The sequence below is a fragment of the Natator depressus genome, chromosome 10 (genome assembly GCF_965152275.1).
Source record: "Natator depressus isolate rNatDep1 chromosome 10, rNatDep2.hap1, whole genome shotgun sequence".
In the NCBI taxonomy this organism is placed as follows: domain Eukaryota; kingdom Metazoa; phylum Chordata; order Testudines; family Cheloniidae; genus Natator; species Natator depressus.
In genome coordinates, this window is record NC_134243.1 from 70,228,169 (window position 1) to 70,775,959 (window position 547,791).

Consider the following 547,791-nt stretch of genomic DNA (forward strand, 5'->3'; position numbering starts at 1 on the left):
ATTACCAAGTGCTGGCAATGGTATGTGCTGGAAATGGTACATGCTGCATTCATTGGCAACAAAGGACAGAGACCCCTCCCCAGTAACACGGGGCAGGAAGAGTGTGGCCGCCTCTATAAATGAAATGCTCATAATCATGCCATTGCATAAATGTTCCCACACCTCCAGCTCTTGGATGGTTTTCTTACTCTGTGACTCATGTTGATGTGATGTCGCTTTGTACATCCTCCTGCTGAGCCTGCACAGAGGCAAAGCGAGTTAGCACAATCAAACCAAAGCAAGGATCAAGGAACATCCTGGAAGGATCAACAACATGCAAGGGTGAGGCATCAGAGCATTGTGGTATTTGACTGCGGCACTGTAAAGCAGATTCCGTGGCATCATAGCTAACAGACATTTACAGACATGGAGCCGCTATCCCAGGCCCTTTGCATAAAGAGGCACGAAGGAAGGGTTGCTTTGAGTGAGGTCTGAGCATACAGAGAGCTAGTTCCTTCCTTTCCGACAAACTACCAAGAGAAGGGACGGATTCTCCATCTCTTGAGGTCTTCAAATCAAGACTGCATGCCATTCTGGTAGATACCATTTAGTCAAACACAAGTTATTGGGCACAACACAGGAGTAAATGCATGAAATGCTGTGTCCTGTGTTATCCAGCAGGTCACACTACATGATCCAATGGTCCCTTCTGGCCACAAAGTCTATGAATCATTCTTGGTAGGAGCTAAGGCTGTGGATCACTTTAGTTAAGGTATCCGTCTACTTGTCTGGCCCCCATTAATGGAGTATCTAATCACCACATGTTCTCACAAAACAACCCCTAAGGGTGTAGGGAAGTGCTCTGATCCCTAATATTACAGAGGGGAAACTGAGGCACAGAAAGACTAAGTGACTTGCCCAAAGTCACACAGGAAGCCTGTAGCAGCATGGGGAATTGAAGCTGAATCTCCTGAGTCCCAGGCCAGCATCCCAAATCAGTGGAGCATCCTTTCTCTCTGAACTGTCCACCTGTGGACCAACGCCTGATCCGGCAATCCGCTCCACACAGGCAGGCTCTTGAGCCTACGTGACTTCATTGGGACTCTATGTGGGCAAAAGGGTCTGCCCACAGGGATCAGCTTGCACTTAAAGGGCAGGAAGCAAACCACACTATGCAGAAGACAGATACCAGTGAGGAAGGGAAATCGGAGAGAAGGGGCGAGGTATTTTAAGTGAGGGTTTCAGACCCAGCGAGAGCAGTAATGAACATGATCTCTGAAAAGCCTATTTGTAATTCAAACATGGATTAAGCTGGGAAGGCAACTCACACATTCAGAGACGTCTGCCAATAATCGACTGAGAGAAGCAGTGCAAACAAGGTCTGCTCAGGCAATCATAAGCGAACGTAATTCAAAGCAGATGAAATGAGATTTCCTGTTCGTCGTGAATGGCACCCACACCCACACACAGTATATTTAGTAATGTTTTCTTTTAAGGGAATTTAGTGCCAGTGAAAGGTGCCAGATTGACAGCTCTGGGGGCTGCAGACTTCAGTTTCCATCTGCAGCACAGAAGTAGAAATGCCTTCTCCCCACTGTTGTGAGCAATGATGCCCATACAGGGGAAAACTTCCCCTCAGCGCCCCCACACAGCCGTCTCCAGGGCAGAATGCAGATTTCCCAGCACCTTTCACGCTACAAAGCTGGTTCGGACAAGATGCAAAGAATAGGGACATTGGAGTTGCCACTGCCGTGCAACCTGCTCAGCCTGGGAGCATGCTATGTCTAGCAGTGGACTTTACCAGAGGCAGATGTAATGGACAATTGTGAAATAACCTGCCCGGAGGGGAAGTTCCTTCCTAACTTCCGTCAGTAACAGGTTGGTTTATACGCTAAAGCATGAGGGCGTACAGAGAAACCTCTGCTAGGTTGCGATGACTCCGAGGGGTCAATACACCTGTGTAAATTTCTGGAGTACACTGCATTCTGGCCCTGCCACTCCAGCCCCTGAACACACTCTGCGCTGGGGTGGCCTGGAGCCAGCCACACCAGATTGATGAAGTTGGGGCTCCTCTACACCAGGGCAGACCACAGCTGCCCACCTATGGCAATTGTACAAGAGCATCACAAAAGGCCATTAAGCAGGGCTGAGGAACTGGTCCTCAGAACTACCTTTTAGGAAGATCGTTACTGATAGGGGGTTTGGATTCATTTCTGCGTCTGCCTATTCAGAGCTAGTCCCATTAACCCCCTTTCTTGAGCAGCACCACAGGGTGTGCTGCTAATGGCTTGCAGGTTGCTTTTTGGCTGGTGTGAAATCTCTTTAATAATTAGCTATCTAAATTAGTCCTGTTTACACTGTAATTTTTTCTCCCCCCAAGTGGCTTAATGTAGCTAGTTTTTTGTAATCATTTCTTGTCTAATTTCTCGTTATCACCACTGGAATCAAACTGATAACATTTATCTCACCTTTTTCTACAGTTTTCCCTTATGTTTGTTGTCACCGTTTACATATGCTGCATTGATCACATGAGCCTTTCTAACTGCGTTACTCCAATGTGGACTTATGAATATATGGAGTGTTCAATTTTTTTTTTTAATTTGTTACTGACTGTGATGGTTACTGACTGTGTCCCTGTAGGATTCTTCTTGGGAAGCTCAGGGATGAACAATTGTTTTATCTTTCCTAATAACACCAACACTACTGCCTACCCCAGTTATTTCGCAAGACCCCGGAAATCTTTTATAGCATCTTACACTGTCGCTGCTGTGCTGTTAAATCCTCATGAATGCAACAATGAATTAATAACACAGTTATACACCACAGACTATTCCCCACTCAGACTTAACAGTAATGCTCAGCCAACACCGCAAGCTGGTGACAGTCAACGACTTGGATAGCATTTTCTCATGCTTCTTGCTCAGCCTGGTTTGAAGACACTTGCCAGCCTGTTTTATAAATGGAAAACATGGGCTTAAAGCGAAGTCAGAGGCAGGCTAGGCCTCTCGTTGCCTTGTTATAGCTTTTTCTTGCCATTGTTCAGCCCATAACAAAACTTTTGTGGTCAGGCTGCTTGTAAAAATGCATATTATATAACTATATATATATATATATATAGTTATATAGTTATATAGTTATATATCTATTTGACTATAGCTCCTAGAGGACCCCAGCTGAGATAAGCTCCCCATCACACTAGTAGTGTACATACACAGAACAACAGACAGTCCTTACTCCAAAGTGGTCACAGACTAAATGGATGAAGGCAGACAAAGGATCAGAGAAAGGGAACACCGTTATACTCCTGGAGAACTGAGGCAGACTAATAACTTGGCCAAGGTCACACAAGAAATCTGTGGCAAAACCTGGAATTAAACCCAGCTCTTCTAAGTCCCATTCTGGAACCTGAAGTTTCTAGCTGTCTCAGCCACAATACTGCCCATTGCTTATTTCTGTCAGGGGGATAAGGGAGAGTCAGCTGATTGTTTTAATGCTAGGTAGTGGAATCAGAGTTGATACTAAAATGCAATGGCCTGAATTTCCCAGTCAGGGAGTGCTGTGTGTTTGAACTGAACCACTTGGAAATTGACCAGATATGGCCCTGAGTGGTGATTCAGGAGCACTGGTTCTGTTTCTCCCTCATTGATAAATGGCAGTACAGCCCTATTAGAGAGGTCGAATATCAGAACAAATTCATGGGATTCACCTCCCAATGGTGTAGGATCCCCCAGTCTCACTGCTGATGCCCCTGTCTTGGGCAGCTGAGTTATGTACCGAAAAGAGCAGATAGTCGCCTAGTGATGTGAATGACCGACAGCGCTTCCCCATTTGCCAGCCGTGGGAATGGAGCAGTGCTGCTAAGGACTCCGCCACATCACTGCCCCTTTGTCACCAGCAAACCTCCCTCGGGCAGCCCTCCTTGGTTTTGTCCAGATCTATGACCCTGCACGACCCAGCCCGCTTTAGCCTTGGGCAAAATCAATAGCCAATAGCTGCAAAGCAAAGTGCAGGAACAAAGCCTAATATGTCCAACTAAGTTAGAGGGAATTTGGTTTTAAATTGCAGCTTGTTGACCTGATGAGCTGTAATAGCTCGGAAAGTTCTGGATCACACAAACATGTTGCACACAACCATGCACATAGTCACAGACAGTGTCTTGATTGACTGACCTTCGGCCCAGAACGCGCCATCCTCGTATTTACAGATGTTCAGAATTGCAGAGCCTGTACACACATTCCGGAGGAGCTGCTGAAATGTGGCTTAGGGAGCTCCGATAAGCCTCTTGCAATGGGTAAGTGGGGAGTTTTCAGTGTCAGTATTAATGGCCCTGATCATGCCCAGAGGGTTGAGGCTCATGAATAATGGCTGAAATATATGCATAAGGTCTCTGATTGTTCCTATTTATCGGAGGCTCATACAGAACAGCTCCATGTATTTAAGGTACATGCTTAGTCATTCCGATTGTGACCGTGGGGCAGAGGCTCATGCTAGACTATTGCACTGAATTCTGCGTTAGGCTACGCTTGGAAACAGACTGGTGCAGAATGTGGCAGATTGGCTGTTAAGCAGCATTCCTTGAGCCACTCACGTGGGTTTCCAGGTGGAGGTTTAGATGCTTGTTTTAACATATAAAACCCCAAGTGGCCTGCGACTTGACTGTTTGAGAAATGCCTCCTTCCTCCACCCCCTACCCTCACAGCTGAAATCAGAAGAGGCATTCAAGCAGGAATCCATGTGGCATATGATCTAACAAGACATTCCCCATGAAGGCCCCTTTGCCCAGCCTGTTGAATGACAGCACTCACGGCAAAGCCCATGTTTTCTCTTAGGCTTTAGAGGCGGGAGGGAAAGGTTTGTGGGGGTGAGGTACTTTACCTGTTATTTCGTTGTGAGTGTGCATATGTGGGTGGTGGGGGTTGGCAGGAATATGCTGCTGGGTTTGTATCATGCACATTCCTCGTAAAGGTACCCAAGCATAGAATGTATACCCTTAAAAATTGTTTATTCACCAAAATAAACCTCAGCTCCCATCACGTTCATGGGCTTCTCTCCAGCCATCACAGATCTTACCATGTCAAGGTAGAGGCTCAGAAGTAACAGCTCCAGCCATGACCGTGGGGCCCAAACCCATGTAAAATGGTTCTGCTTTATCCACAGCTCATGCATAATGGCTTTGATGATGCCTGCAAGACTAAGGCTCCGGCACATAGTGGAGCCGATCCTGCCCGCCTGTCCAGGGCTGGCCCACAACATTTTGGCACCTGAGGAGGGGAGCTCAAATGACGCCCCCAGACCCCTTCACTTGGGCCAAAACTTTGAAACTCTGGGTTCTAGTGGTGCCCTCCACAGTCTGGCACCTGCGGCGGCTGCCTCAGTTCGCCTCATGGTAAGGCCAGCCCTGGGCCTGTCAGTCTGCAGCATGCTCCGATGCAGGCTCGAAATAACCTACCACACACAGCTTTGAGCTGCCTCTTGTTCCTAAATGAACTTGGCTCTTCCCCCCCGTTCCCTGATTACTGAAGGCCCTGATCCACATGGCAGGACTAATGGCCTGTAACGCTGCAGGTTCAGAAACAAAGCCATCTTGAGCGAGAGGCATGCAAAAATACATCGGAAACCTCTAATGGCCAAAGCAACTTGAAAAAAATCATTGCTCCCGTACTGAGAGCTCTGTGTGCCAAGATCTAGCTCCGGAGCATAACTTTTCTTGAGTTTGCGGGGCGTGTCCAGAAAACAAGAGCTTTGCTAATAAAGCTTGGACTCAACATGGCTGCTCTGCTCTATTATTATTTTGTAATAATATCTAACTAGTCAGGGATGCGGAGACAATAGCCCTTTATGAGGTGTGTAAGGCAGTGGACTAGCTGGATCTGGCGTTGAACAGATCGTGTGACAGACGAAACTGACTAATTCACAGACAATGCATCCACTGTGCAATTGTCATTTTCACTGTCTCTCTCTGACCTTGTTTATTGGGAAGTGAGCGTAAGTAAATTTAACTGCATCTTTTTCTCATTGACTTGGAAGACACATGGAAGGGGGTTGGTTTTTTGTTTTCTTTAATATCCCATGGAGACTTCAAGACAATTTACTGCAGTTGTTCTGAAGTGACAGCTGATGAAGTTCCTATTATGGCTCTTTAATAGTTGGACATAACTGTGGAAAAGTACCATGTTTACCTTTCCTTTACTTGTGGCTAGCTGTTTCCAGTCAAGGAATGCTTCTCTCTCTCGTTTTGCCTGTAAACGTGAAGGTCAGCTCAAGGTCAGATTCAGATGGAGACGATGAGAACAGATGTGACTTGACAGCCTTGGTTTAGCAGATGGGTTCTGGATAAATTGGATTATATACTTTAATTTGTCACCTCTGGAGTGTATCTGTCCTATTTGCCAGATCGCTTTGGTGCAGCTTCTGATCCAACTTGGTCAGATATCACACCTGGCTCTCTCACTTTATTCCCTTTGCCTACTTCATAAAAGAAAAGTTATTGAGACTCAATAAGCCTTTGCAGTGATTGGGGTTTTTTTAACTGTTTATGGAAATGTTTTGGTAACAGATTACATATTTGTTGCTCAGCAGTTTCATGTAGAAGGGCAATGATAATACAGATGGAAAAGCTACCAAGCTTCATTATCACTTCTGTCACTCCCACCACAGCCTTTGCTGGCACTTTTTACAGGCAAAATTTTCAGTGGTCCTCAGCAGATGTCCCCATATCTTCTAGAGTGGGGGTTCTCAAACTGGGGGTCAGTACCCATCAGGGGGTCACGAGATTATTACATGGGGGGTCACAAGCTGTCAGCCTCCACCCCAAACCCCGTGTTGCCTCTAGCATTGATAATAGTGTTAAATATGTAAAGAAGTGTTTTTAATTTAAAAGGCGGGGGGGTGTCACACACAGTGGCTTGCTATGTGAAAGGGGTCACCAGTACAAAAGTTTGAGAAACACTTTTTCTAGAGCAACACCCTCTGGGATCCCCAGCGGCTAGCTTTCTGCCTCCAACTATTTCCCCCCCATTGTACACTAGCAGTTGAGACCTGTATGTTCAAAATGTTTGGCCACCTTTGTGGGGTTCATTGGCTTTACTAGAGCAGCAGCAGTTTAGGACGAAAGGGAGTAATGTAGTAAAAATTAAAGAGGAATGGGAGAATCACTTTGGGTAAAATTTTATGGGCATCCTTTTTTCTGCGAGAGATGGTGGGATTTGCAGCCTATGATATAGATGATTTGCAATGTCTCCTATGACTGAAGAGTCCGATCCGAGATTTGCATGATCATTGGCAGCTGTTGCAAATGCATCTGTCTTGGTTGGGAGCTGTTTGCTTCCTATGGGCTCTTTTCTCTTCAAGCTGTAGGAGCCAGCTCCTGTCATGGACTTTGATGCCCTGATGGAGACGATAGTGCCACTTGCTACAGTCACTTGCCAAGGTTTTCCATTGGTCAGGATCAATTCCGAATTCCTTCCTATCTCGCTTGCATGTGTCTTTATAGCGAAGCTTGGGACGTCCTGTTGTTCTTGTTCCCACTGATAGATGCATACCCAAGGACATGCTCTCTTCCAACCTACTCAGATGGCCCAGCCAGCACAGTCATCTTTGCTTGAGCAGGGCTGTCACACTTGGTAAATTTGCCCTTTGAAGAACCTCTGTGTTGGTGACTTTATCTTGCCATTTGGTGTTGACTATGCAGAGTAAATAACATAGCTGGAAACTGTTTAACTGCGGACCGCCATTCAAGTGCTTGTCAGGCATTTGCTCTCACCATCAGCATTAAGAAAATGGTTGTATTAGGACAGGGGGTTCCACAAGAACCTTCAACTACCTTAAATGCAAACCGGCTAGAAATAGTCCAAAAGTTCAACTATTTAGGTTCTACAGTGACCACGAACCTCTCACTGGAGGAAGAACTAAATGTTCACATTAGAAAGGCTGCCACCACCTTTAGCAGACTAATTAAAAGAGCATGGAACAACTCAAAGCTTATCAAGATCAAAATGCTAGTGTACTGAGCTTGCACCCTCAGCACTCTCATGTATGGTGGGGAAACATGGACAACTGATGCTCATCAGGATAAAAGGGTAAAATAAAAACAAGCCTAAAGATTTGCCCCGACTTTCTGAGATGCAAAAGGCCAAATTATGCCACACATTCATATTTATGGATGGACAGTTAGACCCTCTAGTCTGGCTTCCTTTATAACACAGGCCATAGACCTTCATCCAGTTACTTGTGTATTTAACCCAATGGCTAGTGTTTGCTCAAGTGTATCTTCCAGAAAGACATCCACCTAAAGACGTGAAGAGATGGAGAATCCACCAGTTCCCTTGGTAATTTGTCATAGTGGTTAATCACCCTCACGGATAAAAATGTAAGGCTTAGATTGAGCAGTATTGCACTCTGAGTAGTCCCACTGACATCCAAGAGGCTCCTTATTCAGTGTGGTAAAACTCAATGTGGGTAAGGGTTGCAGTATCTGGTCACAAAACATTTGTGTGACTGTTTGGGAAAAAAATCATTTTTGCTTAGCTCCCCATTTTTTGTTTTGGCTGGAACTAGATATGGAAAAACCTCAAGAAGGGCTGTTTTCATGCTATTCCTGACTTGGCTAGAACTAGGGAAGTGTCATAAATACTGTTAGGAAGCCTGTTCTGATGAATTTTCCAGCCTGCATTTCAGACTAAAATGTGGGAAATCTTCCAAATAAGAATCCAAAACTTTTATCTGAACCAAACCACACTTCTGAATCCCATTATGTTTTTATGAATAATCATTATTTAAATAATAATAGGCACCATAGAGAATTTTCCATCTTCAGAGTTTATAAACATTAGGGCAGGATTGTTCTGGTCAGACAAATGGAGTTACATTGGGGGTGAATTTAGTCCATTAACTAATTATCCTTCAAATGTGGTTGAAGCAAGAAAGTATTACTACCCATGATCCCGTGGTAGTCCCATTATCAACATTAATTCTAAGAATGTGAAGCATTCATTATCTAAAGTCCTGATCCTGTAGTGGGATGTGCTGGTGAAGACCCTGCTGCCCATACTGAGTGCCTCTGAAGTCAATGGAATTCATCATAGGCTATTAGGTCCATCAGTGGCTATTAGCCAGGACGGGCAGGGATGGTGTCCCTAGCCCCTGCTTGCCAAAAGCTGGGAATGGGCGACAGGGGATGGATCACTTGGTGATTACCTGTTCTGTTCATTCTCTCTGGGGCACCTGGCATTGTCCACTGTCGGAAGACAGGATACTGGGCTAGATGGACCTTTGGTCTGACACAATATGGCCATTCTTATGTTCTTATTGTAGGCCTGGATTACTGTTCCAAAGACCTGCAATGAGTCCAGAACCATTACATCCCATTGGGCCCACCCAATTGAAAGTGCTCATGAAATTTAATTTTAGCTGGCAAAAACAGACAGTATGTTTGTACATATTGTAACTGGGGTGTATTCAATCTGATCTCCTGGCCACAGAAGCACATCCTCCCCTGCCTAAGAAACTAAAACATGTATCCAACGGCATGCAGTACATATCAAAACAAAAAGTTTTCTGAGGCACAGAAGAACAAAACAGACCTAAAGCCAACACACTCATTTTTCCTGCCCTCCAGCCAACCCCAGTCTTCCAGTGTTCTGTAAGTGATTTATCCAAAATTCAGTTAAGCATGGGAAAGGCCGTTCATGTTTCCCTTATTCTGCCCACCCTCCTGACACTGTGCTCCACCCTTGACCTGGACTGGCCCCTTGTACAGGTGAAAGAGAATAACTTGAGTCCAAGTTGGTTCCGTTTTGGATGGAGTTGATAAGAGAGTTCGCCAAGTTCCAGAGTGATACTCCCAACTCATTTCACATGGGTCTCCAAAGAGCTATCCAATGGCCAATGCTCGTTTACCACATCCAAAGAAATTCAGTAACAAATAATAGCGGCGGTAGTTAAACTCCAAAAGCACATAATGTGGGAAAGACACATATTTTATTCATTAGCATTGCTAACATGGAAAGCGCTGCTTTCCCTGTGATGAATCTGACTCGATATATTTTGAATACAGCAGACCATATTCCGAATGCTGTGTCACACATACAGGTACCCACCAAATTTTTAAATAGCACAGAAAATGGCCAATTGTGGAATATTTTAAGAGTTGATTTTTATTGTATTGCCACATGTACGCAGATGTTTGATTCATTTTACAAAGTATATAATACATTCTTCATATTTATGTGTTGTACTAGCTAGATTAATGCTCTAGGTAAAAGACCTAAGGATGAGAGATTCATGGCAAGGTCCCTGGAGGTCATTGTACTTAAGACTGGATGATTTTGTCTAATATTTTGCAGGCCTATCAGATTTCACCGCTGGTAGCAAATTGGCTCAGATAGCATTATTATTTGTTTTATTCTTGCTGGAAACTGCTTCTCTTAGTGGACTGAAAAACAAAATAATGAGCCTGTCTTTTTATTTCATGAGAGGACCTGTTCACTTACTATTAAGTTTTCATGGACCTTACAGCTTGCACAGGTCTCCAGGGCCTATACCAGTCAATTATTAAGGCTGGCACAAAATCAGAGATTCTATCCCATAGTTCTTTGGTTATGATTATCTCCGTTCACAATGTTAGATCATTCCCTGGCTTAAGAGAATAAATGTATTTTATTCAAGCCTTGTATGAATTCAAGCTTCTCCCCTGTAGACTCCCATCCTACAGAACACATGGACAGGTCATCTTGTCTAGTGGACAAGCAGTGCTTAATTTGTGCCAGGGCTTGCCAGGACTCTCTAGACTTGACAGTTCATAGACTTGGCACCTCTGGGCTTTGCTGCATCAGATATGAACATAATAAAATTGCTTGAGCCCCAGCAGCTCTTTCATTAGAAATTAAGCACTGTGGACAGGGCACCGGCTTGAGAGTCAGGATGCCTGGGTTCTATTTCCAACCCCATCGCTGAACTGCTGTACGAGTGAGCTTGGGCAAGTCGTTTCATTTTTCTCTGTGTCTGTTGTGTGATTCCCGCCCCCCCCCCCAACACACACACAAATAAGACTAGTGGAACCCCCCTTCCCCACCAAATAAACAATGAGATAAAAACCTCACATCTGCTAATGTAAATGGGAACATTTTGCTCTTGATCAACAAACACACACAAAAATCTGGAAAAACTGTTTTTGAAACCAGAAAACAGCCCAGTCAAAGCTGATGCAGTATGAGTCATGAGTGAGCTGCCTGTCTCCCTGAAAGTAATTTAGTGCTGTTAGGGTCTTAGGGCAGGAAACACTGCAATGATCATAGAAGCCAATGGAAAGAACCCCATTGACATCAATAGGTAATGGATCAGGACCAGGGAAAATTGTGTAACTGCTTTTTTCTGCAGTGGCCATGGGCAACGCATCCTTGCTTTGCTTTGGCAATGTAAGATATGAGTGGGAAGATTTCTGGCTAAGCTCAGCTCAGATCTTCCCTTTTGGTTCATCAAATAGACATACAGCCTACAGATCACGAGGCTCCCAGTGCGAATCTCAACCTTGCTAATGTGCAGGACACAGACATGAGTCCAAACACCAGATGGGTGACACCATTGTTTGGTAAATGTACTCACAGCATCTGGTCCCCAGGTGCCAGACACAAGAGGCAAGCATAACCCAGGACTGGAACTGACTGGCTGCATGAATTCTACAGCTGGAAAAGAGCAAATGCCACTACATCAACCAAAGCAGAAAATAGAAGGGAAATAAAAGAAAACCACATTAAAGAAACTTTAAAGAGTAACATAAGAGAAAAGCTTTTTCTCTGCTCTTGTAAGAAATAAATATTGCCACTTACAATAAAAACCAAGTTTCCCTTTTACACTTTCCATGGATCCTTTTTTGCCAAGGTACCGTAGAAATGAAATATGGGAGATGGCATGTTATCTTGTTGAACGCAACTGTGGGTTCTCATGGAGGGCTTGCTTGCCATCCCATTAATGGATTTCCCTTTTGCAGTTTCCTCGGTGGACTGCAACAGCCTGTTCTCTTGGATATTTCAGAATCCAGTCAAACAAAATAACTTCTTTGCTAGAAACAAAACACATCTATCAACTAACTAACAAAACCAAGGGAGGTTTTGGTTGGAGGAAAACAAATCAAGTGCAGAAGTGACAGTTGGAATCTTGCTTTCTATCGTTTGCACAATGCTGATAAGATACTGAAATACAGAATTTGTTCCGGCTTAGAGGAAGTAAAAGGTTTTATGCTAAAAGAAGAATTAGGAAAATGGATTTGCCAGAACATGAAAAATCCTTTTTCTTTAAGGAGCAAATATTTACCATTTAGCCATCATGCTTCCCTGGCAAAGTGGTAGCGCTGGACGTACTAAAATCAAAACCTATTAATTTCATTCTTAGTCACGTTCAATTTCTTCTACCAGTGGCAATAAAAATGAGCAGCTGAATAGTCAGAGCTCCATGGAGATGTGAAGAAGGAAAGGAAAGACTCAAGCTCTGGTGAATGAAACCAAAAAATCCTTTGTGAATGAAAAACGGGCAGTTATTTCAAAAGGAAAATGAATTCAAATGTGGGCGGAAAGTAAATTTATCCCAGACTGTTTTCTTGGGCTAAAGTCTGATTTCAGTGGCAATTTTTCTGAGGAAGATCTGAATAAGCACCTCAAAATTTGGAAACTGGATTATAAAGTCCTTGAGTGAAGGGTCTGTGTGCCAGATTACAGTCCCATCCATTCCAGTGTAAATTCGAAGTACATTGACTACCTATATTGCTAAAGTATGCATCATATAGGTGTTGAACATTGTATGCATTTTCAGTATTATGAAATGGTCAAATTTTATAGTATGCAAAATATATTTTAAATGTTGAAAACAGACTTTGTATATATAAAAGCTACATTTTAAATCTGTGGGGCTTGATTCACCACTGTGGTACTCCAGTGTAACTCCCTTCAAATCACTGGAGTCATGCAAGAATAAAATTGGATCAGTGAAGCCCAGTATTGAGTGCCATGTTTCTTCTACATTGGTGGAGAAGTATGTACTGGGGACTGTCTCCCATCTGATGGTTCTAAAAATGTGCCCAAGTAAGTGGATGAGATTTTTTTTTCGGAACACTGCAGTGGAAAACAAAACCATTATTTATTATTATTATTTGTATTATGAATCCAACCTTCTCAACTAGAGGAGTGTAACAGTCTTCACAGAGTACCCAAGCAATGTGTATGGCTGCAGCTACCATGCAGAGAGCTAACTGATACTTCTGAACATCGGTCATTTGGAGGGATGCTCTGTGGCGTCTCTCTAGGTCCTTGGAACAGCCTTGGGGATGGTGCTTTCGAGAGGCTAGGAAGAACTATTTTCCTGGCTTCATCCCAGGGAGCATCTCTTGCCTAGTGTTTTTATCTCACAAACGTAATGTGCATATTTAAAATTAAATGTTTTTACTTGATAATTATTTAATAAAATAGGGACGGAGTAAGCTAATAATGGCTTGAGAAGTAACATTTAATTTCCAAGAGTTTCCTCAAAGACGTTTCATGGAGGCAAGCCATGGCAATTACTTGCAAATTCAGTGTCAGACACATTTAACTAATCCAGGATCCAGGAAAACAATGTGCATTAGCGCTAAGAAGACTGTAGGTAGCAACAATCAGATAATGAACATCACAGCGGTGAATCGACAGGCAGAAATTACACAGCTACCTGCATGAGATTTAAAATGCAAATTATTTTCCAAATTTGCCCGGTGTATTATGGGTCTTTTTTTTAAAGCTTTCAAACCAGTGTTTATTTAACTCTGGACCATCACTGGATGTTTGAATTAACTTTGGTGATAGGGATTAGCACATGCTAGTGTGGGTATGTCATACCATGCTATTGAGTTGCAGTGGAAGAAGAATCACTTAGCAAAGTTCAACATTTAGCATGAGCTGGAGCAGTATTACTCTTTTCTTCTACTTTGACTGTATGGCCCTTGGGGCAGGGACTGCCTTTTTGGTTTGAGTTTGTACAGCACCTAGCACAATAAGGTCATGGTCCATGATTAGGATTCCTCAGTGCTACCACAGTACAAGTAATAATACTTATACTTCACCAGCCCTGTTCAGTTAAAACTTCTAAGCAGCTTTGTCTAACTAGAAATTAATATTGTTTATACTGGGCTCTCATTGGATTTTTATAAATAGATAAGAATATAAGAGTGGCTGTACTGGATCAGACCAATGGTCCATCAAGCCCAGTACCCTGTCTTCCGATGGTGGCTGGTGCCAGATGCTTCAGAGAAAGTGAACAGAACAGGGCAATTTACAGAGTGATTCCCCTGTTGTCCAGCCCCAGCTTCTGGCAGTCAGAGATTTAGGGACACCCAGAGCATAGGGCTGCGTCCCTGATCATCTTGGCTAATAGCCACTGATTGACTTATGCTCCATGAATTTAGGTAATTTAGCTAATTCTTTTTTGAATCCACTTCTACTTTTGGCCTTTAAGTATTCAAGGTGTGGGTGTACCATAGATTTATATAGTGGCATTATGATATTTTCTCTCTTATCTATCCCTTTCCTAATGGATCCTAACATTGTTCGGTTTTTTTGACCTCCGCTGATCAGAAGTAGTATCTGGAGGGGACTATCTATGCTGACTCCAAGATCTCTTTCTTGAGTGGTAACAGTTAACTTAGACCCCCATCATTTTGTATGTATAGTTGGGATTATGTTTTTCAGTGTGCATTACTTTGCATTAATCAACACTGAATTTAATCTGCCACTTTGTTGCCAAGTCACCCAGTTTTGTGAGATTCTGTGTTACTCTTCGTAGTCTGCTTTGGACTTAACTATCTTCAGTTATTTTGTATTGTTTGCAAACTTTGCCACCTCACTGCCCTTTTTCCAGATCATTTTTGATTATGTTGAATAGTACTGGTCCCAGTACAGATCCTTTGGGTACCCCACTATTTACCTCTCTCCACTGTGAAAACTGACCATTTATTCCTATCCTTTGTTTCCTATCTTTTAACCAGTTGCTGATCCATCAAAGGACCTTCCCTCTTACTTTATGACTCCTTACTTTGCATAAAAGCGTTTGGTGAGGGACCTTGTCAAAGGCTTTCTGAAAGTCCAAGTACACTATATTCACTGGATCACTCTTGTCCACATGTTTCCTGACACCCTCAAAGAATTCTAAGAATTCAAAGATAGATAACTAGATCCATGAAAAGAGAATATACACTGGCCTGTATGTCTAGAAAAATTTTACAGAACATTAATACTCCCACTGAACTAGGAACAGAGTGTACCATATCTGCTTGTCCTGGGAGTCTCTGAGTATTCCTAATGAAATGACTGTGATGTCTTTACAAAATGAGAGTCAGGATGGAGAGTCTGGCCCTTACTGATGCTCAGTTAATGCGAGTACTGTATGTGTGTCTCTATAGTATGGCAATTCATTCAGTAGCAGGAGAACGGGAGACCCCAACACACGATTTTCTTTATTGGTATTTATCAGATACAAGGGTCAAGAGATTGGAACATCTCTTGTCCCTCACCTTGCCATGCAGGAAGGTTTTAGTCAAATTGTCCCCTGTTCCAGAACACAATTACTCTGGATCCCTCCTCCTTTGTCCCTGTGGTTTGCCTCATTTTCTTCCCCTGTAGTGCGAAGGATGCATTATAACTTTTATGATCTGTAGCCTAACTAATATCCCTGATCCTAAGAAACTCATGACCCTACTCTCAACCCCACTGGCACCCAAATACCAAATCTAAAATGCAACACCACCTGTCTTCTGACAGCTATATTCCCCCTCCCGACACTACCCCAGTCCTACAGCATGAATCTGTCCCTTGCCCTATTTTTCATGGATAGAGTTTTTCATTTGCTGAGAGCTTCTATGGTATTATAGGTTTCAGAGTAGCAGCTGTATTAATCTGTATCTGCAAAAAGAAAAGGAGGACTTGTGGCACCTTAGAGACTAACAAATTTATTTGAGCATTAGTCTCTAAGGTGCCACAAGTCCTCCTTTTCTTTCTATGGTATTATAGTCCATTCATCTCCACCCCTCAAAAGAGTGCAGTACAGCAGGAACCCGCAGTGGTGGACACCTTCGAAATAGGATATATAGATTCTCTGCCTCCCGGGGAAGTTGTGAGGCTTAATCAGTTATTGTTTGTGAAGTACCAAGATGTCCTGGAGTGAAAGCAGCTAGAGAAATGCAGAGGATTGTTGTTATATGCCAATGCATGAAAGAGGGAGAAGGGCGGGCGGGGGAGTGAGGTTAAAAAGCATGGTAGGCCTGAGAGATTCAGCTGCTTTAATCCATGGTTTTCCAAAACTGCACCGCCTCAATTGGCACTTACAGAACTGAGACTTCATTCATTCCTTCGAGATCTTCTCTTTTAAAAAACAAAACAAAACAAAACAACAACAAACCCCCCCCCCCGATCTGAATAGAGCTGGAGATTTCTATAGAGCTCAGGTAATTAGTGGTGGAGGACTCGGATTATCTCTTTATACCACTCCTCGCCTTTTGACACAATTCTGCATAATAAGCCTCCTCTTGAACAATCCCAGGTCTGAGTCAGTATCTCCTCAGAGGCTGATTTATGATGTAGGGAGAAGAGCTCCAACATTCCATGATCTGCAGACACAGGGTCCCTTTTCTTCTTCACCTCTCATTAATGCTTATCTGAGAGTGGAGGAATAATATATTGAATTAAAAGAGGAAATCCCCATCCCTTATCGCTCCTTGCCGGTAGGAACTATGGGATAGCCAAGTGCTCCTCTTCCCATTCTAATTTCCTTTTCTCTGCTTGTCTTGTTTGAATTAAAGGGAGATGAATCGTCAACAAGAAAACAAGTCCACGGAAGCTAGATTAAATATTTAACTGCATTTGATTGTAATAAAAACCTATAAGTGAGGTTGTTAAATAAAATTAAACAATTCCACCTAAACAGAGGGGGGAATAAAAGACAAATTTAAAAAAAAACAGCAACAACAAAAAGACTGATCAATTAAATGATGAGTGTCTCATCGTGTTTACTTTTCCACATATAAATTGGTACCCAAAGAGATCATTGAGCGGAAGATAGGGGATGGGGGAGAAATAACCAACAAAGTCAGAACGCCTAGGCTGGCAATAGCGAAAGACCTTGGGGAACACAAGACTCGAATTAGAGAAGTCGGCCATGCATTTCATTATCTCTCCCTTACAATGAATGGAAATGAGCGAAGGGGTTGCAGGAATACCTTGGGATCCGGGGAAATCTGATTAGACCATATACAAATCATTTAAGCTTAGAAGAAGGTCAGCTGATAAGGGGCTGGGTTCAGAGGGAAATGCATAATAGAACAAACAAGGATCAGAAACGACAGCTGAAGGGGGGGGGAAGGCCCCAGACATTTTTGCAACAACAACTTTAATGGGGTGGAGGAGTGTAAGGAGGGAGCATGGAATAGAAAGAGAAAACCACATTGAACATCACTGATACTTGGGTCCATCTAGTCTAGGCATATTTTTATAACAACAGCCAGAAAGGTATGGCTGCAACGGTGCTAAGCTGCTAGTGTAGAGGATGTTTGGGTGTTTCTCCCACCATTCTCAGAGCAAGTCTTCAGGACATGTTGGTAAAAATGCAAAAGCCCTTTTATTCATTAGTTCTTGCAACATTGCTACCACCAGCACAGCTGCACCATAGCTGGCAGAGCCTGCAGTACAGACATTTATTTTTATAGTATAGACAATGCCTTAGGGTCTACCACTTCTGAAAATGAATGTTATGAGAACTTGAAGGGTGAAAGAAAACCTGCGAGTCACAGCAGATAAATTCTCTCTCTCTTTTTTTAATATTCAGTGTGTGTTTCTGTAGTGCACTGTTCAGGATAGGTTGTGTGTCCCCTTCTGTGCCTGATTCTCCAGGTCTACTACAGCTGATAGTTATAGAATGTAATCCTTCAGCTCAAACAATAAAGGCTTTTGCTCTTAGCTGTGAAGGTCCCAGGTTCAATCCCCATGGGTGACCAAGATCATTCCACCTTCTGAATGCCTACTTGTCTTGTGATTCAGCCAAATAGAAAACAGTTGCTGCAATGACAGGTCTGTGTTTTCTTGGGGGAAGATGGGAAAGGAAGATGCAAAACCAGATACAAAACTACAAGTTTATATTTTGTGAGAACTCACAGGTGGTTTTTGAATTTTCAAAGTTGATCCAAGGTGGAACTGCACTGTGAAGTTCCAGGCACGTCATATGTTTGCCCTGGAGAAACAAATTGCCATTTTGCAGAAAAATATAAGCACTTTCATTTCAAAAAATGGTTAAAACTGTTTAAAATGCCACACATTTTAAAGGTTTCAGAGTAACAGCCGTGTTAGTCTGTATTCGCAAAAAGAAAAAAGGAGTACTTGTGGCACCTTAGAGACTAACCAATTTATTTGAGCATAAGCTTTCGTGAGCTACAGCTCATGATGCATCTGATGAAGAGCGCTGTAGCTCACAAAAGCTTATGCTCTAATAAATTGGTTAGTCTCTAAGGTGCCACAAGTACTCCTTTTCTTTTTACACATTCATTTCCATCCCTTAATATTATGCTCACCCCATGTAGTGTCAGAGGTATCAGCTAAATACCACCACTGAGTTCTGCACAAGACAAGGAAGGTTCACAACATCTCCAGCCCATCCCGCTGAGATGTAGACTTGATTATTGAGGTACTAGCTAAAGAATTTCCTGGGTGAGGAGACTTCAGGGAAATGAGTCCAGCAGGGATCCTAGAAAGGTCCCCATCAGTATGCACTGCTTACACAGCCCTGGAGGTAGCAGAGACAACCTAGGACCAAAGGGGAAAAGCCTTCAGGGGATGAAGTATGAGTGGCTGCTTTCTCATTGGCCCTTTGATATCATCTGTTCGAATGTTTAAAGACAATAAGTTTCAGGACAGAGACTCAGCTCAGTGAAGAGCCAGAGAATTGTAACCCTCTGCCTCACAACCCAGATCCTCCTCACTCACTTGCACGGTCATTCACACCCCCCCTCTTCATGCCAACAAAGAACCTCTGCTGTTACAAACCACCAGAACAGCATTGCTCAGATATAAAAGCCTCAGCCCGAGAGGGAGACAAGCAGAGAGAGATACTGAAGGAGAGGCAAAACTGGTGGCACTTGGATAAGAGGAATCTGCCTCGCTAAGTGGGTGAGCTGTACAAGCGCACAGAAAGAGACAAAACGTTCGCTGCTGTTTTTCCTTTTTGAGATTTTGGGGGGAGGGCTGCGTGAGGAGGTGGCACAGGATTGTACTGATGCCTTGATGGTGCCCAGCTACAGCCTGCACGGAGAGCCCTATGGTGCCACCACCCACCCACATGTTCCCTTCAGTCTGTAGCCAGGTGCTTTTCAGGAAGTTTTCCTCCCCTAGTTAGTGTGTGCATGCACATGCGCGCGTGTGTGTCTTAAATACACAGAATGAGAAGCAAATTAAGCAAATTGGAGAGAAATTGGAGAGAATTCAAAGAAGATCAAGGAGAAATGAATTACAGGCGCTGGAGGGACTGACTCGTGAGGAAACATTAAAAGGACTAAATACGTCTAGCTTGGCGGAGAGATGACTAAGGGAATAATAATAAATGTCTATGAACATTTGAAGGGCATACACACCAAGGAGGCAGAGGGACTGTGCAGAGAGCTCTACCAGGTGGTGGAACTAGGAGCAATGGGATGGAGTCAAGAAAATGAAAACAAAAACTAAGCTAAATAGCAGGGAAAAAATCCCCCTGCCCGTGAGATGATTAAGCTCTGTCTCCCAATGGAAGAGGTAGACAACCCAACATAAAGGACATTTAGAGCAAGTCTGACCCAACACTCAGCCATGTACAGCACTGTAGGCTTTGGCCAGGGGAGGCAGGAGACTGGATTGAGCATAGATGGGTAATGGGAGCTCTACAAATGCCCGAGACAGATTATTAGAGAGAGAGAGAGAGAGTTTGAGATAGGAAGTGAAGGAGATTGCTGTTTCCAGTTGAGACTGAAGGGAGAATGTGGCTCAGGAGAGTTTAATTACCTGGATTTTGGCCAGGATAACTGGGGTAATACCCCTACTCTTGGTAGGGCCAGGTGATTCTTAATATCCGGCAGTGCTTTGAATTTCCCCTTGCATTTGAAAGGCGTTTTGGGGGAAGATGCTCGCACTACCAGATTGAGGCCTCCATTATGCACAGCCCAAAGGTCAATAGTGAAGGGAGATACCACCACCACTGTCACAGGAAACTTAAAGTGATGATCAAAGGGAGGACGGAAGAGAGAATTCTATTAATCTCCCGATAGAACATTCAACCCAAAGCACATTGGTGCTTCTTTAAACATCATGTAAAAGTCAGAGTTATGGCCTGCAGGAAAGACCCAGGGGTTCTGTCAGTTAGTGGATGGATGGCATCTCCTAGCCCTCCCAGTTTCCCACCTCCCAAGAGGGGGACTCATTATAGTGGACCCAATTAATCCTTGCCCTATGGCCTCTTTGTGCTAGATAAACTGGCACAGAAGGGGTCACAAGACAGGATTAAGGCCTCCTATGGGCACTTCCAACACTATAGTATTTAACCTCAGATCCAAAGCCAGCTATTGCCTTCTCCAATGCTCCCCAGGAGGACAAGCCCCTAAATAAAATGGGCTGTTAAATACAGTTCTGAACAGCAATAACATGTGTGAGCCAGTTTGGGCTTCCACATGGGGCCGCTGCTTAATAAACAGATTGTTAACTTCTAGTAACAAGTAATTCCTCAAAGATCCTTGGTTAATGCTCTACGCCACCCCTGCCATGCAGAGCCTGGGTGGCTTTTCCATTTGCAAACTAGCATGAGATAATCCATGATAATGAGGCAAGTTTAGGGAACAGAGACCTCTTCTCTGCATCCATCCTGCCAATGCACTTCTCAGACTCATCAACAGCACTGAAGGGACAGGAAACTCCTGAGGAGCCATGAAACTCCTCCCCTTCCCACACTGGGCAACAAATAACAATGACGTACCCAGCACCGAATAGAAGCATTGGGTGAAATATGGGGAGCATTCACTACCACAATGTTTAATGGCTCATCAGCTACCACAGACTAGTACCCAGCTGGGAGACCTTCCAGAAAAAAACCCAGGGACTGCCAGCAGTGGTGGTATGAATTCAATAGCTGGGGCTCTTCCCTCTGAATCAATACAGAGCCCAGTGTTCCCATATGGTGTTAGGGGATACAGTGCTGCTAGACATATTGTCATTGACTAGATGTTTAACTCTAGCCTCCTCACTCAAATCCACTCCGGATAATGGGATTTCTTTTACTACCTAAATTTCACCCAATAGCTTCAGCTGGGAAAGTGATTCATCACAGCGTTGCTAGAGCAGGACAGCTGCCCTATTTCACCCTAGAGCGGACTGCATTTCAGTCACAGGGAAGTGACCCATCTTCAGCACAAACAGCCTAAAGAGGTGTGGGATCCTGCTGTGTAGATGTGAGGTAGCATTATTCCCACTCTCCCCGTGGAAGCACTGGATGGAATTTATTATGAGTATTTGGAACTTAAACTAAAACCCTCTGGCTGCATAGAAGCAGTAAGCCTGGCTGAGGAAGCTGGGGGGATGTAGGGTGCAGAGTAGCTGGGGAGGAAGCAATGATTTCTAAGAGACAGCAGAGACATTTGCTTTTCTAACATCATCCTTTGCATTCCTAATCCATTTCTATTGTCCTACTACTCTTCATCAAAACTTTGACATGTCTCAGAGCCAGTGCTAACCCTGTTACAAGCTATTCATCTAAACTCTATTTTATTAGAGCTACCTAGCTACCAGCCCTGTTTCTTGCCCCTAAGAGCACTAACTCTACCTGAAGCTCCTTGCTGTAAGACGTCCCCCTTTTAGCCTCTGGGCTTCCCTTTTGACCTCACCTTTGGGAGACCCTCCGCTCCTGGGAGCCAATCAGATTGTCACATCAATCAGACAGCTTGACAGCAGCTTCAACCCATCTGCAATCAGGGCTGCAACAGCTGCCTTCCCCCCATCCTCAGCACTACAGCCAAGCGACCTGGACAAACCTTTTTAAAAACCCTGCCCTGGTAACAATGCTATTAGAAGAGGATTTAAAGGCAAATCTGTGTAAGGTGCATGTACCAGTGGCAGTGAGGTGCCCTTATCAAGCGGTCTTACTGAAGGCTCCAGGTGATTTGCTAATGTCACAGAAACACTACACAATTAACCCCATTTAATTGGCACCCTACTCAGGAGAGCCCCAAACAAATGGAAAAGCAGGGAAGGAAGCCATAACTCAGGTGCATGGGCAGAGCTGAGGTGGGATAGGGGTACAAAGAGAGCCTGCCGGGCAGAAGTGAGGTGCATTAGCACAGCTGGGTGCAGAGTACAAGAAGATGCTGTACATTAGGTTCGAGGTACATTGGCAGAGCTGTGTGGGGAGCCAACGTTCCCAATTCTTCCCTACAGTCTGCTACTTTGAGCCACTCTAATAGCACAAACTAGCTGAGCACTCAGTTTAACCAGCTTTCCTGGGTCCCCCTGGGAACCTTTGTAATCTTCATCAGGATTTCTAACTATTCTTTTCCCCCCAGTGCCGTGTACTCGCCCTTTAAGCTTTCAAGCACATCTTTCCTTCTGGACTGTGTACCTGTTCTTCCCCTTTCTCCTGCTAATTTCATGGATTTGACCCAGCCCCCCCAGGATCCCAACAACCCTGAATTTTCGGATGTTAAAAATCTGGATGTGAATTTTGCAGCTTGATCTTGCCTCTAGTACTTACTAGTGGTGCCCAGCGTTTGCAGGAGGTGGCCCTGCTAGCACCAGACCCATTCGATGTCCCCATGGCAACCAGAGCTTCATGTGCATCACAGGCTGGTTTCTGACAGACAAGATTATGGGTCGGACTGTAGTTCCCAAAGAAACATCCAGAAGGCAGAGAGGCCTGGAGAGTAGGAGGAGAGCCGGGGTGTCACTGATGCAGGACACACTGTGGCATTGCTGGTGGCACCAAACAGCGAACTATTGCTCTTCAGTGAGGGGTGAACAGGCCTAAAGTGCAATACCCTGGGTCAGATCACATACTTGTTTGAATTACAAATATGGCCCAGTCAGTTCTGAGTTCAAGTCTCCCCCCCAGCTGTGTAAGAATCGCATGCTGGGTTAGTAATTTCTGGTTGCACTTAGGGCCACCTGGCGCACCATACCCTATAACTTCTATTGTTCACTGGATGTGTGCAATCTAGCTGCCCATTTAATTATTTGTTATTTGTATTGTGGTTGTACGTAGGAGCTCCCCTCATGTACCTGGAGCCCATTGTGCTAGGTGTAAAAACACAGAGCAAAAAGATGGTCACTGCCCTAGTCTCCTCCTGTAGTTTATTCTCATTTTGAAACTGAGCTACCCAACCCAAGGCAGATTGAGAGAGCCCTTGAAATGAAACAACAGCTCTGTTGGGCTTAGCTTCACCATAATCCACCACCAGGCCTTCTTGTCTCTTGCCAGTCTCCATAGGGGTCATAGCCACAGATGCCAGCGGAGGAGGATGGACTGTAGTCATTCCATTTGCAAAAGTCCTTGTCACCTACTACTAGACTGTGGATTGCAGACACACAATTAGAGCATCCCTGTGGAGGGGCCCAGATTTGGCCTGATGGGCTCAGTTCCTGTACTGGGCTCCTCAGCCTTCAGCTCTACAGACCAGGATATTACCAGCTGAACTAGGGGGACATATCTCTAAGCAACCTTTGGCACTTCTTGCTTGAAACACTAGAAGATCTAAGGCTGGAGGATTCATTTCAATCTCTTTATGAACAGTTCTCCCAATTAGTCTCTGAGTTTCCTTTAGTGTGAAAAATAGAACCAGGGTGTTCCAGCCCCAGGAATAGGAGTGTTAAAATGATTTTTGGGAGAAAAATATTCTTCTCTGTGGGAAGCTCATTGCCCCTCTCCAGGGGTGAGAACAGCATTATGCAGAAGGTCCCTGGTACAGCTGGAATAAGTGATCTCAACGTTCCAGTGTCCAATACACCGCAAGCCCGACCTGTGCGCTCTCCAGCAAATTACACTGCTTAGGAGATTGGGTATCATAAAATTGTCCTGTAAATCAGCACAGAGCAAGAGGAAAATCTCCTTTGACAGATAAAAGCCACTTTGGAAGAGGCTGGAATATCCCAAAATGCAAAACACTTATGGCAGTGCTATTAGCCCTCAGGTTTTTCATCTTGCATATTTTAACTGGCCTTGCAATATAACGTTTGAGGAATTTAAATTACAGCACCTTAGCTAACTAACAGCTCCTATCTAGACTGCTGTCTCACTCCACCTAATGGTGAGATAGAGCCTTGCACAGATGACTTTTGAGAGGCATTCCCAACTACGAAAGGGTGGGGCGGAGGGGGATGAATGGAAGCTGTGTCTGCACATACATCAGATATAACTAGAGATGAGGACTGGAAAAAGTACATCTTCTCAACGAGGACCGTTAACCGCCCACGTTGGAGTGGGCTATAAGGACTCTGGTAACAGAGAGGTCAACCACCTCATGGTACATGGGGCTATGACACCTTTTGTGAAAAGCCTAGTATAAGAAGGGCAGTGTGGTCCAGTGGACGAGATCCTGGGCTGTCAGTCAGGAGAGCTTGGGTCTCACCCTAGCTCTGCTGTTGATTTGTTGTATGAACTTGCTCAAGTCACTCAACTATTTTAGGCCTCTGCTTCTTTTGTGGATAACAATGCTCACCTGCCTTTACAAAGCTTTTTGAGCTCAACAGATGAAATTCCTTAGCCACGTGTTCAGTGCAGATATCAGTGCACTACACAAATAATAGATAGTAATACTCCTTATCTCATTGCTAGACTTATCTAGCACAGCAATCAGCTATGCAGTTTATTACAGGAGGAAGTACCTGAGGTCCCTTTAAGAGGCTCCATTTTGCCCCAGCTGCTACTAGATTAATGTAGGCTGGAAGAGGAAAATTAACCTCAAGCCTTTGCAAAAGTTGAATTGTAGAAAGCTATACAGAATGTGGTGAGGTGAAACAGAGAATCCCATTAACCTACAGCGATCTGGGTTGGGTTCACCACTGAAATGGGTTTGGATGGCCTTAGTTAGACACTACTATATGTTTGTTCATGTCATCAAATCTTTGTGCCTAGCACTTTGGCTGTGAGTTGTGTAGCAGTGTGGAATTCTCTCCATCTGTGGGCTGGCAAGGTGGAGGACTGGGACAGCTAGTGAGAGGAACTCTGTGCCTGCTTGCTCTCAAGGCTGGATCCCCATTCAGAGGTCACCAGGCTGCCTGGTGTGTGCCAGGCAGGTTTTGCATGCACATGGAAATTAACAAATTTTGCTCGTAGCTGGAAAGGGCAGATAATTGGGAGGGGGATTGGAAAAAAGCAGACGAGTCAAAAGGAAAGACATGAAAGGCCCATAGCCTGCAGCCCTCATTAACAACAACAAAAAGATGATGTCCTTACATTTTAATCAAAGGCAATTATTTTATGAAATGGTATTATCACTCCAGAGGACATGAATAGGCCCTTTTATGGACTCTTCTGCACTGAGATGTCACCCCAGCTTGCTAAGAGAAAAAAGTGACATTTTCTTAGGTCTTGTTGGCTTCCTCCTGCTTGTGTAATGCAAGAAAGACACATTGAGAGAGAAGGCGCACCTGGAGTAATGTTACTGGGGATCAGTAGGAAGACATGGGATTCGGCCATACAGCTGCAACCGAAATCCCAATCTCTGCTGGGCCCAGGCAGTGCATCACATTGCCTCTACGTGTCCAGCCTGCAGAATGCTAATGTTGGCCAATCAGGCAGACGTAGAGGGCGCCTGATGAATAATCAGTCAGCAGTGAGAAGTAGTCATGAGAGGGGCACTGAGCTAGCACTGGGGAGTGGGATGAGTCAAGAGGGGCAGTCAGCGAATGCTTGGCATGTGTATGTGAGGTGCAGTGAGGCCAGACAGGGTGTGGGGGAGGTGAAAGTTGCAATCAGGCAGCTACTGGTACGAAGGGAAGAGGGAAGGGTAGTATGACTGTTCATCTGTGAGGAATGGGTGGTCCATCGTTGGCCTGTTTAAATGGGTCTTCCCATTCATATCAGGGCCAAAGGCTGGATGTGTAGTTTTGGGCCCACTGTGGCTCCATGAAAGGTGTATTAGAGTCCTGCCTCTAATTTCCTCCCTCACCTCCTTCCTTCCACTGAAGGCGCTGACACTGAGTTCTCAATCATCGTCACTGCAGTGATGTCAGACACCCACCAGCTGTCAAGGGATAGAAGGGGATGGATTGTGAATCCCTCACCCTAAGACCCAGAAGAAGGTTGATTGACTGGGAGGCCAGCCTGACGGTCTCCCGGGCAGTTCGTCTTTGTGGACTGTGTTTCTCTTTGAGGACAGGGCGGCTCCTGTAAAGCAAAGAGATGTAGAGAAAAGGGGACAAAAAAGAGGAGAAGGGAGGAACGTGGCCCAGTTGTGCCCTGTCTCAATCTGGTGTAAGTCAGGAGTAACTCCAGTGAGATGTGTGGCATGAAAGCAGCATAAAACCTGACTGAGCAAGAGCAGAATGGGGCCCCGCACATCACACAGTAAAGAAACCTACCTCAGGAAACGCAGTTTAATTGTTTCAATTAGCGTAAAGAGACCGAGACACTGAAAGGAGGGAAAAGAGTTTACAAAAGCAAAGCCTCAATTAAAAAAAATAAAGGAACAATATGAGAATTATTAATAAAACGCATTGGCTTATTTACATAAAAGGAAGAACAAAGAGGGAATGTATTTATTTGTAGACATAAGAAGGAATGTTATACAGATTTTTCAAGGCAGTTCCACGTCCAGTGACTCAGCAACGTTTCCATCACGGCTTTGTGTACACTCAAATGGGGTGCTGGAAGCAGACAGGACCCAGGATTAACCTCTGCACCTCCCGTGGCCCAGGTGTAGGATGCACAGTGTGAGAAAGACTCCAAGTGAAGGATACAAAAGTGTTATTCATGCAGGAAACTTCAGGTACTGTGAGAGTCCTTCCTTTAGTGCAAATGTAACTGCCACCATTTTGGCCAACACACTTGGCACTGAACTGGGACCCTTCAGAGCTAAAAAAATGTTACAGCTTCAGATGCCTTCTCAGGGGGCAGTTCCAGACCCATATCCTCAGTGGATTGGACAGCACTGGGAGTCCCTGTAACATGCACCAACTGGGGGTGGGGGTGGGGTTCACAAATAACTTTTTCTATGACCTCAGCCACCTGAGACTGCAATTGTGAGGGGACAAATTTTCAGCAATGAAAGTGAAGGGACACCACATTTCTGTAGAACAGAAGTAACTTTGGGAACAAATGGAGAGACAGCTTTCAAAACAAGGAACGCTTGAGAGGTATGATCCAGGAAACAGCTACCAAAGCAGCCATATCCAATTCCTTCTATCTTAGTTCCTGTGATTTAGGACTTACACAGCTTATGGCTAGCACGCAACTTCAAGGCTCTGACAGAAAACACCGAAGAATAGTGGTAGTGCAGTTCCATTGAGCTCACTCCCAGGAGACGGGTGGGTTTGGTGCTGCGGAAGAGCACACCATGTAAATGGTTGGGTTTTGGTATGAAAGTCAAGTTTGTCTACGTTAGTAATTGCAATGCTGATCAATGTGATTTTCTTTGCACACAGGACTTCACCTCATGTTTCTTTTACACAGAATCTATTTCTGCAGGACTCCCTATAGCAGACGGTATTAGACATGGTCCCCCAAAGCTTTACTAAAGCTACAAGTTAATGATGATGCTTCTTTAACTCAAGCTCTCAAGGTTCATGCTTTTAGCATGGAAGTTCCTGGGTTCAAACCCCACTTTTGGCCTGGTCATTGCCAGGACCGCAAACTCCATCATGAGAAGAAGTTTTCCTGGCTTTGCACAACATGTTCTCTGGTCTCCCAAATCCAGGCTCGCTTATTGCCCAGAGAACTTATTTATGATCTCTTGATGCTGAAGTCCCCAGACTCTAGTGACTCTCTTGGCCTGAGGTGCCCGTTGTACTTTGTGCACAGAGTGAGATCACGTTCTAGTGATGTTATTGTCCTCTAGGAGGAGGGCTAGAAAATAATCTGGCAAAACATGTCTGTCTAATAGGAATGTAGGTTTTATTCTGCCATGTCAATTTGTTGGTCCATGTATTCCTAGTATCTCACCTCCAGCAGTGACAAGACTTGATTCTTCAGAATAAGGCAGCTAGGAAACTGTGCAGGGCTGCACATAACAGTAAATTCCTTCCTGGCCCCTGGTGTTTATCTGAACAGCACCTTTGAGCCATTTAAGGTTTGCCCATTGCCAGCTAATTTTGAGTAGGAGTCAGTGACCTTCAGGATATGAATAGCTCCAGAGTGTTTTTGTACTTAGGGGGGCAGGAGGGTGACACATCACCATTTATGAGCTGCAGCTATTCTCCTATTCATCACAAAGAACTTTGTTGGCCAGAATCAACGACAATTACTAAGATGTGTGCTGTGTCACTTGTAACTGGGCCAGACAGGCGTGAGTTTCCTGGTGTGACACTGTCTCTCTCTCACTGTCTTAGATCCTCAGAGGCCTTTGACAGCCTTCCCTTGAATGGCATGGTGTTGCTAGGCAACATTTGTAGTGCCCCTCAAGTGGGCTACTGGTTACTGCCCCATGACAACTGAGACTTTGAACACAAATGTTTGTCAGGAGGAAAAAAATAACTTTCTATCTGTTTCCCCCCCTTCTCTCCTCCTATTTCATGAGGTGAAAGATGAATCATTCTAAATGTCATGGTTCAAATTCTGCTCTCAGTGACTCTGGAGTAAGGCTGGTTGAAATAGCCTTTGGAAGGTAAGTTACTTGCTAGATGCCTGGGATCGGATCCTCTACATCTGGCGTGTGAGTGCAGGATCTAGCTAACGTTCTTTAGTCACACGCATTAGAAGAACTAGAGCTGGTCGAATCGTGAATAAAATTTACTGGCAAATACTTTGTTCGGCCATAGACGCAAATAAATGTGTTGAATCCATTTTTTTCAAATATGTTTCAACCAACTCTGGAAAAAATGTCGCTAAAGCCCCTTGCGCTGAGAACCCTAATATTCAAATTCTGATTTAATTCGATCTCTTCCCCTTGTTATTATGTTCGGCAGCTTGCTGCTGCAGCTCGTGTGCCAGAGATACAAGGTTACAAGGCTTAGACGGTTGAAAATGTTCTCTCCGCATCAGTAAAGCCAGGAAGTACAAAGCGGCTCTTGCATCTGAGAGCAGGCAGGCCAGCTGGCATTGTGGCTTCGGTGCACTCTCACCTCTTAGAGGTTGCTGGCTTCAAACCTGGCTCCAGCTTCCAGTGAAAATGCATTTGGTGATCTCATCCTAGTCCCAGGAGAGATATTTGTCCACCGCCCAAAAATCACCAGTCAATTTAATATGTTTGGCAGGCTGTGCTCTGGAGAAGTACAAGACTGGAATAGCAGACAGTGATGTTAGAGGTCAGGATTGAGGTCTATTGGGAAATCCATGGATGTGAAGCCTGGACTGGAAATAACAGGATCCATGGTAGATCAGGACTGAGATGCATTGGCATAGCTTCCTGGAGGTCTAGGACTGAAATAGCAGAGAGCACTGTGAGGTCCATTTGTAGAGCTCCAAATGGGGCTGGTTGAAAATTTTCAGTCAAAGCATGTTTTTTGGACAGAAAAGCGGGAGTTTGAAAAGCAAAAGGTTTTGCAGATAGTGTCTGAGTTCCTAAAACAATGTTTGATTTTTTTATTGGCAAACTCAAAAATCTCACATTGAATATGTTTGGCTGAAATCCAATAAATGTGGAGCTTTGAGTAGTTTTTCCCACCCACCCCCAAACTGGTTTGGTTTCTCAACAAAAAGTCAAACATTTCTGCCCAACCTATCCCCATTTTCCATCCAAATTTAGCTGTCCAGGTGCTCAGCACAAGTGGCCACAATGTTCTGGGCTGCTGCTCCCTGCCAGCCAACTCGACGTCCTCCTCTTCACACGAGTCTTTGCACCTTTTTCCATGCAGTCCATTATGCATTCATTCCCTTGTGAAAACTCACTTTTTTCCATAAAGCCTTTCAAAAACAACAGCCAGAAAGATAATCCCTTAGAAACATTAACCAAACTGCAGCACAATCATATGTAACCCTCTCCCTGTGGTAGAGACCAAGCTGTGGTCGGAGCAGGAATCAGGCCTCTCAATCAAAGCAGATGCTGGGAAGTGGATCCAATCCTAGGGCCACAGCTGGAGTCAGGAACCAGGAGTCGGAGCCAGAACAAGGAAGTGATAGCCAGGGTCAGAACCAGAGTCTGGGTGAGGAAACCGGAGCCAGGAGCAAGTTAAGGTAGCCAGGACTGAGCAGGAACAAGGTTGAGGAACAAGGCACAAACAGGACTAGGAGCAGGGCTGGAACAGGAGAGGAGCAGCAGGAACAGAGGAGATCACAGCTGCATGCAGAAATGCACTGAGCAGCTAGAAGGATGGTGCTGCTGGGCTAAAAGCCAGCCAGCTGCCCTTCCTGACTAATCAGGTGATGCAGGCAATCAGGTAGCCTGCTGCAGGACAGCTGCCCTTGTTGGGTTGCCAAGAGACTGGCTCCACTGCACGCCGCGATCCCTGATTCTGAGCACTAGGTGAGTATGCTCAGTGCGGTACAGAATATGGAGGAGACATAGGGCCGGCCCGATGAGGCTTTTGCTCTAAGCCAGCCAGCACGGTAGAGACCCACAAAGTACTGCATGCCTAGAGAGTGGCTTTATCACACCATGCTGTTGGGTTTTTTCTTAAATACTTTAAATAAATAAAAACCATGGTGCTGGCTGAAAGCTTCACGGCCGACGTGTGTTACGAGGCGGGATCTGAAGGAAGAGTTGGTGGATACATAGCACAGGATGAGCCTGAGGGAGTTCCAGGGTAGAATGGAATTAAGCACAGTGATGAAAGTAAGAGGATGCAAAGGGAGAGGCAACGTGTAAGTTGGGGCAGCGGGGGGAGAACAGGTGGAGATGGGGGTGGAGCAAGGTCTGCAGAGAGCCTTGTAGGGGAGGATGAAGTGCTTGAAGTCGAAGGGGAGAGAGAGTCAACAGGAGAATCTGAATTAGGTAATCATGATCAGAGCAAAGAGCCTAATATTTGTCTAAGCAGCACTGGTGGTAGATGCACATTGTAAGCTCCTTGGGGCAAGGACTGCATTTTACCCTTTGCATGAACAGTGATGAGCATATTGTCAGCCTAAGTAATAGATCAGGGATCGGCAACCTTTGGCACGCGGTCTGCCAGCGAAAGCCACTGGCAGGCCGGGCCGGTTTGTTTACCTGCAGCATCTGCAGGTTCGACTGATTGCAGCTCCCACTGACCGCAGTTGGCCGTCCCAGGCCAATGGAGGCTGTGGGAAGGGCGGCCAGCACATCCCTCGGTCTGCGCCGCTTCCCCCAGACTCCATTGGCCTGAGACAGCTAACCGCGGACAGTGGGAGCTGCGATCGGCCGAATCTGCGGACACTGCTGGTAAACAAACCGTCCCGGCCCGCCAGTGGCTTTCCCTGGCGGGCCACATGCCAAAGGTTGCCGATCCCTGTAATAGATAATAATCAATAATGTACCTTGCCCATATCCTCCATGGATCTCAAATCCCTTTATAAACACTAATTATTTAAGCCCCACAATGTAATATCATCTCCATTTTACAGATGGGGGAATAGAGACACAGAGAGGGTAAGTGACTTGTCCAAGGCCACATGGAAAATCTGTGGCAAAGTAAGGAATGGAACCTAGGCATCCTGAGTTGCAGTCCTGTAGTTGACTTACTAGACCACACATGGATAATCATGCAACTTAGTCTTTTGTTAGGGTATACAGGATCGGAGTGATGACAGTTCTGGCAGCCAATGAATGCACTACGGGCCAGACCTCGGTGTCCAGACCTCGGTTAGCTAATGGGAGAAATAGTTTACTCTGACAAATCACTGTCACCTGGAATTAGTGGTTGGGCATAAGGTACAATGCATGAGGGCTATTTCATGCTAGATTTTTCCCCTCACTGCCATTAGATGGGCTGTTGTCAGCTGATTCAGCAACTAATGAAGTTCATGGTGCCAACATATTGACACAGATGTCATACCAGAGATGACAACTTTCTTTCTTTCTTCCTTTCTGCCACTCCAAACCTTGCATCTCTCTCCTGCTGCAGACCTCATCTACTCATCTGCGTCTCAGCTCTGTTGGTAACTGTTTGTCTGGAAGATCACCGCCAAAGCCAGGAGTTTGAACATCAGGGGTCTGACTCTGCTTTCACCCAAAGCAGCTTTAAACATCTATTGGCTTGAGTGGCGTAGGATTGGGCCTCAGGAGAGGCCTAGCTGATAGATACCAGCCTGGGAGGGAGATTTTAAAAATTACCCTTTGCTGTTTAAAAGAACCAAATCCTTACGGTCACTGAACACCATCAATATGTGCTGTTAAACTGGCAACTGGCTCATATCCATTTAGAAGCAACAGCCATGCTACTTCACAACCACCAGTATTTTACCCTTTTCTAGTACCTTTCATCCAAGGATCTCAAAGCCTTCGAGGCTCGCAACACAAAATAATTTGCACCCCTGTGCAGTACTATTATCCCCATTTTACAGATGAAGAACTGAGGCACCGAGAGCTTCAGTGAGTTACCCCTGGGAGTAGGACTAGGACCTGGACCTCCCAAGTCCCAAGCTAGCACCCTAACCACGGGCCGGCCGTCCTCTTTTGTGCATCAGAGGAGGGAAGGGCCTTGCTCAAGGACAGAGAGAACAGGAAATAGAGCCCAGAATCTCTGTGTCTGTATCCTGTACCAGCCGTGGGAAGGCAGTGGGGGCCAGGAACTGCTGTCTTCTCCCTCTCGCTGCTCTGCTCCTTGCTCACTCACTTCATAAATAACACGCTGCCATTTTTTTTTCTTATTATAATTGTTATTTTCCAGAGTGCTTTAAAAGCAGGGGACAAAGCAGCCCGACAGCCCAATAACAAACTGCAGATAAAACTAATTAGATTTTGTTTCCTTCTTTAGCTTGCTGACTTGATTCTTTTTCTTTTTATTGTTTAATTATTTATTTTTAGCCCTGACTTCAGAGGTGCTTTTTATTCATTTTATTTTATTTTATTTTAATTCCCCAGGCTCTGGCAGGGCATCAACAGGATTGTTGCAGAAGTTCAAAATTCATTGTGGAGAAAGGGGAGGCTGAGGAAACAGAGGGCCCAGTGTGAGAGCTGCTCAACGCTGCATCTTCTGACTGCTTCGTGTCGGGGCGGGGGGAGCCGTTGAAAGTGGCTGCGAGACAAAGAAAGTCAGTAGAAGACGTTAATACACTCTTGGCAGGGGCACAAACGAGCGTATTAATGGGGCTATCTGCTCACCTCCAGTTCTCCCTCTCTTCTGGCTGTAATGGAAATATTTGGTTTGCATCTCTATCTGACAGCTTTGCTGACTCTTGAGGAATGAAAACCTCGAGGGGCTGGGAGACTTTCCTCCCCTCCTTTTCTTTACTCATTGCTTTAAATTTCTTGGTAATAGCCAGCCACAGTGAGACAAGGCCCTTCAGACAGTGCTCCCTGGGCTAAAGTAAGGTGACGCCACTCAGCGCTGCGGACAACGGTCCCATTCACTGGGGAAATACTGCAGCAGAATCACAAGTGCACGAGAATAAACAAGGCTGGAGTTAATCTAAAGTTGTTTTACACTCTGTTTTATTAAAGTCAATGCATTTCCGTTCCTCTGTGTGGAGCCTAGTACCGCTTAATTACCATGACTCAGGGAGAATGTTAATAACAGGGAGTGCGCCGGCTGAGCTGCAATGGAGGCCCTCTCCTGACCTCTAGAGGCTAGCTGAGGGAAGGAGTGACAGCCTCCTGTGAAAGTCAAAAGTTGGAGCTGTGCACGAGGGGGAAAAGGAGAAGAAAGGGCAGTGGTTTTTTGTGGGAGGATTTCAGGAGCCATTCCCTGCTGATTAGTCACAGGACCGACTTGCCATGCCTTCTGACATCACTTCCTGCCAACAAAATGCCACACACTCTTGTTGTGCTTTATTCTCATCTCCTTTTCTGCTCATCGTCTGCCACCGACGTCTAACCACGTATTAACAATTCCTCATTTGCGCGGCACGCGGGAAGGAGTTGTAAAGAAGCCTCAGCCCAGCTTTCGATTTTGTGCCCACAATGTTCCAGGTGCAACTGATATACTTGAGACAACTCACTGCCAGCTTTGCTGGTGCACTCCGATAGTCAGACATTGAAGTGACATCAAATGCACTGGCAAAACTGCCTCCCCTACTATGGGCCTCTGAATAATGCTGAGCACAGAATGAGGCTGCTTTAGGGGTGCTGGAACAATTTTTATAGTGGAGGTGCTGAGAGCCATTGAACTAAAATGTAAACCCTGTATATAATAGAAACCACTTCAAGCCAGGGGATGCTGCAGCACCCCCCGCACCCCTAGTTCCAGCACCTATGGGCTGCTTCTAGCTATCTGGCCCTATACCTGTGTGTGGGGCCATATTCTGCCTCGTTTTACCTCTGGGCAAGTCCACTGGAGTCAATGGCATGGGTACAGAATGCATGAGTGTAACTGAGGGCAGAATTTTGCCCACAGAGATGAATTCATCCTTGGTGTAACTCAACTGACTTTAATAGAGTTGTTTCAGGAATGATTCGGCCCATAGTGTTTACTTCACAAAATTAACAGTGTCAGATTATCAAGAATGCTGAAGATGTTGTGATGCAGAAGGATTTCTCCCTTACATTGGAAACCCACACAACTGACAAGTCCTGATGCCTCAGTACATTGCAATGTGCGGTGGTACATATTCTGCGTTGCAGAAAGCGTGTGTGTATGTGTCCATGATGAAGTATATACTGATAGCATGTTTGTGTGTGTGTGTGGGGAGGGTGGGTGTCGTGTTGGGGGTTGTACTGTGGCATGTTTGTATTGTATTGTGGAGTTGTGTTGTAGCTTTCCTGAACATCCTGTAGCATGGGTTGTACTGTGCGTTTGTACTGCAGTGCGTGCCTGGCACACTGTGTGTGCTACAAAGTGCATGCTTTGTCATGCATATGAACATTGGATTTTGAGGTTAACTATACTCATATCTTTCTTATTAATAAGCTTTGAAGCAATGTTATACATCCTATTATAGTGTGAACACGTGTTTTACTTCCTTTGTGTCCATTCTTGTGAGCCATCCTTTTATCAAAAATCAGTATTATGTGCAACAAGCCGCATGCTGAAGCAAGCAGAACAGGACATCTGTACAGTGATAGCAGACATCATGCCTAATGAATTAGCGCTGTCTAAGAAGCTCATCTTCTGAAAACCCAGGCAGCCTGTCTTTTGAGCTGAATTAGAACGACAGATTGAGACTTGCAGAGCTGTTGTGTGGGGCTGAAACTTTAGAAACCTGGATACTGGAACCTCAGCAGGATAGGAAGGAACTGTGTTTCTGACTTCAATCCAAACAGTAAGCTCCCATTGAGCAGGGCCACGTCCAGGTCATATGGCAGAAAGTCATTCAGCAACGTACTGTAAAATAGCCTCAGCACACACTGGGAAGTTTCTTTGCAGGCAACATATCAAATATGGTTCCAGGTGGTGCTTTTAGCCATCCGGAAGTGATACCAAAAAAAGAAAAAATCACTGGCAACACAGGATCCATTGGCAATTATTCTGCTACACACCATGCGACCATTTGGAACTTCACAGAGATAGCAGGGATAGGACTCAGAGTCTCTTGGACCAGCACAGGCTTGTGCCATTTGAACTTAAGGAGAATCTCCATCAGCAGTGTAGAGCCTGTGACACACATCTAAGCCACTGGAGGGAGGAATGCAGATGAACACCACTGAGTTCATCACAGTGCTTAGCTACCTCCCAAAGGGTATTGTGAGGCTTAATTCATGAAGGGCTCTTAAAGCTTGGAAATCTTTGAATGAAAGATGCTGGAGAAGTTCTAAATATTGCTCTTATCCTTGGATGGTTTTATAGTGGTTTAATTTTCCTGTATTACATTTTTATAAAGGGGGAAGATTCCATTAGCAAAGTCTGAGACTCTTCGGCATCTATTTGGCTGCCACTGACTGAAGCTGCCTGACAGTTCGTTATACTAACTAATATAATAAAAATTAATTAATGAATCCCACCTTGTATCCCGTACCTTACATTTTGCAGAATTTACCGCGCTGAATGTGACCTGAGAAACATTAGAGAGAGCAGGAGCTGCACATCCGTTGCCTGTGGTACTCTTGTACTGTTACCGATTTTTCCTTTTTTTATTATTACTTTATTATATATTAAATGTTTCCGTGACACAGGAAGAAATGGCAATCCTTGTCTCTGCAAAGCCCCGGGCGCAGAGGTGAACAGTGAATTCTAATGCGTAGCAAAGAGTTAGGATCGCAGAGTCAGGGCCATGTCGTGTTTTTTCCTAACTTCTTCTATAATAAATGAGGAATCTCTAGAAAATAAGCTTCTGCCTTCGCAGGCAATATTAGGAGAACTGAGCTATTTCCTGTTCTTGGGACTGAAAGAGACCATTTTGACCCAGAGATGGAACTCAGCAATGCACAAGGTCTGACTCCAGCCCATCTGTCCTATTATCATTTCCTCGCCAATTAGCCATCAGGCAGAATCCCCTGGCCTCCTTGAGGACTCCAAATTTGTTAGGCGTCTGCATAAGGTCTACAAAGACACACAGAGTGAGTACAACTGATCACAATTTTTAGAACAATTTTTCTTGCCAGAATTCATTTTTAATGGGATTTTTTGTTTGTTTTTCATGAAATGGTTACAGATGTTTTCTGTTTCCTGATGACCATTTGTTTTTTGGTATCAATAGCCATCTCCATGACAGTTTTGATTAAAAAAACCTGAATTAAAAAAAATCACATTTTTTTTTAAAAAATGGGTCAGGTTTGAACCATTCAAAATGAAAACTATTTGCTCTTTTTTTCAGGAAACCAGATTTTCATTTTCTGATCCGCTCTAACAGTGAGTCGGACCGTAATCTCCCTGGAACATGGACCGTCTTGGTGTGGTGTGTTTGTACAGCGCCTAGCACAGTGCAGTCCTGGTCAATGACCAGGGCTCCTCGGCATTACCATAACACAAACAATCACAACTATTTTTAATCCAGTTAATTTGTTTTCAGTTAATCACTTGCATTAACTGTGATTAATTGACAGCTCTATAAATAATAATAGACAATGGCCACTGCAATGGCGACCTGGCTAAGGCAGCTGTCAAGTCTTGCCACCGCTGATGCATACCACACTGTTCCCCTTGATAAAATGCTAGGGATCCTGGCCAGGCTGAAGAGGAGAGACATTTGCCTCCTTCTGGAACGTTCCATTATAGTGTCCCACCAGGGGAGTCCTTACCCTAAGAAAAGTACTGAATATTAACTAAAAAAAGAAAAGGAGGACTTGTGGCACCTTAGAGACTAACAAATTTATTTGAGCATAAGCTTTTGTGAGCTACAGCTCACTTCATCGGATGCATTCAATGCAAAATACAGTGGGGAGATTTATATACACAGAGAACATGAAACAATGAGTGTTACCATACACACTGTAAGGAGAGTGATCAGGTAAGGTGAGCTATTACCAGCAGGAGAGCGGGGGGGAAAACACCTCTTGTAGTGATAATCAAGGTGGGCCATTTCCAGCAGTTGACATGAACATCTGAGGAACAGTGGCGGGGGGAGGGGGGGAGAATAAACATGGGGAAATAAACATGGGGAAATAGTTTTACTTTGTGTAATGACCCATCCACTCCCGGTCTTTATTCAAGCCTAAATTAATTGTTTGCAAATTAATTCCAATTCAGCAGTCTCTCGTTGGAGTCTGTTTTTGAAGTTTTTTTGTTGAAGAATTGCAACTTTTAGGTCTGTAATTGAGTGACCAAAGAGATTGAAGTGTCCTCCGACTGGTTTTTGAATGTTATAATTCTTCATATCTGATTTGTATCCATTTATTCTTTTACCTAGAGACTGTCCAGTTTGACCAACGTACATGGCAGAGGGGCATTGCTGGCACATGATGGCATATATCACATTGGTAGATGTGCAGGTGAACGAGCCTCTGATAGTGTGGCTGATGTGATTAGGCCCTATGACGGTGTCCCCTGAATAGATATGTGGACACAGTTGGCAACAGGCTTTGTTGTAAAGATAGATTCCTGGGTTAGTGGTTCTGTTGTGTGGTGTGTGGTTGCTGGTGAGTATTTCCTTCAGGTTGGGGGACTGTCTGTAAGCAAGGACTGGGTTGTCTCCCAAGATCTGTGAGAGTGATGGGTCATCCTTCAGGATAGGTTGTAGATCCTTGATGATGCGTTGGAGAGGTTTTAGTTGGGGGCTGAAGGTGATGGCTAGTGGCATTCTGTTATTTTCTTTGTTGGACCTGTCCTCTAGTAGGTAACTTCTGAGTACTCTTCTGGCTCTGTCAATCTGTTTCTTCACTTCAGCAGGTGGGTATTGTAGTTGTAAGAACGCTTGATAGAGATCTTGCAGGGGTTTGTCTCTGTCTGAGGGGTTGGAGCAAATACGGTTGTATCGAAGAGCTTGGCTGTAGACAATGGATTGTGTGATGTGATCTGGATGAAAGCTGGAGGCATGTAGGTAGGAATAGCGGTCAGTAAGTTTCCGGTATAGGGTGGTGTTTATGTGACCATCGCGTATTAGCACCATAGTGTCCAGGAAGTGGATCTCTTGTGCTCTGCACGCATCAGCAGCCAAGCTCCACGCCCCGCCCCCCGCCTCACCTCCTCCTCCACCTCCTCCTTGAGCATGCCGTATCTCCATTCCTCCCTCCCTCCCAGTGCTTGCTGCCACCAAACAGCTGTAGCAAGTGCTGGGAGGGAGGGTGGAGGAGTGGAAACGTGGTGCACTCAGGGAGGAGGCAGGGAAGAGGCGGGGCCGGGTCGGGGATTTGGGGAAGGAGTCAAATAGGGGAAGGAGGGGACGGAGTTGGGGCAGGGACCTTGGAGAAGGGGTTGGAATGGGGGCGGGAGGGACAGGGCAGGGATGGAGTCAGGGCAGGGCCGGGGGCAGAGCCGGGTCGAGCACCCACCGGCACCAGAAGAAATTGGTGCCTATGGTCCATTGGTGTAAATCTGCAGTCATTTGATTGACTTCACTGATCCATTTATTCCAGTGTGCCTGAGAGCAGCATTTGGCCTAGTGTGCCAGAACACATGTGCATGTGGTGTTTCCATAAGCGTGGACGATCCTCAGCATGCATACTTGAGAAAATACAATGAAAGAACCTCAGGCAACTCTCTGTTTGGGAACCGTCCAGGCATGCTTCAAAGCTCATCTTCTTTCCTGAGTGTCTGGGGAGGAAGTGGATCAATAGAATGGTATATAATGAAGCAGTTATTGGGCCACTGCACATATTTCACCATCCCTCTGGTGTATATCTGGTGTATATGGGCATCCCTCCACTGAAGTCAATGGAGAAACACTGATTTATACCAGATGAGAATCTGCTCCATTCTAATTATTGGTTGGATTGGTTACTACTGTAGGTGGTGGTGGTGGATTCTCCAGGTACGTAGGAATGTGGCTAGTTGTTAAGCACACAGAACCTGATCCAAAGCCCATTAACGTCAAGGTAATCTTTGGATCAGGCCCCTAGAATTCAGATTCATGCAGCAAAACCTCAGAGCAAAAAAATGAAACAAATATCTCAACTCTGGGCAAAAATCTTCAGAAAAAGATCTTCTGAGATTTTCTAAGTCACGACAGTAAGGGAAGGAATTGGGGTGAAGGACTCTTCTCCCATACCTTAGGCACTCAAAAGACCAACCATCATGACAATCTGCATGAAGCCACAGACAACTAAATTAGAGAAAGTGATTGCACTGGTGGCAATGTATAAGAATGCCCTAAGTCTTCACATTGCACCATATGGACAAGTGACTGCTCACCCCTCCCTGTATGCACAGGGTAGGGAACCTCTCTCTCTCTATTTTCCATAAACATGAAGTCAGTTTTCCATGCAGAACTGGGGCAACACATCTGGGAACAAAGCTGAAGCCGGCAAATGGGTAAAGAAGAGCAGTGACCCATTTGCTTATTGCTCGGTAAGTTAAAGCTCTGTTCACACAGGGCTGCTTTCAAACCCAGCAAACACGCCGAGTGACGTTGATGGTAGCGGGAAAGCTTTGCTATTGGCTGTTTGGTGGCTGGAAATGTAAAACCCTCCAAGAACGCTGGAGCTGCATGTCTGTCCCTCGCTGGCCCCCTCCTCTTCCACCTCTCCTTCTGCCCTCAGGGAGATCTCCCGGATCTCTTCGTCTAGCTCAGAGAAGTCCCCTTCCTGGTCAGAGCAGCTGTCAGTATTGTAATCGACATCTTCCCCACAAGGAGGTTCATCGTCAATCTCCAGGTTGTTGGTGCTGCTGCTCCTGCCAAGGAATCATAAAAGAGACAGAATGTCAACAAAGTGAGGTGGTATTGTCTAGCAGTTAGACATGGGGGCTAGGTGTTAGGACTCCTGTGTTCTATTCCTGGCTTTGACAGTGTGGCAAAGTCACATCACTTCTTCGTTCTGTTCTCCCATCTGGAAAATGAAGAGTATGATATTTACATACCCCCTGGGACAGACACATTATTGTTATTATTGTTTATACAGCACCATAGGCATGCCAGGTGCTTTGCAAATGGACAACATAGTGCCTGTCTTGAGGAGCTTACAAGGTTAAGTAAACCATGTTAAGGCACAGGGGGAGAAGACATGGTATCCAGTTACAAAGAGGTTGTTGGTTTAACCATCATCCCCATCCTGTTTGTTCCATATTTCGTAGGAGACCGAATTAATCCATGTGGGTTAAAGCGCTGTGACATCTTTGTATGGTGCTCTATGTAATGGCAGAGTGTTACTTGGAAAAGGAGGAATAAGCAGAAAGTAGAAGCTCCAGAGACATTGACCACAGCTATGCCAAGAACAAGGAGGATTGCAGCACTTGAAGCGCTGTCATTTCAAAAGGTACAGATCTTTTTTCACAACAAGTCTTTGTGAGGCAGGGCCAAATTCAGAGATGAGTCTAAGGGAATCCACAGACAATCTAAGCTGGTGTCATTTACATCTTATTCTGGCTCTCTGAAAGTATGTGTCACACCAGCTGAGGCTCCCTCAAGATCTCCATAAGCTTACTTCGCAATTTGCATTCAAGAATGGTCACAACTGTTCTATGCGTACACTTGAATTCACAAAGCTCATTTCAATATGTTCTGTATTAAAAATATCTGAATGAAATATTTCTGAATGAATTGTAACCACTAGACAGATGGCTCGGGGAATAGGAAGCCTTTCCCATTTAATCCAATCTGGCCTTCATTCTGGAAAGAGGGCCGGATAGCTTGCGGGGGCTAGAAAATAGGATACAGTCCTTCATCTCTAGGTCAGCAGTTTCAATCCAGCCCAGGTCAGGAGACTGGATTAAACAGGGGAACTGGGACACAGTCATTTACTTCTAGATCACTGGTTTTAATCTGACTCAGGGTAGGCGAGTGAATTGCTTTGGGGGATTGGGAAAGGAATAACAATCTTCCACACTAGGTCAGTGCTTCTAATCTGTCCCAGGTTGGGAGCAATGAATGGCTTGGCAGATGGACAATACATAGCTTTAATGTGAGCTCTGCTCATTTGCATGTCAGTTACCACAATACTTTCCCAGCTCTCAGCCGTCTCATATCAATTCCAGCATCTGAGGTTTTTGAACATGCTGAAGGTTTAGAGCGTTGCTGTTGGGTATATGGATCTCTTTTCTTACTGCTCTGCACTCCAGAAAAATGTAAGGTTTTCCTCACTTGAGCCTCCAGATCTTAACTGTGTATGGGCTGCTTTGCAAACAGAAACAAACACTATCTAGCAATACCCACTCCTTCCCCTGCTGATCTTTGGCTTCGCTCACTTCAGGGTTGTACTGTATAGGGATTCTCCACCTGCTTAATAGATCTGTGTAGCTTAAAAATAAATAAATGAAAAATATGCACTTCTGTAGTTTCTGGCTTCCCTTCAACCTTCCCTGAAATCTGGGTTGGAAGGAGCTCAAAAGTGAAAGTGTGCACGGGACATGGAACCCCCCCCACAATTTTTGTAACACACGACTTAAAAACCATCTCAGCTTTCTGTGCAGAGGACGGCCAGAGGACTTTGATTTTTTTTTGAAGTACACAGGAATGGCACAAATTACTCAGTCTACCATGACAGTATTCAAAAAAGAGTAAAAAACTCAGGGGAAATCAGACCCTTTCATTTTTAAACTATGCTTCTTCTTCTTTGTGATTGTCAAAATAAAGAAATAAAGAAATTTTAAAAAAGAAAAGAAAAAGAAAAGAAAAAAAGACTGAATATTATTTGTCTAGTTTCAATAAGCTTCTTGGATACACTGGAATTCAGACACCTATGATGTAGTGATGGGATTTAGCTGCTCCCATGCTGAATCAACCACCTGTGCTCTAGAGAAGAGACTCAGACTCACCTGCAGCACCAGTATATCCAGGAACAACTTCTTCCTCACCAATTCTGAGGCCTATTTCTCCATAACCTTATTTGTATGCATTTTTTCAGTTGATAAAAGCCCCCATCAATATAGGCTATGGGAACTGTATAAACTATCTGTATACACAACATGCAGAGCAATACTAACAGTGAAGATCGCTGCCCCAATGCGAAACCTCAGATCTTGCCATAATCACCCCGCAAACAGGCAAAAGCCTGAGGAAAGAGACAGACCTTACAATACGTTCTCATGGTCAACAGACCCAGGCTTGGGTGAACGAAAATGAAAGCAAGATCCACAGTTGATGACCCACCACGGAAAATGCCTTGACAACAGCACTAGGTGTTCACATCTGGGGACTTATCAATGGCAGCAGCAAGAAAGACCTGTTCCAAAGTCCATTTAAGTCAATGAAAAGGCTCTCATAGACTGCTGCATGCATTATCAGGCCCTGTATGAGTCTATCACATCAAACCAATGCACCCAAGGCCTTAGAAAAGCATGTCAATGATTTGATTTGCACCCAGGAACAAATGTGAAGTGCAGCTTTGGGACAATTGGTATAATATGTTCCTTACAGCCCAAGCAACCGAGTGGGCATGCCTCTGAATTCTGCACCAGTTGCTGCTTCTGAATGGTGTTCCGTGGTGTTATCTGTAGGTCCTTTCCAGTCACTCAGGTATGTGAAGATTTTGCCAGTTGCACAGATCAGCTGAGAATGAGTGCATAAAGACATGGCGATTTGTTAGAAAGGAAATGGAGCTTGGAGACACTGGACCAAATTCTCAATCCGTTACATGAGGGCTGACTTGGAGAAATTTTTCTCAGATTAGTGCAGTTGCTTCAGGTTGGTAACCAGATAGCAATGCCTGTTGGCAGAAGCAGGTTCTGGGTATTTCAGAATGTACATCTCCCTGCTTTTATTTCCTGGGAATTTTAGTGCAGGTGAAGGGAGACAGACTGACAGCCCCGGAGACTGAATTTCCCCTTCTCTAGCCAGAGTAACTACAGCAAAGACAGCAGCAGCAGCGAAAGCTTCCCTATACTTCCACTGCTGATGTGTTCCATCCTAGACTTGGATAGTCCACCTCCAAGGGTCTGAGAAGTGTTCTGTCTCCGTGCATCATTCAGTCCTTGGCTTCTTTGCTGGCCAACAAACAACTAGCACTACCTGTGGTAATAGCTATGATGATCTGTGCACATGTTCGCAAGGAAATGGACTGTTACCACCAGCTCAATTCACATACAGGGCTACCAAATAGCGGTTAGATGGTACCAATGTTTTATCACTACCAACACAAGCAATAATCACACCTGTGACTTAGGAGCTGAAAGGCTCTTGTCGCATTACCAATGTCCCCAAACCAGCCAATTCCCCTCACATCTCTCTGCTATGCAGAATTTTCCATCCAAATAATTCACCGTCTACGGTAGGTGTCTTAGACCATAAAACAAAGCAATACAAATGGGTCAGTTCAAACAAGCAGAATAGACGTTCTTCGAAAAGATGGCAACATGGAGCCTGCTGGGGAGCAGGTCACAATCCCACTAATGAAGGGGCCAAAATCATTAGGAGGTGCCTGCTTTCCACGTCACACAGCCTTGCTCCCTCAGGAGAGAATGCAAATTGTGAGACTTGGTAATGAACAACCCTGGCGGCATGTATATTAGTGCACAGAGCACTGGGGTTTTTTCCTATCCCAATTTTTTTTAAGGGCTGGAAAAAGCAAGAGATGAGAGACAGATTCACCAAAGAATGATGATATTGTTTTATGGAAGGTAAACAGAAGGGAAAACCAGTGACATTACATTAGGGAACTTGAAGGCAAATATAGTTTATTAATAGCACTGAATGCTGACATGGTACAGAGAAAGGGAGGGGTGATATAGCTACAGTGGGTGAGGCCCCAGCTATCACAATGAAAACACATGCACGTGTTAGCTGGCCTACTAATGTAAAACGTATAGCCCCGTCACCTCATCTAGTGCAGCCTACAGGAGCCTCAACAGCAATTTGCAACTTTCTGATGTGATAAATAGAATTTCTTTGTTTTGATTTTTAATTTGCATATTTATTGAGATATGACTTGATCTTAATTAGCTCTGCTTTTGTGTGCGTGCATATTTGTTTACTTTCTGTGAAAAGGGAGCTTTGTGGTGCGTGAAAGAATTCTGCATGTTCAATGATTTAACAAGAAGAGGAGGGGAGGAAAAGGCCATCACTTCCCTTCAAGGCAACATTCTCTGGCTTTTCGATTTTACTCTGGATTGTTTCTTTCAGTTGCCTCCCACCTTGCATTTTAAGCTGCCGCCCTCATTACATCACAGCTGGGCACCAAACCTCAGAAGTCAATTGTTCTGCCAAATTCCACAAAAGAAAAAATATGACGTGTCGTTCTTGTTGATGAAATGCAGCCACACATTGTACAAGGAAGTGACAGCTGATCTATGCTCTGCAAACAATTACTCTTTACCTGCATGTATACATCTAGGCAGAGGGGGGAAAGAGAGCTCCCCAGGGCATTTCTAGGGATGTTGCAGTCACATTTTATTTTTCTGGCAGGTCACCCAGTCATCCATATTTTAACGGACTGGATCAAAAGCAAAACTTGTTTTATTGTCTACTGCTGGAGAGAACTGGCTCCTTGCAGATGTCCCTTTTACTCATTTGGTGATTTCCATTTAGGGTTGCTACCTGACCTTGATTTTGACAGCACTTTTAGGGGAATTACTCTAGTCAGTCAAAAGTAGCCTTGTTTTTCCCCAGTCCGTCACCTACGGCCTGACTAGTGAAGTAAATGGAAGGTTTTCCACTGACTTCAAAGAAGCAGGAGTTGGACCATGATGGCTAAGCACCATGACTAAGAAGGGAGAGTAGGGGGAGGAGTAGGGTTCATTACTGAAGATGATTACATTAACAGTTTCCTGTGGGGAAGTGCCAACAAACAAATAAATCTTTGCATGCCTCAAGATGCATGCAATAGCCCCCTTGTGATCATACTGCCTTTGCCCTCATCCTCCCCATTCCCCCAAGCCTTCCCTCTGTTGTTGTTTGTTCCAGTCCTGACCTATACCTCAAGCTCCTCATGGCAGGGACAAGGCACATCCAAAACACAATATATGTCATACATACATTTAACCTAAATCGAATATAATTATTCTTCAGACTTGAGTGTGGCCATCCAAGGGCAGACTTCGGCTCTTAACATTTTCATGAAGTTTATGTTAGGGTGTAAGTGGACACACTTGCCTCCAACGGTGTCTTTAATTAAAGGACATACACTCCTGGAAGAAATACAATGCCAGAATTAGACCTTGACAGTTACTGAATCAACTCTACCCTTTGGGGCTTGACTAACAGTCTCTTATCTTCAGCCTCAGCAATGGAGTTCATTTTTAAGATCACCCCATTCCTTCCCTTTAATTTCCCTGGTTCCCCACGGATCTAGGTCAGGCTGATCCATCCATATATCCAAGGAGGACTGTTTAAATCCTCACATCACTGAATGAGAGTGCCAACTGGACAGCGATACAAGCTGTCTCCAGCATAGAGACCCATCTTGTTAGCCTGCTTTGTTCCCATGGAGTAGATGACAATGATAGAACTCTGCCAGTTCCTATTGGATCTCCATTCCAGTGGGACACTTTTCCAGGACTTTTTACATCTTACAACACCTACTTAAAATGCTGAGCTGAGCCCTGGGCAAGCCTTGTGCTCTGGCTTTCAGCCCACTGCGGCCATCCTTTGATAAGCACACTCTGATCATTCAGAGCCGCCTCAGGATTCTATCTGCTGTGGCTGAGCAATGGGCTCTTTCGGAGCACATATTTTCTGCTGCATAAAGCCAAAGGAAAGGTGTAATTCATCGTTAGGACTTGTACTAATTAGTTTTTCAGGAGTTCCCAAGGTAATTGCAGCCTGTAATGTTTGTAACTGATTTGGCAAGATTAAAAATGGATGCTTGGTGCACCGGTTGGAGAAGTGTGGAGCATGTGAGGAGCATGTGAGGCTTCATCGTCTGGAGGGGAGGGGAGACTGTTCAGACTGGGGAGACTATTAATACAAGGACAGCATGCAGATTCCTGGCTACACTGTCCCCTAATGTTAATTAAGGCTTGGGAGGCATTTTATTATTACCTGTAAACACTTTTGATAGTCTTCTAAAAATGAGCTGTTTCCATCCTTCTTCTGAGTGGGTACTTAGCCGGTCACTGTCATTGGCGCAGCAGGAAGTAGAGCCTGCAAATCTCATTACATCCCTATTGGGATGTTAAAGAGCCTTGAAAGTCAAAATGGTGATGAGAATGAAGATGAATTGGGATGCAAACTGGGAATGAGAGAGACAGGCCAGACCAAAATCAGTTGACAAAAAAGAAGATAATGGGTATACTGGTGAGTGGGGCAGGAAATATTGAAGGGGGAGAAAAAAGACTTGGGGGATGACTATTTTTAAACTGTATATAATATTAAATAAAGTCTTCCCCCCACAAAGGTATATATAAATTCAGGCTGCCATTCCAACTCAGAGGTTCTGGTGACTTGAGCAACACTCTTGTGTATTATGATGCCATTAGAAGCCCCTTGCGGTGGGATTACAGCTACATTCTGGACAGGGAGGGAAACAGACAAGGATATTAGGAGTGGTTTAAGAATAATTAATTTATTATTTTGCTTATGTACTTATTACACTACTTGGCGACCCAGGAAGGTCACAGTGGGACTGCAACACCCACCTAAATCACTAAAGAAAAGCAAATGTTCAAATCTGCATAAAATTCTCCCTTCTCACTCCCTGAGGATAGATAATTCAGACTTGAAGGCAACAGAGGGGAGAGGGAAGTGAGTTGGTAAGGGAATAATGGATAATCCCTCCCAAGGTTCAGAGGACAGGTGTCTGATAGTTCTGGTGTTTCTCCAAGCCACTGGATCTGCCAATATAGAAATGAAGTCTCCCGATGATAGCTTTTTCCATGAGTTTTTCCAGGACCTTCTGTTTCTGATCAGCTAGATATTGCACCAGATAAGCCTTAAATATCACCTTTCAGTGCTTCTAGTTCCTGCCCTGGTTGGACCCAGGAAGTTCATGCACAACAGCAAAAATGTGGGGGAAAAAAGTTAACTGCACTTTTATGAAAATAAAAAAACAGTTCAGAGTCAGGATTCTGGAGATTTTTTGATGTTGTTTGGCAGGGAGAGGGTTGAAGGTGCATGTAATTTTCCTACCCTTTCCTATCCTATTAACCTATCCTAGTTGTAACACAATATGTTGCCATACCCATGGTCTTAAACCTTTGAACAGGGAGATAGGTGGGAGGTGCCCGGTTTGCAGATCTCTTTACAAAGAGGAATAGCCCTTTAGTGCTTCGAGGGGGAGACTGTCCTGCCTATACACATTTCCAAGAGAAATGATAAACCCTAGAAGAATGAATTGCAGCAGCAGCTCAGGAGATGACTCCCAGCACGGTGATTGTTATCTGATATGTGCATGCCGGAGGGAAGCTCCCTGGCCCCTAAATCACCAGGTTGCCATCAAGGTTACAGGAACTCTTCTCTGAAGGGCAGGTTTGGGGAGGAGGGAGAGAAGAATTATTCATTCATATGAAGGCCACTGGCTAGATGTTAACCAACCTTCCTGCATGCCAAAGCTCTCCACCCTGTTCTAGGCTGATAGGACAGACCAATAAATCCACATGTATTATTCTCCACCTCTGAGCCAATCCTTAAACTGGGCGGACAGAAAAGCCAAGGGCTCTGGGTTCAATCTTACGCGTGACTGTTAATTTCTTTCTCATGGAAAACAAATCTATATGTCAGTGTTGTGCTAACATTGAATCTTTAACATCACTCTCTTAGCTTTAGGCCAGTAAGCATTAATAAAACAAACCGACTTGAACAGATGCAAGTCAGACGCTAAACAAAGAGCTACAAGGCTTGGTGCTGATCCCCACAGCTAACTCATTTTCTTTCTTGTTTTCTTCTCCATACTCCCTCTTTTTTTTTTCCACTCCAATTAAATTTCAGCACAAACACCTGAAAGACTACACGAGAGTATCTATGGGAATCATGTGTTTTTCTCGGCGTAGTGATGTGAACTCAGGCTTTGCTCTGACATCACTCTTTGATATCCTCTTCCCACTTCAGGACAGCTGGGATGGGCGAGTTAGCTTTGAAACACACAGGACCTGATGGCAAACTTGTCAGTCTGGCAATGTGCACCCGAGTGATAGCAACAGCACCACCATCAGTATGGCAGCTGAAAGCCGAACTGGAGTTCTGATTCCAGCATGGATCTCAATTGGCAGGGTGCAATGGAGTTTGTCTGTTTCAGACGACATTGTGCTAAATCTAGATATTTAAGTTAATGGAGCTATGCCAGTTTACACCAGCAGAGGAGCTGGCCCAGTGTACAGAATAGGGTGACCAGACAGCAAATGTGAAAAATCGGGATGGGGGTGGGGGGTAATAGAAGCCTATATAAGAAAAAGACCCAAAAATCGGGACTGTCCCAATAAAATCAGGACATCTGGTCACCCTAGTGCAGAACGAGAGGCCTAAATCATTTGAATACCCAAACTCCGCTGGGGAGGTACCAACAAAAGCTTAATTTACCCATTCTGCTGCCACTAGGCCAGATTTTGATACCCTCGCTCAGCTGAATAGTCTTTAACTCCATGATTAGCCCCAGTGAAGTCCATATCATTGGAGTCTGGCTCATCATGAACTTGTAACATTCAGTAAAAATCATCATTAAAGAAAGCACTTGGGGGATGGAGGGCAGACAAGGGGGATGTGACAGCCTGGCATCAGCCAATCAGAAATGTACAATGCTGTGATTTCACTCCTAGATGTAGTGCTTTCTGAGGCTGTGTTTCCAGAGTCAATGCCATTTCCAATTTGTATGGACTGTACTGCTTGCAAAAACATGAGGCGCCAAATACCCATCTGAGTTGAACGCATTTATTAAAAAATATTGAAAACCATTAAGCCATTGCATAATGCTAGGGCTTTGGAAAATATGCTTCGGAGCTTGTATCAGACACTTTGTTACAATGTCTAGTTCCAGAATAGATTCTGTTAAAAAATGATGATCATGTTATTGATATCACATAGCAATCATCCAGCCTGGTACAATAAGATGATTAGATTTCTCATAATTGCTGATGGGTGCTTTTAGTAATTGAATCACTGGCAGAGTGTGGGGGGGAATAAAGGAAGTTTAAGGATTTTGGCTTTGATGCTACACGTCCCTGCTTTTTAGAATAAATAATGAAAGTCATTCAGGTTATTCTGGGCTAGAGAGCCTCAGCTGGTGCAGCTCCATGTGGCTTCACTGTCATCACCCTCACTGACGATTTGGCCCCATAGATTTAACTTCAAAATTCCACCACTGAACCCCTAGATCTCTGAGGGGCTTAAAGGATTTTGGGGTTTTGAAAGCTAAGAGTTTTAGGATGGCCAAGACATTTAGGCTATGTCTACACTGCAGATTTTTGTCTCCAAAAGTTATGCCACTTTAATTAAAGACTTTTAATTTAACCGCTGTTACCATAGGCCCTGACTTCCCCTCTTTCCCGTGGGTGCTCGACCCCCCTCTGCCCGTGGTGTGGCCCCCACTCCACCCCTTCCATGAGGCTACGCCCCTGCCCCGCCTCTTCCCAACCCTGCCTTGCCCCCATTCCAACCCCTGTCCCAACTCTGCCTCCTCCCTGCCCTATTCCAGCTCCTTCACCAAATCCCTGCCCCAGCCCCGCCTCCTCCCCTGAGCGTGCCACGTTCCCACTCTTCCCCCTCCCTCCCGGAGCATGCTAACGCTGCCAAACAGCTGTTTGGTGGCAGCTGGGCGGGAAGCGCTGGGAGGTAGGCGGGGGAGCGGGGACGCGGTGCACTCAGGGGAGGAAGAGGTGGGGGCAGGGGATGAGGGGAACTTGGCTGCTGGTGCGTGCTGAGCACCCACTAATTTTTTCCCGTGGGTGCTCCAGCCCCGGAGCACCCATGGAGTTGGCACCTATGGCTGTTGCATGTCCACACTATGCTCCTTGTGTCGGCAGAGCGCATTTGCACTAGCAGCTCTTGCATCGATAGAGAGAGCAGTGCACTGTGGGTAGCTATCCCACTGTGCAACTGGCTGCAGGATGCTTTGGGAAGGGTTTGCAATGTGTCGTGGGGCAGGCACAGTGTCACGCAATGCAGGTTTCTCAATCCCATCGTTCCATGGGCATCCTACAAGATTGGCAGCTGCTTTTCAACTGAAGTGTGTGTGGGGGAAGGGGGGAGAGTGAGTGATAGGCAGTGTGTGTGTGCGGGGTGGGGGGAGACAGAGACAGTATCTGTGTTGCGGGAGAGTGAGTGTGTCAGCATGCTGTCTCTAAGTTCAGACAGCCGCCGAAAGCAACCAGTCCTGAGGCGGGGGGGGGCACCCCTAACATCAGCCCCCACCTCCCTCCTTGACAGCACAGCAGTCTCTCTCTCACACACACACACTGGCTCCTGCCTGCCTGCCTCTGTGTTCACAGTGTGGGAGAGAGCAGGAGCTCTCTGTTCCCAGAGCAGAGCAGCATGCTGAGCTGTCAGAACTTCAGGGAGCCTTGAAAGGCGAGGGGCGCACGCTTGCAGGGCAGCCAAGTTCAAAACAATGAGCAGCGCAGTCATGGCGGGCATTGTGGGATACTGGGGCAGGCCAGTTCTGGCAATATAATGAAGGGCAGCATCTACACTGATGCTTTGTCATTTTAACTTTGCCACAAAAGGCTTAACGCCTCTCATCGAGGTGGTTTCGTTTAGCGGCCAAAAGTGGCACTGCAGTGTGTACACCTCCACTGTTTTGCCACCAAAAGTCTGCAATGTAGACAAGGCCTGATGAACTGAGTTTTAGAAGCTGCATCTCTATTTTGTGCTCCAAGTTTTGCAGGAGTGAATAACTTCACATGCAAATATGTGCTGGTGAAACTGATGCCATGCAGATGTCTCACAACCTGATTGCACTAGCAACTAAGGTAAATGACTAAATTACATCCATTGTACCTACAAATATTTGCACTACAAATACTTGAATTGCAGGTGCAGAGCAAATGGGAGGCTGCTTTGAGGTCCCTTTCAAAATCAGCTCCTTAAAGTGAGAACAGCAGCTCTATGGATACTGATTTCTCTTTGTGAGAGAGTCTTTTCTGTGATAACCACATTTCCTCTTAAAAGGGCCTTATGTTGCCTCAGAGTTCTCAGGATGAATCCAAAACAAAGCTGCCAGAAATGTCGTCCCAGAAGAAATTCTATTTTATTCTGTTCTATATAGGTTCTTATACTGTGCTCATAATTGTAGTGTCTGAGCACCACCCAACAACATATGAAACAACGTGACTAATATGTGACATGTTTCGTTCTCTCATCCTCTCCCAAGGGTAAGACGTATATACAGTGGAGTGATCTGTGTGTGTATATATGTATGTTAATGAACACAGGATCAGAGGAATGTGCCTTGCACTGGAAGCAGAAGGTGGTCAGATTTGTGATGGAAACATGAGGTTTCTGCCATCAGAGACAACTTTAGAATTAAGGATGCAAATATTTAATTTTCAAGGATGCAAATATTTTTAATTAAAAAATGGGATCAGGCTGAAAGTTCTGCCCACAGCCTGACCCTAAATCTTCTCTCAAGATATCAGCCAAATCTGAACCAAACAAAACCTGAACTTTCACTCGTCATCTCAATGGATCCCCAAAGTGATTTCAGCCTGATTTTTTTGGCCCAAAATTTGAACCAAACCAAGAAAGTTGCTTAACCTTATTTGTATGTACAATTTTTTTGCATGCCTCTGCACTTCAGCTTCTCCATACCGTATGATGCTTGCCTGTCGTTAATCACAATGGGTGAAAATCACCCCTGTGTAGAAGATTAGCACAGGGGTGAAGTTCACCCTACGTCCTACTTTAGTTTTCCAATGAGGCTTAAGTGGAATTTACATAGTGCACAGCTCCTCTGTACAGGGGTGAATGTCTCCCATTAGGAAGAGGAAAGAGAAAAGCAAACTATGTTGCTGCAAGTCTGTGGAGATGGCACTACATCATAAAGAAATCAATGGCAAATGGTAAAGCATCCACCGGAGATGGCATTGCTATTAATTAATAATCTGTACATTATATCTCCTAATTCTTGCATTTGCTGCTACTGTGAATAAAAAAATGACATTTATGCTTTCTGGTTTTAGAGATTGTTTTTTCAGATTTTCTGTATTTACTGTAAAGTACATTATGGCTTTTTCTGAGTAAATATAATTTCTGATCGTTGTTTAAAAATTGTTTTCCTTGGATTATATATAGAATAGAAATTCTGCATTCCTTGGAATACGTTTCCAGCATGTTGGAGAGAATTTTAGTGTCCATCAGTTCCCAACAGAGACAATTACTGAAAAAAAAAGGGAGGTAATTTCACTGTATATTTTACAAACACTATTCTTGAATTTTCACTTTACTGGGGGTTTTATCAGTCATAACTTAAAATCCCAATTACACGACACCATTAACTCTTGCTATAAAAATGGAATCTAAACACTTACTAAAAATGCTAAAAGAATGTTAACACAATCACAAATGAAAGGAAATTCTGAGTTAATGCAGCGGCAACACAAACTGACAGAGAACTTGAGAAGTATCCATTTAATCAAAATGGGCTATGTACTTGGATAGATGGAACTAATTAGAGCACAGCTTGTGTAGCAGTAAAACAATCATTCCATGGAGAACCACCCTGGGCATATAATGTCACCCTCTGATTTAGAGACACAGGTGCTGAAAGGCCAGTTCTTGCTAAGGAAGTATTTAGGTGGAAAGAGGTGTCTATTTCTGCATCAAGAAAAAAGGTTAGTCTTGTGGCTAGTGCACTAAATTGGCATTCAAGAAATGGTGGTTCAGTTCCTGGCTGTACCCCAATCAGCTGAGGTTATCTGTTTGGGCCTCAGTTATCCATTACCATGGGAATAATACTTATTTTCTTCTACCCTTAGACTGGCTTGTCTTTTTAGATTGTAAATTCTTTGGGGCAGCAACAGGCTCTTCCTAGGTGTGTATACAGCACGTGGCACAATGAAACCTCAATCTAGGTAGGGACCTCTCGGTGCTACCATAAGGATAAGAATAATTTATATATATTAACAAATGTGATTGAAGGCAGGAATGGAGTGGGGCATAGGCCCTAAAGGCCCATGTCTAGGGCTCCAGCTCCAAGAGTCATGTGGTTACACTTTCCTTTTTATCAAAAAAAAAATTATAGCTCTCATAATTGTGCAGAAAACCTTGAAAATGTGACTGAGTGTAACCAATGCAGTGTCATCTGCCTGAGTTTGCAGACAGTCTGAAACAACAGCTTTGAGAGGGGTGATCTTCCCCGTGCATCTTGAAGAGGTGGTAACTCCAAGACCCACCGTTCTGGAGAACCTTGCCAAGACCACCCCAACAGAGGTGAGTGTGTGTGGCCCCTGCACGCTGCCACCTCTGCCTCTCTGGGGAAAAACAATTTCTGCTGTCAATTTTGCTGCTCCTTATGAGAGGATGCCCATTCCTGGTGGGTTAAGAGGGCCCTCATGCCTCCTCATGCCTCTGGGAAGGATGCGGGGGAGGAAAGGGCAGCTGCTACTACCACTTCACATAGATTGCAGGCCTGTAGTATGGGAGTCGAGCTGGGGGCAGGAGGGCTGTGTCATAGTGTGCCTAAAGCCCTGGATTGCCTCAATCTGGCCTGACAGAGGACAAAATCTCCCACTCACAAAGAAAGATTTTAGTACAGAGATTAGTAAGTGCCCAGCGCCATTAGGGAAACTGGTGAATTTTCATGAGTTCACCAGAGACAGGAAGGTAGGATCGGAGCCTGAGCAGTGATGGGCACCCAGGACTCTGACTGGTATAAACAGTAGGGAGAGGGGCTCAGAGGCTCAAAGGGAAATACTGTAATCCTCAACAGCGATGAAAATATCTGGCTGCAGTAAAGTGAGGGGGAGAATATTCAGCCCATGGAAAACCCCTTCAGTTTCGACGAACAATTTGAGACGGCCCAAAAGTGTAATGTGTTGCTAGTCTCTGTGGCCAGCTTGCCCTGTGATTCTGAACTCTCTAACTGGCCTGTTTGTAAATGTTCCACGGTATCAAAGCTAGAAATCCATGTAGGTGTTACAAAGAATTAGGAGTTGTGCATTCCAGTGCCACTGAAACCCAAATATATCCTTGTTTGGAGAAACCTGAATTTCTTGGCATTTGCTTTTATGTTTATGTTTTTCTAGGTCTTCATTTCTTTCCTTTGCTTCAGGGAGCCTTTTATGGCACCCAAATAAAGTGACATCTGCTCTTCTCATGGTGGTTTCCATCATCAAGGAGCTGAAACACTAGGAGGGGAGCAGATCGTGAATTATTCTGGCCCATAAATTGTTCCCCGAGGCATTGACAAACCCCAGGAAAATCATAAATACAAACACAAATAGTTGGAATGAAAATATAAATGCTAGAACTTATGCACACACTTACAGAAGAGATATCTTTTGGGTGGAGTATACCCATTCCTCGCAATCAATACAAACAAGAGCTACTGCACTCCAGGGAATGGGATGGAGCCCATGGTCCGTTTCTTTTCAGTATAAAATCATTGCTATGTGGTTTTCTCTTGGGATTCTTTTTGTTGTGTCAGTTCTGTCTTGGTGCCTGTAGCATGAAGCCTCTGGAGAGCTATGGCTGTTGCTGAGGGAGAAGGCCAGTTCTGGGTTTGTTCTGGTAGTGGTGGGGAATAGCAATACAGATTTGGAGCAGCAGAATCAGAGTGCATTTGGTTTTACACATAGTTTGCCAAGCCTGTGCCGGCTTTTCCCCTTTTCTGCATGGCCAACCTGCAGATAAACTATGTCAGGTTTAGTGATACGTGATACAGGCAGTTCAGTATCATGGAGAAAAGCATCTCTGAGGCAAGATGGATAATCAGCTTAGCTCCAAAAGTAGCCTGTCAAGAAACACTGCCAAGGGGATTTCTAAAATCTATATTTCAGATGTTACCTTAAGCCGTAAACTTTGTTTGAAAACTTCATACATCTCTCCAGCAGCAGGCTAGAAAAATCCACTAAGACCAGATCAGATCAGACCAGATATCAGTCTAGACGAAAAAAGTAAGACACTTAATAGATATGAAGTGTTGTACACACAGAAGGGACAGGAAGGATGATGTTTTATCCTGCAAGGAATCAAAGATGATATTACTGTGCAGTTTTATCAGGACTCTTTTAGCCCATTACCTCCCTCCAGCAAATGCCTTCTGGATCCCGCAAAGGACTTGCATATATAATAAAATAATAATAATCAATTTACTGTACAGAGAGCCCTTGCAGCTTGAAGGATTCCAAAGTGTTTTACAACCTGTGGGACAGATCCTTAGCTGGTATCAAATTGGCAATGCTCTACTGAAGTTAATAGAGCCACATTGATTTAGGACAGTTGAGGATCCACCCACCAATGAATCTGCAGCCACCTCTATGGTAGGATGCAGCAGCTCTTTAAAAGTCATTGCAACAGTACATGACAGTTTAGGGCAGGAAGGGAAGATTTCCATGTCCAAATGAAACAGCCAGGGGAATTTAAGGGAGGCAGAATGTAATTACCTGAGTTGGAATATGGCAAGGACACATGTGCTAACACCCTTACTCTGAGCTCTGAGGATATCCCTTGATTGGACAATGAGTGAGGACTGTTGCTGCATCATCATAATCAGCAGCAGCACCATATCTGTGGTGTCTTTCATGCCAGGATCTCCAGGCAGTTTATAGATATTGGGTTTGATTCACTGCCTGGATTCCACGGATGGAAACTGCCTGGAGAGGGGTAACAATGGTGCAAAGCATCTTGCTTTGCTGGTGATCTGGGACTGGAGCTGCTTTACTGGTGCAGTACAGAGAAAGACCACAGCTGGCTGGGGAGCGGGCAAGGGCACATGACAGAAACATTGGTTCAATGTACCTCTCAGGCAGCCCTACTATGGAGCCTCACTCATGCCCTTAGGAATTGCTCTCAAAGAAGAGGACAGCAATGGTACTGCTGCCTATCCTCCAATGGTGTGTGTATACATGCCTGAACTTCCCATATAACTGTCTCCCTCCCACTGGTCCAGAGAATCAAGTCCATTAATTATCACAACACCTCTGCAACATACTGGAGTATTATCCCCATTTCACACAGGGAAGGTGAATCCACTAAGGCACAGAGAAGCCAAAAGACTTGTCCAAGGGCACATGACAAGGCAGAACTGGAGCCAGGAGCACAGAACCCAAACCTACTGATGTCAGTCATCTGCTCTAAATGCTAGGGAACTCTGCCTCCTTCCATTCCCTGAGATCCTCCGAGAGACAACCAAGGAAGAGGAAAAAAGATACTTCTTGAGTAAAAGGAAAGTTTTCCAAATGGTCTCTACCCTCACAATTTCCAAGCTCTGCTTCCCTCAGAAGTCTGGGTTATCCTTCTCCCATGCTGTTCCCATGGTCAGGAAACAGCTAACGTTTCACTTCATACAACTGAGGCTCTTCTGAGATGGATTAGCTCAGTGCTCTTTAAACTCAAACCTATCCATTTCCTCTGCTGGAGACTATGACTTTTGATATCTCCACTGTCCTGGAAATGGTCCACTGATAACAAGCCCTTATTATTACAAGTTGCAACTGTGTAGATAAAAACTTGCCGTTTAAACCCTCCACCCCGCCTCCAAAACCCATCTCACCTAGCCTGTCAGGATGTTATCACTTTCCCAGCGTGTGGTGCCAAACACCCTTGGGAGATGTCATGCCTCCTGAAAGGGACTCAGTATTCACCTACCATGCAAAGTTCTTGATTCTCTCACCACAACATTAAACATCATTACTGGAAAGAGACTGAAGAGTTCAGTACTAATTTCACATTTAATTTGGTGTTTAAAGCCATGTGTATATATATCTAAAATCTCTTTCTCCCCACAAACAGGTACTGGGCCCTGAAGGCAACATTGGTACTGAGCGAAGACAGTAATGTGTACGGTTGTTTCTATGAGACTTTACAGGAACATAGGTGGAATGATTTATAAAACATACAGTTAATATACTGCTTGTTACAGGAAGAGGGGAAATTGAACTGCTCATGGTTAGAGACTGATTTGAAGAAGTAATTATGCGGAGGGTGATTGCTGTAGGAGATGCACTGAGGTTAATTCACTTCTCCTTTCATCTCTGGAGACCTGTGTTCCAAGCCTGTTCAGGTCACAAATGGAATGAATTGAGCAGCCCATTTCTGCATCTGCCAAATGGACTTTGGTGCATGTTACAGACTGTCTATGTGGTTCAGAATGATTGGCAGGCTCTGCTCAAGAACGGGTGCAGGACTGTCACAGAGCAAACCTATCAGGGCCCTTAGAAGGAACGTGCCCCCCCACAAAGCAATAAGTGCACACACTACACAGAGCACAATGTCCCCGCGACCAGCTTCCCTGAAATGAGGGTGTGTAGCCAGTGAGGGGAGGAGTTCTGAGGTGCGCAGGTGACAGCAATGCTGCCAAACCAGCTGGTGGAAATGCTACTGTGGAAGAAAGGTAACCAGTGCATGAAGCCTAACACCACAGTCAGCAGGGATACCACAGAGCTGAACAATAGCCATGGAGAGGAGTCTGTGACAGTGAATGTCACAGTCCAGCAAACAGGAACAAGCTGGCAACACGGTAAAGCTGAAGAAATGCCAGAAAAGTGATCGGTACAGGCATGGTGTCAGTAAATAGAAGATGCCCTGGCCTCCAGCAGCACTATGAGATAGGTCGGAACATCAGCCCAGGCACTCAGGTGGAACATACCTCTGACCTTCTGAGAAGAAAAGGAGTACTTGTGGCACCTTAGAGACTAACCAATTTATTTGAGCATGAGCTTTCGTGAGCTACAGCTCACTTCATCGGATGCATACTGTGGAAACTGCAGAAGACATTATATACACAGAGACCATGAAACAATACCTCCTCCCACCCCACTCTCCTGCTGGTAATAGCTTATCTAAAGTGATCATCAAGTTGGGCCATTTCCAGCACAAATCCAGGTTTTCTCACCCTCCGCCCCCCCCCCCCACACAAACTCACTCTCCTGCTGGTAATAGCCCATCCAAAGTGACCACTCTCTTCACAATGTGTATGATAATCAAGGTGGGCCATTTCCTGCACAAATCCAGGTTCTCTCACCCCCTCGCCCCCCTCCAAAAACCACACACACAAACTCACTCTTCTGAAACTTCTGAGACGGCAACTCAGAACAGTCCCAAGTCAATTTTTGCAGTATGCACAAAGCATATATGCACACATTCCAGAAACAGTGGGACAGAGCACTCATGTAACTGTGAACACACTTTGGCCTGGTGTGTTGTAAAGAAGAACTAAAAGGCTTTGTGCACCCAAGACCTGAGTTCAAAATTCTGCATTTCTCCTGCAGCCGCTGATAGTCACTAATGAAAGGAATTGAATCCCTTCCACTGTTAGGTGCTAATGAAGTCATAGCAGGAGGTTGGGGTAGAGGACTTCTAAATTCAGGACCAGGCAGATATTGTTGGATGAAGTGACTTGGAAATGTGTCACTGGCAGGCGTACCTCCTTACCCTATTTTAAGTTCAGACTTAGCCTGTTTTCTGTTTCTAACTTAGGGATCTTAAAACTCAATTTTCAGTTAACTTTTCCAGTTTTGCTTCAATTCCCAATGAACCTGGAGATAATTTACTTTGTAACAGAGTGGCTCTGACATCCCTTCCATACTGTTAAAGTTGTTCATGCTAACAGGCTCCTTATGACAAGTTTTCTGCCAGTCTTCATGTATGTAGTTCCCTGCTATGCCACCAATGACACATCCATCAGGACTGAAGCACTTTGAACTGGGTGATAAACTGATGATTTTGCTGCAGTTACTAACACCTCTTAAATGTTTAACTGCATGATCAGATGCAGCCTATTGGCTGCTTATTACTTTTATTTTGGATGAAGCATTGTGCAGTTCCTTAGAAGTGTGTGTCAAATATTCATAAATGGCAGGCTATCCGAAATATCTATCAGTAGTATTTATTCATAGGGTTTATTTATCAACAGTATCTATCCCTATTTACCTAGCTGCAGTATTATCTGTTGCCTTATCCATTTTTCCACAGTCTATCTAACAGTATCCCTCTCTCTGCAACATCTATCTACTGTATTTGTCTGTTCAAAGTACCTTTCTATGTATACTCCCAGTATCTATCTCTTTAATTCTGCCTATATATCCACACTGTGTAATGGACTACAGGTCTCTACAACACTTTACTATATCTCTCCATAGCATCTGACTATCACTGCAGTCTCTCTCGATCACGCAGCACAATTGCTTAGCCAGGGATTTTGGATCCGAACCTTTCCATGGCGTTTTAGCCATGTCTTGTTCCACAGTCACCAATTAATTTGTCTGTCTTGCTGGGAAGGGTAGTTATAAGAAAGGAACCGTGTGAGCGCACAAGTACTCAGAGTTAAAGTCTATTTCTAAGGCTTGAATGTCTCCTGCTGCACGTCCTGTTGAAAGGGATGGCTAGTGTACATACACTAATTGATGCAGTTAACTGCACTGAGGGGAAAAGCTGATATAGGATGGTGAATTCTTGTTTTCAAGTAGAGAAAAGAGAAGATGCAGTAGTCACTACAGCCTCTCTCTCTCTCATTCCCCCTTTGTCTCTCTTTCCTTTTTCCTCCTTGCCTCTCTTTCCCTACTTCCATCCCATTCCCTCCTTTTCCTGTCCCCCTAGCTCTCCCTCCCTCCATCTGTGTCTGTCTCTCTCCTTCTTCCACAGTCTGAATTCTCAAGATGACAAGTTAAGGTGCAGCCTTATTAAAAATTCACTGCCAAATAAATATTAGAAGAGGAAAAAATCCATTTAGCAACCCATGTTTTATTGTGATCAGACACCACCTGAGCACACCACCACCACCACCATACGGGGTTACAGGCGACCCACTTCACACCCTTGTGAAGGGCTCAATGACCTTTAGCCCTTAAAGAGTCTCTGATTGGGTGAAAAACTCCCCCACCACCACTAGACGTAATAGTCTGATTGACATGGGGATGGACTTTCAGGGTCAGGGAGGAAGGGCAAGGAAAACTACCATTAATTTTGTTTTCCTCTCTACCTCTTCTCACCCAGATGAGTCATGACAAGAACTGCACAAAAGAGGTGCAGGTCACCTGGAACTGATCAGAGAGCCTGTTAAAAATGTCACCAGTGTCTGGAGGAAAGAAAAAAAACTACAACAAAGAAGATGGGGAGGGAAAATCCCCCCATGTCCCTGAGTTTGGATCCTTAAGCACAGACCCCTGCAGCAGAGCTTGGTAACAGTCCATAATCTGCAGTCATGAAGTGCCAGCATGGCTAGATGGCAATGTAAAACATTTATAAATCATTTCCTAATGAACAGCCTCAGTGTTTTATGGCCACATTTAACTGTTTAGAGCTGCTGGAGCTCATGGAAGAAAGTATGAGACATAGACAGTGAGAGAATTCAAGCTAAATAGTGTTGTTACAAAAGGGCTACCCTTTACCTGAGGGAGTACTCACGATTGTTCCCTACAGTGTATTCTCCACTCCTGTGTTCAGTCTAGCTCAAGCAATGGGGTTTCCATCACCTCACCTGAGAGTAGGGAGACCAGATGTCCCGATTTTATAGGGAGAGTCCCGATATTTGGGGCTTTGTCTTATATAGGCACCTATTACCCACCACCCACGGCCTGATTTTTCACACTTGCTGTCTGAGCACCTACCTGAGAGATGATTCCATAACATCTCAGAGGTAGGAGATCGCTCATGATATTCAGCTGAAATCTTCCTGTGCTTCATGCCACACCACTCTTCCTAGATGTACACCCCTCAGTTGCACCTTTAACTATCCCCATCCTTCTTTGGTGCTTGTATCCATCACATACTTTGAGACAGTTATCATGCCACCCCATTCACTGGCGCTATCACTTAGCCAGCCTGCTCATATTTACTTTTTAAAATCTTTTCTCATACGTCAATCCTTCTGCATCCCCAATCACTCTGCTCTGAATTTCCACCCATTGGATGCCCCATTCATGCCCTGAGGTGACCACAGCTGAATACAAATTAGCCCCAGCTGTGACCTGACCACTGTCATACAGAAAAAGAGCGATCATTCCTCACTGGACTAACACAAGATGCCTTGGCATGTGCAACTCCAGTTCATTCTTATGTTTGTACAGTATCTAGCACAATGGGAGCCCAACCCTGGTCAGAATGCTCTGTATGCTAGGCAGAGTGGTCCAGGTAACATAGTATTCGTCTAAGAGCCAACAACTCCTCCTGTGTTCTAATCCCAGCATGGCTATGTGACTGTGGGCAAATCTCTGTACCTCTGTTTCTCCTCCCCTCCTTTGGTTGTCTTCTCTATTTAAACTGGAAACTCTGCTATGCCTCACGTTCTTCATCTCTAAAATGGGAACAATTGTACTTGATCACCTGTTTTACAGGGGTGATTTTGAGGATGAATTACTTAGGGCCATATTGTGACCGGTCCTTACAGAGGAGTGGAGGATGCTCACTCCTGCACATCCCATACAGGAGCATCTCAGAGCTGCAGCCTCTATGCTCAGAAGCGTGTAGACTGGATTCTTTATGCATCCTCAGGGCTTCAGATTGCCTCAGATCAGGGGAGCAGAGGATGCATGGTCTGCCTTAGCAGCTGAACAGGAAAATACGAATTTCCTCTAATAACAGGAATGCTGCAGCTTGTAATGGTGGCTTATTGTCTCCCAAGGAAGCCAAGTGAGCAAGCCGCTGCCATGCCAAGGTCAGAGCAATAGCAATGAAAAGAAGAAGAGGTTGGAAAGTGGTAAATGATGGGGGCTGCGGTCAGCTGTTCAAGAGGTTTCACCCACGCAGCTCCCCTCTGTGTTCATCTAGATCACAGAGTGAAGACAAAGTGAGCACTGATTGGAACAGGATGTGGAATCTCTCCAAAGGTAGATCATAAGGCACAATCCATCTCTTATGATTGATCCTATATAATTTACTCATTGTGAGCGGCTGGGTTATGAGGTCTGCCATCAGTGATGAATTATATTTCTGATAAGTCATTCAAAGCTAATGAGGATCCATTATCATTAGCTGCTAAGGAAGAGTAACAGTTCATCAGGAGAGTGTGGGGGTTTCACAATTTCCAAGGAGAGAATTCTGGGCCAGCAGCCACCATGTTATTGAATCTTCTGCTTCCTTCAGCGGTTGGTGTTTACTTTGCTGGAGCAAGTTGAGGAGGAAAACGAGAAAGGGAATGTAAGAAGGAGGTGGAGAAGGAAGTGAAAGAAAAGGTGGTAACCATGTCTGATAAGGCTGTGATTAAATCAAGGTCTCTCTCTAATTACATTGCATTTAAATAAACTTAGCCTAGTAAGTAATTGTAATTAAGCCACAATTAAACATGTATTTATATCACCATTTCCTTCCCTGCACAGCTGTCTTTATCTACCTCCTGTTGTTGCTGTCTACCTGCCAAAGCCTGAATCTGGCACATGGGACTCCGTGTTTTCTTGATCTTCTCGGATGGGGGAAGGGTAGAGAAGTCGGGGAGACTCCACAGGTCATCCTGGTGCGATTAGCTGAGGGGCTTTATGGTTCCAAGGTGGGGAAGGCTGTGGCCTTTTCCTGAGTGCTGAATTGGCTGCAGGTAGATGTGGAGACATGAAGGAAGTAAAATGGATATCTCTCCTCTTCTCATAGGAGCCTGAAAACAGATTTGATGGGGTTTTCGCTTTGCACATTTTGGCCAGTATTAAAAGCAATACTAAAATGCAAAAGAGTGTGCAGGAGGGTGTTGCCTCGTGGCTAGAGAACATGACTGTGAGTCAGGAGTCCTGGGTTCTATTCCCAGCTCTGCCTCCTTTTTAAGGAGGATCACTAGACTTTGACGTGCCTCAGTTTCCCCCATGGGGATAATAATATTAACCCTTTTACAAATGTGCTGTAAAGCATATTGAGATTCTCAGTTGAAAGGCATTAGAACAGGGCAGATGGTTTGGAAGAGACATTAGAATCTACTTATTTAAGTCTGAAGCTAGGTTTCCATTATGAAGCTGAAGGCGCTACAGGAAGGGAATGGAAAGCAGGAAAACATAGGACTGAAACAGGGGGCACAAACTGCTGAAAGCAGAAGGTGAACACAAATCCTAGCGAATGGTGCATGGGATAGTGAGCGTTAATGCAACTTCAGTGCCCTGCAGCTTCCCTCCCCAACAGCGATGGTGGAAAATGTCTCCACTTGTACATCTCCCATATCAAAGCTCTAATTAAGGGCTCAGAGAAATACCACCATCACCCTCATCTGTTTTGTGTTTGGCTGTCGAAAGGACACCATGCATCTCCCTGACAGCTAGTCATTACAGCCTCGTATGACCACCTCACTTTCCACCAGAAGTATTGAGCTGTCTGTTAAATACCCAAGCTGAGCGCCTCCCTGAACGTTTCTTATATCCAGGGGAGGGGAGCTGCGGAGTGCTACAGACCGAGTGGCCTTGCTGCTGGGCAATTTCCCCCAGGCAAACCACTGGGGTGGAGGAGAAGGGGATTGATGGGCTGTCTGAATCAGTATGAATTGTTACCATTTAGATCAATTTAGATGAGGGATCAGGAGATGTTGAGGGAGTTTACAGGTATCCAAATATTGGGAAAAGAGTAAATAGAATTAAATATTTCCTTTCGGACAGCAAGTCTATTGCACGGGGTTCAATTCAGTAATATCTGCCTGTGTCTCAAAATGCACCACACAACACAGTGTGATTGTATGCCACTGCTCCAAGTGCCCCCAAGCCAATGGCTCATCAGGCTGATGCAGTTAAGGCATGTTCAGTTTCATAGCCACTAGTTCATAAAACAGTGATGTGGCCAGCATCATGTCCAACTATCTTTACCAAAGGGATCAGGAATCCATTTTGCAGCTGGGTGAACTAGATGTGATCTTTCAGTGTGAGATCACATGAAACTTGAACCAACACCCTTCAGGATAACAGTCAACCACCTCACCCACTCAGATACTGCACCCTATAGTATGCTACTCTTGAAGAAGTCCAATAATTGGAGTAGCAGGGCATGCTGCAGGTCACAGTAGAGGTGCTTTGGTAGAGCTGATGGGCAGCCCAGGACTGGAATAGCAGGGTATGCTGCAGGTAAGGACTGAGGTTCTTGGGCAGAGTAATGTGGGGGTTCAGGACAACACCAAATGTACGAGCTGTGGGTCAGGAGTAGGATACATTTACAAGATTGCATGTATGAGTGTGTAGGGGTTGACAGGACTGGAATAGACAGGGATGTGTTAGGTCAAGGTCAAGCTAGAAGCTCTATGGGAGACCTGGGGGGTGATGGATCTTGCACATGACCTTCTAGTATTATACCAGCTGATTCACTGCTGAATTTTCAACAAGTCCAGTACATTTATCCTGACCTAACAGGACCTCAATCCTAACTCTCTTCTATTTATATCATACTAGAGCTCATAAGGGATTCAGGGTCCACCATTCCTTATTAGAACCATAATTGTATAGTGTGGTAAATATATACGGTGCTTTACAACAGACCGAACACAGAAGAAAATCCCTGCTCATAGTGCCAGACACAGAAAGGCCTTTGTGAATACGGGATGCTGCAATATAAAGAAAAGCACTTTTTGTTATAACAGCATCCAGAAGTGGCTATTAAAGCTAGCAGGGCCCATCTGATCTCACAATGTCATATCTGACCGTTACAGATCACAGTTTCTGCAAGGAGCAAATATGGACTCCCTCTCCCGCCGTCCCTCACACATTTTCTATTTTCCTCATGAACAACTTGGCTCACCTAGGGGTCTACGACAGGTATTAGTGGACAGGAACAGTACAGGCATCTTAAGCTTGGTTTTGTGATATGATAGTAGTTGATCTGATCTTCTGTGATTTGTCGTGTCAGAGAATATAGATCCCATGTCTGTGGCTCTCAATTTCCTTCCAATCCTTTCTTTACCATACAAACCTCAGTTCCACCTCCAGAAATAGGAGACAAGAGCAATTCAACTGGAGGGGCACTTATCAGAGGGAGAACTGGATGTTCCTTTCCCTACAACCTCTTGCTTCAGAATAATTGATTATTTCATTCACATGGGGAAGTTCAGCAATATGGTTCACCCATAATCAATCAGTCACCATCCCCATCTTTACCTCTCCGCAAATCCTTACTATATAAATCTAGGAAGAAAAAAGCTGACCTCCATCTCACAGGGTCTTTACGGAGTCCCTGGTTTCCCTCACAAGGTTCTGTTGCTTAAGAGCTTTTTACTCAGGAGCCACAGAAAGAAAATCCATTCAGTGTAAGGCACCCAAATTGCAGCCCCAGGGCCAGCTGCTGCCCACTGAGAGCTAGACCACCTGTAACCACCTTTCACTTTGCCAAATGTTAGACATGGAGGTGCAGCTAGTGGAGGCTAATGATTCTGACATGTCAATGTCCAAGCCTGTTCTTTCTCTCTAAATGGCCCTCTGAATGCCTTGGGCATTTTGCTTTCACTGCTCGTAAATGCAGGTCTGCAAGTAATTTTGTTCAGCTATTAAAGCAGATATAAGAATACAAGCAATTATTAGCCCTATGTGCATGCATTTTTTATTCCTAAAATGTAAATACATTTATTGGCAAATCAGTGGTGGTCTCCACTGTCCCTTGCAAGCTGCCAAGGGTGAACCTCATTTGTTGCAAAGCTTGGACAGTGGTGCAAGTAGATTTTAACTCTTAATGGCATGGTACCGACCCCCTGGCCCTGCCCCACTTCACAAAAAATGATCTGTGACGAGAGTCCTGCACAGATACAAATGTATAGCCGCAGATGCGGATATCTGTGGATAGAAATCACAGGGCTCTCCTGGAAATCACAGCGGCAAAAGGAGCAGAACGTGGGGCTATCGCGCCCTGCACTGGCAGCTCCTCCAGCGCGACTGTACTGCCCCCAGCCCTGTCCTCTGGTGGGGCCGTATCAACCCCAGACAGGAGATGCTGCTGCGCGGCAGGGCTGGGGGCGGCACAGCCGAATTGGAGGAGCTGCCGGGTCAGGGCGCTGGCTCCTTGGAGCAGCGGCCCCATGTTCTGCTCCTTTCGCCACTGCAGTTCCCGGGAGAGCCCTGTGATTCAGCGGATACCGATTTCTAGCCTCAGATAGCCGCATCTGCGGTATACATTTGCATTCGTGCAGGGCTCTACAATTCATTCTTGAAAATGTGTCTTTCTAGTACAGTGGACTGACAATAAATGTCTTAATGGTATGGTGGACCTGACCATAGCAGCTTACTTGCCACCCTGTGGACACCCCAATCTACTACATACTCAGGGCCAGATTTCCAGGAGTCTGTGTGCCTTCAGTTGCTCAGCTTATTTGTGTAGCTGCATGAAACTCACAGTAACTGCCTGTGCAAACAGCCAGTTTGACCCGCAACTGCTCATCTGCACTCATAATTGATGTGACTGGGCATGGACGCACAGGAGCTGCACCCACAATTGTGCCAACCACGCACTTATTAAAACCTGGCTATTCGTTAATGAATACTCAGCACTTGCTTTGACTTCTGTTGGCCTTTGAGTCAAAATGAGCCATCAGAGAGACTAAAAAAATGAATGCACAGCCCCTCTCCCTATGTTTGTACTGCACCATCCTTTAATGAAAGTGTTCCAGTAAAGGGGATCACTCACTTCCCCACCAGTCTCCCTTTAAGGGCCCATCACTTTTTTCTGCTATGGAAATTCTCATGCTCCTAATACTTGACCCTTGGGAATTTTTCCAATTACTTCACTGGGAGAAGGACTAGGGGCCTAGATGCTGTCCAGGAGGTGAGCTTCAGATATGCTCTCTGAATGCCAGGAGCAGAAGTACCTGCTGTGCATGTGAAGATGGAGGCAAAGGGGTATGAGATACTATCCTTCATCCAGGATGCAGATGAGTTCTCTGAGCAGGAAACTAAATGTATAAAAGTTGCCTGATGCATCACATGTCATCTTTGCTGTCACTCACATGCTTTAATTACCCTTAAATCAAGAGCAAGAGCTTCCCTGGCCCTGGAATACGTGCTCTCTGCCTCCTTATACACATAACAAGGCCTACAGGGATTTCAGAGACTTTAGCCTTGCGTGTCTCACTGCTCTGATCCTTCGGTTTCTTTTTGCATAAAATCAGCTGAAAATCATTGAAAGGCACAACCTTGTTTTCATAAATCCCCACTCTGCTTTACCAAGCCCCTTCTGAGTCAATGAATGCCAAGACTGCTCTTTGGATTCCCTTGCACAGAGTATAGCTGTGTCCTGCTGTTTCTGTAGGTGATGCAACTTGTTGTGTTGTTTGTACTCCAGTCATATATAGTATAACAGCAGCAACAACCTTGCCAATATTTAGAATGTACATGTAATTACACGTATAGATGGAAGAACTGGTTTGGGAAAAAACAAAACAGCCACCAATCTCAGCCCAAGTTTCAAATCTAAATTAACTTCACCTAGTGGGTTTTATTGTTTGAAAAAGTTTGCGTGAGCTTCCCCACTTCTCTCCTATCTCCAACCCCACTTCAGGTACTTAAAGGAGCTTCCTTTTGCTGCTTGTCATTCAGGTTGAATGTATATGCCATGATGTATCACAGGGATCGGCAACCTTTGGCATGCAGCCCACCAGGATAAGCCCTGTGGTGGGCCGGGCCAGTTTGTTTACCTGCTGCATCCACAGGTTCAGCTGATCGCGGCTCCCACTGGCCGTGGTTCGCCGTCCCAGGCCAATGGGGGCTGCGGGAAACAGTGCGGGCCGAGGGATGTGCTGGCCGCTGCTTGGGGTTTGGGGACGTGAAACCGTACTCGACCATCTGGGTGCGACTAGAGGCCACCCATCAGGAAGGACTGTGCCTAGTTGGGGTGGCCTCGAAGCTAGCCTAACCCGTAGTCTTGGGGTGTGACTGGCAGGGTTTCACCGGTCTCCTTCAGGAGTGGAGTGCACACCCCTCGGGAGCTAGGGGGCACACCCCGCGAGGAGGGGGTTGCTGGGCTTTCCAAGGCCAGATGATTCCACAGAAGGACCCCCAGGAAACCGTGGGACACCAGAGACAGGCTTCCCCCTGGCTGAAGCCCCGACCAGTGAAGGGCAAGGATGGCTGGACATTGATGGGGACTTCTTAGAAGAGCAAAGAGGAGACCCAATCCTCAGCCTCCCAGGAGAAGACAGCTTTTGCTACACCCTTTGGCCTCTACCAATTTACCATGATGCCTTTTGGTTTGCCTTTTGGATTACCTTCCAGTAGCTCATGAACCAAATATTGAGCCCCCATAATTCATCGCCGCTGCGTACATCGAGGATTGGCCTGGTACCTCAAGCACCTCGCCAGAATCCTGCAAGCCCTGGGAGACGCAGGCCTCACCACGAACCTGGCCAAGTGTCACTTGGGCCAGTGAGAGGTGACTTACCTGGGCTACACCATGGGTAGGGGAAAATACGCCCCTTAGTTGACAAGGTGCAGGCCTTATGGGACTATCCTACCCCCAGGACTGGCTCTAGGCACCAGCAAAGCAATCACGTGCTTGGGGAGGCACAATTCCAGGGGCGACATTCCGGCCACTTTTTGTTTGTTTGTTTTCGCTTGGGCAGTTGCGCTCTTAGAGCTTGGGGCGGCAAAGATTTTGCTTGGGGCGGCAAAAAATCTAGAGCCGGCCCTGCCTAGCCCCACAAGTATGAGGCAAGTATGGCAATTCTTAGGGCTGGCAGGGTATTACCGCCGGTTTGTGCCCAACTTTGCCATGCTCATCGCCCCACTGGCGGACTTGACAAAGAGCTCCCGGCCTCGGAAAGTCCTGTGGTCAAAGGACTGTGAGGCCGCCTTCCAGGACCTACAAGAACAGCTGACCCAGGAGCCAGTACTGGCCCAGCCTGACTTCAAAAAACCCTTCACCCTCCAGACAGACGCTTCGGAGGTAGGGCTGGGAGCAGTGCTGTCACAAGAGTTACAGGGTGAGGAGCACCCCATCCTGTCCTCAGCCGCAAGCTGTTCCTCCGGACAGACCCGCTACTTCACAGTAGAACGGGAGGTCCTTGCCGTTAAGTGGGCGGTCGGGAAGGTATTACCTCTTCAGGAACCCCTTTTCTTTGGTAACTGACCATGCACCCCTCCGATGGATTAATAGTATGAAGGAAACTAACGCACAAATCATGCGCTGGTACCTATCACTCCAGCCCTACTCCGGCGTGCTGCATCGGCCAGGGAAGGCCTATGAGAATGCAGACTTCTTCTCCCAGGAGGGAGGAGGAGAAGGGGAAGGGGCATCACCCCTGGACGCCATCTTAAGGGGGAGGGTGTGTGACAGGGTATATCAGTCCTGCACTGGTAAAGCAGTGGTTAACCCTTCTCTCTTAGCTGAGGAGGCCACACACCCGCGGCTCTGCTGGGCATGCTCCAGCTGGAAGCAGGATATAAAAGCCAGCAGAGCAGCTCAGTCTGGGCTTACTGCCGGCGGGGAAGGAGGTGTGTCCCCACTCCTTGAGGGAGGACCACCTGCACTCCAAGACGCGGAGGCCAGCCAGTCGGAGACGGCCCCCGACACACCGGCATGGGATGTCACCGAGAGGGGAGAGACTGGAGAATCCCAGAGACAGAGGACTCCAGAGACTCAGGTAGGAAGTGAGCCAGGGAGGTTTTGTGGGGAAACAGTGACAGAACAGGACCGAGGCTCGGCGTGTTTCAGTCGGACCCCCGCCGAGTTGGTGGCGGGCAAACCCGCCACCTACAGGGCCCTGGGTCGGGACCCAGTGGATAGGGTGGGCCTGGGTTCCCCTATCCTGGCTACCGGGGTGGTGGCCCAGCTCGCCAATAGCATTGACTCTGGCCATTGGGCCGCACTGCCCCAACAGCAGGGGCTATAGCATTGACTCTGGCCATTGGGCCGCACTGCCCCGACAGCAAGGGCCACATTACGGACTTAGCCACGCAGCCCCGAGACCCGGGGCACCCTTTCAAACTTGACCACAGGGCTGTGACGCAGCTCTACCCCACCCCCACAGGGTGTATCAGCCCCACGACACATGAGGATGATATTGAACAGTTGTGAAGCATTTGGGGGAACCTTTAAATGGTCTTACAAACAATCACTGAAGAAGACTGACCCATACAAATGAAATCTGTATATTCCTGCAAAATTCAGAATCAGTGGCAACCTTGTTGGTGAGGACAAATTGTGTGAATTTGATGCTGTGGAAAATGGGGAGTCGGTGAAAGGATTCAAACAGGAGTGTGCCATGGTCTGATCTATGAGCCAGGGAGACACAGCTTTAGCAGCAACATGTGGGGTGGGGTGGACTGAGAGAAGGAGGTATCAATAATCAAGAGGGAAGTGACCGGGGCACAGGTAAGTGCTTTGCCTGTCAGCAGAGAAAGGAAGGGTTAGGTTCTAGATATGCTAAACAGCCAGCCAAATCTCAGCAAAAACAGCTATGAACTGCCTACCTTCTCATGTGGAGTTGTCCCTTTGGAGATGGACAGAGCTAGCAGGGAAAGAGAATTCGGGGAGCCAATGTTCTGAAACGTCAGTTGGAGTCAAAATGGGCATGGAGGGTTTGGGCCAACAGAAGGATGGATTTTGGGGCAAGACACCTATTTGGACTGGAGAAGGATTCAGATAAGCTTTGGCACTCATCTGAATGGAACCAATGGAGGTCCCCCCATCTCTAATAGCATCAACATTCTGATTGGCCTACCACAGTGGTTATTAAAGCAGCCTTTCTTTGCTGAAGAATTGGGTTTGAACCTAGGTTAGATCACTAAGGAAAGTGGCCACGGTGGTCCTGAACCAGTTCCAAACAGATGTCTGTCCCCATCACAAAACCAGCGATGTGACTTGTCAGTCCCTGCTGAAGGGTGAGTCCTGAACAGAGAGTGGAAAGGACGGCAGGGCCCAACTGAGGTACGCTGACAAAGCTGTGTGTGTGGGCCCCAGACTGGAATAGCAAGCGGTGTGTGGCATAAGGATGGAGGTGCATTAGCAGAGCCATGTAGGGAAGCTTATACATCTTCTGTGCACACATTAGTGCCTGCCTCTACCTAGTAATACTATTCACCTCACAGTTTGAGTTCTAAATTAACACTCAATTTAATAAAAATAAACCACTGTCTATCTAAGTGGTGAGAGTGGGCTAGGACGATTGACCTCACGTGTTTATCATGATAGCAGTGGTGCATAATTTCTTTAAAGCTTTGTCTCCTTTGGGCGATGATCCCTGCCTCCCCAGATGAGGGAAGGGGTGGGGTGTGTAGGTGTGTGTACAACTTTTTCAAACTTGGGTGCCTAACGTTAGACAACTAAATTCCTGTTTGGCTCGACTCTCCCAGCACTCATAAACTCCACTGAAATCAGTAAGAGCCGTGGGAGCTCAGCACCTCTGAAAACCACGTCCCGGATAAGTAGGTGTCTGAGTAAGGATTTCTGTGCCTAACTTCAGGCTCCCACCTTTGCATATTTTAGCTGTCTATTTTTTGTACAGGCACATGCAGTAAGTACTGTTTATCTGTTCTCCTTCCTTGCTGTGTGTCTTAGAAGCCTCCTGTTCTCCAGCTATGATTCATTTCTGAATAATTTCATGAAAGGCAAACAGCAGGTTTTCAGTTTCACACACTTGTCAGATATCGCTGGACACTTCATCATTTGGAGGTGATTTTTTCCCCCACTTGTTCCAGTCCCCTCCTTCCTTCCCTCATACGCAAAACCATTGCCCCAGCATTCTGACCCCTCAGTACTTGCAAATCATTTTAAGTGGGGGAGAGCCAAGCCTTGGCTTTGTGCTTGATGCATTTTGTTTAAGTTGCTCGTGCTGTTCCAACATCTGTCATATCCTCCACAGCAGTGCAATCAAACTGTCAGGGTTGAGTGAAGTTTTGCTGATCCAATCTGCTCCTTCTGCAATTCTTGTCAAAAGCATCATGATGGGAAGGATACAGCTGTATGCTCTTTAAACAACAGATCTTATTTTTGCACATTAGGGGAACTGTTGTTTGTTTGTTTCTTTTAAGCTTGCAAAGAGTGCACTTTTCTCACAAAAAGTGCTCAAATATGGTTGCAATCACAAGCAACACTGCACTTCCCTGACTCTCCTGCTCTCCAAAGGATTCTCGGTTTCACAGTTGATCTTCCCTTGTGAAGCCAAAACACGTAAATATTTCTCAATATTGCTTGTGTCTGTAATTCCACCACATATCTTCGAAGCACCCATGAGGAAGTAATTTCCTGGATCCTGCATTATCACTAACGAGGCAATTAAGACAAAGGGTGGAGGTGGGGGAGTCTTATTTTAATAAGCTCCCTTTAGGATACTGCACCGAAAATTGCCAGATGAATGCTAGTCACTGTTAACGATACCAAGAGAATCACTATTGATACTAATATTACTAATCACCTCCCCTAAAAGGAAGTGATTGGCAGTCATCATTTAAAAGGTAAGTACCTTTCATGTCACCTTACACTTAATAACTGAAAAACTCAAGAAAAGAAAAGATTCCATTTATTTCCCTGTTAATACACGGCATGTATTTTTAATCAGTTTGCCAGCATGATGCACCTTCTCTCTCCTACCTGAAGCCTTAAATTCTGACTATGTAATGAAACCTTAGGATTTCTTCATTTAATAGAAGGAATCTAAACCTAAGGTGAATAGCGCAGCTGTGCCCCACTTCTGTGTTGGCCCTGCAGCCTATGGCTCCCCCATCAAGGCAGAAAGCCTTCTAATTACAGCAAAGTGCCAATGAAAATGGACCCTAGCATGCTACTGTGCCCCTTTTCTCTGATAGTTATATCAGCCAATGATTCCTGCAGAGACAGTAAAGCAAGGTCAGAAAGGATTTTTTTTTAATGAATCAAAGCCTAAAATAATAGCATTGGATTCCAAAGGGGCTATGGTGGATTTGCTTCTTCAATAATCTCCATCCCCAGCCTGCATGAAAAAACGTTCCTACCAACTTTCTATGATCTGACTTAGCTGTTCTCCAAAGCATTGCAGCTAGTCGATGGGGTGTTTCCCCCTGGGGCAAAGAAAAACACCTCAAGTGCACCTAGAGGGGAACCACTGGCTATGTCTAGACCTATAGAAAAGGAAAAGATTGTGGTTAAAATTTCCAAATTGAATGAGTTGAAAAAAATTAATATTTTAAAACAAAGGAGTTGAAAGTAATTGTCTCATCTACTGAGCCCCTGGAGCCCTAGTTCATAATTCTGAGATTCCCAAGCGATAAGTGATGACGAAGTCTAAGATTTTGTCATGGATGTTTTTAGTAGAAGTCACGGAAAGATCATGGGCAATAAAGAAAAAATCAGGAAGCCCTTGACTTGTCCCTGACTTTTACTAAAAATATCCATGAGAAAATGGGAAGCCACTAGGGTATCTGCAGTGGCCTGCTTGGAGCTCCAGGGTCCCACTCTACCCATGGATTGGAGCTGCGGCAGGCCGGGGAGTTGCGGGGATCCCCCTGCTGCCCGTGGTGGCTCAAAGCTCAGGGACCACCCTGCCTCAGGTGGCGGGGGTACCCCACAGCTCCCTGCCCCTGCAGGAGGCGACAGGACCCTGCAGCTCCCAGCCGCTGAGGGCTGAAATCATGGAGGTCTTTGGAAGTCACGGAATCCACGGCTTCCATGACAGAATCTTAGCCTTCGTGATGATATCATTATGATTTACAGTAATGTGAGAAATGCAACTTCCTGTCTGATTCACATGCTTGCGCTGTCCCTGACTGTTACAAGAGAAACAGAGAACCCTTAATCTAGGTCTTGGCAGGTAAAGAGGTTTTCAGCTCACATTTAGAATAGCCAACACTGCAAAACAGTCCTTTGGTGCTGACCTCTGGTCTAAGCCCTTTGAGAAAGAAGGTTGTTGTGGGGTTTCCTTGAAGTGCCCTGGTGGTTCTGTGTGGAACTAGGATAGACCCTGAATGCTGTTTCCCCTTTCCCCTTCCTTTGGCTTACACCATACCTGCTCTGTCACCCATGCCTCAGCTATTAAAGCTCACAACACACCTCATTAGAATCACCACAACCATGTGCCACTGAAACAAAAGGAAAGGACAATCGCAGTGGACAAGCACATTTCTAAACAGCTGTTTTCCATGACCAGAACACCCAATCCAACGCAACAAGGGAAAAAAGCAACGGGGACTTCTCAAAGGGAAACTTGGGTGGTCCATGAAATGTGGAGGCAGTAGACTGCTTGAACCAGGGAATGCTGCAGCAACTACTGCTGTTATACTTCCTCAGGCTGTGCTAACATCTGGATTTGACTTCACTTGATGCTGAAATTGGTTTTGGATCACCTCTGTGTGTTACAATGGGGTCCATTTGGGAAGTTTTGGCAGATGTATTGGGTATTAAGTGTCAAGTAACTTGAATTATTTTCTGAGAGTTTACGTCCCTGGGGAACTTTACCGTCTGCACATCTCTGAATGAAAGTACTGTTCTTTGCAGCTCTGTGCATGTGAAATGACAGGCATGAAGGAAAAGGTGACTTAGACCAAAAGCTAAGCATGGGATTCCTGCTGGTCACTGGGAAACAGTCTGCTATTACAAAAGGCACCCACTGGTCCAGCATCAGCGGAAAAGTAGCTAAAGGAGAAGAGACAAATGGCACCTCTGTGGGGTGACCATCCTCAAAAGAACAGTACTGTTTATCTGAACACTGCTCAAAGTGCTGGGTTCCCAGCTGGTATCTCAAGTTGAACTTTCAGCAGTGCCTACATCTTGCATTTCAAAGGAAAATAAATTGAGAGAGAGAGAAATGGAGAACAGGAGCTTTTTTTGGGTGCTGGGGGCTGGGAAATGAGAAATTTTTTTTAAGACCGGAGAAAAAGAAAATTAGATCTGAGTTGGCCAATTAGCCCAAAAAATCCCCATTGGCAAGACAAGATCTTTTCGTAGGAATGCCTTGAGGGGAAGCCAATTCAATTAGTTTCCACAGCATAACCGTCAAGACCCCAAAACTAGGTGGAATAATGAACTGATTAAAACCTGTAATTGCAATTCAGTGGAGGAAACCATTAATCATGGAGATGGCAGTGTTCCCTGGTTTCCAGATTGTGCTGAGATGAGTTGCCAATGAAGGGACTGGTAGGAATACAAGGTTAATGTGAACTGGAGGAGTGAAGACATAACATGGTTAGAAAAATATGTATCCATGACTGGGCTCGGTTAGGAGGAGAATGCTCTCCAGACAATAAAATTGTGAAGCGAAATATACAGGAGTATTTTTCTTTCTTATTTTTTATTCCTTTAATTTTCAGCAAACTGCATGTGTCTCCACAGAAAAGCTGACAAGCTGAGAACAATCAAAGACACCTCGGAACCTACCCAAACCAAACCTAACCAAACCAAACTCTAATCATTTTTCTCTTTTACCTCTTTTGATATATTGTGTGTGCTGTTTTTAGAGCTGGTCAAAATGCAGAATTTCCACCCTGTGGGAAATCCTGACAACTCAGCATTTCCTTTTACCATGAATGGGAATGAAATTGAAATTTCAAAATTTCCTACAAAAGGAAATTTCCAAAAACTGTTGTACTGGAAACATGGGAACAATCTTATCAAAACATTTTGTTTCAACTTTATCATTTCAAATATTATATTATAAATATACTATCTTATGTCAAAATGAAACATTTTGATAATTTCATGTTAAAATTTTTGACAGAATCGATGCATTCCTGCAAAATTATTTGATTTTGTCAAATCAGCATTTTCCAACAGAAAATGGTTCCATCAGAACATTTTTGACCACTGTAGCTGTTTTCTCTTCATCTCTTTTCCCTGTTTCCCCACCTAACCTGTCTTCTGCAAGCTCTTCTAATCTCATCTTCACAGTGGCAAACAAATGCAACCAAATTGGCTGTGATGGTCTCATTAAGGTTTAACATACTGCAGGATGTAGATAGCCAGCTTGCCAACTAATGGTTCATACTGAAATGCATAGACTCCATCAGTGCTTATACCTTTGGCTGATGTGGGCAGCTCACTGACATCTCAGCTGCTTGGTTGCTCATAATGAGGAAAGTTAACCCCTAATGGGGACTAGTAACCGGGAAACTCCAAGCATTCCATTCGAACAAGTAACTATTTTCAAACAAAGTTTATCAAAGTCTTTGGAAACAGTTCCACCTTTCACCCAGATCTCACACAATGGACCTTCCTCTCTTTATTTCCCAGCTCTCTCCCCTTTCTGCAGTCCCTTCAACATAAATCCCTTATGTCTGAAGTCCATGAGGCCCAGAAGGTCTATCAACCCTCTCTACTTCCTATTTCAAACTTCCTGGCACTCCAGGTTTCCCAGAGTGATCTGCAGGCTTCTTATGACATGAGCTCTCTGGCTGGGCAGATAGCAAAAGGTTGGGACTGGTTCTTTTTCTGAATGAATCTGCCTGCCTCTAGAACCTTTCTACAGTTTTGGTATTGTCCATTTCACAACCTAATGTGTTAACATATTGGTGATATAATTTACAACTCTACCAACTGGGGGGATACTCTTCCAAAAACCAGGCAGGGCTCAAAGTACAAGTGGCTGGCCAGTGAAAAGAAACATTTGTCCTAACCAATAAAAGGGAATGTGAAGAAATGAGGGGGAGTGAGGCAAAACATCTTTCAGAGTAGAAAATGCTTTTCTTGGGGGCTCTAAAAAAAGGAGGATTAATTAATGGTAGCATCCTCAAAATTCTGCATAGAAAAGACCTATGAAATCACAAGAGCGCTCCTTCAGGGCACTGTTCCCTACATTACAGTCTCCAGGCTTTATCCAGCATAGTCTTCAATGTGTCAAGTGATTGGGCTTCCAGAGACACTAACTAATCAACATAGTTTATACAAAACCATTAAAAGGGAGTGGGTGTTGACAGCCTTTGTGAGGAAGAGGAAAGAGACAACAGCTGATCTTGTGGTCTGTGGGACCAATCACAAGGATTGTTCTGCTTGTGGGACCCTTTAAAGGAAAAATGGAATGGCGAGAAGAGAAACGTAGCATTTTCTTAAAGCTGCTGGCTATTTTCAAATTCACTGTCCCACCCAAAACATATGATCCTGATAAAAAGATGGGCCCCCACCCTGAACTCCCCATTTAAGATATAAGAGCTCTATGCTACAGGTCTTCTCTTTTGCCCTCTCCACCTCTTCCCTGATGCAGCAGACCAGAAAACCAGCTTGTTACAGGAGGAGTGGAGCAGGTGCTTTTTGCAGAACCTACATGCTTTTGACCTCATTTCAGACATATTGAACAGCACTGCTAAGTCTCTCACTTTAAGATGGAATGAGAGCAGCACTGAATTAATGTGGTACTTTAATGGGTTTGCTTTTTACATCTGGAGCCCGGCTTCAGTTTCAAAATTTTTGTTCTTTATATGTGTGTATGTATGTATTTATTTTTAAAACTAATGAGTTAGGGACAGGCTTCCCAGCAAAATAATCTCCATCAGGAAAGATGAGGCCTGATTAAAAAAGCAAGAGTTTTTGGATGTGGGAGCAAGAACCATGATAGCTGGGAACCAGGGATACCTGCCTAGCTAAGGAGACAGTCCAGAATGATGGAGCATTCCATAGAAATGAAGTAAAGGGAAAGGATCCTTTGTCAATGGGAAGCTGTAAAATAGTGATATGCATGCATTAGAGTCTGTTGATTTTGTGGATGCCATCAGTGATCCGTGGGGGCTGAAGTAATGCATCAAGAATCTGGACACAACACTGAGGATGGCCATATTCCCCAGTGAACTAGGGTGACAATGGAGAGACAGGCTCACTCCCCTCAGTCTGGAAACACCCAGGCAAGTTCTTTCACTGAATGGCATAGCCTTTGTCTCCAGTCAGCTTTGAAGGAGCACATTTTTAAAGTGCTACATGGGTTCTGGGCTCTGTTATTCCCATTAACTGAAACAGGAGACTCTCAAAGAAAAAACCCACTGCAATTCTTCTGAGTGGCCATCCCGACTCTTCCTACTTGGTGTGTGAAGGGGGTAGGGTGCAGGGTCCAGGTTGGTGAAAACTTGTGTGGAAGCCAGGAAGTGTCGTTACAGTTGGGGAAGTATAGCTTAGGCATTGACGGGTGAAACTCCAGCTGTGACTCAGATCTCTGGAGTTCTCAGACCTTTTAACATCCTGGAGTGCGCCTCACATCCCTATTTCTGGGTCCTGAAGGACCAACCATTTTGGGAGAGCCTTTTTGGAGTGTTGGGCATTACTGTCGCTTTCTATGAGCCTTTTCTGAGTCTTTGAGCTTTGTGGTTGCTTTCTAAGAGACTTTTTGGCGTCTTTGATTTTGTTGTTGCTTTCTCAGTGACCTCACAAGTCTGCTTAAAATCCCTAACATCCCTTTGTGACCCCAGGAGATCACACTGGGATATGTTTAGACTTCCTTTCACTTTCGTTTTCAAGACCGAGGCCATATTCAATGATTTATGCTTTGCAGGACTGAATCTCTGCTTAAGGTGACCCCATTGCCTCCTTGGACCTGAGTGTTACTCCTCTGAGGTCCCACTCTAATGCCTGCTTGGCTCCTGCAGAATACCACTCTATGAACTGCTCCTGTCCGAATGTTTTGACCATAAGTTCTGCCTACAACATGTCAAATACAGTTTAGAAATCACACAGACCGGGCATGGTCTTGAAGAGTGGCAGCAGCAATTGTTTCAAAGTTCTTAGAGTTTTAAATCTCAATGTGTCAGCCTCTCCAACTGTGTTTCCTATATCTTTAAAGACAACCAAATACCAAAACTTTTTTGAAACCAGGACCAAGGGGGACCATATAGCTCAAGGGAATTGGTATTAGTACTTGGCACTTTTCCACTTCTAGGTCACTCGAAGAAACCAGGCCAGATCATTAGTGATCAAATGCCATTGCCATCTCTTGGCTCTTTGGCAGCCTATGGGAAATGAGTAGTTGATCTCCACCAAAGCCAAGCTTTTAAAGAAAGGGTGTCTTGAGACAGGCTCTGAAATCATTATTTAGACATCTAAAGAAGTAGCCTAATTTTCAAAAGTGCTGAGCACCATGAAGACCTCCCTGAAGCCAATGGGAACTGCAAGCACTCAGCACCTTTGAAAATTGTGACTTCCATTCAGGTGCCTAAAAATGGACTTAAGAGCCTGACTCTATGCACTCAGGTTTGAAATGTTTATCTCTAGTGCCCAATGCACAAATATCCACACGGCAAACATGTCCATCCCACAACTTGCCTTAAATTTGATACTCTTGTTAGCAACCACTACCCAACTGCTATAATGGTTAAGAACCTGTTTCAAACTATTTTCCTTCCTTCACTTCAGGCCGTTGCTGCTTTTCCCACCAAATTCAGATTCTAAGTATTTCCTTTCCTTTATTCATATGGTTCTCTGGAAGGTGCTTATAGACTTTGATCACATCCCCATTGAGACCTCTCTTACCTAGACTACATCAATTTAGCTCCCTCAGTGTCTCCTCATTCTGTTTCTCTTGTCCCTCTGGGGCACTGCTTTATATATGTATTTTTTCTAATTTTTCTAAATCTCTCAAACTGTAGAGGACCAGACCTCCATACATGATTGCCATATGTTGCAAAGCAAAACTGAGTAGCTCACAACTCCCCTGTTTTGGTTAGCTTGAAAAACGATAAGCCAAATCCTCAACTGGTACAAGATGGAGTGGCTCCACTGAACTCAATGAAGCTACACTGATATACATCAGCTGTACATGGACTCACACAATTTCATCATATACTTTACCGAGAGTCAAAGGGAATCCGTGAAGAATCATAAATTCTGGGTTAAAAACAGGGGAAGGTTATCTGCTTGTGACTACCCTCTGGGATAAAAGAAATACATTGAAACATAATGGAGACAGGAGGTTTGAGTCTCTATCTGCACATCATAATGCTGTATAACTGGATTGTGGTGTTTGTGTCAATACGCAACATCATCAGGAACTGTTGCAAACCCAACAAACAGTGATGCTGAGTCACTCATATAGAAATGATTGAGCCACATATGGCTGCTTTGCTGGAAAGCTGTGGGACACATCCAGGAAAACAGAGACTGCTTCTTGGATCTGGCGACAGCCCTCATTAAATGTCCCCAAGATTTTATCTGGCTGTTTGCAGGAGAATGCGTCAAGGTCTCAGGCACTGATCATGGATCAGGGATGATAGGATTGACCTGGCCCCACTGAACACTGTCCAATGCTTTCATTCTTAGGCACATTTAGTTCTCCTCATAAAAGGAGTCAGCAAATTTAAATCCCTCACTATCATCTAAAATGTTTTCAGGATTTATTTCTACAGGCTAGAGAGCTGTTTAATCTCCAAAGAAGATAAAGTTTAATTCTTTCCTACGTTTAATAACATCCATAAGCTGTTGGCAGGTTTTTGGAGTTATGCATCTTTAGCATAAACTGACAAGATTTGGACTCTCATCAGCCATGACTGCAAATCATGGGGCCCTACAGGTTTTTCATCATTCCAGATTTATTTCCAGCATCCTTGGGGATCCCCTGAAAATATACCCAGAGAATCCCTTGAAGATTCACAGTATTTGGGACACCAATTAAATGAGCCCTTGAACGTTACTGTCTTATGCCCCTAGGGAATGTCTAACTCTTTTCAGTATCCAAGGGTCCCTTTAGGATTTCGCTTGGGTTTTAGGGTGGTCCTGATGATTTTTAATATTTCAGGGTGCTTTGAAGATTCCAACCATCCCAAGGAGGTGAGGTTTTCTTGTGGATTATAAAACCAAACAAAAGCAAACACAATCTTTAACTGTGTTAAGAAGAGAACAGAGAATAATTCTGACATTTTGTAAATCTATGGTGCAGCCTCAATTTGAAAAAATGTGTTCAGATTTAATCATCTCAGTTCAAAAAAGACAGAGTAGAAAGAGAAGAGGTCCACTGACGGGCAACAAAAAATGATTAGTGATATTGAGGTGGAGTGGAGGCAATCCATAAGACAGAAAATTAAAAGGTCTAGGACTATTTAGAGTGGAAAGAGGAAGAAGAAGAGGTGATATGACAGAGGTCTATAGATAAGGCTAAGTGGTTGCTCCTACTCTTTTCACTCTTTCCTACAATACAAGACCAAGGGGGCACTTGGAAATAAAAGCTAACAAATTTTAAAGAGATTAAAGATAATACTTTTTAAGCACACCATTATCCTGTCTAACTCTGGAATTCTATTACTGAGACAAACACCTTAGTAATTGTCCAAAAAGGCTTAGACCCTTATATGAATAAGAACAGCACCTCCGGTTACCTAGCTAGAATAAAAGGAAAGGAGTACTTGTGGCACCTTAGAGACTAACCAATTTATTTGAGCATAAGCTTTCGTGAGCTACAGCTCACTTCATCACTGTAGCTCACGAAAGCTTATGCTCAAATAAATTGGTTAGTCTCTAAGATGCCACAAGTCCTCCTTTTCTTTTTGCGAATACAGACTAACACGGCTGTTACTCTGAAACCTAGAATAAAAGGGCTATCAAGCCTCATGCTTTGGGGCACAAGTTGTTCGCTGTGATCAACAGCAGGTGAAGCACAGCAGTATGCTAAAGAAACAGTTCTGCCAATACAAGCTTCAGCGTACCACCCTTCCATGGTGTTTTTAGATACTTGTCTTGGGTTCTTGCACACCTCCCATTGCCATAGTTTCTGAACACCTAGCAATCTTTAACATATTTATCCTCACAACATCCCTGGGAAGCCGAGAAGTGCTACTATCCCCAGTTTACAGATGGGGAACTGAGAGACTGAGTGACTTGCCCATGGCCACCCAAGAAGCCTGCGGCAAAGCAGGGAACTTAACGCTGCTCTCCTGAGTCCCAAGTTACCATCCTACCACTGGATCACACTTCCTCTCAGCTCTTCCTTGGAAGGAAACTACTAGAGGTGAGAGAGTAGTTCCATCCTCATGACCCGTTCAAACCTTGGCCCCTCTGCTGAGACTGCCCAGATGGTAAGTGTGAAGGTGGTTGTTTTGTGAAGCGGATACATGTCTACTAGAAACTGGGCTGAGATCATCAACTTATTTTATATCAATCAAGGAACAGTCATCAGCTGGAAAACAGCTTTTGATGACTACCAACTTGGGACCTGATCCTGCAGCCAACAGCTCAGAGGCAGGCTTCTGGGTCCATGCAGAGCCCTGTTGGTCAGTGGAGGTCTGTGCAAGCACAGAAATCCACTCACATCCTATCCACAGCAGAATACAAGCCTTGAGCTATATTCAGATTGGCAGAGTAGGAGGTCAGAGGCGCTCTCATCTCATTACAATTCCCTGAGCCATCTAATGCCTTGACTCATGTATATATTTTTAAATATATGCATCACTTTGTGCAGTTGGTGAGCATTTACTTACACAAGTAATCCCTCTGACTCCAGTGGAACTATTCCCAAGAGTTGCACAATCTGGGAATCTTTTAAAATTACAAATGTACAGAAGCTATAAATTTCCCCATTTGAATATGAGTCACACATATCATTTTCACAAGGTCTTGCCTATGCTGTACTTTCTGTGTCTTTTCTTTTTTATATTAGTACTGACTCAATGGATATTTAACTAACAGGGGGATTTATCAGTCCATCTCTGATAAGGAAACCACAGCACTCCTTTAATGTTCTCGTTTCTTCACTTCTTTTTTTTTTAACCTTTTTTTTTTAAGAGCAGTTTTAGCCCCAGATGGAAACTTAAAAAGCTCCATTATGATCTTTCCTGGAAAAAAGAGTCCACTTTGAAGCCATGATAAGGTGAATGCACAGGTCATTTTGAGAATAAAACATAAAGAGACATTAAACATGAAAGTTTTATTTCCTTCTTCAATGATAAGCATATACTGAGAAAGGTTGTTGGGTTTTGTTTTTGTTTTTGTTTTTTTTTTTGCTACTGACAGTCCCTTGTGGACCAAATATCTTTACAAACGTTCTCTGTTGCCGATCTTCAACTGGTACCTTGTTTACCTTGAACTCTGAAAAGGTGCCTGCTCTAACCTATTGCGGCACAAGACTCATTCGCTGTCTCTGCAAAGGAAAGAGCTATTTTTTTAATCAGCTCCACTCCTTCCTTCGTCTTTCTTCCATCGCTGCTTTTTTTGCTTTAAAATTGATTTCTAATACAAAAAAAGAGCGGGTTATAAATTATCCAGGACAACACTATTCCCAAGTCAGTTTACCGCCACTGGACTAACAAATGAATCCTCTTTCAATCCGACAGAACACAATTGCTAACAGAACTCAATCTTCAACTGTGTCCTTTTTTCAACATTGCAAATGGCCAACTTTTCTAACTTTGTTAGTGGTGGCTGAGCAGATGGCCGAGAGGAGCTGCATCCCATACACAAGGGAAGTACGTCTCCAGAAATCCAAAGAACATGGGGTACGTCGTGGGATGAGGTGGGGGCAGGGAGGAAGCCCAACAAAGATTAGTGTTAGATATTCTCATTGCTGTGACAGTCACCCTGGAACCCATACATAGTATCATCAAATAACTGCAACCCATACTCATTGGGAACCCCATTCTTAAATAAATCTTTCCTCAACCTCAAGTCTTCTGGCCTTCAAACAATCCCCCCAAACTCTCCAAGCTCATTAGAAGCAAGCTCCCTACAGATCAGGACGCACTAACACAAAGAGGCCAGAACAACAGATCAAAACCTGCAGCCGTATCACCACTGCTAAAATCATCAACACCCCCCATAACACATCTTTCAATATCCCTGGGTCCTACACATGCCTATCACAACATGTGGTGTACCTTATCAGATGCACTAAATGCCCCAATAACAATGATGTGGGTGAAAACAGACAATCACTACACTCTCCAATGAACTCACACCGGAAAACGATAAAAGACAAAAACACCACATCAGCTGTAGGTGAATACTTTTCACAAAGCCATAACTCTATATCTAACCTATCTGTCCTCATCCTCAAAGGAAACCTTCACAACACTTTCAAAAGATGAACCTGGGAGCTTAATTCAGAACTCTGTAGAGACTAAAAGTCATGGACTGAATAGACACACTGGGTATATGGCTTATTACAATAATCTATAATCCACTAACAACCCCCCTGCCCTGCAGCTGTTTTCCTCCTTTCCTCCATATGACTGGAGGGGTGTTAATGGATCACTTCAGCTTGAATGATCCCTTGCAATATGTGTTAACTACTTAGGCTAAACAATCTGTTCAACCTTGTATTTAGTTGTGTTAGGCTATGTCTACAATATAATTTATGTCAGTATAATTTACGTTGCTCAAGGGAGTGAATAAACGACCCCCCTGAGCGACATAAATTACACCGATATAAGCGCCGGTGTGGGCAGCACTTTACCGCCACTCATTGGGGGCGGATTAATTATGTCGATGGGAGAGCTCTCTCCCGTTGGCATAGAGTGGATACACTAGAGATCTTACAGTGGTGCACCTGCATCGGTACAGCTGTGCCACTGTAAACTCTCTAGTGTAGACGTAGCCTTAGTTAGTCTCCCAGACCTGAAGAAGAGCTCTGTGTAAGCTCGAAAGCTTGTCTCTCTCATCAACAGAAGTTGATCCAGTAAAATATATGACCTCACTCACCTTGTCTCTCTAATATGCTGGGACTAACATGGCTACACCTGCTTGGGAAAGGAATAACACAAATGCCATAGTTGGCAGGACAGCCAAGAGTCCCGTTTGTTCCACTTTACTTTTCAACCTGCATTACAGTAAGATTATTACTTCTGACGATCACATTTTGAAAAAGTAATCTGGTATTTTAAGAACGTTTTATCTAGATACAGTGCCAGTGAGCAAGCGTATCATAGGAGGCTAATTACATGGGTAGTTCTCTTGTTTATATGAGAACTTTATCCTTTAGATCTAAACAGCGGACACCCTTTCTCTAGTGTCGCTCATCTGGGTATATCAAAGTGCTTCACAGGCACTCATTATAAGTAATTACTAGCTGGCACATGTGACTAATTCATGGGCTAGTAGAAGTGGAGCTTCCACTTCTCCCCCCACTTTGTCTCTCTTCTCTCTCTCCCCTTTTCTTCTTCTTCTCCTTCTACTTGTCCCTCGTTTTCTTCCTGTCCTTTGGGAGTTAAGTGCTTAAGGGCTTTTGACAATCCCACTAGGAGCCTATCTGCATTTTAAGCACCTAATTTTTTAAGTCTGACCCTAAATCCAGAGGCAAATCTAAAGAAGACTAAGATGATGCAAATTACATGTTCTTCCAGTCTTCTCAGTGTGCCAGTTACTGTAATGTAGACATCTTTAGACTCTCTAGGCCAAATTTAGTGGTGATGTGTAAGTGGGTGTATGTTACACATCAATCAGTTTGTATGAGTCTAACCGAATCTAAATTGCACACTACTTATATGCTGACAGGGCCAGAAGAAGAAGTAAATTACAGCAGCTTAGACTCCATTGAATTCACTTAAACTCACTTATGAATTTGGCTGAATGGGTCAAAATCAGCCCTGATTTAAATGGGATAAGATCCACTGTAGTCAATGGAGTACCAATGCATAAAGCTGATTGAAACCTTCACAAGATGTCATAAACACTCTGAAATAATCTTCATTCCATTAGTTTTAGAATTGGAAAATTTTTTGTTGTTTTGAAAATTCCTGCAGAATTTAGTATTGCATTTTTCATGTTTTCATTTTACTGCTTTGAGAATAAATCATTTTTGAAAAGAAAGTGTTTTGATTTGGATATAAAAAAATTTCCGTGTTGAAAAATAAAGGAATGATGACCAACAATGCAAAAGAACAAAAGAGAGGTGTGGCAACCAAACATATGAACAAAAGAAGAAAAGTACAATGACCAAACACAGAAGTATGAAGAAAGGTCTAGCAGCTGGCTATGAAACAAACACAAAAGGGAAATGTTCAATTACCAAACAGAAAAAAGAGGAGTGTTCTGAAGACCAACCACAGAAAAAGGAGAAAGAAATCAGAAGTGCAAGGACAAAATACATACACACACAAAAGGCAGAAAAAGAATAGACGTCCAGTCATGGAATATGCAAACAGAGAGAAAAATTATGGCCACAAACAAACTGAACAAGAAAAAAATGGCCAAAAGTGAACAAAGAAAAAGGTAAATTTTCCATGTAAATTCTCCACAGAAAATTTAAAAAAACAAAGTTTACATTTTGAGAACAAAACAATTATTTTTAGTTTGATGAAAATGTTCATTAAAAAAAATTCCCAACACATAGTTTTCTCATTTAAAAGATTTCAACCAGCTCTAGTTATACACCCCACTCCCAAAGGACAAAAAATAATATATTTGGATTTGAAATGAGAACATCTTCGCCTGGATCACAGGCTAACAGCAACAGAGGGTCCTGTCAGTGCCACAGAATAGCAACAGGAAAAGACTAGTAGGATAACATTCCAGCAGGACTCTAATATTAGCTAGTAGCCACTCAGTAACGATACCCAACTGAGCATTTTGGGTAGTGTTTTACAGGCATTGCATTGTTTAATGTACATGAGTTATCACTGGCCCTTCAAAAGAATGCAATGCATCCCATTCCACACTAGAGAAGTGGTGGAGTGGGTAGACGGATGGAATTTCATTGAGAGAGCCAGAGAAGGGACTTTCCCTAGTGTTCTGATAGGCTCCACAGAGCTCACTCCAGAGGGTATTTCCGTCATTTCCCATCACCATCTCTTAGGCCCTTTTCAAAGTAGTGATGCGAGGTTTGCCCCTGTGGCCTTCTAACAAGAGATGGGGCAAACAGAAGGTACTTGAAAGAGGCTCCTCAGTCTAGCCTTGATTTTATAGAACTAAATTAAGAGTGGCTTGCATGTAAGTGTTATTTAACTCAAACCCCTGAGTGCATGGTGTTCAGACAAATGGTCCTGGCCTACCTCTATGTCTGAGCTAGAGACAAGAGTCCTAGTAATTGAGCCATAGATATCAATAGAACCATTACATGAAGATACTATAGCCAAATGGTGGGCCAAGCGAGTCCCACAGGCTCAGACATTCTCCAGCCACCACTATCTTTTTCACCAGAAGGAAATGAAGAACATATATGCAAGAGGATGCCTCACCTGTAGGGACAGCGAAAGGTGTCCCCATACCCATCACTCTTCTGCTTTTTTGCAATATTCACATTGGCCCAAAGTTAGGTTTAATCAATCATGTTCGCCCTCCTCAAGGAACTTACAATGCAAAATTCTAGCATTGCACTAAGGCCACGTCTATACTACCCGATGGATCAGCGGGTAGTGATCGATCTATCGGGGATCGATTTATTGCATCTAGTATAGACGAGATAAATCAATCCCCGATCGCTCTGCCGTCGACTCTGGAACTCCACGGCGAGAGGCGGAGTCGACGGGGGAGCGGCAGCCATCGATCCCGCACCGCGAGGACGCAAAGTAAGTGATTCTAAGTCGATCTAAGATACGTCGACTTCAGCTACGCTATTCTCGTAGTTGAAGTTGCGTATCTTAGATCGATCCCCCCAGCAGGGTAGACCAGGCCTAAGACACTCGCTCCTGAGAAGTGGTAGAAAGCCCGAAGACATTGCACCATTAGAAAGAAATGAAAGCAGGGCTCTTTGATCTGGCCTGTTGCAGCTGTGATCAGAGGAAAGTATCACTCTGTAATCAGAGCCATTACGACCAAATGGAAGGATCAATAGGGAGCTATCAGCAATTAGCACCGTCGTTATTGCCTGGCATATTTTTTATTTATTGAAGTGGGCTAGTCAAGATGCCTGAGGGATAAGAGGTCCCCAGGACATAAAGACATACAGAGGAAGAGAGAGAGGAGAGATGCTACTGTTCATTTTGGAAATTACCTTTTTTCCCCCCCCATTGGATTCTAACAGCTTGGAGGCATATGGCCCAGTGTGCATTATACATCCCAAGATCATTACAAACACATCTGATTTATGGCAGGGGCCAGGTGGTACAGCAGGCTACTGTACTAGCCTTTCACCTGTGGAGTCATGAATCAGGGCACAAATAGAATAAGTTTGCTGGTTTTAGTATACTCCTTAGTGGAAGTTTATTTTCATAACACTGGAGCTGGGAAAATTTTGGGGGGTGTTAACTAGTCAAAAACTGCACTTTCAGCTGGACTAAAACTGTTTGTGAATTCAGGTCAAATTCTGAAAACTGTCCCCCCTGCCCCCAAATAAATAAAAGGGAAGAGTGGATTATTTCTGAAAAAGTCAAAATGTTTTGTTTTGACATTTTCTAAATGAAACTTTTTGACTTTTCATTTCAAAATTACATTTTTGTTTCAAAATTTAACTAGATCTATTTTTAAAAAGCAAAAAAGGGGTCACTTTTCTTGTTTTTTCATTTTGGTGGAAAAAAAGAAAACATTGTCATTGCAGGTCAACCCAAAACGAAACATTTTTTGGATTTTTTGGCTTGGCCACACAACCAAAGAACCAATTATTTCCCCAGCCCTATCTAAGGCCCTATTTGCCCACCCTGGCAGAGTGGACATTCTCCAATCAGAGGCGCCTCTGAGGCGGGAATAGCTGACATTGTTGCAGGCCAGGATGAAGTTGCATTGGCAGAACTGTTATAGGGGCACTGTACTGGAAAAGCAGGGATAGATCAAGGCCTGAGATACCTTTGCAGAGCTCTGTGAAATGGCTGGGACGAGAGTAGCTGCAAATATGCAGGCAGGAGTGAGGTGAGAAAGGAGCAGTTTGGGAGCACAGAACCGGAATAGGAAGTTGCTGTGCAGAGCTGTGTGATGGAAACTTGCTCAGCTCTGACTGGCAACCTCTTATCCTTCCTTCCCCTTTAGGAGCAACAGAAGAAAATCACAGAATACTCCCAAACATTTCCATAAGAAAACCAACACACCTTATAATAAGCACTGATTTTCAAAATGCTGTTTTAATCCTAAGACCTAACCCAGATGCTTTGGCTCTATTGGCGTTCTCTGTTTCCTTGAGGCAAGATTGCTTGAAATTTAGGAATGCATTAGTGTTCATCTGAAATTTGGCGAAGACTCTCCGGGGAGGGAAATGGGATGGATTTTAAAAAGGGCTTGTATCGTTAGTTTCCACCAGGGCCTAGTGTTCTCTCTCTCTCTCTCTCTCTCCCCCTCTCACACACACACACATACACACACACACTCTCCCTCTCTTCTTCTGCAACCCTCTCTCTGTCTGTCCCTTACCTCCCAATACCTCTTTCTTCCATGCCATTTGCACATCAAGTGCAGGTCCAGTACATAACTTTCTCCCTGAAGGGCAGTGATGTCTAGTGTGCTAAGATGTACATGCCGCTGCACTAGTTCAATCACCAGAGGATGCACTAGGCACAACCCATGTTTCAGCTGTCGTTGCCTGCATGTCTGCTACTTAACCCATCCAAAGAGGTTGGGCTTCACTGTCCTATCACTGAATTAACCCAAGTTCAGGTAAGCACAGCATGAGGCTACTCAATCTAGATACTGGGATCAGAAGGTCTCATTTAGGAATGGATGCTTTTGTTAGCAAAACACACAACCTTTGAGTTCCTGGGGAAATTTCAGCTCTTTCTCTTTAGCCAATAAAGGGCTTATTGTGTACTGGCTTGTAGGAATTGCAGCAGGACCCTTCATGTCAACCGTAGCTAAGTCAGATATCTTCTCCCCTTCCTCCCTTGTTTACACCCGACCACTGGGCACTGGAAGTCAATGATCATTGACAATGTGACACAGAGATCTACAGACATAGCAAGTCTAATATCCGCTGAACTGACAGTACTGGATCCTGGGCATCATCGTAGGAGATACAAAAGTCCCATCTGTCAATAGTTGTGCCCTTCTACTGACCTCTGGAGGACCAACCATGACTTCAGGAGCAAAAGAAATTAATCCTTGAAGTGCGGAGTGGCCATATCCTTTAGCCTCTCAGTCTTCTTTTCTGGCAGGCTGTTTTCTAAATAGTTGACAACATGTAGCAACCTTTTAGATGTGTTTATGTAGCAAACAGCTAAAGCTTAAGGAATTAACAGGCAGGTTTTTTTTCTGATGAAAACAGAGATCTCACTTCTTCAATACCTGAAGGGCTAGATACTGGAAATTTCTCACCAGTTGCCCAGTTCCCTTTTCCACTTTTGTTTGCAAAAGGCTCTTGAAATTTCTGCTATTGCTGGGGAAAACATTTGGAATGTCACATTTTTCTACTGTGAGCATCCAACTACATCCATGGCTTTCTCCTAGGGAACCACATCTGTAGCAGAGGTCTGACAACCTCCAAAATGTGTATCTGCAGCAAACTTCTGATAATCTCAGAGGGACAGGGACTCAGTGTGATAGGGAAGGCTGAAGTGAGTAGCATTCCAGCAATCCTGGGCTGGTAGAATAGTCATTAGGAGCTCACTCTAGCCGACTGAAGTTAGAGAAACTCTCTGTCCAGAATCTGGCCAACCCCAAGATCAAGGAATACAGAAAGGCCTTTTAGAGCCACCATTTCTTCCCTCCATCCTTATCTGCACTGGGCATGATATTGGCACTGCTGAGAATCACGTCCATGTCTGACATCCTTAGACAAAGCTCACTTCTTTAGCCTCTGAGTCTGAGACAGCTGACAAAACCAATTACTAGCAAATGTGGACACTGGTTTGCTTAAAACCAGCCAGAGACCCATCAAATCACTTTTCATAGGCCACCAAAATGTCCTCTAATAACAGTACATTAGAACCTCAGAGTTATGAACACCAGCGTTATGAACTGACCAGTCCAACCACACACCTCATTCGGAACCAGAAGTACACAATCAGGCAGCAGCAGAGACAAAAAAAAAATACAGAACAGTACTGTGTTAAACATCAGCTACTAAAAAAATAAAAGAAAAGCAACATTTTTCTTCTGCATAGTAAAGTTTAAAAGCTGTATTTAGTCAATGTTCAGTTGTAAACTTTTGCAAGAACAACCATAACATTTTGTTCAGAGTTACGAACAACCTCCATTTCCAAGATGTTCGTAACTCTGAGGTTCTACTGTATTTGGTTACTGTGAAACTGGGCTGAAGTTGAAATGGTGGTCTAGAGGAGAAAGATTTCAATTCCCATTCCCAATGTTCTGCACCATCCTGTGTCCCATAATAGATCCTGCAAGGTGCTGAGCACCCTCACCCCCCATTGACGTCCAAGGATTAGGTGCTGGAAGAGCTGGCAGGAACAATTTGAACACAGATTTGGCAATGGGAGAAAATGCAGAGCGAGAGAAAACTCCAAGAAACCTGCTGGAAACAAAATGAAAACAACAAACCACACTCTAACTCTGTCTATGTAGTTGGTGATATTCATAAACCACGTCATCTTCTCATTCTCTCAAATTACAGTGTCACCCAGACTCTTGGATGCAGTAACAGCCTCTTTATGTGATACTGATGTATCTTAGGGTTAAAAATAATCCTTTAATGGCAAGATCCATGCCTGAGTGCCCTCTCCCAAAATATGCCATGGCTGAAACATTGGCACAGAGTGATGAGAACCTGGCTCAGCCCTTCAGTGTACTCAGAAAAGCTGCCACTATTGGTTAAATGGGCCATACAGTTTGTTGGTTGGGTCCTTAGCTTAAAAGAGGCAAAATACCCCTGAGTTTCGGAATGGCTTGTTTCTTCATTAGAGGCCATTAAACCTGTCACTGTACTTGTAGCAATATGAGACCTGTAACTAATGATTCCATCGGCCCCACAGGAGCCACAGCTAAAGATCTGTGCTTTAGCGTTACTACCCCTGCTGCTAGAGGAGCGATTATCTTGTCATTCAAGCACTTCCTTCTCTGAGGAGGAGATAGAAAGGCAGTTAAGTTATCCAGAGACTGCCTAAAATACATATTTTTGAAAGGGAACTGTAAGGTGATGGATTATGGGAAACTGCCAAAACAGGCACCACAGCCATTAAAGTTGACTGGGGCCTGATTGCAGTTTTGCATAGAATAGGGGCACTTTTGAAGAGGTATAATTTAAAGGCTCATTGCTTGCTTCCTACCTGGCATTGTGAGAACAGAAAAAATGCTGGAGTCTAGTCTATTTGCAATCAGCTGTTTGTGTTCTACTACAGAATAGTCTACAAAACCTCATAAAATACTAGGTAATGAAAACGCTTGGCTTATTCTGAATTGCTTTAAAGTGATCAGCCAGTGACTGGAAAACTAGAGATGGAATTGATGGAACAGTCTCTGATATTTGCTTTATGTAACTCCCCCTGAAGTTGGAAGCCTGCATTTTGTTCCACTTATGTTTCCAGGGAGAATTATTGGCTTTCTTATGCATTTCCCTCTGTCACTTATTCTCCATCTTGTGATGCTACTGCTGGCATGTGCATGCCTTGCAATGCAGGATCCCAATAAACCAAGGTCTGGATTAAGAGGATGAACATCACTTTCTTCCAGCATGAGATACAAGCTTCAACAAACAGCTTTCATTTCCATAATGCCTCTTGTTTCTGGCCCCGCTCTATTTCTTAGCAGCAAATTCACTCAGACACTGCAACTAGGACTGGCAGAGCATGGAGTTTGTCTTCTTAACCTTGACCTTGGTTTTATTCAGATCCAGAGGGAGGGCTGAATGGCTGAATGGCTGATTTTGACTTCATGAGTTTTCACATGCGAAGGCCAGTTGGAAACTCGACTTTATTTTAACAAATCATTTTGTGATAAGAATGGAAAATGTTTCCCCCCCCCTTGAAAATGCAATTTCCTACCAGTTTTGTTGATAAGAATATTTTTCTGTGCAGCTCTGGTTAATGGGACGCACAACCTTTATTTTAACATCTGAGCCAACTTCCCTATATCATTGACAATCAACATCCCTTTGACTCTACCTCCTTTCTTTATACTACAGTAGGGATTGGCAACCTTTGGCCCGTGGCCCGCCAGGGAAAGCCGTTGGCAGGCCAGGACCATTTGTTTACCTGCCACATCCGCAGATTCGGCCGGGGGCTGCGGGAAGTGGCGCGGGCCGAGGGTGTGCTGGCTGCCCTTCCCGTAGCCCCCATTGGCCTGGGATGGCGAACCACAGCCAGTGGGAGCTGCGATCGGCCGAACCTGCAGATGATGCAGGTAAACAAACCGTCCCGGCCCGCATTCCCCGGTGGACTGTGGGCCAAAGGTTGCTGATCCCTGTACTACAGGGATCAACTATGCTACTAGGTTCCATCTGTTTCACTCAGCTCCTTTCATCATACCTTTGTTTGTCATTGTTTCATCGATCCTTGTATGATTCCTTCTTTCACTGCTATTGTGCACTTCAAGCGGAAAGCTGTACACCTTGTATAATGACCCTTGGCCCCACACATGCAGACATCAGTGAACTCAGCAGGGTAAAACATGGCACCCTTCAGCACCTAAATCACCATCTTCTACCATTTCAGTTAAAGATGAAAATCTTATAGCAGGCTGTTAGAGTCACTGGGAGCAGCCCTTAGAAAGAGCCATTGCACAGTGGTTCTTCTGCCATGGAAACTGTGTATATAAAGTAAGGCAAGTCCAAAATCAACCCCCCGGAACTGAACTGACCACTCCTAAATTTTGGGAATGTTTGGAATCCGCTTTTAGATACTGTCTGAGTATCCCGCAACCCTGAGGAAACTCCTAACATCCTGTCTCAGTATGCAGTGGACTCAGTACAAAGCCTCAGATGGATTCTCTAGGGAGGGCTACTCTTTTCTGATCAGGAATCTGGAGGGGATGCCACCAGAGCTTTATATGCTTGCACCATAAAGAGTGTACCCTTCCTGGCATCCGTCTGAGCACAGAGGTCGAGATTGCTTGGGCCATAGAGTCCAAATTCCCCTCCTCTAACACCTAGAGGTGGCCCCTCCAAGTTGATATTGAGAGGGCATGGCATGGGGCACAGTGGGGAAGCTTGTCCTGTCACTGTCCTTGCTGTACCTACCTTGTGAATATAAAGAGGCTTTCAGTTTCCAGGCCTGTCAATCTGGTACCTCCTGCCAGCATGAAATTCACAAACAATCATAAAGGAAAGGGGTAAAAAAGGCAATTTTTCTTCTTTTTCTTTGAGCTCTGGACCTTTCGAAGGTTGAAGGAGGTGACTGGCTTTCACGTAGAAAGAGATACAGAATACATGTATTTTAAGGGAGAAATGAAGAAAAAAAATCTAAAACTACAGCATGGCTGGAATCACAGGAGTCCCACAGAGGCAGAATAGAACATGCATCTAAGGAGATTACTTGAAGGAGAGGTGTGTGGGGGGGAGGGTAGAAGAAAAAATAAAAGTAATTTTATATGGAGGAAAATCTTTCTTCCCTTAAAACAATCTGAAAGGCCGGGAACCATAGAGAAAACCAGGCAATTTCACAGCCATTCCTGTGGGAGATAGCTGTTTTCCTGAGTCTCCTAATTAATTATACATGCTATTGAAGAGATGTAACACAGCTTCAAATAATAATAATAATAATAAAAAATTAAAATAAAAGACAGAGAAGGAGAGGGAAGACAAAATGGTTTTCTTAATCCAAGTTAGAGCTAATTTCAATTTAATCAGAAGCTGACAGGAAAATGGTAAGCTCTGGCACTTGTCACGGTTAGCAGATATGTCCCCACCATCTTTAACTGATAAAACATTTCACTGCTGACCTTCAGCGTGAGGAGAACATTTCTTTAGGCACTGCCTAAGCACAGTTCCAACAGATCCCAGTACTTATTACAAACTACTCCATGGCCATTGCTCCTTACGCTTGAACAAATGGGGCTCGTGTGTCTAAATCCCCTTACATACCCGTATCTTTTTTTTTTACAAGATAGGGGAATATTTAGCCTGCAAGCTCTGCAAAGACCAACTCCCAGCTGATACCAGCTCAGGCTCACCTGAGGCAAAGGGTGGCTTTTGACTCACCTTGTAGGGATGCTTATGGGCCAGATTCTTAGTTGGTGAAAACAGTGGGAGCTCCATTTAAGTCGCACTGATTTAGACCAGTTGAGGATTTCACCTTTGCCCACATACCATAAGATTCCTGGTTCGAGGCTCAGGGTAATGTAGGATTCACAAAAAAACAAATCCAGCCCCTGGATGTTGAATTCTGTCACTTGTTTACATCTTCTACAGAGTCTGGCCTGCAGCTAGAATTTATTTATTGTGTTTACTGGATTTCTCTAATATGAAAAAGCTTCTGTCGCAAAAACAAAAATAAAATTAAACAGCAGATTTTCCCAACAGCCAAGAGAACGAAACCCCCTACGAAACACAAAACTCCCTTTCCTCACACAGAGCTCACCTCATCAAACCCCTCTTACACATAGGTGCCCCTTGCCCAGAAGGTCAATACACCAAGGCTCTTTCAGACTATAGTTGGGAACTTTTTCCATAGCCGAGGGCCCCTCTGAAGAATGTTTTCCGCAGGCTCCCTCTCTATTAAATGAACAAGAATCCAGCACAAAAGCCTCTTGTGATCATCTTATATAGCAGTATGGCATGAGGAGAGAGGCTGTCTCTCCAGCAGGAAGGTCTCAAACCACAGATCAAACTCAGATCAAAATCAGTGCCTTAAGTTCAATCCAAACACTAAGAGGAAGCCAAAGCGGATCACAGAGCACACTACCAAATACATTGATTACCACATTCTGTACCAACTTGAGTTTCTGGATTGACTTCATTTGTAGCCCTATTGAAAGTGCATTGCAGCAATCTAGTCTGGAGGTGACAAAGGCATGGATCATTGTAGAGAGGTCTGCATCCAAAAGTAATGCTCAAAATCTCCTGGCCAGCATGCCTGGACACTGCTGCTATATGATCATCGCACAGCAGCCGAGGATCCAACTACCCTGTCAGATTGTGCAACTGAGTTTTAAGTGGCAGGTAAACACCCTCAATCAAAGTGGGAGATATCAGCTCACTATATTGTTTAATGGTTGCTTCCACTATCACCTGCCCGCATCAGCTCATTCTTATCCAAACTGAGCTTCCACTAGCTCTCATTCTCATCCCAATCTGCCTTTAAAAGCAATCTGGGGTCAGGTTGTCTCATAACTGCCAACTACGGTTTCTTGCACCTTCCTCCTAAGCATCTGATACTGGCCACAGTGGGTGACAGGATGTGGGAGTAGATGCACCAAGGGTCTAATGCAGTAAGGCGATTCTTACATTCCTGTAAGACAGGAGGGAATACAAACAAAGCTAGCCAAAAACTCAAACCACACAGAAAACAAACCTTTTTTGAGATCCCAAAGTTCACTTCAATTTTCTTCATCAGTTCCCCCCCCCACCCCCATGTCTTTACTTCCTGTCTCCAAAACAAGCTGTTTTTTAAGCCCTTTTGGCTCAGCCAGAAGTACTAGCAATCACATGGGAAAGCCCATTCTTCTATTCTTTGTAATAAATGTCACCAGAGTTGCTGGCTAGACACCCATGTAGCCTGAATTCCTTTACTTATTAACACCACAGGTATCATATGAATAGTGCAAGCTTCTGTGTTCCATCAATGCTCCTCCACTTAGCTGATTCTGGAGATGGGGGAGTTGATTTTCATTGACCATTCAGAACCTGATCCAAAACCCACTGAAAACAATGGACAGACTCCACTGGCTTCAATGGGCTCCAGATCAGGCCTTTAGGCCTTGGGCTCTCTGATGACACCTGCTAATAAAGTGTAATAGTGGATTTTGGGATACTGACACTTCTCAAAGAGGAAATGGGCTGAAACAACCAATTAACTTCAAATAGGTCAAATGGCTATCTGAGGCTAATAACTTCCAGTCACTCCTAACTTAGGCTGGATTTGAATCTGTGGCCTAAAAAAGGAAAGCTCAGTATCACATTCCCAAACTCCTGAGCCAAGCAGTCTTCAGAATTTGTTTTCACTAATCCGCGCTTCTATGTATATCAGTGTAACGTTCACATACATACAACAGCACAGGAAAGGCTCACATTGTGACAGTTCAAAACATTTTGCATGATATCTATGGCTACTGCTATATGCTACTCTGGGAAACAGGTACAGGAGGGGTGGAGCAACCTGGTGTAGCTAAGCCCATTTCATCTTCATCAGATATTAGCAATATCACTGTGTTTTAACATTCTTGGAACGACCACTTATATTCCTGATTGTCTTGGCTACTGTTGCTAAGCAAAGCCTTCTAGGATTAAATTTATTGTCCTAAGAAAGAGGTATGAATTTGGGTCTTTCAAGCTGATTTGTCCCATATTCCCCAGACCACATTCCTAGTGATGTCTCCATGGTGGATGTCAGCGTTGCTTCCATTTCCCCAGGGCAAGCAGGGGTGCTGGAACAATTTTTATAGTATCAGGGGGTAGCCGTGTCAGTTTGTATCCAGAAAAACAACAAGGAGTCCGGTGGCACCTTAAAGACTAGCAGATTTATTGGGCATAAGCTTTCATGGGTAAAAAAACACTTCTTCAGATGCATGGAGTGAAAATTACAGATGCAGGCATTATATACTCCCCCAACCTGAAACAAATACTCACTAGCAACTACACACCACACCACAGAAACACTAACCCAGGAACCAATCGCTCTAGCAAATCTCGTTGTCTACTCTGTCCCCATAGCTACGCTAGCGACACCTACAGAGGACCCAACCACATCAGCCACACCATGAGGGGCTAATTCACCTGCACGTCTACTAATGTTATATATGACATAATGTGCCAGCAATGCCCCTCTGCCATGTACGTTGGCCAAACCGGACAGTCCCTACGTAAAAGAATAAACGGACACAAATTGGACATCAGAAATGGTAACATACAAAAGCCAGTAGGAGAACAGTTCAATCTTCCTGGACATTCTATAACAGATTTAAAAGTAGCTATACTAGAACAAAAAAACTTCAGAAACAGACGTCAAAGAGAAACTGCAGAACTAAAATTCATTTGCAAATTTAACACCATTAATTTGGGCTTGAATAGGGACTGGGAATGGCTGGCTGACTACAAAAGCAGCTTTGCCTCTCCTGGAATTGACACCTCCTCATCAATTATTGGGAGCGGACCACATCCACCCTGATCGAATTGGCCCTGTCCACACTGGTTCTCCACTTGTGAGGTAACTCCCTTCACTTCATGCGTCAGTATATAATGCCTGTATCTGTAATTTTCAATCCATGCATCTGAAGAAGTGGTTTTTTACCCACAAATTTTTATAGTGGGGATGCTGAGAGCCATTGAACCAAACTGTAAACCCTGTATATAATGGAAACCACTTCAAGCCAGGGAGTGATGCAGTTCCAGCATCTATGAGTGCAAGCTAACCTCCTTCCTTCTCCTTTTTCTTCCTTTCCCTCCTCTGCTGGAGTATTTCTCTCATCAGTGACGCAGCCCCTGCTCGAGTGTCCCTAGCTGAGACAAGATGTTTGCCACAAGCTGGGACTGGGCGTTAGAGGATTGATTGCTCGATAATTGTCCTGTTCTGTTCATTCTGTCTAAAGAACCTAGCATCAGCCATTGTTAGAAGATGGGATACTGGTCTAGAACAACAATTGGTCTGACCCAATATAGCCAGTCTTATGTTCTTATGCACATTCAGCTGAGTGGACTGTTCTGTAATACGGGAACTGCCAGCTTTTAAAAACAGACCACACTTTTATCTTTGTTCTTTGTCTTTTGTTCACTGAGTGATTGTAAGTGTATTGCATTAAAGTCTATAGGATGGATTGTATCTACCTTGACAAGGGTCAAGTTGCAGTGGAGGAGATTTAGGTTCGATATTAGGAAAAACTTTTTCACTAGGAGGGTGGTGAAACACTGGAATGCGTTACCTAGGGAGGTGGTGGAATCCCCTTCCTTAGAAGTTTTTAAGATCAGGCTTGACAAAGCCCTGGCTGGGATGATTTAGTTGGGATTGGTCCTGCTCTGGGTAGGGGGTTGGACTAGATGACCTCCAGAGGTCCCTTCCAACTCTGTTATTCTATGATTCTATGATTGTATGATACCTGGTGTGCCAATTGTATCACATCACACCCACTCATATGTACAAGGGCTTGCCTGGAAAAATCTAACAAAGTTATTCCTTTTTCTGCCAACTCTCCTGCTGAGTGAATTACTGGCTTTAATTTTATCAATGGCAGCCACAGTGTGTTCCCCATCAGCCCAAGCTCTAACATGCACTGCAGGACATTCCTGTTGAGCCACACTGTACATGGCATGGTCTATTTTTCACTAAAGGAAGACAAAGAAAATAAGCCCATTGCATTATATCTAAACAGTAATGTTGTCCTGTCTCGTTTCCTCCAGCAAATCAATATGCCTGTCACTTACAGGGCTGGTTAGAAGCAGTAAAGGATTGTACGGAACAAGAGGGAAGAATGGATGTACAGCCACAAAGAAGGAATCCAAGATGACTCAGTGACTGAGATGAAAGGTTCTGGAAGTTAATGGAGGAGAGGGCAAAAGTCAGTCTAAAGGTAGGGAATCTCAGGACTCCATTAGGGAGACAAGGGTCAATCTTTACAAAGGCTGAAAAAGCAACTGGTGACAGGAACCAAACAAGGACTATAGGAGAGAGAGCGAAGAGAAGCCCAAGGAATGGCACCAACAAAGGCCAGATTCTGATGCCTTTCCTTAAGTTGATTAGTATCTGAGTGCACAAGTTGTGCTACTGAAGTCCCTGGGGCCCTCCAAGAAAAGGTCCTATTCGACATGAGGAAAGGCATCTGAATCTGGCCCTACATCAGGTGCCTGAGATCCACATAAGAACGGCCATACTGGGTCAAGATCAAAGACCCGTCTAGCCCAGTATCCTGTCTTCTGACAGTGGCCAAGGCCAGGTGCTTCAGAGGGAATGAACAGAACAGGTCATCATCAAGTGATCCATCCCCTTTCACTCATTCCCAGCTTCTGGAACAATTCTAAGGTGTGTGTTCACTATGGATTCCTACAATGTGCTTTACAACTGCAAAACTGGGGGGATGGAGCAATCAGGATCCATCCCTGCTGTGCACGTACAGAAGAGCTATTTTTGTTTCTGCTTTGACAACTGGGCTTCTCATGCCGAGAACAAAAACAAAAACAACGAAGAATATAAGACATATTTGATCTTTAAAACATCTAATTCCTTTTAGAAATGACCTCAGTGGAACACAGGCTTGTTCAGTTGGCAGAGGATATTTCCCGCTTTCCCCTCACTGCAATTGGGTGGAACATATAGTGGGGCATATAGTCCTATTCCCAGAACTAGAGTGTAAACTCTGCTGCCACTAATTCAGTCACACTGTGTCCATTAGACCCTCCTCCTGCATCAAGGCAGGAATTCGAGTGGAGCATCTATGTCCTCCAATTGCATTAGGGTGGGAGCGCTAAGGAGGGACATCGGTCCCTATTGCTGCTGGCGGTAACAGCACTCAGAAAGTTTAAGGAAGAGCCCAGTGTAGACAGCGCATGTGGGGTTCCTTGGTGTGGTAGCCTGAGAAATTGTAAGGTTGCTTTTTTCTTTTTCTCTGGGTGCCTCTGGGTTTCCCTGCCTGCCAGTCAGAAACATTGTCTGCTGTGTCCGTAAGCAGATTTCCCTCATGCCTATGCAAGTCTGCTTGTGCAACCCTCCTACTCTGCCAATCCCACCATTCAGGGACTTACACCTGTCTTAGTTTGCACATGATGCTGAGGAGAGGTCAGTTAGAGCGGGAAAGGTTTCTGTGTGTCTAGATGGAAAATGTGGGGCGGGCTGTTGTTGCAAAACTGAAATATCAACGTAAAGAACATCCTGCACGTTGAAGGGCCAAACACAAATACAACTGGTCTTCCCTCAGCCAAAATCAAGGCATAAATCATGGGTGGCTTCAACCAAGGATAAAGTGAAGTCTGAAAAACAACCCACCCCATCGCTGCCTACAGCACTTCCTGCTTATGTGTGTTGGGCGAGCAGGGGAATTAACTAGGTCCCCACAGCTGGCCCAGCCCTATATATTCACAGCAGGCTCCTTCCTCACTCCAGATAGAGAGGGTTTAACCCCTGCTTTACTGAACAAGGGCCCTACACCCTGTCATACTGCCCCACTGAATCCCAATTTGGGCTTACACCCTTAAAAACCTACTTTACACACACCGGCTTTTCACCTTCATTTCTGAAGCTGGCCCATTGTTCCCTCATGGCTTAGAACATGTCAGAAGGGTTTGTTACTTTTGCTGCCCGATGCATGCAAGCATTACCTCTTGCACCCATGGGCTGGCTGACTGCCTGACAGGTGGGTCATGAGTCTCATCTCCTCAATTCACACAGCTAATGCTCCATACCTGATGAAGAGCTCAGTTATTGCAGTATTGCCTTTCAAATACTGGCCTATCTAGTAGTGGCTCTGTGATGTGGAGGATCACCCACTGGAGACTGAACTGAGTCCACAAGCCATTCTTCCACACTCTTCTGTGCCTGGGCTGACTCAGTTATACCATCCTCATGGGGCAAAGGGGCTTCAGGATGAGGGGGAGAGAAAGGCCCTCCTCAGAATATCCACTGTGCAGGGGGCCTCTCCAGCTCGCACACAATGAGCCAACTGTGAGCCCAGTCCCCAGCACAGTTGTATACAGGCGGCAGGCCAGGGGTGTCATGAGGGAAGGAGAGGCTGAGCTAAGGACTGGGAGGGATCATGGCCAAAATACATTGCCCTATAGCTACCCTCTGCTTCCCAGAGGGCATGAGAAGCAGAAGATAAATTAGAGCAGCCCTTAGGCTATTCTAATGATAGAGGCTAGCTAGGGCCCTCGCTGCCGTAGAGTTCAGGGAAGGCAAAGATGGCTTAAAGCCACTTTTACTCTTCCCTCTCCACCTAGCACAAAGGCGAAGTAACTACGAATTGGGCCCCCTGTGACCAAGAAGTTGTCAGGACTGGGAACAGCTCTTCTAGCAGCAGCTGATAAAAGCTGGGTGCGTACACTCAGCAAATCCCCTCGTTTTATGTTCCTTTTTCAGTTCACTGAAGCAAAAAAGCATCAGGGACATGAGATGCAGACACATTTTGATTGTTCTGTTCCATATTTCTCTCATTGTCTGACAAGCGAGACACTGCTTCTTAAAATGGATTTTCTATTTATCAGCCCCGCTCCCCGTTTCACATTGGGTTTTGCAAATACCAAACTGTAAGTGGTTAATGTCAAGCTCTGGCAAATGCTCTTATAAAAGAGTCTCCAAATTCTATAGAAGAAAAGAAGGAAAAAGAGAAGCAGTATCTTCTACACAATTGTCAAACTATGCCCTCAAAGTGCCTAACTTCCTCCTGAGCAGTAACTAGACTCCATTAAGAAGACACTTTAATCTGTGACTTTCAGCAGGAAAGTGATGCTGCTAAGGGGTGTCTTAGGCATGGAGTCTTAGGCTCTGATCCTGTCAGATAAGAGAAGAAGGGCTGAGCCTGAGCCATACCAGGGCCGGCTCCAGGTAGCAGCGAACCAAGCAGGTGCCTGGGGCGGCAAATGTAAAGGGGCGGCAGGACGTCAGGCTGTGGGGTGGCAATCCGTTTGGCGCTCAGCGGCAGTTCGGCGGCCGCACCCTTACTCCGTCTCCGTGTTCGGCAGGGAGGAGTCCGCCTCCCTGTTTGGCGGCAAGTTTTGTTGTTGTTTTTTTGCCGCTTGGGGCTGGCCCTGGTCAGTACTGAGATAGGAAACTGCCAAGGAAAACTTTTAGTGGTACAAGAAGTGGGATTAGTGGCATACCTCCTGCTGAGTAAGGACTGAGCCAGTCCTCTGGCATTGTGGAATGAGGATTGGATAACCCTTTTGCACTGTGGAGTGAGGACTGAACCAATCCTGTAGCACCGGGTTGATCAGACATAAAACTGTTTAGGATTCAGATTAAAGATCTCAACGCTGTGTTTCCAAGGGGTAGCTATGTTTACCAGGTCCCCTGTCAAAATTCCAACTTGAGTAATTATACCCTGCCTAGCAGAATTCCAACTACATTTTCAACTGAATTGGTTTATACCTCACTGCTTCTCATTAGAAGTTCGTCTGTAGTGTTGCTGAGCAGCTGATGTGTTCTACCCAGAGGTGGTTGCACTGATTTTCAGTGATGGACACAATGATTAATTTTATATATACAAAGTAAAGAATGTAAAGATGTTGTGGTTATAAAGGCTTAATCCGCAGGAGTTAGAGCTGCAAAGTCACAAATGAATCAGGCAGATAATCTTACACGAATACTGTTAAAAAGTTTAATACTCTACCACAGTGTTAATTAAGTCTGTAGATACCACAGAGGCTACAGAAAAAAATAGAGATGTTACAGTTTTACAAAATGCACTGGAACTCATTTTTGTATTTTTCCAGTTTTGCTTCTAAAGCTGTTAGAATGGCAGCTATGGGAAGCGGCTCAGAGACTTGGACTGTAACTTGGACATAGCCATAAGAGAGAGAGATTGGTGTGCAAAGGGCAGGTGAAGTGGTTAAAGGTGCATGGAAATTCATCACACGGCTCTGTAAGTTATCACATGGACATCACCTCCTCATATACATATACACACGCAGTATAAATCTGTATATGAGTGTGTATCAAAGTAGCTATCCATTTCTATTTCTATATATACACACACGTATACATAGTATTTTAAAGTGATATTAGTGCCCCAAGATGAAATCCTGACCCCACTCAAATCAATGGCAACGCTCCCATTTAATTCACTGGGGCCAGCATTTCACCCCTAAAGTCTGAACTATTTTCCTTCAGTTCCAGGTAAAGTACAGGCAGTGAAAATGGAAGTTTTAATGTGACTTCTGCAAAGAAGCCTCAACCCTTCTTGGGGACTGTCGCTCTAGGAATGAGAGCGGAGTTTCGTCTCCATGGCACATTCAGTCATGGGTCTCCCCATGAAAAAGTCTTACAACAACAATAGTCTGCACCTGTTAGTTACCTGCAAATCTCTCTGAAAATGACAAAAAGGGTATTTTATGCCATTGGGTTTTTCTATTTGTCTTTATTTTTAGCTAGACTTCATTTAAATCCCTTGCAGCCAGAAAAAGGTTGCAAAATATAGTTTCATACATACAGGTGATAGAGTTATGGAGCTCTATCCTGAAAATACATTCGTCACTTAAAAGGATTCACGCGTGTAAATATTGCGGGATTGGACCTATCTTGGCCACTTCAGATACAGTGAGACAAGAATTCTGCTTTCAAATTCACAGGTACAACTCCATTAATCTCAATGGGAGCTGCACCCAAGTAACTGAGAGCAGAATTTAGCCCAGAGCCCTGACTCCACAACAAAGAAATGGGGAAAATAAAGGTCACGTAAAATAAATAAACCATATGTTTGCATGGATCATTTTCCATATTAAAAACCTACACATGAATACAATCAATCAGCTCAATGTAAAGGCCAGACCATCCTTATCTCAATCAATCATGTGCACAATGAATTTTACAGTGTGTACACATGCTTAAGATCTGTAACTATTGCAAGAAAAATAAATGAAGACTTTTGGATGTTTTTGAGATGTAATCCCCATTTTAATCCCACAAGATGAGACTGCCAACAAGGGAATGGAGTTAGTTAGTAGAGGTGGTAGTAACTGTGGTGGGAGGTTTTGTGATGCGGACACCAGTCTAGGGACTGGATTGACACATAACAGCTTCATTCACATGGCTCAACCATCAGTAATGAGATGATGAATATTATCAGTAAATTCCCACCCAGGATGGATCAGAACAAGTGACCTTTAACGTGAAAACCTCAAACCAATCTCTTTTCCCTTTTGCAGAGATCAGATAGCAAACAGCCATTACATTTACAAAACAAAATACAAAGGCAATAGGCTATTAAATCGTGTATTTTTTTATTTGCCAGAGGGGAGAGAGATGGCTTCCCAGGCTATTGTCACTTCTCTCCCCACAAGGTACATTTCTATTCCAAAGAGAGAGCGAGTGAGAAAAAGCAGCAGATGCATCGTTCAGCCTTGTGTTTCCATAACATCCGCTGATACTTCACCCCGTCTGTGTTTTTTTTTCGCTGCATTTAGAAAGTCATTGAAAAATGTTAATGGTGTGGTGGCAAAGCAGAGTTTGGGAATGACGAATGAGCTGGCGGCGGATCGAGGGTGTGCAGCTAATGATTTCCTACAAGTGCTGATTAAACATCATCCTCACTCGCCACCTAATTCTCCCCATTGTTGATTTATGGGAAAAGCCACCATGCAAGGTGCCTGCCGTTGTATTAGTCAGTAACAATTTAACAGAGCAAGAGGCTTTTTTCATGGCTTCCAATTTTCTTCTTATGAAGAAAAAAAGGTGAAAAAATGTTAAATTGTCGTTGTTTAGAATAATAATAATAAAAGTAATTGGGACTAAGTCAAAATAGCCTCATACAAATACCAAGGAAGGGGAGGAACCTACGCTCATCACTCAGGAACCTGTTTATGATGAGAGAATCATTACTTCAGAGAAATCATTATCCTTTTCTAGGCACAGTAGAAGATGAGCACAAGTTCCTATAAGTGGAAACCATCTGGTGCTATTTCAGTAGGTTTAAAAATAGCTCAACACCTCATTTTTCCTAATGCCGTGGTGCCTGCCACCAGCCTCTTTCCAGTAAAAGTTACAGGTTTCAAGACAGCTCTTGAAAAATTCGGACAAAGGGTCTGGGAGATTTTGGCCTTTTTTTTTTTAAATGAGTTTTACAAAGTCAGGCCTCAATTCTGCAAAGAGAAACGTGTGGCTAGAACCCTGCACCTGTGCAGAGCCTCACTGAAGTCATCACTGGGCTCCATACATGAGCGGGAGTTCAGCAGTACAATTCCTTGTGAGGGACCTGACCTTGAAGATGTGCAATTATCCTGTCGTTGAGTTCAGTGGGGCCAGGAACTGGCATCTGAATTCTAGTCAGTTTCCAGCACTGCGTTACTAGATTAGCAAGGAAGTTGGAGCAGAAACTGTCTTTTTGCCTGTGTTTGTACAGCTCCTCGTGCAATGTTGTCCTGGTCCAGGACTGAGGTTCCTAGGTGGTATGGTAATACAAATAATAATAGTTACTAACATCAACTGCACAGCAGAGGCAGGTTAAATTGGGCTGTGCCTTACTTAATTTGACAATAGGAAGAATATGGCTTGTAACTGCACAGCGATTTTTATTTTGAAACAATAATCAATGATTGGCACTCAACCGTTGCATGGCTGGGACTCTCCAAACGCATGATAGGACTGCAGACAAAACTGTGGTTTATGTAAAAGTCAATTTAGTGCTAGCAACAGCCCTGGAGAATGAAGCTCTCAGTTTATCCACAGAGTAGGAACAGCATGGAAGGCAGTTGGGAAACTTACTCCAATCAACGAAACTAACGTACCTCAACTTGACCCTCTAGGAATATATCTAAAGCTGGGATGGCAGTTTGGTCTCTGTGCCTTTTCTGTCTTTTATTTTCTAAGCTGAGACTGCTAACAAGAAGGCTTATCATTACAGCAGGTTAAAATACGGTAAATTTTTTTTCATGAACCTGTTGGGGAAAAAACATCCAAAAAATATGGGATGAAAATTCTCCAAAATTTCTGATTTTTGAATGAGCAAGTACGGAAACCAAAATTTTTCTGGTTGTCAGTTTTTTGGTATTTTTTTCTCCTTTTCACTTTGCTTTTTCACTCGCCTTTTTGGTGGCAAAATGGAAAAAAATAGCAAAAAGGGGAAATAAGGAAAAAGGGAGAGAGAGGGAAAACCAAACATTTCAGTTTTACAGTTTTCAGATTTGATAAAAAATCTAAGTAGTTTAAAAAATCTGTGAAAATGTTCATTTTTTCAGAAAAGGACATGTTTCATAAAAAAAGTTTTAACTCTTGATAGTCTTGCTATCTATATAACTGTCTTCTAGATACCAATGATGGCTGCTTATAGAACTAGATTGAGAAAGAGTGGGAGAAAGGTCACCAAATAGCCATTGGATGGGAGCAATTTCAGTCATGTATCCAAGCTGGGGTGGATTCAAACAGTTAAAAAGATCCATATTTAATTACCAGGCTTATGACCCATCCAAAATTCAGTTTAAAAGAACAGTTCCTTACCCTGCAGTAACTATGGCTCTTTGAGATGTTGTAGTCAGAGTGAATCCCATTGTAGGTGTGCCTGTACCTCATGAGCGTGAGCTCAGAATCTTGTCTGAACAGCCAGAATCTTGTCTGGCTATTGGGGCTGCGCATACCCACTGTGCCGCTTCGTGGTCCTGTGTGAGGGCATACAGGGTGGAGTGACCACAACTTTCCCTCCGTTCCCTGGCAGTTCAAAGCCTGTGTTGGCTAAAGACTCCAAAACCAGCAAAGGAGGGCAGCTCATGGGATCCACACTGATTGCAATATCTTGAACAACTGTTAAAGTAAGGCAAATAACCATTCTTCCCTCTTCAAGCATGTGTCAGGGTGGATCCCGCTGTAGGTAACTGGCAAGCAATAGCCTCTCAGGATGGTGAGACTGAGAAGTATCGGGTGCATCAGTTGAATAGAAATTGGAGTACTTGGCATCTGATCTAGAAGCTAAGTCCAGGGCCTAATGCTGGACTGATGAGAAATGGTTGTTCCATGTAGCTACCTTGTATATTTCAATTTGAGAAGCAGGCCAAGGCTAAGATTGTGGTGGAGTAAGCCTTGATAATCCACGAGAAAGATATACCAGCCCACTGGTAAAACAACGAAATACACTGTGTTATCCATTTAGATAGTCTTTCTGATGAAATAGTCTGACCTTTTGAGTAATCAGCTATAGCTACGAATAGACGGGGTGACAGTCTGAAATACTTAGTCCTGTCATTGTAATATCAAAGTGCACTGGATACATCAAGAGCATATAGCTTCTCCTTCCCTTGTGTAGAATGTGGTTTTGGGAAGAACACAGGTAAATTAGTAGATGGTTTTGACTGGATCTCCAAAACCACCTTGGGGATGAACCTCAAATGAAGTGTCAGTACCATGCTGTCCTCATGGAACAATGTGATGGGGGTTCAGTCATGAGTTCTTGAAGCTCTTCTGGCAGAGGTGGTAGCCATCAAAAAGACCTTCTTATGGGTCAGAGGGTAGATAGAGCATTACAACAGGGGCTCAAAGGGAGGTTCCATAAGTTGAAAGAGGGTGATGTTGAGGTCCCATGCCAGAGCAGATTCTCTGACCAGTGGGGAGGTATGCATTAGGCCCTTAAGAAAGCTGGATACCATCAGATGAGAGAGGACTGAGACTGACTGTATCAGTGGATGTTACAGCAGTATTCCTGCCAGGTAGACCTTAACTGAGCAAACAGAAAGGCCAGAGTGTTTCAACTGTAGCAAATAGTCAATGATCTTTGGTACCAGACCGGCATTGGGTCTAGGCCTTGTTGGGCTACCCCATATTGAGAACCATTTCCATTTGGCGGAGCAGGTTTTTCTGGCACAAGTTTTCCTGCTCTGCATCAGGATTTAGACTCAGACTTTAAGGTCAGAAGGGACCATCATAATAATCTAGTCTGATCTCATGCACATTGCAGGCCACAGAACCTGAGCCACCCACTCCTCTAAAAGGCCCCTAACCTCTGGCTGAGTTATTAAAGTTCTCAAAACATGATTTAAAGACTTAAAATTAAAGAGAATCCACCATTTACACTAGTTAAACCTGCGAAGTGGCCTGAGCCCCATGCTGCAGAGGGAGGATTTCTTGAACTTGTAAGGAGTAGTTCCTTTCCATAGTGTTTAACAGCCAGAATCCAAGTCATCAACTGCAGGGACTTTGGGTCTGAGGTGGTTGTGTGGATATCTCTAGCAGGTCTGTCAGCTGGAAGTGCCTTGGATAGTAGAAAGTCTGGCCATTGATTCTACTGGCTACTGAGACCACTTTCTCAAGGCATGTGGCTCATTCCTAGGTATGTGGGAGGGATCCGCTCCTAGGTATGTGGGAGGGTGGATCCCAATAAGGCCAAGTAGGCAAGTTGTAGGGATACTGGCCTGGTTGTGGTTGGCCAGCCCATTGTCAATCGTGCACCGGTATTAGGCACAGAACATCTATGAAACTCCCTCCATGGCCCCTTGCCAACCTGAAGGGAGAGGGCTCCCTACTCAATGCAGGACAGAGGGAGTAGCTAAGAAATGATAATGCCAAGCACATCTCTTGGAACAGTGTTGCTGTTGGATGCAGCCCAGTATTAGGGGTACCAGTGCCAGTCCCAGTTTTGGTGCTGAAGTGAGAGGGGATGGTGGCTCTTTTATTAACGTGTATCTTGGTAGAAGGATGGCCTCACTTATTGCTGACAGTGTCGGTACCAGTTTGGATCTCTCACCATCAAAGTCAATACCGGCTCTGTCTTCTTCCACACCCTCTTTGCAGTTGGCACTTTGTCCCCAGCCTTCAGTGTCAATGTGGACTTGGATGCCTTGTCTCTGCGGGAGTGCTTTGAGTCCACCTTGTGAGACGATCCTGCGAAATTCTCAGAGCTGTGCTTATGTTTGGTGTGGGTCCATCACTCCACACTTTTTGAAGTAGAAGGCATAGGATCCAGTGGTGCTGGAACTAGGGGTGATGGGGGTGCTGCTACACCCCCTGGCTTAAAATAGTAATAACAAACACCAAATACATGGTTTCCATCATCAGCACTCCACTAGAGAATTTGTTCCAGCACCCGATAGGATCTGGCTGGCTGGCCTGTGACAGGCGCCAAGATTGTCAGTGCTTAAGTTACTGATGCCAAGGGTACCGGTGCCAAGACAGTCAGTGAAGGACGTCCTGATGCTGGTGTCAGTGCTGGGGCCTTTTCAATGTCATTTTCTCCCCCATTTGAATTTGGGGTATGGTGCCTGCTTACAGGAGCACTGCTGGGGACAGCCTTCTTGAGCTCAACTCAGCAGTTCCCATCTCTTAAGGTCTGATGCAACTTTCATAGATTGCTCAAGTAAAAGTAATTTGAGTCTCAAATGTCTGAATTTTCGGGTGTGAGGTGAGAAACAGCAACCAAGGGAGCATCTGTCTTTTTGATATGTCTTTTATCAAGGATTCAAAGACATCTGTATGCCTGTTGAACATTGGCATAAGGCCATTGCATGATGGGCAGGGTAGAAACACCACGGGTTTGGAATCCGCCAGGATGGTGGCAACACAGGGCACCTCACCTTGCTATACAGTAAGGGGGGTGCCAAAATAGGAGGTTTTAAAATGTCTATTTGAATTGAAAGATGGTTGAAAGAAGACAATTCTTCAAAGAACTTGGTACACACTGAGCTAGAGTCTAAGAATAAGTAGCATGTCAAACACTGTCCAGGTTCCATCTCACTGCTGTGGGCAGTGAGAGAACTGAGGGAGGGTTGTGGTTGCTCCGCTCTTGATGCCCATGCAAGGAGCACGAGAGGGCATGGGGAGCGTGCACAGCCATAATGAACACAGCAAGTCAGAAAAGATTCCAAGCCAGCACACCTGAGGCCTGTATGCACCCACACTGGGACCCACACTGACACCTACATGAAGAAGAACATGTATTCAGTGTATGAAAAACAAAGAACACCCTGAAATCATTTTTGTTGCATTTCTGTAACATAAAGAACACTCCATTTCAAACTTTGCACATGCATAATTCTGCAGGGGGTACTAATGGCCTCTGCTAGACATGGTCATAAATTAACCAGTTCTTCTGATCTTGGTGGCCCCACCTGAGGACCTTCTTTCTTTTCAGATTGCAGGTCTGTCAGGGAAGGACCATGTCTGCCTTTGCATTTGTGCAATAACCAGTACAATGGGGCCTTGATCCTCATTGGGGCTTTTGGTATTACGGCAACATAAATAATAAATAACAATAGCAATGGGCCAAATCTTCAATTGGTGTAAATTGGTATAACTTCATTGACTTCCATATACTACACTGATTACACCGACTGAGGATCTGGCCAAATAATTATACATGATTCAGCTCTGATTTAGAGCTAGAATTGCAGCTTTGGTAAGAGTTGTCGGAAGAGACCAGTGACAAAACCAAGGGCAGAATTTCTCTGATTTCCCACCTGAGATACAGTAAATGTTTCTATTTTAATTTTAAACAGGGGCAGAACAAAGCTGGCCTAGCCTTTCTCTCCAGTAACAGCAGCCAAAAAGCATTAGATCATTTCTCCCCAGTTTTATTTTTTCCTTCTTCTTCCCCTTTTTTTTAATCCTTCCATGTAACAGATACCTACATCAGAGTTCATCATTCTGCAGAAATATTTTCCTGTCTGCTCTTTCTTCCCCAGACAGATATTCTGATGATGCAATTTCCCAGGCCATCATTTTGGAAAGAAAAGATTTTGATAAAACTCAAATTGCAAAGTTGTCCATCCCCCTCATTCTCTCTGGCTCGTGCATTTGGAATGTACTACAGAGAAATGAAATCCAAAGAGGTGAGGGGAGTCAGAGACAGTATGTGATTTGAACAATGAAAAGGGCAGATCTGGATTTCTCTAGAGCTCAGAAATTCATGTTGACCAAAAGGTCACTATGGCATGCAAGGAAAATAAAAAAGTTTTAAGAGGAAGGCAACAAAGGAAGCACTTTGACCAGGGACACTAACACTATTAAGAGACAATCAACTGAATACACATATTGAAATAAAAGGTGCCAATATGTTTTATATTAGAAGAATCAGTGACATTCAGTGGGTGCAATTAACTCAAGGAATGGATGTTTATATTTATAGTAATGTGTCTCATTCTGTATTGACATAGCATCCATACCAATGAGGCCCTGATACTAATTGGGACCACTATGCACAATAATAAATAAAATAATAATAAAATAATAATAATAATAAATAATAAAGTGGATGTTTGAGCAACTGCAAATAATGTATGTGTATGTGGCTCATTTAGTAGCTCTCCCCTCTGCATCAGGAGACTGTGTGTACAAGATTAATGCCAGGACTTAGCTTCACAGTACAGCCCTATGTGTCCAATCCTGCTGCCCCTGAAATCAACAGCATAGTTCATGCTGACTTCAGTGAAGACAGGATTGTGCCATCAGGAAATAGTGCTTCACTGTTAATGTTTCTTTGGGCAACATTAGTAGCCCCTTTTGCCCATTGCTGTGAATGTGAAATTCAAGATCTGCCATCCATACTGAAAAGGGGTGTAGACAGTCCTAGAGTCCTAGAAAAACTCTTTTAATAAAACAGGTTTTAATGTTCAGGAGGAGTGACACGAGCGACCTGACACAAGTGACCTGAGTAATTTAAAAGTGGATGGGACAAATCACTGGAGAGCAATCCTGCATCAATAGGGGCTAAGGATAGGTAGCCTACCAGGTCTTGAGTCTTGCCCATTTATGAGTTGTGATTGTCAAAGCCAATGTGTAAGCTGTAGCTGAGTGCATAAAGGTTCCCATGTTTGCCTAGATAGCCGAGGTATCCCTTGTATCTATTTCATTGCTGTGTGAAGTGCCTTGCGATCTCGTGGCACAGAATATCAGGGCTCAGACAGCTGAGAAGTGACAAATGAACACTAGTTTATACTTACAACTAGTGTCTTATTAGAACACGTTTCAAATATTTGTCTGTTTTGCTTCATCACTCCAGCATGCAGCACACAGACTGTCAACACTGGTTCAAACCAGATTGCTAAGTTGTAAAACTGAAAACCTGGAGTGGTAGAGAATACAAACATTAATTGAGCTGAAAACAAGACTCTGTGTAAAACATGGACTAGATTTATAATCACAGTAACTGCTTCATTACGTCTGAGCATTTAGGACACTACATACATTCTAGTAGGTTCAATAAGAAATATTGAGCTACTACTTTCCTAACACCTGTGATTCCAACTCAGTAAGCAGAAGATGAATTGAAACATTCAGTATTGCCTAGGTTTGGAGTCCTAGGGTAAACTGAAAAATGGTCTTAGAATATTTTGGACCACAAAATCCTTCCTCGGACAATATTTCCGTGAGGTACTGCAATTACACTGATTATTACACCATGGCTTTTCCATGACAAGTACTCAGTAATTCTATCATACTCACAGGTAACCGCTGATCATTTATTTACATGAATCACCAGCAGGGTATTAATTAAAGGTAATTATTGCAATTGGCAATTTTGTAAAGAATGAGACAGTCTGGGACATTGCTGGTCAGGTCTGAGGGGCATTGACAGGTGTGTAGGGAGCCCAGGACTGGAACAGTGGAGGTGTTGCAAGTCAGCAATGAGCTGCATGGACAGCTCTCCATCAAAAGATCCCAAAATACCTCCTTACACTCTGTCTTAGTCTAGGTAGTGCTATTTCTGTTCTAGGAAAGGTCCATACTACAAATTCAAATGTTACATATATACCCATCTATGTTTATACACTATATGGATGTAACTGAAACAGATTTTTCTTCTCCCAAAACACTGCGTGGCCCGTCTTTCCTGCTTTATTGAAATCCAGAGCAGCTAGGCTTTGATCGTGTGGCTTTTGAGAAAGGAGCTGCTTAAAGTTTCAGATCAGCTTCATACAGTGCCAAGTGAGCTTACAATGATGAAGCTCAGCTCAGATGGACAGCACCCTCTGCTGCTCATTCATGGAAGGGAGAGGACAGACCCTTCAGTAACAGTGTGTTCAACAGCTGGGTATATTCTGGTGTAGGTATGCAGGGCTTTGGCCACGCCACCCCTGCAGGGTTCAGACACTGCACCAATGTGTGGTCTGAACCCACAGCTGCTCATGTTGTAACAGGCTTGGGAATTGTGTATGTGTAAGAGAGAAGGGGGTGGGGAGTCACGGAAAATTGTACAGCACCTAGCGATTTGTACAGCACCTAGCGATTGGCAACCTTTGGCCCGCCAGGGTAAGCCCCCTGGCAGGCCGGGCTGGTTTGTTTACCTGCCGTGTCCGCAGGTTCGGCCGATCGCGGCTCCCACTGACTGCGGTTTGCTGCTCTAGGCCAATGGGGGCTGCGGGAAGCTGCATGGGCCGAGGGATGTGCTGGCCACCACTTCCCGCAGCCCCCATTGGCCTGGAGCGGCGAACCGCGGTCAGTGGGAGCCGCGATCAGCCGAACCTGAAGACGCGGCAGGTAAACAAACCAGCCCGGCCCGCCAGGGGCCTTACCCTGGCAGGCCGCGGGCCAAAGGTTGCCAATCCCTGACCTAGGTGCTGTACAAACACTCCCCTGAAGTCTTACAACCTAAGAATAAAAAACACTAAGGCTTACTTGAACCTCTGTTGGGTGGATATGTGCAAGGGAAGTCCAGCACTGATTAAGAGTGATGCAGTTACATGCTGGAACTGGCAACTACTTGTATTGTGACCTCATCATCTCTCCTACACTAAGCAAGTTTGCACTGGATGAGGAGCCTTCAACAAAGAACAAGATATTGCAAGGAAGTAGTGTTGGTGATTAGTAGAAGCTGGTCTTCCCTCTGCATCTGATCTCACTCAATACCCCAGCCTGGGACTGTCTCAGACATGACGTAAAATCAGGGTCTTGATGATCCTCTGCCTTTTTTCCAAGAAGACGACTTGTTAAATCTGGTAGACTGGCTAAATTCCAGTTAAGATATTTACATTTTGCCTACATACAATCCCACTGTAGTTCCAGCTGGGGTTATTCTTCCTTTCCCCTGTTAATAAAACTTGATGTTGTTATTGCTGACGTAGAATGGTGGCTGGATTCCACCCCAGAATCGCTGCATTTCAGCAGGGAGTGAGCAATCCCATGAGTAAAGCCCTGTGGGATTCTCTGTAATAAAAGGAGCTATATAAATCTCAGTTATTGCTATTATTACTTTCTCCTGCATTATCCATAAACTAAATGGCTAGGTAAGTTGATTGTCAGGCTGCTTTTCATTATTTGCTGAACAAAGCTACCTGAAAGTTCCTGACTATTACTTATATAAAATTTAATTTGGTGTCTAATAGACCCCAGCATCTAAAGCAGGCAGTACTCTATAATCAACATAAAGAGACTCGTATTTACTAGGTAGTGACTGGGGACTTTCATGGACATTGTGGTTTGCTGAACCTCTCAGATTATTTATTCTAGTTTGTTAAATTCCTGTAACTCACTTTAATTCACAAACCTTTTCTTCCTCTGTGATTTAAACTCACATGCCCAGATCCTGTCCCCCTCTTCAGCTGCTTTGTATTCCAGGGGGAAATCCACTAGCAGCATCAGGCCATTGTAGCAACTATTTGATCACCCCTCTTGGAATTCCCATTTGGAGGGGGCACATTTGAGAGAAAGGGTGTGTGTGCCCAGGCTATATCTATACCTCTCTAATCTTTGGCCATTGGTAGCTGGCACAAAGTTAGGCAGCTCTGAGGCCACTCTACTTTACACCAGGAGCCAGCCTGATCCATTCCTCCCTGTATATTTTCCATTGGACTTGCTTCTCAATCCCACCTCTTTGTTCCTTTTCTCAAAGCCTGGAATGTGAACCCCCATAAAAACCCAAGTCAAACTTTGGAACCCCAGGTGTCTGAGTGGGTTCAAAATCAAGCAAACATGTTTCCATTTCTAGTGATGAGCAATACTTTAGGAGAGATGCTAAGAGAGCCACAGTTCGGTTTCCTGAGGGCTGAAATACTTTGGTCTAATTCCAGTTGTTGAGCTTGCTGTGAGGGTGGCTGGGTTGTGTTGGTGGCCAGTGATATACTGCAGGTCAGATTAGACCATCTGGTGATCCCTTCTAGCCTAAAAACTCTATGGCTCTATAACACCAGGAAAGATCAGACCTCTACCATGTTTCTAACCCTGCCATGGCCAAACCTATGGCAGAAACATATAAAAGGGCCACAGATACAGACGCTTGAGCCAGATCAATGGGAGCTTCCCAGTGTGGGATCAGATTACCAGGGAGTCAACACTTGGCTTCTGCCAGACCGTGGGTAGTCATCCTTTCCCAACTGTGCCAGGCCTGGCCTGGCCTACGTGCTCTTTCTCTACAGTTTGACTTAAGGAAAGCACAATCAGCATTTCCTCCTAGCACCATTGTCATGGGGACAGTTTCCTTTCGGAAGGTTGGGATCCCCACTCTAGGGTCACGGGACCTCATTTAACTCATTTAAGCTGGAGAGTTCCGCTGAGTCATTCCACCATCTTGTAATCCTCCACAAGCTTTCTGAGCACCTCCTGGAAGTTAGCAGAGCCATGTGAATAACCTAAAAAGAACCCCGCCAATCCTCCCCTAGGTGCTCACATACCCTGCCGAAGGGTGCCACAGCATAGATAGACAGCCGGGCAAATGGCAGCCCTTCTGTAGGAACCAATTTAAATGACTCAGGTTATGTCTAACACTTGGCAGCCCTTCTGTAGGAACCAATTTAAATGACTCAGGTTATGTCTACACTTGGAGCTGGGGGTGTGATTCCCAGCTCAAGGACACATACTCCTGCTTGCTTTGATCGAGCTAACATGCTAAGAATAGAGTGTAGCTGCAGCAGCATGGGCAGCAGGAGGGGCTAGCCACCCCAAGTACATACCCATCTGAGATCCAAGGCGCATACTCATGGCGGCTAGCCCTTTCTACTGTTCATGCCACCATGGTTACATTCTACTTTTAGCACAGTAACTCAATCAGAGATAACACAGGTATGTCTTCTTGAGCTGGGACTCACACCCCCAGCTCCAAGTGTAGACATATCCCTAGTGTTGGAACAGGTTTGTTATACCCTGGCATTGTAGGCGCTTATAGCCTTTGTCATTAACTCAACCATGAAAGAAATACGCTAGCCCATGCTCACTCTACCATGGGCCATTCTAGAGTTCAATTACAGACTTCGGTCAGGTAGTTATCTATTTATTGACTGAATAGCTAGTGATCCAACCCATGCAAACTCACTAATTAATTTTCATAATTAGCTGCTACCTCTTTAAAGTTTGCTTTAACTTTACAGGTATACATCTCCCCGAACAGTAAACGGAAACTGACTATAGCAAGCTTTCAAGATAAAAGGAGCTGTTTAAAAGTCTTATCTGGACTAACCACCTGGAAATGTAAACACTGTTGGAAACCTGTAAACCTTCTTCTTAATGGGGCACTAAATTGTGTGTTACTTCAACCCCTTTTGTCTTGGAGGTGACCATAAACCTTTGTATTACACAACACTGGAAACATTCACCCTTTCCCTCCATGGGCCTTGGATCACTGCACAGTTGAGTAAATTAGAAGACAATAGTCCCCTGCATCAGCCCTGGGCCAACTGATATCCAGTTGGTTAGAGGATTTCAGCTCTTTGTACCAGGAAGCTCCCCAAATCTGAATGGGAGCAGCTGGAGTCCTTAAGCAGCAAGAGATTCTGAACCAAAAGAGGAAGATTGCCACAGTGTGCTGGGAGCCACTCACCAATATCTTGGAGGGGTACATACTAAATGCTATGTAGGTGTTACAGTGGTAGGGGACACCACAGAGATGCAAATACATAAGCGGCCTTCAGGGTTGTAAACAGAGCCAGGTGGATGGAAAACAGAATGCACAATATTAACCATTTCTGTTTGGGGTTTTCTAGTGTGAACCTGAAAAGTCTGAGCAATGAGTGAAGAGGCACAAAACTGACACAATAATTAAAGTGATATGGAAGTTGAGGAGGTCATTATCTAATCTATCTATCTATCTAGCTTTGTACTCTTCCTACATAAGCAATGGTGATATCCATGTAATAAGTCTCAGAGCCATTGCATTTATCATGCACCTCTGGCCCTCCTCACCTATAGTCTGCCCACTAATCCATCTCTGTCAGGACTAGTTACAACATTCCAAGCCCAGAGACCTTCAAATTGTTGTAACTTTTTGTTAAAATCATCAACCTGCCACAAATATGTCTCCTTTTTTTATCCTACATGTAAAATGTTCCTACTGAAATGACATTAGTTAAGTCCAGAATGGGTAAGCCTTGCTTCTGAGAGAAGTTTAAGATCAAACATCTCACAACCCCTTGAGGTAGGCTACTCCTGCCCTACAGAGTCTGTGTCAACATAGCCATGCTAGCAGAGCCCCCTAGTGTAGATGCAGGGTACACTGACAGAAGGAAGAGTTCTGCCTGTATAGGAACACCACCTCCCCAAATGACATTAGTGATGCTGGCAGAAGCCCTCTTCTGTCGGCACAGCTCTTCCTACACTGTGGGGTTTGTCAGCAAAGCTATGTCACTAGGCTATGAGGGGGTTTTTACAGCCCAGACAGAGATAGCAATGCTGGTATTTTAAGTGTAGACTAGGCCCTAGAAATAGGAGCTTTATATCACTGGAAAAGGGAGAGTCCCAGATGTCCACTGTGACAGGCTGCACTTGTTTCTAGCCCTGGAAGGCCTCAGGAATGGAAACTTTACGCCTATGACACTCATATAGAAAAAGCTATTTTGGGGAATCTTTAAAGGGTTTATTGACTGTAATTTTCTCTATCCCACCAGCCTGTACAAGTTGGACCCTTGGTAACAAAACCACCTGTCTTTGCATTTAACATGATGGTCAGTTTTACTGGCGCCTGTGAGGGTTGACTTTAATAACTCACCCAGCCCTTTGCCACATACGACAAAGCAGCCATCCTAAAAGCAAAAGTCCCAGTCCACAGAGACACTACACTGAGCCTGGTCCACGCTGGGGCCAGGTGTTGCGCTGCCTTTCTGCTCTTCTGGCTCAGCCATGGAAAAAGGCTAATGTAGTGCCCATCTTTTAAAAAGGGAAGAAGGAGGATCCGGGGAACTACAGGCCAGTCAGCCTCACCTCAGTCCCTGGAAAAATCATGGAGCAGGTCCTCAAGGAATCAATTCTGAAGCACTTAGAGGAGAAGAAAGTAATCAGGAACAGTCAGCATGGATTCACCAAGGGCAAGTCATGCCTGACTAACCTAATTGCTTTCTATGACAAGATAACTGGCTCTGTGGATGAGGGGAAAGCAATGGATTTGCTATTCCTTGACTTCAACAAAGCTTTTGATATGGTCTCCCATGGTATTCTTGCCAGCAAGTTAAAGAAGTATGGGCTGGATGAATGGATTATAAGGTGGATGGAAAGCTGGCTAGATTGTCGAGCTCAACGGGTAGTGATCAATGGCTCCATGTCTAGTTGGCAGCCGGTATCAAGCGGAGGGCCCCAAGGGTCGGTCCTGGGGCCGGTTTTGTTCAGTATCTTCATTAATGATCTGGAGGATGGTGTGGACTGCACTCTCAGCAAGTTTGCAGATGAGACTAAACAGGGAGGAGTGGTAGATACGCTGGAGGGTAGGGGTAGGATACAGAGGAACCTAGACAAGTTAGAGGATTGGGCCAAAAGAAATCTGATGAGGTTCAACAAGACAAGTGCAGAGTCCTGCACTTAGGACGGAAGAATCCCATGCACTGCTACAGACTAGGGACCCAATAGCTAGGCAGCAGTTCTGCAGAAAAGGACCTACGGGTTACGGTGGATGAGAAGCTGGATATGAGTCAACCGTGTGCCCTTGTTGCCAAGAAGGCTAATTGCATTTTGGGCTGTATAAGTAGGGGCATTGCCAGCAGATCGAAGGACATGATCATTCCCCTCTATTCGACATTGGTGAGGCCTCATCCAGAGTACTGTGTCCAGTTTTTGGTCCCACACTACAAGAAGGATGTGGAAAAATTGGAAAGAGTCCAGCGGAGGGCAACAAAAATGATTAGGGGGCTAGAGCACATGACTTATGAGGAGAGGCTGAGGGAACTGGGATTGTTTAGTCTGCAGAAGAGAAGAATGAGGGGGGATTTGATAGCTGCCTTCAACTACCTGAAAGGGGGTTCCAAAGAGGATGGATCTAGACTGTTCTCAGTGGTAGCAGATGACAGAATGAGGAGTAATGGTCTCAAGTTGCAGTGGGGGAGGGTTTAGGTTGGATGTTAGGAAAACTTTTTCACTAGGAGTGTGGTGAAGCACTGGAACGGGTTACCTAGGGAGGTGGTGGAATCTCATTCCTTAGAGGTTTTTAAGGTCAGGCTTGACAAAGCCCTGGCTGGGATGATTTAGTTGGGAATTGGTCCTGCTTTGAGCAGGGGGTTGGACTAGATGACCTCCTGAGGTCCCTTCCAACCCTTATATTCTATGATTCTATGGTGAGTAAATGCTGCATCAAAGTGATAGGAACATCACCCTCTGAGGTACCAAAGTGCTGGATTCATCAAATTTCAATAACTTTCCTGAAAACTGACAGGTCTCGTGTCAGGCCTAGCAATCTGGTAGGGCCAGGACTTGCAGCCAAACTCTGTGTATACCCATGGTGCTGTGAGATTTACCCCTTGTTCTGAGAAGTCACGCAGAACAAGTGGGGTTAAATGGCATCATTTCAGCCCTATTTGCTTCTCACCCCAGCTCTATTTTGTTGTGGGTTTTTTTCCCCCATCCCTAACACTGGTGTGTTTTTCCTTTTAGCCTGTTGATCCACCTAGGAGGCTGTTTTGCAAGGGAGTTTTAATCTAATTAGAAGCCAAGGTACAATAGCTTCATTTCACAGAAAGTTCAGCATCAATAGGATCAGAGTGTGAGCAAAATGAAAAGCTGGAGAAGCGCTCGATTAAGCAGAAGAGTGCTGGGCAACATGAATGCAGGCGGCTTCTCTGCCTTTGCTTCTGTTTTCATGATTTTGTTATGCTTCCCTGAAAAGTGCTATCTCCTTTTGTGTCCAGTGGAGAAGAATGGCACAGAGGAGAGAAAAAGGCCTCGTTCCTTATTTTTATTATTCTTTAATAAAAACACTAGATGATGGGAACCATAAGCTTGAGCAAAGCTGATGCCAACAAGATGCATCAAGTGTTTGCGGCTTCCCTCGTGAAAGATGTATTCAGTGGCTCTTAACAATTTCTTCTCCTCGTGTTTGTCCTGGGGGAAAAAAAGCCTTTTTGATGTTTCTTTCTCTTTTTATTTCCTTGCTTGAAGGAGAGGACTGAAAGAGCCAAAATGGAGAGCAGGCCTAAGAGAATGAATCCTTCAGGTGTGTCTCCTTTAGCTAGTGCACCAGCCCTTCATCTTTAAAGATCTGTGTAGAAACTGCCACACACATCCTTCAGGCCCCTATCGAGCTCATATTGAACTCAACAGGAGTCTCCCTTGCCTTCACTGGGAGATGGGCCAAACCCTACAGGCTGGTTTAAACACAAACTTGTATCCTTAACTGAATCAGTTTCCTAAAACCTTTTTCATGATTTCAGTGCACATTTGTGTGTGAGCAGTCTTCTTTTGAACTAAAAGAGGCTAAAGTCAACTCACTAAGATAGGTAACAAACCAACTTTAACTAAATTGACTTTAGCCACTTTTATTCAGAACTAAGAGTGGCCATACACAGACTTGTGCTGAAATGACTAAATGAGAGAGACAAGGTGGGTGAGGTTTAAGAGTAGCAGCCGTGTTAGTCTGTATCCGCAAAAAGAAAAGGAGTACTTGTGGCACCTTAGAGACTAACAAATGTATTTGAGCATAAGCTTTCGTGAGCTACAGCTCACTTCATCGGATGCTTTCCACTGCATGCATCCGATGAAGTGAGCTGTAGCTCACAAAAGCTTATGCTCAAATACATTTGTTAGTCTCTAAGGTGCCACAAGTACTCCTTTTCTTTTTAAGATGGGTGAGGTAATATATTGGACCAACTTCTGTACTTAGAGACAGTTTAGTGGATTGGTGGTGGTTGCTGAAGTTGTCGTGGGTTTTACCTCACTCTCCTTTTGCAAGTTTGTGTGCAGACATTCTTAAACAGGCCTATCTGGATCCAAGGGCCGACTAGATAGATCCTTCTGGCCTTAAAAAAATCTGTGAATCTATGAAAAAGAATGATGGTGTACATGAGTTCCAGTGGTTCCAGTGGTTCCATTTTGAAAACTCATAAATGCGAGTACTGTGTTCTTCCCACTTTCGTAAGGCTGTTGGCCCCAGGCTACCAGCTTATAGAAAGTCCAGCTTCACTAGTATCCCCTTTGCAACTCCCTCTTCATAAAATGCCCCTCGCGATAACAAAAATAACTAAGGACAAATAATTTCTTCTGCAAATTTTGCCTCCTTTCTTCTTAGAGAACAATCCATGAATAGATTGTGATTCTCTCCAATGGTTTTGTTATGCATTCTTAGGGCACAGTGTATGTTTCTGTTTCTTTCCCAGAGGAGTTTAATTTTCAGAATTGAGAATACATGGGATTACAAATTCTGCATTTACTTTCCAGGAATATTCTGGAAGCTGCACTTCCAGTTCCCTGTTACTCTGAAATTCCCTATGTGAAAATGAATTTCAGAGGCAACTTTTCTTTTTTATGATTAAATTCTCCTCCAGCTAGAATGTTAGTGGAAAGTCAGCACAAAAGGAATAAGATCATGATCAAAGCAAATTTATGAACGTTCTAACTCATATTTGCAGGAAATGTTTTGCACTGTTTGCCTAGGTCTAGTCATGATAGTCACAAAAAGAGTGTATCAGACATCAAGCAAACAATGACAATTATGGGGATTTAAGAAAAGGAAAGGCAATAGTATATTCTGTAGCCTGTCTCCATTATGCCAAAAGTTAAGGAGCATATAACATGTCAGATAGGAAGAACTAATTAACACCACTGAATTTTGGTGCAACTATCAGAAATAAAAACCCAGGAGTGATTCTGTTACACAAGCAAAATCATTATTCCTCAAGAACTGACAGGGAAATACTGTGCTCAGATGCTATTGTTTTATATTGGTGATAATACAGGAGGCAGAAAATAGCCAATTTGGTTGCAAGACATGGTGCTGGAGCTAGAGGAGAAAAAATCATCCTTTGACTTTTAAAGTGAGCAAACTGGATCTGGGCATTATTGACAAAGACTGAAAATGACACCAGACAAGGTAATCTTTACTGTCACTTTTCTGAACTATAACTGCATTTTAATAGTAGGGGTAAAAGTCAGGCAGAATTCATTGTAATAACCAGGACTCTATAAAGATCAGCAGTGTTCTGGCTTTGTCTCGGGTTTATCTACTCTCTTTTCCAACCTAATCTCCTCTTTGATATGTATTACTGAACACAGATTGGAAGAGCTTGGAGTCCCACGATATGGAGAGAGTGGAGGGAAAAGAACCACGAAGTGCCATAGCAGCATCAGAGAGTCCACACAAAAAAGAAGGCCAGTGACAGCGGATTCAGAAGGCAACAGAACACTGAAATAAACATTCTGGAGCTTCAGAATCAAATTATCAAGGAACCTCCAAAAAAAGAAATCAGCTGCAGAGCTTGTGAGCAGCTGTTTGTGTCTTCAAAGAATTCATTTGCACATGCAACAGTACACGTCCGCAAGCAAAAGCAGGCTTGCATGTGAATGCAGATTCTTGAACACACGATTATTTAATCTGAGCACAATGGTGGACTTATTGTTTCTTACTACCATTACCTTTTTTCTTTATTCTTACATATGTGAGGAACAGACAGAGTGTGAAAAACCGATGTATAAGTTCTGCCCATCGCCCAGTCTTGATGTGCAGAACCCCCTGTGCTTCCAGCCTTGGACTCACACACACACAAAATGAACACACTTCAGTGTGAACTTGGAGCCTGACTGCAACTCTAACCCTGAGTCCACAAACAACTCTGCCAATGCACTTCACGCCTTACCTGCATTACCTCCTTGCTTTTCCAGTCCTACTCCAGGTCTGCTGATGCATCTCATTTCCAAACTACAGCCCACCTCCCTCCCACATGCTATTCCAGTCCTGGGCTCCCATGCAGCTCTGCCACCGTTCTGTAAAATATACAATGATGGGAACCATAAGGGTACAGCTTTGAAATTGGCTTTGAATACTAGAGTTACAGCAGTCATGTGAAATGAAACAAGTTCTTTTCCCAGAGCTTCTGAAGTACCTTGTGATTTAAGAACAGTAATTCCAAACCCCATATTACACTTGATATCCAGTTTGAACCCAAAGCAAATGGGTGAAGCTTAGTCAAATTATTGTGAAGGCACAAGGAGAGATGGCAGGGAGAGAAAGAGAAACTCGTGACAAAAATTTCTTTTTCTTTCTTTCTTTCTTTCTACCTTCCTTGAATCTGTTGCCCATAGTCTCTTTCCTGCTGTTATTCTTTGCTTTGGCAACACATTGACCTTACAGATGTGTCTGCTGCTTTCCTGGAGAATGAGATCCCAGGAAAATTACTTGTCTTACTTTCCAGTTATCTTTTCCTGCCTCTTAACATTTAGCTAACAGGCTGCATCTCAGAAATAATAATTATTCTCCAGATTGCAGTCAGGACTTCAGAGCATGTTTCATGCCAAAAAAAGAAGACAGAAAACATGATTAGAGACAAATATAGTGAAAAATAAAATATGAAAGGATTGAAATCTCCTTGTTCAGAACTGCAGTCTTTTATCCACTATGTTTCTGGGGTCTGATCCAAGGCTCACTGAAGTCAATAGAGCTTTGTATTCAATCAGCTATGGATCAGACCCCGATGAAGTTTTCTTCCTAGTCTTCACATGGGTGTAGATATGACTCAACAGGTGACTTTTCCACCTCCTCATTCAGATATGTAATGATAGGTGTTTCGAGGTGGTTGGAATTCCTATTATTTCTCATTTGTATTACAGTAGCATATACCCTGTATATACACATAATAAAACGCCAGCCCCTGCCCCAAAGACCTTACAATTAAAGAAACAATACAAATGGTAGAAGAAAGTATACAGTTTTATCCCCATTTTAATGGGGAACCAACACACAGAGATTTATGGCTTGTGTCTTATGCAGAAAGAAAGAAAAATGATACTCTGGGGGACAATTGAGAGACCTGTACATTCCTCTCATCCAGTCCTTTGTGCCCTTCCCAAGGTGCTCACCCCACCCTTTTGGAAACACTTCTAGTGTTTGAGTAAGTAAGGTCAAGAAAAAGGACAGGATAATGACCAGCTTTGACTGACAATATCGCAACACTCCCAAATTTCCCTTGACTGAAATACAAACTAATATTATTGTTAATGATTGATATATAAATATCATTACTAGTGAACAGCAAATAATTCATTAGACAAAATTGTCCTGTTTTCCTGTTTGCTAATTACCAGGGAGCAGGTTTTGTAATTCTCAGATATGGATAGCTCACAAATCATTAGTTATGAACGTTCAAGATTCAAACTCTGAAACTGGGGCTGTGTTGGCTAATTACATGTCATGTGCTGGTTTCCACAGCGTGACTATTTTTCACATATAACTAAACACTATCTCATTTCCTCTCTAGTAAATTATTTCTTCTGACTGGGCCATATACTCAAGGTGCTGAGGATCTGCAGCTTCCATTGTAATGAATGAGAATTACAGGTGCTCAGCAGGTGCTCCCCACCTCTCAACATTAAGCTGCTATATGATGGAGGGTGCTATATAAAATAGGGGTGGCAAAAACCGCTAAGTATAGAAGACCCGATCCTGTCAGACGCTCAACTCCTCAGGACACAGTAGCTTTGATGACAATTGAGACATTCAGAACCATGCTGAGCTGCTCAGCCCTGGGCTTAAAGTTTCACTCAAGGGTGCTGCAAACAGGAATGTGTACTCTACGGAAAAAAAAATTTCTATGGTACACAGCAAGTACTTCTCTTCGTGCTGCAGAATATCACATGAACAGTTTTGGTCCAAGCTACAGGACTCAGGTAAAATGTATGTAAATACTGTCATGGCACACTGGTATTTCTCTTCCCCTCCATTTCTCCTCTTTTGTTGCCTTTTTGCTGCTTATATCTTCTGCCTATCTCCCTCTGCCATTTCCCAAGCCCAAATAAGGTTGGGTGTTATTTTTCACTGGTGTCTGTATTGCCATATAAAATGGCACATAGTGCTTTCTACCCTACAGGATACTCATTTTTCAGCAAGCTATAAATCAGAATGAGCGGGAAGTGACAGGGATTAGATTAGAGACAGATCCTACAATGACCAGCTACAGATTGCAATCTTCAGCTAATAAACACTGTCAAAAAGAACAAACCCCCACACACTCACATGCACTCAGACACACATGCACACATTCACGAAAAGCCCACCCACACACACACAACAATGAAATTTAATAGATTAACAGGGGTGTTTGAAGAGCCCTTTTAACAACTACTGTACAACTCTCATGAGAATGTTCTTCAAGGTCAGGCCCAATTGGCTAACAGTACAGAGGCTTGGGAATGGGATCACAGGGGTGTTGCAGGTCAGGACTGAGTTGGTTTACAAGAGTCGTGTGTGTGTGTGTTGTGCGTGTTCCAGTCCACAGTAGCAGGGGATACTGCAGATCAGTGAATGGGGTGAATAGACCCTGTACAAGGGTCCAGGACTGAAACAACAGCTGCTGCAAGACAGGACTGAAGAATAACAGAACTGTGTGGGGCTTTAGGACAGGGATAGCATGGGATCGCTTGTCAATGCTGGAGTTCACCGGCTGATCTGGGATTTGGGAGGGGGGGAACCTTGAATAAAACCTGCCCATGCTGCCTGCTATGCTATCGGTCCCTACTTTTCACAAACACACTCCCCCGCACAAAATGCTCAGAAAAGATCAAACGGAAAGGAATTAGGACAAGCTTTCATTGATGAGCTGTTAGTCAGAGATCGATTAATGACTGCCTGTGCACGATGCATCAGCAACAACCGGCACTGGCAGGGCTGCTATCAGTGAATATTAGTTTATAACAGTACAGATGCAAGAGACCACCTTTAGCAGAGCCGTTTAGTGAATGACAATGGGCCGGGAGAAGTGAGTTTCCCTATGGCAGGCTGAGTTGGGTTCTGTCTGAGAGCCCTTTCCCTCACTGATCCCATTTAATCTCCCTCTCCCTCAATCCCTCACCAATCTTTGTTTCCCTTCGGTTACTTGTGAGGCCCCTTGGTTGTGACTGAAAGAAGGAAACAGAGGATGTGTTAACTCACTTCATTAAGAGCCAATGGAAGGAGCTTTTCTACAGCCGGCACAATTTATATGGTCTGCACTATCAAAGGTTCTGATCCAAAGTCCATTGAAATCAATAGGAGTCTTTCCATTGATTTACATCAGGCTCACAGGGCAGGCAGATTTGCTAGTCACACTCTTGTGAGGACTATATAGTTCATTGAACTAGACAGGCACAAACTCTGGAGTGGACTTTAGAGTTCATGGAACCAGAGTTCCCACCTTTCCCTACCATTCTATACTTTCCAGTAGGATTGTTAAAAAGTGTTATTAAACTGTGTCTGAATGGAAAAGGGTTAGATTCAAAGAATGAAGCGGAGAAGAGATTGCAGCTATAGACTATGTCTTCACTGCCAAAAAAGGTGTGCTTTGACAACAAGACAGCTATCTCGCTGTAAAATCACAGTGGAGACAAGGGGCTGTAGTTTTTACCTTAAGGTAGCTAGTAGACGGAAATCTCAGATCAGGGGCATGGTGTTGATCTTGACTAACTACACTGTGATAAAAACTATCTGTGCCCTGTTTCCACTAGGAATTTACATTGAGAGAGCTAACTCAAGTTAGCCATGTTGCTGTGAAAACAATAAAGGCTTACCGGCATAGTGAGTGAGGGGATATGCTGTCTCTATGCAGGAGGACAGGTAGATGTAGTATAGCTACTTCATATCTCCTAGAGATGGTACAGTTGCCCACTGAGAGATTGTTTCTCATATATTACAGCTCCCCTGCTGATTTGTTAAAACCATCAAGGCCACTCTGCATAGCATCTGACATATGAGAGAAGACTAATTTATTTGGTTCTTGCCTCTTGAACCATAGGAAAACACCCTTTCTGCATTAGCCTTCCCATCCACAGGCAAGAGTGTAACAGGGAGAAGTGCAACCCAATAATTCAAAAGTCAGAGGTTGAGAGTCTCACTGATCAGCCTGACGATTTTGGAGGCCAGTAGGTATTTATTGAAGGTGAAAGATGCCCACTGGAACACTTGACTTCACTCAGACAACCTTGAAATTTGAAAACCCAGACAGTCCTAAGTGGTGAATATGGAGCTCAAAATGTTTCTGAGTGTGGTTTGATTGCATTCATGCTGGGAAATATTGAAAAGCAAGGGCAGGAAAAGGGTACCTCTGAGAGCAGGGGGCCTTTCTCTCAAGGATTTGCTCTTGTTTCCACTGGTACTTACCTTTCGCTTATTAGTCCATTAAGAATGTATAATAAAATACATTCTCCTCCAGATTCATCACCAACTCTATTGTGTTGCAGTGCATTGGTTTGCTGTAGTTCACACTCTGCTACATAGGATCGCTTTACTCTCAAAACATGGTGACACCGGTCAGCAACAGAGTCTGCGTAGCACTGCTACAGCACATTGGATGCCAGAATCCTGCACAAGTGAGATCCTCTTTAATTGTGTTCTATGCTCCCACCACCATAACATCTGGGTAAATAACAAAGTCGGAGGGATTTATCTTCCACACCACAAGTGCTCATAACAGCACTGAAGCACACGGTAAAACATGATGGTCAGGACAGGGAATGCATAAGAATCTAATCCTGCTTTACTGCGTGGCTGCCAAATTAATCCTGCCTGCTAGCTGGAGTAAGGCGCAAGAGAGGAGCATGTAGCGAAATGTCTCATTAGCACGATGAGGATCACACTTAAACCTTCATCTCCTCAGAAACACACTCTGACTTGCCTGCACCCTCACCCATTTCTTACCTTATTGGAATGAGGGTGCATGTAGGGAGCCTGAGAAATACAGCATGGAGGACAATATGCTTTGCCTTATTTTTATCTGCATTAGCTGCCTCTCCCCCTTGCAAAGGACACAACGATCTCACACACGCTGTTGCTCCCCACACCAGGACTCGCAAGATCAAGGCTTCAACTGCTCACAGTGGAAAGAGCCCCCATGCTGGAGTTAGCCCTGCCAATCCTGACGTGGTGAGGCAAATGGGGAAGGAACCACTTTTGTTGTCATTTATATAGTGGTAGACGTTGCTAACTAGGGTGCCAATTCTACCAGCCTTTTTGGCACATCAGTATTGCCAGATAAATCCAGGACTGGAGAGAAACCAACTGGAGTTGGGGAACAGACCTGCATGCCCCTAGAGCAGCCCATACCAATCCTGACTTCAGGAGTTGTTATCTCGGTAGAAACTCTCTTTCTGAACTTTGGCACGAGCCTAATTAATGAGTTAATTCCCTGTTAATCTATTCTCTTCTTTGTGTCTGTTTCATGATTAATTTAGTTCCAGTGAATTTCCTTTACTGACTGCAGAGTAGAAACACATTTCCTATCCTATTAATCTCCACTTTTGACCCACCTGCTGGGGGATAAATGGAGGTGAATTCATCCATGCACTCGTTCCAAAGCCATTACAGCACACAGGGCATTTCTGGAGGAGAGGAGTGGGCTTGGGGAGGTTTCCCATGGATACTTGCACTCCCAGGATTCACTTGTAGCATCACAAACTTCTACAGATACTGCAAATAACATCTCAAGCAGAAGAAATGACTGCAATACTAAGACCTTCCACTGGAGTTTAGCTATCATACCTCCCTGTCCATTTCAAGACAGTATGTGTCATGGTAAATGCACAAAGAATAATTAAACTCTGAATTATACATCCTAAAAGCAGTTTACAGGATGATATAGACACTCATGTTGTACTGACTTTAGCTGGATTAAAAATGTGTCAAGCCTTCCAAAGGGATATATCTCTACAAGCAGATTCATTTGTCAACCACTCAGTTGTGTATGCAGGCCATGATAATGACAGCTCTCTCTCCTGCACACATGGGTAGCCTCTTCCTGCCATCCCCCAAAATCTTTCAGGTTAAAAAAAAAAGATAGCAGCTCCACACCAGCACCAGGAGAGCTGGGAGAAGGAAAGAAGGGTAACTTATCACTCACGTTCAAGGTCGCTTACCCTCTGGGATGGACACTGAAACAGACTATCCAAGAGATGTGGGATTTCCCTAACAAGTTCACTCTTCCAAATTCCAATGATATTTTCTGGCCAACCAACCAAGCAAGTTCTGATTGTGGGAGTAGGGAGAATGTCCCTTTGATCCCAGGCTTTCCACCCCTTTCAAAGTCACAGATGAACTAGCCTACTCGGGAGAGGGTTTCTGAAGGTCAGAGGAGGATCTTCCTTGGCAAAGTGTGCTATGGAGTTTTTCAAAAGAAGCACATGGGCAAGTACACACTATCTCCTTTCCTACCCCATGAACCTGGAATTGACACACCGTAATTCATCATACCTTGCACTGTAGAGATGTAAGTGGTGGTTTCGCTAGATGTCCCGGACCACAAGGTTAATGTTCTTCGCATAATCTCCTCTTATAGTTTCAGTGGAATACAATAGTCTTCACTTGCTGTCCCAAATTCTTGTGTAATGCTGCCCTGTGCTGCTATGTTCCTCCACAGAAATGACTGCACTTCAGCAATGCGTGCAATGAATTATAGCCATCTATGTGTGTACACACACAAATCCTGAGAGGTTCTGAGCACCTGCTATGAACCCCCAACTCCATTTAGTCCCCCACTCCTCTTGAAGTCAGTGGCGAAACTCCCAATGAGTTAAATAGGACAAGTCCAGGCCCATTGACTTCAGTGGGGAACTCCAGAAGCTGCTCTGGACTTAGCTAATCCTTTGCAGAGTTTGGATCTGCTATTCTGTGAAGTGCTGAGTATCTCTTATGAGCGCTTTCATCTCCTATGGCTCTTTGAAACACTTTGGAATCTTTTGGGCTCCATGTAAATGTTCTCAGGACCTATCCTTCATTCTAGATTTAGTTTGTGGGGATGCTGCCTGCTTCTGCAAATACAGGAGCTGGTCTTAGGTGTTATGAACTCCTGTAATTCCAGTTAAATCAATGGATCTATGCCAATTTACATTAGCAGAGGATCTGGCCCATTGTTCTGAAGCCAGCAAGACATCACAGTGTTACTGCAAACTGGCTAGGGGTGCCTGTCAGTGACAAAGAGGTAAGATTAAAGCTCTGTCCTGACATCTGAGGTGATATCCTTTCCATGAAGCAGGCCCAGATCTTTGGGTTTCACCAGAGTGTTGGGTCTTTATGGCTCCCTTCAATGCTTCCAGAATAATCTTCCTTCACCTCATTTGGGGGGTACAGAAATGACCTTGACTCACATCAGAATGATTCCATTTTCCCACCCGCCTTCCACCACATTCAAAAACAAAAAGAAACTTGATCTTGTCGTCCCCCCCCCCCCCCCGGCCCCTTTCTGGTGAAAGTTACTCTCCCTCTGCATTTAAAAATGCTGGAATAGAAACCTTGCTGCAGAAAAAGTCATCGTGTGCTTTTCAAGGCAAAAAAATCAAACAGCATTGTGAGTAGTGGTGTGCAAATGAGGAAGAAGGTGGCAGTAAGGCTGAGATCTTCTTAACCATGGTAAACTGTTACTAAGCACCTGGAATAAATTTTGGGAATGAACACAAGGCTGCAGTATTATAATTCTGGATCCTGATCCTGGCTAGGCTGTTATTTTCCTCCGTGCTTGACATTTGCTAATGTTTCCATCTTCTAAAGGCTGCAATCTCTGTGTCGGTAACTTTCTACTGTATGCACCGTTTGGGACAGCTTACAATTGGGAAAGACTATCTTGTCTAGGATTCCTCCCCCACTCCAGGCATCCCAACACCTCTACCCCAGGGAAATAATAAAAAAAACCAGAAACAAAATCTATCAGGGCCTTCGATGTGACATCCAAGTTAGAATAGGGATACCAGTTATTAGCATCGCAGGCCCTGCAGCTGATGGCACCGGGTGGCAAGGGCATTTTTAATGAGAGATCAAGGACACTGCTTGCTGTTTGTGTGGTGACTTGTTTAAACAGTGTTAACAGCAGTCTTCTTAGCACGCAAACCCAGCATCTCATAAGGGAGAGAGGAAAGGGAGGCAGGCACAACAAGGTTCTGGAGATTTCTATGCAAACAGGTACCCTGCTTTCATGGCTAGTCCCTTCATACCTGCAGGGGAAAACGTCCCTGAAGTTTCAATAAGCATCTTTTTCTACTGTTTTTTCCCACTAGCTGGCTACTCAAGGATATGTTGTATGTGCATGGAGGTGCCTGAAATGAGAAGTGGGAAAAGTGATGCTTTGAAGAGGGAAGATCCTCTGAAGGATCCTGGCTTCTTATCCCCTGACCAATGAATTCTTGCTCATGTGCCATGGCATTCAGCTTCTGAAAAGTTTTTGGAGTGAGTGAAAGCTGTGTGATTGCAGAGTCTGCAGAACCCTGATGCCAGTGAGGATCATCCCTTCACAGATCGTGATCATGGACACAGCTGAAACTGGCAGATAGACAGAGATGCTGAAAAGAACATTCTCAGCTTTGCTAGCTCTTCAGGTGCTGTGTCAGGCATGGCCAGACACATTTCCCAGTACAGCCAGTAAAGAGCCTGACAGAAACACGGGTTTCAGCTTTGGCTTTCAAGCCCTACTCTCCAGGGCCCTGCATCTGCTGCAATACCAGGTCTGGTCCTGCACAAGGAGGCACAGAGTAAGTGCCAGGTGAAAGTAAGAGATGAGCAGGAGCCTGGTTCTGTAATAATGAGGCTATTCCTGTTCCTCCTCATCACTCTGCCGACCAGTGCCAGTGAGGCCCACACAGGAGCACTCAGCTAAATGCCTAAGCCCATTCTTTTCAGACCTATCTAATTGGCACCCACACTCCACCTACTTTTAACCCTATGATCTTGAGAACAAGGAAACAGGCAGGTAGGGGTCTTGAGACTCACTCCTGTCCAGTGTGCAGGCTAACTTACTTGTGCCCATGCACAGCTGCCACTCACACTTGTGATGGAGCATCACCACATTTTGCTCTCTGCTGTGTACTGCACAGTAGCTGAAAGGTTCATGACCTTACCCACCTAACCGGTTCTTTTTTCTTTTGACTGACAATGGCAGTAGCCATAGCTCTAGTGGAGGTAGCAGCAGTATCAATGGTCGATTGGAGAGCGGTCCTGGCTATCAGTTTGCCTTCATCTATCTGAGCTTGAAAATAGCTCTGTCCTGTGGCAGAAGGCTGCCAGTAAACACCGCAAACTTGGCGTAGTTCAGGAAATCATATTTAGCCATTAGTGCCTGGTAATTGGCCATCCTGAACTGGTGCCTGGAACGTAAGAAGACCTTTCTCCCCAGCAGATCCAGGTGCTTTCCCTTGTTACCAGCAGGAGTAGACTGGGGATGTTGCTGTCTCACCATTTCAGAAGCAGAATGGACAGTAAGAAATAAAAATTCTGCTCCTTTGGCTGGCATGTAATAATGCTTCTCTGCCCCTCTGGGGGTAGGAGTGCAGGTGGCAGGGGGGCACCAAACTGTCCTAGCTGGCTCCAGTATAGCTTCATTAATGGGGAGAGCTATTCTGAAGGGACTGGATGTGTGGAGGACCTCCTAGAGTTTATGGGGGAAGTCCTGGACCTCCTTTAGAGGAATCTGAAGCTTTCCAGCAACTCTATGGAGAAAGTCCTGGGACTGCCTGAAGTCATCCAGGGGGAGGAGCAGCAGGGGTGAAGGGGGGAAGGAGATGTAATAGTCTGCGCTTCATCCGGGGATGACAATGGCAGTCTTGCTGGTTCTGGCAGAACCACTGGATCTGTAGCGTAATGCTGCTCCTCCTCCTCCTCTGCCAGATCTGGGAGCAGATCTGAGTGTCCTCTTACGGAGGAGGCATGGGGTGACTCCCTAACAAATCGGATCAACTCTGCAGGGGGGTACAGGTCCCACATCTGCCAATATAGCCAGTAGGAGGGGTCGATAGGTGTTTGTGGGGGTGCCCATGGCATGGGGTACCAGTGGTCACTGTTCCCTCTAAGCTGTGCGGGTGTGCATGCGTACATAGATTCTAAACCCTGTGCACACGGCAAAACACTGCGCGCAAAAAAATTTGCGTAGAAGCACAACAATTTGCACAGAAGAAATTTTTTGCGCACACAGCCTGTCAAAAATTTGCACAGAAGAAATTTTTTGCACACACGGCCTGTCAAAAATTAGAGGGAACGCAATGTGCCTCTGAGTTAGATGCAGCGGAGGTTGGTCCCAAACCAGTGCAGGTCTTCTGAGTGGTGGAGGACCCATAGGGTAGGGAAAGAAAGGTTCACTAGGTGGCTCAGAATCTCCCAATGAAGAGAAGGCTGACTCCAGTTCCAGTGGCAGTACCATCAGTGCCATTGGAGGGGAGATGTATTCTGCATATGGAATAGGTGATAAACTTCTTCCAATGGTTGATTCCCTCAGAGGTGATATTATCCCCCTGGAAATGGAGGGCCCCAATGGAGGAAGGGATTCTGGATCAGGAAGAGTGCAAATGTCCTGTGGGGCAGTGATGGAATCAGATCTCCCCAGTGTGAGGAGGGTTCTGCTTGTTGGAGCCACCAGAGCCAACAAGGAGGATGGTATCTGAAGTTGTCAGTGATTAGACTTTGTTGATGCCAATGGATCCCGCAGTTTGGAAGGAGCTGGGGATGACCGTACCAATGGAACACGCTCCGATACTGATGGAGCCCAATGCTTATGGTCCTTCTTGTCGTGCCTCTGGGATTTGGACGTACTAAGTCCTCATGGGCTGAACTGATGGCTTTGTTCAGAGCTGAGTCTGACTTCTATGGAGTGGATTTGGAGGAAGACTTAGTATCATGCTTATAAGACTGCTTTCTGGCTTCCCAACAAGACCCCACCATGGGGTCTGAGCAGTAGTGTAGCCAAGGGAGGAGCGGGGGGAAGCGGCCACTCCCCCTCTGAGCACAAGTGGCTCCTTGTTAAATTTTTACTCACCTGGTGGTGTTCCGGGTCTTCGGCAGCGGGGGCCTTCACGCGCTCCGGCTCCTCGGCGGCACAGGCCTTCATGCACTCCGGCTCAGCCGAGGCCTTTACTCGCTCTGGGTCCTTGGGGGCCTTCAGTGCCACAAAGGACCCAGAGCTTCGCCCGGTGAGTACAAGCGGGTGGCACCTTTTTTTATGCCTGCTGCCCCTGTTCACTCCACGTAGCTGCGCCACTGGGTCTGAGGGGTTAGATTCTCCCGCACCAGAGTCGGACTTCACAGCAGGAGGTGGAGTCGCTGGATCAGGCTGACATATGGGGAGAGGCGAATGTGTCCCAATTGGAGCCTCATGGCTTTCTCCATGAGGTATTTGCAGATACAAAGTTCCCACCCTTCTCAGATACAGCCTGGGAACGATCAGCACATACTGCACCTTGCCACGATGTGGGCTTCCCCAAAGCAGTGCAGGCAGTGCTGGTAGTCATCACTGACCGAGAAGGACCACGGTCAGGAAGCACAGAGTTTGAAGCCAGGAGTCCTGGGCATAGTCTGATAGCCAAATGGAACATGGGGGTGATGCCCCCCAAGAGACTAATCTAAAACTAAAAGAGCTAAAAACACTAAACTGTAAAATTATTAACACTACTAAGACTGTTAAAATGGTTAAACTATGTACAAACTAGATAATTCTTCTTTTGTAGAATGAAGCTGAAGCTGTGGACACTGGAGGTTCCAACCTGGACCATGCAGTGGTGAGAAGGAACTGGAGAGATGGTTGGTCCACCCCACACTTTATCACCTCAGCTGGAGGCATAAGGTGAACCAGAGCACATGCGTGGACCAACAGACACCACTTTCAAATTCACCAGCCCCGAATGCGTGGTGCGCGTGCACAACCCACAGTGGAATGCAACAGGGACCATCACTCGAAAAAGAATATCCACAGTTTCATTATTAAGATTATTTTGAAAGGTTATAAACCCTCATGTTTCTGGGTATTAACAACTCACTGACTAACAGAGGACAAGAAGAAATTTCCCACAGGGGCAGGTAACTCTACAGCTGTCCGCTATGGCAATTTCTTGCACCTTGCTGTGCAGCCTCGGATACTGATTACTGTCAGAGATAAGGACACTACACCAGATGAACCACTGCACTGATTTGCTATGGCAATCCCCGTTCTTATGATTCACTTATTCACAGCTGAAAAATAATAATGTGTGAGAATGAGAAATAAGATTAAATGCTAGGGAAGGCCTCACAAGATAAATCCAGATGCCAATGCTTTACCCAAATTGTTGAGCGCCCCCTGCAGTTAAAAAGAGGACGAAGCAACACAGTGTAATTTTAAATAAGGTTTACTCACACTTTGACTTGAAATCGTCTTCTATCTTTTAAAGAGATGTGGATATTTTACTGAGGATGTTATAGTATTGCCTCTTTAGAGAGAATCCCAAATCCATATAAGATACCACAGTGATGGGTGTAATATAAAAATTTGTCAGATGGGCTTGACAGATGAAACAGACAGATAAGAGAGACAAATAGATTCAAAAGCGATGCTCGGTATTCTCCCCCTCATTCCTTATGACTCAGGATATTGGCCTGAAAGCAGAATCTGTCTTTTCCTGGCATTCAACTGCTTCTATTGCTTATTCCTCCTCTGAAGCCCATATCCTCACACTGTGACTCACACCAAGATAGGGATTTAAGGCAGTAACACCCTGTTAACACTTAAGGGGAAGCTGTTATGGTCTAATAGGTGTATAATGCGCATTAGATAAAGCCACTGATTGTGCATTTTAAAAATGGTTTAAGCACATATTTGAAAGACTCACCATAAAACAGCCATCTGTTGCTTTAAGACTTCAGTTTCGCCTTCCAGGAATTAAGTTTTTATCAGTGTAAATTCAAGAGCTCTAACTGGAATGAATGGAATCAGGAATGGGGGGCACAGCTGTGTAGCAGTGTATTCTCCTGCACTGTCCTGACAATGGGCTTACACTCTGGCTTGTTCGTTTTTTCAGCACCCATGTGCCGGACAGTTCTGCACTCTCACTAATAAGTGGGTCTCTCATCAAAGGGGAGGAGGAGTCCCATGCAGAAAGGATTGGATGATGGGAGATGCTAGAACATAAACCAAATTGTTTTCTCATCTAGTAAGTAGGGCCAGGCATGGTTTCACTCTCCAATATCCTGCAGTCCTCATTAGCAGTCACCACTACTATTCCAGTTTCAGGTCCTTCCACAGACTTCTGCCAACGCACCTCAGCCTGCAACGTCCTCTACCATCTCACTCTTAGCCCCATCTCCCCACCAAACACAGCTGTGCCAACACACCTCAGTCTTGTCCTGCAGCACTGCCATTCAAGTCCAGGGTGTCTCCTGCACAGCTCTGCCAATGCACTTTGATGCTGATGCTCTTGGACCTCTCTGGACTAGAGACCCACATTCATGATGAATTGTTCAGTACTACAGATTGGCTTGGGCCACAAAGTGAAGCTCCTCATCTGGATCTAGAGCTGAGCTTTCCACAGGCTCCAACTACTTGGATCTGCAGTTTTGATTTGAGCCCATTTCTACTGGGATGCAGACAAATAAAAACTAGAACATAATACTAACATGCTCATTTCACTTGTGGCTTTCCATCCCTACTGTGCTACTTCCACTTCAGCCCAATTCTTATACGCCTTTGTGCCAAGGTTAAATTTAAATCAATTTATCCTAATAACTCCAAAGGGCTTGTGATATGATCGTAAGTATTTCCAGGGGGTGTGTGAGCCAGTTTACACGTGTGCATGCGTGTGCACTCATATATGTGTGTATGTATGTGCCGGGCAATGAACAACCTGCTCATATTTCTTCCCTGTCTCAGGCTCTCTCTCCAGCATGTCTCTCCCTTAACTATCTTTAGAGTGGCAGCAAGGGTCAGGGTCTGTGTGTGAGTCAGAGTCACAATACACTGAGCAGCTGGAGCCTCTGACAGAATATACAATGCAGCTGAGATGTCAGCATAGGTGGCTTTGGAGTGCTTTAAAATGCTGTTTCAATGCCAGCTTTCAACTCCAAATATGACACTTTGTTCATCCACTCCCTTTCCTTCTAGGCAATAACTTCCTTTAGATGCAACTCACCAGCTTAAATTACAAATCTCTCTTTCTTTCTCCCTCCTTTGATCGCCTACTCTCTCATTTGCCCTGCTAGGCTCTCTTGACCCCCCCCCCCACACCCACTAATGACCTATGTAGCAGTAATCTGCTGTCACCAAGGCACCAGTGGCTTTGTCATCCTCACATTTGCTTGCAAGGCACCACCCCAAAAGGGGCTGCAGTGAGCTGATCCCGCTGAAAGCAGGCTTATGGCTGTGAGTATAACAACAGCAGAGCTCTTTGGTGCACCCTTAAGCTTGTTGTCTGCATAATTTCATAGAATCATAGACTATCAGGGTTGGAAGGGACCTCAGGAGGTCATCTAGTCCAACCCCCTGCTCAAAGCAGGACCAATCCCCAATTTTTGCCCCAGATCCCTAAATGGCCCCCTCAAGGATTGAACTCACAACCCTGGATTTAGCAGGCCAATGTTCAAACCACTGAGCTATCCCTCCCTCCATTTGCATAGATTGTGCCCTTTTGGTCCTGGGAAAGATCGGGCCCCAAGATAGTGTCTTCACAGGACACTAGGAAGTACTTTCATGGACAAAGTGTAGGACTAGAAGGAGCCGACAGTCCCATGGGCCTTGACTATTGTCAGTGTAAGTGTATGCACTGCTGCTGCTGCTGTACAGGAAGAGAGTGGGAGGATCTGATGCCACTGACAGACTGGGGAGAGATTATGATCCACATGGCCTCACACTTTGGCTTCATGCATTCTTTGGATTCTTCTCTGTTTGCTGCCTAGTGCTGGGTCATCTGACATTGGGCTCATGGCCTGAGCCCTGGAGCTGGCAATCCTGTATGCTGAAATGTCTCAAATCCAGATCAAAATGTTGTGCTCTGGTCCCATCCCTAGTGTTCCATGTTTACCTCTTGAGCCCACAGGGAACTGGGGGTGCTCGGACTCTTGACCAATCTAATTTTCTCTTACATGATTGTCTTTCTCTGGAGACTCCATTGGGACCTATGGATAAATTAAAGGTCATCCTGTATGGCAATGACAATAAACAGAACCACTTACTTAGGGAGTATGGAGGATAAGTTCTCTGATTTCACAGAAATGTGCTTTCTTCGGAGGGGATGGGAGTGAGTTTCCTCTCAGTACTTTCCTGTCTAGACACCCCCTCACTGCAGCATTTCTTGTGCCCACAGGGGAACTATTCCAATACACACCAGTGTGACGACTCAGCTAATCCCCTAACTACCACGTGCCTCTGGAGTCCATCTTGGAATCCAGGCATCTCCATTTTCAACTGCACCCCATGCAAACACATGTGCACCAAGACCTTGTGGTCTGTCGCTGGTAGTTATCCATGCTGCTCACCATGTCCAATCAGCCAGAATATGCCAACCTTACAAAACCCAGGAGGATTTCCCTCTCCATTCCACGCATCCACTGTTCACCATTATACCTTCCTCTGAGTGTGGTCGTAGCAGCTGAAAAGAAAGGGTCCAAGCGATAACAAGCATAGTACCAATAAAGTGGTGTCCTGCCTCCTACAACACTGCAAGAGTCTAATAGTCCATCTAGTCTGCAATGTCAATTCTTGCTGTACAAGAAAACACCAATGGTCAATATAAACTGGTCTCATGCCTCCTGCTCCACCAGCAATGGTAGACAGATAGGCTACCTAGTCCTTTACCCTGCCTCCTTCCACAGCAGAAAAGAAAAATGGTATATTTGGTCTGAAATCCCATCGCCTTCTGCACTAGTATACACCAATGGCCCATTTAGCCCATTATGCCTCATCCTTCCCCGTTGGAAAAGACCACCCATTCTGTTCCATCTAAAGTGCTATCCTAGCCTAGGAAGGATGCTTCAGAAGACAGCATATATTCCTGTAGTGGGGCAGCTGCCCTGGAGGGGTTAAAAGCTGCCCTGGAGAGGGCTGCAGCTGAGGAAAAGGAGTGAAAGCAGCTGAGGGAGTAGCTGACCACAGGTGTGGCCAGCCCAATCAGGCCACAGCTGGCCCTATAAAGGGGCTGTGGGCCAGGAGCTGGAGGAGTCTCACTCTAGCCCTAGAGCAGAGGGAATGGGAATGGGAATGGGAATGGGAATGGGAATGGGAATGGGAATGGGAATGGGGAGCTCCAGCCTGGTAAACCCTCAGGCTGCAGACCTTGAGGAAAGCCTATGAAAAGATACTAGGGCTGCTGAGGGGCAGCCTGAGGATAGGCAAAGGCAGCAGGTCCTAACCCCTTGCCAATGATGTGTGGCCATTATGGACTGCAGTTTACCCCAGTGAGGGGGGCTAGATGATGACTGGCAGTAGCCACTGAGGCAAGGTGGTGGTAGAGGGTCAGGGTTCCCCTGGGAGGGGAGATGCACAGAGTGGATGTACTGCTGGGGCAGAACCCTGAGGTAAAGGGGCCCCGGGGTCTGGGAGGGACATGGGGCCAGCAGTAGGCAAGACACCGGCCTGCAGAGGGTGCTCTGAAGGCTGGAGAGAGCTAATTCCCAAGATGACCAGCAGGAGCCACTGTGCCGGTGAGTCTTCACTTTGCTACAATCCCCCATAATGCACTTCACTGGGTAATACTCCTTCATGAGAGGTCACTAAATCTTCCTGACCCCTGGTAGCAATCAGCTTTTATATATCTGCCTAGGACCATTTATATGGTCACTATGGCTGTTATATCTCATCTGATGCCCTAAAGCATGAGGGTTCAGAGCTCTAGTCATTGTTACACTAGTTAGTGCAGACACAGATACAAGTGAATGATATGAAAATGTCTAACAAATAAGATCCTACCAATATGCCTCACAGCAGGTCCACCGCAGAAAAGGTGATGTGGAGCCCATATATCTGCTGGAAATACCTGAGTTCATTATCTGTAGCCCCAGTCAAGTCTGTACACATGGGTAACTTGAACAACCTCATCAAGACACATCAGCAAGCAGAGCTTCCGTGTGAGTTTGAAGTACCCAGCTTTGATTTCTTCCATTTCATTCCTTTTTTTTTGTTAGATGTTATTTGATAAATTAATTACCTCTGGGGCAGGTGTGTAGGATCTGAACGCTCCCTGGCACATCTGGGACTGGTGTTTGATGACAATCACTGAGGATACACAGCTTGCAGGTTATTTCCTAATCTAAAAAAATCAATAGGATTTTATGAAAACAAGCAAGGGGAGGAAAAGCTGCTGTATTACAATGGCCCACCAGTGGACACCTACATGAAGTCTGTTGGAATACCAACTGTATTAATTACAGGCAGTGCTGCTTGGCTGACCTTCCAAAGAATTCAATGGGCCTGGACTCTTGTAATACAAAAAAGGAATGTTGCAGTTTACAGGGTGAGCAGGAGGGAGGGATGGCTTCTCATTTCAGATTGCATTGCCATACAATAGCCCAGGGTGCAGGCTTGCTCTCCTGGATGCCAGGGATGGGCAGTGTGGCAGATCCAACAGGTAGGGACCTACCAAATTCACAGTCCATTTTGGCCAATTTCACAGTCATAGGATTTTAAACTTTGTTAATTTCATGATTTCAGCTATTTAAATCTGACATTTCACAGGGTTATAATTGTAGGGGTCCTGACCCAAAAAGGAGTTGTGGGGGAGTTGAAAGGTTATTGTAGGGGGGGGTGTAGTACTGCTACCCTTACTTCTGCGCTGCTGCTGGTGACAGCGCTGCCTTCAGAGCTGGGCAGCTGGTGAACGGTGGCTGCTGGCCGAGATCCCAGCTCTGAAGGCAGAGCCATGGCCAGCAGCAGTGCAGAAGTAAGGATGGCATGGTATGGTTTTGCCACCCTTACTTCTAGGATGCTGCCTGCAGAGCTGGGCCCTCAGTCAGCAGCTGCCACTCTCCGGCCACACAGCTCTGAAGGCAGCAGTGCAGAAGTAAGGGTGGCCTGGTATGGGATTGCCACCCTTATTTCTGTGCTGCTGCTGGCAGGGTGCTGCCTTCAGAGCTGGGTTCCCGGCTAACTGCCGCCCCTCTTCAGCTGCCCAGATCTGAAGGCTGCGCATAAGTAAGGAAGGCAATACTATAATCCCCCTTAAAATAACCTTGTGGACCCCCTCCCCCGCAACTCCCTTTTGGGTCAGGACCCCAATTTGAGAAACACTGGTCTCCCCTGTGAAATATGTATAGCATAGGGTAAAAGCACACAAGACCAGATTTCACAGTCCATGACACGTTTTTCATGGCTGTGAATTTGGTAGGGCTCTACCCATAAGGCAAGAGTGTATGCCTCTCCTACTGGGGAGGCAGGTCAATGGAGAGTGATACATGGCCCTAGTGGCTGGGGGCCTTTCCAGTGCTTCCAGCCTTAGCTGGCCAGGGTAGTGAGGGACCAGCTCAGAGCATATATTCAGGTCAACTCACATGGCAAAGAACTGTGCCAGTATTTTTAAATAAGAAACTGCTCTTCACAACAAATTCTGTACCAGCTACCCGGCACAGCATTTCACGCTGAATTTAATTAAAGCTACTGGCAATTGCATAGCACTCATCGACCCAACATCTGAGCAATGAAGGGAAACGTCTCTATTTACAGAGATGTTCAGGGGATGGGAGGGGTCTGAATGCATTTAGCCACAGTGGAATTTGTCCAAAAGTGCAGAGTCAAGAAACTAGTCTCATGAAAAATGCCATAGGGTCTTTAATGCCCCTGAATGGTCAGGATCTTAGTTGTATGTCTCAGTAAAAAGATGGCACCTCCACCAGCACCCCCTATCATCATGCTGATGCACTAGTTCAGTACAGGTCAAAGGACAGTATGGTGACCAGACAGCAAATATGAAAAATCGGAACAAGGGGGGGAAGGGGGGGAATAGAAGCCTATATAAGAAAAAGACCCAAAACTCGGGACTGTCCCTATAAAATCAGGACATCTGGTCACCCTAAAGGACAGAGCTCTACCTACTAAATCACAAACGGCTTCCCACAGCACCCTGGATTTTCCTTGGGTAGGGAGCTGCAGGGGAAGGTGTTTGTGCTCCCAGCATAACCTGGCCCACTCTTGGCTAGAATATAGGAGCTGAGAAAATCACAGCTGGAAGTGGACCGGGGTCAGGTGCCGTTATTAAGCTTTCTGTTTGCCATTAACAGACAATGGTCACTTTTGATGGGCTATTACCAGCAAGAGAGTGAGTTTGTCTGTGGGGGGGCGGAGGGTGAGAAAACCTGGATTTGTGCTGGAAATGGCCCAACTTGATGATCACTTTAGATAAGCTATTACCAGCAGGAGAGTGGGGTGGGAGGAGGTATTGTTTTCATGGTGTCTGTGTATATAATGTCTTCTGCAATTTCCACAGTATGCATCCGATGAAGTGAGCTGTAGCTCACGAAAGCCCATGCTCAAATAAATTGGTTAGTCTCTAAGGTGCCACAAGTCCTCCTTTTCTTTTTATTAACAGCAGAGGCAGAAATGATTGCCATTTGGGGTGGGGGATACAGTTGCTCCCTTGCAGAAAGGTAAGAGACAATGGAGGAACATGAGATGAATCATTGCTGACTTAGCAAAAAGGCTCAATGACTCAAATGCCAGCCCTGGCATAGTAGAGGTGTCTCTCAAAAATAACTTAGCATGCCTGCCATACATAGGCAACACTTGCAAACCTGAGCTGGAGGGAGGAGGAGAAGGGAAGGGAGACCAGCCCCATCCATCCAGAGTGTAGGGAAGGTGAAGGTGGAAAATTGTAACAGTTTTTTTCTCTCTCTTGAACTTGCTGCAAATAGTCACAATTCCCATCCCCTTTTTGGCCATGACAAATGTAAAGCTACTCAGAGCATTGACTAAAACCTAATCGGTTTTACGGCAAACGAGGCATGAAACCTATTGTCAAAAAAACATGATGTCCGAAGCATGTGTCGGCACTTCATCTTCCCAGCTGGGAGCTCCTGAAGGTCTGAGCTAACTACAGGGCACAGGGAAAGTCTGGAAAGGCACAGAGCTGCTACATGGGTTTGTACCACACAAGGCGGAAATCATTGTGTTGGGGGTAATCATTGGCTATCCTAACAGGGCAACTGTCCAGCTGATTTGTGCTGCTGACAGCAGAGGTGCGAGGGAGTGGGGGTTCAGTACCATGTATTTACAAGGCACTTGCTTTGTATTATTTCTGCCATTACATGGGACTTACCCTTAGATACTCCGCTACTGCACATGAATTACTCCACCAAATCTCCCAAAGCTCATGCTATAGGGCATAAGCTGATCACATATATACAGAGCAAATTTCAAGGCTCTTACTCATATTTTCCTTAGTCTCTAATCAGGTATAACACACAGGGACTTCAGTTGAAGGTTTTTTCTGAGGAAGGGCTGAGTAAAGCTTGAGTAAGGAACCCTGGAGTTAGTCTGGAAAGCTCACAGGGTAAACACCACCTCATTACACAGTACAGCATCTTCTACGGATGGCCCATGTACTACACCAAACTATTGACTAGGCCCAGTAGTTTCTTTCCATCTTTCTCTGAAGCGCCACTCATTGGCTACCAAGGAGGCACTATATTGGATGCAAAGGACCAATGGTCTAATCTGGTGTGACAAATCCCACATTCATATGGCAACCTTTCATCGGAAAACTTGCTTACTGGACAGCTATGTTCCAATTTACTGACCACTGATTCTGACAGAACTGGATCAAGTGCACAAAAACAGTCTATTCCCTCCCAGTCATCCCCTTCCTAGCAGTGGGGAAAGAAAGAGACAGCTTGGAGAAGGGGAAGATTAAAAGACATGTATTGATATAAGCCCTGACAGGTGGAAATGTTTGCTGTCAGGGGCTCACATACCAAGTCAATGCCAAGCACACCAGACACCCAGAGCAAAGGCAACGGCAGGAGACAAACTGCAGGGTTTTAAAAAAATAAAAGAAATGGACAGACATCTGTGAGGACTAGAAGATCTGACTTCACTAACTGGGACCTATAGGAGTTTCAGATGAGCCACTTAGTTAATTAAGTCTGGGGTTGAACTATACCCAGTGCTGGACTAATTTCTTGTTTCATGGTTTGCCCTGTCATCCTGAGTACAGTGATGATGAGTGCTTTAGGAATGTGTATACAGGAGACAGACTAGATTAAGTTCGACAGACAGACATAGATTTCTTTTATGTACTTCTTTGATGTGCCACCGCTGAGGGAACAAAACCCAGATCCAGTTGTATCGAACTCCTTTGGTACCAGTAGAGAGACTCATCTGACCTTCATTACCCCAGAGTAAATCATGAGTAGCTACACTAAAGTCAAAGGAATCACACCAGTAACTCTGATGAAAGTTGGTGCAAGTGCAATCAGAGGCAAGCCCAGAATAAATAAGGGGCTTTGTACTAGAACAAAGCCCCTTAAATGTAACAGTAATAAAATGTAACAGTCTGGTAATGGGATTAGTTTGTAACTCACCAGTTGCTAACGAGTCTGTGCTGAGTGCTGTCATAATGGCTCTATGCTCCTTTCCAGCTCTTTGGAACAAATTAAGCAGACACAGCCCCTGAATAATCCATCCTGGGTTTTATGCAAGACCCAGAGCTAAAACACAACACTCTGTCTGGAGTAGCTAAGCAATCCCAGAGTCAGAAAGGCAAGGGCTATTAAATGAAGGCTGCTAATCCTTTACCTTAACCCTGAGTCTCAGTCCAATGTTTCCAGTGACACTGATGTAAACCCCTGGGTCACTGAATGGCCACTCATATCAGTTACAGGTATAGTCCTGTATACATGTGAGTGTGCATAGGTGCATATATGCAAATTTAGGACTTGATGGCAGAACCGTCCCTCATGTAGTAGACCCAAGGACTCCAATGACACTAGGCACGTGAATAAGTGCCCATCATTGTGAGTATGGGTTGTTGCACAATCAGGTGTTTGTTTCTCATTTGGGGTGTATTTATCTCCTTAAAGAGGGTGTAATAGAGTGTAGTTCTCACAGATCCTCTTTTGACCCGTCAGAAAATTGTGTAGACTCATTCTGAATGTTTGGCTAGTTCTAGTGAAAATAAAAGGCCAGGAATAAATCCCTTGTCTTTAAAAAACATGAAAATAAAAAACTGTCCTGGAACAAATTTGGAACAAAAATCTTCATTCAGCTCAGGGTACAATGTCACCTGATTGGCAGCAAAAGTTATGTGTCAAAGAAAATGGGTTGTTTTCACCAAGGTTAGAATCCCTCCATTCCCAAACATCCTTGAAAATTCTCCAGTGTCACAGATGCAAACTGTTTCAGCAGAAATCACCAGGCAGTGCGGTTACACATATGTTTACAAGTTATTTTGTTAGTGTGGAAGTAGCGCACAGTCTTTGGAGACAGGCCTTGTGTTGTTCCTTTTGTGATGTAGTTTCCTTTTGGGGAAGCTGTCACAAATAGCCAGAGAGTTTGCAGCCTGCTTTGCTGTTACTCCCTCCAGTCATTTCTTAGGACAGAGTTGCGTCCTGGGAATTTGGCTCTGGCGTTGCTCCAGATTTTCCTGGAAGAGGGGTTTGGCTAGGTTCCATTTGTAACCATCCCCTGCTCCAGGGTCAGCGTATACAGAATAAATAAAACAAGCTGCACTCGGACAATACCCAGACTCTGCAGGGCTGATTTCTCCTCCAATGGGAAACCAATCTGCAAGGCCTCAAAATCTACTACCACTTGGCAAAAGGGGCAAAAATACTTTGGGTAGTTTCACTCCACCCTACTTACACTCTCAGTAGCAGAGAGTATAACAGACCGCAGAGTGCAATGCACCTTCGTTGTAATCAAAAGACAATTACAGCCTAGGTATTAAACCACCAAAACTTTACTCTTCTGCAAGCCCAAAAGGATGCCTCTACACTAGCAAATTTCATAGCTCCAGCTCCACTGTTAATAGCAACACTGGAAACGCCAGTAAAGGCAGGACTCCCATGTTCTTACCTCTGTCATCTAACCCTGCACTGAGTAAAGCTGGAGTACAGGGGCAGTAAAAAAAACCTGCACCCTGTCTTCACTGCAGCTTCCTCCATTGCTACTACTACTGAAGCTGCTCTGGTGGGAAATCGTTCCTGCAAACTTTGCTAGTGTATATCAGACCTAGGAAGAGCTATTTTCCTGCCTGTATACAATGTGCATTCTGCACACTGCATTTTTACACTGCTTACAGTAGAGTTCCTACTCATATTCTGGAATGCATGAGGCAATTCTCTCAACTAGAGTCACATAAACACTGCAGATGAATTTTGGTGTTTTGACCTGAAATCACTACATTGCACAACCATTTCCATTTGATCATTTATAAAGAACTTTATATGTTATCAAACTTCCTGTTTCATGTGTTCCTGCTCCACATTCCCACAACAAGCTCCTCCAATGGCATACCACTGGGTAGAATTCAAAATTCAGTGACTTACCTGATTTGCAAACACGTTTGGCAAACAATTCCACTAAGCCTGTAGTTCTGCCCACCCAAATCCACAGAGAGTTCCTGTGAGTACTTGCAGGGGTCACTCTGCCTAACACTCTCAGCCAGTGACACTACATCACTGGATGATGGTGACATACTAACTAAAGCCGGGCAAATTTCAACAGGACTACTGGTTCCACTTGGGTAGACACCTAACAGTTCGTGTCCTTATCCCACATGGATCTAGATTCCTGCGTGATGGGAAACTTGCAAGATCAGCTGAAATTTTCAGTACAACTTGGTTTAAACTCACAGACTCATAGACTTTAAGGCCAGAAGGGCCCATTGTGATCATCTAGTCTAACCCCCTGCACATGGCTAAACAAGAAATAACTGTGTGTGAATAAGTTTTCTTGCTATTATTTTGGTACACCCAGTTCCAGTCTCATCCAAGACTGTAAAGGGCTGAGGTGAATGAACATTACAATAAAACCAAGCAAATAAAATGATAACAGAATTTTAAATCTTTTCATCTCAAAAAGATTCCACTTAGTTGTAGGCAAAAAGGCCAGGATCAGTTCTGGCTGAACCAGTTCCACCTGACCTATTGGCTTTATTTCATTGCCTGGCTTCTGTAGGTGTTTGGATTTTTTTTCCTCCCCATTTGAGAAGTTAGTTTAACTCAAAGGCTCATGCAGCTCCAGTTCCAATGTTAGGGTTTGATTTATGCCTGGAATCTGTCTGTCTGGCCAGGCGTGAGCGGTTCTCTCTAATGAGACACTGATTGCTTGTCGGAAGGCTGTCCGCGGCACAGTTAGTGTTTGGGATACACAGTAATTGCTTCATGTTCACATGTACAAGTGAGCATGACGAATCCAAAGGAGCATCTCTATTTTTTAGACTTTTTCATTCCTCCCTCCATAAACATTAAAAATGATGAACAAGGTTGTAAATACGATCTCCAGCATGGAGAACAGGTGGTACTAATGGCTGTTAAGTATCCCTGAAGGGGAAGACTGGAAATCCACTATAAATTACTGGGGTATTTCTGCTACATAACAACTTGCCTTTTTCACTGGTGAGAGTGAAAGAATCTGTTGACGAAAGACCCGTAGGGGGAGCGTCGACTCGTATCAGTCACTGGGTTTTCTTCTTCCATCACTTTTTGAAAAACATTAGTTTGATGCATGCATGTCATTGGCAAGTGAGAATGGTGATGTTGCATAGAAATCTCCCTATCTCCTCAGACACCTGAGTTTATGTTCTTTATACTCTGACATACATCCATGCCAAACTCTCCTCTCACTTACACTGAAGCAACCCCACTGACATCGAGTGCAATGGAATTGCACCCAGGATGCTCCGAGCAGAATTTAGCACTTTAAAAAGAGAAGCTTCTCCAAAATAATCAGTAGGGTCAAGGTTTCACTGTGTGCGTCACAGACCCACAAGCTGACTCTCTAAGAGTGCCCAATTCTTTGAGGTGTGGAGCACCATCAGTGGCAGTTGTGGGCACTTTGCCCCTTCCGGGATCGAGCCTAGAATTTCTATTGCTTGCTGACGAGCTCCTTTCTGAATTTGCAATACTCATTCCCTTCCCTGCAGCTCTCAGGGAATTACTTCCTTGTGGGAGACTCTTCAGGGAGCCTTTTATTGGTGATGGATACAGATTCTGATGGGGACAGTCTCCCCTCCTCGAACAGCCAGGAAGAGGATTTGTGAGACCCACCCCACTCACCCCAGACGGAGAATCCTTTGGGGCGATGCCACTCCGATGAATGGAACAGATGGGCAAGTGAGTGGAAAGTCTGAGAGGACCATCTCCTCCTCTACCTAATTTACCCAGTCGGAAGGATGCAGGGCAGGGCAGCACTGCTAACCTCATAGACTAATGCCTCCACCATGGATTTCTTTAGGAATCACTTGTCTCCTCATTTATAATGAGCATCTCAGCCTGTGGTTGAGGCTGGTGCTGTAAACGTGGAACCAAGACTATTCCCTGCCAATGCCCCTCCTGAGGAGGACCCTCTAGTAATGCTCTCCCTCTGACCTTTGTGCCCAATGGTCTGCAATCTCCTCCTCCAGATCCAGCAGGGCTGCTGCCTGAGCCATCAGCTTCTTGCTGCAGGGCAAGGATTTGAGCTGCAGGATGAGGAGTCCCAGGCAGAACTTGGCTCCCATTTCCTCCAACTCTCGCGTTCCAATCTGCAGGCCCTGTCGATGAAAAACAGAAACCTAGAGTGATGAGTCTGGAATCACCCAGCTCAGGGTAGGAGGAAGAGTTACCATCTCATATAGGTTACCGCTCTCTGGGATATTCCTCCAGATAGGAAAATCTAGAGGCAGGACAATGAAATGAACAAGACAACACCCCAAAATGTTGAACCCACATGCTCACTCCATTGGCCAAAGATTGCAAACACCTATTTTTACTTTGCACTTGCTCCATACAGGTCTTTTCATCTGCAGCGAGATTTACAGTCATTAACAGGGTCCCCTGGCCTCTATTTTACAGATGGGGAAACTGAGGCAGAGAGTTCAAAGGACTTGACTCCGGCTGCAGAGTGAGTCACTGTAAGAGCAAGTATCAGACTCCATGAGTTCCTGGCTCCATGCCCAGCCCTGCACTCAGAAGATTAGACCACACTTCCTCTCTGTTAAAGCAAGAGTTGTTTCCTTGAGCCATGGGAAAGCAAATGAGCTGTGCCACTGTAAGCTGTCAGAAGTGGCAGAGATGAAAAGGAAGGAGAGGGAAAGATCTTTAACAAGTTATGAATAGTTTACAAAAATCAATGACAAAGTAATTACAAAACAACAAACACCTCTGAGAGGCTTCCCCTTCTACTAAACACTGGTGTCTCCCTGGCAGAAGCAGGCTGCTGCAAACTGTGGAGCTGGATTTTCAACACCCCAAAATTCAGGGGAGTCCTGCCTGTTATGAAATAATGGGATGTAGTTCCCAGTTTGGATTGAAAACCTCTGCAAAGTCTGGGAGGCTCTGGATCTGATTTGGTAAGCAGTGCAGATCAGGGTTTGGGTCAGACCCATCACTAATCTGGTACATTGTCAAGTCTCTCTGACTTTGAATAAGGTGGAACGGCTCCTCTTGGGCAACCCTAGCTGATAGTCCAGTATCAAAGGAGTCCTGGTCAAGCTTGCATATAGAGGCTGTCAAGGTTTCTTCCCCACTCTGAACTCTAGGGTACAGATGTGGGGACCTGCATGAAAGACCCCCAAAGCTTATTCTTACCAGCTTAGGTTAAAAACTTCCCCAAGGTACAAACTTTGCCTTGTCCTTGAACAGTATGCTGCCACCACCAAGCGTTTTAAACAAAGAACAAGGAAAGAGACCACTTGAAGACGTGTTCCCCCAAAATATCCCCTCAAGCCCTACACCCCCTTTCCTGGGGAAGGCTTGATAAGAATCCTCGCCAATTTGCATAGGTGAACACAGACCCAAACCCTTGGATCTTAAGAACAACGAAAAATCAATCAGGTTCTTAAAAGAAGAATTTTAATTAAAGAAAAGGTAAAAGAATCACCTCTGTAAAATCAGGATGGTAAATACCGTACAGGGTAATCAGATTCAAAACATAGAGCATCCCTATAGGCAAAACCTTAAGTTACAAAAAGACACAGCTTATTTTACCAGCCATTAAACAAAAGAAAATCTAACGCATGTTCTAGCTAGATTACTTACTAACTTTACAGGAGTTGTAAGGCTGCATTACTGATCTATTCCCGGCAAAAGCATCACACAGACAGACAGAACCCTTTGTTCCCCCCCCCTCCAGATTGGAAGGTATCTTGTCCCCTCACTGGTCATTTTGGGTCAGGTGCCAGTGAGGTTACCTTAGCTTCTTAACCCTTTACAGGTGAAAGGGTTTTGCCTCTGGCCAGGAGGGATTTTATAGCACTGTATGCAGAAAGGTGGTTACCCTTCCCTTTATATTTATGACAGAGGCCAATTCACAAAGGTCTTCCATGGTACATCTCTGATGCTTAGTAAGGCACATGCTGAAGTACCTTGCTGAATTAGGGCCTAAATAGGGTCTCATGGATTCAAAGACTTTAAGGCCAGAAAGGCCCATCGTGATTATCTAGTCTGACCTTCTTCACATTGCAATCCACAGAACCTCAGCCACCCACTCCTGTAATAGACCCATAACCTCTGGTTGAGTTACTGAAGTTCTCAAATCTTGATTTCAAGTTACAGAGAATCCACCATTTATTTTAGTTCAAAACGGAGACCTGTACCCAACGCTGCAGAGGAAAGTGACCCCCCTCCCCTCCGCCAGGGTCTCTGCCAATCAGATCTGGGGGGAAATTCCTTCCCCACCCCAAATACAGCGATCAGTTAGACCCTGAGCAGGTGGGTGAGACCCACCAGCCAGACACCTGGGAAAGAATTCTCTGTAGTCACTCAGAGCCCTCTCCATCTACTGTCCCATTGACAACCACTGGAGAGATTTGGTAATAGCAGTTGCATGTGCCATATGCCATTGCTGGCAACGCCACATGCCAATATCATCCCTCCATAAACTTATCAAGCTCAGTCTTAAAACAAGTTAGATTTTTTGTCTCCACTACTCCCCTTGGAAAGCCAATGATCCAGATAGAACCAGAATTGACTCATATTAACCCTGAACCATTCAGATGACTCTCCCCTTCCCCACACCTTGTATTTTTAATTTTAAATGGCCTCTTTGTGCTTACAGCTCTCAGGGAGGCTGTCACGAGCTTCCCAATCCAACCAGAAGTAGGAAAGGCCAGAAGCCTCACAAGAAAGCCAGTTCCGGTGATATTTCCATTGCAGCTTTACGGGTCTAAATGGACTGTAATGCTTGAATACAGTATGCAAACTTTTAGGTGCTGATCCTAGAAGAAATCAAACTCTGAACCGTTTCTGGTTGTGGGGTGAGTTTTTTTTTTTGGTTTCCCTCAAAAAATGTGCAACAACTAAAATGAAACAAACCCCGAGGCCTGATTCACCAGCTGCATGTAATTCTTAGTGAAACCAATGGGAGTTCCATGTATGCTGTGTAAGGGCTGGACAGAATCAAACCCAGATATACAAGAGCGAGAAAGTGTCTGTAAACTCCCCCTCAACTTTGGCATTTATTGACCCCATCCAAGACATTCTCCGGTGCCATCACCCAGGGCAGAATCAATCACTGAACATTTGCTGTCTCAGCCAGTATCAACCCTACGGGTTACCTTAGCACAAAACCTCGCTGTAGCCCCGCCTCTTATATGAGCTCCCAACTCCATTACCGAAGATCGTTTCCTTAGTAATAGTCAAAAGCCCCCATTTACATTCCCAGGAACAGCCATGTGAATGGTGTGAGCTCCATTCCAATATGGCCTTTATTTCTGGACTCAGATGTTTACTACGTATTATTACTGAACGTCTTAGGGGTAACAGAGCCGTGAAAGTTCCATTAATCCATTAGAGGCAGCAGAGCCCTGATCTCATGGGCTTTCTCCCTGTATAGAGTCTGTCAGATTTGTAAAGCACTTCAGAACCCTTGGGGACTGAGCAGCCCTCTGTAAGTGCGAGCTGTGATTATTTCTGAACTAAGAGTGCCTGCTAGATGGAAGTAAGGAGAGATTTCTCACATAGACTACTGCACTTCTTGCAAATACTTTTGCCAGGTTTGTCAGGCCCACAAGGCCAGTCAAGCCTATGAGAAAACCACCACTTATGGTTTGGCAGATACAGTACGTGCAAATGTCACCTGGGGTTAAAGCTGCCCTGGCAAATGCAGCTTTTCATGGTAAATACGCTGAAATTCTTGCTCCTTCCCCGGCTTCTGAGACAAAACTACAAATCTGCAATTATTATCATTGTCAATAATAAAATGAAATAATACAACACTCAAAAATATACCTGGCACAAGAGACAAAGAAAAAGAAAAAAATACCTGCTCGATTGAAATAAAGCGGTGATGTAACATGCAAAGAGAAAGCAGCCTGTGGTCTAGTGGACAGAGCACTAACTGGGAATCTGACAAGCTGGGTTCCACTCCCCATTCTCCCAGTAACCTGCTATAAAACCTTGGGCAAATCTCTTAGACAGTAAACTTTTCCAGGTAGGGACTAAATGTGTGGGTATAATGAGTTATGGCAGGGATCTGCAACCTTTGGCATGCGGCCCGCCAGGGAAAGCCCCTGGCGGGCTGGGACCGTTTGTTAACCTACATGTCTGCAGGTTCGGCCAATCACAGCTCCCATTGGCCGCGGTTCATCATCCCAGGCCAATGGAGGCTGCAGGAAGAGGCAGCCAGCACATCCCTCAGCCCACGCCGCTTCCCACAGTCCCCACTGGCCTGGAATGGCGAACCGCAGCCAGTGGGAACTGCGATCGGCTGAACCTGCAAACGCTGCAGGTAAACAAACTGTCCCGGCCCGCCAATGGAGTTCCCTGGAGGGTCGTGTGCCGAAGGCTGCCGTTCCCTGAGCTATGGGAATACAAATCATTAATAATAGTAAGAAACCAGAGAGATAAGGCACAGGAAACAAGGGTTATAAACACAAGGCAGTGATAGTGCTTGGTGCCTCTGAACAACTTCAAATGTATTATTTATTTTATTCAAAAATAATTTTTTTGGAAGTTTTTGGTTATGTCCAAGTAAAGAGGATGGAGGTGCCTGGCTCAAGCAGAGAGAGCAAAAGCATAAATCTGCCATTTAGAGAATGACAAGGGCTTCTCTCAGGTGCAGAATACACAGAAAACATCTTGAGGCTTCCTCTGTGGTGTATCGCAGGGCCCTGCTTCCAAGATCAAGGCAACACACTAAATACTTATCAATCCCGGAGATGCCAAGCAGCGACTGTGCTAAAGCTCTGCCTGTGGCTTTATGATTCCCCAGAGTTTTATTCAGGATATGAAGAGGCCTTAAGAAACTATGAGCGGAGAAATAATAATAATAAAACCATAATATACCTGAGAAACATCAGGCTGTAATTGCTCATGCACTGAAGTTAGCTGCCATACCATAGTCCCATATTGCTTTGATATCAGACAGCTCAGGAGTAACAGCTGGAAATCTCAGCTAGAGGATTACTTGTTAACACACTTTATTCACTTCAAACACAGAGAGACTTTTATTTTTTAACTTAGCTAGATCACATAATTCTCTCTCTCACTTTCCCCTCCCTCCCCTCTCCACCCCTTTCAGCAATGGGTGTGGTTGGAAGGGGTGTGCCATGACTACAGTAGGAAGTAGAGGTGTTGACAGACCTGAGATATAAAACTAGTGTCCTTGATGGCTCCTGCCGTCAGTGCCAGGGATTGCTGATGTAGATCTCTGCATCCATCCATCCTGCTGTATGAAATGCAGAAGGCAGAGGAAGAATGCAAAGCAATGCCAGTCTGTGCCTGTGTTTGGTAAGAGGCTGGCAGGAGAGACTAGCCATACTGCACTGAAGTGCGCTGGCTGAGGACCCAGTGACAGAAAGTGGTCTGGTTACCGCAACATTACAGGTCAGTGGACTAGGCAACCATGTCTCACTGCATTTTTGTTCAAGGTGTCCTTCAGTCTGGGTCTTCCAAGACCTTACCTTTCTGTCTAGTACATGGCACTGAGCCTCCTCAAACTTCCTAGGTTCACACAGTCCCTTGGCAGTGCACTGCCTTCTGCAGATATCCCGTTATGGGATGACAGGGGAGCTGCCTCTTGTCCACTGTGGAAGAGAGGGGAGCTGCACATGTTTTGCCAATCACAGACGTCTGTGATTCCTTGACTCTGTCTTCCCAATTCTCATATCATTGTAGAAAGCTGCACTGAGGCCCCACCTGAGATTCCATTTCAAGCTTTGGGCCCCTTTTCTTATATAAGAACACACAAAATCTAGAAATCTATGCAGTTGACCAGAGGTAGAGTAGGTCTTAGCTATCGTGAGAGGCTGAAAATCTTACTCGTGTCTCTCTGAGCCAGTTCAGCCTCTGCTGAAATTGTGAGCTGGGGGTGTCAGTTAGTGCTCGAAGTCAGGGTGGGCTTTCTGAGGCAGATGTGTCCAGGAGCCAGCAACACGTACTCTCTCACAATGAGAGGGGAATTTGGGGCAGGAGGACAGTAATTACTTGAGCCACAATCTGGCCAGGACACTACTGTGATAACAGGTATCTCCAAACCAGAGCTGGTCGAGTAATTCATGGTGAATAATGCTTGTTAATATTCAGCATTGCTGTATCCACAGATAAATGTTTCTGTCATTAGACAAACTGCCCTCACAATCCTTCACAGGATTAATGATATAGTTATGGCGCTGGAGGCAAAAAAGCAGCATTAAACACTCCCACTGCTGCAAGCAACATGGCTTCGCCATGTTCACCTGATGACACAGAGGATTGCGGGACCTTGTGAGTTAAACTGGAGATGACTTAGCATAGAAAACTAAAGGTGCAGCAAATTAAAAGCCAAAAGACATACATACACATAGGTAGACTGGAGATTTTGGGGAAAATGACTGCTCCCTGAGTTGAAAAAAAGGGACCTTCGGTGGGCAATAATGCCATCAAGGTGTTCTCTCCTACTATTGGTCACTTCTTGAACCCTTCGGGTAACAGCTTTCAGCTATAAACTCACCTGCTGTCTACATTTATATATATATCTATATGCACAGAGAGAGAGAGAGTATTCTCTGCATCTCAATGGCTTTACACATGCACAGTGGTTATGCCCTGAGGCTGGGTATAAATAAATTGACAGTCTGGTTTCCCACTAATTCCATCAGTGAGCTCTCAGTCAGAATACTAATAGAAACCATCTGAAGGCTGCAGTGAATAAACCAGAGAGCTGAATGAAACATTCAGCTCCTGATGTCTCCTGCTTTAATGTTAGTCTGAACTATGCCTGAACACTGCTGTCTCTATATACACACACACACACACACACACACACACACACACACACACACACACACACACACACACACACACACACACACCCCTCCCCAAATGAAAACACACAGGCACACACCTGTAGGAACCTGGTGCTTATAGACTGGGGGGTAGTGAGGAGAAAGCTAAGTTTTCTCATGTGCCACAGTCCCTTACATAGCTAGAATAGTGTATTTGGTATTTAATAGCAGGGACATCATGCAAAATGGAAGAAATTACAGATAAAGCAATGAGTTTGGGCCAAAGGACTTCAAGGATAAATATGCAGATTAAGTGAGCAGGAAGGGCCAATGATGCAGGGGAAAAGTGTGCAAGAGAGGATCAAAGGAATTTCTAGAATGAAAGATGAGGAGGATGGGGGTGGGGCAGACAGAAGAGAGGAGGATGGGAGATATGGAAAAGAGGACTGAAGGCTGCTGGGGCCAGTGGTGGTCGATACAGAGGAATGGAAGTAAGGAGAAAACTCATGGAACCCTATCTGCCTACCCTACTGTTATAGGAGTGTGTCTAGCTCTGAGTGTTTGTCATTGTTGTCTTGGACATTGGCCACAAAGTGAGGTAACATCACTGCCTGTCTCTCTAGGATTGAACCTTATGGTCGTTACTCTGGCAAAGTTCCTACAAAGTCAATGAGAGTACTGCCTGCATTACGGCTGAGCAGGGACATCAGGATTTGGCCTGTAAGACACCTAAAGAGACAGAGACAGACATGAAGGCATCAGGGGCATGCTTTTGTTCTGAGTCATTTTTCTGTGATGAAATGAATGCTTCCCTAGTTAAACACGTGTATTTTACAGCCAGGATTGGTCAGGAAGTGGAAAGGGGAAGGCAAACAAAGAAGGACAACCCCTTCCCCTTGGACCCACTAGGGGAGCTGTCTTCAAAATCTGTTCAGCAGCACGCTGGGAATTCAGCCGGAGACAATACTCTAGTCAAACATTCAAGCAAGTTGAATTTTGAATTCTCCAGACTTATTGTGGGGAAAAGGCTAAACTAAGATTGCCTGGTGTCACTTCCTCCTCCACGCCTCTACACTCACTGGCTATTTGCCCCAGGTTCTCATCCCCACAATCTCTCCACAGCACTCCACAATCTCTCCACTTGCTCATCCCCACAATCTCTCCACTTGCTCCCGGAGCCCTCCATGCTCTTCTCCAACCTTCCCTCCCTCCCCCAATTTTCCTCTCCTTATTCCCCCTTCTCTCCTCCTCCCTCAATATCCTCTGCCTTTCCTTCCTTCACCTATTCCCAGGGGGTACCCTGCCCTCACTGCCCTGATACATTAGAACAAACTAACAAATGACACAGGACCAATATTACCTTTGCCAACTGTTAGTAGCCACATTGTTTGGATGGTTCACTCCCTCTTCCTCTCTCTGTTCCTTGTCCTTAGGCTGTAAATTCTTCAGGGCAGGGATGTAGGTCATGATTCACCATTGCCCTACATCTTGTGCCGTCATTTGCACTTCCTTGCGATGGGTAAAAAATGCTACTATTCTGATCCAGTCATCTTATGCCCACTTGCCACTACTGTAAATGACTGCACCTGGTGCAGGGCAATGGAGAACCAGGCTCTAAAAGGGCCCTTCCTGATAAGGGCCAGGAAGGGGTAGGTTTCTATATGGGGAAATGTTCCATAATGTAGCTCTTTGCAGATGCTCATTAAGGAGAGGAAAGATGGAGAGGAATAGAGAGGAAGAAATGCTCCCCCGGAGGGGACAGTCTTTAGAGGTGGGATGGTACCACTGCCTGGGAGCTCTCACCTTCCAGCAGAGGTAAGTACTGCATTAGTTTGCTTTCTCATTCATTTAAATACCATGTATCATGCCAATGGACTGTTTTTAGGATGTGTGTTTTGGTCCAACAACTGCTTTGGATGGCACCTGGACTAACACTAACGGATTATGCCCCCTCCCTTCACACACACTGAACAGTTCTTCACCCTCTCCCACTTTGTCTCTCCCATAGGCAGTTGCTCTGTTTGCAATGTAGTGGAACAGGTTGAATGGGTGCTATGCCAGGCCAGAACTGAGTACTCTGTAGGAGTTTGCATTGTTTCAATCTGACAGAGCCTGGAGCTGCATCAAGCTCCTATTTGATTCTGACTGCCATAGACATTTCCAGCAGAAGGAAGTTTCCTCTCTACATGTTCGCTGGTCAACTTCACGGTACTATTTGTGCACGAAGGTCTCCTATTACTGAGCAGTCTGTTTCTCTGTGGTGCTCAGAAAGAGGGGAGGTGAACAGACAGTGTTTCTACCCTTTGTAAAAAGAAAAGGAGTACTTGTGGCACCTTAGAGACTAACCAATTTATTTGAGCATAAGCTTTCGTGAGCTACAGCTCACTTCATCGGATGCACGAAAGCTTATGCTCAGATAAATTGGTTAGTCTCTAAGGTGCCACAAGTACTCCTTTTCTTTTTGCGAATACAGACTAACACGGCTGTTACTCTGAAATCTACCCTTTGTAGTGAGACTTGGAGGGGAAGCCTCCAAAAATTGAAGTGAACAAATAGTTGGACATTTCCAAAGCGTTCTTAAAGAAAAAACCCTGCCAGCTCAGGATCCCTGTGCTTCTCAGGTTCATATACCTAGTTACTTCTGCGGCCCCCATAACCGTAATAAATGAACGCCTCACAAACACTCATGAATTTATCCTCACACTGAGGCAGGGAAGTGTTCTCATTCTACAGATGGGAACTGAGACACAAAAAGGGAAGTCTATGACAAAGTCTGGAACTGAATTCAGGTCTCCTAAATTCCAACCCAGTGCCTTATCCAAAAGACCATCCTCCCTCCCCCTGAGTTCCATATAAGTACTAGGAAAACTAGTATTACTCCTGCAGGTGGAGACTGGGAAACTCACAGATATTCATATGGGCTCCATTACCATATTATCTGAGCACCTCACACAATCTTTAATGTATTTATCTTCACAGTACCCCTGTGGTGCGGTAGGGCAGGGCTATTATCCACAGGTGTCAATAGCGTTAGTGTTTATCAGAATAACCAGACCAATAGTCCATATTGTCCAATGTACTGACTAGAGCTTCCGAGGAAGATGTAAAATGTGCCTAACTCAGCAATGTTACACCATGGGAGTGAAATATCTTCCTGACCCCAGATGGGGGATCACCTTCTACCTTGAAACATAAGGTCCTTGTAATTTTATTCCAGCTAATGTAAGTGCAGATGCTACTTTTATTTATAAGTCTCTAATCCTTTTTGTTGTTGTTAATCTTAATAAGATAGCTGTCTTTATAATGCCATCCACTGCTGGGTTCCACAGGTTAATTATTCCATGGAGTACCCTCTTACCCTTGTATTATATTACAAGGTAAGGCATAGCACCTGCAGGGCCTTCTACATGCTACTCAATCTCATTGCAATAACAGTCCACAGAACCTTTCATCACAGGGTCTCAAAGGACTTTACAAACAGTAACTGGTGACGTCTCACAACCCGCCTCTCGGGTGTTTACTATTATCCCCACTTTATAGGTCAGATGAATGAGACATGGAGAAGGGAAGCTGCTTGCCCAAGGTTACATAGCAAGTATGGTGTTCCTGGGAATAAAACCCAAGAGTCATGACTCCTGTTCTAAACCCTAGAACTATACCACAGGGTTGTAAAAGTCATTGTTCCACCAACCCAGGGACTGAAGGGAGATGACTTGTGACTCCCCTATTTGTGGCCTGCAGGAGCTGGTTCACCCTCTGGCACAAGAGAGGGAGGCTCATGGCTGCCCTAAGCTGCGTTCATGCTATCATAGCCCCTCGGCAGCGAGGAATCAGCATGGTGCAGGTCCATCCCAGGACACACAGTTCCTCCTACTGGCTCCAGAACTGGCAACAGTCTGCCCCCAGCTTACCTCAGCACATCCCTTGTCCCCAGTGCTTCTGCAGAGATGGGACAGAACAGGTGGAATTGGCTCAGCACTGGGTGGAGGTGTTCTGTCTCAGGGAATGCTGGGGAGCACCCCTGTGTCAACTACACTAGTGCAAAGCGCGCAGAGCATAGTGATGAATCCTCCCAAGCAGGGCTCAGGGTTACTTCCACACACTGTAAAGCCCCTTTTCATATTGTCCTTTACTCTTTCCCTTTTCAAACTACACAGTCCTAATTTTCCTAGTCTCTCCTCATACTGAAGCTCCTTCCAGGCCACTAAACATTTTCATTTGCCTTCTTTTGACCTTCTTTAGCTCTGCTTTGTCTTTTTCCAGATGAACTGATCCAGTCCAAACCTAGTATTCTAGGACAGACGGTAACATTAATGTCCATACCGGCATTATGTTTGCTGTGTTATTCTCTATCCTTCTCTTCATATAGTCTAGTATCTAATTCACTTTTTTTTTTACTGCAGCGGCTGCTGCACACTGAGCAGACATCTTAATCTAGCTTCCTAGGTGACGGCTACTTATTTTTCCTCAGTGGTTACAACTAATTCAACCCCCATCCACATGTCTGGGTGCTTTAAATTGGCCCTTCTAATGTGCCTTTGTCTACATTTCATCAGCCATCATATTACTCAATTTCATCATTTCTTTAGCTCCTTACAATGTTCCCCACTACTGTATAATTCAACAGCAGCAAATTTTGCTACCTCATTCTCCTCCCCATCATCTGAGTCATCTGAGTCATTAATAAGTATATTGACCAGCACCAGTCCTAGCACTAATACCTGTGGTCACTTCACGTTTAACCTCTTACCATGCCAAGAATTGCCCATTTACTCCTACTTTTGATTCCTCTCTTTTAACTAGGTTTGAATACATGAAAGTTCCTTTACCTTTCACCTCAGGGTTCCCAAATTTCCTTAATAGTCTTTTGCAAGGGGCTATATCAAAAGCCTTATGAAAGTCTGATTACATTTCAGTCACCACTTCTCTTTCAGCCACTGAGTTCCTTGCCTCTTTCAAGGAATTCTAACATATTAATAGAAAAGCAAAATTCACCTCACCAGCTATGTTGCCTTATCCCTATGTTATTATACTCACCTGAAACTCTGTCTTCAATGGTTTTCTCAGCCCCTGAAGTAAGTCTATAAATGCCAAGACTCATACATAGCACCCTGTTAAACAAGGTTGTGACACTGATGGTCACCTAGTCCTCTGGCTGTTTGTAATAATAAATTGCATATTTTTGTTAGTAGCTCTTCTCCTTTGTTCATTAGCTCCCTCAGAATTCCTAGAGGAATGTCATCTGGTCCTGATCATTAATAGTGATGGCTTGACTGTAAAATAACATATGCAGGCAGTACACAAACCTTTGCTCCTGCCATATAATTTTGCCAGTGCGTCCTGATTCACAGCACTCCCTGCTATTCCAGTCCTATTTCCCTACCAGCTCTGCCAACATACTTGAGTCCTGACCTGTTTCTTCAGATGTATCTAAATTTCAGCCCTCAACATCCCATGCCATTCCAGTCTGCCACCTGCTCTGCCAAAGCACCTCAATCCTGACACGTAAATTCCCTTTCTATTCCAATCCTTCACCCTCTCCCCAGAGCTATACCAGTATAAAATCAATTTGGACCTGTACGTGCTTCCCATAGTCCATTCCTGAGCCCCCAATATATTCTGCTAATGTACCTCAAACCAGAGTTCCCCATCCTGCTGGCAGCTACCGGCAATCATGCCAAACTCTGTAATGATTTTGAAAACTGCACAAGTGTTCACAGAAGATTAGACTGAGACCCTCTCAACACAATTTCACAAATTAATTTAAAATATCATCTGAAAACAGTTCTCCAAGTGTGCGGAGCCACCTAAAGCCCTAACTCTCAGCCACTGATTACGTCCTTCATTACTTTAAACGTTCATGCATCAGAAGTCTCTCTCCTTCCCTGATGCAATACCCAACGAACCACATCGTCCTTTTCCTCCTGAATTATGTATGACTGCTCAGCCTGAAGCAGAAACACTAATGTTGCTTGGTCCTCTTCAACTGACACTGTCAAAGCTAACTTCCCCATCTATTGTTCACAACAGACTAAGGTTCAGTATCAAGAAGGTACTATAACTCTGCAACCTACTGTACTAGTGCATCTGAAGCAACAAAGGACACATTCATTTTCCAAGCGAAAGGCAGGTGGGAAAACCAAAAACATCTACACCCCAGCTCAGATCAGAAAAAAAAAAAGAGACCTAAAGCAGAATGGGCTTCTCCCCATCTCTCTAGCCATGCCCTTTAGAGCTGAATGGAATCACAAGCAAGGAGTGTGTTGTCTTGTTTTCTTACAGGTATCGGAGTTGTTATTCTGATTCCCATTCATCCCTCTTGCTGCTTGTCATGTTTAACAGAAAAACAAGAATAACAGCAGAGATCTTTTTTCCCTTTCAACGTCTTCCTCATGCCAACTACAACTGGGCGTGCAATCTAGAGCATGGTTCAGAAGGGCTCTTGTGCTAGATGAAAATTCACTTCTGTAGAAGGTAATTCATACCAAAAGCATCCTACAGACCCCCTGATGGCGTGTGATCCATACAGCTAAATACAGGTGATCCCTGTGTGCTACAGTAATGCATTGTATGATAAAGCTAGGGCAGCGACCAGATTTTAGGGAGGAATTTTTGAAGATGTTGATAACTGGGAGGCTCAGGAAGTGGGATTCTGACCATTTATTTGGGGGGCTTGGGTAGGTGGCATATTTTTAGATGGGTCATGAAGATGGGATTAGTAAAGTCAAGGAGCCAGTGTTGCAGATGAGGAGAATGGAGCTGAACAGAATCTGCTGTTCTCTAGGGTTTATGAAATGGAATTTTGTAGCTCTTGGGGCCCAATTCACCACTGCCCTGCACCTAGTGTAATGCAAAGTGGGTACAGAATGCTGCTGTTCTGATCTGGCAGCCTTTAACACCCACACATACTTCCCTTTGCTCTGGTGTAAATGGCTAGAAAATGTGCCAGGCCACAGTAAACCAGACCCCAGGCATCTGTCCGTGCCTTATAAAGTAGTGTGTTACAGTAATCATACAGGTTGCACAGAGCCAGTAGTTCAGACAAAGCCTTAGACAGCTGAACTTATTTAAGGGACAGAGGGAGTCTCAGCAGGGCCCAGGGGTTAGACCCAACCCTTTGCAAACTACCCAGGGGTCTTTACAGTCCACTTGTACAATCATACCAGAAAGGGCCTTATTCTCAGGTCACCACCGTATGAGCTTGTGGAGGGAGAGAGACAGAAAGTGTCTGAACTTTGAAGAATCTAAGGAACAGACTGAGGAACAGGAAAAGATGAGGTCAGAGTGACTGGGTCAGGGGGAGAGGGAGGCAGCCAGCCAGCCACAACTGGGATAACTAATGGGAAACACAAGTTAAAGCAGCCAACAATTCCCTTGTTGTGCAGTAGATATTTCCACTTTGGCTTTTTCAGAGGTAGAGGCCAGCAGGAGGCAAACATGCCAGCTGATTAATTCAGTGCCTCCTGGAGCAATAGGTGAGAAAGACACATGCCTTGCCACAATAAACCACAAGCCAATGTGTCTTTGAAGACCAACTGACCATTCCTAATAAACTAGGTAAAACAAATGGAAGCAGAGCCATCACTGACTCCAGATGACACACTTCCTGGATTTCATATCCAGTGCAATTACTAGTGTAAGCGGGGGAATAGTCCCGCTATTGTGGGGAACTTTCCTGGCTTCTGCACCACCCCAGTGAAATGGGCCAGCGAAAGGATCTGAGTCCTCGCTCCACTTCCTTTACCCAGTGGCCTCCCTGCCCTTGAGGACTCCCCTTCCACTCTCCTGTCTGGCAGAGTCCTCATAACCCCGACAAGGCTAGGCCCAGGATTCCTGGGGGGCTCGACCCCCAACCCTGCTGTGGTCACGTAAGACAGGGGCTAGGGTGTCCCCACTCCGGGGTACTCTCTCTGCACTGGGCACTTCTCTGACCCACTGACCATTACATACAAGTTAAAGCAAATGCAAGTTATTTAATCAACAATTAATTTTAAAAAGAATAAGGAATAATGGGAAAGGTTAAAGGAAACTCATCAACCCGTTCTGTGGCAGGGAGCATCACAAACAGTGTCTCTGGAATGTCAGGGCAGTTCACAGTCTGTTCCTTATAAGTCCCAGGCCTCCTTCTCAGGCCCTGGCTGTGCTGCAGGGATGCTGTGGGTTGGACACTTGCTCTGGTGATGGCCACACGCTCTCAGGCTCTAAGTGGTAGGACCCTTCTTCCCAGCGTTGTCCCCGCCCTGTCGGGGTTACGATCCAAGCCTGGCCTGCAGACCCTCTTGGCTGAGGCGTCTCCTTGTGCTGGGCCCACTGCCCAGGGTCCCCCTCGCTCTCCCCAGCTGCTCATCGCACCCAGTTCCGGACTGCTCCAGCCCCAGCTGCACCACTCTGTCTCTGCACTGCTGCTGCTCTGCCTCCAGCTCCCTGGGCTGCTTCTCTGGCCCCTCTGGCTCTGGTTGCTACAGCTCTGCTCCCAGGACAGGTCTGCTTTGCAGGCTGCTTCTGTGACTCTGCTCCCAGCACTGACCTGCTTCCTGGGCTGCTTTTCTGGCCCCTCTGGCTCTGGTTGCTGCAGCTCTGCTCCCAGGGCAGGTCTGCTCTCTCTGGACTGTGCCTCTGGCTTTGGGGCTGCAGCTCTGCTCCCAGGACAGGGTCTGCTCTCTCTGGGCTGCTTTTCTGGTCCCTCTGGATCTGGCCCAGCTCTGCTCCCCAGCTTAGCTTGGACCCCTGCTTTCTCCTTAACTCGGCCCCACTCTGTCTGACCCAGGCAAATCCAGCTCACACGGAGGACAGGACCTCCCTGGCCTCCTGACTCCCTGATTAGCCTGCTCGCCCTGTCATTCAGGCTGACCTGGAGCATTGGCCTCTCCCCATTGTTCCTGGGGACTGTCAGTCTCAGAGTCCTGGTTTCCCATAGACCCTTCCCCTTTTAGTACTGGGAGCTAGCCAACCAAAACACCCCCACTGAATGTTAGTAAGGGGGCAACAATCCCCTTACACTAGCAAGGACATTTGTATGAACACAAGCTACTTCTTCCTTAGAAGTCCATTTCAACCTGCTGCTTATTCTTTCCCCCTAGAGCTCTAATCCTCTGTTAGTAACATCGCAATCATTTCCACAGCAATCAAGTGTTATGTCCTGCAAAGAGGATTACTGTTTCGGGTTGGGAAGCTGAACGGACTCAGGAGGAACAAATGACCAGCTTTTGTGCAAATGTCTTTGGTAACAGAAAACAAAGAGAGAGAGAAATACAGAACCACATGACAGATGATCAGATCTGCTGCTTGCAAGAGGCATCAGATGCTCTTTAAGTTCATAACAAGTGATGTTTCCCAGAGAGATTTACAGTGGAGTGTTGGGAAAACTAGCAACAGGTGGTATGTCCCTTCCCCCCCTCCTGTTTTTTCTTCTTTGACAAACTAGCAACATTTTCAAAATGAAATGTCACAGACAAATAAAAAAGCTCCTCATGCATAACTCCATCCTTTTGGCACAGAATTCAATGAGGGGGAACACCACTGAAAAGAGTTGCACATGTTTTTGAATGTCAAACAACTGGTTTCAACCTTCGCCTGCGAAATCCATACAACAAACAGTTAAAAAAAAAGACCTTTGTTTTGCCTCTTCTCCCCCACCCACCCCAGGAACATAATGCAGCATGACTCTCCACAGAACAATTTGCCTGGGATTACCCATAATACACTGCATTATGGTAATACACTTCAACCCCTCATGCATATTAGACTGACAGTGTTAAAAATCTGTCAAAGGAAAAATAAATGATACAACAAAATGATGATGTAAGACAAGACGATAAACATTCAGCACTTTTGTAATCTGCCAAAATACACTCTGAAATTGGTCTGGGAAAAGAGAACAAGGGGACTGTGAGCTCAGAAGAGTTTAAGGGAATGTTCCCAACTCAAGCAGAAAACAATTTCTGACTGATATGCAGACACAATCACATGAAGACTGAAAACACAACAAAGCAGAACCAAAAGCCAGAGAGGAAACAAAGTAAGTTTTTCTCCTTTTCTTTGATTTCCCACTGTGCAGTGACCTAGAGGGAATCTGCCTGCTCACTTTTCCATGGACGGATCACCAGGCTTCAACACACACAAATTCACTCACCTCCTACTCTCACACTGGTGGATTTAGACACAATCTCTGGAGCACTAGAATCCAGCCCAGTTATTCGGAAAACACCATCCAGTATCTGGGAGTGTGAAACATGGGGTTCCAAGGATCCACCAGCCTCAAAGTAGGTGAAGCAGCTCACATCACAGGTCTTTCTCTTTGCCTTAATCATAGATTGGTGCTTATCTCCCTCAGCCTAAGAGCAGGCATAGGGAGCATGAAGACAGTAGCATTTTCAAGCCATTTGGCCTTGCACCTTTCCGGGTAGGAAGCCACAGGAAAGTGCTACCAAGATACACCTCACCAAAGATCAAGGGTGTGGGCAGCAATAAAAGAGTCCATCTAGAGGGGCATATGTATGGGAACAGGTGAAAATGGGATGATTCCTGACCCCATTTGATTTAACCCATCCCTGCTCTCTCTCGCGCACACATACTCTCTTTCTAACACCTCTTTGCTTTTCAGTTTGCAAGACAAAGACAAAATGAATGAAGGGAGGAGGATTTCACCCTCTAAAAAGTTGGCCCATGGGATAGGGTTTGATCCCACGTCCTGAAGCATTGAAAGCACCATAGGACATAAAGGATCATTTCCTTAATAGGGTAAATCTACCCTACAAAAAAATGGAAAACTCCGAGCCAACTCATATCACTGTTGATTTCCATGGAGCCAAGAAACCAGGCACATCTTCTGAAATACCTAACCAAGAGAGGAGCCTGCTCTTGGTGTCAGATGATGGGTTTCTTAGCTGGCTATTGGAGGACAAGAGCTGGGCTCTTTTCTGGAAGAACCTGACATAAACAAGGGCAAGGACAGCCAGCAAAGGACACTTCCCACACCCGTGGTGCCAGCTCAGGAAGAGGGATGCAGCGGAGAGTGGTGCTTTCTGCTTCTCTGCTTCTCTCTGTGCCCAGTCACTGAACAATGAATGAAACAAGGAATCAGGGCAGATTATATTTGCTGAGACGGAATTGTAAAGATTAGTGTTGTAATTAATCAGGACAACCCCATCAGCAAGCTCTTGACCTTTATTCCGATCCTAATAACAGCACCTTCCCCCGTGTCTTTCATCCCAGAACATAAAGCCTTTTACAAACGCCTTAAAGGAAGCACCCAACTAGCTCCTGGGAGGTAGGGGAGCATTACTGCACATGAGGTCACACAAAGGGGGAGTGACCAAGGTAAGGTCACACAACTGGTCAGTAGGAGAGCTGGGAATAGGACCCTGGAGTCCTCTCTTTCTCAACCACCCCAATAAGACTGTTGGAAGTTGTAGCATTAGGGGCCATTCCTCCAGAGTGCTGGGGTGCTTTTCTTATATCATAGGAGTCACCGGAAGTAACAGCTGAGTTTCAAGAAAAACTCAAGGGGTACTCATAAAAAAACTAGGCTATACTATTGTAATAACTCCCAGGCTCTCTCCAGTGAGACCCAGAACTGTCTCCCCTAGAAACGCCCCCATCAACACCACCACGAGACTCAGTCAGAGAAAATGACAGGCAGCTTAGGACAGCAAGACTGCTTCTAGCCCAAAGCTGCCACCCTCCCTCTCCCTTTGCGCCTACCCTGAGATAGAGTCCTCCTCCCACACAGAACTACATTCCATCCCCACTCCCCTCTGAGCCCGGAGCCCCTTTCTGCGTTCCCATATAGTCCTGCACCACAGTTATTTCCAGCTGCTCACCTGCCTGCCATGGGACTGCTAGCCCCAGAGGGCTTCATGCACCACTTCCACTGTGAGTGAGAGGATCAAAGCCTTCTGGAGTGCTGCTGGCACTGTGAGGCAGGTAGACAACTGATCAGCATGGCAGGCAGTCAGTAGACCACAAATAAACGCAGCAGCTCAAGGGATAACGATGGGGCAGAGAGCAGTTGCAGTGTCGGAAGGTGGTAACCTCTGTCAGGACAGCTGTTACAGCAACTGAGCACCTGGATCTTTTTTTTTCCCCCTCCAGAAAGAGGACACTCAAGACATTTTCCTGAGAAGGCCTGGACAAGAACGTGGGGCAGTGGCTTAGATTAGTGCACTAGCTTCTAGCTGCAGAGATGCTGGGTTAGAAGAATTTAACAAATTACGGTGTGCCAGGAGCTTTAAATTAATGCATTAAGATGCAGTATTAAGGTAAACAACTGGCAGCTTTACTGAGCATATCTAGCTGGGATAGAGGTCTACACAGAACTGAGTAATATTCCCAAATATCCCATCCCAAGCACGAATAGAGTCCTGTGTGAAGTCTGGGCTGGATTCTTCAGGTCTGACTCTTCTTCTGTTGTTCCAAAGTCCGGCTGTGCAACACAGAAAGAGCTTATCTCTGGACATGATATGAAATGAGTTTGGTGCGTCTTAGCCTACTGCCAGTACAGAATTGGACCATAGGGATGCAGCTTTTAACGTCATCTAGTGTGTGGGTGACAGTTTATCAACACTCATGCTTGGTTCCCTGGCTGCTGTCATAGGCTCCTGGAGTTTGCATGGTGGTGTCAGGATGCTATCCCATCACAGCTGGATGATCATGTGAGGATAATCACATGGGATGCAGGGCAGACAGTATGAAGATTGGTGCTTTCCCATAAAAATCAGGGCAGGTGCTGGTGACCCTAGTGACCTAATCAGGATTCACAAGGTCCCCAGAGATATGAAGACAGGTCACTTGTTAACATCTCCATTTCCCCCCTCGTCCTCCACCACCATCCTTTGTCCTAATATCAGAACAGACATCCCTAAATGCTGTCATAGCCCCAGATGTGCAGTGGTGCCAGATGCTCATTAAGCCCAATGTACTTCTCTGCAGCTGTTGACAGTACTCAAAGCAACAGCATAATTTTCATGGGTAGCCTCAGACACAAGGGGTCAAATTCAGAGGTGAATCTAAGAGATCTTGAGAGAGACTAAACTGGCATAAATCACACCTTCCTCCAGCCCCACCCTTATGTCAGTTACACTAGCTCAGATTTCCCTCTAGACTCCCTTAGACCCACTTACTTACACTCACTTGGACTCTCACCCATTTGCCAACTGATAATTATCACAGTCCCCTCCTTACATGTCACCTCTGAATTTGGCCCAAAGATATTTCCCAACCCTAACATTTCAAACTCCAGGGACCAAATCCATCCCTGAAGTAATACCTCCTTGGAAGTCAATAGAGTTACATCATGCCAGGGCTCACTAAGTGGATTCTCCTCTCTCTCCTCAGTTATAATCGACAAAGAGTGACTCTAGTGACAGAAGCTATTTCTGGGCTTTTATGGGTAATTCCTATATTCGGAGAGTGGGGGAAGGAATGGCCCCCAGGGGAGAAAATGTTAAAGACGTCTTTCAAGAAATATAATTTCCTGCCAAGGGCTTCTGCACATTCTGTAAATGAACCCTCTGAAAAGACAAAAGGCTCCATTAGCTGCTGTTAGCAGGAGTCACGTCTGTGAGGCTCAATGGGAGAATGCGGGAGAGGCAGAAAGTTCCCAGTCTCAAAGTAACAATCACCCTCACTGTCCCTGCACCAGTGCCACCCCCACATGCTTGGCCAATGTATGCCTCTCTCCTTGCCCAGCAGAAAAGCTCCTGCTCCTTAGTGGCAAAGTAACTGCGAGCCTTAAAGAGACAAAGCAAGGTGGGATTTCACAGCAGCTTCCAGCTTCTCACATTAGATGCTCTCTCATTTGGAACGCCTGCCGTGTACACCCACCCCACACACAAACACATGCCAACACACAAAGTACACTCACACGGACATATAGTTAAGTACACACACACCAACACACAGACACATACACCCACAACACACAATCACACCAAATCCACTTAGACACATTTCTAAATATATAACCCCCCCCAACACGCACACACTTATATCCAAACACACATACATCTCCATACACGTTTTCACACAGCCAAAATCTCAGTGTATGTGTGTGTCATACAGACTTAAGTGCTCTCATTCACATCCATATGCACCTTGTCTTTCGGTGGTATACAGGCCCACTTAAAGAAAGGGGATGTGTGCATCTGTCTGTTTCACACACAGAGATGTGCATGGACCCATACACAGACAGATGGTTCATACTGTACACTTGCACCAACAACTGCACTGCTTCACATGCACAAACACCTCAGTGCCTTAATGCATCCCAACAGCACATCCACGCTAACACACACAAAACATGTGATTCACTGAAGATGGGAGGAGGGGCTCAGGAGGCCGCAGATTAACAGCAAATGGAGTCACAGATAGATCAGATATCTCTGTCTCTTATAACCCATGCACCTGGTGTTCTTACATTAACACAATGATAATTAATTTTGGTAATTAGAGTTCTAACAGGAGGGTACTATCCAGGAGCCCAAAGCAAATCTCTCCTTTTGGAAGTGAATTCATTATGCCCAGTAACTAAGCAAATGCCATATTTTCAGCCCCGAATAAATACTGAGGAGATAGCAAAGGATGTTTTTTCTATTTCCTAAGCATTTGCTTCAGGATAACATGGATTTATTCAGCAAGGAGATGGGAAACTGAACAATAAAAATGACTAAATGGAAACATAAAAATTAAACCGTTTTACACAGAGACAGACTGCAGCAGCTCTACCTGCCAGCCCCTTCCAGATTCCTAATGAAAACAAACAATGATTTGCAAATGATTTGGAAAATAGATACCTCATTCTTTTCCCTTTGCTTGTGTGCATGTGAACGTGGAGCTCAAGACACTGAGGGATTAATAGCACAGCTACAGTCATGCATTGCCACAAAGTTCTGCAGCACCTCCTACTACTCCATTACACGCACACAGCTCAGCCAATATTCCTCAGCATCTTCTGCTGTCCTAGTCCTGGACCTTCCTTCCCCGCTCCCAGCTCTGCCAATGCATCTGAATGAATCCTGACCGAATCAGGAATGGACAATAATGACAAAAGGACACAGGGGATCAAACCCCAAATAGGACATGGAACCCTGTCCTTGGAGGGCCATGCCTGCCGCTGAAAGAAAAGTGATGGCAACACTTGTATAGCTTGTAACGCCAATAAAGTCTTGTTGGATTGAACTGGACGGGTGAGGAGGCTGCCTTCCCCTGCCTGTCTGAGCAGGGACAGGAGAGGAGGCAAGAAGTGGCCTCAGCATGCAAAACCTAGTCACCCATCTCCTCCCCACTCCCTGCACACACACACACACACACCCGTATGCAAGCACTTGACAGTGCAGTGTCAGGAATGAGGACTTGCAGCTGTGCCTCCCCAGTTACTGGGCACCCTCTGAGCCCAGCTGAGCCACAGTAGGGCCACCTGATTAACCACTCAGCCTGATTGGCCTAGGAAGTCAGCAAGCCTGCTCTTTACCCAACAGCAACAGCTGATCTCTGGCTGGTCACTGACTATGCTCACAGCTGCAATCACTCTTGTGCCTACCTTCCTCCAGTTCTGCTCCTACCTTGGACCTGCTTCCTTACTGAATTCCTGACTCTGACTGACCCCTGGGCTTTGGTTACTGGCTTGAGGACTCCAGATCCTGACTCTTGCTCCAAACACTAGGGCTGATTCCTGCTCCCACAACTAGGCCTGACCGCCCACACCCCGGTTTGCGACATGCCGTGTGGTGCAGTGCACTCCGGCAGACTCCAGTGCAGTACAGTACCTTCCACGCTAATTAGTTGCAAATGGAAAAGAGGCTGATGGTCATATTTCCCCCCAGCTCTGCATTTGCTAAAAGGTCACCAAGAAAGTGTAAATTTTTTTCCAGTGAACAGAGATATCCGCAGCTAATCAAATCTGAACTTTCTCATTACCAGGTGCCCTTCCTTTCCTGTCTCCATTTAGAAATTATCTCCCTTCCCCAGCACCCATTTATGCAGACACCACACAGATGCATGTGCAGACTGCATACACACACCCCCATATGCCCTGTTACACACATGCACACGCATGCACCTTATGCGTATAGATGTCTGTAGAAATATATACACAAATCACCTATCTTTAATGCTGCACATACACAACAGCCTTTCACCCACCCTTGCACACACACACCCCTTCCTGCCAGCACACCTTCATGCACTCACACAAGTGCTCTCGCAGGCACAATTGTACGCATAGATAGGCAGACACTCACATGCATACACATCCTGTTACACACAGACACTGACCTGCATACCCGCTCCCTTATACACATACACACTCATGTGGAGGCATATCCTTAAAAGTAATCAGATAGCCACAGCCACACCCTTACTCACCCCCGCCTTCGGGAAAATAAGGACCCTGGGATCAATAACCACTTACTGCCCTTCATTCCAACACTGTCCACTTCATTCTTCCCTCTTTATGGTGACGGACAAGCTGACTACAGATGGGGGGCATCAGTATGCAGGGGAGGTGAGGTGGACACTGTGTTAGCATAAAAAACAGACAGATGCCACAGAGTCCAGCAGAGTCTGGCGCTGCAGTCCTGCAAGCAAGTGAACAGAGCCCCCTCTGCCCCAGAAGCCCTCTGTTTTATTCACAGAACACCAACGCCACTGCACCGAACAAGGAAGGGCAATTACACAGACCGTTTTCCTGCGGCAGCAGAACTGGGCGTGGGATGGAGGGGACAAGCAGACAGTTCCCCTACATCTGTGCAAAGATCTTGCACACGTAGGTTGCAGACACGTGATTCGTTCAGTTCTGCACAAAAGTGACCTGATTTCATATCACAAAGACTATGTGGCAAGAAACCAAATGTACTTCAGACACCTCCTCCATTCTCACTGGGCTGGTTTTTAAAGTTGTCAGTGTGCTTTATTGCCATTGTAACTAGTAATGAAAATGTACTGCTCGTTGTCCCTGCCAATGCACCTCAGATCTGCCTGACTCCCTCTAGTATTTCAGCTCTGGGGCCAACCCAGAGCTCTGCCAGTGCACCTCAGTTCCGACCTGCAAGCACCCCCTGATATTCCAATCCCAGGCTGCCCCCTCCCCAGCTCTGATGATGCACCTCAAATCCCAGCCCACAGCGCCTCCTGCTATTCCAGTCTTGCACCCTCCTCCGTCCAATTTTGCCAGTGCCGCTCAATCTTGATCTGCAGCATGCCTCATTCTTTCAATTGGGCCCGCCCCACAGAGCTCTGCCCGTGAACTTCAATAATGCACTGCCAACACAACCAGTTGTTTCAAGCGTGAACCAGTCCTGGGCAGAGCCTAAAAATAATATAAATAACATTGTTTGCTTAATATATGTATTGATTGTCTTTCTATCTAGCTAGCTTATTTCGCCAAAGGAGCACATTTTGCATTAATCATGACGGGACACATTTTTAAAGCTGACTTTTACTATCAGTCCCCAGCCCAAACCCTCCCCTCATGTACATAAATCGTAGAACTTCCTGTTTATCTGTGAGTTTTGCATGTGCACATGCAGTTTCATAGGCTGGCTGGAAATTTGTCTATAAGCACGCATAAAGCTCATCAGCTATGTAAGAAGGGCATGGGGAAAGAAAGGGCATGTGGTGTGTGCACATTATGGGAGTGAACTTTGCTCATAAAAAACTCCAGCACTTTCACTCTTGGGCGGCCTTCCAATCACCAGACATCCTGGCTTGGTCAGAGAAATGACCTTTCTGTCGGTCTGTCACAGCAGACATGGGTTCGCTCTCAGCTCCTGTATACTTCACTCCCCACTCCAAGCAAGAAGAAATGGCAGCTTTTAAAGGTCACTGTGAAATCAGTGTCCAGCTGTTGGCTCTGAAATCCATATGGCCGTCAGACTGCAAAGAACATCAGTTCCATCAAATTTCCCCTTTGCAGCTTCCCCATCTCAAGGGTCATTTTAACAGTTCAAGCTAGAAAATCCACTCCCGGTTGTTGTTCACATGGCCTCCGGGCCATTTTGCTAGGGTTCAAAGATCACATATGATGGGCCATGTTGCTTGTAGGGCCCAAGAAGAAACGGCCGAGCAAGGAAACAAAGGATGGGCTCAAAGAGACAATCGATCGGAAAAAAGAAATGAGAAAGTAAACACGCTAGGACGTTCCGGATTCTCTCTCCTAAGTTTGTCTTTATGTTGAGCTAGCATTTCAAACCAAATGCTCTCCTCGCTCAGCTTTCATTTATCTTATAAGATTAAATCATTTTATAAACCACTGGCTTCCCCTGCAAATGAGAACAAACCTTGTCGGCTGCAGCCTGCTGAATGTCAGCCTTTTAAAAAAAAAATCCTCCACTGAAATGTAAATTGGCTTTCTGATTAGATTGCTTTCAAAAAACCCAGCAGAAAAGGCTATTGCAAATCAGACAAAGTTCCTTGGGCTCCCATCCCTGGCTGCACATGGCAGAAGCTCTCTCAGAGTCACTGGCATCGTTTTCTTCCCCCCAAGTAGCTTCACTTTCATTTTTTCTTGTTTATTTTCTTAAATTGTTGGTGTAATTTTCCTTTCAAGGTCAGTCATTAATCGCAGCCCCCAAAGGGAAATTTCTGCCTCAGCCGACATGTGAAGAAAGATCGAGGGCTTGGCAGTGTTTTGAATTCCTCATATGGAAGGTGCTATATAAGTGCTAATTATTATTACTCCAACAGAAAATTGTAACGGGTCTTGGGGGCATGCGTGAGCCACATTGTGCCGGTTCTGGCCACGGGCCCATGAAAACTGGCAGCTATAGTCACAGAGCATGTGACTGGGAGCAAACCTGTGACCTCCAGGAACCCATGTACAAGGGTTCCCGCCTCTGGGGCAGGCACAGCAGTGAGGAGATATCCAAGCTCACGGGAGCCCAAGTTGGTGGGGTGTCTCTCCACAGCAGCCAGGAAGAGCAAGGAAAAGGGGAGGTGCTGGGGAAATCAGGCACTCAAAAGTTAGGAAATGCCAGAATTAAGGTTGCCTGTGGCATCTCCTCCACTCAGCCCCCTTGTGCTCATGTTGTGATAATCTTTCATTACATGATCACGTTAATATTTTTTCCACGGGACCCCTGTGTTATTCAGTCCCCCAGGATGGATGGTGCGCAGGGGATGAATCAGGTTTGTGTAGTGTCTGTAGGATCCCTGCCTCGATTGTTGCAGAAGTCAGAAGGTGTGTGGCGAAAGAGGCGGGGAACTGCAGGAGAAGAAAGGATGATCTTATACCTAAGGCAGCTGAATGGTGACTTTGAGGATAAGAATCTATTGCCTCTGCCCCAGAGTTCCTATGTTCTGCTGGGCCAGTCACTTAAACCAGACTTTTCACAGGTGGTCACTAAATGTGTCTTCTTCATTTTCTGGGGCCTGACCTGAGAGCCTGGGGTCTGACTTGCAGAAGTGCTGAACACGCATAGCTTCAACTAAAATCAATGGGGGCAGTGCTTTGAAACTATATAAAGTTTTACGTACTCTGAAAAATCAAGTCCTAAGTGTCTCAAATTAAGCACCCAAAATTAGTGGATATTTTTGACTTTAATCACTCTGTGCCTCATATCCTCATTTGTAAAATGTGAATAGCCCCTCATCTCATTGGAATTTTGTTAAAATTAAATTAATTAATGTTTTTGAAACACTATAGTTATGAGCACCACAGAACAGCCCATAAGAAAATTAACAATTCTGTCTTCAGAGCAGGGTGCAGTAAATAAAGAATGGGCTTACACAATGAACAATGAGGAGAAAACAGAATATTGAATAGCTGTTCATTTAGTGAGAACCATCCATTCTGTGCACTGAATGAGGCAGGGAAAAATAGAACGTGATCATGTAATTAAAGACTTCATAATAATGCATAAGCACAAGGGGGCTAAATTAAGGTTACATGGGCAACCTTAATTCTGGCATTTCCTAACTTTTAAGTTATTGACTTTGCAACCTTACTGAACTTCTTTGAATATATTTCTTTATGTGTAATTTAAAAAGAAACTGACAGGAAGGATGCATCTGTCAGAAGACCCAGCTCAATAAAATAAAATAGTATGGAAAAAGTTTTTTCGACAGACTTGACAGTGCCTACATGGTAAGAACAGATGGAGATTTAACCCAAAGGAGAAACCAGGCCCCATAAATGGATATGAATCAGGCACCAGCTCCCCCCAGCTTTCTGATCAGAAGTCATGTGAAATAGGATCTCTCTCGCTCTCTCTCTCTAGCATTTCCTCCCCTTTTCCTTAAGTTGGGAGAAAGCTGGAGCTGGAGAAAGCTGTTAGACTGACATCAGTGAAAGTTAGCACAAACTCCACTGTGCCTCAGTTATGTTCTGGGTGGACGTGCTTTCATGAGGGGACAGAGAGGAGCTCAGTATCCATGCAGGAGAGAGTTGAGGAGGGACCTACATTGCCAGTACCCTTACCCATCTGCTCTGCAGCTGGAGCATTTTCATCTCCACCACTGTCAGTGCAGCCTGTATCATCCATGCGAACATTCAGGGGGAAGGAAAACTATTTCTGATTTCCCTCAAGTTTTTCTTTTAAGCAAAGGAACCAATTCTACAGAAGGGAAGAAATGGTCATTTTGCTAAAATGTTGACTGTTCACGCAGCAGAATCATAATGGAGAATTTTGAGGTGTTTTTGCTGACAAGAGAAACATCCATCAGCATAAACAATGACATTTCACTTCAGATCTAATCCATAAACATCCTTGAGAACTCCAGGTTTATTCACACAGAGAAAATGCTGGCAATTTAGTACTCATGTCCGGCTGTACAGGCTAGGAGCAAAAATAAAAGTTAACTGCATGGCGTATGCCAACCTGTGGAATTCACTGCTGCAGGGGGCCACAAGGTCAACCCTCTGAAAGGATTATAAAAGGGCAGGATCATTGCACAGACACTAATGATACTGGTAATTTATTAGTCCACAATTGCAATAGTGATGATCAAGCCTCACACTGAAGGGCACAAAGTGGAAGGGAAGGATAGGAAGGATTATTCCCCTCCCATGTCTTAGCATAATTAATCAGTTGTATTATGGACAGTTTTGACTTCTTCTGAACGATCAAGTATTTGGCCCCTGGAGGAAGCAGGATACCGGAATATATGGACTAGTGGTGTGATCCAGCCTGGCAAATTCTAAGATCCCTAAGAGGAGGGAAATCTATCCTCTCAGAAAATCATATGTAGAAAATGCTTTGAAATTTAGATGCCTCTAAAATCCAGGCAGAGTGAAACACGAACGCTGTTCTTTTAGTCCCTGCTTTCGCTACCTCACCATTCTTATTTCCCATGCCTGAGGAGTTCATGATTAGACTATGAGCTTCATCAAACGGCAATTTTCAGCTGCCAAATAGATTTGTACAATAAATCCACACGGGGCCAGATTAATGAGCAAGAGAGACGTCAGAAATCAAAAAGCTAGCTGCTGTAATACCACAGGAAACTTGAAAGGATAATGTGAAATGATATTTGGACATTTAAAGGGACACTATCAAAATAAAGCAGTTAATTTTTCATTAGAATTTCTTTGTCCCCTCTCTGTGTCTTACACCTTCCCAATAGTCTCTCCTAAGTAGAATGCAAACCCAATGACATTCAAGGTCATGCCACTCAAACCAATCTAGTAGGCTTGAAAACAGTTTTACTCACATAAATAATATATATGCATGCACACACCGACACGTTACTTGTGTTACTACTAACACATTGCATTAGTAAAACTGAAATAATATTTAAACATCTAAATTGCTTCATTTATGCTGTTGGTTTTCCATTTGTTCTAACAGTTTGGACAGTGAAATTAGATCGAATTATAATCAGTTTCCCATTTGGAGCCAAATTCTGCCCTCAGTTACACCCAGGCAAGCCCAATGATCCAATGGTAGTCAGTTTCACTTTCTGTTTTTTACATGCTAGCACCATTCTGATGAGTCTAGTCTCCGAGCACTGCAGGGAAACATTTTTAAATCTAAGAGCAGAGGAGAATGTTCTTTCTTCATGTGCATGCCTAGTTGCTTCCCCTCAATCATGTCAGTGTGACAGTGCTTATCGATTTTGTATGACTGCCCATGCAAATGTTGGTTCTGAGTACTTAATAAATCCCCCCACACACCCAAAGTAGCAGCACTTAGCTGGTGAATGGATAGTATGGTGGCCATGTATCAACTCCTGTTCTATTCCCCAGCAAAACACAGTCTCTATTCTTCTAATTCACAGATTTACTCTTCTACAGAGCCATGAATGCATTTCCTCCTGGATCTTCTTCTTTAAGTGACCCCTTTTATCCAAGGAACCAGGATTCACTTCACACACTTTTACTCTTCTGGGGATGGAAGCATCCTAATGCTTGGAGGTCTGCAGTGCTGCAGAAGATACCTGGATTTGCTCTCTAACTCCTGATCTCTCATACTTGCAAGGTTGGGAGATTGGGTGCTAAATCCCTAGATGGAAAGGAACCTTTTGTTTTGATCAATAAACTGTGGCCCTTCCTGTTCCATATCAGTAGAATGCATTAAACATTAGAACTTCTGACTCCCTTCAGCCTCTCTCCATGTCCACCTCTCTCCTTGTACAACCATCTAGGGATCCAGTTCCATGCTCTGCTCTAAGACCATACCTGATGCATTCTTCCCAGAGGCCAGCTTGTCATGTCAAAAGGCAGAATAGCCCTTGCAGTAAACCACCAGCTAGGGCAGGAAGGAGGAGACTGAGGGAAGAGTCCTTAGAGTGATGCAAAGACATTATTGTTTAACATACATTACAAAAGGAGGGAAGCCCTACTATCAGTTATTCCTAAACCAGGAAGAGAGGTCATACAATGTTCCAATTACAGGCCAATTTCACTGTTAATAGTGACGCCAAAAGAATATTCTGCCTATGCTCCTCTGTATTCTAAGTGATCTACCTGTATTAGAGCCTTTCTGTGCAGTCTTGGTCAATGCTCATGGCTATCACCTAAAAAACTCCAGCTCCATACAGCCCAGGTGGTGTTTGGGCTCCCAAAATTACTATTATCCCTTTTACCATGTCACTGATGTCAAACTGGTTCCAGCATGCTAAAACCCTTATGTCCACATGGTTGGAAACGGAATGGATGTTAATGCATCCAATTCCCCCTGTGGGTCTGCTCGGTGCCTCTTTTTGTCCGATGGAGAAAAATAAGGTAAAGTCAGTGGTGGCTGTATGAAGTGTCTGAGCTATCCTAGCTAAGAGGTACCAATTTCATCCTCGCTTTCATGCAAAATCACCTATCTGGGGTAACCCAGACTTGCAAACTGGGGGGGGGGGCTATAATTTGGAAGAACTGGCTGAACCAGGGCACCATATGGATTTCCCAATTAGTCTAGGATGTGGGTTTTGTCTCTTTTCTAACACTAAAGCAACACAGCCTCAGCGGAGTGGCAGTATTTACAAGTGACATTTGCTAATGTATCAGCTTGGTCCAGATGCCCTCAGACTACCAGAGAGCTACTGGGAACCTTGGAAATGCTTCATAAACCCCCCAGGCCCGTGTCTACTATGGATGCTTTGGTAATAAAGAGGAACTCCATTGGTCTGGAGTTCTTTGTGAAGTGTGGGAAAGGGAGTTAGTGCTTGCCTTCAGTAACCAAACCTCACGTGAAAATTATAACCTAGATTATGTACCTACTATGCTGGGTTTAACTTCGCCACAAACTTGGTTCATGAGGGCCACTGTGACGACCAAGTGTATGATTTTATGAAAATGGAGGAGCAGGCTTATGCCCAGAGCAGAGCAATAGTATTCAGATCTATTTGAGTTAGCAGCACCAGAAATAATATCTTATCAACATAAAGACCAATTATATGAATTTGAAGAAATTTGGGCCCTGTTTTTTCATATATTTGGATAAAGAATGCTGAGATACCTCAGATAATGCCAAACTTCCATTCCTCCTGTTCTCTCCACTTTTTCCCTCCCTCTTCCTGTGCTGGCCCTCACTTGGTCCCCTCCTTCCCTTTTCTGCCTATTTTTACATGTCTTTTGTTTTGTTATCCCCATTTTAATATGTAATGTCTAAATGATAGTGCCAGGTTTTGTATTGTCTACTCTTGCAGCTTTGACAAGGTGTAAGGGTGCATAATTGCATATCTTTATTTGCAATCCCTGGGAAATGAGCAGTAGTTGGTAACATAGACAAGCTGTACATCGTTTAGCTTTTTGTATTTTTTATTGTTTGCTTCAATGTTAAAATTAGCCCCCCAAAATCACAACAAAATTCAATTCAAACCAAAATCTTCCAGGATTCAGGGGTAGGAAGGAGCAGAGGCAATGTCCCTTTCCCACCTCTCTGCCCACAAGAGACTCACTGTGTCCTACAGCCTAATGCCCCTTAGCAAACAGTAACCACATTAACTGGACAAAGGGGAGAAGAAGGTTGAAGGGATTTGTTGGAATGAGAGCCCAGAGGTTGATTCCAAAAGAGGAGGGGCTGATGGCAGTGCTGAGAAAGCTGTTCCAATCAGCATGGGGGAGAGTGCTGCTTCATTATTCTGAATCCAGCCAGGCTTCTCAGCTCCATGGATTCAGATCTATCATGATCCCATACCTGTAGTCGTCGTTTATTGTGCTGTAATTTAACCATATGGTGGGGGATTCATTCTCTAGTTTGGGCCCGGTTGAGACCCAGGAACACATCAGCAGAGGAGATGAAGGAACTGATTAAGATGTGCCGCTCCCACTGAAGGGGTCTCTGTTGGGTCAGGCCTTTTGTTTAGCAAGCAAGGAGAGCAGAGGTCCTGAGGTTATACTTAATGAGAATCATAGAATATTCGGGTTGGAAGAGATCTCAGGAGGTCATGTAGTCCAATCCCCTACTCAAAGCAGGACCAACACCAACTAAATCATCCCAGACAGGGCTTTGTCAAGATGAGCCTTAAAAACCTCTAAGGATGGAGATTCCACCACCTCCCTAGGTAACCCACTCCAATGCTTCACCACCCTCCTAGTGAAATAGTGTTTCCTAATATCCAACCTAGACCTCCCCCGCTGCAACTTGAGATCATTGCTTCTTGTTCTGCCATCTGCCACCACTGAGAACAGCCTAGCTCCAATCTCTTTGGAACCCCCCTTCAGGTAGTTGAAGGCTGGTATCAAATCCCACACCCCACTCTTCTCTTCTGCAGACTAAATAACACCAGTTCCCTCAGCCTCTCCTCGTAAGTCATGTGCCCCAGCCCCCTAATCATTTCCGTTGCCCTCCGCTGGAGTCTCTCTAATTTGTCCACATCCCTTCTGTAGTGGGGGGACCAAAACTGGATGCAATACTCCAAGTGTGGCCTCATCAGTGCTGAACAGAGGGGAATAATCACTTCCCTCAATCTGCCAGCAATGCTCCTACTAATACAGCCCAATATGTTGTTGGCCTTCTTGGCAACAAGGGCACACTGCTGACTCATATCCAGCTTCTCGTCCACCGTAATCCCCAGGTCCTTTTCTGCAGAACTGCGGCTTAGCCAGTCGGTCCCCAGCCTGTAGCAGTGCATAGGGTTCTTCCTTCCTAAGTGCAGGACTCTGCACTTGTCCTTGCTGAAACTCATCAGTTTTCTTTTGGCCCAATCGTCCAATTTGTTGAGAAAGCTTTGAAGTTGGCTCCAAAAGGCAGAGCCAGCTGAGTTTGTATCTCTTTGTGGTTCAGGTCCATTGTTTTCCCTTTTCAGAACATATGTCTACCCAGGAAAGCCGGGCTGAGGTGCAGCATCCACTTCTCAGCCAAGCCCTGATTTGTATCCTATTTCCCAGCTTGACTGACTAAGTAGCAGAGGCACAGAAGGGTTAAGTGGCTGACTTGAGGTCCCACAGTGAGCCCTGGCTAAGATCCAGCAGGCTGCTGTCTTCCAGGCTTTTGTCTGATTCTGTACTACTCTACCTCACTGCCACTTTCAGACACTGTCCTCCCCACTCCACCCCCATTTATGGCGTGCATCTTTATTCTAAAGGAGCAGGAAACTGGAGGACTGGGGTGTGTGGCATGGAAGGACATGAGAACCTCTTCCCCCCCCCCAACACACACTTCCTTAGGCTTACATCTAGGTTAGTTTCTAGAATTGCTTTATACTGTCCCTGACTTTAGACTGTGCTCTGCCATTGCAGATGCATACTCTGAACTTGGATCCATTTGGTAACCTGATTTTACTTTGTATTACCCCAGGGTAGTACAGTAATCAAGGAGAAGGTAATTCACTTCCCCCATCTTAGGTATTACTGGAGTATAAACATTCATTGTCAAGCCTCACGACAGAGCATCTTCATTCATGCTGAATGCCAACCTTGCACACATTGCACTGCACAAAGGGGAAGACACAGCCTCTGTCCAAAGGAGTTTACACTCTAAGTCAGTTTTTATAGGAACCACCCTTTAAAAACATTTAGTTTGGAACAGAGAGGGAGGATTCTGCAAACCCAGTAATGTCTAGGCCTCAAGTACTACTGACTGACATCCTTGACCCTTTACCTTCTTTTCCCAGTGCTATGTCACAATGTGAGCAGAAACCTCTGTTCTCTTACTTGCCGATTGCCCTCTTTGGATGAAATTCACTCTGTCCTAGCACACAGACTGAGTAGTTGGACTAGCAGGAGCCCAGTGGAATTCAGCCCCATGAAAACCCAGAGACAGGCTGTGGGGTTGAATGCAGCCTCTCCTCAGCTGTTATTGCAGCTTGTGGGTTGGAATGGCAGCCACAGGCCATCTGCAAAACCCACACACAGTGCAGTCCTGCGTGCCTGCTGCATCTGTTCAGGTGCTGTCATTCCAGTGAAGAGACAACGTTTCAGAGACAGCCAACAAATGCTACGGCTACTGCTGCACAATGCTCAACAAAGAAGCATCTGATATTGTATCTGTTCCCTCTCGTTTGTGTTTGTTCCAGATCCTGCGGTGAACTTTGCTGCTTCCTTGGGGACCTGGGTTCACATGTTCAGTTTATGGGAAGAGAGCACTTGGCAAGCATTCATTTATGAAGCCCCACAATACTACTTTGAGGCAGGTCCAGGGTAAATAGGAATTCACTTCCTTTACCAGTAAAATACAATCACTCCTGTCGTAAAACACATGAGTTCTTAAACCAACTGCAGCAACACTACAAAAGAGTATCGGGTAGGTCATGAGGAAGACTCCCATATCCAACTGAAAGTGCAAAAGGAATTTTTCAGGTAAACTATAATTATCCAAACTGGAATTTGGCCAGGACTACAAAGTTATGTACTCCACTGTTATAACAAGGGTCGTGTGGTATTTAGAACCCGAAATGGTCGGCAGTTTTATATCCCACCCTCACCTCAGCACCTCACTAACTCTAACCCCTGACCTTAGCAGGAAGCCAATTTTAGTACTGACTCAGAGGAGAGAGTTCCATCATAGGATCAGCACCACTTGAAGCCTGAAGGGCCAAAATCCATGTGCTGCATTATGTAAAAACCTGGTATAGGCTGTGTCAGCTCTTTTTACAGGGCCAAAAATCCAGAGTTTGGTCAAGAGGCCAAGAGGCCCTGTAAAAACAGTGAACAATATTAGCTAAAAGAAGCAGGACAAACAAAAGACAACCTTGCTTTTACTAAGATAAGCTTGGTCAGCAAAATGCCAGGTGGGGAGCAATAATTGGTGCTCTTATCTGAAGCTGCAAACAGACCAAAGGAATGAAAGAAGACCATTATGTTTGTGTCCGATCCTCAGACAGAGGAGGTAGCCATGCTCCCCCACACACCAACCTTGAGTTTATGAAAGAGGTTCAATCATGTGAGTATGAGATATGGCATCCTCCTCCCCTCCCCAGATACCAGTGTCTCCCTTTAGAAGCACAAATGAGCCATTTGAAGGACAATTTCTATTGCCATATACTTTTCACTGTTTTTCTGTTTTAACCTCCCGGTATGTACCTGTTGGACAATCAGAGGGGTTACTTCATTCCTATGGACCCCAAATCAGAATTCAACATATATATTTTATACTAACACACTTTATACATTGTTTAAAGTACTAATTGTATGTTTAAAGTACTAATTGTATGTTAACCTGAAACCATGGAGACATTATGTAATCTTTAACTATTGGCTACTGTGCTTATCTTGTCTTGCTGCTAGACCTATCCAAGGGGTTAGGACTACCTACCTCATCACTTTTCCTCCGCCCATGAAAAATCCATATAATCCACTGTAATCAATTGTTTGGCAGAGTCTCTGACCCTAATAAGCAAGGTGACACTCCGCCAGTGCTGTGCGTAATAAACCCATGTGCTTGATTCTATATGGTGTCCATTTTGTTCCTTCAAAGCCTATTGAATTGAATGAAGTGATTTCAGCCTAATCATTATGCTATTTGTCAGTATCAGAAACCACACATTTTGGCCATCATTTGATGATGACTGCACATCTCTGCTGAGGAAAGCCTGATCACTCCATACAGGGATGCAGCAGCTCAGGACTCAGCAGCACTGGCAGAGGGGAGTGTGGAACTGGAACACCAGATAGACATTGGGAGTGAAGTACACTAGTCAATCTTTGTGGGTAACCCAGGACAAGAGTATGTTGCAGGTTATATTTAAGCAGAGTAGTAGTGCGGTGTATGGGAAGCATGCCCGGGGCCTGCCCGCATGGTACTTGGCTCTAACCAGAGCCATCTATCCCTCAGTTTGACAGGGACCTCCCCTTCACACAGTTTTCCCATGCTATTTGACTGAATATGGATTACTGGAACCACTTCTGGTAGTACATGACTAGGGATAAAACCTAGTGTCTCTCCTAGATATTTGGTCATCAGTCAGGGACCTAGCATTGGGGTTCCCATTCCCTTCCATACAAGCTCTATCCAGAGTCATATCTAGTCCCTGTGCACTGATTGCTTGAAGACCTTGCCCTGACCTTCCTCATGCACAGATCTTGGAGCACAGGAATGTTTCTGGAGCATCTTCCTAAAGCTATAGGTCCATATTCATCCTGGCTGTAACTCCACTGAAGTCAACAAATGAAATCAGGAATGAATTTCACTCAATGTCTCAGAGGAAACAAACAAAATAAAACAAAACAGGACAGGTTTTCAACTACTCAAATGTAGTTTAAAATAAATATCCTCAGTCTTGATTGAATTTGAATCAACAGTTTCCTTTTGTTTACATAAATGTCTAGAACTATTAAGCATGTCATGTTTTTGGGACACTGCCACTGAGAGAGATTCAAATAGTTTTGCCCCGTGTTTTCTGACCGTTCTAATTTTTGGTTCTATTTGTTTTCTGAGCGTGTGGGGGAGGACGGAGGGAAAGGAAGACCAAGAGGCCATCCTTCTCTTTTAAGTATCATTCTACTGAGTTCAAACACAATGGTACATATCCCCAGTGCCTGAAGCTTTCAACGTGGGAACAGAAGGCAGATGGATCAAGTGACAGCTGAATTCCACCACAGCAGGTGCCAAGGGAGGACTTTCTCCAAAATGCATTTCAAGGAGGCATCCCTGGGACACTTCAACAGATGGGCCACTGCTTGGCAGTTGACAGGCAACTACCCCCTGTACTAACTTCCTGGAAGAAATCAGAAATATTTGGCATCCCTGAGAAAATGACCATTTGTTCTCACAGTGTCAAACTCACAATAAGAGAGCACTGCTGTTCTCCGGTTCATTCACAGAACTGTTAGGCTTGGAGGGGGCATCTGAGGTTGATGGTGCAGGTTCAAAATCATGCGGGATGGGGCAGAGTGTTCTCAGCACAAGGCCTGGGATGGTGGAATACACTAATACCAGAGATCAGTAATATGCACGGAGGGTGCAACATAATGCAAGACATCTTTTTTCTGTGAGCCTTCTCCTAAAATAGATCCAGGGGAAACCTGGAAGAAACAGACCACCCAATTCGGATCTCTCCTAAATAAGAGGTTGTTATGCAGAGGGGTTGGTAGCGGGGGAGGAGGGAGGGAAGAGAGGAAGATAATGGAGAGTCTTATTTCTTTGTCTTGAGATATACAGACTTTTAAATTAATGGTGCTCAGACATAACAGTGGTGAGCATCTTAGAAATACGTCTAGTAAATATTACTGAATTGCTGACTATGAAGAAACCATTTAAGCCCTATGTGGTTTGGGTCATGACTCATAATGACATCTCTCCTTGTTCACCAACATGGGTGTTGAGACCATCCAGGATATTCTCACTGGCTATCCCCACATCTCCTGGGGTTGTTGGGGGTCATGACAATCTCTGTGGAATCCCACAGCTCCAGAATTTGCTTCTCCTATTGGTAAGAAAGAGCCCCATAGTTTGCAGACCTTCAAGGTCTAGCTGCTTACTAAGGCTTTTCCGTATAGAGCAGTGGTCCCCAAACTAGGGGCGCCGCTTGTTAAGGGAAAGCCCCTGGTGGGCCGGGTCAGTTTGTTTATCTGCCACGTCTGCAGGTTCAGCCGCTCGCAGCTCCCAGTAGCTGCGGTTCACCGTTCTCGGCCGATGCGACCTGCAGGAAGCAGCGCGGGCTGACGGACGTGCTGGCCACCCTTCCCGCAGCCCCCATTAGCCCGGAGCGGCGAACCACGGCCAGTGGAAGTCACGATCGGCCAAACCTGAGGACGCAGCAGGTAAACAAACCGGCCAGGCCCGCCAGGGGCTTTCCCTGAACAAGCGGCACCCCTAGTTTAGGAACCACTGCTGTAGACGGTGGAATTTTTTAGTTGACTTTTTGGTAGTTTAAGTTTCAAAGATGCCTCTGAGTCCGCCATGCGTACTATTAGGGCTGTCGACTAATCGCATTTAACTCATAGGATTTACTCATCAAAATTAATTGTGATTAATTACAGTTTTAATCACACTGTTAAACTGTATACCAATTGAAATTTATTAACTATTTTTGGATTTTTTCTACATTTTTAAATGGACTTATTGATTTAAATTACAACACAGAATACAAAGTGTAGAGTGCTCACTTTATGTTACTATTTTTATTACAAATATTTGCACTGTAAAAATTATATTTAAATTATAGTATTTTTCAATTCACTTCATACAAGTACCATAATGTAGTCTCTTTATCGTGAAAGTGCAATTTACAAATGTAAATTTCTTGTTACATAACTGCACTCAAACACAAACCAATGTAAAACTTTAGAGCTTACAAGTCCACTCAGTCCTACTTCTTATTCAGCCAATCACTAAGACAAACAAGTTGTTTACATTTGCAGGATATAATGCTGCCGGCTTCTTATTTACAATGTCAGCTGAAAGCGAGAACACGCATTTGCATGGCACTTTTATAGCCAGCATTGCAAGGTATTTACGTGCCAGATATGCCCCTTCATGCTTCGTCTCCCATTCCAGAAGACATGCTTCCATGCTGATGATGTTTGTTAAAAAAATAATGTGTTAATTAAAATTTGACTGAACTCCTTGGGGGAGAATAATATGTCTCCTGCTCTGTTTTACCTGCATTCTGCCATGTATTTCATATTATAGCAGTCTTGGGTGATGACCCAGCACATGTTCATTTTAGAACACTTCCACTGCAGATTTGACAAAACACAAAGAAGGCACCAATGTGAGATTTCTAAAGATAGCTAGAGCACTCAACCCAAAGTTTAAGAATCTGAAGTGCCTTCCAAAATCTGAGAGGGATGAGGTGTGAAGCATGCTTTCAGAAGTCTTAAAAGAGAACACTCCTATGCGGAACTACAGAACCTGAACCACCAAAGAAAGAAAATCAACCTTCTGCTGGTGACATCTGACTCAGATGATGAAAGTAAACATGCGTGAGTCTGCACTATTTTGGCTTGTTATTGAGCAGAACCCATCATCAGCCTGGACACTGTCCCCTGGAATGGTGGTTGAAGCATGAAGGGACATATGAATCTTTAGTGCATCTGGCACACAAATATCTTGCAACGACGGCTACAACAGTGCCATGCAAACACCTGTTCTCACTTTCAGGTGGTATTGTAAACAAGAAGCGGGCAGCATTATCTCCTGCAAATGTAAACAAACTTGTTTGTCCGAGTGACTGGCTGAACAAGAACTAGGACTGAGTGGACTTGTAGGCTCTAAAGTTTTTGAATGCAGGGGTTTTTAATACATAATTCTACATTTCTAACTTCAGCTTTCATGGTAAAGAGATTGCACTACAATACTTGTATGAGGTGAATTGAAAAATACTATTTTTTCTTTTGTACAGCACAAATATTTGTAATCAAAAATATAAAGTGAGCACTGTACATTTTGTATTCTGTGTTGTAATTGAAATCAATATATTTGAAAATGTAGAAAACATCAAAAAAATTTAAATAAATGATATTCTATTACTGTTTAACAGTGCGATTAATCATGCCACTAATCAAGATTAAATTTTTTAATCACTTGACAGCCCTACTTGCTATAAATACCAGCTTTCGGAGACGAAAGTAAACTATGAGATGAACTGAGGTAGTCACAGACAGAGCTGTGTGAACATTTTCCACAAAATGTACATTTGAATTTTTAAAGATTTCGAGCCCATTCTCTTTGCACCCATTCCCACAGATACTGAGCAAAGGTATTTAGTTGCATGAAGATTGCAGAAACAACAGTTTTTGGCAAATATTGCAAGATACTGGGTGGGGGAAAAAAGGATTTCAAATGAATAAATCCGGTTTCTGCACCCAGAAGCCTACAGTAATGTCCATCCTCTCAGGGAAAAAAAACAAGACTATGTGACCTGTGTGTCCTATCGAAGCAACTCAAATGTTGAATATCAAATACCTGTAACAATCAGACCAAGAATTGCTCACAGAAATTATTCAGTGAGTAATTTGAAATAATGGGTACACTTTGTGAGCTGCCCACAGATGACCCACAAAGAAAAAAAATGGCAACATTCACTGAACAAATTATTCATTATGAATCATTTGGCTAGCTCTGGTTGTAAAAAAGCAGACACAAGGAGAATCATCATGAAAAAAGTCCCTCTCTGATGAAGGGGCAGAATTACTCATCGTGATGCTCTTCCCATAACTCTGCCATATTCCCGTGGTACTTCATCAGCATGATACTTTCTTAAAACATTTCAATTGACACAAGTCACAGAAAAGGCTGGCCAGGCCTCTGATCAGGAAGCCCAGGTGCCAGCACCAGCTGCACAGAAGTGGCAAGGAGCAGCAGCACTGGCTGCCCCACTGCTTATTAACATTTGGCCTGGCAGTCCCTCCATCGGGATGGGGAAGGGGTCATGGGGCCAAACCTGTGTGAATGGCGGTCACTGAAGTTTGCCCTCACGGGCCCCTCCCCCATCATGAAAGCAGGACTGAAGGGCCAAACCTGCGTGTGCAGGGGGCGGCCAGTGCTGCTCCTCCTCGCCACAGCCACAAGGCCGGCTCCTGAAGCAGACCAGCGAGAACTCAGGTTGCCCCCCTCACCATGAACTGGGCCCTAGGTACGTGCCACGGTTGCCTATGTCTTAATTCAGCCCTGCCAATGGTACACACTGTGCGTGGCTCCTGGCATCACTGTGAGCGGTGATGGTTGCCATTTGTAACTTCTGAAGACTCCCAGGGTTTAACCAAGGTATGCTGAGCTTTCCAGTTGCTTTTACTTTTTACAAATTGTTGTAGCCTGATTCTATATTGGTCAGCACCCTGGTTAGTTATTTACAACAGTGCAAAGCGAGGGAAAACCACTACTATTCTGATTCTCTAGCCTTTTACACCCACTTTGCACCAGTGTATATGACTTCACCCAGTGCAGAGAAGTGGAGAATCAGGATCTGAGTCTTTTAAACCCCTTTCTACCCTAAAACCTTCCTCACAGCTCACCCACCATACTTGGCTTCGTGACTTCACCCAGAGAGCGACTAACATTATTATATACATTATATACATTATTATTATAGTGAAAGACTGTGTGATGGAAATGTTGGGTCTTTCACAGATCTTAGTTTTGACAGAGAGCTTTTGAAGGCTTGTCAACGAAGTCTCGAGCGCTTGTCTGTTAGCACTCTGCCTGATACTGCTATCCCTGTACCCAAAGTCGTCTGGGAAGTGGTGGTTATTCCCTCTTCCACTCAAGTCTGATGAGAAAATCAGGACTGTTCAATTTCTCCAAGTTAGAAGCATTAGATTGGGCAACAAAAACTGTTTCCCTCTCCACTCCCAAAGGCTCTCTTCAAAGAACGATCTATATCACCAGCACAATCCACTTCAAAGGGCAATGCCAAGGTATCTGTAATCATTTTACAAACTCATTTGTGTTACTCCCTGTTGTTTATAAGCAGCCCTTAGTAGCATGAGGCTAAAATCTATTTCCTTACTGATTTATTTCCTCCATCATGTACACGTGCCGAGCAAAATTCTGTACCCGCATGACATGGTACTGAAAGCATGGTGCAGTACAGAATGGTAAGCCAAGGTTAGCATGGGATGGAGCTGAAAAATACAGGGCAGTATACGAACTGAATAGTATGGTACGGTACAATAGAGTACTGAATAATATAATGCAGGACAGATGCAGCGAAGGGCTACTAGTATGATCAGAGGAATGGAGAACATATCTGATGAGAGGAGACCAAAGGGTCTGTAAACACTACCACTTATGTCAGTATAATTTATGTTGTTCAGGGGTGTGAATAATTTACATCAACCTAAGCGCCTGTGTGGACAGCGCAATGTCGGCAGGAGAGCTTCTCCCACCTACACAGCTATCGTCTCTCGCAGAGGTGGTTTTATTACGCCGACAGGAGAACTCTCTCCCACTGGCAGAGCGTCTTCACCAGACATGCTGCAGCTGCGCCACTGTAGTGTTTCTAGCTTAGACTAGCCCTAAGGCTACATCTATGTTGCACACCTCTTGTGGGGACATGTAGGATAGGAGGATATGTCTGGTGGTGACATGTAGACGCTGTGTCCTCACTATGGTGTGTAGCTACACATGTCAATGAAAGGCTCTGGCGGGGGGAGGCAGAGGAGAAAGGCTCAGCAACGGTCAACTGTTGGAGGCTTTCCCCAACACAGGGAACTGCCAGAGCCTTTCCCCATTGCAGCTGAGAACTGCCAGCCAGCGATGGGGAGTTACCAGAGCTTTCCCCACCTCAGGGAAAGACTCCAGCAGGGCCGGGAGGCAGTGGGACACTATGCTGATAAAAATAGCAGTGCAGAAGGGGAGGCCCCGCTCAGGCATGTAGAGAGCCCTGTAGGGTACATATACACAGGGTTCAGGAGTTTTTTTACTTGCCTGAACAGTGCCTCACAATCTACACCACTTTTTCTACCCATGCGGAGGGGGGGGTGCAGTATATTCTACATGCTGCTGAAAGAAGCGTGCAGGATAGACTTACCTTAAGAGCTTGGCTTGTTTAGCCTAGCAAAATGAAGGGTTTGGGGGGATATGGTTGCTCTCTATAAATACACCACAGGGCTGAAAATTAGGGATGGAGAAGAGTTATTTAAGCTAAAGAACAATGCTGGCTCAAGAATGAATGAGTATAAACTGACCATGAGTAAATTTAGGCTGGATATTAGAAGAAAGTTTCCAAACATTAGAAAAGTACGGTTCTATGACTGCTTTCCAATAGAAGTGGGGCAAACAACCACCTTATTAATTTTAACATGGAGCTTAATACATTTATGAACAGGATTATAGAAGAGCATTGCCTGCAATAGCAGAGGACTGGACAGTGACCCAGGAAGTCCCTTCCAGTCTTATGTACAGCATGGTATGGAACTGACTAACACTGTATGGTACAATACAGTACTAAATAGTCTCCAGTATGGTTTGGCATGGAACAGAATAGGATGGTATAATAAATTGTGATATGATACTATATGGAATGGTATTGAATAGCCTGTTACTGTATGGTCATGGCAAAGTTGTATTATATACAGGGGCAGGAAATGGAAGCTATGAGAAACTTGTGGAAGTATCAAAAGATAGCTCGCTGGAGACTAAATTACCTGACTCCTCTTAGATCAGGACTCATGGTCAGAATGGGTAAAACTTCTTAAAAAGGTGCCGCACAGAATTCATTTTCACACAAACAAAAGATGGTCCCGACAAACTGAATAGCTGAGAGGTTGTTGCAATAAAAACCCATGTGGTGGGCTGGGAGACTGTTTGGTTTAGTCCACCAAACACTCAGCCTTCGCAGAGGCAATGAACTTATGAGCTTCTTCAATTTTCTGATTGTTTTTCTCTTTCAACCATAGGGTTTCTAAACATGTAGGAGTGGGAGGGAGAATTCCCCACTGAAATCCATTACTCCTTTTTTAGCAACACTTTCTGATAGAGACACTGCTCCTATAAGACTCCATCAGGCAACCTAGATGAAATGAGAAAGAGTTGGGGTTTGGATTTTTCTTCTTCTTCCTTAGGTTGAATAAAATCTCAGATAAGATCAATAGTTTCTTTGGTTTTATGTTTCTCTTCCTTAAGGGCGACTGGCTTATTGCATTTCCATGGATCACAGAGACAGGGCGATTCAACAGAGATAAACCATCTTTAATATTCCCAGCCTTTTGAAGTCAAACGACTTTTAAATGAGGTTGGGGTCACTCTTGATTCTTATTAGAATATCACACGTGCCAAACACCTTTCTTAATTTTAACACAATGAACCATTTCTAAAATGGGGGTTGTAAGTTTTAATGCAAGCCAGGCAACATTCCCTGAAAACTCTCTGGCTGGACTCACTACCAGGAAGTACTGGGTTTTATTTTAATTCAGTCCCTCCTCCACTTTGATGTCATAGGACACACTTACCATTGACATGCAGCTTAGGGCAGCTTTTTTTAATGACATGTAGAGGGCTTTTTTGTTCTTGCCCAATCCTTTAACAACTCCCTAGTAGCACTCTGTGTAACTACATAGACTAAGTTAGTGGTCAGAGTGGGCAAAGGGACTAGTTACATGAACAAGGAGAGCAGAATTTGCTGCCTTATTGTTTGCAACGGGGAAGGAAGCATGGGTTATTGGTTAGATGGGGAGACTGGCAGCCAGGACTTACTGATATGGCCACAGGCAAGTGTCTTTAGTCATCTGAGCCTCAGTTTCCCTCTTGGTACAATGGGGTGCTGGAAGACTTAGTTGCTGTTTGTAAGGTGCATTAAGAGGCTATATAAGTAAAAGCATAAAAAAAAATTAAAGGGCCTGTTTGTCCAGGTGAGTTTATGGATATAATTGTAGGGGGTTGCTGTCATATGGTTTAAAAAACAGATTCTAATTTTAATCAAATGTGGGTGCAAAACTGCAGATACTGTTAATTGGGAGCAGAGGTCACAGGATGAAGATATCTAACTGACAAATTACACCCGCAAATCAGGTATCTCTCTAAATTGTGTCATTTTCACACAAGGGAGCTGGAGGGTCCAAAATTGCAGCCCCATAACTAGTATCTAAATTGCGGCTTCTTGAAAAATGTGGCCCTATAAAAATGATTTATTCAGTCTACACCCAGGAGCTTTGGGACTGTCAGATTCTAATGAGAGTCTTTGGTGCGTGGGACTTGGGTACTACATGGAACTATGCAATGAAATCTTTGGTTTACCATGTTGAGAATATTCTCCTAGGAACCCAAATCCAAAAGAACAAAAACAAGTAGTACCCTAGGTTCAGATTCCTAAATAGAAGGGGAAATCTCCTGTTGATATCAATTATTTGAAGGTAATAGCTTATGATCATTTATGCAGCTCCAAAATAAATCTCAGTGTAAGAAATGATACATCATTTCAATTCTAACAAATCAAGCACTTAGTGTCCTGGAGGAGAAATGATTGGAACTACTTTAAAGCTGCCTTAACCTGAGAAACTGCACAAATATTTATATTCGTGTGATGGAAGGAAGAAATGCCCCTGTGGGCTTATTTAAGTGTCCTCTGTCTTTGGGATAAATGGTAATGATAAACAAAAAATGGAAAGATGACCTTAGAATAATAACCTCATGATCCAACTGGGACTGAGCTTTCCAACACACAGAAATCATTTGCAATATGTTCAGAACGGAAATTTCTATCCCGCTTTATAGCTTATAGACTTCCTTATGGGTCACAAAAACGTGGATTTGATTCCCTCTCTTGCAACAGGCGCCCACATGTAAAATTACTCTGATTCCCATGCTGGCTGCCTACAGTTCTGCTCAGTGATGAGGGTGAGGACAAGGGAAAAAAAAACAGAGGGAAAAGTAGAGATGCATTTCATATACTTCAAAGGATGGTTAAAGACAGTCCAGGTCCTGCAACACTGGGTATTTCTGTGTATCCCTTAAGACCTCCAAAATAGAGAAGAGACATTGAGAAAACAACAGAAATGCACTGAAGCTAATTACTGAATACAACATTTATACAGGGCTTTTCACATTACTGTCCTACCACCTCAAGTTGTGATCTTATCAGACCTCAAAAACTAGGCAGTGTTGGGTCAAGGACCACATACAGCTGGTATGCATAGTGATTCAGTGGATAATGATCCTGTCTGATACCCCAGTATGGTGCTAGGGCACTCTGCATTGCTAGAGGTATCTGGGTGAAATCCTGGCCCCACTGAAATCAACAGGAGTTTTGGCATCCTGGTATCTAACTATCCACTGTCTTTTTGGATAAAATGTAGGACGAAAATTCTGCTCTCTGGTGCTTATTAAAAATCCATTAGCACTTTTCCTAGGAGAAGGAGGTATCAGTTGTGCTGCTCTGGCCAATCTGGGTAATTATATTATCTTTCCTTAAATTCTCTCTGCAATTATTTCTTCACTTCCTGCCCTGGACTTCTATATTCTTACGTACTGTTAAAGCAGCTGCTGAGTTCCTCCTGGCTACACTTCACTGGAGGGCGAAGTGATTAGTGTATAAGGTTTGCAAAATCCTTGAGATCCTTTGCTCAGAGAGTAATTTGCAATGTATTACTACAAATAATTAATTAGTAATTATCCTGAAGGACCTTTAGGACCCCTAATTGCTTTATTAACACTTCTGCATATAGGGACACTGACCCGCTCCGACAGAAATGGGTTGAAACATGGGAGCCATTCTGCCCTAGCAACTCTATTTGTTTTGGGAGAGGAAGAATCCACCGGTTGACACTGAACGGAGAGCTCAGATCAGCAGAGTATAATTACTGGGGTTAATAACCTTACTCTTGTTAAAAATGCCACAAGATTTTTAACAGACACAAGTGGTCAGAGCGTGTGTGTCTCATTCAAAACACATAGCACCTCCAACATGAGTACCCCCTTCATGCTGTTTGGGATGACAGTCAGTAATGACTTAGAAAGAAAAATGTCCCTGTTGAATCAGTAACACTACTCCCCCTGGTATAGCACTCCTTTGAGCCCCACGTCGCGATATTAGAGCAATACAGATTCAGAGAGACTAGCATCCCTGACTGACCCAAACCCACCACTTCCTCCCAGACCTGCAGCAAGCTGCAGTTTTCTTAGAGGTAGCCCAGAGGAAATATCTTTATAAGGCCAAGCCCTGGGTATTCCCATGGGCCTGACATGATCAGGATGAGTTCATTACAGTGTGTCTAGTGCTAAATAATAATGGCTCCGTGTGTGTCTGGTGTTCTCATTTGCATAATATTACCCAGAATGCTCTTTCATCTGACAGCTATTTGATAGTGGATGCTGATGTCTGTACTCTAGGAATATACTCTAAGGTTGTATGTTTTGTTTGGATGCAGAGAGTTTCTTCAGCAAGTACAAAGAGTCATTACAGACGGCAGCAGGGGAAACAGTTGGTGTTCCCTGAGCTAGGGAGGCTCAGAGTAAACTAAAACAATCAGCCCATCAGCTTCCCTTAAAAAGGACAGGGCTTGACAGAGCCCACTGTCACAGGGTCTTTTATTTAGGCTACACCTGCAGGGTGTAAGCAACAGAGCAAGCAGTGGAGTACACATTCCCCTCCATAGCTGTGGGTGTCATTCGTAATATAGTTGAGAATGTCTCATGATTTATATGATGGCTTTATTTCCCACTGGTTTGGTGGGAATCCCTTGCCAACAATAAGATTACAATACATAGCACAGATGTCAAATCGTTCTAATCACATCATGCTAACCACTGGTGCCACAGCGCCGGACTCAGAACTCCATTACACCAGTCTCATGCCGCCAGTGGAGTTATGCAGGCTTACAACTGCTGTAAATGGAGCTTCAGATCAGGTTCAAAGTTTAATAAGGAGAGGCAGCATCCATCTCTCCAGAATTCCTGATTGCCCCAATATAGCTTCTGTAGGACAGAGTAGATTAGGTTTAGTTAAATTACAAGGAGACCCCTCTTTGTTCAGAACACGAAAGAAACATTTATTGTGTGAGAGGAGAACCAGGCCCACTTACAGCAGTTTTACACCACTATAACTCCATAGCCTTCATGGAATAAGTCCTGATTTACACTAGGGTAAGTGAGAAGAATGAGGCCTTGTTTCCTTTACTGTTGAATGAGGCTGCAAAATAGGAGATACAATAGCATATCACTGTAGGCAGCAGACTGAGGTCTGATGGTAATATTATAGTACAAACTTGGAGGCAATTCTACTCTCAGGAGCAGTGGCAAGAAATTATAGCGAAATGTTTCAGAGTTCATTCCACTGACGGGCTCAGGAAAGCAAAGGCTCCTGAGCAAGAAAACAGCACCCCACCATTACACAACTGCTCATCCCTGCACTGCAAGTCTAAGTGAGCTCCATAAGAGAAGAGAGGATAGGAATGGGCTCCCAGACATAGGTACTCACCTTGTAGAGCCCATGGCTGCAGCCACAGTAGGTGTTCTCCATTGTGTAGCTCCTCAACACACCAATCTCCCGCCACACTACTACCCGTGCTGTTGATTCACGTGACTTCTCCACCAGGAAGCTACAGCTGCTCATGACAAATGCAGGTGCCACTTTATCCAGGATTTTTGGGAGGGTCTGCAAAAAAAGAATCAAACAAGAATAAGAACATGAATTAGATATAGAGTTACGTAGTTATTATTTACATAGCACCAATAGATCTGAGCAAAATTCAAGAATTTCCATCCCCTGGGAAATTCCAAAATTTCACTGTTTGTTTTTGTCTCAAATGGGGAATAAGACTTGAAATACTGAATTTTCAGATTTTTGATTGAAATGAAACATTTTGACATTCGTGAATCAAAAGGCTGAGTTTTTGTTTGTTGAACTGACCTGAAACACTTCATCTGGTAGCCTGATGTGCCAGGCTCCCGCTCTGAACCAGATTCCCTGGCTGGCTGTATCTCCCATGATACACCTGTAGTCATAACTCCCATGATGCACCACGCAGCTTGGTTAGAGGAGTGTGTGTTGCAGCATGAGAAATATAATCCTTCAGGGAACCCTGTCCATACGAGAAAATGGGGGCCTGAACTACAACTCCCATGAGGCAATGTGCCATAAAAACATCCATGGAGTGGGTTCGTTGTCGTTAATGGCAGCTGTACACATATCCGAAGGCCCAATTCTAGCCAAGTGCATTTCCTCACCCACTCTCCCGGCCCAAAATAAAAAGAGTGTTGGACCACCAAATTAAAAATTATGGGCCAAATTCTATGCTAATGTAAATGAGCACCATTTACACCAGGTGTATATTTGGCCCATACAGTATTAAAATAAAGGGCACATTTTCTTTGCCTGTATAACTGTCACCACCTTAAACTGTTGAATTGACCAGATTCCTACAAAGGGGACCTTCTCCATTGATGCCACCATTTACTTTTCATTCTGTTCAGTTTGGGTGGTGAAATCTTAACAGTCCATTTCACTTTGTTTAGAAGTCAGTTTTACTGTCTGATTCTGAACTATTATAGCTCAGTCTTATTGGGCTTGGTTTCACAACACTGAGTAGGGGAATATTTGGCTTAACTGGCAGGGGAAAAAAAGACTTCTTAGGTTTTCTAAAACATGTTTAGAGAAACCACAAACTTTTGGCCTAACTGTTTAGATGATCTCCTCATTAACATTAATTCTGTACATAGAACTACCACCAATCATCACCACCGACTCAGGCTCACAGACCCAGGCTCTGAGACTCGCTGCCATGGGATCCTGCTTGCTGTGTAGACACACCCATCAGTGAAGCCTTAAGTGAATTAGGCATCCAAATCCCACTGGCTTTTAATGGGATTTGGGCACCTAACTCACTTACTCTGCTTTGAAAAGCCAAACCTCAATGCCTTATCCTGCAGCCACATGCCAATCTCTCTGATTTAGCAGAATAACTTCCTGTATGGTACCATCTAAGGGAGTTATGAAGACCTATCATCTGGGGAACAGACATGCAAGCTGTGGGCTGGAGAATGCCTCTGCAGCACGTTCTTGGATGGCAGTGGAGGCTAGCTCCGGATTCATTAATTGCAGATTCCGGACACACTCTGGATGCCTGCAGGAAATGTTTGAATTCTGTTTGTATATCTGTTGATTCTCCCCCGACTTCTCAAGCTTCTGAAATCCAAACAGAACCCAGCTTCAAAAGTGGTGCTGACTATGAGCGCTCTCTCTCCTCCACTTGTGAAACAGGGAGATTTGGCTCACGAAGATCTTGCAAGGAGTTCTGGAGCACTTTCCTTCTGGGAGAGTATACTCCTTGGATGATGCCTGAAGATAAATGAGGAAGACGTGGTTTCCTAAAGGAAGGGAGGGAGTTGCAGATTGTCCTGGAGAGGTACAAGTCATACAACAGTGCAGAGCTATACAAGAACATTATAACCTCTTCTATGCCAGATCTCACTAGCCTATGCCTCTTAAACCAGTTTTGGACTACAATTTAGGTTTTGTAAAAATTAATTTTTAAAACTATAACTAGAGATAATTTCATCTCAGATGGAGAAACAGACAGAGTGGTGAAGTGACTTGCCCAAAGTCACACAAATCTGGCAGAGCTGGGACTAGAACCCATCAGATCTGTGTACCAGTCTCCTATTTTAACCACTAGACAACTCTCCTTCCCTAATACAAACAGAATTATTTTCAAGACACTTTTAAAAAGTTTCATTGAAAACGGGGAATTTTTAAATATTACTCATTCCCTTGAACTGTCAAAAACTACAAACCAACAGCCATCAGATGCTGGTGCCTGAGAACCAGACAGCGAGGCTAACTAAACACAGAGCAAAAATAATCTAGTCTAGTTTCACTTTCTAACAGGAATGGACTATAAATGGGAAACAAATGGTCTGTTAAAGAGAATAGGAGTTTCCAATGGGTTCTATTTTAAGAATCCTGTCACAGGAAAAACACTGAAGGGAACTGTATTTTAATATTCACTTACCGAATCAGATTTATTGGGACACTGCAAGTACCAAGTCCAGCACACATAGGCAGGACTGAACATCCTGTTAAAACCTCAGGTCAGAACAACAAAACACACAAGACAACAACTTAATACTAAGATAAAGCTATACACCATCTACTCATGGGGGTGCTCTCTACACTAAACATTATAGTACAGGGATCAGCAACGTTTGGCACGCAGCCCGTCAGGGAAATCCGCTGGCAGGCTGGGACGGATTGTTTACCTGCAGTGTCCGCAGGTTCAGCCGATTGCAGCTCCCACTGGCTGCGGTTCGCCGTTCCAGGCCAATGGGGGCTGCGGGAAGCGGCGCAGGCCAAGGGATGTGCTGGCCGCCACTTCCCACAGCCCCCATTGGCCTGGAACAGCAAACCGCTACCAGTGGGAGCTGCGATCGGCCGAACCTGTGGACGCTGCAGGTAAACAAACCATCCCAGCCCACCAACGGATTTCTCTGACGGGCCACGTGCCAAAGGTTGCTGATTCCTGTTATAGTATTTAAAAATACAGGGTCAAGTCCAATGCTACATTACTCCAGTTTGACACATGTGTAACTCCATGGTTTCAATGAAGCCATGCTGAGGTAAAACTGAAGTAGCATAGGGGTGAATCAGACTCTTGATTTTTATTTTGACATGGTGCTTTTAACAATAAAGCAATTGAATTCAACAGGGCAAGATGACCTGTGGCCTTTTACCAGTGTTATTATATGGTACATAAAGGGTTAAATGAATGATGTTATGCATGTGTGTGGTTTACTCACACAAAAAGGTAGCTGCCCAGGTAGGCAAGTGTTTGTGGCCATTGATTAGGGGGCATGTTCATTAAGATGATACTTCTGCTAATATTCAGTGCATATAGATTTTAGAGATGGGTCCAGCCTCCCAGGAATGCATTCCTCTGGACTCTGGGGAAGTTCACACCCAGCTCCAAACTTCATAGATTGGGCCCATCCCTAATCATAGAAATGCAAAACTGGAAGGGACCTCAAGCTATCACCTCTTGCAGCCCCCTGCACTGAAGTGAGACCCAGGACACCTAGACCAGCCCTGACAGGTGTTTATCCAACTGTTCTGAAAAAACCTCCAATGATGAAGATTCCACAATCGCCCTTGGAAGCCTATTCCAGGCCTTAACTACCCTTATAGTTAGAAAGATTTTCCTAATATCTAACCTAAATCGCTCTTGCTGCAGATTAAACACATGATTTCTTGCCCTACTTTCAGTAGACATGGAGAGCAATATAACACCATCCTCTTTATAACAGCTCTTAACATATTTGAAGACTGTTTTTAGGTCTCCCCTCAGTCTTTTTTCAAGACTAAATATGCCCAGGTTTTTTAACCTTCCCTCAGAGATCAGATTTATCATTTTTGTTGCTTTCCTCTGGACTCTCCAATTTGTCTGCATCTTTCTTGAAGTGTCATGCCCAGAACTGGACACAGTACTCCACCTGAGGCCTCACCAGTGCTGAATAGAGCAGGACAATTCCCTCTTGTGTCTTACATACAACATTCCTGTTAATACACCCCAGAATGATACTGGCCTTTTTTGCAACTGCAGCACAGTTGACTCATTCAATTTGTGATCCACTATAACCCCCAGATCTTTTTCAGAAGTACTACTCCCCAGTTATTCAGCCAGTTATTCCCCATTCTGTAGCTACGCATTTGATTTTTCCTTCTTACTTTGCACCTGTCTTTACTGAATTTCACCTTGTTGATTTCAGACTATTTTCCAACATCATTTTGAATTCAAAATCCTGTCCCCAAAATTTCTAGCAACCATTCCCAGTTTGATGTCATCTGCAAATTACATAAGCATACTCTCCATGCCATTATCCAAATCATTAATGAAAATACTAAATCAAACCAGACATAGGCCAGACCCCATGGGATCCCACTAGATATAGTTTGACAGCAAACCATAACAACTCTGAGTATGATCTTACAGATCAATTGTGTGTGCGTGCACGAGTGCACAGTAGGTGTGTACTGTAATGTAAAGTCTCACCCTGTAGCCAACATCTTCTGTGACAACTGCTGTGTTGACAGTGCAGCCTGCCTGCCACAAGGTTTCCTTGATGCTGCAGCCATAGAGGAACACGTTCTTCTTCTGGGAGTGGCCGTGATAGTCGCAGAATACCTGGAGATCAGAAAAAGGAACAACACTGACCATAAAACAGGAAGGATTCTAGCCCTTCCAATGGCAATGTGTGACAGTAGTGAGTTGACCAATTGCTAAAGAACCACCCTTTCTTCAGAGCTCCTCAGAGGCTCTCGGGCTATGGGGCATGCCCATAATGAACACCATATGCTGTTGATCAATTGTGATCAGCCTTCCTAGGCTCTGCCAGTCCACCTGATTCTGGAGGTTCAGAGACGAGAGGGAGGTTATGTTGTTTTGTTTGAAGCACGAGGAACTGTGTCCCATCACTGTAATGATTCCATGGCAGCTCAGGATCATACGTGCATCTTATGATGCAATCAAAGGGCAGTTTGTCAAACTCCTTCTACTTCTAAACTTCAGCATTATCCTCTGGAGGTCTAAAACCTGTACCTTACCAGGCAATTAATCTTGGTTTCTTTACGTTCAAAGTCTTTACTATGTAATTTGCAGAAAAATACAACCATGCTATTACACTAGTAGTTATTGCCTATTGTTAGGACATTGTACATATCCCTATAAACCAAAGCACAGTAAGTGACCTATTTTACATAGTCTAATCAATCAATCAATCTCTTTAGCATCAGTCTTCAGGTAGCTAGGCGCTCAGCATATTCCCACTTTCCGTGGAATTTTAGATGGTCTTTATAAGCACATATCAAGTCTTCTACAAATGAAAATCAGGGTTTATTGACCTACGAGGTAAATATTGACGCAGGCCTGGAGAATCAATCATGATGCTCAGTGAGATATGCATTGCTGTTATATATATTCTCCATGTCTTCATCAGAAATACTGGAAATCCAATAAGGAAAGGAATTTCAAAAGAAGAGCAATTGTTCTTTTTAAGCCATCATGCAAAATGGTCAGAAGAAGATAGTGCACCAGCAAAGTTTTATTCACTTTTGATAAGCCAATTGGAAAGCAAAGAGGAGCAAACCAGATACCACTAAAAGAGAAACTTCAGACTAGACAGGCAGACAGACAGAAGAAGGAAGATCGAGGAAGAAATAAGCAGTGGGTGCAATCACAGTGGGTGATGTTTTGCTATTGACTTCAAAGGTCCAAGATTTCACCCAGTATATTTATCTGCCTGATCATTTATTTACCTTTGGCCCGTTAAAGACAATTAAGTTTTACTGAATTTAACTGCAGCCATTCAGGATGCAATTATCTGCACACTAGGTTTGTCAGCTATGCCAGCCAGTCCAGCTTCGATTGCCCACGTCTGCTTGTCTCATCACCACCTCCGCACTTCCTCCCATGCATGAAAAACCCCACATCAAACTTCATAAACTCACCACCTTATCCTCTTTCAATCTCTCCTTAACAGCAAGTTCTGCAACAAAGCTTACAGATTGCTACCTCGGGCACTGATTAGTTAAGCAGCAAACTGCAACTTCTGATTTTCAGGTAAACTATTTTACTGTAACCTAACCCTCACCAACATCTTTGTTTCATCCGATTGCTGGCTCCTGTTTAACACCTAGATTGTAAGCTCTCTGGGGCACAGACTGTCTTGTTACATGTCTGTACAGCACCTAGCTTAATAGGACCCCCATCCTTGATTAGGATTGCTTGGCTCTACTGGAATGAATTATTACTATTGTAATTAGTTGGTTCTGTTTCATAACCATGTCTGTCTGAGGGGCAGGGGGGTGGATTTTTCCAATGCAAGTTCCCAGAGAAGACAAGCCCTAAGAAAGTTGGCATGTCCTGGACATGCCAATCTAGGAGCATATTCTCAGATCCATAATGAAATAGCAATACTGCTGACACCTGGTGCACACAGGTGCAATAGCAGGGAATTAAGTGAGAGAAGCATTTCCCCAGTTTATAATGCAGATCATGCATGGAACACCCGAGCACACTACTATCAGGGTGGAAGTAGCTGTGCACCTACTGTTATGTCTCATCACAGGTATGTTTTCAGCCAGTGAGGAGCCAGGATTTAACAATATGGCAAACGAAGACAAAATGTTAATGTTTATCCCCCATTAGAGTTTTATGCAGCTGTCCCTGCTATGTCAACCAGGCCATCGAACCCACGTCACCCTCAGCCAGACCTCCAACATTGTTCCTCCTTCCAGCGTCCAGCACTAGACGACTTTGTTACTATTTCTCATAAGGTGGTGTCCAGGGGACCCAGCCATTACTCAACTCCATTGTACTAACTATAGGGAGACATGGAACTACTCACATGTTTAAGGGCTTTGCTGCATCAGGGCCAGAGTATTCAGCGCCTCGCAGGATTGAGCCCTATGGCAACATGCAGCCTACAAAGGGCAGGCAATGAGGATACAAAGAAAGCATGAACAATTTTTATACACAGTATGACTGAGATTTTCAAAGGAGACTAGTTCAGTAGGACTTGGGGACCTAATTCTCATAGGCCCCTGAATGGGGGTCCTCCCCCTAGCAGTCTGGTACAGCACTTGCTATTCCATCTCTGCCTCAGTTTCTGAGAGTGAGGATTTTAATAAGTCCAATGAGGCTTGTATATTGAACAGCATCCCTTCAGGGGTCTAGTTTACTCAACTCCAAAGGCAGAACATCACACAAAGAGTCTGTATCTCTCCGTAGCTAGAGGGAGAAGCGGCTGAGTCAGCCTTACTGTGTCAACCTCAGTTATGCCCAAGGTCCCTTACCAGTGAGGACTTCATGAGCCAGGACACTTCTCTGGAGCCAGGGACTTATTGTGACTAGCTGGGGAAGGGTCTCTCCTTTCGGGCCAAAGTCCCCACAGAGACCGAACCATGACAATCCTTCCTCAGGACAGCATATCATTCCTTTTTTTCCTAGGGCTTCCGCTGTTGCTTGGTGAATTCTTTCCTGGGAACCAGGTTTCTCTGAGACTCAGCATTCATGGTCCCTGACTTCTGGAAATGCTCCTACCCAGGAGCATTCTTCCTTGGTTTCCTTTGCTGGTGAACCCCCTCACCAGCTTCCCCATGAGAAGCCTTTACCATAGGAACCCTCTCTTCCTACATCTTGGGAACTATTCTCTCCCCCAGAAGTCTCTGTTCCCTTAGCTAGACACCCCAGGAGCAGCTTCCTTTTATCTTGGCCAGGTGCTTCCCTCCCTAATTAACTGCCTCTCAGGAACTCAATGAGTTAACCAATCCCAGGTGAACCTGGAATTGCCCCATTCTCCCTTGTGAAGCCTGTCAGAGGTAGGCCCCCAACCCCTTCAAAGGGCCAGCTATCCTCTGACAGCCCCTTAAAGTAGCCCAGCCTTGCACACATTGGGAGTGGTGGGTTAATATGTAAATATGCATGAACCACACCCAGCTGCCCTCAACCGGCCCCTAATTATCTGGCTAATTAAATGTAGCGTCCCAAGTAACAACTTACACGGGTGGTCTGTTATCCAAAGCTCGCCCATGTCCTGTCCATTCCCTGATTCTGCCACCTGCAGAACTCCACCGCTTGCACCTACGCTTGCCTGTCCCCAGAGTGTTGTGCTCGCATTCCTGACACATGGAGATCAGCTTGCTTCCCAGCAGTGAGTCCACTGCATGATTTACACCATTCTCACTAGATGATGAAGGCAAGGGGAGGACTGTAACTGCTGTGAAATAGGATGCCGATCCACAAACAGCAGCGTTTCCAATTAAACAAACCCAGTTTTGCACAGACCCTGGACATGCAGCCCGCTCAGATTGCGCACATATTTTGCAGAGCTATATGTAACCCATACACTGTGAAGTAACTCCATCTGCGATGTTTTCAATTACCCTAAAATGGCCCCATCCAAATGGCTGCATTTACTACTTCCTTTAATAACAGAGAGACACTTTTCCAGCTAGTGTTTCATCTAAGCTATCAGCAACATCCAGCCATAGTTTAGGTTAACCACAGGTACTACATGGAATTTATTCCTATGAATATCAAAGAGGATTTTACAGTTTCCATCCTATTTTGAGGCAGAACTCCAAGCTCAATTGGATATCAATTACCTGCCAATTTCACATATTACTAACATGCAAAAGGCACATACATTATCTTCTTATAATATTATTTTACATATTAGAAAGCACTAAGGGATATTCAGCTAGTCAGACAACAACGTTGCTGAGCGGTGATAGCCCTATAATTCTGCGTTTAGAGAATCCCACAGATGAATCCTAACTGGTAGGACTGAAATGGGCCTGCTAGGTGATCCATTCCTGCCCACCTGCATCAATGCAAGACTATCATCTACACTGATTGCTGTGGGACTGTCTGCAGGAACTGCCCACAGAGCCTTATCCCCTTTAGTTTCCATTAGCTTCCAACGGCAGCAGGGTCAGTACCACTGTAGCTATTTATGGGCAGTTCCATTTGAAAGTTGTACAGAAGGCATTGAAAACTTGTTTTCATTTTGATTAAACTCACTTCATCGTGTGATTTCCATGGGTATTTTTTTCCGCCCAGGTTCCTGTGACTTTACAACACTTCCCTATCACCCCCTGACAGTCCTACCTTTTCTATCACAGGGGTCTCCTTCATGGTTCAGCCAACATAGAAGCCAGGTGCTGTACTCTGTAGCCTGATAGCAGAGCTCTAACTGAGGCATCTAAGAGTGGACAGAGAATGACCATGGGAGTAAGAGGCAACCAGCCTCTTCTCTAGCCAGGACAGTATAACTCATGCAGCACAATCAGACTCCAAGACGTGCACCCTTCTCACCCCTCAAGAAATTATCCAAGTCCAAGGTAAGAATTGGCAGTATACTCACTTTTGCCACCTCTCACACTTTTATCACAAGTCTCACCGTATTTTTATTACAACCCTGGCTGCCAGAGTCAATTTATTCCCTGCGACTCTCAGCTTTCATTAAAAAAAGAAAGAGAGAGAGAGAGAGAAAAATAAAAGTTTCTAGCCCTCGTGGTCCCAGAGAAAATCTTGAAAATGTGACACCTGAAGGCAAATAAAAAGACAATCACTAAATATTATCATGGTTGCGGGGGCTAGACTCATTGCACTTGGGGTGGCAATACTGCATTTCAATCAATTTCAGGCAGTGCCTAGTGGCTTCAAAGAATGATAAAGGCTCAGATTGTGGCTTTAGGACATTTGGTGGTTGGAGCCATGAAGCAGCAGGGCTAGAGGGAGAGGGAAGAGTTATGTCTTACTCATCCGTAATTTTTTCTGGGGCTCAGAAGGGAGCCAAAGCACTGCAGTATCTCTGCCTCCCGCCGACCCTTTCTCATGGCCCCACCTTCATCCCAGCACACCCACCCTGGGCACTCTCCCATTCAGGTCTCTGGCAGTAGACTCATAGGGAGAGTCAGCTGACAGCACAGGACAGCTGGTCAGAACACAGAAACCAAGTTTCACAACAGTTACACAAATGGCTTTTTTCAAAAGGGGCCGATTCTTTGTTGTTCTTCAAAATTTTCCACAGGATTTTTTTTTTTAATAATTTTTTTGTAAATATTTTCAAAGATCAGCATTTTCAAAAGTGAATTTTTTTCTATCTCCCAAATTTTGGTTTTGATGTTGAAATCCCCCTGCCTTGAGATTAGAAGACCAATGAAAATTGTCAATGTTTAAAACAAAATTAAGGAAAATTAAAACCAAAAATGTTAAATAAGCAATTGTGTCAAAAAATGAAAAATATTGAGAAAATTAAAGAGAGATAAGGTGGGTGAGGTAATAGCTTTTATTGAACTCACTTCTGTTGGGGGAAGGGACAAGCTTTTGAATGCACAGAGCATTTCTTCAGGTCTGGGGAAGGTAACCAGAGTGTCTGAGCTAAATACAAGTTGGGACAGATTGTTAGGCATAAGGGGTTCAGATATGCTGTAGGAGAGTACTTAAAATAAAGTGGGCTACTGAGGGTTTCCAGGCAGCAGAGTGTATCACAAATTGTTGTAATGAGCCATAAAACCAGTGTTTCTCTTTAGTCCATGGGTTAGTGTGTTGCATTATTACGCTCCCAAACTCATCTTTTGAAGGTGTGCAGGTTTCCTTAGAGGAGAAGGACTGCGCAGTCAAATATAGAGTGACTGCTTTGTAAAAATTTTTCATCCAATCTGTCCCAACTTCTTTTTAGCTCAGACACTCTGGTTACTGTCCCCAGACCTGAAAAAATGCTCTGTGAATTTCAAAAGCTTGTCCCTTGCACCAATAGAAGTTGGTCCAATAAAAGATATTACCTAACCTACCTTCTCTCTCCTCTATCCTGGGACCAACATGGCTACACTGACACTGCAAACAACAACAGAAAATCAAAACCATTTTCACAAAAAGACTATTTTTTATTTATATATTTGAAAAATGTTGAGTAGCTCTGTAGCTGAGCTCCTTCACGGCAGTGTGAGGCCTTGCACAGGGCATGTTGAGACAATGATGCTGCGATGCCAGTGTGCTGTTTACTGCTCAGACTCCAGTGCCATATGTCACCCCATCTCAAAAAAGATATATTAGCATTGGAAAAGGTTCAGAAAAGGGCAACAAAAATGATTAGGGGTATAGAATGGCTTCTGTATGAGGAGAGATTAATAAGACTGGGACTTTTCAGCTTGGAAAAGAGGCAACTAAGGGGGGATATGATAGAGGTCTATAAAATCATGAGTGGTACAGAGAAAGTAAATAAGGAAGTGTTTTTTTACTCCTTCTCATAATACAAGAACAAGGGGCCACCAAATGAAATTAATAGGTAGCAGGTTTAAAACAAACACAAGAAAGTATTTTTTCACACAATGCACTGTCAACCTCTGGAACTCCTTGCCAGAGGGTGTTGTGAAGGCCAATACAATAATGGGGTTCAAAAGGGAGCTAGACAGATTCATGGAAATAGGTCCATCAATGGCTATTAGCCAGGGTGGGCAGGAATGGTATCCCTAGCCTCTGTTTGCCAGAAGCTGGGATTGGGTGACAGGGCATGGATCACCTGATGAACCTGTCTGTTCATTCCCTTTGGGGCACCTGCCATTGGCCACTGTCAGAGGACAGGATACTGGGCTCGACGGACCTTTGGTCTGACCCACTATGGCCATTCTTATGTTCTTATGTATTATTTCTAGGTCCCAGCTGAGACCAGAACCACATTGGGCAAACACATACTAAGAGACAGTTCCTGCCCTGAGGTGCTTACCATCTAAAGAGTCAATGCAGGCACAGAGCAGGAGAAAGGAAATATCATTATCTCCATCTAATGGATGGAAAACCAAGGCCCAGAGAGATTAAGTGCCAGATTGTTAAAGGTCTTTAAGCCCTAACTCCCACTGAAAACACTAGGAGTTATTATATTTTTATATATTTTTAAAAGCGGCAAAGAGTCCTGTGGCACCTTATAGACTAACAGACGTATTGAAGCATAAGCTTTCGTGGGTGAATGCCCACTTCGTCGGATGCATGACATATACTTTTAAAATCTGGCCCTAAATGGCTTGTCAGGGTCACATACTGATTTTGTAGCAGACATGGGAACTGAACTGAACTTGAGTGCTAGTCTGCTGCTTTAGCCATAAAACCATCCTTCCTCTGAAACAACACATAGTGAGTGTATGAGCCTAAGGGCTCTTGGAGGCTAACGTGAGGAGTCAGGGCCCTGTCCTAGTGGGAGCCCATCAGACCTTGTGATAACTGTATAGCTGAAGGGGCTGGTTTAGTAGTGTGAGCCCCAGGTATTCAATACCTAGATTTTTTGGTTGAACCCCCTCTGGGGTTGATTCAATCCTAAATCAAATTATTAAGGGGTCATTCACATGAGACTTAAATGCCAACGTCCTATCCCCACTGCATGGACATTAAAATCCAGAGGGACTTTTCCTTAGAGATGGCATTTGCCTTGGCTTCCTTGTTACAGATTTGTTCTTCCATCTGTTTGCCAATCTCCTACTGAGAAGGGGTTGCATTCCAGTGGGACTTGTGTGTATATAGGTTCTAAAGTGCTTTGAGATCCTTTGGGTTTGAAGGTTCTAATCACTTAAAATACAAAACACTGTAGTAAATTCATGCCCAGCTTGGATGCCACAGCTGTCTGTATGCTGAATACAAGGGGCCACTTGAACTTCACAGTGACAGAATGGACACAATGCAGATCCTGTTGCTTCAAAACCACAGGGTCATGCCACTGAGCTAACGTAAAGCCTCCCATTGCTGTTAGCAATAGATGGCTTTTGACACACAGCTGAGTTGTTCTAATTCCATACAGTAGAGGGCAGAGAAGACACACACCAGGTTGCTCTTTGTTCTAGTGAGATTCCCCTAGCTGAAGAAGGAAGAGAAAGTCGCAGTTAGCATACTGTTTTCTACCGGAAAAGCAGTTGCCAATTAAACTAGCCTGGTCTCAAAGACTATTAGCTTTAAAGCTCTGTCCCTTTCTCCTTCAAGATGTCATGCCCTGCTTTGAAGAAACTGCTCACACATCACTAGCATAAATGGGGCCAAATCACTTCATAGAAAAACCATTTGGCTATCAACTAATTTGGCTCCATAGCTTACTTTCAGAGTAGGGAAAGGTATTTTTGAATGTGTGTAAACTTAAATCAATGTGCTCTTTAAATTCAGAGAAAAATCCGTTTCTCGTGTACTTCAGGCTGAGAGCAAGAGAGAAGATGGAATCAATAGCTTCTCCTAAACTCAAGAATACTGACAACTTGCAATGCGTATGGGCCCAACCTCAGGACCCAGATACCACACTGATAAGCACAGGATAAAGACACAGATTAGAGAGAAGAAAAAAGGATAGATAGATAAAATATATTTGAATAAGAGGCAATGAGAATGAGAAAGTAGCTTAGATTAGATTAAGAGAGCCCATTGAAGCACCACACCACTGAAAATGATTGCGAGCTAACTCAAAAGTAAGCTTCTGGGGGCTGGGTGTCCCTCAACTCTCATGTCTCCAGCAGTTGAGCTCCAGCACTCTGGCCTATGATGGAAACCCCCCAGTTGCAGGGAGTTTCACTATCAGGACAACTGCAGACTTTTTTCATCTCTACCTGCTGTTAGACTGTGAGCCTCCTCCATTGGACTCCACTCATGACGCACAAGGGGAATCTTCCACCCCTGTGACTCGCCCTGTCCATCAGGTTGTTTCTCCCTATCCCTCGGGCTCTTGCAGCCTGAAGATCCGTCTTGAATTTGCATTAGATCCGTTTGGTGGTATTCAAACCACTTTGCACTTTTTCCTCAAGGTCTTGGACCCTTCTCCACATTCTCCTGGTCAGCGACCCTGGGCAGAGTGAAAATTTATCCCAGCCCCGTAGAGGACCAGGAATCCTTTTGGGCTGCAGCGGTCTCATGAGTTTTTGCCACCTGCAGAGAAGGAATTTTTTTTTCCCCCACAAAAGTAAAAAACACAAATTTTCACCAAAATGGCTTGACTGACAAATGTGAAGAAAAGGAATTCCACAGTGCAAAATAATTAGACTATTCCCAGAGGCCAAGGGACCCATCAATTGGATTTGAGTCGCTGGTGACTGGAGTATTAAGCTTTAAAAAAATCAGTGCAAAATCCTTACGTATGAACTAGCTTGAGTACCTGAACCACAGGAGAGGAGGAACCAGAGACTGGAGCTGGGCAATATTTTTTGGACTAACATTTTTTTCTTTTTTTTTTTTTCAGATTCAGGTTGACCAAAACATTTAGTGCATTCAGGTCAAAACCACCAAACTTCTTCAGTTAAAACTGAAAAGAAATCTGAAATAATAGAAAGGTGTTGACATTTTCTAAGCAAAATGTTCAGATTTTTCAATGTGAAACACCTTTTTGTTTCAAATTTTACTGCATTTAAAAAAAAAAGGTTAAAAACCTGAAACATTTTGTTCGACCCACAATAAAAAAATTCCGGTTCAGCCACTGAACTGACAAAATCAATCATTAGTGCATCTCTACCAGGGACTTTTGAAAATCAGGCACTTACACTCAGGCCTGGCATTCCTTGTCATGCCAAAATGCACATGCCATTACCATGATTGTATATGCAAATGCCCAGTTAGAGGATTAATCAGGGATACACATGTGCAGTGCAATTGTGGGGACTGTGTGTCTCCAGCTTGAAAAGTCAGGAACTATTCTCCTCCATAAAGTCATCACAAGAGTTTCTCCACTCATCTGTATAGCTCTTATTAGAGACGAGGCTTGGAAAGAGCTGCTTAAGTCTCTGCTTAACAAATGAGTTTTGAGCTTTCCAGAGACCCAAAGCTACTGGCTAACTGCTAACTATGAAATATCCTGCTCCCATTGAATTGAATGGCAAAAATGATCATTGAGTTCAGTGGGAGCAGGATGAGCTGTTTGGCCCTGATTCAACAAAGCAATGAAACCAATGGGACTTAAGCTTGTGCATAAAATTATGCACATGATAAAATGACGTTGAAACAGGGACTAAATCAGATGAGGTATGTAAAAGATGACAGTGCGGCCGACGACACTGAATATCCTATATCAGACTAGGCAGGTGGAAGATGACGTAATGGCCCATTCCACGACTTTGTTACTCTGTGAGAAACATTTAGTATTCAGCTGTTCCTCAGCTGCCTTTCAGATGGTCCCAGCTGGAAACCGGAGCACGCTGCCATGCTTATGGCTAATTAATGTTTATTTATATTTTTAAACAAGCATTCCACTTGTCATGTTCACATAAATCTTTTCCTTTCCCACTAGGGGCTGTTGGAGCATGAGCCGAAATACTTTGTTTACTCATCACAAGCCTAGTCTGAGTGCTGGTCTGTTGGAGGTTTCTCCACTCTTTGCTGAGATTCATGCTGAGGGCTTTGAGCCAAAGGGGAGAAGAGGAGACTCCCTTCCCATGACAGAGAAGCACAGAAGTTATTCCCTTTTGGAGCTGGTTACTGTGCTGCCATCCATGTTCAAGTTGCTCTGATGTGGGCTGGAGATCTCTAAGGAGAGACCAAACTGAGCTCAGCCCTATTGCACTGGATCCTGCAATGAGATCTTTGCAAACTCTCTCCCCTCTCCACCAGGAATGGTCTGAAGAAAACACTAATGATGGATAATACTTCACACCGATCTAGCACTTTTCATCCGAAGACTCAAAGAGCTTTATGAAAGGTGGACATTGTAATCCTCATTTTACAAAGGAGAACACTTTGCCCAGAGAGGCGAGGTTATTTGCCCAACTTCACTCAGGGAGCCAGTGGCATGCTGAGAAATCAGATCAAGATCTCCTGATTCCCTGTCCTCTGCTTTAAATGATGCACTAAGTTGCCTGCCTGCACAGCAAACTTTGCAGGAACCCTCTAAAACACTTAGGGGATCCTAAGTAGGTAAAAATTGGCATCCTCTCATCAGGCAGTTTATTACTTCAGTGCTCTGCTTTCCCAGATAGCATGGATTTTGGGGACAGAACTTCCCGAAACTACATCTCAACTTCAGCTCTCCTAACCCTAAACTTTCCTCCCTAGCCAGTGTGCTCTCCAGACTGGGCATAGGGTTGTTGGTTAGAAGGGCCGATAGGCAATAAAATATCCCCTGAAGTGAAGGTCTCCAAGCTCTTCCCCATTTCCAGAGTAATGTAGCACTGGAATGTTTCCAGATCTCCCCAGACCCCTTCTCTCTTAGACCTGAGCTATACAGCACAGGAGTCTTTGGGGAAGGTTGCAACAAATGAGCAGTGCAGGGGTATTAATAAAAGGGAAGACGGAAATGACTCACCAGCGGAGCCCGGCCAATGCTGCACAGGTAGTAGAGGAGGCCCTTGGTGTGGTAAATGGTTGGATGGAACTGGGAGCTGGGAGCCAGCCACTGTCTATTCAGGTCATCCCCACTCAAGGAGCACCGGTGGCTGGAATCACAGAACAAAACACACCCCAATTAAACTAACAAAACAACTCAGTGGTTTCAAAATGTCTGCTGTTTCTGGATAGTCCCTATACTAGGGCAGGCTTGGCTTGTGATGCTAATTCATAGATATATATCTAGATTTCAGAGATGGGCTTGAATGAACTAAAACTCCACAGAAGCTTATTTTAGAGGATTCTGCAAAGAATTAATTATCTATTTCATTTCCCTGCAAGGCCTGCTCAGTTAGATTCTAGGTAATTAATGCAGTTTTGATTTACACATGCACTCATATTAAACAGGACTAATACTCGTTTTTTAAACTCTCTAAAACATTGCTAAAGTCTGATGTGAAATACAGAATCCATCATGGTCTATGGAGGTATAAAGGGTGGGTTTTCCATAGCCAACCTGGGGCATAGGAATGCCCAATCATCAGTCATTATCATTGGAACTGGAAAATCAGTCAGGCCCCATTGAAAATCTATAGGCACCTGCATGGGATGAGCAAAATATCTCATGCATGGTTTCTCCACTCATGAGAAATGCAACCATCTCAAACACATATCAAGAACCAATAAGATCTTTATGCTATACATCACTGTTATAAAAAACAATTGGCTTTAGTGGGAATTTGACTTCACTGTGAGGGCTGAGTAAAACCTCAGTAAGGACTTCACGGTTTGGACCAAAGAGACTTTTACCTTAGCTCAGTCAAACTTTCCTCTCTGGTTCTGTTTCACTGGCTAATAAATTGTGCTAGATGTTTAATTGCATGGAGGGGAATTTGCATATTTTAGTGCAATTATGCAGATCTGAGTGATCTCCTTTATAATGACTTTGTTTTGGTTCCAAGCATCCTCACTCTACACAAAGGCTTCACTCTAACTGAGATTGCAATTCGCAAATTGTGATGCATTGATAAAGTTTAGGCCCTCCATTAGATCTGCATTCATGATAAGACCTACCATATTCAAATCAACCGCATCTACTGTAGAAGACATACTGTTAGCTTAGTAAACGAGAGCTGGAGTGTGCTTGAAGGTGTGTATTCTAAACATCACATGGAATTTCAGCCACACAACTCCGTCTGACTTTAACAGGAGATACCATGTTCCACCATTTCTCCCACTACACCGAATGTTCCAGCCCTCTAACAACACAGCATGTAGAAACACACTACCGTCATGTGCGTATCAATGAGATTTCATAATTCACAGGCAAGACTTTAACCAGTTAGGCTGCGTTGCACACACCTTCAGCACCATCAGTGCTTTATAGAAAATGTTTGGAGGGAAGAGACTCCAAAGTCTATTCAGAGCCTTTGGAGAAGAGCCAAAGCAATGGGAGTCTGACAGGAGGAAAGAGGGAATAGAAATAGTAGAATCCACAGAGCGTGTTATATTTTATATATATATACACACACATATATATATGTATATATACACACAATGTAGAAAAACAAGGCTCTGATGCCATCTTGGGGTTTCTGGTGACATCACAACATCCATTCCAGTTTTGCTGTTGTTGTCACCTGAATTCCCCTTTCCCTTTAATTCACAGTTCCCTTGCTACTCATTCTGCAATTTGTAAAACACTTGCAATAGCTAACACCCTGGAAGCCAGAATTTGCTGGTGTGATAACTGCTGCTGAAAAACTTCTAGCTCAAAACTTGGCAATCCAGTATAATGTTTATTAGTGGCCCTTCACATAAAGTTAACCCAAGCCTCACCCTTCCTCATTTTTTTGACAGTGGCAACTCTGCTAAGAGTAACAACCATATTTGCTCCCTGGGTGTTTAATGTATTGCTAGCAGGCTACCTCTGAAGAGTGATATCACCATACAAAAGTCACCAGTTGCACTGGGTGGCACTCACTCCATTTGCAGGTGACCATGAAGAAATAAGATCCAGATTCTTCCTTGAGTGGCATGTCCTCCTATGGACCATACAAAGAAAATAACAGAATGCCACTAGCCATCACCTTCAGCCCCCAACTAAAACCTCTCCAATGCATCATCAAGGATCTACAACCTATCCTGAAGGATGACCCATCACTCTCACAGATCTTGGGAGACAGACCAGTCCTTGCTTACAGACAGCCCCCCAACCTGAAGCAAATACTCACTAGCAACCACACATCACACTACAGAACCACTAACCCAGAAACCTATCCTTGCAACAAAGCCATTGCCAACTGTGTCCACATATCTATTCAGGGGACACCATCATAGGGCCTAATAACATCAGCCACACTATCAGAGGCTCGTTCACCTGCACATCTACCAATGTGATATATGTCATCATGTGCCAGCAATGCCCCTCTGCCATGTACATTGGCCAAACTGGACAGTCTCTACGTAAAAGAATAAATGGACACAAATCAGACGTCAAGAATTATAACATTCAAAAACCAGTAGGAGAACACTTCAATCTCTTTGGTCACTCGATTACAGACCTAAAAGTTGCAATTCTTCAACAAAAAAACTTCAAAAACAGACTCCAACAAGAGACTGCTGAATTGGAATTAATTTGCAAACTGGATACAATTAACTTAGGCTTGAATAAAGACTGGGAGTGGATGGGTCATTACACAAAGTAAAACTATTCCCACCCACCCACCCCCACTGTTCCTCAGATGTTCTTGTCAACTGCTGGAAATGGCCCACTTTGATTATCACTACAAAAGGTTCCCCCCGCCCCCTGCTCTCCTGCTGGTAATAGCTCACCTTACCTGATCACTCTCCTTACAGTGTGTATGGTAACACCCATTGTTTCATGTTCTCTGTGTATATAAATCTCCCCACTGTATTTTGCACTGAATGCATCCGATGAAGTGAGCTGTAGCTCACGAAAGCTTATGCTCAAATAAACTTATGAGTCTCTAAGGTGCCACAAGTCCTCCTTTTCTTTTTGCGGATACAGACTAACACAGCTGCTACTCTGAATTAAGTCAATGAGTAGAACTGATTAAAAAAATAGAATGTCCATCGCATTGGAAACAGCAATATTTTGGACATTTATTTTTATTCCAAATCAACATGAAAATCAAAATATCAATTCTTTTCACAGAATAAACATTTCCAAAAGAAACTGAATTTAGAAATATTAAAATATATGGTTTCAAAATTTTCAGGCTAAGCAAAATGTTTCAGTGTCTCCAAAGAGAAACCTTTCATTTCAGGTTGTGTCAACAATAATCTGTGTTTGCCTGAGCTGCCATGGTCTCTTCCTCTAGCCAAGCCACCATGGTGTGTGAAGGGAGTCCCACGACCACAGTGCATCATGGGAGATGAAGTCCAACCAGGGCAGCCCAGCTCATAAAGAAGAAGGGGAGCATGATACAATTGAACTACTACTTCCAGGAGGCACAGAAGCGGCTCAAGCAGATGCAGAGATTAATGTCAAACCACCTCTACACTAATTTTGTTTCAATTTTTCTGTCGGAAAACATTCTGCAAAATTGACATTTTTCTTACAGAATATTTCAATTAAATGGAATTCACATTTTCTATTGAAAAAAAAAACATTTCTATGAAAAACTCCCAACCACTTCTATCAATGGGAGTGGCTCGCCAAATCCAAGGAGAGAATGTAACACAAAACCACAGAATTTAGTAGCTCTTGCCATGGAGTCTGGTCCCATTGTGCTTCAGAGTACACAGGGCCTTGCTTGTAATATATCGCTTAAGCTGTTTGATTGAGTGGAGCAGACTTTGTATATTTCAGTGCAAATATGCAGCTCTGAGCTAACCCTCCTGCAGTGAATTCATTTTAGTTCAGAACATTCTTACATCCTTGCGAAGATTTCACTCTCACCAAGATTGCAACTCATAAATTGTGTTGCACTGATACAAGTCAGGGCTTTTCTTAGATCCGAGCTCAGGATTATCTGAGCTCACCATATTTACATCCCTCCTGGTGAATGCTTATTATTATCTCATTACATTTAGTACAACTGCTTTAAAAAAAAAATCCAGAAGCCCTTGTTCAGTACAGTTGTTCTCAATGGATAGTGTGCGTCTCCATGGTAGTTAGTTACAAAGTGATGGTTATGCCATGAGTGTGTAAAACAACACATGGCCAACAACACACGTGCATGGGGACAGGAGTGGGAAAGCGGAATTCAGTCTCCTCTTTTCAATCATTACCATCTTTGCTCTTTTAATCCATCTTTAAATATTAGCACTATTGCCTGTCAGTCCATATTCACTGCCTTTGGGTTGCTGCAAAACTTTAATTAAATTATGAAACGTTGATTCTTTTTTTCCATTAAAGCCCGTTTACTTCAGTGACTGCTTCATGCCATCCCTCTTCCCTATTTTCTTCCTTTCTTCTCTCCCACTCCTACTACCGATGACATTTGCAGATAAGGGCTTTGTCCCTTATGCTAGGCAGCCAAGGGTGAAGGTAAAATATTAAGCTGATCTCAAGTACTGATAACAAATAAAAGGAGTGGGAAGCCAAGACTAGCTTTTGTGTGTTTGCCAGGATTCAATGAAATTCACTTCTCAGATCAAAGGTGTTCATTACCTTGCATCTCCACGTTACTAGATTTGCTGTAAATGCTTTGTGTCTTCTTTCCTTAGCAAGAGTCCTTGCCACCTTAGCTAGGACTAGCTAGAACTCAATGGAAACAATGAAAGCATTTGCCTCTGAAAGATTTCCAACATAAAAAAAAAAAAGTCTGCTCTATGTGTCTTTGTACAGGTTAGCTGTAATTCAGCTATTTGTTAGAGTTTCAATCAGTGTGTTTACCAAGGATTTAATGTATGTGTTATCCATACATTAAATCCTTGGTAAACACACTTTTGTTGTTCACAAACCTGATGCTGTGCATTGGCTTTAGATCCATGTTCTTTTAGCTCTTCTAGGTTTAAACACTGGGGAATCTCTATGGTCTAGAGAGAGCCATTGGATAAGGGGAAGTGCGTAGCTACCAGAAGATGCTGTGGGAAAGAAGACAGTCTCAGAGGCACCATTTCTCCTTTGCTCCCCCTTGTGATAATTGTGTGCTCATGCCACTGGTGAAGAAAAAAAACACTCCCCCCCAATGTACTATGAGGCTGTAAGAGGAGAAGGGGTATCTAATGTGACTCATGAGAAAGCACAGGTGAAAACTTATACAACAGAGGATATGGAGCCATTTGAAAACAAGAGTTCCTACTATGGAGGTGTCTGTGAATGGATATAAGGCATAACGCAAAGGTGTTTGCACAATGACACATGACATGAGAAAGTTTCCAGTAGCCACAACTTCCTATGAAGACAATCACTTGTGCTCTCTCAGATATGCTTTGCCCCAACGTAGTGCTGAGTTAGCTCTTGTCTCCGTGATAAATAAGAAAAGGGCAGGTGCTATGGGAAAAGGTAGATCTGAACAAGTTCATTCTCCATCCTCACAACACACCAATCACAGGATCTGCTGTTAGGCAGCGGCTCCAGATTTTGTTCCTGAGGCATCCCAGAAATATTCGAGTAGATGAGCAGCCAGAAAAATGAAACCAGGGAATAAGAAGTGACATGGCCACAGGTGCTAAACCTACTCATGCTGAGCTCAAGAGCAGCAAGTTCTGAGGAATCAGGTCCTGCCTGCGGGCCATAAAGACCCTACCTTCTTGGTAATACATTTAGAAAACAACATGGCCCTACCATGGCTGGATACATAGTATGCAGATGGGCAATCACAGAAACCAAAGTATCATCAAGTCTTCTTCTACAGACCCCATATGCAGAGGTACTTAATGTCTGCTGTACTGGTTTAAACCATCTTTCTCTTTAAGAAAGCCATTAAGCACCTTGGCTTCTAACTGCAGTGGATTCTGACTGTATGGAGAGGACTGATGGGGAGATTCACTTGATGATTACCTATTTTGTTCATTCCCTCTGGGGCACCCAGCATTGGCCACTGTCAGAAGACAGGATACTGGGCTAGATGGACCTTTGGTCTGACCCAGTATAGCCATTCTTATGAAAGACAGAGAGATACACAGTCTCCACTCCAAAACTCACTGAAGTCTTTCCACTGACTCCAATGGGCCTTTGGATCAGGCCTATTGATAGAAAGGGAGAGACAGAGAAAGAAATGGAGAAGGAGAGAGGTAAAGAGAAAGGAAGAGAGGAAAAGAAAAAATACAGAGAGAGTGAGATATAAATAGAGACACGAAGGAAAGAGACATACGGGGATAAACAAAAATTGAAAGAGATTAAATGGGTGAGAGAGGAAGAAATGGAGAGGGAGAGAGAAACAAGTCACTTTTTAAAGAGAAAATGTTACTGCAATTTCAAGATAAAATGACCCAAAATCTCCTGTCCATTACAGATAACTGGAAAGACAGGGCCCACTATATCGAGTGAACGATGTCAGGACCGATAACAACAACACCTGGGGCACAGTGAGCTATAAAATCTAAAGGGACACATTGTGTTTGATATTTAGAAAGCAGCATCACCATTCACTGCACATCCAAATAACAGAAGGCAGTACTGATACAGGGTAAGAATATCTATAAAGGGAAGTAGATATACTTAAAAAGCAGGATGCCTTTGACCAGCATGGGACAGTCTCAACCAGGCACAGCATCTTGGGCTTTATAAATAACTACTGCCAAGAAGGAAGGATAAAAAGAGAATCTGCATTATGGTGGTTTGGTGTTGTTGCTCTGAATGTTCAGAACAGGGAAAATAGGAACCCATCAGTTTGCTTGACAGATTTTCGTGTTGTGTTTCCAGTGAGACAGATCCCAAGAAATCAGAGGAAAGGGGCATCTCCAGTAAGACTATTGCTCATGATCATGAGGACTATGTTAGAAGGACATGGATTTTCTCTAGCTCTAATTCCTAGTCCTCCCTTTAAGTCTCCACACTAGGAACAGCCCAATTGTCTTCAACATTTGTGCATCCGCATTGTGATGCTGTGTCACTGCAACGATGCTGTGTCATGGTGGTGCAATGAGATGTCACTTAGCACCATGCAACATCCCCCAGTAACTTCAGGGCTCTTTCATTAACCTGCAAGACTGGAAGTGGGAGCGGGCTGAGGAAACCAGGACAAATCCTCACATTTCAGGATGGCTGGCATCCAAAGGTGTTCAGGTGCTGTGACCCTGCACAGAGATGCAGAGCTATTCTGTTGACACCCAGGCAGCCCAAGTGCGTGGATCCTATTAACTCCAACCTAAGAATACAAAAGCGTTTCTCTGAAGCAGAAGGAACTGGGGACGGAGGAAAAACTGTAGGAACACCCAGGCTCAGGAAGAAGATTACATGGAGTTTTATGTTTGCTGTTAAGTTAACAGTAAAGACAAATAACAGCCAGGAACTGAGTTTGGATCAGATCACATGTGTTTATGCTGAGTTAGAAGCAGGGTAGGGATAGCACACCCTTCCAGTCTCTACGACTATGTCTCCACCGCAATAAAAACAGTGGCTGGCCCACACCAGCTGACTCAGGCTCACTGGGGGATTGGGGGGGGGGTCAAGCTGTGGGGCTGTTTAATTGCAGTGTAAACATCCAGGCTTAGACTGCAGCCCGGGCTCAAGGACTCTGCAAACTGGGAGGGTACCAGAGATAGGAATGTCTACACTGCAATTAAACAGCCCTGCAGCCCAAGCCCCCTGAGTCTGAGTCAGCTGGCCTGGGCCATTCATGAGTGTCTAATTGCAGTGTAGACATACCCTCAGAGGGCTGTTATATGTGCATCTGAGCACTCACATAGAGCAGGGAAGGTGATTAATTACACAATTCACCTTGATCTTTGTGCCTTTAATGCACAGAATAGCGAGGAAAAAACAAATGTTTATACTGAAAGTAATTTAGTGCAGAACAATATGTGGTTATTAGGTATTTGGATGTGTTTTGGTAGGTCCAGAATGGGGTGACAACTGATTGGATGTGCTTTGAGTTTCCTGTGTCCCATGAATGTGAGGAGGGAACCTTTCGGATCAAAGACTTGACAAATTGATCTGGGTGTTCCTTCTGTGCTCTGGGCCATCACTGTGTAATACTGCATTATTTCTTTCCATAGGGGAAACCATCCTTCCAGCCAGTAGGTGGACTGATTACAGCCCCTTATGGAACCCATCAGTGCTGCTCCTGGGCTAGTGAGGGGGGTTCGCTGGAGTGAGCCATGGGGTGATCCCACTCCAGTTAGTCCAAGGAGCATAGAAGGTGAAGCTCTCAGTTTGCCAAGGGATATCAATGCATTAGATTGTATGAAATGAAACACAGATGAAAAGCCTCAGGGCATGAATGGAGACACTGCTGAATGAATCCCTTCTGTTCACCATTATTGCAGCTAGCAATTCACCAGTAACAATTCGCTTTCCTTCCAACACGAAGGAACTTGAATAATAAAATGTCCACACATAATCATGGCAAAAAGAAGCCAGTTGGCTAGTCATTTCAGCACTGCTAAAGCAGCAGGGAAATGCACTGCAGAGACAGATAGAGGTGTGTTGTGCGGTGTCACGGCAGATAATAGAGAGGCAGCTAATCATGATTCTGTAAGGATGATTCATTACTCACTCAGGACAAATAACCAGCACAGTGTGGGCTCAGAGTACTGCCTAAAAACATAGCTGCCAAAATAGACATTGTGCTTAAAAGACATAAGGAGAAGTGGAATACGGGAGTCGCCATACTGCAACAGACCAGTGGACCACAACAAGTCCAGAATTCTATTTCTTACAATGGGCAATGAAAGATGTTTCACAGAAAGGCATAACCCCTCTTTCTCACACCCTATCATGCACCTGATAGACCCATGCAGATGGAAAGAGGACCTTTTCCTGATCTGGCCTGGTGTTCAGTTGTACCATGAAGCTCCAGGATTGACAGCCTTTCTCATTGTTATCCTAGCTTGAGAAAGCACCCAGGTTATTCTGGAGGCAAGCTGGACCCTCAGAGTATGGCTCCCATCCCGTCTTCAGTTTGCATTGGCTTTAATAGGGCTGGCATGGCAGCACGTAGTGTGATGTCCAATTAGTGCCAACTGAGAGGAGGAGTCAGAAAGTTGGATAACCTTTACCTATGAAATACAACAGGAACCTTAGGAAGGTCGGGCATTTTCTTGTTCCTTTCTGTTTTCAGCATTACATTTTCTTGGGGAAATCAGCGAATTCCAGTGCTGAAAAAGGTGACGGATTTCAGCACTCCTAGCTTAGGCAGCCACTGTACCAGATTCCCCCACACAGCTAAATTAACACACCTCCCAGCTGACCCTCCCCACCCTTTTCTATGTTATTGCTTCCTGCACAGTTCTAACCAATGCACCTCAGTCCTTACCTGCAGGATCTCCTGTTATTCTAAACTGCTTCTCTCCCTATAAGTGCACTAATGTATCTCAATCCTCACTTGCAGTTACCCTGTTCTTCCACTCCTGGGAGCTCCACCTACAGCTCTGCAATGTCCCTTAAACCGACTTGCAGCATGCCCTGTTGTCAGGCCTGCTTTTATAATGATCAACAATCATACTGACTTTCATAGTTGTTTAGGGACTAGGACTAATAATAAGGAAATAGGTGATGAAACCAAAGGCTGGAAAGCAAATGTAACTTCTCAATAGGCATCAGTATTCTCTAGTTTCTCTGCTGGCAACCATCAAGAGTCTAAGAGGAAACCTCCGTTTATCTTAGTTACAATGGACAGCTAAAGGATTCACACAGAGTGCAGAGTGGATGTTGCTTCTTGGCTGGTTATGAGACTGACCTCCTGTTGCCATGCTGGTTTACTGCTAGGCCTTTAGGATGAAGATTTTCTGTGCTCCCTTCTCATCGATATTACATGACACGTGAACAAATCTGTACTTATCTTCCTGAATGGCAATTGTGCCATCTGGCTGCCAACCGTTTAATGATGCCATTGAAGGTCTCCTTCCCAGTTGGGGTGGCAGCGGCAGGACGATTTTACCCTTTCGGCACACACTAATGAATTCATGATGCATAATGCTTCCTCTTGGGCAAATGCTTTTCTAAAGCATCACTCTGCTAGCTTCCACTTGCCTCCTTACAACTAAGCACTGCTACTAATTAGCTTAATGAGCTTTCAGTGTTTCTTCTTCTACATCTGACTGATTTTGTCACAATGGACAATCCTTTCTTCTTAAGATAAATGATAGAGAATCTGTGCTCCTTCAGCTTGGTGCATGTAATAGTGTCACTGTCCTTGTTCAGCTCCCTCTATTATGAACCCTCCTTTGGACTTGATGGACACATTTCATTAAGTCAGATTTTGTTACAAACCAGTTAGGGACACAGAATGAGATCTGCTTCACCCCCAGCTAATATTAGCAAGGTAATAATCAAATGAGGCAACAGTACAGATGATCAGCTAAAAAGGCGAGTTGACAGTATTAATACAGACTGGTAATGTTACATCATAGTCCCACACAAATGTTGTCACAAGATTTGTCCATCAAACTCACATTTATTTGAGTGAATAATGGACAACAGCCTTGAGCATTAAACACTGTGGGCTGATTCACTCATTGGGCTCAGCACCTTGGGCAAAGAATTTGCAAATCATTACCAAATCCAAGTGGTAAGGTGTTATATCCACTGAGCACTCACTTTACATGGGGAATACAAGGTGTAGGATAATGACGAAACAAGCTCCATACATGCATCTCTTGTACTTCCCATGCAGCTGAACTGCTACACAAAAAACCCCACTGATAATAACTGGACATTGCACCTCTCTATTGCCTCTCCTTTCAGGGTCGCAAAGTGCTTATTGTATCATGCCTGAAAAAGCCTTACAACAAAATGTTTGATGAAAACTGCTTTTTGATGGAAAACTAGATTTGTGAAAAAACACATTTTTTCATAAAAAGTGTCTGTTTTCTGCAGAAATTTCTGACTTTTAACTGCAAATCAAACACCTGCAAGCCAAAATAATTTTTATTTTTTGGCCAACCCCTTCCCCACCCCAGTAATTTTTTTTCTCAGTTGAAACAAACAAACAAAAAAACTGATTTGGAAATGCTGCCATGGTGCATCACGGGAGTTGTGATTAAGGTTAAGGCTTCATGCTCCAATTTTCTCTGAGCTGAGTCCCTGACTGGGCTACATTTGCCATGATGCATCACACAGTCAGGGACTCCTATGATCACGGCTCATCAGGAGAGCAGATTGTGGTGCATCATCACAGATGTAGTCTGGTTCAGGAGCCCGACCCACAGAGAAGAATGGAGGGCATGAGGCATCCAAACTACAACTCCCATGAGGCACTATGGTAGCATTTCTGAATAGAAATTTTTGGGTTTAAACCAAATGTTTTCAGCTGAAAGTTTTCAATTTTTCACTGAAAAGTTAAAATTTTCCAGGAAAAAAAACCCCGAAACATGTTCCAACCAGCTCTACTCATAACCTTTATGGAATATGTAGTATAGTTGTAGCTGAGTTGGTCCCAGGATATTAGAGAGACAAGGTGGGTGAGGTAATATCTTTTATTGGACCAACTTCTGCTGGTGAGAGAGACAAGCTTTCAAGCCACACAGAGCTCTTCCTCTTGACCTCGAAAGCTTGTCTCTCTCACCAAGAGAAGTTGGTCCAATAAAAGATATTACCTCACCCAACTTGTCTCTCTAACCCCCATGGAAGACAGGCAAGCAAATCCCAGTTTTACAGAAGGCTGTAGTGAGAGATGAAATGACACACCCAGGGTTCAAAAGTCAGTCAGTCATAAAACTAGGAGCAGAACCTAAGACCAGGGAGCACAGAGTTGTACAGGTTCAACCCAGATTGTGTTTTTAAACAGATTTACTTAAATCTGTGCAAACTCCTGTGTGGATGTTCTTAAATTGATTTATACCTGATTTATATCCATTTATCTTAAAATGATTCCTAACAGGCTTAAGCTAAATTGTCCATACATAGGGTTGTACCAACTTAACTGAGTTGATTTAAAAACCTGTTGGTTAAATCAATTTAATTTCTGTGTGTAGATAAATCCTAAAGATTGCGATTCCTAGACCCCTAATTTAAATCCTAGTCCACACTAAATAACAAAGAAGAGCAAAGCAGTCCATCAAAGGTGAACAAGCAAAGGTATAAAGGAGATCAAAGGAACAGGGCTACACTCTGAAGTCATGTAAAAAAAAAAAGAGGATTTGATGACAGTTCTGCTGGGATCTCATTGTTTCACTTGACCAAAAATTTCAAACCAGCCAAGAAGCCCCAGAGGCATGACTCCCTCTGGAGTACCTGATCATTAATCCTCCTTGGGGAGTTTCATAGGTCACTGGAAGGAAAACAAAGCTCTCTCGGCAGCTACTGGGAACCACAAAGCTCAATCTGAGACCTCTAAAGATGTGCTACCACTAAACCACAGGGCCAGAATATCCCAACATATACCTAGGTCAACACCAGTCAGAACCTGTCCTTGGCTCAACAGCGATGGGTAAGACACTGCACAGAACACAACAATGAGAAATATGCAAGAACCAACTCCTTCATGGCCTCTTCTGGGATGAGCTAGGCGTGACCTAGCATCTTTTTGTCCTATCTCTAATTTCCATGATCCAGTAGAGGCTAAGCATATCACCACCAGGGGAGAAAGTAGCACAGACGACTTACCGGTACAGGAGGCCCGGTTCCAGGCCCCCCAGAAGGTGCTGGGCCTCAAGAGGAAGGGGTGGGGCCGGGGGTCAGCCTCCCCCAGCCAGCCCATCCACGTTGCCTGGCCCATGCCACCCAGGGCTCGGGTGGTGATTTAAAAGGGCCTGGGGCAGCTCCCCCTTTTACACACACACCCCCAGCAGGGCCGACGACGGCGGGGGGAAGGGCAAAAGGGGTAGTGACGTTAAAGAGCTGCCGTGGCAGCACTTTAACATCAGCTGCGTACAGGCCGGTACCAGCAGCCACTTCTTACCAGTACGCCATACCAGCCCACTCTCACTCCTGATCACCACCCAATAGAAGAGCGCAGATTGAAAACCTGCAGTTCTCAATAGGTGCCCCAAGGGTCTGCACTGCAACCTGACTGAAAGTGTCAGTGAGTTACGAGAGATGCCATCCCACAACAGAGCAGGGCAGTGAACTGGGACTGAAAACAGTAAACAGAGCATGATAAAAGGGGGAGCAGAGAGAGATCAGGAAGGCGGAGGAGACAGAAGTGGGAGAAGCTAAAGTGACCACTTGTCAACTGGGTAAGTCCAGTCATGCATTGTGATAACTTTATCAGTAGTATCACTCTAAGTCATCCAGTTCATCCCCCATTCTCAAAACTTTTGTTGGAAACTACTCTGGATTAGGTAGCAGAGTAGAAATGACCTAACACAGGGAGAGCCAACCTTTGTCCAGCCCAGGTGTACACTGTCAACGTGCAAGCCAGATGATGCTCTGGAACATTGCATGCTGGGATGAGAAAGTTACTCACCTTGTGCAGTAATGTAGGTTATTCAAGATGTGTGTTCCTGTGGGTGCTCCACTTCAGGTGTTCGTGCGCCCCTGCGCTCATACTCGGAGACTTTTGGTAGCAGTGCCCGGTTGAGTCACACTTGCATAGTCCTCATCTCATGCTGCTTCAGGCAGTTAACTGACGCTGTGCGACCAACGCCCCCTTTGTTCCTTCTCTATTGCAGAGACTGAGTAAGAAACTCTGCAGTAGAGGGGAGGAGGGAGAGTAGTGGAGCACCCACATGGACACACATCTCAAAGAACCTACGTTACTGCACAAGCTAAGTAACTTTCTCATCTTCTTTGAGTGCTGTCCCTGTGGGTGCTCCACTTTAGGTAACTTCAGAGCAGTGGCCAACAGGCTGTGTTGTCCATAAGGATTTGAATGGCCTTGTTTTTGATGAGTGGTAGGAAGTGGGAGCAGGTGTTGCGGACAGCTTGTAGTTCTAATAGATTTATATGTAGAAGAGATTCTGCAGGAGACCAGCAGCCCTGAATAGAATGTGGATGCATGTGTGCTCCCCCATTCCAAGAGTGAGGTATCTGTGGTGATGGTTAGTGTCAGCATCTTCTGAAGGAAGGGCACCCCCATGCATACGTTGGCTGGTTGTGTCCACCAGAGTAGGGGGTCCTTTACTTTGTCCGGCATCGTAAGATTCTTGTTTATGCTGTGTCCGTGTGGGACATAATTCATACAGAGCCATCCTTGCAGGCAACGCATGTTTAATCTGGTGTGTCTGACAAGCAAAGGTTGTGGCTGCCAAGTGATCAAGAAGCTGTAGGCAAGTCCTGGCAGATACCTGTGGACTGTTTTGTGCTGTGGATAGGAGGCTGGTGAGAGTGAGAAACCGTTGCCTTGGTAGAGAAGCTACAGCCTCGGTAGCATTGAGATGGGCCCCAATGAACTCCAACTCCTGCACTGGCATTAGGGTGGACTTTTCAGTAGTTATTTGGAGGCCCAAACTCGTGAAGAGGGTTACCATCTATTCGGTGGCTTGTATTGCTGCCTGCCGTGTTGACACTTTTAGCAGGCAGTCATCCAAGTACGGGAATATCATAATTGCGTTTCTGTTCAGGTATGCTGCCTGTACCACAGCCAGTACCTTCGAAAACATTTGAGGGGCAGTAGATAGGCCAAAGGGAAGGACCTTGTATTGGAAGTGGTCCTGTCCGATGGTAAAACAGAGAAATCTGCGATGAGAGGGATGTATTGTTACATGGAAATATGCAACCCGGAGGTCGAGGGCCGAGAACCAATCCCCTCTTTCTAGAGCTGGGATTATGGTGCCTAGTGTGACCATCTTGAATCGCTGTGTTTTGACAAACTTGTTGAGTTGTCGTAGATCGAGTATTGGTCTCTATCTGCCAGACTTTTTCTTCGTGAGAAAATAGTGGGAATAAAATCCTCTCCCTCTGTGTTCTGTTGGAATGGGTCCTAGTGCTCCTAGCTGCATGAGGTGGCTTATCTCCTGGCACGGTAGAGATTCATGAGAGGGACCCTTGAAGAGGGACAGTGATGGAGGGTGGGTAGGGGGTTTGGAAAGAAAGGGGATGGAGTAACCAGTTTGTACAATTTCTAGCACCCATTTATCAGATGTGATGGTCTTCCAGATTGGATAAAATGGAACTAGACGATCTCCAAATGGTCGGAAGAGAGATGGTGTCACCAGCACAGATAGACCTGAGGTTCTCAGGCCCTCAACCAAGGCTTCAAATTTGTCGTCTGGAGGTTGATGGTTGGGATGCAGCTACTGAAGAGGTAGAAGGCCCTTGAATTGCCATTGTTGTTGTGAATACATGGTCTGGCAGTAGCGTTGGGGTACATAATAATTCCTCTGGTTTTTCTTGGGTTTGGGTGTATAGACTCCCAAGGATCGGAGTGTCCCTCGTGAATCCTTGAGCGAGTGGAGAGAGTCATCTGTCTTCTTGGAGAAGTGTTTTGGACCCTCGAATGGCAAATCCTCAACTGTGGATTGCACCTCCTTAGGGAAGCCGGAGAGATGGAGCCATGAGGCCCTACTCATCACGACAGCTGTTGCCACTGATCTTGCAGCTGTGGCTGCAGGATCAAGTGCAGCATGCAGGGCTGTTTTGGAGATGAGTTGTCCCTTAGATACAAGTGCTGTGAATTGTTCTCTCTTGTCCTCAGAAATAAATCAATCAAATCATACTTTTTTGTGTAGTTAATATAGTCATATTTCGCCAGTAATGCCTCATAGTTGGCTATGCGGAGGTGTAGTGTAGCCGAGGAATAAGCCTTGCGGACAAAAAGATCAAGTCTTTTCCTCTCTTTGTTGTGAGGTGTGGTTTTGGGCTGTTGTTGCCTACCACATTCCTGGATTGCATCCACCACTAGGGAATTGGGCGCTGGTGGAACTCTTTCCCCTTTTCCATCTCCTTGGTGCTCTTCCTCAGTAAAAAGGAGCAATGAGGATGAGTCTCTTCCAGCCATACCTCTACAATAATCAAGATGGTGGCATTTCAGAATTACATCAGCTAGGACACTTTTAGCTGCCCCAGCCCTGTTTTGGAGCTGCATAGCTCTGCTTTGCCAAGCCAAGCCAAGCCATGCCCAGTTTTGGGAGGGGGGGTTGTAATATTTAAATTTTGAACAGATAGAGAGATAGATAGATAATGTTGTTATCCCCTTGCAATTCTGGTTAGGCACACAAATTCATCTTTTTATATCAATGCCCATAAGTCAAATCAGATGCCTTCTACCTTCTCAAGGCAGGAATAGGCAGGCGGTGATTTGATTCTGTTGTTGTATTTTTGCTGGTCAGTTATCCGGCTTAGTACTGAAGTGAAAAAAGGGTCTCCGTTCTTCCCAATGAGATGTGTGCGGGGCTGTGATGTGATTTATAGCAGAATTAGCCACTGGCTGACATATGAGAAGACACAGTACACTACCCCTGCAAGTAAATTATAGCTCCGACAAGGCAGCATTAACCGAAATATGCTGAGTAGTAGCCTACAAAATAAAATGAAACAATGAAGTGCATCATTTGCCCGCTCTCTTCCTCCACAAGCGATGCTGCATAAAGAAAGCGAAGAACCAAGTTTTGCTCTGGCTGGGAATGGGGTTTTCCCTCCGCCATTATGTAAAATCAATACTATAATGATGGATAGCTTATTGCTAATGTCTGTAGCAGGGATCAGCCACCTTTGGCCCGCGGCTTTCCAGGGAAAGCCGCTGGCGGGCTGGGACGGTCTGTTTACCTGGTGCGTCCCTTGGCCCACGCCGCTTCCCGCAGCTCCCATTGGCCTGGGACGGCGACCTGCGGCCAGTGGGAGCTGTGATCGGCTGAACCTGTGGATGCTGCAGGTAAACAAACCGGCCCAACCCGCCAGCAGCTTTCCCTGTCAGGCTGCGTACCAAAGGTTGCCAATCCCTGGTCTATAGTGTCACTGGAAATTCTCTTTTCCAGACTGGTGTGTGGCTTTACTGAAGCAAATCCTGTTTGCTAACCTCACATAGCATACATAGGCTCTTTGAGTGGCAAATACTCTCTCAATACAGAGAAATAATACTTTCCTGCAGTTTTCTGGGTGAAACCAGGCTAGTAATCGTACATACCAAACCTGGTTTGTTAATATTGCTCCAGGCCAGCAGGGGATTTCCACATTTGCAGGGTGAATTCCACTGAATAACCATGAGTTCCTGAAAAAACATGTTTTTCTTTTCTTTTTTTTCCAACAGACTCTCTTTTGTGAGAGAAAAGCAATATCAAAGACTCAGGCCTGTGTATAACAGAGCCTACGTACCAGAAAACAGAAAAAGCTATGGGGCAATTCTGTTCTACGTGACATCAACAGAAGTTACAGATCCATAACGAAAAGCAAATTTGGGATTTATGTATTTTCCATTCAATTACATACTTCTTCCCATGTGGACTCCTTGCTAGTACAGGGTAACTTCTATGTAGACTTCCTCCCCATAGATAATAATTCACACATCAGTAGGAGGTATCTTACTAAAATATGGTACTTCTCATGCTATTCAGAGACATCTATAAAGAGACTGGATGACTCAGGTGATGACATAGGGGCCCTTTCACCTCTAGTTTAGTGGCTGGGTAGTGACTAAAAGTTAACCTTATCTGACAGCCATTAAGTGGTCGATGTCAAACAAGTTGACCGTGCCAGTCCAGTTGCTAACGAATAGGATACTAATATCACATACATAAACCCCATCATCATTCCTTTGTTGACAATCGTAGCCAAGAGGTTAAGGACTGGGTGGGCCAAGGAGACTAAACTCCCCTCTCAACCCTGGGTGCAGAGCCCCAGGTCTGAGGAGAGCCACACTAGCTGTGACAGATTCATGTCTGTGCATGTGATACTACGTACTGCCAGGGTTGTACCCATCCTGTGGATAACTGGAGGACCTCAGGTTCCAGGGCTGTCAATGGGGCACCTCTCACCAGTACATTCATTTCAAACAATAATTAATTAAAACAAATGTTAAACCCTCACCATAGAAGTAAAGAGACAGCAGCTCTACATTCTGTAACTTCAAGCAAATTGAACTAATAGGCCATCCACTAGCACGGCCCAGAGCTTTCAGTGTGTTGTCAGAGCTGAGACCCCAGGAGTTGGCTAGGAGCTGCTGGAAGGGCATTCAGGAGACTGATCTGCAAGTGAGAAGAACCAACAGCTGGGGATAAGCCGAAAGGTTTGGGTAATGCTTGAGGATGCACTAAGCTTTCTTTCCTTTGATTGCTTTCCCCCCCACACATGCACTGTGAGCCTCTCGACTTCGGCTGAATGCTAATTCTGAAACTAAAAAATGACAACAAATTGCACTTACATAACTGCTCATCCAAGCACAGCATCTCTGGGCACTTCACAATAGTAAAGTTAAACGAAGCATTCAATACACATTTATTAAAACAAAGTATCCGCTAGAGAAACCTAATGGGTTTGTGGAGCTCCGCAAAACATGTGTAATAAATAAAATTTCATGAACAGGCAAAATCACTGCAAACCCGAAACTTGAATCCCCCAAAGGGCTCGCAGCCATAGCACAAAGCTCAGCTGAGGTTTGAGAAAGCTTGTGCCAAAGTGCTGAGTGAAGAGAAGGCTGAGATTCACAGGCCAGGAGCGATTTATTGTTCCTGATAGGAACTACTTGAAACTCGGTGGCACTGAACAGCTTCTCCCGGAAACCAGGCCAAACTCGGTGATTTTGGCAGTCTTGCTTTGGATTTTGGGTTTGCAAAATTCAAAACAGAACTACGGCAATGTGATCTCATGCAAATGGAAGCAAAAAAAAAAAAGAAAATGGTTCACAAAGGCCAGTCTGAGCAAAACTCTGCTGGTTTTGCACAATTATTGACACCAATTTTCAAACCAGGTACCTAAAGTTATTTAAATACTTAAATCAGTGGCCTGATTTTTCAAAAAGAAAAGGAGTACTTGTGGCACCTTAGAGACTAACCAATTTATTTGAGCATAAAGCTCAAATAAATTGGTTAGTCTCTAAGGTGCCACAAGTACTCCTTTTCTTTTTGCGAATACAGACTAACACGGCTGCTACTCTGAAACCTGATTTTTCAAAGTATCGAGTTACCCAGCAGCTCCCACTAAAGTTCAACGAGTGCTTCAGGTGGTCAGAACCTTTGAAAATCAGACCACTCTTGTCTAGCTGCTTAAAAATGGAGTTTGGACCCGAGCTCTATGCACCAAGGTGTGAACATTTTGGCTCTCATCTTTACATTGTCTTAAAGTGAACCAGGGAACCTGAATTGTGGAGAGAATTGTGGCAGAGTTCCAAAGGGCAGGAGCACAGCCTATGGGCCAAAATTCTCCAGATTTGAAAGGTATATAATTCAGGAGACATGTATCAGAGGAGAAAGGATGGTGTGTGTGTTGTGATCAATGGTGATACGTTCAAGGAGATTTTGAAAAAAGACTGGTGCTTTGCATAGAGTCACAAGAAGTCTGAAAATCCTGCAGATAAGAGTCACTGTCCTCATCTGCTCACTTAAAAAGTTTAGGTGCAGGGCTAGTCTTGAAGAGCTTCACAGGACTGTCTTACCAAACAGAGCCAGGTAAATGGGGGTCTAGGACCCCTCTAGCGTGCAGGAAATTGTTCATCAAAACAAAATTTCAAAGCTGTATGGAAAATAAAGTTAAGGAACATTTTCACAAACTTTTCCCCTTCTTTTCTGGCCACTTTTACAAGACTTCCAGCTTACACCTCTGAAAAAGAAGCAAAAACAGAAGAACTATTTGGTACAACTCAGCAGAAAGTTAAGGGCCTATAACAGGGCATGATCCTTTCCTGCCCTCAGGCACCACAGAGGGTGCTCAGACTCTACCAGTTAGGTACCCACACTGTGCAGGGTATTTAAGTTCCCTCCACTAACACCTCTACAGTTTCATGCAACAATACTATTTCGAGAGCCCCTTGTATTATCAGCCCTTTTCCCAGTGCCCAAGAGGAAAAGATGTCTCTCTTCCTTGAGATTGCACTCATGCTGAGCCCTGCTCCTCCCCCTTGCATTTCTTGCCTGTGCCTTTTTATCAGTCCTCAGCTGACGGGCTAATTAATCATTTACCCAGCCTGCCAGCCTGATGAGCTAATTACTTTCCATTCCTCAATCAGACTTCTGGCGAAACTAATTAGTGCAAGAGTGATGGCCCCTGTGGAGGGTGAGGAACCCCCGTGGGCCAATCTGTATTCCACCTTGGCCCCACAGCCTGTCAGGGATATCAGCTGGCAGCTCCTTCATGGGCCATGAGCACAGGCGTGTACCTGGCGCAGTTCACTCCCTTTCCCCGACACCTGCCCCTTCTGCAGTGTCAGGGAGACCCTGGAGCATGTCTACCTGGTGTGCACCAGGTTTCATCCCCCTTTTCTGGCTCCTCCAGAACCTCTCTTCAGGTTCTGGCTGCACTTTTCCCCGCAACTCCTGATCTATGCACACCCTGTCCATGGCCCCATGCAGTCGTGAGACCTCCTCGTCAACCTGCTCCTGGAGCTGGCCAAGGTAGCCATCTATAAAACCAGGAGGAGGGTACTGGATGGCAGGTGCACTGCAACTGTGGGGACTATTTCTGTTCTTCCCTTGGTTCATGTATCTGGGTAGAGTTCCTCTGGGCCACGTCCGCTGGCTCCTTAGACACCTCCAAGGAGCAGAAGGTACTGTCTGGGTTTCTCTGCTCGGTGCCCCCTTCGGGATCCCTGATTCTGAACCTGTGACCCTCACACCTGTCCCTGTTTTTCTCATTGGTTGTCCCCAGTAATTGCTTGAGCCCAGAGATCAGCAGCTCCTCCCCTTAGGCCTTCTTAGGACTTCAGTAAATGCTAGCTCTCAGCACTCTGTCACAGATCCAAAGTGTCATGCTCCCTTACGAATGGGTTTGGGGGAAGGGGAGGAGTGCACACACAGCCTCTCCACCACGACCTGAAAGCCCCACACAAGGACTAGCCACGGTTGTAATCTCATCACTCAGAGGGCCAGCTCTTCAGTGGGTGTAATTTGGCATAGCTCCACTGAATTCAGTGTACACCAGCAGAGGATCTGGCTCACAGTGCTGAATCCCAGTGGAGCTGTGTGGCACTATCTGCCTTGACTCAGATCAGCGACTAAAGCCAAATTGGCCCCCTCTAGAACACTCTTTCTAGGCTGTAAACTCCTTGGGCCGGGGATGTACTTATTTGTGTCTCTTAGAGAGCCAGGCACATTGTAACACTTAACAAATACAGGAATAAATAACAGTAATGCTGGAAGCAGAGTCACGGGCATGGGGTGTTGTGCCCCATGGCTCCGAAGAGATGTTGTGTAAAGCTCTGCATTCACCACAGCAAGGATACTTTCAGAAAGTCAAGCTCCAAAGAGAAGGCAGTCTTCACACACTCTGCTGGTGATGAAAAGAGGCAATGGTTGCTACCTAATTGCGTAATTTTCAACACAGCTGTAGCTGTAGTGTCTCCAGAAGTGTAAAAATGACAAGCAGGGGAAGATATGGAAGAGTGAAGCTCTCATGGCTCAGAGAAATACCCCTGTTGCCATATGAAACAACTGCTCCGCAGAAATGACTCCATTGCCTGCTTGGAATTACAACAATGTTTAAAAAGCGAGGTAGCTGAGTCCCTGGGGACATCTACCATACAGTGCAGAAGGCTTTCTCCTTTTGCATATCTTCAGGATTCTGTGCCCTTCCACGTACCCTGTTCCCTAAAGACTTCAAAGACATTAAAGATTAGAGCTGAGCAAATAATCGATTTTTCAGATCTGGGACTGAATTGAAAGATATCCCCCCCGCCCCAAATGTTGGCTAGATTTGAACCAAAACCTTTTTGGATTTTTGGGGTTTTTTTAAATGCATTGGATCAAAATCTCAAAAATGTTTCATTTTGAATTGGCCAAAATGTTTCAGATGGATTCAAAGGAATTCTTTTTTCTTTTCTTTAGAGAGATTTTTGTTTTGTCTCACCCATATTCTGGTATTTTTCCCCATTGCTGTGTGTATGTGTGTGTTTTAATTAACCAAATTTGAACTAAAAACACTCTTTCAAAATAAAAAGTCGAAACAAACAAGTCAAAAGAAAATGTTTTCAAATGGACAAAAAAATAAATGTTTCAGCTTCCTTAATTTTTTTTTCCAGGTTTTTTTTTTTTTGGCTGAAGCTACGCCTCGACCCAAAATCATAAGTAGTTTCAGAGAACCCAAAAAAGTGGTTTTCAACAAAAAAAATCTATTTATCAAAAAATTTTTGCTCAGCTCTATTAAAGATCCATCTGTACCATTTTTATTCAGATAGGTGGGCTCATTAAAGTAGTCCGAATAAAATCAATATGACAACTCAAGTGAGTAATTCTCAACAGTGTGAACAAAGGTGGCACAATAAAGACCAAAGGATTTAAACCAGCCTTTTCCAAAATATTCCAATACTTTTGAAATCCTCACAGCTGAAGAATTTTTTATTTCATTGCAAATTCCTGGAAATGATCTAAAGTCCTGCAGAAAAAAATAAATAAAGCCAAATCCTCTCGAAATTACTACAATTTTGTAATTGAACTATGTCTTTTCTTAATCACAGTAGTCCTATTTTCAAGCAAAAGCCACAAAAATTATCAATATTCTGAACTAAGGAATTCTAAACGTTGGTTGAACAAAAATCGATAGTCACATCAACCCATAAGAAAGTTCTAATTTTCACACACTTCGATGGACAACTGGCTGTTTCATGAATGTTTCATGAGAAGTGAGAAATCCCTGAATGGAACTGCTCTGTGAGCGTGTGCATGCACATAAAATGTCTTTAAAATGCTTTAGTAGTTTTTCAAAGCAATACGTTTAAGGCAGCCTTCCTGTCTGACTCACCCTTTTCCATCTTCTTCACCAATTCCCTGCTCACAAACTCATTGCTTTCCTTAAATGTGGGGGAGATACAAAGGAGTGAGAAAGAGGTAAGGGACTAATTTTTTTTTTTTTACCCTGCCAGAATAACAGATGCAAAACCTGCGCTCATATCTTCATTGTTACAATGATCAACGTCCCCCACAACCACACCTTTCAAGATCCATGGGTCCACACATGTCTATCATAACGTGTGCTGTACCTCATCCAGTGCACTAAATGCCCCAATAACAACTATGTGAGTGAAACCTGACAATCACTACACTCTCCAATGAACTTATACAAGAAAATGATAAAAGACAAAAACACCACATCAGCTGTGGGTGAACACTTTTCACAAAGCAATCAGTCTACATCTAATCTCTCAGCCCTCCTCCTCAAAAGAAACCTGCACAACACTTTTGAAAGACGAGCCTTGAAGCTTAATTCGTAACTTTGTTAGATACTAACAATCATGGACTGAATAGAGACACTGGATTTATGGCTTATTACAATAACCTAGAGCCATAGTCATAGGGGGGAAAGAAGGGAGGGGGGAAGACAGCTGAGAGAGTGTTGTTAGTGGGTTATGGCTTACTACAACAATCGATAACCCACCACCAACACCCCGTCAGTGGCCATTCCCCCATCCTTTCCCTCCCCCCTTCCCCCATGACCAGAGGGGTGTTAATGGGCCACATCACTTTGAATGGTCCTTGAAATATGCATTAACTACTTATGCTAAACAATCTGTTCCACCATGTATTTAGCTGTGACACTCTAAGCCCTGGTCTACACTACGGGGTTAGGTCGAATTTAGCTGCATTAGGTCGATTTAAAAATGACTGCGTCCACACACCAACCCCGTTCCATCGACCAAAAGGGCTTAATGAGGACGCTCTCTGCTGACTTAATGCGCTTAGTGCGGACATACGCAATCGACTGTATAAAACTGAATTCTAAAAATCGACTTCTATAAAATCGACCTAATTTCGTATTGTAGACATACCCTTAGGCTATGTCTACACCATGCACCTTACAGCAGCACAGGTGTGCCACTACAGCAGTGCCACTGTAAGATACGCAGTGTAGTCGCTCTTTGTCAGCAGGAGCAAGCTCTCTTGCTAACAAAATAAAACCACCCCAAATGAGGGGCGGTAACTTTGCTAGTGAGGGAGCATCTTTTTGTCAGTAAAACTTTTGTCAGTTGAGGGGCTTTTTTTTCACATCCCTGACCGACAAAAGTTTTACCAAGGAAAGTGAAGTGTAGATATAGCAAAAAGAACAGGAGTACTTGTGGCACCTTAGAGACTAACAAATTTCTTAGAGCATAAGCTTTTGTGGGCTACTGCCCACTTCATCAGATGCATAGAATGGAACATAGAGAGATAGCGTAGCTTGAAAGCTCGTCTCTCTCATCAACAGAAGTTGGTCCAATAAAAGATATCTCACCAGCCTATTTGGTTTGGTGGCAGTTCTGAAAAATCAGGAAAAAAAATTGGGTTGAACCGAATCTGAAGTTTTTTGGAATTTTTGGTGAATCAAAAAAAAGTCATTTTAGATCTGTTCCAAAGTGGGGATTCAAACCTGGGTTTCCCATATCACAGGTGAGTGCCCCAACCACTGGGTTAAAGGCTACCATAAAAGTAGATGGTAGCGCCATTACCACTTCCTCCCCCTTGTCTGGCTATTTTGTGAATGGACAAAACTATTCTTATCAACTTCAGAAATAGTTTCAGGTCAACCAAAACTGTATTTTTTGTTGAATATTCATTTAAATAATTTTGTTCAGTTTTCATAAGGAATAAATCTGAGTTCTAAGTGCTCCCCACTTCTCTTCCTCCCCAATATGGGCAGCATAAATTCATTGTCACATTTTCCATTTAGTTTGTTTGTGTGTCTTCTTGTTTACCTTAATACCTTCCCTTTTCTATTAGGAATAAATATAAAGAAGTTAGAAGTCACTTGTTGCCCAGGGAAGAAGGAGGATCCTGGGAACTACAGGCCAGTCAGTCTCACCTCAGTCCCCGGAAAAATCATGGAGCAGGTCCTCAAGGAATCAATCCTGAAACACTTACATGAGAGGAAAGTGATCAGGAACAGTCAGCATGGATTCACCAAGGGAAGGTCATGCCTGACTAATCTAATCGCCTTCTATGATGAGATTACTGGTTCTGTGGATGAAGGGAAAGCAGTGGATGTATTGTTTCTTGACTTTAGCAAAGCTTTTGACACGGTCTCCCACAGTATTCTTGTCAGCAAGTTAAAGAAGTATGGGCTGGATGAATGCACTATAAGGTGGGTAGAAAGTTGGCTAGATTGTCGGGCTCAACGGGTAGTGATCAATGGCTCCATGTCTAGCTGGCAGCCGGTATCAAGTGGAGTGCCCCAAGGGTCGGTCCTGGGGCCGGTTTTGTTCAATATCTTCATAAATGATCTGGAGGATGGTGTGGATTGCACTTTCAGCAAATTTGCGGATGATACTAAACTAGGAGGAGTGGTAGATACGCTGGAGGGCAGGGATAGGATACAGAGGAACCTAGACAAATTGGAGGATTGGGCCAAAAGAAATCTGATGAGGTTCAACAAGGATAAGTGCAGGGTCCTGCACTTAGGACGGAAGAACCCAATGCACCGCTACAGACTAGGGACCGAATGGCTAGGCAGCAGTTCTGTAGAAAAGAATCTAGGGATGACAGTGGACGAGAAGCTGGATATGAATCAACAGTGTGCCCTTGTTGCCAAGAAGGCCAATGGCATTTTGGGATGTAAAAGTAGGGGCATAGCCAGCAAGTCGAGGGACGTGATCGTTCCCCTCTATTCGACATTGGTGAGGCCTCATCTGGAGTACTGTGTCCAGTTTTGGGCCCCACACTACAAGAAGGATGTGGATAAATTGGAGAGAGTCCAGCAAAGGGCAACAAAAATGATTAGGGGTCTGGAACACATGACTTATGAGGAGAGGCTGAGGGAACTGGGATTGTTTAGTCTGCAGAAGAGAAGAATGAGGGGGGATTTGATAACTGCTTTCAACTACCTGAGAGGTGGTTCCAAAGAGGATGGTTCTGGACTATTTTCAGTGGTAGAAGAGGACAGGACAAGGAGTAATGGTCTCAAGTTGCAGTGGGGGAGGTTTAGGTTGGATATTAGGAAAAACTTTTTCACTAGGAGGGTGGTGAAACACTGGAATGCGTTACCTAGGGAGGTGGTAGAATCTGCTTCCTTAGAAGTTTTTAAGGTCAGGCTTGACAAAGCCCTGGCTGGGATGATTTAATTGGGGATTGATCCTGCTTTGAGCAGGGGGTTGGACTAGATGACCTCCTGAGGTCCCTTCCAACCCTGATATTCTATGATTCTATGATTCTGTGATTCAGTGGACACCTACATAACCAACCACTTCAACTCAATTATAATGCTTTGCCCGTTTCTAGAACATGCCATCGTTGTAGCCCTGAGTATATATTTTGAGCAGGTTGGAAAACAGTCTGTTTCCTTCTCCACCTGCCAAAAAACTGAACACAAATTTTTAACAAATGATTTTTTTCCTAGAAAACAGAACGTTTTCCATTTTTGTCTTTTGTTTTTGGCAACCAAAAACCCAGAAAAATTTACCAGTCTGGCAAACATTTTGGTTTAACTGAATTTTTTTGCTCAAAAGGCTGAAATTTCACTTTTTGATTGCCAAAAAAAAATGAATAAATATTTCTGGGGTTTGTTTTTTTTTCAACTAAAATCCTCAAAAAAATTGTTGAAAATTGTCACTTCCCAAGGAAATCTCAATTCTGATGAAACACTATCCTTTGTCTAAAAAATATTTTGTATGAAACATTTCGATGAGCTTTAGTACTAATGAATTAAGTCCCACAATGCTCTTGCAATGCAGACTAGAATTATTATCCTCATTTTACAGATGGGGAAAGTAAGACAGAGAGTTTAATGACTTGTCTGTGTATGTGGCAGAAGCATGAATAGACTCTCAGATTCATGCTTTAACCATTAGCCCGTTCTATCTAGAATGAAGAGGAACGTGGTTAAGGAAGCAATTCCAATGATCTCAGGATTTTCCAGAGTTTCAAGCCACAGATGTATTGAGGCCAAACTCCTACAATGACCAACACCAAATGCTACAGAGGAAGGTGTAAAGCTCTCAGAGTAATTCACGAAGTCAACTTTGCAATGTCATAAACAGGGTGGGAAAGGATTACTTCCTGACCGTCAGAGACATATGCCATGAAGCATGTTTTCATCTATTCCTTAGCATGCAGCCCACAAGCTAGATATAGCAAAAACCACCCACTTCTCATGATGGTTGTTGCCAGGATTCCAATGGAAGGTGAAATTGAGTCTGCAAGGGCTGTTCTGGTTTGATTGATGTATTTATTTCTTCAGCTCAGGGAGCAGTTTTGTTGTCGTGAAATGCTTCCTCATTGAATTGTGGCACTACTGAATATATTTCTTAAATGAGCAAAATCCGAGCTGTAATTCGGAACCTAGGTCTGGACACTGTATCATTTTTTGTATATATAGGCAATTCTAGTGCTGGGCGGGGAGGGATAGCTCAGTGGTTTGAGCATTGGCCTGCTAAACCCAGGGTTGTGAGTTCAATCCTTAAGGGGGCCATTTAGGGATCGGGGCAAAAATCAGGGATTGGTCCCGCTTTGAGCAGGGGGTTGGACTAGATGACCTCCTGAGGTCCCTTCCAACCCTGATATTCTATGATTCTATGGCAGGCTGCAGCTAGTCCCCCAGCAGCACCCAGCTGTTGCTTATCAGAAATGTTATCCCATCATACCATCTCCTCCATAAACTTATCGAGTTTAATCTTAAAGCCAAATAGATGGGATAACATGGTTTTGGTAATTAAATATTCATGGTAAATAGGCCCAATGGCCTGTGATGGGCTATTAGATGGGGTGAGATCCGAGTTACCCAGGAAAGCATTTTCTGTAGTATCTGGCTGATGATTCTTGCCCATATGCTCAGGGTTTAGCTGATCACCATATTTGGGGTCAGGAAGGAATTTTCCTCCAGGGCAGATTGGAAGAGGCCCTGGAGGTTTTTCGCCTTCCTCTGTAGCATGGGGCATGGGTCACTTGCTGGAGGATTCTCTGCTCCTTGAAGTCTTTAAACTATGATTTGAGGACTTCAATAGCACAGATATAGGTGTGAGGGTTTTTTTTGTAGGAGTGGTGGGTGAAATTCTGTGGCCTGCGTTGTGCAGGAGGTCAGACTAGATGATCATAATGGTCCCTTCTGACCTAAATATCTATGAAAAAAATGCAGTAACTACAGCGGTGCATAAGTATTAGTAAAACACAAATTCTGTGATTGCTGAAAAGGTTTGAAATTGCTTAGCGAGGGTTTGCACTGTCATTGCTCAGCTCAGTCAGGTTAACATGACTTGCTCAGATGAAATCAACAAACAGAATTTTTATATAATCACATAATGTGCAATTATTAACCTCCTAAACACTAGGTTTTGAGACAGCCCCTGAGTCAACTGGATACAAAACAAGAACATTTGGAAGCGATATAAAATCTCATGATTTGGGGTTTAAACTAATCTCTCACTGTTAAGAATTAGGATGATACCTCCATGGAGAACAGGTTATCTGACATCTGCTAACTATGGGGTTTCCTCTGAAGCATCTGGTGCTGGTCACTATTAGAGATTATATATATATACTGTGATCACAGGGTGTGATCGCAGCTCGAGCAGACATTTCTGAGCCAGCTTTAATCTAGTTAGCTCCGATCCTGTAGTAGTCAAGCTGCAGCAGTACGAGCTGTACAAACCCGCTCAGAACTGTGGGTAATTACTCAAGGGGCTAGCCTGCACAGAAGGACATGCTGCCACAGCATCACTATTCCAAGCCCTGAGCTAGATTGGTTAAAGCTATCTCAAATATGTCCACTTGAGCTATAAACTCACGTGGTAATTGCTGTCTAGAAATATGCAGAGACAGAATACTGCACTATGTGGCCCAAAAATCGGATCCAGTATGGCAATTCTTACATTCCTATGTTCCAACACAACTCATGCTCTCCTTAAAGTGAGAGTTTCACACCGGTGGATACTTTCAAGTATATCGAGCTTCCAAATGAAAAAAGACAAACTCTGATCTCACTCACAGTGGAGTAAATCTGGGGCAACACCATTAAAGGTATCAGTGCAGTTAAAGTGCATTTGCTCCAGAGTAATTGAGATAAAGCTGGGTGAAATTTTTCATTCTAAACCTTTTTCTGCTGACAAATGCAGATTCATTGAAACAATTTGCTAATTCGGATCAATCTGCAGACTGTTTTGGTCGGAAACCACAGACAAAAAAAAAAGTAGAAATGTTGAAACAGTTCATTTCAGTATTTCCCAACCAAAACATTTGACTTTTGATTTCAGAAATATGTTTCATTTCAAAATTTCCCTCAATTTTATATATTTTTAAATGTAGCATTTAAAACTAGTTCAAACTAGTTCAAAAGCAGTTCAAACTAGAAACAACATATTTTGTTTCAATCAAAATGTTTCAGTCAACACAAAATACAAGTTTTTCGACATTTCATTTCACCAAAAGACTTGAAACGTTTTCATTTTGGGTCAGCCTGAATCAAAGTTTAAAAAAGAAATTCAGACCTGCACCCGAACTCAATATTCAGTTATTTAAACAGCCCTACACTAAGCAGAATGTGCCCCATTACACGTTTCTTTGTCAGTTTTTCTAATTATTCAGGGTATTTAAATGTTAAGGACTAGCTATTTCCAGGCCCTATCCCCTCTTCATCTTCCTTGGCCCCACATTGAAATCAGTCTGGGAATTTTGGGGCAAAAATAACCACAGTATCTAGCTACCAAATACAAAATCTTTAAGCCTCATACTTTAAACCACTGGTTCTCAAATGTATTTGATTTTGCCCCTCCTTCGTTAGGTCTGTAGTGGTTTATGCCCCGCCTCTGGCCGCCCAGCTCTAAAGACAGAGTGGAGAGCGGCAGCTGTTGCTGGCCGAGTACCCAACTCTGAAGGCAGCACCGCTGCCAGGAGCAGCAGCTTTGAATGTGCGCAGTAAGGGTTCCCCCCCCCAGAGCTTCTCATGCCTCCCCAGAATACATTCCCTGTCCGCCAGGGGGGTGCGCCCCCAGTTTGAGAACCTCTGCTCTAAACCGCACCCTGGGGACACTTACTATGTTGTAGTAGTTCCACAAGGCAGGTTAGTGCGTCTCGTGGTCTTCTTGCCACTTAAGCCGTATCTTGGGTTGTTTATTTGTGGCACTGCTATTTGCTAGGAGTTTGTGTGTGACCTGGTCTGCAGTCACATTCTAGAAGTTTAATTAACTGATTAGTGCTTTGAAATGATCACATGGCACATTTGGGACCCCTGGGGACCATTCTGCCCGTTCAGGAGTGCTGGAGGACACCACACTCCAGCCCTCTTCACCACTGCTGGCCCCTGCCAACAACAAAATGTGGCTATTAGAGGGGAGTGCGTGAATTCCCCTTTGCCCGGGTAATCTTCAGCTGCCCCTTTCAGGCAACTTTAACTCTTCCCTTTGTTGCTGGAGCAGGGCAAAGGGCACGTAGCCTGGGCTACTGATCCTTACTGATGGTGTACAAAGGGCAGTGTAAGCAAGGAGGAATGAAGGTCAGGCATGAACTCCTAGGGTTAGAATACCTGCCTAATGCCCCCACTTAGTCTAAAGAGATGCCCTTTTATTGCCCCACTCATGAGGAGGATCTCACTGTGTCCAGTTCATCTACACAGGGTCATCAGGACATGTGCACAAATCCACACACTCTGTGCACACCTACAGCCCACTGAACCTGATCTTTGCAGGATTCCTTCCCAACTCCTTCTGTTCATCCTACCGGGTCCTCCAAGAATAATCTATCATGGTGCAGTGCAGGTTGTCTAACAGTTCCTCACACAGTTCAGTGACAGGTTACATCACTGCTTCAATTACAATGCCTCAGGGGGTCTCGCTTTCTTGTAGGTTCTCTTTGCCAGCTTCCACTTACATTACAATTTGCCTACTGCGTTATCTGGAACCATCTGCCCTCTCAGCTGAAATGTTGTTTGGGGAAATGATGACTCCAGAGCAGGTTCCGAGGTAAATTAATTGGCATCTCTTACAAATTCTGCTAATAATTTTATATGCTTCTGTTATAACCATAAGGGTAGCCTAAAATTCCTCCTTACCTGTAAGGGGTTAAGACGCTCAAATAACCTGGTTGGCACCTGATCAAAGAAACCAATAGGGACACAAGATACTTTCAAATCTGGGGGTGGCGGGGGGAAGAGGCTTTGTTTTGAGTTCTTTGTTTCTGTGTTCGTTCGCTCTTGGGACTAAGAGGGACCGGACATCAATCCATGTCCTCCAAACCATTCTGAACCAGTCCCTCATATTACAGAAATTGTAAGTACAGCCAGGCAAGGCGTATTAGTTTATCTTGGTTTTCTCAACTTGTAAATTTTCCCTTTGCTGGAGGGAGGTTTATTCCTGTTTTGTTGTAACTTTAAAACTAAGGCTAGAGAGGGTTCCTCTGTGTTTTGTACATTTTTGCTACCCTGTAAAGATATCTTCCAACCTGATTTTACAGAGGAGATTTTTACCTTTTCTTTTTTAAAAAATAAAATTCTTCTTTTAAGAACTAACTGATTTTTTTTTCAGTGTCCAAAGATCCAGGGATTTGGGTCTGTGTTCACTTTGTAACCAATTGGTTAGGATATTATTCTCAAGCCTCCCCAGAAAAGGGGGTGTAAGGGCTTGGGGGGATATTTAGGGGGAACAGGAACTCCAAGTGGTCCTTTCCCTAATTCTTTATCTAAATCACTTGGTGGTGGCAGCATACTGTTCAAGGACAAGGTGAAATTTGTGCCTTGAAAAAGTTTTTAACCTAAGCTGGTAAAAATAAGCTTAGGGGGTTTTGCATGCGGGTCCCCACATCTGTACCCCAGAGTTCAGAGTGGGGAAGGAACCCTGATAGCTTCTCACAGATACCATCTCCAGGGAAGTCAGGCCACCTGCCCATTGAAGACAGTGGGCTCTTTACTGAGATCCTCATATTGATAGCTCAGGAGACTGTCCTTGAGAAAGGAAATGTGGGCCCAGCAGCAATTTGGGAAAAGCTATTTGAATGCTGAAATAATAGGAGCTGATTCAACTAAAGCATCTGTCCTGGAGGTCAGTAAATCTTTCCAAACTGAGAAGCAATAGCAATAAAGCTCAGGACAGATAGGTGGACATATTTTTATTTCCTTTCATATAAAGTAACCCCAGAACCTTAAAAGAAGAAACCACTTCCCTGGGAATCCTGATTCAGCAAATTGAGTTGAAGTTAGGGTGACCAGATAGCAACTGTGAAAAAATGGGACAGGGGGTGGGGGGGTGGGGGTCATAGGCACCCATATAAGAAAAAGTCCCAAAAAACGGGACTGTCCCTATAAAAATGGGACATCTGGTCACCCTAGTTGAATTTGACTTGAAAACATGTTTCCCATCATTGCCTAGAGACCTTCATGTCAACTTTATCCTCAGAATAATATTTACGTTCACTACTCAGGATTTCATCAAATGCAAATTTCCTATAATGACTGATTGGACATACTTCCTTAATTGTATTCAGAAAAGTGAATGGCTTGATCTTATTTTGTTTTTTTATTTTGTTTTATTTTTCCATTGTACTTGAAAATATCTCCTCAGAGATTTTTGGAACGGCTCCTGTTGTGTTTGCTGTTTGGCTGTCCAGCTGTTCTCAGGTTCTAGCTATTTATCTATCTGCTTTGTATGTAAGCGTGTCTTTCTCTGTCTCTTTCTCTTACAGTTCCTAGTGCTTCCCTGCAATTACAGTCTGTCAATTACACAGGTTTTCTACTTGCCTGAGGGAATGCAAAGTGCGTTTCCTCTTTTGGCAGCTGCCTAAGCCAGATGTTACACTGGCAGGTTCTGATTGGCTGATAGATGAAGCTGAATGCTTCTTCTTAGGAAGGAAGAGTGAAGTAAGAAAAACACAGCAATTTGCACATTAGAGATCAGATTCTGTTCTCAGTTACACCAGTGTAAATGCAGAGTAACACCAATGACTTTGGATTTACAGCAGTGGAACTGAAAGCAGAATCCGGCTCTAAACGAGGATGGCCTCTTTAACCAAATTGACCTTCAAGCTGAAAAGTGTAGAGATGTTTCACAGAGTATTACTCAGAAGGCCAGCGGGGAACCTATTTCTTGATTCCCATAATACGGAAACAAGAGAATGCACAATGAAATGAAAATGCATCTAATTTAAAAGAGACACAAGGAAATATTGTTTATAATGGATAGAATCATTAACCTACAGAATTTGCAGCTTCAGGACATTCATAGTCAGAGATTTTAAGCCCAGATAACACCGATGTTATCATTGTATTATTTAGTGCAAGGTTTTCTTTAAAAACTTTGTATTAATAAGAGTAGCCAATATAATTAAGTTATCTATGACAAAAATTACAAGGATTCTCAATTCTCACATCTCAGGGCAAAAAATGATTTCAATAGATGGATCAAAAAAATTTCTTTCTTCCTCACCACCAACCCCAATCAAAATGAAATAGAATTGCCCAATGAAGTGCAGGATTGTGGGGACTGGTGTCATATCAGCCTCTGAAGCTAGCATTGGCCAATGTCGGAGACAGGATACTAGTATAGATGGATAGATGGATCTTTGGCTTTCTTGGGGAGGATGGTTATAATGTGATATTTATCCAGAGTTAGTCAACTACATTTTTCCACCGTTGTTTTGACCATTAACTATATGCACACATCTCAGTTGAAATTTATCTTCATTCTACAACTGCAGAAATTCCCAGGGAAAATACACAAACACGTCACAACACCAAGCGATGCTAGTTTCATCACATAGCTCTTATCTGTCCACACATCAAAAAAGATGTTGACAAATGGGAAAGGGTTCACAAAACAAAGAGCTGAAAGAATTAGTTGAGATCTGGAAAACATGTCTTATAGTGAGAGACTAAAGATGGCCAATGTATTTAGTTTATCCAAGAGAACATTAAAAGGTGACTTCATCATGGTCTTCAAGTACCTATATGGGGAAGAGATTTCTGACAGTGAATGGCTCTTTAAATTAGCAGAAAAAGGCATTATGAGAGCCAACGGTTGGAAGCTGAAGTTAGACTAATTCAGATTTGGTCTACACTACCACTTATGTCGGTATAACATATGTCACTCAGGGGTAGGAATAAGCCACCCTCCTGAGCAACGTAAATTACACAGACCTAAACAACGGTGTGGACAGCACTATGCCGGTGGGAGAGTTTCTGACATAGCTGCTGACATAGCTGCCGCCTCTCACGGAGGCGGGTTCATGATGCTGACGGGAGAGCTCTCTCCCATTGACCTAGAGCATTTTCACCAGACGCGCTATAGCAGCGTAGCTGCACTGGTGAAGCTGCTCTGCTGTAGCATTTCGAGTGTAGACTAACCCTCAGACTGGAAATGAGATGCACATTTTTAACAATGAGGGTAGTTCATCATTGGAATAACTTATCTATGCATGTGGTGGATCCTCCATCACTTGAAGTCTTTTAAAACAAGACTGGATATCTTTCTAAAAGACATGCTATAGTTCATACAGAAGTTATGGGCTTCATGAAGGAATTATTTGGAGAGGTCCTCTGGTGCAGAAGCTCAGTCTAGCTGATCATAATGATCCCTTCTGGCCTGAAAATGTATGAACCTATTAATCAGACTGCACAATATTCTCAGATTGACTGTGAAGTTTGCAGGGAAGAGAGACATAATAATAATAATACAGTAAAACTGAAAAATATAGAAACATGATATGTTAAAGACGGAGAAAACCATTGCTCCACCAAATCTATACTACTGGTGGCTGGTTAACTTATCTACCAGCTACATATATCTGGACATAACATGAGATGAATTATTACCTATCACAGAAGCTAGAAATGAGAAAGTCCTATTAGATCATCCAGGTAAACATCAGTCTTTTCCTTTCAAGTATATGCATTACCATGCCTTTGGCAGAATATTCCCAGTGTCCAATAACTGCCTGGGAAAGAAAGCTCTTCTGATATCCCACCTTACCCTTTCCTTCTTTAACCTCCAGACGTGACAACCCATAACAGCGTCCTCCTTCCTGAATCCCAAATAGAAGCAACTGGAAGCATTACAAACAGCTGCACACAGACACAATGTTTTATTCATATAACACCACCTTGGGTGGGGGGAAAGGAGCCTCCTGCACACGATATTTTTATCTAAATAAAACGCAGAGAGAGAGTGGCTCTTAAATGATTTCAAGTTATTTTCCTATCCTGCTGAGGCACCTTTTCCCTTGTCAGGATGATGGCAACAAATGTAGATGCTGTGAGCGGAACCGCAGAGATGTTTACAGTGGGTTGTGGAATCCAGGATCCCCTCCTTGTATCCCGCAGACAAATGGAGCATTAGTAACATGATTTTTTAAATGACTAAAATGAACCCAATCTGTCTTCCCACTTCACTTAGCCAAATGAGTTTCAAGGAGGAGAAACAAAGAAATCTGCTCCCATTTTCAAGATTGATAATTCTTCTCTTCTAGTTCCTTTCCCCCATCTGTTTTGCACAATATGCCGTTAATATCATAATCACTGAATTATTAGCTAAAGAATTTACAAACCCTGTTCATTATTTCTTGGTGATGAAGGGAAACTGCCATGGAAATGAAAGCTACAGCTTGGAAGATACAAACTCAGGAACATTATTAATGGGATTTTTGCTTGTTTCAGAGCTGAGCAGAGTCTAAGCTATACTAAAGATACTCTCAATGCTGGTAATGAGACGATTTAATGTTCTTTGTTATTCAGTATAAAGCAGCTGGTTCCAAATAACCCACAGAAAAAAATATAAGGTGAGAGCATAGACCAACAGGGGCCAAGAGAATGTTGTTTGGCTGGTACTATGGAATATGAATGGATGGAACACTTTACCAACCAATGGAAGACATATCCAGACAGGATCTCAGGGCAGGGTTGGTGAAGTGACACAGTGGTTAGTTGCACTAACTTTTAACCCCTGCAGACAGAGGAGGTATCTGCAGGCCAAGACTGAGGTGTATTGGCAAAACACTGTGTGTTTGGGCAAAGAATGGAATAGCAAAAGATGCTGCAGGTCGGGACTGAAATACATTGGCAGAGACAGAGTGTGGGGGACTGGGCTAGAACCAAAATGGCAGATCTTTCGTAGTTTGAGACTGAGCCACACTGAGAGAGCTGGAGTCAGGGCACCTGATCTGACTACATCTGTCTCTAGCCAGTGCTACCATTCCCTAACATTCATGAGTTCCAGAATGACTACTAAGTGTTGGGAATCAAAGACATACACTGGGATTTCTAGGTCTGTCTGCAGACAATGCTTCAGAAACTTAAAAACTTGTTCCATCTGCTCAGTAGGAGCCAGGCTCTCTAAACTATAACATATTGTTATAACCTCCACAAACCTTATCCGGTAAAATCAACCATCTTCATACTGGCTCTTTTTTAATGGGGAGCATCATTAGGTACAGGGCCGAGTGATCTCCACAGTTTCTGACATAGGACTTTGAAGCCTCCACAGTCCTTGATCCATGCTCCACTGCACAAGAACTTTGTGAGGTTTTCCCCCCAAAGGATTGAGAACGAAAGAAAGAGCAGCAAGCTTCTGCAGCAAAATAAGAATGACAAAGAAAGAAAAAAGACAGCAAAGCAGAAATGAAGAGAAAGAGAAAGAGAGAGAGAGAGAGGGAGTATGAAAGTGAAAGACACACACAGAGATTCCGAACTAACAAAAGTGAGGATCTAAATCCCAATTTGCCTGCATGGGGAGGAAACCTATGTTTCTCAGCAGCAAAGACTAAACACCCAGACTAATAGGGGAACTATTTCCATTTTTATTCACATAACTGATGAGATGTAAAAGGAGAAAAAAGTCAAAAAAGTCCCCTGGAGGATTTCCCAGGGTTGTTTTTGCTGCTGTTAATTTAGGCATAAATATCGAGAACTTTGCCTAAAGCATCTTCATTAGCTCCCCTGCTGAGACAGTAAACAGAGGAATTAGTTATTTTAGGACCTGACACTGGAAAAGATGTTAATAAAATAAATTGACCAGTTTCCCATGCATGAGAAACCTCAAACATGATGGCTTCAGCTGATAGTCCCTGTAGTAAATCCAGGCAGCACTGGGTAAGTGTCTGTCTGCAGAACTGGAGAAAATGCCACAGTCACACTCACTAAAAAAATGAAAAAGATGAGAAAAGAAGCAGCCTCTTCCTGCCACTCTGCACTGCTCACCTGCATCTCTTGGTCTTCAGCAAAGAGACACAAGGAGTGATAAGAGTATCCTTTATTTACAGAATACTCCTCACTCCCAAGGATCCAAAAAGCATTTTATGAACCACATTCTATAATATAGCTATACAGACCCATACAGGGAATGAAGAGGACACTGTTCTGGAGTCCGGGACTTGTTATATTAAGTCCTTATACCAGTCCAAAAAGCAATTTGAGTTTAAGGAAATTTAAGACCAGACAGCTCAAGAACCACTAAGACTACAAACAAATGCTGGGTCCCAATGGCAAGCTGAGGTTGCCAGCCTTTCAGTAGTGATATACAACATTCAATTCCAGCCCTGGAAGGTTATAGGATATTGGATTCACTTTGCCCACCAATGAAGTGCTGCTATGTCTGGGTTAGAACATGACACACAGCAACATAACTCCATAGTTTAGGACAGGAAGTGGACTTTTAATGGGCAGAGATGGTCATAGCCTGCCTTCTGTGTCTCAGCCAAATGCCTACACCTCCAGCAACACAGGTCTGTCTCTAGCACTAACCTGGGTACCACACTGACCCAGAGCAGACTGGTTCTCATAAAAAGTGAGAGATTTTGCTGGATGTGTCTGGGGGGAAAAGCGCCATTGCTGTTTGATTTCCTTGTTTAAATGCACCAAATCATAAATAAAATAATATAAAAGAACATGCTTTGCAATGTATTTTTTGAGAAAACTGATCCACTATCCTGCTGTTCCTTTCACCTGTCTTCGCACCACCAACATAAAGGATGTTAGCGATTTGCACGTCTTATGGGGAATATTTGATGCCTGTAAACTGTAATATCGTGGGAACACTCCCTCCATACACCCGACTGGACTTTTGAGCAACCAAAGCAGAAACTGCCTTGTGATGATCCATCCCAGGTTTTGCACTGAGACCAGTTCACGTTGGCTCGTGACTTTGGGAGCTTAGTGAGTCCTGGGTCGGTACGCATGCAGGGCAGAGAGGATCAATAGAGCTCCTATATTTGGACAAAACGTTCACTTTTGTTACATCAGGTCTGATGAGATGTCTTGAGTCCAAAGCCTTTTGGGCATGTCTTGCCTTGTCCAGGCCCTAGCTCAGATACGTAGTCAGAGTGCAATGCCAGAGCTTTAGTGACAAACACTCAGCTGAGTGAAAGTGTGACAGAAGCATATTTAGCAGAAGAAGGGATGGAAAGAGGAGAAAAGGGAGACATACACTGAGGTAGTGGTGGACTGAAACTTGATTGAAGTCCATCCTAATGTTCTGACAGGTTAGGGGATGCCGGTTCATTCTTGCCGCCTCTACTACTGGTTGTGCACCTGGAATTTTGTTTCCCATTGATTTACCCGCTCATTTTCCCTCCCAGATTGACACATTTTTTTTTTGTTTTTTTTTGTTTTAGCCCCAGGTTTCCTCGCCCCATGGTTCTGCTGTTCCTAGCACCTCTCCTCTCTGAACTCCGAAGGGTCTCCTTCTCCCTGACCTCGACTGAAGGCGTTTGCAAAATTGGCTGCTTTGATCAGAAATATGTGACTAGAAGGCAGATAATAGTATGGTTCTCCACACCTGATCTCTCAATGAGGGGTCATTGATGGGGGTCAACTGCTGATATAAGTGTCTCATCATATGAGGAGTTTGTGAAGAAAAAGCCGCGCTGCCTAATAAAGTGGAACAGAGTGAAGAAGGCGGAAGGAAAGGGCTGAGTTGTCATATATATCTTTGTTGGTTTGTATTTAGTGAATTTCATGCTGGTGGAAGCTGCCAGATTGACAGCCCTAGAGCCTGAAGTCTTCTATTTAGAACGGAACAGGTGAAGCTCCAAGCAGCTGCAATGCAAACTTCCAGCCACACCAATTTGCCTCAGTGTTGATCTGGAAGGCCTCACTTCTAGGATTTTAGATGTCATAGGCCCGTTTAGTTCTGAACTCTGATTAAATTATTGACAAGCAATTTGTGCCCGCTGTAATGGCAGTTTTGCTGACTGAGTCTTGCCCGCTGTAAAATGGATCCCAAGCCCATTTCACATGGGCCAAACAGTCACCAACTGGCCTTGAGTTTCAGCACTACTAATTAGAATCAGTAACCGGATGGTGACATTTGTTATTCCACGCTGGCTATTAGTGCATGCACATATGCATGTTTCTTAACCAGGCTGGATGAGTCCTGAGATTACTGGTGTCAGATCTCTATTCTTTTTCCAGGCCAATCGGCTACACAGCTGTTGAGGATCCCATAATTCAGTGCAGGAAGGCAGCAAAAGGATTGCCATTGTGGCACTGGGAAGAAGGGCAGATTAAACCAGATTCACACGAGCACATCTCCATTTTGTGCTACTCTGAGGCCTCCTCTTGTCTCCCATCCGCACAACCACGGCTGTGTGCATAATTAGGAGTAAAGATTGAAAAGCTAAAGGAACATGTGGGTGGATGAAAAGATGACATAGGAGAAGACAGGTAGGGGAGAGGGGAGAGTGTCAGGGAAAGCATCCTGACAGGGAGTTGCGTTAGACTATGAAATACAATCCCAGCATTTTTTACATAGCTAGACTGGACAAAAGGCTAGAAAAGTACCTCTAGGGAGCAACCTGTATTGGGCCCTGGGAGACTAGGCTAGGTTAAAAGTATATGTCCTGCCCCGGAGAGCTGCCTGACTTAATAGGTATTTTTCATCACCAACGTCGGTCATTCTTTTCTTGACAAAATAAGTCCCATTCCTGCACCGTGGTTGCCCATTCCCTGCATAACTCTATGTGCATCAAGGTTCCATAATAATGGGGGAAAGAATGGAAACGTTTAATAGCATAAATCCAAGCACTTTCCCTCTTGGACTACACAGATGTATCCAGTTCAATGAAAGACTGGGGAGAATGAAGGAAGAAGACGATGGGGACAGGTAAGTGGGTAGAACTGTGCCTTTCCTTCCAAAACTCCAAGCCAGGCAAAATTCACCTGGCCTCATTTTGAGTAAGAAACTCAATATTGAGGAGTTCAGCTTCACTAAAAAGTTCAACAAACTTTCAAATGACCCCGGAGCCAACTTCAAGAGAACCTGGGGCTAGTTTATGGGGTTGATGTAATCCAGGCGTAACACAGAGAATTCAACTAGGTTTCACTTAGGGCTTTTAGGTACCAAACTCAAGGGACATCAAATCCCATGTGAATATGAACTTTTCAGTTCTCCTACTCTACTGTGAATAGCGCTGATCTTATTTATTTCCTGTGCCGGCTGTTTGTGTGGCTGCTTCCCTTCTTAGTTACTCTCTCACCCCTGCCTTCTCTGTGTTCAAAGGAAGCCAGCATGATGGATAACAGAAGTCCTTTGACATATTGTGTCATTTATCACACAACAGCCTCAATCCCACTAACAGGGCCTTCTTCATATGTCACTGTCGGCCCCAGCGCCACCCCAATGCATCAAAAAGAAACGTTTGAATATGAAGCATTGTAATTCCTAAGTCACGGCTCATCGTAGGTTTGCAGCCATCAAGTTCTCTTCTATCTGCCTACTTATTTATTTAATTTTCACCTTATTTCTTACATTCACATTAAATGAACTCGTCAGCGAGGCCAGGACAGTAGGAAATCAATGAAAAGTCACAAGGGCTGGAGGAGAGATAGATAAAAAGTACTGAACTAATTCCTCTGAGAATCAAATGTGGCATCTCAGAAAGGATTCAAAGAACATAGCCCACAAACATCATCACTAGCCATGGGCTAGTTACAGGCAGCCTCACCCCATCACACCTCTGTGCCAGTCTGACATAGGGAGGATTCTATTATGGGCTGATGGTGGAACAGTTTGGAGACCGTGCAGATAAGCTTCCTGAAGTACTGAAAGTTTATTGCAACTATCCAAACCTCTGAAGTCTGCAAAACCAGGCTGAGAATCATATGAGATACAGGGTTCTCTTAAGATTTCCAGCTTCTGGTTGGACAAGAATTACCAGGAAGCTGTCTTTATTGCAGTACTTTGGCAATTCTGCTCCCAGCTGTAACTTAAAAATGCAACCAAGAGAGGACTGCTTGGGCCAAGTTCTGCTTTCAGTTACATCAATGGTACTTCACCAAAGTCACTATGTTGCGTGTCCTGCAGGTTAGCACAGATAAGAATCAAAGTGTGGCCTGTCTGGGGTCTACACACAACAGCCCTAATAGGTGAGCCAATGCAGAGCCTGACTCCGACAAGCTGGTGTTGGCTGGGAGTCTCTATCTCCAATACTGCACTTACTACTAGTTGGTGTTGGTCCTGCTTTGAGCAGGGGGTTGGACTAGATGACCCCTGAGGTCTCTTCCAACCCTAATCTTCTATGATTCTATGAGTCTACACTTGGACTGTCTGAGGGTACGTCTACCCTGCCAAACAGGATGGATAACAACTGATTACTTTTAATCAAAAAATTGGATTTTTTACTTTGTAAATTTTTTTATTTAAAAATAAACCTATTGAAAATTAAGGTTAAAATTTACAACCTATGTTAAGGCCTAAATTTATTATAATTTATGAAAATCATTTAAATTAAATAGAAAACATATTAAGCAGCATGTGTTTGCTGACAAGTCTTAAAGGAAGTCAAACCTCTGAACTGGTGGAAGTCACCAGATAAGCACCTGGAACCAGAGTATGATAAAGTGCTAAACCAGCTTCTGACAGCAGTAGCCTCCTTTGCAAGTGCCGAGAGAATATTTTCTTCATTTCACTTTATTCAGCTAGTTCAGTTCAATGATTAGTTTATTCACAGTTAAGAAATCAATTGGGCATTGAAAAAGCCAGAAAGCTTGTTTTCCTCTTCCAACCTTGGAATAAAAACTAGGTGTGAGATCTATTTGGTTTAAAATCATGAAGTACATGATGACTAGAAACCATCAGTTCAACTCATTAGCTACAGATAACTTTTCTTTTGTGGAATAAATCACTTTGTTTTAAATGTAAAACATGTTCTGAAAAACTTTTTTTATGTATTCGGGATTTTTAAGGGATTTTTGTATTTAATACAAAAAATTAAAATGCTGTTTTATGCATTTTAATTGAATGTCAATTTCTATTCAAAGAGACTTTAAAGCGACTCATGAGTAAAAGAGTAATCATTTAGTAAATAAGAAATGCATCATTCACCATCTTCTAACATAATACAAAATGTAAAAATTAAGAATCTGAATAAATGGAAGTTAAGCTACATAATTGCTTAAATAAATGTGTATAGATATAATGGATCCTCCTGGTAGCAAAATGATGCACCAAATTTAGTGTAAAGGCTACACTTAGTTGCAAATCAACATGTTTTAATGGTTACCAACTAATAAGAATCAATCTTTTCTTAGGAAAACAACTAAAAGGTACAAATGCAAAACATGATTAAAATGGATGATATAAAACAAGGGCTCTTGCTTGCTGATTTATATCATGATTAAAATGAGTGATTTAAATCACTGATTTAAATCAGTCCACCCTGATGCAACAAAAGGTGTGTTCTTAAGTCAGGTTAACTAACTCTGGTTAAAATGGCAGCAAAGACATGGCAACTCAGCTTTTAACTCAGGTTAGAACCTCAGCTTCACCCCCAGGCTCCCCCATACGCTTTAATGCAAGAGGCAACCCGAGTTCTATGTCTTCACTGTTATTTCAATCCAAGTTAGCTACCCCGAGTTAAGAACACGCCATTTTTTGCAATGTAGACATACCCAGAGTAACAAGAGTGTCAAGATTTTGCTCATTGCACCTCCACTGCTTTGCTTGCTTGCTACACTGTGACCCAACTGGATGCCAACTGGCAGAGGGCACTGGGGCATTTAAGTGTACAGTGATCCCCTGGAGTCACCAAAAGAACGTCACATAAGGTCTCTAATGAAAGTCTGTGTCACACTGGTCATCTTAATCTTTGTGAGATGTATGTACAGAAAATATGTGGAAAGCTTTTTATATTTATATACACGCACACACTCAAAATTATGTTCTCTAGGTCAGTAGTTAAAAGCAGGGCGTTCAAAGGTAGCATCTTGCGACAAACTTGTATCAAAGGTCTGTTCTGGTATAGTTGTGGGTGCAAAGAGACACCCAGGCATCCTTCATCTTGAAAGTAAACTGACAGCAGGTTTCCTTCATGAAAAAGGGATCTCACAGCCAGGCTTGGTTGAAAATACTGGGATGAGAAACTTCTTTAGACAGGAGGATAACTTGTTAGTTAAGGTGACGCTGTACCATGGGTGTTATGATTTTGTTTTGGATGTAACCGTATGTTCCCATCTCTCACACTGGTTTTCATTTGAATCTTTATGCCTTCTTAAATACATTTCCTTTTGTTTTATAACTGAACTCAAGTGCTGTGCATAATACAGGAACTGTGCTCTAAGGTAAAACTGGAGTATACTTCCTTTGGGAACAGAGGACCTGGAATTTCTGTGGGTATCCAGCAGCCAGGGGCTGGATACCACAGTGGGATACTTTGAAGTGACTCAGAGGCTCGGGTACATTTATTGTTGACCTGCAAGGCAAAGGCAGGGTCGATGTAGCTCAAAGAAGAGTGCTTGAGTGGCTGACAGGCCGGCTGTGTTAAGGAGCTAACACCCAGCTAGTACAGGTAAGACTCCCTCGTGCTGGAGGCAAGCGATAACAAGATGACTCTCATCCCTGAGTGCAACATCGCATACACCACGCATCCTCTTCCAAGTGAGGAAAAGGAAAGAGCCCTAACTCCCACAGCCCTTGCTTTTGGACCTTTCCCCTGACACTGCATTTAGAATCCCACCCTTTGAATGACTCACTCAGAGCCCCAAGCTCTGCCCAGTATGCACGGAGCACCCAGCGCCTGCACCCCTCTGCGGAGCATTCTTTTGTACCGCAATACAGCCAAATCGCCGCCCCACTGACAGACCTAACCAAAAAGAAACAGCCAAATGCCGTTCAGTGGACCGAAGAGTGTCAGAAGGCCTTTAACCAGCTTAAAGCGACGCTCATGTCTGACCCTGTACTAAGGGCCCCAGACTTTGACAAACCGTTCCTAGTAACCACAGATGCGTCCGCGCGTGGTGTGGGAGCAGTTTTAATGCAGAAAGGACCAGATCAAGAATTCCACCCTGTAGTGTTTCTCAGCAAAAAACTGTCTGAGAGGGAAAGCAACTGGTCAGTCAGTGAAAAAGAATGTTACGCCATTGTCTACGCTCTGGAAAAGCTACGCCCATATGTTTGGGGCCGGCGTTTCCAGCTGCAAACCGACCATGCTGCGCTACGGTGGCTTCATACCGCCACGGGAAACAACAAAAAACTTATTCGGTGGAGTTTAGCTCTCCAAGATTTTGATTTCGACATCCAACACATCTCAGGAGCTTCTAACAAAGTGGCTGATGCACTCTCCCGTGAAAGTTTCCCAGAACCAACTGGTTAAAATCGTCCTTGAGATTTGGAAAATATTGTTAGTCTTTATATACTTGGTAGTATATTTAGAGGTGCATGTGTCGTATTAACTCTATTTTTTCCTAGAGCTCCAGGAAGAAATCCCAGCCAGCATTTCACCCTAGCTGTGATTTGGGGGGCGTGTCATAAATATAAAGGGAAGGGTAAACACCTTTAAAATCCCTCCTGGCCAGAAGAAAAATCCTTTCACCTGTAAAGGGTTAAGAAGCTAGGATAACCTCGCTGGCACCTGACCAAAATGACCAATGAGGAGACAAGATACTTTCAAAAGCTGGGAGGAGGGAGAAAAAACAAAGGGTCTGGGTCTGTCTGGGTGATGCTTTGGCTGGGGACAGAACAGGAATGGAGTTTTAGAATTTAGTAAGTAATCTAGCTAGATATGCGTTAGATTATGATTTCTTTAAATGGCTGAGAAAATAAGCTGTGCTGAATAGAATGGATATTCCTGTCTGTGTGTCTTTTTGTAACTTAAGGTTTTGCCTAGAGGGATTCTCTATGTTTTGAATCTAATCACCCTGTAAGGTATTTACCATCCTGATTTTACAGAGGTGATTCTCTTTTACTGTTTCTTCTATTAAAATTCTTCTTTTCAAGAACTGAATGTTTTTTTTTCATTGTTCTTAAGATCCAAGGGTTTGGGTCTGTGGTCACCTATGCAAATTGGTGAGGATTTTTACCAAACCTTCCCCAGGAAGTGGGGTACAAGGGTTCAGAGGATTTTGGGGGGAAAGATATTTCCAAACAATGCTTTCCTAATAAAATAAACCCGGATAAACGTTTGGTGGTGGCAGTGGAAGTCCAAGGGCAAAGGGTAAAATAGTTTGTACCTTGGGGAAGTTTTAACCTAAGCTGGTAAAAGTAAGCCTAGGAGGTTTTCATACAGGTCCCCACATCTGTACCCTAGAGTTCAGAGTGGGGAAGGAACCTTTACATGGCCCACACTTTAGACCTTGATGGCCTTGAACAATCACAGAACAAATAAACTGCAGCATCCACCGCCAACCAGGTGAGGTTGCCATATCGCCCATTGCTCTGTGCCCTAGAGTTGTCCCTAGAAGAGCCAAGTTTATTGCCTCTGTCGATGTTTTCACAACAATTTACCTGGATTCCCAGCAGTATTACAGACCCAAACTTATATGAGCCATTTCATAGACTCATTTCTTACTGGCTAGCATTTCCAAAGTTGGACAGATTTCCATATTACTTTAAATCACTCAAGGTAGAACTGTGTTAAGTTCCAAGAACTGAAATGCCTTTTGGATCATGAGAACTGATATTTAAAGTATGATCTGCTACTTTATTATGTCATTATCATGAAAGTATGTGCACAGCGTTTCTATTTCATAAAAGTATAAAATAGCTGCTAAGGAATCACAGGAAAATTACAGCTGGTAAATTAGTCAATAAACCTTTATTATACTACTCCTTTACACTATTGTGAAGAACATAAAAACTGCCACACTGGGTCAGACCAATGGCCCATCTAGCCCAGTATCCTCTCTCTGATAGTTGCCAGTACCAGAGCTTCAAGGGAAGGACCTACCCCTGTCTTCCCCTCCCAGCTTCTAGCAATCAGAGGTTTACGGTCACATGAGCATGTGGTTACATCCCTGACCATCTTGGCTAATAACCATTGATGGACCTATCCTCCATGAACTTATCTAGTTCTCTTTTTAACCCAATTATACTTTTGGCCATCACAACATCCCATGGCAATAAGTTCCATGGGATAATAAATATGGAGGAACTTAAAATTAATTTCTTCCTAGACACAGATTTATTGACAAAACTCCACAGCTTTGTGGCGCTGGCTCATACTAGTCCTCTTCATAGTTGGACCTTCCTGCACATGGGGATTCAAACAGGATACCTTTAGCAGGTGGTGTATCTGCAGGGCTGGGCCTAAGGTGTCTTTTTAAAATGTTCTTCATTTCTGCTGCAAGCTTTAGCATATTCTGTGCCACAGTGCAGCAGTTTAGCATCAGTAAGAATGGTCTGTCAACTACAGATCAGGTCAGTTCTCTTTGTTCCCTCTGCTGAGGATTTGCAATGAGTGCTTTATGCAGAGACTGAAGAAAGATACAAGTGACATTAGCTGGCTAGTCTCCAGAGTGTCTGCAGGCCAAGTCACGAACAAGCCCTACATTGGCTGAGTAGCCCCTATTTATAACTCTCTCTCTGAGGCTGTCAAACTGGAGCTCTGAGACAGCGATATCATTTCCACTTTCCTCTGTAGTTGCTCCAAGTTTGGCATTGAAATGAAGCTTGTCTGTATGTATACAGGCAAAGAGGGCAGTTTAGAATGACAACTCAGCTCGAGGTATATCACGGTCTTCATTCAGACTCCTAGGCCACTATGTTGACATGTGACTGGCAAGGCCAGTGACCTAAATAATTATTTGCCAGAGACATTAGCTTACATTAAAGAAACAAGCATAAGAGAAAAAAAAAAGAAAATACATGCAGTGAGATAGAACAGCTCATATTTCTTGGATTGCTAGACCAGATACCTCGGGTGTGCCTGTCAAATAGAAATTTCAGAACAAATCAATCCAATTTCATAAATACATGAAGGCAACACACTGTCAGAAGGGTCCACAACAAACACAATCACATATGTGTGCCTAATTTGCACAAGCAATTCCTTCCTTTGTGAGCACAACCACAGGAAATGAACGCATAAATGGCCACCTAGATGTCTGACATGCAACTAGAGTAACTGTGCTTGCAAATGTACACACTTTTTTCAAGCATATCCCTTCAATTATGAAAATATGGACCAAAATGTATGATACCATAACAATTATATTTCATGTGTGTATGTACATAGAACACTGCCTCAATTGGACCATATTTATGGCTAGCCTCAAAACAAACTCCTGATATTTTTGATCACAATAGAGCTCAAGAAGGGTTAGCAACTAAAGAATGGCACATACACCTCAGTTAGTTCATGCAAATCAGGTGCATAGCAGATGTGCATACAATCTGGTGTGTGCTAATATATACACAAGTTTTGTGGGCTGGAATCAGAAGTTACCACTGAAAATATATTTTCCATAACATTACTTTGTAATATGAAATCTGAGTACATTTTCAAACCCATTGCATGGATTTTTCAGAGATGGTCAAAATGATTAGAGAAACATATGAAGACACAGGGCCTTTGATTGCATTGATTTTCCTGAGTTTCTGGTGCCCATGTTTCACTATCCACCTCACAATATCTGCTTCTTCCCTATCTTGTTTAAGCTTAAAACCAACAGTTGCACTAGCTCAGCCCAGAGAGGCAACTGGTAAGTATTCGTGTGGGCTGAAAAAAAGTTGCCATATTCCACCTCAGAGGTGGATGCATTGCAGCACTTTGCTAATTGAAACCTGTATATAGTCAATAAATAATGCTTGCACAGCACTTTGTGATCCTTTGGATTGACAGGTGCTATATAAAAATAGCTATTATTAATAAGTATATAGGATCAGGTCTGACACATTCCTTCCAGTAGAGGGGAATGGTATGCATACAGACAAAGCTAGTTCATTGCAAATACTAGCCATGAGCCGGACGTTTGTCGTACTAAGAGACCGTGTAATGGAGGGATGTACTTAGTTCAGATAATTTCTGCTACTTACAGCAACATGTGCTTTTTCTTAATATTCTCCTTTTTATTTACATGCTGTATTGTGAGCATGAAAGCTCACAGATGTTGATAAAGACTCTATTTGATTTTGTAAAGAACATATGCTAGATGAGATTACATGCTGCTCAAATCTGTAGGAAGCGAGATGGCGAAATCAGGCTGTTCAAGAGTGCCCTCACCTGCATTGTAGGGACGGAGGCAAGTATTAATGGGAGTTAAAAGAATCAGGTGGAACTCCTCATCAACACTCATTTCATGATGATCTAGAATTAATGTATGTAAAAAAGTGTCTGGCATGATCTTCCCCAAACATGACATCACTTCAAAGCACAACCTCTTTTAATAATAAGTGAGTTTTATGGGGAGAAAACAAAATCAGTTTCACAGTTATCCGAACTCCTAGATTTCCCAGTTCTACCCATCTCCTATGCACATCTTTAGAGCATAAACTCTTGGGGGCAGGAGGCAGTCTCTATTTTCATGCATTGTTCATGTGAAGCTCAGAGCATACTGTTGGCACTAAAATAACCACCAGAGTAATAATAGTGATGCTGCTCTTTAAAATGTTCTTTTAAAATCGTGGTATGTGAATTTTATGTTCATGAAATTATAGGAGAGATGGCAATAGACGGAGAAAGGAATAGTGCAGGATTCTGAAGGAATGTAGCATCAGTTCTGGATCCCAGGCACAACTCTGCCAGTGTACCTCAATCTTTACCAACAGCATGTCCCGTCTATTCCATTCCCGGTCTCTATGTACAATTCTGTGAATGCAGCACCTTCTGCTATTCCAGTCCTGCGCTCCCCAGACACCTCAGCCAATGCCCCTCACCCTGACCTGCGTACACAAAGCAAAATGCATCTCCTGCTATTCCAGAACTGAAGGCCTCTACACCGCTCAGCCATCATAACCCGATCTGCATTATCCAATGTTATATCCACCTGAGCAGAGAATTCATTGCTAACTAGGACACATTGCTTAGTGGTTCTGTGATGTAGACCAATGTCTATTAGAGACTTTGATGAGAGAGACCACCCATTTCCTTTTCACGTGTCACTGCAGGATTTGAACGTCCTCTGATAGTTCTCCACAGAGGTGACTGATTAGTGCAGCAAAACACCTTGCTACCTCAGCTTCTTTTTCTCCTTCACATATCTTTACTGTATTAAAATAGTTTATGATTATGAATGTCTTGCATTCTCTTATGTACCATAACCACTACGGGGAGACAGAAAAATTCACATTGCTTTCTTTACCTTGGTCTTCTGATTTTAACAATGTCTGTTAATTATTAGAAGACAAAAAAATGATTATGGGACTGTTATTTTATAACAAGGACATTTTCACAAGCCACAGAAGGTAATATTGCCTGAAGAGTCAGTTCCTACTTCTCACCTTGCTTATAAGCACTGTTCAAAGGGAACAAGAGCTCCCTGGGAGCTCTGGTACTTTCTTCTCCAGCAGGAGTTGAGCTTGCTGTCTTCCTATCTTGGGAAGTAAAGCTAAACAAAATATCTATTGCAAATCCTGGATCTGGATCTATACAGGTGCATCTTTACACCCATGTGGAGCCCCATGATGGCATAATAGTGGCATGTGAGGAAGGAAAAGATGGAAAGATTGTAAAAGAAATAGATAAATAAGAAGTTAAAGGAAACAAAATGTTAAAGGAAGAAGAAAAATATTATGTGAAAGCTCTGACTGGATTATGATGATCTATTGTATTACTTATTACATTTGTTGATATGTTTTAATATATTATTTAGTATAGTAAGATGTTATTTGATAATAATTTATTATTCTTAGATGCTTCAAGTCTCTATGGTGGCCTTCGGACAGATAAAAGCCATCAGCCCAAATCCCTGCCTTGTGATCTGGGGAGACGTTTACTATCCGAACTGTGTTTTTTACTCCTCTTCTTCTGTTGTACTCTGCTTCCCCGGGTAATCCAGGTGGGAAAATCCTATAAACTGTAGTACAATACTTACTCATTTTATAAAATGTCATTGTATTCCCTAGGCAGTTTCTCAGACTGGTTCCAAAAGCTATAGAAAAGTTGTTTATATTTAATACTACAGGTTTTTAGAGTAATTTCTACAGAATGCTATTGGTTTCCTATTATTCCTATTTTATTATTTACATTACCATAGTTGTCAGAGGTCCCGACCAGACTGGGATCTCACTGTGCTAGATGCTGCACAGAGAGGGACATGGTTCCTATTCCAAAAAGCTTACAATCTAGAACTTTGCTATAAGGGCATATCTATGCCTCACCATTATAGCAGCAACCCTGTCTTTCTTTTTCCCACTCCATTCTGCTTCCCAGCTCAGCCTTGCGCCATATCTTTACAGGAATTCCTTCACTTCCCCCCCCCCCCCCGCCCCCGCTTCCCTCCACCAAGGCTCAGACCTGCTCTGCAGCATTACAACTGCACTTCCATGTATCTTCCTTCTTGGAGCACTGCTAGTTAAAAACTGCTGCTGTTTACTGCTTTCATATCACCTCAATTATTCCCACACTGATTCACTTTATTTCATGTTTTAATTCTTGCTGTTTGTTTGGAACACTCAGCTATTCCTTTAAATAAGACTATTGCTCAAATAGTGGCAGCAAAATTTGGCCGTATAACTATAACAATTGCATATGCAATCATGCTCCCTCCCGGTGTGCACTTTGATCTCTAGGTGATCACTTGCATGCTCATTTTTGCACAGCAATTTTGAGCCTATGAGTGTAGCATGTTTCAGATTGGTAGCCACTTTGCAGAAAAGCCTCCCCTACCACAGACAGTGTTTTAGCTTGTGAATCCCCCCCCCCCTTTTTTTACCTTACATAGGGCTCTTTACTCTTCTCCATCACAGCATTTTGCCAGCCTTCAATCTAATCGATCTCCAAAGAGAAAGGAGGGGGGAAGAGAGATATGTAATATCTAAAGAACACATAAGTAAAAAAACCAAACCCACAACAGAGCCAACCCTTTGCAGAATTCACTACTGCTGAAATCATAGAATCACAGAATATCATGGTTGGAAGGGACCTCAGGAGGTCATCTAGTCCAACCCCCTGCTCAAAGCAGGACCAATCCCCAACTAAATCATCCCAGCCAGGGCTTTGTGAAGCCTGACCTTGAAAACCTCTAAGGAAGGAGATTCCACCACCTCCCTAGGTAACTCATTCCAGTGCTTCACCACCCTCTTAGTGAAAAAGTTTTTTCTAACATCCAACCTAAACCCTCCCCCACTGCAACTTGAGACCATTACTCCTCATTCTGTCATCTGGTACCACTGAGAACAGTCTAGATCCATCCTCTTTGGAACTCCCTTTCAGGTAGTTGAAAGCAGCTATCAAATCCCCCCACATTCTTCTCTTCTGCAGACTAAACAATCCCAGTTCCCTCAGCCTCTCCTCATAAGTCATGTGCTCTAGCCCCCTAATCATTTTTGTTGCCCTCCGCTGGACTCTTTCCAATTTTTCCACATCCTTCTTGGAGTGTGGGGCCCAAAACTGGACACAGTACTCCAGATGAGGCCTCACCAGTGTCGAATAGAGGGGAATGATCACGTCCCTCCATCTGCTGGCTATGCCCCTATTTATACAGCCCAAAGTGCCATTGGCCTTCTTGGCAACAATGGCACACTGTTGACTCATATCCAGCTTCTCATCCACCGTAACCCGTAGGTCCTTTTCTACAGAACTGCTGCCTAGCCATTCGGTCCCTAGTCTGTAGCAGTGCATGGGATTCTTCCGTCCTAAGTGCAGGACTCTGCACTTGTCCTTGTTGAACCTCATCAGATTTCTTTTGGCCCAATTCTCTAATTTGTCTCGGTCCCCCTGTATCCTATCCCTACCCTCCAGCAGATCTACCACTCCTCCCAGTTTAGTGTCATCTGCAAACTTGCTGAGGGTGCAGTCCACGCCATCCTCCAGATCATTAATGAAGATATTGAACAAAACCGGCCCCAGGACCGACCCTTGGGGCACTCCGCTTGATACCAGCTGCCAACTAGACATGGAGCCATTGACCACTACCCGTTGAGCCCGACAATCTAGCCAGCTTCCTATCCACCTTATATCCATTCATCCAGCCCACACTTCTTTAACTTGCTGGCAAGAATACTGTGGAAGGCCGTATCAAAAGCTTTGCTAAAGTCAAGGAATAACACGTCCACTGCTTTCCCCTCATCCACAGAGCCAGTTATCTAGTCATAGAAGGCAATTAGATTAGTCAGGCATAACTTGCCCTTGGTGAATCCATGCTGACTGTTCCTGATCACTTTTCTCTCCTCTAAGTGCTTCAGAATTGATTCCTTGAGGACCTGCTCCATGATTTTTCCAGGAACTGAGGTGAGGCTGACTAGCCTGTAGTTCCCTGGATCCTCCTTCCAGGGCCGGCTCCAGGCACCAGAGAACCAAGCCGGTGCCTGGGGCGGCAAATGTAAAGGGGCGGCAGGACGTTGGGCTCTGGGGCGACAATTCCGCGGTGGGGACGCGACTCTTCTTCGGTCGCCGGCAGCAATTTGGCAGCCGCACCACTACTCCGCCTCCCCATTCGGCGGCACATTTTTTTGTTTTGTTTTTTTGCTGCTTGGGGCGGCAAAAACGCTGAAGCCGGCTCTGCCTCCTTCTACCCTTTTTTAAAGATGGGCGCTACACTAGCCTTTTTCCAGTCTTCCGGGACTTCCCCCGATAGCCATGAGTTTTCAAAGATAATGGCCAATGGCTCTGCAATCACATCCGCCAACTCCTTTAGCACCCTCAGGTGCAGCGCATCCGGCCCCATGGACTTGTGCTCATCCAGCTTTTCTAAATAGTCCTGAACCACTTCTTTCTCCACAGAGGGCTGGTCACCTCCTCCCCATGCTGTGCTGCCCAGTGCAGCAGTCTGGGAGCTGACCTTCTTCGTGAAGACAGAGGCAAAAAAAGCATTGAGTACATTAGCTTTTTCCAAATCCTCTGTCACTAGGTTGCCTCCCTCATTCAATAAGGGGCCCATGCTTTCCTTGGCTTTCTTCTTGTTGCTAACATACCTGAGGAAACCCTTCTTGTTACTCTTAACATCTCTTGCTAGCTGCAACTCCAGGTGTGATTTGGCCTTCCTGATTTCACTCCTGCATGCCCGAGCAATATTTTTATACTCTTCCCTGGTCATTTGTCCAATCTTCCACTTCTTGTAAGCTTCTTTTTTGTGTTTAAGATCAGCAAGGACTTCACTGTTAAGCCAAGCTGGTCGTCTGCCATATTTACTATTCTTTCTACACATCGGGATTGTTTGTTCCTGCAACCTCAATAAGGATTCTTTAAAATACAGCCAACTCTCCTGGACTCCTTTCCCCCTCATGTTATTCTCCCAGGGGATCCTGCCCATCAGTTCCCTGAGGGAGTCAAAGTCTGTTTTTCTGAAGGTCAGGGTCCGTAATCTGCTGCTCTCCTTTCTTCCTTGTGTCAGGATCCTGAACTCGACCATCTCATGGTCACTGCTTCCCAGGTTCCCATCCACTTTTGCTTCCCCTACTAATTCTTCTCGGTTTGTGAGCAGCAGGTCAAGAAGAGCTCTGCCCCTAGTTGGTTCCTCCAGCACTTGCACCAGGAAACTGTCCCCTAAACTTTCCAAAAACTTCCTGGATTGTCTGTGCACTGCTGTATTGCTCTCCCAGCAGATATCAGGGTGATTGAAGTCTCCCATGAGAACCAGGGCCTGCGATCTAGTAACTTCCATTAGTTGCCAGAAGAAAGTCTCGTCCACCTCATCCCCTTGGTCTGGTGGTCTATAGCAGACTCCCACCACGACATCACCCTTGTTGCTCACACTTTAAAACTTAATCCAGAGACTCTCAGGTTTTTCTGCAGTATCATACCGGAGCTCTGAGCAGTCATACTGCTCTCTTACATACAATGCAACTTCCCCACCTTTTATTCCCTGCCCGACCTTCCTGAACAGTTTATATCCATCCATGACAGTACTCCAGTCATGTGAGTTATCCCACCAAGTCTCTGTTATTCCAATCACATCATAATTCCTTGACTGTGCCAGGACTTCCAGTTCTCCCTGCTTGTTTCCCAGGCTTCTTGCCTTTGTGTATAGGCACTTAAGATAATTTGCTGATTGTCCTGCTTTCTCAGTATGAGGCAGGAGCCCTCCCCTCTTGCGCTCTCCTGCTCGTGCTTCCTCCCGGTACCCCACTTCCCCGCTTTGGTCTCCTTTCCCTGGTGAACCTAGTTTAAAGCCCTCCTCACTAGGTTAGCCAGCCTGCTTGTGAAGATGCTCGTCCTTCTCTTCCCTCTCTTCGTTAGGTGGAGCCCATCTCAAACGAAGAGCTCATCCAGCTCTGGACTGGGATAACTACAGGCCAATCACTCTCCTCTCTCTCTCTCTTTTTTTTTTTTTTTTTTACAGTGTACATGTAAATCCCAGTGCATATATTACAACAAATTATGTGTTTTAACGCTTAAAAGGAATTGAATGGTCCTATAAAACTGGAAATGTCACAATGAACCCTAGGGATGCCCGAGTTTCGAAGTGATAGAAATATTGCTTAATTTATGACACAAGTAATACAGTAAGATGTATTATGAAAGACAATAACCTTACATTCCCTTGCAATTTCAGATTTCTGGGTAGCATGGATATTGTAGTCAAGTCATGGACATTCTTCATCACAGCTATTAAAGTGAAGTTTTTGCAGTTTCATTTTGTGGACTTTCTTTCTCCTGTCCAATGAATAAACGATTCCAGCTCCAGAACTGTGGCTAGGCACTGGCATGGACTATTCTCCAAGAGAACCTAACAGGCTAGGATCTGAAGGATACAAGCTATTTGCCTCAGTGTCTGAGAAGATCTGCCACACTCAGTCAAATGAACTACAATGCACGGACCAGTGTCGATGACTCTGATGAGAAGTGCAGTGATTCATCTAGGGACAGATGGGTTGAGGCCCATGGATAGCCCCAGCAGTCACAAGAGAGTGAGAAAGGAAACATGATATTTTGTATACAATGCTTCGATTTTCAGTGTCATTTGCCTCCGATGGATCTTTCATTCTGGCCGTCTGGGTGGCTATTTGATCATTCTAATGAAGATATAGGAGTTGGGGAAGGTTTTTTTCTCATCCTTAGATGAGGTGGGCTGGGTGGGCAATATTTAAATGTCAGATCGGGGCAACAAATACACTGATCCATCATGGCTGATGGGACACAGTGATATGCAAATGTGGCTGCATTAGCACTGTAGACTAGAACTGGACGGAGTAAAATTAGAACTACTAGCAAAGAAATTCTGGCCTCAAAGATCATCTAGTATGTACAGTGACTTGTGCCGCTGCACTGAAGCCTAGCAGACAAGTAACTGATTAAGCTACTCTACTGTGCAATGATTTGGACCACAACAGCAACATACAAAACATGGCTGAGATACAATGAACTGGATATACAAACGGCCATGACAGAGCTTTATGACCTACAGAGGCCAACCTTAATATCCAAAAGGGGTTATCTGGCCTGAGCGGCCAGTTATGGTGATTTCTACTGGCCTATCATGCCCTAGATTCCCTGAGCTCCAATTCACTGGTGCCAGTTATTGTTGCTGTTTGTTACTGATACAGCGCTATCGATGTGCATAGTGCTTTACAGATACACACAGTTAGCTAGGGTCTTACTTCCTGCCCCAAACAGTGAACAGTCTAACCTGGGGGGATACAAAGCAAACAGTTCAACGCACAATCAGGAAAAGGGCAGCAGACAGTCATAGCTGATCTTTGATGGGAGGCCTGAAGAAAGAAGCAGGATAGGAATGAGGTGCTTTGAGAGAGGACAGCATGACAAAAGGTTCAAAGTTGGAAGGGGAGAAGTGGACGCAAGGAGTGGTGAGGAGGGACGAATGGACAGGGTCTGAGTAAGGATCCATGACGCAGGCAGAGCTGAGAGGCAGGACTGGAGGTGGAGATTTAAAAGGTGAGGGTGGAGAGTTTCAATATGATGGATCTAGCTATACCAGTCAACCCCCAGAAAAGATATACCAGTCAACCCCCAGATATACCAGTCAACCCCCCAGAAAAGATCAGAGTGATCAACTACAGTGTCATAGACTAATGTGTAGATTCGCAACGAGAGACCGGTTTCTTGCCTCTTTGCCAAGCATACTGAGTGCTACGTGAATAATAAATAATACACACCATGAGATTCCAATAACTGTAACAAACACGAGGTATAATCAAACCCAATCAAACCAAAAATATCATAATTCCAGAGTCCGAGGCCAGAAGGGACCATTGTGATGACCTAGGCTGACCTTCTGTATAGCACTGTCCATAGAACTTCCCCAAAATAATTCCTAGAGCAGATCGTTTAGAAAAACATCCAATCCTGATTTAAAATGATCAGCAATGGAGAAACCACCATGACCCTTGGTAAACTGATCCAATGGTTAATTACCCTCACTGTCAAAAATGTACACCCTACTTCCTGTCTGATTTTGTCTAGCTTCAACTTTCAGCCATTGAATTGTGTTATAGTTTTCTCTGCTAGATTGAAGAGCCCATTATTAAATATGTGTTCCCCCATGTAGATACTTACAGACTGTAATTAAGTCACCCCTTAATCGTCTCTTTGTTAAGCTAAATAGCCCGAATTCTTTGAGTGTATCACTATAAGGCATGTTTTCTAATCCTCTAATCATTCTCATGGCTCTTCTCTGAACCTTCACCAATTTGTCAACATCCTTCCTGAATTGTGGGCCTGAGAACCAGACACAGTATTCCAACAGTGGTCACACCAATGCCAAATACAGAAGTAAAATAACCTCTTTACACTGTAATAATAGATAAATAATAACAGTAATGATATTTTTCAATTTACTCTTCAGAACTATGAAGTTACAACTGCATGCACCAGTCTCCTGGCTCCCAGAACTGCCTTCCAAGAAGCGTGGAAGCCAGATTGTAAATTACTGTCAGTCAGGAGTATGAGCACTGAAGTACAGCAAAATACTCCCTTCTGAGATCATGGAACACAGCCCAAACTTCTTTCTTCACCTCATCATACTGATGTTAACCTGAAGGTACTCCCCATTTTACAAGTTAATACCATATCTTAGGCTAAACAAACTCCAAGCATTTAGTAGTCCCGAATACTGTTATTACTGAGCTTATAGAAGTCAACGTCGGCACTATTTACCAAGTACTTCGCAGCTTCAGAGAGCTTTACAAACATTGTGACAGCCTTGGCTTTAAGCCAGTGCAAGTCTATTGAAACAAGGAGAAGAGGCACGTGCTCACATCAGGTCTTAATTTGGCCCATTAACGAATTAGTCCTCACTACCTCTTATGCGGTACAGTAAGTATAGTCACCACCACTGTACAGATGGGGAAACTGAGGCAGAGAGGTTTAGTGATCTGTCCAAGAGCAGAGAAAGAGGGTCAGTTTCAGAATAGGCATTAGAACACAATTGTTCCTGGCTCTCAGTCCCATGAGCTCCTGGAAAAAAATCCCCCAAATCCTGGAAGTTCACAACATTAGAAAAGAAAAGGAAGAATGGCCAAGTCCCCCAAATCTCAGTGACTCAGGCACCCAGCTTAAAGGAAACAAAAGCACCAGGCAATAAAACCAACTGCTGATGTGTGACTGGTGCAGATACATAGACAAGCTACTGTTTAAAGACACAGGCACACAAATACATTAGGTGAGGGTATGTTACAACAGCAACAACGACTGGCTGCTAATTAGTCACAACCCCCAACGATAGAGTATCACCAGAGTGGCAGAGAACATCCCACGGAAATTACATTTTTTAAAAAACATGCTGCAATCACTCCCCTGGCAGCCCCTTCCTTCATCTTCCCTCTTGGCTTTTTATTTATTGTAATTACTTTCGTAATAATATTTGTTTCCGTGTTATTATATAGATTACTGTTCACAGCAACCACAACAACAAAAATAATAGCTGGGAAGAGTTATGTTGCTTATTTATCTCCTTGGCCATTACTGGGTTGCCAGGAAAGGAGAGAAGGGTGCTTGGGGGAGGGAGGCATCAGGAAAAGCAGTAAATAGAGAGGAAAGCATATTCCTGAGAAGCAAAGATGTATGGGAGCACACTGACGGAGGAGGAAACACTGGTAATAAGCAAATAAAGCTAATAACTCAAGAGGCAAGGCGGTGCCAGCAGATAAAGAACAGAATAAATAACACTTTGCTGGAAGTGCAGGTAGAAGGCAGTATCATGGCTCTAGTATCTTCGGCCCAAAGCCATTGGCCACAAAGGGAGGATTACTTGCGGGGGGTGCTGTGGGTGGACTGTGACCTCAGCACAGTGCAAAGGGATAGGTTTAAAATGTGATGTTTCCCATGGCTTGCTGCCTATCGTGCCAAACAAACAGGCCTCTACCAGTGATCTAACAGGGAATCCCTCCTAGCTGTCAATAGCAGTAACAGGGTCCATTTCACTCCACAGAAGCCGGGCACTCCACAGGAGATCAGCAAGCTGCCCCCAAATCCCTACTTCACGAGGGGAGCTGGCGTTGGCTGGTTCATACAGTCACCCAAAATGGGTGGGAACAGCATGGAAGTCTGCCAGGAAATACACTGATTCAGTGCCTCTTCTGCGCAGCCTCCACTGCAGGAGAGCCCATGGAACTCTAGGTGGTCTTTAAAGCTGTCCTCCCTTGGTAGAACCCCTGGGGAAAGGCAGCGGGGATATCATTACCCATGCCGAATCTCCCCTCCGCAGGGTGACTCTAGCCTATAGAGTTTATATCTGCTTTTCATGCCTCCAACCAAGTCACTGTATCATAGACATTTTCCATGCTGGACACATTCCCCCTAGCAGGGGACAGTGGTGAATATGCACACAACCTAACACATGACTCTTAGTCCTCCAGCAAGTAAGCACATTCATCCATACTCTCAAATACTTAAGCTAGCCTCCTGCTATACCAGCATATCTGTACCATCATCTATACAAGTTCGTCTATGGGAAATTTCTCTCTTGGATCTGATACACCTTGGCTTGCAAAGACATTTAGCACAACTTTTGTTGGCTTAGACAGCAGAAAAACCTTGGCTCGGGATCTACTTCATGAGACAAGAGAAACCCTCTCACCGTACCAATTAATGACATTGCTCTAAACAGCCCCTTGTGATCTAGCACTACAGAAACCTAGCAGCTCCCCGAACCCATACTCCACCACACACCCACTGACACTTGTAACATAGATGGACCGACTGCTGGGAGCCTTCAGAGTATATTTGCTCACACAATATTTTATTATGGGAAATAAATTCCTCTTCAATTCCCCTGCCAGGAGAGGAGGCAGTGTGTGCGGGGATAAGGGGAGATGTGCTTCTGTTATCCTTTTCTGAGCACCCTGCTATGAAACCAAGGGGCAGGCTCTGAAAGGAAGGGTAGAAACCCCATCATTTGGGCTATTTAGAGACCCAGAAAATGTGCAGTAGGGAACAGTCTTGCACTGGACCTGTGATGTGACCTAATAGGGCTTTTCCCTCTCTACCTTTCTATGATTATCTAGGATCTCAAACCCTGCCACTTTAGCTTCAGTGAAACAATCAGTGAAGAGTCATAACTCAGCTGGGCTGGAGAAAGCAGCCTGAATAAAATAGGACCCAACCAGTAATGGCACCCTCAGGTAAAGCAGACCTCAACTGAACCTGTAACTATAGGCTGTGAAATGCTAGATCAGCATTTGTGGTTTGGTTTGTTTGGGTTTTTCAAAACCATAGAAAGGTCAATCTGTGGCTAAAACCTAAAAGAGCAAATCAGGACCCCTGGGCCCTATTCCTACCTCTGCCACTGACTTACTCTGTGACCTGGGAAGAAATCACTTAACTTCTCCATGTCTCAGTTTTGCTACCATTAAAAAGGGAGATACCACTTCCGGGCTCACATAGCTGGGAGGGCTAACTTGTCTGTATAATGCTTTGTTGTTCCTAAAATGGACAATGTCAGCGAAAAACCAAGTGCTCATGTGCTTCTTCAATTCAAGACCTGGAGAGGAGAACATTGGGAAAGAGAGGGGCAGGTGGAAGAGAGCAGAGATGGGTAGTATAAAAGGAGGAAAGGAAAAGAAAGAAGAGGGTGGCAACATTGGAGATTGGTAGGGACTGGCCACACACTGGTAATACTTGCCACATCACCTAGGCAGGGCTCTGTGAGTGGCAGAGATGGAAAGGGGAAATGAGGAGATAAAACATGCACAAAGAATCCACAGGCTGTTTGGTGTGGAGTATTTTTTAAAACAAGTGCATTTCCCTGAGAGCTCCCACCCATAGCTTGATCTATGATCCTGCAAAGCTGAATCATTTTTAATTTAATGCTTCTGGGAAGTGGGGAGGGAAAAACCCATCAAGCATAGGCACAGTTCGCAAGCACTGGGTATTAGCATTTGGCAGCATTTATTATTGCTGTTTATGGTGATATAAATTAGGTTTACACCGATATAATTAATAACCCTAAATTTGGGTATAATAAATAGCAATATTTATCCAGAACTGCAGTGTCTGGAGAAGCCCAATAAGAACACAAAATACTGACTACTTCTTTGTGAGTGTGAGTGTGTGAAGGTTGTGAGTGAGCGAGAAAGTGCGTGTGTGTAAGGGAAGCAGGTGTGTGCGAATGTACATGAGAGCTAGGAGAGGCACTGATAAGGAACGTCTAATACTTTACTTAACAGATATAGCAAAATTAATCAGATCTGTCATTTGATTGGCTACATGCCTGGCTGCTGTTCTCTGGGAAAGGATATAGGACCAGTGCATTCAGTCAAACACAACAACAGTCGCACAGTGATGCTCACAATTCCTTTTTGGGTTTGAACAAAGCCAAGTTCAGCTGTGATGACTGTTGATGAGTTAGGTTTTTATATGAAAAGCATCCCCCCCCCCCCACACACACACACTTCATTTACAGTCCGTTCCAGAGCTGTGATTCCTTCCATTGCTGAAAGATGGGGATAGATTGTAAAAGCACTGAAAGAAATGAAGAGCTGGGGAGATCGGGGAGGGAGGAGAGATGCTTACCATCTCGGCCGTGTGCTGCTGGAGCGTAATCACATTACTGCACTCGTGTCTGCGTTAGAGGAATATTTGCCGCGTGTAACTTTCAGATCACATTAACCAAAGCAAACAGCGAGGCCCTGCTTGTCTTGTTACTGCATGAGGCTTCTGGAGCGTGATCGTGCAGTGCCCTGCTGGGATGAGAGTGCTCTTCCGTTGGGCTGGGTACGGCGGGGAGCCACAAGGGTGACAGGGCTGCTAGCAGGAACCCTTTGTAAATGCCCCGCACTGGCATCCATCTCCAGGACTGATGATGAAGTATTATGCATGCTCGGGGACCAAGGGAAGATGGGGGGAGGAGGAGCTTCAAAGCACTGCCGACAAAGAAAAATTAATCCTCTCTTAAATAAGGAAAGATGCTGAGATAGGGGGACTAGAGCAGCATTAATCCACGGCACAAAGTGGAGGGGGGGAAAGAGAGATTGATAGAAGTCTGTGCTTCCGAAGGGGAGAGATTTGCAACCACTCTGCTCATTAAAAAGCCACAGCCAGGCAGGGATGCTCGAGGTAATCATCTCAATCAAACTGCCCTGGCTGGCTCATCTAAGAGCCTTCCAAAGAGGAAAGGAGGGCATTAATTCCTCCTGACCCTTTGGGCGTGGGGCTGGGAGGAGAGGCAATGAGATGGTGAGGGGGTGGAATCCTGGCCCAGGAGAGGCAAGGAGTAGAGTATCAGGCTGCCACACATGTATACATGACGCCATGACTCAGAACTCTGTGACCATGGAGAATAATGGAGGCTCAGGCCTCGGGTTGGAGAGCCCAGTACAGACTAGTGCTGAGATAGTACAATAATGTCTGTGGTATCTGCAGAGCACCCACAACGGCAGGAAAGCAGAGGAATGAAGGGAACAGTGGGGAGCCATGGCAAAAGAAACGGACAAGTTGAGGGAGATGTGGGACCCAGCAGCAGTTAGACTGGGGCAGGGATCATCTTTGTGTTCTGTGTTTGTACAGTGCCTAGCACAATGAGGTCCAGATCCAAGATCAGGGCTCCTAGGTACTACAAATAATAATACTAATTTAGTATTTAGGTGCATTCATGTGCTGCTAAATCCTGCCTAACAGGCATGTGATCCTCTGGAGAGGGCACTGGACTGGGAGTCAGGAGGCTTGGGTTCTAATCCCACCGTTGCCACTAACCTGTGTGACCCTGGGCAAGTCACTTTGCTGCTGTGCCTTTGTTTCTCCTTTTACACTTTTCCTGCCTTGTCTATTTAAACTGTGAGCAGTTTGGGGCAGATACCACTTTTGACTATATGCATGTGCAAGGCTTAACACATCGAGCCCTGAACTCAGGCAGGGCCTCTATGCATGACTGTAATACAAATTAATAACAATCCCAGTACATGGTTCTCTTGACTGGTTTATGGCTCCCAAGTGGAGGCTGACACAGAAGTATCTCACTGGTGTGAAAACTAGAGATTTTGAGATCATTCACCTCTCCAGCTATTATTTCTGATGGAATTGTGAGAAAGGAGCGAGCCTGGAGGGGGGATATCTCACTGGAGCAGAGGGGGCACAGAAGGGTGAAGCCATGTTAAGACACAGGTGAGACGTCTTCCTGCCCCCTGTGTAATACATTGGAAGCTTCACAAGCAGGTGGATGGATAGAGTTAGGCACTTATCTATCAACTTCCACCTGAATATCTCAAAGTATGTTACACACTTTAATTAATTAAGCCTCACAACATAATTATAAAGGGTGTCACCAGGAATTGGGGGATGAAATTAAGAGATGGGAAGAATATACACTGAGTATCAGAAACCCTTCCTGTGTGTGCTATACTGTGTGCCAGGTTGTGGAATAGTCAATGTAGTATTTGACATTAGACCATGTAAAACACTCATAAATGTACAGTGGGCACCAATCCTACATTTGCAGGGAGATAGACAAGATATATGTCTTTTCCATCTCTAACATCTATGATTACCCCCATTTTACTGCTGGGAAAACAGAGGCACAAAAAGGCAAACTGAGGGCTTGCCTAGATGAATGGTTAGTGCGCAGCAAGCTGGGTGTAGATCTACAGCACACTAGCCTGCCATGCACTAACTGGACATGTGGACCCTACTACCGCACACTAGAAGTTCCCCGCTGTGCATGTGCACTTATCTACCCCTATTCCACAGTAGAGGAGATCAAAGCACAGTAGGGAACCTCTCGCACGTGGCAGGCTAGTGTGCCATAGATTTGCACCCCAACTTGCCATGCATTAACTGGTCATCTAGACAAGCCTTAACTTGCCCAGGGCCATGCAGTCAATGGAAGAGCCAGGAATAGAACCAGGATCTCCTGGTTCATCTCTCAAGCAAGAGGTGCTCCCATCGCCAAAGTCAGGTTTGAGCTCCTCTGCACCAGGTAAGGCAGAGTTCCTCCTGGGCGACATGAGCTCAGAAAGTAGCACTTCACTGAGTGCCATGCAGAGCTCTGTCCTCCCCGCTGAGGTCCCACCCTTAAAGAGTCACCTCCTGAACGCTTGAAAAAGAAAGGTCAGACATTCCCTCCGTTCCTCCATCTGCTGGAGACTTTAAGTGCAGTGAAGTGGGGGGGGGGGACAACAAAAAAACCCATCCACCTTCAGTTTGCCTTTGCTGCCTGGAAGGATTAGGGCATTTGGTGCCTGCAGAGACCTAGAACACTCAGGGGTTATGTCTTATTCCATCAAATGGAGCTGCCAAGCTGCTGTTGTGCCGGCTTCCTTAGAGGTGATATATCATGAATGACATGATGGTTCGTAGCATTGTGACAGGCTGGGGAATATCAAAACAACCTCTAGCTCCTGCCCACTGAAGCGTCTGCACCAACTCAGAATGAATTGATTTGGGAAGTTTGATAAAGTTATGTTCAGTTTCTCTCATTGTTTTTCATTTTTTGCTACTGTCTCTGCACTCGTGGGTCCCATCCAGCCTGTATCAAAATCAGAAGGGTCCACGTGCCACAAGGAAGGGTGTTCCCAGAAGATCCCAACACAGTTTTACACACTCAAGAAATCTGAAGGAGCAGCCGTACTTTTGACACCAATTTCCCAGACTTTTGAGATTAGCCTATTATAAGAAACTGTAGCCACGCATATGCATGAACCATGGTCACCAGTGAGGACCAAAATCTTAACACCTTCAGCACCAAAAATGGAAGCCCCTACTCCTAACCAAAAGGAGTAACTCCTCTAGGTGTAATCAGCAGGTTGTTATAATCGCTGAGGCCTGTCACCAGGGGGAGACATGATCACCCTAAAAGAAGACAGTGACTATATTATAGTGCCACTACCAAATACCCATCACAAGTGAGCAAACTCCATGTTCAGAAGCATTTGGGGTTTCCCCAAATATCACACAAGCCTATCTCATCTAGCCCAGTTCTAAAATAGGGTCTCTCTCCAACCCACTGGCTACCTTGTATTTCAGGTTTCTACATCAGAAACAGGATAGTGCTTTCTTCAATTCAGTCAAGAGAGTGAGGGAGTGAGTGACTGTGTGTGCATGTGTTGGGGTGGAAAAGGAGGGAGCATGCAAAGAAGACTCCAAGTGTATGTCTGCCCAGTAAAAGCTGTGTACAACTAGCTTACCTGAGCTCCCTTGAATCCAGCTAGCAAGGGTAATAGTAGCGAAGACAATGCAGCATGGGTGCTGCAGCACAGGTAATACAAGCCCAGCAGAGACCCAGGGTATGTACTCAGCTCACTATCCACTCTGAAGTACTCCCGGCACGGTCTTCACTTCTATTGTTACCCAGGGAGCTAGCTCAGGTAGGCGAGCCCACGCACAGCTTTTGCTGCGCAGACATCCCCCAAGAGAATTCAGAGCAGATCAGCATTCCCTAGGCCCAAGAGGACCCAAAATCCATCAAGAAATGTGAGTGGGGAGATGACGGGAGCATCACTGGCTGTAAAGTATTTAAATGAAAACACAAAGGTAAAATAGATCCATAATCCTCTTCCCCCTTCTGAGGCTATGCAAAACATTAATTAAAGCAAGTTATTCCCAAGCATTGCTGTCTTGCAGCTGATGTGTGCACTGAATGATTTAGTAGGGGCAGATGGATTTCTGTTTAGTCAGCTAGAGCCAAGTTAGGCCATGAGGTTGTGGTACAGCTCTGTCCGGGCAGCTGAGAGCTATTATTGCTACTCACAGTTCACAGTTGTGAAATCAGACACCAAACAAGTGGCTTTCGTGTGGCTGTATGTGACTAACACAGAATGCCAGGATCCACAGGAAGGATGTTCTCCTGACCAAGGGCTCCCAAGATAAGGCTTGCTGCCCAAACCGAGGTAAAGTTTCCCAATAGGTCCAGGAAAGGTTTCTCAGACAGCCCCAGGGTAAACAAAGGTTGTCACAACTCACTTGCCATTAATGACTCCATCTGGATTGAGCATAGGGATGATTTTGAAAATGAAACATTTCCTCAGCAGCTCAGCAATGGGGTCACCGCTCACAAGGAACTCCACAGTCCCCTTCATTACCCAGCTGGCATTGCTCTCCCCAGGGTGAACACGGGCCATGAGCACCACATAGGGACGATTGCCTATAAAACAGAAAATAAAACTTTGTTTTGTATTTGATCTTTGTGGGTGGCATTTTGCCTTTTAATCCCTGGAGAGAATAATATGACAGTAAGCCAACAGAGAGGCAGCGCTCCTTTGGTTTTGACATTTCCTAATTCTAAAGGCCATATTTTCAAACTGGCTTCCAAATTTGCACCCATGATTTTGCACATGGACCCCCACCATCCCGGAATTTGCCTGCATAGATAACTGTATGCATAGCTATAGGGTTTTCTGCCTGAAACTGCAGCTTGAGATTTCAAGGCCATTTATGAAAGTTTGACCCTGTAAATTAAAGACAAATTGCGCCGATGTTTAAAGGTGACAGGACAGGACTCCATTTGCTAAGGCCCAACTTCACCTTGTGTGTTTCTCCTTGAGCAGCTGCTAACATTCTAAGCCCCTAAGCATCTACCTGTCCTTAGGGTTTTGCCTGAGATGCAAGATCTTGGGAAACTTCCTAAGCCCTCCAAACTGTCAGACCTTTTGGTATTAGCACTGCTGGGGGAATCAAACCCACTGGTGTTACAAACTGTGCAGGTGACTTTGCACAAAATAAAGGAAGAATAGAGATATAGGTTTTATCTAGGCAGGCTGCAAAGAGGACAGTGTCTGAGGTCAATCATCACTACATACTCACTTAAAGTAAGAGAGACATTATTTCCCTGATTTAAGTAAACATAGGTGGTGCAACTAGTGACACGTATAGTTACTATTGCCTGACACTTTCAATTATAAGACACTGTTTTCAGTTGCTTATAACTTTGCCAAACTATTTGCTGGGGTTTAAATTTTCAGTGCCAGGTGTCTGCTTAAAAAGGAATTATTTTGGGAAATTTCAGCTAAAAATGTTGTTTTGCCCATGTTAAAAAAAATTTTACAACTATTGCATTGAGAAACTCTAACACCTTCATGCTTTAGTGAAGGGAGCTGAAACTTGACAGGAGTTGGAGGGAGTCATCGTGATATCAGGGATGTGTCTTGCTGTTCCTGTGAAAAAATGTCTAAACTTGGCCAAGTAATAAGCCTCTGAAAAATCTCAGTTTGCACATTCCATCTTCACTAAGCATGCTCCATGGAGAGAGGGAGGGACAAGGTCTGGGAATGGGGATGATCGGTGTTGGGATGGAGGGAGAAGAGCACAGGAGGGGGGATGTGGGCAGGAACTGGGGACAAAAGTGAAAGAAGAATTATTTTGCTTAAAAATGATACTGTTGTGAGTATTCACAATGTTGAGCATGACTTTGTGTATTTTGGTTATGTGCAAACCAGCATTTGTTAGTGTCACACCAATGCCAAGATGATTTTGTCCAGCTCTATCAGATCATTTCTGAAATATGTAACATATTCTTTTGCTGTACCTATATTGCTCAAGGGGACCTGGATTGACAAGCCTTTGGGGCAGGACCAAGCAGAACCTGTGTCCCTGCAAAAGGCATCAGCTACTCTTTTACTGCATAAGCAATAATATTGTAAATAAATACTGAATTAACAAATTATAATACTTTGCCCTCCTATAGCGCCTCCTGAGGATCCCAATGTCACCCATGGATTTCTAACCACTTTACAAACATTCATGTCTTAATCCTCATAATGTCCATGTTCAAATAATTAGGTAAAGTAACGAGAGGTTTAGTAACTTGCCTGACAAAACAAGACTGTGGAAGAGATGGAAACAGAATTCAGATTTCTCATTTCCTACTCATTTGTATCAACCCATAGACCATGTTTCTTCTTGACAACTGCATATGTAGTTCTTTAGTTATTCCTCATTGTAAGTGTCTGGGCTACAGACTCAGATCTAGAGTTAATTTCCCTCTTTCTTTCTCCCTCGTTCCTCCCAAGCCCCCTCTCCTCCTGCCAACAAGTAAGCAGGTATAAAACAATGTAAGCTGTACCTCTGATTTGAGAACTCACACAGAGCTGCTGTATCATGAGTCCAGTAAAGCAACGCGAACTAGAGCTCAGTTTCCCGATAGCCTTATATTAGTTCCGTATTGTTCACATACTATGACTTCCTGTGGGTTACGCTGATCAAAATACAGAAAATGCCTTGAGCATTTAAAAACTGCAAGAAAAGATCACCCTGGCCTTTGCCAAGCCACTAGCAGCATCTTGCCAGTCTCAGAGGGTGAGGCTCCTGTTCTGTTACAGCCTCTACGCCGTCTGTCTGTAGCACTTTAAAGTAGCAACAAGAAAAACTTCAGCCTTTGCAAAGACATCAGCTGCATTTTCCCATTTCCAGACATTTTCTTCTCTCCCCCATCACCATGATTTAGTGCGGTTTTTCAGTCTCACTGCTGAGTTAAACTTATGGGACTGTGCAGTTGTAGCGGGGAATGGGGCTCCTGAGAACTCTGAATGGACAACAGCTGTAAATAGCACAAAAGCAAAATAAAATGTGTTCTCTTTTGCAGCTTTAACAACTCTTATCTCTTCTCTGCGTGGGAGTAAGTGCAGCATGTTAATTGAGAGGCCTCGTTCCAGCATATGTATTTCTGCCCTCAGCCAAAAGAAAACCCGAGAGCAGGGTCAGCATGCTATCCACAAAAGCCCAGGAAGGTTTTGCCATAATTTTGCCAGTGATGTAAGAGGCCTAAATCCTGTTCACCTCACAGGGTGACCCCCAGAGCCCTCTTGTCTCAGCTGGACCACATGCTACAAAAGAGGCTGGAGCGTGACCAGAACTTATTTCCAGAAACCCAGTGGAGGTTATTTGGGTTTTTTTCACTTGCCTGGGTTCTGCACCCTCTGAGGACTCCTGCAAGGTACAGAGTGACCGCATCCGTCACTGAAGACATTGAGTTGTTGACGGCATTCAGCACTTTGCAAGTTTGGGCCCATGGGTTTGAGCAAATTCACGGGGGGTTCTTCTCCTGGCTTCACACATGGAAGCTATTGAAATGTATCAGGTAACAGTAGATATATGGTATGGCTGGGGTGGAACACATGACCTTTGGCTCCAATTAGAGAGGCCTCTGGTACATCAACTGAAGCCTTCTTTTAAAACACGCAGGAACTACAGAGTAAGTTCCTTACCCGTGAGCAGCTCTGACATTCCATCCACAGGAGGGTGGCAATACAGGTGCATGCCAGCCAGCACAGTTAGCACATGCTCCCTCCCTACAAGCAGTCACTGATAAATCCCATGCTGGATTGCTGTGCATCCCTGGATCACACCCTGCAGGAAGACTAATGATGCAGTAAATAGAACAAATTGCTGATGACACAGCCATAAAATTCCCTTCCACTGAAATATTCCAGAAACATAGATTTAGTTCTGTGGTAAGCAGGGGCCTAGGAGTGAGCTGATCTTGCACTTTAAGCCACTCAGCCACCTATCTGCATTACTATTGCTTTAGTAAAGGTGATGAATGTTATTGCTCATGAAAGTTCTGGACAATGGCTCTGGCCAGTCATGCTAAGCATAGACAAGCCCAGTGTGAGTTTCTTGGACACAAATCAGCAGATGTAGCTCAGTCCTGACCTCCAACTCCCCCTGCTAGTGCAGTACTGGCTCCATACAGGGTTCTGCTGAAGCACCACATTCCTGACTCAATTCACCCCTTGCTATGCCACTGCTGGGCCACACACACAACAAGGCCAGTGAACTTGACACCTGTCCTGCCTCTCTATCTGCTGTTCCTGACTGGAGTGTCTCCTAATTGTCAGTGGTGCCCAGTTGCACGTGGTTTCATGACATGTACAGTCACTCGGGATCTCTTTCTCACGTGGGTCCTTCAAGGCTAAAATTTGAGACCAGATATAAAAAGTATTAGACCAGTTCTTAGACAGAATCCTTGCTGAATTCTGGGGAAGCTGCCAGAAAGCTCGGGACAGCCATTTATCTTTGCAAAGCCCACATGGCATATAACCTTCTCTGAGAATACAAATAATAAAAAGAGAAAGCACAGGAACCTTTTCATGCTACATAAAGCCTATTCCAACTGATCATGTCTTGTTACACTGTGTTACATTTCAACATGCCCAGAATATAACAGGGCACCAATAGACGCCAGGAATCCTGAGGTGAAGGATTAAAGAGGCACCAGCACCTCCTGGGAAACTTTAAAAAATATCCTTTGAAGTAAGAGTTCTGCTAACATATCACACATTTCCCATCTCTCTTCCTCTTCCCTTCATTCATTATGACTCTGGGTATTTGCATGAAAACAAGGACTGTGTGTCTTCAGTACAGCTTGCCTGCACCTGCTGCTTAATCTTATACCTGTTGTCAGGTTCCTCTGGCTCTGACATCATCAAGGCTTGATGCAAAGGCAATTCTGACGTTGCTGAAGATTATGACAGCAAATGGGGGAGCCAGCAACAGAGGCAGAGAGAAACATGAGGGACCAACAAAATCCCATTGTCCTTCAGAATAAAGAACAACTGAGGGGGAGTGCAGCACAGTTCCAGATGGGCCTGATCCAGGTAGAGATTCTGAGCTCCTCAAATTTCAGGGTTCTTTCATTCTGACTCTGCCCACTGTAAAGATAAGCAGTTTCCACACAATATAGGACTGGGATTTTAAAGGGAGCTGATAGAGGTTACATATCCAATGCATTGAGTTCAGACTATCTGGGTTTGGATTCTCCCCATCTGCTAACACACACTCTCTCTCTCTCTCTCTCTCTCTCTCTCTCACTCACTCACCTTGGAAGTTCAGGGCTCGACAATCAAAGTTTATCTTTCATGCCCGCCCCTCAGCATGATGGGGCTTTATTTTGTGCAATGCTGTTAACACACATGCATTCAGCATCCCAAAGCCTGACAGCTACACTAAGCCAGACAGCAGACAGTATATGGTGCGAGGCAGACACAACAGGGCTCCAAGAACACTGTATGGGATGATTATAGAAAAGCAGCTGGCCGTGAGGCCACCTATTACACATCTCACAGGAGACATGAGACATTGATACCGAGTTGTCAGACCCTTTCAGTTGCCGCAAGACCTGGTAATCGCCTTCCCTCTCCATCTGTTGCATCCCTGCATTATTCAGGAGGGTTGGGTTTTTTTTAAGTACATAATAAATGTATTATTATGGTTCCAAATGGCAAAAAGGGAACATTACAAGTGTAAATTGTCTTGGCCATGAACCGCCTGTTCTCTACTTCAATATCCTGGTGGGGGTGTTTCAGGCTCCAGGTTGCTTGGCAACCTCCTTTTGTTGCACGTGTCATTTGAATTCATTCACCTTTGAATTCGAGACGTTCAGAGATGATTGGCCAGTCAGAACACAGGCACATGCTGCTCAGGCTGGGTGCAGCTTGACACGGTGCCACTTCTGATCTTTACACTCGGGGAGCTGTCAAGTATGGTTTTAGATCTATTTTGAGGCATTTGAAAGCCGTGGGAAGAAGCTGCCAGGCATTATTTCTCCACGGACATGGCACCCTGCCTACAAAGCATGGAGGATGGCTTGGCACAGCATCCCCTTTTCCTCCTTCCCACAGTCTCTATGCTGCTGTTAGCACTAGCACTGATCTCCCAGATTGCCCTTCCAACAGATTATCTAGGTGGCTGATGTAGCTGGCACTGGATTAAGGTTAGAGGAACATGAGTATCTATCATTCACAGCCCACATTCGACACATACCATAGCCTGAATTTGTTCTAAAGACAGTAGGCAATTTGAGACGTTCTCAAGTATTTTGTACTGCAAATCACCGATTTTCATTCTGTGTGTTTTGAAAGTCAAGCCTTGGGGTAAGAGCAACACAGGTTGCCTTGTTATATTGAGGCAATCTATCTGAGGCATGGCAGGTAGACGGGGGACGAAGGTGCTATTACCTTGTAGGATTGCCACCTCTTAGGTACAAAAGTACAGGACATCTGGGATGATCCTGATACCATAAACTGGACAGCTGGCATTGTGTATGGAGCACCTTTTCAGATTTCCCGGGACAGCTACCTCAATACAGGGATGATCCTGCAAAAACCTGGACAAGTGGCAACCCTAGTTCCTGTAGGAGTACATCTGTGAATGAGTCCTGCTGTGATAGTACTGGGCACGCAGGTGTAAGAGCAACTAAGAATTGCAGTTAGTGGGAGCCAGGAAGAGCAGGGGACATTTAAGCAAGAGCACAGCCAAACTGTATCCCACAAATGGGACTAGTCTGAACACTGATCAAGGGCAGTGGGACCACAAGCCCCACCCCGAGCTCTCTCATGGGTTCCCCAGGCCTGGGTAGCTGGAGTGTTAAGTCCGGTGCAGAGGTCCAAAGAGAACTGCTAAATCCATGGGCAGATTTCCCCAAGAAAAGGATTTCACGTGAAATGAATCAGGCAGGAGAAAAAGGCTCAGAACGTTTCCTTTGTCATAAAACATTCTCCCATGGTAATCTATAATGATGGGGAAAGGAAACTGTGATAATTTATGTGACAGTGTAATGGGTTCAGGGTGATATATGATACTTTATAAAAAGTGAACCTGAGTGGGACAGAACTTTAATAAGTCTCCAACTCCAAAACGGTAATATTGTAACCTATTGCACCAATATTTCATGCTGCATACTCACTGTTCATACACAGAGGTATCTATATTTACCTAATTTGCAGTGCAAACTTCAGCCAACTAAGGGCAAAGGCTTGGCAACCCTCCAGTGATTTCTCTGGTGAGTCACACATGCAAGGGACCAAAGGCGTCATTAGCCTATTACAATGTACTTCCATTGACTTCCAGGGAGTTGTGCCTCCTTATGCCAGCAGTGAATTTGCCCCAAGGACTCTGCCTGAACTCAGGGCCATATACTCCCCTCAGTCTACAGCTACCAACCCCACTGACTTAGTCGTGGCTTCTTTGCATGTATAAAAGGTAACATGTGGCCCAATGGGAGAGACTGCAGATGGGGGTCAGTGCAGATAGGGTCCCGCAGGGTATTCACAGGGAATTGCAAATTGCTGCTCATACTGTGTGCAGTGCTCCCACTGGTGCCTGGTGCTTTCCTCCCTCTGAAAAAACAGTTCCCCCTAGTGCAATCCCCAGTCTCCTGGGCTGACACTGCCTGCTCTTTGAGCATAACAGCAAGGAGGAAGAAGAATTACTTAGAGTGCTAGACAGGGGTGAAATCAGGGTTAATGGGATGAAACTGAGCAAAGGAATATTTAGGCTGAATATTGGTAAGATCTGTTAGGCTAAGGAAGAGACTCCTCTGGGGAGTGGTAGAAGCTTATGTATAACTAGATTACCCAAACACTAGAAGCCATTTTGTACAGAACACTCCTACGCTGCCCAGTGGAGAGAGGAGGTGACTTAACAGGCGTTTCCTTCATTAATTTATATGGACCAATTCCTGAAGTCCTTATTCTGGCAAAACTCCCAGAGAGTCTAGACAAGTGAAGAATGAGGAAAAACATGAATAAGGACCTCAGGATTTGGCCCGATCATTCTATAACAGCAGGTTAAAATCAATTTGGATCCCACCAGGTTAGATCTCTAACTTCTACTTTCCAGGGTTGACATGAAGAATGGAGCATGGGGTAGTGATCCAATCAGAGCTGGGAATAAGAAGCATCAGATGCAGCAGGAAGATACAATACCCAGGGAAACAACCAACCATTTGTAGGGGAGAAGAGTTCAATTTGTTATCTGAAGGGACGGCTCTGAAGCCGGGAGTGCACTCTGGTCACAGATATTGTCTCTATGGAATGGAGATCCATTTCCTGCTGAATCCCACCTACAGTAAGGAAATGTTCATTCTTAAACATATGTTGAGTCTTTAAAAGAGGCACAGCGCCATCTTTGCCTCTGATTTGAGATCCTCCTGAGGGGATGAGTTTTAACAAACAAAAAATTATGAGGCAGCAGCACAATCAGTCTCCCATTATCAGAGGGTTAAATATCAATTTTTATCAAGAGATAAAACATCACAGATTGGCTCTGATAGGAAAAATTAAATTCCTGTTCTCCACTTGATTTGATTTTTATCACTCTTTTGCCCCAGAAATGTTCTGTTGGGGAATGTTTAAAACAAATTTTCATTCATCCCACACTAACCAAATGGGAAGGGTTTCTGACTGTGCGCATGCAAGATAAAGAGAGAAAAAAGGTCAGATAGTAAAAAAGAGAAGGAAAAAAATCTTTGAACAGCAGCTTCTAACACTTCACAGCAGCAAAACCATCACAGCAAAGGCCTTTTGTAGGTTCACCTCCTTGGTGTTATCATTGCACTCACTCCTGGCACGTTGCTGTCTCAGTCTGATCCTAGTCTTTAAAACAGTATCTCCCATAGGTGATCACAGATGAAACATTCCTCGTATTCCACCTAAGAGAGTTTGGCAAGGTAGAACCGTCTCCACCTTTCAGTAATGAAGCTTGCCTTGATGGCTCATTAGAGAGTTCCAGATACCACTGAGCAAGGTAAGGGAGCAACCAATGGGGTCTTCTGTCCTTGGGCAGAGGGCTGGTTGCTTCATGGGAATGAAGCTGTTGTTGGCCCAGGGAAGGAGGTGAACTTGTGCCATAAGGTACCTCATCTGCTAGTGGACTATGCTGCAATGAGCAGGGAGGGGGATTAGGAGGAGGTTCTGAATAGAGGGGAAAATTCTAGCCCCCAATGGGGCAGCTACAATATCCTAAGCTTCTGCCCCAGCAAGGGACAACCTCACCCATAAATGACATCGTTCTGTACATGGTTTTGAGTTGATGCAAATAAGAACAGTGAGGTATAGAATCAGACTGCAAAGGGTGGCTACATTTTTCTGTGATGCTTAGGAGTAGTTACTTCAGTGGCTGATCTGTGTTGTTAATGATTGTTATCCATTTGGAATTCATCTTTTATCTAGCAATCTGAACACGTCTCTTCAAAGAACAGCTGTCTCCAGGTTCCATCTGAGCAACCAGCATGCAAAGAAGTGCCTGAATGTTGCTTTCTGTGGCACCAAACTAAGGCATGTGGACTTCCAAGTATAGTTTAGAGTGGTTCTGGATTGTAGCCTCACCTACTATCAATGTGCCTCAACTTAAGGTGGCATCTTGAGGGGGAGGAGAGAGGGACGCTGGAGATCTTCGTAGATGGGAAAGTCTGAGCTCGTTATCACACAGCCATATTCTCGTCTTCTCAGCAGCTGAATACTGTGTGCCGGTACGGTCTTGTAGAATACATACAAAACTTGTCACTATGCAGTTGAACACTGTTATGAGAATTGTCACAGGAGTGTTGAAGTCAACAGCAGCAGTCTAGCTTTCTGTCTTCATACATATCTTACCACCATCCCTTCGAAAAGCATAATAATAAATAAATAATAATAATACAAGAATATGACCACGCAATAATGAACCCAGACTTGCCCATCTACAAAGATCTCCCAGATGTCAACTTAACTCAAGGAACCCTTTCCAGTTAGTGGCCAAAGCTCTTAAAACCGCAGGACTCCAACCAAAAGACAAGTGGCAAAGGCTGTGAAAATAGCAGGGTCAACAATCAAGACCTGATTATGGATCCTACAGACCGACCACCTTGCTTCCCCATGCCATGTAAGATATGGATCAGCGCAAGCATACCAAAACCTTCCGTGGGCAGTGTAATTACCAAGTATGTGAATGGAAAATGAAGGACAGCCCTATATGCTAATATAGAGAAGACATCCAAACCATGGAACACCTACTGAACTGCACTTTTCTAAAATTTTTCTCCAGATAGACAGCCTTGAGTCATTCCATGTCACTGGAAGCCACAGAGTGGATGACAAACTTGGACATAAACTTTTATGTTTCTTTTCAAGTTGTCATATGAAAGAAGAAGAGCACATCTATGCACTGGTGTTTTATGTTTATGGCTGGAGTCCCAGGGTGCCTTCTTCGGGATGACAATGGTGTATGTGGGTGTTGGAAGGGAGGTAGTTTCTGGGATGAGCTGCAGAACTGATGAGTGCAGATGTTATTAGTATTATTAAACATGTTGTTATCGATATACCCTAAGGGCCCTATCAGGATCAGGGCCCTGTTGTGCTGTGGACTGTTAACACTGAGATATAAGTAGGGTGTTGAATGACTTCACTGTTTATTTCCTTGCTCTTTTGCAGTTTGCTTTGGTGGGTTGTGAAAGCTTTAGCTCAAAATGAATGAAGTTTTTTGGGGTACAAATAAATAACTGCTACCTGCACACCTTGTGATGCATGGTGCTGAACAACTAGTACCTTCAGCTACCCAAAAAGGCAGGTTCTTTAACTTTGCTCATTCAAGGGTTTTCCTGGGTTTATAGCTTTTGACCACTCTAGCAACATTTGGTTAATGAGCCCTGGGTTATACATACAGCTGGGAACCATGCCCATCAGATTCCTTCACTCATGCTGCTGTATAAATGTACAGATGTGCACACACACTGAAATATCAATTTCCCTATGACTTTGCCAGGAACGTAACACTCTTCAGAAAGGCTGAATAGCACATAAAATACAAAATTCTTTTTCCTCTAATGATTAAATATGTAGCAAGTGGCTCTTTGGTTCATGGAACCAGCTAAATAGGACATCTGAGAAGAGGCCGGATGGAGTACAATGAACAGTTATGTTTCTTCCTACAGCATCTGACGTTACAGTAACAGAGATAACTACCACCAGGATTCTCAACCTTCATGCTTCAGGGCATCAACTGACCTCCAGGTGGGGTCAGGAAGAATTGTTTCCAGGTGCTATAAGAGTGCACAGCAAGGCATGCTGTGAGGGGTTTATGCCATCCTACACCAGCCACTATTGGAGGCAAGATACCAGACTAGATGGACCATTAGTGTGTTCTGGAAGGGCAGTTCATCAGTTCTTACAAACCAAGTGCCAGGAAAGTTTAGGAAAGGATTGTCTCTTTCTGAAAACTATTGCAAAAGTACTTTAACAAGACCAAGGAAACCCTCAGTGGAGCAGACAAGCTATTATGACAGCGACCACGTGACAATCCCACAGAGAAGAGGAGGGAACCAGGTTTGCTATAAAGTTCACATATCACCTACTGTTCCCCCTCTTCTTTCACCCACACCACCTGCTTAGAAGAGAAGAGCACATTCCAGTATATCAGAGCGACATTTCCAGCATTCGTTGACTATAGTATCCCAAATGATTTTCAAGTTATTTATTTTTAAAAAATCAGTCCTGGCTAGAAGATTCTATTTGTCAAGTAATGGGACGATGCAAGTGATGGCTGCTGTTTAGCTTGAATTTCTGGCATATTTTGTGCATCCATCAGCTCAGCGGAGTCGACTATAGTGCCACGCTTCGCTGATGGGATCCCAATACCTTCCTGCATCTTTAACCCACATTTCACTGGCAGAGCTTTGAACATTTGCAACAAATGCTGCCACAGGGCCTGTCACCCTGCATGGCATAAGAAGAGCTAGCTCTGGTTCCTACCTATTTGCCTTGGAGGTTCACTGGCCCTTAAGTCATTATTGCATTGCAAAGCCTTTGCAGCCACTTCATCTTCAGATTTGTAAACTATCAAAATGCTTTTAAAATATATAACACTTATTTAAATAAAAGACTATCCTTGTCAATCAATGTCATGACAGGCTGATGACTAGCACTGCATGGTATGATTTATTTCCCCATTTTGCCCACCAGAAAGCTTTTTATGCCAGTACCTTATTTGCAAGGGATAAGGTGACATCCATTCTTTAACTGCTTAAAGAGTTAGATTGACAAGGTAGATGAGCTAATATCTTTTATCAGACCAACTTCTGTTGGTGGTTGGGACAAAACTTTCAAGCTTCACAGAGCTAATCAGAATGTCTGAGCTAAATACAAGTTGAGTCAGACTGTTACGCATAAGGGGTTCAAACATTCTGTAAGAGACCAAATTAAAATGAAGTGAGCAATTAAGGGTTAGCAGGCAGTAGGGTGTGTTACAATTTGTTGTAATGAGCCATAAAACCAGTGTCTCTGGTTAGAGTTAGAGTTATGATAAAAACCATATACGGTTAAAAAAAAAAAAAAACTCCTTGCCTACCATTCTGACACCTTCAAATATTAAAATGTAAAGAAGTTTGAAAGCTTAATACACTTTACTTAGGCTGTTTGTTTGCTCTGTGCATTTCACTCAGCTTAGATGATGAAAGTAAGTTAGTCAGTCTCTCAGCTCATAGTCCAGTTTCACTTTCAGGTTCTCATGCATTAGCTATTGGAATAACTTTTAGGGCACATTGGCAGGTTATGTTTTAGGAAGTTTGTGCTAGTGCTTCCCTGTGCCTATAGGACTTCAGTTTCCATGAATGCAGAGAATATGAGCTGTTTGGTGGTAAACAGGCTGTGTTTCCCCTGGCTGGGCACAGTTTTTAATTGCAAGTTGTGGCTAGGCAGATGAAAATAAAAGCTAGTAAATAAGTTAGTGGGCTCTGCATGGCAAGGAATATTCGAACTGGGGAGAAAACTGATTGAGGATCGAGAAAGGGGGTCTCGTACTAGGGAAGAGACACATCCACCAGAGCTTGTGTTAGTTAGCAAAGCAATCTGGTCAATAATTCAACCCACCTGAGAGAGGAGAGTTTTGCTTTCTTAAGCACATCTCTACAAATGTGTGCACAGGCCAGCTCGTGGCCCAGCATACTGTGCTGCACGTGCACATAAGGGTGGACTTGGTATGTTGCATCTTGGACGGTCTGAGGTTAGCAAACATGAGGCGCAGTGAAAACAGAGAATCAGTCAGATGTATTGCGCAGTCCGAATGCCGGAGACAACATGCACCCAACGAATGCAGCTTATAACATCCCAGAATTGCAAAGACACCCTCTTGCTGCCTCTTGCTCACTTATTCGCCTGCTGCTCTCATTTCTTTCCTTGGTCTGAAGCCCAATTCCTGAGTCAGTTTGTGCTTCCCAGTGACCTCCTGGCTGTTGATTTTCTTGCCTTTTTAAAATGCTTGACAAAGGTGCCACAGAAGGAATTTGGCATCTGGAAGCTGTGACAGACATGACATGGCCTGATTTATGAAACATAGCTAAACAGCTAGGGCTGCCAAAGGCCAGGATTTACACAACTGTGTTCCTAGAGTGGCCTTCAATTCCAACTCTCCTACCCTGCTGCAATACAAATTCCCTATCGAGTTATGGAGCAACCTGCAGTAGCTTAGACACTGATTTATCAGGGCAGCCTTAGTGCCAGTGCTGTGAAAATAGCAGCCTGCCTCCTCCTGGCCACAGGGAAAGGAATGGCAAAGGGTCTGATTCTCCACAGACCTGGATCTTGGTAGCCTTTGCACCTGTGCAAAGTGGGCACAAAAGGCTACCACATTGAGAGGGTAGCATTTTCCCCCACTTTGCACAGATGTAAGTGACCACACAAGAGGAAAGTCAGGGAAGGATCAAGTCCTAGAAGTTTTTGACACCCTGAATATTATCCACATCATTATCTTTGCAATATTCCAAATGCTTCACTCAAGCATTTCCATTTTTGCTCTCCTATGGGAGGACAATTTTACCCTTTTTTCCACCTGTTGCTTCACATCTACCTGGTGGCTGCAGGACCACCAAGGTACTTCTATAACTTTCTATCCTCTCTTGGATGAAGAACCCCTTCTTCTATCCATATACCTCTCCTTTCTCTGTCACCTCCTTCCCACTTCAGTCTCACCTTCTGCTGCGTTTTTTTTTCTCTCGCCCACACAGATTCCTGGTGCCTATTAGCATCCACCTATTTATCTAGACATTTATACCATGCTTAACACCATGGTATCTGGGTGCCTAGCAAATGGCCCAGATCAGTAGTTCTCAAACTTCTTTTTCCACGGACCACTTGAAATTTGCTGAGGGTCTCGGCGGACCACTTATTGATGTTTCCAAATGTTTTTGTACCGTTAGCTAACTATTGTAAAGCTCTTTGGATAAAAGCACTTTATAAAAAAAACTTAATTATTAACTTTTTTTGTTCTACAGATAAAAGCACACAACTCATATTTTAATATCAGTAGTCTTACCTTTCTAATGCGATGGATGTGCCCTCTCTCCCCCACCACGGCAGCCCCCGAGCTGGGGCTGGGAAGGAGGGCCATCTCTCCCAGGCAGCCACAGCCCTGAAGCTGAGGAAAGTCACCTCTTTCTCTGGCCGCCACAGCCCTGCATGTCCCAAATTCCCCTCACCCCCTCTTCTCATCCCACTGCCCCTTCCCACCTACCCCTATTCCCCCAAGGCCACCACCTCACCTTACATGTGTGTCTTCTCCAGGGTCCAGGCACCTAATTAGTTGAGCACGGCTCCACTAATTAGGTGGGTGGCCCTTCATGCTCTCATGTGTGGCTGCCCAGGCGCGCACCTTAGAGGGAACTATTTGCGGACCACCTGAATGGAGCTCGCAGACCACTGGTGGTCCACGGACCACAGTTTGAGAACTTCTGGCCTAGATATCATTTCTGGAGTCCTGTCAGTGTTGTTATGAAGCAGTCGGTGACTAACTCCTTCTATCCACCCCATCGCTGCAACATCCGAGCACCTCACAGACATTTATGAATGTACCCTCAGAGCACCTGTAAGGTAAGGAAACACTGAGACACAGAGGAATTTAATAGATACACCGATCTCCTGAGCGCCAGGTCCAGTGTCTCATCCACAAGATCATCCTTTTTCCACTGCTTACAAGCTGGGGTCTGAATTTCTGGCCAATGACTCAGTGCTTGTCTACACTGCCCCACAGTTCAGACTACAGGGGTGCACACCTAAGTGCTGTGCCGTGCCTCCCCTGTTAGATGCCAGGGAGCCAATTAAAAGTGTCCTGGCATTAAAGTAATCCTCTTCAAAACAGAACTACATTAATGTGAACTAAGAACCTTCTAGTGCACACCCACAACATCCACCTGGGGGAGCTACAGCACACCACTTTGGTGTGCACAGCTATTCACACCCCCGTAGTCCAAACTGCAGGACAATGTAGACATAGCCTTAGGGGCTCCATCCTTATTTTAAAAGGATGCTCACCTCAGTATCCTTCAGCAACCATCAAACAGCACTGCAGTATTTCCAACATAACTTAAGTGTGTTAGACCATTGCTATAGATTAGAGCAGTGTCAGTTTTGGTTATTCACAGGGGCAAACTTGGAAAGCTTCCTACTTGCACAGACACACAGTCATACCCCACTACTCATTTACACACTGAAAACCACACACCCAGTTTATCACACACACCTCCACAAAGTGCCACAATCCCAAGACCTGCACCCACCCTTGTCTATTACAATTGTTTTGGGCACCAAGACGTGGCGAGTGGGAGAGAAGCCTCAAGAAAAGAGCTAGAGGAGAAGGTGAGAGGCCAGGGGGAGAGAAGAATGGTTGCAGAAGATCTTTTCAGACTTCTTGTAAAAGAAAACCTGACAAGATCATAGACAGGGGAAGGGAACTGAAGATGGAAGAGAGGCAACCTCATCATCACACCTTCTCATGCTTTCCCCCCAAGACATACACACGTTTGTCATGCACAACCTACCCTCCACCCAGACTCACAAACTCATACACCTTCACGCACTCACCTGTCCACACACCCACTGATCTTTAGCAAAAGGTAGGACATCTTTGCTCTGGCTAACTCATTGCCTGGTTCAAGGAACTTGAGCAGCACTGGGACTAACCTGGCAACCCCTCACAACAGCTCATTCAATGAGTTCAGTGAAAACAGAAGAGAAAGACTTGTAAAGGGAATTACGAAGAGGCAGGGAAATTACATTTTTTTTCCCCCATAGCTAAGTAGCACGACAATTGCAACTGATAGAACAAATTAAATTCTAAATGCACTGGTGATTTGATAGATATCATTTTACTAAGTGTTACTGAGAAAATGCCTTCTTTGGGAAACAGAGTTAAGATCCGGAACACAGCCTGTCGGTTCTGGGACCTGATTCGATTATGTGGAGTTTATTCACAAAGTTAAGGAGAGGAAGGGAGAACACAATTATTCAGAGATACAGTGTCCCTTTAAAAAAATACAAAGCTAACCCTAGCAAAAGCAAATGCTTAAGAGTGTTGTGGGGGGAGCAGGTAGCTGATGGCCTGAAAAGAAACACTTACATATAATTGTTCCCTTCTGGGAAGGGGAGGAATGGAATGGTAACCTGAAATGAAAAATGTTAGTCTCTTTACTACTACTCTTAACTCTGGAGGTCACTCTAGTCTGGGAGATGAGAAATGGGATCCAGAGCCTTTCAGCTGGTGCATGAGGCCTTGAGTCAAGTCCCAGACAACAGAAATGGATTCCTGCGAGCATTGAAGTGCTGCGTGGTGGATCTTTTGAAGTGACTTGGGAGTCTGAATTCAGTTCCTAGTGGATACATATCCACATCGCAACATCCAGCACAGCACTTGGTCTCCATGCTGATAATCTCAGTAGAAAGACCAAGGCCTGAACATGGAAATTAACTCCTCTCTCACCTACAGAGATCACTGTTCCTGCATCAGAGACAAGGGGGTGAGCTCAGAGAACTTCCAAGTGTCTCATGTAGATGTAGATGAGAACAAACCTGCCTCTTTTGCAAAGCACCGTTTCAATTAAGTTATCCAGTGGTTTCAGTCCTATTTTTATTGATAAGTTCTTATAACTGCTGTATAACTGCTACTGCTTAGATGCTAACTAATTCTGGTTTCTGAGAACGTATACGTTACTCACAGGAAACCTCAGTGGTTTATGAGAAAATGTCAGTCAGTGGGGTGTTTTCAAAATGTTCACCTCAACTACCTGTTGCATATTATTCATGTTATGTGATTGGTCAACTAAGTCACATGGTAACTCTCTAATTGGATAACTGAAACTTTTAAATGAAACAGATAGGGTCTGATCCTGCACAGCTCTTACAACTCCTATTGAAACTGAGTTGCAGCTGGGAGATACACACACCAGGCTCTACAGCCACACAAGGATTTAGGTGTCAAACTGCCACTTTAGGCACCTAAAGCCAAAATTTAGAAGTCCCTACCTGCCTATGTTTCTGTCATTAAAAGCTCTTAGGTGCCTAAAAGCCTGCTGCTGGGCCTTGACATAGCCATCCAGGTGCCTAGCTCACACCCCAGCAGTGTCCTAACACTAGGCGTTGCCATGCCTACCTCGCCTGTAGGGCCTGATCAATTCATGGCTTGGTTCCTGTACGAAACAAAGGAGATGCCCCTTTTACAATTTTTAACCCGACTATGTGATATTCTGGGAGGCAGGGTCTCTCTCAATCTCTCCTTCTGAAGCTGTTTCCCTTTGTGTAAATAGTCAGGACTTGAATCTCCCACATCTGAGGTGAGTTCCCTAACCACTGAGGTATAGAGTCATTTCACTGTGGCCTAATGACTATTTATTTATACAAAGGGGAACATCTTCTATGGAGAGAGACACGCTCCATAGGTTAGGTTGGTTAGGGCACTCACTTAAGAGGGCGAGATGTTCCAAATCCTTGTTCCACATAAGGCAGAGAGGGGAAGTTAACCCAGATCTCCCACTTCCTGGGATGGTGCTCTTACCACTGACTAAAAGTTACAAGGAGAAGGGCTTAGATGTACCCAACTCCAGGCCAGGGCTTCTGCCTGTGAATCCTGAGGGGAAGGAGACACCTTCCTCCAACCTGGAGTTAGTCACCTAAGTCCGTTTGGAGAGGTGCAGTTTAGGCTATACCCCTCTTCTATGTGTTTCCTATTGGCTATCTTGGACGATTTCCTGTTCAGTTTGCTGGGTTTTGTGGATCCCATTCTTAGGCACCCAACTCTCCGCATGCACTGGACAGGGAGCCCTGGCACCTAACTCGGGGCTGTGGACTATATGAGGTGGAAGGGTGCCTAAACATTAGCCGTTGCAACACTGAGCCTCAGTCCCCTTTGTGGATCTAGCCCCAAGGGCTCAGCACTTCAGGCCCAGCTCAGAAATAGAAGAACAACAAATGCAAATACTGAATAGCAAATACACTTGTTCTCCCGTTATCACCCTTAATATTGTGCACATACAGCATTTGAAAAGAAAGGCCATCCTCCAAAGCTACACATGAACAAAGTCCTAAATAACTAGTAAGAGGTATGAAAATAGTTGAACCAAACAGCTGTTCATAATTCCAACAAATGTGCAATAACACGGTTCTGCACTACTCAACCAGCTCCTCTCATTAGTGATCCTGGGCTAGTTAGCTCAGCCTGGATAAGACAGGAATGCATAAGTTGTAACATCAAATCTAGTAACTGAGGACTGCCTTTTCCAATCAGCCATTGGGTCCTCTGTTACCAAACCCTTTAAGGCTCAAAGAGGAGTCCAGATTACCTAAATGAGGCTGTGGAAGGCAATTTTTCAAAGATAGGGAAGCACCAGAAAACTCCCCAATCCAGAAAAGGATGAAGAGTCAACATGTCTAGCTCTCAGAGAGGGCAGGGAACACTTTGTATTGCTCTTTAACAGCTTCTTTTCTATCTCAAACTCCCAGCAATACTATTTAGAGAGTGCCTGTCTGTCTACTTACGCAGGTATTATTACGGCTCTCATCACCATAAAATCTGAGCACCGCACAATCATTAAAGAATTGTTCCTCCAAATACCAGAGCCCAGGATGGACAGATCAGCTGTTCTCTATACAGCTCAGGCTTTTCCTCTGGCCTTCTGTTACAGGTAATCAGCAGACAATGATCCTCTCCTCAGGGCATAGCTTCAAAAGACTGGGGTTTTGCATAACTGGAGCTGGGGAATTTGCATTAACTTCTCCGTAGGGATTCCCCAGGAAATCCTCTTAACGCTTATTGTCCCAAAAGATTTGCCTGGCACATTTTCAATATAGTCTTTGAAACTCCCAAGTCTCACATCTGTCATATCCCATCCCCCCCCCCCCCCCCAGGAGGTTACATACAATCCTGGCCTACAATAATACATAAACTTAATACAGTAAGGTCATTGCAGGAAATTGCCATATTTGTCACAATACTCACACTAGTTCTCATCAAGCTAGCATACTAAAAATAGTAGTGTAGCCATGGTAGCATGGGCTGCAGTGAGTAATGGCATGGGCTACCTGCCCTGAATACACACCCATAGGGTTGGGGGGGGGAAAGGGGGCGCGGCAGGGGTGGTACTTGGAGCAGCCAGCCTGTGCTGCTGCCCACGTTGCCCATGGCTACTCTACTATTTTTAGCATGTTAGCCTGATGAGAGCTAGCACAAGTATATCTACTCAAGCTGGGAATCGCACCCCTAGCTCCAAGTGTAGGCATAACCTAAAAAACTTGCCCAAGGTCACACAGGGAGTCTGTGGCAGAGAAAGAAGCTGAACCCCGGTCCCATGTGTCCCTGGTCATCTTAAACAAAAGACTATGTCATGGTACTCTCTGAGAAATTTGTATGGCACTTAGTACAATGGGGTCTTGATCCCCGACTGTGGCTCCTGGTGTTTACCATAATCTCTCTCTCATGCCAGATCATCTTTGCAGACATAGGGAACAGCACAGCGTAGCCATTCATTCCTGTCCATGGCTGGCTCCTCCATTATGTCCATGTCTTTGTGTACGACATCCTGCCATCTGGTCAGTAGTCAGCCTCTAGTTTGGCCTGACCTCAGTGGTATTTGCATTATTGGCATCCTAGCATCTGTTCATCTTCAGCAGTGTCTCCACTGTTGTAAACTTTTCTATTGCAGCAAGGCCTGAACCCTGATTTCACATCCTACTCTCCTTTAACTTCTTCATTTGTCTTAAAATCATTCCACTTTAATCCTGTCATCTTTCTACTATCTCCAGCCTTCTGATGTCTGTTTCATTTAATGCAGCTGCTTCCAGACCACAGAGTGATACTGTTAGTCTACTGGTTTGATACATTTTTACTTTGGTACCAAACAATGTTTTTATCAGTTCATAATTTTGTCAGTTGGTCCATCTCCTTTTAACCTCATCCTTGATGGCACTGATAAAACTTCCTAGGTTCACATAAGATTTTACTTGTTCTGCGACTTCACCACTGCTTCATTTCAACACTTTATCTGCTGTCCGTTTTCCAAGAGGCAACTGCTTTGTCTTCTTGGCATTTATTGTAAGCCTGGATTGACTACACCAATTTACCAAGGCAGTGAAGAGTATCATCTTTAATTCAAATGTGTCTGCCAGTTGTACAATGTCATCTGCATAAGATATGGAGCTTAACTCTAGATCATCCAATGTCACACCCTCCAACCTGTTGAAGAACATAATGAAAAGTGACTCCATGCCCCTGGCCTTACACTAGTCTTTGACTTGAACCAGTTGCTTAATTTTCCACCAATGCTTATGGCACTGCAGGAGTCTTTGTACATCGCTTTTATAGTTCCAATTATCTTCTCTGGAACGCCATAGGGTTTTGTTACTTTCCAGAATGCTTCCCTCCAAACTGAATGAAATGGCTTTATGAAGTCGATGAGAACAGCAAACATCTTTAACTAACATTCTCAGGACCACAATACAAATAATAATAATGGAAAGGCGGTTTTTGGGCAGTGGGGGAAAATAAAAAGGAGAAAAAGTTGAACATTCTGGAGGAACATCCCTCCCACAACAAACTTGGCAATTTATTAGGACATAAGCTTGTGCTATCACACCACTTTTTACCTGCTCTATCCTTCCATTCCCCTCCACGTGCTCAAGGATAATTTACTTCAGTGGGATTAAGGTATTAAGACCTGACAGATGTCCAGTGGGTAAGATCTGCAGTGAAAAGGTGATGCTATGACTTGAACACAGGGGGGAGTAACTACTGAACCAGAGACAGAAACTGTTTTCAATGGCAGAAAAGGCCTTCATTTGGTTTCAACAACAACCAGCATAGATTGATTCTCTCCACACTGGAAACTTGCCAGCTACAGTGTGCTCCATTTCATAAAGAAAGCTTGCCCTGCCAGCTGGAAGTCCTGCTGTGACCATTCTTCCCTGACCGCCTTTCCCCACTAACAGGCGCCCAAGAGGGCTTAGAACCCACCAGGAACTGAAGAGGATTGGTTCCTGTGACAGCGCCGCATTCAATTCCATTTTAGCCATGGGGTGAGAAATCTTTCTTCACTTGCCTTGGAGATGGACAAAGATGGAGGAGGTAGAAACAAAGACAGAGAGGCGGTCAGGAAAACTAGTTAGTACATCAGCTATTCCTCCTAGCAGCAGCAGGGTTGCAGTCCCTTTTCCTGAGAGCTGAGTTTCATTTCTCCAAAGCAACACAGGTCTAGATAATACTCAGTCCTGCCCTGAGTGCAGGGGCCTGGACTAGATAACCTCTCAAGGTCCCTTCCAGTCCTATGATTCTATGATAAACTAAACAGACAAACCAGGTCCCTTGGCCTGACTCAGAGTCTCCTACAGTAATCTGTGCTCCCTGCAGGTCTCTCTCTCTCCATTGAGCTGTTCGTTGGCCTTTTATCGCAGGCCCAGGTGGCCTGCAGGCTATCATCTGATCCCCAACCTCAGACCTATCACCTGGGAGGCAGCTAACTCATCACAGCTGAGGGCTATGTCCAGCTCCCTTAAAGGGACACCCCACCCTCTGACAGTGTGGAATTCTGCCTCCAGAAGTGGCCAACACTTTGTATTTCAGGGGAAGCATAAACCTCCCTAATAATGCACCTGGCCAATTGAGCAACGCTATAACAGGTGGAAGGAATTCCTCCCTGACCTCTGTTTTGTCAGTTTACACCCTAGGGCATGTCCTTTGATTGTTCCTATATTAGCAAGCAGGTTATTATTGCTCATGAAATTATTCAGCCTCTGCAATCAAGCCGGCCCTAACGGGTGCCCTCCCTTGCTAAGCCTGCCTTTGTCACAGGAAGAGTAGATTTAGCTCAATCTGATTTATACAGAACCACACTGACCTTTTAGAGTGTGCCCCAGAGCACCATGAGGGACTGGAATTTACTGCCAGACATGGGAAATGTGTTGTTCGGTGAAATAAAGGCTTTTTCAGGCTGTGATTTGAGCTTGATAGCAGAAACCTAGTAGCAGCTCAATGCTCATTCACCATTTGAGAAAGGAAAAGCAGCTTGGAGGCTGTCCTGGGCTATCTTTCATAGCTCTACCAAACAGATGGATGATTGGAAGTGCAGCATGCATAGGTTATTCTGAAGCCTCTCTGGGGGAAGGGAGATGGATTTTCTCTCACACCTCCCTGCTCCTCCCAAGAAAAGGAAGAGTTTGGGTAACCAATCAGTGCCATGCAGGCCTGCAGTGTGTCCAGGGCAGTGCTTTTCATGATAGGTGTGTTGCAGAGACCAGACTGTAAATTTCCCCAGCAGTGTAAGTAATGCACATTGAACTCCACTGGACCTATTTCAGTTTCATTCATAATTTTTAATGATTTATAACACACTTATAAGTAGCGCCCAGAGCCTCTGAGGAACTTATGATGAGAGCTTACATGGTAGAAAGCAAGCACAAAACAAATAATAATAGTAATAAGTTATATGGTGGTTTACATCTTCAAGACAATTAATTAACCTGACGGAAAAGGCTCCGAGATTTTTGGAAACCCTGGAGTCTGCATAGCGTTAAGAAGGTACCCACAATATCCTGACCTAAGAAGGCACCACCTGTACACAGTGCCAGAGAGAACCACCAATATCCAAACACTTTAAAATAAAATGCATTGTCTCCAAAAAGGAAACGGAAAGGCTCTTCCAGAATATGCAAAAGGTAGAAGTTCCTGAGGACCACGAGCTTCAACAGGAAAGTAGAGGCAGACTGCAGAAGGACAGTCACTATAAAACGCAAACATCTTACCTCATGTTGGCAGCTGTGTCTGCTAAAGTGTCCTGTAAGACAACATATGCACCTTTTCAGCCAGCAAAGAATTCCACTGGTTCCACCTACTCCAAGGCCTATTTGTCAGGCAGCTCCAGATCCTAGCTCACTTTCCTCCCTGCATTGCTGGCTGCCTTGACTAATTGGATTCGGTGTTTTAATATGCATTTTGCCAGACTGCAGGCTGGCTGCAGTCTCACTGTTGTGCAGGCTGAGTCAGCTCCCCACCCCCACAAGACACTAGGATTCAAAGAGCAGCTGATGCACTATGAAAAACTTCAGTGAGCACTGGTTTGCAAGCAGCCCTGCTTCTCTGTCTCAGATTTCTGTACTACTCCACCAGCCTCCTTCTCTGTTGCTGAGGACGTTTGCATTCAAGCAGGAGTATACCATGGTTTGGAGCATTGCAATGGGCTGCTGTGGAGATGACTGGGGTGTCACCCGCAGAGGACTGGGACTGGAGATGTGCATAACGAGGAATTTCCTGAGACATTTTGAACAAATTTTTCCAACTTCCATTTAGGGTCCTCTTTGTGCCTGTTGGAGACGCTGGGCACTACTCTAGGTAACTCGGGGGGGTGGAAGACCACGAGTGTTGATGAAGCCCTCCTGCTCTAGGCCCAGGCAAACCGAAGCTCCTCCATTCCTTGAACTTTCTGTAACCCTGCAAAACTATGAGGAAGCTAGCACACAAATAGACATGTTTGCACACGGCTCGCTAGCCAAAACCAGCTCCAGCTGGGTAAACGTATAGATAAGGAAGGAATGTTTAGCAAAAACTAGTAACAAGTATAACCAAATAAGGCAAGGCTTGAACAATGCTAATGAGGAAAAATATAACTGGCAGCTTTAGATGATTGGCTGCGCTATTGTACGGGGCAACAGGTAATTGGTTGTATATGCTTGTGTAGTTAAGTAGGAAAAAAGGTATAAATTGTATGGTGTAACTTGAGACAGCTCAGTCTCCCTGTGTCCCTATTTGAAGCTTCAAATAAACTCTCTGCTTCTCCACCCCGTTGTGGTCATTGGCGCGACGCACACCGGGCAACAAACCCCGCTGTTGCTTGCCTCGGGCACTCTGTGCCGGCAACATGCCCTTGCCCTCAGCTTTAAGTGTTTGATGAACTAGCTATTTGTGCAAAGAAACATCAGGCTCTGAATTCTGTAACAACTTGGGATGAGCCCCAGTTTTAGGTAGAAACGGGCTCTTTTTCACTCAGGACATCTGCATGAAAATGGGGTTGCGGTTTTCACAACAGCTTGTCTCTTCCTGTCACCTAGGGTGTCCAGACAGCAAATGTGAAAAATCGGGACGGGGTGGGGGCTAATAGGAGGCTATATAAGAAAAAGACCCAAAAATCAGGACTATCCCTATAAAATTGGGACATTTGGTCACCCTACTGTCATCTAAAGCCAGGGGCCTGTGTAGTGTCCAAAGTAAGGACTACTACAATTTCCTGCCACTGGCACCAGTGTCATTAGGAGTAACGCCAATGAACAATGGAATTATAGCAGTTCAAAATCCAGTATAAGGGAAGGCAGAATCAGGCCCAGAATGTTTATGGAAAACTAGAAAGACAAACAACTTTTCTTTTTCCAGGGAAATATCTTCAGAAATAAAGAATGAAGAGAGGAAAGAGATGAAGAGTGGAAGCAGAACATGTTCACTGAAAATACATTTCTAAGGAAATTTAATGCTGGTGAAAGGTTCCAAAAGACTATAATGATGAGGCCCCATGTAAATACCTCAACAGCTAGACTGACAATCAGTCCTGAAAACAGAAATTCTTCGTTTCCTTATAGAACAGGTGCAACATGGACAATGGTAGCGTCCGGCCAGCGTGCCCCACCCCTGACTTAGGAGGGACCACCTCCGGGGGTGAGGGAAGCATTCATTCTCTATTCAGTCCTGGGATCTCTCTCCTGAAGTGTCACATAGGGTGTCAGTAGTTGTAGTGGTTTCAATGACATAAACTTATGTCCACTAGACACCGGATTTTGAGACCATCAGCACATTCCACCATTGGCCACTGAACTTCCCGAAGGAATTTCTGGAAATGGGATTGTTTTCAGTGTGAACATTAGGCATATGGAATGGGGTGGGGCCTAAGGGTATAGTGGCGTTGGCGGTACTGCATATATTTGTGGAAAATGAGGTGTAATGCACAGATGTCATTAGCAGGATGACAGATGTGCTGGGAATTGTTACTATTTCAGAGTAGCACAGCACTGTGCCCTCAAGTTTGAGCTCCAGCAGGACTTCTATGGCCAAGTCCTCCAGCCACTGGAAAGCTCTTTGCTAACACAAGCAGGTGTTCTGCCTCTCTCTATTAAAGCTGTCAGATTAGAGCCCTATTTGAGGAGCACATTTTCCTTTGGGGTGGGCTAACCCAGCGAAGCTGTTATCTGATTTGATCCCTGCTTTCTTAGGAGACACATCATCTCCAGCTTTGAAAAGTTTCAGAGTAACAGCCATGTTAGTCTGTATTCGCAAAAAGAAAAGGAGTACTTGTGGCACCTTAGAGACTAACCAATTTATTTGAGCATAAGCTTTCGTGAGCTACAGCTCACTTCATCGGATGCAACCGATGAAGTGAGCTGTAGCTCACGAAAGCTTATGCTCAAATAAATTGGTTAGTCTCTAAGGTGCCACAAGTACTCCTTTTCTTTTAGCTTTGAAAATTATTCAAAAGAAATGTGCAACAGCTTTTCATAATTAATATGCAGCGCCGGTTACCACGCAGAGAGCCGGCACAGTTATAATAACTTGGAGTCAATAATTCATAAACTATAATGCATTATTAATCAATTATTGAGGCCTGAATTACATTTAATGAGATTAAACTGATTGGAGCACTAAACTGTTTGAATCATATTGATTTAATCAATGTGCTTAATTAAACTGTGTACATTTTCCACACAATCATTATTTCCCAGTATCCTGTACAAGTGGTCTCTCTGCTATTCTTCACTCAGGAATTGTTCTTGAAAATTAGTTGAACATTAGTACTTAAAGATAAAGTGTCTTGTTTTCTTTTTATTAAAAAAAAATCAAACCAGCTAATACGCCATCTAACTAGCTTGTGTTCGCACATAAGGAAGTGCACCGATGTTGATCAGAAAGATCTTAGATACCTCAATGAGGCTGTATTCTAAGAAGAAGAGGTCAAATAAGCACATCTGATCAGTCTCCATTTATCCAGTTGGGAGAGCACACAGAAACCTTAAAGACTATAAGCATCCTTATATACCTACCCTATAAGTCATCCCTATATCTGTAGTGTCCTACCAGACTTATGAAACAAGAGTGCCCTCCACCCCCATCAAAAGACTTAATTAAACACAAGCAGATGCTGCTGCTTCTCCCTGTTAACCTTAATGTCTTCTCCAGTCCAGGAGAGGGGGAATGCCTACCAAGCATATCAGCTATTATAGACATACATCCATTAGCTTCTGACGTACTTTGCCCACTTCCCTTGCCACTTCTGCTAACTAACAGGGACATTTGGATTTAACTTTAAACAAACTACCCCTGCAATTCAACCTCTTGATGCAGCACATGCTGATGAGAAGGCAATCACCGTGCACAAGGATTGGGCGGAATACTAGTCACAGACTACATAATCAGCATTAACAGAAGCCACAAGTACATGTCCAGGTATGAAGACATCCTTCTGAATATTTATCATGCAATACCATAAGCAACCACTAGTGGTTCACATCAGCTTCCACCCATTGGTGTTGAAGACAATTGCAAATCTCCCATTGACTTCAATGGGTGCAGAATTGAGCCCCATGACATTATAATGGTTACTACTCTGTGCTGGGAATACAACTGCAATTCAAATCAGCTGAGGAGGAGGACAGGCTTATGGCAGAAACAGGCCCAGGACTGAGAAGTTGCTGTTGCGATCAGAGAATTCCTCTGTGACTTTGTTACAATTCTATGTGCTTCAATTTCTCCATTTGTAAAATGGGAAAAAATATTGCTTACCTACCTCAAAGAGGGCTGGTGAAGCTAAATTCATTAATGTTTGTAAAGCACTTTCAGATCCTCAGATGAAAAGCTATATAAAAGGGAACCGTATTATTATTACCCACACCTTTCCAGGATTAATTTATATACCCATTATAGTTCAGAGATCAAAGGACCAGGAAAATAATAGGTTATCGTAACTAGGAGAGAGTAGGGCTGTGCATAGCGAGTAGGGCTGTTCTGAAATTTATCCAAAAATTTTTTTAATGTAAATGTCGTTTTTGTGTAAATCAAAACCTTTCAAAACCAGGTCTATTTTGATGAAATTTTGTTCAGGAAAAAAAAAGGAAGTGTTTAAAAATGTCAAAACATCCATTTTGACATGTTCAGAAAGGAATATTTTCGATCTTTCATTTCAAAACCATGTTTGCAACAAAATTAATTGTTTATAATGTACAATTTGTAAAAGTTTTAAAAGGTCAAAATCAGAGGAACATAAGAACGGCCATACTGGGTCAGACCAATAATCCATCTAGCCCAATATCTTGTCTTCCGACAGTGGCCAATGCCATATGTATCAGAGGGAATGAACAGAACAGGGCAATTCTCAAGTGATCCATCCCCTGACAACTAGTCCCAACATCTGGCAGTCAGGGTACGTTTACACAGTAAAGAAACACCCATGGCTGGGCCCTGCCAACTGACTCGGGATCATGGGGCTCAGGCTGCAGGGCCGTTTCATTGTTCTGTAGACTTCCAGCCTGGAGCCCGAGCTCTAGGACCTCTGCAGGGTCCTAGAACCTGGGAGCCAGCCCAAGCCCAGAAGTCTACACAGCAGTTAAACAGCACCACATCCCAAGCCCTGCAAGCCCAAGTCAGCTGGCAGGGGCCAGCCACAGGGTTTTCTTTGCTGTATAGACATACCCTCAGAGGCTTAGGGACACCCAGAGCTTGGGTTTGCATCCATGACCATCTTGGCCAATAGCCATTAGTGGACCTATCCTCCAGGAAAATGATTTGATTTTATTGAATCAAAGCATTTCAATTGACCCAAAACAAATTTTGTTTCACAGGAAATTTTTTTGTTTTCATTCCATTCTGGAAAGAAAACAAAATCCCAAAATGCACAAAATCTTGCTCCTGCCCCACTCTAACAATGAGCCAATTAAATCCACTGGAAGAAAGGCTCAGCTCCCTCCACACAACACAACCTAAGGTGCCATGAATTCATCAGCCTCCTTACATTTCTAGGTTTTAATTTAGTCATCTATTGTGGTGACAAGGCACTGATGTGCTTGCTCTAGTTTACAGAGGAAAGTTTTATCATTACCTGGGTGTAACTGAATGGATCTTTTAATTACAGATCTTTGGAGGGCTAATCCATCCATTCATTCTGCTATTTACCATAATTTTCAGTGGTCCCTAGGGGCTAATCAGCTGGTATCTCACCCAGGCATTCCTTCATGAAGTCATTGGGTCCTACTTACAGTAACACGCCTGACAAAAAAGATTTCAGCTTTGCTTGGAAAAACAACCAATTTGAACTAGAAGCTCTGACTGGTAGATTATGGCAGTTACTGTGTGTATGTCCCTTTCCCAAGGTTTCTTCAGATACATGTTTTCTGTAAAGGGACTACTTGAGGTTATTAGTTTCCTTCCTACCATTACTTATCACCAACTGAACAAGAGAGAAAGAGATGGTGGGGAAAAAATTAATTCCAGCACATCTCCTGTGTATGAACTTCTCTGACCTGTGTGTTATGTGCTCCAACCTGGGGCAGAATGTCCACCCTGCAATTTTTAGCATGCTACTTTGAGCCCCACTAGCACAAGTCTGTCTATAGGGCTGGGAGGCATGCTCCCAGCTGCACTGTAGACATACCCTGGGTCTCTCTGAATCTCATTTTCCCATCTGAAAATTGGGAATAATGATATTTCCTTTCCTTACAGGGATGTTGTGATAAATGCATTAATGACTGCCAGGTGCTCAGTTACTATGGGGAGGAGGGTCATACAAGTAACTAGACAGACAGGTGCATCATCCCTGTTGAAAATCCTAGACACCTGATAGCAATGCATCGGCAAGCCCATTGTCTGCTCCCACTTCAGCCTGGCACAGGGCAGCTCCAACAGCTTTCATGTGGCTGATGAGCTTCATGCCTGACAGGTTGCTTGGCAGATCAAATGTATAATGCTATGGGCTCAAAATATGCAAACTAGCATGGAACATGGGTGCATGCTGTGCTCCCACTATTGCGTGGGTAGAGGACCATTTTCTTCATTTGGGGTGGTAAATTAGGGCAAAACCTGAGAAGAGCAGAGCACCTGAACTCCCCTTGATTTCACTGGGAGCTGCAGCAGCTCAGCACCTCTCAGGATTTGGCCCTTTGCTGTTCTTGCTGCTGCTTCTTTCACTTGAGAATCTTTCCCCCCACACACACACCCCCCACCACCACCCCTCAGGAGACACTCTTCCTCCCTCCACCCAGTAAAGTGAAAGACTAGGGTCAGAATAGTTGGGATCAAAGACTCCAGAGAGGAGATTCTCTCACAACCATTATATTTCTTCCCCTCTGTGCCGTTAATTTTAAAACCACTCAGAAGTGACAACATCAAACCCACGGCAGGTGCAGTGCAGTGGCTCATCGCACCCATGGGAGCTTACAGAAACCCACTTTTTTACATTATTCTAAGAACTGCTACTGTCTTCCAAGGAAAAGCTTTTAGCATAATTTGGCAGGCTGAGTCTGCACAGAACAACTCTTTGTGAGAAGCAAAAAAGCGGGGTGGAAGGGGGAAGGAGTAGAAGAAGAAGACGAGCGAGACAAAGAATCCTCCTGCTCTTTGAATGAGCATCCCACATGCTGGCAGCATGGGGAACAAGTGGTTTTCCTTTTGTCAGAAGGCAAGCAGGGGCCTTACAGTTGGGGTGAGGGGCACAGACGCCATAACCCAGGGGATACTCGGACTCCAGATAGAGGAAAGGGTTACGAATGGCAAAGCACAAGGGACCCAAAGCACAGCACTTTGCCCCTGCCACCCACCGTCCTCTGGTTTCCTTAAAATCAAACTTGTCCAGCCTCTGCTGTCTTTCTCCTCTAACATGTCAGTAATAATAATAATACAAGGGAAAACCAGCATGATAGCAAAAGCAGGCAACAGGGAGGTGGAGGGGAGAGGGCAAAGGTAACTGTGCTGAAATGAGCGTTGGGGCCCTCATAATTTGAGCAGGATGGGGAAGACCTGGTTTTAAACAAAAACCCACAACTCCCTTTTCCTTCAACATGCTGTGCATGTGCAACCTCTGGGAACATGCACGGCTTGTGCTTCTCATTAACAAGCTGCACATTAATAAATTTAACTCAGACAAATGTAACCATCCTTGGACCACATTAATCAAAAGCCTGACAAGACCGATCTAAAGAGCCGAGAAAGGAAAATAAAGCATAGCTAACACAGAGGGGTGTCATGCACTGATTTTCTGTATCTCCCTGCCCCCCGCCTACATACCAGTATTCCTTGTGTTCAGAGTAACTCCTCCCCACCAAATCTATCCTTCCATACAGATGGTCCTATCCCTCCTAGCACCCTGCTATGTTTGTCCAGTGCACACTTGTGAAGCAATCTCTTTCTTCCCCACCCCCTGTGTCTCTAATAAAGAAAACAGAGAAGGCTTATAGGGTATTAAAGCAAGATCATGCCCAACAATTACTCAGCTCTGAAAAACTGTATGTGATCTATGTTGTTGAAAAATCTCTCAGGAAAAAAAAATATATAAGGAGAAAACAAAAATTTGAAAGGCAAGCAAAACCACTAAGGCTTCTTGGAGACATGAATAGCCCAGAGCCCTAGAAAGGAAAAGAAAAGACCAAAGGCCATCAACAACTTCTAGTCATTCCTCCCTGGGTTGACTCCTCCCAGGATGCAGCTCCACATCACCTCCTGAGCCGGAATGTATGTTTGCAGGGTCTGCACCAAGCAATGGAAGTCATTCCCATGAAGTCTTCTCCCTTGGGTCTTGCAGGATTCAGCTCTTTATGCATTTGCTTTTGTTGGGCTGGGTTACTAGCATGGCAAAATAGTGGAAAATATTGGATTTTTAGCATCAGCCAAACTACTTCAGAGTAGGGAGGGCTTCTCACACAAGCCAAGTAGACTGAGGAACAACTGCTGACCAAAGCAACGCAAAGCAGCAAAACTTAAGCTCAGTGCCCCCTCAAGCCATTATTAACCAAGCTGCTTAAACGAAATAAACAAATACATGATAATTCAGGCTTGTCTGGAGGCAGCCCATGGCACAAAACACAGTATGGTGTTTTTCTGCTCTTTCATTAGATAAAACAAATACTTTCTATCACATAATACTGTCATTATTGTCATTCATACAGCGTGCTATATGTGCCCATGACATACAAAAAAAATGACTCAGTCTTGCGCCCACCATCCCTGCCCCAAACAGCTTCCAAATGAGTTCAGAGGATACTATTTTGATAGTTCAATTAGTTCATTAATAGAGTTGGGTGAGATTTTTCTGCCAAAATTTTTGCAGTGGAAAATGCGATACTGAAATGCTTCGTGAATGTATGTCAGTTTCATCAGATTGTTCATTTTGGGGGGAAAAAACAAAACAAAAATTCAGAAAAAAATCAGAACTGTTTGGTTTGATATTTTTGCAATGTTGTTACACTGGAAGCTGTTAATGGCCACCATCATGCATGTCCTTCAGCTGTAGACAATCACACATCTGTGCTAGATCACTCTTCATTCAGGCTAAATGGAAGCCACAATTAAATACTCCTTTATGTAGCAATAACTTGACACAACAGGAAGCCACCACCCAACGCATGAGGCCACATGGGAAAGCATGCGCAGAGGTAAACTGTATGGTTGGAGGGGTTTCCCTGAGGCTGATTGCAAATGCAGGGACTATGAGATTGACAAGCTGTGTACATCTGTGTGTGAGAGTGTCAGAAAACAAGAGGAGAAGTCATGAGCATAGTCAAGAGAGGGAGCTGAGGGACAGAGTTGCCTGGGGACCAGGACTGGCTATAAAGGCAGGCTTGGAAACTGTGATCAAGGAAACTGACTGCTGTGTGTTTCTACTATGTTCAGGGAAACAGGACTTCATGTTCCTTCCCTGCAAATAAATAGGATTGCGCCAAATAAATACCTGACTCATATGGAGTCGTGGCTAATTGACTGAACCAAAGCAATAATAACAGTCACTCTGTTATAAACTGGAACCAAAATGGAACCCATAACTTTCACCACCCCTAGAAAGGGAAGAAAGCAGAAAGGCAAAATTCTCTTCTCCAATCCACATGGTAGTACTCGACACTAATATTTCTGTGCTCCCTTTATGTACGGATCTAGTGTTGATATCAGTGGGATTCCCACACATATACTACTGCAGACAGCTGATAGGGTTCAAATTCAGAAACCAAAACCTCCATAGAATTGTATTGCTGGATATCTCAGTGATATAAAGATGTACATTTCCATTACACATTGCCTCCCCAAAAGATCCCAAAGCCATTTATGAAGTTCACAAATCTTACACGGGAATTCTTTCACCCACTGCAGCCACCTCTGTGGCGCAACATAGCAGCTTAAATATTTAATAGCACGAAGCATGCAAACACTACTCCGTGGGTTAACAGTGAAAGTGAGGACAAATGCTGTGTCCAACTGAATCTAAGGTGAGCATCTATGGAGACAGAATGGAATGACGAGTTGGAATTTGGCCAAGGGAAGCGCGGTTTACATCCCTTTTTCTTATGAAAAGGGCCATAGGATCTATGAGGCCCACAAGTAGCCAATATCTTAGTTGCGTATCTTAGGTAGGTACTTACGGAACTGCTCCAGGTCATCACTACTTTTAGACTCTGGCATAGCAGTGATGGTGAGCAGTGGGCATGGGTTTCCTCCCAGAGTCTGGCACAGTGTCTGCTGTCTGTAGTAGACCTTCTTGGGGTTCCTGGTTTCTTCCAGGATGTCAAGGTGGGACTGAGAAAGAAGCAAGGTACGAGCTTTACAAATGAGCTCATACTGTTTGAAAACTCATTATATTTCAGTCTCAGGCATTTAAACTGTGCCCTCACCTTACAATCTGGCTGGTCATTTCCTCTGTTATTACCCACTCCTTTACCCTATTCTTTCTTCCGTCAGCCAGAACTACCTCCCTCAAGATGTTTGTTGTCAATGCCCTAATAGGTTCATTACAATATGGACACCTGTCCCACCAGGAACATGGCTAAAACCCATCAACTCAGTTCACACAGGACACCCAGCAGCCACCAGATGGTAACAACTTTCTACCAACCTGGGCTAAATTTCAGCCAGTGACCTAGAGACAAAAGACTTCAAATCTTATCACCAGGCCTTAGATCAATCTGTTGATTCCACCCCAATCATCCAGTGTCTAGATGAACAAATACAGTTGGAGACCTATGATGATCTACTTCATAAACCAATTTACTGTATAGAGTAAAAATGCAATTATTATACCTATTTAATTATCTTGCACAGATATAAAGGATTTGTTACAATCAATTTTTTATATGCTATGGTAACCAGTGCAACTTAGTGGAACCATTGCTACCATAGATAACACACAACAGACTGTTGCATTATAGCTTCACATGCAAACATTTAACAAAGCAATTTTTAAAAAATGAATTACTCATCAAGTACACTTGATTAGTACTGGTCAAAAAGCAATGCACTAGTGAGTGTATCCATTGAAAATAAATTCCTCTGTATATATGCTGTAAATATGTCTGCAATTATTAAAAATATATGATATTATTAGAAATGTTCTCAAATCACTAACTCCACATAGAAGTTTATCATCTTCCCAAATGCCCTTGGATTACTAATCACATTTACTTTATTACTTGTCTGTAGGAAAAGACATATTTCACCCACAGACACATGCTCTAAAATAAAACCTACTGGTGCACCGACCTGAGTTAGAATTTGTTCGTCATGCAAATTACAGTAGTATAATAATCTTCCAAAGGGAAATGTGCAAGTCCCATCACTAACGTCATCTTAAATTAGCCTGGTCAAAGTTTCTCTGGAGAATATATTGCAGGCAGTAATCCTACTTTGGCCACCATCTGGACTTAATTATCAGCTCTTTTCCACCTCTAACACTCACTGTCCAAACCCTGATGTCCTTCACTCAGTTTTAATTCATTCAATCCTTGCTGAGGCAAAATTCTCATCGATTTCAAGGAGCATTTTACCTGAGTAAGCAGTGAGGAAGGAAAGAGTAAGTACTTCAGGATTTAGCTCTGTGAATCTAAGAATAACAACATCCTTTCATTTTGATTCTATTCATTCAGGTGAGATACTCAAGGATTCCCACAGGGTACAAACTCTCAAAGCCTTGCATGCCCGCATACCAACAGAAGGAATCAATACATACTGAAATCATGACTAGGTACAGTACTTCAGTAATAAAGAATTCAGTAGGCCTCACATCCCTCGGTCTCCCAGTCCCCTACTCTCCTGCTGGCTGCAGCACACACCTGCCGTTGCATTAACTGCTTAAGTATATGCCACGTTCAACTTCTGGAGCTCTCTCTGCGTTCCACGTTAGCTCATGGAAGTAACTGGGTCCCACGGGCCTGGTGCAGATTGGCTTGCACGCATGTTTTGGACAGCCAGGGCTTGACCTGAGGGATCTCAGGTACTGAATCCAGCTTTTCTGAACATCTGTAGTGGGATGCGAACCAGTCAACTAATGTCTTGTGGTTTGGAATGGGAATGAACCTAACATGGACTAACATTACCTAACATTACCATGCTGGGCTAGTCACATACAGTGACATGGCTTGTGTTACATAAGAAAGGAGGTTTTGTTCTCCTTGATGTTCTCCTCCATTCTTGTGCAAGGGCAAAATGGTACATTTAATAAGGTTTGAGCTTTAGAAATAGTCAGCAAGGGGCCCAAAATAGCTTTGTACATCCATCAATTGCTCATAGCAACAGGGATTGGGTAGAAGGCATTAATGGCAAGACAATTAAAGGGGGCTGAGAAAAGGGGGGCAGAGGCAGCCTGAACGCCCGGTATCTTCACTTTTGAAAAGGTTTCTCTCTCGTGCTTAATGGGGAAGTGATGTGCTGCCTGGGATCCTCCATTTTCCCCCTTTATTCTTCCCTTCTTTAGAAGCCTCACCCAGGGCTCCCCCACCAGTACGGTTCAGAAGGTGAGCTGGATACAGCTTTCCCCAGACCTCCCAACACCATTCACCAGCTGGCCGATGAAGGGCTCTAGGGAGCCACATGAGTGAATCTCTCCTGCCCCAGAGGAACATTAACATCCATTTCAACATAGCTTTGGGACAGTAAAGCCTTATGCTTTGGGTTGGTTTGTTTTTTCAGCTGGGAGCGTCTAAGTGGGGCAGAGTGCACAGCTGACGGAGTAAATCTGAAACAGGCCCTGCACCTCAGCATTGCATGGTGCAGCTCTGAAAATAGCAAGTCGTTACATGATGGCCGAAAAGGATTAGCCACATAGGAGAAGCAGTCAGTCTTTTCCTCCTAGCTTGCCATTAGCCCAGAGCAGCCCGCACTCTAAGGATGGGATGCTGGACATGTCTGGGTTGGCTGGTAAAAACTAAAAAAAATATCGGCCTTTAATCGCAGCCTGCTCCATGCAGTTCACGCTCATGGCTATCCTTCAACTCCTTCCTGACCTCCAGAGTGGTCAGGGACCATTGTAGACAAGGCAATGAAAGCATTATGAAAAATAGCTAAAAGAAAAGGAGTACTTGTGGCATTTTAGAGACTAACCAATTTATTTGAGCATAAGCTACAGGCTGTAGCTCACGAAAGCTTATGCTCAAATAAATTGGTTAGTCTCTAAGGTGCCACAAGTACTCCTTTTCTTTCTGCGAATACAGACTAACACGGCTGCTACTCTGAAACCTGAAAAATAGCTAGCATCCTGTGAGCAGTGCTACAAATGGTAGCATATGTGACATATCAAATACTACTCATAATCAAGACAGCTCCCCTCTCTTGTTCCCATCAGTCTCCTCCTGGGACAGGCCAACATTACCATCAGTGCAGAGTAAGTGTAGGGGTAGTGGTAGGCCAGGTAGCAGACATCCTCCCCATGAGGGAACGTGACAGTGAAGGTGAGCGTGTAGTAGGATTTCCCTCGTGCGCCTCCCGCTGTGGCTGCACTACGGCGGTAATGGTTTCTGGAGGAAGAGAAAGAGGGGGAATAGATTGTAATCAGCTTTTGGGTCCTCATCTTGTGTGCTTGTGCAAGAACTGAACCATCGGAGAAGTCCCCATCCTGAATGAGCTGGGGCAGAGCTCCAACCTCAACCGTGCATGGTGCAAACTCTAAGAGGGCCAAATTCAGATGCAGCTGACCCAGCTCTGTGACAGACCGAATGCAGCTTGTAACACTGTGCCACTGAACAGTCTCCACCATACAGCTAAGGCCCATGTTACAGCAGGTAGGCTGAGAGGGTTAGTGCCAGCATGCACAGCTGGATTCAAGCAAGTTACTTGGAATCCAATGGTCAAAGCGGGCCAGGGGGGAGCAGTGAGTCAGAGGCAGAGCGGCTGGTGGCAGCACTGGGCATAGTTTGCCCCTGCCAGTCCTGTGCCTCCGGGGCTGGGCTACCTTGTGGGAAGATAACAGTTCATCTAGTGTGGGGAGGTGGAGCCAGCAGGGGATGGGTGGATGGGAAGAGGCTGTCTAAGAATACTTGAAGATTTTGGAGGAATAGAAATGTTTGGGGTTAGGGTCCAGTCCGTGCACTGTAAGAAAGGCGGAACTGGGACAGCATATAAAAGGATAGGGGGAAAGTGAGGTAAAGGGACATGGGCAAAATATTCCATACACCATCAAAGGCACAACTTCGGGTTGACCAGAGAAGGGAGCTGGGATTGAGAGGAGTCAACACCTGGAAGCGGAGATGACCTCATACAGACTTGCATCTCATGGGCCAGCCAAATCACCCCCACCAGATCCCTCCCTTTCAGTAACAAGAGCACCCGAGTCTTCAAGACTCCACAAATCTCCCTTCACATATTCGGCACAACCTCCCATGCAGGGGATTAACTCTAATAAAGTTGTGGCTTCTGGATGAGAAGGAACATTTTCCTGCAGCACAGATGAAGAGCCAATTCATGCACTTGAGAGAGAAATATCATGGCAAATTGCACCCAGAAGTATATTTCAAACTATATTTTTCCCACATTGCACCAATTATGCTGTTGCCAAACCTTCTGATTTTGAAGGACTGTGAGGCTTTTTGACAAATGTTATCATAATGTTGCATTAAAATGCAAAATACTGGAGGAGACCAAAAGATGCGATTTCAGCTCCTGAAATTTACAATACCAGTTTATTTTTCTGTTGTTTTTTATTCAAAGGGGTGAAGAGAGGAGATAATTATTCTTCTCAAATCCTCCAGAATAATCAGCTCTTCGTCACAAGAAACACACAGTACAAGAGCGCATTTCTTTTCAAAGCATATGAATTTAGTGGTTATGAACACATGAGGTGAATGGTACTGGCTGGAGCAAGGAATCACACAGGCAGCATTCCTGCCTCCATGGCACAGTGAAAAGGCACAGTGAAAATGATTTAATGCTCAGCTGACGCCCAGATGTTTCTCTCTGCTATTTGCAAACAAAAAACAGGTAATACATCATTTTAAATATTAGAGTAAAATCCTGACTCAGTTCCAAGTCAGTGGATTTGATTTCAGTGGGGCCAGGATTTCATCCCCATTTTCTTAAAAATCAAGACAACAACATATCACCTTCTCTTCTGGTGAATCTGGATAATGGGGTCGGGGTGGGGGGGTTGGTCAGGAGCTCTCTCTTGTGTGATTTATGTGGATGGGACGTATCCTCCAGATCTCTATTCTATTCATTTTTACTTTCAGGGTCACAATAACCTCAGACTCAAGATGCTGTCACAAGCCCTGAGATTTTCTGAGACAGTCCTCAGACATCCCCCACAGGTCACTGGTGAGAGGTGAGATGGGTGTGGCAGGTGGTTGCTATCCAGTATTCTGTCTTACAGTTCTGCCAATGAATTTCCAGTCTGAACCTAATGCTCCAGTCCTGAGTTTCCCCTCTACCAGCTCACAATGCAGCTCAGTCCTGACCAAAACATCCTTTTGTATCATATTACTCCATCACCACCGCACAGCTCTGACACTAGTGCAATCCTGGCATTCAGCTATTCCAGTTCTGACCTCTTTCAAATCACTTCTGAAAACTCATCTCTACTGCAATGCCCACAGCAAACAACCTAGTTATAATGGCAAGTCTACAGGGCTAGTGACCCCCGGGGGTTTTATTCATCATTACTGATTCATAAAAAAAGTAACCTACACATGTAGCTAGCTGATACATCCCTGTGTTCCTATTACTGATAGTCATGACCTCCTGCACATCCACCTGTTATGTCCTGGCCTTATTTAGCTTGTAAATACCTTGGGTTAGAACTGTCTTTCTCCATATAATCGTATAGCACCCAGCACAATCCTGAACACTGCTAGGATACAAACAATAAATAATAATCTTCCTAAATTATGCCCAAATGTGATGTGATATTAGGATGGGTCATGTGACAAGTCCACTAAATATATTTTCACATTTGATCTGTCTGATCCCCAGAGGTGGAAAAGATCACACATTCACGCACAGCAACCTCTGCTCTGGTCCCTGCTACCTCATTTATCCTCTCTTCCCAAAATGTGCCCAAAGCTCTGCACTCTTTCCACAAGCTAACCAACCGGTTCTTAGAAAGGATATGCAAGACCCAGTGATGGCTTTATCAGCATGAAAGCTAAATCTGCTGTGCCTTTGAGTCACTTTATAATAGTCAAATCATAAAGCTTGCTGCTGTCCTTCAAATATACTGTGTACCAGGCAGTTTACCTCTAACAGCAGCTACTGCAAGTTAATTAACAATTATAATAATACTTATCACTTACTGTGTAAAGCACTTGTCATGTTCAAAGCCCTTTGCCAACATTAGTTAATAAAACCTCACAAACTCCTTATCGGCTAACATTCCTTGGGAACCTACGAGGTCGATAAATCAGTATAATTATCCCCATTTTACAAGAGGGGAACTGAGACAGAGAAGTGAAGAAACTTGCCCAAAGCCCCAGAGTGAGTCAGTAGCAGAGTTGAAATAAGAACTCAGGAGTTCAAAGGCTCCAAGCCAGGCAGCAGCGTGACTCACTCAAATAGCCTTTTGACTCCCTCAACCACCTGTAGCATCTGACCAACAGCATTGCTGGCACTGGGAAAAGTGATAAATGGAATATGGAATATCAGCTTAGACTCAAGTAGCAGAGGAAAATTCATATATACCGTAACTTTAGGCCCACTGGAAATGGGGCCTAATATAAAGATGAAATATTTACCCTTTCTCTACTCTGTCCCTCCCCAAAGGATCCCCTTTGTCCTGCTACCTTTTAACCCTGTTGAAATCTGACCTTGTTTTTCTCCCCCATGGACCTATTCTTAGGCTTCCAGTGTGGTAGGTGTATGTGACACACACTCTTTCAGCAAACGCAGGAAACAGAGGTTGCCTGAGTCCATATGGGGAGGGTATGGTGGAAAAAACAGTAACAAAAACCAAATATCAGGAGATGGTTGGTATTATTGGGTCTGGTAAATGGCGGCTGGACCGAACCCAATGCAGTGGAGTTCCCTTTCCAAGGACCAGACCCTCTGTGGGTGTTCTCATTTTTGAGTCTCTTCTCAGAATCTGTTGAAAGAAGCAGTGCCCCCCTAGTGACTGAAATAGACCATTCTTGTGGTCAAACTGCTAGTAGGGCCCATGCCCACTTATCACCGCATCAAAGTCTTAACTCTGGCTAGCCAAGACCACCCTTAGGGCTGAAAGGGAAGATGCCATTCCATGGAATATTTAAGCATTGACTTCTCTCCTGGAAACTAACAAGACCCAGTAGCACTGACTGTGACGGCAACTTTTATAGTGTGAACACAAGGCCCCTGGAAAGACAGGTGAAACCCTCTCTCTGATATCACAAAGGCCCCCAAAACACCTATCAGATGGGAATAAATAAATCATTAGTGACCCGGGCAGGATTCCAACTGGTGGGCTAGATACAAACCGCTTCATAGCCCATTACCAATCCTCTGAGGCATCCAACGCCCAGAAAAGTTGCGGTTTAGACAAAGAGCTGAAAACAAACTCTGGAACCGAATGCCCAAGTGCATTCTCACCAATTCAGTATGCTGACATTTTCCTTAAATAATTTGCTGGAAAGGAATATTATTTTGTGTGTTAACATAAACAGCTGCCAAGAAGACAAGTGAATTAGACAATCTTATAATAACTGTGACTATTTATCATGGGTGTACCCTGGCACTTCACACAGGGAAGCAATAAAACAGAGCAGCCATGTCACGGAGCTTCCTTTTGACAGCTGAGTTGCTAATATTCTCCATAACATAAAATCTCTCTCAAGAGATGTATGGGAAAGGTATATAATGGCAGAGCAGTGCTATGACATTCATCTTCATGACTGAGCTCTCCCATCTCCCCTCACCAGTGAAGATGAATGTCAGGAGAGATCGGCCAGCATGTATTACACAGACAACCCATGTATGCGCCTCTCCTCCCGCTGTCCTTCAGCTCAGAGGCTGCTTTAGATCTGAGCTGTGGAAGATGAGAAATGATGGGAATTTGTGGGTGAGTGGACACGTTAACATCACTGTGTTTCCCCTTACTTATGCATTCAAGGTCTGGGGTCACAGCTAACCTTCCTCCAGGCAAGGAGAGTTGGATGAGGCTTCCTCCAGAACCCATTATCAGCCTAAGCAGAGCGTTGCGGGAGGATACAGGGCTCTTCCACCAAAACACACTGAGCATGCTGTCTTCATAGTGCTCCCATCTTCAACCGGCCTGAGGAGCCACAGACTCTGATTGCTCCTAGATGTAACTATTTGCTGCCTACAGACTGGTACACTATACACTCCAATGACTGGGGAGTTGCTCTGTCATTGGTGAAAGAACAAGAGGTGTGTGTTAACCTAGAAAGAACAACAGATTGATAGATGGCAATATAAAAATATATTGACGTATCACTGGATGTACAATTGAAAGACACCGCATACTCCACAACAAAACAATCCTATGCTAATGTCTCAACCGTATCCTGGTCCAGTATATGATTAAGAATTTAATTGCACGTTCATGGCTTAAATTTACCCGTCAGCTACTACTGAATCACCACACCGTAACTGCCTTGCTCATGACATTAGGAGCCATTATATCGGAATCAGCATATAGGCATTATATGTTCTGCATCTGCTGGTGCCTATTCTGCCTGCACCCATGAGCCCATGCACAGAAGCCAAAGGCTACAGGCCTAGTGCAGCACCTAGCACAATGGGGCCCCACTCTTGGTTGGCCGTCAGTCACTACCATAGAAAACATGATTACTAATAAAAATGAAGGTACGTAGGGGCCAGCTGTCCAACTAGCACATAAGCTTCTGAGCTGAGCTGAAGGGACAGTCTCAGGAGGAGTAGAGGTTAGCTGGACCAGGGCCGGCTCTAGGTTTTTTGCCTCCCCAAGCTCAGGTGGGGCTGGGGCTCGCAGGCGGCGCTGGAAGCGGAGGGAGTGATGTCCCCTTCTCCCAGCGCCTGCAGGGGCTTTACCCCCTCCCCTGCCCGGCCGCGCAGAGAAGCCCTGATATAAGGGGTGGCACAAGGCAGCGCAGCAGCCAGGGCGCAGATGAGGCGTTGCAGCCCCAGCTCCCCATCAGGACTTGCCCTCTCCTCTCCAGGTAGCGGCTGGGCCTTGGCAGCTCAGCATCCCGGGGCTGGGGCTTCCCCTTCCCGCTGTGGCCAGGGGTGCGGCGCCCTCGCCCAGTCTAAGTGGCACAGCTCCGAGAGTGCAACTGCCCCGGAAAAAGAGGATGGCTGGAATGCCGCCCCTGGAAATGTGCCACCCCAAGCACGTGCTTGCTTTGCTGGTGCCTAGAGTCAGTCCTGAGCTGGACAAAGATGAGTGTGGGGGCATTATTTGGGCAAGGTAAATGGTTATTTGAGCTGTTAGTGACAAGGCACTCATTAGAGGCAAGAGAACCAGGACCCTTGACCCTCAAGCAAGCTTTATTTAGGGAGTTTGGGCTTGTTTTCACAGGGAACTGGAAGGTTTTTTTATTCCTGTCCTGACATAAGTTTCTCTTTGTTTCTCCTGCAAGGCGATAACATCACACTAAATGCACCCAGCAATGTTTGGATTGACTGTGATGTCGTGCACGCAAGTGAGAACAATGTTGTTTTAACCTTCTAGGCCAAATGTACAAACACTAGCAAAAAGCAAAACAAAACCCAGTTTATTTTGCAAGGAGAAATGCATTCAGTCTACCTGGGGTTCCACAAACCCCTAAACTGCACGACCATGTGTGGATGAGACTGCCCTTTACTGTGACACATGTGGTCCATTAGCAGAGAGTGAAATGGAATACAGGCTAATCTGAACAAGTGGAACTTAATTAAATCCCGTGTACTGCTCTGACCATGTGGCTGAATTCCTTCCAGCCTAACTCCATGCATTCCTGGTTTCCAATCAATAAAAGTCCCTCCAGGGAACATGGGCCCTCTTCCTCCAGTTCCACTGATCATGATACATCTTCCCTATTTTACAAACATTTTAATATAAACATTAAAAACAATAATTGATGCTCAAACCCCCACCCCATGTCCCTTTGTCCAGAGGTTGCTGTAGGGTTGCCAGTTTTGGTTGGACGTACTCCTGGGGGTTTCATCACATGACATGATCTTTAATTCAAGTTTAATCTTTAATTCCTGGAGACCCCGGGACAATCCTGGAGGGTTGGCAACCCTAGGTTGCTAGCCCATAGCAGAGTTGGAACCTTATCTTTACCACAGACTCAGCCGGTTACATAGTCTTTAAGATCATTTAGTCTCCTCAATGGATGACACCTCTGTCTCCCTCTCTAGAAAACCATCTCTCTGTGGAGTCTCCTTCCCTCCTGTGGGGTTGGCCTCTGGATGGTTCTCTGTCTCTCCATTCTGTGACTCTCTCTCTCTGTAGGTTCTATCTAGATTTTGTGTCTGCTCGCTCGTTAAGTGTCTCCTGAGCCTTCAGATAACTTCTTTCTTGCATAGTCACCTCATATGTTCTGGATGCCAGTGCAGCCCTCATTACACCTTTAGTCTACTCCATCTGGAGACTCTCTAAAGCAGAGGTGGGCAAACTGTGGCCCGCGGGACCGTCCCCTCCTCCGTCCCCCCGGCCACTCCTCCGCTGTCCCTCTCCCCCACAGCCTCAGCTCACTGTGCCACCGGCGCCATACTCTGGGCAGTGGGGCCGCGAGCTCCTGGGGCAGCGCAGGGGCAGAGCCCGGCCTGACCCGGTGCTCTGTGCTGTGCAGTAAGGCTGCCTGTCCTAGGGCAGCCATGCCGCCAGCCACCGGTGCTCCAGGCAGCGCGGTAAGGGGGCAGGGAGCAGGGGGGGTTGGAGAGAGGGCAGGGGAGTTCGCGGTGGTGGTCAGGAGCCAGGGGTGTGGATAGGGGGCGGGGCGGTCAGAGGGCGGGGAACAGGGGGGTTGAATAGGGGCAGGGATCCCGGGGGGCAGTCAAGAAGGATGGGAGGGGATTGGATGGGGCAGCGGGGGGGCAGTCAGGGGCAGGGGTTCCGGGGACGGTCAGGGGACAGGGAGAAGGGGTGGTTGCACGGGGCAGGAGTTCCGGGGGGGGGGGGAGGAGCAGTCATGAAGGGGAGGGGTTGGATGGGGCAGCAGGGGGCACTTGGGGGCGGGGGGCATGGGGGCAGTCAGGGGACAGAGAGCAGGACGGGGGGCGGATGGGGCAGGGGTCCCTGGGGGCCATCAGAGAACAGGGTGGGTTGGATGGGGCAGGAGTCTGGGCGGGCCATCAGGGGATAAGAAGCAGGGGGGTCGGATAGGGCATGGGGGCCGGGACATGCCTGGCTGTTTGGGGAGGCACAGCCTCCCCTAACCAACCCTTCATACAATTTCAGAAACCCGATGTGGCCCTCAGGCCAAAAAGTTTGCCCGCCCCTGCTCTAAAGGCTGGATCCTCACAGGAATACCTGTCTTCAAGGCCGGTAGGTCCTTGGCTTACCTGTTGTAATCTAGTGCCTACTTTCTCTGATCCTTGGCCCTGTTTTTTCTACCAGTGAAGCAGAGTGTAAAGGCAATGCCACAGACCCAGTGAGCATGGCTCAAGGTGCAGACGTGTCTGCCACCTTCAGGTAGAACTCCAAATTCGTAGGTAAAGTGAGTGAAGCCACTCCCTGCTCAGGCCTTCACTATGTGCCTTTGGGATCATTTTCATGTGTCATCCTACTCTGGGAAAACTAATTTCCCTCTCATGCCAGCACAGCACCGGATGGTCGCTGGAATCAGGATTAGCAGGCACAACTCGTGCAGATTTAGAAAGGGTCTGTACTTGCCCAAGACAGGACTGAGTTTCATCCCTACAGTACATTAATTTCTGGAGAAAATGTGGCAGTGATGGGAGAAGCAGAGCAGGGCACTCTGTCCTCTGTGCCGACCACCACTCTGAAACACCCAGATGAATTTATCTGAAATCACAGCTCACCCTTTGGCAAGGAGAATGGATGACTACAACTCTGTTAACCCTTTGTGGGCTGCATTCAATTTGGCACACCAATGATACGAGTTGGGGATGGAAAAGAAAAACACGTAGGCTGCCCAGTCCATCTCTCTGCCAATCACTGGAGCAGGGCCTTTAAACTATGTGGGTACCACTCCTTTGTGCTTCTGTGTACACACGAAGAGGGCTTCATGTTATCACCCCTCCTCCCTTCTCCACTCCCACTATACTCCAGAAGAGAGAATTCTGCATGTACCCTCGCTGTCCCCTGCATGCCAAATAACAGGGTCTCGCTCACATTCAATCCCTGCTGTCAGAAGTGTAGAACGTAGCAGGCTGGCATAAATTTATTGTGTGAGAGAAACAGGGCACTGGCAGTTGAAGGTTAATGACATGAATACGGTTAGCAGGAGGTGAAGGGAAGCCAAAAGGAATGCACCAATGAAACACTTACTTGTAGTAACAGATATCAGAGCCCACCCGAATCCAGTGAGGCTTGCCTTGGAGAGCTTCCTTCACCGAATACATGACCGGCTGCATGCCTACATAAAACAAAAGCAGTTTCAGGTGACATGACTTCCTTTGCGTGAGTGTGCATGCTCTTTGCAGCTCTTTTACCAAAAGCAGATACACTTTTCTCCCATCCCATACTTGATTTCAAAGCAGCCAACTCTCTATAGAAAACTATGGAGAGAGGAAGCCAGCTACCGGGGAATGAGTAGAAAATGCATCAGCTCCACTGGCTTTTCCAAGATGTGAGATTCCAAGCAACTCTGCTTATGCAGGGACTGAGGAAGGGAAAGAGGACGAAAAGAAGAACATAAGAATCAGTACACTGGACAGACCAATGGTCTGGTTAGACAAGTATCCTGTCCTCTGTCCCACTGGAATACATCAATAGTCAGTCTAATCATCTGGAAACCCACCTCCTGCCATAATGGAAGCAACCAATGGACCGTGCATCTAGTCCAGGGATTGGCAACCTTTGGCACATGGCCCATCAGGGAAAGCCGCTGGTGGGCCGGGACGGTTTGTTTACCTACCGCATCCGCAGGTTCGGCAGACTGCAGCTGCTACTGGCTACAGTTCACTATTCTAGGCCAATGGGGGCTGCAGGAAGCGGCAGCTAGCACATCCTTCAGCCCGCGCCGCTTCCCGCAGCCCCCATTGGCCTGGAACGGTGAACCGCAGGCAGTGGGAGCTGCGATTGGCCAAACTTGTGGATGCTGCAGGTAAACAAACAGTCCCGGCCTGCCAGTGGCTTTTCCTGCTTGGCCATGTGCAAAAGGTTGCCAATCCCTGATCTAGTCCAATACTTTTTGCTAACCTCAACTAATACTGGATGCTTCATACAAAGGTATTAAACCTCCCGTAAGAACATACAGAGCTGGGTGCCCTAAAAATGCTTGTAACAATAATATCCCTCATTGGGCTGTATGATACCATGGGGGGCAACTTCATCCTGACCTGCACCACGTTATCACCTTATGCCCTGAAAAGAAACTATGCAAACATTATCCATAGTTGCATGAGTCCAGCTCCTTTGCAGAAAGATTTTTGCGTACATTTTTGTATATAATTCCTTTGCTCTACGTGGGTCCCCCCTTCTACACTTAGGGCAAGCTTCTTGTCCTCATCTTTGACAATCTCCATAGTGCCTTCCCCATCCATTTCTTTCCCTTCCTCTCTTCCTGCTGCCTTTGTCTCCTTCATCCAGTCCAATTTACTGCCTTTCTCTAGGCTGCTTATTACATCCAGCCCACGATGCCTATGTGTGTTAATATCTAAGATTATATGATACTCCTTGGTGTCATTAATGCTGGGGTTTACTTGCGTCACACAAAAAAAGGGTTATATCATCACAGCATTTTGCCTCCTCACTTTGGATTTCTTTGGTGTAACTCATCAGCACTTAAACAGCCGTGGAGTACATCTCTGAGCATACACAGGATTGTCCCATACCTCAACAGGAAGGTAACATGGAAAGAAACTTCAAATACAAACTCAATCACATCTCGGATTAACCTTTCAATTTTTGCTTCATGTGTCCACATGGGAGCGGGAACTATTTTTATAGTGGGGGTGCTGAGAGTCATTGAACCAAATGGTAAACCCTGGATATAATGGAAACCACCTCAAGCCAGGGGGTGCAGCAGCACCCCCAGCACCCCTAGTTCCAGCACCTATGTGTACCCATACAGTGCTTCTGCATGGACCAGGTAACGGAGGGGATGCCATGATGCATCATGGGAGATATATACCTATCCAGGAGACTGGCCTTTCAGAGACAATGAGGACATGAGGTACCACAACTACAACTCCCATGAAGCACCACAGCAGGACACAGTCTAATGTCAAACTTCCTCAAAACAAAACTTTTCTATTCATTTAGACAAACCAAAACATTTTGTTTCCGTTTTCTCAATGGAAAAGTCTAGTTTTCGGCCACGCTGTTCAGTTTTTTGACAAAAATTCAACATTTTCTGTGGGGAAAGAAATCCCTTTTCTGACCAGCTCTGCTGCTGACTACAACTGCTCCTTGAGACGTTCTTTCACTGATATGAAAATTACACAGCACCATCTACCTGACAGGGAGACCAGAAGGACAGCCACAGTACACAGCCAACCCATGGTATAGCACATTGTCACCCATGCCACTTTTGCACAGGAGCAGGACTTGAAACTTCCAGCACAGCGGGGTGAATAGTAGCACTGGTCAGTGCCTGGAGCAGCAAGTAGCATATTTTCTCCTATGCAGGAGTCAATGTCATGCATGCTGCTGACAATGCTATGGGCCTCACTCCATCCAGACAGCTAAGAGTTTCAATGCATCAGAAGCAATGGACAAGAATTTCCCCAACAGTCAATCACACACATGGTGACCACAGACCACACAATAGCTGGCCCTGGGGCTAGCCTCCTAACACAGGATATTATTTTCACATTTTTCTTCCAAATATAATTTTAATTGCACATTTTTAAATTTGATTCCTGTCCACTGAAAGCTCACAAAAGTGAGGGGCTAATAAGTGCTGGCTATGATCAGAGAAGCAGATGCCGGAGAACTTTCCACCAGTAAGGACCTGAGTCTACCCTACTGAAGCTACCCCATAGGGTATACCATTGAGAGATACTCTATAGGTTTCAAGAGGTACCATATCAGCCTATGACATCCCCTTTGCCACTCCTCCTCAGTGCACTTCACTCTCAGGCCATTGAGAGAATTGCCCAGTCATGCCGAACAGTTTGGTGATTCAGGAAAGTGGAATAGCACGACAATACAAATTCATTTTCATTTGTGATCTATTTCAGAACAGCTGCACCACTGTAGCACATTAATGAAGATGCTCTACACCAACAGGAAAGCTCTCCTGTCAGCGGGAGAAGCTTTGGTCATTATAGGTCGGTATAACTATGTCCCTCAAGGGTGTGCATTTTTCACACCTCTGATCAACGTAGTTATAGCAAAGTAACTCTGTAGCGTAGACCTGCCCTAAGTCCCTTTGCTATTTGTTATGGGTACACTGCTCCTGAGGTAGTTCCCTTGTTGATTTGTGCAGATGCATCCACAAGGCTACAGAGGGAAGTAGTGTTTGACACTGGGCACTTATTAAACATTCTGGGCCAGATCCTCAGCTGGTGTAAATTAACATACCTTCATGGAAAGCAATGGTTGGTGCTAATGCCAAACTATGCCAGCTGAGGATTTGACACACAGTCTGTATGTAAAAGAAACAATTTCTCTTCTAAAATGGGCATTGAAAGCTCTGATTTGCCTGCCTGTTTTATGGCATCACATCCTTCCTCCTGAACAACAGACTGCAACTGGAGCTTAAAAATAGAGACAGAATCTTTTATTATTAAATGTTGGCAGAAACCTCAGAAGGTCTGGAAGTGGATTTTAATTTCTCAATAAGCCTCCTAAACTGTGGATGCTTATTTGAAGATTAGCCAAATTTATTCAAACCTTATGAGATTTCTCCACTTCTGCACCACTCATTCAGCCCAAATAGATCCTCCTCCTTTCCCCCACAGTCCCACTTTTAAATATCCCAGTCTCCAAACTCCTGCTCTTCAATTCCAAATCCCTCTTCCCATCCCTAAGTGCCCTTAAGGAGACAGAGAGAACTCCTTTGGAGGCTTTGTAGTTGCCCCTTCTTGCTGATTTCAAAGCAGCTGCTGTGCACCAAAGAGGGACCCCATTCAGCTCTAATTCAGAAGGTGGACCTAGCAGTAGAGGATGAGATGACAGGAGACCTTAGCTGCTAGGAAATTGGTAGCAGGAGTGGAGGGTGGGAATGAAACCCATATTAATTATGCGGCTGGGAAGGAGAGAAAGGAAGAGGAGTAAGACAGTATTATACCCTGAAAGCCCCCAGCTTCACACCCCTTCTCCATGGTTCAGAAGGCACCCCGTGACTAAGTTAGTAACCCATGACTTATGGGACTCTAACAGACTCAAGAAGGTTTAAGCCTCCATGGAATCAATAGCGTAGCCCTGTGCATGGGAGGGAACTCCAGCCCACCCAAAGGCTCATACCGTAATTAAACTGGCTGTTGACCTTCTCGCAGTTGATGATGTTAAAGCGGTAGGGAACGGCTGGCTTCATGGCACTGACCTCGAAGTAAAACCACTGGTGGTGCTGGACACTGTTCACATCGCTGTTCAGAATCAAATCATACTCAAATCTGGAGAGCAAGGTGTGAGATGGTGTCACCGTGGGCCAGGCAGAATGACAGGATGGGATGTAACGAACCCACGGCTGCAGTTGCTTCATACAAACACTACAGCTGTCAGCCACTTGCGACAATGGGAGCGGGTGCCACGGAGATCACCAGTGGCAGGGGGAGCCAGAGGATGCCATCAAAGCCAATACTAGCCAAGCGTGCAATCGCACTTGTGTCCTACCCTAGCACAGCGTCATGTCTTTCCCTCCGCACCTTGGTTTCTCACTTCCTTTAACTTCACACTGCCTAATACCTCTGACTCATAAGCTCTGCTCCCCTTGCTGACTGTTCTAAAGTCCACAGTGCTTCATCTTTTCACACAGCAGACATTACAAGTGTGACAAGATAGGACACAGCCACTGCTGGGATCTAAGCTACTTACTTGCGCACTTGGGTGGCTTTGCGAAGGTTTCCTGATTCAAATTTAGAGTAGAATCTCAGGCAGTCTGGAGCATCTGTGCTTGAGGGGCTGCAGCAAAACACAGAAATATATCTACTACCAAAAATTACCTTAAGGAGCAGTAACCGCGCCGATATAATTTATATAGAGATTTAGACTTACAAACAGAAGACATTTCAGAGCAGCTGTGGCCCAGCCATCCAGCTCAAAGCACCCGCCTGTATGGGGTAATTCTAAATCCCACTTTCTCCCACATCTTGATTTTCCTATCTCCAGCAACAGATCCATATACTCCTCAATCTCAATTACGTTCTTTGCTCCAGTCACCTTCCCCATTAACTTATTCCACACGTTTATTATCCTTTGCGTGAAGTGGCTCTGCCCAAGTTCTCCATTTAGTCCTCCCATTTTTACCTTATGCCCCCCTAAATTTTGGAGCCTTTAAAATTATCTTGAGCAATCTTAAAATTCTCTCTCCTTCTTCTTCAAACCTCCACCAGGTCACCTCAAACTCTCCTGCATCCTGTGTTCCTAAAAGAACAATCTCAGACCCATTAACTTTTTCCTCAGAATTTACTTGCTTCAGATTTGAGATCCTCTCCATTGCCCTGTGCTGCCTCTTCTCAAGGGCAATAATGATTTGCCAGAAAATGGTGCCCAGCCTCGTTCAGAGTACCCAAGATGGATGTCTCAGCTGCCTTACTGCACAGCATCATGGTACCACCCCTTTTAGTTTTAGGTTCCATTGCTCTGCTAAAACCACCCAGTATCTGGTTTGCTTTTCCTACTGCCACTGTGCACTGGGCTGGTGGTTTCAGGGACTCTTCCTCAATAGCCTGCAGATCCTTTCCCTGAGCCACATGCTGAGAGACAGCTTGTGAAGGGGTGTTTACCTCACACTTGCCCCAAAAAGGTTACTGTGACTAGAAAAGGGGGCTAATTAACCCAACAAGTGACAGCTGAGGGGAATCAGATGGCTAACTAATCCCCTGAGGGAGGGAGCCCAGCCGAGGGGGAACAAGCTGGGCTGGGATTTATAAACACAGGAAATTGGAAGCTGAGGGGGCTGCTGAGAAATACTTTGCTGTCATTCCCTGGGATGAGTGTTTGGAGGCTGCAGAAACACAGCTTGTAGTTGCTCCCTGGGAGGAGGGAATGGTGACAAACCTTGGGGGAGGTGGAGCGCCAGATGGTAAGGAAAGGGCTCAGGGAAAGGCAGCAAGGTCCAAGAGGGAGCAGACCTTGACTGCTGGCTAGAGGGCCCCTGAGCTGGAACCCAGAGTAGAGAGCGAGCCCAGGTTCCCCTGCCAGCCACTGGGGGAGTGAATGGGAAGGCTAGGGTGCCTAGGATGGCCGAAGGAAGACTTTGGTACTCCGGAATGGGAAAATGCGTATTGTAGCCTGGCTGGAGGGCTGAGTCATGAAGAGGCAGCGGCAGCTCACTGAGCGAGAGAAGAGCTGCTGCAGACCCAGAGAAAGAGGCAGAGAGACAGCATGCAACTGCAAGAAGGGGCATCAACCTTGCAAAGCTAGTCCCCAGAACAGCCACGAGGAGGCGCCATCCTGGCTGTGAGTGGCGCACCCCATCACACAACCTTGTTCCTTACACTGGATCCTATCTACCAGGCTAATGTTTTGTACATTTGTCTAAATTGAATCAAATGCTGGCCTAGTCACCTAATCTATTACTGATAGTAACAGTAGCACCCTCAGTAACAGTACACTACAAGGAATACCTACCTGCGCCCATCTAAATCAAAGACAACTCTTTCTATCACCTCACTTGGCTGGATTAGACGAGAAACATCCTCAAATATTTTGGCCCTGGAAAAGAAAAACAAATTGTGAGTCTGTCTGCAGACACATACCGCTGTCTTGGAGGATCCTTGCTGAGGAAGCGAACTGAGGCTTATGATATTCTTTCCAGGGCGTTGGGGAGAAGGGGGATTCCTGTGCAGAATTAAACACCTGTATTAACTAAACAAAAATATCCCTTAGCACTTTATGCAGTTCACCAATTTGGCTTTTGCATGACTGTCATGACTGGAAGACACCTTTAGAGTTAAATGACTTGTCATTCACATTCTGTAGTATTTATCCCCATTTCTTCTCATTCAGTCTCAGTGAATGAGTCACGTACACCTAGCAATGGAGAATTTGTCACAATGGATCAGACTATTAGTCTATCTATTACAGACTCCTGGCTCCATCAGTGGCTAATGAGCCCATCCCTCCCCTCCCCCGCCCCGGGTAACGACCAGTTGTACGATGCCATATGTGTTCTCGAAATTTCCTTCCTGACCTTTGCAGCAATCAGCGTAAACACTGAAGCATGACACGATTATCCCTGTCTTAGCTCTATGGTTACGTGTGTCATTATGGTCATAAAAGCGGGGCTTTCAGAACATTAGTGCAGGGAAGAGGTGAGAAAATGACGGCCTCTGTGAATAAGATTCCTGTCATTTAGCTGCTACGGAAAGTGTTCCCATCTCTATAGAGCACAGAGGTTCAAAAAAGCTCAGAAACTTGTGTCTTTGGTAAATGCCACGCTATTAGTATCATTCAGTCCTAGAGCTTAGTTCAAGAGACAGCAGAATCACCCAGCCTGTTTGGGGTCTGGTAAGCATTACTTGTGCTACTAAGAATAAATGCCCTCTAAAGGAATTGCAGAGGGACACACATGGGGCAGGGGGGGAAGGGTAGCCCTGAGAAGAATCCCCTCTCCCAACGCAGTTCCCCCCACACTCCAACACACAATTTATCCTCCTCAGTTGAACAATGTAAATGAGGTGAGAGCATTAATGCTAATTGCCAGGTGCACAATGCCTTCCATGGGAGGATCCCAACACACTTCACAAATATTTAATTCCTTTAGCAGGGGAGGCAGAGAAGTATTTATTCACCTTTACCTTCCAGATAAGGAAAGTGGAGAGGTGACATGACTTGGCCACTGGCAGAGGCAGGAATTAGGCTTCCTAACTCCCCATCTGTGCCAAGAACATCTTAGATGCCAGTGTCTTCAACCTCAAGAGAAAAATCTGAATAGTATAAGCCTATAGCTCAGTTTTCCTTCTTGTGATAATCCATTGTGTGGGTCTCCGCAAGGACTGCAGAGACCAATGAAACTTGATACAGAAGTGATGATCAACACCCATCAAAAGCCAGGCAGTAAGACATGAGAGTCCCCAATACTACAAGACGTGAGTCCCTATTTGCCCAGCTGTGGAGAGCTACCTGTGGGATGACAATAAAGCAGAATCACCTTTGAACTCCATATTTCCGCTCCAGCAGGGACTGGCAATAAGGAGGGGGCTGGTGGCCCCAGAAATCAGGGAACGCCAAGACCCTGTAGTCCGGAATGGACTTGGTGCTTCCAGCCCTGGCCATGTAGAAGTGGGGGCTGTGGAATGGGATATCCCCTTGGTGTCTCTCCAGAAGCTTTGTCACTATGTTTGAGGCTCCCACTCCTCCCATGTGGCTGGGACCTAAGCAGCTCGCACAGTGAGTGTGAAATGTTTGTGTGTCCCAGGAGGCTTCTTTTAGGGGAGGATGCAGAGTGGGTGCATGGCTCCTGCATGGATCTTCTCTTTCACAAAGGGCATCTGCATCTCGGACTGATTCTCCCATTGCTTGCTTTTCAAGGGCTGGAGCCCCAGTGCATTTCTCCTTCTTTGCCCAGCTCTGCACTGGAGTCTTGAAAGCTGTTTCCTCTGGCTCTGGCCCCACGGCACTTTGGTCCCTGTGTCTGCAATGCTGCTGCTTCATGAAAGCAGCATTCGGAATGACTCGGGGGTGAGTGCCTGGCAGGCTCCCAGGCATATCTTCAAAGTCCTTCTCATCTTCAGACCCTGTTTCCAGCTCCTTTAGATTTAAAGAATAAAAGAAAGGAAAGAAATAAAGACAGATGGTGTCTCCTTCCAGAAGGAAATAGAAGAAAGAAAAGGGAAAACATTTAATTTACAGGCCTCTCAAAGTCTGCTTGCCTCAGTGACCCAGAGAGATAGAAACCCACAACCCACCTGCCAGCATTCCTATTCCTGCAAGCGACCTCTCATCGGTTCCCAGAAGCTAAACAAGGTCAGGCTGGATCAGCTGCTGGGTGGGTAACCTCCAAGCAAAACCTGGAGCATTACAGGAAATTGCATGAGGCAAAGTGATGTGCTTCTCTTTGAACTGATGCTCCAGCATGATGCAATGGGGCCAGTCTGCCAAGCAAAGTTCCACCCTTCCTAAATACAGGACTGCAATGTTAATCCAAGTTCCTGGCCACTTGCAGTCATCACAAATACCACAACATTTTGTATGATAGGAGATGCATGAACTCTGGTGTCTTGTTTAAATTTGAATAATTATATTCTGCCTTCCTACATTCCTCCGCCTCCAGTACTGAGTACAATATTCTTCTTCACTTCCTGTCCCAAACTGTTAAATGACTGGTTTGATCTACCCCAGAACTGTCTGCATTTTAAGCAGTGATGGTGTACGCTTCCCCATCACTGTGCTCCAACCCTGACCTTGACTGACCACCTCTAGGGGTAGACAAGCCAGTTTAATCTCCGTGTTCCATTTGATTCTCGGCATCTCTGTTGAACCTGCCAACAAGGGTACAATATAATCTCCATTCGTGGATGTGGGTTTTTTCTCACGTGGGTATTTAATTATTTATCCACTGGGCCCCCATGACCCAGCCTTTTTGCTAAATGCCACCAGACAGCTTTCCGATGTTAACACCTTTCACCCACTACCAGCTGGGGCTGCACTCAACCCAACGAGCTCCAGGTGCGTCTACATTTTGGATTCTCCGATACCTTGAGTCATCCAGTGCTCCCCTTTGCAGTACGTCCGTCTGCCCACCTCCTCTCAGTCAGCAGCCCCAGTACTGCACATCCCTACCTGCGTTCACAGATAAAGGAAGTCACAATGTTATCCTACCTGGAAAGCAAGGGAAAGTTCAGGACACATTGCCTCATACTGCTCAAGCTCCTCCTCTGGCCTGTCAAGACCTGGCTTTGAGCTCAGTTTGTTCACATCTGTCTCCAAATCATCATCCTTCAAAAGTCAAAGTAGGAAAAGAAATAAATTAAAGGTGCTATCGACCCATTTGGGACGGTCTCTGAGTTGATAGTTATAAAACGGTATATTACATCCTGCCTTTCATCTGGGAATCTCTAAGCACCTGACACACGTGAAGTAAACCAGCCACCCTTGGCAACTAGATGAGAGCAATGAAATTCATTTTTATAGAAGGGCAAACAGAGGCAGAAAAGTTTAAGTCACCTGCCCACAGCCATAGAACGATCCACTGGCATGTAACTCAAAAGTCCTGGACAAGATTTTCAAAAGTGAGTAGTGGGTTTGGGTGCCTCGCTATTTGAGTGCCCAAGCTGAGACACCTTATAGGGGCCTGATTTTCAGAAAGTGCTGAGACCCACCCTCTGAAAATCATGCCCATTTAAAGGTGTCTCAACTTGGCCACCCAAAAAGTGTGGCACCCAAAGCCACCAGCCAGTCTCCTGAGTATCCAGGATGTGCTGATGTAACCTGCAGATGTGCTGTCTCAGGTGTTGAATGAAGGAGTGAGAAAACACCTTTGATTCAGAGACCAGACAATCAAACAATTTAGATTTAAGAAAATCCCACAGTATGTCACAGGCAAAATTAGTTTTGCTGATTACCAGCAAAATAGCATCTTCTAGTGTCCTGCCTCTTCAAACCAAGATTGCCTTGGTCCCCACTGCTGCTCATCAGGGCCCCCTCTCTCTGCCTTCGAAACCCAAATCCCCATCCCTCTACTACACACCTCACTGAGCCCTCAAGCACTGATTTCTCATCTGTTACTTTATTTATATCTTTCTACACTGTTGATAAATAGCTTTTAGTCTCTTGACCAATCCATCTTCTGTTCATTTTTTTTTTTATTCTTTTGGGTTTGCAGTTATCTATAAAGCAACGACAAGGATCATGTCTGAAACTTGCACATCCAAAGGCAACTGTGCATTGACATGCATCCCCCTCCGTATCAGATATAAGAGTCAAAGACATGCAGTGTCAAGTGTTTAGTCATCGCATAAGAGAATGGGAAGGGGGGGGTCGGGTGGCTAAATGGCATTGATGAATGGCTGCGACATGACAGCATTATTCAAATAATTCAGCATGCAGTTAGCAAGCATTCACCACCAAACCACAACAAAGAAGCAATTTGCTCTTGATAATAACTTCAGAAATGATTCTATTTATCAACAAACTCCCATGAACACCAGGGTGTCGACAGCAGTTCAAACCCTGAGCCATAGCAGTACTGAAAGGCTGAGCTGTTTCTACAAAGTGTTACTTGTGTTGACTTGAGGCGGTGGTTGGAACTGGTTGACACGGGAGTCAGCAGTGAGTGTTGGAGGTTTGCTGGGCTCTTGAAGATTGGTTTGGATGGACTGACAGTTTGGAGAATTATGTGGAATCTGTAGGTGTGGGTTTTAATGATGTGGATGGTGGGGATGGGCTCCATGACAGGACTGGATGTTCGATTGGTACGGGGACTCCGGTTTTGGTAGAGCTGATCAAATAATTAGAGAGAGGATTCACAAATATTTTCACCAATAAAAGTGTTGTGCTAAGTTCACTATGATTAGTATTAGACATTATTCACAAATATTTGAACACCTGCCAAGTAGCTGTGAAAAAGTTTTTGAATCACAATTGTATCAGGAAATTGAGCACAAATGATTCTTTGCACAAAAATTTTCACTGAAAGTTCACGACTCATCCTACATTATCAATCTGTGTAAAAGTCAGTCAGAAGGTGGGGTAGCATGAGACTTATGAGACCAACCATACGAGACCAATAAATAAAACTCATATTCAAAGCAAAGTGTTGGCAAACAGCCAATAAACTAAAAACTGTTCACAACTAGTTGGTGAATCCTTATGAATAATGAACATAATTACAGATTTTAGGATGTGTTTGGGAATGAATTACTAAACAAAAAAGGGGCTAACTTGGCAAAGAACATGATTTCTAATGAACAGTTTGGCCAGTTTTCAGATGAAAATAGTCACTAAAGGGAAGGTTAGCACGCTGAGCCCATTTGTTTTCTTTCCTTTTTGTCATTTGGGTGACATATTAATGTTCAGGTAGGCAGGGCAGGCAAACAGTGAAAAGAACATTCAACTCACATCTAAACTGCATCAGATCACACGGCATTTGTGCCCTTTTGAATTTGATGCCCACAAACATTTGTAGGAACAAGGTTTTGTTTGCAAAGATGTTTCAGAGGGTGAAAACTCATTCATGCTGGAATGTGTGTTTGTACAAAAATGCATTTTCACAGCAGAAACGTTTGCATGTGTAAGCAGGGTCTGAATGAACTCTCCCCTGACAGCTAGTTTGGGAGGGGGAGAGACTTCAGGGGCAAACTGAATATACATGAATACACTACTCTGCGTAGGTATCTAGCAGACAGGAGTTGTGTTACTCCAAGTGACCAGCTTTGTCTGGTGTTGGGTTACAAATCATGCCATCAGGTGGTCGAGTGAAATCTACATAGAACACATCAGCGGACATCGGCAATACCAGGAGGGATGAGCTGGAGTGCCAATGAGAAGCACTGTTGGGAAAGTTACTGAAATACTTTCCTGATGAATTGTATTTTGTAAATGGACAACCTACCCTAAATGCTCAATTACTGAGGGACAATCTTCACTCATTGCTATATTTGCTTTCCACAGCCAACTCTGTATAACTTTTCATGAGTGATGTACCCGAATACTTGGATGCAAATATCCAAACTGTATTCTTAAATGTATTCACCTAAATTTCGGTTTGCTGATTATGCACTATATGTATCTTATGACTTTTAAAACAAACTTTGTATTTGTGGATAATCTAAGCACTATACCCAGATGTACAGACACTCTTTTCTTAACCTGTGTATTATTATATAACTTTTAATACTGAATGCAGGGGTAGTGAAATGTTGTTATCAATGTTATCTTCACTGTATGAGTAAAGGGGAGCAGAACTGTGTTGAGCTTGTCCCGACTGAAAGGAACTCGCTAAGCCAGGGGCTCGAATGCCAGACCCCTAAGAAAGTAAGAGGGGCAGAGACAGGTCTCCCAGCCAGGAGGTGTGGACTCTCCCTAAGGGTCTCTGATCTAGTTTAACCTGTCTCTTCCCACTGTTCAAAGATAGAGCTAAATAGGCTTCATTAGGAGCCCTTTGTTATGTTAAAGCGCTCAAATGAGAGCTGAAATCACTTGAGATGGGGCAGTGTTTCTGCCCAGCCTGCCATAGCTGAAAATCATTAAGAGACTGATGTGCAGAGATCACAGCAAAGAGGCAAGTGGCAGTAGAAGATGACTGACAGTTGGCTGGCGAACAAGCGGCTGGCGAGGCAACGAGCGGCTGATGAGCAGCGGGCAGGGTGACTAGTGGAGAGGAACCGTGGCTGGCGGGCCAGCCAGGCAGTGAGGAACCACAGGTGGTGGGCTGGCCAACAGAGAGGAACCGGGGCTGGCAGGCCAGCCGGTGGAAAGGAACTATGGCTGGTGGGACAGCCAGGCGGCAAGGAACAGCGGCTGGCGGGAAGGGCAGGACGGCCAGGAACAGCGGCTGGCAGGCTGGCCAGGTGGTGAGGAACCGCAGCTCGCAGATCAGCCAGCAGAGAGGAACTGTGGCTGGCGGGTCGGCCAGCCAGAGCAAGTGCTCAGATGGCAGCGCAAGCAAGGTGCCTTCTTCCCTGGGTTGGAGGTGAACTCTCACAGATGCACCTCTGAAGTCTGGGTCCTCACTGACCAAGGACAAACACTGTGAGTGGGATATGGTGAGGGAGCACTCTGGGTTGGGTGTCCTGCTCACAGTATTATGATTATGAATCCTGCTTGTGGCATTTTCCCTAATTAATGTCGGGTAACTTCCCTCCTTTCATTAAAAGTTTCTTCTCTACACTCAGACTCTGTGTTTGCGAGTGGGGAAGTATTGCCTCTCAGAGACACCCAGGGGTGCTATGTAATTTTTCCAGGTTACTGGGTCAGGGCTTGAGCTGGTTCTGTGCTGTATTGTTGAAAAGGAACCCCCAGATATTGAACCCGGCCCTGGTTGCTGCCGGCTCCACCTAGCAGAAGGGTTGCAAATGCATCCTCAATTTGTGCCTTTCAGAGCTGGGTGTGGCAGGGAAAGAGAGTGAGGAGAGAAAGCAAACAATGTTCTGAATAATTATTTGTTCATGAGATGAGCAGGAACAGGTAAAAGAAAGTGGCTAAGAGTAGGTGCTCCAGCTGTAGCTTAAAGGAGCCAAGCTGTTTTAAAGACTGGGGTCCAGGTACATAGCCAAAATATAATGCTATTGTGATAGGGAAAAAAGGAAAAGGTTAATACTTCCTAAAATCTCCTAGGCCTCCCATCACCTTCTCCTTAAAGTGCCTCCCATGCCCTCTGCCTGGAAGAATCAAAGCTCCAGTGAGACTTATTCATGACTCTAGTTGTAAAAGGTATAATCACTCAAATAGGAAATGGAAAAAATACCATGTGACCTACATACAGCTCAAATTGGGACTATGAAATACATGAGGTGACAGTTCGTGAGCAAACCATGGCCTGAAAGCAGATCACCCAAAAGTTTTATTCCTGTAGTAAATGCGAGCGAGGAAGAAATGTGGGGAAATCATGATCCTGTTCAGAATCTGTTGGGGAACAGAAACAAGGAACTCAGAGTGATGACCAGATTGTTCCCGGGAACAGATTGGCCAGCTCTCTCTATAATAACGGGCAAATCATACAGGTTACCTACACAAAGCTGAAGTATTCTCAGCTTCTCAGACACCATCCTGGCCACAGCTGCCAAGCAGCTGCATCCAGCAGTGCAAGTAAGTCAGTGCAGTCTGGTATGCCGGAGCAGCAAGCTATCTATAGCCAGTACGGTGTACCGGAAAGACACCATACCGCCCCCAGCCCCTCCACAGAGCTGCCTCTCAGGAGAACAGGGCTGGGTGGGGGAGCTGGGAGCGGTACGGCAGCCAGAGGAGTTGCCCGCATTCTGTTCCTTTCCCTGCATGCTGCTGCCCCCGCAGTGGGGAAAGGAGCAGAACCCCCAGCCCTGTGCTCCGGCAGGGCGGCTGCTGTGTGGAGCCAGAGGAGAAGCAGCTCCATGGAAGGGTAGGGAATGGGGCTGGGAGTTCTTCTGCTCCTTTCCTGGGATGGGGAGGGGAGAGGAAGAGTGTAGGGGCTCCGGGCTGGGGGTGGGGCAGAGTCATGTGGGGGGGTCATGTGGGGAAGTCACGTGCCCCCCGCCCTTACCTGGTGTGCCCCCCACCCCGTACTGGGAAGAAAATAATATTACTTACACCACTGGCTGCATCCCAAACTGCCTAGACGTCTGCCTGCACCATTTAGCTGTGTGTTCAAGAGACCGCCCTTCCAAGGAAGATGTTGCTCTTGCCTTTTCTGCAGTCAAGCAGCCCTATATGATTATATGTCTGCTTTGGGTCCACAAACAAATCAACTTTCTCTCTGTGAATGGCAAGGGTGCCAATTAGGGAGGGCAACACACCAGGGATGTCCCTAGCTATTCTGGGGCCCTACGCAGGCCTCTGAGGGGGTAGGAGCCGGGGGGCTGGCCCCAGGCCTCTGTGGAGTGGGCCTGGCTTGGGGGGCAGGGGAGAACCACCCCCCAGCACTCACCGACAGTGCGGCTGAGCTCAGGGGAGTGGAGGCAGGGCTGGGGAGGAGCAGGGGTGGGGCTGAGGAGGGGAAGGGGCAGGAAAGAGGCGCAGTCCATGGGGAAGAGCCGGAGCTGGAGCAGCACGCAGCTGCGCAGGGCACCCAGGAAATTTGATGCCCCAAATTTCCTGGTGCCCTACACTGCTGCGTGCTTTGCGTATGGGTAAGGACGGCCCTGCAGGACACCTCACCCTGAGTTTCTTGCAGGAGGTGGGCTCCCAGGCGGACCTCTTAACTGCACAGAATTAGTGTGGAATGCGAGTTCTGCAGACAGGTGCTTCTGGCAGCTTGTGCCCTTGGGGCAGGGAGTCAGTGTCTTATTTACAAACAGAGGCAGGGTGATTAAGATAAGAAAGGTTAAGGATCTGGACGTCATTAGATGAATCTGTAAAACAGTAATCCCTCTGGGAGGGAGTGGGGGTTGCAGAGAGAAAGCAGGGGACTCAGAAGAAATATAGCCAAGACCTCTAAGCTAAGTTTACTTTCAGAAAAGAGGGAGATGTGAGGAGGGCAGGTGAAAAGAAGGGGCCAAAACCCAGGGAAGGGTTAGCAGTGATATAGCAAATTTTCCACTCTACTTGTGGTACTTATGTGGCCCCATCACCATAGTATCTGAGCGCCTCACATCACAGCCCTTCGGTGAGGTAGAGCAATGCTATTATTCCCATTGTACAGATGGGGCACTGAGGGACACACTTGGATGATCAGATGTCCCAACTGTATAGGGACCATCCCGACCTTTGGGGCTTTGTCTTATATAGGCGTCTATTACCCTCCACCCCCTGTCCTAATTTTTCACACTTGCTGTCTGGTCACACAAGGGGACACAGACTAAAGGCCAGATTTTCAAAGGCATCTAGTGGGAAAACGTAGTCCCTGAGCCAATGCATATATGATGTGTAACTCTGGATAAGATGGCCCAGATATTTAAGTATGAAGTGTATAGTTATTGACCACACATGTTATCACGTGTTCACTGTGATGTTAATATCTATGAGTGGAGGCACTGATGCCAATAATTTTACTTGATTAACATCTAGAAGATTAGACCCTCCAATTTTCTTTCAAGAGGAAGAGCTGCCCAGAGCTCCTCTGCTGTTAATTTTCCTTTCCTGCCTGCAGTGGCCCTGAGATACCTCAGAAGTCTCAATATTTTTCCTCAACTTTAAAAGATGGAATTTTCTTGGTGTTTGGTTTTAAATATTCTCCTGTGAAAACTGCAATTCAAGCACTGTAGTGTGACCCTCCTGGAAAGTAACTAGCCTCTAAACAGAAGGCAGTGTTGCCAACTCTCATGATTTTGTCATGAGTCTCATGATAATTATTGTTTTCCTTAAAGCCCCAGCTCCTGGAGTCAAGTGGATACGTGATGATTTCATCCTTCATTCTTAAAGAGAAATGAAGTTTCTAGCCCTTGTGGCTGTGGAGATGTGACCCCAGTGCACTGTGAAGGCTCAAAAAGCAGAATGTAAATAAAAAGAACACCAAATCTATTATTTTTACATAATATCATTAGTTTTAAAGCCAATCTCATTATTTTTGGTGAGTTTCTAGTCTATTTGTAGTGAGGTAACACCCCTAGAGCCCCAGGCAGGTGCAGTATAAACTCATGGGGTCTTGCCCTAGTAGGATGTTTCCAAAAGTTAAATGATCTATTCCAAGCTTGATGAACTGCAAAAAAAGTGATAGAAAGTAATCTAGATTTTTCTACAATTGTTTCAATTGTTGTATTCAAGAATTAGTAACAAAGTAAGAATACACATTACAATTTTAAACCTAACCAGTGTCCCTTAATTGACACAAGATGTCAGAACATATTAGTATTAGAGCTGAGTAGGTCTAATATTTATTTAATTCTTTCTTTCTTTCAGAATTAGAAATTATTATCTGACAGGAGCACTCTACCTAAGTTCCTATCTGAAAAACAAACAGAGTTTTCAGGTGCCCAAGTAGCCTCTGGAATCACAGTTAAAATTATCCCCCACCTCATCTGAAATGGCGCCCCTGCCCATCAGAGCTCAAAATTGGGGCGAGGGGGACCAAAAAAACTTCCCTTCACAGAACATGGAGCATTTTAAAGGAAGCTGTGACTCATATACCTACTTCCTCTTTATGCTCTAGGTCCTCGTTATCCAGGTCTTTTTCCACTTCTTCCTCACCATCATCTTCATAGCCATCTGCAAAAGTAGAAAAGAGGTGGAGCAGGTGGCCTCCATCATAATAGCCTTCTCCCTAGCCCACCCCAAAAAGGCAGGCCACCCTCGTGTGCAGTATTCATGTCTTGTCCCTATAAACCACCACAAAGCTGAATGTAAGACTTAGAATAAAGATTAGATCCCATGTGTTCCATCAGATACAGCTTTATATGGGATCTAGGGCTTCCTAGACGCCCATTACTGGTGTATCTGAGCACCTTCCATGTAAAAGTCAATAGCAATAATGAAGTCCCTAGTGGACTTTATGGCATCTCTGGCTCTTCTTCCTTCTGGGGGGTAAAAATTATCTTGGGCCTGGATTTTATTGCTTGATTTGCTTGGTTTAGGTTTGCCGGAGGTGGGGTAGGCAAGTAGGGTGGTGAGTTTTATTCTTGCTATGGTATGTCCTACATACCTAGACTAAAAGAAGCAGGAGTATCCAGAGGAAAGCAGAAACGTCCCATGAAAATCAAGGAAAATCCTGAAGATCAATACCTTCTAAAGAGGTGAGGCAGAAATTTGGAGGTATAGAGCAGAAGCTCCACAATCTTTGCTGAAAATGGTTGCACACATGAAATAGTAGTCAGAGGTTTGTTTGGGTTGTGCCATAATGGTGCTGGTAAGGAGCATGAAGGCTGGCAGTGCACAAGGTCATATTTGTTTCATTCCCGGGCACGCTTCTTGCATGTATGCTGCTCTCCTGCCTGGGCATACACCCTCCTGGCCTGCAAGTGCTCACAAACTCCATTCACATAGCATAGCTGCAGCCAGATTATTCGAGAAGGAAAAAGAGCCATTGGTTGGCAGTATCAATTTACTAAAAAAGTTGCAAGGAAGGATGTGTGCACACACCCACACACTCACACCCCCACACATGGGCGGTGAGGTATATGGGCCCGTGGTGCCTGTGCTCCACCAATATTTAGGAAAGAGGGCCCAGCTCCACCAATGTTTGGTGCTTTGGGGGGCTCCTGGTGTCGCTCGCGGGAAGGGGCAGAAGCCAGAAAGAGATGGGGTGGGAGCTTGGGGGAAAGGGTGGAATGGGGTGGTCTGGGGCCGGGTCACACGCTGCTGCCAGCGCCAGACACCTCCCCCCCCCGCTAACTCTCCAGGCTGCCCTGGACCCCATGTCCCGCTGAAGGGCAGGGCCCCCCAGAGCACAGGGTCTGGGGCGGTTGCCACAGTCCGTCCTATGGACAGGATGACTCCATTCTGGGCATCACCAAAAATTATATAAACCTGCTGTGCTCTCTCTGTCTCACACACACACCCTCCCTTCCCAGTTGCCATGAAGCAACAGTAGTTCCAGCCTTTGCCAAGGCCATTCCTTCGGGTCACTTTAAAGCAATAAGGATTTAATTTCATTTCCCCTACCCTTCACTATCTCACATCTCCCCTGCTAGCCTTGACAGAAAGTGAGGGATTCAGACCCAGTTCTATAGCATAACAGTCTGGACCACCATGCAAGTTTTAAATGAAAAGCTCAGGACAAGATTCCTCTCTCCCCTGGCCCCGACCTTCCATTCTCCCCATCAGTCCCCCACTGTCCCCTCTCCCCCCCCCCCACACATTCTCTCTTCAGTCAGCAATTTACCTTCTGGTCCTCCACGTGGAGATTCAGAGCTGACACTCCCAGGAAGAGAGAAGGAATAGGAGCTGTGTACTGTAGCCAAAGGCAGAGGCCCCTTGGGGTAGCACTTCCTCAGGATCTGGGCCACTGTAGTTACTATAGGATCCAGGAGCTTGCTATCCAGGCAATCCTAGGCACCAATGAAGAAGAATATTCAGTGATGTTTGCCATTCAGAAGCATCCTTCCTCTTGCACAGATCTGCCAGACATTAAAATAGCTGCTTCCCTGAAAGCCTTAAAGAGCAGCATTTGAATAATATTCAGGCAGTTCTGCATCAACTCCTTATATTTCCCGTGTTTCTCTTTCATCCTTTTCCTTCCTTATCACAGCAGGGAAGTCTACACGGGAGCACAGCATCTTGGTTTTTTAATAGTTTATCTGCTTCTACAGGTCATTCACCATCTCCTGGTACATCCATCTAAAGGGCACAGGGTTCCCTAGCACCATTCGAAGGCACTGGGGTCAGAAAAAAAAAAAAAAGAGCACCTGCTACTGAGTTATCCATACACCTCCCTACAGCTAGCGTGGAGCAAAATTCTTCAGCTGGAGCTCTTTGGGGGGCACAAAATGCTGATTCAGCGACCAAAACGTTTTGTGAATGCATGTCAGTTTCACCGAACTGATCATTTAAAACAAATGACAAAAAAAAGTCTAAATGTTTCTATTTTTCAGTTTGAAAGAACTTTTAATTCAGAAATTTCCTTCCAATTTAAAAACACTTTTTTAAAAAAAAAGCTCTAAATCCAAATGAAATGCTTCATTTCACCAGAAATGAATTTTTCTTCGCTTTTTAGCTTTCTGAAAATTGTGATAGATTTTATTGTCAGCTCAACTTTTTTTTTTCTTTTTTTTTAAAATTTTTAAGACGTGCCAGCAGACTGGAAGTCTACATAAAACACAGTCCCCTCCAGCACTGAACTGTGGCTTAATACTGATTCAGAAGGGACAGCACTTCCTACTCAGCCACCCATGTCATCCCTGAGCCAGAGTGTGATGAGTAAAGCTACGATTATGTCACAGAGGTCACAGAATCCTTGACTTCCACTGATCTCTGTGACATTTTCTGCCCTGGGGCTGGAGCTCCCAGCCAGCCATGTCCTCACAGCTCCCAGTCCCCAATCTGGTGGGGGCACCCTGCAGCTGCCCATCCACAGCAAGAGGCTGGCGGACCCTGCAGCTGCCCAGCCATGACGGCCAGCAGGCGCCTGAATCTGCCCAGCCGCAGCTGCAGCTACCAGCTGTCCATGGTGAGGGGACCCCACAGCAGCCCAGTCCCAGGGGCAGGAGGACCCTGGAGCTCCAACACACCACATCAGTGGGGGACCCAGGAGCCCCAGCAACAGTGGGTGCTGAACCCACCTACCCCTTTTGTCAGGGATATTTTTAGTGAAAATCAGGGACAAGTTGCGGGCTGCCGTGAATTTTTGTTTATTTCCCATGACCTGTCCCTGACTTTTACTAAAAATATCTGTGACAAAAGCTTAGCCTTAGTGATGAGTCATCAGAAGCAACTACCTGCAGGTCTAGTAATAGGCCCTGTGCCATTCAGCAAGGGTTTAGTCAATCCACAGGCAAGAACCCACACCCAGGTGATCCAACCTCAGGCACATAGGCTCCTAAGGGAAACGATCTCTCTATTCTGCTCAGCATCACTACCTGGCCAGGAACACTCCCATTGCCAATTGTTTTAATAGACTGCCCTTGCTCCAACTCCAGCCTACTCCCCATGCGCACGTGTGCACACACACACACACACACACACACACACACACACACACACACACACACACACACACACACACACACACTGGAACCACAGATTTTCATCTTGAAGGACTTTTATTTTAAATTAAGGAAAACAAGACAAGCAAGAATAAAAAGGGAAGTCTCCTTGGGAGGGTGCAATGGGTGAGTGCCTCTTCTGGAACAAGGACAGCAGCTCTGAGAACAAAATGGTTGCTGCCTCTGCCCAAAGGTGGAGTTCTTAGTCATTTATATGTGCAATACAGAGAAAACAAAGGAATCGTCGTTTCATAGCTACAGCGCATATATACACCACAGCCTCCTCAGGGGGAAGAGGACTGCAAAGCTAATATAGCTATCATCTGTCTAGCTAGCTTCTTATGCTGTACCATGCCTGCTAGCATAGTAGCTGAGTGTCTGTATCCTTGGTGACTTGGGACTGAGCCCTCACACACCACAATATCAGTGGAAGCCACAGAAAGCATCATAAAGGCACCAATACATGAAAGAGCAACATCAACATGATCTTTTATTACCATTCAGAATGTTTACACCCTCTCGGTAGACATTGAAAATGGAACAATCCAGAAGACAGAATAAATGGTTAGTGCCGTTGGCTGAGCATCCCACAGTGGGAAATATGGAGGGCCGGGGCTATTCAGCTCGTCCAGCAGGGTGATTGGTGAACAAACTGAAGTGCTTTGTAATACGCAATAAAAGGAAAACGGCTGTATTTTATACAGGCTCTTGGTCCACTTCCGCCTGTATGAATGAAGGGCATTATAAGAGTCTGTGGAATTAGGCAGGATTCCTATGGGGAAGCAAGAAAAATAACCTAGAATTAGGCAGGATTCCTATGGGGAGGCTAGAAAAATAAGAGTGGGAGAAAAGACAATTCTGAAATCAGCTCTGAGGAAGGGAAGAGCAAAGGCCTACAAGAACTGGTTTCTAGTCACAGCTTTGCCTCTGACTCACTGTCTAATACAGGGCAAGTCACTCGGCTTCTCTGTGCCTCAATTTCCTTATCAGTAAGAGACACTTTACCTTGCAGCTATTTTTGTGAGCCTACGTTCATGAATGTTTGTAAATGCTTTGAGATCCTCACATGATGTGGTCTGTAAGTGGGCAAAGAACTGTTTGTGAAGCACAGTATAACGTCAAACAGGAGTCCTCTGGATACAGTCCAAAGGTGCGGATTAAACCACATAGCATCTCATGTATGCGCAAATAGTGGTGTGAGGGTAAAGTTGCTGCAAGCATGCTGCTTGGAAGGGTGATAGTAGCTGTGAACAGACTCAATTCTTAGTTCAGAAATCCAAAGTAGAGTTGACCTGAACTCAACTCATCTGTGCTGTAGTCTCTGCACTCCGTGTATTTGTGAGTTATTTGATGCCAGTATAGGAAAGGTTGAGACTATAACAATATTAACTGAGAGGAAAGGCTAAGGCACAGGGACTGAGGAGATACCAGCTGAGCCAAAAAAGAAATCAGATGTGCAAATAATAAAGAAGCAGAGAGGGTGCTGCATGCAACCATCTCCTGCACACTCTTGCGGGGCAGAGAACATTTTCTCATCTCACTGCGACCTGCATGCCTCCAAGGCCTGTGAGCTCTGTCTGAGACTTCAGCCAGATTAGGCCAATAGGTCGTGTTTAAAGATGTGTTTGCGAACATGTTTTAACCAGCACATTTAAGCATGAGCATAGAAAGAGTTTAACACAACAGCTGAGTGGGAAAAGTATTTCTGTTTCATGGAGACTTGTAATATTTCAACATTTGTTTCCGTTCTGATTCAAAATGAAAATCCACATTTTTTTTTTAATTCACCACAGAAGAGACTGGAGCCCCATTTCTGGGGCAGGGTATCTGATGGGTTACCACAGAGCAGGGGATCCAAGAAGCCCAGGCTGCTGAAGTGCCATGCTCAGGACTCCCAAGGCTTCCAGGCTCTCGGCTTCCTGTCAGCATGCCAGATGGGCTACTGAGGATCCAAGGTGATTGAGCTGGCAGGGAAGCAGGCAGGTTTCTGACAGAAAACTACCTGACAGGCAGCGTTCCATATGAGTCTTTCCTGGGTTCTGTTGGAACATCGTCAAAATCAAATAGTCTTAAAACATTTTCGTTTCAACACATAAGCAAATGCAGCCAATTCCAATGAAAGAACATTTTGTCAGATTTTTCCAACCAGATCAATTTAACATCTTTAAAACCAGGTTAGAGGGACATAGAATGAATCACCACTGGCTAATACATTTGTAAAGGGGTTAAAATACCACCTAGGCAGGGACTCTCAGTAGATTCTGTCTCCCAGAGCAGGGAGGTCTCTCACTGTAGCCAGCACACTCTCCCTGGATCTCTCTATCATGAGGATGCTGAAGAGTCCCAGCAGCGGCAGCAGTGCGATGTGCACACACTCATCTGTGGTTTCTAGCTGTGAGTGGGGAATTGGGCGGGATCCTCACAGGGTTGTACCTTTCCTCCAGGCGGTTGGGAGAACATCATTTGATCTCTCAGGGAGACAGTGTAAGACCAGAAATGTACCTTTTAGGGGTCAAGGAATGTGATATTTTGGACTTATTAACCTTGGTGATTCCCCTGCCAACAGATCTCCCATGGCACGTGGTAGAGAAAGCAAACTGGAACCCCCTGAAGCTGTCATTTCTGCTCGACTTCCAACCTTTGGAAGGATTAGCATTCTCACTCTTCACGGGATTCTTGGTGCGTCGTATCTTGTTTATTCACCCAAGGTGACCCAGTGTTTGCACTTTTCAGGGTGTTTCTCCCAGGCTGAGCTATCAGGAGACATTAGCTCAGAAGGCACCATGGACTGATAAAGGCTTATAAAGGCAACAAGCCATGATCGGCTGTCACAGACATTGCTCTCACACAGCTGCTTCCATTCACCACATGCATTGGGGACTTACTGTTCACAAGAGCCATTAACCTGATTGAAACCTTGCTACATCTGATCCCCTAGCCCCACCTGAAGCAGTGACCAATTCCTCAGGCACCAGAGGAAGGACGTCCCATTAGGATGCATCTCCCATGCATCCGTGAGATGCTGCAGCGGCTCAGCCACAGGGAGAGATTGTGGAGCATCTTGGGAGATGCAAGCTAGCAAGGGAGTAGGGTCCATAGGAAGAATAGGGGCATGAGGGACCTGGACCTACAATTCCCATGAGGCCCTGCAGAGGCGCAGACAGACGGAGATTAACATTAAAGATGAAATGTTTCAACATTTCTGAACTGATTTTTTGTTCTCTGAAAAATTTCAATGTTTTGAATTTTTGTCCTGATTCGGGACAAAAAAAAATAGTCAAAGTATCGCAATTTTCTACAGGACGGAAATTCCATTTTTCAATCAGCACCGCTTAAAACATAAGAAGAATTCTACGTTGCAACTGTAGAACAAGCCAGAAGCAGCTGCTGAGCTGGCTCAGTCTAGTCCCCAGATTGTGTTTACCTGTGCAGTGGTGAAGAGGATCTCCAGGCCACGGGCACTGAGAAAAGTCTCCCTGGCAGATCTGATGTTGGTGATGTGTTTGAGGCAGAGCAGGAGACCCCTGCGGACATGGATGTACCTATTGGAGGCATCACAGCGGTGCCAGTCCTGGTACAGCCTGAGCAGTTCACACAGGTAGCCTCTGCTGACTGCCCGTCGGCTGTTAGACTCTGAAACCAAAGGGATATGGCTGAGTTACAAACTTCCCCACACACACACACACACACAAGTACTGATTGATGATTGTCACATATATGCACAATGCTCACACACTCGCATGCACACACTTGCACATCCATTTGGTCTTGCGCACACAATCACAGACATGTTTGTTAACTTGATTTTAATAATTTGCATGGGTGACCTTAATTGTTATTTGTTAAGCATAGAGCACATGCTTGACATAGCACTAAGCAAAGCAAAAACTAAAGACAATTCCTGCAGTGAGATGCTTGGCACGAGTGGGAGATGCTGGATTGACAGCCCTGGAGACTGAAGTATTTTATTTACACCCACTATGAATGGAGCACAGGGCAGCAGCCGTAGTTGTGGCTGCCTCCATCTGACCCACGCACCGCACCCCCTATGTTCCTCAAAATGAATATGAAAGAGGGAGGGGCCGCTGAGGAGGGAAAAAGAGAGATGCAATATGATTGGTTGGGAGAGGGTCATGTGATCCTCATACAGTAGTATGGATCCCAAAGGAGACTGACCTACAGAGGGCAACAAAGCCAACCACTTTTCAGTCACATGACCCGGCCCCAGACAATGAGATTGTGTTGGCTACTGAAAGGTGTGATGCATGCTCACACACCCCTTTGTAATGAAAGCCATTGCACAACAGAGATTGTAAAATCACAGCCCCTTCTGCTATTTCAGGGCCGCCAACCCAATCATTAATCATCAATCAGGCTCAGAAGATCATTATTAACTTAAAAATCACGAGTGGTTTTTTTTTTTAAACAAAACACCACGTTTGGTTTCTTTTTCTTTGCCCTATGGTTTCTGAGCCTTTTGTGTGCGATCAGGTCACATTTTCAAGCTTCACTCCAAAACCACAAAGATTTAAAAGTTCTTTACAAAAAATGAACACTGAGATTCTCACAATCACATCTCCAGATGCTTGGTCTTTAAGACAAACAAACACCAAATATCGCAAGACTCGCAATAAAATCATGAGAGCTAACAACACTGCCATTCAACATTTCTGAAGCGCCTTTTCCCTGCATTCCTTGCCATGCCCCAGCATGTGCGAGTACAGGCAAGCTCCAGGTTGTTCTTTCCCCTTTAAACCAGCCCTTGAATGAATGTATTTTTCCTGGCTGGTCCACCACACGCCCCATTCTGACACACTTCAGAAGCTGCCAGGAGCATGCTCATCAACCCACAGGGCCAGGAAGCATAAATTGGGCCCCCTGAATCCCAATTACTGTATGCAGTTTGCAAGAGAAAGCTCTTGGTATGGGTTTTCCAGGGCTAGTGGGCTCCAATCTATTGCTGTTTCATTAAACAGAGCGCCAGAACCACTCACACCTGGAGTATTAAAGTCATCAGCAGAGATTTACTGGGAGAAGAGGAAGAAGGAAGCCAGAAATTAAGGAGGAGAGAGAAAGGCAGTGAGACTGGGGCCAAGGGAGGTCAGCAACCAGGAGAGAATGGGAAGGCACTGGGGCAGGTGTAGGGGCTGCAGGTGAAGGGCAGACAGCAAACATCAGCCTCAGTGATGGGGAGGAGGAGGAGATGTTGGGAGGGATGAAGGAAGGACCCTGTGGCAAGTCTTCTCTATCTGTTCTTTGGAAACATCACACAGAGATCTTGCACAAAGAGGGAGGATGGGTGGGAGCAAAGAGCTCCACACAAAGCGCTGCCAATGTACTTCAATCCTGACCTGCAACCCCACTGATATACCAGTCCTGAGCTACCACATTAATCTGCTGAAGCACCTCAATCTTGAGCTGCCGTCTCTGTTATTCCACTGCACCTCAATCGAGGCCTGCAGCAGCCTCTGCTATCCTACTTCTTGGCCTCCACACAGCTCTGACAACATATCTCATGTTTTCAGCTCTGGCAATTGTGAGTGTGTATGAGACCACAGGTGTGTTACTCCTCTGACCTTCACTCAGTATTAGTGCGCACACGCATGCTAGAAAACTTTAATTGCTTGAGAATCCCTTATCAGTCCCAACGGTTTGATTCACGATTTCCTGTTAATCCTCCACCAGATGTCATGTTCGCTAACCTGCAGGATGACTAACCCCTCAAATCAGTCAATCTTCCTTGAAGAATTGCTTAGGGAGCTCTGCAAAACTACATATACATGACAAGAGGCAGAGCAGAGTCGGGGAGCTTGGGGTGGGGGCAATGTGAATCAGACTCAGGGTGGCCTCCTGCCTTGTACAGAGGCTAATGAAATCAGAATGGAGCTAGAGACACCCATTTAGCACTCCAACCCATTTGTCAGGACCCATGGGGCATAGTGGCAGTGGAAAGGGCTGGGAGTGGAGCTCGGTAGAAATTTCAACCAAAGTAAAATTCCTGTAAAATATTTTTTGAAGATTTTTTTCCCCATTTTTCAGCCAGCTCTAGCCTGGGAGTCAGGACGCCTGGCTTCTGTTCCTGACTCTGACAGTGACTCACATGTATGGCCTTGTGCAAGTCACTTGATCGTTCTGTGCCTCAGTTTCCAATCCTCCCATTGTGCATTATGGATAAAAAGCACTACACAGTCTAAGGCCTGAGTATATTCATTATTTATTTCTCTTAGGTTTCCTGTAGCACTTATCAATGTAGCATCTAAACCAGGGATCGGCAACCTTTGGCACGTGGCACGTGCCGCTTCTCACAGCCCCCATTGGCCTGGAGCGGCGAACCACGGCCAGTGGGAGCTGCAATCGGCCGAACCTGCAGACATATCAAGTAAACAAACTGGCCCTGCCTGCCAGAGGGCTTACCCTGGCGGGCTGCATGCCAAAGGTTGCTGATCCCTGATCTAAACATTGGCATTATGAACTAATGTAGGGAAGTCTGTTCTAGAGGAAAGGAAGGTTACTAGGGCAGGACACGAGGGAATTATTCTATGTCCATACCCACAACACTTTGATTACAAGAGATGAGAATTACTGGTGAGGAACCAAAATGCTGTTGTCTCATTGAGACTTTCAGTTTGGTTGGCTCTCCTGGACCATCCCATCAACCTCTCCTGTTCTCTTCCCATTGGCAGGTCTCTCTCATTCTATTCTTCCATTTCAGTTTTTTAGTCAGCAAAGCAGAGAAAGAGCAAAAAAGGAGGAATGCCAAAATCTCCAGAAGGCAGGAAGGAAAACAGAAACCTCCCCACCTGTCTCTTATCTGTTGGTCTCTCCATCTACGCGATGCACCTGTCTGTATATGTCTGTATTTTGGCTAAAATACAGATGGTGGGTATGAGTCATAGAGATACAAGCAGCACTGTGCACATTTGTAGGCAGTAAGAAGTCATCTCCTCCTGGAGTGGATTTGCATCTCCTGTGTGGTAGGTGGTAGAATGCCCTTTGCCTCTCAACCTTTCTGCTGTTGGTCCTCCACTGTGCTACAGGTTTCTACTAATATTCCATTGCAGTCAATGGATAACGAGGACATATTTGGGCCACTCTTCTCTGCCTGGACATAGCGAGCGAGTCTGATGACACAACAGGCATGCTTTGCCTGGATGGACCCAGCACAGCTGGTACATTCATCCTGGATGTTCCACAGTGGTTAAAGACGCATCTAAAGCCAGGAGCTCACACAAAAGACAAGTCTCCAGTTTCAAGGGAACTCTGCCTCGTTCACTGCTTGGCAGGCGGGGGACCCCAAAACAGGGTTTGAGGATAGCAGGTACACGTCACCAGTCAGCCGTCATTATGGCCTGAGGGGTGTTGCTGTTTCTGGGGATGCTCCTGAAGCCTCTCCTTTTCAGCCCCGCCCCCTCTGAAGCTGCACACATGGGACCACTGGTGATCACCTGGTTTATACAATCATATAACTGGATTTCAGTCAACCTGTAATATGATGACCAAGCCACTGCTTACCAGGAAGAACAAAGAAATATTTATCTTTGTATCTAGCTATTTAAATCTCTTTGGTGCTCTCTTTGTTGATCAGAATCACTCAATTAATTCATTATGCCAAGGACATGGTTTGAAGCTAAGATGCTCTGCTAAATTAACCCTGCAGTCTCCAAGAGCTTGGAAGGGGTAAACTTGTTTACCTGCAGCATCCGCAAGTTCGGCCGACGTAGCTCCCACGGGCCGCGGTTCACCGTCCCAGGCCAATGGGGGCTGCAGGAAGCAGCACGGGCCCAGGGAACTGGATGAATTCTCCCCAAAGATGGGCCTAGTTATGCAGTGAACAATGGGATGAGCCAGATCTAGTGGGCTCAGTGGTTTCAGCAAGCAGCTGATGTGGGTTCCTTGTTAAGGTGACTCCAGGGGCAGTGAGTTATATGGGCCCGTGGTGCCCGGGCTCCAGCAATAATCAGGGCCCGGGGGCTCGGCTCCACCAATGTTTGGGGCCGGGTCTCTCCCCCGGCCCCGCCTGCCTCCCCCGAGTGTCCCCTTGTCCCCACTTGCTGCCCCGGTGCACCTCCCCTGGATCCCTGAGCTGCCTCAAGCCGGTGGCTGCCCACTGCAGCTCCATCCTGCATTCTGCTCTGCTGCATCAACTGCTGCTGCAGGGTCCTAGTGCCCCACATTCACTAGTGCCAGGGCAGGCTGCCCTGACCCTGCCCTTCCTCTTCAGACCTCTCTCTGTTCCGGTGGGACCCTCCACCAGCACAGGGAGACCCCCCTCCCTCCGACCTGCAGTCACCGCTCCCGCCTCACGCTGGGCAAGGGGCAGCCCCATGTCCCACCCCCAGTGAGGCTACAGTGACGGGCAGCAGCAGGGGAGCATGTGATGGCAGCCCGCCCCCCCCGACACCCACCGCAGGGGAGGCAAGGGGGCTTCCTGGACCTGAGAGGGGTCCTAGGAGCATGTGCAGTGACAGTGGTGCAAGGTGTGTGTGCTGCCAGGGGAAGAGGGGGGCCCTCCCCCGCAGCTCGCTGCTGCCATCGGGGAGAAGGCTGTGGGGAGTCCTCCTCTCTGGCCTCAGCCCCAGGGCAGCCTGCCTGCACCCCAAACTCTTCATCCCCAACTCCGCCCCACTCCAGAGCCCGCACTCCAGCCAGAGCCCTCACCCCCTGCAACCCAACCCTTTGCCCTAGCCCTGAGCCCCTCCCACACCCCTCATCACCAGCCCCAACCAGAGCCCTCATCCCCCTGCACCCTAACCCTCTGTCCCAGCCCTAAGCCCCCTCCTGCATCATGAACCCCTCATCCCCGGCCCCATCCCAGAGCCCTCACCCCTGCACCCCAACCCTCTGCCTGAGCCCCACCCACACCCCAAACCCCTCATCACCAGCCCCACCCCAGAGCCCTCATATTTTTACATTATTTTAAATATATATATATATATTGGCTTACAAGGCAGGTGTGGTGGGGTGGGACTTGGACCTGTTCTGGGCCACACCAAAAATTATACAAACCTGCCACCCCTGAGTGACTCTCCACCCATCCCAGTATTCAGGGGGCAGCCATGATTCTGCCCCACAACCCTGCACACCCAGCCTGCGGGATGACATTTAAAGACATGCAATGTTTATTTCGTCTCTTGGAACAGCTGCATCCGACTGCAATGTCACTAAGGTTTCAACACCATGGCGAGAAGACAGAGGACACAAATGCATCCCATTGGTCAGGATGCGGTACACGTCTCCCTCTGTGCCCAGTCCACCCAGGAGATGAGTCTGTTTCAGCTATGAGCTTTAGTTCCAGCTGTAGTGACTCATGCCTTCAGCTCTGAAGGTCCCTGTTTCAGTCCCTGATGTTGGCCAAGATGGTATCTCACACAAAGATATAGCATGACATGAGAACCCTCCACTAACTGGCCATTGTTGCATCATGAACATGTGAAGATTAAGAAAGAGCAAATCAACGTCCCACAAAGCTACAGAACTATCCCCAATGGGAATTAAATCTTTAAAATTTGAAAAGGTTTAATTTTTCTCCCTTATGTTTCATTTTCTGGATGAAAGCCAAAGTGTTGAAATTCCATGAGAAATAATGTTTGCGCAAAATTTCCAATCCAGTTTTTCAGACTGAAGTGGTCTGGAGAGTTCAGATAAGGATCCAGAAATTTGAAGGACTTCTCCAAACTCCATCTCTGAACTTTCTGAAGTCCACCCATCACTGGGGACACAAACACAGTCCTTCCATCAGGATAAGCATGCCTCATTTGCCAATTCATCACTAACAGAGACACAAACAAAATGATGCAACAACTCAACTCCATTATTTCATCCTTCAGGACATAATACAGATGGGCACTGAGCTGTCCATGTTGGAGTTGAAACCATCCTTCCACTCTGGGACAGTAGGTACATCTGCACTGAGAAACCTCTGGGAGAAGAACAATCTTGGGGAGTAGAAATGAAAGGGACATCCATTCCCAACCTTCCTTTCCCCCCTCACTCTACCCAGTTACACTGAATGACTATACTCTGAAGAAGAGACAAGAATACAGCCCCAAAACTGGAACTGGGATTATAAACATCCTGAAATTCAGGGGGGAAAGGGACGGATCAGGGGTTTTGCATATATATATATATATATATATATATATATATATAATAACCCACTGTTATAAAGGTGGGGCCATCACTTGCAAAACTGAGATCCAGCTTCTAATTTTGACCCTTCCACAAAATATGGGCAGTTCTGATGCACACCCATCCCTGACGGGCAGGCTATGAAATGTTTGCTTAATGGAACTCCCCTCTTCTCTTTCTTGGGGAGCCTATGTGTCCCCTCGAGGGCACACAATCCTCATGCCTTCATGAAAGGAAGAGTGTGAGTGGTTAAATAAAGGACGAGGGAGGAAGAGGGGGGAGGACCAGGGAAGGAGAAGAATGGCTGGGAGGAAATAGGTAAGGCAAGAGGATAAGGAGAGAGGAAACCGGGAGGGGGTGGAAAGGTCATTTGCAATAACTGCTGCCTGCACCAGAGAATCCTCTTGATAAAAGAGACATATTCAGGAGGTCATCGCAGCCTGTCTCTTTAGAGTGCTCATTACAATTTCACTAGGCAAGCAATGCAGCAAGGTCTCTGTCTGTTTCCCAAGCCCTCTCCCTTCAATAATGCCTCTGAGATTGGCTCCAGCTAATTTCCTTAAAGACACCCAAGCTGCTAACACTGGGAAGTGCAGATAGTCGGGTATAACAAATATGACCAAAATTAGATTAAAATAACCTGCTGATAAACAAATTACTCACCAAAAATAAATATTGGATTAAGCACTGATGGGACCTGGGATAACTATAACAACAGCACCATCATGTGGTGCTGGGGTGAGGCAGTTGGCTTGTGTCATGGGGGTGGGGGACAAGAGGAATGTTCAGAATTACCCAGTTTAACCCTACAGTCCCAAACGGGCAGCTGCCTGAGCCTGTTTCTTTAGATTGACTATTTCCTCCACCCTCAAAAAATTGCATTGGGTTACTTTATTTTTGGCATGAATTCGGCACTGACCAAAGCAAAAGATCCCATGGGATGGAGTCAGTCACAGCACAGATTCCCTTCCCCCTTCCCCGCTGCTCTGCCAATGCACTCGGCATGGAGCCAGGAGGTCAGAGTTCCATCTCCTCCTCTCTCACTAGCTTGCATGATTATGGGCATGATGCTTTGCCTCATTGTGCCTCAGTTTCTCCATCTGTACAAGAGGGCCAATACCCACTTCACTGGGGTTGTGAGGTTTAGTTCATTAATTTTGTGAAGGGCATTGACATACTCAATCGCAAGTCCTTACAGAAGAATTACTGATGCTCCCCTGTCACTCAGCCTCCCAACTATGGTTATTTGCTAACGGCCAACAATATGCTCAGCCCATCGCAGACCCAAATAAAAGAAGGGCCCTGCCCTGCAGAGCTTACCGTCCAGAAGGTAGACAGTCAGAGAAGATGCATGGGAAAAAACAGAGGAAGGATCCAATACAGGATTTCTGTTTGCTTATTCTGTTTGTGGACACGACAGAGATAGTGAATCATTAGGATGCATCAGAATGAGAAGACAGTGGGAGCCTGGCACACAGTGGTTAGGAGGTCATTCTGGGCACAAGGGAGCTGCTCAGAAGAAAGCATGAAGGCAGGTGTGGGAGAAGGAAATGAAAGGGATGTCAAGACGAGAGTCATGGGTAGAGAGAAAGACATGCTAAGAAATAAGATCTAAGGTGCAGGCCAGGGTGGAGCAGTGCAGCGGCTGGTGGCAAAGGCAAGACATTTAAAGTCAATGCAGTGAGCAAGGGAAGCCAGTGAGGAGATGCCAGTGTTGCCAACTCTCATGATTTTACCATGAGTCTTGCAGTATTTGGTATTCCCCTTAAAGCCCCAGCTCCTGGAGTCAGGTGATTATAGAAGAATCTCAGCTTTCATATTAAAAAAAAGTAACTGTGTATCCTCAGGGTTGCAGAGTAACATATGAAAATGAGCCCTGAGTGCAGCCTAAAGGCTTAAAAACCAAAAGGCAAATTAAAAGTACACACTTTTTGGTATGTTTGACGTTACGATTTTTAAGCCAATCTCATGGTTTTCAGGGGCCTTACTGGTGATTTTTTGAATGTTTGACATTGGCAATACCGAGATTCCAAGTGCAGAGTGAGATGGTCTGATTGTCAGGCGAGGAAAATCTATTTTGTATAAGTAATCTACAATCCTAATTATGAAAGGATATAGTCGTTATTTCAGCATTAGAAGTGACACGCGCTTCTGAGCCTACATTAATAGTCATCCAAATGTCTATAATTCCTTTCCATTCACATTTTCAAGAAGAAAAGCACCTGGCTCTCTCTGGCCATGTTCCGGGGCTGCAGGCTTTTTTCCCCCAGCTGTGGGTGAAGCACCAATTTCAAGAAACACACATTTGCCGCCTGAGCAGGATCCTTTACTGGAGCCCTAAGCAGGTTTGAGCAGGGATATGGCTATAAAAATAACAAGCAGAATGGCCTCACCTCCAAAATCCCTCAAGCTGAGGGTGTCCCTTTGCAAATACCTTGGAGAAACATGGTCATGAGGCATGTGAGGGGGACCATGTGCTGCAGGAGAGATGGTAATGATCAATGATCTCCATACCTGTGAGCAGGTGTTCCCCACGAGATATCCCAGCAGCCATTTCACTGGCAAACCTGGTACTTTTACTTCTAAGATAGTTACCAGTCAAGACAGTTTCCCAGCTCCAGACAGACTGGTAATGTCCTGATACTCTGCTGCCTTCTGTGGCTCCCAGACAGATCCTGGTCCCTCAGCTACTTCCCCAATAGCTCCCCAGTATTAAGCAGCTGCAGGTGAGCAGTTCCCCTCAGTGTCTGTTTGGACAGAGAGAGGTGAGATTTCGGCCACAGATCAAAGCTTACAGGTAGCCCTTTGCTCAGAGCTGGCCAAAGTATCAGTGCAGACAAGAGGAAGCCTGAGAGGCAGGGAGATTATCACCATGAAAACATTAGGGAGAGGCACTGCCATCTGCCTGCTCCTGTTAAAACTATAGGGGATTCTTTCTCCTTCTGACTTCCTGCCAAAAGCAGGAGAAGGGCTCCTGGTCTAAGAGATCCTTGCAAAGATGATCTGTGTAGCCAGAGGCAGAGAATCACTCCAGCTGGAGACACTGAGTGCAACCCTGAAGGTGGACCACCGAGAATGGATGCGTTCTTGACCTCTCTGTTTTCTGGGTGATCTCATCCTCGTGCCCAGCAAGATCAAGTCCCAGTGCAGCAACACAAGCAGGTCACTTTTCAAGGCCTTAGTGAGGCTCAGAATAACCGATGTGCTCATACACACCCCGATTTCATTGTTGCAGCTAGCACCAGGGTTTCCATCTCCCGTCCAGCTCAAAGCCCACAGCTTTCACATCTGTGAGGTCCACCACGTTTGATTTCAGCCTGTGTCTTCACAAGCAATTCTCACATACAACAGTGCCAAATGCTTGTAGACATTTACTTTCTTCTAGTAGCCTCCAAAGACACTAAGAGGAGAAGAAACCAAAATCATGGTCTAGACCAGTGACCCTCCAACTGTGGACCACTGATGAACCACAGAGCCACTGGTGGTGGTTTGGGCAGAGCTAGCTGATCACATGGTGCTGGCTCAGCCTCCTTGGTTCCAGTTATGTCACATTTTTTTAAAAACAGCTAAAACTCTACCACTTACTTTCCTAATGTCACTTTTCCACTAAGTGGTTGCTGTAGTTACCACATCAACGTTGTGCAATCGCAAATAGGGTGGGAGCTTGTGCTGGAACAGGAAGCCTGGTCCCATCAACACCACTGAGACAGCAGAATCTCCCTTTACAGCCCCAGATGCTGACCATCAAGCAGGAGTGCCGCAGAAAGGCTTCTGTTGCCAACTGAGCTTTCCACTCTCCCTGCAGCTCCCCTCCTCTCCGTGAATTCCTCCTTCTCTAAATGCTAATTTTGCTTTTAAGTTGAAGGCAGCTCTGGAGTGGCCCCATCACCCCCTTATTAAGATTTAGTATCTGAACCAGAAGGTGTTTCCTCGTTGCTAACGTGACTTTTAAATCTAGGCAGCAAGGTTAATACCAGAGCATTATTTGAGAATTCATCACTTGAGCCGGTGCGACTCAGACATGATCCCATTGCAGCATGCTCATTTAAGTACTGCTTCCAGGCCTACAATTTTTCACAAATGCATTTATTCCTAATGCTCACAAAAAGGACAGAGAAGAGAAAGAGTAAAGGGAGTGGGGAGGCGGGGGAAGAGAGAGAGGACAATACGCCATTGTGATTTATTGGAGAGGAGATTGTCTGCAATAGTAGAGCACTCTTTCTTAATCAAAGCTTTATTAAATCCTGGTAATAAAAAGCTAAGTGTTTTTGGATGAGATAAAGGCAGAAAAGGGTAACACATTCACTTCAGGAACATTCAGGCCAGGAGTACATACAAGGGGACCCAAGCTAAAAGAGCCCTAACCCCCACGGACCAGACACTGCCAGTGTTAGATACTCCCTGCCAGAGCTTGGCTACACCAAGGCAATCTCTAAGTACCAGGGCTAGCTTTAAGATCTGCAAGGCTTCAAGCACAAGTGGAGACCTGAGATGCTAGCAGGGGGAGAATAAAGTAAAAGTGGTTTCATTATGACAGTCTGCAGAATTCTTCTAAGCTCTTCCCAAAAAAATCAGAACAAGTTGCCATCCTAGTCTTTTCACCTAAGGAGCTTGCACCCTTATGTCTAGGTTATGATTTCCCACCTGCATCATCATAGAGACACAGGGGGAAACATGGCAAGACATACAATAAATGCTACATATTGTCCCCTCCCATTTCTCAACACAGATTGCTTTGGTCTATTGCATTTCAGAGCTCTGTGTGTGTGTGTGCGTGTGGTGGGGGTACGTTGAGTTGGAGAAGAAAGTATCCATTCCTAATGGGACATGTCTATCTAGGTGCACAGCACAGACAGGTAGGTCAGTAAGAATATAAAGAGAAGGCGCTTACTTGATTTCAGCAAAGCTGCTAGAACCTCAGTGGCAGCCCTGGAGGAAGAAAAACAATGGAGAAATAATGTCAATTTCTTCAATAATTTTTTTTAACCTTGGTCTTCCAGTCTCTGGGTCAGATCTCCAGTTGTTACAAATTGGCAGGACCTCACTCACATTGATGGAGCTACACTTAGTAACAGCAGCTGAGGATCAGGCTCTCTGTGTTTGATTCAGTTATCCAACAAGACCAGCATTAGCCCTCTAGCCTCAGCATTACGTTAATCTGTACTGACCATTAAAAATAAACAAACACCCACCTATCAAAAGAAATGAGACAAGTCTTCAGTCTTTGAACTGTTTCCCTTGAGCCCTCTGTCTGCATCACTGACTCAGAACAAATCCAGACCAGACACAGGGATATATTTCTGCCACCTGGGTCATCAGACACATGTACATCATAAGATGTGTCAGCTCCAGGGTTCTGGCCAAATTCCAACTCAAGACATTTCATTTTGCTAAACTAAACATTCCCCCCTCTGGCGTCAATTTAAAAAGAAAAACGGCCTCTCCCTTTATCATTATCAATCACTCGTATTACAGTAGCCACAGCTAAGATCAGGGCCCCATGGTGGTAGGCAGTGAAAAAACATATATTAAGAGAACTCCTGCCCCAAAGTGTTTACAATCTAGATAGACAAAGTAGGTGGATGTGAAGTGACTTGCTCAAGGCTACACAGCTCAATCTGTGGCAGAGCTGGGACTAGAACCCAGGCCCTCCTGTGTCCCAGATGAGTGCCCTATCCACTAGACAACACTGCCTCTCGATTCTTTCCCCCATAGAAATTGTGTAACTTTGCTGTAGCAGAACAGCTGCTGCGTCTCACCCAGAGACAGCTGTATTTCAGTGGGTGAGCAATCCCACACAGCTCAGGATTCTATAGGCAACAGATACAAAATTGTAACAAAATATACTTGTAAAACCGAGAACTTTGACAAAGGGCCTTTTACACTCTGACAGTGGCTGAGGGCTCTTGACACTGACCTTTATGCCTCACTAGGCGCCAGCCGTGAAACTGCACGCTCAGATATGTGTTCTTTCCCAGCTAAATAAATACAGGCAGAAGGGGGAGATGGAGTGAGACACTCCTGATTTTCCCCTTTAACTGTTTCCTTCTCCTTAGGGAAACAACGAAATACACATACATACAGTCACTGCACAAAGGGCTAAGTGTGCCAATGTAGTCAAACCAAGCTCCCTGCAACTGTCCCAAACCCACATGGGGAGTGCATGAAAACATCCATCAGTCCTCTCATGTCCCCACATCTCTGCCCTGTCTCTGACCTTCCATCACTGCTGAAGCTCCCAGCTGCTAGCCTTTGACAGCTCTATAATTCAAAAGAACGAACGGGTCATTTCACCTAAGAGTGTCACTGATAGGAGAGCAATCACGTGCTAGATTCAAGATGCAGAGATGCCACAATGGACTAAACTTCTATCAGAGTTTACCCTCCACTGGGAAACCCAAATCCCACCCACTCCTTACCCTCCCCTGTCCTGATTGCTGTCTCTTCTTCCTAGCAATGACTTTGGCTTGCCTTCACTAAAACAAAACCTTACCAACATGCACTGGCTCCGCTCACAGGGAAATACCAACTAATGCGTTCCACCGGCTCTTGCTGGGCTGACAGTGCTTTAGGAGAAGGGAGAAAGCGAGTAGCTAAGGAGTCTCAGGTTCAGAACCAGAGGCACTTCAGTGCCCAGGTGAGCTATGTGAGGAGGTTGAACAATTCACTGACCCAGCAGGCTGCCAAGTCAAAGCAGGTCACTGGGTCTGGTTTTAAACAGGAGCTGGATCAATTTGTGCCCACTCTGAAAACCACAGTAAGGACAATCAAATGCTTCAGTATGTCACTCATTTCATATTGCGATGACACGGCTGGTGGGTATATGCACCTCTGCTCTCAAATGGATGGAATCAGAGCTGCTTCTCTGTGTAGCATAGGCCCCATACAGCTAGCAGCAGAAGAGATTCTCCTATATCAGCCTATGCTTTTGGAGCAGGAGGACTAGAGCTCCAGCCCCATTGTTACTGTGAATTTCCGGTGCCGACAGCATGTCGGATAACTACATCTATAAGGCCCTTCATGCCCACAGATTCATTACAATATAATCTCTTTATAAACAAATCCCCAAATAAATCATATTAACTTCCACACTGAGCCAATTATCATCCTGCAGCAGAAAATAAATATTTTATTTTCACCAAACTACTATTTATCGTGTGTCCACTCAACAGCTGAGAAGATGAAAGCTTCCAGAGCCGACTCCTGCTAGCACCTAATGTTCCAGGCCAACCTCCCTTATAAACCTACCTATCTGAGAATTAATCTGTCAGACACACAAACCGCAAACAGGGCAAAAAAAAAAAAAAAAAAAAAAGCCAACATGGTAGCATTTCTGCAACTAAAGTCTCACCAATTAAAAAGCAGGAAAGTCATCATCACTTCTGCAGGAATTAGACAGCAGCCAGGCAGCTGATGGAAGGTGTTCAGTGTGACATGCAACCATTCAGTGTGTTAGACTGCCACCTGTTGGAATGGGCTATACTGCTCACACCGATTACCTAGCTTTTCCCCCAAGTTTTCAAGTAGGGACTAGGGAAACAACTTCCAAGCAAATCTCAGCCCAGCTCAAACCGTCATCCAGAACTCAGATCCAAATATGAGTCATGACTGGGGTTTGATATTATGTGTATACATGTATTGTGCACTGGCCTCTGCATTTCCTGGGTGATTCCTGAACCAGACGCCAAAACCCCGAATATCATGAGAAAAGCTGTGCCCACACTGTTTCTGGCTCCATCCGGCAGACCTAAGAGGTCGGGGCAGTTCCAATAGGCGTTGGATGCACTTATGCACTTTTGGGAGCTTATCTAAAATGAAGCATCGAACATTCACAAGGAACCTCCACAGACCTATGACACTGCTATGTCAGAGTCAGAGAGAGCCAATCTCCCCTCTGCCACAGAGGCAGCAGGGACTCGTTTTGCACACTTTTCTGGGCAGTAAATCACCATCTAAACCCAGACCTCACTTGGGCCCAAAGCCCAGTACCTCCCACTAATAGGAATCATCACATTCCACAGACGATCACCTACTTCTGGGAGGATTTCACAAGCCAATTAGTGTAATCAGCTGAAGGCAGAGCCACAAACACAGTGTGCACCCTCCCCTGAAGAAGCGAGCCCTTTCCCACCAGAAGAAACCCTGGAAGTACCGACAGCCATCTGACCACGCCCCTCCTGGGTGCTAAAAGAGAGTATAGGGGCTTTGACTAACACAGATTGTCAGCACCTACCTAAGCCACGCAATACTGAAATCTATCACTCAGTGCCAGAGACTTGGAAACTGCCAAACGCTGTCTGACTTCCCTTTTCCAAGTAAAGCTAATCAAAAAGCTAGCGAGTGCCCAGCACTGTTTGAAAATCAGCCCCCTTCACCACACGTCAAGTTGAACACCTCAAATCACGAGTCATTTTTGACAACCGAGGCCCATGTTTCTTTGCCCGTGTGCCTGCTCTATAGCAATTAATCCCTCACGGCACTGGCCACAGAAGTCAAATCTGAGACCTTTCTCCAAATGTAGAAAAAAATTACTTCTGCACCGATATAGAGGACACCTTCGTATTCAATAATCCAGGAGGCGTTCCCATCTCACGACCACCAGAATAAACATTTGTATGTTGTATCCCTTCCAGTGGGGCACATAGAATCCATTTCTTACCTGGCCGGTACTGCTGATCCCTTCCCCTCCCTGTGTCTCTCCTGCCTATTTAGAATGTTAGCTCCCTCTTCAGGGCAGGGAATGTCTCTTACTACATGTCTGTACTGTGACTATCACACTCCTTTTAGCTAAGGTGCTTGTAGGACTGCCATCACAGTAGCATCCAGTTCCTCACAATATTTTATGCATTTATCCTTCCAATACCCTTATGGGGCAGGGCAGTTCTACTTTCCCTGTTTTATACATAGTCTCTCTGCACCTCAGTTGCCTAAGTGACTTACCCAAGGTCACAGAGGAAGTCTGTGGCAGAGCAGGGATTTGACTCTGTGTCTCCTGAGTCCCAGGCTGGCACCCTAAGCAGGCCCGAACTCAGCTGGTGCCTGTGTGTGTGTGTGTGTGTGTGTGTGTGTGTGTGTGAATGTAATTATACTTAAGTAGAATGAAGCTTGCCATTTTCCATTCTGAAAAAACCACAATCTATCAAAAGGATTTTAGAAAATGAAATATACAGTCTGTTGTGTGTCGTATAGCGTGTACTTTACAGGTACTCCACATAGGGTCAGACATTTTAAATTTAGGTGCAACTCAAGCAAAGTGAAGAAAAGACATTTGGAAAATAAAGATATTGGGCCAAATCCTCAGCTGGTGTTATTCAGCTCAGATAAATTGAAATCAATGGAGCTACATTGATTTATGCTAGCGGAGGATCAAGTCCAGTATTTCCCATGAGACTGTAAACCAGTAAAAGAGACAGAGTGTCTTTGAGTTGATGCCTGGCAAAGCCTCCCCAGAATATAATCAATATCTGGGGCTATGAACAAATTCAAACACCCAAAACATTCTAAGGGGAAAGAAAGAAACACAACCGAAAGTCATATAGGGGAGGGAAGGACATTCAGTGAGGGATAGGCAAGCTGACTGATACACTGACAGAACTCTAACAAGCAAGACAACCGGTGTTGGTACCACACAGTCACCTAGTAACACCATATGGTAAACCAACAGCCCCTTTTCTGGCATCAGAAGAAATAATGAGATGAAGAACCTGGGACAAGGGAAATGAAAGGATAATGAAAAATAAACCGTGCATGAGCGAGAGAACAAAAAAGACAGGAACAGGAGGGAAAGGCTGCAAAGCTCAGGAAAGATGAAGCCGTGAGCACATGCTACACCAGAGAACTTGATAGCGTGCCCAGTGCAAAACTTTACATTTGTCTCAGGAAAGAACAGATTTAAAAAAAAAAAAAAAAGCCTTACAGACCTGTCCAGATGTTGTCGACTGATTCTCTGCTCTTTGCAGCAATAAATCACTAAGATCATACACTGGATTTTAAAAAACAACCCTCTCAAAGGGGTTCATTTATACCTTTCAGTAAAAAATGTATAACTAAAGTTGCCCTATCTTAAAAGACATAATAATAAATGCTGCGCTGTAACAAAAAACCCCTCAATGGCTTCAGAGACAGCCACTCTGAAGAATAAAGGGCTTTGAAGTGCTTCCAAATCAGCAGGGTTGATAACTGGGCATGAGCACAACTTAACCAGATAGACAAATGCTTCTTGCAAATTCAATGTAGGAACCATAAACAACCACCAGGAAAAAATGCCACTGTTCTGTGTGCCAAATAAAAATTGGATTATCCAGCACAATTGGGCACCCCAGACAATGAATAATAAGAAAAGAAGTTTTATTTCTAGGTCACCCATGCAGATCCAGGCCACTGCGTTGCCTGCATCCATCACTAACTGACGGTGTGACTTTGGGCAAGCTGTTGATTAATTCTGTGCCTCAGTCCCTCTATCTTTAAAATAGAGATAATTCACCTGTGCTTCATACTAGTGTCATAGGTATGAAACAAACCCCTTTTAGTGCTTCTTGAGCACAACCTTGACTACCTGCACCTCACTCTGGGTGGAACCACATGGTCCACTCTCTCTTAAACTGACTTTCTGGGCTGCAGCTCCCTTGTTCACCAATTGTTTTAATGCCACAGGCCCAGCTTGGTTTGGCATCTGTAAGGCCTTTCACTCTGGCAACCTGTGACCAGCGTAGGGTTGCCAACTTTGGCTGGATGAATTCCTGGAGATGCCATCACATGATATAATCTTTAATTAAAAATTAATCGTTCAATCCTGGAGGGTTGGCCTAGACCAACGAGGTGGTTAAAGTGACACAGCAACCGCTTCTTCAAAACAAAGTGTTATGTATTCATGTGTGGGAAGCACACAGAGGGAAGGGTAAACAAAAATAACAATAAAGGTCTACATGCATATTTGCCTCTACCCAATCCTTAAACTTTCCTTGCAAGCTTTGCTACGTTTCAGTTACCTCCATCTCTGGGTTGTGAGAAGCAGAGCCCTCTGCTGCTGTTTCTGCCTCTCTGTCTCCTTGCCAGCCCGCCAGCTTTTTGCTTTTGCTGACACTCTGACCACTCTCTCAACTTCCACCTTTTTTTAGGCCCAGGTTCCTCTAGTGTTTGATATCCTCCTTTTGATCCTAGGCTTAAGCCTTGATAAGAAACCATTCTGAGCCTGAGTGAAGCCAGGTAGGGTATTCCCCAATAAACAGCTTCCCCATTGTTTTCTCAAGGACTCTTATCTGTGTCATTGTTTTATCATTCCTGTTTGGCTCCCTTAATATCCCCTTTTGATCTAACTCCATAGCAAGTAACCCATCATAACCAAACACCGAAGGATTAAACAGATGTTTGTACAGCACTTTGAAAATGAAAAGTGAAACTATGTGAAGGCTATTTGATGGCTTGGGTGAAATGAGTTGAAAGTTCATAGCCCAGTTCCACTGGGTAGGTGTCCAAATCTCAAAACCACCTTACAACTGCTCCAAGACAGCAGGGAAGCCAAAGATTGGATAGGCAGGGAACGACCCAAGAGATCTGTGCAAATCCAACTCCTACAGCTTTAATCACCCACCTGTCCACCTCTCCATGGGCGTCTTTGAGCTTTTTCCATGCTTACACATGGGACACCTACCTCAAACTAGTGCATAAAGTCTCTACCCTTTAGCTGGTCAAATGCCTCTTCCAGACTCCCTTCTGCCATGATGCCTAGAGAAGACCTCACACTGACAATGGCTAAGTAGAGCGCTAATGGAGATTCCTAGGATTTATTGAAGGAAAATAAAGGTGATTGGGAACCATGAGGTTCTGCACATAGCTAGCATACAGCATGATCTTATCATGGCCCCCCTCCTGTTCTCCCCCCCCCCCATTCCTATTGCTCATTACACAAAGACAAGATGCAACAAGTGAGTGTAGATCGCAAGCTCTTTGGGCAGGGACCAGCCCGTCATGTGTGTTTATGCAGCACCTAGCACAATGAGGGTCCTGATCCTGATTGGGCCCTTTGGGTGCTGCTACAAACAATCATCTGGCTCGAAGCACATTTCCCAGAGAAGTGAAGGGAATAAACTACACTCAAGCTATACATATTGTCAGGCTGTATTTTATCGTCAACCCGAGGGACTCATGCTTCACTCTCAGGATTTATATAGTCAGCAAAGCATCCTGCTAAAAATACAGTTTCACAGTTAAGGGTCATTTAGATACATGGCGCTTAGCTTCAAGGGTCACTTAGACACCATGGCGACAGGTGCTTTGTACAAGAGGTAGATCTCATCTGAGATAAATGCCTTGAATAATCATTTCCTTGGTGGCCCAACAATACTGAGCATAAATGTGCAGGCACTTGCATAGAGATTTGGTTTAAAGATTTAAAAATAGTGATTTATGGATCCTGGAAATGTGGTTGGGCAAGGCCACAGCTGCTGTTGGCATTTTCATGCCAATGCTAGTCCAAGACTGACACATAAACACCCATCATTATGAGCTCTTTAATTCCAGCCTGCTTACAGTTTGCAATAACCCCCTGGACATCAGCAGGTGGCGCTCCAGCTGTTCTGCACAGATGTGGGTTTGGTGGAATGCCGAAGGATGGCAAAGATGCCCTGAACATTAATTTCTCTTCACACTCTACCCACAAGTTCTTCGCTAATGTTTGCTTCAGTTCCAGCTACCAGGATTTTTTTTTAAAGGGAGCTCTATATTTCATACAAAAAAATCACATCTTTTCTGTGACTCTAGCCATTCTGCTGGATGTAATTAGCGAGCAAGAGATCCCACATACAAATAAGTGATACAGAAATTAAGCCTATTTAAAGAATATTTCTCTGAAGCTTTATGGGTTTCTATGGGTTTTAACAATCAAAGAGAAAAGGATGAAGACAGAAGATAGATGGAGGCCAAGTCACTGTTAACAGCACAGAGCACCCATTACTGCTGAAAATATACTGGGTCCCTGCCCTTTTAATGCCTTCAGCGGACATCAACCCTGATTCTTCTCTCACTTGCACCATGGTGAATTAAAGTCACAAAGTGTTTTCTAAAAGATATTCCCTGGCTCAAGCAGCAGTTATGGGCGTGATGCAGATGTCACTAAGAGAGGATCTCTGTCCTGTGTGATGCAGGAGGTTGGACTAGATAATCATAACTGATCCTTCTGGCCATAAACCTATGAACTACACCAGTGTAAAACCAATGCCAGAGGAGAATGAGACCCAGAAAGCAGGGATTAAACTGATGCTCATTCTCTCTCATCCCCCATGCCTCCCAATATAAATCCTGCCTCTCACCCACCCCACCACTTTATGGTGCCGCAATAAGTTTGTTTTTGGCAGAAAAGAAGAATCACTGGGCTTTACAAAGGGCTGCTGCAAAGAGTCCCAGCCCAGGCACCTCTCTCTGTCTCTTTCATAGCCACATAATCCAACTACATCTGTATGCGTGATACAAAGCATGAGGGAATCAGGTGGTCTCTGAGCCATCCAGTCCCTTAGCCCCCAGAATACATCTCTCATCAGAGGAGGGGCTGATTTTACTCATTGCTGAGGACATACATTTTGATTCATGTTCAAACAAAGCACCAGTGGCTCTTTTTCAGGGCAGCGCATAGGTAGCACCACCTCCAAAGGCTGAAATCAGGTCCCAGAAAGATATTTTCCATTCTTATCAATTCCCTCTCTGGGGTCAGATGTCACCAGTATGGCTGAGGCAGGCTGTGACAGCTTGTCACTCACATCAAGATGAAAGGGCTGGAAGGATCACAATCAAATAGAATTTTTAACAGATTAATTACCCACAGCAGCTTCAGTATGACCATGTGAGAACCCAAAGGGCATGCATGGAGAGGCTGAGAGAGAGGCATTGATGTTATCCCTGATAGACCTATAAAGGCGGGGAACAGGAATGCTCTTCTTAGGTTGGTGTGTTAACATATTATCATAGAACCATATGCAAACAAAGCCAGTGCAGCACGTTGGCATAACATGGGCCCAAATCATCCAATAGGTAATTAAAATGTGTCAATCAAAGGGGTTCAATCTGTCCCTTTCCCCCTGGAGACCCGCCTTTCAATCCCATTTAAGTCACCAGTGGAAATGAGTCTGGTGGTCTCTTAGCCAAGTCCTTAGCTGATACATATTCACATCACATCAGTTTACTAGGACTGGCAGCCTGTGCTCAAGAGGAGCCTTCCCTCCCCTCCCGTACTGGCAGACACATCAAAAATATTTTACTGCACATCAAGACCGAGGTGAATCAGCAAAGTGGGGGGAGGGGGGAGGAGAAGAGATTCAGCCCCACTTGTGCCTGCACTATGCTTACTTCTAGCCAGATCTCTGACTCACACTTTTATGAGGACTAAACCCACTCAAAGCAATACAAGAAAAGCGGACAACTCATTTGCCAAGTAAAACCTGTATAGTGTGTCACTGACTCAGCTGAAGAGCGTGGCTTAGAGACCTATGCCAAATCCCGGTAACCACAGGTTCAAATCTTGGTAGACACGGACTCAGCCTTCTGAGGAGGATAAATTGATTTCCGGGCACTTTGCAACATGGGAGCCTTTCAGAGGTACCCTTAAAAGACAAAGTGCTCTCTGAGGGTATCTAGAGCCTGGCACTTAAAACCAGCCACCCAAACTGCACTCAAAGTTTTGCCCACAACTAATTGCAAATGCATAGTTTTGGGGCTGTGGTTAATTGTGGGCAAAATGATAGCAACTAGATGTCCAACTACATCTAGCTGTGCCAGCAAGCCAGGTAACAGGGCTTCTAACTGTCATTATTTATGCCATGTTGTTGTAGGCATGTAGGTCGCAGGATATTAGAGGGACAAGGTGGGTGAGACAACGTCTTTTATTGGGCCAACTGCTGTTGATGAAAGAAACAAGCTTTTGAGCTTACACAGAGCTCTTCTTCGGGTCTGGAAAATGTATTCAGAGTGTCACAGCTAAATACAAGGTGGAACAGATTGTTTAGCATAAGTATTTAATACATATTTCAATGGACCATTCAAAGTGAAGTGGCTCATTAACACCGCTCCAGTAATAGGGGGGAAAGGAAGGGAGGGAGGGGAAAGCAGCGGGGGGGAAGGGGAGTTAATGGGTTACAGATTGTTGTAATAAGCCATAAATCCAGTGTCTCTGTTCAGTCCATGATTTTTAGTGTCTTGCAAAGTTATGAATTTAAGCTCCCAGGCATTAATGCCCCAATAACAACTAAATGGGTGAAACTAGACAATGATTATGCTCTCGAATGAACTCACACAGGAAAACGATAAAAGAGTGTCAGGGTTCCTTCCCCACTCTGAGCACTAGGGTACAGATGTGGGGACCTGCATGAAAGACCCCCTAAGCTTATTCTTACCAGCTTAAGTTAAAAACTTCCCCCAGGTACAAACTTTGCCTTGGCCTTGAACTGTATGCTGCCACCACCAAGCGTTTTAAACAAAGAACAGGGAAAGAGACCACTTGGAGACGTCTTTTCCCAAAATATCCCCTCAAGCCCTACACCCCCTTTCCTGGGGAAGGCTTGATAATAATCCTCACCAATTTGTACAGGTGAACACAGACCCAAACCCTTGGACCTTAAGAACAATGAAAAATCAATCAGGTTCTTAAAAGAATAATTTTAATAAAAGAAAAGGTAAAAGAATCACCTCTGTAAAATCAGGATGGTAAATACTTTACAGGGTATTCAGATTCAAAACACAGAGGATCCCTCTCTGGGCAAAACCTTAAAGTTACAGAGAACAGGAATAAACCTCCCTCTTAACACAGGGAAAATTCACATAAAACAAAAGACAAAACTAATCCGCCTTGCCTGGCTTACCTATACTGGTTGCAATATTGGAGACTTGGATTAGGATGGGTTGAAGATGGATTTCTGTCTGGCCTCTCTCAGTCCCAAGAGAGAATAAAAACGTAAACAAAGAGCACAAACAAAAGCCTTTCCTCCCCACCCCAAGATTTGAAAGTATCTTGTTCCCTTATTGGTCCTTTGGGTCATGTGCCAGCCAGGTTAGCTGAGCGTCTTAACCCTTTACAGGTAACAGGATGTTGCCTCTGGCCAGGAGGGATTTTATAGCACTGTATACAGAAAGGTGGTTACCCTTCCCTTTATATTTATGACAAAGACAGAAGCACCACATCACCTGTGGGTGAACACTTTTCGCAAAGGGATCGCTCTAGATCTGACCTAACAGTCCTCATCCACAAACGAAACCTGAACAGCGCTTTCAAAAGATGAGTTTGGGAGCGTAAATTCATAACTTTTCTAGACCCTAAAAGTCATTGACTGAGTAGAGTCACTGAATTTATGGCTTAATAAAACAATCTATAACCCACAAACAACCCCCTCCAACTGCCTCCCGCCCATGACAGGAGGGGTGTTAACGGGTTACTTTACCTTGGATGATCCCTTGAAATGTGTGTTAAATACTTATGCTAAACAATCTGTTCCACCTTGTATTTAGCTGTGACACTCTGAATACATTTCCCAGACCCGAAGACAAGCTCTATGTCAGCTTGAAAGCTTGTCTCTCTCCCCAACAGAAGTTAGTCCAACAAAAGATATTATCTCACCCACCTTATTTATGCCCACAGTTATTTGTGAGTACAAAATGGGAGGCAGGTTTCAACGTAATAAGGTCCATAGCCAAAGCTCTCCTTCTCTTTCTACAGCATAACTCATTGGCTAGCACTCTCCAACCCAGAGATGGCAGCATTTCCAAGGCACGATATGTTGGTAAAGTACTTCAGGATGCTCTAAAAGATGTAAAATATTATTCACTAAAAAGTATCCTTTATTGGATGTAACAAGGCTGCAGTGATGGATGGGCGATATGGCTTTCATTTCAGTCATTCCTGAAATGTATGTTTAAAGAGAAATTTAAAAATTTTAAAAATCTTTAAAAATTAACAGATATGAAAAGAATTAGATATGTGAAGATGCAACACTGAGATGGGGGTCGGCATACAGCACTGGGCCCTGTGCTCCTGGAAATGGAGTTAACTTGTGTAAGCCTTTCTTTGAAGACACTCTGGCTGTCTCAAAAGAAAGAAAAAGACGACTGATTGATACTGGAACTGGACTGGAAAAAAGTTTGTTCTTTTTAATCTAATGGAATCAGGAAAAAAATGTTGCCATTTTACTAGTCTCAGATACATCAGTTTAATAGCTTTGTGCAGCATTTCACTTTCCCCTCTGGTTCTGTTCAGATGAAGCCCATCTATAAAGTACAGCCAAAGGAAAGCGTTCAAGATAATGATTTAAAGAGGAGAACTAGCTTGCAGGCCCTTCTAGAACACACCACTGCAGCTAGAGGTCATATGCAAACACGGCTAACAGAGGGTATGTCTCAGGAATGAAGGGTTGTTCGTCACTCTGAAATATTCGTAACTCTGAACAAAACACTGTGGTTCTTCTTTCAGAAGTTTACAGCTAAACAGTGACTTAATACCGCTCTGAAACTTTACTATGCAGAAGAAAAATGCTGCTTACCCTTTATTTTTAGTAGTAGTTTATGTTTAACACAGCACTCCCTGTCCTGTAACATATTTGCTTTTATTTATTTAATTATTTTTGTCTCTGTTGCTGCCTGATTGTGTACTTCTGGTTCCAAATGAGGTGTGTGGTTGACTGGTCAGTTTGTAATTCCGGTGTTCATAACTCTGAGATTCCATTGTACTACAATTAAAAGCCCACAGCTAGCCAGTGCCAGGTGACTTGGGCTAATGGGCTGTTTAATTGCAGTGTAGTACACCTTCGGGCTCAAGCTGCAGCCTGAGCTCTGGGACCCTTCCACTGCTCAGGATCCTAGAGCCCGAGCTCCAGCCCAAACATCTACACCACAAAAACAGCCCCACAACCTGAGCCCGAGCCAGCTGGCCACAGGTTTTTAATAGCACTATAGACATACTCAGGATCACTTTCCCTGTACTGCATGAAGAAATACATGTGTGTAAACAAGCAGTAATGCCACGTGATGCAATCTCCAGTTTACACACCTCAACCCTGAATTTCTGAGTGGGCACTGCGGTCCAACTGTGCAGGTCCGACTGGGGCATTAGGGCCGCAGTTTGACTCTCTAAAAGCCTCCAAATCACTGTTTAACTGCAAGTGGGCCAAATGCATTGGCTGCAGCTGGTAACAATGAAGGAAGCATCATTATGACCAGAACACACACATTTGCATTAGGGAGTAAATGGAAAGATTAGTAACAGTACAGTGCTTTTCATCTGCATATATCAAAACCCTGCACAAAAGGAGGTAAGTAATATTATCCCCATTTTACAGATGGGGATTATGCAATTTGTACATGTTATCTACACTGATATAGAATGTGGGTTGATATTAGAGCTGGTTGGAAAGTTTTCATCTCAATGAAATTTCAACAAAAATGGGGAGGAAAATTTGTGGAAATTGTCAGTCCCAACCCCCACACCCCTGACTTTGCCACTGCCTTAATGTGTAGCCTTAGGCAGATCAAGAACTTCCACTGTACTTCCCTATGTGTATTTGCCTGCCCCACCAGAGTGATGCTATAAACTTAATTAATTAGTGTTGGCAAATCACAAATTGAGATCAATGGATGAAGGTGGTAGAGAAATGCTAAGTATTTCTATTTTACAGATGCATTTTGGTCACCTTGGGCCAGATTTTCAAAGTTATTTAGGCGCTAAAAAATACAGATGGGTGCCTCGTGGGATTTTCAAAAACTCCTATGCCGTTTAGGGGCCTAAATCCTATTGAATTCAATGGGAGTTAAGCACCTAATTTATTTAGGCACTTTTGAAAAACTTAGTAGGCACTGATCTGCATCCTGAGGCAGAACTACACACAGCCAGTTTCCAAAATATCTTGGTCATTATGAGCATGAGAGAGAGAGAGAGAGAGAGAGAGGAGGAGTACCTGGAAGGGTTGGCTTATACCCAGCTAAGGCAAGGTCAACCAGGCACATGGGGCTAGATTTTTAAAGGTATTTAGACATCTAAATATACAGATAGGTGCCTAGTGGGATTTTCAAAAGACCGAGGGACCTAACTACCTTTAAACGTCTGGTCTATAGTGGCTCAGCAAGAGGGAGACTCCCTTTTGGCTCACGGGATAAAATGATGCCTATGTTCTATAGGAGGGTCTCAGACAACATCATGCAGGGTGCGCCAACGGCTATTTTGGCCACCAGGCAGGGAATCACTTTTAGCTGCAGGGCAGAGACGTGGGGAAACAGCCACATCAACAGGCCTGGTCGGAAACACATCTCCAATATAAAGCGGTGTCTATTTTTGTTGGCGATTGAATCTACCTGCTCATTTCTCCACGCACCTTGCTGAAAGTTGGCTCTTCAAAGTGTCAGTGCAGAGCATGAACATGAACATGAACGAAATATTATCACTCTAGAGCAGGGCGGGTTTCTTACTTCTTCAGAGCACGAGCCAAATCTTAACAGATAGTGAGCCCCCCAGACACCTCGCCTTTCATCCTGACCCCTCTCCTCCCATTTGAAACATATAACGTCCCTTTGGCATCAATAGCAATTGCTTACATGGGAAAAGGAATGTTAGGAAAGCATTTTAAGCTCTTTTTAATGCAATTTAGCAGGTGTAAAAAATTAGACACCATCTCCTTGCTCTCTGCAGACCACTGTTGAGCGATGCACAGACCACAGTTTGGGATCTATTGGACCTGAAGTCTAGGAAAGCGGTTCTAAATAGTAAGTGCAGGGGGGTGGAACAGGTGCCCTAAGAAATGCACCATCACTTTGGAGAATGAAGAATGGGTCAGTGAAGACACCAGTGGGGATGATGAAGGCAGGAGTCCTGCACAAACAAATTTGGCATTTCTTTAGCATCACAATGGGACAGTTAGTTCCTCAGTCAGAGAGAAGAGTGCTCCCTTTTAACCCATCAGAGCCACTTCCTGAATTAATCGAAAAGTGTCAAATTCTTCTCAGTTATGCCTGTACAACCCTCTGGGAATCAGCTGTCTGGTCAGATCTCAACAGCTATGTAGCTAGCACCAGGCCTGATCAGTACTGTACTCGGATGGGAGATTTAGAAGGAAAATGATTAATTCAGAACTCAGCAAATATCAAGCCAAGCTCTCATCTTGGTTACACTGCACAGTTGCCACTTGAGATTAGTGGGGTTACAGTGGCATAACTGAGGGGACATTTTTGACCAGTATTTGCAGAAACCTAAATTATAACTTATGAATTGTATATTATTATTATTCTTTTTCTCGGAGAGCTCCCAACCAACCCAGCCAAACTCTGGTTAGTATGTAAGAACAAACTAGATAACAGCCCAGGGTGGCAGGGTCTAGCTGTAGATATAAAAATAAACAGATAGAGCTAAAAGGAGCTCAGTCAAAATTTAAGCATTATCAGGGTGGTTCAACCTTGTGCCCTTGTTTTTCTGCACACAACAATTTGGAAAGCAGTAAAAGTTGGCATGACTGCCGACTTGCAAGCATGATTTTAAACAACCCCCCTCCCCACACACAAAATCAACAGACCACCACTCCCAACAAGATAGTGGGAGTTGAACCCAGCTGGCATTGTTATGTTATTGGAGTGTATGCCACATGGCTTGAGCAAAGTCCAAACAACATTGTTCCATTTAACAGGAAGGGAAAGTTCAGTGCATAAGCCAAAATCATCTGATGATTTTATGTGTCTTCCTAAATGGTCCAGTTATTGCTGCAGTCTGCTGTAAAGCCCAATCTCTGAGCCATGACAGTTTCAAGGTTTACACTTCAGAAAAAGAGGGAGGTTTCATTGCCAAAGCTGCTGCCTCTGCCATATTTGGAGTCAGTGAAGAACTGGTCTTCCTCACCAGCCACTTCCTCAAAGTTGTCAGGTTCTCCTCCATGTGTTCCAGCCCACTTCTCTGAGCCCAGCCTAGGGCCGCCCAGCTACAGGGTTATTTACAGGTTTTGTTCTCATAGCTGCCACCCCGAGTGTCGCCCTGCAGATAATGGTGCTAAGAAGAGCACTGACAGCATTATCAAGCCATGGACCCATACAGTGTCTGCAGCAGCACCCATCAGAAAACCCTCTTCCTCACCTACCTGATCACATTTCACATAGGCTTGGGCTGAACATTACTGGGTTTAAGCTGCTCTTTTATTCAACACTCCCTCCCCATCCCCACAGTCATCAGACTAACTGTGCAAACAATGTTGGGAGCCTGGCCTCAGGTCAACTACTGAGTGCTGAGGACTCTTCTTCAGTCATAGCTTCCAGAAGTGAGCCAGTCATACTTATTAGTCCACTGTATGCATGAAACCAAAGAGCATATCTGCACCAGGGAAATACTCTCATAAGTACCCACCGTTGCTAACACTTGTTCAGCTCCACCAGGGTCAACAGCATAAGGAGTCCTATTGTAAATGGGCTGCTGATGAGGACTTTGACACAGTGTCACATTACACCTGTTTGTGTACAAACAATACAGTGTTTGAAACTGGTGGTGGCAGCTGAAGTCCTAGTCACACTTGGTCTGCCAGGCAGAGCTGAACGGACATAGCAGCACTGGGCAGTTCTTTAGAAACATTTCCTAGTGTAAAAAGGATTTGCCTTAATTGAATAACTGTGGGATCTTATTGCTATAACCACGGTATTCCCTCTGGCCTTCCTCTCCCTATTACGCGTTGATACCCTTATCTGTATTTGGACTGTAAGCTCTTTGTGGCAGGGACTATGCTTTCCTTTGCTCTGTGAAGCACCTGGCACACCTTGGTGCCATACCAATAAAAATCCAAAATACATAAAATCAATATCCCTACTCTGGGAGCACATTACTGGACCAGCATGGATGTGCTGACACCTAAGTGTGTGGTCTGAGTTTTATCTGCTCACTCTTTCTCCCCCCCCACCTCCCCTTGCTATCAGGAAATGAATGTCAACATACAGCTCAGCACTCTCCAAGGGGGATTCTTCCTTTGTCTCCTTGACACATGGGAATGGAGCCAAGCAAACAGGCAGGGAGAGTAAAAAGAAAAGGAGTACTTGTGGCACCTTAGAGACTAACCAATTTATTTGAGCATAAACTTTCGTGAGCTACAGCTCACTTCATTGGATGCAAGGAGATGTGCTGGAGGCAGGGAGAGTGCTTGCTTATCTCCTCAGTGGCGAGAATTCAGATAGGGTTCACATAGAAACTTCCTCCATCCAGTCACAACCCCCTGGGGATGGGGGGTGGGAGGGTTTCCTCAGTTAGGTCATAAACAAAACAAAGGGCTGACAGCCTATGGTTTCCTTTAGTGTAAGTGCCGCAGCAGCTATAGCTGGCCGGCAGTCTGGCTTCCCAAACAACTCCTGCTAATCAATAATTTTCTGCTTTCCTAGAGCTTTGCTGTTGACCCCCTTCTCATACACGTACAAGGTAGTGTGAGCACATCACCCCACCCTCACTCACTCCTTCCACAATCCAGTTCAAAAGATGCCCTTCGTGTGCATAAAGCAGCAGCCATTCGTACATTTCTACTGACTGCCTCATGGATCATCTCTCTCTCTCTACCTGCTCAGAGATGCAACCCCCACCCCACCGTAGTATCTGACAGCCTCAAATGTTAATGGATTTTTCTCACTGCACCCCTGTGGGGTAGGAAGCATCATTACCCCATGTGTAAAAGGAGAAACTGATGCACAGAGAGGCTAAGGGTCCAATTTTCAAAAGAGCTCAACACCTCAGATGCTGGCGGCTCTTTTGAAAATCATGCCTTTATTTTGGTACCAAATTAGGCTCCAAGATATTTTGGAAACCAGGCCCCATTTGTGTGTGCTGAGCCTCTGGCTCTGTGTGATTTGTCCAAGATCACACAGCAAGTTAGTGCTACAGTCAGGAACTGAGCCTATGCCTTCCACATCCCAAACCAGCGCTGTAACCATAAAACTATCCTTTCTCATCTGACACCAGACGCTTGACTTCTACTTCTTACAATGGGAGAGCTATATCCTCCACAGCTCTACCTCATCTATAATCCATCTATCTTTTTCAGAAATTATCCACAAAAAGAACAGGAGTACTTGTGGCACCTTAGAGACTAACAAATTTATTAGAGCATAAGCTTTCGTGGGCTACAGCCCACTTCATCAGATGCATAGAATGGAACATATAGTAAGATATATAGATATAGATATACATACAGATAAGTTGGAAGTTACCATACAAATGTGAGAGGCTAATTAGTTAAGATGAACTATTATCAGCAGGAGAAAAAAACTTTTGTAATGAAACCAGAAATTATCCAGAGGCTTTTTTCTCCTTTCACTATGAAGTACCTCCTGATCCCTCTTCCTTCTGATAATTAGTACATCACCCTATTGCTTACATATTATCTAACTCTGGGAAGCACTCTGGTATTCAGCTTGCATGAAAGATCCTATGTGAAATAGAGTTGTATATCTCATTAGACTGGGCAAATAATGTCTGTGGTTGGTTGGGAGATATGCCTCAAAAGACATCATGCAAGGTCAACTGTAAATTACAACAGTTATAGCCATGGGGTGTGAAAGTCAAGTCATGGGGAATAGCAAGACCTTGCCCTGATGCCATCTTTTCAAACATAACCCGATAGGCCAGCGAAGGGGATGATATAATGGGAAAGCAAAGAAATCCCTTGACTAAGAAGCATCAGTTCTTTCTAACCCCAACCATTCCATTTCTGGAATAGAAATGAAATGGCCATTGATCTCTGTGAGCTAAATCAACAATGAGCTTATCTCCTCTGGAATAGTACTACTGATGAAGTGAGTCAATCAATACTTGTTCTTTCCCGTCATTTTTTATAGAAATTAAGTTAAATGTGGAAGTGGATTTCTAGCTGTTTGTCAAATATTGTATACAATGGTTTTTAAGAGCTGTTTTAACTGTGGTAATTGCATAACACTTGCGGCTACCAATAGATGGCACCAGGCTTTCTGTATGAATTTATTTGCTCCTGCCATCTGGAGCAACTTTCCTGTGCAGTATTTCTCTCAGCCTCATTGACTCTCCATCTATTTTCAAATCTCATCAGAAAGAATCTCTTTTCTCCCTTGACTCTGCCTCTTAATTTTTCAATTTCTCTCTCCTTCTGTTATTAACAGTACACAGCCAATAACGGATAATTCTTTGGTGTAACTATATTTGCAAAGCATTTCTATTTCTGAGCTACCACTGATATGAAATAAGATTTTATTACTTATTATTAAGGCAGATTATTCAGGGAAGCAATATAAACTGTACAAGGAGAACCTAGGCTAAGGAACTGCATAAACGAAGACTCCTCTGGATCAGACATCATTTGTCCTATAACAATGACTCATTAGATTACATTCAAATGCTGCATTTTATTTACTTATACCAATGATGTACTCATCTCTGTTTCATGTCATCTAAGATATTAATCAAAATGAACAGCCCTTGGTAGAAAGGAGAATCTTGAATGGACCGTTTTCCCCTCTCCTGTTAACATCCTCCATCCCTCTCCATCCAGTTTATTTAGTAGGATGTTCTTCTAGACTAAATCCCATGTCGATCAGACCTGGAAAGAAAGCATGTAATTCTGCCAGTGACATAGTCCAGGAGACATATTTCAGCCCCTCCTCTGAGTTTTCAACAGGGATCAAGTAGCCAAATAGCAACTTCCAAATAAGTGGGAATTAACCAATGATTAATTCTGACCACATTCCAGCAGAATTATGTGTTATCCTCCAATTAAATACCCAAACAGCTCAACGTGATTAACAAAAATCACAGACCAACAAGAGGAATTAAGGATGATTCGCCTCCGATCTCCTATCAAAAACTATTGCCAGATAAAACACATGCATAAAGCTGTCTGCTGGTTATTCCTCACAACACCAGTCATGGCAGCTGCTGTATCAGGTTGCAGAGGAACTAATCAGGACGTCGGTGTGCTGAGTTCATTTCTCATGCTCAAAATATTGGCTGGCGGTGGCCAGAGAGAGGTGGGGCAGACATGTGCTTCCCACTGCTGTTCAACCAGAGCACTGAAATTTCAGAACAACGGGGAAATGGAGTGTGCCACAAATGTACACAGTAGTCAGCCAGCAATCGAACATAGCTCCTACGATTAGCAGAGGTAAAGGATGGCGAGCTCAAACTGCCTTCACTAGGTCAAGTGCCCAGACCAGTAGGGGGCACTTGCATGGCAGCCAGCCCTGTTACAGTGGCCAAAGCTTCTCCTACAGTGGTTGGAAATCTTTCATGTATCTTTCCGCTAGTTGTAACAAAAGCTTTGCCCCCAGAACCCGGGAATAATTCCAGTACTGTAGTCAACCCTCTCTGCTCTAGCTGAATGACCCCACATCTCTTCTCCTTATATCCAAAGTGGACATTGATCCGATGCCACTATGATCTCTCCTTTCCTTATTAAAGTAGGCACCCAATCACTTTTTAACCAGGTCATCCTTCAGGAGAACTCAACATCCCCGTTTTATCTTGCCTTAAAAAGTGTGCTTTGAGAAAGGATGTGGGAGGGTGCTTGGAGCAGTAGAGGGGAAAACCAAAATCACTGTGATGTGTGCAAGCAAAATATCTCTTCTAGAAAAGTACTGTTCTGTGTCTATTTCAAAACTATTGTGAAGCCACCATCAGTGTTTGCACTTCCATGTCTCAGCACTTCATGTGTTTCAATCCCACTGGGTCATTCTTGGATGGTCAGTCACACATGGGGGACAACTGACCACAGACCCAATAGAGTGAATTGCAGGCATTTGGTTTGTGGTTTTAATTTCTGTTCAGCTTGATATTTCATAGATTCCAAGACCAGCAAGGACCTTTGTGATGCTCTAATCTGACCTCCTGTATAACACAGGCCATAGAACTTCCCCAGAATAAGTCTTAGAGCATAACATTTAGAAAAAACATTCAGTCTTCATTTAACTGTTGTCAGTGATCAAGAAACCACCACAACCCTTCGTAAGTTGTTCCAATGGTTATTACCTTCACTGTTAAAAACAGGTTTCAGAGTAGCAGCCATGTTAGTCTGTATTCGCAAAAAGAAAAGGAGTACTTGTGGCACCTTAGAGACTAACCAATTTATTTGAGCATAAGCTTTCGTGAGCTACAGCTCACTTCATTGGATGCATCCAATGAAGTGAGCTGTAGCTCACGAAAGCTTATGCTCAAATAAATTGGTTAGTCTCTAAGGTGCCACAAGTACTCCTTTTCTTTTTACTGTTAAAAGCGTACATCTTATTTACAGCCTGAATTTGTGTAACTTCAACTTCCAGCTATTGGATCATTTTATGCATTTCTCTGCTAGACTGAAGAGCCCATTATTAATTATTTGTTACCCAGGTGGATACTTATAGACTGTAATCAGAATTATCCCTGAATCTGCCCTTTATTAAGATAAATAGATTGAGCTCTTTGAGTCTATTGCTATAAGGCAGGTTTTCTAATCCTTCAGTCATTCCCGTGGCTCTTCTCTGAACCCTCTCTAATTTATCAACATCCTTTTTGAATTGTGGGCACCAGAACTGGACACAGGATTCCAGCAGCAGTCGCATCTATGCCAAATATAGAGGTAAACTAACCTCGAGTAGGAGTGGAGAGAATTCCCTGTTTGTGCATTCCAGGTTCGCATTCACTCTTTTGGTCACAGCATCACATTAGGAGCTCATGCTTCAGCTGATTATCCGTCATGACCCCCAAATCTTTTTCATGACCCCCAAATCTTTTCAGTCACTGCTTCCCAGCAGAGAGCCCCATCCTGTAATTATGGCCTCCGTTCTTTTTTCCTAGATGCAAACATTTACATTTAGCCTATTAAAAAGCATATTGTTTACTTGCAACCAGTTTACCAAACAATTCAAATCACCTGAGAATCTGAGTTCGGTGACTCAAGAAGTGACTGAATCAGTTCTCTTAACTTAAGAAGTCCTGGCTACAAAGCTCCAGTGAAGATTTTCCACTACTCTCACATTCTGACATGAGTCATTTTCTGGCACCGCAGTATTGCCAACCCCAGGCTTTCAAAAACCACGTGTCAGCCCCCAAAGAGTCATAAGATTTTTTTTAATTGTTTTTTTTCATTTGTCTTCTGATTTTTGAGCTTTCTTGGTGGAGGAGGGGGTCACATTTTCACGCCTTCCTCAGCAATCATGAGGGCTGGAAACTTTCATTTTAAAAAAAGACCAAAAAAAACCAAAAAAACCCCCACACAAACAGAAGCTGAGATTCTCAGAAACATGTTTACAGGAGCTAAAAATCACAAGAGTTGGCAAAATAGCAATGGGCAAATACTACTGAAAGAATTTTTATAAGTCAAATTTTCAACTGAATTAGCTTTGGCAGCGCTGGCCACTATGTAAGTGCCCCCTCATGGCCAAAGATACCTCTGCTATGCTGTTTTCCCCTTCAACAAATTCCACCCTGTCTCTTTCAGTCTCACCTCTTCCTAAGAGTCTGGGCTACTTAGGTACATTTGGCATCATCTTTTACCATTTGTTAGGACACTAGTCCTTCCATCATGGAAGAAGCCCAGATAATTTTTACAGAAAATAAGAACCGCTCTTCAGGGTTTAAAAAAATCCTATAAAATTTAACAGCGAATTCTCTCTGTCAAAGAACACTACAAGATGGATAAGAAAGTCTATTGAAAGGGCTTCAGTTTCACTTAAGTTCATTGGATCCTTATCAAAGGATCCTTTTTCATAAAGTTTTGCCTTTTCTTTCAAATATGGCTACTTTTGGGTAGACCCACACAATCATGGCATAACAATGTGAGTACCGTAAACACCTAATTGAGACCAACAACGTCCGTGAGTTATAGTCTAAGGGGGAATTAAAGCCACTTGGTATATACCCCAGTAGAGGTCAGTTGTGGCATGGAAGAGTCTGTGTCTAAATAACCCACCGCTTTGCCACTGTGAAAAATAAATAGCACTATGTATCTTGTTTCCACATCTTTGCTGGCTTAACAAATAGCTCTGATCCTGGGGCTCTACAGGCCAGGCTCTTAAAATGACCTCGGTGCTTCTACTGCCTGGGCTAGTACAATCAGGGTACATCCATGAGAGAGGACATAGTAACTGGAGTGGGTGCATTTTCCATTATGCATTCCTGGCAGCTGATCAAAAAGTAAAGGTAACATCAGCCCCCGGGAGATGCCAGCTGTTCCTTCCTCCCAATAGCAGGGTAAATCCTGGTGGCATGTAGCTATAAAACTGAACGAAAATGTCAAGGGCAGGGAAAAGGGGAGGATCAGAGGCCTGTTTGGAACAAGACCATGAGCAAAACCTCCCCAAATAGCCCAGGCCACCCTCTTTGTCTCTCTTCAGGCTCCAAACAGGAGCTGAAAAGAAACCCAAAAACAAACCTACGCTCTCTTGCTCAGCTTGCTCCGCCACAGCAAGCTAATCTGCCTCTGCCTCTCTAGAGATTTCCAATTACAGCTGATCAGAAAACAGAAGAACACTTTCATATTCTTTCCCCACACACACACCCCCTGCCCGCAATTTCTGATGAAATTTAAAGATGCCGGAGATTTTCAGACCATCATTGTCCCAGGAGTCCCTGAGAGCTGAGGGAAGAGGGAACCTCCCACCCTCCTTGCGCTTTGGAGTTCCAATTTTAGACTCTAAATCCACGCCAGTAGTCTCTGAGAGCGCTCGCTGCCTAGTAAACCAAATCTCTGCTTTTCTGTGGCACCAAGTGAGAGCACCGAGTGAGATGGGCTGGAAACAGGCGCAGCCTCTCTCACTTCTGAACAAGAGGAAAATAAAGCCTTTCAACAAGCTGTGAACAACACACTGTTTAAACCAAAACGGGTTTATGCCGAAGTTAGTAGCATTTCCTCTAGTGAAGAGCAAGCTGTCTCCAGTCCAGCCATAGAGATGCTCAGCCATTCCTAGCTCCTTGCTCTTAAAATGTAATTAAAAGTACGGGCTCCAGGCTGGCTCCCTGGGAGGCTAAAAGACTTCTGTTGATTCAGGTCCTGCTGGTTAACCCGTGTCTCTCCACAAGTACCGTGGGCTGGAGCACAGGGATTGCCACTTCCAGGACCCAGATGCCACATTCACCTGTCATCTACAACTCCCACGAGGCACCACGGCAGCTCAGGCAGACACAGATTAACGTGGAACTGTCTCAGAATGCAACATGTTGATTAGACTCAATCCGAACCAAACCCAAATGCTTGGGGTTCATTTTTCCAACAGAAAAATGACAAAATTTCAGCAAAAATCAAAACTGCATTTTCCATCAAAAAAACACTGATGGAAAAGTTCCCAACCAGCATTAGTGAGCCGGATAAAGGGAAACAAAATGAAAGTAGTGCTGATGACAAACTAAAATCATTGCTGTCCGAAAGAAATGCACTGTTTATTAGCAGGGCCTAAGCTTGCTCTTCTTCTCCGAAATTGAAGTCTCAGCCCACTTCATAGTGCACCTCACAAAAACCAGGAGTATGGATTTATCATTGTGAGCAGCTTTCAGCAGAGAGCCAGTAACTAAATAGGGCCATCGAGACCGAACACCCCATGCAGCCCAGGTGAGGTAGAGGACAAAGGAGGAAGGTTTCATTGCCTCCCTCTGTGCTTTATCTGTGCAGTGTGTAAATAGAGGAGTTCAGTTTCCAGGACAGCTTTCGCTGGTACAAAATTCACCAGCCATGCTCCATCATACTGAACTGATAAAGTCCAAGTCCTATTACACTCACATTCTGAGCTAGAAAGTGCAGAGTTACACAATCGTGCCACTATAACTAAACACTATTCTAATCGCAGGCAGCAATTCCATAGGAAGGGCGGGGGGGGGCGGGAAGGGAGGAGAATTTGCCTATTCAGTTAAGTATAGGCATTGACACATCAATCATTTTCAATTGCTACAGTATCTGAGCCCAGGCACTCTGGAGTGAACATATTCTGGGCCACGCAGTTTCATGTTAACCAATTCCCCAGTGAACCTGAGTCCTGAAGATAATGCAAGGCCTGAGAGGAATCTTGGAGGGGGCTCAGACCGTCTAGGAATGTAGGAGACAGTATTCTCAGGGCAGGTGATATCAGAACCCCTCCACAAGGAATGTCCTGTGCTCCTCCCAGGCTCAAAGGGAGGGTCCGTGGAGATTACAGAAGCTGCAAAGCAGCTCCAGGTATTTCGCACACTATTGGAAGGCCAAAAATGCAGCCAAAGCAGAAGTTAATTGAGTCCCACAAACAAGGCAGCTGCAGGAAGCTGTACATGTGCCGGGCCCGCTTGGTCTTAAGAGCCAAGCAGCTAGCAAGGCAAGCAGTTTAGCCAGATTCCAAAAAGCCTGACAGATGTAGGACGAGGAGCAGTGTGTGCTGTTGTTACACCGTATTTAAAGAATGACAGCGGCATGAGTCAAGGTGTACGCTGATCACCTCAGGGTGGTGGGAAGCGACTCAAATCACTTCCCCATGAAAAGTGTATAATTGGCTAGGTGCATTATTGGGAGATTTGGGCTGGTGATTAGGTCTCCTTCTCCTGGAATATCAGGTATTGGCCCTTGACAGAGACAGTATGCTGAGCCTGACTGACCTATGGAGACTGGAGCACCCACAGGGGAAAAACAGTGGGTGCTCAGCACCCACCGGCAGCCCCACCGATCAGCTCCTCCCCCTCTCTCCCAGTGCCACCCGCCTCCTGCTTTCAACAGCATGCAGGAGGTGCTGCGGGGAGGGGGCAGAGCAAGGGTGGGGCACGCTTGGGGAAGGGGCAGGGGTGGGAAGAGGCGGGGCGGGGTGGAGCCTTGGGGGAAGGGTTGGAAGAGGGGCAGGGCCTGACGTGGAGCAGAGGTTGAGCTCCCCCGGGGAAATGAACAAGCTGGCGCCTGTGAGAGAATGAGTACACTGCAAAAAAGGAAAGGAGGACTTGTGGCACCTTAGAGACTCACAAATTTATTTGCGCATAAGTATAAGCATAAGGAATGCATCCGATGAAGTGAGCTGTAGCCCACGAAAGCTTATGCTCAAATAAATGTGTTAGTCCCTAAGGTGCCACAAGTCCTCCTGTTCTTTTTGCGGATACAGACTAAAACAGCTGCTGCTCAGAAACCTGTCATGATGCAAGGCACTGAATTTAGCCGTATGGAGTGGAAATCTATCAACTTGGAATGCATCCGATGAAGTGAGCTGTACCTCACAAAAGCTTACGCTCAAATAAATGTGTTAGTCTCCAAGGTGCCACAAGTCCTCCTGTTCTTTTTGCGGATACAGACTAACCCAGCTGCTCCTCTGAAAACCTGAGCACGCTGTGTGTTCAACAAGCAAGTATTTGAGCATGCGGCTGTCTGTGTGAGTTGTGTACACCGGCTACTACGTGAGCAAGCACATGGCTGTGTGAGCTGTGCACACAGGGCACCACACAGACATGTATACTGAGCCTTGCATGAGCTAGCTCATGACTGTGTGCCTGGCTGCGTGAGCTGTGAGTCTAGGGCACTGCACAGACATGCCTAGCAGTAGCCTGCGTTTTCTCTCTATTGTTTGTAGCAGGCTGGGCCGGTGCAAAGCCGCTGGTGTTTGTTATCCACACCCATGTACTCCTTCCCCGCTACAGGCGTGCAGGCCTCATAAATCTTACCCTGAGAACTGGCTGGGGACAGGGCTGGAGCAGACAGCTGCATGGCTAATTTTAGAGGCAAGCTGGAGAAGCTGAGCAGGTTTAGTATCTATAGAAAAAAGTCACTTTGAAACAACATTTGCCATGTGCTTAAAAATAGACCCAGACATTAGGATTTTATTGGAGGTGGCAGGGGTCCCAGCCCATTAAAAGCCCCACATTGGGCCAATCACAACTCTCCATCTGAGAAGGGCTGGGCAAAGCTCTGCTTTAAGATAATCACTGCATCTCTTTGGTCAAGTGGAGCAGAAGCCTGCTGCAGAGTGACACAAAGGGCTTGTTACCATCAGTTGCAGAGAGGGGGCTGTCTCCACCTAACTCCTAATGCCTCACCACACTGGGGTGCGAGGAACTGATGCTGGGACCTGAACTCCATTCCTCAGCATGGCAGTGTGATGTACTGGGAATCCCCAGGACCCAGTGACAATTTGCTGAATGTTTTTGTACCTCTAAAAATGTTCATTTCACATTTGCAGTGAAGTTGTGTCAGTTTTGATTTCATTTTCTTTACAAGTGGCACCAAACTCTTGGTTCCAGACACCCCTAGAACTTTAGAAACACTCGGCTCCAGGTCTGGCTCTGACCAGTGCTGTTCGTTCTAGCTCTGATCTAAACTTGTTCATCCATCCGTATACTTGGCATATTAGCTACACTCGGACAGACCCAAATGGACTCCCTTGCACCTGCTGCCTACCTGACTGTCCTGGAGTGTTTCTTGGTGTAAGGAGTGATGACTTTGAAAAGCAGCTCCATGGCTCCATTAATGCCCAGCTTGGTTCCTGCAGAGACTGGGACAACAAGAGAGACAGGGAGTTAGATCCAGAGCAGTAAGCTTGGGTTGCTGGAGTTACTGGTAGAGCAGTAAAGAGAGGAGCAGCAGCTGGGATTAGCAGCAGAGTCTCTGGGCTTCCAAATGGGTCTCTTTGACCTTTTTACAGATGTAGGAACTGAGGCACATAGAGATCAACGGTCACAGAATGACTCACAGGCAGATTCAAGACTAGCACCCCATTCTCCTAACTCTTAGCCCTGTGCTCATTCAAGTAGTTTACAGTTGCCCCATCATTTGTAGAAGATGTTGCACTCTCTAGAGACAGGTTAGGGTTAAATGTGGCCAATCAAATCCACTCACAGTTTCCAGGGGCAATTCCATGCACACCGAATAACTCCTAGGGGCTTGGAGTGGGATAGGAGAGGATTTCTTTCCTTTCTGCACTAATCCCTGTTATTTCTGCTCTTGGGATAGGTACTTCTGAGGGCAGATGGAGCCCCACCTTAGCCACTCCTATCTTTAATTCTTCCCTTGACAATGCTGTTAACTTTTGCAGTCAGAAACAGTGGCGTACCTGGGAAAGGGCTGCACAGAAATTGGCTGTTTGGCTTTAAAGCTAACCTACAACAGTCCATCATCAAACCGCCAACCTCACACGGAGAAGGGAGAGCAGGGGAGATTCAGGGGCTCGAGTGAGTGAAGCTAATAATGGGGGCTCTCTAGGTGAACAGGGAGGGCATACAGCCTAAAACAGTTAAGTGCTTTAAAAAAGGACAGTTTATTGTCCTAAGAGGGGGAAAGAATGAGAAATCAACATCCCCATCAGCAGCCAGCAGGAGTCTTGGATGCCTGCCCCAGGCTGGGTTTTTTTGGCTGCTTTGTTACTAACTATCCCCCACTGGCCAGAAAGCTGCCAAAGGGCCCATCAGCTTATGTGGATCTCAGCCAAGTCATCCCGCTGATGGAAAATCTTGGAAGGCTCACTGGCTACTTTCACAATAGCAAACTATTCATGGGGACAGTGCAGCGTACACAGCTGCTTAAACTCTGCTCCCCGCAGACCGGGGGGCATGCTGCACACAGGGCTGGCAGCCCACGCTGGGAAAGGAGCAACCCAGGACAATAAGCAGCTACAGTGAGATCTTAACAAGGTCGGGCTGGCTGCTTAGACTCCTACCCGCAAGGACCCTTCAGGGTGTTATATGCTTCTGGGTTCTCTACTGCTCCAGTCAATTAGGTGACTTGGAGGGAGGGAAATTCTCCAGTTCTTCACCACATCCGTAAAAGCCTCAGCCTATCCCAGAACAAAACCTATGTCCTGGTTATGTGCAGATGTGGCACTGAACTAAGAGCCAGTGCTGAATGGGGTGGAGGAGGTAGGACGTTCTGAGGCACTGGGGTGGGGTTCACCAGGGGAGGTTGTGCAGACCCTAAGGACTAGGCCTATACAGCACAGCACAGTGATTAATTCCTCCTCAGGCCCTTGGTGGGACGTAGGAACTCAGGGACAGAAGAGATTTAACCAAGTTGAAAGATTTTGACTATGAATTTGGGGGGCGGCGGGGATTGGGAACAAAATTTTTGCATTTTTGCACCAGTTTCTTATGGAGATGCTTAGGTACTATTGCAGTGGGACCTCAGGGTCACTTTAATGAACTAGAGAGCGTGTTTGCAGGGCTCAGGGTCCTGACACTAATGGAAAGGGTTAAAGGCCACAGTGCAATGGGCTAAAGCCTCTGAATGGGGATGCGGGTGCACTTAACGAGAGCAGAGGGAGTGTGGAAAAGGGCTCAGGGTGGGAGGCAGCTCTGGGTGAACCTGCAGCTCTGTAACCCAAATTAAGACACATTTCAACTGCTGTCTCTATTACACTCACCCTTTCGAATGCCACTTATCTCAGGCAAGGGAACTGAATGCTGGGAGCTGGCTGCCTGCCTGAGAAGGCCCATAGCATGAGGCCAGCTCCTGTGTAAATACAAGACCTAGAGGGCTAACAGCCAGTAATATTAAATCTTAGGAGGAAAGATTTGGAAAGCTGGATGTGTACAGCTCAGCCAGACGGTGATGTGAGTATACAGCAGGGGAGAGGGGAATAGGACAACCATCTAGAATGATCTGCAGGGGGAAAGTAGCCAGGAGGGAGAGGAAGTGGTTAGGTAATGCAAAGGGATGCAACAGGATGAAAGTGAGCAAAGGGAAATTTGTACTGCCTCTAAGAAAACATTTCCCCATGGGGAAATATCTGAATGCACAGTGGTCTTTTGAGGGAAGAGCTAGGAATCCCAATGCTTGAGTCATTGAACACCGGAGAATACTCCGGTGGGTACGGCTCCAGTCAGAGACTCAGAAGGTCGGGGTTCAGTCTGTCACAGACTTCCTGTGTGACCTTGGATAACTCATTTGTCTCTGTGTGCCTCAGTTACCACTCTGCACAATGGGGATAATAGCACAATGAGGATAATAATCCCTAACTCACAAGGGTGTTGTGAGCATAAATGCATTAATGATTGTGAGGAGGATAGTATTAGGGTCCATGTAAGTACCTAAGATATCTAGAATAGACTGAAGGGAACGATCCTGCATAGTCTGGACTAAATGTTTTTTTACACAGCTATTTTCTGTCTTCTATAGTCTTTGGATGAGTAGGTTCACTGAATCTTACAATGCAAGATCCCTCTGAGAGTTACCCTTCTATGAGAGGTTTCAGAGTAGCAGCTGTGTCAGTCTATTTGCAAAAAGAAAAGGAGTACTTGTGGCACCTTAGAGACTAACCAATTTATTTGACCATAAGCTTTCGTGAGCTACAGCTCACTTCATCGGATGCATCCGATGAAATGAGCTGTAGCTCACGAAAGCTTATGCTCAAATAAATTGGTTAGTCTCTAAGGTGCCACAAGTCCTCCTTGCCTTCTGTGAGAGTGTACCTAGAGCTATGCTAGCTCTTGCATATGATTCTATCTGTTATCAATCACAGATGCCAATAGCTTACTTATAGATGCACATCTCTGTAGCAGAGGGACCATTAGCTTGCATTGTAGCAACTGCAGAAGGAGCTCCGACTCCCACTGGCATGAGAAATGGAAAGGAGCACTTACCACTAGAGGCATAAACCCGCAGGACCCAGAGACAGTGGATGAGATTTAGGTGGTGAGTCAGATTTTTCCTTGCCAAGCTCAGGGTCACATCAATTGCGTCCAGTTTCTGCACTTTCAGCCCAAACTTCCTATCTGTGAAAGCAAACAGGAACAAAATGATGGTGAAGAAAGAGTGGCTTTCACAGGGACACAGAAATGCCGCATGCTGTGGTGTAATCATGCCGCATCCTTCAACAGGATCTTTTATAGGAAGATCTCAAAGCAATTACAAACAACATTTATTACTAAGGCCCCACAATCCCCCTGTGAAGGAAATCAGTATTCTCCCCCCTGACTTTTACAAATAGATAAGATGAGGCACAGAGGAGGCTGGTGCCTTGCCCAGTGTTACATTTTCCATACGCAAAGAACAGTTTCAATGACCTATTTTAAGTTAAGGGAAACAAGACGGAACTAAAGTAAAGTCTCCCCAAGAAAGAGCTATGTGGGTGCCTCTCCTCTATGATGTGCTACATCAAAACGCTGTCTGACAAAAAATGTAGCTGGTTTTGCAGATGGCCAACTGCCAGAAATGTACATAGAAAACAAAATCATAAAAATGTTAGCACTTCACAGATAACGCTTCCACTGAACTTTGGGTGTGAAGAAGAAAGCTCAAGCCTCCCAGCTGTGCTGCAAACACTGAACAACAATCTCTCTGATGATAGAGACACAGCAGCAAGTGAAACTTGTTTTTGAATGTGTTATTGGGATACAGAAACCAAGTCACAAGAGAAAGAGCCTTTGTAAGTTACCATGTCTTGTATGGGAATCACTTACTGCCCAGCTGGGCTTTATCGGTGACACAAAATGCTGGTCAGGAGCTCAGAATGAACTCCATTATAGAATCTCTCCCACCTGGATTGCCATCAGCCGTGCCTATATTCTTAGTACAAACTTCTAGCCACTAGCGGGTGAAACCATTAGGAGGTCTAACAACACTCTGTCTCACCCCCCAGTCGCCAAGCCAGCATTCAGTGCAAAGTGTCCTGACTTGTTAAAACACTCACAGATTCCAGTACTGACCATGACTGTGACCTTTGGAGCCTTCTGCTCCTCCCTCCCCATCCTTTAAGTAATACTGGCACAGCAATACCTCTTTGGCCTACTTTAGCCAGCAGGCGAAGCAGAGGTAAAAGGATGCTGTAGTCTGGCTGGGCTGTCTGTGCAACATTCATCAGAGCCTGCAACAAAGCTTCACTCCCCCCTTTGCTGACCATGTAGTGAATTCGTCGGTCTGTTCCTAAGGGCAGAAAATTAAAAAGGAGGGATAGTCAATAACTTTTCTGTCGCAGAGCTTTAAACATAGCAATAAGTGAATATTAGGTCTGATAAGCATCCTCCGAATCATATAAAGAAGCCCGCTACATGACCCTTCTCTGGTGTTTTCTTGCTCAGACCATTATAAATAGAAGGGCATTTGCAAAATGTACATCTGGACTTGGATTTCAAACACCCCCAGAGTTTGGAGCTGTGGTTCAGGCTCATCTCTGCTCTATGTCAAAACCCTGTGTGATGCTGCTCCTTGCTCCAGCTGCTATTATCTATATAAGCCACCGCCTGCTGAAGCTTTCGGTGTGCATTGAAATGGGTTGGAGAAGAAGCAGCAGAGACACTGACAGATTTCAAAGAAGTGCAATGCTCAGTGATCTTTCCCTAGATATTGAAAGTTAAATAAAGTGAAGGGAAAGAGTTCCAACAATGCCTAGGATAGGGGAATGAATCCTAGGAAAGCTCTGGAGTCACCCTCCAAACAAATAAGGTCTCCAGAGAAACCAAATGCTAACCCTCTGGGTCCTCCTGTGTCAACAGCTCATAATCCACAGGCATCTTTGGCCAGCTGTGAAGTTTTCTACTGGAAACCCAGGCTGGGAGTATTGTGGAAGCAGTACATTCAGTCCCCAGGGGGCTCATATCATCCACAGTGAAGCCATCTAGCTGATTGAAGAATGATATAGACTCCAACAGAGAGTCACAGCTGTGGTTATGATGTCTCTGATGGAGTTGGGGGGAGAGGGAGAGTGTAAAGTAGGAGCATATGAGGCTTGCAATAGGGATGAAAAAAACTACACACACACACATACACACACAGAGCCCTGCATTTTGGCAACTAGAGTTAGCTGGAAAAATTTTAACGAAAGGACATTTTGATGAAAAATGGAGGGGAATGCTCTGCTAGCTACTTATTTTCCCTTCATGTGGCCCGGACACCCTGAAGAATCATCTTCACTGTGAACATGCAGATAGAGGAGACTTTGAAAATAATGTAGTCTCTGTGGTGGGTGGATTACTACACCCATGGAGAAGATTTCATACCACTGAAGTGAAGCAGAGGAGAAGCTGTTCATTCCCCTGACAGTTCCAAGTACTTTTTTTTTCTGAGGGGAAATCAACTACAGAATCAAATTGCTGCAACCCAGGAGGCTGTCTCCTCCTCATATCTCATGGTTCGCTCTTTCCAGTGGGCCTGGTGACTGAACATTTCCAGTGTTCCACTCCCTGGGAAGATTGAAACATCTTGAGAAGCAGTTAAATTAATGGCCACCTTTGAAATTCACAGGAACATTTTCCCCCTCTTTCACCATGTGATAAAATTAAAAGTGTACGGTGGGGGTGAGGGGGGTTGAGCAAGGGAACCCCCCCTCCTCCCCAATCTTCCGTATAAATAGGAGGAAAAGCTGAAGGGCTATTCACGCAAACTAGGCAGAATTGATCTAGCAAACGCCTGACAGAGATATGTGGATGTATGCTCTGTGCCCTGTTTTAGTCCCACCCATCTTCACTCTACAAGAGAGGAAGGATGGTCCAGTGGCAGGGGCGTTAGCTGGGACTCAAGAGACCCAGATTCAATTCCCAGATCCCCCCCAGATTTCCTGTATGACAAGGCAAGTCACTTAGTCTCTGTGTCTCAGTTCCCCATCTGTAAAATGGGGATAATAACACTGCCATGTCTCATGGAGTGCTGGAATTGTAAAGACATTTCAGATGTGAGGTACTCAGATTCTAAAACCAAGAGGACCATCTAAGTACCTAAAATAGAGACATTAAGGCATCAGTACTTACCGATAGAGAGTAGGTCTGTGAGAATGCTGAGAACATTGAGGATCACATCCTTGTCACGGGAGCTCTGCAAGAGGAACACAAATGCCCATCTTGATGGATGAACTCAAAATAGTGAGGCAAGGGGTCTACTTTCCAAGACATTCAATGCTATGCAGGGCTGGATTAGAGAGCGGAGGTCTCTGCGGACCAGAGGCATTGCTGTCCCACTTGGATAATGGGTCCTCCTAGACTAATGTGAACAATGGATGTGGGCGGCCTCAGGCTAATAATGGATTTTAATGTCCACCTGGTGTCATATTAATCATACCACATAAAAAGTGGTGTTTAAGATATGGGGGTAGCAATGGGAAAGAAGAAAACCATCGAGAAATCTCTACATTTGAGCCAGCCTGACTGACATGATTTTGCATATTTCCTTACTGCTTTAATTTTGTTCTGTCTATACACCTTTCCACTGCATTGCCTGGCCTGACATCATCCCCAACACATAACTTAATTTAGCACCAACATTGAACCAGAGTCTGCAGTGGATTAACAACAGCTTTGACAAAGGGGAAAAAATGCAGGAAGAGGTGAAATTTGGAACAACTTCAATCACTGTCTAACACCTTGTATCCAAGTGTTTTGGGATTAGCCAGTCCCAGAGATTCCATCATTTGCTCATGATGGAGTTGAGGTTGTATGTTGTTTTTCTAAAACTTCATTTCTTCTTTTCAGCTTGGTCTGGCCAGCTCTTTCTTTTTCGATCTGCACCTAAAATTCTGAAAGTTGCAAAGGAGACATTGTACAACACACACACAAAGTAGGCATTTTGGGTATTCTGCAGCAAGGGCACCTCTTACAATCACTCGGTGTCCCAATTTCATCTCTTTTAAATGTTGCTTTGTACCCTATAATGGCATTCCAAAGCCTGGCAACCAAAGCAACAGAGCAGACAAGAATTTTCACAAGATGAGAGGTTCTCTAGGCATATTTTTAATGAAGACTAAGTTAACATTATCTGGTGTAGATCATGCAGATTCCAAATGTATGGTGGATCCAAATCAAATCTTGTACTTAAGGGAATGGGATAAATTCAGCTGTACTTGGGGAGAGGAAAACCAGTGTTTAGGCTAACTCCTGCAATTAGTTGGTGGTATAGAGTAGACACCCATCTGAATCTTCCTTATGCCGATAAGATTTCGCTACTGGAAAGTGAATGAGGAAGGATTTAGTGGTTACAGTCTGTATTGACATGAGGGATATGTAGGTTAAGTACTGGACCTATTATTTTTCACAGGAATTCCTAACATAAAATATAAACCTTACATACATGTAGCACTTATCACCTAGGAGGAACTTCAAGTTCTTTGTGCAAGCCACAATATATGTAAAGGAGACACTTCGTCTCCCACCAAAATCATAATGATAATATCTTTAAAATATCAATACCTGTCTTCCTGATGGCTTTAAAGAGTTTTAGAAACATACCCTACTGTTACACAGTCTAGCTACAGGGGGTCTCTTCAACAGTCACGAGAGAGCTAGCCACCTCGGGCATGCTTAATATTTTACAGCTGCACCACACAATATAGTTGAAGACAGGGAGAGGAGAATCCCCTATCTAATTGAAACTGCAATGGGAATGCTAGGAATTCCAAGTGCAACCCCTTAGCTGTCTGCATTATGGTACAGTCTTTAATTACATGATTACATACTACTTTTTCCACAGGACCCTTGCCTGATGTTCAGGGAATGTATCAGGGCTGTGTAGTTTAGGAGGCAGTTGTTTGTAAGACCCCGCTTCCTCATTTGTTGTAGAAGTTGCAGGGTGTGTAGTAAATGAGTTAGGGAAGTGCAAAAAGAGAAAGGATGATCTCATGGCTAAGACAATGGAATGCCACCTTGAAGAACTGGATGCTATCCCTGCCTCTTCCATACAGTTCTTATGTAATGTGGGGAAAGTCACTTAAACTTTTCACAGGTGGCTACTAATTGTGTGTTCTTCATATTTGGGAACACAAGCAAGCTTACTTCTGGCATTTCCTAACATTTGAGTGTTGACTTTGCAATCTTAATAATGTTGTTTTAACACCGGTTTTTTGCATGTAATATCATAGCTTTTTTAAAAAGCAAACTGAAAATACAGAAAATCCACCATGTGCAATGACACTGCCTTCCATATGATTGATCAGTAGGATTGGAACATGTAGATCCACCTGATAGACCTTGCTACTTGAGGTAAGAGTAACTGATAGCAGTAAAAACAACAAGGAGTCCGGTAGCACCTTAAAAACTAACAGATTTATTTGGGCATAAGCTTTTGTGGGTAAAAATCCCCACTTCTTCAGATGCATGGAGTGAAAATTACAGATACAGGCATAAATATACTGGCACATGAAGAGAAGGGAGTTACCTTACAAGTGGAGAAGCAATGTTGACAAGGCCAATTCAGTCAGGGTGGATGTGGTCCACTCCCAATAATTGATGAGGAGGTGTCAATACCAAGAGAGGGAAAATTGCTTTTTAGTGAGTCAGCCACTCCCAGTCCCTATTCATGCCCAAATTTATGGTGTTAAGTTTGCAAATGAATTGTAGCTCTGCAGTTTCTCTTTGAAGTCTGTTTTTGAAGTTTTTTTGTTGAAGGATGGCTCCTTTTAAATCTGTTATTGAATGTCCAGGTAGATTGAAGTATTCTTCTACTGGCTTTTGTATGTTACCATTCCTGATGTCTGATTTGTGTCCATTTATTCTTTTACATAGAGACTGTCCTGTTTGGCCAATGTACATGGCAGAGGGGCATTGCTGGCACATGATGGCATATATCACATTGGTAGATGTGCAGGTGAATGAACCCCTGATGGTGTGGCTGATGTGGTTGGGTCCTCTGAACAACCCAAGGTACAACAGTTTTTCTTGAAGTTCACCCTGGGTTTGTTTTGAGGCTGGGTCCAAATTCACAGTATTGGCTCCGTGAGTCACTCAGAAAAAGGTCTGCAGAATCCCAGCAGAATTCTGCAAATTGTTCTTTCTCGATGACATATGCTTAGATCATCTGCTTCTCTTGCAAATTTCTTTTTTTCACTAGGGCTCAATCATGTGAGACCCTATATCCCTTCAACACTCACTGATCTTAAAAGGAAAGGAAAGAGACCAGTACCCAACTCACAGCAGGTGCTCACGACCTTGCAGGATTGGCCCTTTTTCTCCTGACTTTCAGGGGTGATGAACACCCACAAACTCAGGGGCTTCAACTAGCGATGCCAATTTTCAGCACCTTTGAAAAACATCAGACTGTCCTCTCTGGTTTTCTCTTGATGTCTCTCAGTATCCCTTTATCTTGTAGGTGAATGGATTTCACATTTAGGTTTCAGCAGTGAAGTCTTCATTGATTAATGCTCCTATTACACTGGGTTTTTTATTTTAGCTGATTGGATTGCGGGTTTCCTAAGCCATTAACACAAATAGTGATGACACAAGGTATCTTCTGAGTTCCTGTGTGCTTTATTGAGGAACTCAAATGGACAAGGAATGTGAGGGGCATGAGGGAGCGAATTTAAAAATGTTAAAATTAGAGCCAGCAGAAACTGCCACACATTCTCTGAACATTTATACTGAATATTTAAACATATTTACTCGGACTGTGTCTATGATCCTTGTATTTGCTGGACATCAATGCTCAAATGATGGAGTTTGCTGGCAGGTGTGTTTGTGTAACCAATGGATGACAAACTGGACGCAACAAAGTCACCTATTGACCTGAGCTGTTAGCCAAAATTCAGGATCTTTAAGGTTGTTGCAATTAGGAGGAGAAATTGCTGAGAGTCAGGTTTTTCTTTGATGCAATTTTATTTATTTACAAAGAATGTCCTGTTTCCCGGAACACACAAGGAATCAAACAGCAGAAGAAAGTGGCCTTGCTCACAGGTCCAAAACTCCTGCAGCTGGCACCCCAACCCAAAGCCACCCACCTCTAGGCTTCTCTCAGGGCCACAGAGTGCAATTCCGGGCTACGTCTCCTTGACTAGGTTTCTCTCTCTACCCTTCAGTCACATACACACAGACCAAAAGAGTTCCACCAATCCAAGCCCTACACACCCTGCATTTGAAACCATTTGAAGAACTTGATTCAGCGTCTAATCAAGCTTTTTCATGTGCCTGTGTTTTGGGTGCTACTGCTATCCTTTCAGCCACTTTACAATGACTTCTTTACATTTATCCTGAATATAAGGTGGCAGCCACACCAGGCCATAACAACAATGGTTAACCAAATCCATAACAATAGCAAAACACCCCTTGACTTTGATGGTGCCAGGACTGCAACCAGTGAGTATTGGAGAATATTTGTGAAAAATAAATTTTGAATTCATAATAGTGAGTATTCATGTAAGAAACTGATGTCAAAAAGTTATGTTTATGCAAGAAGAAAACAAACTGTCATGTGATTTCTGTGACCAATGGAGGCCGCAAAATTTTTGTATATTTAGGTTGAGATTTTCAAAGCTGTCAAAGGCTTTTAATTCCCATTAAAATAAATTAAGTTTAATTAATTAGTACTTGCCACAAGCTGTTTGTGAATCAAGTACCAACAAAGAATTCTTTCAAAGAAAAATACTTAGCAAATAATTTTAAATAACAAATACAGTTGAGAAAAACACAATCTGTGCCAAGACCATAAAAGATACATAGAATAAATTATTCAGTGCTAATTACTTGCCCAGTTCTGGCTAAAATAAAGATTTTTTTAAAGGAATATTTGATGGCACGGGAACGATTCAGATACAGAAAGAGGATAGAAGGACAATTCCTCTTGTTAAATTTTTGCCATTGCTCCTGTGGCATTTATAGATATCCGCTATAACATACACACAAAATAACCCTCCCCATGGAGGGTTTTACAGACAGAATTTTGGGTTTAAGCCAAATTGTCACCCACTGACAACAGTATCTGGCTGTGCTTCATGGCATGCAGTTGTATGAGAACTAAACTTAAAAAATTAAAAACGTGTATAATCCAAACTACCCAGCAATACTCTTCTGTTTGCCCAGAGTTCCTCATCTTTGTTTCTGTTCAGCACAGCCCCATCTGTCTCTCTGAACTGTGAATAGGACACAGTTAAACTTAGCTGTGCTTAATCAGCTCCCATTTGACAGTGCCTCCCTGAGCTTCATCTGACATCAGTTTGGGAATCAACCTCTGAAACCCTCTGGCTTTGGTTAGGTTGGCAGAGGTACGAAACTTGGCCAGAATTCAGCGGGGCATCAAAAAATACCCCATCATACAGCCATTGATACAAGAACAATGATAAATGATCAGCTAGTGACATCAGCTTCATAGGACAAATCCAAGTCCTTGTTGCAAAGATTGTTCGGATGCAGATGGACAGCTCCAATTTTTTGCTCTTTGACCCTTTTATAGGTTTGAGAACATTGAAAGCATCTCCAGCAAGGGTTGTGGTCATGAAGTCTCAAGCAAGAAGAGGGAAACGGGGTGGGAAATTGATATGATGAATTTTGAAGAGGGTGCTGCAGAACTGCAGTTTCCTCAGCTCAAGACTGAGGAATGAACTACCACAGGGACAAAGGGCCGTCACAAATCTCACCACCATGCACTGTAAGTGCAAGGGGCATTTGTTCAACCTTGCCGTCTGCAACATATGTGTGTGTGTGTGTAGATAATGTCATGCACTGGCTCATGAGCTTGAGTACCAACCTCAGGGTAGGCACCCCAAAGTGGGGGTGTGTTCTATAATTAGCGTTCACCAAGCCAGTAACAAAATGTGAACTCCTGGATCACTATAACAGTCTCACCATGGAGTAACAGACAATCCCCTTAGACTCTCCAGTCTATCCTGCCACCCAGGCAAGTTTGACTTAGTGATAAATGGTCACTTACACCAAAAACCACAAAATATTCAGGTTACTTCCAGTCCCAAGAGACCAGTCACTTACCCCAGATCAACTGGGGGAGGTACCCTAGAAGATCTTACACCAAAGACAACACCTGTAGCCAATCCTGTAATAAACTAAAGGGTTATTAATTAAGAAAAAGTAGTAAGAGTTATTTACAGGTTATAGCAAGCAAACATACACACACAAATGAGTTACCATCTAGGATTCCTAAAGAAGATGTGGTATTCCGTCAATTCAAGATGTCTTTCAGGGCAGACTCAGGGATAACCACCTCAGTTTAGAGTCTCTGGCCCTGCAAGAGTTCAAACAGCAAAGAGATGATAAATTTTCCTGTGTCTTTGTTGTTATTTCCTTCATTCAGCCTCCTAGTCCATAGGCAGGGTTTCCCTGCATGTAGCATTGCCAAGGTGTAAGAGGGCCATTCACCAATACTTTGTACTGCGATGTTCCTTGCAATGTACTGCAATGGCCCATCTGATATTGATAGTTCTTCTGGACAGGCAGGAAGAAACCCTCTTCCCATCTGAGTTCACAAGTTTAGAGCAAACACTTTCAAACTGATAAAGCAAAACTTACATATTTCCTTATAGGATGGAATACAGACATTACAAAGAAGATTAACGCGTGCAGCAACTTATAAACATTCTAGAGTTGAAACACAAAACGCATTCTTATAAGACTAATACCTATTCTGAGCAGCACTGACACATAAGTGGACTAGCTTTGTCTCCATCTAAGAGTTTGTCAGTTTATAGCTAATGCCTGCAGCCTTGGCAAGGGCAGTCATCTGGCTTGCCGGCATCACAGATAATTACAAAACAAAACATTCTGCTGCACATGCTTTTCCCCCAGGGTGAGGATGAGAGAACAAACATCTGACACGTAGCTTGAGCACTTTGCAGAAGTGCCTTCGAAACTAGATAAGCCTGGGATAAGAATGTATACAGAATAGAATCAGATATGCCCAATACCCCTTTCCTCCTGGTTCTTGTACTCCTTAGAAGAAGGGTCAGACAGATCGGAGGAGAAGCAGACCAGAAAATGCAAAGGGAAAGTAGAAGAGAAAGGATCTTGTGAGAGTGTGTCCAACCACACCGGACTGGAAGGGGTTCAGGTGACCAGGTAGGCCTATTAACTGCCCAAGTTGCACCTGGAGGAGAAGCCAGGGAGGGCTGGGACCTAACTGCTGATGGCGCCCAGCTGAGGAGGAAGAGGCAGACCCTATGAAGCCAGGAAGCTGGCACCAGACTGGGGCAGCAGTCACTTGCTGGGAAGAGGGAGGAGGGTTTGGAGCTGATCTACCCGTAGAAAGGGAAGGAAACCAGAAATTGTAGGAAGCAGTCCAGGGAAGGAGCAGCAAGGGCTGAGACAGTAAAACCCAGAATTGCTGGTTGAGGGTCCTGGACTGGAACCCGGAGTAATGGCCAGGCCTGGGTTCCTCTCCTGGCCACTTGCAGTGCTGAAGAAGACTGTCTGAGACTGTTCAGGAGGACTTTGGGTAAACCCCCCAGAAGGGAAGCCACATAGTGACCAGGGCCGGCTCTAGGCACCAGCAAAACAAGCAGGTGCTTGGGGAGGCACATTTCTAGAGGTGGCCGCCCCTAGAAATGTGCCCCCGCCGCCCCAGCTCACCTCCGCTCCGCCTCTGCCGCTCCGCTTCTCCCCCCTCCCTCCCAGGCTTGCCGCGTGCGAAACAGCGCAAGAAAAAAACAGGGGCGACCAAAAATTTTTTTGCTTGGGGTGGCAAAAATCCTAGAGCTGACCCTGATAGTGACCCAGCCAAAGGGCTGAGTCACCAAGAGGAGACTTTGGTTCCTGAGCAAGAGGGACTGCAGGGTGAGATGACGGAAGAGACATGATTTGTGGGGGTGGGCATGCGCAGCTAATCCCCAAGATAGCCAGGAGAAGGCACCACCAGTGGTGAGCGAACCTGGTGACAGGCCTATTTAAAGGTGCTAAGGGGAGGCCCTGGCTCCTTGAATACTGCCTACAAAGTGACATCTTTAAACCTCCAAGAAAGGTAGCCACACCTGTGGAGAATCATGTAGTCCTCAAATTGTACTTTGTGTATCTAAGGGGGCCTCCCTCGAACAGGACAAGTGTCTGACAAGTTCCTGCTCCAGTTTCCAAATCTTGGAACTAATACTCTCTCACTTCCGTATGCCTCTCTTAGGCACCACTTAAACCAGCATTCTGCTTAGGTATGCCCCACCAATCTCCATTCCCACTAGAGCTAACTACCAAGCCAGGTGCTATTCATCATCCCAGAAGAGGCAGCTGTAGAATTTATACCATGTATATAGCATATGGTGGTGAAAAGGTCTTATCTCTGTGTTCAACTGAAACATGGTGTGTTTGGTTCACAGGATCCAGGAACCTGAAGTGCTGGTTTCCTCTCAGTTGTTTGCCACTGAATGTGATAACTTGCAAGAGTCTCTCCAAAACACACCAGATCACCACTGAATATGGTGACTAGACTCCATTCAAGATCAATGGGGGGTGGGCTGTCCAGACAATTGGACAGAAGCCATTACATCAAAGCGACTTTCTCTGTGGCACCTGCGAGTGCTTTCCTTCTAGTCATTGGAAGTAATGAATGCAGCACAGTGCAAGATAGAACTGATCCAAACCCAGTTGCAAAGTCCAAACCCAGATCTGAATATCCTCAAAATCTGGGGGTGTTCAGATGTAGCATTTTAGTCTGGACTCATCTCTAACCAAAATTACTTTTACGAAAGCGAACAATATGGGACTGATGGAAACCACATGTGTCTAGGAATATGCTATGTGCCCAAGGAACCTTGCAGTATAAAATACGATTGTACTTATATCACCTTTCACCTGAAAGTCACAAAGCCCTTCACACACAGTAGCCTCACAACTAACTCCCCAGATCATGAAGTAGGTCACTTTGAGACATTACCCCCATTTTACAGATGGGGAAAGGAAGGTGAAGCAAAAGCCCCACAGTGAATTAGTGGCAAAGCCAGGAAGAGGGCCCGGATATCAGTTGTAATAAGATGTCGTGAAAGACATTTGTATGGTGAAGGAATTTCTAACTTAGTCAAACACATGCATCTGTTTCACTAGCAGGATTATGGATCACTGCATTTCCCTATTGCTCTCTAAGTACTAATAAAACACAAAGTGTTTATTGTGTTTGAACAAGGATTTCCTCCCTTTGGACCCATCTTCTCCTCCCACCTAGCTAGGAGGTCATGGAGAAGAATGTCATGTCCTAAAAGAATCCATGTGACAGTGCCCTGTGAAGTGAGCAAAGAAGTATCATTCATTTATTAGTATGATTCATTATGGGCCTAATTCTGCCACCCTCACTCATGTTGAGTAGAACCTTATCCTTCAAGAGGCTCAGTGGTTTCCATGGAACTCCTCGGAGAGTAAAAGCACTACTCAGCATCAGTAAGGATAGTAGAATCGGGCCCTTGTTTATGGAGAATGACATTCATCCCTACATCCAAGTACTATTCACCACTGAATCCATCAACATAGGAAGTAAGTATGTATACAGACCTTGACCTGGCTCTCTGCATAGGGGTAAATTTCACCTACATTGCTCAAAAGGGTGTACAGGTATTTTACATAACTTAATTGCAAGGCTGTATACTAGGGTAATTCTGCAGGCTGTCAGGGAAGAGAGGCATTTATTAACATCTAGATATCTGCAGCAATTAGGACCTGATGGCCTGCAATTTCCTGGATCCTTTGTTTTCCTCCTTTTTATAAACAGCTATGACCTTTTGTAAAAGTTCCTCCTGTCACAAGGTTCCTTTGTGTCACTTCCTCCTTCTATTACTAATGCATCCCTAATAGAGCAATTCTTGTATTATACAGAACTAGTGGTAAAACACATTAGTATATAACCTTAAAATGCTTCTATCAAATTGGAAATTTTTTAAAAAAATCAAGAAACTTTGAGATAAATCAAAACACCTGATATTTTGCAAGGGGCTTTTAGACTTTTCTTTAATGTTCCCTCAGTAATTAGTACCACAGATAATTTTCTCTCCGGGTTAATCTCTTATTTCACAATGAGTTGCTTGTGATATTTAAGGACTATGGCTGGATTGAATGCGATCATCATTCACGTCTTCCTTTTTTAAAATCTATTTTCTACATTTAGGCAAAATTAGCTTTCTTTAGTGCCATTATTCTGTCATCATTCTTTCATAATAAGGTTTTTATATGGCTCTAGAGATTCTTGAATAATGATTCCTTCATGTATGTTAACTCCTACTGTTTATTTGAATTTATTTGATTTATATTTGTGCCGTTAACTGTATTTTTAATTATAAAATAACTACAGGATTTTAAAAAACAACTATTTGATTCAAACATTAAGCCTTCACATGACACATCTGGGAACTAAGTTTAATAATGACATCGGAAAAACAGCAATATGGCTGTTGATTTTGATGGTGAGGATGAAAAAGCAGCAGGACAAATGCTACAATCTGCGTTCAGAAGACTTTATAGAGGTCGCTCCAGAGAATATGCAGTCTTCCAAAAAAAGTGGATTTGTGAATTAAAGAAGTCTTTGCTAGATATAGTGTTTGTCAGAGTCCAAGTGGTCTCCAGGATCCATGGAAGATTTCCAGGTATACTTGTTAATAAAACCACAGACTCGGAGATAACAGCAGTCTCTAGGATGGGGCATTTTTAGTCCTCTGGAGATGCCACACAGCAAGTGCAAGCATGTACTAGTGGAAATAAGCTAGCCATAATGAACAGAGATGATGCGGTCACTGCAAGGCCTACTCCTCTGTGCTCCTGCTCAGTGGAGGGAAGGTAAAGGTACAACTATGCCTTTTCTCAATCAATATTATAATGGTACTGGCCCAGTTTGTGTTAGATGGGGAGCAGAAAACTATGTCAGTTTGGTAATACTCCTTTGCTACACATTAATCTGCTTATCCTTTGCATGCTAGAGTAGTGGTGTGGAGTAAGGAACATCCTAATAAAGTTTAACACCTATTCTTTTCAATTGCTGCAGTGCCCCTCCCTCTGCACTTATCTAGCCCAGTGTCATTGATGCTTTGTGGGACAACAATGGCAATGCTTTGATTCAGCCAACACTAGCTGCTAAACTGTTTAATACTTCCCCAGGCAGAAGTAGTGGAGACAAATGGCTGCCAACTGTCAACAACATGTCATTTTCCTAGTGTAGACAGACCCTGAAAATGACTAGTCTAATTTTCCTGTCCAACCTGAGTGGGGGGTGGAAAACAAACCAACAAAAACAAACACCATCAATAAATAAAAGGCATTATCATCCCATGGTCTGAAAGCTATTGACTTTAATGTCAGAAGGGACCATCATGATCGTCTAGACCAGGGATTGGCAACCTTTGGCCCGCAGCCCACCAGGGAAAGCTGCTGGCGGGCCAGGAGGGTTTGTTTACCTGCCGCGTCCGCAGGTTTGGCCAATCGCAGCTCCCACTGGCTGCAGTTCGCTGTCCCAGGCCAATGGCGGCTGCAGGAAGCGGCAGCCAGCACATCCCTAGGCCCGCACCGTTTCCCGCAGCCCCCATTGGCCTGGGAGGACGGCGAACCACAGCCAGTGGGAGCTGCGATCAGCCGAACCTGCGGATACTGCAGGTGAACAAACATCCTGGCCCACCAGTAGATTTCCCTGACTGGCCGTGTGCCAAAGGTTGTCGCTGATCTAGATTTTGGCAATGTCCTTTTAAACTCAAAACCCGTCTCCCGTAAAAGGAAGCCAAGTTATTGAAGGGTCTGATTTGGACACTTAGCTTTGAGACCACACTATAACAATGCTTTAAAAAAAACCTGTGACTCATGCACGAGATATACAGCAACAGAAAGCGGATTCCTCCATGTAAAAGGAAGAAGGATTTTTTCCCCCAGCCATGGATATGCCAGGTTGGCTGCTCACAATAAGCACATTTGACCTCAGCCCAAGCATGTCTGGTCAGCTGGCATTTTATTAGCTCTGTGTAAGTGAATGAGATCATCACCGAGCTTAAACTGTGGGCAAATCTGACAGGAGTTAAACTTAGAAACGCCAGCTTGCTGTCCTAGTTGACATGCCTCCAGGATGAGATCTTTGGGTAGTGTGGCTCCGGGGGAACAGCAAAGTAAGAAATGGAAAACAGAAGCTAGGCTAAGAAGCCACCCACCCAGGCCTGCTAGCCTCACCCTCTGCAGCAGCATTGCACTGCTTCTGCATTTAAGGCCTCTGTGCCCATAGGAACTTGAGGGACAGCAGTGGCCCTATATGTACAGACCTGAAAAGGCAATGAGCACGACATTAACTTACATGGCACTCTCCACTCACACTCTCATTCTGCTCATAACGGGAGACCAAAGGGATAGCTCTGATTGAATTCAGAGTTCTCTGGGCTGAGGATTTACACATGCTCCTATAACATGTGGGTACCTGACGCGGGAACAGAAGCTGAACTGTGCATCTGTCAGCTTCTGAGGAATTATTGCAAAAAGAGATGTCGGGTGTGGGCTGGTCTTGTCCCAGTCTATGGCAGCAATGGATAGTTTTTTCCTAGCCACAGTGTTGCAGGCCACAATGGTCCACAATGTAATGCAGTTTCAGCTGTGAGAAGGAAAATGTGATCCTTGTGAAGAGAGGGGACTATTTGCAGGTTCCAGACGCCATCTATTATTCAGCCAATCAGGTCCAACAGCAGGGTAGGGAGCACCGCCATCTCTCTGCCCTAGCTCTGAGCAAACACAGTCTTGATATGATGGTCTGGTCACAGAGGCAGGTCCACATTCTAGTGAAAAGTTGGTAGGGGCTTTTGGCTAATGCTAGAAACTGGTCCCTGCCTGGGCAGAACTTACCATTTATATGGAGAGACCACCACAAGGGCAAAGTATTATTCTCTCCCATTTTTATCCAAGTTCCCACCTAGTATTATAAATGGGGTTATGTCCAGTGGGGTTAACAGTGTCCTGAACACTTTATCATGACAAGACCAGGGACAATCTTGCCAGTTTCAGCTAGGGACACGGCCATCCCTTTTGCTCAGCCAAGCACTGACAGCCTGCTTTTCGGATACCGACTCTCCAGAGCTTATACTTAAAGTTGCTCCCCACAGTGGGAGTTTTCAGAACAACCTGCTAGGCAAAATTTTCCTTTTTAAAGCACGCGTCATGTTAATGCCTCTCTTCGTCCAGTTGTCCTCAGAAAGCCTTTCCATTATGGGGGAGACAAGCATCCTAAACCCATTTGAGGGGAGATTGTCCCAGACGAACATAGATCAGGGCACATGCATTCCTTATTTTCCATCTGAAGCATGGATGCTCAGTCTTGGAATTTAGCTTAAGCAAGAACACCCTCAAAACACATGAGAACTTCCCCAAAGGGGAATTCTACCCAAGAGATAACTCTTGGGAGGGTAGCTCTCCTCTCCCCAACCCCCTCCTGAAACTATCCCCATTTGGATATATGATGCTGGCTTCTGCCTGGAGGAGCAGGGTCAGTTTGTTCCTGTGACTTCAGCAGCTCTGCATTTTAATCACAGGAAAAGGTCAGGTGGACCATTGCCCCTTCTCCCCTCCATCTGCAGTGTAGGGGGTGGGGGCATTCAGTATGCCAAACAAGCTGCTTAATGAAAATCTCTCTCTCCTGCTTCCCAGGTTAATCGTGAAGGAGAGGAAGGGATATAGCTTTATCTTCCTTCTACTACTGCTACTGCTTTACCCTTCACAAGTGAATTCTGTGCAAAGATTTCCAAGCATTTTATAGACCTTGAGCCAATCTCACACATGTTCGGATTGGGGCTGATAAAAGTTACTTATTAATATGATTTAGGGTGACAATCCAGATTGTTTTTTATGAACTAAACCTTCCAATCTCCCAGCAAGGTAGAGGAGTGCCGTCCCCATTCGTTGTCCAGAGGGGAAAGCGGAGGCACACACATTAAACAAGTTACAGCAGGACAAATAAAGAGACAAGGCAGGTGAGGTAATAGCTTTTATTGGACCAGCTTCTGACTCTGGCAGACCTGAGAACGAAGCCCAGGTCATCTGTCTCTCAGTCCCGGGCTTTAGCCACGAAAACAGCCTGGCCCTCATTGTTCCAAGGATGAGAAAAGAACAGCAAGCCTGGGTCCAGCAAAAAAAGGAGGGGTGAGATTTACCTCCACTTACCCCAGAGATCAAATTTGCATCGGGCTCAGTTGAGAACCAGCATCAGTTCTGAAAACTGCATTGACAATTAATGGATATGAAAGACCTCTCACAGTAACTGATTGCAGTAAAACACAGCACTATAGCAGTCTCCATAGGGTTGGTGTTTCAGAAAAAAAACCACACACATTTTGCTGTCAAAGTATCCCTCTTTTGGAAGGGGGAAACATACCAAGAGCAATTATTTTCCTGCAGGACCCTCCCATGTCAAGATTGCCCAATTTTTAAATGATATTCATCATAAAAGTTTTGCTACCATCATTAATTCCACTTCAACCTACAGCACCTCTTGAAAAACCAAGCTGCATTCTTCCTAGAGAATAGTCTGTGATGATTAAAAACAGCCACATTGCTCTCCAAACCCTCTGAAGGATGAAGGGTTAGCTTTGCCCTCTGAATTTCCTCTCAAACAGATGCAATTCTATGAATCAATAGCAGGTCTGGAAATGAACAAGCCCACTCTCTCTTGTGCAGTTTGGCAGTGCCCTTGAGCAGGAGATTCTCCATTATGTCATTCATTCTCTGTCCTCTTTGGAAAACATGAAGGAGGAGTTAAATGCACCTTATTATAAAACCCTTGGCTTCCAAGGACACCTTAATTGCCATAAAAGATGGTGACTCTCCACTAAAAGTTGTCCAGAGTAGAGGAATGTGGAGCTGCAGAGAACTAGGCTGACTAGTTTTCCCTTATCTTAAGGGTCATCCTTCATTGCACTAGACCTTTATCACCAAAGCTATAGTTGGCCGAACAAGGAAGCCCCCCACGTACACCCCGCTCATGTAGAGATGGGAAATAAGCCCATTCTGCAAAATTCAAACCTGGATCCAGACTTCCCCAAAGTTCTGGGTTGTCTGATATTCTGGTTAAGCCCCGTGTAAAGATGGGTTCAGCCCCAAAGATCAGGAAAAAAATTTGGAGCCAAATTTCCCAAAATGTTGAGTGTTTGGGTCCATGGTCTTGGTTCAAGCTCATCTCCAGTAACTATACTCTCCCACAGAATAAGAGCACAGTTTTGCACCTAATTTACACACACACAGTTACCAGGGCTGTAGGCACAGTTAAACCATGTGTGCACAATTGCATTGATTGTGTGGGCAAATTAGTGTGTAATTGCCTGAGCACTTGTGTGGCCCATATCACCCCCTCACCATCCACATTCACACCCTCTGGGATAGACTTGGTTTTCATGGCAAGAAGGAGAAATAACTCAATCTTGTCTGCTCGAAATTCACATCCCCCCTCATCCCTCTCCACTGGTGGGAGCGATGTGTCTGTCATGCAGGAAGGCTTTGGTCCATGGCTGGCAGCTTTGCTCCACAGTCCATCGGACTCTTTGTGTGAACAGGTGCACATAGACTATCCATGAGACACACACTTATTAGGAGAAGAGGGATAGGCACCAGGGAATTTTTGTTTCCTGCCCTGGTGAGAAGAATGTAGTCAGGGTGATAAAGTCTGGCACACTGCCCAGGTCCTAAGGCAGCTCCTAGGCAAGTGAATACAGCACAGAATTTTCGGCTGGGATTTTCAAAAGGAGCCTAAAGGCTGTGAGGTCCCTAAACCCCACACACCAACACCTACACTCAGAAGAAGGGATGTCTTTCCTCTTGGTTACATCAGTGAAACTCTGCTCAAGTCAGCAGGTTCCCCCCAGAGTTAGCCATGACCGGCTAACAGTTTTAAAACATGGCTGCCTTTGTTTACATTAGGTACTAAGTGGTGTTTAATGATTGAAACTTGTCTATTAACATTTTCTAACACTGCCCATTTCCTCAGTGTAGACAAAGCCAATGGGGCTGGACCAGTGTAAATGACAGGGGAGTCTGGCTCAAGAGTCATAAAAAATGCCAACAAAATATTGCCAAACATACCAAATAAGATCATGTTATATATAAATGGAGGCAAGATAGGTCTACACAGTCATCTATTGTTTTGAATGGTGTTTTATCTATCCTAAGCTACTTCACAGAGTTAAATGATAAGTAATGTCTATGCGGAAGAGAAAATACAAAGCAGAGGGAAGGGGTAAATTAGATGTTTTCAGATGACATATGACAATGGAACTGATGTGATGGATAAATACATATATTTATACAGGGCACCTACATATAAATATACAGTACTGTTCTGTGCTTCCAGGCAGATTTCATGTGCATTTTTTATACTATATACCAGTTGAAAAGTCAAGCTCTGAAAAGTTCGGCAATGCTAGAATTAAGGTTGTCCATGCAACTTTAATTCAGCCCCCCTGTGTATCTGCATTATGATACATTCTCTTCCACAGCCCTCCTGCCTCATCCCATGCACAGGATGGGTGGTGCTCAGTGAATGAGTAAGCTCTTCAATATTTCATTTTACCCTCATTGTTCACTGCGTGCCCCATGCAGTATTCATTGTACAACATCCAAACCTGGCACTCAAAACAGGGATTATTAATTTGCTCCTGGGACTCTCAGTGGTGCTTTCCCTGTAATATCTTAGATCTTTACAAACAATAATGAACTGATCTCACAACACGCAGGTGACTTAAGATGCTATCATTATCCCCAGTTTACATGTGGGGAACTAAGACACAGAGACTGGAGCCAAAAGTGTCAGATAATTTGGGGTGACCAATTCAAGAAGCGTAGGGCCTAATTTTTCAGAGAACTTAGCATGTGAAGAGCACAGCTCTCACTGACCTCGGCTGCAGTTGTGAACTCTCAGAAGGTCTGCAAATCAAACTGCAGGCGGCTCAGGTTACACAACCAGGAACTGTGGAACGCACCGTTAGTGACCACCGGTGAAAAGTCTGATATAAGTGACTTGCCCTGCATCACGTAGGAACTCCTTGGCAGGGGAAAGGACACACTAATTCTACAGGGCAGAATTCAACTACCTTAACCATAAGACCATCCTCTCTCTTCTTGCAATCCACTGCCCTCTTGACAACACACCTTTCCTCTTCTGCAACAAATGAGACGGGTCCGACAGACAACAGCCTTTTAACCACACAGTCCTAATTCATTCCCAAAGCACAGTCCACCCTGTGCACTGAATGAGGAAGGGGTCCTGTGGAAAAAAATGTATTTGATCACATGATTGAAGACTGTATCATAACGCTTATGCACAAGGGGGGCTGAATTATGGTTACAAAGGCAACCTTAATACAAGCACTCCCTAACTTTTGAGTGCTTGACTTTTTAAGTTTAACATTCTTTTAAGGTAGTTGTGTTTTTAAAATGTAAATTTCTTAAATAGGTGTTTAAAAATGCAGAAATTGAACAAACAAAAATGTAATCACGTGGAACAATATTGACCCTGTGTCACCCCAAACCACACATACACGTCATCAGCAGGGTTGGGAATCTTTAACTCCACAACACAGTCTTGAACCACTCAAGCTAATGGAGTTATTGGTAGCAGTAGAAGATTATCTCCTCCTACATGTCCCTACCACTATAAAGGGGATGGAGCTATATAGTTTTCCAGTGGGTTTCACACCTATTTCCTACACAGCAAAAGTACATCAAAACTCAGGAATAAATAGTTTAATTCTGGGGTGTGACAAAGTGGGGGGTTTTCTTGGTTTTTCCTTGTTTTTTTCAACGGTTTGCATGCAGAGGGGGTGGGACTCAGTTTCCCTGGGTGTTACTGGTTTAATGGTGTGATGGGAGAGGGAGTTTGTTGTTACAGAGGACCAGCGACAGAACTTGGGACCCCAGCCAATGGCCTGAAGAATGGATACCCCAGTGACTTTCCCAGTTCCCATGAGCCTATTCTCATGTGCTCCATCCGGTCTAATGTTAAATGCTCTGATGCTGGGGGATTGCTTTGGAGGAATGGAAAGGCTGCTCCCCACTTTAGGTGCAACAAGCTGGGAAATATTCAGGGCCCAAGCTTGCAAATCTTCACAATAAATGGCATCTGCTTTTGAGCTGTGCTTTTCCCTTCCTCTGAGGATGCTCAAATGCATCCTGCCTGCAAGGCCTGGCTCTCTTCCCAAACACATAGATCAGTGGTGGGCAACCCGCAGCCCGCATGTGGCCCAGCAGGGTAATCTGATTGCGGGCTGCGAGACATTTTGCTGACTTTGACCATCTGCAGGCACGGCCCTTCGCAGCCCCCAGTGGACACCACTGACATAGATCCAAACCCTGAGCTCCTCCAGTTTCCAATGAAGATCGTGGGAGTTGCAATTGCTCAGGTCTTCTCAGGACTTAGCCCACATTTTGTACAAACCCCAGCAACGCCCATGTTTTTCCAACTGGATAAGCACAAGGAGGATGCAACAGAGACAAAAGTATTCTGCAAAATACATTGATATTCTGTGTCACTAAAGCAGCAAAGATCTTCCCACTTGACTTATGGAAAACAATAGAATTGGCTTATCACCCTGCCAGCAAAGCAGCTCTAAAAAGCCTGGCCCAAAGGAGCAGGGAGATTCAAGTGTGAAATTAGTGGATCCTGTATCTGTTTCCTGCTGGGCATCAGTGTCATTTAGACAGGAATCCATCCACCTTGACATGTGTCCCACTGTTATGTAAAAATCGCACTCCTTTCCTTTTTAAGTGTGGGAGTCCTGAACCTTGCAATCCAGCACAGTGGGCGAGTGTTCAAGCCCAGATATCCGCTAATAGCCCCAGCAAGTGCCAGCTGAGCAGAAACTGTGCACAGGGGCTGCGGCCTTGGGAGGCACGTGGGCACAGTTCCCATCTGGTCTGAGAGTGGGCAGGCAATCTGGGACACCTCATATGACATCCTGAACTGTAACCTAAGCAGAGTCTCACTGCTGGGTCTAACAAGGAGGGGAGAGACTGGAAAGGAGGCATCACTTCCTTTCTTGGATAACTGGATTATAGGAAGGGCAGAGGAAAAGGGGCATGACATGGGGCTGTCACAGCCTTGAAGATGGAAGCAGAACTATTTGCTGCCCCAGTCAGTTCTCCATAGTAACTCCCCAGTCCCGAGACCTCTATAAATCCCATGAGGTTCAATGGTTATATACACTGAGATATTTCCTTGTTTTTTTTTATTGCTCTGGTGAGTTATTTACTGGCCTATGCTGTCTTTTTAGTAAATCCCCAAACAACCCACCCTGACAATAAGTAAGAGATGGGCCTGACTCAACCTCCATAGAGATTTGGCACTGGTGGGTGGCTACAGTATCAAACTTCCCAGCCTGTTGTGGGCAGTATGTAAGCGGGTATTTATTTAAAGTGTCAGACAGTGTCTAAAGACTATGGCAAGGGGCACTAAAATAAATCCACTCTTGCTCTAAATACGTCACCATTTGCAAGAGACAATGCAGGGCTTTGCAGGTGAGGATGGGGAGCTTGAATCTGATGCAGGAAAGACAGGAAACCAATGGTCAGAGCAAGAAGAAGTAGGAGGTGACTAACAGCAGCATTTTGCAAGAGTAGAGGTGAGAGACGGCAGCAGAAGCAGACAGGGATTCAGGCAAGAGATGGCCAAGAAGTAAGAGCCATAGGCAAGGCTAAGCTGAATTCTTAAGAGGTTTGCTTTGCAGTGCAAACACAAAGACTGTGGGGCAGGGCTAGAGTGTTTTTTGATCTGCAGTTCACAGCCTGAAGACGAAGCCTGTAAGCAAGTGAAGTGCACATTTGACAGGGATGCAGGCTGAAATGCCATGCCCGCTCTGCCATGAGGTTTCCATGGCAAAACATAGCTTCACTTTGAAGCTGCTTTTGCTTTATGCATTAGAACTTTTTACAGCATTTGTAACACGCCACACTCTAATGGGCTTAGGCTGTCTTCATGGGGACCACGTTCCCAAATTGCACTGAGAAGACTTTTTGAAGAGCCATAGGTAAGCACACATCCTCACCTGTAATGCACTGCAGGGGACTTCGCCTCTCATACCCTCATGGGTGGCCACTTCTTTGGGTCCACAACGCCCAGTCCCAGTCAGTGTCTTCTCCCAACTCCTTCTCTGGGTCTTCTGTATCACCACCCTCCAGCCAAGTCACATAACAGTTCGCTCCCTTTTTGGGGTAACTAAAGGTCCAACTTAAAGTTCACAAGCAACATCCAAACATATAGTTCTTCAGCCCCTCAAGCTTGACTGAAATCCTCTGCTTCCTGGCCCCTGCAGTCATTCTCTCGAACTGCTTCTTCCCCAGCAGGATTCCCCCACTTCTTCCCTTCACCTAGGACTCCAGCGGTTTATCTCTAAGGAATCTCCCTGCTCCTTGTAGGCCTTAAGTCAAGAGCCTTAAGGCTCCCCCCCAAGAGCCTACACTGCTCCCTGTGGTTGCCTCAGCCTGACTTCCTCAGGCTCTTTCTAAAGAGAAACACCAACACCCCCTTCTTCTCTCCAGTTCTATTCGAGTAGTGCTCTCCCTGCTTCACCACTACAGCTGGAGTCAGTCTTTCTAATTAAGCCCCACTGGGGCTTGTTTCTAATTACACCCCACTGGGGTGACTATTTAGCCTTTCTGTTGCCAGCTCATCAGTGAGGCTGAAGGGTTGCTGCCAAGTCATGGGCAAGGCTGAGCCCAGCTTGCCGCAAAGGGCAATGGAGTCTGGGGCAGCATCAGATGAAGAGAGGGTTCCCTCAGGCTGGGGGTAAGGATGTCTGTGGCCAGTACCCGCTGCAGAAAGAGCTCTCTTCAATGGGCAGAGAGAACAGTCGGGCTCCCTCATTCAAGCTGAAGCAAATAGAGCCTGTGTCAGTGTGGGAAGGTGAGAGGGTTCCCTCCATCTGGGATTAATAAAGTCAGGAGCTGGTGCTGGAAGGGGAAAAGGCTCCCTGGGTCTGTGATTAATGAAGTCTGCCCTAGCGCTACACAGTGGAAAGTGCCCAAATTCTTGGAATAAACACGTTTGTGGAAAAGGCAGTTTTATGATATAAAACAACCAGAACAATACACAGGGACTAAAACCTCTTGCGGAACTGCCTGCTGTACGTAGCGAGCAATGTTTTTAGTGCCCACAAAAAGAACAGGAACAGATATTGACAATTCAGCAGGATACAGAAACAAAGAGACTAGTGTGGGGGAGCTATTGTAGAAAATAACTAAGCGTAGAGAGATACCATCAAGAAATGCAACCATCAACACAAGACATCATTTCTCAGCTGAGTGCTGCCAAAGCAGAGCAAATATTTATAGCTATTTAAAGTTCCAGCAATGGTTTTTTTATCACTGGATTCTTGGAGCAGCGCTAGGGGATGGCATCATTGCGTTACACTAGAGATCATGCCTGGGAGAAAATCAGAATGCATGGGTATTGCAATGCTTATCATCAACTTATTAGGGTTGTCTTACAGCACGAAATCACAGAATCATGGAAATGTAGGGCTGCAAGGGACCCTGAGAGGTCATCTTGTCTTGCTCTTGCTCCCTGCACTGAGGCAGGAACAAGTATAGCTAGACCATCCCCAAGAGATGTTTGTCTAACCTGTTCTTAAAAACCTCTAGTGATGGGGATTCCACAATTTCACATGGAGGCCTATTCCAGTGCTAATATATCCTTATAGTTAGAAAGTCTTGTCCTATCTTCAGTGGACATGGAGAACAGTTGATCACCCTCCTCTTTATAACAGCTCTTAACATATTTGAAGACTGTTATTAGTTTCCCCCTCAGTCTTCTTTTCTCAACACTAAACATGGTCAATCTTTTGCATCTTTCCTCATAGGTCGGGTTTTCTAGACCGTTTATCATTTTTGTTACTTTCCTGTGGACTCTCCGGTTTGTCCAGATCTTTCTTAAAAGCTTGGCACCCAGAACTGGACACAGTACTGTGGCTCAGGCCTCACCAGTTCCCAGCAGAGTGGGACAATTACCTCACCTGTCTTACATACAATGCTCCTGTTAATATACCCCAGAATGATAGAAGCCTTTTTAGCAAACGTATCACATTGTTGACTCATATTCCATTTATGATGCACTATCAGCCCTAGATGCTTTCCAGCAGTATTACTGCCTAGCCCAGGGATCGGCAACCTTTGTCCCGCGGCCCGTCAGGGAAAGCCTCTGGCGGGCCGGGCCGGTTTGTTTACCTGCCGCGTCCGCAGGTTCGGCCGATCGCAGCTCCCATTGGATTTGTTCTTGACAAATCCATGTTGGCTATTACTTAAATAACCTTATTATCCTCTAAATGCTTACAGATTGATTCCTTAATAATTTGTTCCAACATCTGCCCAGGTACTAAAGTTAGGCTGGCTGGTTTATAATTTTCCAGGTCCTCTTTTCCCACTTTTAAAGATAGGTACAAGATTTACCCTTCTGTAGTCCTCTTGGTCCTCATCCGTCCTCCATGAGGTCTCAAAGATAATTGCTAATGGTTCCAATATTGCTTCAGTGGGTTCCTAAGGTGAATTTTATCCAGACTTGCAAAATTAAAAACGTATAACGTATCTGAATATTCTTTTAACTGTTTCATCTCTATTATGGCATGTGTTCCTTCCCCCTTGTTAATATTAATTGTGTTAAATATCTGGTCACAGTTTACCTTTTTAATGAAAACTGAAGTAAAATAAGTATTAAACACCTCAGCCTTCTTAATGTTGTCTGTTATTCACTTTTCTTCCCTGTTAAGTAGAGGAGTTACACTTTCCTTCATCTTTCTCCTGCTCCTAATGTATTTATAGAATCTCTTCTTATTGTCTTTTATGTCCCTTACTAGGCATAACTCATTTTGTGACTTGGCCTTTGTCATAAATATAAAGGGAAGGGTAAACACCTTTAAAATCCCTCGTGGCCAGAGGAAAAACCCTTCCACCTGTAAAGGGTTAAGAAGCTAGGATAACCTCGCTGGCACCTGACCAAAATGACCAATGAGGTGACAAGATACTTTCAAAGCTGGAGCGGGGGAGAAACAAAGGTTCTCTCTGTCTGTGTGTTGTTTTTTTGCCAGGAACAGAAAAGGAATGGAGTCTTAGAACTTAGTAAGTAATCTAGCTAGATATGAGTTAGATTCTGTTTTGTTTAAATGGCTGATAAAATAAGCTGTGCTGAATGGAATGTATATTCCTGTTTTTGTGTCTTTTTGTAACTTAAGGTTTTGCCTAGAGGGATTCTCTATGTTTTGAATCTGATTACCCTGTAAGGTATTTACCATCCTGATTTTACAGAGGTGATTCTTTTACTTTTTCTTCAATTAAAATTCTTCTTTTAAGAACCTGATTATTTTCTCATTGTTCTTAAGATCCAAGGGTTTGGGTCTGTGTTCACCTATGCAAATTGGTGAGGATTTTTATCAAGCCTTCCCCAGGAAAGGGGGTGTAGGGTTTGAGGAGGATTTTGGAGGGAAAGACGTTTCCAAGCGGGCTCTTTCCCTGTTATATATTTGTTAGATGCTTGGTGGTGGCAGCAATAAAGTCCAAGGGCAAAAGGTAAAATAGTTTGTACCTTGGAAGTTTTAACCTAAGCTGGTAAAAATAAGCTTAGGGGGGGTTTTCATGCAGGTCCCCACATCTGTACCCTTGCGTTCAGAGTGGGGAAGGAACCTTGACAGCTTTTTTGATGTGTCCTTACATGTTCGTCCTAATCTTTCATATTTATCCTTAGCAACTTGTCCATGTTAACAATATTTGTAAGATTCCTTTTTGGTTTTTATGTCATTAAAGAGCTGCTGATGGAGCCATATTGGCCTCTTTTTATCATTGCTACCTTTCCTTCACATTGGGATAGTTTGCTGTTGCTGTTGCACTTTTAATATTGTCTCTTTGAGAAACTGCCAGCTCTCCTGAACTCCTTTTTTCCTTAGATTTTCTTCCCATGCGGCCTTACCTACCAGTTCTCTGAGTTTGTTAAAGCCTGTTTGTTGAAGTCCATTGTCCTTATTTTGCTGCTCTGATTTAGAAACATGAAGTCTGTCATTTAATAATTGTTTTCACCCCCAGTTGCCGTCCACCTTCACAGTTGCCACCAGTTCCTCGGTTGCATCCGATGAAGTGAGCTGTAGCTCACAAAAGCTTAAGCTCAAATAAATTGGTTAGTCTCTAAGGTGCCACAAGTACTCTTTTTCTTTTTGCAAATACAGACTAATACGGCTGTTACTCTGAAAACAGTTCCTCGTTGTGCATCAGACTCAAGTCTAAAATGGCTGCCCCCAGCCATTATTTCCTCCACCCACCCCTAATGCCAAATTGATGAGTGACTGTAGCAAGACAGTACTTTGTTTTTGTAAGTGAGTTTAGTACTCTTGGAGCTAAGAACCAATAGCACTGTTTGAGTTTGGGTTACTGTGGGCAGGTGCTGTGCAATAGTTTTCCATTCACACAGCTCTGCCATTCTCTTCAGTCCTGATCCACAGCATTGTCTGTTATGCCAGTCCTGGGCCCACACCCAGCTCTGCCAGAGAACTTCAGTGCTGACCTCTAGCAATACCTTTGTTTTTAATTCTGGACCCTCACTCACTTCTCTTACACCCTTCAATCCTGAGAAGACATTGAGAATGTTAGGACAGTGTCCTTTAGAGAGAATACCAATCTGAAGGGACACAAGAGCAGGGCACAAAAGAGTGAATGCTATACAGAAAGTAAATAAAAGAATGATGGGACAGCTAATGGAATTAAAAGGCAGAAAAATGAGACAAGATTTTTTTTAAATACAATACGTAATTAACCTGTGGAACTCTTCGCCACAAGATACCAAGATGAGACATCTATTTGTTTAATGAAAATATTCATAGTTGTATCAGCTTCTTGGATGACAAATGTCAACCCACACGCTGGAGTGTAAATGCCAACCATTATAAGGTGGGGTTTGATACCCTCCTCTAAACATGTGACCCTGCTCACTGTCAGAGAAATGTTGCTGGAATAGATAAACCATTGGTCTGACCCCGTAAGGAAATTCCCATGTTTTTAATACAGCTATTCTAGTTCTGGGACTTGTCTTGGTGTGGGTTTCTGACACACACAATTAACAATGGCAGTCTACTTCTCAGGTTGCTATTGCCTTCAAAGGTGTTGGGATGTGAGTGAAACAGACTGTTTACCTAAAAAGAAAAGGAGCACCTGTGGCACCTTAGAGACTAACAAATTTATTGGAGCATAAGCTTTCGTGAGCTACAGCTCACTTTATCGGATGCATTGAGCTGTAGCTCATGACAGCTTATGCTCAAATAAATTTGTTAGTCTCTAAGGTGCCACAAGTCCTCCTTTTATTTTTGCAAATACAGACTAACATGGCTGCTACTCTGAAGACTGTTTACCTGCATCTCATGCATGCTTATGTCTCTTGTTAGGCTGTGACTTGCTTCTACTCAACTATATGAGTTGGGAGTCAGGGAATCACAAAAAGATTTGGATGCCTTGGAATTTTAAAAACTCTGACAAACATTGTTTGGGCAGAATTTTGTCTAAATGAAGCACAAACTCCCACCTGCCCCTAATGCCAAAATGATGGATGTTTTAGGTTCAACCACTGCACCTATACTGTGTTTATGAAAAACACAGGCTCCCCTGGCCAGAACATGCAACAGGAATGGCCATGGAGCACTCTGCCCACCTGGGCGGGAGATTTTATCATGCAAATGGCACAACATCACACAAATATGAGAACAGGGTGCTGTGAGGTTGAAGATGTGTGTGCGCTTCTTCCTCTGCATTAACCTTTGTTGGGAACTGAACCTTGAAGCCTGACCACAAATGCTAAGAAATGACGCTCCAAGGTCAGGGGCTCTCTCCAGTTGCAGGGAACTGTTTGGGTGGGACACACGCAGCTACTGATGATCCTGGGTGAGGATCTCACACAAACTCCCTCCCTCTGCTCTTTTGGGCTCTCGTCTATTATGTACATGCAGATGACACCAAAGCCTGTCTGAAGAGCCTCTGTTGTCCTGGCCTTAGGAATTTGCACAGCCACTTCTCTAAGGGCCGAAGAGCACAGTGTGGACTTGCCCATCTCAGAAAGATCTGCTGTTGCCTTCCCAGCCTGACTCATAAGCTGACAGCACTGACAGGTCCCATTCATTGCAAACGAGGCTCTTTCTATCCCAGCTGCATGCTGGCAGACCCAGGGTCTGAGACACTGCACTCAAACTGGGCCCCGTAATTGATGCATCGCAGTAATCACCAGCGTTAATCTCTGAACAGTGAAACTTAATTTTGTAAAAGCTTTCGGAGGGTATGTGTATGGGGCGGGGGGAGATGCAGGGCAGGACTCCTGTTCTCTAATGCCTTTGAGACAAGCCAGCAGGGAGCTCATCAGCAACCTCAGCCCTGCAAGTTATTGCTTGTCGATTACAAAGGAAACCAGCCCAAGTGTCTGTCCCCTTAGCTCAAGGTCCTCTTACCTGGAGGCTGGAGAGAAGGAGTTGCAAGCCACTGGCTTCTTGTTCTGCCATGCTGATCCCCACTCACACTCTCTGCCTCTCAGCGGCAGACACAATACAGCTGGAACACAGAGCTGCCAAATCTCCTTGCTGTGGCCCCCGTCCTGTTTAAGAAATGAAGACGCTAAACACAGATCCCAGATCCACGCATGCTGCTACCATTAATAATCACAGCAATGCAACTCTAGACCTCTCAGCGGGAGAGATAAATGTACCCCCCCCCCGCCCCCACCCACCTCCAGACACACACTGTGACGGGGAGATTAATTCCTATATAAAGAATCCCAGGGATTAAGCAAAGTGCTCAGAAAAGGTCTGGGAGTTTGGTGTGTGGCAGGGGGAGTTGGGAGGGTGGCAATGACAGCAAGAGAAAGGAGGAGAGCCACGAACCTCACAGAAGCCCGGGGAGAAGCGAGGGAGAGCTATTGCCCTGGCTTCCTGACAGACGTTCCCAGCTGACCCGCTGATCAGTTCCAGAAGGCCCTAAGTGGACACTTCTCTGTCTCTGTCCTAATGAAATTGGAGACACACATACACAGAGATAAACTCAGCATTAGCTAGTGCTGACAACGAACTGAACTGTAAGGATGGCAAAAGGGACAGGGAGAATGGAATCAGAGGACCCTCTCTAATGTTCTAGACTTGCTTGCCTGACCACTTATCCAGTACATCTAACAGCTGAGGGCACAGAATGTGGTAAACCTCAAGATTTAAATGCAACAAGTGAATGCCGAGCATCTAGATCAAACTGATGGAATCACTATGAGAGCTGGTTGGTTCTTTACATGCTCAGACTCTTCTTCATATATCACACACACAACAACAATGTTGAGAAAACATTAAGGTTGCAAAGTCAAGCACTCAAATGTTAGGAAATGCCAGAATTAAGGTTGCCTTTGCAACTTTAATTTGGCCCCCTTGTGCACATGCATGGTGATAGTCTTTAATTACATGAGCACATTCCTCACCCCCCAGGATCCCTCCCTTGTTTAGTGCACAAGATGGACCTCATCAGGTCTAGCAAGTTTCTACTGAGATTTTTCAAAGACTTATAATTTGGGCACTTTTTCATGTGGATGGCTTTGGCACATCCCTGATGCAAAGGCCACTATCCTGCTGAATTTCAAATCCTTTCTCCAAAGCATGGGGGCAATAGAGCTTCTTAAAGAAAAGGACACCAGAAATATTTAGCATGGGAAAAACCACGTATTTTCCCCTAACCTCATTCTCAGAAACAGCTCAACACTTTTGGCTAAAATTTTCTGGAATAATTCAGAATGAGGCAGACAGGGCTGAATGGAAAAATTCATTCCAAACAGTTAAATCTGTCAAAATTATAAGCTACTGAAAACAGGTTCTTATAATGAAAAGGGTCAGACAATTTTAATAATGTGTGTGTGTGTGTGTGTGTGTTTGTGTGTGTGTGTTCAATATAAACTCTTTGATCAATATAAAGGATGGAAAGATCCTCGCCACCCTACACTTGCCAGAATGCAAACCAGACATTTCTTGATATAAAAAAAACCTTTGATTAACATTTCCCCTCTCCCTCATTAGGTTTGATATGGATTCTTACTGTCAAGGCTCCAATCATAAGTGCAAAGGATAAAAAAAAGTTGTCACAAGATTGCCAGCCAGATCTGGGGTTTCCTTTGGGTATGTTTCAGAGAAGTGTCTAGACTTCAGGGTTCTGCCTGCTAACTGAACCTCACACATTTCAAGATGTACCCACTGCTAATGTATTGCCTTGTGTGTGTACTCTTTTGATCCCTGGTATTTATACAAGTTCCACTCAGATAAGTTTGATCTGCAGGAGAGTCTGCTCTTTAATTAATTTAGAATTGTTCAAGGGGAGAGGAGTGTGTGTATTATCTCAATGACTGATAGCAATAACAGATATTATTGTTATTATTTATTAAGCAAGTCCAAGAGGCACTTTGTCAATTTGTGAAAATGCATCCTGGGCTATTTTGCAACCCAGAAATGTTACTCCCTGTGACATTTTCTTTATATGCCCAAGTTTTGCATCAAAACATGCAAGCATTCTTGTTCTCTTATGTTTAACTGCAAAAATTAATCTTTGTCAGCACAAAATGCAAAATTTTGCTTCCTTGAATGTCGGGAGGTTCTCACTCAAAAACTGGGCCAGTTCCTGGGAGGGCAAAACTGCAAACTTTCTCAGATTTCACTCCAAAATGGGAACATTTTTTGCAAATGTGCAATGTAATCAAAACTTCAAATGCTGAAGTTTGCAAATTTCAGTTCAAATATTTGACGTGCCTCCTGGTATTTATTTAGCCAGACTTGCTTCATCTAAAATACTGAAACATTAATGCACTATTTATATTTTCACTGCGTTGATTCACAGTCCTCTCTATTTATGTAACTTTTGTAACACTGGGTCTGATTCACTTTCTGGTGTGCAAACTCTGCTGAAGTGCAATCTGAGGGTGCAAATTGTGAATTGTAGTTTAATTGGAATTATATCAATGAATTTAATCCCATACTAGTTAGCGGAAAAAATCCAGGACCTTCTGCACCCAAACCCCAGTCCCCTGCCACTGATACTAAAGGGAAATATCTATTAGTTACTATCATATTAGGGTTCTTATCCTCTGTGGGCTTCCTTCACCTAGAGGTCCTTCCGCATGGTTCAATGCCTGATCAGTTCTGATGTGCCATCCAGCAGAGGGCAGAAATGATACATACACTGTGAGCCAGTATGATACATTGGGAAGAACAGTAAAATGGGGAGAGATCCTAGGGGAAATGCAAACCCTTCCCCTAATTTAAATGTTTAGGAAACATTTCCTTATGTTGTTAATGATCTGTATATTAGAAGTGGGTTGGAAATTTTTATTCAAAACAGGTTTCCATCAGAAAATGCCATCTCAACAAATGAAAAAGGTTTTGTGAAATTATCTCGATTTTGGTAAAATTTCTCATTTTGGAAAATTTCATTTTAAAAAAATTGAAATTTAGTTTAAAAATGAAATGTGCATTTCAAAATGTATTTGATTTTGATGGGCATTTTGATGTTAGTTTTATTTCAAGACGAGTCAGTAGTAGGAGGAGTGATAATATGACATGTCAGATGATGACATAATAAAATGGTCCATTTTATTTTTATATTATTTTATTTTATTAAAAAATTAAGGATGGCTGCTTCCTAGTACAGACTTCTACAAAAGAAACATTTTTCAAAAACTTAGGACATCCACTGACAAAAAACTTAGTTACTGAAGCGTTATGGCTGGCTGGTGGTATCTCAAGCCCTCCAAAACATCAAGTTCAGCAAAACTCAAACCTCTGAAAACCAGAAAATAGAAAGTACACACCAGTGCAAACTTAACTGCCCTCTTCAGAGACAGCCTAATATGCCAATGCACACATACTCCAAAGTCTGCCTTTGCAAATAGCACAGGACATTCAGGGCATAGACCATGTGACCACTGAATGACAATCTGAGACCATCTCTTTTGCTAAGGCAAAACTTGTGTTTAGGTGAGCAGCACTGAACAGGAGCTACCTACACCAACCCTACATACAAACACTTAGCCTGTTCCACAAAAGCAATACTGCATTTGCTAAATTTTACAGTCCCCACCCCCCACCCCCTTTTGCAACCCCTTAATACTTGCAAACAGGAACCCATCTAATACTGTGCATTCACTTACCCACCATTAAGCCCACAAACTACTCTCACAGCCCTCCTCGCTGCTGGCAATTCCCAGGGCAAAAAGACCCCTCTACACTGCTAATGACACAAGCTACAGAACGCAGCACCAAAGAAAAACATACTGGATCTCTCAAAGTACACAAGCATCTCTTTCCTTTATGTGGGCAGTGGGGAACAGGGCTGGAGACATGGAGTTAATCTTACCATGGGTTACTGGGTGATGAATTGGCTGAGCTGGGAGAGCAGCAAGGCCTGGAATAGGTGTGGGTCCTGCAGGTTAGCTGGAAGGATCCTGTGTAGCAAGACTGAAGCACGTTGGCTGCGTGAAGATCTAAGACTAGAATGGCAGGGATGCTGCCACTGGTATTTGAAAGGTGAAATGGCAGAGTTCTACCTGTGTGGTAACTGTGCTCTACCAGCCCGCACTGTACTCCACTCCTTTCATTTCTATTGATCCCTCACTTCCCCAAGCACAAAGATTTACACACGTCACCCCAAAAAAATGTACTTTGACATTGCAGACCCTAAAGAAATCAGTCTCCGAGAATTAACACATCTGTCAATTGACTCCCAGGGCCAGACTTTAGAGCTTTGTCTCTTATCAGTGGGGCCCAATAAAATCTAATAACAGAACTTTGTGTAAGAAATGAGGGAGAAGCAGCATCCTCAGATGGGCTGGAAAGAAATTAAAAAACAACGTTATGAGCACTGCTAGCACATCATGTCTTAGAATGATTAATCCATCAACTGAAAATGACTTAAGGGCTAATTAAAGGCAGCTTAAAGAAGCTGTTTTGCCTTGTCTCTCGTTCTGTTCCTAGTGACAATGGTACCTGTCAGCTGAACTGTGTGAAACTGCTGCATGAATTTTCAAAAGAAAATGAGAAGTGATGTATAAGAGCAGATCAATGGCCCAGGTATCCTGAGGGGTCCCATCTCCTATTGCACCACACAGACCAGGGATCGGCAACCTTTGGCACGCAGCCCGTCAGGGAAAGCCCATGGCGGGCTGGGACGGTTTATTTACCTGCAGCGACAGCAGGTTCTGCCAATTGCGGCTCCCACTGGCCGCGGTTCACCATTCCAGGCCAATGAAAAGAAAATCCATTCACCCAGCTCGGGCCCTATTCCTTTGCCACAATCTCCTGTTGGAAACTGCTCCCACACGGCAGTAGTGAAAGGGTTCAAATGAACATGAAATTGTTCCCAGGGACAAGTCATGATGTTGACTCTCATTTTCAGATGTTGATGGAAGTGGCTTCTGCTGCCACCACAAGGGAAAATTAACATCTTCTGGCTTTGAAACACACTCTGGTGTTACTACTAGTTAATAATAAGCTGTTACTGTATCAAGTATCAGTCCGGGCTGGAGAAATCTGGCTTAGGCTAGAGTTGTTTCCTGTCAGAGGTCACTATAACATCTGCCTTGTGGGGTGTCATTGCTGTATTATTATGCTCTGTGGGGCAGTCACTGTGGGGATATATTATACGGTTCATCTTTATGAGGTCTTGAGACTGACTGGCAAAGCTCTGTGAGAGCGCAGGACTGACACAGCAGGTCAGGACTGCGATGCATTGGCAAGGCTGTGTAGGGACGCAGGACTGGGAGATCAGGGGTATTTTTGTACAGAACCTCTGCCTGGCTCTGATCAGTTTTCCCCAGTGATGCTATCAGTCCTTTGTTTTCCCGATCATCAAATTCACACTTTTTAAAGACAAATGTTAAGAGACTTGAAAAAAGAGACCTCATTTTGCTTCCCATCGAGAGACTTGCTAACCCAGAGATCCCAGGACAGCAAGAGGGATGATAATAACTGATTCTACATATGATACCTGCCTAGACTCTCAAAACTTTCACATGGTCCCTCCAGTCTCTGAATCCCTTTTGGAATAGATATTTGGCAATATGTTGGAAAATTACAGTTTGAGCTGCTTCTGAAATCACTCAGAAACTTTGCTTTCCCACTGAAAGAGGCATGTAGGCTCACCCCTACCAGAAACTGGGGAGGAAAGCACTGGTTAGATTTCACTCCATGGTGTTTATTTAAAATAAACATTTTTGTCAAGAATAATGTATGCTTCCTCTACCTTGACAGTTTGTCAAATGATTCTGCAATATATTTTGTTATGATCATGTTCCCCTCTGGTTTATGATACACCTGCCTTATAAAAACACATATCTTGGGCTGAAATAGATTTATTTAACCGCTTGACTGCTGTCAGATGTTCCCAGAATGCCTCCAATACATACAGGGAGATAATACCTGCTCTGCTGTTTAATCCTGCATGTGCATGAAAGTCAGATACACCAACTGTGTTACTGACTGGTCCAGGTACATTCAATGAATGCTCCAGATACATGCAGGTGGGGTGCACCTACAGCAGTGGGGGGCAACCTGCGGCCCACGAGCCGCATTAGGCTCATCAGGGTAATCTGATTGTGGGCCGAGAGACATTTTCCTGATGTTGACTGTCCGCAGGCATGGGCCCCTCTTGCCCCCCCACGCAGCTCCCAGTAGCTGCTGTTCGGCATTCCCGGCCAATGGGATCTGTGGGAAGCAGCGGCCAGCACATCCCTGCAGCTGCCACTGGCTGGCAATGGCAAACCATGGCCACTGGGAGCTGCTGGGGCTGGTGCCCGTGGAGAGTCAATGTCAGCCAAATGTCCCACAGCCCGCAATCAGATTACCCTGCAGGGCCGCATGTGACCCGTGGCCCGCAGGTTGCCCACCACTGACCTACAGTGTCGCTGAATACTATTCAACCCAGTAGAACTCATCTGTTGCACTGCTGCATACTCTAGGTGCATCCAAGTGGGAGACACCTGCTTCACTGCTGAATCTCAGGATATCTGTGGATAGACCCCACATGCTGTGAGGGTGAACATTTCGCCTATAGCCTAATATTCCATGATTTCAAGGGCATGTTAATGGATGTCAGTAGGTGCAATGGTGGAGCAGCAATGAAATAGTTAAATTAGCAATGCCGAATCATCTCTTTTGTCATTTCTACAGACAAAACAAAGGGATTCCTTCTTCCTCCTTTTACGGCTCTCTGAATGTTTCTAACACGAATGTCACCCATCCCCTTTTCTTTCAGTAAATCATAACAATATTTTTCATGTGCTTAGACAACAATTGGAATTCTTCTACCCTTAATCTCCAATCCCTTGCACCTTGTGTCATCAATTGCTTCTGTGCAAAGTGCAAAATGCAACCATTCCAACTTAGTTGTGTTTTGCACAGGTGTAAATGTCAACATAAAATGAAGACAGTGAGGAATCAGGTTAATTGAGTGTTTTAGGAAATGGACCACGTGCTGGCCAGACAAATGCCATGCATGTAACTCTGAGATTGCATTGTGTCTGCTTTTCAGTACCATCAGGGTTTTTTTTACCACAGAGACAGATGCACATACATTATGCATAGAAGGCAACATAAGAACTAGGTATGGAAGGTGAGAAATGTGGGAAAAGGAGAGCGAGGACTCCAGCTGAACAGGCAAGACTTTACCTGTGGGGGTTCGCAGCTTTCTCTGATGGGTACGGTATTCACCACCATCGGAGGCCAAACAGTGGACTAGATCATGGAATGCCAGCCTGTTCTGATATGGCATCTTTTAGGTCATACAAAGCTTCCACTGATATTTTTCTCCAGGCACATTCAGGTTAGCAGCCTGTCCTCCTTCCTATTGTTCTTGTGTGATTTCAGCAGGAAAGAAAATGAATGAATTATGCTGGATTTGTTCCTGTTTACTACAGAAGATAACACTGTATCCCTAGGACATTCTTGAATTACAAGGGTACAAACACACTCGTGCTCTCCCTGTCTCTCTATCAATAAGCAAGGATATGGGTTAGTGCAGAGGGGACTAGCTTAGATTTATCATTGAGGCTGGAAATGTTAGTCCTTTTCATGTATTCATGTTTAGTATTAGGCAGAGTAGCTCATCAGAGAAAGTGGCTGAAGGGACTCTTTGAGGAAATTAGAGATAAGGAACCTCTAGGGAAACAGGGAACCACTTTAGGTCACTAGATACCTAATCTTGGCCATTACTGGTAACAAAGCCTGCTCATTGTTCTCAAGCACTTTATCCAATCTGGTTTATCACTCCACCAATGCAAGGCTATTGGAGTTTAACAATTGTGTCTCTTTTTTTATAGCATTTGCCTTGGCTAGCTGGGTGCACATCCCACAAGTCAATCCTGAGTGTCCTTGCCTATCTTCTTGGTGCATCACAAGCCATGGAAGTGCCTGCTTCCTGCCCTGATGTAACAGAATGTTTCCAATGAAATCCAAGAGGATTAGAGGATCTTCCTCCTTCGCCATGTGGTGTGAGGCAGGAAGTGGGGATGATGATTATGCTTTTGATGCACTCTCCATGAACTCTCACTCTGCCCCATATCTCTGTAGCCCTTTCAAGGACAACAAAGCATTCCTTTGAAGCAGATAAATCTTCTCATGTCTGCTGCTGGGTCCCACTAGCCTGGGTTGCTATAAAGACATCCTGAAGCCTACAGTGTATTCTTCAGGTCTGGTGGAAGCTCAGGATGCAAGCTTAGAACTGGCTAAGGCTGAACCTGAACATCTGTTTATAATCTGGTAAATTCAGCAGCTCTAGAGATGGTAGGGAAGGGGACAGTGTCTCTGAGGACGGTGTAGGAGATGCAGTGGGTGGCCGGGTATTAATCATAATGAACCCTTAAAATTCCACCCATCCTGAATGGAGGAAATGTTCTTTTGCAAACAGGAACTCACTCTTATCCAGTGGAATTCACATTGCAGAGAATGAGCTCTTCTCCAGGACAAGGGGGAAATTTTAAGGTTGAAGGATTGTACTTGCCCACATTCTGGCTTGACTGAATGGAAACACACAATGTTCCCAGAACTTTGGCTTTGGAAACAATACAAGAGGATCTCTTAGAATGATGTGTCCTGACTTTCATCTGCTCTTCATTTCTCGGAATTACATTCCCCATCTTGGTCCAGCTATTGTGCAGAAAAGTAGCTTCTTGAAAACACTCTGGATGCTGTCCAAAAGAGCTAGCCTTTTCTTCCGTTTATGCTAACACATTAAATACAGTAACAAGAGTCACATTAAGTAATAGGACTTACACCTCCTACCTCCACTTCCAAGAATCCACTTCTCTTGCCTTCATTAATTTGATCCCTGAACCCCCTTTCTGAGTGGATTGAGGCATCTCTCAGAGTCTGCAGAAGAAAACTGACCTGACACAATTTAATAGGAATTTTTGTGTCGAAGTGCAGCCCTTTTGAAAATTCTGTATGTAAGAAAACTGCTCTTAGAAAAGTAGTGATTCAATTCCATTTTCATTAAAAAAATCCTTAAAAGAATATGAATAATGCTTAGCATTTGCATAGCACTTGACATTTGGAAAACACTGTATAAACCTTAATCAATTGATCTACAAAATCTGCTCTCCATGGGTTAGGTAAGTATTATTATCCCAGCTTACACTTGGGGAGACTGAGGCAGAGATATTAAGTGACTTGCTGAAGAACACAAAGAAAGTGAATGAAAGAGCCAGGAATAGAAGTCTGGGATTCTTCATTCTCAGTACTGTATTTTGTGCTGGTCCACAAACTCAGTGAAATCTCAGGAGAGCTCTCAGTTGTAGTTGCAGTTGGAAGACTTAGGAAATCAGTTCCTTCATTTCACTTGTGGGTTTTCCTCACTAGAATTAAAGAGGCTGTTGCTTTTTAGAGAGCCTGTCTTAACTGATGGTGAATATTCACACCCCTTTGTCCTTTAGGGACAGATTTGTAGCCAGCCATCATTTTTTAACACATACTTTTGTACCTGCACTCGACTCAGTATGAAGTTGCGAGGGCAGGTTAGCTAGACCCAGTACTTTGGACCCATTTCCAGTGGAAATGTGACCCCCTCAAAGTATTTGATTGAGATTTACCATAAAATGAAGTGCCTAAATAGAGAATGGTCCAAGGAGGGGAATATCTATCTCCCCCTAGGCCAGCTGAGGTCAGGAATATCTCTTAAGGCATACTTTCTACTTACATTAAGGAAGAGCATGGGGGTGGCCATCTCATATCTGAATTCTTCTGGCAAGAAACTTGGGAAGTGTGTGCAGCAGGTCTGTCAGAAACTCCTGGCCCTTGCAATGCTAGTGTAATGCTGCCTCCTCGGGGTGATAGAGATGGAAGCCCTGTTTGTATTGAGTGATAAAGGAAATGGAGAGGTCTGTGTTTCTGACTCTCCTGAATTCTATCCCCAGGGCTGCATGGAGAAGAGCTGATGACTTTATGTAGGTACCTGTGGCTTAGATACAGCCTCCTCGAGTTCTGGGTGCAAGTCAAGGAACATGAATGACCAATGGCTCTGAAATGAGGCTCTCCTCTCTTCTCCTCTGCCCTCCCTCCACCCCCATTGCCAGTGGTTGTTTCTCTGCTCTACTCATTGCCTTGAGGCAAAGGGCCCACTCAGCTATTCACTTCTGCTGGGGGTGGTTGGAGAAGGGGGTGGCATGGTCCAGTACCTACTCCCCCTCCCACCTCCATTAGAAAAAATGCATGTGCTAGCTCTTTATAAAGAAAGCCTTCATTTCATTAAGATTTAATTATTGGTTTAATTAAAATGGGAGCGCAGCGGCCTGAGATGTGTACATTTTTTTATGGCTGAAGGAGATTGTAAAGTCCTCATTCATTTCACATCATAGTGTCTGAGACAAATTGGGCTGCCTTTTTTATAGACCAATTCTCGGGGCTGCTTTGAAATGGATCCCAGAGCCATTCATACAGATTAATTCAAGCAGTGAATCAGATCCTGCTCATTGGCTGCCTTTCAGGACATAGAGCGGATGCACCGGGTGCCCTGTGGAAGGGGTCTGAGCGCTGGCAGGGCTCTCTGAATGAATAATTAATCCTTATCCAGGCTTTTTTTTTTTTTGTTTAAGTTTTGCTTTATTCTATTTACATTGCAAAGTGAAGTTAGGTCCTGGTGAAAGACATCAAGCTGACAGCCCCGGAAACTGACGATTGCTCTGCTGTGCTCAGGGAAAGGTAGAGACCGGGAAAACTTCCCCCACACTGTCCTTCCAATAGGCCTATGTCCTGACCTGGCGGCACCTCCTCTAGGGTTGTGGAAGCAGTCCAATCTCCAAGGCCTGTTCCATGTCTGGCTTCCCTGTTGAGGCTGCCAGCGTGGGGGAAATTAGTGCCACAGGCAAAAGTGGTTTTGATGATGGGAACACCCCCACCTGTAGGAACGAGGCTGAGACACAGACCAACCACCCCCCCAGCTCATTTCCCATGGGAACCATAACTATTAGATGGGAATGGTATATAGGCCTTGACCCAGACTGGATTTGACCTGGGTGTGAGGTGTAAAGGTGTGAGCTGTGAAGTTCTGTACTCTATTGCAATCCCCGAACCAGTCAGTCATGGATCTTTCTGTATCATCCACTTTCCCCTTTGTGCCAGTGAAACAATAAAAAGGGAGAGTGTCAATGTCCAGCACTTTGGAGATGCTGGTTCCATTCAGCAATGTGGTCCACACAATCCATTAGATGATCAATACCTCTGAGATCCCCACATTGGCCCATGAGAGCCCCTTCTCCTTGGGAGAAGTAAGTGCACTCTATAGCCCTTTCATGATGTTGACACTTAGATACTACAATGATAGGTACCTCAGAAACACAGTCTCTTAGATAGCTAGACAGACAGCTCATGCCAGATGTTCAAAACCAATGAGCTGTAGAACACAAAGCAAAGCTGACACAGGAAGCAGGAGGGGTTTTGAGGACTGAAAGAGAGCAAATATTTTATAATCTAGCAATTCCAGGTGAATTTATGCTGTCTCCTTTATTTGCAATCAGATCCTAGACAATCACCTCCATATCTATGGGGTTCTGTGATCTTCAGATTACAGCTCTTACACCACAGTCCAGAGAAAGTGGAGTGAAACAGAGTTTCAGATTTCAGAGTAGCAGCCGTGTTAGTCTGTATTCGCAAAAAGAAAAGGAGGACTTGTGGCGCCTTAGAGACTAACAAATTTCAGATGAGAGAGTGACCCTCCTGACCTTGATGTGAACTCCGACACTCACCATGTCATCCTTCCAGTTCCAGCCACCGACACCAAAAGGTAGGTGGAGGCAGAGTGCAGGGCTGGAGAAAGGGCATGCCATGTTCAAAGTCAGTTAAACCTCTATTGTTCCACTTGGAATCTTTAATTTTCAGGTATGCTGTATACACCACTTTTTACAGCACAGATATGTGTGTGTGTGTAGGAGAACCTGCATGTTGACCTTTTAGTGAGTGACTTGGCCCACCTTTTAATGTGGAAATTTTAGATTGGCAGTGGCCTGATTTTCAGAGCTCCCACTGACTTCAGCCCTGTGTAAAATCAGATGCTCTGTACTTATGCTACAGCATATCCTTCTTGTGAAGGAAATAAAGACTCCTGCATTCTGTTCCTCTCTCTTCCAGTCAATCACTCTGTGGCCTTGAATTAGCAATATCAGCTCCCTGTGCCCTTGTTTCCCATCAGGAACGCTGACTTACATCACAAGTGAGTTATGAAGTTTGGCCACTTTGTGATCCTCGGATGGAAGGGGCCCTGTAAGTGCAAACATAATTATATATTACTGAGGAATGTGGCTATAATAAAAAGTATTCATTACCCATTGTCTAGCTGCAGTATTTGTGTTTATGTCAGCAGTTAAAAATCATTGATCAGCTATCATCAGAGAACAAGAAGAAGACTCTGATCTGAGCAAAGAAAACCAAATATACCCATCACAACCTGAGTGAGCAAGACTGTAAAGCTGCTGCAAACACTCCTGACAGCTCATTCGTGGAGGAAGATCCAGGCTGCAGAAAACTTCTTTGCCTCTCCTTTCCTCATGTCCAGCAGACTAGCGACTAGCACTCCGGGAAGTGACCTGAGAGCAGAAAATCTTGCAGTGATACTCCTGTTGCAAGGCTAATCTCTGCCTTGCCTCCTTTGTCTCCGGAGAGCAGTCAGACTTCCGAGCTGCAGGTAGCCACCCACTGTGGTGAGCTGCTGTGCCAAGCCTCCCCAACTACTTTTCAAAGTCAGATAAAGCCTCTGTGTATTGTTGTGTGTGACCGCAGCACAGCTCGGTGGATTTCTCCGAACACATGGACCAGAGCCTTTGAAGTGAGGCCCGTCTTGTTTCATTTGATCTGGGAGCACAGCAGCTAGTGAACAACGGGCATTGTGGAGAAGTTATAACCCAGATGGGATCGATTGAACTTAATTTTAAGATGCCTCTCAGCTTGGTATCTGACCACCTGACGATTGCACTTCTTGCTCTTTCTCCAAAACAGACCCACCTTTAGATTATTGAGCAATATTTTTTAATATGTAGAGGAGGAGGGAATGAAGGTGCAAGTTATATGCATTGTGGGGTAAGGGTGCTGTGGGGAAATGAACCGTCTCTCCCAGAATGATCTCTATGTTTCTATACAGTGCCTTTCATACTCAAGGGTGCCAATGCCCTTTACAGTTGTTTGTATAGGAGTGATTCACCCACCGCTGAAATGCAGCTGCCTCTGGAGTGGAACACAGAAGTACTTAACAGTGTAGAGAACACTACACAACACGTTTGAGGGCAGGAAGTGAAGGAGAAGTAAATTGAAATCAGAGAGGGAAATTTAAGTAGACAGAATGAAATTATCCACATTCAGATTTGGTGTCCCGCTTATCTCATGAGGACTGACAATATCACAGCCAATGAACATAAGAATGGCCATACTGGGTCAGACCAAACATCCATCTAGCCCAGTATCCAGTCTTCCGACAGTGGCTAATGCCAGGTGCCCCAGAGGGAATGAACAGAACAGGTAATCATCAAGTGAGCCATTCCTTGTTGCTCATTCCCAGCTTCTGGCAAACAGGCTAGGGACACCATCCCTGCCCATCCGGGCTAATAATCATTGATGGACCGATCCTCCATGAATTTATCTAGTTCTTTTTTGAACCCTGTTGTAGTCTTGGCCTTCACAACATCCTCTGGCAAGAAGTTCCACAGGTTGACTGTGTGTTGTGTGAAAAAATACTTCCTGTTGTTTGTTTTATACCTGTTGCCTATTAATTTCATTTGGTGACCACTAGTTCTTGTGTTATGAGAGGAAGTAAATAACACTTCCTTATTTACTTTCTCCACACCAGTCATGATTTTATAGACTCCAGTCATATCCCCCCTTAGTCATCTCTTTTCCAAGCTGAAAAGTCCCAGTCTTATTAATCTCTCCTCATATGGCAGCCGTTCCATACCCCTAATAATTTTTGTTGCCTTTTTCTGAACCTTTTCCAATTCCAATATATCTTTTTTGAGATGGGGCGACCACATCTGCACACAGTATTCAAGTGTGGACGTACCATGGATTTATATAAAGGCAATATGGCATTTTCTGTCTTACTATCTTTCCCTTTCTTAATGATTCCCAACATTCTGTTCGCTTTTTTGACTGTTGCTGACATTGAGTGGATGTTTTCAGAGAACTATCCACAATGACTCCAAGGTCTCTTTCTTGAGTGGTAACAGCTAACTTAGACCCCACCATTTTATATGAATAGTTGGGCATTACTTTCCAATGTGCATTACTTTGCATTTATCAACACTGAATTTCATCTGCCATTTTATTGCCCAGTCACCCAGTTTTGAGAGATCCTTTTGTAGCTCTTCGCAGTCTGCCTGGGACTTAACTATCTTGAGTAGTTTTGTATCATCTGCAAATTTTGCCACCTCACTATTTACCCCTTTTCCAGATCATTAATGAATATGTTGCATAGGACTGGTGCCAGTACAGACCCCTGGGGGGCACCACTATTTACCTTTCTCCATTTTGAAAACTGACCATTTATTCCTATCCTTTGTTTCCTATATTTTAACCAGTTACCAATCCATGAGAGGACCTTCCCTCTTATCCCATGACAGCTTACTTTGCTTACGAGCCTTTGGCAAGGGACCTTGTCAAAGGTTTTCTGAAAATCTAAATACGCTATATCCACTGGATCCCCGTTGGTGGTATAGGCTATGTCTACTCTAATGCCTGTATACCTGTCCATGCATGTGGCTGTGCCAACCCCCCCCCCCCCAGATGCAGGAAAAAGGCAGTGAAAAGGCATCAGGCCAGGTTATATGTTGTTTCCTGATTACCCTGTGCATAGTAAAACCAGGGCAGGGAGCTATTCAGAGCTTCCTGATGCTCTGTCCAGCTCTGGATAAAATTAGAGCAGCCTGTTGGTGCCTTCTGCCAGTTGGAGATGTCTGGAGTGCATCATGTTCCCAACCCACCTTTTCCCTGCCTGCCCCTTGCCACCCCTAATTTGCTCCCTGCTCAGTGGGCCATGGGGAGGGTGGTGTAGGATCAGCCACGTGAGTAGCATATAGGGAGCAGAGCAGAACAAGAATCTGCCCCACAATCTCTGTAAACTCTGCTGGGGCTTAGTTCTAAGTACCAGAGCTTGAGTCTAATCAGTTGGCAACCTTAATAGATGTGCGCCAATATCCCTCTCAATCAAGTTGGAGAACCGAGAGAGCCTCTTAACGTTACCATTTGTATGCGCTAGAGTGGATGCTTCATTTTGCTATGCTGCTGCCTGCCACGGTACCCGGTGACACTTGTCAAAGAATTTCTGCCAAAACTGTTTTATGATGAAAAATTGTTTGTTTGTTTTGTCAAAACATTTTTTTCACAAAAATGTCTGCTGTAGGTGGAAAATTTCAACTGCTTTCAAAAAAGAAATGCACCAAACCAAACGTATTTTGATTCAGCTATTCTGCCCTGGTGCCTCATGGGAGTTATAGTTTAGTTTCCTCATGTCCCCATTCTCTTCTTTGGGCAGGGCTTCTTGACTACATTTCTGAGGATACAACACAGTCAATGATGCCCAGGATGCAACTATCTCTCCTTACTGAGATAGTGGTGCATTATGGGAGATGTAGTCCAGCCCTGCGTTCCAGCCCATAGAGAAGAGCATGAGGCACCCAAGCTGCAACTCCCATGATTCACCCTAGCAGCTTTGAAATATTTTGGTTTTTTTTTTATTTTTTTGCCTAAAGAAAGTCACATTTTTTCAACCTGGTCTACTACCAGCTCACTTTCAGACTCTCTCTCAGCCAGCAGTTTACAGCCACACTGAGATTCGAGCTGTCACCTCTGAGGTACAAAAAACTGGGACATCTAGGATGATTCTGAGACCATAAAGCTGGATAGCTTGCAATGTGTACTGAGCACTCTTACAGATCTCTCAAAACAGCTACCTCAAAAGAGGGGTAATCCTGGGAAAACCTGGCCAGGTGGCAACCCTGACTGGGATCACTACATCGTAAAACTGTCCTTAAGCACACCAAGTTAGAGAAAGGAAGAGAGATCCTGAGAATGAGAGAATCAACCACAGGCCACAGAGCTATACATTGTGCAAAAGGGGTAGAACTTCTGTACGACCTGGTAGGCATGCTGTAGGGCAAAGAAACAGGGCTTGGCCAAAATCCCTTCTCAGTTACATTGGTGCAACCTCATAAACTTTGGACAAGTGAAATCAGTGATTAGAGGTGTTCAGATGCTATGGTGAAGGTGAACACTCAGATACTTAGATGTGTAGAGAAAGGAGAATGGGAGTGGGACTCCTGGCTTCTATTCCTGGGTCTGCCACTGAATTATTGGGTATGTCCATGGGCAAGTCCATTAACTGCTCTACACCTTGGTTTCCCTGTCTGTTGCCCATACAAAACCATCTCACAAAACGTTGTGAGTCCTGTGCGAATAAGTTGATTTGAGGTCTGTGGATTAAAGGTGATATAGAAGTACAAATCATTAGAATATCTGAAAGGCCATACTGGGGCAGAAGGTCCATATAGCTTAGTATCCTGTCTCTGACATTGGCCAGTGGCCAGTGCTTCATAGGGAATGAACATGACAATTTTGTGCGGTCCACCCCCTGTCATCCAATCCTAACTTGTGGCAGTTGGAGATTTAGGAACACTCAGAGCTTGGGGTTGCATCCCTAACCTTCTTGGATAACAGGCATTGATGGACCTATCCATGAAAAATATCTAATTCTTGTAAGAATCTAGTTATACTTTTGGCCTTCACAATGTCCCACGACAACAAGCTTCTTGTGTTATGTGAAGAAGTACTTCCTCTTGTTTGTTTTAAAGCTGCTGCCTATTAATTTCATTGCGTGACCCCAAGTTCTTGTGTTATATGAAGGGGTAAGTAAAACTTTGCTATTCACTTTCTCCACACCATTCATAATTTTATAGACTTCTATCTATAAAATCATGAAAGGTGTGAGAAAATGAATAGGCATGAGTTATTTACCCCTTCACATAACACAAGAACTAGGGGTACCGGATGAAAGTATTATTGCTTGGTGAGTTTATGCATGCAAGTGAAAGGTAGGTCTCTGTGACCAACCAAGGAGGAAGCCGGGGCAGGGGAAACTATAGGGTGGATTTGGGCTGAGCTATCTAGAACACTGCCTGTGACTGGTTATGAAGACTTTAAAGTGTAATTTAAAAAAAAATGAATAGAGCAGTTTGATAACATCCCCTCTCTGGAAATCAGAGTTTGCGGGAGAGAAGGGAGTGATAGAGTGATGGAGCAGGGAGAGCAGAGAGTGATAAGCAGGACTTATTTAATCTGCAGAAGAGAAGAGTGAGGGGGGATTTGATAGCAGCCTTCAACTACCTGAAGGGGGGTTCCAAAGAGGATGGGGCTCGGCTGTTCTCAGTGGTGGCAGATGACGGAACAAGGAGCAATGGTCTCAAGTTGCAGTGGGGGAGGTTTAGGTTGGATATTAGGAAAAACTGTTTCAGTAGGAGGGTGTGAAGCACTGGAATGGGTTGCCTAAGGAGGTGCTGGAATCTCCAGCCTTAGGCGTTTTTAAGGCCCGGCTTGACAAAGCCCTGGCTGGGATGATTTAGTTGGGGTTGGTCCTGCTTTGAGCAGGGGATTGGACTAGATGACCTCCTGAGGTCTCTTCCAACCCTAATCTTCTATGATTTTATGATTCTATGTGAAAGGCAGAGGGGATGGTACAGGTCAGAACTGGAGGTAATAAGATGTTGTGGTATTATTTCTGATGATAGGTCATAATATTATGATACAGTATTTCCATGGTATCCCCTTTTACATGTCTACACATCCTTAAATGGGGACCGCCTGTCCCTTCTAGTTACTTTCCAGCATGCTCCTCCCTTCCCTAGAACCAAAACCTGTGATCAGATTAAAGTCAATTTCATGTTCTCTTCACTTTGGTCTTTGTCACACTTACTGCCTGTCCCTGTCACCGGATGACTCATTTCCACATAAAGAGCTGACATTTTCTTCTCAAATTCACGGAAGGGTCGCCAGTTGCCACATTAAAGGGAAAAACTACAATGAAGTGATTTTCTAGTCATTGCCTCAGATTACAAAGGAATGTAAATCACTGAGCAGTGTTTCTGTTGAAAGAGAGTGAAACTATGTCATATAGTTCTAAAAGGTGGTTTGAAATTTCACATGCACACACACACACACACAATTGCAAAGACAACCAGGCTCTGTGTGTGTGTGTATGTGTGAGCATATCACAGACACACACACACATAAATGCATGCATGCACACACACACACACACACACACACACATATACATACAGAGTGTGGTTGTCTTTGCAAATGCCTTGCCAAATACTTAGTTACTGAATAGGGGTCACTATGCAAAGTATTAGGAGGAAGGTAGTCCTGTGGTTATGTGCAAGCCAGGGACCTAGGTTCAGTCCACTGCTTTTCCACAGATTTCCCATGCAGCCTGGAGCGAGCCACTTGTCTTAGGGTATGTCTACACTACAAAGAAAAACCCGCAGCCCTGAGTCTCAGAACCTGGATCAATTGACTCAGGCTCATGGGGTTCCGGCTGCAGGGCTAAAACTAGCAGTGTAGATGTTCCTGCTCATGCTGGCCCCTGGGCTCTGAAAACCCAGTGAGGGGGGGAAGGTCTCAGAGCCCAGGCTCCAGCCTGAGCAAGAATGTCTACACTGCTATTTTTAGCCCTACAGCCCAAGCCCCACAAGCCTGACTCAATGGACCCAGGCTCTGAGACTTGCCACGTACCCTTGGTCTCCCTGTGTCTCAGTTCTCCTTCTGTAAAATGGGGATACTAGCACTTCTCTACCTCACAGGGGTGTGTGAGGAGAAATCCATTAAAGAATCTGAGGTGCTCTGATATTATGGTAATGTGGGCCATAGACGAACCATAGCTAGATATCAGCAATATCCCCATAATGTTATTTACCTGAAAAGGCAAACTAGTGGAGATGTTAATGGCAAACTAGTGCAGATTTTAATGGCACCCACTGGTGTGTGTGTGTGTGTGTGTGTGTGTGTGTGTGTGTGTGTGTGTGTGTGTGTGTGTGTGTGTGTGTGTGTGAATCTGTGATTTGCTTATACACACACACACATCTCTGCACGCACCCATCTCTAAAGGCGTATATAGACAATGATATATTGTTGTTTATACATCTCTGTTCTGCCAGATTATGACCAGATTTCCCCCCTACCACCTGTGTGGCTGCATTAGTGCTCCCTGGATCACGGCTGCTGCAGCATGTGGGGAGAGCAGGTGATGCATGCCCAGTACTCCCTCCTGCATAGATGGCTGGAAAATGAGCACAGCCTTGGCTCTTCCCCCACCCCCACCCCCAGGGAGCTGAGCCAGCACAAGAGGGTAGGGCCATCCTTACCCATACGCAAAGCATGCAGCTGCGTAGGGCACCAGAAAATTTGGGGCACCAAATTTCCTGGTGCCCTGCACAGCTGCGTGCTGCTCCAGTCCCTGCTCTGCCTCTTCCCCATGGCCCCCACGCCAGCTCTGCCCCAGCCCCACCCCTTCCCCAAAGCCCCCGCCCTGCTCCACCCCACCCCGCCCCTTCCCTCCCCTGCTCCGCCCCAGCCCCGCCCCCACTCCCTTGGGGACTGCAACAGGACCAGGCCTACACTCAACGGCGGCGGAAAGTGAGCGCTGGGGGGCGGTTCCCCCCGGCTCCCCAAGCCAGCCCCGCCCCCCTGCAGAGGCCTGGGCCCCCTCACACACACACATCCATGTGGGCTGCGTAGTGCCCCAGAATAGCTAGGGACGGCCTTGCAAGAGGGGGCAGTAAACCAAAGTTTGCTGGGGAGAAGTTGTGTCTGTTCTGGGGCAAGGGGAGAGCAGGGAAGGAATTGTGTCCCCCCGGGGCACTGAATGAGAGCTCAGCCTAACCCCAAGGTGTGAGGGCAGGGGCACTGTCTGCATCTTTCTTCTCCTGAAGATCAAGCACGTGACTGGTGTCTCAATTTTGTGTTTGTGATTCTTGGAGCTCATCTCTGAAAAGTACATTTAAAATCCTGCTTCTGATGCAGGACTATAAAAATAAGAGGTTAGGTGTGAGGCCCCCTGAAGTCAGACCTCTTGTGCTTCCAAAGCTACTCCAAAGGCAAAAAAGCGAGTGCAGTTGTGAATGGCTCCCTGCTGGCAGGCAAGCCAAATCCGAGTAAGGAAAAAACTGGAGCCCGTAATCATTTTATGATTCTAATTTAACTTTTACGAACATATTTCGAGCTTCCCTAGTCAGACTCTGGTATTGATCTTTCCAGTACTGTTAACTCATAACTAGACCATATTTGAAGACATAAACTTTAAGAGGGACAATTAAAAAGAGACAGATGACATTGGCTATGCTCCTCTCAGCATGAGGAGTGGGATGCATAAATCCTGCTGGGTTCAGGTGAAGTTATGCAAGTGGAGATTAACTCGTGGCTGTGTCAGTTTCTGAGGCACCAAGCCCCCGTTATATCATTCTTCATTTCCAAATAGAAAGTGGAGCAATGCTGGGGGGCAAATCCAGCAGGTGGCCAGTACGGCCCAGTACTCAGACTGGGAAAATAAGGATGTAAAGCTCATCTCCCATTCCCACCTGCCTTTATTCTGGAGATTGGCCCGAGCTGCAACATTCTTCCCCAGAAGTGGATTCAGATCCAAATTCTCTCAGAGCTCCATAAGTCTCAGTTTCGAGGTGCTCCTTTGGGTCCATTACAGAGGCTGACCTAAGCAGAGAGACTTGGATCTTGTGCATGGTCTTATTCTGAATAGAGAACACTGACCCTGAGTTAGTGCCTAGGGCAGGATGTTTTCTGGCTATGCTGTACTGACAATGTGCCTTGGTCTATATTTCCGATTGATGAATAACTTGACAAGTCTGAAAAGGCAACGTTTGAGGGCTTTTTTCTCTCCACAGGAAAAATACAAAAATGGCTGCTCTTCGGCCTCCAGCTGTCTGAGGAAGAAAGGAAGATGAAAATATGCAGCAGATTGTATTGACCCTCATCCACTGTACTGATCCTAATTAAATTGAACTGAGGTTGGGGTCAGGGTGGTGGAGGAGTGGCTGCTCTAGAGTTGGGTGACATGTGTGGTGCTTTTGTTTTGAAGGAGTCCCATTGTGATTCACTTGGAGTTTGGTGTTAGAAATCTCAAAGCAAAACTTATTCAGGAGCTCTGAGTTTTACCTGGCGTTTGAGTAAAAATTAGACACAGACCCAGGTAAGCGATAAAGTTCAGGCTTGGAACTGGGTCTGAACTTCCCCCAAAGCTAACTGCAGCTGGATTTGCTGTGCTTGTTCAGACCACACAAAACCATGTGCAGTTGTGAATTTCACACGCATCAGTTTAACATTATTTCAGGGCAAATCCATAACGCAGCCAAAGTTCATTTGAAAGTTTCATGAACCATGGCAAGCCCTTTTGCTGACCAAAATCTGTTGGTCTCCCGTTAGAATTTTGAACAGTACCCAAAAGTCGGTGACTTTTGTGTGGCTTTGGGTTTTGTTTAAAACATTAAGAGCAGCGCTGTTCTCTTGCTATGCAGTGAGAAGCTGCTGTCTTTGATCCCTTTGATGCTAAGAGGGTTATATGTGTAAATTGCCCTGAGCATTGGGAGGATGGATTACACCCCTGGGCCCTGCATCCATACATCTGAGTGACTCACTGGCTCTGTCTATCCATCACTACCATGATCTCCCCTGCCACTTGAAATTAAAACATAAAAGTGTGTTTTCAAAAATATGAAAAGGCATTGTGAGGACAAGTTTTGGGGAGCTCAGAGAAGATCAACAAATGATTAGGGAGCTGGAAGGAGTGTGATTTATGGGGAAAGATTACAATTGCTAAAAATACCCAGCATGGCTAATCAATGCTAATGGGGGGAACATAATAATAGTCTTCAAATATTAGAAGGGGTGTTGTAAATACCAGTGATGGAGAGAAATTATTTAGAGTGGTCCCAGGTTAACTAGGAGGAATAGGATTAAATTAATAAAAAGCAAATATGGGCCATGTATCAGGAAACTCCTCCTGAAAGTTAAATACATTAAGCTGTGACTGATCCAAAGCCCGTTGAAGTCAATGGAAAGATTCCCAGTGACTTCTGTTGCCTTTAGATCAGGTCTCTTAGGATATGTCTAGACAGCTATTAAACACTCACAGCTGGCCCAGGCCAGCAGACACAGGCTTGCAAGGTTCAGGCTGTGGGGCTGTAAAATTGTGGTGTAGACATTTGTTTTCAGGCTGGAGCCTGAGGTCTGGGACCCTGTAAGGGAAGAGGGTCCCCTAGCCTGGGCTCCAGCCCAAGCCCGAATGTCTACACAGCAATTTTTAGCCCTGCAGCCCAATCCCCCTGAGCCCAAGTCAGCTGATCCAGGTCAGACTAGGCCATGCCGTGGGTCTTTTATCCAGTGTAGATGAATCCTATGAGATCGTGCTTCCACCCCTTCCTGTGGCAAGCTATTGTTTGGGGCATTTAAAATTATAGACAGGAGAAGCAACGATCAGATACGCTTCCTGGACTGGAAGGGTGGGGAGAGGTGGATGAACTAGATGACCTCTTTTCTATTTCTAATGTCTGTGATGCTATGATATATAAAGTCAGTGGACCAGATTTAGACCTGTTGTAAGTAATATGGCTCCGTTGCCTTAAGTGGAGTCATACCATGTACACCAGGTCTGGATTTACCCCTGCTAATTCTGCTACCAAAATATAAGGCCAAATTTTTAGCTAGCCTGTAGCCAACCCTCCAAATTTGCATGCACATTTTTGCACATGTAACTGCATCCACAAAAGGGGATTCATATCCAGTTTTCACCCGCAAACAGTCATGTGCCCTTAAGAATGACTTGTTCGATGCACCCTGTCTGTCTGTGTGTCTGGCAGGTTTTTCTATGTAGCTGGACACTTCTGCAGGTGCAAACTAGCGCACAATGTTGTGCAACATCAAAGGCTAGCTGGAAATTTGGCGCATGAGGTTGCTAGGTCAACTTCACTGGTCTAGCTGCAGGCAACTCTCTTCATCCAGATTGCTACAGCATAGATTAAGAGAGTTTAAGGCCAGAAGAGACCATTATGATCACCCAGCCTGACCACCTGTGCAATAGAGACTATAGAACTTCACCCAGAAAATTCCAGCATCAAGCCCATAACTTCTGTTTGAGCTATAGCATATATTTTAGAAAGATAGGTAGTCTTGCATTAAAGATGTCAAGTGATGCAGAATTTACTATATCCCTGGGTAAGCTGTTTCAATGGTTAATTCTCCTCATTGTTAAAAATGGGCATGCTATTTCCAGTCTGAATGTGTCTAGCCTCAGCGCCCAAGTGCTGGCTCTTGTTATGCTTTTTTCAACTAGATTAAGAAGTTGTCTGCTACCAGAAATCTGTTGAACATGGGCCTTGGAGGATGTTAAGGGTCCTTCCAGATGCCACCCTAAAAGAGCTGGCCAGCATCAGTACTTACCACTACTTTCTATTGGCTGGCATCAGAATTGCTTAGTTGTGTGTCACAAGCTCTGTACTGCAAATAGCCAGTGGGGATTCTCCTTGAGCTCAGGTGGTATGGGACTACAGTTTTGGACCAGAAGGATCTGAGGCTCTCCGTGGCATGCAGCGTTCAGTACAGTGATAACTGAGTAGTCCTGTCATAGCAGATAATCTCACTTGCAAAGGATCATCTAAGAAGGGGACTGAAATTATCCAGAGTAATTCTGATCAGAAAAAACTTACGTCAGACATGCCACAGTGCCTATCGGATTGACTCCTCTAATAGCCATGGATACACCAGTGAGTCTTTCCAAGGAATAGTGAGTGCTTTATGGATTTATGTCAGAAGCTGGGACTGAACGACAGGGGATGGGTCACTCAAGAATTGCCTATTTCTGTTTATTCCCTCTGAAGCATCTGGCACCAGCCACTGTCGGAAGACAGGATATTCGGCTACATGGACCATTGGTCTGACCCAGTATAGCCATTCTTATGTTCTTATTTACTTCCACAGTGTTAGTTGATCATCATTTAGAAAGAGATTTTTCTGCCTGTATATATCTTCTTTGCACACACAGTTACATGCCTGTCTTTTCTGGAAACCTGGCACCCAACTTTACCCTCATTTACACCAGTGTATATCCAGAATAATTCCATGCAACTCAGAAGAGTTCTAGTGGCAGTGTGAATTGCATTTGTCCCAAAGTCCTCAATGCAAACTCCTGAAGCCAGGAAGGCTTAGAACTAAAAGGATGTGAAGCCACCAAAATCATGAGGCTAGAAACTATAAACCTACTTGTGCACGCACAGCGTAGGGGGTGGAGTCACAAAGCACAGCGGCACAGGAAGAGAGGCCTTCAGCTCACTAATGTTCTTAAGGTCCTTCACATAGGATAATCCACTACATGTTGCCTTTGCTACTGCTTGCATCCTTTGACACTTTTATACGCTAAATAGCTGCTACCTAGAAGCAACTTTAATCAGCGCTTGAGTGCCACAGAGGGGCCCTTCATACTCTGTTTGTCTAGGAGTCTTCTCAGTGCTCAGAGTCCGGAAATCATAAGGATTCTGTTACATTTTATTTACACTGCAACTGTATTAATTTTATTTCCTAGGACAGCTGTTTTAGACCATTTCACTCTCCACTGGAAGCATGAGAAGGATTGAAATGAAGATTGTAAATCGCTGCGCAAGTTGCACAGGAAAGTCTAATTTAATGGGTAGCATGTTTTATTAATGTTGCAACATTTATTGTGTATTTTAAGTCACCATTGATTTGTATTAAAGAAGGCACTTTTATTACAAGTGCATGATGCCAACAAAATAAAATGTTATGCTTCCCCTCTCCCTCACCCCAGTGTGAATTCTAGTTAATTTTCTGTAAGTGGTTGAGAAAGTGGGAGGCAGATCCTGTAGCTGGAGCTAGGCTTAGAGCCTGAAATTGTTGTCTGAGCTTCCTCCATTGCAGTTCAATTCCAAGGGATTGACAGAGGTTGTTTGATTGTATGGAGCAGCGTGCATTGGATAGGGGCTAAGAAAACCAGACTTTCTCTTGCAGCCTATTAAATCTCTGACTGATTAGCTCAAGCTCTCATTTAATGAATATTCAGAGGAAGGGGAAGAAACCCCAGCACTGACAAGCTAAAGCCTTGTGATTTGTGTGCATGTAGCTCAAAGGCATGTGTGAGGCCAGAGACTGGAAATAAATTGGTTAGTCTCTAAGGTGCCACAAGTACTCCTTTTCTTTTTGGAAATAAAGTGGAATCCTGCAAATGTTCTGCACTCAGTGACTGGATACTTGGTTAGAGCCAAGTTTTATCGCGTCAGCCTGTAACTACCCCATCTGTCCCCTTGCCCCTGGGGTCTAGGCTGGTCACACAGACGGTGCTAGCATGTGTATTGGAAGTAAGGCTATTAATAAGGAAAAGCAGAGTGACTGGTTTGGAACAGGAGAGATGAAGATTGGAAGAAGCTCCACTATCAGTGGGAACCTGCTTGCTGAGAGACAGGGTATTGTGCAGATTCCTTGGTATCAGAGAAGGCTGCTGCTGTAACCCCATGTGCCCTCCCACCACCCAATAAGGTTGATGCCTCCTAAACACCCTGCTATAGCAATGAGATGTGAAGTTACATTGTCTCTATCATTCTCATGGGAGAATGACCTTGCATGGGACCCTGTGAGCAAACCCCCTCCTTTAAATGACTGTCCTTCCCTCCCCAAAAGGCTTCCCAGGGAAGCTGGTATTTTCTGAGATGAACCTTCCTCGTGCAGATAAGCAGAGTGTGTTCTGAGAGTGAGCCATTTATCCCCACACTGACAAACTCTCCACGGAAGCTGGGCACATTTTCCCCACTGGGTTTCAGGCTCTGAGCATTTTTAGTCTTTCATTAGACTTTGCAATTATCCTCCTGCAATCAGCCCTTTAGACACTGTAATCAGCCCTGGCAATCAAACTCCTACCTCTGGCCAAGATAATTAATGGGGAGGCACCACAGACTCAAGAGACAGCATTGTCATTTTTTTAAGAAAAAGGCAAAAAGCACATCTCTTCCCTCACCTTCTGAGGTAGCTCATGAGGCCGGGGAAATTATCTGATTGCTGGCTCAGGCCTTCAGACCTGGTCTGAATTTGGGGTGCTAATTGGCTCACACTCAGTCCAAACCTGGTTTCAAGGGGTATGTGGGTAGCACGGGTTGTGACGTGCCAGGACTCAACATGTCTGACCTTCAGCGCTTGTTATGTTCTTTCTCTGTGTACGTCTGGAGCTTCTGTGGGACAGATCAGGGAACTCAGCTCATGCCTGAAATTTACCCCTTCTCAAGCAAGTGGCATGGAGCAACCCAGCTTGATCTGCGTGGAGCAGTTCAGGTGAAAGAGGGCTCCATGGTGGCTACCCTAAGGGCTGAAGTGAAAGAGCAGCTCTGCACCCAAAGCAATGAGGTTTGCATCATGCTCTCAGTCACTGTATGGTACTCGGGGGGAAAAGTAGACAAGGGAGGCTTCCACACTACCTGTCTGCTGCACAGAGTGACATTGCTTTTTCAGAGAGCCACTCTGGGATGCAGAATAAAGAAAAGACCGAAAGGTGCCATTTTCCGAAGGGAGGGATGACACAGGGAAAGGTGATATTAAAAAAGCTGCCGTAGCCTCACAAAGCCCTTGTGCTGAATTGAGCAGCTTGGCTGCAGAGATTTACATTCAGATTCGAAAGCTTTATGGGCATGACAAGCTACATACGTGTTGCCAAATATGTACAAGACAGTAGCACAGAGTATCCCTCAGAAGAATCGGTGCATAGCTTTGCAGGGGTGCCTGGAGTGCGATCCCCTGGGTCTGGTTAGCATTGTAGCCCATTTCTGACTTGATGGCAGGTTATTTCAGAGCTTGATGCTATTTCCTGACATCCCTTTCCTTTCTTCTAGAGTTATGCAGAGATTTTCTTCCTCCCTCAGGATGGCAAGTCTTTGAGCACTTGAGAAATAATCTTGGCCATGCTCCTCGGTGTATCCAATGGTGGCGTACTAACTCTCCATTTCTGTCCCAACAGCTGCACAGTCATTCTTCTCGGGCTGTCCACTACTCCTGTGTGTCAACCCACTTTGTAAGTCCAACTCCAGAGCTAGTACAGCTATGTGAGTAAAGCCAGTGAGAAAAGGAAAAGGCCTCACGACATAGTGGATGTGAATACAGGGCCAGAAATCTTAAAACTTTCTCTGTTTCTATGAGTTAATCAGGTGCTCCTTGTCAGCAAAGCAGTCCTCGGTAGATGGATGAGACCCCCCAGGTGAGCTGAGGAAAAGATACACTGGAGTTCAGTATTGCAACATATTCCGTGCCGCTTTGGTGCTATTTTTGGAAATCTAATTTTGTTGCCCCTCAAGAAGGGGGCAGAAGAAGGGACAGATGAGACCAGACTTGTACGTATTAAGTGAATGATTGATTAATTAAAAGGTATTTCTGCTAGCAGTTACTTGAATATCATGTGTTCTTGTTTCCAAAGAAATGTGTCTATTGGATATCACTCCTCAGAAAGACTCTGCTCTAAGTGGCTCCTGCGCATTCATCTCATCACTCCAGGGCTCCAGCAGCTGCTACCAGCACTGCAAGAATGATGCCAAAGAACCCAGGGAATGCAGTGCGGTACTGCCCAATTCTTTCTTTCTGTCTGGAGGGAAAAGCTTACAAGTAGTTTGCGATTCCCAGACTATTATTATTATTATGTATTATTTGTATTGCTGTAGTGCCTAGGAATCCCAGACATGGACCAGAACCCCATTGTCATAGGCACCGTAAAAACACAGAACAAATCCAGTTCCTGTCCCAAAGACCTCACAGTCTAAGTAGTTTCCATTTTAAACATGCTAGTCTCATCAGGCTTGTCTCCATTTCATCCATTTAGCAAGATGGATGCCATTCAGCATCACTGGCAGTTTTTCTGCTTGAGGTCCCCCAGCTGGAATAGGTGGGAGGTGGCTGAAAGGTACATGGTAAACTTTCTGCTGAATTCCGTCCAGGCCATGCATTGAACTTAGCAAGGTTCCTCTATGTGAAATCATCTCAATACATGGAGTCAACTTTGAAAAGAAAAGATTTGTTCCTTGTGTTTCAAATATATCACTGCCTATTGACCCATTAATGATCAGTCTATGTCTTTTAACAGTCAAGATACAGTAGAATGCTGTGGATGATATTTCCAGTGTGACATTCTGGTGAGACGAAAATAGCTAAGCTGGCTGTCCAGCCCCAGAGTGAGGCAGGCAGTGTAACAAGGTTATAATGTAAAGCACCGAGCAATTAGCTGGGAGATTTACCTCCCTGTCTTAAAAGCATTGTTATTACTTAATCAATCACCAGCAATTTATAAACAAGGCTGGGGTTTTACAGGGAGCCATAAATCTGTCTTATTTGCTTCCCAGATAGAGCAGGAAAAACAGACCCAAAGTTCCAGAAGAGATTTGGTCAATTAAAAGGAAAAAGGGTAACTCAAAATAAGAGAAATAATTTCTCAAAGGGAGGAAGCAGCCTTGGGAGAGAGGCTGGAGCTGCCGGCTGTCCGTTTGTCTTTGTCATCAGTTACTCCCAGAGGCTTAAAGTGGAATTGTTAAATTTAACTTTGGGGCAGGGCCCCTGACTTTGTGCGTGTCACAATGGGGCTGGACTGCAGCATCTGGGTGCTAGTACAGTATCAATGTTAAATAAAACATCATCATAACAAAACCATCCGCAGAATAAGCATCCCACATTCCAGACTGCAGCGCTTTTGATACACTGCCAAAACAGGTAAAGAGGGGGACCCTATTAGGGCTTGGCTACACTTGCAAGTTAGAGCGCATTAAAGCAGCCCCAGGCACCCTAACTCATGACCTGTCCACGCTGGCAAGGCACTTAGAGTGCCTGGACTCTGCAGCTGGAGCGCTCCTGGTAATCCACCTCCACCAGAAGCATAATGCTTGCTGCGCCTCAGCTGACACGCCCCAGCGTCAGTGTGAACGAGGTGTTGCATTACTGCGCTCTGATCGGCCTCCGGAAACGTCCCATAATCCCCTGAAGTCAACTGGCCACTCTTGCCATTGTTTTGAACTCGGCTGCAGGAATGCGGATATGCCCTTTCAAAACTGTTTCTGACAGCCGGCTGCTTATCTGCTCCGGGACAAAGCAACCATTAGTGTGGAATGCTGCTTGCTGTGAGTGTGTGAGAAAGAGAGGTGGGGGGTGGGGGGTCTGCTACTGTCTGAACTTACAAGACAGCATGCTGACATGCTCTCAGCCCCCCAAAAACCCATTCTCTCTCCCCCCACATACACACAACACACTCCCTGTCACACTCCACCCTCCCCCCGTTTGAAAAGCATGTTGCAGCCACTTGCGTGCTGGGATAGCTACCACAATGCACTGCTCTCTATGGCGTTGCAAGAGATGCTAATGTGGCCTCGCCAGTGTGCTTGAATCTGACAGTGTGAACACACTGCAGCACTTTCTCTACTGCTCTCTCTGAGGGCTGGTTTAACTCCCAGCGCGCTACATCTGCAAGTGTAGCCATGCCCTTAGGTATAGGTAGGATATCAGCTGCATCCAACAGGGTCTTTGGAAGTTTCAGCAATGCCTACAGCAATGGCTAATAGAGAGTGTACCGCCTGGACAGAACCCTGTCAAGGGGTACAAGAATGTACACCATTGAGCGCACCCTCCTCTCTGCCCAAGGACTTGCATATTGCTTGCATAGACCCCATCATACCTAAGAACAGCCCTTTGCAGCTACACACAACAGCCATCCCAGGCATTTGATAAGCATTGGTTGTCCTGGTTTGTGGTTTTTAGCTTAGCACATGCTGAATCAGTGCTTGCTGGCTATGATAGTTTCTGCCTACTATGGTCAGGAAGGCACAGGTTTAGCAGCTGGCCTGGTTCAGCTGGTCCTCTCCATCTGACTGTGTAGTCCCTTAGCCACTCCAGCCCCTTTACATCAAGCAAAACTGTGGCCACTCTGGGGCTGGTGCCTCATTCCCTATGCACTGATACACTCGTGGGTTTAAGTCATGCTGTGTGGAGAAGTGCCAAAACAATTCTGTCCCAATAGGCTGTATGGGAAAGCTGGGGTATTACTCACATCATGCAATAGACAGCTCTACAAGGCTTATCTCACTTTGTGAAGTTGCACTTACTGATCTAACAGGTCTTTTTCCCTCTTGTAACATCGATGAACCTATGATTCCTGGGTTTGATTCTCTGCTGTCCTGCACCTTGCATTGTCATTTACCCCAGGCAAAGTAGGTGTAAAATGCTGCTGGCTCAGACTGGTGTTATTTGTACACCCACTTTGCACAATGACTATACCAAAGGCAGGTCAGTTAACACAATTACACATGGCTCATTTACACATCGTCCTGCTGTTTTCAATCATCCAGTGTTCTGAGGCCAGCCCAGGATGATAGATGGATTTTGCACACATATCTGCTCATGTGCACACACAAACACAAGTTTGTCCACACTCAAGCCATCTCACAGTCCCAGTCAAGTTAATTTATTGCAGCTAAAGACTGATTGTGGTGCAAAATGCTCTTCTGGTCTTCTGCTTGTTTTGCTTCCAATACAATAGAATCAGCACAGTGGTGGGTCATGGCTGGAGGAATTCAGTTCAGAAAACCTGCTCATGTAGAACTGTTTCCATTTGTTATTTGCAATAACCGTGGCAGCGCTCACAAATTTTGAAAAGGGCAATGAGATTAAAGAGCTCTACCTGGGATGTCCATAGAAGGGTCTGCTCCGTGCAGCTGTCATGGAAAATATAACTTCATTTGCATGAGTCATTTTCCCCTATGAGGGAGCCTGCATATGCCATGGCAGTGATGTTCTTTCACTGGGACTCCCTTCCAATTAATCACACGACTGCCAAACAACTGCTGATCAGCATCCAAGCATCAAACTTTGCTTGCACATATAAATGTGCTAGAAAACAGCCTGCAATGATGGGGAGTGTCAGCCTGGGGTCTTGCTGACTGCAGGTCCAGAAATGATTTGGCCTATGACTATGCCCTCATTGTAATGTCCTGGAATGATCCTTTCCGTGTGCCTCATCTGGGCTTTGAAACAACCAAAGTAGACCAGGCCCCTTAAGAATCCATCCCCAGGCCCTGCCATGCTAGGACCTGTGCAAACACACAGGAAGGCACAGTTCCTGCCCCCAAACTGGTGTAGTGCTTTTAAAGGTTTTTTAAAGGTTAGAAAGAAGTGATCAAAATGTTGGGGAAAAGGCTGAAAGAAGGGGAACTGTTGGGGGAAAGTAGGAATACATTCAAAAAAAGTGCAAAATGGTTTAAAAAATTGGGGGCAAAAAGAAAAGAGTTTGGGGGGAAATGTAGAGAAAGCAAATTAAAAGAAAAAAATGAAACTAAAAGGGGTAGAGAGAGGATAATTTCAGTCCCAGAAGTGGGGGGGGTGGTGGAATTCGTCAATCTATTCATCAATCTTGTGTAAGTGTATGTTGGGCAGGGAGAGGAGTGCATCATGCTATCCCTGTTTTCCCAGTTCAAGCACTGGAACACAGACGATGCTCCCAACACTGATGCAATCCCCTCCCTGCTGTACTCCGAAAAGAGCCATCTCACATCTTCCAGCTTAAGAAGCAGAGCACAGACTCTCACAATTACAGCTGGCAACAATATCTCTCCACTTTGGGTGGACGCAGAAGAGCGATGTGGCTACCAACCTTAAGCCAGGTGTCTCAAAGGAAGGATGGCCCCGTGAGTGAGACACTAGACTGGGACTCAGGAGACTGGGGCTCACTTCCCAGCTCCGCCATAGGCTTCTTGGGGTTTAGTCACCTACTTATCCTGTCTCTGTTCCCATCTGTACAATGGGGATAACAGCACTTCTCTACCACACCAAGGTGTTGTGAGGGTAAATCCACGAATGATTGTGAGGTGCTCAAATAGGACAGTGATGGGGCCATATGAATAGCTGGACAGAATCTATTTCTGCAGTGGTCATGGAAGGGCGTTCCTAAACCCGGGTCTCCGATTACCAAACCAATGAGCACTGTCATTTTGAGTGTAACTCTTTCAAGTTATAGATATTTATGAAGGGATGCTGCCGAGCCTTCAGAATTGTTATGTCAACAAAATATGTACTGCACAGTTACTACACACAAGGTTCTCACATTTTCAAGATCTAATAGGAACAAATGTGTAATTGCATAGTTCACTGAGTTAACAACTCGTAGCGTTTTTGATGAACAGCCCCTTTATATTTTCAATTCATAGACTTTTACAGCAAATAATGAAAGTCAGAAAGTCATTAGTTTGTGTCTGGGAACTTGCCGGATGAAGATGCACCTTTGCATTGGGTCATGGGCCGAATCAGAGCCAGGGACCACCCCAGCCTTCCACAGAGCATCTTGTGTACATGGGAGGTAAAAACTCCCTGATCCCCAAAAGTAAAACAGAAATAAAAGAGAATAATAACTGATTTTAAAAGGGGAAAATGCTGACCCATGTGGTCCTTTTCACCTCAGTTGCTGTGATACAGGGACACAAATAAATGGTGTACATTATCTGTTAAGGTAAATATAATATGGATACAAAATTACCATCCCATCACCCCACACTTTCACCAGGGGAATGACCATGCCTCACTGCTCAGCACCAGAACTGCAGGGATGGTTCCATCGTATTCTGGCACTTGTTATTAACCTTGACACAAGAACAAATAGCTGTAAACTGGCCATCAACAAGTTTTGGCTTGAAGTTAGACAAGGGTCTCTAACCATCAGAAGACTGAAGTTCTTGAACAGCCTTCCAAAGGAAGCAGTGAGGCAAAAACCTAACTGGCTTCAAGATTGATACATTTATGGAGGTGATGGTATGATGAGACTGCCTACAATGGCATGTAGCCCATCTGCAACTGCTAGTAGCAAATATTCCCCATGGCCAGCGATGGGACACTAGATAGGGAGGGCTCAGAATTACTACAGAGAATTATTTCCAAGGCGTCTAGCTGTTGGGTCTTGCTGAAATGCTCAGGGTCCAACTGACCTCTATATTAATGGTTGGGAAGGAATTTTCCCTTGGGTCAAATTGGCAGAGACCCTGGGTGGGAGGGGTGTTTTTCCTCTGCAGCATAGAGCACAGGTCACTTGCATGTTTAAACTAGAGTAAATGGTGGATGCTCTGTAACTTGAAATCTTTAAATCATGATTTGAGGACTTCAGTAACTCAGCCAGAGGTTACAGAGTAACAGCCGTGTTAGTCTGTATTCGCAAAAAGAAAAGGAGTACTTGTGGCACCTTAGAGACTAACCAATAATGCAGTTTCCACAGTATGCATCCGATGAAGTGAGCTGTAGCTCACGAAAGCTTATGCTCAAATAAATTGGTTAGTCTCTAAGGTGCCACAAGTACTCCTTTTCTTTTAGCCAGAGGTTAGAGGCCTATTACAGCAGTGGGTGAGCGAGGTTCTGTGTCCTACAATGTTCAGGAGGTCAGACTAGATGATCATGATGGTTCCTTCTGACCTTGAAGTCTATAAATCTATGAGAATAGAAAGTCCCTGACTCATTAGAACATAGAGTCCATGAAGTGCACCACACATCCCATTAAAGTCAGCAGGCATTCGGTGCTTCTTGGAATAATGGCTTAAATCAGATACAGGCAGAGCAGTGCGGTCATATGGAATTCTTCAGATGAAAACTTGCTGTGAGATTTTTTTTTCTTGTAGCAGGTTGTTCAGCTATTTTGAGGTACCCCGCCATTTCTGTAGGGTGAGGTGTTGAAATTTAACAGAGTGGATGAGAAGGGTAGCTGGTGAGTATCAACATGCATGTTCTGTTACATCCCTCATGGATGAAGACAAAGCAGTGTGTCAGGAGGATGCTGTGTCCTGAATGCCTCAGAATTCAGAATGATACCACATATTACACTAAAGAGCCAGAGCCATTCTACTCAGCATGGAAACGTGCAATTACTCCATACATTTTCCTTAAGACCCAACTAAAGCACCCTGGTTGTTTAGCTCCAGAACAAGTCCCATGACCACCAGCCCTGTGAATTAATGGGCAATGCTCAGAATGGTTTGCATTCAAATCACTACAGATAACCATCAAAAATGTGAATATTTATCAGAAGCTTATATGAGCTGTTTGAACCTCTTAAATCTGCAAAACCAGGCTGACATTTGCATGAAAGCAAACTTTCTCATGAGATTTCCATGACCTCTGCTTCAAGTCTCAAGTTAAAATACACTGTAAGGAGAACAGCTTATCTCATGGTAGTTTGGCATTCCTTGTTGCTGTTTGTTCCAATTCCGGGTGAAAACTGGAAGTGAAAAGCACTTCTCCAGATATATCAGAATGTGCAAAAAAAGTTTGGAATTTTGTGAAGATTCAGGGGTCTCTTTAATTCATGCAAACTGGTTCCCACATCTCTAGCCATCATTACCACTTGCTGCATGGTTGGGTCAGCACAAAGGAGCTGATTATCAAGGTGACAGAGCACCTGCAGCTCTCACTGATTATCTGGAATTTTAGGTGCTCAGCTCCTCTGAAAGTCAGGACCTAAATCCCTTCCAGACAATCATAAGTAGGTTCTGCTGGAGAAACTCAGTTTCAAAGGGGAGTTTCTTTGACAGCTTTGACAGAGTCTCTGTGGATGAGTGGAGATGATCATGCAGCAACAAGACAAAACTATAATGGAATATTGTTTTATTTCTATGGAGTGTTGTACTTAGGGAATTCTATTATGTTTTATAAAGCCAGTCTCTCAATACCCAAGGTCTGATTCCCCTCTTACTCACACCAGTGTAAATCAGGATTGATTCCAGTAAAGGTAAGCCCATATTTAGGTGCTTTGCTGAATCAGGGTCTAAAACTTTGTTGGGATCAGCATAAGACCCTATCGGTGCAATGGCTGTATAAGCACACACTACAGCAATTATGTGCTCAGGAATAGCTCACATATGGCAAGAGACATTAGAACCTACTTTACTGAGAGAAGGAGCATCACCGAAGAAGGATGCTGTCCCTTACCGTGATGCCTCCAAAAAAACAGACTGTAAGGTCTTTGGGGCAGGGACCATCTTTTTGTTCTGTGTTTGTACAGCACCTGGCACAACGGGGTCCTGGTCTATGCCTGGGTCTCTGGGGTGCTACTGCCGTACAAGTAAAGAAGATACCAAATGCTCTAGGGGCTAGGACTGCCACTGAACAGCTGTCTGATCGAGGACAAGCAAAATGAACTTCAGTTTAACTCTGTATCCTCTAATGCTGCATGACAGCTATTGGCCTCCCATTACTATCACCTATTCCATATCGACACAGACTCATGCATGGCTCCTCTTTCTCCAAGAGGCTTCAACTAGTGGCTCCTTCAAAGCACAGAAGGCCCACGTTAGGCGCTGCTGCTGAGTAACTCTGCCGATCAGTGTGCGTCTCCAGATTGCAGGTCTTTCATTTTACTTCTGCAGAGGCTCAAAAAGAAGCTTTTCATTTATCTCATATCCCCTAGCTCTGTGGCTTCTTCACAAGCTTCATAAATCAGACTGCGTGGCAGGGGTTATTTATTTACAACGTTTTTATATTGTAAACAGGTCATTTGTATTTGTATCTATATTTCCTTCCCTTTCCAGCCCTGTAGTCCCCAAATTCCCCTCTCAGGCGATGTGTGCCCATTCAGTCTCTTTGGCATGATGAAATATAAATAATTTCATTTCCCCTCCCACTCCCGTCATTTGTACAAGGTGAGGGCAATCGATGCATGTGACGAATGTTGCTAACTACAAATGCAGCAATGAAACTGTTGAACTAAACTTACCCATTTCTAAGCAGTTTTGATTGTAATGTAATTATTACAAGGACGGACAAAAATATTAAATACAAAGGCCTTGATTCATCACTTTGGCCAGAATTTTCAAAAGAGCTCTGCTTGCATTTAGGCACCAAAATAAGTGACTGGCTTTTCAAAAGAGCTCGACACCTTGGGTGTTACAAATTCCACCAAATCCCACTAAAAGTCCAACAAAACTCTGAACCCAGAATTTCTACCAACCTATATAAGAAGATACATTCCCTCTAAATTATGCAACATAATCAGATACAGGAACAGTTACATGATGGTTTGCCATATCTGGATTGGGACTTTTAAGTTCTGAACGTGTAAGAATATGAAAGGAAAAAAAATTTTGTCTGACTTTTATTTCATAATTCTTATGTTATGTTAGAAACACGCAAGGGCCATGGTGTGGCGACATCACACAGTCTTGTGGGCTTTGGTGAGGCTATGGATGGAAATCGGCTCAAAGGCCAATCATTTCACTTTGCAAATACTCGCCATAGCTCCATCGGCTCAGTGTTTCTATGGGCATGGGTCAATGGGATAGGCAAGCTAATGAACTCTGCCTCACTACTTTCTTAATTCTCTCCACACCTAGGCTGCATTAGGAGACCCTGTCTCTCTGCAATTCACATTTTGCTAAACTGAAGATGGTGGAAAACAGGAAAAACCAAACCACAAAAAATTTTGACGTCAATTTCATTCTGCAGGTTTTGAAAAAGAACAATTTTTTATTTGAATTTTTTCATAAATATGTCTAGCAAAAATTTTCAGCTTTGACATTTTTCATGTTTCTTGGGGTGGGGTTCAGTTTTCCATGCTCCTCAACCCACTTTTTCTTCCTTTCCCCTTTTTTCTCATTTTGACACAGAAAAAAGGTGAGAAAAGGCGGGAAAGGAGGAGAGGGAGAAAAACAATAAACCTAAAAACCAAAAAGATGCTAATTTCTGTTTTCCAATTTCATCAAAAAAAGTAACATTTCACCAGAAAATTTGTTTCCAAAGATTTCTGATTTTAAAAAAATTGACCAACTCTATGGTAAATAATATGGACTCTCTGGTAGCTGATCAGTTCTGCCCTTACTTTGAATACATCTGAGACCTGTGAAACTGCAAAATAGTCTCCCAAGCTCGTTCATTTAAAAATAGACTGCACCCATCTAGATCTACTTCTTCTCTTGTCTTTTTCATCCCCCCTCCCCCCACACACACACACAGTTTCAAAGCAAGAGCCCTACTTCTTCTTTGTATCTCCTGCCATCAGTAATGAACAGTCTCTTGTATCTCTCTGCCTCATCAACTCTCCACTTCTTTTCAATTCTCATTTTAAAATGTATATTTCCTGTTCTCCCTTGACTCTACCTCTTAATTTGACTCATCCTCTGCGATCAATCTTCTAACTGCTTAAATTTATTCACCATACAATGTCTTTACGACCACTGTTTTCTGTAATTTATGCCATATATTGTCTGGCATTAATTTAATTCTCGAAAATGTTTTGTGATCCAGCTTACATAAAAGGTGCTTTATAATAAAACTTTTATTGTACGCTATGGACAAAATCTGCATAGTCTTTATCACAGCATCTTGAATGTCAATTCCAGTTTATCAACATCCCTCTTGGAATTCATGGAGACATTTTATTGGAATTGGTTTCATAACTAATCTGATAAAGCAATTTGTTCTTGCGAAAGAAAGAAAGAAAGAAAGAAAGAAAGAAAGAAAGAAAGAAAGAAAGAAAGAAAGAAAGAAAGAAGTGTTAATCTCTTCCAGTGCTCTGGCTTCTTCAGCCATCATGGCAGTTCCCTTAACATTGCCATGTAAGATGGCCCAGAGAGACCCCACACTGCAATGAGGAGGTTAAGATATGCCTGTGTATCCACCTGCTGCACCTGCAGCCAGTGTCAGACATGGAGAAAAGAGCTAAAAGGGGGAGAACTAGCCTCTGACAGAACTCAGCTTCTCTTGATGGGAGAGAAGCCTGGTTACAGCCCTGAGAGGGAGCTCGCTAGCCAGCCGGATCAACCCTCCTAGGAGGGGAGACCAGACCCCGGGGGGAAACCGGTGGAAGCCTGGACTGTTTGGGAGACAAGCCCTGAACATAAGTGTGGGGCTTCACTGAAGGTTCAGAGGAGCTGCCCCAGCAACACGGTTATACCATGCTTATTTTATTTTCTTGTCTGGGTCTGATTTGTACTTAAATTTGTATCTTCTGGGTACAGAGGAGGGGCTCTACAAAATGATATATGTAGAACTATCATTTTTCTCTACTTGTTTGTATCTCTGCTCTAAAATTGTCCAAAACTGAGGAATTGGATGGAGAATACATAAAGGAGTCTGTTACTTCTGGGTCACCGTATGGCCCGAGTCAATACAGATAGAATAGCTCTATTCTCTGGTGGCTGTCATGACTCATACATGTTGTTTTGGTAGTTCTCTTGTCTCTGTTTGGTGACCAGGTGTATGTATCTCTAATTCCACCAACACAATCAAAGCCAGCAAAGAAGCCAAGGATTAAATGGTCCGTGGAGCCTGAACTCCCCTTGATCCCTGGAGTTTGTCTCTCCAAAGGAATGTTGAGAAACATTGGTTGGGGGCTGTGTGTGAAAGAAGCTTCTTCTGCTGGTGTTGGTGCAGATCTCTTTGTTGCAATAAGGAGTTGGTTTTAGAGAATGACCCAAGCCATGAAGTTTGGATCCAGATCTGGATTCAAAGTTCCCCAAAGTCTGGGTGTAGGGTTCTGATCCTTAGTAAGATAATCCTAAAGCCAACACCAGCAGAGCTGAACTAAGCTACTTAGATGATACACTGATGAACATGGGATGGAAGCATTTGTGAATGGACTGCTTGGTACCTGGCAAGCTGCAGATTTTAACTACAATGGTTATTCTGCATTGTATTTGGGCACCAGCATAAATTGTTGCATTGATTGAGGTTAAGCAGTCAAATATTCTGGAGGTAGCGGGCATGTTTCTCTGGGGCTCTCGGGGCCCATCTAAACAAGCCTCACATTCTCCTTTATGTTTTAAGACCCAGTTGTGAACAACTGCAAACATGACTCTGAATGCTAAACATAGACTAATACAACTTGACACATGCTGACAGGTTTCAGTTCCATGAATGAGGCTCCCAATCGGTCCTTTGACATCTCCCCACTCTAGCTCGGAGTGAAAAAGGTCTTTGTGAAATAGCAGGGTGAAGTCAGTCGCTTCTCTCACTGTATGGGCTAATACATCTCTCCATTCCCTTTAGGATTAACCAAGTTCAGATGAGCACAACAGTCCTTCTTTCTTTCAGATACAAGTAACGTCTATTGGCATATCCTGCTGGGAGAGACTCAGACGCCCATGCCATGGGGTTAAGTCTTGTGTCTTTCTCTTTACGGCAGTAATAAGTCTGGTGCCCCGCACCAACATAAATCCTACCTTGTGCAACAACCAGCAATATTGCAGTAATAGCACATTTATTAGGCCCTATGCCCAAGCTTGGCAAGCTACAGTGCTTCTGTTTATTCTCAACAATGCACAATTCCTTAGCAACATCACCCACCACAAAGTTTGTTCTCTCAGTTCTCTCCCTCCCAATGCCTTACTCTTTAGATTCATGGCTCCATGAATAGTTTGAGTCTGCACATGAATGTGTGATTTTAGGTATTTTGTAAATCTTTTTCTCTCCGGGGATTGGGATTGCTACCGAGCTAGGATGGAAAAACATGTACCCATGAACAGACGATTTAGCAAAATAACTGTAAGCATCAGTTGTGCCTGAACAAAGAACTGCAAATGGCCCTGTAATGTGCTTTATACTCTCTTCATGCCTAAGATTGCACTGCAGGTTATTTACAATTCCGAATTCACATATCCCTGCATCCGTAAATGTCTTTCTTTCTCACTTTCTTCCTGATTAAGTGGCAGAGCCTAATCTCAGCCCAGTCCCCACAGTCACAGCAAACACAAATCTTCCCAGAGATAACCAAAATAGCTCTTTTATTTATTTTTATTCTTTTGCAAATGCAGTTATTTGCATATTAAAGTGGTTATTAGAGGAGAAAAGTCACTGATGCAAATTTGACATTCAGATGTCAGCTCCTCCATAAATAAGGTCAACTATGATGAGGACACGTTAGTCTCCAATTATAGGTCTCTTAATGCTTAAATAATGCTGATGTGCGGCATCTGCCATCGGTACGCAGGCTCATAAAAAGATGCTCACAAGAGTCACCCGGGCTGAAATTTGCTCCTCTTGCTGTCTCGTGGCTTTTTGGCTAGTACGAGATTCATACGCTGACCTGAAAGCCTTCCAGATCATCAGGGGCAGATGGCTGGGTTCTACAGGGCAGCTCCTTGGTCAGAGTATACCCAGTGTCATCTTCCCCCTCCGGGAACACCCCTCCCACTGCTAAGAAACAAGTGGCCTAATTTTTTGAACTAAGACGAACCTGGCTTAGGTTACAGAATGGTCGCTGCCACCTATCACTCTATCCTAATGGAAAAAGCATCTTGTCTGTTTCCAAACAAGACACCAGCCACTAATGTGGGGAGGCATTCTCCTTGGCCATCATCGGGAGCTGGAGTGATAGATGATATTGTATCCGAGAGGCTTAGCATGGCAAAGGGGACCGAAATAGTCTCGACTGGAGCCCTGCGGCGGTCCCAGTGTTTGACCTCGTGCTATATTTTCTCTGTCAAATAGCTCCTTGCATAGCTGTATGTTTCCTATTACATAACACTGGTAGCCAGAGCTAATTGATGACTCCTTTTTAACATCTCTCCGGTATCGGACGGATAAACTGCTTCTATCATTATACGGTACCACTAGTGCAAGGTGTAGGGTGACAGGAGCTTAGGAGAAGAGCCCAGGGCCTACTGCCAAATGCCTCTGGGACTTTTATCATCCAGCCTCTTCTGGTTTGTGTGGAGCAAAAGAAGTCACTGAACAGGTAGTGGTTCAGTTAGACCTTTCAAGCTTAGCCAATGAACGTACTACATTTCCAAATTCTTTGGCCGTCTCTTGGACCCTGAACACATAAAAAAATTAAATCAAACATGACAGGCAATCCACTCCCTCTTCTTTCTTCACATAGTCGCAAACTATGATGAGGCCAGCTCTTAGCATTGGTTTTGTCGGCGTACCTGTTGCTGTGTTAGTGTCGTGGAAAAAAAGTCAATCAGACCATATTGGGGTCAGTCAGACCCTCAATTAATTATTCAGGCGGTCCAGCAGCAGATTATTTTTAGTTTGAGGGAGCAGTTGTGATACCATTAATCTGACTCTTTCAGTATTGTTTTTATCACCAGAGTTTCAGTGGTTTTTGGTTTTCAAACAAATGCACCAAAGGGTCCTGGGGATCTGTGACCCCACGATAACAATGTCCTCATGTATCATCACAATCAGCAAATTGAGTTTCTTTGAAGATAACGCTGTCAGATTGAATTTCTGGGAAGCCTGCACTTGCTAGGAAGAGTTTCGGAGGAAACCACAATTGTCAGATACATTTGCTGATAGATACCGGTGTGAGGCAAAGACTCCCTGTTGCTGGGGAAAAGAAAGACTGGGGCAAAGACTCGCTGTTGCATTGCACGTGCACATTACATATCTGAATGCATATGTTGTTGGGATGTTGTTGAATCACACGTGGCACAGTAAATCTTTGAGTAGGAGATGGGTGTTTCCCAGGGACCTGGATACAGAATTGGTGAAACTCCTGGTGCGGGATAGGAACATTTTTGCAGCCTTGCCTCAGGGCCCTGGGGAAACAGTGTCCAGTGTGCTGAGTACTGACCCATAGACTAAGGAACAGGGATGATGTTATATCTGTTCTAGAAAACAAGACAGAAGAACACATAAAAATGTGTAAAGTGTTTGCCCCATTTGTCCAAAGTAGTAGGCCATTTATTGCCACTTTGCTCTGTTTGCACCCTTTGTCTGGTTGCTGTTGCTATTTATTGTCATAGTCTAAACATGGGGTCAGTTAGACCCCCAACACTTGTATAGTGTGTAGCTTTTAAAAAAATATGTTTGCTCCTGGGGTCAGTTAGACCCCAATACAAGTACTATGTAGTGTGCTTCTGAATCAAGGAAAGTTTAATATGCTCATAGTTTTATAGTTCATTGGTTACAATAAAATCAGGTTTAAATGCATCCCATGTGGTTTTTTCCAATGTTGACATACTAGAGGTTTCCAAGATCCTGATACAGAAATATCTGGGTGATTTTTGGTCCAATGCAAGGTTGAAGTGAGCTCTAGCTGATAGGCCTTATGGCATGGAAGGAAGGGTATCGTAAGGTTTTGAGAGTGGTTCAAGGCTCTCCACTAAATGCAAAGTCTAATAGTTCATGGTCTCTGTCTTGATATTCAGAGTCGTTCATGGGAGTGGCTCTCGCTGCCTGAGAGAGCGTTACTCCCTCCATGATCATGGATCAAAGTTGCAGTTGTCAAGTCAAAAGGTGACCAAAACTTGGGCTAGTGATGGATAGGAAAGGACAGATTTCAGAGATTCAGTTATGATTTGGAGATCTCTTTTAGAGATGCTGGGCACATTAATCTGGGGACCTGAGACATCTTCCCTGTAACCCACTTCTGGGCTTTCAAACAGCTCTGCCAATGCACACCCATCCCGCCTTGCAGCAGCTGCTACTATTGTAGTCATTCCTCACCCCCCTCCCACAGCTGTACCAATCAACCAAACCAACCTACCAATCAATCACATCAATCCTGCTCTGCAGCACCACTGCTATTCCAACTGGGGACTCCCCACAGCTCTCCCAGTGCACGTTATACCTTTGTCCCATAGTATCTTCTGCTAGTCCAGTCCTGGGCCACTCTTAAAAAGAGAGGGCCAGTCATGCAAAACAATGTGTTGGCTTTAGGATGTGGACAACTAGGGAATCCAAAGCATGTTCTCTCGTCACACCAGGAACTGGCTAAAGACATTAGTTAGTTTCATCCATTCATAATCTGCCTTTAAACAGCTGTATCTCAGGGGACCCTACACATCTGTCTGTACCTCAGGCCTTATTTACAGGGGAAGACTCTGACCTTCCTGACTAGGCCACGACGTGTCTCAGCTCCCAATATTACTTGAGATGCCATATGTCCTGTTCCTTTAAATAAAGATGATGCTGTTGGACCCCTCCAGGTGAGGTTACTTCCAGTGATCTTGAGGTCTGGAGAAGTCTTTCTCAAACCACAGCGGTTCACAGCTATGTGAGTCTCAGACTCCTTCCTGGCGGACAGCTGTCCTCCTCACAAACATCAGAGCAATTAATGAAACCTTTGGTGGTGGTTTCATCAGAAAGGCCAAGCATTATGATTTATTTATATTACCATAGTGCCTAGCAGATCTAGTCATGGACCAAGACCCCATTGGGCTAGTTGCTGTACAAACACAGAGCAAAGGAACTGACAATCCAAGCATAAGACAAGAGACAAAAGGTGGCTACAGGAAGCCCAAGGAAACAAGACAACATTGGTTAGCATGGTAAGCAGTGGTCTCAGTACACCAGCTGCCTAACTATTGTCAAGCTTTTTGTAGCTTGACAGAAAAGGAGAGTTTTGAGGAGGGATGTGAAGGTAGCTTTGTGGATGTTGACGGGAAGCACCTGCCAAACATGAGGGGCAGCGTGGGAGACAGCATGAAGGCGGTTTTTTTTGAATATTAGGTATTGAACGACTCATGAAAACTTTTCCTTTGCTCCTAGAGGTGGTCCCCTCACGTCACAATTAAGGCCCTCTCGTGGGATGGGGTGGAGCAAGCTTGCATTGTTTCTATCTATGATGTATTTTCCCTGTAGACCAGTGGTCCCCAAACATTTGAGGGTCATGGCCCCTATACCTCTGTCCATGCCCCCTTGCCCCTCCTGGAGCCGGGGCAGGGAGCGGAGCCACAGGTCTGTGTGGGCAGGAGGGACACGGACAGGGGTAAGGGCCACAGCTGGGGGTGGGTCTGAGGCCGGGAGCCAGGGGAGGAGGCAGGAGCAGAGCGACAGCTGGGCCCACAGCCAGGTACGGCTCTACTCCCAGCTTTACTCCCAGCCTCGGCCCCAGGCCAGGAGCAGAGCTGCACCAAGGCTGGGGACAGGGCCAGCAGTGGGACTGGGAGACGGGCAAACAGCTGGGGGCAGGACCAGAGCAGAGCTGGTGGTGGGAAGGGGCCGGATGGCGCTCCTTCCCCGTCCCCGTAGGGGGCTGGCCTGGGCCCTGCTGTGCCCCCCCGGACAGTCTTCAACACCCTCTGGGGGGGCATGCCCCACACTTAGACAGACAGACAAATAGATAGACAGACAGAGGACTTCAGTCTCCAAGACCTTTCTTCAGCACGACTAAAATCACTTAAAATTATTTTTAAATGTAACCCCTGTGTACCAAAAAAACCCCAAACTTCAACAGCATACAAAACAATAAATCAACATGACTCATTCTCAGACAGTGAAGGAAGATGCTGGAGGTTGCGTGTGGATTGAAAATCTCTTGTTTTATTCCAGCAACTTTCATTTTACCAACTTTCATTACCAACTTTTCGATCACAAGTTCTGTATTAAATGTATCCTAGACCATGGGGGAAAGTCAGTCATACAATACGAAATGTGCTAATTCTCCACAACCCACCTGTATATAATGAGGCTTGCCTATTGCTCTGATAACTGACTTTTTTTAGTATGCAAGGTGCTGAGCTCTGTGTGGGCCTTAAAATTGCCTGAGTGCAATTATTGCATTGATTTGATGTGGCATTAGCTCTGTGTTTAAGGTGGTTTATGTTTTTTAATTTGCAATTAAATAAAATGATGTCTATTCCCTAAGACGGCTGACAGTTGTTTATACTCTGCAGTGGTTGGTGAAGCAAACTTTTATTTGGCTTCATAAAACACGCTGGTTCGGCAGCTCTGAAGTATAGTAGTTTGATCTCTCAGCGAGGTTTCTAACCCAGCAAAAGATAAAACTAAACTCCAATCTATTTTAAAATGGACCAAGTAACAATGGTAGCATTGCAATGGGACTATAATGAAGTAAGTGAGTGAGTGATATTGTACTATTGATAAAAGCAATAGTGAAATGATCTTACATTTCTATAGAGCCTTTCATTCTGAAGGATTAAAAAGTGCTTTAGAGGTTGCGTACGCACACATACACACACACACATACACACACAGAAGTCGTTTCACTTAACCACCCACACCAACACCATTTATATCCAGCCACCTCGGGGAGGGAATGTAGTAGCTGTTTAACAGCACACAGGGCACAACAGGCTGGCTACAGCACCATGACTCAGATTACTCCATTGTCTGAGTCTAATCGAATAACCCTTTTAAAAAAGCTTGCTACTGCGAGAGGTTGTGCTATGCAGCATATAAGCCAGCGTCTGTTCATGCTCCGAGGCTTCCTGAATAAATCAGAGGTGTAAAATGGGAGAGAAGAATGGAACAATAAGATCAGAACCCACACAGCTTTTCTCCTTTGAGAATTTACATTGTTGCTTTTACATTGTGGTGTGAATGAAGCGATAGTGAACGGCGATCTGGCGACAGAGCTCTAGATGTTGAAATCCTCTCCCTGCAGAACAAGTATCAAACAGGAAGAGGAAGAACAGTCTTTCTCACACACAGCATTAGAACCACCTCACCACTGTGCCTCACTCCTTATCTCAAGGGACCACCTTTAAACGTGGAAAGTTCCAGTCCTCCTCCTCGGCCAGGACTTCCAACAAGGAGGGAGGTTTAATGCCGACCGGGGTGCCACAAAACCTAGGGTCTGGTACAATTCACGTTGAAGTCAATGGGGAGACTTTCTGCCAGCTTCAGTGGGCTTTGGATTAAGTTCCCCATTGTATACAAAGAAAGTGGATGTCAGCTCATACACCAATGCTACACAGATAGACTTGGTGGGTTTCAGTCCTTATTCAGCTGGTATTCTGGATTGGAGGGTTAAAGTTACCAGGGACTTATTTAGTACAGTAAGGTTCCAAGCACAAATAAAGCGAGGCCTTGCTGATCAGTTTCCACTGGGCCAAGGCTGGAAGTTCCAAGACTGATGTCTTTCAGTTACTGTCTCAATTCCAGAGATTCCTTCTCTCATGAGTGTGGAATGCAAGAATACAGAACATTAGAAGGGTTGGGTGTCACAAAATGATGTCTAATGTGTCTCTCGAGCATAAGATTGACCTTCAGAAATTCCATAGATTCTGTACTATCCATTCATCATCCTAAACTGACTTCTTGTGTCTATTGTCCCATTTGAAACATGTTTATTACTGGATGACATACCACAGTGTGCATACCAAGGGGCAGCATTTCTGTGTCACCTTGGGCTCGTTCTGATGGGAGTTAGGTAGAAAATTTTCTATGGTCAGATTTTTTAGTGGGTTTGTTTTGATTGTGCTGGTGCACATTTTGCGATTGCTTTCCACAATACGTTAGCAAACAAATATACCAGCAGGAATGTTCCTAAAGCGAATATTGTTGAATATTCTCCATAAGTGGATTTTGAATTTGTTGTGCTGAGAATTCACTCCAGAAACCTGACTTTGCTAGGATGGATCATCCAGTGAAGAACTGATATATGCCATGTAAGCGCTATATCTAATCCAAACATCCCAAATAGTAAATTATGAATATCAAAACAATATTCACTGCAAACATTCACAAGCAACCCAGAGGCTGAAATATATTTGCACTGAACATTTATGGCATAATCACCATCAATGAGCTGATTTATGAAATTCAGTCGGTTTGTAGATCAGCAGAAAGAACTGAATGATATAGATTTTTTCTATTGTGAGTTATTCACTCAGCACTAGCTGTCCTGTGTTTTTCACATATACATAGATTTTAAAGTCAGAAGGGACCACTAGATTATCTAGTCAGACTTTCTGTATAACACAGGTGAGGCTGGAGAATTTCACTTATGAATTCTAAATAAAAGCCCAGTCATTCTGTCACCTAGAGGTGCATGAAGAAACATGTCATTAACGTAATTAAGGCTGCAGCCTTTTGCAATCACTGCATCATGCAACATCACCATGAAATGTCTTTATATTATCACCAAAAAATTCATCATGTGATGCCATCCCTTCTTGATGCCATGATGCACAGTGTTATCATATCACAACGCAATGTCATGATGTGATAATTTTGCACAACCCCAAAAGCAATTCTGGAGGCAGCTGAATCGACATGCAAGCCCTGCTTGCAAGACACAGGATCATCCTTCTGACAACTAATGCCACCTATGGAAGAATGATGAAAACATATCAACTGGAAACAGTGATAGAGACAGAGTTAATGACATCCAGGAGCCAAGAGAGAGACAAAGGTCTTAATACCAATGGTCAAGTCTTCCATGTTTAAAGCATTCTGAAGACTAACTGCCCGATCCTGAATTCCTTGTTTTCCCCAAGCTCTCACTGATTTCATGAGGAATTTGGAGTGCACATGGAAATCAGCTTTGGGACTTAATGCTGGGATATGCAATAATACATAGCAAGAGATTTAGAAAGCTACGTTTCTCTTGGCTCATAGACTTTATATAGAGCCCTTCTTCCACAACTAAATTGACTCCACTAGTAATAAGAACCACTTCTACTCGTTATTCATGGCAATATTATAATTGTATCACAGATTTTAGCGATACCCATTTTCCAAATCTTTCATACAGCACACGGTTTTAAAGACATTTACATGTAAAGTGTCAAGTGGTTTAAACTCACAATTTAAGTTTGGAATATATATTAAAAAAGCAGTTTCACGAAACCTAACTTGAAGAGAAATTACATACAACATCCATAAATATTGCAGTAAGGGCTGGTGTTCTTTGCCCAGGCTCCCACTCAGTAGTCAGGAAGGTTCCATTATTTGAATATTTTTGAATTAATTTGGTACTAGACTGCCAGTCCTGGAAGTTGAACTCTTTCTCTGCTTATTCACAGGACATGTGTAGTGTCAGTGTAGACTTCCCATACATCCTGCTTGCTGCCAATGTGCCTCTGACCTGTAAAGAACCCCTTGGAGGACCGAGAGGGCAGTTTGAGCTCATGCATGCCTTAGCCTCTCGGCTGAGATTGCCAACAAGGGGGCAATTAATACCAACTCTGATGAGGCTTTTTATGATATGGGCATATGCCCACTAGGAACTGAACAGAAAACCCCTAATTCGTTCACCAAAGAGCCATCAGAATGTAACAACTTTTGCTCACTATCAACCTGATCTGGATTTTGAACTGATGAGCTAGAGATGAAAATTTCTCGACATATTTACTTTAAATCATTATCTCCCATTTCCAGTCCCTTGAGCCTTCCTACGTATGAACTGGTGAATGGCCTCCTTTCAATTCCACTTTCATGATATTTTGAGCTGTGAAAGTCCGGAGAAGATATCTTGGCACTGAGGCTAAAGGGAGGGACAAATGAGGCCCAACCTTAAATATGTCCCCTCATTCTGCATCACCACATGAGCTGGAACATACACTGAAGTCATTCCCTTTCCACTGTCTCATATGATGGTAACCAAGGTGACTCTCCCAAGGAAATCATGGCCAATATCCCATGAAAATCTCCCATTATCACATCTCTAATGCCGATATCAGTGCTCTCTCCTTGGGAACATCCATTTTTTGTGCTCATCACAGGGGGCCAGTCCATTGGGATATCGCATTTAGAAGGAACCACATGAAACAGTCTCTGGGGCATATAGAATGGGACCAACTTCCAGGCTAATGGAGACCCAACTTTTGTCAGCGTTTTGTTTGCACTCATCAAGGAGGACTGGTAGGTGAATTGTCACGGTCATAAACAGCCACCTCCAAATGTGAGCCAAGCGCAGATCCCACAGCTTTAGGAATAGGGCATGATGAAGGCACCTCAGACACAAACCCCTCCTCCTCCATAAGAGCATTAGAGTCAGGTCCTTCTATGGTCCGGCAGATTTAGCCCCTTCCAGTGAGGGCTGATATAAATATAAATATATTGGTGCAGCATGCCCCAGGGATGCCAGCTAATATTCTGTTACCCTCCTGCTCTTTACACATTATTCAGTTTCAGGACTTAGAGTAGCTTATCATCCACTGACATTGAGAGACTGCTCGGCGCAAAGCCAAGCTGATACTATTCTGACGGTTTTCTTCTCAAAACAGAGGACTTCTGTTCAGCATCCATGCTGTGTCTATTATACCCCAGTCTTCCTGGCCATTCGTCCGCAAAATGCCAGGTTTCGCTTCCTATTAAACGGGAGAGACATACTTTAGTAGAGCGATAAATTAGATTCAAAGAGAAAGGGAAAGGGAAGCTAATGAAAGAGTAACCGTGTGAGGGGCGGGGGGCAAGTAATAAGGAACCCCCTCTGTGCCATTGGACAGAGCTCACACAGCACACCCCTCTGTCCTTTCCCCTGCTGTGCTGTGCTTCATAGCATGCTGCAAGCATGCGAAAGGAGAGTTCTTATTTGCTTTGCTTGTTCCTCCTTCAGCATCCGTTGGCTTGGCAGAATTAGCTGTTAACCCTTTTGACAACCCAGCAAGATGAGGAAAACCAAACCAAAACCATTTATCTCTCAGTCCCAGCTTGAAGCATCTCCCTGGAAAGGACAGGAATAAAGGCTCAAGCCTGTTCCCACTGCAGTCACTGGCTGTTTTCCCTTTGACTGTAGTGAGTGCAGGTGTGGACTCTGAGGCTATGTCTACACTGCAGTGAGAAGTATGGGTTGGCAGTATGGGTTGGCAAACCCTTGTTATCTCGAATCTAACTAGCATGATTAAAAATAGCAGTGAAGAAACAGCAGCATAGGTTTCAGTGCAGGCTAATAATATGAGTACGTACCCAGGGTCCCAGATGGGCTTGTACAGCCCACCCTGACGCCCTTGCTACTGCATCTTCACTGCTATTTTGAAATGTGCTAGCTAGATTAAAGCTAGCACAGGTATGTCTACCCGAGCTGCAATCACTCCTTCCGTTGCAGTGTAGACATTACCCTAAAAGTGAAGACATGGCAGTTACAGAACAAAGGAACGATATAGTGAATACGGATCTACGGATCCTCTTCTCTTCTATTCCAGGAACAAAGGGAGCATTTGATGAAAGTGAAATGTAGATAATTTAGGAACAAATAAGAATGTGTTATTTTCTAACCATGCAGTCAGCCTGTGGAATTAGCAGCCACAACAGATTAACAAGTCAAATAGTTTGTACAGATTCAAAAAGGATTAGATAGCTTTGAGCACATGAATAATACTTTCGGTGACATGACGCAAAGCAAACGGATACGTGGGGAAATCAAGCCTCATGCTTTAAGCCCAGAGCACCAGCTGCTCTAGCCTGCAATGGTCAGTAAGGAATGTTTCCAAATCCTGATGTAGCAGAATGGCATTAATTGAGGCCTCACAGAGGAATGATGTGCATACACAAGGCACTACTGAATCTCATCTACCCTGACTGCTTTTCTCTTCTACCCTGAGCAATGCCAGCATATGATCTCCCAGAAATCTCCTGTTCTAGGCCTCACATCTCAGCAAAGCTGGTTAAAAAGTAGAATTTTAATCTACTGATCAGTTTCAGTAATTTAACATGTGTTTAAATCTCAATTCAGAATGAAAAGTTGAAATATCAAAACTTTAAATGAACTGAAAAGTTCTGAAAATTTCAATTTGGAAATGTCAAAATGAAACATTTCAACATTTTGTGTTTCCTTTTGATTTTTTTCAACAAAAATATTTCAGTTATCCATTTCACTTTGGGAATTTCAGGGGGCTTTTTTCTTTTATTACCTTCACCGCCTTCTTTCCACTGGACAAAGGGGAGAAAGTTAGAACAGTGTGATAAAGATGGGATGTTTTCTCCTTTTCTGACTCGAAAAAGTTGGAAAACAGTGAAAAGGTGTGAAAAGTGAGAGGTTGCTCCAGTTTTCCACTCTAAAATTTGCTTTCTTGAGCCTATGTGTCCCACTTCCATAACTTACAGGGTTACCTACAATGGGAATATTAATCTAACAATCCCTTGAAGTCAGTGGCACCCACAGCCATACACACAGTGCATACCATTGGCAAGGGCAGGGCTGCCCAGCTCTGGGGCAGTAAAAGGAGAGGTTTGCCATAGGCCAGGACCCAAAGATCCCAGCCTGGGGCTATCTGGCACTAACTGACATATGGCTTGAGAAACCACCCACTCAAGCCCTTTGAGGAACAAGACAGGCCAGTCTGCTTTGTTATTATTGAAATGCTCAGGCCCAAGGCCAGGCTTTCAGCCACACAGAAGCGTGGATGCCGAGACTTCCTGCAGGGTCTGACAGACTGCTTCCCTCTCCCTTACCCAAGGAAGAGGGCCCAGCCTCTTGAGGACCGTGGAAGGATTTCCTTTTTGTTTGGACGGCTTTATTATAATATAATTAAATTGTAGATTTCAATGCAAGTTAGGAGCCTAAATACCTTTGAGGATCTGGGCCTCAGCTCCTAAATCTTTTCCTTTCATAGAATGTAAACATTTCTGTCAATATGAATTAGTGATATAATGAGTAAGACCTACTAAGGACATGTAATACGGTGAACAAGTACTTAATAATGGGCTCTTCAATCTAGCAGAGAAAAGTATAACAGGGTCCAATGGCTGGAAGTTGAAGCTAGCCAAATTCAGGCTGGAAATAAGGTGTAAATTTTAAACAGTGAGAATAATGGACCAATGGAACAATTTACCTACAATTGTGGTGGATTCTCCATCACTGCAGTTTTTAAATCACAATTGGATGTTTTTCTAAAAGATCTGCTCTAGGAATTAGTTTGGGGAAGTTCCAGGGCCTGTGTTATACAGGAGGTCAGACTAGATGATCACAGTGGTCCCTTTTGGCCTGGGAATCTGTGAAGAGGATGGGGGCGAGGGGAGTAAATGAAGTTTAAGAAAAGAATATTCCTTTTGTATAGCACTTGTGTGTCAGCAAAGGATAGCTTTGATATTTTTGGTCGGTCCAACCAATAGTGTGTGTGTGTGTGTGTGTGTGTGTGTGTGAGAGAGAGAGAGAGAGAGAGATCTTTCTCTCACACAGAGGGATTTAAATTTAATAGACAAACATTCCATGGTTCACCTCCCATCTGATTGTAACAGTTTGAAAGCAGGCTATATTTTGACCCTATTGTTTCTTCCTTTTGAGGCACAAACCTCCAAATAGTGCTCGTGGTTATAAGGCTCCCTGGGTTGTCACTGAGGCTCCAGTTTGGGCTCCAAATGATGGCATTTGTCTCATGAAATTTAAGCCAGTTTGAGCCAAAATTTCTGCTGCTATGTAAAGCTGATTCAATACAATGGGAAGGAGTATGTGAAATACCTCATGGGAACACTAGAGGGAGCTTTGAGACATTCAGGAGGACAATGGAGGCAAAAACAAAGAGGAGTCCGGTGGCACCTTAAAGACTAACAGATTTATTTGGGCATAAGCTTTTGTGGGTAAAAAACTCACGGAGGCAAGAGACACTAGAGTGGAGATACTACATTTGTGGGTTTGCTTGAATAAAGTTTCCAGTTTAAACCTGCTGACTTGACTCACTTATTTACTTCAGAAAGAACTCAGTGGTTTTGGCCACATGTGAACTTGAACTGGAAAATAGATCCCTTATCGATTTGTGTCTGACCAGGAACCAAAACAATGGGGAAGGACTCACATTCACAGTTCAAAGGGGCTCAGGTTTGTGGATCCATTTTGTCTTATCTCTGATTAAAATGCAGCATATGCATCCCTTCACACACAAAGAGAGATGCCTGGTCTGACCTCCATCCCATCTTATGACTGGAAGAAACATGATATACCTGAAGCAAAACTTCCAGACACAATGCTGCTAGAAGTTTCGCCTTCTGGGTGGAGAAAAAAAGCCACAAAACTTGATATCAGTTAGTATTTAGGTTTATAAAAAGTCTCTTGTTGTCATGTGAGTGAACTTCAGGTATTAAGATCCTGTGTAGAGGTGCAGATATGTCCTGCTTACTCATCCTGGCGGCTAGATCAGGCTGGTCTCATTAGCTTCAACTTAGAATTCTAAAAGCCTGAGAAGTCTTTCTAAGATGAGAGAGAGTAGAGCAAGGGACAGGATGTCCCACAGGGAGAAACCAGCATGGCACCGCCTCTGGGAGAGACAGACTTCCATGTTATCTGAGCTATAAAAGTCTGCTGGATGGCCATCCATCAACCTGTGTGAAATGAGCTGGGGGTATCAGTCCAAGTATTACATCTCAGAAACTACTACAATCATTTTTGCCCACGCTGCCAGTCCCAGCAAGGAAGCCAAAGGGCTGAATGAGTCATAGAGACAGGTCCCTCTGCACTCCTAGGTAACATCCCTCCATATCAGGCATGACACACACTGACGATCCAGCACTGGGGAGGGGGGCAATTTCCTCTGTCACTACCCACCCTGTACTCAGTGTAGCTTAACATTAGGCATCAATTTCCAGCACTGTCACTGGGGCATCTTTCATCTCCCCTCTCTTTCTTCTACTCTCTCTACTCAGCTGGCCTCTGTTTCTTTGTGCCCCCCTCCCCCGTTCCTAGTGTGAGACCATCGGTGCTCCCCCCTCCTTCAGAGATCAAACCGCCGAGGACCTTTCCCCAGCATTAATGTCACTCGTTTTTTTCCTTTAAGTGTGCAATATCCCAGAGTGCATTGTAAACAGCGGCTAAATATGTTTGAAATTGCATGAAAGTGGGTCACTTATGCAGAGCTCTGAGCCCCTTCTGTATGTCATGAGGCAGTGGGAACACTTGCGGCAATGCACTGAGTCTGTAACAAATCTCCACTGTTGTCTTTCTCCATTCTCTGGGGGAGTAGGCAGAGGGGTATTTTTCCTCCTCAGGTTTTATGCCAGCACTGAACCTGAATTTCAAACCTGAGCTTGACTGGGCTTTAATGCACTTCCTACATGGTATGGCCACTGAATGTCTACTGTACTTCTCGGGAGCAGCCATGCCACACGCGGATAGAAAGTGCTTTAATCCTAGGTGATGCAATTACCCATTTAGACTGGAAGGCTTGGCTGTAGAACTCATTATAAACCTCATCTAGTACTGCTGCCCCTGACAGTGAGGGACCAAGGAGCGGCTATCAATCTTCTTGGTTCCAGTTAATAAAGACTGGAGAATGCTACGCAGATACCAGCCAGACTATTGACTCGCTCGCTACAGGGCTCAAGCAAGGGCTAGTTCACACTAGCAGGCTGCCCAGCAAGTGTATCCATTGTGGAGCAGAAGTCAATAGAAAAGGCTAAATCTATCTACTGGTGAAACTCCATCCATGTGGGAGCTTTGCAGCAATCTGTCAAGAGACACCAGAAATAAATAAACTAAGCAAAGGGTATTTCATAGATCATGGAAGGAGGGCAGGAACTTGCATTACCTTCTCCCCTCAGGAGTCCTGAATTCAAATCAGGCCCCTCGGATGTTATTTTGTCATATCACAAATCCACACCATGATTAACCACAGCTCCATTTGTAGCAATTTCTGCACAGAAGAGGCAGAGGACTCGAGGAGCAAAGGGTGGTGAATGGCGGGAAGGAGGTGCATTGGGAGCCTGAAGCTGGAATAAAAGGGCATTCCACAGATGAGGATTGATAGCAGGTAACGCTGAAGGTTAGGTTTGAAATCCATTGGCAGAGCTCAGTGGCTCAGCACTGGAATAGCAGGAGGTGTGTAGTGGGTTTGCACATCAGCAGAGCTGTGTGGTGCTGAATGCTATCGCTATCTCCCTTCCATGAGCAAAAAGTCACCAAATACACCCCAAAACTAATATTTGTAGATAATATATATGTGAGAGAGAGATGAGCTGTTTGGATATTTTATACTTAAAAGAAGAATCCAAGCAGCCACTCTGAATATTTCTGATTATTTCAGGGGTTCTGGAGTCATGGAGGAACTGAGATTTATTCCATGGTGTTTGCCCAATGCTTCCTCAGCAGAAACAAGCTTCACAGGGCACTGAACACTCACACTAAATCTGCCAAGGCCTATTTTCCGCCAGCTGCCTGATAATTGCACTAGGGGCTAAGTTTAATTTCCTTAAAATCCCATCTCTTCACACTGAAAAACCCACGGTACAGAAGATGCGGTGGGTTATTTAGTTTCAGATTACCAACTTGGAATGAGAAACTCCAAGCGCCAGCTTCCCCTGACCTCTGGTGCTGTGCAAATCCCCCTTCCACTCCCAGGGACAGAGTCAGCTTTCCCATTACTCGGAATAATAGGCCAGACCCTGTCCCTCCTCCTTTTTCTTTACTCACGGCTTCGAGCTCCAGTTGTGGAGCGCCCTTCTGTGTCAGTTACACTGTATTTGGCTATGGAGCTTTCCTCTCCTCTTCCTTGGCCTGGATTGTGTTTCCCCAGCACATTGCTGTTTGTCTCACTCCCGCTTTAGGGTGCTCAGTAGGGCTCCCTGCACCCTTGAATGCTGGAAATGTTTGGACCACGATCTGAACTTCACAGCTAGGCCCATCTCCATGAGGAGTCAAACCAAAGCCCCACAACTTAGTACCCCCATGCACTGGGAAAGCTTGCACCCAGTTCTGAACTTTTCAGCTTGGGCCTATGTCTGTTTGTGACAAACATCGGGGTTTTACTACTCACACAAAGACACAAAAAAACCATGAGCCAGAAGAGGACAGTGGGGATTGTGAGAAGCGCTGGCTTAACTAACTGGTGGTGGGGTTTGTATTCTGGACAATTTGTCCTGTAAGAACCAGACTGAGTCCCACCAACCCTTTCCTATGAACACAGGACATGAAGCCACAACCTCAGCTTGCTGCATTCAGAGCTAAATTCAGAGCAACTCTTTGACTCAGCTTTCCCCAGAATAGGCTCTACGTACCCACCCACCAGGGGCTTACTGAGGTCAAGAGAAGTCTTTCTGTTGATTTCGGTGTGCTCTGGATCAGGCCTATAGATACAGACCAGCCCCCCCAGCCCCTCTCACTCATAAACTCACACAAAACCCTCACAAAAATCCCCATATGCCCTAAATCAAGCTATTTACTCTGGCAGTTTGAGGGCTAGGGAGGAAAAAGACAGAGAGATGTGTTGTTTCTATTTCTATTTTTCCATACTTGGGGCACTCAGTTAGTCTGGTGGTGGTCACTGTGTTAGAACCCAGCTAGGGAGACAGATTTCACATAGGTCATTCAATGACTGACAGATAGTAGGAATGATTTTCAGTCCCTCCCAGTCTGGGCAGCCTTTGAACCAGGGATCTGGAAAGTCCAAATCCCACCTCCTGAACTTTCCATTCCCCCCCAGAATTGGCCCATTTTGATCACAGGCCATTTTGATTCTGGATCACTAGCACCACTCATATGATCTGGGTGGATTCGTTTTACCAGCTAAGACTTGTTTAGCCAGAGAGTCACGTGGTGGTGTTTTCCCTGCTCCCCAAGTCTTATTCACGGTGATAGGTAATGCAGTGGATCAAAGGCAGATTAATGTAAAATATTTGAGATCCAAGCCTCGTGGTCCAAGAGGAACAAAGGTCAAGACAGAGCAGCAAGCAGCACACGAAAGGAAACTCAAGAAGGCAGGAGATGAAGGAAGACTACACTGCATGTGGATGAGCTGGGAAGGAGAGTCCATCCTTGGGGGGATGGACTGGTGTGGGAGGAGGAGTTGGGGGTGGGGGGATGGCACTGGAAAAATAAAAGTGGGGGGGCTGAATCCCCACAGTTGCCTCTCTGTCCACCTCTGGTCTGGCAGATTGTGAACTAACACAAACCTGCATCCCACACTCCTATCATTCCACACACAGATCCTTTCGGAGGTTCAGAAAAGTCCCAATAACTTTTCACTTATTATACTTAAAGCTCAGGTCTGCCTCCGCCCTTCTAGACTCAGGCGGGACCCAGAAGCAGGAGGTCTGAAGCACTGGGCTATTCTCATGACAGCTGATGAGACGGGGGGAAGACTAGATGAATGTGGAAACATTACAGATAAGTAGCCAGATTTTTAGGTCTTTATCCTCCTGGCTGCCTTCCTCTCTATTTGTTGATGCTGATCTGCCTCTGTGTCTCACCCACCATAAGGTGCAGAAGGGGTGAATGCAGACCTCAGACAAATCTTTTTTAAGAGAGACCTGTGGGGAAATCTTCTAAGTCGAGGCAATCATGATACAAGCTTTTCTGATGAATTAGTCAGCAGACAGATTCAGATCTATTAATTCACTGCAATTCAACAGCTTGTTATGCTTTGCAGTGCGGGCCCCCTGGGTTTTCCCCACACCAAAGCACATCACCCTGCACAGAACTACATTACTCACCAGCTGCTGTTCTGCATACACTAAGGTCTCTTTTCCATTAAGCAAAGATCAAGAGGACAAACATGTATTAATACTGGAGAGAGCTGCCCGGAACATTGTTGGCTGTCTTACTGCCATGTCGGATGCTGGTCCAGGCTCTTGCCTTGCTATGCTAAGAGTGGATCAGAGCTGCAATCCTGCAGAGACCTCTGCATGAGAGCTTATCTTTAGAGATACTCCAGGCTGCCTGAACACGCTTCCGTTCACAACGCTAAGGGAGTGATTCTGCCGCACTGAAATCAAAGGGAGCTTTACCACTAAATTCAAGAAGAGCAGGCCCACCACATTTTTCAGCTTCCTTCCCATCTACCACAAATAATGGACCAAATTCAGCCTTGGACTCCACTTTGTTGAAGCTAATGGACTTGCACCTCCTTATACAGGGGTTGCAGTTAGCTCAGCAGCTATTGGGGTACTCCACTTTTCTGCCTACCCCCAATGCACAAATTAATGATGTTCCTGCCCTGATGCCATTTGCCCAGCTGGGAAAATGGCTATCAAATCACAGTACAGCCCCACCTGAAATTCTGATGCCAAGAGCCAATGTAGTACCCATGGTAACAAATCCCCAGATGGGGAAAATCCTCATTCTCCATTGCTGGACTGGCATTACTGGATGGTAAAAGAGGACAAAGGCAGTCTTCTCTTGTCACTATGCACATCTGGCTACGGCTGTTTCACCAGTCCCTGTGCACATTTAAGACAGATGTTTCACCAGAGGGTCACTGTTCTGTACTCCTGACTTCGCCAGATAGTTTGCTCCCTGAACAACTCCATTGGTTATCTACCGTTGAGGTTGGCCAATGTATTTCTGACAGTGAGGTTTCCATGAGATGTTTATGTGCAGAGAGATAGGTGGCTTATAATACAACATAGAGCCTTGGCATGACTTACTGCTAGTGATGGCCCCCGGGAGACTCCTTTCCCAATCATGAAAATTCATCTATTTCCCAACATGCTGGCCTCTGCTTCTAGCCCATGGCTCAAGTGGACAATTTGCTACCCATACCGCTCTCTGCTATTTGAGGGCAAAAGGATTCAAGTGGGGCTGTATTTCTGTATCCCTTGCAGGTGCCCCAGACCTAAAGTTCAAGGGGGCACTTTGAGAGCTGATGCTTGGGGAAAAAATGCCAGTTACAAGAAATGATTATGCAAAACATTGGATGGGCTAATAGGGGTATCTCTTTAGCCCACAAAGAGTTATTCACAGATTGCTATGGGAAAGAGTCCAGAAAAATCCAGCCACTGTGGGTGTAAGAACCTTCTCCGCTGAGCTCCTACCATCTAGAACTGTCTCCTTGTGTCTTCCCATTACACTGACTTTGTCCTCTTTTCAGATCTCAGCTGAGGATACATCCTTCCTTTCCTGCCTTTGCCTCTTAATTTCTCTCTCCCTCTCCTGTTATTTACTACTCAGCCGTATAAAGCATGCAGATATGCTGAGATACAATTTGTATGGAGGAGGGTATACGAAACAGGAGTTGTAATAGGCTGTATTTTATCAGACAGCTTTGTGGGATTTACTGTGGGGGAGGGTCTTGGTGAATATGATGGAGGAGCAGCAACCATGTAAATCCACCTTAGAAAAGAAAATTATCACCTACAACTCCCCACCAGAACAGCAGGTCAGCTTTCCCAAGGAAGAGAAGCTGTATGGTCTAGTGGTTAGGGCACTAGCTGAGGACTTTGAAGAGCTGGGTTCAAGTCCTGGTGCGGCCACAGACTCCATGTGTGGCCTCAGGTAAGTTACTTAGCCTCTATGCATCAGTTCCCCTCTGTTCAATGGGGATTATAGCACTGCCCTAACTCACAGGGGGAACAATTCATTAAGGAGTATGAGGTGCTCAGTTACTAGCGTAAGTGGGGCCAGAAAAGTTCCTGTATAACGAGGTATGTTCTTATATGCTTATACACCATTGAGAGGCACAACCCTAGACTCTCATTAGATCTAGATAATAAACCGTTCAGTGCAAAGGAAGCACTGCTGAAAACCTGCCCCTTTGTGAGTCAGCTAAATATATCCGAGCAGAAATATTTCTCTTTTCTGTACAGTGGATCTTCCTAGCATAGTTTGCGTGTGCATCATAATACCTAATGGAAGCTTGAATATGGGACCATCAGCACAAAAACACAAGTCTGTGCCATATAAAGGAGAAATTCTAGTAGCCAGCAGCATTAATATGCTGTTATCCTCTACAGGGACTAGCAGCTAGAGGGGACAATGACACACCTTTGACAAGTGTGTTATGTGTGTTTGCTATGCAGCATTCCTGTAGCAGCTCTGTGGATAGAGAAAATTCAGTATACTAAAAAAAGAGATCTGCAATGTGAGGACAATGAAAGAGGAGAAATTTGGCCTTCAAGTGGAAAATGGATGGAACACTGCCCTGCTCCTCATACTGGTGATCAAACACAAGCTTTTTCAAAATATTTTTTTGCTTTGGTTTGGTTTGGTTTTTGTTCTAAAGTGTAGCATGTTCTAAATGAAGGAGAATTCAACTTCTCTCCAGACATCAGACCTTACAACAGATGGGAACAAAGGAGCCTAGACTGTATAGTGTAGTTCCTTTTTATGACTTCTTTTTTATTAGGTTTTGAAATATATGCAGTACAACAAAAGCATTTAGTTAAAGTAAAAGAGTAGTTAGTGTTAAAATAGGCCATAAACCATGCTATAAGGCTCACATTTCGTTTAAGATTTAATAAACATACAGGCAATGCAAAGCTTTGGAGGGTTTTCTATTAATATGAAATATTATTTATTCTTTGTCAAGGGAGTATTTTTCACTGAGTGTTTCAGAACCTATCACTACCCACCAAAAGCAAGAAATATCCCAAGTTTTTGTTTTCAAAAGATGCAGTTAAGTAGTTTAATATGATACATTTTAAAAAATAATAAAACCAGTTGCACAAAACCTACAGTAACTTGAATAGAAATGCTATGAAATATACTTTAAAATAAAACACACACACACAATTCCCCCGTTCCCTGAGGCATTTAAATATTCACCTGCAGTGATGGAGCCCCAAATACAAAAGTTTTGTGGTGGGGCATGAAGAGCAGAAAATAAATTTGACTAGAAACGGAAACTGGCACAGACTAGTCTATTTCACGGTCCAAGCTAAGTGAAACGCATAGAGTAAAGGAACATGGTGATAAATACATCAGAGTTTTAAAATTATTTCAGTTCTATTACTTTAAGGAAGGATTTGGTTTATTATTTTATTCTTGATGCCGTCCCTTTAACGTTCAAATTGTGAGGTCTAATTCTCAGAGTGCCTTCTTAATCTTAGTGCATGTGTAAAATGTGCTCTTGCACCCATGTGCATACACAGACCCTGTATCTGAGTGCACAGATCACCATTTGGAAACTAACTACCTGATTTACAGACCCCCAAATTCAGTTTACCCAGGTGAAGCAGGTACTTTAGGTGTGCATATACCTGTCTGCATATATCAATGCTGGGTCTGCACACGCACAAATAGACCCTTTTGGACTATGCCCAGCAAATCTAATCCATGCACTATTATAGCTGTGGAGACAGAGGAACAAAACAGCAGGGGCTTCCTCCTTTGTTAAGCCACATGCACACTGCGCAGCACGTACGCTTTAACATCAGGGCCAACATTCTTATTATGCAAACTTATTGTCACGACCAACTTCTCCCTGAGCATTAACGAAGTTTGAAAGCTACCATTAAGCATGTCATTTTGACCTCAGATTGAAACCTATGTACTTTTATTAATAAGTGGATGTATATAAATGCAGCATTTGCTGCCATTAACTATATTATTGGGTTACGGAAAAAATGTATACGATGGAAAGGCAGCAGTCTGGTCTTTTTCTAACCTTGGTGGGCAGTTTACAGGCATCCATATGTCCCTTGAAAGATCCCCCCGCAAAACAAGTGGACTGCAGTTTCAGAGAGAAGGGCACAGCTGATTCTTGACCTTTGACTTCAGCTTAAAGGCTCTGCCTACATCTCTGATCGCCTTCTCCTTCCCATGACTTTGTGCCCCCCCACCCTACCCCGGCTCTTGCTGCCACCTATGTCTGGAACAGCCTCCTGCTTCTAAAAGGAGAGAAGGAGACAAAGGGATCCATTTAGAAGAGCGGATATGGTGGATCATGGGCAGGAGCCAGGGACACAGGAGGAAACCAGCAGTGATGTAGGCAGGGATTTGACTGTGAGAGCAAGGAGCATGTGGATATAGAGCAAAGAAGCCAGCGGAGGGATCTCAGGAGATGGCTTATGTGATCAGAGAGGTAGGAGAGGAAGGTGATGCCGTGAAAGCATCCTTTCTTCTCATGTCTCAGTGCTTCCATTCCCAGGGACAGATCCTCAGTTGCTGTAAATTGGAGTAGTACCTCTGAAGTCAATAAAGCGATGCTGATCTTTTTTTATGATTGAGCCCCTGATTGTCACCTCATTTTATCTGAGAGACCACCTCGCTCCCCATGGCACGCTGCCACAGTTGCAGTCAGTGGAGGCACTTAGGTTAGATCCCCCTCGATACGACAGCGACGGGGTGGCTGGCAGGGCTTTCTTCCTAAGAACTCTACAGCTGTAGAATTCCCTCCTGCCCCTGGTCCAAAATAGCTTGATTTATTGACTTCCAGGGCAGGCTGCAAGCAGAGCCCATCTGCTTCACCTGGCCTTTGAAGAGCAGCAGGGGGATTTGAAGATGAATGGGGGAGTTACCATTTAATGTTGAGCCACTGTTGGAGATGGGGGGTGAGCTGATGAAACTGTATTTGGTGTGTACTTGTAAATAATTGGCAGGGCACTCAGAGCTTGTGTATGGGGGATTTTTACTGTTCACGCACCAAAAGGAAATAAAGACATAACATAAATACATCTCGAGGGTGGAGTATATTGGATCTTCCAATGGACAGAGTCTGAAGAATATCAAACCCAGGTAGCAGGAGATACACTTGCTTAGAGTTAACAGTATGCTGAAATGCTGCTATCTAATAGAATCAGCACAAAAACACGTCTGTGCCATATGAGATAAAGGAGAAACTCCAGTAGCCAGCGACATTAGTAGGCTGTTATCCTCCATTGGGCTATTTCTGCTCCCTCCTCCCCACCCCTCCCTTCCTGTGAGAAGAGTGTGGGCTCCTGAGGGGAGGGCGAGAGAGCTCTGCCTGCTTCTTGCAGCAGTTCTGATTGGCTGCTTACACCCCAGAAGGTTGGGATGCAAGTAGGAACAGCAGCCAATCAGAGAGCCCCCCTCCCCATCAAGCAGGGCTTAAATGTACACCATCCAGCAACCCAGCCTGAGTTGTAGAGATTTTTGTCAGGACTGCTTCCACTTTCGACCAGATGTGTCATAGGCTTTGGTCCCCTCCCCTGACACCTTGCAGAGCTGGGCTGAATCCCTACACAAGGATTTATCCTGAACAACACACTTGTGTTCCAATGTCAAACACACTTTGTCATTTCTTTGGCAGGCCAGTTTTCCCCGACATCATTTGCCTTAAATTGGACATAAGTGCAGGAGGACAGAGGCTGATAGAGTTTAAGCCCAGAAAGGACATTAGATCATCTAGTCTGACCTCCAAGTCATTACATTTCACCCAGTTACGGAGCCCAACAGCTTGGGTTTGACTTAAGCATACCTTCCCGAAAGGCATCCAGGCTTGACTGGAAGGCATCAATATGGAGAATTCACCACTTCCCTGGGTAGTAGTGCTATAGTCGTGTCTAATTTCTAATTAGAATTTGTCTGGCTTCAGCCTCCAGTCCTGGGTTCTTCTCTCCCACACCTTCCTCTGCTAAATTAAATAGCCTTTTTCTACCCACCATTTTCTACCCACTCAAGTCACCTCTCAATCTCTTTAGTTCTTTGAGGCTGGCACTGTAAGGCGTTTTCTCCAGCCCTCGAATCATTTTTGTGGGTCTTTTCTGCTCCCTCTCCAATTTTTCAACATCCCTTTTAAAATGTGGACACCAGAACTGGTTGCAGTATTCTCGTTTCAGTCTTGCCAATGACATATAGAGGTAAAATCACCTCCCACCTCCTACTCGCCATTCCTTGTTTATACATGCATGGACCACAATAGCCACTTTGGCCACAGCATCTCACTGGGAGCTCATGGTCAGGTGCTTGTCCACTATGACTCATAGACTTAAATGACCCCTGAATCTTTTTCAGTCAAGGCTCTCCAGGATATAGTCCCCCATTCTGTTTCTAGTCATATAGTTTTACCTTTAGCTGTACTAAAAAGGGGGGATACAGACCCAGACAAGAGAGGGGTGACAGAGATATGGAAAATAGAGAGTGGTGGAGAGACACATCACAGCTCACTGGGGGTGAGTCATAGTACAGATGAGGGACAATTGTTTGGATGTTACAGCAGTTGAGCTTTGAAGCAAGATGCTTCATTCCTGGCTCATTCAGGGCTCAAGCTCAGGGGGAACTTGGCATGTTCCCAGGCATTGGACAGGACTGACAATCTTCCCTCTCCCATGATCTACAATCTCTGTAACTCCAAGTGAGACCCAGGCCAGCCGTTCTGGAGTTGTCAAGACCAAATGTCGAAATCCAAACAAAGAGAAACATATTCTTCTCCCTGCCCAGGATTCCAGAGGATTTAGAAAATACAAACACCCTAAATGCACACATGCTTAAACCAACACTCTGAACCAACATTTCTACTGAATGTATATTGTTAATTAGACTGCGGACATATTCCTGACTACAGGCCAAACAAATGCATAAGAGGATATATGCACTCTCAGTGCATGGATATTTATGCCTGCCTACGTGCAGTCTCTAAAGGGTTAACTAGATCTACAAGTCCTTCACACCCCCCCTGAATAGAATTCATTTGTCAAAAAGAAAACAGACTACGAAAGTATTTTGGATTTCCTCTGATACCCGTTTAATTCTTGGTTATTTTTCTCTGACACATGCAGCCCGCTGGTGCCAATTATGTAGGTTATATTTCTGCCAGCTTTGCTGTGATATTGTCTTTAATAATTCATATGAACATGCTTATGTGATGCTGCGTGTGTATGTGTGTGTTGTGTCTTTCCCATTTTAGAGGCCATCTAGGCATGGAAATCCTTTATAAGATGCTTCAGCTGGGAGATGAAGTTGTCATTGCAAGTTTAATGAAGAAGGGGAAATTTAACCCAGAGAGAGAGCCCTCAGTAATATGATTTGCTTAAATACCCATGTCGAGAAAGGTGTCATTTCTTGGCAGGGTGAACAGAAAATTCAGTTGAGCATATTTGGGTCCATTGAACCAAACTCCTGCTTTGTGAGTTCCAGCAGAGCAGACAAGAACAGTATGTGCCGCAGGAAAACCATGTATGAATGACTGACATTTATCTCAGGAAAGGATTCTGAAGGGTATGTGTAGCAGGTCAGTCTGATAGCCAGCTGGCCTAGTGGTCAGGAAGTGGCTTCACCGTTCTTTTCAGTCTGTCCATCCTGGAGGGGGCTGTGCCAGGTCAGATGTAACAGACCTCCATCTCTCCTGTGTGCCCCTCTTCCTCCCTTGGGATTTTGTCACAATAGAGAGGAGGGGGAGCAAGGGAGGGTGTCCCAGGCCCTCCCACTCTATCAGATCCCAACCCAGGGCTCTAAAGTGGTGTTGCGGTGTCTGGACCACTCTTTGGTCCGCCCCAAGTTACACTCCCCACCAGTTGCTTCCTACCTGGCTGTGGCTCCTGTGTTTGGGGCATGGTCACAGTCTTAGAAGTACCTGTTTCATCTGTCGGGGGGACAATGCCCCATTCTTCAGGGGCTTTCCTGGGTTCTTGGCTCCGAAAGGTGAGAAATATGAATCATTGCTCCCAGAGTGGCTTTACCAAGGCTGAAGTCAATCTGTGCACAGCTCCAGGTGTCAGCCTCACTTCCTGGTGCAGCCTGTGACCCCTTACCCACTCTCATTGGTCTGCCAGTCCCCTTTTAAACTATCCCTCTACCTGGAGCATGCCCAGCAGCTGTTGAGGGGCAGGGCCTCCCTGACCCAGTACTGCTCCATGCCTGTGGTTTAGCATGGGGTTTGTAAACTGAGTCCAGTTTCAAACTGAGTCCAAGGAGGCAACACAGTGAAAATGGGAATGATCACTCCTCAGTGGCAGCCACCTCTGGGGTAGAACACAGCAGCCTTTAAACAGCACACAGCACTGCAACATAACAGTTCAAGGGAGAAAGTGACAAATGTTGTATCTAGTAGAAATTGAAGAGGGGGAAGGAAGTAAGTAGAAATGAATTGCCTGAATTGGAATATGACCAGAACAGCAGAGTTAAAACCCCTGCTTTTACATAAAGAGCACTGGGATCTTTAATAACCCCAAGTCATCAGGACCCTTCTTTTACATCTTATCCTACAGACAGCACCTCCAGAAGCACAGCACCCTCAACAAAATGCAAGGTCACAGGTTTAGCACTGATTTCCAGAGAGGAATGCCCCACACCAAGTCACCAGAAACACCTCTGGAAGCACACTGGGTTTTTCTTGGGTCTCTCCTACTGAGGTCTCACTGAGCTGTTGAGAGCTAAGAAAGTAACAGCCCAAGATGGTGGCAGCAGACCCAGCAACATTCACACCATCCCCTCAATGTGCCGTGAGTGTTCTAGGAAATCAAAATGAAACGTGCATTTAGGAACCCAGAGAATCAAGTTGCCAAACAAGGGACTCAACCCTGCAACACCCCTTTCTTGCTCAAGTAATTCTCGCTCATCCGTCTGAATTAAGCCTCTTATCTTGGTGGCCTCACAAACTGATAGAACTGGGACTCAGAATTCACCATCTCTGTCCTTTCCCTCTCTCTCTTCATCCATCCTAGGGGTTATTTTTAGACTTTTTCTCTGAGCTGACTGGTAAGGAGCCAGTAATTCCGTCAGGTTGTAGCCAGCCAGGCTACCACGAAACCATCCAGTGGTCATTTCAAAAGAGGTAAAGAAAAGACACTATCCAAAAAAGCTTCCTTGACAAGAGAGATTTGGGAGTAAGAACAGACACTGATGGGCATGTGCCATCATCAGATAAAAATTAAATGCCAAATATTATACGGCTGGCGATAAAATCCCTGATATGCTCGTACTTCACCTCCAGTGTATTTGATTCTTCTCTGATGCACAACATTACTCTCACAAAGGATCCCATTTAAGGCAGGAGAAGGGTGAGAAAGGGATTCTTTTGTCTTCAGAAAGAAGCTGTCTCTGCTTTTGAACTACTTCACTCAACACAGATAAAAAAGACCTTTCATACGCCTTTACATGTATCCATTTTAAGATAGTCAGTCAGCTTTTCAAACTTAACACAACTCAATCAAAACTGAGTTGGCCTTGGAAACTGCACACAACCAGGAATTGAGCTAAGATCTGGAAGAGGGAAAAAATGTGAGAAAAGTTCTCCAGCTCTTTAAATATCCTCCGTAGGAAGAGTTCAGGCTCCACACTAACCCTAACCCCTTTTCAGACTCAGTGAGGAGGGAAAGAGAATGCAGTATGGCTAATCATTCAGGGCTTGTCTATTTGGGGACATGTAAGAAAGTTAATCCAAATTAACTAATGGTGTGATATGAAGTGGGTTAGTTAAATCACATTAAATCCCTGTGTGAACAACCTCCTCAGAATTAAAGTAGCCTTAATTCAGTTTATCTTTATTCGCTTCCAAAGTGAATCAAATTCAACTGAATTAAGGCCACTTTAATTCTGAATAATAGCATTCACATAGGGATTCAACAAAGTTTAACTAATCCACTTTAAAAGTGGATTAATTTTCCTGAGTGTCCTTGTTTAGACAAGCTATTAGACTAGTGCTATCTGGGAGAGACTACATAAACCCTCACTCAGATGAGTAGCTCTGATACAAGGAGTCTTATTGATTTAAATGGGACAACTTGCATGAGTAAGGACTAATGGTGAAAGGTGTTGGATAGCAAATGGGTTCAAAGACTTCTGTTTGCCCCAGATCAGGACAGAGAGAGTATAAATGTCCTGAAGGGACCCCAGTATAACGAAATCAGTTCTAGGATGAGAGCAGAGTTTGGTCTCTGGGTCCAGTTGGTTCTTGGCCTATTAGTTGAGAAATGTCAATGGTACAAATTCAAATGACGTGTTTTTGGGGCATGGAAACTGTCCAGTAGAAACAGGACTGGAGCCCCAACCCCTTTCACACAGGCTACCAAGCAGCAATTCAAAGGATCCTGGATGCTTCCAACTTGATCACAGACAAAGGAGGTCTGACTCCAGTTTTATACCAGTTTAGCTCTAGTGGTTTCTATGGAGTTTCTCCTGATTTACATTAACACGAGAGGAGAATAAGAATCATGAAGTCTTTGCACAGCAACTACATCCCATATTCCAACACTGATCTCCTGTGACATCCACTCCCCACAGTGCTGAGCCACAAACCACATTCATCCTGATCTCTTTTCTCTTCTGAAGTGAGTATTTTACAGCAAAGAGAGGAGAAGTACTACAGGCGTGAATAGCAACTGAGTGGCACATTACGCTTGCAACTTTGAGATCTAATGTTACAATATCAGATCATGAGTATAAGAGTGTAGGATCTCTCATCTCATAGCCATTTCTTGATGGTCCTCTGGAGAGACTGTAGCAAAGTTATATCCCATATGGTCACTTGGAGAGTTTGGAGGCATTGCTGCTGCCGGTGGCTGCTGCTTTCAGCCCTTAGTGACTCTTCTGAGCCCAGTAGCTTCTGATGTGTTCCTTAAAACACCAAAAGAACTAAGCCAGTTTCCTGTGCATTAGAGGCCATCTACAAATCTTTCTTTAAGAAAGGCAAATATTTGTATTTTTAGTGATAGAGAAACCTCTTCAGGGTTCAAGCCCTGGTTTCATTTCAGATTCCACTGGAGTTTACACTTGACGGGGTTGGAGATAATAATGTAATTAAAGTCAGTGAGCTAGCTTGTGTTTTTCTGAGCTGTGTGGGCTATTCGTTTACTAGAGCAGTGGTTCCCAAATTATGGTCTGTGGAGGAAACCAGAAGGTATGGCTTCCCATCCAGTGCTACAGCTAATAGACCATTCTACTGCCAAGAGACCCTTTCCTTCGGCAATTTGGTACTTGCACTTCAGTCAAAGGAGACTTCCCAAGCTGCAGTGACCACTACAGCTTAAATCTACTAAACTCATACCATGGACACAATTGCAAGAAGGGGACAAATTAATAAGCTGTGTAAGCAGGGGCAGCTCTTGTAACTTCCCATGTACGTCAGGTTGAATTTAGCACATGGATTTTCTTGTGTTGGCTATAGCATGCTTTCACGTGGGGAGAGCTGTCACCAGAGAAAACCAGAGGGGTAGAAGTTCTATCCGATTTTGGGGGGTTGTAGTCCCTCAAATTTGGGGAGATACCTTAGGGATGAAGTCTGAACCCTAAGTCAAAGAGAGCCTTTGGAGCTTTTTGGTGAACCTAAATGCCAGCTAATCAGTTTGGGCACATCTGTGATTGAACTCAACCGTAGTAAACAGCCAGATACCAACATGAGTGATGCATTAGCAGCTCCTGCCATCTAGTGGTAGATCAAAACAGATATCTACATAAATGTAACTAAAACTATTCAACAGCATGAGACAGGAAAGCAATATAACAGTGGGCCGTTTCCTCAGCCCTGTTAAGCCGGCTTTGTGCTGCTCTGATGGTGCAAAGCGGACTTAAATGGACTGCTGAGAATTCCTTTAGTGCAGAGAAATCCTCCACTGGTGGAAAACTGGCTTGGCCGACTCATTCCAGGCCCCTTCAGAGCATCTCGCACCCAGCCAAGGGGGTGTGGCTGAGGAAAAGGGGGTATACCCTTGCACTTTAGTGATCCCCAGCTTTCCAAACTGCCCTGTGGGGGGCATAGATGCTGTACAACATAGAGCATCCTGAAGTTCCCCTATCCTCTCACTCTTTGGGGCCCAGCGGCCCAAAGATCAGGGAGCAAGAAGGATGGCAGTAAGTCACCTTTGCAGCATTCCAGCCTGGGCTGCACAGGTTGTCAAATGGTCAGTTCTGGGGATCTGACCAGTTGTATCTCATTCCATACTATTGATGGATTGGCTGAGAGAACAGAACATATGAGTTTAATTTGTTCACTTTGGATTCTAATGTCAGTACCAATGAGACGAAGATGATGACTGATTACCATTGCACCCTTGAGGCCACAATCATTATCAGGCCCTCATTGTGTCAAGTGCTGGTCAAACACATTTAGAGACAGAGTCTCTGCCCCTCAGCACTTACAATCAACGGTCCCCATCCCGTAAAACCTTACGCATTATGCACTGTGAGGAGTCCCGTTGAAGTCTATGAGACTTCTCGCAGTACGTAACATTAAGCGTATGAGTAAGTCTTTACAGGATTGGGGCCAAAGAAGACTAACATGCCAGGTTTTTTTCTTTTGCTTTCTGTAACATGACAGAATTTCCCCTATCTTGCAGTGTTTTCACTGAGTGGAGCTGAGTTAAGTAATTTAGTGGTATTTTATGTTTCACACATTGACTTGTTTGCAAATTTTCACTTGTTCCTACCAGTTATTATGAATGCTTTACATATATACCATGCCCCAGGAGCTTTGCAAGCATTAATTAATTCTCATGATCCCCTCTGAGCTAGTAAGTATGAGTAAGCACCAATGGGTAAACTGAGACTCACAGAGATTAAGTGATGTAGCCAAAGTCATGCAATGAGTCAGTAGCAAAGTGGATACCCACCAGTCTTGACTCCCAGGCCCTTTCCATAATCACTTGATACATTCCCTTCTATTCTCCTTAATACTCCGGACCAAATTTTGCCATCAATGATATTTATGCACCTTCACTAAAGCCAATGGGATTACATGGATGCAAATGAAGACAGTTTTTGGCCAGCTAAAGCTCTACTGCACTCTTTTTATAGACTGTTTAGCTTCAGTTACCCTTTGGTTCCAAGCCAAATGCACAACTGATAAAAGCCACTCTGGGTAACATCCATAAATGTGACAAAAATGTTCAACATTAAAAGGTTTTTAAAATATGTGTTTAAGTCTTCTACCAAAAAGACCTGCACCAGGATGCTATCTCCATAGGGCTTGGGTTTTCTGTGAGGAGCCTCTCTGCCTTGGTCTCAAAGAGTTGAAATATTGCTTCCTTTTCAAAAGACTCTTCAGGCCTTAGTAAGTTGATTCACTCTCTATATCTGAATGTTACAGCTGCCAGCTTGCTGTATCCAACTTCCCAATCACACAATCGTCTTGAGCATCTCCCCTGTCATCTTTCTGTGGGCTCTTCCTCTCCTCTTCCATTTTCATTCACTTATGGACAAATTCAACCTTACCTTAAGCTAGGCAAAAATCCATCATCTTCAATAGAGTGGAGTCTGCTTACATCAGGGCTGAATTTGACTTGTGATCTACTACATAATATTGACTGACAGGTCCTTCCCGCCTTCCCTACACATTGGGTGAAATCCTGGCCCTATTGAAGTCAATGGCAAAACTCCCATTGACTTCAAAGGGCTTGGACCCAATCCATTGAATTTGACATGACCGTGGGTCATGGATGTAGATTGCCAGGGATGCTGTGATCCGTTTACATTTCTATAACTGTCAGTCTCGTCCAATATCTGTCTTGGCTTCTGTACTGCTGTGCAGATGGACAATGGAGACAGATTATGTTCCCCCACCACTTTTAATTCAAGTCATTCCAATTTCTTCTTCTTTAGAAAGGCCTCATTCCCACAAATGCAGCTTCTTCAGGAGTGTGCAATTTTCTCTGGGGAAAACTTGCTGCACTCAAAGCTCTCCTTATGCCTAACCAGATGGGCTTTCTGTAGGTGCATTGGTGGTTTCTGTAGGCACAGGGGTTCATTTCAATTATTCCTCTACTCTTACAGTCTGGACAGCAGTCTGGGAACTCCCAAGGGACAAAGTCACTAGGTAAAGGTGAGATCATATAAAAAAGGAGTCTTTTAAATTCCCTGTGTCCTTCCACAATAAGGAAAGTCAGCCTGAGAATGTACAAAATATAATGGAGGAATAGAATGCTTCCTAATGCCTGACTGGAATAAAAAAGGATGACACACAGTTATCTTGGTGTTGTATTCTGATCAGTCAGACAGCAGAGATTTCGTGCTTTACTTAGCCCATCTGCACTTGGCATGTGACAAATATGAAGAGGTGCATGGAGGAGAAAAAGAGAGAATGCTACTCTACTGGTCAAAAGACCCCTCTGAACCCCTTTGTATAAGCTAGCAGAGGAAGCCTACATGGAAACCTAAATGAGCCTGAGGAATATTCATATGCTGGTAATGTACCATGACTACTGCCTCCCCGCTCCAGATAAGTTGAATTAATAAACTGCCTTGCATTGGTGACACCTCAGCATGAATTTTGCATTAGGCTCAATTCGGTAAAGTTCACAACTGACACAGTTCCCTTTATGACGATCCTTTTCAATTGTTTTTTGTGCTGGGATGTCATAAAGATGTTTGAGTTGCTTCTGGCAGGGAGCTGTCTTTTATCTTGAGAAAGAGCTTTTGTAACCCACTCATGCCTACAGCACTCTTGAATTAAGTCTGAAGGCAAAGCTCCTAGTCTGTTTACACTATTAACAAGGCAGGCATTTTTTCATGTCAATGAAAATCTCGATGCTAGGCTTGTCACAGTGGAAAATTTCAGTGGTGGCGGGTGGGGGGAGATTAATGAAGGGAGCAGATATGATGTGATAACATCAGTGGACACCTTGTGGAGTTATTAATACAATGATTGTGGCTCACCTCTGCCAGTTAGAACTCAGGAGGCACTTGCTGAGTTTATCAGACCACGAATCTTCTCTTCCTTAATTGATCGGCAGGTGACATGGCTGAGCAGTGTTCAGATTGTACAGAGAGAGATAAAAGCATCTCCAGATAGATAGACAGTCTGACTATAAGATGTGTTTATCTCCTGATAATCACTATGTTAACTATATCAGTCAGTCAGATATCTCCCACTGTTGGTCTCTAATCAGGACAAGGCTCGTCTGAATGATAGATTTCGATTAAGTTTAGGTGACGATTTGGGCTTTGAGTTTTGGGCTGAGCCCAGGGCACCTCTGGGGTTTGGAATTTCACTGCACTCAACCTGTTCTGGCAAGACTTTGGCCAACATGGTGGAAATCTTAGGAGGTCAGTTGTTCTTCTGAGATTTTGTTGATTTGAGATACTGCCCCCCCCCCCAAGCCATCAGATAAATGCAGCCTATTCCTGAAAACCCTTGTGTAGCCCCATTGAAATCAGACATATACTGCACCAGCTGTAAAATATGAATAATAATATCCCTTTCTCCCACACTTTGTCTGTTATATCTGCTTAGATGGTGAATTCTTCAGAGCAGGACTGTCTCTATGGATATGTACATGGCCTAGCACAATGGGGCCCTCATCTCAGTTAGGTACACACCCACATATTGAGATTTCCGAAGCAGGCTACAGGATTTAGACACATATTGTCTATTAAAAGTAATGGTCTAAACCCCACTCTGCTTTGAAAATCTCAATATATGAATACATAATGGTATGGTAGGCAAATTTCATCAGCATGAACTTTGGATGACTTCATCGTTGCTTGAGTGACAAAGATACTAGTGGGTTATGCAGCTCATCCCAAATTAGCCATCAAAGCCTGTGTCTCAACCCAGCCCATCACGGCATCTGTAGATGCCAGACCTGTTCCAGAAAAGCTACTTTAGAGAGATGTGTTTTTTTAAATTGTATTGGGATGATTTTTTTTATCCCCCTGCCTGCAAAACCAGGTGCCTTCGTTACCATGAGTTCCACTCTGCTGGACTCAGAGAGAGGAGAAAAATACAGCACATTTTGAAAACATCTAAAAATGGCCTAAAATAGCTTTTCTATGCATAATAATGTAGGGAGAGTGGGCGGTGAGTGATGGGGGGAAGGGGAGCTCCAGTTTTTAGCCCACCAGGGATGGGAGACGGCAGATTTTGAAGTCATGACCTGTTTATGTACAGTCTGGTACTGGTGCAGGACTCAAACTCACCCCTCCTGGGCCTCGGACCAGGCTACTTGGTCGTGGAGTGCATTCTCCATTTGGAGGGGAGAAGGAGGAAACATCTTTCCAGCAGGTTGATTGATAAAAGAACTGGGGGCTGTGCAAGCTGCTCGGGTGGGTGGAATGTTACAATAAATCTGGAGGAGGTAGATTAGTGGGCAGAGTGCAGGTGAGATTTGTCAAAGGTAGATGATTAATGAAATGTTATCACGTATCTCTTCAGTTTATCATGTGGCTCCACAAGATATCATGTGAGTATCACCTCCGCATATATGGTGTGAGTGTGTATAATTTATTACTATTACAGCATCCTCTTGGTGGCAAATGCCTTAGTTAAGGTTGGAAAGGAAAATGCCTATAGGTATCTACCCATGGGCCTGATCCAGCAAGTCCTTACTCATGAGAGTAGTCCCTTAGTCTGTACTGCTAGGAGGGCCTCCCTCTCCCCCAGCACCCCTTCCTTTAGGACTGAACATGCTGCTTCCACAGCAGCTTCTAATTAATTTAACCCCAAGTGCAGTGCTGGCAAAATTTCCTACTGGCAATTAAAAAGAAATAAAAGTCAGCATTGAGACAGCAATAGGGCTCCTCCATCTCGGATGAGCTTGGAACATGGGAGTTATGTGCATGCATTGTGAGGGGAATAGATGTCTCTGCTTTTAATTAAGCCTAAAGGACACTGTAGCTAATAAAAAGAAACAGAGGCCTGAGAAATCTGAGATATTTACTGTCTGATCAACAGTGCAGCAAATACATCTGAGAACGGGTGAGGGAGGTTGTGTGTATAATTCAGCATCCCTTGAATGTCCCTAATGATCTCTTAATATTCCCCAGTTTATAGCAATTATGAGATAAGAATCTAGGCTTCCGTCTCTGTTTGCTTTAAGAGCCTGTTCTCCATTCGGACTGATTCAATCCTGATCTCCAGTCCACCCTTGTCTCTAGGAGAATCAGTCTCAGAATATCTTTGATTATCACACCAGATACCAAAATAACCATGGCGCCCTCCTCCTTCTCCTCCACACAGCACCTGATTTCCATGCAGAACATGAATGAGATTTGCATCCCTTTGCCTCCTGGAAACACACTAGTTAGGCTACTCTGAATACTCAGCAGTCGGAGTATCACTTGTCATGTAATCGTGGTGCTTGTCACTGTGTGAGAAGCTGCAATTTCTGGTGCTCGAAGTTTCTTATTTCCTAGCACACGGTGTGATCATGTCTGGGTGATTCGCTCACTCTCTCCCTTTGACAGCTGTATATCAACGGATCCGGATGCAGGGAGCAGACACTCATTGACTCATGAAAGAAGGGGGAAAACAAAAATTAAGCCTCTGCTTTCATCAATAAAGTCGTTGCCATAGGAACAGTTAGAGACTGGCTCTCCCAAGCATAGGTCAGCAGTGACACCTAGAGGCCACAGACAATATATCCTATGTCCCTAAGGGAATGTTCTCCCTCAACCGAATTTTTTTCTGGTAAAAAAATGTTGCAGAGCCCCACCTGTAAAAAGCGTATATTTTCCTTGTGCAGCACACAGCCTAATTTTGCCCTCAGCAATGAGTGTGGGACTCCCACCAGCTTCAAAGGAGTCGCATGCATGCATCAGAGGACAGAATTCGGCCCAGACTGTATACATAAACTGCATGGCACACATTATGCGATAAAGCTGATTTTGGTTTTGTTTACACCTCTGCAAATCAGGAATAATGTCATGGGAGTTAGTTGAGTTCCAGCCTAAACCTGGTGTAGGTGAGGTTAGGATCATGCCCAATATTTCAGTATGTGATGCATTAAGTCCCCCCTTAATGACTGCAACCTCTTCCTTCTGGTCTTTTGGAAATTCCCCTCACTCCCCTTTAGTCCATCTGAAAAAAACCATCCCCAAAATTAGAGAGGCAAGGTGAGTGAGGTAATATCTTTTGTTGGACTGACTTCTGTTGGTGAGAGAGAGAGAAGCACAGAGCTCTTTCAAAATTGTCTTTCTGACCATTGATTTGTCTACATCACTGCCCACCCCCAGAAGTATAGATCCCTCCAATAGCCCCCATTTCAAGTCTGGTTCAGTGCTAGGGTTTGAAGTGGACCCACGGTTATAGTCCAGGTTCTAAGTCGATGATGCCAAAACCTATTAAGCTGTTCTCACAAGATTATAGCCTGTAAAATAGGGATAATAAATAACCTTGGCTAACCTTGCTGGTGCATCATAAGGCTAACTGATTCATATTTGTAAAGCACTTAGCGATCCACAGATGTATGGTGCTAGATATGTGCAAAGTGCTAACACTGTTTAGAATTACAAATATCGTACTCATTTGGCTGACTGAGTTCCACAATTTGTATGAATGGCATATGTCCCACGATTTTTATTCCGACCAATTATATGAAACAGGCTCCATTGCCAATGTACCACACACATGATATTATTGCTGGTCGAAACTTTTTGTGTCTTGAAATTTTGAAAAATAAAACCAGAAAGTGTCCCAACAATGTTATCACAAATATTCCCACTCTTTTTTCTGCAGATCAAAATGTATTCCATTTTGAAATGTTGAATTTTCAGATTTTGAGAAAGAAGTCAAATTTCCAACTAAAACTGTGAAATTTCTCCTTTTTTTTTCTTTTTGACCAGCTGCACATGACGTGAATTTGAATGAAAACAACAAAACCCCAGGAAGCTAAATAAATAATTTTAAAGTAAGATTAAAAAATGAAAATATGGCAGCATCCTAATTGTCACAAGTCACTGGATCAAAAAGCCATCTTTGTGGCATTCCATGAACTCAATGGAGTGGCCTCCATTTTCACCTGCGCTGAATTTAGCCCACTGAATTTAGCTGATCACGCACAACTCAGTTGAAGTGAGCAGGAGCTTTGGAAACCCATACACATGGGGTATAACCTCAGCAGCATATCCCACCAGGGAGAATGCATCTCAGCAATAAGGATAGAGCTACAGGAAATTTCTGCTTCTCCCATCACAAAACTCTGGACTGCAAAACTGGAGATATTTGGGAAAACAAACTCCCCAAACTCCGCTAATGTAACTGTGGGACCCTTTCCCCCAAACTCGTCCTTTTTCCTACCCACAAATACTGACTGTGACCAGAACATCTCTTAGCTCTGAGAAGAGGCAGCTCTGTCAGTATCCGCATCGCTAATGGCTGCGTTACTTCTAACACCTCCTTTTGTGTTTAATAACAGTGGCATAATAAAGGACCCAGTGTGCCTGCAAAGAGCTAATGTGTAAACATGTAAATGACAAATACTGAGGGCTCATTATCTTCCTGCCCTCCACTTCTGTGCTGTGTGGACAGCGAGACAGGGAGGGGGATGTGCCTCCTAATTAATCACAAGCTATGGAGATCAATTAGAGCTTTGAGAAAAAAGTGTAATGTGATAACTGTTCAGTGTACTAAGCATGGAAATCCCCAAAGAAAAGTGTTAAGAATGAGGATGATAGATAGATAGATAGATAGATAGATAGATAGATAGACAGACACACACCTCTTATTGGTTATGACTGAAACCATTAATAATGAACATCCTGGGCCAAATTCATCATAGCCCTAAGGCCCCACTGTGCAAAGGGGATGTAGGCCTGCCATAAACCCCACTTGGGGAACATGCAGGGGGTATTCTGGGGTGGGCTGGGGGCAGAGTGTGGGCCAGGTGAAAGCAGGGGGGAAGTTGTAGGGCAAGAGGAAGTGTGGCCTGGTCAGATTTGTGCCGCAGCTATTCTACACCCTTGCAAAGTCTCATAGGGACCAGTGAAGCAGGGGTGTGATTTATGGCCCTAGCAGGCACTAGGGGCCACCCCAGGCCCCTCAAGCCCCTGAATATGGGAGGCACAAGTGACCTTCCCTCTGTCCCTGCACTATGCCTGCTCCAGAGTGGAGATAAATCTGCCCTCAGTGGTTTTCTGGGGTCATAGGGCAAACAATACAACCCAAACAGTGAGAACAGGATTTCAATGCAAACAGTGCCCTGGCTCTTAGGCCCAGATTCTCAAAGTTTTTTAGGCACCTCCACTGATTTCAATAGGAATTAGGTGCCTAAATACCTTTGAGGATCTGGGCCTTTGTTCCTTTCCCTGTCCACTATACAACATTCCCTCCCCTATGGCACCCAGAGATCCTAGCACTGTGTGTCCTCTCTCTCTCTCTAAAAAGGGCCCAATAGAAGGGAACAGACACAAATACACTCGCAGTGATTACAGAGTAAGTAAGAATAAACCACTGAGACCACACACATTGGTAAGATAGAGGCTTCAGCCCTATAACAATAGCATGTTGCCACCCTGTGATCCCCAGGAACTACTGACAACTTATAGTCTTGGGAAATTACTTAACACAAGTAATGGAAATATTTTATGAGTCAACATGTAATACAGTAAATATGGCACCATATAAGGGCCAAATCAAGGCCACGCCACGCCCTCCCCACTCCCACAGTCCATATAGCGAGGGTACTGTCTGCATCTGGATCTCATCCCTCCTTCATGGAAGTGGGGGATGGAAACTTCCTCTGTAGAGCTATCCCCACTGTCTGTGATCTCTTGGTGGGGTCTTCGTGGCACTGGGATCTGTGCAGAGGGTGGAGACAAGGAGTGATGGCCTACATTGGGTGGGGCTGGGTGAAGGCACTTCATAATACCTCCAACCTTGCAAAGCTTAGCTGAGAAAGGTGACTCCAGAGCCCACTCCATGATAGGGCTTTCCTTTTTAAGGGGGTTTCCCCATGGCAGCTGCAGCCACAGATAGCCCCTGGTAGAGCAATTCCATTGGAACAGTGTTGCCAGGGTGCTAGGGGGTGGGGAGGAAAGGGCTGGTGGCACAGTACTTGCTCTGAGCTACAGCATTTCATCCTTGACAGGCGTGGCCTCATGATGGGTCATGTCTGTTACGGTAGTGGATACGGCTCAAGTGAGAGCAGGCCTCCATTGTGCCACGCATTGCACAAACAGAGGAGTAGACAGTCCCTGCCCTAATTCACATCCCTGGTGATCAGCAAGGCTTTGGGGATGGCCCTGTACATCATTCCACATACAGAAAATCCTATTCCCCTGGCAGACTGATCAGGGAGGACTCCAGAGGAAAGCCTTCCAAATTCCACCCTGAACCCAAGTCTTCTTCTGTTGGTTTAACTGAGGGATGGGGCAGAGCATCCCAATCCAAACTCCCTTAGGAGTTAATGAGACCCCTTACAGGACAAAGGGCTATGGGGTGGGTCTCTAGTTCAGTGCCCATCACCATAACCTAGGAGGGCCGTAGACAAGTTCAAGACTAAATAGGTGTTAAGGACTGTACACCGCCCCCCCTCTCCTGCAGTGGGAGCTCAAGGGATCTCAGAGCAAAAGCACAGAGATCATTAATCCTTCATGGCATGAAGCTCTGAGGTCACATCTGAGAATGTATTGCCTGGCTGGGGAAATTCCCTTTTCAGTGATGTATAGGGTGACCGACCGTCCAATCCTAGGGGCCTTAAAGGTATTCAAGTCAGACATGCAGGAAGACCATTTACAGCATGATGATGCAAAAGGGAAATGGTAAGTGGCAGCTCTGCAAAGTGGGAAGAAGGTGCTTTGCCAACCCTGTCTTAAGTCAGACACACCATGATAACTGGCTCTGAGTAGCCCTGTGTGTGCTAAGTTTGCAGATATCACCAGGCTGCACTAAGTTCAGTAACCATGATCGTGACTTAAAAACTTATCCCCAACAGTTAATGTGTAGTGAGGGGAGGGAGGAGTGGGAGTTCTGCTGTATTTTTCCTTTATGTCTCATCAGGGGGCTGGGCCAGGAAGAAGAGGGTCAAAAAACTGTTACAACCCAGGGCAAAATGTTTAAGCGGGGAACTGTGACACTAGTAGAAGGAAGGACGTGAAGGCAGCAGTTCTACCATGCTCCCCTGAGGGAAGGCCTTGCTGGGACTTGCTCCAAAGGCCATGCATTTCACAACCACCTTAGCTGACGCCTTCAAAAAGAAAATATAAGAAAGACAAAGAGCTGCATTGTCTTTCTCCTCCTTGTAAAGGGAAATCTCTTTGGTTCACATTCCCCTGGAAACAGACTTGCCAGTCTCTTTCTTAGGTCTTGTAAGAACAAGATGTGAGAAGCCAGGAACTGGAAGTGATACCAACCACTGTTTTGCCACCACTCTTTAGTGCATCTAAAAATATGATTTTCTCTTGTGTTTGGGATGTGTTGGAACTAACGCAGCTTACTGTGGAGGAAGTGGGGTCTCAACGGGAGTCAAGATCTGAGTTTTAGGCCATGTCTACACTAGCTCTTATGTCGGCAAAATTTCTGGTGCTCAGGGGTGTGAAAAAACACACCCCTAAGCAACATAAGTTTTGCCGGCATTAGCGCTCATGTGCCAAGCACTATGTCAGAGGGAGACACTCTCCCACCAACATAGCTACCGCCACTCATTGAGCTGGTTTTATTATGTCAATGGAAGAGCTCTCTCCCATTGGCATCATGCAGCTACACGAGCACTCTTACAATGGCACAGCGGTATAGGTACAGCTATGCTGCTATAAACTTATAAGTGTAGACGTGGCCTCCGTCTAGGCTCTGTCCAGAACTTCCTATGTGACCTCAGGGATTCGATTTGATTCGATTCTAGTTCACGCCCATCACCATAGGATCTGAGGGCCAGATTCTCCAAGGTATTTAGGAGTGTAACTCTTAGACACCTAAATACCTTTGACGATCTGGGCTCCAGTGCCTTCCCTCTCCTAACATAAGCCCTGCATCTGTAAAAAGGAAATAATACTAGAGCTGGCCAAAACGTTTCTAAAAAAACTGATGGAAATCAGTTATTGTCAAAAATCTTCATTTGGCGGAGGGGGGGGGGGACACTGAAAAACCAACATCCAAAATATTTTGGTTTTCAGTGACAGGGAATCAAAAAAAATATTTTTCTTTAAAATTGCTCGCCAAAAACTGGAAAAATTTCAATTTTCAACAAAACCCCACCCAAAACATCCCAAAAAAGATTTCAATGAAAATTAAACAAATTCACTGGTGTCAAAATTTTCCATGGGGGGAGAGGGAGAATCATTTCCTGACCAGCTGTAATAATCTCTGCTTCTCAGGGCCCTTGTGAGGGTAAATTTAGCAATTCTCTCATAGAAAGGCACTTTGAAAGTGCTTTGAAGTCCTCCTATGTGATGTAACAACCACAGATATTAGCCAAAGAAGCAAACTCCAGGAGCTCAGTTCTATAGCAGAAATAACAACCTCTATAACTTCAGTTTTATCGAGTCGTTATTACTATTATTGATCATCACTGATTTGGACACAGGTGAGAAATATACATTGATGCAGCCAGTCAGGATTGATGCAGGGCTAGCAGGCCAGTTTATATTTGCAATAAACACTTCCCAAGTCAGTTTAATCAACAGTGATGTTCAGAGTTTATCCACATCTTGCATAGTGTTTAGCAGGGATAGGGTTAAAGCTCGCAGCAGAAGCATTCAAGGAGGTGTCTGTCTTCACTACTAGGCCACCAGGCCTGAAGAGAATGGGGCTAAGGTCAGCTGGACCTGACTGTCTCATTAGGGAGGGGGAAATGGCCTATACCACAGAGGAGATGGAAGATGTTACTTCCTCTGGAAGTTAGAACGCATCCAGGCACTAGAGTTTCCCTGACATGTGTCTGTTCAAATTTCTGTGAGCTTCCTTTCCTTCTACGCTTTGTACGGTCTCTGGCTGTGTGAGGCCATGTTCTTGTACGGGTTGAAAGACTCTGGAGACAGAAATAAAGCTGGATGGACAAAAAAATGGTGGTGGGGGGGTGTAAATGTTGCAATTTTTTTCTTTTCTTTTTTTCAAAATTAGAAATTTTGTCAAAAGTCAAGCCATTTCCACCAGCTCCAGACAGAAAGCGTTGTCTTCTTAGCACTCAGAGCCCCAGCTGCACCAACTCTCTCCAATGACCTGCATTTGGTGGGCCAAGCTACCCTACTAGACCCCAGTTACCTGTATTTGACATAAGCCCACTAGAAGGCTGCTATGAGAGCTTGACGGACCTGTGTTTTTTAACTAAATGCTGCAGCAATAAAGCAGACTCATGTCTTCAATCTAAAAGAGTAACTGCTCTGTTTTTTCCATACACAAATCTAATGTATGTTTCACTTTTTATACAGTTTTTTCTTTTACTTCTGATGTCTTTCTCAGCTGGGACAACAAAAACAGACTAGTCTGTTTCATGTTGATTGGTTTCTTGTTCGGATTCTCATGCACTAGAATGAGGTTGCAATGTTTGGCTGCAAACGCTGAAGGGGGTCGGATGGTTGAGTTTTCAGCTATATCCTTTGAGGTTATTGGCCCAGTTGTATTGGCCCTGAGGTTTATAAAAGTTTCTATTTTTTACAAAGCTTACATTTGTGGCCAAGTTTCACCTGACAGCATCCCCTGAAACCAAGTCTGTTTGGGTTGAAATCATGAGCGAATCAAGTTTGCCACTAGAGGGCCCCATGGCCATGATGAATGGAGAGCAGGAGCAGGAGTAAGGCAGCACTTATTCTGACGCAGGTGTCCTGGGGGTTAGGATGGCAGTCTGTCATAGATTGAGACCGTTCCCCTTTGCACTACCTTCTCCCTCTGCACAGTTTGTGGGGGCTGCCAAAGAGTCATTGCCCTCCTCTTTCAGTCACCCGGCTGGCTTCCTCTCCCCTCTGCTCCTGTTAGTGGAGGGAGGGAAAATGCCTATGACAGAGGAAAAAAACACTTTTGGGGATCCAAACAGCAGCTGCCCATGGTCTAGGAGTCAGGGTGGAACTCTGGCCAGAATAAGCTTGGCTCTTTAAACACCTCCCTGCTTTGAGTCCCCATCTTCTAGGGTGAGCAGGTGATTGAGAACCAGGCCTCTTAGGTCACCTTGAGACCTGAGCACCTTTGCCGTTGTCCAAGCCTTGGGCTGAAGGCTGCCTGCTATGATCCAGATGGAATGGAGCGCATAACTGGGTTACACTGGATCTGTACTCACGAACAACCTGTTCTCGTTGTTGGAGCAGCAAGATGGCCTAAAGTGGAAGGCCTAAACTTCTCGCCTTCCATCAGGCTGCCATAACTTCCTAACACACCAGTGCATTGGCAACAAATGACAGTGCGACAGCAGCCCAGGCAGGATCCCATTTCCAGCCTCTTGGGAGGTTTTAGCAATTGCTCCATGGTGAAAAGTGTTGGCTTAACAACCCTGGAGAGCGAAGCTCTGTCTCTAGCCACGGAGCAGTGACAGCCCGGCCGCAGTAGTGCAGGCTTTCCACCCAAACTGCCTATGTACCATAACCATAACTCTGAGAGGCTACCTATAGGAGTTGGCTCATTCAATCCTTTGCCTCCTGGCTGAAACGAACAAGGGTGCCCATTGGTGCTAATTAGGGTGCCTGTTTTTATAAGTGGGTGCCTTGTCCACTGGAACTGGACTGACCATCTGTTCAGAGGCCACCAAAGGCTCAGCAGATGGTAACAATATAGGGTCTTGGCTAGATCGTAACTGTTGCCGTAGATATGAAAAGCTGTATGTCCCATTACCCCTCCTCTGGGTCATCTAGTCCCACTCCCAGCCGATGTGCCCTTGTCACCCCCAGTGGCAGTGATGCAGATAAAGCACTAAGACCCAGGTTAGCTGCAGTGCTGGGCCCCTTGTCACCTTTGCATGTCCAATAAGTCATTAAATGGCAGGCAATATGGCCCCTCTGTGCACAGGAAGCCAAACCATAGAAAGTTACTGCGGGTGAACTAGACAGTTGCCGCATTCAAAGCGCTTGTTCACCAGGAACTGCCGGTACCAGTCCACAGAGACCTCTAGCAAAGACTGGCACTCGCTAAGCTTCATCTAATCCCTTGGAGATGAGCAATGCCTCTGCTGTGAAGCTGCAGACCGCATTTCCTGGCTTCTGTTCCCTCTGCCCACTCATGCCGAATATGGAGACCTGCTCTCTGTGCCTGCTGCCCTTGCCATGGAAATACAGTGCCTGGGAAAAAGGCAGATCTGATGACACCAAGCAGACTGCATGCTTAGGGATTCCACTGACATGAGCCCCAATGGAGGGGAGTCTGATTCCAGGCAGGGTGGCACCAAATCAGCTGCCAATGGGCCACAAGAGAGTCAGAGAATGTGTACGAACAAAGTTCTTTCCAGAGGGACATAGTATAAGTAATGATATTTGGTGGCGTATTGAATCTGGTTTTCTAAAGCGCCTAGCTGATGCTGCTATGACTGGCGAAGGCGAATCCAGCTAGGAGAGGAGGAGAATGTTAAATCTGGAGATGAGTCTGAATCCGAACCCCAAATGTGAATCTTCTGAGCTTTGTAGCTATTCAGATGTGGAGCTGAACTTTGCAGTGTGGGCCCAGCTCTTCGTCAAATGTTGGGCATGTTTCCTAGATGATTTTGTCATTGTAGAGCTGGCTGCTCCACGGGGTGGCACTGAAACGTGTAGGATGGACACCATGCTCTGTCTTATCACCTGCATCTCCAGGGTACATTATCAAAGCAAAGCCTTCCTAAGAGAAGGAATAAGAGCCTGCTTTATTCTGTGCTCTTCTTGAGGAACCATTTGTGTGACTAAACACTGTCTGATCAGGATGAGCCAGGGAAACCTACTCCAAAATCCTCTTTCTTTTTGCCCCCTTGCTCCATAATGTCATCTTCCCTATTGCTATTGGCTCTTTTCCAGAAATGGAACACATTGCTCTGTTTTCTGTCCAACCACCCTACCTCCCCGGCTTCCTCTAAAGATCTCAACCATCTTTCCAGTCTCACCACACACCACAGAGACAGAGAGAAGGTGGATGGTGATCTGCTCTAGCTTTAACACTAGAATCCTTTCCTTTGAATGGAGCAACTCAGTCGTCGGCCCCTTGAAAACAAAATAAAGGAAGCCTCAGCGAATTGTGTTGTAGCGTGATTGGAAGGATTTCAAAGCGAGGACATTCCGAATGTTATGCTCTCATATTATGCACTTAATTTGGACCGATCCCAACTAGGATCTTTGATGACTTTCTACATCCTTCCTGGTGTTGGTCAGGATCATGTACACATGGCCATTGTCGCTGGGACTGGGGAACTGTTCCCCCTGAATGCTTAATTAAGCTCCGATTAGCATTTCTTACAGAGAGCAGATGCAGCCTTTCCATCCCAGCAAACAATGCCATCTGTTGTTCCTGTGCTGTAATTTCCATCTGAAAGTCTGCTCTGGGTTCTATATTTAATAGCGGATGTGTGCAACTGCCAGAAAAAGTAATGTTTAAATTTGGCGGGGAGTGGGCCGGGGAATTCTCTTCCCCTTTGAAGGAAACATGAGCATTTTTTGTTTCTTCTTTTTGCCCACCGCCAATTCAATGTGAGTGAAGGATGCAAGACCGACAGCTCGGGAATCTGCACTCCGCTCTCCACGGCACAGGCGTGGCGTGAACCATGGCGATGCCAAGCCTCCATCACAATTCCCTGCGCCAGTGAGCCTCCTCTCTGACCTAAGGGCTGTGTCTATACAGTAATTTTTCTGCAAAACTTTCCTACCGTTGCTAATAGCGGTGCAGCTCTCCAGTGGTAGCCATGCTGGGAATGCTAAGGCAGAGATAGCTCCCACAGCCGCTGCTGTTTGTATTACTGTGCTGCTACCTTCCCTGAGGACTGGCGCTCCCCTGGTGTTAGCAACAGTAGAAAATATTCACTAAATACTCGAGTGCAGACGTGGCTCCAGAAACTGCTTATTTTCCCTGGCTTCTTCAGTCCTTGACTTACGTGCTGGGACTGCCAACAAGGAGGCTTTTTTGTGGTAGGAGCTGGAGTGAGACCCACTAATGAATTTCACTAAAAGAGCCATCAGCTGGTCATAGCATTTGTTCACTACTGACCTGAAGCGGATTGAGATCAGTGACCTAGAGGAAAAAGGCACTGGATCCCTTTACTTATCCCCTTCAGCAGATGAGTTTCCCGGGATGGAAATGCTGAGTGAAAAACAGAAGCAAGAAAAACAAAAACATACAAGGAAGCCAACGAAAGTTCTGGACCAGTTTTAACCTCTCCTGTTACTTCTGAAAACACTGACAGTGTAACCTACTTCCTTGATAGCTAGATCTATTTAGATGGGTGACAAGAACAGGTGAATATGGGAAATGGGCTAGAAGAAAACACGATATCTGAAAAACACCAAACTTTGGTTTCAGAGTAGCAGCCATGTTAGTCTGTATCCGCAAAAAGAAAAGAAGTACTTGTGGCACCTTAGAGACTAACAAATTTATTTGACCATAAGCTTTCGTGAGCTACATGAAAGCTTACGCTCAAATAAATTTGTTAGTCTCTAAGGTGCCACAAGTACTCCTTTTCTTTTTACCAAACTTTGGGAAAGTTTGGCCCCAGTTACCAACTTCCAGTCTAGATCCTATTTCCATAGCAGGCAGGACCAAACCCCTTGAACTTTGGGGAAATTTTGACCTGGCACCAAAGTCTGTGACTTGTGTCCATCTCAAGTAAACATTAAACTGAACAAATGCAGTGATGACTACTGCTGGTCAAGAAAGAGGGGAAAACATTTCATAAGGATTTATTTTTTTTAATGTTGCTTCTTGTCTTTTGAATTTTGTAAAACAAAAACACTTCAATCCATTGCATAGCTGCTCAAAAAATGATTGCAGGGGGGATAAGGGGGGGAATTTAGCCAACTTTTTAACTTTTCCCTACTTTTTTTCAAATATCAAAACTTTAATCACATTTTTAAATGGCAGTTTGGTTTTTGAATGCTGACCATATAATCAGCAAATCAAAGGAAGACCATGGCAGGTGTGATGTGTTGTAATAGTGCAGAAGAATTCTTCCCACCTGGCAGGATTCTCCACTCTAGATCCCGTCCAAGGTGCTGGTTTTAAAGTATGGAATGGTTGAAGCCATCTCCAGGAGGGTCCCGTTCCTCCCTTAGGGAGGAGCTGCTCTTGTTTTCCTCCCCAGCTGGAATCCTTAGAAAATCCTCTGATTTCTGTAGCGCAAGAGATCGATCGTTTTTCCACTTGGCTCCTCCCACTGCTGTCCTCCTCACTCTCTCCCTTGCTGTCAGGTGCCCTCAGGTGCAGCTCCCTCTGCCTCTTTGGATGTCAGATTCGCTCCAGCAGTTTGTCTTATTGTCAGGCTATCTGCCTGTCTGTGTGTTTGTGTTGTGCCCATCACCATGCTGCCTAGGTCTGCTGCCTGCTGTGCGCATGCTCCCCACACTGCTACCACCACACATGTAGGCAGGTTCCTCCCCATCACAAGAAGGAGTCTGTCAGTTTTCAGGGCTGCTACTCCTTTAGTTTATGACCATGTTGTGTGTGCCTGGGAGGCAGTTCCTTTAAAACGTAGGTCTTAGCCTGTTCCATAGCCCCATCCACTCAGGGCCCTGCATTAATTATTGTAGAGCACTCAAATATGTTATAGGTGATTTCCAGCAGACACAGAGCCCTACATGCCATTCCCCAGTGGGCTACAGTCTCCCTGTCCAAAGGGATGGAACAAATGAGGCTGACACGCAGCAGGGTAGGATGAGGAGGACAAAGTTTAAAGCAGTAACATTACTGTAGATTTGCAATTGTTGTGAACGTTTACCAGCTCGGGCAGATGAATGTACTTGCCTGCCCTTCACCATGATAACCACGACAATACTGATGGTCACCTCTCAACAAATCAACTTGCCCCAGGTGAGTGGGTTAGTAGAATTTAGCAAGGCTGCTCTGTTGGGGATTGCACTCCAAGTGTCTGATTCTACTCATAGTTACACTGGTGCCAATCAGGAGTGACTCAATTGAAATCAATTGAGTTACACCAATGTAAAGCTGGCATAAGAGAGATCAGCATTAGGTACCACGTATTGGATGAGGGACAGAAGCACCTTCCAAGACATGAATTTGCAAAAAGCTGTTCTGAGCAAAACTGAAGAAATGGGGGAATCCCTTATAAGAGGAGCTGAAACCTTCTGTAAGTGACAGCTGATACAAATTACTCCTCCCTCTTCTCTGGATCAGTTACAAAAGGATGGATGTCAGTCTGGGTTCACACACAGCTTGCGGTGATAAGGACTTTGCCAGCCTGAGCGGGTAGCAGTTGGAAACTGCTCTGAGAATTAACAATTACTATGTTACACTCCTCAATGGTTCTTTTATAGTCTGGAGCAGCTGGATGAGACTCAACCGCAAAGGGAAAAATCAATTTAGTTTTGTCTTTAAATGCTGCTGTTGTTCAACAGATGTTTTCTGGGTGCCACAGCAGCCACCTTGCTCGAGATTCCACTTGTCATCTGCAGCAGCTCATTAAACTAATTAACAGGGTATTTCATCCATTTGAAGCAGCAGCTTTGCTGGAAGCTGGGAAATGGCAGAGTTCTAAGGGTTAATTTTCACTTGTCTGATACAGCATGGTCAAATCCAGGGAGCAAGGATTTAAAATAGTTTGATGTATCATTACTATTATTTAGTGCATATAGTCCCTGTTAACTGTAGCTACATGATGTCATCCCATTTCTACCCTGGAGGAAGTATGGGACTGTATTTTGTCATGCAGCTTTTTATTGGGGTTCTTGCTTCAGTAAATCCCATCTCCTCCTTTCCCCAGGCTCTGCAGAATGGGCCCTGCAGGCAGTGCCTCCTTGTGAGTCACCAGCACGAAACGGGGACAAGCAGAGGCATAAGTAACTATGGTAGGAAACTCACAGAGAACTTTTCTGGGTTAGAGCAAAGGGCTTCCAGGCAGCCCTTTAATACTCTAGCCTTGGTTTTAGAGAAGCCCCTGTACGCTTTGGGGACAGGATATTTTCACTGGGTCACTAGCCTAGCTGGATGTGCTCAGTAAAGTTGCTAGTTCTTCACTGTAATATTGACCCTTATTGTAAGCTACCTACTGAGCACTACTGAAAGCAGAAGGGTATAAGCCTAGGAAAGTGAAGGAGGTAATCGGAGAAGAGGGGGGAAGTCCTCCCCTGTGCCCTAGACACACCTTTTCAGCTGAGATGCACTTTGTTTAGAATTAGAGTATATTAAACTATTTTTCAAGAGAAAAAAATCCAGGTTGGGGAGCAAATTTCAAATGCCAGTTTTTCAAAAGACTCTAGCCCGAATATGGCATACTACCACTACTTCTACTAATGATCAATTAATTCTCTTATACAGTGTAAGTGCTTTTCATCCAGAGATCGCAAAGCACTTTACAAATGAGGTAACTATTATTACCCCCATCTTTCAGACAGAAAAACTGAGGCACAGAATGACGAAGCGACTTGCCAAAGGTCACTCAAGCAGCCAGTGGCAGAGACAGGAACAGAACCCAGCATCCCATTCCAGTGTGCTATGCATATTTTTGAAGCAGATGTGGCCCTTTAAAGTTTTGTTTATCATTAAATGTCCCATACGTTGAAGCAGCTGAGAAACCTCAGTGCAAATGTGGGTGATTTAAGAAATCGGCATTGACTTTGGCTGAGGCTTTTATCACCCTGCCTTTGTGTTTGTGACGACTGTGCTGGACTGGAGGTGGAAGTGCTGGGCACCAGGAGAGCACAATTTGCTGTTTCTCCTTCTCTATGTGGAGGCCAGCGAGGGGCGTATTAGGTTCAATGATTTTACCAGCACAGAACTGGAGAGGTTTGGTGGCGCTCGCTCCCCAGCACATCTTTTACACTTCGGACCAGAGTAGCAGGGCCCTGCAGGTCGGGATTGAGGTGGCCCACAGCACCGTGTGGGAAGCCCAGTTCCAGCACACAACAGCAGATGTAAAGGTCGCCATCCCGCAGCAAAAAAACTTCAGGACCAGACTTCAAAGAGAAACTGCTGAGCTTCAGTTCATTTGCAAATTTGACACCATCCGCTCAGGATTAAACAAAGACTGTGAACAGCTCGCCAAGGACAAAAGCAGTTTCTCCTCCCTTGGTGTTCACACCTCAACTGCTAGAAGCCGGCCTCATCCTTCCTGATTGAACTAACCTCCTTATCCCCAGCCTGATTCTTGCTTGCATCTTTATACCTGCCTCTGGAAATTTCCACTACAGGCATCCGACGAAGTGGGTATTCACCCACGAAAGCTCACGCTCCAATACGTCTGTTAGTCTAGAAGGTGCCACAAGACTCTCTGCCGCTTTTACAGATCCAGACTCACGCGGCTGCCCCTCTGAAGCCGGTCCCAGAGTCGCACGGGCCGCACACTCGGGCTGAAGTGCATTGGCAGCGTGGAGTGGGAGGCGCTGGGCCTGTTGCAGGGTGGGGATTAAGGGGCGTTAGACCAGAGCTATCCAGGGGCTTCTACAAGTAAGAGCAGGGGATGCTGCCGAGCAGGCCAGAAATGCTTTGCCAAGCGCTGCCAGGGCAGCCCAGCGGGAGGAAAGGGACGGTACAGAGGTCAGGATGGAGGTGCAGTGGCAGAGCTGGGGTGGAGGACCCGGCTGGAGAGGACACGCCTGGCGTTAGGGTTAGGTGCAGGCTCGACATCCCGCCCTTCGGCACTGTGTCTTAAAGCTCCCTCGGGCGCCGCTGCCTTCACCCCTCCAGCCTGACTCAAGGGCTCCTGCACCTTTAAGAGTCACGGGGGTGGATGCCAGGTGCTTCAGCCCAGCCCGACGGACCCCGTCCTTGACTCCACCCAGCAGCCGCTTCCTCTCATCCGATTGGCTGACTCCGCTATTGCACCCGCCCCCTCCCTTGCCCGAGCCTGACCTCCAGCCCCCCTCCCCCGGGCTCAGTCACAATGCTGCAGCTCTGATTGGTTGCCCTGGCCCTGCTGGGTGGTGTCTCCGCCTCCAGCTTGGAAACTAGTTTAGTCTCAAGCCCCTGGTGCTACACTATCCAGTGAGTGAGAGTTCCCTGGGGGGCAACATGGGCACCAGCCCGCCGGGGGAGCTACAGTGACCTGGGGACACGCTCAGACCCCTGGGGCAGATCGCTGGCCTGTGAGTATCTGTGTAGATCCATCTCCATCCCCAGTCCTGCCCTAGTCTGGGGGAGGGAGGCAGCCTGAAGTGTGTGGAGAGAGGTGAATGCAGACTGCTGGCTGTGAGAGTTAGTTCCCAGCGCCTGGGATAGCGCCGGAGAGGCTGCAACAGAGTCTTGTCTGTGCGGTTGCAAACATGTCATTTGCAAAGTGCTTTGAAGAGGGGGAATCTGCGAGGCAGATCTCGGCTCGGGAGGAAGGGGGGAGAAAGGGGCAGTCCTTTATCTCCTGCATGCAGTGCGTGGTACAGCAGCGAGAGCCTTGATCGCCAAGGGACACTGGAGGTGAGGGCAGGATGTTTTTCCAGCTTTTTTCTTCTATTCGGTTCCCGTCAGTAAATCATTTCAAAAGGCTTTGAGAAAGAAGTAGGTGCAGTTAATGATGAGAGCCAGGGAAAAATTAAGTTGATGTCTTTTCCCTCTTTCAGGAGTGTTTGGATAATCTTGGAAGAACACCTCCTGGGGTGTTTTTTGTTGTTTTTATTGAGCATGGATGGAGATTAATTTTACAGATTGGGGTTTAAGGCTGGGGGGAGGTTTAGGAAGAAAAATCCTTTTGCTCTCCGATTTACCCTGTAGTACTGAATTTGCTACAACGACTACTCAGTTTACTACAGATATTTGTGTCTGAGCACCTGAATGTTCAGGGTTTGTCTTAAATCCAAATCTTCAATGCTTAGCTTCACAATCCAGATCATCCTCTCTAACTAGGTCTAAATTCACGTTTACTAAAATGTGTAGCTGGGGACATGGAAAGACCCAACAATACGGTGTCAGACTTTTCGGTGATAGCGTGAACCCAGCATGCTGTCTGTGGATAATTGGATGTGTTACTCTCTTGTGATCCTGGAGTGCCGTACAGGTTGTATACACTTAGAACGTTAGCAGTGAGATATTCAGCAAATGCTTGAGGCATTCGGCTTTTTAAAACAAAAAGCTGTCATTTACACCTAGCCTAGGAATACAGCAACATTTATTCATTTTTTGTTTGACTCGAAATATATCGCTGTAAAACTGCTTACGGATCAAGGGACCCTGCTCCAGTGAGCCTCCTGATAAAATAATGAGTTGCAGAAATAGCAGGAGCAACACAATTCTGAAAGTTTGCAATTGTGTGTAAATGGCTGATTCAAACTGGCTGACTGTTATAGCTCCCTGTTCTATTAGGACAGCGTCTGCCATGTCACCCTGGCCTTCCCTGGGGCCCTCTTGTACTTCAAAAGTTACAGCTTTTTGTTTTTTCATAAGCCCATTCACACTGTTTGATTTCAGGCTTCTTTACACCAAAGAAAACAAACTCTGAGCTCAGTACAATCACTCCTTTCAGGAGGAGACATCTGTCCATTATGGACACCTCTCCATATGGTGAGAGCCTTCCTGTTCAACCTCTCTCCTCCTCCTATGAGTGCCTGGGTGATTTCTCCTCTTGTGACCATATGCTTGGAGTCACCTCCCAAATCCTGTATCCCTTGCAGCCCCACTCGCTGTTCTTCAAATCCCTCCTCCACATGCGCTTATCTCACTCCAGCCCGGGCACATGGTCCCAGAAAAAACAAGTGACCTCACTTTTACTGTGTAAACCTCCCTCCTCTTCCTTGCCCCAGCCCCTTACCGAACATCAGAAGACACAGGAAGAGAAACCCCGCGTTCATCTGTAAAGCACCAGGTACAGTGCTGTATAAATAGTAACACATAGCCACCACAAGTGCTAGTGATTGCCATCCTACTGGTGGTACCTTCAGTGTAGGCATAAAGCATGCTGGGGGGGGGTGTGGCGGTTCAATGACAAGACAGAACACAGCTTTTAGCAAGCAAGCGAGCTAGTCTGCTAACGGGCTTCTGCCTGTCAGCTTTCCACCTTCCCCTTTATTCCTTCTCTCCCCCCGCGCATTACATTCTCCAACAGATAAAAGGAATACACTGGCTTTGTTTAACATTCTTATTTACCAATTTCTATCTACCGCATTCCTTGCTCTCGGGCCTTGAGCCCAGTCCTGGGAGGCTTCCCACGGTTCATGTCATTTGGGCGAGATTCCAAGGTTGATGCCCTTGAGAGGAGCTGTGTGTGCACAGGTCCAGCACAGCGCTCCGGGTGTGCCCTGAATGTTGTCAAGCGCATGAACCTTGTATGAATCCTACAGGGGGGCATGTGGGAGAAACTTGTGCTGCCTATTTTACCTGCCCCTCTCTCATTTTCCCCTTCCTACTCCTGTTAGCCCATCCCGGGTCTCCTCTCCCCAGAATCTGGCCACTGTTGGTGTAGGAACTTTTTTTTGCAGCTCTGGAAGAGCCTCCCATTATCTGTTCCCCTCCTCTGTTTTCTGGTTCAGATCAGATCTTATCCAAAAACAAATTGTGTCTCCTCCTCTTTAATTTCTCTTGCCATTTGCTATCATTTATCTCTGTAGTAGGATTGGAGTCGATGAGGTGTGTTGGGATAAGGTTTGTATGGAGGTTTGCTGTGCGCAATAAAGGTGCCTGGGGTAACGACGGCTTGCAGCATTCCTCTTTAAAGTAGTCTCATTATTTATAGGATTGTAGTGCTGAGGAGTCCCAGTCATGAACCGAACACAGAACAAAAAGACGGTCCTTGCCCCCAAAGAAACAAGATTCTTGTGTCCAAACCCAGCACCAAATTCACTCCAAAAGGTTGACATCCAAACCGTAGCATAAACTTACACGACTTGAAGTAGCGCCACTGAGGAGCTATTTCTTTCTACCCTTCTATTGGTTCAAGAAAAGAAGAAAAGAGCTATTAGACCGGGGGGGGGGGGGGGGGGCAAACTTTTTGGCCTGAGGGCCGCATCGGGTTTCGGAAATTGTGTGGAGGGCCGGTTAGGGGAGGCTGTGCCTCCCCAAACAGCCAGGCATGGCCCGGCCCCCGCCACCTATCCCCCTCCCCCCGGGACCCCTGTCCCATCCACCCACCCCCCCACTCCCTGTCCCCGGACGGCCCCCAGAACCCCTGCCCCTGAGTGCCCCCGCCACCCCATCCAACCCCCCCCTCCTTCCTGACTGCCCCCCCGGGACCCCTGCCCCCATTCAACCCCCCCCCATTTCCCACCCTCTGACCACCCTGACCTCTATCCACACCCCCACCCCCTGACCACCACCCCGAACTCCCCTGCCATCTATCCAACCCCCCTGCACCCTTACCGCGCTGCCTGATGCACTGGTGGCTGGCAGCGCTACAGCCGTGCCACCCGGCTGGAGCCAGCCACACCAGTGCGTGGCACAGAGCACCGGGTCAGGGCCGGGCTCTGCACCTGCGCTGCCCCAGGAGCTCGCAGCCCCACACCCAGAGCATTGTGCCGGCGGCGCAGAGAGCTGAGGCTGCGGGGGAGGGAGAACAGCATGGGAGGGGCCGGGGGCCAGCCTCCTGGGCCAGGAGCTCAGGGGCTGGGCAGGAGAGTCCTGCAGGCCAGATGTGTCCCACGGGCCGTAGTTTGCCCACCTCTGTATTAGACCTAATAGTCAAACCCCCTCTCACCCTCAGTGTGTGCAGAATTGTTCCCTGTGGTAGAATCTCTTGTGTTCGGCCCGGTTTTAAATGGCTCAGATGATGGGGTTTGCACCACGTTCCTAAGAAACCTTCCCTGCATGTGCAGAACAGGAGAGAGGAGGCCAATTTAATATCGTACCAGCAAAGGACCAGGGTAGTTAAGCGTATGAGGGAGATGGCTCGGGGGCAGATTAACTCTGGGTGCTGTGTGTACGCTGTGTGTGCTATATGTTTTCGTGGTGCGGGAGGGAGGACTGCGTGGAGTCAAGGCCCAGAAAGAGTATGACTTGTTGTTGAGTGATGATTGTATTACTACCCCTGCAGGGGAAATTGTCTCCTGCACAAACTCATTGGGACTCAAAGTAATCTTCCCTGATGGCCAGTAATGTTTTTAGGAAACACTTATTGGGTGATGGGATGGAACAGGAGAGGCATTAGGTGGTGGGCAACTCGTCTGTAGGGGTGGAACAGCACAAGCAGAACCTGGTCAGATGTGGAGGGAGATGGGAACAGGACACAAGGGTACCGGTCAGGCAGGTCCTGGCCACGTATATGTGTAAGTGGACCAGGAGGGGCAGACCTGGCCTGGTGGGTCTGGGGTGTTGGACTTGCTCACCGGGCAGATGGGTTGCTGAAAGGGTCAGGTTAGAAATACAAATGTCAGAGCTTATTACCAAGAGCCAGATTTATTCTCATTCTTTATAGATTGTAATTGAATTGAGGCAAATGTAGTCAACATTGCTTGAACAGTGGCTGCTAGAAAGCCTGCTAGGATGCATTTAGCAGTACCAAGCTGCATCTGCCACCCTGGAGGACCTTTAACCACCATCCCATCAATGTGTCTTTGCTCATCAACTTTTACATCCCCACGGTGGCTGTTAGCACCAGTCCAGTGAGCAAGGGCTGCTGCATCATCCCTTCCACTGGAGCCTGGGTACATTGCTTCCCTTGTCCTAGGATACTGTGACTGAGCCATCCCAACTTGCCTGCTTGCAAAACACTTAGACTTAGGAGAGACCACCAGTTTTATCTGTTGACCTATCAGCCCGAGGCCAGGCAAGCTTCATACTGCAGCCCATTGGAAATCCCTTTGATTTATTGTTGATTGGTGCAGAGGTGAGTGTAAAACACCTTGTAAGGTAAGGTAACATGAGCAGCTGCGACCCAGTAACTCATGGGTTGAGTCATGTGGTTTGATGCCACATGTAGCCCTGAAGAGTGAGAGATCAGAGCCCTGTATCTCTCAGAGTAACACTCCCACCTCCTTTAATCCTTGCTAAGAATGTTTTTAATTTCTGAATCTTCCCTTCTGTCTGGCGGGGGGGGGGGGGAGGGAGGAGGGGAGGTCTCTTCTTGCTCTCCTTAGCGTCTTTAATCTCCTTCAGGGGTTGGCATTTTTGCTGGCCAGCGCTGAATTCCCTCCAGTGCCCATCAACACCAGCGGGTACTCATCTACAGAGATACAAGGTCCTCCCATCTTCACGGACTTGCGTGGGGTGCTTAACCTCTGCCGTCTCTGGAAATTGTACCAAGATCTCCTGGCAGAGCAATACAGAGCATCAGGTTATCTGACTGGGAGCTGAATTTAAATTCTGGATTGAAAGTTGCGAGGAGAACTGGGCCCTGTTGATAAGAAAGCACATGGTAGAGGCTCCGATTAACCCCATCAACCAACCCCTCTACTTTGCCGACAAGTTTCTATGTGCTCGTAGTAAGGGATGGCATGTGAGCAGAGGGCGGGAAGCTCTGCCTGCCCCCTACAGTTGCAGCATCTTCATCAGACACTCTGCCACCACCCCAATGGCCCACTTCTCACCCAGTGCACATCCGCTGGGAGCTGTGTGGTTAGGTACGATGTGCGGGCATTTGAAGTAGACGCCTCTCCTTCTAAGTGTAGTAGCAGCTAGGCTCTCTTTCATGGGACTCTCTCCTGAAGATGGACACCGTGATCAAATGGGTCATTTCCATTCCGGGCCCCTGTGAGCTTGATTTGGGAGGCGAGCAGGGGGGATCTATCTTCATCTTCAACTCTGCATCATTTCACAAACAGATAGTGATGGATCTACCTGAATGGAATTCATTCACTCATTGAGCTGGAAGGCAGGTTTTGCGGGGGGGAGCTCACAGCAGCTCCTGAAATGAATTCCAGGCTTTGAAAAGATCTGCTGGGCTGAGACATTAAAAAGCTTTTGTCCACAGCCTTAACTGTTGCTCAAAACATGATTTCTCCTGGTTGGATAATGGCAAAAGGATGGGGGGAGGAGTATTCCCAGCACTACAAAGCCAGAGGGTTTAATAATGAGCATAGACTAATGCACCTTTATTGCCTCTGGAGGTGGCTTAATAAGAAGGTTTACAGAGCATTCATTGTGGAGGGTGGGGAGTGGGTTGGTCTACACACAAGCTTGCACCAATTTAACTAAAGGTGTGTTCTTAAACCAAGTTTGTCTAAAGACACTCTTATTTGGTCTGAGGGGGGCTTATTTTGGTTTAGCATAATCCATTTTTATAGGCAGCGCCAGAATCCCCTTTTCCTCCTTCCTTACCAGATGCCATTCTCATTCTTTATAGATTGTAATTGAATTGAGGCAAATGTAGTCAACATTGCTTGAACAGTGGCTGCTAGAAAGCCTGCTAGGATGCATTTAGCAGTACCAAGCTGCATCTGCCACCCTGGAGGACCTTTAACCACCATCCCATCAATGTGTCTGCCACCCTGGAGGACCTTTAACCACCATCCCATCAACTGCTTTCCGCTCAGTTCCATGTGAAACATAGCTCATAGTTTTTGGGACCCAAGCATTTAATAAGCCTTTGTGATAGCTTTGGAACTGGAGTCCCTGCAGGACATGAGGGAAGGTTGGTACCACATGATGGAGCATGTTCCTGGGCAGGCTGGAATATGAAATAGTGATGACCAGAGCACATTTCTGAGTTCAGATCCATGTGCATAAGCACACAGAAGTTCAGATGCTTGCCCAGACCTTCTCCAGATGATCCCTGCAGATTTGGGCTTGGAAAACCGCATGGTTGCTGTTTGAGTCGAATTGACACAAGTGGAACAGCATTTTGCATGGTATTTCTGCCTCCCACCCAGGAAGTGCAGGGCTGCCATGAAAACATGAAATAAGGAGGAAAAAATTGTCAATGGCGATCGTTCAGATGACAAAGATTTGGGTTGAGTCAGAGCTCACTGATATGCTACAGTACTTTTCTTTTATAAACACATCACATACAGACGGCGAACTGCGGCCAGTGGGTGCCGCAATCGGCTGAACTTGCAGACATTGCAGGTAAACAAACCGATTTCAAAGCGGATTTTCCTGGTGGGCCATGTTCCAAAGGTTGCCGATCCCTGATCTAAGCTACATCAATTTACGTTGCGTAACTTACGTAAATTGACTAGTGTAACTTAGATCAACTTATCTGGTTAGTGTAGGCCAGGCCTGAGTAACGACACTGACTGCGAGGGAGTGACGGTGCCTGAATCACAAGGTGCAAAAAGACAGTTGATCTTCGCTGCATTAGTTGTCCTCTTAGGACAGAGGAGAGGGAAGGAACCAAATTTACAGATACGAGCAGACCCCTGACTTCAGTGGAGTTACTCTTGATTTGCTCAGCTGTAGTCGAGAACAGTGTGTGTCCCCTGGAGTGCAGAATCCAATGACTCAGTAGTTGTGAACTGACACCTTAATAGAAAGTCCATGGCTGGAAGCAGGTGTAGTGTCTCTTTCCATTCTATCTGGCAACTGGCCAGGTTTCACTGTCAACATTTTCTGTATTGCACTAAGTGTGGGTTGCTATTTTTACTCCTCTCATCTCAAGTACTATTTACTGGAAGATGTAATTAGTAACAAGCGGGTCTGTTTGGGGCCAGCCTATGGGGACAAGAGTGCATTGCTTCAGCCAGAACATAGGGAGCTGTGAAAGTTTGGTATCGAAGGCAGATCCCCTAGTACGTGCAGGTACGGACCAGTGTCCCCTGAACAGCACTAGTGGGGTTGCAGGTTTGGAGCCTGCAAGGAGGAGTATATATTCCAGACCTGTTGAGTTGTTTATGTGAAGTGACATGAAAGTGGAATATATGCACCAAATCTTTAAAACTCCAATTAGAGCTACAGCTAACATCTCCAAAAGGGAAGATTTATTCCCCTATCTTGTCTATTTGCCATCTCCCTTCTGTCTTTCTCAGCAAGATCTGTTTTCCCCATTGTGTCTGCTATTTTTGATTCCTGTCCAAATGTTTGATCCAGGTCTCTATGAGTAATGGACTATGTGAATAATTGTAGCTCACATTTAAAGACTCCATTTTACAGACTGTGTGTGTGTGTGCATGTGTGTATACACAGGAGGAATCAGTTTCCCTAACGTGGAAATGCAGCCATATCTGGTATGCAAATGGCAACTCTTTTAACAATTCAACTGTTCAGGACAGGAAGTGAAGAACACACTATCCAAATGAAACTGCAGGTGAATGTTAATGTCCTAGACTCAGAGACTAACAGCCTAGGAACCTAACACTGGAGATGGGAGAGCGGAAAAGAAGGGCGCAATTTCATAGCGTTTTAAGAGAAGCTGATCTTCGGCCGAGGCCAGGAAGAAATTTCCCCTAAGGGTTGTATTGCAAAATTTGGGTGATTATCAGGTGTTCTATGCCTTCTTCTGAAGTATCCAGTACTGGCCCTTCAGGCAGCAGGCCTGTTCTGATGTGGAAAGAAGGGCTCATGGGTGAATCCTGGTCCAATACAAAGAAGTAGGAGTGTGGTTGACTTCTGTGGGAGCAGGTTTTGGTACTATGTGGGTGAGCCTTGTGTCACTATAGCCTGGATGCTGAAACTCTGCTCTCCAGCTTGCCCTAGATGCCAGTGCTACTCCCGGACAGCCCAGCGGATATGGAAGATCCACATCTTGCAGTTCTACTGGTGTGACTCCCTTGATTACACTGCAGATGTACAGGTGTAGCCAAGAGCATTGTACCCAGTAATAGATCTGAAACTGAGGTGCCTGAGGCCAGATGCTTCTGGCATTTTCTCTAGGGCTATTCACTGCCCTGGCCCATGTGGCTATATTCATTTACCACTGATCTGCACGTTTGTATTGATACGCTGGTGGCTGAATTTCCCTATCCCTCCTTAAGGCTTCCCCCCAGGTTTGTGAGATGTGGGATGATTTGTGGTTATCTGTGCCGAGATGAAAGTAAAACACCGTGTAGGAGACTGCTGTGGCCTGACCCAGTAACTCATGGGTTTCCCAGAAGATTTCCCAGGGTACCAGTGGAATTACACTACTGGTGCCCCGATGTCCCCAGATCAGCGGTTTCTTTCCAGTCTACGCTGCTGCTTCCATTGCCGCCTTGCCCAGAAGTATGTGTGCCAGTGACCCTGTCCTTGTTTCTCTGAAGGTTTTAAACTCAGAGCACCTGCCACAGCCTGTGTGAAAAGAGACAAAGAAAGTGACAAGAACAGCAGAGGCAGCAAAACCAAATAGAATAAATTAAAAGGGAAATTTGAGCTTTTTCTAAGCCAATGCCTTTGATCCCAAAGCTGCCTGGTTACCATTAAAACGCTAATGAAAGCCCCTCCCGAAGCCAGGAGGAGCAGAACCCTACAACGAGAACCCTGGTTTTCCAGCCTCCAGTGTTGCATGGGCATTTTCTCCCAAGAGTTGTGAACCGAGTGAATATCAGACCTCAGTGACTCTTAATGTTGTAGGTAGTTTTTAGTAGCGATGGTCAAATAGAAAGCAACCCTTAAACAACTCCCCCAAACCCTGAATTGGGACTATCAGCGCAGGGTTTGGTTCACCGTGGTTCATAGGGTCAGGGTTGCCCAGGCATGTTCAGGCAGGGTTTGGCAAGAACATTTCTGAATGACAGCGTTTCACACTTTTTAGCAATTGTTGGACCAGAAATTCATAGCAGGGAACTTGTTACTTGCTGTTTTGTTTTACAGGAGAATACCGAATAAACAAACTTGGTTGCCCAATCAAGGAGCAGAAACTATATTGTGTGATTTATTAGACCAGCCACGCACCTCAAACTGTTTGTGAACAGCTCTCGGGCTGTAAAGCTATTTGTCCAAACCGCTTGGTGAATTCTTATGGATACTGGAAATGTTCGGAGGTTCATGGACAACCTGGTGGCTTTAAAAAAAAAAAAAAAAAAAAAAAAAGCTAAATTTACTACAAATATTGGCCCTGCTTCTGAGCAGGCCCTTCAGAATGCAGAGCTCACATAGGGATAGAGAGCAACTAAGGTACCTTTGTGCCTCCTGGTTTCTTGGCCCCACCAAGTTCAACTTAAAGCACAATCAGGAGACGCTCTAAATTATAGCAGCTTCCCTTAGATGCCTACAGGCTACAAGGCCAGCACGGAGTACCTGGAACTCAGTGAGCTTCAGTCATGCCCTCCACCCCCAAGTCACCTCTAGTCTCAGGGGTTGCAAGGTGGGATGTAGGGATGCTCCATTATCCTGGCACCACCAGGGAAGCCCCTTTACACAACAGTTGTTTCCTGGGGAGCTGTTCCACTTTCTTGATGCCACCATAGCAGCTTTAAGTAGCAAGAGCGGGTGAGAAAATCAGAGTTCTAGGTCTCACCTTTCTCCCTGGTTCTCTACACTGGCTTTTGTCCTCCCCAGGGGCTACTGAGATACTTTTCTTTGTGCTCTGAAATCAGAGGCGCCTGCCCTCCCCGTGACTCAGTGAACTTTCATCTTTGTCTTGGGTTGCTGCCATGGGGGCTTTCCTCCCAGAACGAGTGTGTGAAAGGCTGTCCGAAGCCCCCTCCCCGTGCTGCTGTGTTGTAAGAACTCTGTCTCTCTCAGATCTACTGGGCTGAGACTGACTAGAGGCAGGGAAATATTCTAGCCAGCAGACAGCCTTGGCTATCTGACAAAAAGGCTGATGCTCCCAGGCCCTCATCTATATGGAAGAAGGGCTGCCGCCTGTCTCCGCCTGCCCTGAGATCCTGTGAAGACAGTGCCATCGTTATTTATTTTTTTATAACTCCCTTTAAAAGAACAAAATGACTGCAACGTATGAGTGTATCCCAGAACCACTTTGCGCCGGTCAGGTCCTCGGCTATTTGAGCTGTAGCTTCCATTCTAATGACTGCCCCTATCCTACCCCGAGGATGCTGGCTGCTGTGCTCTCCGATGGCCCTTTGTGCTCTGCGTAGTAGGTGGGAGGTCGGAAAGGGACACTGGCTCTATATGTTCATCAGGAAAGCCAGTGAAATGTTCTGTCATAACCTAGGGCCAAATGCTGCTCTGTAAGTTTCTGCTTCAGCAAAGCTCTTCAGGCTGTGCTTAATAGTAAGCATATGCTTACGTCAAGCCCTAATCAGTAACGCATTTAAACATGCGCTTAACTTAAGCGCATGCTTAAGTGCTTTGCTAACTGTAGACTGGCCTTGGGCATATTCTGATTAAGCAGCAGAGGGGCTCACCTCACTTACAGATTTTGAAGGTTCATACAGCTGCAGAATTTGGGAAGAAACTAATCGGAAAAATTGCTATTGTCTACAATTTCTGTTCGTCTGATGTGTATCAAGGGCTATCGCACATTACTGGTGGTCTAGGGGAAGCCCTGGGAAAGCAGGGGTTGTCCATTGTGCCACGTTCTGTGGTAGTCTGAGCTACACCCAGCTCGAGAGCAAGAAGTAGAACGTCCACATTTCTACTCTTACGCAGCCATGGTAGGATTCAATCCTAGGTGTTTTGAGAAGATTTCAGGCCTTTACCATTTAAAAGGAGGGCAGGTAAGTAGGTCCCACTGTAACACTTGCCTCCTAAAAACTCCTTCATACAATATAAAAGCTGCTGCAGGCTACAGGCTTTTTTTAAAATCCCAGCTGTATGGTAGTTTGATGCTTCTTAGGGATGGCCCTTGCTAGTTCTGCAGCCTGCTTCAGCCTCATTTATTGGCCAGCCCAGCCGTCTGTGAGAAGGCCAGCTGACAGTAGATGTCATAACCTTGCACCTGGCTGAAGGGACCATCTTTAAGGGTGGAAGGATGATCCAGTACCCATTCAGTCATTTGGCCTCTCTGCCACAAAGCTTATGCTCAGATAAATTGGTTAGTCTCTAAGGTGCCACAAGTACTCCTTTTCTTTCTGCCACAAAGGGAACCACGTAGTGCTAGTTTTGGTGGGTCACCAAGCAGCAATTGGATGGAAATGTAACTTGGCCACTACCTACCCACCTAAGAACTACTGTACATGGGATTTAAAAAAACTCTGTGGCCTGGTGCAGCTTTTGTATTTTATGTAGGTGTTCTTAATTTATAAATTAGCCACTCCTTCTATTCTGAGTGGTGCCTTTTCCTCCTCCAGGCTCAGGAAAAGCTAACCTTGTCCCTTTCCCTTTCTGGCCCCTGTGTTTGTTTCTATGGCTATTCTGTGTGAATTGCTTAACATTTGGTTTGATTATCACATCGCATTTGAAAATTAACACATCCACTCACTGCTCAGGTCTGGTCTTCAAAGGAAGCAATAGATTGGGAGGGTGTTTTCTGAGGTTGGAGGAAGGGAAGCCGGAATCAATAGCTTTTAGCAGACTCATAAATGTTTCATTTGTATTCCTCAGTTTGGTCAGAGGTGCTGGAACAATTTGTATTGTGGGGGTGCTGAGAGCCGTTGAACCAAACTGTAAACCCTGGATATAATGGAATCTGCTTCCAGCACTGCTAGTTTCAGCACCTTTGAGTTTGGTGCTGTAAAATTGTGTCACTAGAATCCATATTAACCCTTAGAAATTTGTACTAGCCCTGAGGTGGGTGCAGAATAAGCATCCTGATGATGCTAGAAACATTTCCCCTTGCAGCTTGGCTCAGCCACTTAATAATGTGATTTTCTGCCCAGTTCTGGAGCCCTGCATTGAAAATTGCCTCTGCTCACAAGTCAAATGAGTATTACGGTCTCAGCCTGGGACCTTGGGGATATTTGCTAGGAATCTGGGAGTGTCAAATAGTTGAATAAAAATATAATCAATAGCAGCGTGATTTGGGTCAAAGATCCCACACCTGCAGCGACTCTGTGTTATTTACGCTGTACTGTTTGGGGACTGGGAAGCCTAGGGAGACTTCCCCAGAGCCTGTAACTTGGCCCATTTACATCTGCCCTGTAGAACACTGTAAGGGAGGTGGGGAGAGGCAGAAAACACACAACTCAGAATTATTCCTATTGATTAGGATTTATTTATGTTTTGTTTGAGGTGCTGGAAAGTGTCTGAGCAGCTTGTGGTTGAGCCTGTGTCTGGCTTATCTGCAGCCAGGCTCCGTGAAGCATGAGAGTGTTGAACTGCTTCAGGTTTCTGGGAGGTCACGGTGAAGTGAGCTGTAGCTCATGAAAGCTTATGCTCAAATAAATTTGTTAGTCTCTAAAGTGCCACAAGTACTCCTGTTCTTTTTGCGGATACAGACTAACACGGCTGCTTCTGAAATGTGTCAGCTCTGTGTCCTGAGGGGCTGCTAACCTGTCATTGGCCTCTGAGAGGTCATCGCCTCTCACCCAAGGTCGGTTATTCAGAATTCCTTGCTTGACTCCTGCCCTGTAAATCACGGGTCGTGCTATGTACTCTCCCTCTCATCAAGCCAGCAAAGCCTGCTACATGACCCACTTGTCATCCAGGGCTTGTTGACTCTTCCGACATGAGCTGCGGATTTGACCGTCTCCCCTAGGTTGGATGTCTCAGAGCCTAGCAGCTGACTCGGAACCGTGAGCTCCATTGGCAGTGTTGAGACCCTGATCTAGCTGACTTGGGAGGGCAGGGGCCTGTTGGCTTCATGATGAACCGGGGATTTTATTAATTCAGGGTTTTTCCACCTCTTGCGGTACTTGTTGCTTTTTCTTAATGTCCCAATTGCTGGAATCGAGAGGTGTCATGAGAATCTCACTCTTTCCTCCCTCTCCCCCCATGAAAGCTAAGTTTCTAACCCTTATCATTACAGAGAAAAGCTTGAAAATATGAGCTGAGTGCACGCTCAGGGCTCATACAGCTAGAAGGCAAATAAAAAGCCCCCCAAATCATTATTGCAAATCAACATTTTTTTATGTTTCATGATTTTTAAAGAATCTCATGATTTTGGGGCCTGACTTATGGTGTTTTTGAATGCTCGGGGTTGGTGGTACCTTGTCCCTCGCTAAAAAAGCAGAACAATAGTTACAGAGAGGTTTTTAGGGTGGAAGAGGTGAAAAAGGGAACCCAGATCTGCATCTGACCTTTGCAACTTGGCCCCATTTCTATCTATCATGTTTGGACTGCCTGCCTGTTCCCTAAACCCAGACTCTAGGGGTGTGTGTGTGTGTGTGTGTGTGTTGGTTTTTTGCAAAATGAAATGAAACAATGCTTGACTTTTGGTAAGAGCGTGTCACCTCTTTATGTTTGTTACAAGCCCTTAATAACAGACACTGTGGGGGTGCGGTAGCAACAGGATGTTTGTAATGGGATGACATCAGCATGGCAGTTGTGGGGTTTTGTTTTGGGGCTTTGACCTATGAGCTAGTTGCTCAATAAGGTAAAGGGGAGAGGGGGGTGGTTTGTCCAACTGAAGCTGCATCTGTGTGGCTGCAGTCTTGTCTGTCTGTCTGTCTCTCTCAATCTCTTTTCCTAACTGTATTCTTTAGCTCTTCTTATATTCTTTGGAACTGACAGACTGGCTTTTAGTGACTTGCAATTTCTCTCTTAAACATGTTATTTTCCAGCTATGCTGATGGATGTGCCTTCTGCATTTACTTTGTAAATTATGGACTAAATTTTCCAGTCTTAGTCTCAGGATTTTTTATGTTTACAAAATAGAAATCAGTCAGTCAGCCTACCAATTACCTGATTTACACCTGCGGAATAGGATCACTTGCATAGTTGTGCCTGCACATTGGATACAGGTGGAAAAATGCAGACTGACTGAAAATGCAGCCTTGGATATTTTAGACCAAGCAACTTATCAAATTCCATCATCCAGACTCCATTGCTCTCGATCTCAGTAGATTGGGAGGGCGTTGTGGGTATGTCCTACACTGCAAAAAACCCAGCAGCAGTGAGTCTCAGAGCCTGGGTCAAGTGACTTGGGTTTGCGGTATGGGGCTAAAAAGAGCAGTGTAGACATTCTCACGGGCTCTGAGACCCATCCCCCTCACCGGGTCTCAGAGTCCGGGTTCCAGCCCAAGGAGGAACGTCTACACTGAGCTTTGTCATATTCCCTGAAGCCTGCCTGTTCTACAGAGTAGATAAGTCATGTGGAAGAGTCTGCTGAGATTCATCAGCCAGAAAGTAGAATTAGAAGGGTTTTGCAAAGTCTGTTGAAATCTTTGGTTCCCTCTAATAGCTAGATACCCTATAAATGAATACGGTTGCAATTGCCTTTCCTAAACCTGTAATAATCTCCCCACCAGACGCCAACATGACATGAACTGAGCCAAGAACAGGCCCCAGCCCTTTACCCTAAATAGACTGTTCTCTTTAACAAGGAAAAATAAACATTGCACGGTTTGTGTGTTTGCCCTCCAGGGACTGTTGAGAAAATTTGCCATTTAGTTTGGGGCTTTCGTTGCTGCATTTCGCTTATTCCTTGTTGAAGCCAAAGTGCCGAATTCTCTGTTTCTGCCATGATTACCCAAAAATACATTTTAGAAGAATAAGCAAGCCATTACAGGGTGCTCTGTGGCTGGAATATCTGGGGGGTGCTGCAGGTCAGGACTCAGGAGCACTGGCAGAATTGGGAAGGGCTCAGTGCTGGGACCCTGGAGTAGGTTTGAGTTGTGTTGGCAGATCAGTGGGGAGAGGGAATTTAGCACAGCAGATGCCCACACTCTGCTGGTGGCTCTAGCTAGTGCTAGTTTCTCTCCTCTATAAGCACCACTAATTAGTTTATTTTCTGTTCACTCCTCAGCAGACCGCGCCTCTGTCATCATGTCGGTCAGCGTCCACGAGAACCGTAAATCCCGAACGAGCACTGGCTCTATGAACATCTTGCTTTTCCACAAAACCTCCCACCCAGACTGCGTCCTGTCCCATCTCAACACCTTCCGGAAGCGCTGCGTGTTCACTGACGTCACCCTCTGGGCTGGGAATAGGTCCTTCCCGTGCCATCGGGCTGTGCTGGCCGCCTCCAGCAGCTATTTCGAGGCCATGTTCAGCAACGGCTTGCGGGAGAGCCTAGACGATGAGGTGAATTTCCATGACAGCCTCCACCCAGAGGTGCTGGAGCTGCTGCTGGACTTCGCGTACTCCTCCCAGATCATCATCAATGAGGAGAATGCAGAGTCCCTGCTGGAGGCTGGGGACATGCTACAGTTCCACGACGTCCGAGATGCAGCGGCTGAGTTCCTTGAGAAGAACCTCTACCCTTCCAACTGCCTGGGCATGATGCTGCTCTCAGATGTTCATCAGTGCCGTAGACTCTACGAGCTGTCCTGGAGGATGTGCCTGGTGAACTTTGAAACAGTGCACAAGAGCGAGGACTTCAACAACCTCTCCAAGGACACCCTGCTGGACCTGATCTCCAGTGACGAGCTGGAGATAGAGGACGAGGAGAAGGTCTTCAGGGCCATCATTCAGTGGGTGAAGTATGACTTGGACAAGCGGAAGGTGCATCTCCCAGAGCTGCTGAGGAACGTGCGTCTGGCCTTGTTGCCTTCCGAGTGCCTCAAGGAAGCCATGGCATGCGAGGACCTGATCATGGCAGATGAGAGGAACAAGCTCATCATGGACGAGGCCATGCACTGCAAGAAGAAGATCCTCCAGAATGACGGGGTGGTCACCAGCCCCTGTGCCAGGCCCCGCAAAGCCGGGCATACCTTGCTGATCCTGGGCGGGCAGACCTTCATGTGTGATAAGATCTACCAGGTGGATCAAAAGGCAAAAGAGATCATCCCCAAAGCAGACCTGCCAAGCCCAAGGAAAGAGTTTAGTGCCTGTGCCATTGGCTGCAAAGTCTATGTCACTGGCGGGCGGGGCTCAGAGAATGGGGTCTCCAAAGACGTCTGGGTGTATGACACCGTTCATGAGGAGTGGTCCAAAGCTGCTCCCATGCTGATAGCTCGGTTTGGGCATGGCTCGGCTGAACTGGAGAACTGCCTCTACGTGGTCGGTGGGCACACTGCAGTGGCTGGTGTCTTTCCGGCATCTCCTTCTGTTTCCTTGAAGCAGGTAGAGAAGTATGACCCTGCCTCCAACAAATGGACCATGGTGGCCCCTCTAAGGGATGGAGTCAGCAATGCTGCAGTGGTCAGTGCTAGGCTGAAGCTTTTTGTCTTTGGCGGGACGAGCATCCACCGGGACATGGTGTCCAAAGTCCAGTGCTACGATCCTGTCGTGAACCGGTGGGCAATCAAAGCAGAGTGCCCCCAACCTTGGCGCTACACTGCCGCCGCTGTTCTAGGCAGCCAGATTTTCATCATGGGCGGGGACACTGAATTCACAGCTGCGTCCGCCTACCGCTTCGACTGTGAAACGGACCAGTGGACGCGGATCGGGGACATGACTGCCAAGCGCATGTCATGCCACGCCTTGGCCTCGGGGAATAAGCTTTACGTGGTGGGGGGTTACTTTGGGACTCAGAGGTGTAAAACGCTAGATTGTTATGACCCTACCTCGGACACGTGGAACTGTATAACAACAGTGCCGTACTCACTCATCCCCACGGCTTTCGTCAGCACATGGAAGCACTTGCCAGGTTGAGAGGCATTGGCTTGGATCCAGAATTCAGGAGCTTAACCGGGTAAGATTATATATATTTTTAACCTGATACTTCACCTCCGCCGCCTAAAATCTGCATCCACGCCCCATGTTAAGACAGCTGGATCTAGACTTGCTCCTGGGAATGCCACCGTTTCCCTGTGTTTACATTTGAAACAGAGAGGGGTAAACAGATAGAAGGCCGAGTAGGCCCAGGCCGTTGTAGGTTGATACCTCTCTGCTTTCATACCATAACTATTTCAAGCTGGCCCCTTCAGTATCTTGGAGGCTTAGAGTGCAACCCATCCACTTGTGTCCCAGGGCAAGACAGAGAATATGTTCCGATCATGACTCTAATAATACTTGTATTCAGCACCTTCTGGTAGGGTAGACACTGTGGTGATGAGCACTTAAGAAAGGCATAGCATGAAATACTTACACAGATGCCTGCACAGGGGACAGACTATCTGATAGGTAGGTATTAAAATGGCATGCTGGGAGGGAGGGCATGGATGTCTGTGAGGGGTAACAAAAGTTACGTTGTGCGTACCGTTCAGTGGATAGGGCAGGAGAAGCACAGAAGCCATTGCACATTTCCCAGGGATCAGATGTAGATTTGTCACCAGAGCAGTCCCCTATCAAATTGAAAACCACCAGACTCCTGTGCAAGATGTGAATGGGAGGGAAGGGGATGTAATAACCCGAAGAAAAATGCATTTGCTGCACTGCTGTGTGTGCATGCGGGGATGGGCTGTGAAAGATGTTGATATTTGACCCCAGGTACATAAATTCTGAGGCTATTTTCCCCAGTTGGTCAGAGTAACAGGGAAAGCACTGTTTGAAATGAGGGGCAGTGGAAACTTGGACAGGAAGCCTGGCATCTGGCTCCCACCCACTCATCTACAGTGGGACATTTGGCTGCTGTGCCGATTGGAAGATTTTGGTCAATGGTTTAACCTTAAAATTACCAACCTGCGTATATCGGCACCTGCTCAATCTGTGCCAGAATGCAATTCCCCAGTGAAAGGTGGCACTTCCTAAAATCCTTCCCAATGCTTGTTGTGAACCAAGTATTGATCTGGGCAGCACTCCCTGGGGAATAATGCTGCCTTTGCAGCAAATCTAGCACCACTTCTGGAACTGACTGCACAGATTCCTCTACCACTGGGACGTCTGCATCCCTCCATGTAAGTTTGGAAGCCTGTTAAGAGCCAAATGAGAGAACCTGGAAGCATCTCCTGCGGCGGATGGGGGATTGGCAAATTTCCTCTATAGGGTTTTCATCCCAAAAAGGTGGATGAGGGACTCCAGAGAGGATCCTCTTTTGCGCTGAAATTCTCCTTTAATTTTAAAGTTCATTTTACACCCGGAGGAAAGAATGATGCCCAAGCCCTGTAACGCCCTCTTGTTTCCCTGGCCTCACACTTAGTGTCACAGACATGTCAGGGGAAAAATGCAACAGGGTGGCATTACAGCAGCCTTCCAGCGTTTCCCCCTTCAATTTCTTCTGCCTGTACCGCTGGCATCAAAGAAGGAGCTGCTGGCATCTTCATGTACAGTTTGCCCAACTTGCCCCCTGCCTGCTTTTCATAGACATTTGGTGCATGATGGAAAAAGCACCCAAAACACTGGGCTGCTGTAAGATTTTGAGATGTGTCTGGCTTTGACCCGGCTGCACCGTTTTGTAGGGCACAGCAAGGATGTGAGGGGTTAACATGGGATTGTACTGTGCATTCCCTGCGCTGAATGATAATGGCTTTTCCAAATACCGCCTCCCCTCCTCACGGGTTGCCTAGCATCTGTCGCGGTGGCTCAGTAATCTAATTAACTGCCACTCGGCTATTAAATATCGCAGAAAAGAGTATGAGGACTCCATCATTTTCAGCTCGGGGCAATGGGTCTCCCCTCAAGAGCCATCCTAGAGCTGAAAATTAATTTTCTCAGTGAGCTGGTGAACAGTAAAACACCGTGCCAGGCACCCACATGGGAATGGGGCTAGGGATTGTGATGGTTCATCTACTGAATTCAATTTTGCTCAAAATTTCAATTTGAATTCAATTTTGCTTTGGGGATCTCTGCAAGGGATAGGGAGTTTATGCCCTGCCTGCACGAAACCCACTAACCAGGGCAGTTTTCTTTATGATTTTTTTTTAAATTAAATTTAAAACTTTCCAGACAGAACAGTTTTTAGGTTTGAACATTCCCCAGTTGTCCGCAATCTCAAACTAGTGCATGAAGACCAGGAAGTGAAATTGACTAGCACTGCCACATTATACAAGATGAGTGATCTGCAAAGAGCCACTGTAAAGTCAAGGTAGAGCACTCAAGGTTTTGGGGCTTGTTACCTCTGATGGGTTATTAGTAACCCAAAGAAATAAGACATTTAAAAGCGCAGGCATGCTAACTGGGTGGTGTCCTGTCCCTGATATATTTTAGCTTTTTCATCCCATTATTTTTAAACCTAATTTGTTGTTGTGGCCTCTGTCCTGGGTTTCTGACAGCTCCTTTAAATCAAACACACGGAGATGAGAGTGAAGCCACACTGGAAGAGGTTTGCCCTGCTTGTGTACCCCACAGTGCCTCAGCTGTACACCTTGCCCTGACTGATACTGGGCCCTGGGCAAAAGCTGGGAACGGTGCTCTGGGAGTTGGTCTCTAATTTGGTCGATCCAAAATGCTGGTTAGGAATCTGGAGAGGACGTCTCCAGGACATTACATGTATTGGTCCATATTCCCACTGAGAGCATTTGGGGGGTTTATGGGAGTCAGTTGCAGATTCCTGAATATGGGATTCTGCTGTCCCCAGCCCCAGTGTAGAATAGGACAGTTGGGGTTGGGGGGGGGGGGGGGTTTGCTGTAAAGTACATCAGCTGGCTGTGGCCCCTAAGGACCATCTACCAAGCAGGGATAGTCAGAATGCAGCATTCTTCTGCTGTACCCCCTCTAAATTCCTCCCCCTCCTTGATTCACTCTCTACACTGGGAGAAGCATAGTGTGGCTGGGAGTGATGAGGGGCTGGCTATGCTGGCTCACGGGAAGTGCAAGAGAGACCCAGCTGCATTCCACTCCCTTCGCTCAGTAGGGGCAGGACAGGCCCGAGAATCTGACCCATTCTCTCTGGAAAGCTCTGTTCAGAGGCACTTTCTGTTTTTCCACCGTGGGAAGAACCAGCCACCCATAGACTTTTAATCCTTTTGAACTTGTGGAGTGTTTTGGCCCAGTCACCTCTCTGCTTTACCCCATAGCAGGGGTTTGATTGCTACTGCCCTTTATGCAGTCCCATGGACCAGAGTTCTCAGAAGGAAGCAACTACCCCCTGGTCCTTCTCCCTCCACACTGGTACGTACCAAGCCAAAGGCCAAGCTGCGTTTGTCCTTTAGTGGCCAAATGGAACTTTTGCCATCTTTGGCTGCTAACTGTATTTGTCTAGAAGTGTTCCCTGTGACCCTGGTGGGAGCCCTAAGGGTTTTCCCACAATCCATTCTTACAGTCACCCCCATTCTGAGCAAGGAGTCCATCAATACTACCCCGTATACGTCTGGAGGGGTGGTTTTGAGTGACCCTGTAGGGACACAATGTGCTGCCCCCACTGTCAAACACAGTTGATGCAGGGGGGTGAGACCAAGCCCAGAAATCAAACCCATGGGTTTGTAAAGCACAAGCACCAGGCTTGTCAGCCACGGGTTAAGAGCTGGAAGGTGCCGACACACGAATGGGAGCTTTTCAAAGGCACAAATGGAAGTCAGGCCCCTAACTCACAAAGGTTTTCAGTGGGCCGTGGGTACCTAATGGCCGTTTATTCCTGAAAAAGCCTGGCCCCAAAGCTCCAGCTCTGCTTTAATTTAAAACATAACAAACATAACAGCAATGAATTGTTTCCTGCAGAAAGGTTAGCCTCCAGTATGGCCACGTTTAAGCCCCAGGGGGTTTGCATCAGCGTACTTTTCAAGGAGGATCTCCGCGCCCTGTCCAAGAATACAGTGGGACATTAATTTAGTGCTGATCGCAAGCAGTAATTCCAGGGATCAACCATGATTAGCAGCTTAAAAAGCAAAAGCCTAATCTCTCCCACCGCACAGCCCTCCAGCTGATTTGTGTGCCTCCAGTGGTCAGTGAGTGACCCATGAAATAAGAGACTTTTGTCAGCGCTGTGCAGGGAGGAGCTATATAGGCACGGGAATCTGCCCTCTTCCCATTTGGTGTCTCAGATGAGATCTAATCAAGTACTTCTTTTAAGACAAAACTCTCACCTTTCCTCTTCTCCCCCGCACCCCCGCTGATTCTGTGTTTAATACAGAAAAGTTTCCATAACTGTAATAAGACAACATAAAACTGGCTTAGCCAACTTTTGACGCTTGTACAGGAATCAGATCTCGACTAGCAGAATCAATGCAGAGAGGCAAATGCAAACTCCCAAAACCTCCGCTCATAAGGGCAGTATAAATGCAAATCAGGAGCTGGGTTAATCGCTTAATAGAGATGTGTTGTAACAGAAATGGAGATCAAGCTTAGACTACAAACATTGATAAAATATAATTTACTGTTATCCCTTCTGCTCTCTCTCTGCTGGGGACAGTGAAACAGCTTGGTCAGTTTCATCTTATAGTGAGGCCGATTGTAGTTCCTTGTGCATGGACATTGCTGGGTTTGCACGCTGACTATTTCAGACTGACCTGTTTGAACTCTTTGGGCCTCTAGAAACCACAGTTCAAAAACCTGCAAAATCTTAGTAAAAGTTGCCCATGGCGTGGCTACCTATGGTCAATTTAAAAAATGGACCATCCCTAAAATACTGTAGCTAACCCCTCTCTGGGCAAGGCCTTAATGTAGTTTTAGAGCAGCTCAGCATCTTGTAATTACTAAAGTAACCAAGTCACAGATAATTTTTGCTAGTGTCTCGTGGGGAAACGCATTTGCCTCCATTGGATTGCAAAGGCAAGATAAGCAGTGGCTGCAGCTTGCTGCCGTTTTACAAGCAGATGTTTTGTCTCTGAAGCCTGTTTATCTGGCAGAGTCAGAAGGGAGTGGTTGGCCTGCAGAGCCGGGTATATGAAAATCAAGCTTTTCCTAAGCCAGGGTTTGGGTAGACAAACACCTGGTTCGTTCATTGTATACAGAACATGAGATCTGGCCCCAGGCTGTATGTATGAGCCCCTTGGAAACTTGTGTGGTTGGTTTTTTAAGAGCTAGTTGGTGGGAAAATGGGAATTATTTCCCCCGTCTCCAAAAAATTCCCACTTTCCTTCCATTTTTTGCTCCAGTGTAATTTTGCTGGGAGTTTCCAGACCAGCCCTCATGGTCTGTACCTGTTGCGAGTCAAGAATGCAGAGCCTTCAGTCCCAGGGTACAATCTAGACTAATGAGTAGCTGGGCCACCTCTGCTGTCTAACCCAGGATGCCCTTTGCAGTGCTTTGCAGCTGTAGCCTCCAGCCTGGACGGCTCAAAAACAGCCTCCAGCACGCAAGTCACTCCCAGCAATGTCTGTGTGTGTGTTGCAGCCAGCCAGCCACCCCTATCGCACTTACCAGCCTTGCTTATACTGCAGGGTGACCCACAACACACTCCCAGCTTTAGATTTCCCCAAGAAATTTATGTCCTGCACTGCCCAGCCCTCTCCTGGACAATACAAGTTTACATAAAGTCTCTTAACTGTTTAATAGAAATAATATGCACCCAACTGGTTACCCCAAATGCTTCAGTTTAAACACGCTGGATTAGCTAAAATAATAAAATAAGTTTATTTTCTTGTAACCATTTCTAACTTACGTGCCTCATTACTTGTACTCACCTAAAATCTCTGTCTTTGTAATTAATAAAATTAAAACACAACTGGTACCTAACTTAACAAACTATATCAGATTCTCACCATATGATTTCAGTAGCCTTACAGGCCAAACTTCTTATGTCAGGACCCCTTCTCTCAGAGTTCAATGAATGCTTCTTTGGTCACTTCTGGGTCTGTGAATGCGATGGGCAGGAGGAGAGAGAGGGGTCGTCTTTGGGTGTTTGTCCCTCCTTTTTAGAGTGTCAGTGCCCCTCTTGAAAACCATTTCCAGCTGAGATTCAGGAGACAAGAGTGTCTCTATGGAAGGATGTTCCCTGCTGCTTTTTCCTCACCTGGTTGACCGTCCTTTGTTTCCCTTTCTGCTTGATGACTCTATTTATTGCTTAAATGCAAATTTAGCAGAGCACACATTCCTTTCTTTGAGACAGACCTGTCTGCCAACCTCAGTGTGGAACAAGTGTTAACACCACTATACAGTGGAATCCTAGAACTTCACATACAATGTTGCCCCACACATTTTATCAGGACAAGCAAATTATGAGTTTTCAGATGATACTGCATAAGGCATACATAGTACAAAGATTATTACAACAGTGTGGGGGGTGTGGATGCGGGTACATTCCGTCACGTTCCCCCACCCCATTTCCCTCAATGGCCAGGCTGTCATTCCATCAGTGGCCCCGTAATAGGGTGCAGTGAAGCAGGAATTACAAGGGCTGACAACACAAAGCCTTTTGAGATTCTCCAGACAAGAGAGAGAGTGGAGCCCGTCGTCTCCCTTGGGGATTCATTAGCCCCAGACGTGATCCCCCGTGAGTGGGAGGGACATGTTGATGGCTGCTTGACTGGGGCCATGGTAGATGAGTGACCTGGGTATTAAAGCTTTCTCTTTCTTATTTCCTCCCTAGATGCCACTGTCGAATTCATCTCCCTTTCTCTCTGCTGGAGTCTGCACAGTGACCAAATGCTACCAGCCTCACTCCTTACTGCCCCCACCCAAAGCCTGCAAAGGGTCTTTTGCAGCCCTTCCCTGGCACAGGGCGCAGGAAAAGGGCTGACCTGAGAAGGAAGCCACGCCATTTGGGCTGGGAGGGGGTGCTAAATGATGCTGCCGCTCCAACGGCCGTGCAGTCAAGCCACTGAAGGAGAACAGAGCCGAGAAGCGTGCTGGGGTGGAGGCCTATTGTGTCGGGGCCGTTTTCTGTCGGGGCTTTCGTTTGTGGGAGTGGGGAGGGAAGGGGATTGGTTTTAATATGATAAGAAAGATGAAGTATCCATCGACGCTGCATGAAGCCTGTTGAGACGCAGGAGAGGGATGGTACTGCCACTACCGAAGGAGGCATGGGCTTGAATTAAAAGAGCGCCGTGGGAGCGCCGGGCCAGTCCTGCCACCCGATTCCTCTGGAGTTTGTGCTAGGAGCCCAGCAGGGGTTTTCGGTTGTCCTAGGAGCACACAGCACAGTAACCCGACGAGGTGCTTTCTGTACTGGGGCGCGGGGGCGGGTTCTACACTTTTTAAAAGCGGTTAATTTTGCAGAGTGCTTTAAGTTGGTGATCCCGGGTCTTTAGGGTGCTTCAGAATGATCCAAACAGAAGGGGAGTGGGAGACGGGTGGCTGTTGCCAGTGGGGCGGGAATTGGCGAATCCGACTCTGGGCTCTGCGCAGATTGGAAAGGTAGCAGAGAGCCAGCCCTGTGCATAGATACTCCTAGCTGCGTGACCCAAGTACCTGCTTGTGTGGCCGGGCAGGGAAGCTGGCTGCTGAAACTTAAAGGGGTAGCCCTTTGATGTTGCTAAAAAAAATCCCAGGAAGCCAACACCCCAGACAGGCAGGTAACGTGCAGGAAGGAGGCAGAGACCTGTTGTGCACATGAGAACATTTTCCTTCCGCATTCTACTGTGGTGTGTCTGAGGCCTGGCAGCTCCCTTCCCACAGCAGCTGGGGAGAGGCGTTGTACACCTGTCAATGTGTCAGGATCTGGGTTAATTATGTTGCAAAGCTGGATAAAGCTGGATAACACTTGCTGCACATTCAGAGCAGATCTCTGAGCCGTTCCTCTGCATTATTACGTCCCCTAAATACTGGGTGCGTAGGAGGGAAGGGGGGGTTATCAGCAAATGAACAGGAACACAGAATTTACATACCAGGTCTGATCTTCAGTCCATTGAGAAGGGTGTCCTGCCTCAACAGTGCCTAATACATGATGCTTCAAACATAAAGTATCACACAATTGGCAAGGTGAATTATGGGAGGGGAATATTGGTAAAGCATCCATTTCCCACCCTGTACTGGCACACCCTGAGGTTGCTGTATCCTGCTCCCGGCCCACAGAGCGGCCACTGTTGCTGGTCATAAATTACCCATAAGCAGCTCTTACGTTTCGGTGGCTGATCTCTGCAGGCCAGGGCAGTCACAACTTGGCTGTGCGCTCGGCCTGCATTTTGTTTTACATGAAGTACCCATTAATTCTCCGTGACCTGCCTTGTTCTCATCATGGATTAGGGCTCTTTGATAACTGTTTACAGCATGGAATACAGCTTCTTCCGCACCTAGCCAGACCACTGCTGTCCACAGGCATGGCGGCTCCAGCATGCCTTTGCATACTTTGAGTTTTCAGTGGATTAGCTTAAGCTGCAGCCTAGCCATCCAAATAGTGCAATGCACTCAAAACCCTTGACATGGCCTCAAACACAGAAGCCTTTCAGGAGGGAAGAGCGCCCTTCCCTGTGAAGATGAGCACACAATTTTTACACAGCTGCCTCACGAATGGACTGACTTGTTGATTTATTTAAATATTGTAGTTTCTCCCCCAATGTCTGAGAACTTTAATAAAACTGTCTGGGAAGCCTTGGTGGGGGGGAGATGGGGGCTGTGTGAGTTTTCTTTCCCAAACAAATGGGCTTTATGACTAAAAACAGGGTTCTTAGTATAGGTGGCACCAAGCGGTGCCTCAGCCCTGCGCAGTTCAGCTAGGCTCACAACCGTAGCGAGCTGTAATTATTGCGACTTCACAGTTGGGGAAACTGAGGTACCATGTTAGGTGTCATGTCCAAGGTGAAGGCAATGAGTCATTGGCAGGGATGGAAATAAAGTCCCATGAGCTGGGGCTGTTCTAACTTCTCAAGAGACTAAAATGAGCGTGCACACACCCAGAGGAACCTCACAGCTATCCTGCCACTGTTTGTCTCCGCAGGGCAGCGATCAGTGAGAGCAATAAGGGACAAGAATGAGAAGCTCAGAGCCTGACTCTGGCCTTACAGGACTAACATGTCAAATAAGCTTTGGTGGTCAGCCCACGTTACAGCACAGGTGTCAGGGGAATCTGTGGTGCTAATGAGGCTGAGAGGAATGTTGAATGACCACTGTAGCTCTACACCGGGGTGGGCAAACTACAGCCCACCAGCCATTTTAAGCAAGCTCCCGCTGGGGAGTAGAGTCTGGGGCTGCTCCACGCAGCTCCCGGAATGGCCCCCCTCTGGCTCCTATGCATGCCAATGGCCCCTTCTGGGGCACCAATGGGAGCTGCAGGGACAGGGCCTGTGGACGACGGAGCATGCAGAGCTGCCTGGCCACGCCTCCACGCAGGAGCCGGAGAAGGGAACATGCCACTGCTTCCTGCACCCCTGAGCCTCTCCCCATGCCCCAATCCCCTGCCCCAACCCTGATCCCCCTCCTGCTCTGAACCCCTCAATCCCAGCCCTTCCTGCACCCCAAACTCCTCATCCCCAGCCCCACCCCAGAGCCTGCACCCCCAGCTGGAGCCCTTGCCCCCCCACACATGCCCCAACCCGGAGCCCTTTCCTGCACCCTGAATGCCTCATTTCTGGCCCCACCCCACCCCCAGCTAGAGCCCTCACCCCCTCCCATGCCCCAACCCCAATTTTATGAGCATTCATGGCCCGCCATACAATTTCTATTCCCAGATGTGGCTCTCGGGCCAAAAAGTGTGCCCACCCCGCTCTACACTGTCATAGGGACAGGTTCCTGGTGCTACTCTGGAATAGCTTTCCTGCTTTTCTCTGTAGGTCCTAAGCCGGCCCTCATCACCGGAGTATGTCAGTTGCCTTTAGCGCCGCACACACCCCAGGGTCAGGATTGCAGTAAGCTGGTCGCTCTAGGCGAGGAATTTTGTGAGTTGTTCTCCGTTACTGGAGCATCCAACAATGCAGCACTGTGTGTATAGATGCTGTGATACCATTGCTAGATAGGGAAGAAGGGTGGTTAAAGCACTGAACTGAGACTGAAGAGACATGAGTTCAATTCCTGGCTGAGCTACGGAGTCTGTGTGTGACATCGGGAAAGCCTGTGGGAGTTAGGTGCCTAAATACCTTTGAGGAGCTGCGCCTGAGTGTCTCTGTGCCTCAGTTTCCCATTGGTTGGGAATAATAGCACGGCCCTACCTCACAGGGGCTTGTGAGGATAAACACGCTCATACTGGTGAGATGCTAAGCTACTAGCTGGAGGGGGGGTCCATAGAACTAGCTAACAAAAGAGCCCCTTGTAAACCCAGCACACTGTATTCATGAATGGGGATTTCTACTCTATAGTTTAATGGGAATTTTGTAGCCCTAATGCTGTTTGTGAACTCGAATGTTACCCTTGGCTCTGGCACTTTAAAAACAAGGGTGGGGGGATTCGAGAGTGGAGCGTTTTGATCAAAGCAAAACAAAAGAAGTTCCCCTTTGTCTTTATTCTTGCTCCGGCATGAAAAGCAATTCAAAAGTGATTGCCAGTGGCTGTGACAGCTGCAGCCTGTTGCTAGGGGATTAAGTGTGATGCTAGCCACAAAAGAGTCTTAGTTAAAAGCAGCAAAAGGAGCCCAGTAAGTAAAATGGGGGTGGGGGGGGTGTTAACCCTTTAGAAAACAATAGCTAATGCTACCATGACACTGAAATTGTGGAGGGGAAGGAGCATGAAAGTGCTTTTTGTGAAACACCTTTCACCTCTAGCTCACCAAACAACTGGGGCGACCATTGTCAGACTCCAAAAATGATCCTCTCCTCCCCCTCCCCTCTGACTGGCGTTTCCGTGCCAACTGTCATTTTTGTATCCAAGTACAAGGACCAACATCCTAGGCCACAGTGACAGCAACTGAAGCCGGAAGATTCTCGTGCCGTTGATTAGACCAGGGATCGGCAATTTTGGCCCACGGCCCGCCAGGGAAAGCCACCGGCGGGCTGGACTGGTTTGTTTACCTGCTGCGTCCGCAGGTTCGGCCGATCGCAGCTCCCACTGGCCACGGTTCGCCGTCCCAGGCCAATGGGGGCTGCGGGAAGGGCGGCCAGCACATCCCTCGGCCCACGCCACTTCCCGCAGCCCCCATTGGCCTGGGACGGCGAACCGCAGCCAGTGGGAGCCGCGATCAGCCGAACTTGTGGATGTGGCAGGTAAACAAACTGCCCCGGCCCTCCAGCGTCTTTCCCTGGCAGGCCGTGGGCCAAAGGTTGCCGATCCCTGGATTAGAGAGAACTACACTCTCCTTTTGTCAGGTGGGAGTGCGAGGAATTGGGGCCAACATCACACAACTGCCAGCAGAATGTTTGAGCGGGGCCTCAAATCCCTTTTACCCTGAGTCCAAACTGGCTTTTTTTGGGGAGGGGGTGGAAAGGCTGTATGGGAACGCACCGAGGCTGAGTCAGGAGGGAAAGTGATTGGAAGGCAGGCTTCTGAAGTAGTGAATGGCATCAAGGGCTCTGCTTAGTTTCCTTCTCTCCTGACAATCTCTCTTTTCTTTCTGCTTCACCACCTCTTACTTTAACGTCATCGGCTATTGTGCAAACCCTAGCCCAGCAAAGGGTGACTTATTTAAATTTCTTGCTGACTTCCTAATTAAAATCACAAGATTGGAGACCAGCAAATCCGTTTGGAGTTTGTCAGCTGAATAACAAACCTGATTAGATGGAAGAAAGCTTGGCTTTAGTTCACTCGACACATGGACGCCTCACTTCCTTCCCCTGGCGCATGCAATAGCTTCAGCTGATTTTTTCCCCCAACATCATGACTATGGAGCATGTCTTGAGATTTCCGCAGGGATTTGTTGACAGGGAAGGAGCTGTTCCTTGGGGAGGTGCAGTCACACTTGTATTGGCTTCCTGCCATTACAACTCCTCCTGGCAGGTCTGACTGCCTCTTTGGATCATTAAGCTCAGCGATCAAATTGCTGTAGCTTAAAATTCTGGCCGACTGGGAAAGTCCTGCATCAGGCTGAGCCCTTCACACCTGGGGCTGGAGGAGCAGCTCTCTAGAGGTGACTGCACTGGGCCAGATCTGTCCTTCTCCCCACTTCAGCTTTTGATCTAGTCACATTCTAAGAAGAATCTGACCTGGGTCACTACAAGGCTGAGAGATGCCAAGCAAACTGGCTATGTGGAGGCAGTTCCGAATGAATGCCACAGTGTGGTACTAGGGGCCAGTGTGCTGCTGGGTGTGGGGGCCTTCAGAGGAGCTGCAACAGTGGGTCCTGATCACGTGTTCATTAAAAATCCTGTGGCAATTTAACCAGGCCACAGACGCTAACACAGCTTGCAGAGATGCGAATTATTAGGTCACTACATTCAACCACCTAACGACTCTCCAGCTGTTGTAGCTGGAAGAAACATCCATTTTTTCCTCTCTTAAAACTACTACGTTTTATTCCGGCCACCCCAGACAGGGCTACAGACCCCTGGCGCTCTAGAAGTTGTGGGCTATTCTGCTTTTGTTGTTTCTTGCACACACACAAAATCTGACACACAAAGTGGCAGCAGACCCTGCAGCAAGCCACGAGAGAGTCCTTTATATTTACTGATGCCAAACACAGAAAATGATGCCTTCCTGTGCCAGAGCCATGGAGGCTGAAAGGAGGCATGTAGGTGGGGGTTTTGAGAGTGTCTTCATGGGTGGCTGAGGTACCAAATGTCCCATTAGTTTTCCCCCTGGAGAGCAGCCCCATCACCAATGGGAACAATGCAATTTGGGGTTGCCGCAGCCTTAGGAGCAGAGAGGGAGAGTGTCCTTTCAGGAAAGACATTGAGCTGGACCGAGCCCAAAAATGCGACTCACAAACACCTTAGCAAAAATTAGGGGGCAAAAGCAAGGTGGGTGGGTTGGGGAATGCTTCTTTGGGGTCGAAATAGCAATGAAAACCAAACCCAACTGCTTGATTGTCTCACTCTCAGACCAACAGTGTTTGGCCATGGATGCCGGAAGGGGCACCTCTGCTGAGCCCCCAACACAAAGATCCTTCACTCAGCCAAACAGCAGTTTTGCCAGGCTAGGAAGGGTCACCCCACTGCCACCCCCACGCATCCCTTCTCTCTGAGCACGTGGCAGTTAAGCTGTGGGAAAGGGGAAGCAGGGGAAATGTTAGCAGGCTAGTGTCTCGTCTGTGTTCCTGGGACAGACCCTCAACATGGACACACACCGCTCTGGCATCAAGAGACAGCACCCAAAGGGCACGCATACTATTTTCAAAGGGCCTACATACAAACAACATTGTGCGCCCACTGCTGGCTTTGCAGCCCACGGAAATGGATCCTAGTGCCATGGGGGCTGGTTCCTCAGCAACGAGGGATGCTGCAGGCAGGCAGCGTTGTGGGAAAGAGATATTTACTGATAGGCCAGGGTATGTCTAGGGCAGCATGGCCAAGCTTGCACATCTCAGCCCTTGCCGTCGCACCAAACTAGGTCCTTCACACAACCCGACCCTCGTGCTCCAGTTCCACTCGGACAACACTGACATATTTTTCATAACGAAAAAGGAAAAAGACAAAAATTACCAGGAAAATCCCGCTAGCTTCTGAAAAGCTGAAGCCTGACTTGCTAGGAACCGCTTTGTCAGCATTGCCGCAGGCTTCAGTCGCTAGCTATTTGATTTCCACCTGGCTGTGACCTTAGAGCAGATTGATCTTACGTTAATCCTGTGTGATCAGCACCCACCCAGCAGTGCTGGGTGGAGAACTGACAGTCTGCCAGGTGGCTGCAGGTAAGCACTATAGCAAACCCTAGAAATATGAAAAGGAAATTAGACTCAATTCAACTCTGTGCTGCCCAGGCACCCAGTGCCCACCCCTCTTGTGCACCCCTGTCCTCCAGCTACTACATCGGTGCCAGGCTGTCAGCAGAGTGAAAGAATCCTCTTGCACCATGCCGTGAGGGAGCCCCCGATTGACTGCTGCTCAGGTTTGCTTCCTGCCTGGGTCTGGAATGATGCAAAGAGCCACCTCAAGGCCCTTTAATCCTTAGCATGCTGGTTTGTGGTTCATGCCCGTGCAGCACTGCATTCATCACACCACCCTGCTGCCTGGGGTCCAGGTTCCCCAAAGCTAGCCAGGTACAGCTTGGCGGAATGAACTTCAGAGAGTCAACGTGGTGCTTGGAGTGTCCCTGCTTGGCTCTTGTGGGCAGATGCAGGGAGTGAGCTCACTGCAGAAAACTGGCAAACGCCAATTACTTTGTTAGGGGTCGTTGTCTAGGAGAATTAACCACATCAACAGACTGACGCTTCCCTACCGAGGTTTCTCAGTGCAGCTGCTAGACAGCAGCGTTTCCCTAGGCAGGGAGAGGGGCCCTTCTGTATAGACCCGAATGGCACAGCTCTCTGCCCCCCCACGCATAATCCTTGCTTTGCTTCACCCACATCAGCCCTTCTCAGCATTCGCAGTTGCTCTCCCCCCTTCCAGAGTGGTGCAGCTGTCAGGACAGTACCTTTCCACACACTGGGCTAAGGCTCTCCAATACAGCTCCCTGGCCGCCCCCAAGGCCCCGCTCCCGCCTCACAGCTCTCACGCTGCAGTCAGGGACCCACATCTAATTGGACTCAATAGCCTGGCTGCAAAAATGTGACCAGTACGAACCAGCTCCTGGAGAAAGGGGAAGCGGGGGGGGGGGGGGGGGGAGCATCTGAAGCAGTTGAACCCTCTAGCAAGAGACGCCAGGCTACAGCCAGAGGTCAGGGAATAGCAGGCACTTCAGTCTGAGAAGAAAAAGAAAAGAAAGAAAGAAAGAAAAATTACAAATCCTCTCCAGGGAGCCTCTCTGCCATCAGGGTAGCAGGAAACAATCCCTGGATTTGTCCTCTTTAGGGAGCGTCTGTCTGAGGCGCCAGGATGACGGGTTTCTATGTATAGGCCCACTGAACAAGCCATTATCTTATGAAAGGAGGTAGGAGCCCCCCAATGCAGAAAGGACAAGGGCCGTGGCTGTGCAAGCAGCGTGGGGTGGGACAGCAGCGAAGCCTGTTGCAGCACCCGGGGCAAAGCAGCAGCTGGGAACGTAGGAGAGGGAAGGCAGGTGCGTGAAATGAAGGGCAGGAAATCGTAGATTTTTTTTAAGTGGCATCTAGGTACAGTGATGGGGGCCACAGAAGCACTTAGGACCAAGGGGAACGTGAGGCCTGAGCCATTGCAGGCCGGGGGAGGGGTGACCCCAGTTATCCCTCCTGATTCCTGGGGCTGCTCCTCGGTAGAGCCCCCATCTTACTCAACACTCGGTTCCACACAGCCTCCTGTTTCCTTGCGCTTAGCACGGTCATGGAGCCTGCGCACACAGGATCAGGAAGCTGAGGTTGGAGAAAATGCAATTAGTGCAAAAGTAAATGGATCCTGCAGCAGCATTTTAGGCTGGCCCTCCTACAGGATCCACCCCAGGACAGTGCAGTATCTCGCTCTTTTAGGGTCCTTGCCAATTACTGTAAATCCCCCCTTTGAGGCCTATTAGCCGATAAGCGAAGGGGTGAATCCAAAACCACTCCGTTCCAAATTACTTCAGCCAACGTCTCTCTCCATTAGGGGCATGCTGGGATCACATGATGTTTTTGCTGCACCCTCCTCTCCCTCCAGGGCTGCAGGGAAAGCAGGTGAGCCACAAGCCCAACCACAGTTAACGCGTGAAACTCCTCGCCCCTGTACAGGACGAAACCTGAAGGAAAACGGACTCATTGGAATCTAGAAGCTGCTGTTCCAGCCCCTGGCGCAGCCATTTCACGCATTACCTCCCGAGAGACCATATAGTGTAAACGCCACAATGGGTTCATTTTGGTTAGTCAACCCCTCTCACATATACCACCATGTCGTACAGTCCTGGACGGGGAGGATGCCACCTTTCCGGGGTGTTTTCTGCTCTGCAGGGGTAACCCCTTATGACCACTAAGCCCCCGGGAAAACAGACAGACTCCCTTCCTGCAGAGGCAGGTGTGATTTGGTTTGGACGCTAAAGGGGGCAACACTGCAGAGTGGGGGCAGTCAGAGCTGCTCCGGAGCTAGGCTCGCCACTTGCGCTACCCCCCGAGGCTTCCCCTCCCAGCCCGCGCTGGATTCTCGGAGAATTTCTTTTGCTACCATATGAAAAGGTCATCGGTCAACAGTCTCACACACCGCCACTCTCCTGATATGTCTCGTTTTGCAGCAGCAGCCTCAGTAAATCAGCTCCATCAGGCCTGTGTATACTTTTGGTTTCCCCCTTGTCAGCAACTGCTCACGTTCCCTGAGGCAGAGGATTCCATTGTTTTTGGACCACAGTGCAAGGACTTGGAAAAATCCCCAGCTCTGCTGCAGCCGCTGTTGTGAAAGGGGATCCCACCAGCACAGCTGAGTGAATAGAGGCTTCGAGTATCAGCCCACTCCAGGCTAGCTGCTGTACTGGTGCTTTTGCATGAAGATGCCCAGATTCATAGATCTGCAGCTGTGAAGATTTTCCTTAGGGGGACAAGACAAGCTTGTTCCCTTTGGGCCGTTCACAGACTTTACAGCCAGAGGGACCACTGTGATCATCTAGTCCAGGGGTGGGCAAACGTTTTGGCCCCAGGGCTGCATCTGGGAATTTAAATTGTATGACAGGCCATGTAGGCTCACAAAATTGGGGCTCCGGGTGGGGGAGCAGGGTGCGGGTGGGGGAGCTGAGGGCTCCGGTTGGGGATGAGGAGTTTAGGGTGTAGGAGAGTGCTCCAGGCTGGGACCGAGGGGTTCGAAGGGCTGGAGGGGAATCAGGGCTAGGGCAGGGGGTTGGGGTGCAGGCTCTGGGGGTTAACTTTAACTACTAACTTTAACTTTAACTCAACACAACTTTAGGGTGCAGGAGGGTGCTCCGGGCTGAGATTGAGGGGTTCGGAGGGCAGGAGGGGGGAATCAGGGCTGGGGCAGGGGGTTGGGGCGTGGGAAGAGGCTCAGGGGTGCCGGTGCCTGGAGGCACTTACCTCAAGCAGCTTGCGGAAGCAGTGGACATGTCCCCCCCTCCTGCTCCTATGCAGAACTACGGCTAGGTGGCTCTGCTGCGCTCTGCTCCATCCGCAGGCGCCATCCCTGCAGCTCCCATTGGCCTCAGTTCCTGCCCAATAGGAGCTGCGGGACTGCACTTGGGACAGGAGGCAGCATGCAGAGTGGAGCCCCCTGGCTGCCCCTATGCTTAGGAGCCGGAGCCGGAGCGGGGCCATGCCGTGGCTTCCAGGAGCCATGTGGAGTGGCCCCTGACCCTGCTCCCTAGCTGGAGCACCTGAGCGGAGCAAGCCCCAGACCCTGCTCCCCAGCTGGAGCTCAAGGATCGTAGTTTGCCCACCCCGATCTAGTCTCTGACGCCCTGTATAGCACCAGCCATAGAACTTCCCCAAAATAATTCCTAGAGCAGACCTTTTAGAAAAACATCCAATCTTAATTTAAAATTTGTCAGTGACTGACACAATTGTTCCACTGGTTAATTGCGCTCACTGTTGAAAATGTGCACCTTATTTCCAGTCTGAATTTGTCTAGCTTCAGCTTTCAGCCATTGGCTCACGTTATACCTTATCTGCAAGATTGACGAGCCCATTATTAAATATTTAATCCTCCTGTAGATACTTGTAGATTGTCATCCCTTAACCTTCTCTTTGTTAAGCTAAATAGATTGAGCTCCTTGACTCTCTGTCTATAAGGCCTGTTTTCTAATCCTTTACTTATTCCGGTCCTTGGCTCTTCTCTGAGCCATCTACAATTTATCAGCGTTCCTCTTGAACTGTGGGCACCAGAACTGGACGCAATATTCCAGCAGTGGTCGCACTAGTGCCAAATACAGAAAAGTAAAATAACCTCTCTAGTCCTGCTCGCGAGTCCCCTAGTCATGCATCCCAGCATCGCATTAGCTCTGTTGGACACGCTGTAAACGTGATCAAGTCGTGGTCACATGTTCAACTGATTCTCTACGACAAGCCCCAAATCTTTTTTCTAGGCTAGCGTCCCCCATCCTGTAAGTATGGCTGCTACATTCTTTGTTCCTAGATGTTTAGCCATATTCAGACACACATGGTCGGGCCTGCCAACAGCAATTCTGGGCTCCAGGGCAGAACAGTCAATGGGCCCCCTAGAAAGGGACGTGCCCGCCTAGCTGCCTTCACCGCTGGCAGTACCACCCTGCACATGCCTAGGAGCCAGGGCTGGATTATCCTTTTGCGGGCCCAGTGCCAAACGTATTTGTGGGCCCCCATGGGGGCACGGGAGCATGGTGCGGGGAGGTCAGTCCAGAGGCTTGGTGTTTTGCAGCCTTTTCACAAAGGTCGTCAGCACTGGTTTGCAGATCAGTTTGGCAAACCAAGCTCCTCCACTTTTACTGTATAAAGCCATGGTACGCCCACATCTTGAATACTGCGTGCAGTTCTTGTCACCCCGTCTCAAAAAAGATATATTGGAGTTGGAAAAGGTTCAGAGAAGGGCAACTAAAATGATTAGGGGTATGGAACAGCTTCTGAATGGGGAGAGATTAACAAGACTGGGACTTCTCAGCTTGGAAAAGAGACGACTAAGGGGGGATATGATAGAGGTCTATAAAATCTTGACTGATGGGGAGAACGTGAATAAAGTGTTATTTACTCCTCACAACACAAGAACTAGGGGTCACCCAGTGACATTAATAGGCAGCAGGTTTAAAACAAACAAAAGGAAGTACTTTTTCACACAATGCAGTGTTGAACTTTTTGCCAGGGGATGTTGTGAAGGCCAAAAATTGACTAGGGTTCCAATAAGAACTAGATACGTTAATGGTCTATCAATGGCTATTAGCCAGGATGGGCAGGGATGCAACACCCTGCTCTGAGTTTCCCTAGCCTCGGTTCACCAGAAGCTGGGAGCATACGACAGGGAATGGATCACTCGATAATTGCTCTGTTCTGTTCATTCCCTTTGAAGCACCTGGCATTGGCCACTGTTGGAAGACAGGATACTGGGTAGATGGATCATTGGTCTGACCAAGTATGGCCGTTCTTATGCAAAAAGTAATTATAATAAAAATGTTTAGTACAGAAACTCCCCAAGATGGTGAAAATGTGAGATAATGACCTTGGCAAATACATTTTAAAAATCTTGGCCTACTAGGAAATGTATATTTATATCTGTTTCCCAGTCACAAATCTAGCATCCTGGAGCAAAGTCCCTAAATCATAGTCCAACAAACAAATGTTCCTTTAATGTGCCCCTCCCTTCTCCCTTGGGGAAAATACTGTACATCCACTAGGAGAGAGAGAGAGAGAGAGAGAAGGCGAAAACAAGCTGTTCCTGCTCTGCACTATTGGTTTAGGTGGCACAGAAGACATGCTGGGACTCAACGTGGCTCTCAGAAGCCACTAGCAAGCATTCCAGCTGAGGTTAGAGAGAGGGGCACGTCGCGAGCATTGAGTATATTGATCAAAGTCTCCATAGCTCCCATGTGAAGACAGGTAAAATAACATATATTGAATAAAAGCAATTAATCTGCATCCACCATCAAAGTAAAAGGACAGGCAGTGCAGGCTCTGTTGTCCTTACACTTGAGGAGAATGGATGCTGAAGTTCAGTTTGTGGAGCAAACAAAGGATTGGGGCAAGTAATAATGTTCTTGGATTGCTAAAAACTATTTGACCATGGAGGCAATGCCACCTATGGCTCCACCATACAGTAATACGTTGCCCTTTAATGGCCAGTGGGCTACAGAAGTTAAGCCATAGCACAGCCTACCCCAGCTAACAGCATGTATCTGAGTGTAACAGTAGAAGTCTGTGTTTCTGGAGTTGAAGGTGCTCAGGTAATGGTAATGGTACTTACCCTCCTTGTAAAGAGATGAGATCTATGGACAAAAAGCTGTATCTAACAGAGTCAACTATCTTTATACCTGTCTTCCAGATGGGGAAGTTGAGGCATACAGAGGGAAATGCAACTTACTGTCAGTCACACAGCTAATGATTGGCTGACCTAGGAACAGAATCCAACTCTCCTGCCTCCCAGTCCACCACATCCCGATTCTGTTCCTCATGACCAGCATGGCCGCAGAATCGTTACAAAGACATGTACAACTTTATGGCCCTGCTTGTGGCTAGGTCATCGACAGCCATCACCAATACCCACTCATTTCAGTTGGTGTTGCTGGTACTTTCCAAATTGAGCCCATAAGTAAGGGAACCAGCCAACAGCAACTGGGTAAGGAATGAAGCGTGAGTGTACCAGTGTGGAAGGACCTCATCTTGTGTTGCGTAGAACACCCTCAACTCACAGTGAAATCAATGGGAGTCGATTGCTGCCTTACCACAAGATAATGAATGTTTTGCAGTCTCTTTCTAGAGAGGAAAGATGGTCTTGTATAGCGAAGGTACTCAGCTGAAACTCAGGATGTGTTCAGTTCCTCCATTGACCTACCTATCACCTTGGGACACTAGCTTCCTGTTTCTCAGCTCCCCAGCTGAAACGTGATCAATCAACCCTTCCTTTTTCTCATTTGTTAGCTAGGTGGTCTGTAATCTCTTACCATGTGTGTACAGGGTCTGGTACAGTCTTGG

General features: G+C 45.0%; 2 protein-coding genes across 3 annotated transcripts; one reads left to right on the forward strand and one right to left on the reverse strand.

Annotated features, from left to right (window-relative positions):
• Positions 1-39,121: 39,121 nt before the first annotated feature.
• AGBL1 (AGBL carboxypeptidase 1) lies at positions 39,122-420,054 on the reverse strand. Its single transcript, XM_074966495.1, has 23 exons — positions 419,950-420,054; positions 393,623-393,686; positions 391,656-391,802; positions 390,521-390,652; positions 387,348-387,441; positions 359,930-359,967; positions 348,335-348,543; positions 343,092-343,257; positions 341,406-341,479; positions 333,524-333,640; positions 331,854-332,452; positions 330,332-330,415; positions 328,574-328,660; positions 328,004-328,152; positions 323,918-324,005; positions 314,894-315,038; positions 311,676-311,829; positions 278,986-279,166; positions 213,332-213,461; positions 201,565-201,696; positions 196,998-197,174; positions 149,521-149,684; positions 39,122-40,397 (listed from the first exon to the last, which is right to left on the reverse strand). Exons 1-23 carry the CDS (start codon positions 419,998-420,000, stop codon positions 40,091-40,093), a joined length of 3,489 nt encoding a protein of 1,162 aa, XP_074822596.1. The 5' UTR covers positions 420,001-420,054; the 3' UTR covers positions 39,122-40,090.
• An 89,858-nt stretch (positions 420,055-509,912) lies between these two features.
• On the forward strand, positions 509,913-536,777 carry KLHL25 (kelch like family member 25). 2 transcript variants are annotated; one of them, XM_074964814.1, is made up of 3 exons: positions 509,913-510,043; positions 525,472-527,301; positions 533,953-536,777. In XM_074964814.1, the coding sequence occupies exon 2, from the start codon at positions 525,492-525,494 to the stop codon at positions 527,259-527,261; it is 1,770 nt and encodes a 589-aa protein (XP_074820915.1). In that variant the 5' UTR covers positions 509,913-510,043; positions 525,472-525,491; the 3' UTR covers positions 527,262-527,301; positions 533,953-536,777. The 2 variants fall into 2 exon arrangements, with proteins under 2 accessions (XP_074820915.1, XP_074820916.1); XM_074964815.1 differs by having other exon boundaries at positions 509,919-510,043; positions 525,475-527,301.
• Positions 536,778-547,791: the final 11,014 nt, after the last annotated feature.

Coding starts and splice junctions, on each gene's coding strand:
- AGBL1 (XM_074966495.1), bottom strand. CDS start 420,000: ATGGCAGAACAAGAAGCCAGTGGCTTGCAACTCCTTCTCTCCAGCCTC. Junction 328,153..328,573: donor AAAGCCACCCAAGTGCGCAA/GTAAGTAGCTTA, acceptor CTTGCTCTCCAG/ATTTGAGTATGATTTGATTC. Junction 315,039..323,917: donor TCTGATATCTGTTACTACAA/GTAAGTGTTTCA, acceptor CTCTTCCTCCAG/AAACCATTACCGCCGTAGTG.
- KLHL25 (XM_074964814.1), top strand. CDS start 525,492: ATGTCGGTCAGCGTCCACGAGAACCGTAAATCCCGAACGAGCACTGGC.